At 30.9% G+C, this 506,609-nt stretch overlaps 32 protein-coding genes across 104 annotated transcripts; 15 read left to right on the forward strand and 17 right to left on the reverse strand.

Moving 5' to 3' along the window:
- Positions 1-9,796: 9,796 nt before the first annotated feature.
- LOC125064164 (collagen alpha-1(III) chain-like) lies at positions 9,797-36,760 on the forward strand. 50 transcript variants are annotated; one of them, XM_047671046.1, is made up of 37 exons: positions 9,797-9,958; positions 22,959-23,133; positions 23,368-23,584; positions 24,036-24,232; positions 24,388-24,520; positions 25,043-25,109; positions 25,218-25,251; positions 25,519-25,659; positions 25,827-25,898; positions 27,016-27,165; positions 27,301-27,363; positions 27,480-27,620; positions 27,715-27,777; positions 28,053-28,193; positions 28,286-28,348; positions 28,516-28,656; positions 29,175-29,267; positions 29,389-29,532; positions 30,836-31,003; positions 31,040-31,264; positions 31,301-31,471; positions 31,589-31,678; positions 31,715-31,930; positions 32,003-32,227; positions 32,264-32,578; positions 32,615-32,839; positions 32,948-33,019; positions 33,065-33,226; positions 33,452-33,595; positions 33,740-34,144; positions 34,190-34,216; positions 34,334-34,351; positions 34,460-34,522; positions 34,613-35,008; positions 35,117-35,170; positions 35,261-35,455; positions 35,996-36,760. In XM_047671046.1, exons 1-37 carry the CDS (start codon positions 9,929-9,931, stop codon positions 36,571-36,573), a joined length of 5,814 nt encoding a protein of 1,937 aa, XP_047527002.1. In that variant the 5' UTR covers positions 9,797-9,928; the 3' UTR covers positions 36,574-36,760. The 50 variants fall into 50 exon arrangements, with proteins under 50 accessions (XP_047527002.1, XP_047527014.1, XP_047527017.1 ...); XM_047671058.1 differs by lacking the exon at positions 34,190-34,216 and having other exon boundaries at positions 33,740-34,000; positions 34,109-34,135; positions 34,325-34,351; XM_047671061.1 differs by lacking the exon at positions 34,334-34,351 and having other exon boundaries at positions 33,740-33,991; positions 34,100-34,144; positions 34,190-34,207; positions 34,469-34,522.
- Positions 36,761-39,725: 2,965 nt separating this feature from the next.
- LOC125064172 (prisilkin-39-like) lies at positions 39,726-43,056 on the forward strand. Its single transcript, XM_047671083.1, has 3 exons — positions 39,726-39,814; positions 41,290-41,440; positions 42,010-43,056. Exons 2-3 carry the CDS (start codon positions 41,290-41,292, stop codon positions 42,579-42,581), a joined length of 723 nt encoding a protein of 240 aa, XP_047527039.1. The 5' UTR covers positions 39,726-39,814; the 3' UTR covers positions 42,582-43,056.
- Positions 43,057-43,070: 14 nt separating this feature from the next.
- LOC125064169 (pre-mRNA-splicing factor CWC22 homolog) lies at positions 43,071-51,977 on the reverse strand. Of its 5 annotated transcripts, XM_047671078.1 has the most exons (15): positions 51,711-51,977; positions 50,513-50,602; positions 49,947-50,069; positions 48,870-49,040; positions 48,660-48,784; positions 48,233-48,339; positions 47,830-47,989; positions 47,054-47,139; positions 46,760-46,862; positions 46,425-46,437; positions 46,318-46,346; positions 45,921-45,995; positions 45,236-45,364; positions 44,987-45,111; positions 43,071-44,730 (listed from the first exon to the last, which is right to left on the reverse strand). In XM_047671078.1, exons 1-15 carry the CDS (start codon positions 51,723-51,725, stop codon positions 43,364-43,366), a joined length of 2,718 nt encoding a protein of 905 aa, XP_047527034.1. In that variant the 5' UTR covers positions 51,726-51,977; the 3' UTR covers positions 43,071-43,363. The 5 variants fall into 5 exon arrangements, with proteins under 5 accessions (XP_047527034.1, XP_047527033.1, XP_047527032.1 ...); XM_047671077.1 differs by having other exon boundaries at positions 45,236-45,349; positions 46,318-46,437; XM_047671076.1 differs by having other exon boundaries at positions 46,318-46,437.
- A 3,742-nt stretch (positions 51,978-55,719) lies between these two features.
- LOC125063989 (phosphoribosylformylglycinamidine synthase) lies at positions 55,720-67,551 on the forward strand. The gene is made up of 23 exons (XM_047670750.1): positions 55,720-56,118; positions 56,238-56,551; positions 56,625-56,761; positions 56,849-56,961; positions 57,031-57,284; positions 57,372-57,503; positions 57,748-57,876; positions 58,341-58,469; positions 58,815-58,889; positions 58,964-59,155; positions 59,407-59,580; positions 59,657-59,805; positions 59,973-60,176; positions 60,667-60,862; positions 61,391-61,520; positions 63,751-63,866; positions 63,965-64,233; positions 64,647-64,779; positions 65,111-65,212; positions 65,302-65,448; positions 65,650-65,866; positions 66,394-66,635; positions 67,041-67,551. The coding sequence occupies exons 1-23, from the start codon at positions 55,841-55,843 to the stop codon at positions 67,223-67,225; spliced, it is 4,017 nt and encodes a 1,338-aa protein (XP_047526706.1). The 5' UTR covers positions 55,720-55,840; the 3' UTR covers positions 67,226-67,551.
- Positions 67,552-67,678: 127 nt separating this feature from the next.
- On the reverse strand, positions 67,679-70,324 carry LOC125063995 (fas-associated death domain protein-like). The gene is made up of 2 exons (XM_047670757.1): positions 69,943-70,324; positions 67,679-69,835 (listed from the first exon to the last, which is right to left on the reverse strand). Exons 1-2 carry the CDS (start codon positions 70,250-70,252, stop codon positions 69,465-69,467), a joined length of 681 nt encoding a protein of 226 aa, XP_047526713.1. The 5' UTR covers positions 70,253-70,324; the 3' UTR covers positions 67,679-69,464.
- Positions 70,325-73,816: 3,492 nt separating this feature from the next.
- LOC125064220 (glycine dehydrogenase (decarboxylating), mitochondrial) lies at positions 73,817-80,423 on the forward strand. Its single transcript, XM_047671166.1, has 18 exons — positions 73,817-74,102; positions 74,806-74,884; positions 74,985-75,120; positions 75,420-75,584; positions 75,665-75,893; positions 75,976-76,199; positions 76,291-76,466; positions 76,579-76,808; positions 76,890-77,066; positions 77,137-77,321; positions 77,590-77,791; positions 78,061-78,210; positions 78,339-78,451; positions 78,547-78,694; positions 78,941-79,148; positions 79,301-79,473; positions 79,552-79,632; positions 80,244-80,423. The coding sequence occupies exons 1-18, from the start codon at positions 73,884-73,886 to the stop codon at positions 80,352-80,354; spliced, it is 3,006 nt and encodes a 1,001-aa protein (XP_047527122.1). The 5' UTR covers positions 73,817-73,883; the 3' UTR covers positions 80,355-80,423.
- A 571-nt stretch (positions 80,424-80,994) lies between these two features.
- Positions 80,995-90,881, reverse strand: LOC125064218. 2 transcript variants are annotated; one of them, XM_047671161.1, is made up of 14 exons: positions 90,693-90,881; positions 90,442-90,539; positions 89,939-90,027; positions 89,674-89,826; positions 88,330-88,466; positions 87,639-87,764; positions 87,290-87,381; positions 87,112-87,205; positions 86,879-87,035; positions 85,656-85,827; positions 85,334-85,550; positions 84,855-84,947; positions 83,856-83,997; positions 80,995-83,784 (listed from the first exon to the last, which is right to left on the reverse strand). In XM_047671161.1, exons 1-14 carry the CDS (start codon positions 90,879-90,881, stop codon positions 80,996-80,998), a joined length of 4,548 nt encoding a protein of 1,515 aa, XP_047527117.1. In that variant the 3' UTR covers position 80,995. The 2 variants fall into 2 exon arrangements, with proteins under 2 accessions (XP_047527117.1, XP_047527119.1); XM_047671163.1 differs by lacking the exons at positions 89,674-89,826; positions 89,939-90,027; positions 90,442-90,539; positions 90,693-90,881 and adding an exon at positions 88,805-89,208.
- On the forward strand, positions 90,449-93,548 carry LOC125064219 (UPF0691 protein C9orf116). 2 transcript variants are annotated; one of them, XM_047671164.1, is made up of 4 exons: positions 90,449-90,485; positions 91,779-91,950; positions 92,238-92,324; positions 93,300-93,548. In XM_047671164.1, exons 2-4 carry the CDS (start codon positions 91,779-91,781, stop codon positions 93,422-93,424), a joined length of 384 nt encoding a protein of 127 aa, XP_047527120.1. In that variant the 5' UTR covers positions 90,449-90,485; the 3' UTR covers positions 93,425-93,548. The 2 variants fall into 2 exon arrangements, with proteins under 2 accessions (XP_047527120.1, XP_047527121.1); XM_047671165.1 differs by lacking the exons at positions 90,449-90,485; positions 93,300-93,548 and adding an exon at positions 92,507-92,778 and having other exon boundaries at positions 91,680-91,950.
- A 137-nt stretch (positions 93,549-93,685) lies between these two features.
- Positions 93,686-155,433, reverse strand: LOC125063958 (synapsin). The gene is made up of 15 exons (XM_047670694.1): positions 155,348-155,433; positions 150,193-150,274; positions 149,444-149,570; positions 148,049-148,185; positions 147,655-147,873; positions 147,217-147,377; positions 144,269-144,354; positions 143,489-143,615; positions 142,222-142,326; positions 98,891-98,983; positions 98,117-98,229; positions 97,651-97,747; positions 97,332-97,499; positions 96,811-97,033; positions 93,686-96,518 (listed from the first exon to the last, which is right to left on the reverse strand). Exons 5-15 carry the CDS (start codon positions 147,857-147,859, stop codon positions 96,295-96,297), a joined length of 1,602 nt encoding a protein of 533 aa, XP_047526650.1. The 5' UTR covers positions 147,860-147,873; positions 148,049-148,185; positions 149,444-149,570; positions 150,193-150,274; positions 155,348-155,433; the 3' UTR covers positions 93,686-96,294.
- On the forward strand, positions 106,131-141,816 carry LOC125063959 (tissue inhibitor of metalloproteinase). Its single transcript, XM_047670695.1, has 7 exons — positions 106,131-106,356; positions 137,876-138,002; positions 138,535-138,617; positions 138,704-138,812; positions 139,515-139,636; positions 140,807-140,925; positions 141,465-141,816. The coding sequence occupies exons 2-7, from the start codon at positions 137,891-137,893 to the stop codon at positions 141,520-141,522; spliced, it is 603 nt and encodes a 200-aa protein (XP_047526651.1). The 5' UTR covers positions 106,131-106,356; positions 137,876-137,890; the 3' UTR covers positions 141,523-141,816.
- A 1,229-nt stretch (positions 155,434-156,662) lies between the features above and the next one.
- Positions 156,663-173,152, forward strand: LOC125064100. Of its 3 annotated transcripts, none has more exons than XM_047670890.1 (12): positions 156,663-156,836; positions 166,829-166,950; positions 167,171-167,279; positions 167,851-167,963; positions 168,835-168,947; positions 169,026-169,104; positions 169,509-169,639; positions 169,895-170,008; positions 170,402-170,547; positions 170,967-171,073; positions 171,361-171,457; positions 172,081-173,152. In XM_047670890.1, exons 1-11 carry the CDS (start codon positions 156,774-156,776, stop codon positions 171,446-171,448), a joined length of 1,185 nt encoding a protein of 394 aa, XP_047526846.1. In that variant the 5' UTR covers positions 156,663-156,773; the 3' UTR covers positions 171,449-171,457; positions 172,081-173,152. The 3 variants fall into 3 exon arrangements, with proteins under 3 accessions (XP_047526846.1, XP_047526847.1, XP_047526848.1); XM_047670891.1 differs by having other exon boundaries at positions 170,967-171,043; XM_047670892.1 differs by lacking the exon at positions 170,967-171,073.
- A 2,640-nt stretch (positions 173,153-175,792) lies between these two features.
- On the reverse strand, positions 175,793-196,460 carry LOC125063937 (carboxypeptidase E-like). Its single transcript, XM_047670663.1, has 8 exons — positions 196,091-196,460; positions 195,815-196,011; positions 195,581-195,736; positions 195,239-195,405; positions 194,325-194,476; positions 192,902-193,162; positions 186,181-186,323; positions 175,793-177,976 (listed from the first exon to the last, which is right to left on the reverse strand). Exons 1-8 carry the CDS (start codon positions 196,311-196,313, stop codon positions 177,836-177,838), a joined length of 1,440 nt encoding a protein of 479 aa, XP_047526619.1. The 5' UTR covers positions 196,314-196,460; the 3' UTR covers positions 175,793-177,835.
- Positions 196,461-198,390: 1,930 nt separating this feature from the next.
- Positions 198,391-208,555, reverse strand: LOC125064355. Its single transcript, XM_047671345.1, has 19 exons — positions 207,855-208,555; positions 207,664-207,788; positions 207,493-207,586; positions 207,251-207,410; positions 205,222-205,449; positions 205,033-205,141; positions 204,762-204,946; positions 204,505-204,609; positions 204,304-204,424; positions 204,078-204,091; positions 200,637-201,364; positions 200,448-200,572; positions 200,276-200,369; positions 200,036-200,195; positions 199,613-199,840; positions 199,320-199,428; positions 199,055-199,239; positions 198,579-198,683; positions 198,391-198,474 (listed from the first exon to the last, which is right to left on the reverse strand). The coding sequence occupies exons 1-19, from the start codon at positions 208,553-208,555 to the stop codon at positions 198,391-198,393; spliced, it is 3,660 nt and encodes a 1,219-aa protein (XP_047527301.1).
- Positions 208,556-210,989: 2,434 nt separating this feature from the next.
- On the reverse strand, positions 210,990-212,831 carry LOC125064194 (protein THEM6-like). Its single transcript, XM_047671121.1, has 3 exons — positions 212,605-212,831; positions 211,691-211,905; positions 210,990-211,296 (listed from the first exon to the last, which is right to left on the reverse strand). Exons 1-3 carry the CDS (start codon positions 212,744-212,746, stop codon positions 211,066-211,068), a joined length of 588 nt encoding a protein of 195 aa, XP_047527077.1. The 5' UTR covers positions 212,747-212,831; the 3' UTR covers positions 210,990-211,065.
- Positions 212,832-213,306: 475 nt separating this feature from the next.
- LOC125064269 (protein THEM6-like) lies at positions 213,307-215,700 on the reverse strand. The gene is made up of 3 exons (XM_047671223.1): positions 215,545-215,700; positions 214,302-214,516; positions 213,307-213,651 (listed from the first exon to the last, which is right to left on the reverse strand). The coding sequence occupies exons 1-3, from the start codon at positions 215,687-215,689 to the stop codon at positions 213,415-213,417; spliced, it is 597 nt and encodes a 198-aa protein (XP_047527179.1). The 5' UTR covers positions 215,690-215,700; the 3' UTR covers positions 213,307-213,414.
- Positions 215,701-217,610: 1,910 nt separating this feature from the next.
- LOC125064356 (doublesex- and mab-3-related transcription factor 3) lies at positions 217,611-225,738 on the reverse strand. The gene is made up of 5 exons (XM_047671346.1): positions 225,580-225,738; positions 219,970-220,143; positions 219,029-219,126; positions 218,093-218,274; positions 217,611-217,903 (listed from the first exon to the last, which is right to left on the reverse strand). The coding sequence occupies exons 1-5, from the start codon at positions 225,736-225,738 to the stop codon at positions 217,611-217,613; spliced, it is 906 nt and encodes a 301-aa protein (XP_047527302.1).
- A 3,272-nt stretch (positions 225,739-229,010) lies between these two features.
- On the reverse strand, positions 229,011-230,232 carry LOC125064162 (integrator complex subunit 12). Its single transcript, XM_047671019.1, has 2 exons — positions 229,564-230,232; positions 229,011-229,364 (listed from the first exon to the last, which is right to left on the reverse strand). Exons 1-2 carry the CDS (start codon positions 229,993-229,995, stop codon positions 229,068-229,070), a joined length of 729 nt encoding a protein of 242 aa, XP_047526975.1. The 5' UTR covers positions 229,996-230,232; the 3' UTR covers positions 229,011-229,067.
- Positions 230,233-230,823: 591 nt separating this feature from the next.
- On the forward strand, positions 230,824-234,458 carry LOC125064160. 2 transcript variants are annotated; one of them, XM_047671010.1, is made up of 6 exons: positions 230,824-230,897; positions 231,533-231,712; positions 231,855-232,076; positions 232,218-232,355; positions 232,433-232,652; positions 232,898-234,458. In XM_047671010.1, the coding sequence occupies exons 1-6, from the start codon at positions 230,865-230,867 to the stop codon at positions 233,365-233,367; spliced, it is 1,263 nt and encodes a 420-aa protein (XP_047526966.1). In that variant the 5' UTR covers positions 230,824-230,864; the 3' UTR covers positions 233,368-234,458. The 2 variants fall into 2 exon arrangements, with proteins under 2 accessions (XP_047526966.1, XP_047526965.1); XM_047671009.1 differs by lacking the exon at positions 230,824-230,897 and having other exon boundaries at positions 231,314-231,712.
- Positions 234,459-236,916: 2,458 nt separating this feature from the next.
- LOC125064163 (GTP-binding protein Di-Ras2) lies at positions 236,917-239,775 on the reverse strand. Its single transcript, XM_047671020.1, has 4 exons — positions 239,405-239,775; positions 238,721-238,816; positions 238,337-238,597; positions 236,917-238,016 (listed from the first exon to the last, which is right to left on the reverse strand). Exons 1-4 carry the CDS (start codon positions 239,540-239,542, stop codon positions 237,882-237,884), a joined length of 630 nt encoding a protein of 209 aa, XP_047526976.1. The 5' UTR covers positions 239,543-239,775; the 3' UTR covers positions 236,917-237,881.
- Positions 239,776-240,412: 637 nt separating this feature from the next.
- On the forward strand, positions 240,413-249,443 carry LOC125064159 (constitutive coactivator of PPAR-gamma-like protein 1 homolog). Of its 4 annotated transcripts, XM_047671006.1 has the most exons (20): positions 240,413-240,552; positions 240,809-241,022; positions 241,724-241,902; positions 241,975-242,088; positions 242,168-242,314; positions 242,398-242,559; positions 242,644-242,839; positions 242,927-243,036; positions 243,346-243,537; positions 243,658-243,955; positions 244,041-244,200; positions 244,788-244,913; positions 244,985-245,096; positions 246,225-246,449; positions 246,663-246,866; positions 247,083-247,258; positions 247,483-247,571; positions 247,664-247,797; positions 247,962-248,050; positions 248,389-249,443. In XM_047671006.1, the coding sequence occupies exons 2-19, from the start codon at positions 240,875-240,877 to the stop codon at positions 248,028-248,030; spliced, it is 2,841 nt and encodes a 946-aa protein (XP_047526962.1). In that variant the 5' UTR covers positions 240,413-240,552; positions 240,809-240,874; the 3' UTR covers positions 248,031-248,050; positions 248,389-249,443. The 4 variants fall into 4 exon arrangements, with proteins under 4 accessions (XP_047526962.1, XP_047526961.1, XP_047526963.1 ...); XM_047671005.1 differs by having other exon boundaries at positions 247,962-249,443; XM_047671007.1 differs by having other exon boundaries at positions 243,673-243,955; positions 247,962-249,443.
- Positions 249,444-250,813: 1,370 nt separating this feature from the next.
- LOC125064161 (GPN-loop GTPase 2) lies at positions 250,814-253,605 on the reverse strand. Of its 7 annotated transcripts, XM_047671018.1 has the most exons (4): positions 253,371-253,605; positions 252,844-253,072; positions 252,610-252,756; positions 250,814-251,046 (listed from the first exon to the last, which is right to left on the reverse strand). In XM_047671018.1, the coding sequence occupies exons 2-4, from the start codon at positions 253,016-253,018 to the stop codon at positions 251,039-251,041; spliced, it is 330 nt and encodes a 109-aa protein (XP_047526974.1). In that variant the 5' UTR covers positions 253,019-253,072; positions 253,371-253,605; the 3' UTR covers positions 250,814-251,038. The 7 variants fall into 7 exon arrangements, with proteins under 7 accessions (XP_047526974.1, XP_047526973.1, XP_047526972.1 ...); XM_047671017.1 differs by having other exon boundaries at positions 252,610-253,072; positions 253,484-253,605; XM_047671016.1 differs by having other exon boundaries at positions 252,610-253,072.
- A 1,048-nt stretch (positions 253,606-254,653) lies between these two features.
- On the forward strand, positions 254,654-256,229 carry LOC125064088 (60S ribosomal protein L37). Its single transcript, XM_047670875.1, has 3 exons — positions 254,654-254,686; positions 254,859-254,994; positions 256,052-256,229. Exons 1-3 carry the CDS (start codon positions 254,684-254,686, stop codon positions 256,189-256,191), a joined length of 279 nt encoding a protein of 92 aa, XP_047526831.1. The 5' UTR covers positions 254,654-254,683; the 3' UTR covers positions 256,192-256,229.
- A 3,874-nt stretch (positions 256,230-260,103) lies between these two features.
- Positions 260,104-273,875, forward strand: LOC125064283 (PDZ domain-containing protein GIPC3). Its single transcript, XM_047671244.1, has 4 exons — positions 260,104-260,648; positions 270,106-270,336; positions 271,675-271,926; positions 272,554-273,875. The coding sequence occupies exons 1-4, from the start codon at positions 260,406-260,408 to the stop codon at positions 272,788-272,790; spliced, it is 963 nt and encodes a 320-aa protein (XP_047527200.1). The 5' UTR covers positions 260,104-260,405; the 3' UTR covers positions 272,791-273,875.
- A 2,857-nt stretch (positions 273,876-276,732) lies between these two features.
- LOC125064265 (succinyl-CoA:3-ketoacid coenzyme A transferase 1, mitochondrial) lies at positions 276,733-282,254 on the forward strand. The gene is made up of 9 exons (XM_047671218.1): positions 276,733-277,078; positions 277,228-277,426; positions 277,519-277,637; positions 278,049-278,189; positions 278,635-279,055; positions 279,359-279,514; positions 279,982-280,103; positions 280,766-280,936; positions 281,834-282,254. Exons 1-9 carry the CDS (start codon positions 277,001-277,003, stop codon positions 281,993-281,995), a joined length of 1,569 nt encoding a protein of 522 aa, XP_047527174.1. The 5' UTR covers positions 276,733-277,000; the 3' UTR covers positions 281,996-282,254.
- A 942-nt stretch (positions 282,255-283,196) lies between these two features.
- On the forward strand, positions 283,197-285,850 carry LOC125064357 (RDS/peripherin-like protein xRDS35). Its single transcript, XM_047671347.1, has 6 exons — positions 283,197-283,322; positions 283,983-284,112; positions 284,562-284,775; positions 284,930-285,057; positions 285,353-285,506; positions 285,662-285,850. Exons 1-6 carry the CDS (start codon positions 283,223-283,225, stop codon positions 285,848-285,850), a joined length of 915 nt encoding a protein of 304 aa, XP_047527303.1. The 5' UTR covers positions 283,197-283,222.
- Positions 285,851-286,122: 272 nt separating this feature from the next.
- LOC125064118 (39S ribosomal protein L20, mitochondrial) lies at positions 286,123-286,895 on the forward strand. Its single transcript, XM_047670922.1, has 2 exons — positions 286,123-286,259; positions 286,345-286,895. The coding sequence occupies exon 2, from the start codon at positions 286,353-286,355 to the stop codon at positions 286,827-286,829; it is 477 nt and encodes a 158-aa protein (XP_047526878.1). The 5' UTR covers positions 286,123-286,259; positions 286,345-286,352; the 3' UTR covers positions 286,830-286,895.
- Positions 286,896-289,747: 2,852 nt separating this feature from the next.
- LOC125064140 (pancreatic triacylglycerol lipase-like) lies at positions 289,748-314,010 on the reverse strand. Of its 3 annotated transcripts, none has more exons than XM_047670970.1 (15): positions 313,762-314,010; positions 295,026-295,189; positions 294,408-294,528; positions 294,181-294,328; positions 293,642-293,794; positions 293,237-293,326; positions 292,999-293,134; positions 292,458-292,688; positions 292,310-292,385; positions 292,087-292,223; positions 291,304-291,365; positions 291,146-291,222; positions 291,002-291,071; positions 290,746-290,870; positions 289,748-290,365 (listed from the first exon to the last, which is right to left on the reverse strand). In XM_047670970.1, the coding sequence occupies exons 2-15, from the start codon at positions 295,171-295,173 to the stop codon at positions 290,260-290,262; spliced, it is 1,680 nt and encodes a 559-aa protein (XP_047526926.1). In that variant the 5' UTR covers positions 295,174-295,189; positions 313,762-314,010; the 3' UTR covers positions 289,748-290,259. The 3 variants fall into 3 exon arrangements, with proteins under 3 accessions (XP_047526926.1, XP_047526925.1, XP_047526924.1); XM_047670969.1 differs by having other exon boundaries at positions 292,458-292,670; positions 313,758-314,010; XM_047670968.1 differs by having other exon boundaries at positions 313,758-314,010.
- Positions 314,011-321,408: 7,398 nt separating this feature from the next.
- LOC125064083 (translation initiation factor eIF-2B subunit gamma) lies at positions 321,409-323,821 on the reverse strand. The gene is made up of 5 exons (XM_047670870.1): positions 323,742-323,821; positions 323,452-323,639; positions 322,319-323,145; positions 321,940-322,169; positions 321,409-321,601 (listed from the first exon to the last, which is right to left on the reverse strand). The coding sequence occupies exons 2-5, from the start codon at positions 323,609-323,611 to the stop codon at positions 321,439-321,441; spliced, it is 1,380 nt and encodes a 459-aa protein (XP_047526826.1). The 5' UTR covers positions 323,612-323,639; positions 323,742-323,821; the 3' UTR covers positions 321,409-321,438.
- A 658-nt stretch (positions 323,822-324,479) lies between these two features.
- On the reverse strand, positions 324,480-329,285 carry LOC125064175 (serine-rich adhesin for platelets-like). Of its 2 annotated transcripts, XM_047671086.1 has the most exons (17): positions 329,190-329,285; positions 328,656-329,060; positions 328,502-328,579; positions 328,248-328,311; positions 327,725-327,751; positions 327,613-327,651; positions 327,234-327,532; positions 326,901-327,148; positions 326,716-326,822; positions 326,533-326,645; positions 326,159-326,261; positions 325,967-326,079; positions 325,693-325,893; positions 325,158-325,531; positions 324,885-325,014; positions 324,687-324,798; positions 324,480-324,609 (listed from the first exon to the last, which is right to left on the reverse strand). In XM_047671086.1, the coding sequence occupies exons 1-17, from the start codon at positions 329,250-329,252 to the stop codon at positions 324,515-324,517; spliced, it is 2,571 nt and encodes an 856-aa protein (XP_047527042.1). In that variant the 5' UTR covers positions 329,253-329,285; the 3' UTR covers positions 324,480-324,514. The 2 variants fall into 2 exon arrangements, with proteins under 2 accessions (XP_047527042.1, XP_047527043.1); XM_047671087.1 differs by lacking the exon at positions 328,502-328,579.
- Positions 329,286-329,649: 364 nt separating this feature from the next.
- Positions 329,650-378,391, reverse strand: LOC125064119 (flocculation protein FLO11-like). 3 transcript variants are annotated; one of them, XM_047670923.1, is made up of 7 exons: positions 378,114-378,391; positions 356,388-356,518; positions 332,766-332,832; positions 332,373-332,440; positions 331,964-332,140; positions 331,470-331,824; positions 329,650-331,358 (listed from the first exon to the last, which is right to left on the reverse strand). In XM_047670923.1, the coding sequence occupies exons 3-7, from the start codon at positions 332,830-332,832 to the stop codon at positions 329,905-329,907; spliced, it is 2,121 nt and encodes a 706-aa protein (XP_047526879.1). In that variant the 5' UTR covers positions 356,388-356,518; positions 378,114-378,391; the 3' UTR covers positions 329,650-329,904. The 3 variants fall into 3 exon arrangements, with proteins under 3 accessions (XP_047526879.1, XP_047526881.1, XP_047526880.1); XM_047670925.1 differs by lacking the exon at positions 378,114-378,391 and adding an exon at positions 377,663-377,747; XM_047670924.1 differs by lacking the exon at positions 378,114-378,391 and adding an exon at positions 377,656-377,674.
- An 86,366-nt stretch (positions 378,392-464,757) lies between these two features.
- Positions 464,758-502,062, forward strand: LOC125064226. Its single transcript, XM_047671171.1, has 14 exons — positions 464,758-464,882; positions 476,473-476,653; positions 478,445-478,506; positions 478,663-478,830; positions 479,005-479,978; positions 480,083-480,251; positions 489,028-490,267; positions 490,340-490,473; positions 490,914-491,064; positions 496,724-496,853; positions 499,888-500,054; positions 500,420-500,539; positions 500,640-500,710; positions 500,855-502,062. The coding sequence occupies exons 2-14, from the start codon at positions 476,570-476,572 to the stop codon at positions 501,531-501,533; spliced, it is 4,149 nt and encodes a 1,382-aa protein (XP_047527127.1). The 5' UTR covers positions 464,758-464,882; positions 476,473-476,569; the 3' UTR covers positions 501,534-502,062.
- LOC125064227 lies at positions 471,174-475,200 on the reverse strand. The gene is made up of 4 exons (XM_047671172.1): positions 474,926-475,200; positions 473,418-473,593; positions 472,073-472,239; positions 471,174-471,678 (listed from the first exon to the last, which is right to left on the reverse strand). The coding sequence occupies exons 1-4, from the start codon at positions 475,092-475,094 to the stop codon at positions 471,483-471,485; spliced, it is 708 nt and encodes a 235-aa protein (XP_047527128.1). The 5' UTR covers positions 475,095-475,200; the 3' UTR covers positions 471,174-471,482.
- Positions 502,063-506,609: the final 4,547 nt, after the last annotated feature.

Consider the following 506,609-nt stretch of genomic DNA (forward strand, 5'->3'; position numbering starts at 1 on the left):
TAACATTAGCATAAAAACAACCCCTATATCCATAGATAGCAAAGGATTCCTTTTTCAATAAAAATCTTACAGTTAGATTGTTCTATGCGACTTCACTATTGTTTGATAGGTTTTAGAACTTACTTTTCCACGTGTACGTGACTATGTTTTCCTTTACCTATAATACGAAACATTCAAAAGAACTTGCTCCGATTTGAAAGCCTTCCTTATTCTTCGTTAATATTGACATGTTCAATAATGACTAGAGAATAGTTTAGTTAACATCATACTTTTACTACAAATGTGATACAATTAGTACTTAATTACTATTGTTGCTCATAACCATACTTAGGTGTAAATTTTCTTCTCTCTCTACTGTACGATCAAAAGAAAAGTCCTCAGATGTTTTAAATGTCAAAATTTATATATTAATAACGTAAGCCGATTTTTGATCCAGTGATTATGGAACAGTAGCTGCACATAAAAAATTTGTGATGGTCTCATTTTGAAGAGCTCCAACCGTAGATGTGCAGAAAATTAAAGATAATTCTTGATTGCAATTTATTAAAATGTTTGGAATTAATTTTAGAGAGCGGAAATAAGTTACTGGCCATGTAAAGAGCGGCGCTATCTATGGCTGTACAAGTGAAAAACAAATGAAATTCGTGCGTACAGACGTCGTCAGTTTACAAGGAAATTAAATAAAAAAACCTGTCATAGGCTTCGAAATTTGTAAAAATCTGTTAGATAAGCGCGAGATGTTTCGCGTGCGACCCACTTGTATTTTCGATGATTCTTTTCCATTGTTTTGTGCTAGCTGTTTCGCACATTCCTAAACGTAAATTAAATTTTAGCAATGTTTGTTTTAAAACCGATTCCGTATTCAAAAAGCGAACCGTTTCGCGTACAAATATACAATACGGCTTACTTACTTTTATACGATCTGACATCATCATACATTCTCCCAACAAACCCTTATTCGTAGATGTTTTCGTTAGACATTAGCAAATCGAATAGTTCCTTAAATATAGCAACCAGGTGTTAATCAAGCATAAAAAAAAAAACTTCTTACTTGTTCTAACTTCAATCAATCGAGCGTCATTCAAAATAACATCCAAGACACTCAAACATTCTGTGATAACATATTATATAACTCGAACAGACAATAGTATATTTTTAATTTTATATTTTTCATATGATCTCATATTCTGTATACTATTATAATAATTATAGTAAATAAAAAAATAAAATAAAAATATATTTATACAGCTTATTACGGTATTAGGGCACCTGTGCCAGAAGACACCGCTCTTCCATATCAATATCTTACAACAGCATATATTATAAGCGTCTGGAGTGTGTTTGCGTGTGTGTATATATGTGTGCGTGTGTGTGTGTGTGTGTGTGTATGTGTGTGTATGTCATGCACCTACATTAATTATATATACATATTTTATTAAGTGTAAATATAGTACATCGACTCCTTAGTTTGTATGTCTTATTGTTTTTATTTCCGAATATTATTAACTTTGACCTTTCTCTTAATTATAATTTAACTTTAAGGGTTCCCAGTCACTTGCAACTTGAGCAATGTGTATGCAAATATCACAATTTTAATCTGACAGCTTGATTACACGCATACACTCAAATTGTCCCCAAATGAAAAAGCCCACGCTGATAATGTTGGATAATCCTCATTATTACTCATCAATAATAAATAAAGTTATTGCATTTTATCACACCTTAAAATACATAATTGTTTTTTTTTATGAATGCGTTTTTTTTAATTTTATAATCTTTTGCATTTCTGAATTAGCCGGCGTATCTTCGGCAATGCGGGTAAATAAAGTTTCATACAATATGGGTACTCGGTAGTGCGGCCAACCGAGTCTTAATTTTAAGCCAAATGTTAAATCCACTAAGATATGATTACGAAGCTACTAGCGTAAATGTAATAACCGTTTTTGAACTAGAATAATTATACCGAAATTACATACAATATTAGCATTTAGCATTAGCAGCCCGTAAATTTTCCCACTGCTGGGCTAAAGGCCTCCTCTCCCTTTGAGGAGAAGGTTTGGAGCATATTCCACCACGCTGCTCCAATGCAGGTTGGCGAAATACACATGTGGCAGAATTTCGTTGAAATTAAACACATACAGGTTTCCTCACGATGTTTTCCTTCACCGCCGAGCACGAGATGAATTATAAACACAAATTAAGCACATGAAAATTCAGTGGTGCCTGCCTGGGTTGGAACCCGAAATCATCGGTTAAGATGCATGTGATCTAACCACTGGGTCATCTCGGCTCTCATATAATATACTGAACATATTTCCAAACTTATTTTATTTATTATTCTTTAAGGTTAGATGTTCATTTGTTAAAATCTTATAAAAATTTTTTTTAACTTAAACTGGATTAATGTATTCGTAAATTTATACATTTTGTTTAAATTTTTGGTTAAAATGAGTCACTGATAAGAAATTTATTTATATCTTGTATGCCAGTTTTTTTAAAAAAAACAAGGATACAATCCACTTCTAAGTTATTCGTTAAGATAATTTTTTTTTTACATTTTCAATAAAACAAGTTCTCATCGCATTCTTATGACTCGAATCATTTTACAATTTCACTGTTAAATTAATTCATATTGTGACTTGTATGAATACTAAAAACTTCAGGAACGATATATTTTTCCTTTAAATACATGAAAAACTCTTCAATTATATTCATTACATAATATCTACTAAAAAGTAACAATTGTAATCATATTCAAGTCTATTAGTATAGACAACTTAAGAGTTACGTGTAGCAGAGCGAAACACTGATTCCGTTTCAGTTATGTATTGTGAAAATTACCTAACATTTCCATATAAAAGCCATTGCATTTTATGTTATTGTTATAATTATACTAGATACATAAACTGAATCCAAGAGGTAACCATTTAGGCTTTATTCCGAAACATTGTTTGTAAAATGTATACGTAATACGTACAAATATATTTGCATGATATTTTTTCAACTTATTCTTTACTCACGGGTGCTCTGGATGCTCTCACAGATGCTCTGGGTGCCTCTCGTTTCCAGACCTCGGCTCAGAAAGACGCCGAATTCGGTAAGGACATAGTATGATATATTTTATACTGTGATACCCATGAGCGTCGATAGATAGTAGTGAACGAGGGTAATATCATCAGTATCGCGCAAAGCGTTCTATCACTTGCCACATTAAACATCTACTAATATAACGAAACTACGTGTCTAAAGTCCAGTCTTATAAATATTACGATGCAAGTTTTTTTTTTTTATAAAGTTTAATAAATACCGTGTGGCAACAATTTCGTGATATAGTTCCTAATAACATTGTTTATTTTACATAAAGCCGATTAAAGATTCCGTGGGAAGTGGAGACCGTTTCTATACGTATAAAAATCTTCCACAAATAAAGTTTTTAATATCCGTTAGAATTTTGCGAGCGTCCAAAGATCGACTACGTTGACATAAAATATAAAACATACAAACATATTGTATATCTTATAACATTAAATGAGCTATTCTTGTATGTATATTATTTTAAGCTAAGGTGGCAAACGAACAAGAGGCTCATCTGATGGAAAGTTACCACCGCCCATGTATATGTATGTATATATAAATTTATTTCGTATATCTCGAAAACGGTTCTAACGATTTAGCGCAAATGCATTTAGGTAAAGCATTGCTTTTTAAGTTTATTAAAATTATAGCATTTTTTTACAAAAAATAATGAATAGTTTTTATTACTACGTACTAAAGCCGGTCGCCAAGGTACTTAAATAAAATATTATTCAATAATTGTCTTATCAATCGAATAAAGTCATTGTTATATCTATATCTGGCGGAATAAGTTAGAAAAAGAAACAAACAACATTTTTATTTACAATATACCTGTGATTGTTTTTTGTTAGTAATTTTATTACGACGATGCGGAGTTACTTTACGGAGAGCTAACTCTAAGAATACGTAAAGAACTTAATTATAATAAGATTTCATTGTATGTATAAATATACCCGAAATTACTTGCAGCTTCGGCGTTAACTTAAAGTTTTAATTTACATGACAGATTAGTGAAATGACGGTACTAAAAGTAACCTGTAAATGTTCCTAAATGATTTAAGAACTCCTCCCCTTTTAAAAGGATGGTGAGCTCATGGCTTAATTCACCACGCTGCTACAATGCAGATTGATCCACGTGTGCCAGATTTTCATCCAACACATTCCTCTCGATATTTCACTTCACCGCCGAGCAGGAGACAATTATACACACAAAAATAAGCATATAAAGCAAGGAAAAATTTTAAAATGAACATAGGTTTTTTTTTAATAACACAAGCAAGATCCTTTAATAACTATAATTAACTTACAAATGATTAAATATATAACTTACTAATACATCCTATATATAGAATATTAAGATAAAAATGATCGACGGATAAACGAAAAGTCTCTTTCAAGAACGATAGGGTGCAGTAATCTATACTTTATTTGAACAAAGGATTAGTATAATACGTATCCAATTCTCACTCGGAGCTTGCTATCATGATAATGTAACACATTTTAAATTTAATTATTTTAATGTCAAAATTAAAACAGTGAGGCGGCTTATTCGACGGTATTTATTGCTTAAAAGGCGAAGTATATATCATGTTGGTGTCAGTATGTAGGCAGTAAAACGATCGAGCTCGTCCGGTGGCACGGTCAACGAACCTAACAATTATAAGGAAAAAAAAATCCACTTTAAATCCGATCTCGCAATTCCTGTCCCTCCCGTTGTCTTCGAAGAATGGAAAGCAACACGAATTCTGCATCTTTATCCAATACCGCTATCTTTATCTCTTGAAACTAAAATAAACATTGCAGTATTACTCAACCAAACAAGGTTATTTTAAGGTATTATTTTAGTATTACCAATTAAATCGATACGATTCGATATAAGAAAAATAAACAAGAGAAGACGGGTTGGATAATTACAGCTGGATTAAGAACTTTATTAATTAAATAAGTTAATTATATATACTTTAGATTCGAGATCATTTAATAATTTATTTATATTTTTTGTAGTCAATACTTCCTTACAATTATAAAAAAAAGCAACGGAAATTTTACATTTATATACGAGTCCATAAATCTTACGTAAACAATCATTTTTGACAATTGTAATAAAATTCTTGACTACTAACAACTTGGCTTTAAACAACAAAGTATTTTTTGTTTCAAATATAATAAATTCAAAGTAAAAATATTTAAAAAAAAAGCTTTTATTTTAAATGCTCTAAAAAGAAGAAAATAAAATTTTCCTTTAAAATTTTAACTATCAATTTATAACCTCATTATACACAATTTATTTAATCATAAAAGCTTTTCGCGATGTTTTCGCGAAGTAAATACATAAAAGTATTTAATTAAACTGAAATTAAAAAAAATTAAACTTAGCAGATTAAATTACTAAATTATATGGTACTAGTTAATTTACGCAAGGTTATTAAGCGACAAGCTTTTATGATTAAAGAAATTGTGTGTAATGAGGTTATAAATTGATAGTGAAAATTTTAAAGGATAATTTTTTTTTCTTCTTTTTAAAGCATTTAAAATAAAAGCTTTTTTTTAAAAGTATTTTTACTTTGAATTTATTTTTTACTTTTTAGCTATGACTGTCTAGGTTTCTGAGTCTATTCATACATCGAGCCCTATCATTTGATACCTATATTGCAGAAGTGCATAAAAAATAACTATTCTGTAATCTTGAATGTTCCACCATATTGGACTTATAATGACATCAAGCAATTTATTATCTATTGTCATCCAAAGTTAACGTGTATACAAAATTTCAGCCAAATCGGTTAAAGATATCTGCTTCAAAATTGAGTAGCAAGATTCCACCCGCACATACATATATACATACATTGCAAGTTAAATAAAAGCTTTTAATATACTAGTTATCTACTATTATCTACGCACGCGTAGAATAAGCTTACCACCATAAGCTACCATCCTGAGCACGATTACATGTAGGCTTGACTGTTTGTTTTTATATTCAATAAGGCAGCGACAGACATGTTACTGCGATATTAATAAATGTATAAGGATTATTTCATTAAATATAATGTCCTTTGTGTCATTTATTAGCAATTTCCTCAATTTGATTTTATTTTGAACTTTATTTCAAATGTAATTTTATTTTTTTGTCATTTTAAATTTATGTTATATCGTTAAAATTGAATGTATAATTAAAATAATTTATTTTATCTATTAATTTAGTATTTATTATTTATTTTAATTTATATTTCAATACCTATATTAAGCGAATTGAGTCAATGTAACTTGAAACAAATGCTTTTTTTCTATTTAAGCATTTATATATTAACGAACATACAAGGAACGATTGTTGCCAGTAGCTATTTCTTGAGCCAGAAATATTTGCGGCCTTTCACAGGATAACTCACCAAAGTTCTTGTTTTCCTCGTGCTATTAATAGAAAATGTTTGTTTATTTTTTTAAATATCAGCGTTAAATTTTGTAATAAAAAATCGTATTTTATATTGGATTTACAAAAAGAATTAATACCTTAATACCTTTTGGCATTATTTCTGACGTCGGTATTTTTTTTTTTAATATGTATTGACGTACAAAAATATATGCACACTAAAATCTTTATAAATCTGGTCTATATATTTTATCTATTCGATGACGTGTAAGCTTAAAGTGCTCACGACTATGCACAAGCCCTCTTATGTGTTTGTAGTTATACGAAAGTGTAAAGCTTTTCGGTTGTTATTTCACTTTCCAACCTTTTAAGATTATTTTTTTAATGCTCTCTAAAAACCCAATTTCTCACATTTATTATTTTAAACGGGAATTTAAACGTAGGCAATAGTTATACCTAAAATTGCACTGATTCACTCGCTTTTCGTACCGGAAAAATATGAACTTTCGACGGAATATTAATGATCCTAGTTAAGAATATGTCGTATCATCCCTGACAAACAAAAATTATTCTCTACTTTCTAAAAAATCTTAAACTATTTACAGGTAACTTAAGATAACATACGCCAAATTAATGACATTTTTACATTGAATAACTTATATACTATAAACATTGCATAAACTAGATGCAATCACTATACTACTGGAACCGTGATGGTCTAAACAAAACGTAAAACTTAACCGATAATTCTGAGCTCCCGGAGCAGGCACCACTGAATTAATGTGGATAATTTGTGTTCATAAATCATCTCGCGATTAGCGGAAACACTGTGAAGATGCAGGTTGCACGTAGCGGAAGAGAATCTGCCACTAGCACGTACTAGAGCAGTGTGGTGGAGTTAGCTATCAAATTTGTCCTTAAAAAGTAGAGGTAGCCTTTAGAGGTCAATTTTTCCTTCGGTTTTAGTAGTACAAATTAAACTATTACAACATGTAAAACGTTACTATCAGTACGTTACCCTTAAAATCGCCCACGAATATCAATTTCGAATTTAATAAAAATCACACGACAATAAATTATTAATATTTTACGTTTCCATGTTTTAGTTGATACGCTTCACTGACTTGCGTTTCGATTAGTTTTTATTCGCAACTAAATCTTCTTAATTTATTTCATTTTAAACATGCAACGACACTTTAATTTTATTTCGAAAATTTTACTTCGAAAAATGATATAAATTACTGTTTATTAATCACTCATGATATTATGTGTAGTTTGAAATTATTATTACATGTTGTAAGCCAATGACTATATCTTATACATATCCGGAACGACGTAGGTATTGAATGCTAATTTTATATATAGTTTACCGATAGTAATAACATAAATATATGTGCGTCGAATCGACTCGAATTCCCATTTCCAACGAATATAGGTTCAATAGAACTATTTATTATAATCCTGTTATCGACATTATAAGAAACACGACGAATGTTTCATCGAGGTGAATGTCCACTTAAATGTGATTTTTAATTGTAACAACAATATTTTTAGGTATATATTAAGAACTGTAATATATTAAGATATATATCAGATGTTTTGAGACAAAAATATTGTTTTAGTAGTTCAGGATATTAAAAAAAAATTAATTATATTTTCTTTATGTGCATTTTATACAAGTTTTCGTGTCATTGATGTTATGTTTTTTTATTTAAAATATAATGTAGAGAGTAAATCTAGTAAAACTTATTCTGAAAAATAAATTTAAAAACTTACAAATTTTGTCGCACTTTTTATTCATTCATTCATCATAATTATAATCAATGAATCAAGAAAATATATTCTTGTGCCATTTTTTTTTTTTTAATTATAAATATTTCAATGATCTCAGCGGTCTTAAAGAAAGCGGGGTTATATGCAAAATCAATGAATCTTGATATTCTGTCACTATGTGACGAAAAATCTTCGATTCAGCGAGGATCACGTTTTATATTACAATTTTATAATCTACTAAATACTTTTGAACCTAACTGTACTGACTTTTATAGAGAATCTCAAAACAAATGGAAAATTAACAGGATAAAAATCTTTTAAGCAAACTCCTAATAATATAGTGCAAAGATTATTATTTATAAGTCTGCACCTACATGAAACGTGCCGTCTATAATAATATCGGGTTTGCTGCACAAGTGCGATTTATTTTGACGCTCGATTATTGGTTCAACAAAATGTTAAGGTGTTATTAGATACAAAAGACACTTTAATAATGTGTAAACATGTCAGTTAGCGAAAAGATCATTAATAAAACATGAGCTTTTAAAATAATTAATAAATCATTAAAGTGTAAGGATAAACATTATGTTAATAGAATGTTTATTTCAATAAGAAAACAATATAATGTTTAATTCAAACCTGTTTCGATGTTCGAATTTAGTATTAACGGTTTTTACAATAATAAATCATTTAAACATTATTACACTAGTATTTTCTTGCAATTATTTCATTCAATATATCAAAATATATATGTATATACAATTACAGTAATTTTCCACGCTCAAATATCATACGATAATAATGTGATTCTATAAAAATAATATTTTACCGATTTTAATCGTTAAAATATTTAAATTTAATGTCTTATAACTGAAAAGTGCAAAAATAATACATTTTAATAGGTTTATTAACCTACTACATAAAAAAAGATTTATGTTTTTAAATATAAAGAAAGTATAAGTCTTTATCAATAATAGCACAATTTTCTATACAAATAATACACAATAGGCGTACTTAAATACCTCCAAGAAATAACTTGATATTAGACTTCGTTAAGCGGCTTACAAATAAATCTTTCATGCAATATTCAGTACTGCTGTCAAAATTACCTACGGATTTTTTTAAATAACTCAATCCTCTTTTCGCCCTTTACTAGAAATTTCCTTTGAGAACCTTCACACAAGGCTTAGAAAATATTTATGTATTTAATCAGCCAGTATAAACCTCGATACAAGGTGTTTATTTAAAAAATAAACTACTTGGTACAAAACCAATTAGTTAAAATAACATAAATGGCCAGTATTAAAAAAATATCGATTAAAAATGTTCTCGATGTCATCATATTTAAGAAGCTTAGGAGTAAATCTATGTTAAAAGGATACTGATATCATCTGACACATACATAGATACAAGTCGTTATCACATGTCACCATCACGCACACGTGCTAAGGTTTGGTCGCCAAAATAAACCCACACATGGAAAAACACCTATATGCCAAATACGTTGCGGTATTCGACGTTAACGTAAGAGGTAATATAAGAGGCGCATCTTCGAGTTTGCACAATTTAGTTTTAAAAGCCATCCGCTGGAGAGCGGGGCATGTTAGCGACTTTTAGCACGATCAGAGCTTAGCCGGCTCTGTAGAGGCTTTACCTTGTGTTGTATATCTGGAGCAAGACAGTGCTGAGGCCCGAACGGCCATCTCCCGTGCCATGGCGCCGGGAATCCTATTTTACCTCTTGGTAAGTTTATTGGATATTGTTAATCAAAAAAAACGGAGTATTATTTTTTATAGTGAGTTTTTAACGGTTAAAATATTTATTAAAATATATTACGCTTAATACTGTTTTCATAAATTAGATATAAGTTTAGTATTATTTTATTGAAATATAACGTAAAAAAAAAAAGTACAATATACAAATATATGTATAAACGTATAATAAAAATATCCAGTGAATATTAAATTTAAATATCAGATAATATTGTCTGTTTGATATATTTATGTTCGAATTGAAACCGCGGTCATTTCTATGGCGACCTTGACCTTTTCGAGATACAAGCGATGTTTGAATCATACTTAGGGCGCTAAGTTAATTCATGCATGTAAGTTACAACTAAGTTACCTTATAAATACAATCATATTTAAAAAGCACTATGCATTAAAAACTCTTATTTATGAAATAATCATTCTGGCACGTTTTAATTGAAAAAGTTTACATCGAAATCCTTAAGGAAGTTATGATGGCTTTATGTAAAACGTAATAAACTTATAAACGAATTAAATTTACAATGTAATTTAAACAGAAAGGAAATGTTACAATTAGTTATGTACAATTTAATCATATTTGTATCGTAATTGTCCAAAACAAGTCAAAGGATTTTAAGACAATGTGCACGCAACATATTTGATATTAATAAAGAGTAGGTCGTAACAGAAAACATATGTATCTTTATAAGTATTCCTTTTAAAGCAAACTTTATCAATTTTATACTTTGTTTTTGAGAAATAAAAATTAGTTTTCATGAAATATCCGGTCCGTGCAGTCCGTAGTTTACAGACTGCCTCACTCACTTTATATCATGAAAATAATTTGTATTATCCCAAAGCTGTATTCTTCACCTGCAATAAATCAAACCGACCCACAAAACACTTTACATAGCTATTTCACATTAAAAAAAAAAAAAAAACAAAAGTAAATTCACTCGTGACTTCAAAAATGTATTTAGTGTGTCGTGCTTTTATAGATTTTTGCACATATACATAAAATGAGGTATTGTAATTTAAACCATTTCTAAAGCATTTATGTACAATTCTAGAATATATGAAACGCTTTAATATATAATTTTAATAAACAAAGATTTGTTCATTCAAGTAGGCCCAAAATAGTACTTTTGAATCGTCACATTCGTACAGTATTGGATTAAATGTAAATTCAAATTTGTTTGTAACAATAGTATTGTTAATTCAAATTTGAAATGAAAACTTGATCCTTCTTTTTTACGTAGTCTTTAATATCATGCAATAAATAGGAATCTGAAATAAATTCTTGAACAAGCACACACAAAACACTACAACACACTTATAAAAATCGCAACATAAATTTCACATATCTTTTGATTCTTAACTGTACCCTGTTATTGTTTCTAAGTTTATAAGTTATTTTATATGATAAAACTTTTATACAACGCTTTAATAAAAATATATTTGAATTTTAATACAACAAGGCTAGATGAAGAGTCGAATTTTATATACTTAATGTATGTAGACTGTAGAGTTGAAAAGTCAAAGTTGATTATACTTTGAAACACTAAAAAATATTTTAACGTAACAGGAATTGAATTAGATAAAACCACTGGGGTTTTTTATACTTATTTGTATTTTACTGACACACTATGAAATTAAAATGGTGGAAAAGTGTAACTACTTAGTTTCTTGCCGGTTCTCCTCGGTAGATACGACTATCTAGTAACTTTACATTTAATTCAACACCGTAACATGACGATTCAAAAGTGCTTTTATGAGTAGGTACTTGAATATTTAGATTTTTGCATGCTTATGATTATATCTCGCGCTTGCTGTAAAAAAAAAAAACATAATTTTAATTTGGATTTTTCGGAAGAATATAGTCTTTTAATAACATATCAATACATATTCACAAATTGATGAATTTTTGTGTTCCTAATAATACTATACTGATGTCTCAATTACGATACATGAAGACAAACATATATCGAATCATAAAAACAATACGACAACAAAAGATCCTTCTAACCATTAAATGATGACTAGATTTCCTTGGACTTGGGTTTAATTATAAATTCAAAGCATTACATTATGTCACATTAAAAAATAATATTTAAATTTATTTGATTGTTAAAAGGTCAAAAGTTCGTGGTATCAGATTTCTTGAAATAGTATTACAATAACAAGCTAAAAATCATTTCAATAATCTGGATTTAATAGACCGATTATTTTCTAAGAAAACGAATAAACAATATTGTTTTATTTTAATTAATTTCGAGTTGAATGACCTTATTCAGTAATATTTTTTTTCACCGTTATAATGTATAATATTACTTTCGATAAGAAACCCAAAAATGGTAAAATGGCAACCCACACGTTGTACATATATAACAAACCTTCCTACATGTATTATAGTGTAATGATGTTACTCGCGTATGTATTATGTATCTATGTTTTACAAAGCTATGTTTTATTAACTCTATAATCACAAAATATATTTGTATTTATGTAAATAATTATTTTTTATTATGAAAAATATTTAAATAAATTCATTTAAATCGCATTATGCTAAGAAACAAGAATATAGAATGTAAATATACATATATTTTTTAAATAATTCTATACTTAGTAAATATAACAAAAAAAAATTTTTATTACGTTTGTCTTTTACGTAGTTCAGCATTTGCGAGATAATACTCATTCCCAGGCTTCGAGTATGTATGTACTTTTATATATCTATACAGAGTCATTAAGTAATTTAGTTTTAAAGATTATATCAGGCTATGAGACATTAAAAATCAGCTCAATCTACAAAACCGAACCCGTTTTGTCTCAATCCTGTTAGTCGTTACTTAGCGGATGTAAGAGTACATAACTAATAGTATATATTATAAAGATACATAATATATAAACAAATTTGAACAAATTCTTACAATAATTGCTTTAATCGAAAATTTGTATTATTCACCGTTAATTCTGTATTTCTTAATATGTTTTTGAATTATTGTTATTAAAGAATAGCATTTAACGTGTATGTATATGGTTCAGATCAAATATCTTATTCTAACAGGCTTAACCGACTCGTAACACCTGAATAGCACGTCTTAATAGTGAAATTATTGAATGAATACTGCTAACGTAGTATCGCAACAAATTTCCTATCCAATTTCAATTCATATACAAATTATGAAATTACCAAATCGTTAAACAAAAACGAATCTACAGGTCTACAGATTATGACAATGATAAATTTTAATAAGTTGAAAATTCAATAGTGCATTGTGCAACATTAAATTTCTCTTATTATGCCTTTTATTAATATTGCAACCTGTTATGACCATCGGTGATGCAAGGATGACGAACATAACAGGACATTGACATCGTCTGGTGTCTTTCAATGGACTGATGTACGAGTCTTTGGACTGGCTCATTGTACTGTCAATCATTGCGTCAAAGAGCTTGATTCGGTGGGCGGAACAAAACTAAAATTTGGCATAACTGATCTTGACAATGGACTATCTTAATAAAACATCGTAATTAAGATTCCGTTATGGGTTTTACGTCTTTACGCAGCGAGATATTACCGATAACGAAGTTTAGAAGTAGTACAATATAAACAGTATGCGGTAGACACATATCCATGGGTAGACACGACTCAATATATATATGACAATTAAAATAATTTAACACAATATGTTTGTATGTAGTACCTATGTGTCTTAGTTATAATTATATTTTTTTAATTCGCATTCCGAGTTGTAAGTTGTATAAGCAAGACAGAAGTGCATGTCATTATACTTACGTTATTCGAGACTAGCGAACAGACCCGGTTTCGCGTGCAATTTATACTCGTGCACCTCGTATTGTGAAATTTCTTTTAGAATTGGATAATTAGTTCTGGAGATTACCCGATACATACAAACTAACTCGTTTTACTTTTTTAAAATATTTGTAGTTAATCGAATCCCAACAACTAATTACTAAGCCATCACAACTTGAGTGTCTAAATAAATGAAATAGAAATGAACTCCAATTTCCTCGCTAGAATACAAGAGATAAGGGTTCATAATTGGAAACTAGTCGTTTTCATTTTGATATCACGAAAGTTGACCGATTACCTAACCGAATTTCGTATGAATACCTCATAAAATATTTATCATTTTTTCCTACTTTGGTAAACTACAACGAATCTTGCAATCGATTCAATTAATATTCGGATCTTTTGAAATGTACACTCAGAACACGGACGAAACATACAAAAAAATGACATTAATTTAATCCGGTTAATATTAAATTATTTTACGAGACAGTCGAAATATTTAGCAAAATTTAAAGTGGGGAGAATGTATGAGTCACATCTATTTTTGTTAAGAAGTAAAAACATCTTATTACTAAAAACGAATTGATCCGGTTCAGCGTATAAAATGTGAATGAGACATGTGTTAACGGCTCACTTGTATGAGATTAGAATAGTTTAAAGGTTGAGGATAGGACCGGCTCACCTCTGACTGGGAACGCGGCTGTACGACTAATGACGTAATCTTTAAAGATGCGACTGATGCGGCCGATACGACCTTTTGAATAATTTAAATTTTAAGAAATTAATTTAAATTATATTTTTTTTTTCGTTATTTTTACCAAAACAAATACAAATTTCACATGGCAAATAATTTCGAGATATGTACATATTGAACTCGCTCTAGTAATTTGCATTAATAACTACCCCATTTAATATTCTTAAATAGATTTTTTTTATTTTGGATTTACAAAATATACTTTGATAAATCATGATTGCGGGATGAAAATATAATCAAGATCTTTTATAATTCTAATGTACTTACAATGGAAACTATTTAAATTTAAATTTAAATAAACTAATAATAGATTATTTAAATAACTTTTCAATATTTCATATGTAAATATTAGAGTGATATAAAGGTTGTAAATTTTATATAAAATTTTAAAGGCTGATAAGATATGGGTTTTATGTCAGTGATCATTAATAATGCTATATGTACCTGTGGGGTTACAGTAGTTTAAGTATTTTTTTATTATGAAATTTTTAATAAATCAGCTACTTAGAACTAGCCTGAAATGTATTTTTTCATAATTTTTTTTTTAAGTATTGTAGTTATTTATAGCCATCCTACTTTATGCACCTTTGTTTTCGAGTACTTGTGTTGTGACTGGAAAATACGTAACATAAAATCGTTAACCATTGTTAACAACACAATATTTTTTGCAGTAGAAAGCCTTTGAATTAAAATATTATTGTTTAATTATGAAAATAATATATATATATATATATATCGAACCTCTCACTTCACAAATGAACTCACAATACTATGCAATACCGAACGAGATTACAATTTTATAAATGAGCAATATTAGACCTAATCACGGAAGAGTGAAGCTCAATAACAACAAACTTCCTCGTCGTTATAAAACCTCCTTGTTATATATATTTTTTAAATCTAGTTATTCGTCATGATTCGATTCGAAAAAGATGTATAATTTTAACACTATCGTGATTCCAGCTTGGGCAATCTGTCTATTTCTCACGACATTCTTAACCCATTCAATGACATGATGAAATACCGATTGTACATCTAAAAAACAAGAAAATGTTAGACGTGATGAACCAAATTATAATTATGAATGTTAAAATTAAGTAACAAACGGCACTTAATTAAAATTTTAACAACGGTTTCCTTATATTACGTATATTTAACTGATACTATTATTAATATTATGTATTTGAATAATTACTTTAAAAAAAAATTTAGAATGAAACTAGTTTCCGAATGAACTTCTAGAATTAACTCAGCTTCACCTGCTTATGGTGGGGTCAAGGGGGGGAAGTCGTGTAATTTTCTGAACTTCTAAAAAAGTGTATACAAAATTTCACTATGATCGGTTCTGTAGTTAAGACGCGAATCAAATTAGTTAGGATAAGCCAAACATACATACAAATTGTATGTATTTCTGTATAAGTACAAACATAATTGCGTAATATATAGGACCTTTACTGCATCGAAACCACGAGCCAAGTGTTTTCTTAAATAGCCAAGTCAACCTCGACTCATTGATGTCTCAAGATTGCTGCTTATTTCATTACCAACTCACTGTAAATATAATAAGAATGCAGGAGATATTTGATATGCTAACAACATTGACTAAAGTTTGTTTACAATTACAACACTGACATTAAATGGCATTATCATAAACTAACTACAGGCCTCGAATTCGTGCGGGCATAAGTGTATCTAATAGGAGCACTAGGTGGCAAGGATTTCTTTAGAAAAACTTATACCCTTCCCAAAAATACTGTTCTGATAAAAATTGAATTGAATTTAAAATATACCGAGCCCTTCGTGCCCAACCCGTAAATTTATATACGAAAATAGCTTAAGCTCTTCATTAAGTCCTTTTTTTAACAAAAATATTAGTAATATAAACTAATATAAAACCAGTAGTTAGTTTTGTGCAAAGCAAGTTTCATTCGAACGCAGCCTACATGCTAATACATACGAGTAAAATTATAGGTTAACGAGTTAAGTTATGAAGTAAAAAATATTTAACCATTTAATTAGTTAATTAAGCCGGAGAAACGAACAAACAATGCGTAATATTGCTGATCGGGCTGCAGTTTAAAATTTATAATAAATAATTTTAAAAAGGTCTACGGTGAAACTTTTTTTTTTTCATTTTACCATGCTGCTCAAATGCTATTTCACCGCCGGGCACAAGGTGAGTTATAAATATAAATCTAAATTAAGCACATGTACGTGCTTACCTGAGTTCGAACCCACAATCTTCTTTATTAAATTAATTTAATTTATCTTTTAGAAAGTATTTAGCTGCCCCTAACACAATATCTTATATCAAGGTTATAATTTTAAAAGTTTCGTTGAAATCATGCATAAAACATAGTTCTACTTATTATCAACATAAAGGTTTAAATATGTTGTTATTTTAAACCATACATATTGTGTTATAAGAGAAAGGTCCCTTCAATATAATCGAAAATAAAATATTATTCGAAAATTGATTAACGATTTATCCGTGACAATTAATGATCTGTAAAGAATACAATAATTACAGAAGCGATGTTCACTTTCACAACTGCAGTTCCGAAGTTGAAAAAATTATAGACAGCCGGATGCAGGCGACCTTCACCGGTTTTAGCAGTCACTTAACGTCTAAATTACCGTCCAAACATAGGAGAGTGTATGACATAAGTAGCTGGCGTCACCTACCGCACCTTGACACAACAATAATAACTCATATTGATGTATTTCATTCTCCAAAGTTGCGGAATTTTTTGGCACTTTTTTTTTAATTATCACTCAAACTCCAGCTTAAAAGTAATCTTAAAAAATTGAAAGAAAGATCGGATCCCGTTCCCGGGGCCCGTTGTCATACTCTCTTATGATGCGTTTTATTGAATGACTGGGCAATTTCTGTGTTTGCTACTTTTGTTATTACTATAAAAAAAGTGAACTATTTTAAATATTACTTAAACTACGTTTTTAATAAGAACTCTCTGTACTTGATCATATACTAACAATAATCATTCTCCAATCAAAATAGCCGACTGTACTAGTATTTATTGAACGTCATCCACGCCTCCTCTCCGTTTGAGGAGAAGGTTTGGAGCATATTCCACCACATTGCTACAATGCGGGTTTGTGGAATACACATGTGGCAGAATTTCGTTACAATTAGACACATGCAGGTTTCCTCACTATGTTTGCCTTCACCGCTGAGCACGAGATGAATTATAAACACAAATTAAGCACATGAAAATTCAGTGGTGCCTGCCTGGGTTTGAACCCGAAATCATCGGTTAAGATGCACGCGTTCTAACCACTCTGCTCATACTTTATTGAACGATCAACTAATAATTCTTTCTTGCCATAATATAAAACTTTTTTTAACGCATGGCAACAAAATCATTCTTGTTTAAACAGGATTTTTTGAATAAAGATTGTGTCAAAATTATTTATACTTTTAGAACATTTAAATTTTTATTGTCTTTAAAATGCGTAGTCAAACATAACCTTTATTTAACAACAACGAATACAATAACGGATGACGAAAGACGATGATAATTAATGGAAGGTCTAATCGATAATATTTTAGGAACGAGCTTCGAACGCGTGTATGTTTATAAAGGCCTTGATGCCTACTACCGTTTAAAAACCACTGTTTATATTTTCCTTTACAAAAAAAGTAAGGAAGTCGTATTAAAATTTTATTTTTATTACAAAAAAAGTACTAAAGAATAATGAATCAATGAACTATTCACTAATGGTCTATCTTACATCTTACAATATAAAAAAAGGTAAATCACGTTCGCTCTTTATTAAAATTTAAAGCTTCATATAAACATCAGGGACAGGTTGCACATCTAGCGAGCAATAAGGTACTAAATAAAAGTTAAATGGCAATGAACACGGGTATTCAAGTCACATTAAATCTTTAATAGAATCGCATAGAGTACTTGTCAATAAAAACGTAAAAATAACGCGACATCACGCCGACTGTGTTTATTGCAGTAATATTGCATTATGATGTAACTATTCAACCGGATCTCGTACTACACATCTATGTTACTAGTAAACCGCTGTAAGTATAACTGTTCATATATTATGTTAATAAAACGGTCAATTTCTTTTTCGGATTTCGAAAACTTAGGACTATTTACATTTTGTATTGCAATCCAAAAGACTGCGAATTTAATCTTCAGAAAAAAATATTGTTCTGAGGCACATTGCATTTCCTTACTAATACAATTAAGGTAAAGTAACTTCTCGTAAATGACCTATTCTAAAGACTGGATTGTTCATTAGTCACTGTAGGAAATTAGGAAATAAAATTAATTATTAATGAAATCGTTACAGCCAAATATTTCTCGTATTTGATTAGACTGATGGCATATTTTTGTTATATAGTAAAAAAAAAATCGTAATTATAAATGAAATTACATTGAGGAGAATCTGAATACACTTGTATCATTATTTCATTGAACAAAATGAAATTTCCTTATTATCTTATTCTCCACCACACAACATGAGATACTATTAACACAAATTAAACACATGTAAATTCAGTGGTACTTCTCCGGATTTGAACGATCTTCAGATGGACGTGTTTAGAACTCAATTTAATTTAGCCAATTTAGTCGTAAGAAGGCGTACTGCAAATACAATATTTTTTACAATTATACTTATTATTATACTTATTTCTTGGAATCGGAAATATATATATTTTTTAAATACTCTAGATACTTGGTAACGTTAAAAACAAGTATTATAATTTTAATCTACATCAAACATATCTAGCATTCTTAATATCACAAACAATGTAAAGAAAATATCTACAAAGCGCATCATTACCATTACCCATTCAAATGTAGCAATCACGAGAACTTCTTAGTAAACACGAAACAAGAATCTTTGTCACTGGCGATTGCCTAAGTGCGATATCATTCTGTGCCAAGTCCACGATAAGTCATTTAAAAACAGTTTCTTGGCGTTACTGTGTCATATATATTTTGGCAAACTTCAAGGTTTGGACACGAGTGCTTTTTTCAAATGCTTACACGTCCGGTTTGAGGATCAAAACTATTTTTCTTGATCCTTGTCTCGTACGTGATCCTGAAACTTAAGACGGTATGTTGATTGTTGTAAATAGTGAGGTTACGGTCACGAACACCATGGACATTGCTAAAATATAAACCGCGCGTGGGCAGAATTTAAAACCTATCCTCTACACGACGATGATACTTCGTTCGTGATTGACCTGACCGAAATTCCCTTTAGTAATCCGTTCCAACAAATTTATAAAATAAATTGGGTCTTGATACCCGTTATTTTCTTTTAATATTTTTAAAACGATATACGTAATATAATTATTTTTATAAGAACTGTTTATTACGGTACATTTGTTACTATTATAGAAATCATAAACCTATTAATAATGGTCATTGAAACTATTTTATATAATAAATATACAACTATAGAAACTATTTTTCGACTATTATTAGTATTACTACACTACTATTACTACTATTCTTGTAAAGAAAGAAAAACTATGAATGTAAATGAATTCAGAGTTGTTTTAGTTTTTTTAAAGGTAATTTCTTTGAAAAACTCAGTTTAGCATCACGGACGTGTAGATTAAATAAAATCTCATATGCAAATGTGTATCAGAAACCTAGTAACTTTTGCACTGCTTACATAAACTTGGGTTATTTCTAAATATTTTATGTCTACATGCCTAATATGTTGATATAATATAACTTAATTATGCCGTCTCAGAAAGATATTTTTAAAATATCAAATAAAATAACTTCAGACATAGTTATTTTTTATCGATAAATACGCTTATATCAATGATAATAAATGAGAATTAAATATTCAAAATAATGATGATTCAATTCTTATTGATGTTCTTTCAAAGTTAAATTAATAAATCAAAAGGTGCAACTCCAAGAAACTTTTTGAAAGTATAACTATGTTAACAAAGTTCCTACCGCCTACATATAAATAAGTAATTACGAAATTTAAGAAATATGGAACGAGGAAACTTAGCCACGAAATGAACACAAGACGATTTTATTTAATTTTTAAGTCCTAAAAACGACAATATTATGCTGCTCATTGAGACCAGCCTTTGCCTTTGCGTTTCACTTTAACATTTTTTAAAAAAATGTCGATGCAACCACATGCAATTTGAATGATTAAAATATTTTTTACCTCAATATTATTTTTATACACTTAACTGTATTAATAAATTAATATTATTAATAAAAATATTGTTTATTTATCTTTTTTTTTAAATTGTATATAAACAAAGTATTAATGTCAAAATATGGTTAGAATTATGATAACTCTAACGAAAATTATTAAATGAACACATATTTGATTTAGCGTCATACAGCAACAAGCTCACATTTGATATTTACTGGCTGACTGTACGAACTCCTTGACAGTTTTGCAATTGATTGCTATTAGATAAACAAAGGTTAGGCTTCAAAATGGCAAATGAGCACTTGTATTTTTATTCAAATTGTAGAATATATTGTTTTTGAATACAAATAAACTATTAATTTCTCATAATCAATAAAAAATCCAATATCTAGTTTGTTTTTATATTATATTAAAATTGCTTAATAAAATCTAGAAAGGTTTTTATGAACATGGAATTTTACGTCAATACTAGTTAATGTCGGAATACACATAGAAGTTTAGTGTACGAAGATATGTTGTCCGTCATTTGCCATACAATGAAACCGCTAGCAATTAATCTAATGACTACTTTGTTTAATTTGAAACGAATGTAATGAGAATAAAGATTATCACGTACAATTTTAGTTGGCATACATTAATATCAGGGTCAGATTAAAAGGCTTATAATTTTTAAACTCGACGAGGCTATTTTATTGAAACATTATCAAATAAATTGGCAAATTTACAATGAGAAATTTGTAATGTTTTAAAAAATTTCATTGTAGATAAGACATGTAAAATTTTTTCCCTTTGTGATCGAATGTTTTTTGAATGTTTTTTTTTCTTATCTATAAAAAATATATCATATTGTAGCAGCCCGGAGGCTAGAGTCCCTGTCGCTCTCCCCTAAATCCGCTCCTGAACATACACAATATAATAAATACGACCTACTGATATTCTTACGAAGCTTAAAATGATAAATACTAATAAGACAAAACTTTACGAACATTTCAATTGACATAGATATGAAACATACGCAATAATTTTTAAGCTTGTAGTACTACAAACTTGTCACCGTGTATAAATAGCAGAACATAGGAACAAACACGCACAACTAGCGTTAATATGCAATTTGTATGTAAGAAATAGTGTCAAAGTAATATATTTAACTACAGAAGACACACTTTTACTGCATCTCTATCAATGAATATGTTTCTAACCTATTATGAAAAATATTTATATGACTAATTTTCGTGATTTTATGCTTCATAAATATTATATAATACATGATCGATGTAAAGGAGTAACCAATGACATGCTTGTCGTGTGAGGAATATTTATACCCAATCGACGGTAACTTTACATTGATTGAAATTATCTTGTGAAATGACGATTCAAATGTACTAATAAAAGCCTACTTGAATAAATAATTATTAAGATTTAAATACATTACAAAATAAATACTTTGAACGTTTTCAAATATAATACAGAATTAATTTACATTATATGATCACCACCGCCACTATTCGCACACTTACTATGGAATTTAACTCCACGGGAACAAATCAAAAAACGTTTCTCGTATATTAACATACTATATATAACCTAAACTTTTATTAAGCTATTTGTATTCAACAATTGATTCCATTTAATAATCATATATGTATGCGAACCATTATGCTCAAACTCAGCATTGTCTCGTGAGATAAGTTCGTCGTTACATAGAAATCAGAATCGTAATATTTATACCCATTGATGCTTATTCTCTAGTTATTCAATGTTTCTTAATTCATTTCGTCATAATCTTTGACTTTCAAAATAATATAATGTTTAATGACGTAAAATAAACCTTTATTTCGACATATTTGGTAAATGTCTATTCAATATTTAGGCAACGCACTTACATTACTGCTGTACTCACACTGTATAATAATTATAACAAAAGGTATATACATCTATGTATAAACACATTGTCTGTCTGTCCTGACAATAGTATATAATGATTTTAAAGTTAAATTTCGACTCGACTTTGTTGAGTTATATTTCTGGTTGGAAATCATTGTTTTTTGTTTTAAATATTATGTTTATATAAAGCTAAATTTAAAATGAACCCATGGTTTAAGGTGTCAATGTAAAATTCCATACAAAAGGATCAGTAATTAAAGATTACTTCCACATTAATTTATTCTATTCATTCTACCACGCTGCTAAAATATGGGTTGGATTCTCTAATCACATTTAATACTATATCACATTTTTCAGGCTTCACTGGTCATCACGAAGGCCAGCGAAGATGCAGCCGCAACAAGAGCATTAATTCAAGCAGACGCTCAAGAAGCACGAGAGTACGGCAATTATGGAGATAACCAGAAAGAAATCGTAGTTGACATCGAAGATGAAGAGAAAAAACAATATTATGAAACCAACTATGATACCAGTTAGTATTATTTTATTTTCACACTTTTCAAATTATTAAAAAAATACACTAGTCAGCCATTTTGCTTTTGAAAAACCACAGGGGCTAATGTTATTTCAATTAACTACAAACATACAGTTAAGGTAATTTTTCGCAACTGACTTAATCTATGAAGAGACAATTTTTTTTCTAAATATAATTTTACTGATACAGAATCGCTTATGATTTTATTAACTTCTATACGATTAATTACAGATGCTTATGGATTTGGTTACGACGTGGGTCCAAACGGTCAGTTTCACCACGAGAATCGAGGACCAGACGGTGTCACATACGGTTGTTACGGATATGTCGACCCCGACGGATACCTACGAGCCACTCACTACGTCGCTGACAGCCACGGCTATCGAGTTGTCGAACCCGAAAAACCAGTCGAAGTTTACCCAGATGCAAATCACGAATACGACGAAAAGTAAGAAATGAAGCTTAATGTTTTAGTATTTTTATGATAAAAATTAATATTGTCGTTATTAAAAATATATACGTTTTTGTTTGTCACATATAGTAATTAAAATATATAAATAGCCCACTTAAAAAATAATTAATTATTTTTACAATTAAACCATTAACGACGTTACTTAAAAACATTGCTTAGCTAAACGTGGTCTATATTGAAACAGAGATCTTTAACTCTCTTTGTGTCATCATTTATTTGATATTTGTTAGACGAAGACAGCATTGTGTAGCATTGTATTTGTTTACCGTTAACGACATTTTAGTTAAAGCTGTCAAGACATACTTGATTAAAAATTAATTATATAAACTATATATCAAATATTCAAACTCATATATATAACAAGTAGATACCACATAAAAATAATTCAAACACGTTTGTCAATTTGTTTTTTTTTCTCAATTTCCAGTTCTATGGAACCAAGCAAGATACCTGGGCAGATAGTACCATGGAATAAGTTATATCTACCTAGTGGATGTGGCAGAACACCTGGCGGTATTCCTCCAAAGCCTCTTCCGAAACCGAAACCAAAACCGAAACCACCTAGTCCAGCCCCAGATAGCGCTAGCCAAACCAGTAACCCGAAACCTGATGTAGTTTACCCCGGTTCGTTTTTTTTTTTTTACAACCACAGCTAATGTATTTTTGTTCTTGATTTATTAGATAGTTATAAAGATTTATCAATAGATAATAATCAAATAGTCGCAAAATATTTAGATAAGTACACACCGTATAAATCTTATTTTAATTTACTTAATCAGGTCAAGGTGGCTATTACCCTGGTACTGCTGGTACACCAGGAAGTCCTGGTAGTCCCGGAAGTCAAGGTACACCAGGCAGCCCAGGCGGACCTGGAGGCCCAGGCGGTCAAGGCGGATACTATCCAGGCTCTGGTACGTGTAATAAAAATAAACATAATTTGTATTAACATTACTTACGCCTAGCATTAGGCTAGATGTTTTAAATATGTATAATAATATAATCAGTATACATGAAATGTTGAAAGAAACAAACAATTTGAGAATTAAACGTCTATATTTATCGCCTCCTGATTATTTTTATTCATATTTAATTGTGTAAATAATAAATTAGACAAAAAAAAGAGGATCGATTGTCGATCCAATAATAAATAGCTTAGAAATTATTCGGTTATGTCTTAAATGTTATTATTATTGCCAATCTTACATCACTTTATGACATTTTACGACCGAGATATACTTTATCTTTCTTTTTGGACACTATAGAAAAACTTAATTATACACATAAAATATTGAATTGAATGCATTTTGCAGAAAATTTATAGCAAGGTATTATGTTTTTGCTATAAATAAATAGTGAAATTTTAATTATAGGTAATGGAGCTTACGGTCCAAATGGTCCCAATGGACCGAACGGTCCTAATGGACCATATGGACCTAATGGACCTAACGGACCCAATGGTCCTTATGGACCCAACGGACCCAATGGTCCTTATGGACCCAATGGACCTAATGGACCTAACGGACCGAATGGTCCTTATGGACCCAACGGACCCAATGGTCCTTATGGACCCAATGGACCTAATGGACCCAATGGTCCTTATGGACCCAACGGACCCAATGGTCCTAATGGACCAAGTGGACCAGGTAAGATTATTTAATATATTTTTTTAACAATTATGACGCATTAATTTTATTTTTTTAATCTTGAGAATTGTGTTTTATCGCGTAGACAATTTTATAAATCTATCATGACAATTATAACAGGCGTATTTATATCTAATATAAATTTCTGGTTTGTGATTCTAATTTCATATCTTAATTTTTAAAATAAGATTATTTAACGCAATTAATATTATTCTGTAAAAAGAAATCTTTTAGGGGCATTGTTTTTTTATTAAAATGTTGATACAGGAAATGGCGGTTATTACCCTGGTACACCCGGCACATCAGGCAGTCCCGGTTCTCCGGGTGGCCCAGGAGGTCCTGGTGGTCCCGGTGGACCTGGTGGTCCCGGCTCTCATGGCTCTGGTGGTGGATACTACCCTGGTTCAGGTACGTTATTTTTTTTCAAAAGTAAATTATGTAATTACTACTAAATACTTTTATTTCAATAACAAATTATGTTTCCAAAAGGAAGTAATTTAAACATTTACAAATCGGGATACTTTTTGCATTGAAATTAACTATTAAAGCTTTATTAAAAATGAGTTTTTAAACAGCTGGACCTGGAGGGCCCACTGGACCTAACGGTCCCAACGGACCCACTGGACCTAGCGGACCTGGTGGACAAGGTACAGACACTTTTTTACAAATTACTTCTCTGGCTTTTAATATTTAAGCTTAAACACTATAGATATATTCTTTATCCATAATCAACACCAGTCAGAATAAAACACCAGTTTATTTTGATTACTTAGAATGAGGCTAAGCTTTGCTTATTTTACAAGTAAATAACTTGTAAAATATTATTTCTTGCTATTAGTTTTTTGAGATTCAATTCCAGTCGGTTAGTTATTAGATATGTACTAATTGATATTTATAAAATTATAAAAATGTGATTCTAACTGACATGATCTATTGAATGGTGTTAATTTATGTATCCTATTTAAATTTAACTTTTGTTCTCATATGTATAAAATAATGAGTTTGTATATAAATGTGGACTAAACTAAAAAAGTAAAATAATATATTAAAAATCGGTTTAAAATAAATTGAATTTTACATTATTTGAAAATGAGTTAGTAGTTGTTATATTTAAAACAATATATTATTTAAACATAATTTAAATATGATATATATGTATATTCTTTCTGTTCCTTCTTTCTGTTCCTACTCATACTTCCGGTTTTGTCTCTAATTCCTACTCCGTTCAAGCTGTCCGAATATGGCACAAAGTACCCGAACATATTAGAAAAGTTACTAAATTTACTTTTAAGACTCGTCTACGTAAGCACATGTTGTCAGAAAGCCCCTAGTTAACGACTTCTATTATACACTATTATAATTTATTATTTAAATCTTTTGACTATAGATAAAATAGATCAATATTTATTTCGTAGATACTATTTGTGTATGTATGTATTTTTTTATATTTGTTATGTTTTGTCAATTATTAAAAACCACCTTCATGTATTTCTGTTTGACCTAAAGGTTGACTGGCAGAGAATGCCTTCAGGCATTAAAATCGCCTTTTGTTCCATTTACTTTGTGGTGGACAATAAAGTATTTAAATAAAATAAATAAATAAAAATGTATCTATACCTGTGGTGATATATTTACACTTTCATAAGATGTGCTCTAAAAGTGCGAATCAAAAAATGGTAGATTAACGATAAATTAACAAAATAGAGGTTAACTGCTTGTAAAGCTATTTATACATCGTATTTAAATTTTATTGGTCTGTTATAGGACAAGGTGGCTACTACCCTGGCACACCTGGTACTCCAGGTAGTCCTGGATCTCCAGGTGGCCCAGGAGGACCTGGTGGTCCCGGAGGTCCCGCCGGCCCCGGAGGACCTGGCTCTCACGGCTCTGGAAGCGGATACTACCCTGGCCAAAGTACATATCATATTATATATATATATATATATATATATATATATATATATTTTTAAATAAAAGAGATTAGCTGACTACAATTATTATAATTTACCCTATGACTTTGATTGGTTCTAATAAACAACATTTAAACAGCTGGACCTGGAGGACCTACTGGACCTAACGGACCCAGCGGCCCCAATGGACCTAATGGATCAGGTAAATAGTTTAGATTACTTAATGTGTATTCTTGTATAGACCAAATTTAAAAATTACCTCATTTGGTATACTTACTATAATATATAGAATATTTCAATTTTATATTGTTTTTATAGGGCAAGGTGGCTATTATCCTGGCTCACCTGGTACGCCAGGCAGCCCTGGATCTCCAGGTGGCCCAGGAGGGCCTGGTGGTCCCGGTGGACCAGGAGGCCCCGGTTCTCATGGTCCTGGTGGCGGATATTACCCTGGTCCAGGTACACAAAACTTAAAAAAAAATAGTTGTTGTACGTTATACGTTATAACTATCTTTTAGAAATTAAAATAATCGGTAAATTCTAATTCAAATAGCTGGACCTGGTGCACCTAATGGACCTAGCGGACCCAACGGACCGAGTGGACCTGGCGGACAAGGTACACACGCTTCACCTAACATGACATATTAATACATGCTAATTTATGTACCCTATTTAATTTTCACTTCTTTTTCAAATACACATAATAATATGTAAAAAAATGTTTTTGAATCCAATTAGTATCTGTTAAATTTCAAACAGTACATTATTTAAACGTAATTTAACTCAAAAACACATAATCTTCACGACAGATTAATAAAATAGAGGTATCTGCTTCTAAAGTTATTATAGTATACAAATATAGAATATTTCGATTTGGTTGGTTTATTATAGGGCAAGGCGGCTACTACCCTGGCACACCTGGCACGCCAGGCAGCCCTGGATCTCCAGGTGGCCCAGGAGGACCTGGTGGGCCCGGTGGACCTGGAGGCCCTGGTTCACATGGCCCCGGTGGCGGATACCAACCTGGTCCAGGTATATAAAATCTAAAGCGAGAAAAAGAATTTTGTTTTGCGATATACTTATCTTTTAGGAATTAATTCAACCAATAAATTATAATTCAACAGCTGGACCTGGTGGACCTAATGGACCGAACGGCCCCAACGGACCAAGTGGACCTGGTGGATCAGGTAAAACACCATTAAAAACAGAAAAATAATACCTATTTTCAGGAAATTGCCTTTTCCCCTCAAATAGGATGTAAATATTATGTTCGTTTTTTGGAGAAACCACTTACATAAATATATTGAATTGTTCAGGTACGACCTATAATTTCGATTTAATTTTATTACTATAGGACAAGGTGGTTACTACCCTGGTACAGCTGGCACGCCAGGCAGTCCTGGGTCTCCAGGTGGACCAGGCGGACCTGGTGGTCCCGGTGGACCTGGTGGCCCAGGTGCTCATGGTCCTGGTGGCAGTTACTATCCTGGCCAAGGTTTATACTTTTTTGGTATATTAAAATACATATACACGAGAATAAGTCAAGAAATTATGTACTTCAATTAGAAATAATTAAATAAAACTTTATTTATGACACACACTACTATCAGATAGATAAACAAAGAAAATTGAAAATTTACTTAATATAATTGCATTATTATTTCATTTAGTCTTTGTTTAGTTTAAATTTTATCTGTTACATATATTTCCATTATAAATACTAAGACAGCATAATTCTTATTGTTATTACGATGTAGATATCCCTTTTAATTGAAGGAGCGCATCAAATATAAATTTATATTTAATTTCAGTTATTGGTAATTATATAGTTTTTTCCAATCTTAAACATAATAAATAAAATAAACATATGAAATACTAATTATTACTATTATCAATGCCATCGCGATCCCCATGATATACATATATACAAAAATCGTTAATTATTAATTAGTTGTAATAAATATTTATTTGTATATAAATTTTGAAATGTTAATATACAAATAACCTTTTTAGGAGCTGGACCTGGAGGACCCAATGGACCAAACGGCCCCAGTGGACCAAATGGTCCATCTGGACCCGGTGGACCTAGCGGATCAGCTGGTTCAGGTTATTATTTATCTTTTATTTTTCATAATATTCATATATTATCCAACATGGACTATTCTGCTAGAATATCAAAACGCTTACCTTGATAAAGCGTGTTTTGATTGGGGTATGTTTGTTAAAGGACAAGGCGGCTACTACCCTGGTACACCTGGCAAACCAGGCAGTCCTGGATCTCCAGGTGGGCCAGGAGGCCCTGGAGGCCCCGGCGGCCCCGGCGGCCCAGTTGGACCTGGAGCTCATGGTCCTGGTGGCGGAAATTACCCAGGTATATATATATTTTTTGTAAGTGATGACCACCGCCTCGTAGACATTGGCGCTATAAGAAATATTAACCATTCTTTACATCGCCATTTCGCCATCAACCTTGGGAACTAAGGTATTATGTCCCTTGTGGCTGTAATTACACTGGTTCATTCATAACAACACCAAGTAATGCTGTTTGGTGATAGATCTGATGAGTGGTTGGTATTTAGCTTAACTTAGCTTAGGGGATGTTCACTGCATGACTTTAATCGATTCGTGACGATAATATTCCGTATAGTAATCTTATATAATATATATAAATATAAAAAAATGTCAATAAATTTAGTTCTTCTGGATACATTTTCTCTATAGCGTTATTAATGAAGGATATTTTTTTAAGATAATATATATATATATATATATATATTTTAACATAGAAACATTAAAATATATAAATATTATACATACATACTTTACGGCGTTGTAAAAGTCCACCTGGGTAGACATCAAATCATACACTGGCGCCGACGTTATCACATTAAATGAATAGAAAACTAATTAAATTATTGAAAAAAATAATTCACAAAGAAATTAAAGAAAAAAGTAAATCATGCATATTTATTATATATGTTACTGTAAACGCTTGAACTAAGGTAAATCTTAAGATTTTCCAGTAAAACCTAAGATTTGAATTAATTTCATTGGATTTGAATTAAGAATGACGGCTCAAGTCTAAACTTGAGCCGTCCTTACTTTAGGTTAAACATTTTTAGAATAATTCGGAATGGCAACTATTCACCATTTTGTAACTTATGTTGATAGCTTCTCGAAAATCGGAAATATAGTTAGAAGTTATCTAACAATATTTCCGATAATGTTATAGGATTTTATAAATTAATGAAATGACAAAAAACAAACTTAACTTATATTAATCATTGAATTTGATTGTTGTTTTTTGTGTTTGGTCTTAAAGAGCCGCTATCATTTAATGCATTGACGTCAAACGCGCATTGTATATTTTACTGTCAAACGTCAATAGTTTTGTTGTGTTCCGATTCGAAGGATGTGCAGATAAAAGGGATATAAAATTTTAGTTTCCAAGGTTGAAAGCGATGTAAGGAATTGTTAATAAAGGAAGTGACCATTTATAAGACACAGTGACCCATTTGTCAGTCTGTCTACCTATATTAAGAACATCAAAATTATCTGTTTAATAAGAATAGTCTTACGTTTAAAAAATAAATTGGTATTATTCATTAAAGTGTCACATTATTTTGAAATATAATTAACAATAGTAATATATAACATTGGTATATATTTTATAGGACAACCTGGACAAGAACAACCTACTGAACCAGGATATCCAGGGCAGTCCGGACAAACAGGACAACCTGGCAAACCCGGTGACCTGGGCTACCCCGGCGAATCAGGACATCCTACACAACCAGGGCAGCCAGGATACCCAGGAAAGCCAGGCCAACCAGGTACACCAGGCCAACCAGGCCAACCAGGAACACCGGGCCAACCAGGCCAACCAGGCAAACCCGGCCAGCCAGGCTACCCAGGAGGACCAGGACAACCTACACAGCCCGGAAACCCAGGACAACCAGGACAGCCAGGATACCCAGGACAGCCAGGTCAACCAGGTACACCAGGCCAACCAGGCCAACCAGGAACACCGGGTCAACCAGGCAAACCCGGACAACCAGGCTACCCAGGAGGACCAGGACAACCTACACAGCCTGAATACCCAGGACAACCAGGACAGCCGGGATACCCAGGACAGCCAGGTCAACCAGGTACACCAGGCCAACCAGGCACACCAGGTCAACCAGGAACACCGGGCCAACCAGGCACACCAGGTCAACCAGGAACACCAGGCCAACCAGGCCAACCAGGCAAACCCGGCCAGCCAGGCTACCCAGGAGGACCAGGACAACCTACACAGCCTGGATACCCAGGACAACCAGGACAGCCGGGATACCCAGGACAGCCAGGTCAACCAGGTACACCAGGCCAACCAGGCACACCGGGCCAACCAGACCAACCAGGCAAACCCGGCCAGCCAGGCTACCCAGGAGGACCAGGACAACCTACACAGCCCGGATATCCAGGACAACCAGGACAGCCAGGATACCCAGGACAGCCTGGTCAACCAGGTACACCAGGTACACCAGGCCAACCAGGAACACCAGGCCAACCAGGCCAACCAGGCAAACCCGGCCAGCCAGGCTACCCAGGAGGACCAGGACAACCTACACAGCCCGGATACCCAGGACAACCAGGACAGCCAGGATACCCAGGACAGCCAGGTCAACCAGGTACACCAGGACAACCAGGAACACCGGGCCAACCAGGCCAACCAGGCAAACCCGGCCAGCCAGGCTACCCAGGAGGACCAGGACAACCTACACAGCCCGGATATCCAGGACAACCAGGACAGCCAGGAACACCAGGCCAACCAGGCCAACCAGGCAAACCCGGCCAGCCAGGCTACCCAGGAGGACCAGGACAACCTACACAGCCCGGATACCCAGGACAACCAGGACAGCCAGGATACCCAGGACAGCCAGGTCAACCAGGTACACCAGGCCAACCAGGAACACCGGGCCAACCAGGCCAACCAGGCAAACCCGGCCAGCCAGGCTACCCAGGAGGACCAGGACAACCTACACAGCCCGGATATCCAGGACAACCAGGACAGCCAGGATACCCAGGACAGCCTGGTCAACCAGGTACACCAGGTACACCAGGCCAACCAGGCCAACCAGGAACACCGGGCCAACCAGGCCAACCAGGCAAACCCGGCCAGCCAGGCTACCCAGGAGGACCAGGACAACCTACACAGCCCGGATACCCAGGACAACCAGGACAGCCAGGATACCCAGGACAGCCAGGTCAACCAGGTACACCAGGCCAACCAGGAACACCGGGCCAACCAGGCCAACCAGGCAAACCCGGCCAGCCAGGCTACCCAGGAGGACCAGGACAACCTACACAGCCCGGATATCCAGGACAACCAGGACAGCCAGGATACCCAGGACAGCCTGGTCAACCAGGTACACCAGGTACACCAGGCCAACCAGGCCAACCAGGAACACCAGGCCAACCAGGCCAACCAGGCAAACCCGGCCAGCCAGGCTACCCAGGAGGACCAGGACAACCTACACAGCCCGGATATCCAGGACAACCAGGACAGCCAGGATACCCAGGACAGCCAGGTCAACCAGGTACACCAGGCCAACCAGGAACACCGGGCCAACCAGGCCAACCAGGCAAACCCGGCCAGCCAGGCTACCCAGGAGGACCAGGACAACCTACACAGCCCGGATATCCAGGACAACCAGGACAGCCAGGATACCCAGGACAGCCTGGTCAACCAGGTACACCAGGTACACCAGGCCAACCAGGCCAACCAGGAACACCGGGTCAACCAGGCTACCCAGGAGGACCAGGACAACCTACACAGCCTGAATACCCAGGACAACCAGGACAGCCAGGATACCCAGGACAGCCAGGACAACCAGGACAGCCGGGCCAACCAGGCACACCAGGTCAACCAGGAACACCAGGCCAACCAGGCCAACCAGGCAAACCCGGCCAGCCAGGCTACCCAGGAGGACCAGGACAACCTACACAGCCTGGATACCCAGGACAACCAGGACAGCCGGGATACCCAGGACAGCCAGGTCAACCAGGTACACCAGGCCAACCAGGCACACCGGGCCAACCAGGCCAACCAGGCAAACCCGGCCAGCCAGGCTACCCAGGAGGACCAGGACAACCTACACAGCCTGGATACCCAGGACAACCAGGACAGCCAGGATACCCAGGACAGCCAGGACAACCAGGACAGCCGGGATACCCAGGACAGCCAGGTCAACCAGGCACACCGGGCCAACCAGGCCAACCAGGACATCCTACACAGCCTGGATACCCAGGCCAACCAGGCACACCAGGTCAACCAGGAACACCGGGCCAACCAGGCACACCAGGTCAACCAGGAACACCGGGCCAACCAGGCCAACCAGGCAAACCCGGCCAGCCAGGCTACCCAGGAGGACCAGGACAACCTACACAGCCCGGATATCCAGGACAACCAGGACATCCAGGATACCCAGGACAGCCTGGTCAACCAGGTACACCAGGTACACCAGGCCAACCAGGAACACCAGGCCAACCAGGCCAACCAGGAACACCGGGCCAACCAGGCAAACCAGGCCAGCCAGGCTACCCAGGAGGACCAGGACAACCTACACAGCCTGGATACCCAGGACAACCAGGACAGCCAGGATACCCAGGACAGCCTGGTCAACCAGGTACACCAGGTACACCAGGCCAACCAGGAACACCAGGCCAACCAGGCCAACCAGGAACACCGGGCCAACCAGGCAAACCCGGCCAGCCAGGCTACCCAGGAGGACCAGGACAACCTACACAGCCTGGATACCCAGGACAACCAGGACAGCCAGGATACCCAGGACAGCCAGGTCAACCAGGTACACCAGGCCAACCAGGCCAACCAGGCAAACCCGGCCAGCCAGGCTACCCAGGAGGACCAGGACAACCTACACAGCCTGGATACCCAGGACAACCAGGACAGCCAGGATACCCAGGACAGCCTGGTCAACCAGGTACACCAGGCCAACCAGGCACACCAGGTCAACCAGGAACACCAGGCCAACCAGGAACACCGGGCCAACCAGGCGAACCCGGACAACCAGGCTACCCAGGAGGACCAGGACAACCTACACAGCCTGGATACCCAGGACAACCAGGACAGCCGGGATACCCAGGACAGCCAGGTCAACCAGGTACACCAGGCCAACCAGGCCAACCAGGCAAACCCGGCCAGCCAGGCTACCCAGGAGGACCAGGACAACCTACACAGCCTGGATACCCAGGACAACCAGGACAGCCAGGATACCCAGGACAGCCAGGTCAACCAGGTACACCAGGCCAACCAGGCACACCAGGTCAACCAGGAACACCGGGACAACCAGGCCAACCAGGTACACCAGGACAACCTACACAGCCTGGATACCCAGGACAACCAGGACAGCCGGGATACCCAGGACAGCCAGGTCAACCAGGTACACCAGGCCAACCAGGCCAACCAGGCAAACCCGGCCAGCCAGGCTACCCAGGAGGACCAGGACAACCTACACAGCCTGGATACCCAGGACAACCAGGTCAACCAGGTACACCAGGCCAACCAGGCACACCAGGTCAACCAGGAACACCGGGACAACCAGGCCAACCAGGCAAACCCGGCCAGCCAGGCTACCCAGGAGGACCAGGACAACCTACACAGCCTGGATACCCAGGACAACCAGGACAGCCAGGATACCCAGGACAGCCAGGATACCCAGGACAGCCAGGCCAACCAGGTACACCAGGTCAACCAGGTACACCAGGCCAACCAGGACAGCCAGGATACCCAGGACAGCCAGGTCAACCAGGTACACCAGGCCAACCAGGAACACCGGGCCAACCAGGCGAACCCGGACAACCAGGCTACCCAGGAGGACCAGGCCAACCTACACAGCCTGGATACCCAGGACAACCAGGACAGCCGGGATACCCAGGACAGCCAGGTCAACCAGGTACACCAGGCCAACCAGGAACACCGGGCCAACCAGGCCAACCAGGCAAACCCGGCCAGCCAGGCTACCCAGGAGGACCAGGACAACCTACACAGCCTGGATACCCAGGACAACCAGGACAGCCAGGTCAACCAGGTACACCAGGCCAACCAGGCACACCGGGCCAACCAGGCCAACCAGGCAAACCCGGCCAGCCAGGCTACCCAGGAGGACCAGGACAACCTACACAGCCCGGATATCCAGGACAACCAGGACAGCACGGTCAACCCGGTTCACAAGGACAACCAGAATACCCAGGACAACAAGGACAACTTACTGATCAAAAACCCGGTGTAAATGGTGTGTATATTCTTTTTGATAATTATCGTTAATCAAACCACCATCACTAAAAGTTTTATATAGCTTGTATGGCCTGTTAGCAAAGACAAGTAGGATGTAACAATTTTCACTTAATCGCAGACCACTGAACGAGAGCTAAATTCTTCTCTAATTTTCGCAACCAGTAGTGTCGCTCCACTTTCGGCTGCTGCGATTCTATGAAATTTTAACTCATAAGGGCGGTAAATTGGAGATAATCTATAAGGAAATTTGCTATTTGTAAAATTAGAAATAGGAAAATTGATACTTAGGTCTCTTTTTTTAAATAGATAGTAACCGTAAAATGTTTGCTCAAACAAAGAGTAGAAAAGAGGCAGACTGAGTGACTTAATACGACATGTATGAAAATTAAATGCAGTCATATGGTGTCTTATACATGTTGCCGTTGGAAAACTCAATCGAGCACTACGCTAGTAGTAGTCTAGTCTAGAAAAGTCATATTTTCGTCGTCGTCTTTTCTTTATTATTTTTAATATAACCGATTTTTTATCATTGTTGCAGGAGATAATACTATGGGACAACCTTCTGGAACTGGAGTACAACCTCCCGTCTATCCTCCATCAAGTCAAATGCCACCGTTCCCGATATACGTCATACCTTACCCCTTGCCGATTGTGCCAAGCCCTGGATCATGCCCTTGTTACCTTTTAAACCCGGGCAATAATGATTCAAATACTGTGTCACAGTCTCAAAATAATCAGAATAGCAACCAAGCTTACACTCCTTATGGAATAATAGGTTTTATTCCAGTTGTTTTTGTACCTAATTGCCCAGGAAATAACACTGAAATGCAAACGGCGCAACAGAACTTCCCCAATGCAGTATCAGTTCCATACAACTGTGCTCAATGCCAAGCAAGCAGAGATGTTTATCGATACTTTGGAAGACTAAATGGTGGGCGTAGTGTAGATCTTAATGATTTGAAGGAAATTAAATCATTGACAGAACTTGAAAATCTATTGAAAAATGAAATCAAACCACCGCGAAGAAGCCTTAAGAGGATAGCCGTTCATGCCAGAGTGCTCGATGAAGTAACAAATGACAAGAAAGTGAAAAAACAGGTGAAAAATCACACATAAATGCTTAGATTTATGGCTAGTAAAATTTTAAATAAGGTTAAGAGTTATTTTGAGGTCGACCGACAATATCTTGGACGATTTCAAAATATTTTACAAATTTAATATTTATTTTCTGATAACTTCAGAAAAGAAAGATGATTTTAAATTCAAAATATCATCATTAAATATGACCAGTATGTAATATTTACAAATGTAATTTGTACTTGACTTGAATAAATTTCTTTTTATATTTTAATACTTAGTTTTTTACAATTTGTGGCATAAACAAGGTCAATTGTTTAGATTTAAGAGTAAATAAATAAATATATCTATAATTTATTCATCGTCTTATTATTTCCCGTCTTTCTCTATTTGTTGAACAATGCAAAGCAACAACAGTCACATGATTAAAATTAAGGATAATCCAAAATGTGTAATTATGACTCGATAATGTTATAATACGACATTTGACATTACCAGATAGGTATTATAAATTAGGAGTGAAACGAAATTAACATCTAACGTTAGTTTAATATACAAATTTTTTTCTTCGTTGACTTTAATATAAAATTATTGCATTATGTTAAATTAAAAATAAAAAGTACAGGTGTCCTAGGACACCCCATTTCGATCGTAGTTAAATTCGCTTTATATTATGTATTAAATGTTATTAACAATGAAATAAATGAACAACGTTTGAAAATTAAATAATAAAATGAAAGAAATAATATTGTTATGTTAAATCCCGCGTGAATCAAAACGATAACAAAAAATGCGTAAAGAAGAAAAATAGATATAAGAGTGAAAGTTCGCTTGGAGGGGGGCATAACGCTTTTTTCTTACGTGATGATTGTCAGTTCACTCTACTGTAAGCCGCTTAAAAGAACTTCATTACAAAATGCACATTTTAATACATATTTCAAAAACAATGGAGACACATTCGAAATTTACTTTCTACGAGTGGTTTTTAATGAGTATAAGGTACCACGTATAAAAATAATTTATTAATATTACTGGTTATCCGTAACCATATATTATATATATGGTTTATTCTTCTACCGACTCACTTATCTCTAAAAAAATTATGTTAATTTTCATTTAAAAATACTGTGCCTTAAAAGCAACTTATAATGAGGAGATTAAAGTATGTGTTTTGACAATTTTAGATATGATTAATACAATCCTTAGCACTTATGACCGTGACTTAAATATGTCGTCGCAGGTCACTGCAAGGCCTTTGTTGTATTCTTACGAAGACAAAAAGCACACATACAGTTTTGGAATACTGAGACCATTATGGAACATAATTCGTTTTAAAGCATTTATATGTTTAAAATAATAGTACAACGAATTTGACTTAAAAAAATTAAGTGCAAACGTTTTACTAACAAAACACATTTGTCTTGTTAATGTGTAATATATAATTACGAGTATGATATAATAACTATCTTAGTATAGTTTCTTAGAAATACATGCTAATGAACGTCAAACAGTAAATAATGTAAATTGGCATTACCTAACAAAATATTCTTATATTATATCTTTATTTTATTATTATACATACAAATTACGTTCTACGTATATTGATTTCTATTGGGAGCATATTTCCCTTTTTTATTGTAATTGTTTTTTAATTATTAATATTTTAATTTATCATTTTCTAAAATAAAATATTAAAGTTAAAATTATTAAAGTATTAAGTCCTAAATTTATATAGGGTTTGCACCTGCTAATTAATATTTAATGTATTATATTTAACTAATGCATATTATAAGACTTTCAATTTACATTAACAGAAATTCGAATTGTTATTCTCAAGAAAAAAGTCTATTGCAGTACTCATTAAAGATCGTATTAAGTATATCCTTGTTCCACGTTTAATATGACGAATGTATCTAATTGTTTTACTAAACTAAAATAAGAAACTGAAGCTACGGTCATAGCTGTGGCCTTGACACGACATCCTCTACTCGGTCGAGCGTAAAAGCAAGAATACTTCATTAATGAATAATTTTCACCGATTGAAGTTCGTAATAACTACAATAATATTATTTTATATATAACACGGCCTTTTGATATGTCATATTACCTTTTGTGTTTCTCTCTATAACTCAAGTAAAATGAACGTAAAACATTAAGGAAATCGCTAAGTTATCGCTGAACTTATGTATATAGTATATACATATATAGAAGAGTACATTAACGTACTTATACATATTGTGTACAAGTAAATATTTAGCTTAATACATGCAAAAAAATAATGTACATAATTTCCGACATGCATGTACGTACCTACATATTATAATATAAATTGTATTTTATACTTACAATTTTTTATTCTACAGATAGGCGAACGCTTTCGTGGGCCGCGTGATCACCACCGCTCATAGACATTTGCCCCGTAGGCATAACAATATATCGCAAGTTCGCCACCAACATTGGGTTGGTACATGTTATGTCACTTGTGCATGTTACACTAGCTCACTCACTCTTCCAACAAGAGAACAACAATAATATGTATTGTTGTTATAGAATATGTTACCTACCCAGACGAACTTGCAAAAAGCGATACCAATTAAATGTTATCATCGCCAACGATTATTTTAAATAAGATTGCAAATGCAATTCAATTAAATTTAAAAATATTGGTTAGAGATTATTAAAGATACAAGAATTCCATAAAGGAAAAGTTTCAACTCAGTGGAGATGACGCTCGAGTCTTAATTAGATACAAAAGTCTATTCATTACTATAGAAAAAAAAAATAACTCAATATATTTTTTAATAAATTCCTATTTATGTCTTTATTTCTTTTGAACACTAAAAACAACTAAGGTAGAGGATATGTAGAGGATAGATTTATATAGGTTTAGTATGTCTGTTGCACTTTCGTTAAATTTTGCTTTCCTATTTAATTTTCATATTATATCTATGCATACTTCCTCACACATCCTAAATGACTGTTCGGAATAAATCAAGTAATAAACTACACAAATATAGTGTTGACCTCAACTACTACAGGTAAGCTGAGATTTTATTACTCGTAGGAAAATGACACATTGTATCATGCTAAAATTAGTCTGCGTCATTGCATCTTTACAGAAGGACGGATTGCCTACAAACAGACTCATTACCCGTCAGTTACCATTGTCAATTATAAGACAAAAACTCCCACGGCTTATAAAGGTTCTGCCGTACGCGTACGCACGCAGAGCGCGTTCAAACTCATCCGCAATACTAGTGCCGAGTGTTGGAAACCTAATGTAAGTTCTACCTATTTAGATCTGATTAAAAAGACGTTTAAATAAAATAAAGATTAATAGATTAATTCCAGAAAAATCTCCTAAGATGCAATTAAGTTCATTTCTTTGATTTAAGGATAACGAAAAAAAATATTTAAAAATATATAGGAATTAAATGTATACAGAATTACATATAACGTAAGACATAAAACAAATATAGCGTAATTACTATAAAACTATTTGTTACGTAATATTTTTGCTTTTATAATCCTTTTTAATTTTATGTTAATTTTTATTTTGTACCTACAAGCTATTAAGTTACAATTTGTGTTCGATATATCTATTGAGTCCACTGTTTACTTATTTATACTTATATTCACTAATTACATAATTAGATACTGAAAAGCTAAGAGCCTTGGTAACAACAATGATTTTATTAATACGAATAATATGTTATTATTTTTTGATAAGCAAGATATGACAAAAATATATTTATTTGATCTTATAATTAATATATTATAATACTTCATAATTCAATAAATATAATTTTAAACAAACTTTTATTTTTAGTAATGTACACACGGAACAAAAAAAATTAAAACCTGTTGTTTGCCTTTTTGTGTAAATTTGCCATTTTTGTTCGATTAGAAAGGATTTTGTGCTAAAAAGCGTATAAAAGTTATTAAACAAATAAGTACTTAATACTTTATAATCGAATATTGTTGTAAATTAACCGGAATTGGCTGAGCTTCTAGCTTTAATTTTACTTAATAAAAAATCTCTTATAAAAATAATAAGGGAATAAAAAAATCCACGAAGCGTACGTACTTTACGTATTTCAATGTCGAATCCCAGTATTTCTATTCAAATCTAAGGATAATTATGTTATTGTTAGTATAGCAACCGAATAATGTAATAAGTAGGCAGTAGGCATAGAAATGCCACCAATATTTATATATTTTTTTTCCATTTGGCTGATTGTACTGTGAATTGTCTAGCAAACAATTCACAGTAAATATTGTTATGAGGGTCAGAATTTTAAACGCTTACGTACAAGTAAAGTTTACCTTCGCGTAGTAATAATTACTCATGTTAATTTGTATTAAGAACCATTATCATTACTCATATTTCGTAGACCCTGAAAACAATTACTGAATACTAATATGTGAACATTCAAAAATGTACATTTTTTTACTACTTATCGTATACAACAGGGTGTATTTTCTTATACCATCCAGAAGGTACAGTGAATACGATATGAGTATAAAAAATATTAGAAAAAAAAACATGGGTGACATTTTGAGAATGAGGTTTCAAGTAATATTTTACCCTGTTTCACCCTTGGTTGTCTAAAGTTCTTAGTTCCAAGCCTCTCGTAACAGGAAAGTACTGTTATTTTCCCAGCAATAGGTCAATAAAGAACTAATTCATCAATTTTATATAGTCTTTGGAGCTTATCCTTATATATGTAAATAATTATTATAAACTTTTTACAGATGGCTTGCATTAAATATGTGATAGTGATGCTGATTATATCAGCTACAGTGGTGACATCGGAAAATAAGGAAAAATATTTTAGGAATATATCTCCTATAGCGAAGGATAAAAGTGAATTAAACAATGATTTGAAAACCGAAGGCAGTTCTTGTGAGTTACAAAAGTTTATTTGTTTAATTCTGTTGTTACATTAATTGTATATCTACTTTTTATTTTATTTTATTTATGTGTATTTTAATAATTAATTTTAATTTAATCACAGTAATTTGTCCATTGCATTATAAGAGTAAAAACTACCTCCTACTCCGATTTATATGAAAGTTTTAACGATATTTTGTAGTTAGAATACGGACATAGTGTTTATATGTTGAATATTAATAGATCGAAGCGAAATATAACCGTCTGCGACAGCACATCTTTTATAGACATAATATAGTAAATATTTGTTAAAAAAATAAACAAAACGCATGGGAAACCGAAAATTTATATGCTAACCAAATTGATCGCTTGGTTAATGGTAATTTTATTTGGATTTTATTCTAATAAAACTATATGTTTAAAATACAATAGGGTAAAAACCTATATTACAAGCATAGATATTAGGTAGGTAGGTAGAGGAAGTCATATACTATAGCAAGTATTACTATTAGAAAAAATAGAAAAACGACTTAATATTATTTTTTATAACAAATATTAAAAAAAAAATCTATTATTTACAGATTCGCATCAGTATTCGGACTGGGGCGGAAGCAGTCCTGGTGGCTACGGATTTTCAGTAACAGGTTATGGAACAATAGATGATAAATACAGTAACAACCTCGCCTCTAAAGGATTCGACGGTTATGACAACTCGCTCAAAGGTTATGGTTATGCCGGTCATAACAACTTGGGTTACAATGAAGTAAATGGTTTTGGGGGTAATGAAGGTTACGGTGCATATAAGGGGTATGGAGGCAATATCCCAAACGGATATAACTCCAATAAATTCGTTCCCGGCGGATATAGCCAAAGTGGATATGTTCCAAATGAATTTGGTCCTAGTGGTTACTCTTCGCCGGGGTATGGTCCTAGTGGATATGAAGGTAGCGCATACGCAGGTAATGGAGGATACGGAGGATTCGGGGGCAATGGTGGCTTAGCCTCTTACAGCGGCTATAACAATCCTAATTATCAAGGCGGTGGTCACCTTGGATACGGATATTATAATAAAAAAGGCGGTTTCGGTAATATTTACAGCAGTGGTGTAACACCTAGCTTGGTAACCGGCTATAGAGGTTACACGCGGAGATAATATAAGAGATAACGATTGACACAAAAAGGCAACTAGTTTTATACGTATTGTTAGACAAAATTTACAATTAGATGCCTCTAATGCGTCATTCGAGACGAAATGTTATAATGTAAAATAATTATAAAAGCGTTATTTGGAATTAATTAAAAGAAACAAGCGGTCTCCAAATATTGTCATCACTTTATCTGTTCCATTTAAAATTAATACACGATATATGTATTATAACAACCAAAGAAGTATTATTGTGATAACTAATCCAATCTATTGATTTTATTTGTTTTGATAAGAAAAAAAATGTATATGTGTGAATCTATTGTAATAAAATGTTGATGCTATAATTATTAATTGTCCATGACAAACGACGTTTATACAAACGAGTTTCTACTTCAAGTATTAAAAATGTGACCATTTTATATTTAATGATATTATAAAACTGTAACTTTAATTAATATAACTACATTTATTTATTTAAATAATAAAACAATAATGCATAATTAGCAAATTTTATTACTAACAAAGACATACACGTAATCTTAAAATCATACTTCCTACTTCATTAAAATTTTTTAGTTACATAGCGTATTTAATGAACATTAAAGTTTTATCGAAAAAGTCACCACTGAAATGTATGCTTACTTAATTAATCCTATTCAATGTAACGAATATCAAAAAAAGTTCAACCATAACAATTATTACTTAGTCAAAACAGCACAAATATTTGATTTGGATGAACAATCATTTGAACATTATCGCAATTTTGAATAAAATTTATTTCTTAAATGTTAATCTGACCCAGATACGCTAGTTTGCTTTTTCATAGACTTCAATGCCCTTTCACGAAGTTTTTTTTCCAAGTCCTCGTTATTCACCTTACCCTCCTCCTCTTCTTCCTCTTCTGCTTCGTCACTGTCAGAAGAATCATCTTTTCGCTTAGAAGCTTTCTTGTGTTTTTTATGTTTCTTATGCTTCTTTGAGTGTTTCTTATGTTTCTTAGCCTTTTTAGACTTTTTAGGTTCATCGCTGTCCGAATCTGATTCAGAATCTGATACCTTCTTCCTAGGTTTTTTCTTTGATACTTGGTCACTGTCAGATGAGGAATCTTCTTTCTCTCTCTTCTTAGCTTTTTTCTCACCATCATCGCGTGATTTTGACTTTAAATCATCAGCGTGCTTAATTTTAGACGGTTTCTCTTCACTTTTCTTGGATTTAGAGACTTCAGGCGAAGCTATTTTTTCTTTAACTGGATCTGCTTTCTTTCGTCTCATTTCTTTTTCAGATGAAGTAGAATCATGCTTAGCTTTCTTTTTAGTTGATTTCTCGTCACTGTCCGAGCTATCGTCGTGGGAATCTTCTGAATTGTCAGCTTTTTTAGTCTTTACCTGTTTATTTTCTTTATCTGGCCTCGAGCGTTCGGTATTTGAATCTTTACCCCGTTTTTTCGACTTCTTGTCAATATCAGATTCCTCTGGAATGTTCTTTTGTTTACTTTTAGAACTCTTATGCTTCACTTCCTCCTCAGAACTCGATTCTGAACTCGAAGATCGAGCTCTCTTCTTTCGGGACTTTTTCGCTAACTTCTTTTTAGCATTCTTTTTGCTTTTCTTCTTTCTATCCTCTTCTGAATCACTAGAGGAAGAATCATCGGACTCGCTCTCACTTGAAGAGCTCTCCTTCTTTGTTTTCTTAGATCTTTTTGAAGTGGGTTTCTCTTTACGTTTCAGTTTAGATTTGCTTTTAGATTTAGAGACTTCTTCACTACTTTCACTGTCCGATTCAGATTGCTTTCCTTTACGTTTAGATTTCTTTGCTTCTTGAACTTTAGCAGTTTCTTCTTCATTTTGTTCTTTTCCAGAAGCATCATCACCAGATTTATCAGATTTTTTGTTTTCGATTTCATGCTTTCTTAGGAATGGTGAAGGTGTCCGAGATAGACTCTTTGAATACTCTCTGAGAACCGGTACTGCAATGAAATCTTCCCTATCTTCATCGTCAGATGATTGAACTGGTTTTATCTGGCTTTCATTTTGAGAAACTGTTTTTTCATTTGCTACAGATGATTCACGACTAGAACTCGATACGCGTTCCTTAGAGCGTTCTCGAGGAACAGATACTCGTTCGGGAGATTTCTTGCGTAGTTTTTCCAAGTTTTCTGTTAAAAAAACATATAAATTAGGTAAGTACATGTCAAAGTAACGATCGAATACAAAAATGTTAGGCAAACAATGCAATCATAACGCATTCTAATGCATTTTTTTTTCTATTTAAAGTTTTTTTTTCATGACAAAAAAAAATGTCCGTTCTCTCTTCCTTCGATATAAAATAAACTAAAACCTCGTAATAATATACTTCTTGGTACTTTAATACACATAAAATATTTACTAACAGGAAAAAACAAATTTTACTACCTTTACGCGGTATGGATACAGATTTCTCCAAGCGCTCCTTAATCAAATCGCTCGACCTCCTATCGCGGGACTTTCTATCCCTTGATCGTCTCTCTTTTCCGGAGCGATCTCTTGATCTTTTATCCCTAGTGAAAAGTGAATATTTATAATAAAAAAAATAACATACAAATCATCCAAACAAAATATACCTATTCAACAACAAATACAACTAAATATTTTTATAAATCTGTATTGCTATTTGCTACATACCTTGACCTGTCTCTGGTGCGGCGGTCGCGCGAGCGCCGGTCCCGCGATCGCCGGTCGCGCGAGCGACGCCCGGAACGACGGCGAGAACGCGTACGCCTGCGGGAACGCGAACGTCTACGATCGCGAGACCTAAACGTTATTATATTTATTTATGGCAAAATTAAACTTAAACTGTTCACACTACAACACAATAATTATTAATTGCATATCATTCATTCTTATTCCTGTTATGACTTCACATAATATTGAAGTCAATTTCTATGTCTATTGTATTCGACATAAATTATGTCGAAGATTTCTATTTGTAAGCAAATAATTACAAGCATTCGTTATATACATGTAATATAAATAATATAAGTGTGCAAATAAGGCTTTTAATAAACCATTTTTTTTTTCACATACTCTTTAATTATTTAATGAGCATTTTTTTTTTATGAATTGTATATTGTAAAAGTCTGAATATACATTGTAATAGTGGTACAGGATTAATTAACATATCTATAAAATATTTGATACTTTATAGGTATTATTTATAGCAAAAATAACACCACTATAACAATAATGTTAAAAAAATGAAGAAAAATAAAACAGATTGTATTAAAAATCAAAATATATTATAACAAATATAAAATTATATATAATTTTTAAAATAACAAGATGAAAGGGAAAAACAAAAGGAAATTACCTGTCTCTTGAACGTCGTCGAGAGCGTGAACGTGAGCGTCTACGTCTTTCAAGCGATCGGCGACGTTCTCGCGACCTGGCGTTTATAACTTATATGTTAAAACAAAATATAGTATAAAAATGTCATATATTAACAAGCGATAACACTACCACTACCCTGTTGATAATAATAGTAAACTCGTAACTCATAATAACTTTACTAATAATTTACAAAAACATAGTCTCAATATAAAACTACCTATAAAACCGATTAAACTAAATTAAATGGAGCAGTAAAAATAGAAAATAGTAAACGTGTAAGGCGTCACGCTTCGACGCAGATCTTTAAGCGCATTCGGTTTTAATTGATTATGATTGAATAAATTATAATATGTAATGATGCAAATAATTTCACGTACCTCTCGCGCCGTTCCCGCTCACGTCGACGTCGCTCCCTCTCCCGCTCTCGCTCCCGCTCCCGCTCCCGTTCGCGGCGGTCCACCGAGCGACGCCGACTGCTGCGACGACGAGACTTGCTCCTAATATTATGAAAATGTTGAATAATAAAGATAAAAATGTTTGTGCTTAATCGAAAATTGAACAAACGTAACGGCAAATAAAATCTTAATTGCTTAAATATTTTATTTCTCCAATACTTAAAAAAATTTACTAAAATTTCAAACAGATTTATATATTTTTTTAAAATATAAGCAAAGGTGGATCCTGATTTTTAGTTTCAAGACAAACATGTACTTTAAACTCAGAAAATTAATATACAAAGTGTTTATTCCTATCTTAATAAAAAGTGCATCTTAGAAAATTATGAAAATTAATTCTAATTCCAGAAGTATAAATTTTTACCTCTCCCTGCGTGAACTGCGTCTTGGACTAACACTTGTAGATGAGTCACGATTGGAACGATACTGCCTTTTCTTGTGTGAAGATCTCTTCTTAGCACTCCCACCTTCATAGATAAAAAAATATGTATCAGTCACTTTTTATGGAAATAAGATATGAAAAAACACAGACAAAAGATTTGGATGATTAATCTTAAGTTAACATTCCCATATTGTAATCTTCACCGCACTAGATAAACGTGTTGATAAACAACTTATGTAAATAATAAATAAATAAATATCTTAAACAGGAACTTACGTGATGATGCAGATGAAGATCTGCGTTCACTAGACGAATTGCGCGTTTTTTCAACAGGTTTTTCTTCTTCTTTTTCAGCTGCTGGCCTAACGAAATCATAAATTATAAATAATAAGTTACAGTTTTATTAAACTAATGCTGACTTTGTTGAATTATATGTACGTGAAGCTGAGGATATGTCAACTCATGCATATTTTTAGAGTATTACCATCAAATAGTGTTCAAATAATATTAAAAAAAAACTGACATAGTTAAATAAAAAAATTAAGATATTAAAAAAAAAATTGAGATAGGTCTTAAGAACGAAATTTTAAGTGATAAAATAATACTGCTTTCATTATTGGAAAAAAATTGGAAATTGAAAAATGAAACAGGTGAACTCGTAATGTTTGGTTCTCTCAGTATTTAGTGCTGTACTTGTTGCTCTTTTGGCATACCTCTGGTCAAACTAGCTCTTGTCATAACTTTAGTTTCATTTGTTTTTAACAAAGCACATTGAAAATCTGTTATGTTAGATCCTTAAGTTTATCTCAAACATGCTCCTTTATAATACAAACAGTAATAAAGTAAGAAAATTATGTGCCACTCTAAAACGATTTTAAGCATCTCTAAAGTCTCATATACCCGTCCTCTAACCTAGAGTGGTTAGTTAATTTAAAACTATAAAGCTTTATAGTTTTAAATTATTGGAGATATGAAAACTCAAAAAACTTATTTTAAAAATGTAACAAAATTTTGTACAAGGTATTTGGATTATTATAATTTTGTCAACATACTTTTCTGGCGATGCAGATCTAGATTTCGTTTCAGTTTCAGTTTTCTCTTCCTTCACTGGCTCTTCTTGGTTATCTTCCTTAATAATCTCAGTTGTCGAGTTATGGTTCACTTCTTCCTTATTTTCAGGTTCTTCAACTTTCTCAGGTGACTTTCCATTTTCTAAGCAATAAAGAATTAAGTATTTTTAAATAAAACGTGTGATATATAAACATGTATGAACACAATTCACATGTTTCAGCAGCAGAATATGTCCTCATGACAATTTACTACTACGAAACTACTACTATTTTAAAAAACTTTATAAATATATATATAAAGTTTTGTTTTTAATCTTTGCTCTTTAAGTATATGCTATTTATATATATGTAGTAGTAACATAATACAGTTTTAAATGTAGACTACCTTTCGGCTCTGGTAGCTTGATTTCATCTACATGCGACGGTTTGGACTGGCTACTTTTATCACGACTGCGTCTTCGTGAACGGCGAGGGCTGCCTCCACTGCGATGTCTAAAATTGCATAATTATATTTAGAAAATAAATTGCACATTTTGTTTCATTGCACAAGTAACTTACCGGATGACTTTATCTTATTTAAACACACACGACTTACAGACTATTGAATAAGTTATTAATTAATAATAATAAAATAGAAAATATGTGTGAAATAACAATTTCAACATATTTTTAGCTACATAAAGGTTTTTTACTAAATATATTTTGGACTAGAACTGTTTTGCATGTGGATTTTGGATTGGTTAAATTCTAACTTCAGAACCCATTCTTTTACACATATTATATTTATATGATATGCCATTAGGCGATCGTACTTCCTGTCAGAAGAACGGTCACGTGACCTGGACCGTGAGCGACGCCGGTCTCGAGAGCGCCGCCGAGACCGGGACCGCGACCTGCGACGGTCTTTATCTTTGTCCTTGTCTTTTTGTTGCTCCTCCTATAGAAGTTATATTCAAAGTTAAGTTTTGGTTCATAAATATAAAATATTTATTTTATCCTTCTATACATTATAGTGTACCAACCATTCTTTTCTTTATTTCCTCCTTTTTCTGCTGCGTGAAGGATTCCGGTATGCCGTTCTCGCTCGCCTGTGCGCTCAGCAACAGCTCCCACAGCTCTCCCATGAACAGCCGGGCATTCTTTCCGTTGAGGAATCCAGTTAAGTTGATCTGCATTTTCTTTGGACATGGGAACTGGGAGGCGAGGAAGCGGAACGGAAGAAAACAATAATTAATTAGTGATCATTAAACGGAGCTATACACACAGGCTGAGTAGATCCCATACACATATGGCGTTCTAATACAGAATTATCGGTTCGGAGAAAATAAAATTCGGCTCAACGAGGCGTCCAGAGCGTCGTTCGAAGGCTATCTGTGCGTCATAAATACGACAAAAATGACTCGGGCAGGGAAGCGAATTTTATACTATTAAGTACATGATTTTAATTAAGTGTGCAGACGAGGGCAGCAGTCGCAGCTAGTCGAGGAGACTGCGAAGCGACGCGCCGCTGCGTCGCGCGGCGTCTCCTGCTCCGCTACCGCCGACGATTACGAAGCACGACGGACGGCATCACTTCTGTCTTCAAATTCTTGCATCTGTAAGGGTTTTGCGAACACAACCACATTATGCTGACCGCAAAGCCTAACGAAGGAGACTTCCCTACCACGAGTCAAGTATCTCTCTGAACGCCTCCAGAACTTCGTATGCTACTTGAGCTCACGAGACATATCGTCCTCAACGCACTTTTTATTGAGTTAGCATTGTTTAAGTATTTAATTTCCCCGTAAATACCGATTGAGAATGCTAAGGGCCTCCGTAAGAGTGGAGCGAGGCGGGCGGCGGCGGCGGGCAGCTGCGGCGGGCGGCGGCGGCGGCGCGCTAACCGGTGGGGACCATAAAAATAGCCATAGCCAATGAATATACATTTAACAATGGTATAATACTTCAATTGCAGTTTCCTTGTGCGTTATTGTAAGCTTTCATTTTATATTTAATATAATGTAAAAAAATTCAGACATATAAAATGGAAAGGAAAGGAAACTGCAATGATTACATGTGTTTATAAATATTAATATAAAGAGTAATAAGGTGTTAGTCACCTTTTCCTCAAGTTGGTTGTTGACATAGTCGATGACAACATCATCTTCCATCTTGAGAATCTCGGTAATCTTCTGTGTGATCCATGGCTTCAGCACATCCAGCTTCACCTTGGACATGTCCACCTATGAATAACAAATGATAAAACTCAGTATTATATATTATTATTCAAAGCATTTGTAACATCTTTAGCTAAAAATGAACATGCATTTAGAGTCTAAAATTAAATATTGAAAAGCACATTTTATTTGGTGGTAGGGCATTATACAAGCCTATCTGGGTAGATACCATCCACCCATCACATATTCTACAGCCAAGCAGTAATATTAAGTATTGTTTTGTTCCAGTTCGCAGGGTGAGTGAGCTAGAGTAACTAGGGACACAAGGAAGATAAGATCTTAGTTCCCAAGGCTGGTGGCTCAATAGAGATGTCAACAGTGGTTACTATTTTTTACACCACTAACGTCAATCTTACCACTTACCACCAGGTGGCTCATTTGGCAGTTTGTCTATCTACATTAAATAAAAAAATGCAAAAACTTTATATCTCAGTATATCACTAAAATACCTGCTGCGTCAAACAATCTCCAAACTTCATTTGCTTCATTAGTTTTTTCTCCTTGTCACTGAAGCGTGTATCTTGCTCTGTACTTGTGCCCTAAAAGATAATATTAACGTTAAAAGGTTGTGTGTTTATTAAAATTTGTTACTCCATCAGACCAAAAAACCTTCATTATTTGAAGGTGGAGGTAAATTTGCAACTTGAAATGTAGGTAAATCTTGTCCTAGGATATAATCAATAGCAATGACCAATGGCAATTGTCGAGTAAATGAATGTTAATATTGATAATTTAAATTTATGTTCTGATGAAATTGGTTCTGTTTGGTTTATTTATAATACAAAGAATATAAAAGAGGTTGATTTATAGTTGGTGCAATAATATTTAATACATGTGTTGTATTATTTTTAAGAAACTAAGCAATGGTTCCAAATATTTTTGTACATAATTTATGTTTTTTCTCAAATGTCCATATAGTTTAATTATAAAAGTATGAATTCAGCAGGGCATTGTCTATTGATATGCATAACAAGTCAAAACAACTCTTTTTTATACTTCCTAATGGTTTAATCATATTTTTAACCATAAGCCTAAAACAGATAATTGTTTTATTTATGATTTAGTTAATTTTTTTAAGCAATGTATACTAAAAGTTAAAAGATAAAAACACAGGTGATAACTATGAAATTTAATGGCAATCACTGAAACATATTAACAGTTTATTTTCACAAAACATATTTACAGAAGAAATAATTAAAACATATATTTGGTAGTGGTAGTTTTATTTTTACAATTATTGTGGATCACTTTACAATGACGAATGTATGTATGTGAGTGAAAAGAGATATATGTATTTCTACTTAAAGCTTTTATTTAATTATCAAAACGTTTCATGTAAAATTTACATACAAAAAATAGCCGCCATAACCTCTGAAAATATCTGATGACAGTTCAGACAAAATTCAAAACATTCAAATAGAGAACATTTTAAAAAAATGCAATATTTCATGAGAACGACGATATAAATATGTTATCTGAGAATGCATCCGCCGTAACGTCCATAACGTAAAATGCGTTGTTCCATATATTAAAACAATACGGGTCATTTTTATCACCAAAGTAGAAAAACTATTAATAGATCAGGTAAAGAGCATTCGTGTTATTTCCTACATATGTATATATAAATATTTAAAAAAATATTCTTACCGTGTACATCATCATATTTGAACAACAAGAAAAATCAATAACTTAAAGTAAGCGGCTTGGGGTTAGACTTCCCTAAAGGCGTGTGAATGCCTTAATATAGAAAATACTGATTTACAGATATCACTAGGTAAAATAACTTTGTTAAATCAAATAATGATATTCAATAGATTAATATCACTATCCATGGTTATACGTAATATTATATTAGAAAACCGACGCTACTAACACTAATTACGACAAATGTGATCAATCGCCATGTTAAAAAGATGGCAGATACAGAGCGCGCGCGGTTTGTGATTATTTTTTTGTCTATGGCTAGAAAAATAAAAATTTTAAGCGACTACAAATAACTATTAAAATCCTGCTAAATAAAAATAGAAAAAAATGTGTATGCCAAAAATTCTTACTATAATAACATAATATTTAAATTACAGAAATAAAAAAATGCTTTGAATTATATGTATGTATTTTTTTTAATGGTGTCAGCCAACATATTCGTACCGTTTTTTAACCAAACTCACTTATTAATTCTTGTCTCTTGATTTTCATCATATCTGTGATTCGTGAATACGAGTTAGCAGCTGTAACTGTAACGTTTTTTAAATCTCATGTAAATAGTTTGGAAGAAATTGATCTCTCAATAATACCTTTTTTTACATAGCATGAATTTTCTTTATATTGTAACTGTACTGTTATTTTAAGTTTTTTAATATACAATGAGTAATATTTCTAATATAATCTAGAATTATCTTGATATAATTTTCTTTTGGAAAATTTAGGTGTGAGTTGTAAATTTTTTTTTAAAGAACAGTCTGGAAGGCCCTTTTTGACAAATACAGCCCAAGCGCATCCGACTCATTTAAAAGTTGTTAATGTGAATGATTCGAGCACTTTTTATAAATATGGCTATGCAACAAGGATTGTTGCCCTTATTAAATGTGTTGTTGACTAATAATTGATGGTGCATCTTTAGTGCATCCCACAGTACAAGTTCCCAATTATGTTGTTACGACTTTAATTTAGAAATAAAGCTGAACTACTTTAGTGTTATATTTAGTGGATAATAATAATATTAGTATGTAAAGTTTATCTGTATTATTAAAAGATATATTATCAGTGTGTGTTGTCACTACAATTTCAAAGCGGGCAACATTAAAATAAACATTGGCGGGAAAGTTAAGCTCTCTTCTGGATACGCTGGAACCGGGTGTTTTACATTCATTGCTGAACTTATCCAATAAAGAAAAAGTTATAATTAATTTCGAGAGTGATACATACAACTCATGTAAATACACTGTGCAATTAACTTTCTTTTAGAGTTATGTACTCATATAATTGATTGATGGATGTTACTTAATTGTTTTCTAGTCTTTAATATAGATACTGTAGATGTATAATGATTACCTATAGTTATAAAAAGTAAAGATAATATGAAAAACAAATACATAGTTACCAAAAAATTATAGTCGTTTACAGTGTACATCATTTTTTTAATATTTTTTTACTTTAAAAAACGCTACACATAAGAATCTCCAATGAAGTTTATACTTTACTCTTGATAAAAAAATTAAGGAAAGCGACTAAAGTTACAATTTACAATCAACATAGAATCAACAAAATCATCTGTTGACTTCCGACTTCCATCCATAACGTAGTGACTACTGACTAGTGAGTAGTGATTAAACTTTGTTCTATCAGTGTCTGCCAAAATTGTAATTTTTTATCAATAAACTACCGAAAACTTTTAATGAAAAGTCCATCTACCATTTTTTATTTTACTATTTTTTTTAATGATACTTTAATGTACATATAGGAATAATTATATTAATATTTTATACGCATTAAAAAATATATTAAAACTTTACTGTTAATAAATAATTACTAATTATTATATATTTTTTAAATTAAAAGCATTGTAAAAAGTGCCCTAAAAATTTGGTGGAACTGGAGCCTGTAAAATTTTCAACTATATAGGGCTATATGTGGATATATTGTTATTAAAAATATATTGAAATCCTCGCATTTAGCTACGAATTGAGCGCGCCTTGTAGCTCAAATTAGTGAACTGCAAAGTATAAAATCGTGAAGCTCGTGAAGTTGAGGTGTTGGTAGGAATTTAAAAACATATATCCCATTACAATTAAAGAAGGGCTAAGATACACAAACCTTATATTTACACATTCCTTGCGATTTACTAATAAATAGCTAGCAGAGCTATTACATTATGCATACAAACACTTGTCGTTGTAACTATAATTATTAATTATACTTATATGCACTCTAATTATTTTTACTTTCAAAATTCAGATTATAACATCACCGACATTTAAAACATTTTTTTTTTATATGTACTATATAGGCTATAGATTAAGATTTTTTATCCGAGAGGAGAACCAGCTTACTTACTTACGTACTTAGAAAATATAAGATTCGTAGAGCATGAGCGAATTCTTAAATACTATTTATTATATTTTTTTGAATATAGTATCGATGAACGAAGACACAGAACGAGTGTGTCCGCTCATTGATACTTGCAATTATATTATTTATAAAGAGCCACTTTATATTTATAAAGAAATTTTTATTCAATGTTATTTAATAAAACATCATAAACGTGTGTTCATTATCTAGACTAACTAAACATAAAATAACAAACTTTGTACAAGAGTTTACCTAAATATATATATTTTTTAATTTTATAAATAAAATTGTTAAGTAATAATAAACTTACATAGTTTATTGGTATTGCAATAAATGTTACACAAGTTGCTCGGGCATAAAATCTCCGTACTAGCAGTGGCCAGTAAGTAATATGGAAGATAGCTGGGTTGTCGTTGGTTGTAGTTTATTTGCGATTTTTTCAGATTGTCATCTCATCAGACTTTTTAATAGTGGAAAATAAAGAACACTTTTATCATAGTACACACAGTTGTGCATTCGGGTCGGTTAGTACCTACTGAGAAGGGTCAAATTAGTCGGTAGGACTGATGTCCTGGATGAAGAAGGATGATTCCTATAATAGGTACTATTATGTACCTTTGTTACATTTATTTATCATAATAAAAACTTCACTACATAAGGTACCACGAAATTCATAATAAACTATTTTTACATTTGATTTATTATTTTATTCCAGAACCAAATTAACTATAATGCTGTCAAAGAGCTGTTAAGTAAAGTAATAATTATTAGTTTGATGCAATAGAAACAAGCTCTTGACTATTTAAATCTCATGTAACGAAATATCAAAAAAATAAATTAAGATTAAAATCATTTAAGGTATTTCCGAAAAGTAGATATCGCTAGATTGACATTGATGAGGCTTTGCGTAAACTGCATTTAGCCATTTATCGCATTTTTCTGAACAAAAACTGATTCATTTTCATTAAACTTAGGTAGGTGTTGAATGTTACATTTTTAAGCGTTTTAATGTAATACACGAATAAATAAGTACTATATATGTTACCTCCATGCTTCCAACATGAATTTTGGAAATTTATAAGTATTATTACTTAAAGATTATACCTACCATGATTCTGATATATGAGATACGTATTCATAAATTGATGGTAAGTATTTATAATACCTAAAAAGTCACCAATGTAGGCTATACTCTAGATTCCTATATACATCTAAGCTTATTTAATTTTCAAATAAAGTAAAACGTATGACTGTCGTACTGTTATAAAAATGTACAATTTAATGTGAAAGAATTATATTAAGAATAAGCAAAAAGTGCCATCGGATTAAATTTAAATAATTAATTGTACTTGTTGATATTTAGTGCTGAAGTCTCTGCCTAACAAAAAATAAATAAAAGAAATTCAAATTATCCAGTCCCTCATCCTAATAATCCCTAAGTTTAAGATGCATTTCTGTATAATCTATTTAAAACAAATGATGTTTACTTAAAGTCTTTTTTAATCATACAATAATTTTTGGCTTTTGTTGCGTAAGCTAATGTTATTATGGCATCTACTTATTTTCGTCTAGCGTCAACAAGTGATAAAGCTTGATCTTTGACATTGATGCAAGATATTCATTGATGAAATACCATTATTGGATTTAATTTTACTTGTCAGTGTATTGAATGGACTGGACTAGTCATTTAAAAAGTTATTACAGTGACCATGTGTATTTTAAGATTTTTTACACGTGAAGCCTTTAGTGCACACAAAACTAAAGAAATACTTACTAAATTAAAACAAGTTGATCCGGACGTGATAGAACTGTCAACAGAAATCTGCTACCATGTGGAACTTGCTGAAGGTTGTGATTACCTTAACATTAACCAAATAAAGATATTACAGTGGCTCCTTAATTCTCCTCTCAAACCACACGCATTGAAGAATGAATCTGTCTATAAATTTGTAGGTGACAACCAGATCATAATTGAGATTGGACCAAGGTAAGTCGAAACAATTCAGGGAAAATTGAAAATAATAATAATTGTGTTTTTATTATGAGTATTAACTGCCTGCCTGAAAGTTACCTTAGTTGCTTTTTGAACTTTTTTAAACATTTCAGGTTCAACTTTTCAACAGCTGATTCCAGTAATTCAGTTCAGATTTGTAACAGTGTTGGTCTTCATGATGTTGTGCGCCTTGAAGTTTCCACTAGGTATCTCATTACTTTTAAACAATCCAAAAATGTTAGTAGAGAATTATTTGAAGGGTTGGCAGCCCCTATTCATGATAGAATGACACAGTGTATATATACAACAGAAAATTTGCCTCGACAAAGCTTCAATGAAGGTCTACCGAAGGACTTAGAGCCATGGTTTGTAGTGCCATTACAGGCTGAAGGTATGGCAGCTATGAAGAAAGTTAATAACAAATTAGGTAAGCCCCTAAAGAATTTTAAATATAAATTCATAAAGTCTATATTTATTTATTCATTCTATTTTACTTTTAGGACTGGCTTTTGATGAGTGGGATATGGAGTTTTATATGGACTTGTTTGTAAATAAATTAAAGAGAGATCCTACAAGTGTTGAATTATTTGATCTAGCACAAAGCAATAGTGAACACTCTCGTCATTGGTTCTTCAAGGTATTAAAAAACCATGTTTAAAAAATTTATAAACAAATGGAATGTAAATATTTATCTATATATCTATTTTAAATGTAATATTTTTAGGGCAAGATAATTTTAGATGGTAAAGAAATAAACGAATCTTTAATTGATATGGTTGCATCAACACAAGAAACATCAAACAAAAATAATGTGATTAAATTTGGTGACAACAGCAGGTTAGCATTCAACTTTGAAGAAACATAATATTTTTTTTTACAACAAATTAATATAAAACTTACTTACAGTGCTATCAATGGTTTTGTACACACAAAATTAAAGCCTATTGATGTGAAATCTCCTTCCCAAGTCATCGAGGATATGACTGAGTCTGACATAATATTTACTGCAGAGACTCATAACATGCCCACAGCAGTGGCACCATTTAGTGGAGCAACTACTGGAACAGGAGGGCGTATTAGGGATGTACAAGGAGTTGGTCGTGGTGGTCATACTGTTGCTGGAACTGCTGGATACAGTGTTGGCAATTTATTAATTCCAGGTTAATTTTGTGTACTTAAAAGTATTTTTAAAATTATATCTAATGGGAATTAAAAAATATAAAACAATTTTATTTTGGTTGGAACAGGATATGATTTGCCATGGGAAGAAAAGGAATGGAAATATCCAAATAACTTTGCAAGTCCTCTACAAATTATCATTGATGCAAGTAATGGAGCTTCGGACTATGGAAATAAATTTGGAGAACCTGTCATTTGTGGTATGTAAAAAAAAATCTTAACTAAGTTTGAATATACTTTATGTAAATTTATTGTTTTTTTTTTGCTATATTTAGTAGGTCAATTTAGCATTGCTGGCAAAGCTATAAAATTTAAACTATGATGGCAACTAGACATCATCATAAGTAACTGATACTACTTATACAAGTAACTTAAAGATTTTTGTAGCTAGAGTAAAAAAATGTATTATAATGTCTTAATCAATAAAAACTTTTTTTTTTTCAGGATTTGTACAATCATATGGTTTGAAAAATGGTGACAATGTGAGAGAAGAATTTGTCAAACCTATTATGTTCAGCGGAGGTATAGGTTATATGCCACATTCAATGATTAAAAAAGAGAAGCCTAGTAAAGGTACATAGTATAATTATCACATAAAAGTCTAATATTTATCTCTAATTACTTTTTATTTCATGTTAAGCCACTAATGTTAATTTAATACTAATTCTAACCTATTATTTTTCTGTTTATTTTGTTGATTACGAATTTCATAATTCTAACTTTATTTAAGTTATTGTAATTCAATGGTATTCATTGATTTATTTATACTTTGGTACCATTTCATTTAATGATATAATGAGTCAAGTACTCATTATATCATTAAATGAAATGGTACCATGTACAGAATAATTTGATCCATGTGGATCTAATTATTATGCATGTATTTGTTATTTTATAATAGGTTTATGATTTCTCTGGTTTCCTTTTAAAATAATTAAATAAATTTTTCAATGTATTTTTACTACTACTACTTTACTACTACTAGAACAAATTTAAAGTTAAATAAATTTATTTCAATAATTTATATGTTATTTCAGGCATGTTGTTGGTGAAAATTGGTGGTCCAGTCTACCGTATAGGTGTAGGTGGTGGAGCTGCTTCCTCAGTTGCCGTACAAGGTGGTGGTTCTAGGGACCATGCTCTTGATTTTGGAGCAGTCCAGAGAGGTAACTATAATTATGGAGATGTTTTATTGAATAATGGTAGTATTTCATCAACTATTAGAAAAAAATGTACAATAAGTAGATAATATCAATATAGATATATACTGATATTATAAATGCGCAAGTAACTTCATCTGTCTGTCTATTGCTCATTCAAGGCCAAACTACCAAAGCGAATTTGATGAATTTGGTATAAAGCAAGCTTGAACTCTGAGGAAGGACATAGGCTTACTTTTTATGCCCAAAAAGCTAACCACCAACCTCTAAAACGCGAGCGAAGTCGCGGGATGCAGCTATGATATGTATAAATATCGTTTACTTTAATTTATATAATTTTTTAAAAAACAGGTGATGCAGAAATGGGAAATCGTCTCAATAGAGTAGTTAGAGGATGCTTAGAGGCTGATATAAATCCTATTGAATGTGAGTATTATTTTTCATATTTCTCTTTTCAATTAATTGTCTGTTCATAAACTAATTTACTCTATTGTCTATAGCCATTCATGATCAAGGAGCCGGAGGTAATGGCAATGTATTAAAAGAATTGGTGGAACCTGAGGGTGCAGTGGTGTATACTAAAGAGTTTCAACTCGGAGACCCTACAATTACCACATTGGAACTTTGGGGCGCCGAATATCAAGAAAATAATGCTTTATTGTGTTCCAAAGAAAACAGGAATGTTCTAGAAGGTAGACTATGGAAATATTATATGAATAATTTCTGCTAGTACTATAAAATGGGATACCAAGTTTTAGATTTTAATTAATCGTTTTGGCCATACTGCTAGAAAAAACTTCAAATATAAATTTAAACTAAAACAAAAGAGCTCAGCGATGTCTAAATAATGATTTCTAATACTTCAATTATACATAATCATCTAAAATTTGTTAAGAGAATATATGGTGTTAAAATAATATGATTTGTTTATATATGTTCATAGAAATATGTCGCCGTGAAAGATGTCCAGTGTCATTCGTGGGGGAAGTTACTGGAGATGGTTACATGACCCTCGTGGAGGATGGCTACAATGAAATGTATTTAAGTAGATCAAACAGACTTAAACCAGATATTAAGGCAAAGTTACCCTACGATTTACATTTGGAGGCTGTTTTAGGTAAATTTCTTTAGGTTTTATTTATTGTAAATATTTCTTTTTATTGTATATACATTGTATTAATATTTTTTTTTAGGAAATATGCCTAGAAAAACATTTGATCTGAGACAAGACAAAAGAACTAAAGTTCCTCTATCGTTACCCGAAGATATAACCATTGAAAAAGCTCTTAATCGTGTATTGCGACTTGTCAATGTCGCTAGCAAGAGATATTTAACGAATAAGGTAGGTTAACAGTTCATAAGTACATATTTTGATTAATGTACTTTACAATCGTTCGAACGACCAAATTCATTTATTTTTTCAATTCCAATTGACATTCCATAACATTTCGATATATGTATTTTCCAACTGAGTCATAATATCTCAACAATATTTTTTGTTCACGTTAGGTGGACCGCTGCGTCACAGGGCTGGTGGCTCAGCAACAGTGTGTGGGACCTCTTCACACACCGCTCGCAGACTGCGCCATCATAGCGCTAGGTTTCCACGACCTCGTGGGCTCCGCCACATCCATCGGCACACAAAACATCAAAGGTCTCTTAGACCCCGCGGCCGGAGCCAGAATGTCTCTCGGAGAGGCTCTCACTAACTTGGTATGTAGTCTTTTAAATAAGAGATTTACTCGACTTCTGAAAGTTTTCTATCAAAAAACTTTCACAAGCAACACTGACCCAGAACTTATGTTTATATTTCTTAGATTGAAAGATTTTGTCCTTAGTCGTCTCTTTTGTCTAAACGAAGGAGACCTCTAATAGCCTCCGACGGGCCCTTTGAATTATTCCAATCGAAAAAGGAATAAAGATAAGTGAACCTTAGATTTACGAATTTCATGCGATTGACTAAAAGCTCAAATATATTGCACATTATAATACTACACCACTCCACTTAAGTATGTACTTTAATTTTGCTTCCAAAGTTTCGATAACAGTTTGTTTGACGTTAAAAACGTCATTTTTCGAAAATCAATAAAAAGTATCAAAGATTATTCAAGCGAGCAATATCTCGTCAATTCGATTTAAAGCGTCGCTCATTTGGCCCCCGTGCTCTCGGGGCTGGAGGAGTATACGCGGTGTGGTGGCGCAGGTGTTCGCGGGAGTGTCGGAGCTGGAGGACGTGAAGTGCTCCGGCAACTGGATGTGGGCGGGCAAGACGGGCGCGGAGGGCGCGTCGCTGGTGCTGGCGTGCGACGCGCTGTGCGCCGCCATGCGCCGCCTGGGCGTGGCCGTCGACGGCGGGAAGGACTCGCTGTCCATGTGCGCCGGCGTGCACGGCACCACGGGTGAGCGACCTGGCCTTTCGGGATTGCTTTTCTACCATATTTTTGACATTGCTGTAGAATTGTAACTAAAAATCGTAAGACAAACTTAAAACCACACGTCCTGTCGTAAATGTATAAACTTTTAGCACACCTAAAAAAATAATGGTATCTTCATTCATTAATATATATATTTTAATTGAACCCTTTGAAATTAAGCTTTTAATTTGCAAATCCTACTTTAGAGTTATATACAATTGTGTATAATATAGGTAAAATAATATAAATAAGCGAAAATAGGTAATACAATTCTAAATTAGAATTAATTAATCAAATATTCTTATCTTTACCTAAATAGGTAAAGATAAGAATATTTGTGTAACCTAACAGAGCAATATAGTCACACAAGTGACTCAGCTCTTAAAATGAGAATAAAAAAAAAAAATTAAAAAATCTACTGTACTTGAATCGTAATTCTCGATACTCTGTACAAAAAATGAACCAGCTAACAACAATAATAATTTATAACGATTTATTGAATGTTTTTTATAGTCCGATCACCGGGAACGCTAGTTGTATCCACGTACGCGCCGTGCCCTGACATTACAGTGAAGGTGGAACCCGCTTTGCTGACAGAAGGTTCGGCTCTTATACATGTACCGGTCGCTGCTGGAAAATATAGGTAATTTCATACCCTAATAACCCTATTTAGCAGTAGAGCTTTGTGCAAGCCTGTCTCGGTAGGTATCACCTACACATCACATATTCTACCGTTAAACAGCAATACATAGTATTGTGTTCCGGTTGTATGGGTGAGTGAGCTGGTGTAATTATGACACAAGGGACACCACATTTTAGTTGTAAGTAAGTACCCTTAAACCAATTTATATTTTTTTATTCTGATACAATAATTTGATTATAATATAATATATACTTAATATAATAAGTGTAGTCATTAGCAGCCTGTAAATTTCTCACTGCTGGGCTAGGGCCTCCTCTCCCTTTGAGGAGAAAGATTGGAGCATATTCCACCACGCTTCTCCAATGCGGTTTGGTGGAACACACATGTGGCAGAATTTCGTTGAAATTAGACACATGCAGGTTTCCTCACGATGTTTTCCGTCACCGCCGAGCACGAGATGAATTATAAACACAAATTAAGCACATGAAAATTCAGTGGTGCCTGCCTGGGTTTGAACCTGAAATCATCGGTTAAGTTGCACGCGTTCTAACCACTGGCTCATCTCGGCTCAAATACATGTGGTAGTGGTATATGTAATTTAACAGTGTATTTCTTTATCAATTATCAATTCATAAGACTTAAATGAATAATTTGATAGACAAGTAACGACATAGTTAATATATTTTTTTTTATATTAACATTTTGTGTATCTGTAATGCTCTCACGGTTCTAGTAAATGAAAAATTAAAGTAGATAAGTATTAATAATTAAAAAAAATATATGCAAATACCACTACTTAAGAGCGTAGTTTGTAAGCGTGGGAATTTATTTTAGAACACACACATAGGTACTTTCCAATAATAGAGTTGCATTGTGCAGTGTATCGTACGCATCCCGGAGACAATTAGTTGCTTGTTTTAGGTGCAACGAATAAATTAAATTTTCATTGCGCGTTCATAACGTAGGATTTATAAAAATACATTTAATTACGAGTAATGTATTATCTATAAGGTTGTCACTCGCAAACACAATTTTAAATTATTCGTTAGCATAGGGTGCGGTCAGAGTGCATTAAGATGCTTAATATACATTATGATTTTTATTGTTTCAACTGCATTCGTCTAACTAAAAAATGATTTATTTTTTTTTGGATATTTTAAGGTATACCGAATTAGGGCGTAAAGTACATAAATATTATAAATAAAAATAACGAAGGTAAATATTAATCAAATAATTTTTTTACAACAAAAAACTTTATTTTTTTAATATGTTCTATAATTTTCTTTACGTTTTCCCATGTCATTCTGAATTATATAGAAATTAAATAGATAGTAGCAATGATGAAAGAAGAAAATAATAACCGGTAAGTAATACTTACTTAGTTCTTCTGGTTTCTTGAAAAGTAAAAATTAACAATTGCATCAAACGACACTCGCGCCCCACCCTTATGCTAACTTATCTATGTGTGCGTAGACGTTTCGCGAAATCATAAGACTTGGCTCGAAATAAAAACTGACGTGCTCTCACCTTGGGCTCTGGGGAGGGGCTGAATTCTTGAATGAAAAAAATATTGACAGAAATGTCGAAGAATAAGTCAAAACCGTCAAATTATTTTCTCCATACTAAAAAGTATAGACGACGAATGCCAAAAAGTAAGCAATATTTAAATAAAAAATACTATAATATTGTGTGATATAATAGAAATTGAACATGGTGAACCTTTTATTTACACTTTTGTGTCCCCATTTAACCAAAAATACATGTATAAACTAGCAGCTAAATAGCTTAATAAATGTTAATAGAAAAGGTCGATTTCAGTGTTTGGAGTGATGTTGATGATGAATTTACTAAGATATTGATATATATTTTATAAATATCATGCGGTGAAACTTGAGATATATCTATTCAGATACTGAATGTATTTTTTTATCCATAATCAATGCTCCAGTTTTAAGATATTTTGAAAATAGTAAGCGCTATTTTGGCGATATCGAAGGACTGATATAATTTACTGGAATGGGTTGATATTTATATTGATGTGGGTTGATTAAAAAGGCATTTCATTTTAAATTTCTTTGGAAATATCTTATTTTGAACTGTAGCCTTTGAGTATTAAGTAAATTGATATGACTACGATTCTATTTATTTTGAAACGGTCAATAAATTAAGAAACTAAAATTCTCACAATTTGTTAATAAAAAGTTTATATTATGTGTCATTTATTTTACAGACTTGGAGGCTCATCTTTGGCTCAATGTTATAAACAGCTTGGTGAAAACCCACCAGATTTAGATAATCCTGAAATACTCAAAGCCCTATTCAAGGTCACGCAAAAATTGCTCAAAGGTAAAGAAATAAAAAGAACTTTATTGTAATTAATATTTACTCAGTTAAATTGTTTAGCCTAGTTATTTAATGTTATAACGTTTTTTTTTTTTTTCTAGAAAAAATATTGATTTCTGGCCACGACATCAGTGAAGGAGGTTTTATAACGACAGTCCTTGAAATGGGTATAGGTGGTATCCGCGGAATGGAATTAGATTTACTGGTTGAAAACAATGTATCTGCAATTGAAGGTCTATTTAATGAAGAACTTGGTATTGTCATTGAAGTAGCTCAGAATCATGTGGGTTACGTCTTAACAGAATATAAAAAGCAGGGTGTTTATTCCAAAGTAATTGGTAAAACTGGAAAGTATGGAATGGACTCTATGGTAAGCCTTATCTTATATATGTAAATAATGTATATCTAGTTGAGATTAAAAGATTTCGACGCCAATGGAATGATTACCATTTACCTTGGCACTTGGTATGTAGGTGTTGTTTATTGTAACTCACTATTATTTCTTTACTGTTCGACTGATCGCTATGGTATTTCCTAGACAAAGGCCGAAAAAAATGTTATGGATTTTCCTAGAATTTTAATTTGTTCCTGGAACCCGATCGCATCTACTAGGTCAAATCTAAACCAACCAAGAACCAATTATACACAGTATAAATCATCAAAATCGGTCCATCCGTTTAGGAGCAGTTCGGTGACTTTAGGTCATGACCAAAAGAATTACATATATAAATATAAAAAGATTTTGCACGCTTTGTGTTTAATAAATGATTATTAATTTTACAGATTAATGTGAAAGTTAATGGTCATGTGGTATTGGATACCAAATTAATAAATATATACAGAATGTGGGAGGAAACCAGCTATCAACTAGAGTGCTTACAGGCTAATTCAAGCTGTATCCAACAAGAATGGACAGGTATGGTCGTGTAAAATATATGTTTTAGAATTATAATTTATTTATCTCCACTTAAATGCAATTTATATCACTTGTTTCAGTATTTTTCTGTTTGATAGATTTAATCCAATCCTTAAATGGTATAGTAGTAGTGGCATGAAAGTAGTTGGGAAGAAAAAGACTAGTAAACCATAATTTTCTCCTAAATTAAATTTGTAGGAGCGTCGTCCCTCCGAGTTCCACCCTATTGTATATTATACAAATACCTGGCTACACCATACTTTTCCTCAGGAGAAGAGAAAGATTTAACCCAGCAGCATAACTCATATAACTATTTTTTTGTTTCTCGTAGGGCTCGCAACTCGTAAGGGTGTAAAATATAACGTTTCGTTTGACCCTTCAGCGGCCTTAATAAAGACAAGGAGCGTCAAAGTAGCTGTGTTACGCGAAGAAGGTAAAACAAAATGTTTCATTTTAATAACATTTATTTCAAATAGTTTTGTAAAGAAGTGTTATATTAATATTTAATTTATATTAATTTAGGTATAAACGGCGATCGTGAAATGATTGCCTCTCTGATGATGGCTAATTTCGACGTGTTTGATGTGACAATGAGTGATTTGCAATCCAAGAAAATTACTTTAGATGCTTTCCAGGGATTAGTTTTTCCTGGAGGCTTCAGCTATGCCGGTAAGTTCACTTTAAAACATGAAATTAATATTCATTAAACTTTCGGTTTATGAGGTTGCAATTTATCTGTTTACAAATATTATTGTTATAATTTTTTAATGTTGAAAACGATTCTCAATGTCAGAAAAGGTTGGAACTCAAAATGTTATCATGACTAAATACATATGTCAGTAGTTGTATAATAATTATTTCATATTTCAGATACTCTGGGATCGGCAAAGGGCTGGGCTGCTGGTATTCTTTTCTCGGAATCTCTAAGTGCACAGTTTGCAAACTTCAAAAGTAGAAGCAATACCTTTTCACTCGGAGTATGTAACGGTTGTCAGCTAATGGCGCTTCTGGGATGGATAGACACTGATGATAGTAAAAATCCAGGCAACAAAACTCAGATATTCCTTGATCACAACTTGTCTGAGAGGTTTGTAGCTAAAATTATGTAAACTTTGAGTTTTTAATTAATTTTAGATATTATTTGTATCTTTTAGGCTGTTATTTAATACTGTCTTGCCTGAGTTTATTCGACTTTTTTTTTAGGTTGGCTTAAGAAATTATTTTTAATATGAACGATTTGTTTAATTTTTAACTCTTAGATTATCATAAAATACTATTTTATTGTATATTCCATCCGATTTGCTAATAGCTCTGCTATATTGTTTACCAGTAATAATTATTGATTAATATATTTTTATTTACATTACAGCACTATTCCACTTAACTACTTATGTCCACTATAATTTCACTCCCTAATCACAAATCCATAGTTAAATAGCTTAGCTTAGCTCATTCAAACATTGGCCCAATTATGTCACTTCAATTCGATGTCAAACGTCGTTTATTACTTGTACATACAGTACACTTTACTATTTTTGTGATTTGAACAAACTGTAAATTATTGTATTACTAATAAAATGATTCTATATGGTTTATTTAACTGTACTATTATAGATTCGAATGCCGTTGGAGCGCCGTAAAGATCAACGAAAGAGTATCCGAGGAAGACGTTTGGTTCCGCGGTATGGGCGGCAGTGTCCTCGGAGTGTGGGTCGCGCACGGCGAGGGAAGGTTCACGGTGCCCGACCAGCTGATACTCGACAAGCTCCGGGCCAATAAACAAGTAGCCGTGCAGTATGTGGACGACAACGGGTCTCCCACTGAGATTTACCCCATGAATCCTAATGGTAGCCCTGGTACGTAAACGCTTAATACATATTATGCTTTTAGGAATAATTTTGTATAAAGAGAAACATTTTGAACAGAAACATACACTTGTCAGTATAATGTATAGGAGACGTAAAAATGAACCCAATCCTCTCCAACTTTTTAAAGTAGCCAATGAAGAATTTCTGTTTGGCTCCTTGGTCCATCATGAGATCAACTCAATGGTACCCAATTATTATAATGACATAAGAATTATGTAAACTTAGAAAGTTTGAAATCAATATTATAGCATTTAAACTAGGTTAAAATTAACTTCCTTTGTAAGTACCATTAGTTTAAAAGAATAGCAGCAATTCCCTGTTCCCTGTATTCTATTGAAGTATTTGAAAAAGGTGTGTGTATATAATACAAAAATTTACTGTTTATGTCGACAGATGGATTAGCGGGCGTGAGGTCTCCCGACGGGCGCCACCTGGCTATGATGCCGCACCCCGAGCGCTGCGTGCTGCGCTGGCAGTGCGCTGCTCCCCCGCCCCCCGCCGCCGCCGACGTTCACAGCCAGGCCTCGCCTTGGCTACGACTCTTCCAGAATGCATATACTTGGGCATCTCAACATTAAATTCAAGATTATATTATTATTTTAATGGATGTTTCATTCCTTTGATAACATATATGTTTTTCTCAGAAAAATGCATGTATGAAAATTTTAGAAATATTTTATGATATAAACATTCCATTCCATTCATAAAATTGTCTCGAATACAAGATTTTGATTACGTTCGTACTTTACTTTTATGTAGCAAAAAAGTGCCTTTTAGATTTACATGTTAATTTCAAGTGCCTCTTGAACTTGATCTTGGACCTGTTGAACTGTAAGGTGATAAACTATATGGATATATTTTTTGATATAGTATATATTTTAATGTATACGTTTTTACTGTTTTTTATTAGATTATAAGGAAAAATTTATTAAACATTTAAAATAAATAAAATACATTAAAATTATATGTTTACTTTTAATAAAATATTATACATTTCATTTAACTTTTTCTTTAAAACTATATAACTCCTTTTTAATTCAATCCTGTTTTATAAATAACTATAAATTTATTATTGTTTATAAAAATACACATGGAAATACAGGCAACGAAATTGTTTAAAATGAAGCATACATAAGCAGGTCAAAACAAGCATTGTAAGTCTTCAAGACCAGTCATACCCAGAACAGCTGTTTGAACTCTTCATAAGGCGCATTTTCATTGGTCGATAAGTCGGTAGTTAGCCCGATTGCGGGGAGTACCCGCATGCGAGCTAACAATCAATGAAATCCACTGGTCGATAACTCGGTCGATTAAACGTGTGCGGGTGATATCCGCATTCATATATTGATATTTATATATGCGTTATAGAAATCACCCGCACCTCGTATGCGCTCTGACGACCAGTGAAAACGATAAACTCTTTGCGGGCCCTATGGCATGTGTTACAGAAATCTCCCGCACACCGAATGCGGGCCTTATCGACCAATGAAAATGCGCCCTTACATAGCTATATTTAGGGCAAATCTATATAATATTCTTCAGTATAATGGTCAATAGGTCAGGATAGGAAACAAATGATGTAAAAGTTGGTTTGACAAATCATAATGCTCATAGACATTGGTACAGTTTAATATTTATGAAATTGAATATAACACATGTGATACACCAGATCAGTGTTATAAGTTTCTGAATTAAAATAATAAAAAAGATAGTTTCTAATATAATTATTGTGAATTAATTTTTTAAATGTCTTTTAGGATTATGGACAACCTGCTTAAAGACTAGGGCCTCAGTAAATCAAAACAAAAAAAATTTAATTAGGGGTCAAGCCTTTTGTAAACATGTAGGTATTCTTCTAACTCTCATTATTACTTAATTTTAAAAACAAACCAAGATCAGCAGGTTATTGTCTTGCGTTGTCTCATACTGCTTTTTGTTTTCTATCATAACAGTATTTAGCATGTTGACAAAAGTGGATTAAGACCGTAAATAGTATTAAGTGAAGGTAATTTGATTATTTTTAAGTCTTAAATACCTCAAGGCAACCCAAAACTCAAGAATATGGATGTATCATTTTTTAGATTACTTTATTTTTTTATATGAATTATATAGTCTGGGAGAAATTATGTTTCAACTCAGCTAAAATAATCATCTATTAATATTTTAAAAAATACTATAGTTACAAAATAGTAGTCAAGTAACATAATTTTATGAAACTGCAATTATTTTATTTACCCCTTTTTATCAGATGAGGGTTACAAATCTGGAACATTTTTTTCTAAATAATTATGTCTGACTTATTTAAAACTAATTATTACTTTATAGTTAGTGCAGTATAAATTTCCATTTTTTTCACACTCTTAATACTAAATCTCACCACTTTAATGTTAACTATCAAGGTTATGCAGGTTCTCTATACCTATTTGAACTATTGACAAAATGATATGGTTTTAAATAATTATTGTAATACCCATGGTTACACTAATGTTGTATATATTGTAAGATATAAAATGCCATTAGTGTCAGGTGACAGAGTTTGCTTACACCTGATAAACTAAATCTACTAAAAAGGCCATCTTATTGGTACATAATAACTTTTAGTATTATATTTTCTGTAGTATGATGGCATACTGCAGAACTGACTTCATAAAAAGTTGTACATGTGTAGATAACAACTTAGACAAAATTGTCTTATTGAAGGATTAACCATTACCATGTCGGTGATTTTATACCTACATGTTACATTTAGTTGATATATTTATTATATAAAGGGTTTCTTTTATTATTATATTGAAAACCTTAGTAGATGAAATGAAGTCATGATATATTCATAGCCATAATTTCTTGCAGAGTCTTACTTAAGTCTTTTCTACGGGATTTCTCTAATGCTTCACATAAAACAAAGAACCATCTTTGTTTATCCGCTCTAGACTCGAATATATTCATTAATTGTGAAGCCTTGGATGGCAAACTATTATAATTGGTATCAATTTCATCTATCTTACATTCCCGGATTTTAAGATTTCTTCCCAAGTCACGCCAAAAGCTTCCAATTTCTTCTATGATTGTTTCTCTAATTCTTAGCATTTTTTTTGGACTCATTGCACCAAAAGGATGATTTTGTAGACAGCTTTCTTTATTTTCTGTCATTTGTTGCTTAATAGATGTCATTGGTATATTCTCAATAACTAAAATGTAAATAATCAATGAAATCGGGACGCAACTAAACAAAATACAATAATAAAAATCAAATGGCTATATATAACTAAACGAGAATAAAAAATATAAAACTTACCATATTGATTAATATATCCTTTTGAAATATGATTTACTTCATAGTCACATATCCTTTCTAAAAGATCGTCATTGTTAATTCTACGAGCGATTTCTTTTAAAGGTCCGACATCATCTTCCGATAGAACATTCCTAATTTCTAATATGTTAATTAACTGCCCAATTGTATTAATTTGTTCAAATCTTCTATCAGAATCTATATCATCTTTATAGAATTCTTTTAATTTATTAAGTATATGAATATGGTTTTCACATTTACCTACATCAAACACAATTTGTTGCTTTAATTTCGTAAATTCTGATAAAGTCATTTTTATATAAAGATTTTCTTATATTATTTCCTACTTGTTTACGAAATTACGAATTGTTACGCTTACGATAATATTTTGACATTAGTTCTATTTTACGCTATAAATCTCTATATTTTACCTGAATTCATACTTAATTTCACATGTTCATTATATTTCAAATGTAATGAACTATTCAAATCTGTCTTTTGTGAGAATAATTGTAAGTAAAATAATATTCATATTTTAATATCAATGATTTTATATGAAAAGGTTTAAATTATAATTAATATTGCAATACAACACGACTGTTGAACGGAATGTATCAAAGTTCTTTTTGAATGGGGTTTTCCAAAATGGCACATTGACTTATTGTGTCATCTATAATATAGGAACAATACAATGTGCATTTTACATTTCGATGATTTTATTCGGCTGTGGTTCTAAAAGGTATTTAAATACGCAGCTTTTTCTCACGCAATGAAAAAACACAAAATTTCAACCGCGTCAATTTTTTTTTGCAATTTTTGCAATCAACTTTTGTTATGTGGTATCACTGCACATAGCGTTACCCAGAAGCAGAACTATATTATATCAAATTATGTATTGATAAATTAATCAATTAAAAAAATGTATGTAAGCTCGGTCTATAATACCGGAAATAATAAATACGCTAAATTCTACTACCTGTGATATCATAATTATATGGCGAAACTTGGATTCACACAAAACAAACAGCGGACTCAATAAATTTCATATTCTGTTCTTCGGAAACTGATGATTTGTAGTGATGAATATTGTTTTGTTTTACGTTATATTCATTTTTAAGATTTTGCAAGATGGACCGGAGTGTCCCTCTCGGAACTAGTTAGTGGGTGTATCTATTTATATCTACTAAGAGTCGAAAAATAAGACAAAAAATAGAATAATATAAAATACTTAACAAACTATTATTATTATTATTTAATTTACTTTTATTAACTATATATTATTTTAAATAGAAATAACTAACTCTCGAAATTATGTAGTCGCTTAATTTCTAAGAATAAATAATTGTTGAACGTTTTTTAGTAAATGTATCTAATTACGTTACATGTTAAGTAAATTATTAAGATAAAATAAAATTTGACAATGAAAAAGAAACCTAGATGGTAGGGCCTAGAGGAAACTCTCATGGTACATAAATTGAATCAAAAGAATACTGCTTATCTTTAGAAGTAGTATTCTTTACTGGTAACTGCTTATTTACGATTAATAAGGTACGATTCATTTCAACACAGAAGGTTGCCTTGAACGACGTTATACTCTAATTTTTAAGAAGGATAAAATGACATATTTTGTCAAAAGCATTAGAAAAATCAGTGTATTATATGGCCACTACTTGATACCCATGGTCGGTAGCATACGATAAAATCTCAGTTAATTTACAAATACTAATTTCAGTTAATTTTCTATTATAAATCTATACTATTGTCCAAATATTATAGGTTTATGCTCAAAAGATGAGAAAAATTTGTTTGTTGTTGTTTAAAAGATCGGTTAATTTCAGTCTATCTTTTGTCGAAAAAATATTCCCAGGCTAGGGAATTTTCTATTCTGAAAAGGTGCTATTTTTTAATTTGCAATCAATAAGTAAACGTAATGTTTCTATATTGAATAAAGGATTTTGCTTTGGTTTAACAAGAGTGTTTAGGCTGCTATTTTTTTTTTAATCATAAAGCACTCCTTTTATGATGCTTCGCGTCTTGAAAGCAATATATAATGTTGTGTAGGCACGAATTAAAACTAACAAAGACGGGAACATGTTGCGTTATGTATGCTAATGAAGCGAATGCAATCAACTAACCCTTCTACACTTGCCGAACATGCTACCTACGTCCGGAGAAGAAAAGAAGTATACTAAATACTATAATATTTTAAGTAAAATCTGATAGTGATAAATATAGATAATATATATGATAAGAAGTTACATACATACATACTTGTTGGAAACAAACTTGATATAGTATTGTTTGCTGATGATACCTCTGTGGTTTTTAAAATTAATAGAAAACAGGTACAGTATGACTGAATGGGTCCCCCATATTAACGGATTGACGAGTAGAATGAGTTCTGCGGCATTTGCGGTCAAAAAAATTAGAGTATTTACCGATGTTGATACGGCTTGCTTAGTATATTTCATTTACTTTCACAGTATTATGTCTTACGGTATTATGCTTTGGGGTAACGCAGCCACTATCCATATTATATTTGTGCTGCAGAAAAGGGCTATTCGCGCAATCTATAACCTAGGAGCCAAAGAATCATTAAGGTATAAATTTAAAGATAACAAAATATTAACTGTTGCTTCTCAATATATATTCTGTAATGTTTTGTATGTACGGAAAATATTATTGATTTTATGAGAAAATGTGATTTTCATAGCATTGGTACATGTACCAATGTTATGTGTTTGTTCCATGGAACAAACACAAACTTGTTACTTTTGTTACTCGACTGCATAGAGTCAGTAACTATTTTGTGGGGCAATGTATACAGTTCTACAACAGGATCCCATAAAGCGTTCAAAATGCTTCTTTTGCCAAATTAAAAAAAAAATGTCAAGGAACGCTTGAATGCGAAAGGGTACTACACAATTAGTGAGTTTATATGCTATTTTTATTCATATTCAATATATGTATTTAACTAGATTGACAGAAAAAAAACCCGCTGAGTTTCTTTCGCCGGTTTTTCTCAAATCAGGATGTTTCCTTTTCCAAACCGGTTGTAGTGTTTAATTTGACTATCAATAAGTAAGTATAATACTTCTATAATTCACGCTCTTTCTGCGAAAGCGTCATGTCGCAGAAGGAAGCCGCGGAGCGGGAGCGGGAAGAGGATGCCGCTGCAGCCTCTTCAGTTCTCAGTACCCCGGGAATCCCCCCTAGCAGTTGCAGTCCCGCATAGGCGGGCCGATCGTCAGGGCGTCACGGTAGCATGCGAAAGCGATCACGTGGCGCCCGCCGATGCGACGGAGAGGGTACCGCTGATTTGTCACTTATTTAGAAAGTTCTTTTAAAAATATTAAACTTAGAATTTTAGACGATATTTTGAAGAGTAATCAGGACATCTTATATCATCAAAGTCCTAAAAAAGTCAAGTAGTTACGATATATTTAACTTATTTTATATATGTATCGCAGTCGCAGTATCTTATGTTTGTAAGTAGCTTTTTTCTTGTCGTTTTGTTTTTTGTTCTGTTTCTTGATCATCAAGACTTACTCTCCATATAATCAAAGTTTAGTTAAACAAAGTTGCGAGTATTAGTCATAAAATTATATAGACACAATATTTCTTAATGATATCTAACAAGTAATGATTTGTAGGTAATTGTTGATGTTACAAAACAAGTTCACATTATTAAATGAAAGTAAAATTTACGTCTTTAACGTAGCTGATAAAAATGTTCAAAGATCATAGAATCATGTTATTATTATATATGCTTATTTTATAATTACTATTTGTTTAGCCGAACTACATATTGTTATTGAATCGATAAGAAATTATCGATTTAAATGTATTCTTGCTTCAGTTTTGACCCCTCTATCAGTTTATCTGGGAGTCTTCAGTTAGTCGGACACTAAATAATATGACTAAATACATTTGAATATTTCAATATGTTTAGATTAATTAGTCGGGGCGTTTTTTTCAAAAATCGCAATGAATGTTTCCAAAAAATAAAAAGTAAAAAATGTTTCAATATAGAAATATGTTGTGTTGCTACACAGAGTTCAAAATCCGACAACTTGTTTCCGGAGAGGGTTGATTTTCCTAGTCGCCACATCGGTCCGAGGGATCAAGATGTAGTCACTATGCTAGATCTTCTTGGCTATAAGGTGAGATATGAGATACGTATAAATTAAAAATTAAAGAAATATGATACAGCCAGTGCCAATTAGTACGTGCTCTATATAAGATGTGACATCTTTAATAATTTATATATATACATATATCTATATATTTATAGAAAACACCCATACATTTTGTAAATAACATAAACTCTACTTGAATTAGTAAAAGGAAAATATTCAGAATTTATTAAACTATTTTGTTCTAAGCTAATCCTCGCGATCGATATAAATTGTCAATCCAACAGCTAATAAAATGGCAGTGTCACTTTCTCAAATTTTCTTCATTATCGGCTAAGAGCCCTGCTTAAGTTAACTGCTTAAAATAATTTTAGATCCGTTATTCCATCTTAGCTCAATTAATTCTTTTAATTTTTGTGCGTTAATATAATTTGTTTAGTAAACTGGGACAATCTATATTAACTGAAATAATTTTGTAACAAAAACTTTATAACCTTGATAGGGCTCGACATATCACTATGTGAAAGAATGCTCATTGTGCTAAAGTTTTTGGGTAAAAGTGACCATATGCTCCGAACATTAGGCTTCTATAATTAAACTTTCTAGTAATAACTATCTGGTAGTCGAACGATAGAGTTACAAAATAGGAGAATTTTAACATAAACAATTATGAAAGATTAATTTTAACTCTAACTCTCTTAATAACTGAAAGTGTTTTTTTTTCTAACAGAGTTTAGATCAACTCACCAATGATGCGGTTCCTAAGCAAATCCAATTACCAGGACTTATGGAAATTGATGACCCAATGAGTATGTATTACTTTGTTACACACAAAAAAAAAATCAAATCATATTATATTTTATCACAATTAAATGAAACTTACTATGCAACTATTTCTATGTTCTTCAGGCGAGTATGATTTAATTGAAAGAGCCCGTAAAATAGCAGAGAAGAATCAGATATGGCGCTCATTCATCGGCATGGGCTATCACAATTGCTGTGTACCCCACAGCATCATGCGCAATATGTTTGAGAATCCTGGATGGTAAATACCACTATTTTGCATTATAATCTCATCATATCACGAACTGGTTTCGCTTGGATTATATTAATTTTAAATTATATTCTTATGAACATTTTATATGAATATCCCACGTCGAATTTCCCGGCAGAACATTTTTTTAGATTTATCAAATTTTATTAGATACTTTTTAGTCGTTCGAGCGTTGTAGAATAACAAACATTCGCTAACATAAATTCGCAAAATGTTAGTATCGAATATAGAAAATTTATTGTTTTTTTTTAAGTATCGCAAAGTGCAGAAAAATATGGTTTATATTTTAGGACAACGCAGTATACCCCTTACCAGCCAGAAGTTGCGCAGGGTAGGCTAGAAAGTTTACTAAACTATCAGACAATGGTTAGTGACTTGACTGGTTTAGATGTCGCCAATGCGTCCTTATTAGACGAAGGTACAGCTGCAGCGGAAGGCCTATCACTATGCCACAGGTAAAAAAATAAAATAATTAATTCAACAGGTCTTCATACATTAAATTAGGCTATTAACGTTTGGTATTTTAAAATTTCAGACATAATAAAAGAGCAAAGTTCGTGGTATCTGAACGCCTTCACCCTCAAACATTAGCTGTAGTTCAAACGAGATTGGATGCTTTAGGCTTAGAAGTTATAGTTGTACCAGATGTCCGGCAGGTAGATTTTGCACAAAGGGACATATCAGCCGTACTGTTGCAATGTCCCGATACGAGGGGACTTGTTTATGACTATTCCGGATTAGCTGCGGCTGCACATGAACATGGGGTCTGTTGTACAATATTATAGTAATCTCAATACAAAAGCACTTGAAACAATACTATTTTTTAGCCATATTTACTCTTTACAGACATTAGTAGTTGTAGCTACTGATCTTCTAGCTCTAGCTTTATTACGACCTCCAGCTGAATGTGGTGCGGCTTTAGCAGTCGGCACTTCTCAGCGGCTAGGTGTTCCGCTAGGCTACGGTGGACCTCATGCTGGTTTCTTTGCTGCTGAACATCCATTGGTTCGTTTGATGCCCGGGCGCATGGTGGGAGTCACAAGAGATGCAGCTGGAAGAGATGCTTATAGGTAAGGCAGTTTTTGTTAAGTTATCTGTGATGTTACCCAGCATTTTATATTTTTATTTGATATTTATTTTATATATTATACTTTCTCGTAGGTTGGCTTTGCAGACTAGGGAACAACATATCCGCCGTGATAAAGCCACATCGAATATTTGTACTGCCCAGGCGCTTCTGGCTAATATGTCAGCGATGTTCGCAGTATATCACGGTCCGCAAGGTCTACGAGATATTGCCACTAGGGTTCATAATGCGACCTTAGTCCTTGATCATGGTAAAATTATGCTAAATTTATTTAGTAATGACTATTTTTTATAATGAAGCATCATTAAAATTAAATATGAATTATGAATAATAGTTATAAAGGAGTGTTTAAAAATTTTTAGGTATACGAAAACGTGGTCATAAACAATCCAACGATGTATATTTCGATACTCTACATGTAATTCCCGTGGCTGAACATGATGCATCTGTTATAAAAGCACGTGCGCAAGAGAAGAAGATTAATTTACGATACTTTGAAGATGGAGCAGTTGGTGTTGCTTTAGACGAAACTACAACTATGCAAGATGTTGATGATTTGTTGTGGATATTTGATTGCGATAATGTTAATGAGGTAAAATTAAATCATATTATACATCTAATTCAAATTTGGTAAAAAATTCAATTAATATTTGTACTATTTGGTTTATTTAAGGTTATGGAAACTGGTGATGTAAGATCACGTAGTGTTTTGAAGGGTCCTTTTCGAAGAACGTCTCCTTACCTGACTCATCCCGTATTTAATATGCACCATTCTGAAACTAGAATAGTCCGTTATATGAAACGATTGGAAAACAAGGATATATCACTGGTTCATTCAATGATACCATTGGTAAGGTTTTGACAATATTATTATTAAAGAGAAAGGCTTTCTAATTTTTAAACTAATTTATGTTTTAAAGGGATCATGTACGATGAAGTTGAACTCAACGACAGAAATGATGCCGTGTTCGTTTAAACATTTCACTGACATTCACCCATTTGCACCTCTTGATCAATGCCAAGGATATCATACATTATTTGAAGAGCTCGCGAAAGATCTTTGCGCTATTACTGGCTATGATCGAGTTTCTTTTCAACCTAACAGGTATGGAATACTTACTTTTGCTTTAGATATAAAAAATGATTCAGACATAGTAGGTTTAATTTTTTAAAATATATTTAAAAAAGACTTAATTTTTAAATTTCAATTATTTGCTAATTTTTAGATATTTATCAAAGATATCAAATTATAATATTGAATTATTTAAAAGCTTTTAAACTGTAAGTTTTAATGAAAATTTGAAACAGTTAAAATTATACTTCTTAATGTAAGTATATATAAATCTGCAATTTTTTGTACATTTTTATTTAAGCGGTGCTCAAGGTGAATACGCTGGTTTAAGAACAATTAAACGGTATCATGAATATCGCGGCGATGCTGGGCGAAATATATGTCTTATACCAGTCAGCGCTCATGGCACTAACCCTGCGTCTGCACATATGGCCGGCATGCGTGTCTGTGCGATACGTGTGACTCCTTCTGGAGATATTGATATGGAACACCTCAAAGACATGGTAACTACTTATATCATAACTACAACTTGAACTTAGAACATTAAGGAAATTGTAGATTAAAATAATGGTTGTTATAAATACATGACAAAAAACAATCTTAAGATTATCAAGTAGTAACAAGAAATTGAAAATAGTGATAGTCGACATTAATAATGAAAAAAAAAAACGGAAAAACAAACTCAATAAAATATTAAAACCTAATTGATAATAGCGAGAACATCTTAAATAATGAACACGGATAAACAGGTCATGTCATGATCATCACACAGGTAGAAGAGCACAGCGCGAAGTTGTCGTGCCTGATGCTGACATATCCTAGTACATTTGGCGTGTTCGAGGAGCGCGCCGCTGACGTATGCGCGCTCGTGCACGCGCACGGCGGACAGGTCTACCTCGATGGAGCCAACATGAACGCGCAGGTGATCTGTTCTCTTGATAGGCATATATTACACGATTCACACTTCGTTTTTTGAACAGTTTGACTGTGATAAACAGTGTAGACTCATTTTAAAATAAATCATTACAACATAGCCTTTTTTTAGTACAGGTCGGTCTATGTCGTCCGGGTGATTACGGCAGTGATGTATCACATCTTAATTTACATAAAACTTTCTGCATACCTCACGGTGGAGGAGGTCCAGGAATGGGACCTATCGGCGTGTAAGTCTAGATCTTTAATACAATAATTAGTAGTTGCTAAATATATTTTTTATATATTATCTTAGCTAAAATTATGATTAAATTTATTTTTACAGGAAAGCTCATCTAGCGCCGTTCTTACCGTCACATCCGGTGATAAATCCACTTGCTGATTTAGGAGACGCGGCACACAGCTTCGGCTCAGTCAGCGCAGCACCCTTCGGATCTTCGGCTATTTTGCCGATCTCATGGGCTTATATAAAAGTGAGTAATACATTCAAAGTGTGAATGTTTTTGTAAGTAATTTTGTGGAACGAACATCGTCTTCCCAAATCTATTTAAATTAATCAATACTTAATAAGTATTGTTATGATTTAAATTATAATGTATGTATAGTTATACTACGAAGTAAACTTTTGATTAGTGATGTAATTTACAATTCATTACATTTTATGTAAGTAAAAAGATAATTTTATAATTTGACCTTTTCTCAAGTATTGAATTAAACAGATGATGGGACCTAAAGGTCTGAAGCGGGCGACGCAAGTGGCTATCCTTAATGCTAACTACATGTCACGGAGACTAGATGGTCACTATAAGACTTTGTACAAAGGTGAAAGAGGTCTGGTTGCACACGAATTCATCATAGACGTACGAGATTTGAAGAAAACGGCTAACATTGAGCCTGGTGATATCGCTAAGCGTCTTATGGATTTTGGTTTGTAGCCTTTCGATATGTTATCAGTCATATATTACCAATTAAATTATTTAATTTTAATATCTTCTTACTACAATACTTAATTAAAAAAATAACAATAATACATACAAAAATGCAAATAAGTTGTTTTCTGATTAAATTTATACGTGTAGGTTTCCACGCGCCGACTATATCATGGCCCGTGGCTGGTACTCTTATGATTGAACCAACGGAATCAGAAGATCTTCAGGAATTAGATCGTTTTTGTGACGCACTCATAACAATTAGAAAAGAAATTAAAGACATTGAAGATGGTCTCATTGACAAAAGGCTGAACCCAGTAAAGGTAATTATTTGTTTGAAGTAAAATAACAAACGCTAATCTTTAATATCAAATATGTAAACGTGCGAATAAATTAAACAGATGGCGCCACACACTCAGGAGGAAGTAATAACAGAGGATTGGAACCGACCTTACACTAGGGAACAAGCCGCTTTTCCAGCTGTAAGTATTATTTTTAATGACAGTATTACGATGATAACTTACTAACTAATAAAAATAATGTAATGAGGTAACCATTTTAGCAGGATTTCAAAAAGTATTCCCAAAATTTAACGTTTTAATTGATAGGTATATAATTTGAAAAATTCTGAATAAATTTAATTATAAATTCTATGAGGTTAAATGATATAAGTGCCGTACAAAGTGAATTTCTTATTAGTAACTAATAGTAGAAAATAGATCACTTTTTTTAACGCTATGAATTGGTTTTACCTCGATGTAAGTACGTAACAAAGGCGCCATTTAAATTAATGTAAAAAGTCGATTTTAACTCACTCTTCATTGTCGTATAAATTTAACTGTACATGGGTGATTCCAATAATACTACTTAAGCCTTGTGGCATCAAGCTGATTTAATGCTGTAGCCAAGAATATAATTCTTCAAATTCAGACTAATTTGGTTTTATTTTTAAATTATATTCGATATCTTGATTATAGATTTTACTTTAAAAGTTATGATATCTTGCCTAAATTGGGCCAATAAAAGCAGTACATAAAGGTACATGAAACTATATTTTTTTATGAAATAACAACTAATTTCGTTCTTTTTTCAGCCGTTTGTTAAAGGAGAAATTAAAATCTGGCCAACAGTCAGCCGCATTGACGACATGTATGGTGACAAACATTTAGTTTGCACTTGTCCACCTGTTATTGATGACTTTTGATATTATTGTTGAGGTGAAATTGTAAATAAAATACTTCGTCTGCGATCACATAATGTATTTAATTATCAATATTGTCGTATAATAAATATTTTCTTTAAATAACAATTATTTTTCTCTTTCCCGAAGATAATTTATTCATTACTTATGTTTAATTTTACTAGTTTCATTTGAATAATAGTTAATTGCCATGAAATATTGACTCCAACCGAGCTTAATATTATTTGTAATATATGTTTTTTTAATTAAAAACATCAAAATAAAGGTTTATTCAGTTTCTTCTATATAATTTTGTAAGGCTCAAATAGAATACGGATTGCTTTAATTTGCGAGCGGTATTTTTTTACTTATTATTGTATTATACAAAGCTTTTCGTATTCTGAATTAGCTATAAAAGCGAATTTTAATATCAGCTTAAAATATATATTATTTTACATAATTACTAAAGTAATACTTAAATGTTTATCAATTGAAATCTTTCAAAATTAGCAGATACAACAATTAATAAATAAAATATTTCGAAAAAAAAATTCTAAATATATCTAAATTAACAAAGCTAACATAAAAGTACATATAAAAGTTTATAATAATGAAACAACATACAAATATAAAATAAATTGTAATTTTACTATTTGGACTCGTTTTTATTTTTGCGGCGAATTTATTGATTCTTTTGGATACATACCTAATCTAACTCCAATATCTTTAGGCAAGCGGATGGGTGGCCGTGTTGGAAATGGGTGGTAGGAACCTGTTGAAGGACTGCGTGGGTACGACAACGATGATAATGTATCTGTTTCTAAAAGAGACGTTATAGCACTACAAGTGTCATCATTTTCAACCTTAGCTTTATCACTTAGTTCTAGAGAGTCCCTTGAGAGTGTTGGTGTATCTTTATTTGGAAACACCTTTGGTGAAATAGGCGTGGAAACTTGGTCTAATGATGTAATTTGACATAAGGTATCACTAGAATTGCTTTTTGCACCCATAGGTGAATCATCATCCACAGACGGATCACACGTAAAACTAATAGACGATGTAACTCTCTGGGAAAAATCACTAAATGAGCTGTTTTCGGTTTTAACTAAATTTTCGCTAATTTTTGGACTTTGATCCATTGTCTTACTACATTCGTCGCTCACTTGTATCAATGAATCATTGTATTTGTTCGAATTCGTTAAAGGATAATTATAATCATCAGATGTAAAACGACGTTCGTATGTAGACGAATCTTTTGATTCCGAAGATGGTAATGTAGCAGAAATCTTTGAATCACTTGAAAAAGAATATTTTGACCATTCATCTGATATAGGCCTCCTATTTTTATACTGTACCCCACTGGAAATAGAAATCTCAGAATCTGTGTTTTTGTAATTTTTATCAACATGTTCCGTTCGACTTGAACTACTTTTAAAATCACATTTTGCAAAAAAACCTTTATTTTCCCACCCGTATAAATCTGTTTTGTTACCGAGGCCTTCAATACTAGGTGTTTTAATACTTTTAAAAGAAAATTCGTCACTTCCGGTTGCAACATTGCGTAAATCTAAAGAGAATGGGTCATCGATTGATATTGGTCTAGCTCTTAAAATATCAGATTTGTCAGTTGGCACTTCTCTAGGTATTCTCTTAAGGCAACCTATTAATGAATCGGAGGTAGATTCTTTAAGTAAAGGGGAGCTTAGTAATTTAGTTTCTGTTATTTTTGAAGAAGTGAAACTGCTTTTGAATTTTGTGTCTATATTTTCACTTATACTGTCTTGCAATGAATTACTGTTAACCGCAGCTATATTTTGCTTTGTTAAAATTCGACTTAGTATTTGTGAGTTTTCTTGAATTATTTGTAAAGCCCTTTCGCTATTTTTTCGACCAGATCGTAACATATATTCTTTTGACGCAATTGTATCTGTGTCTGCTAGTAGTTCTTCTAAATTAGTTTTTTTTGTACTTTCAGAAATATTTTTACTATTATTGTATTTCACATTGTCTTGTATTTGTATTTCAACGTTTCCCTCTTCATGAATGCCGGGGCTTACTGATTTTTGGCAAATAAAACTATGACTTTGGGGTAAGGAGGAGGCCCGTTCAACTTCAGTTTTTAAATTCCTTTCATTATTATTACTTTGAAGTGTCAATGAATCTGGTTTTTTAGGTAAACGTGAGTTTCTTTTTGTAGGACGTCGACTTGGAATGTCTGAATTATTAGGATCGGATAATCGAGCTCCAAAAAATTCTGGGCTGTGTTCAAAATATTTATCAATTTTCAGTGGGATTGGTGGTTCATCTTCGCTTACGATAAGGCTATCAGAACCGGGACTCCTCGAAGGACTTTCAGCGAATGGGATTATTCCCTCAGACAGGTCAATGTCCGGTACAAAATTCGGGTTCATTGCGAAACTGTCTATTATGTCTGGAGGTCTTGAACTTTTTGATGTCTTTGAAGTAGAACATAGTTTATGTGGCAATTCTTTACGTCTTGAGTCAAAATCAACTACGCAATGGCAAGAAGGTGAATTAATGGGACTATAATCGGTCAAAGTGCTAGATTTTGATACATTCGTCTTTTTGTGACTCTTTCTTTCATCATATTCTGGTTTCTGAATTGAATATTTTTTATCATATAATAATCTGGGATGGCGCATGCATTTTAGCGGGTACGTTGTGGTTAGATTTTTTTTCTTATTGGTAATATCGTGCGGTTCTTTTAATTTCAATTCAAAGCCATCTATATAAACACGTAACGGTTCTCCAGCAGCGGAATCGAGATATTCAGAAATGTTTTTCACTTTCACTTCTGGCGTATTGACTTTTTTTTCTGGAGGGGAAGAACAGCCAAAAGAAGGTTCTTTATCAATAGGCGGAGAACTACTTTTGACATTTTTATACAAAGGAGAAATTTGTTTCGTTGATTGTTTTTTGATTTTAAGATTTAAAGCGTTATTTTCTTTATTATCAATTGGAAAATCTTGTTCCGAATCACTTGCTTTTTCATTTTCATCACAGAGACTAGTATCTGTACTAGATTCTGACCGTGAAGAATATGAAGATGTTTCGCTAGAGCTACGAGATCGCATAGACGCTATCATTGCATTAGCTTCTAATTCAGATACTATCACACCATCACCAGTTTCTTCTAAATCAATTGAAGTTTTTCTTCCTATTTCTACATTCTTTTCCTTCTTAATATCTTTCCATTTTACAGAATTTCTTCTATTTTGTGACTTCCGACTTTTTTCTTCTTCCCAGCTAATAGTGTCATTTTTAGCTTTATCCTGATGTTGACATGCTACTTCCGGTAGAGATGTTGTTTGGCGTGATGGTGGTATAGCTCCTGGTGGAGGACCAAGTCTTCGTCCTCTTGAACTAACTATAGCACTTTTTCCCAGGAGCAAATTATTCACTGTGAGTGAAGTAGGAGAAGTAGGAACACCAACTGAAATGAAAACATGTAAGATGTAAATATTTTGTCTGACTTAAAAATAATGTATTTAAAAATGTTCAAACCTGCAGCGTGTCGAGCACATGCAGCAGCTAAGATAACATGAGCTTGACGCTGCCTTTCACGAAGACGGGCATATTGTCTTTTGAGTGCTCCTATATCTAATGACAATCGATCACCCGCGCGATCTTCCCGTCTGGGTAAAACCTATGGATAAATAATAATTTGATTTTTATCAAAACTTTACCGTGTTTAATCATTATTTACTCTGAAAATGTATATTATCCTCTTTTCGTAGAAAATCGTCTAACACGATGTTGATTAAACTGAATTATAAACTACTAGCGGCCCCGGCTTCGCATGGGTGCAACTACGATACTAAATATAGCACAGAATGTCTTACAACGTTCACAGTTTTTCAGTCATCACATTCAGACAAAACAAACCGCTATGACCCTTCGTTTTAAATCGGTAATATCTTCGAAAATATTCATTTAAATTAAACGCTGTAAGGAGTCATATTGATCTATATTAAATGCATAATGTACTTAAAGTACTTAATTGGATAACGATTAATGCTGTATTGCTTAAAATCGCTTCGAAAATAAGCCATTATTTCTCGTAAAAATTAAAGGATACAAAATGGTTGTCTAAGAGATAGACATATACCATCATGGACTTTTTGAAGAGCTTTTTAAGGTGTACAATACTGTAGTAAATTATTTTGACCTATCTCCTAAGATTCAGCCAGCGTTAGCAATGTAAGTGCAAAAAAATGTGTTTATTTACGACATAAATTTAGAAACCTCTAAAATTATCACTGTTTCTCTTCTATTATTGTTCGTGTATTATATATCTTTCTCTTGAATCAATCTATCTATTAAAAAACCGCATCAAAATCCGTTTAGTAATTTTAAAGATCTAAGCATACACAGGGACAAACAGCGGTAAGCGATTTTGTTTTATACTAGAAGATACGAGTAAAATCTCGCTTTATATTTTGGGCAAGACAAAACTGTTATAAAATTAGGTATTACCAATTACAACAAAATATAATAAAGTACCGTTGCCAACGCCATTTTATTTCCATCATCGCTAGAATCTCCTTCATCTTCGGAGTAAAAAAGTCGTAAACCTCGTTTCGTCATTGACTGCACCTAAAACATTTTTACCATTGAAAGATTCAATAATTAACATAAACATTGTTTCCGAATGCGTTAACAAGTTATTGTAGTATGTTTTCTCAATGCAATTTTGAATTGACGTTTAAATAAACCAGAGTTTTTTTTTTGTATATTTCATAAACATGAATTTATTAGTTTTTTATCATTTTCTTTATTTTTTATGTGTTTTTTCATACGTTTGAAAAATTATATGATATTAAATGTTTGAAAGATGGCATTATAAGAAAAGGCGTAGGCCGAGTATAGCGTAATAAATTAAAAAATACTACATGTGACTTATTGTTAAAAAAAGATCAATAGATCAGTATAAGAAAAACAAAACAAAGTTATTAAGAAAAAAGGAATATACTCATACATACCGCTGATTGTAATGGAGGGTGATATACCGGTGGAGCATTCGGTGGTGCGGGTGGCGATACTCTGTATCTGTGCAGACTGCGTAAGCGAGGCAGTTCGGGTGCTGAGTTGAAAGCAACAACTCTTACAACTAGAGTCTCTCCCGCTTCCCACACTGCACCGACACCGCCTCCCATACAGCTGTAGAACTCATCTGCCGACCGTGCTGACAGAATCCGACTACAAAAAAAGATATATGTATCTCTTACTCTTTGATTAGATAGGTGATTTTCTTTAATTTTGTCTTAATAAGCAAATCTATTTAAAGCTGTTATTTTCACTTACTCTTGAAGCATATCCCAGATCGCAAGTGCTGTGAGTAAAAGGATTTCATTGCCATCTAATAGGATTAGGTCCCAGATTCTTAGCAACGACTCTCGAGGTAGCCACGTGGCGTATAACGTGAGAAACCATTGCATCGTAAATACATCTGGCAAGGGAGGTTCTACACCACCGCCTAAAATTAATAAAATATTTATAAATTGTCTACCTGGTGCAAAACCAGGGCAAAGTAGACGATTATGTAGAAAGAAAAAAGAAAAAATAATAATCGTGACTTAGGAATAGAGGAGAAGACCTCAGATTTCTAGTGTGTACAGCATCTCAGTACCTACCTAAAATCTAATTATGTTTAGCCAGACAGTCCAGCTAGAGCGTATTTAGACAAAAAAAAAATATCCGGCCAATATGCGCAAAAAATCTACGGTAAATACACTATTCGAGTGTTTGACACTAATATCGTTATTTATAAGAACACCACATCCTAAACTATAATATGACAAATAGCACTATTGTTACGGACGTTACGTGCTCCCATACCTGTATATTGCCCTTAGGGTGTAAAAGACAAATATGAGCTACCTTACCTAAACAACAAAAAGAGTTGCCTTATTAGGAAAGGGTAGTAATAAGGGAATGGTACATGTCATGATCAACTCATAGATAAAATTAAGTATGCGGCAATAGCGAAGTCGCAGGTTCAAGACGTATTATCCCAGGTCAGTCTTAATCCAGCGTATGAAAAACCTCGGGTGTCGGACAATAGAGGAAGTTCTGCTGATAGTCAGCTAAGTGTTGGAACATCGGAATTAGACAATTTTTTTGGGAATCAGAACACTGCTTGCATCCGGACGTTAACGGCTTTGCTTTGCTTTGCGTGCAGTCGATATATTCGACCACTTATTTCTGCCTGGGCGAGAATGTTTCATATAAGGCGATAAAGCATTTTAACTTGAATGACCATAAAAATGTGAAGCATTATTAACGCTGGAGAAGGTTATCCAAATCAAAGATTGTCTTTTAATTCGATCCGCCTAGGACTAAACGTAATTGGTATCCAAGTCTGTACCAGAAAAACTAACACGTGTTTTATGTAAATGGTTATGCTAATTAATATTAAGCTGATTATTTAAAAACAATAAGTTAGGTACATTTAAAAAGTCATTAAATTAATTATGTATTTTAAGTTAAATGAGCAATTTATATGTATATTATTTATATGCATATACCGTCGGAAATTCTTTGTAAATGATCCATGTGTTGGGCAAGACGCGGTAATCGTAGTCGTAGGAGGTCTCTGAAGGCAGCCATATCAGCTGATAAGCCTCGAAGATCATCAGCAAAGTATCCTTCTGGTAGCACCGCTTCGACTAGGTATATCATAACCTTAAAAATTTGAATAATTGTATTGCAAGCAATTTAAAGTGTTTAGAGATATGTTTACAATTTCACATCAAATCACCTTTAGCGAATCTGATTCTGATTTATCCATAACTTCTAATATAATAGCGGCTAACATATTAAAACCTTGACAATAACCAACATCTTTATTCCACCTGAAATTGAAATGATATTTATTTAATAAATAATTAAACAAAGTAATCTAGATTATATTATGATATTATAACTAAATGAAATACCTGGCATAAGCTAATAATACCCTCCGAAGCATAGCTTGATTTTCTCGTCCTTCTGCTCCACAAAACAGAGAACAGCCAGTCCGATGCAGATCCTATAAAAGTATACCCATAAGCAACAGCTTCTAAATTTATAAATATCAATATTAACTCAATATATTGTTGATTGATTAATTATATATTATTCATGGTTAAGTAATGAAGTTCGACACCAATCTTTAAATAAATAACAAACGGTTTAATAAAAGGATTTAATAAAAAACCACGAGAATAAAAATCAGGCGGTAAAATTAGGTTCATTGTTCGAAGATTAGCTCTTTATGGGTTGAATGTAGATGTATACAAAATGTACCTTGAGAATCTGAGCACTGAGTTCAGTATCATCGGGCTGGGCGGTCCCTCTGAAGCATCCACGTTCGGCGACCGGCCAGTCGATGCCCCGCGCGGTCAAGTGGCGATCTGCTAGCGTCAGCCATAGCTGAAAATGTCATTGAATCTCCAATTAGTGGGTGATGTCATTCCAAAGATTATAAATTATTTTTATGATGATTAAAAAGTAAAAGTAAAAATATTATCAATTTATTTTCTTTTACAATGGCTTTATTTATTGGTATTTATTAAAGTTATTAAAAACAATCATGAAAGAACATAATATGAATATTAAAACAAAAAAAAAATCTACATTGACCCGATACCCAAGTTTTCTGTAAAAACTAAAACTCCAAGCTGATGTAATTTTATGTATGGAGAAGTTGTAAAATAAATAATTAATTACTTTTATTTAAAAAACTTAGTATGTTTATTTGAAAATTATATTAAAATCTTAAAAACACAGACAATACACAACCCTGCATTTCTTCAACTGTAATGCATGTGATAACATTTACTTTTATAAATAATGGACACGTTATCTCAACATAGATTATATCGAAACAGTATTACCTGATAAAAATCTGCTTTTCCGTTACATGTAACTCGAAGTATGTTAGTTTAAATAAATATTTAATAGAATATTAGCCAACTAATCCATTAGATATACTAACTTTTCTTCGAAAATGTTGCGGTACCCCGGCAGGAAGACGAGCGACGAGGCGCATCGCATGCAGCCACTCCGCGAAGCCGCCCTCGCCGGGGCCTTCGTTTCCCGGTGTGACTCCAAAGCGAGCGCTCGTATCGCCAGCTTTATTATTATTAGATTGTTTTTATAAACAAGCATTTATTAAGCAGGGAAGAGGGATTTAGTTAAGTTTTGACGTTTAAAATATTGTGTATTTATTAAATGTTCTATAGACTCAAGGCTTTTTTATTTGCTTATATTATTTTGTAATTAAGTTTATTTTTTAGAAGTATATTTAAGTACCGATCACATATTACGAGTATCCGTTGCGTAAGTCATATAAATTTCTCTCGGCAGACATTAATTTAATTTACGACTTTAAAAAGAGTATACAGATCAATACAAGATACAAATATGCTGGTCGTAATTAAATAAAGCAATTTTGTAAATGTTATTTGTACCTGAGGCAGTCCTTGCAGAACTCGCCAAGTTCCTGAGAGAGTTCAAAATAGCACTCATCTGTTCTGTACAACGTGGACATTTGACACCAAATGCATATCTTTAACTGCACTGAATAAATAGTCAATGATCGATGAATATTATTCCGTCAGCACATTCTCATTTTTGAAACATCGGTATTTTTATGATTAACATAATAGATACACGGTATACTGTTAAGAAAATATTACGTGAATTTGAAAATGCCATTTCGCCATAACATTTATTACTGCGTCGTCGACCAGCTGATACGATGTTTACCGGGCAAGTCACGGACTAGAGACAGACAACCCCACCAGGGTGCTCGCCCTCTACTACTTCATTGCAAAGGGTTTTATTTTAAATCGATTCTCGTATAGCAGCACAGACAAAATTGGTTGAAATGCCGATATAGCGTGTTGTGGTAGATGTCTATGTAGAGCATGCGCAATCAAGTAAAAGAGCTTTATCTGTGTGTGTTGTCTATTGATTTCGCGCGGTTGTGTACGTCAGTTAAAGCTACGACTGTATGGAAAAAAGCATCTTGTGCGACTAGTTCCTACATACTTTATGTGTAGTATTATTTGCGGTCTTTGAATGGAAACGTGACGTCTGATTTGTTATTCATAAAATTAATTTCATTGTAAGGTTAAAATTCATAGTATAATTGTAAATATTATTGAAAATAATAAATATATTTCAAATTTTAGTGTAATTAATGGTAACTCAGACAAAGGTTTGCAGTGGATAGTGTGGTTAACACGGATTTAAATATTTGGTCGACATATTTATTACAGAGAATATTCAGTTATATTGGCTTAAAATTAAATTAAATTTTAAGTTGTATACATACTAATATGATGGAGAAGTACAGTGAAAGCCGAGCATAGTTTTTTCTGTTGTCGATATAATCGATCTCGTGTCCGCAAATATTTTGCTAAGCGTTCTCCTGCAATTTGTAAACTAGTTTTCCATTCGATCAATTGTTCACGGATTTCCTGAATGTCTAAAAAAATACTTAAGATAAATATACCCAAAGTATTACTAAATCGAACAAAATATTTAACATTGTTCAGTTGCGAATCTATAAATTGTATAATTTTAAGCGATAATATTACCTAAGGATTCTAGGTAGCTTCGTTCGATGGCATCTGTTTGTTCTCCGCAGTTCGACTGTGATGACGTAAAGGATGCAGCTGCTGTTGATCTGCAAAGTAACTCCGATAATTTACTTTTATAGATTTATTAGCATCCACGTGGGAATGTGAGCATAAATTGAAACATTATAATGTAAGCGAGGTTTTTTTTAGTAAGAATAAAAAAGTGAAGCAAAAATAATTTAAAAGTAAAATTATTGTTTAAAAATACATATTGCGTAGTGTATAGTAGATAATACGACTCCGCAAAAGTAAAGCGATACTCGTCGGTGTCAAGTATTTCTATTTTAATTATCCTTAGTTTTCAAGAAAACGTGAAATAATGTTACATCGGTGATATTTAAGAGAATAGCATACAGTCGGAGACACACAAATTGAAACTACATAGTTGGAAGTTGGAAAGCAGCATAAAGGAAAAACAAATAAGTAGAATAAGTGAAGAAGAATAAATATTAGGTTCTTACCCTTGACTGCATTCGATGACGCTGCTACTACTCCAATCCCGTTGGTCAGCATAAATGTCGTTCAGTAATTGATCTATTAAATCCTTGACTTCTTGCTTCTACAAATAAAATAATATCATCACCAGAATAATACAACACAACACTACAAGTGTACACCACAACTATACAAAGAGAAACTACACAAACATAAGCATTTTATAATTCATAGATAAAACAAGTAGTAGATATAAACTCTAAAATAAATTAAATACCTGTTCAACGTTATTGATCGGCGGTGGTGGTGGAATGTTTCTTTCTTTCTTCAACAAATGAGCTTTTGTTATTTTAATCTTATTGTTTTTTTTCTGCAGCTTCGGCTTGTCTATATATAAAGAAGAGAAATCAAGTTCATACTTTACTACTCGTAAATTAATCGGTTGATCGATTGTGATTGTTTTCATTTTAAAGTCAATATATGTCAAGATGTCTTTTTGATATATTATTGTTTTTTTTTATTGGTTGAAGTGTCATCACAAAAAGTTGAAAATGTAATGAACTAGGCTATGGTGACGGGGGCGACCGATAGGCACCCACTCGTTTGTTGCTTGTTCGTCCCGATACCACTGATAACGCCTAATATGTTCATTTGAATGCATGCCAAACGACCTAATCAGAAACGTACACTAAAACCAACTGCTTACTTTGTAACGTACACTGAATAATCTATAAAGTTGTATGATTTTAACATTCCACACATTTGTTACGTTCTACTGTGTATAATTATCATTCCATTAAAAGTAAAAAAAAAGAAAAAAAGTTACTACAAATCTTTTTCGTGTTATCATATCGTTAAAGGGATTTTTATTATTTTTAATTTATAAGTACATATACATAGCTTAGAAGATTTTTAGCGTAGAGATAAGTTTTTCTTTAAAATATTATACCCTTGCAGTGGCAAAAATAAAAATAAGATCCTTAGTGTAAGTATTTCTTTAGATTATTTTTACATATTCAGTGGTTCTAAAGAGTCGATAATACTACTCATTTAACTATTGCAAATAATCCTTAAATTTTTGTGCTAAAAATGTAATACACATACAATTGAATTAATACCAAATCATTTTGAACATTAATTTTCCATAATTAGTTTTTTATATTGCAGAATTATTGTGGACTGTAATAGCAGACCTAATAGCTATATATAAGAAAAAAACATTCGTTTCTATGGTAACTAAATATTGACATGCTCCGTTACTATAGAAACCATTTAATAATAAAATTTTATATTATACGATTAGATAGTTCACGTGTACACAGTTATCTTTCTTGTTTTTTTATGGATTTTGTTGTTTTAAAAGATGAGTCAGGAAGAGCAACCTAAAAATGTATCCAACCGAGAGGTTCAGCCTGGTTTCTGTTCTGCAACTTGCACCGATAGGGCAAGTCTTCGACAGGAAATAAATAAGTCTGAACTAAAGACATCGGATCTGTTTCATACATGTAATCTGCCGAAGAGATTTGAGCATCCTCGTAAGTAACACATCTCCAATCTCCGGGATTTGTCTATTTGTACAATACAATTGAGATTGCCTAATTATTATATTTCAATTTTAATTTCAATTTAAAAAAAAGGTTTTCTAATTAATTCATACCGTGCAAGGTTTAATGTCTGTCTGTATTAATTTTATGTGCTATATGCGGGCTGTTTATTGACTAAACATTGGAGCAATGATCCCTTTAATTCATTCGACTCTACAGTAAAAAACCTAACTTATGTTAATATATTCTGCAGTTCTAATATTAAAATGTTGCCGTAGATTGGTTCAACGGATATGGATGTCAAGTTAGTAAGCAGCATCCATTTTACAGAACGTCAGCGAGCGAATACGGATGGTATCCGCCTGGTAATATTTCATATTTCTTTAAATACCATATTAAATATAAAATTAAGTATATTTTTAATAAATAAATTTATCTCACAATTTTGTTCGATTTTCGAACGGTGCGTAAAATCTCGTTGACATAAATTTTCATAAATCCCTTACTTAGACAAATTTTAAATGTATTGTGCTCATACGACTTATAGGCTGGCACTCGGTTCCCACAGTGTATTTTCCAAAAAACCAAGAATTTTCTAATTTTCTGGCGGGTGCAGGCATGTACCGCAACTATTCACTCAACACATCGAAGGATCCGTCGCAGTTGAATTAAGGTTTTAATTGAATGAGTTAGAAGATAGTGATCAATTGAAATGATTTATTAATTTTAAGCATGACGCACAATTGCACTGTTTTGTTTTAATTGTTTAAGCTTAACATTTTATGTTTAAATGTAATAGTTATATAATAATTTATGTTGTAATTAAAGAGCACAAAATAAACATGTCACCATATATTCCAAATGTTTTATTTAAAACACCTTTCTGAATTGTTGCAATGCTGCCCCTTCTTATTAGTGCCATAGGCAAAAGTTTGTGCTGTTAACATAAATTTTCATTAAATCAATATATTGAACTTTACTTCAAAATATATTTTTGTAACGTCACACCCTTTTAAAAACGAATTTACAAAAATTAGACATAAAGCCATTAGCAATTATTGTTTCTTGCGGAGTAATATAGTTGTATTAATATCCCATTTCAATCAGTGGATATCATATTATTCGTTGTGACCTAAGGATATTTTTTTGTTAAGCGCCAATAAATACCATTATCGCATAACGAGTCAACAATCCCTATAATGGCGAAACAACAAACAATTAATCAAAGTATACGTTACAAACATTGACATTGCCTTTTTTTTTTAATGTTGTAAATTATAAGGACAAGATTTAAATGTTAAACGACATATTGTGTTAAAATAATGTTAATATGTTCGCAGGATACTACTCGGTGCCTTCTGTGTTCTTTCCCGCCGGTCAAACCTTCACTAACCGTCTCGCAGCTGCAGGCATGTATCGCAACTACAGCCTTAACACTGGCATGGATCCCGTTGCCTACCGTTAAATGTTAACTTTTAAAACGTTTTATTATTAATTTTATATTTATTGTAGATGATTTTATATCAAACATATAAATAATATTTTTAACAATTTTTTTTCAAAGCTGTAACCATGTAACCTTAATTGAATTTCTAATTTTGAATTTAAGTTTTTTAATGCTTCTTTGTAAAAGGTAACAAATAAAACTCAAACATTATTGACTTACCAAAAGAGGTATTTATTTTAATATATTATTTATTATAATATAGATTAACATGCATTCAAATTCCATTATAATATTACATTCGAGTAGACATGGATGTCACTTGAGACGTAACAAAAGTATCAAAAAGATTTGAATCAACCAATTAATTAGTCTCGTCTGTTTCTGTCAGAAGTTTAATTGGCGCAAAAACACACTAATATAGAAATGTTTTAAATAATTTTGGAAGGATTGTTTTTTTTTTAATAATATACCTTAGTACAACAATTTTTTATACTTATGAAATAAAACTTAAATTTAAATAGCATATGTTAAGAAAGTCACCGTAAATGATAAGAAACCGTGACACACATGTCTCTATTACATACTGACCGAAGACTATCACGAAAAAATTAGGGCTCTCTTCTCGCTGGTAGGTCTTTACGAAGACGTTTCATAATCAATTATGTAACCATATTTGATCGCGACAAATCTTACGGCCACATTACATATGAGTAAGTATACATTGTATAACTTGTTTAGCAACAACAACAACAGCATTAAATTTAGTGTTTATATTATATATCTTAATTATAATAAACGCAGAACAGTCTAATATAAAATTAATATAGTCGATACATCAAAAACTCAACGATATTTAATGATTTAACGTACCGTGGTATCATTATATATTTTTATTATAGTCATCTAATTGCGCATTTCATAATTTAATTATAGCTAAAGTATTCGTGTTAAAATTCTGCTACGAGTGCGTATATAAATATAATCTAAGTATTATAGGATGTACGGTTTAATATCAAAGCTTTAACAATACATATACGTCCAACAGTGTGGGAGTTATCCGAATTCCGAAAGGAATAGGAATTATAAGCAATTATAATTTCCTTCTAGCGTTTGCAACGTACATCTCTACGCATACATATATTATATTCGTTGTATTGTAACAAGTGAAGTGGTTTTAAATGAATATGTTTTTATTGATTGACTATTGAGTTTTATGTGATGCAATCGTTCGATCCGTCAAACGTTTTTCAATTAAACATTCGGATATGTTTCTATTAATAAGCTACTGATATTTGCTATATAAAGCTTAATATTAAATTGATTTTAATAAAATCGTTTCTATACTATCAAAGCGCAGTACATAAGATAACGATTCAATAACAAAATAGGTTTCCTTCGATATGACGCCACGAACATTAGCTCTCGAACTTTCGCAAAACGTTTTCGCTGTGCAAAACAAGGTACGTTTCAAAAACATTACCTGTTTAAAATTAATAAGAAAATAAACTCTTCTCAGAATGTGATATCGCTACGGTTAAACAACGAACCGTCACTAAAATTAATGACTAAGCATGACTCTAAATATATTGCGTAAGAAAACACACAAATACAACAATACTACTTATAGCTACGAGATACAACTAGTAATAAGATATATAAAATGTGGATAAATTTTTGCTTTCAACAATATTGTCTTAAATAGCATTGCTTATATCATTCCGTCCATGATTTTCCACGTCCACTGACCGTCCCTACTGAGGTAACACAGCTCGTAACATATATATTTGATTAAAGGTATAAATAGTATGGAGTAAAAATGGTTATATTCATTTAACAATACATAAATAATAATCGGTTACTTTTTTCTAAAATTTTGGGTGCAGGGTTCAATTGATTCCGACATTTAATAACAAGTTAACAAGTTTTGAATTCTGTGTATATTATTCTTCGTATTTCGCGGATAAGTCTATCTATTGATTTAAAATTTATGTTGTGTTTACAAATCTTAAATATTTTGTTAATATCAAAGCACGTCATTTTCATTTCACACCATGGTTTTATGAAATACTTTAATTTTATCTATTACCGTCTTCCAGTTCAAATATCGTCGATTTCAAAGCCTTTATATAGAACACTAGCAATATCATGAAATTGAAATCAATTCTGAAATTATGTAGAAAAATGTGCCACACACTACTTCAAACTATCATGTGCCACGAACGTTTTAATAGCACACTAACAAAGAATTAGCAAGTTCGCTACATTAGATATAGGTATTAATAGTTCTCTCTACTTTATAGAGTGCAAGATGCGAGTTGCGACGCACAACGCATCGAACGGGTTCGATCACAATGTAGCTCAGTTGATTCGTACTTTTATAATAAACTTATTGTAAAAAATCTATCATTATATTACATTTAAACTATTCTTACGGAATCTGTAGTACGACTTCGCGTCTATGTCAAATTGTAAACTTTATTACTGGTACGTACAAATTTACTCTATATTTACGATCGTAGGAAGAACATAAATAAATAAACATTTGATTTTAATTATTCAACTAGTAACAACTTTTAGTTCTGGTTAACATTGAAGTAGAAATTTTGGACTCTTTATGAAATTATTCTAACGTTGGATATTTTTGACTTCATTTCGAAAATTTCGATTTTACATGGGCCTTTAGTTTGTTACGAAACTCGATCTGGCGTATTCATTTTTTTTCTACTTCCTCAATTGAAGCCGTTTTACAAAATCAGATCACGAAAACTACGTCGGTAATGCTGTTTACAAAGGTTAGCATACGAAAGGCCAAATTAAACTTAAAACCGTTATCGGAGTCGGTTTTATTCGCCCAATGTGATCTGAGGCGGGAAAGATCTGCTGCTGTGTTACATATCTCCGAATATTCCTGCGAAAGTCTTGCGCAAGTTTTTCATAGTGTCCTCCGCGTCTTCGGTAAGCGTGGCGCTGAGTGAGCCCTGCCGTGCAAAACCTCCGCGTGCGCTTGTTCCGGCGGCGGACTGAGTCGGCGCCTGTGCGCCAACCGCAGCCGCGACTGCACTGCCCGTGCTAGGCGCTCCTGATGCGGACGATACGGTTGAGGATTGAGAGACTGTAGATGTTAAAAAATAGTTATAAGACAATATCAGGAAAGTGGTAATAATTCACTTAGACTAAGAGAACCGCGTTAACTACGCTTAAAAGAAACACTTCATATTTGATTTTAGACGTAATTGCAAAGTAAGACATATATGTTTAAAGTTTTAATGTTTAGAAACATACACGTTATAAGGAAACTGTAAACAAATACGGTTTTTTTAATATCTTATATCACGCTATTGATTTAATGAAAAAATTGCTAATTTTCAAAAGTTCATTCGTGGTAAGATTCTTTAAATATTTACCTTGGGAATCACGGCGAGTGAGCGGTGGTGGTGGCGGTTGAGAGGGTTCCGCGGGTATTGGTGGCAGTGGGCGATCAATGCTGGTGGCAGTAGCTAGAGGAACGGGGGGAGGTACACTTGGTGGACCACCCGGCGCTCCTACGCGGTCTTCAGGTGACGCTGCGCCGCTACCGGACACGGAGGTCCGGGAAGTAGTCTTGGTAATGCCAGGTCGGCAAACCGACTGAAAGCAGAGAATTGTGGTTAAAATTAATTATCAAATGTTGCAAAATATGAGTTGTTCTTTTTATGATTATATTTATGAACGTTCAACTTAAAGTACACTACACTACAAAAACACTAAAATTAATATCGCCTACGTATGCATGTTGGCATTTGTTCATTCCTTTTCTTTTTGTAATTGAGCCTATATCTTTATAAATTATTAATAGTACTTGTTTAATTTAAACTTAAATTAAAAAAATAAATATAAACATCTTCTTTTGCATATTTGACATATTTCATTGAGGAAAAATTAATACCTGCATCCGTTGGAAGACAAGTTCTGAAAGATAACGCCGGTCCTCTTCTTGAGTATCTCCCATAAAGGAAGTGGCTGAATCATTGAGCTCAATGATATGTTCCCGACCGTCCTTTCCGACGACCAGCTCCAAGGCGCAAACTTCAAGGCCTCCAAATATCTCGCTCACCTAAATATATATTTACTTTACTATAATATTCATATCAATCATGATCTTTTCCAGAGCATAGAAATGAAAATAAATATAAAAACATTGAAATCTATGAATTTTATACTATTTTACGAGTAAATATACGAAAATTAATATTCTTTGTTATTACCTCATCGATCCACATTTTGTATCTATCGTTCATGCCAATAGCTTCAAGCATTGCTGATCCTTGATTAGTTTTCCAATTACCGGATATAGATTTGCGCCTAAAAAGTATAAAGTTAATATTACAAAACTTGATTGAAGTAAATATGGAGTACACTAGTCGCGTGTAGCGCCTGCGTGAAATATGTGATTATATTACTACAGAACGAATCCTTATATTCCGTCAGGCGATTTATTTAATAATAGTACGTAGTCCGTTTTTGTAATGGATGTCGTGCAATATAATACCTATGCACGTATAAACATAGAACCCCAAGTTAAGGGTTATTCAGTTTTCAGTTACAAGTATAATGTTTTATTTTTATATAAAAAGCAAAGTGGTTATTTTAATTGTAAGTATATATTTAAATAAACAATCGTACAAAAAATATATATATACAAGAATTTTGATGATTTTATTTATTACTCACATGAATGCCTTGTAGTTGGTACCAATTTTTTGAATGTGGATGTCATACTTAGCGTCGATATATGGCTCCACGGTGCAGTACGTTCCCAACATAGCGACTACACCTGCTATATCCTATAAAATCGATAATTTTAGAATTATATATTATTATACTTCCAAAGAATACCCTCTTTACTATAGGACAAACAATTTCAATATAAAACATTAAAAATAGTAAAACTGTTTATTGCTATGTATATTTGCTATGTTTGTGCGATAACACTTAATAAAAATGAAGAATTTAATTAAAACTATGTCGGTGAAAATTTACGATACAAACGATAAAAGAAAATTCTACCAAATTAACATTACACGCGATAATTCTACCATATATATCAAAGCATATATAACCTTTTTGTATTTTATAAGAGCATTCTTCGTAAAGTTATTTGACAGTCATACATATGTATCTTAGAAAAATCACCACAAAGTAACAACATTTTTAATAATAACAAAAGATATTTTAGAGATTTCTTATGTATAATTTTCTTATTATATCTGCTCATTATTTTATTTTAATACAATAACATAAATATTCCTATACAATTATATCATTATAAATGATAATTCATAAAGACTCAAGGTTGACAATAAGAAAATATCGAATAATACATTTATTTGTATCTAATCTTAAACGTGACTGCAGAACAAAGCGTCTATAGAGCATTATCAGTCCATTGTACGGTGCAACTGAAACTGCAGTTTGCAGATAATGGGTATAAATGTGCAGTGGTACCTGGAAGTCGGCCAAAGAGTCCACTTTCACCTTGGCCACGCCGCTGTGCGCGTGCCCGATCTTGATCACCACTGGAAACTTCGGCGCCGTTACCTGCTCGACAATCAGATTTCCCTTTACTATTTCCACTTATTGTAAAGACAAAAGGTCATCGTATGTTTAAATCGTGATGCAAATCAGGCTTAAGGATTCTGTTTTGCACGACCACTCTTCATGATGTAATTTCATCTAGTTGTAATCGTGACGTTTATTTTGATTTTATGAATCGCTAGATAATTTTTGGCGTGAGCTGCAATGAAAAAATTGTACATTTCTCGCATTACTTTAAACGTTTACGTTTAATCATCGGTTTAACAAATCGTGAACGCATAGAATACGATAACAAACAAGCTTATATATAAAGTTATCGAAGTAAAAACCAAAATGATATGTTATTTATAATTAAGTATAAGTTAAGTAATTCATGTTTAGATGCAAATACTACCTTTTATAAAAAAATATAAAACAAGCCTACTGCCGTTCGAATAAATATCATAACGTCAACAAAATTATAAGGAAAAATCATTGAATTTTGTTAATTTAAAGTAGAAAATGTTCAAACTCTTTATATACCTATTTTAGAAGTGTATGAAAAAAATATTTGCAACAGTAAAGTAATTAAGAATTCCATAAATTAAATATATACAGTTATTTAATTGGGGGAATGAGCAAACTTTAACTGAGATGTTTGATTACACTGTATATAGCGTTAATATTAACATTCATAAATTACCTGTAGACTATTATCAAAGTAACTATTAATAGCCATTACTTCATAATGAATAATAGCAGTACAGCTAAACTCTATTAATACTGTAATTATTTTGTGAACCATTAGTGTGTAGATAGGTTTTTATTATTCATAAATTACACATTGATTTATAAAAATAATAATATATAATAAATTATTATTTTTGTGTTATGTTACATACACTACAGGGTTTTGTGTGTGCGAATATACACCATTTAAGAATATATAGAATCTCGAAATCATGAGATCCATGGCTGTATCACAAAAACGATAAATTAGGAAAAAATATATAAATTTATTTTAATTATATATTTAGAATGTATATATACCTATTATGGAATTCTTAGAATTAAAATTCGCAATTAACGGACCGAAACAGCCCAGATAAATAAAAATTCACAAAATAGAATAGACGCAAGACTTTGTAGATAGAATTATTAATACATTGTAGATAGAATCTCCTACTATAAATTACATAAATAAATTACATACATTTCTGTTCGATTTGAGGAAAAATATTTCGGTAATGTATTCCTACAAAGTAAAAGATAAGAAATTATTTTATTCACAAGAATTCCTTAAGCTGCACAGACATAGAACTAAGCCATTCAGTTTTTTTTGGCGGGGAATTTCCATATGGTTCGTGTTATCAAGTACGAAACGGAACGCAATAAGATGCTATTTAAAATTACATATAGTTATTTATCCTGAGTATATACAGATTGTTACAATTTATATTTTAATAAAATATATTTTACCGCAAGAAAAACAAGATAAATAAAATAAATATTCTTCTCGATATCTTAATTCTTAACTAATATAATAAATGTGAAAGTGATTTTGTCTATTTGTTTGTTACACGTTCACACCTTAACCACTCATCAGGTCATCATGAAATTTTGCATACATGTTGTCAAGATACAGAAAAGGATATAGGGTAAAACCCGTTCCCTCCTTCTCGCACAATGGCGAATTTTTCCTAGAGAAATATAGCAATCCCCAACATTGTTAAACTTGTAAAATAACGGATACAAAGTAGTCATAACAATCGATTCGAGAGAATTTCATTTGCGTACATATGTCAGATGGTTATGCAATATTGGCACAGATTCAATAATATCTATCATTTTCTAAATCGAGACCGTTGACGATCGATAAATTTCGAATAAAAATGACTGAAGGTGTTAGTTATTAACATTTTATTGTTATAGCACTAACTTGTGTCGAATGCGTTGTTTTAATATCATTTTAGAGAACATTTCATAATTCATAGTTTTTTTGTAATCCAAAAAAATTGGGACATCAAAACTATGCACGTTTTGAATTTCCCATTTCCAGTCAAGTACAAAATTGCTAATACATACCAGGATTCTCATATATAAGATACTTGACACATGATAAATAATAATATTTGAAGGATAAGAAGTTTAAAATATTAAACCATTAAGACTAATACTGACTGTTGAATTTTGTAAATTAATTTATATCTTGTTTCAATAACAGTCGTTTGTTATTGCATCAAGATAACTGTATTGTTTTAAAATTTTATATAAATCCATTAAAATTAAAAAAAAACAATGTAAATTGTTCACTCAAATATTAATAAGCATTTATCACAAAGCAAAATTATATTCATCAGATGTACAAAGATACAGAAGCACTAATAAAAGTCGAAGACAAAACCAAATTTATGTAACAAAAAATTTAAAATGTCATTAAAATTATATGCATAACAATATAGTTATTTAGGTATACATTTAACAGGGTTACTGTCACTATGAAATGGTTTTCAATATGAAAATTTAACAACTTCTGTTAGTGCTTCAGTGGTACATTTTCAGCTCAACATGTTCCAATATAAATCGACAGTTTAAAGATAAAATATAAAAGACTATATACTGGTGTAATTCCTACTGGTTTCTAAAAAAAGATGCGTTTATTAATTGTATCAAAAAAAAATTATGATGATGTTTCTTTTCATATTGACGTTTCTTAAAATTGATTTTCACCGCATACTAAGCTTTCTTGTAGATTTTTTAAAGTTAAAGTTATATTTCGAATCACAAATATATTCGTAAATGAATATGCCTTAAAGTAACATTACTTACGATAAACGATAAATATCAGTTGCGAAAAAAAAATAAACAAAAGTCATCTCAAATACGTAATAAAAACCAATAGTTTGTCGACAACATTAACACGATTCTTTGTATTATTTAAATCAAAAGTCATTTGTATTATTGTCTTAAATGTAAATCTTTGAAAATATTCTCTTATAATTTGCATTATGCATGTAGCTCATAACGTCGCAGTTTGTTAATCGACTTAATAGATGAAATCACTATAAGCAAAACAACATTAACGTCGAACATAATACAAATACTTACATAACCAATTAGTGATATCTGATATTAATTACATTGAAATTAAAAACAACAATTAATTAAAGAGTATTTTTCAAGAATTTCATAACTTATTTATGTGATTATTAGATTCCTTACACCTTGTGCGATTGAAGTTTGCTATGAATTCGATATTTTATGACGTTGTTTTTAAAGCAACGGAGGCGTATTCGTGGGTGGCTTTCGTTCAAGTGTTAGATCCCATAAGACGTACTGCACAGCATGTGCCGGCTCGTGCTGATGACGCATCAGGGCCTGTCAACTTCGAGAAACAGACATCATCGCATTGTGTATATTACTATTTATGGCTTGCCACAAGTCGTGTGTAAAGGCATCTAGTGATTAAACGTCGCCGTCAACTCGATCGTAACATCCTTTGCGTTCGTGTTTACGCATTGTTACGTGTCAGACGCATCGCTCTTGAAACGTAAGGGGGTATTTTTGTATGCAAAGGAATGATGAGTAACTTTTTTTGCACTTGACCACATATTTGTATAATGAAGTCATGGCGTAATTTATATATGAATAATTTTAGCAGAAAAGTCAAATGTGGTAGTCGAATGGCGCCGCGGTGTTGATCGGTAATAATTTGCACCATAACAAGAATATTTATCTACTGATCAATCTATATGATAACTTTGCGGCGTCTATGGAAGCATTCAATTCAAATATCAATACCGTTGCTGACAATAATTCTTAATGACTATAAGCAGGCGAAGAATAGTATTGCACAAGATGGCATACATTGTGTTCAAAGGACAAGACAATTGTCATTTATCACTATAATGACTGCCTTTGATGTTATCTTTCCGCCATACGAGTAGTATATAATAAGAGCGTACAATTATAAATTGACATCGCACTCTAATAGTTATGTAGATGTTATCTAATCGCTGGAGTTAAATGAGCAAGTTTGCCTGTATTATGAGAATGTGAACTCATTACGACTGCTATTGACCTTACCCAAGGTGAGTGCTATGTTCATCGACAAAATTAACACCTTCATGCCGTTTACATTTTCAATCCGTGAATGATGTGGTAATAAGAGAATCTAATACATTAGGCGCCAAGATTACTGTACAAACATAATTCTCGATTTAGTCATCTATATATGTATACATGTAAAAGGCACTGTCCTGACAGACTATCAACGACAGGACTTGGTCTGTTGAACTTTTAAAGAATCCTCTGTTTTTGAATTTAGACAAGTACAATTCTTTGTATGAAGTGGTTTACAAAATTTAAATTTAAGTATGAGGAACCAAAAGACACATTACTTTTCTGACACTTTTATATTCTAGTCCTTTTTTAATCCTATATTTTATAATGAATTAAATTTCATAAAAATTAGAATATTCGATACATGTAAGCGTTATTAACTGCAACAGCGTAACACTAATACTAGTAAAACAACCTATCAATTGTTGTTGCAAATGTTTCCATCAATGTAACTGTTTTAATGCTAATAAATAAATATTATAAAAAATTAATATCCTATTAATACAATGGAGATTGGCGTAAAAGATATTTAAATAATAAATACATTATCAATCATTTATACAATACAATATAAATCAAATTATGTAATTTATTCTTTATGTCGTTATAAATAAGCTCTATAATAAATAACTGAAAAAAATTAATAAAATAAACAAAGATTAAATATTGATGTTTTACAAATTATCACTTGTTATAATGGAAGAGCTACGTTCGATAACGCATTATTTTCATAGCGTAGTTATTGTAATGAAAAAAAAAACACAAAATATGAAATTATCTAAAGAGGTTTGTGTTAAAAGGTTTTGATTACCTACTTCGTTAATTTAAAAAATAATTGAAATTTAAAAAAAGAACTATCTTTTATTTATGCTGAGTTGTAATCATCAATCAATCAGTAATACACGAGTATCATCATGAGCTTAGAACAACTGTAAATCAAAACGTAAAAGATCGTAGATAATAGAAATATCTTAACCATGATGATATGGTTTGGTTAATGGTTAAGTATGTTGAAAAACAACAGTTATTATTTTTATTATGTATTATTATGTCTTGATATTGTTGCATGAAGAATACAAGTGGGTTGATGGATTTTGAGGATTTGTAGTTTATGCTGTAGGTTTTATATGTTGTTTTTTATCCTGTGGCATAAAAATGTCTTCAGTTCTAGTTATTTCTACATTATGTTTTGAGTATGTATTAACATAATATTAATTGTTACTAGAAGTTTCTTTATTTCCTTAAGAGAATATTAAATTTGAAAACATATTTATACAATTCATTGTGATTTTTTTTAATGTAACAACTATCCAATACATTTTAATCAGTACAAGACTCTTTTACTCTTTCAATGTTATTAAAATCCTGAGTGCAATTTGCAAAACTAAAACATTGTGCCAAAATCAAAAAATAAACAATATCCAATTACTTTAAAAAAAAAATACACTATTTTTAATAATTGCCGATGTAAGGAATAGCGGCTAATTCGAACAGCGCCACCCACCCGTCAAAAAGAAGTTGTGTAAAGGAGATTTTGTTTATCATATATCAATTAACATCTGTAGATGGACGTCTGATTCTGAGTTTAACTTATCATTTTGAGATAACATTATCGCAAATGTTAATTTAATGTCGTGACAATATTATAATACTTACTATTTTCTTATCGTTACAGTTTCTAATATATAAATTTATATTTTAATTCAGTATGTGTGTACATATTATTTTTAATACCCTTTCTTGACGTAATAAATTAAAAATAGTTATAATAAAAATTAATAATTTGTAAACAATGTGCTACCGAATTTTACAAGACGATAAATGAAAATTTGATAAAGTAGGTGGCACGAAGGACCTAGACTCATTGAAGTGGTTTGTGGTAAAGAAAACATTGCATCGACAAAGCCCGACCCAAATTGATAAGAACAAGAGGCATCCACAAACACACGTGCAATGTGCAAGGAAATTAATTAGTAATGTTTACTCTTCATATTAATCATTATTATTGCACTATGAATTACGAACTAATTTGAGATCACTACACATTCTAAAGTATTTCGAAATATATAAGTAGGAAAATACTGTTACTGTAAGTGGTCACTACTACACCGAAATTAGTAATGTTTGGTAACTATCTAGTAATTGTAACAGCGAGTAATTGTTCCATTGATGGGCTTCTCTCCTGTTAAAGAGTGGGATAAGAAATATGTAGAATTTCATTAAAAACATTCATGCTTTTTTGGTTCATTCTGGTTTCTTCACGATGCCTTATGTCACCGCTAAACATAAGATGAAAATTATACGTACTAATTCAGCATGGGAAAATTTAGTGGTTTTTGCTTGCATTTGAACTTGCGATTTTTTGGTGGTCCACTTGAATTGTAGAAGTGTTGGTGACACCATAAAGTGTGAGATCAAGTGGACCACAACTAAAACTACTATCTATTTTACTACCCACAGAAATGTGATACTTGAAATAATTATAGAAATATTGTTTAAAAGATAGCCATTCCGTAGTTTCTATTACACAATAATTATTACATAATAATAGGTAACATAAATATACCGTCAGGTCAGTACCCTAATGATAATATAATTAGCTTAATTTAGGGAAAGAAAATAATTCAAAATGATCATGTTGATATTTTGTCTTAGAGAGACTTGAAAAAAGCCGCTGTAGTAACATCTCCTTTTTTGCCAGTTCGCATCCACGTACTTCAGAGGTACATTCCAAGTAACTGTCGTTGTAAATTGTTTTATACAGATAGCTATCGGGACCAGTGTAGACTTTGTGAACGGCTTAAGTTTCAAGCGTGTACTTCGAAGTGCCGACTCCGGTGGATTCTCTTGTTTACATCGGACGCGATTCGCTGATGTCATGCGTAAAATCTAATTGTGATGATTCATCTACTTTTACCGCGATGCACCGATAAGCGATGTATCCTGCGTGTGTGATATCACGGCGAGTCCCTCGGCATACCAAGTCCCACGTGTTACTGAAGTTATTGATGGCAACAGTGGGCGCATAATAACTGGTCCGACTCAACGAAACGTTCAAACCGTTCAGTCACTGATTGCCCGCAACGGAGAGCGCGTGTCGTTGTCGAAGCGAAGCCGGTATTGCGCGGGAGCACACACGATAAACATTTTATTACCTAGTTTACAATAGTTCAATCTAAACTGGACCTTTAATAGTGAGTTATAGTGTGTATCCCAGAGATTTGGATAATCAGAGATCAAAACTGAAAGTGAAACTGAAATATCGACGTGCGCAGGTGCAATGTTTACTTATTATATTTGTTGTTTATTTGTATCACATTGGTTGTACTCGCATAACAGTAATTATATTTTAATACAATTGAAATATATATTTTTTTAATATATCTGATATTTATATATAATATATATTTTTTATGAATTAAAAGAAATTAATTTCCAGGCGGACATTTGAATCGGTGTCTTGAAAATAAATTGCTGATTTAATCGTAACTATGTATTGCTTGTAAAACAAACGTGACACATTTTGTAAACATCGTTAGCGTTTAGTTAGCGTCCTCACACGATAACTACGGGTTAACTGCGTCCAGGTTTAGAATAGCTCTCACGTTAAATAGGTTAGACTTGCCAATAATAATATTAACGCATTAACAAAAATCTTCACATTAATTTGTAATTAATATTATTTATTTTATTTATTAAAGCTGGCGTTATATTATTATGTGCATAGTAAGAAGGCTATTCAATTATTGATAAATGCTACTAAATATTTATTATATATTTTTTCTAATTTATTCTACTTCCATATCAAACGAACCATTAAGATTGTTGGTAATAGATATGAAAATCTGGTTACTTCTGGTTACGTTAAGCAATTGATGGAAGAAAAAAAATGTATATATTTTATATTCCACGTATGTTAGTCCAAATGATACATATGTTACTTTGAAACATTTATAGTAACATTTTACTGTTCGCGGTTCGGCAAAAGTGCAAAGACCAGAGCCAATAGAGGTGAAGGAAGAGTGTCGTTAACACACTGCAGGACCCACTGTGCTCTATTGATTAATAAAACGACTTTATTGCATAATGACTTTGTTGTTAACTTGTAAATATAACCTTCCCGTATAGCTTTCGGATGTAAATCGTTCGTACCTACTATTATATTTATTAAAATTATGTTACTTTGGAAAAATATGATCGAATCTTTATATATACGTATATTAAAAGCCGACAAATATTTTAGCTACTTGTTTGATTGGTTACGTTTACTTCAAGTAATAGAAATATTTTTTTTAAGTTATTAATTATATTTTAAGTCAACAAAAAAATTAAACTGTTTGCTCTGATTTACTTGACACTTAATACTTGTTTTTAATCCTTATACAGTTTTAATAATTCGAGTAAAGCTCTTTCTACGAGAGCCCTCTATTTAAAGTATTTGTGTGGTTAAGATTGAAATTCTTTTTGAAAATACCTTGAGCGGTTGTCAACATAACAGCGAATAGATGTGCAGACAGGCGTTACAAATTATAAAAGTGGTCCTGCAAAAGCGTTCCGACAGTCTAGAGCCTCATCGTCCGTTTGCTCTATTTTTATTAAGTCTACCTTCGTCGGGCTAGTAGCTATTTTATAAAATCGCAGATCCTTAGGCCCTGGATTCAAACTCTGATCGGACCAGTAAACAGTTGTTGGGTATTTCGTCGAGCAATTCTCAGAATCGTTGGTCCTGCCACTGAACTATTACCGGATCGGGGCTACCGTTTTATTCGATAATGTAGTCAGGCAATAGAGAGTGCATTTTTGTTTACGGAGTTACTTGTGCATTATAATACTGCCTGCGCAGAAGACCAGGTATGCTCCTTTGGGAATGGTATCGTGACCGAATTCGGTCAGGATGTCGACATCAATTATCTTATTAAAAGCAATATCTATCTCATTAAAAGCAATATGAAAATAACGATATAAGGATATAAAAGTATACTTGGAATTTAACAATAATAAAAATACGATACATTTCCGACTTTCTTGAGAGATATTTTATCAACAATGTAGAGCCAAAATTTTACTTGATATGGTTTACGTTCAATACCAGTTTGGTATCGTAATAATGCCAATTACTGCACTCTGTAAAATACCTACTATATGAAAATTCATAAGCTGCATTTAACGAACCCTATATTTAACGAGACGCATTTTGATTAAGTATTCTGAATTTCCCTGAGCAAATCATCACGCCAAATATTATGAGTGTAAAAATTTTGATTACAAATTTTTTTCTCGCGACTTTAATATTTTTAGAATAGTTTAAAAATAATAATCAGAGCAATTTTTTTTCCTGTGAGTATTTAATAATAATTAATTCAATAATAAAAAAACAAATCTAAACAGATACATTTATATTTCTGTAATAGAATAGAGGGCATAGTGCAACATAAAGAAATATTAAATAACGCCTCCAATTTATCGACACTCTTAGTAAAGAATGAGAAGGTTTTATGGACTCCGCATTTAATTTAATATCTTCTGGGATAGTGAAAGTCGTATATACATATATTAACGGTATTTCGAACATTCCCTGGACCTAGCGTACGCCGTGACCCCTGATTGTTGACCCTGTACACGGAAGAAGTTAATCATGAACTAGACCCGCACTCCTCTCCTATGTAACTATGAATTACGGTGACATCGATACTGTTTCACATCCCTATTCATTTGTTTTATTATATATTATTTATATGTATGATATTTTACATTGATGCGGTTATCATTGTTTAATATTTTTTATCGACGTTGGAATTCCAGCTTCCAACCTTTAACTTTAAGTAAAAACAAATAAATAAATATACATGGTTTCGATCGTCGGTCATTTAAGTTACTCGTGTTACGTGAAGATGAGAATTACTAATGGTATATTTACTTATTTATTTATTAGGTAATCATAGCACGTTACGACCTTATAAAGTCAATCATACTTATGTCATAAATGCGATTGTAATTTATTGTATTTTTGTTTATTACCTTAAAACGTCCAAACAAAGTATTGGTCGTAATTACATTTGATAAAGACACAGCCTGCAATTTAATGAAGGATATTACTTATTGTAAATAAATTAATTCAATCTTAAAAAAGATCCTTCATAAAATATATTTCTGATTAAGATCTAAATTGTATAAAGAAAGAGTTTATCAGTTACACAGTGATAAAATAAACTCACAATACATTACAAATACTAAGTAATGTTTTTAATGAGATAATTTAGCAAGCATATAATAATTATAATACCGATTTCAGTAATTTTATTTCCCGATACATTATTTAGCTAGTTGATGTACTACTTTAATATTACATTTATTCTGGTTCAGTTACAATAAACAAGAACACACGGTTTCCCATAGCGGTATCAATACATATTTTCATTAAATCACCATTACTTTTATATCAAATAAACGTATATTCCCTGAGCGTACTTCACATCCTTATTAAAGATCAAGCAAGTTGAATACACAAGTTAGATTTATTACGCTATATTATTAATTGTTTCAATGAATATAGAACATAGAGCGCGCAGCATCATCTATAGAAACTGGTTGACCCAATCTCAAGAATAGTCAGAGGCCAAGTTCATGTTATACGATTACGGAAGAATATTTTTCAAGTATTTTATTCAAAGTAAACACATTGTCGTCTTATCGTACCGAAATTTTAATGTCACGACGTAATAGATTATACAAGGATTTATCTGTTTATTTTGATGACGGTAATATAAAATTCACGATAGTGAAAAAATTTTTGTTCATATGAAATATTTTGAGTTTTATTAAGTTGTTATTCTTTGATTGGTAAATATGATTTACCTCTAATATAAATTGTTATTTAGAATATTATTAATATTGATCAGACTAAAATAGATGTAAATTTGTTTCTCTGTTATCTCATCACGAGTAACACTTACCAGATCGTAATGAAATTCGATATAATTGTAGCCTGGGACATAGATAAGGACAAAGACATATAAAGTAGGGGATTTACGAGACAATACGGGAACTACGGGAAAAATATATTTGACGCGGACGGATGGAAGTGAAACAAAGTGCAGCAAATCTTTACACAAATAATACAAATTAAAGTTATAGTTAGTAAAATTAAAATAAGTCGTCAGAAGTGTTAAAATAAATCAAATTAGTATTTATTCGAGAGTTAATTAAAAACCAATGAAGATTTCCATTATACTTTTTATGCCGTTTATGAACATATTAACTCGATGGAACCAAATTGATGTATGGTATTGTTAATTTAATCCAAAAAAAAACAAATCGATACGATATTATTAGAAGTAGTTAAAATTACAAAACTTCAAACAAAAAGTTTATTATTTAAAGTTCTGTGGTAAAAATCTATTTTCTAAATTTGTTTTGCGTATGAGTTTGTTTCTAACGATTGAAACGAATATAAGGCATGTTGAAATTGATTTAAAATACTTATTACACGTGAAACCTTGGCAGTTCATTAGCACAATGTGATGCAACTCAAGCAGGTTTTATAAACTTTAATGGAAATAAATTGATTATACGCATTCTTTCTAAGAAATATATAAACCTTCGGAGAAAGCGCGCATAAGTATCAGAGATAAAGGCAAACATTTTACAAATTGAATAAGAGTCTAATAAAATCGTTATCTTAATTCAATGCTGCGGGCGACGTTTTTCGATCGAGCACATGGCCGTAAACATGAAAAACCCAAGAATATATGTTGGTTTCGAGGAATTATAATGTTATATAACTATTTTTATTATAAAATAATTATCAATTTTATAAGTTGGTTTTAAAACATATGCATCCGACAGTTTCATTATGTTACCTTAATGCTTTCCACGAAGTTGCATAATACATTTTGGCCAAAACAAATCGTTAACAAACCGAGTCTAAGCTTGTACATGGTAACCGAATGAATCAAACGAGAGTATTCCTTCTTATATAACTACAATGACAATCCCAGACATCGTGAAGTGAAATCATTGAAGTTGAAATAGATATGTTATTGATAGATACGTTAAAGAAACCAAGTATTAGCTAATATTACATATATTGATACGATAGAGGAAGTATCTATGCGTGTACTTTGATATTGCGCTGGTCGAGACTCAAGCCGCAAGTGCGCACGACTCGCATTACTTCTCTGGAATGAAAACAATGGATCCATCGACACTTCGATGACAGACTGACGCCTTACAAAGATATACTTTTATAATAATAAATTTGACGACCTCCGTGGTCGAGTAGTGTGTACACCGGTTTTCATGGGTACGCCACTCCGAGGTCCCGGGTTCGATTCCCGGCCGAGTCGATGCAGAAAAAGTTCAATAGTTTTCCATATTGTCTTGGGTCTGGGTGTTTGTGGTACCGTCGTTACTTCTGATTTTCCATAACACAAGTGCTTTAGCTACTTACATTGGGATCAGAGTAATGTATGTGATGTTGTCCAATATTTATTATTATTATTATTATTATTATTAATAATAGTCAATAAATACACCGCAATTTAATAGTGATTTCAGTTTTTTGTTGATAAGGTTAAATATATAACCTACATCATAGTAATTATTTTTAAATCAGTGAGCCGAGTGCATGTTGAAATAAATTAATTATAAATTTATGTTAAACCTATAGCTGTGTACAAAGACAGTATTTTGATAAGTACTTTCATTTAAATGTCATTTACATTTCGAAGTACTATATCTATTCCTTAAAGGGAACTAGAGCGAGCACCATTTAGGTCTCATTGTTATATAATCTTGGTTACTTTAACAATAAAAGATATCTATTTATATTTTGTTAATACCATACATGTTCTTTAGCAATCATTCCTTTATTTTTATTTGAAAATAATCATTGTTTATTCTTTGAAAAATGCAAAGGTATTCAAACGGCATGTAACGCATCATTGCATTGAGTACAGCAAGCGTCTCTGATTACTTCGAACGCTCCAACAATCATGGGGAATGCTAGCACTAAATGCCATTTATAAATGGAATTTTTCGCTACGATAAAGCGAATGTTTGAATGAGTAGTTCAAAGTCAACAAAATCTTCATTTTAATCAAAGATATAAAATAAACTTGTCCATTCACATTGCACCATGGATTTTAAAATAATATTATAAATTATTTTAGATTTTTGGATGTTACCATTTATGGGATCGCAATCTTATACCTTGTTAACTTTAATACTAAGTTGGGAAAAGTGTTTTAATTTTTATATCTTGAGATAACAAAACCTTTTTTTTTCTGTTCTTGGAATCGTATTTATCGCCTATCTATCCCTCATGTTGCGGGTCATCTTTGGCGTTTATCTCGAACCGACAATTGCATCCCACGCGAGTCTACGATTTATATATCAGTACGAGCGCCAGGCGCCTATTATAAACTCATGCTGATACTTTATTTTTATTACAAGTATTATCAATTTACATACCTTAAACACACAGTAACAAGTGATATGAAAACATTTTATATTTACGCACAATTACATTTAGGAGCGCGCAATAAATAACATACATACGATGGGTTCAACAGTTTTTATACAACCTTTGACCGTCTGCAAACGTTTACATGTAAGAAATATTCAGGTGTGTAATATCAAATATCACTTATGATGTGGAATATGATTATTTATATTACGAGTACATATGAACTAGAGTCTTAGCGTGTAGCTGGCGCCGCTTCGACGGTAACGGTAATACGAGACGCCTAACTTGAGCTCACTTCAGACCATCTTGTGCTATGCTAATAAGAACCCTGGTAGACTGATGAAGGTGCTAAGATTTACAGTTAGTATCAAAATATCGGCTAATGACAAGATGTATGATGTTATTAAAATACCGACTTAATTGGTATGAAGATTATAGATTACCAAGCGGAACCAAAACCGTTTTAGTTGTGATCGATTAAATTATTATTTTGTTTTAATATATATTGCAAATAGCAATTAACTTCAATATTATTTTTAGATCAATTATAACATCTTAGTTTAATGACAATTCATTTTCCAATATAAATATATTCGAAATTTTAAACTCAACTTGTAAAAGCAAAACAGGAGCATTTTCAGCGTAAACACAAGACCTAAAGCTTAAAAATTTTATTACATGAAATCTAAATGGGAATTCTGTTAGGGGGTATGAGTTGGTTCACTCAAGAGTGCTGTTGAAAGTTTTGTGATCAAAGCATGTCCAAGAGTTGAATCACGACCAAAATCATGTTGGAAGCTGCGCGCATTGTGAAACGATTTGGTGCCAGAGCGCGTCACGGCAGCGTGCGTATTAGCTCATGCTTCGCACTATGTTATTACTGTACCTTTATTACCATCGTAAGAATTAAAAGGAAAATAAACTCATATTACATAATTTTCATATTTAAATATGACGTAATCAATAAGGACGTTACATATGTTAGAGAATAGCCTATCGGCCAATCGCAATATTAAATAAATAAATAAAATATTTAAAACATCGTAGCTCTTCAAATTAGTGAAATTAAATACACGGAAATCCTTTATTCATCAAGCGTCAGCCACCTTTTATTTTGTAATCACAATGAATCCAGGGCAATACGACTCTTGCATTTTAATCTCCGCATTACGTTTATTTTATAATTTATTGTGTCGTGGACCTTAACGATCAATTTTTGTGACAAGTAACATTACCTTTTTCGGTGCAAATCTTTTTCCAACTTCGATCTTAGTAATGCCGGATCGATTAAGCAATTTATGGCAATAAAATACTTATTGCATGCTTATAAGTGGCTGCAATTTTGTAACTTGTACGATGTTTATTATGTTTATATAAAAGCATGAGCAACTGTTTTTAAGGAAAGTAACCATTTTTAAATTGAAGTGTTTAATCCTTCAGAGGTCACAAAGACGGTAAGAGTGTAAGAGTTGGATGATTTATATTAATTGCAGTTAAAATAATTTCGGAAATTTTCTTATAAAAACATAGATTTTCTTTAAAGATTAAAAATATTAATTATATTTAGTCATAAAGAATAATTTTATTATAAATTTGGCAAAACGTTTTCTTTTAATTAAAACGAGAAGAAAACTAAACATATTCGCTTAGATTGTTATATGTTATGATTCTGAGATTAAAAGACGTCGTGACTGTATATGTATATACGCGTTAATTAGAATTTTGAGTCGATTCTCAGCCCACATCATTGAGTCATAATCAAAATATATTTTTTGTATCAAATCTTGCCTTATAATATTATCATTATTTAAGGGAAGTACTCATGCGAGTTATGTTTGCCAAATCGTCTTTAAGATATATGTCAGCCAAATGTTACTTTATTATACCTCAATATTTTACTCGTATTTACCGCTTTAGTCGTTTACCGATATTATGGGACGTGACATCATAAAGTGACCAGATTCAGAAACTGACCCTTATACAACATACAACAAGAATAATTACTAGTTGTACCTACATATAATATACATATATATTGTGTGTAAAGTTGTGAACTCCAAGTTCAACAGGTTTAATGTTTAACATCGTTTTTATTATGACAATTAGCTATCCTATTGATTTATACTTCAATTTGTAGTATTTTTTTTTAACAAATAAAATGCACAAATATTTCTACTCATATAATCAATTGAGCCTTAATTTTCAATGTGCCTTTTCTATTGTCCGTGACATTGGCAGAAAGGCGCTCATCTAGAGTAGATACAGGCCATAGGAAAAATGCAAGTAAATGCCCAATTTAAACACTACAGTATTAAAGGAATTAACTAAATATAGTACCCGTACATCACAAGATTACTTTTCCGGGAATCATCTAAATAAAAAAACCCAGAATCCAATTACAAATTAATAGTTCCAATATCATTAAGATCCGTCAAATATTTATTACAGCGCACTAATTATAGCTGTTAATTTAGAATTGTACATAAACACTATAGCAACTCCAGAAATAAACATGACCGATGACGATTTCAAGAAAGGCGACACACCAAACGATAATGTAGACGCAGTCGCATAAATAAACAGTAGTCGGATTAAATAACGATCGTTTTTTTTTTTTTTTATTTAAGCTCGATTACTCAATGCTTCATTAATAAAACGAATTCGGAGTCATATCGTCCGATCCAAACACATTTTGTTTTAGCTTCTTTCTAATTTGTTCTCGTCATTTACAAAACGTCGTAATGAAGTTGTCTGATATAAAAAACCTTATTATTTTTAATATTTTATTTATAAATAGATTCACATAATTAATCAACTAAACTATGTAACGGAGTTGATAGCGTGATGTTCAATGAATAAGCAACGAAATATTTAGACGTGATATACAGCAAAGCTTTCTGCGAGGTAAGAGTTTAGTCATTTCATTCATGTGGTATGATGCAATCACTACAAGATGATTCCCAGATAGTCATAGCTCGTTGCTTCATATGTTTTTGCTCCAACGTTCAAGGTTAACAACGTCATTACTCTTGTTTACATAACTTCCCCTAAATTATTGCCAGCGTTTATGTATCAAATAAGCAACACCCGGCTGCCGATGATAAACTAAACACAATTTTTCTAAATATTACCGTTATACATAACACGTAAACGTCATTCTGCATTTAAATTATATCTTGTATAAACATCCTGTGGAAAATACGATCCAGCTCCAGTCGGCCAAGGTTGCGCTCTGTGGATATTTGGCATAGTAGACTGATTACCTGCATTTTTATGGTCTTGTTTACATTGAACATTTAACTTTTTATATTATCGCTTAATCTGATCTAAACAACATAACATATAATTTAGCTCGATTTAAACAATGTATAATGACTATAACTTAAAAACTATGACAATTTAGCAAGCACTAGTTGTCGCCTGCGGCTCCGCTCGCGTTTTATGAGTAGCTGTAGGTATAGAAAGCCTACGTCTCTCCTTGGAGTCTAAGACAGAGAGACATAGTTACTTTCGCATTTATAATATTAGTATAGACGATTACATATAATTTGAGTTCAATGTTTAAAGGGTCATAAATTAACTGAAATTCAATGTTATTATGATAATAATTCTCTCAAGTGAATGTTTACAGAATTAATATCTTACACGATTATTCTTTGCTCTATTTTGATGAATCGATAAATTGATATTATAGATAACATTTAACATATCTGTATTGATTTATCGATGATTATAAGCCGATTGGAGTTCGGCCAGAATTATTACCATATTACATTTAATACATTTAATACATGGTAAAGCTTCAGTAAATACACAAATAGTAATTTATAAAACTATAATTTTTTTATGATAATTTAGCCTGTGCGTAACACAAGAAACGAAAATTTAATTGTAATTACTTAGAGTGCAAGCTTTTTTTATTATTTATATTGATGCAGCAATACTATTACAAAAACCCTTAACCCTTTAATGCTGATCCAGATCATTGTATCTGAAGCACAATTTTCTGGTGAAGGAAGACTTATAGAGCATCATAGCCATTTGTGTGACCAAGCACTTTAAATATAGAAAAAAAACGGAAACTTTATGATTCGTAATATTTAAACTAGTAATTATTATCACCGTGTATTATGTAATAGAAAATGTTTATGTCACATAGTAGGTAATCACGTTTTGTTAACGCTGGTCAGGTTTTATTTAATTATGGTTCTTATCTAATAATAGTTGAAATATCGTAAAACGATAAACATTACTTATAATATCGTCGGAAGATTAAAATATACATAAGTCAAAGCTCCGTCAAAATGTACTTATCTTTGTCCTACTATATTTTAACAAACAAACAAACAAACAAACAAACAAACAAACAAACAAACAAACAAACAAACACGTCTCGGTCGACATTAATATACTTATAGCATTTGAGTGTGTTGAAGATGAACCTACAGCTTAGATAAATGCAAATAAAATTTAATGCGTTATAAAGCAGAGTGGCGTTAATCGTCCACTTGAGTAACCTTGACCTTAGTGCTGAACCAAAAATTCATGCAAGTGTTCGATACAGAACAACGGCCGTTGGCATTCGTCCAAAACTTTCTAAAAACGGGTTAGCTGCAATGTTTCAATTAAGCCCAACTGCCCAAGTGTTGGACGATTCAATGAGCCATGGTCTGTGAAGATGCAGTAAGCGATTTTAAAACCTCACCGAAACTAAACAACGTTCACTAATTAAGAGGATGATTTATGTACTCGGCGTACTTGTTAAATTAAATACAATCGCTTTTATCCTCTTTTTAAGTTACAAACATTAAAATTGATGATATAATACTGCCCAAAATTATAAGTGTACGAAACATGTAATCATAAATTAACTACCAGGTTTATACTTGATAATGAATCATAATATGTTCCAACCGCAAAATTTGAGACAAAAAGTACAAATACTCCTATGAAGTGCTTATCAAAATAATATTATTCGTATACTGTTTTTTCTGCTTACGGCTAGTGCTCGTGTTTGTATGTATGTTTTGAGTAAATATAAAAAGAGTCATTATTAAATTTAGACGTAGCATTTACGTGCTAATTGAAGTCAACAAGTTTGTTCTTGAGTATCGCTTAAACAGATTCTCTTTACGATTAAAGAACGTTGTATTCTTTAATTTTATCAAAAACACGATCGTGACCAAGCAGTTTGTCACGTTTTTAAAAACTCGATATGGAAGTAACTATATTATTTTTATCATAATTGTAAGATATAGAAATGAACTCATTTATTGTTTAATTGAATGAAATTAAAATTTAATGATTTGGATTAAATTGTTAAATAAAACCTCTGATTCAGTTTCCATTTATAAACTAGATTTAGTCTAAAAAGCTAATGATCTTATTCCGAGTGATCTAATTCTAACTGACTCCGCATGACCTGCATAATGAATGCAAAGAAAATGGAGTGAAAGAGGCCGGCAAAGTCTACAACTCTACATACCTACGTCATTCTGCATCTATTGTATTTTATACATCTTATACGTTTTTCCCAGTTAGTTTGCGTGGCTGAGTATGAGAGAATATTTATTTAAATGCATAGCAAATACGACAATATACGTTTTCAATCACACGTTTAATAAATGTAATAATTAATTCATTGAGCATCAGATGTCGCGTCAAGACTTACTACTGCACTATAATTAGACTACGAGTCAGATTGCTTATACGCACCGTTACTGCATACTTGGCCCATATATTCCGATGAATATGCGTATTATTATACTCACTTCGTATGAATTAATGCATTTACCGGTGAATTAAGCAATTGTCTGCAAAAATATTAACCTTTGTTTCGCGCTGCTACAATAGTTTCAATAAGCAAAGTTGGTTCTGTGTAGGATTTAGGCAATATAACATAACCTTCATTATATTAAATATATATTTATACCCAGTGGTGGCTTTACTTACCTACCTATCTAGGGTTGACCGATTTGTCACTCATAGACTTTTCTACTTACTTACTTTATAACTATGTTTTGGTTGGAGGGGTCAGTGTGTAAATGCAATTACAAGTACAAGGGATATAACATTTAAGATAGGGTGGTTTGGCGCTGTAAGCATAACGCTGTAACTTGATGGCAGGGCTTTGTGCAAGCCCATCTGGGTCGGTGCTACCCCATTCATCATATATTCTGCCACCAATCACCAGTACTTGGTATCGCTGTGATCCGGAATGACCACTTATCATCACTCAGTCCACCTACTAATCTGCCTAGTTAACAAAATTCAGACCTTCCAAAAAATGTAAACACAGATATTCAAGTACTAGTAGCCACTCATTAAGTATTATAATTTACTTTTAATAGATACAAATAGTTGTCTGTACAAATCAGATTTTCCTGATAAATATAGTTTGTATTTCAGTGGAATTAGTAAAGTCATATATTAAAAAAAAAAAATTACAATTGTAATATTGTAAGCATTGTAAAATATAATATTTGATTTGCATTTATATATGGATTTCATCTCCTTAAATATAAAAAATAAAACATAAAAAATTAACGACGCGATCGCGAAGAATGCGATCCCACCCAAGAGTCGACAGAAGACGTTTAAGTGAACGCGACAATTTTATAACATGGACGATTTAACTTTACGTGTTATTTAATAACTATTGACTTTATAAAATCATTTAAGCTTGTATCGTATTATGACATTTACAAAGACGACCAGTTTGTTTTATTTTTTCCAGATGACAAACATTTTATTTTAGTTCCTTTTTTAAATTATTTAAAATGTTTGAGACATTTCTTCAGATGTCTATTGACTTCTACTTGAGAGGTAACTTGACGCGAATATTTCAGAGTGTTACAAAATGTATCAGTGAAGATTTATGTATCTTTCAAAATGTTTGTAATCATAATTTTAAGGTAGTTTGCTTTAATTTATGGCACTGATTAGATGGAATGTAGGGCACTGCCACCAACACAACTCCTACAAACAAACAAGTCATATCAAAAGACCGGAAATTATCCACCAATTTAATTTTGTGCGTTAAGCCGATACGTCAACATAGTGTACCATTAACTAACTAAATTTATTTAAAGATTTAAATAGAATCGTTTGTACCCACCGATTTGCTTATAACAAACAGTTGCCAAAGCTTATAAATAGTAAGTACATTTGTTTGTAGTAGGATTAACGGCGGCATTTAGAGACCTTGAGTTCGCTATATGTGGAGTTAAAATAAATGTAAAATAATAAACAAATTTATCATCAAATAAAGTATATCAAATATTTTTGTTGCGGCAAATGTTTAAATATTTAAAAAATATGATTGTGTAATGTAAGAATGACGTTCAATCTGCATTCTCATTTATGTACCTACACACATCCATTGTACCGTGAAACGCTCTTCATCTCCATAAAGTTAACTATATTGACATCTTAGCGAATTCTATTGTTCGCTAACCTTGCCGTAATCGAGTTGAGATAAGCGAAGAACGTGGCGAACGAACGAGGTAATGCAAGACCGATAGAAGCGAGTCGACGTGCATAAGATTAACAAGATAATGATCGCTTTGCTAATCTATTTCAGGGCACATTTAGAGGACGTTCCATGTTCAAATGTGTCATCCTGCAATAGGTCTGAGCAAATATAAGAACATGTCCTCAAATATAAAAAAAAAAAATACCTTGAGACCAATATCACGTAAAAATAAAAAATAAAACAATTACACCAATTTAAAATGCGATAAATTTTCATTAAAATCTATGAAACTCATTACCGAATACTCAAACGAAATGCATTTAGCAACCTTATTCTACATGCTCGCATAGAAACTGGGGTAATGATCGTATGCTTTAAGTATTCAATGGCGCCATAAATTGAAATACACTATCGAGTCATCAATCGCAAAATAACGAACTGCTGTATTGTATGCCGCAAATGCACTAGGTGCAGCGGTCTATGAAGTCATGGATGTAATGTGAGGTTTTATTCGGTCAGTAGTATGTTATACGATATGTAGACTTAATAGACAATTCTGCGTAATGTTACGTCAGTAATAATCTCTATTTTCAGATAAATTGGCATGAATTCTCGAGACACGCGGTATCTGACATGGACCAGTCAACGAGCTATCACAATATCGCTCCGTATGTCTCGCTGACGCTAGTGTTTAGTATACATATGCAAATAATGAATTACCTCGCCAACGTTAAGTTGCCCTTCAGTAATCAACTTTTAAAACTAGTTGCCATTATTCTTTAATATCAAGGATTATTGTTAAAACAGCAGATCGTTTTTAATGACATATTATGGAAACAGCGAACGCCTCATTTGGTATTTAAGCGGAAGAACTCGATATGTTATAGCCTAATGTTTTATAGGTTTTAAGTAAGGACATCTCGTGGGTATCGATTAATCGTTTTATATTCATTTTCCTGTTTCGTTGCTTTAAACCATGAATAGTTTTCTTGATAAACAATAGTAGGTACAATAAAAGAAATGAGATGTGATTCATGTCAAACAATTAGTTGCACAGAGTTACAATTCCTCGAACCGTTAAAACATCGTTCATAGAAGTTCTTTGATTAATTTACAGACCGAAGTAACTGTGTAATAATTTGTAACATGAATCACTGGAACATTCCCATTGAGATTCGGTCTTGGACAAAATATCAGCTGGAACATAAAATAGATTTATGATATACAATTTAGAAGACATTGAATCAGCTTTATAATTAACGATATATTTCGTGAAAGAATTCAAAATGTTGTTCAAATATAAAAAAAGCGACTTTAATGTTTTACGTAATGCGGTTAACTTCATATCATATTTGCTTGCCATTATAATAGCCCATAAGAGTAATAGCCGAGAAGACACACAGGCTGGCGGGCATACACAGCTCACGAATTTCTTTTGTGCTTATCGCTCATAGCGTGCTATGCGGTTGAGGAAAACATCGCGAAAAAACAAATCTGCATTCGAGGGTCGTGGAATAAGTTACAAACCGTCTCCTTAAGAGAGAAGACTTTCAGTAAGTTGCCTAACTTTTCAATTTACATTTATATACATATATATTCAATTAGATTCTACATTAAACTAAAACTTTAATCAAAGGCGACTGAGCCTTGACATAGAACAGACATGAAACAGATTACCTTACATTAGCCAGGTGTCAACCGGTCACGCAATGCCTCGCGTTTCACATTCCTCATTACCATTGTATGGAAGAGAAAATAAATGCGGATAAATATTTTTATTTTTGGTGATTTTTTGTAATTTAATTTTTAGTGAGTACCTACTTTTTAAAGGCAAATGCAATTTCGTCTACGAAAATACGGAATTATCAATTAAGTTGCATAATATGCATTGCGCATTTGTTCCAAGTCCAGAGCGAACACGCGTCTTTATTTATGGGCAGCGCTTCATTCACCTAATTTATTGTACAAAATATCGAATGCTCTCAATATTTTAACGAGGTGTCTGTTAGCAAATTAGGTCGAGGTCGAGTCCATTACGACCTAGAGAAACGTTACTGTTAGAATTAGATTCGCATAATGCAAGCCGAGATACGATGTAAACAAAATGCTGCGAGAAATTCTTTTCTCGCTATTAAAAGTTGTAATAAGGAAAAGTCATCTTAGTTTTTGCAGTCATAAATCTTTGAATCATCGAGGCGTTCAGAAAATTCCGTATGAAATTTTACTTGCATGTATTTGTCGGTAGAAATGGCTTTAAAATATATTTTCACATTATTAATGTACAAAGCATCGTAACGAATTATTAATTGCACTCTACAGGTGCAAGCCTCTCTTCAGCCTCTTTCGCTTAGGAGAAAGTCAAGGATCGATATAATGTATTCAGTAAATTCCATCGCAACTGATTGAATTATTCGTAATAAAATTATATTTTGAGTTGCAAGCTAGATAAAAAAAATTAAATTATTAACAGCTCCAGGTAATTAAATGCATCATAGTTTTGTAAGAGGATATAATTTTACCCATTGAAAACAAATGTCGATACAAACTTTCAACCGGTCCTATTGTTCCTTGAGATTACAAAGCTATTATATTTGTACCATAACCGTATGAAGGGCCTCTAAGAGGAGTCCCTGTCACAATGTACATTCATTTAGCGAACGACTAAACGGAACGTGTTGTAACTACGCCCTACCTAACACAGAAGCGTTGCAAATTGGTGAAACTATGCTAATATACTATGAATATATGACACTTGGGAAAGCGGAAAAGCAATTAAACAATGTGTATAGAAACGGTACGTAAACAAATATGAAATGGTACAAGAAATCCTCCCAAATATAATAAGGAATCGTTTCGTATTAAGTTATTTAAACATCATTTACATAATGAGATTTTGTTTTGAAAAATGAAGTCATATTTTATACTCGAAACGTATTCGAAAACATAAAATAACAGGTTGCCACCGCATTTGCAGGCGGCACAAGTAAATTTCTGAATAAGCCCTTCAACGGCGGGTCCCACGAACAAAGGGTAATACGTCTTAAAATCGGAATTTTGAGCAGGTGAGGTCGCATCAGTCCAGGCTAGCGTTCGCTTTTCTTCTCTGCGCCAAATAACATAAAGAAGGTTGAACGTCTTTTTATTTCCACCTGGTTTTATGCGCGAATGAATATCGTATTGTTTCGAGCGTTCTTTCATAACCTAAACTTCGTTTTAAAGACTCGAGCGATCGTAAAGTCCAGTTTATGTCGGCACATTTCGAAGTCATCACTCTTAATTTAGATGTTACGTAAGTATTTCTAGAATTTAAAATAAAAATATTATTTCGCATTTTACCTTGTTAAAGTAAATTAATGACATAATAATTATTTAAACGCGGGGTTTTTTATACGGATATATGTATAAATTATAAGTCAATTTTTTATAAGACAAACTATTATGAAATAATCTTATAAAATAAAAAAAATCTTTTTGTTTGCTCGTTTCCATACGAGCGTGTAAGATTATTCTGATTTTCAAAACGCAAAATATTTAATATTGATTGTAAGTACATTTAAGAAATAAAATATTTTAATTCCTTTGAGATAAGTTATTTAAAAAATATATAATATCATTTTATCTTGTGTATGATATTAACGAAATATTGATTCTGCTAAAAGCGATACGGCAACGTCTAATTCAATTCTAGTCACCCGATAATTTATTGACAACGTACGTTTACGTTCGCTTCTTGTAATACGCATTCCAGACATCAATCAATTTTTTCATAACGTAATAGTTAGCTTTTAAGTATGTTTTAATTTATTAAGCAATGATCTTCTTCTACTTCAAATTCTACTTCAATTTTCAAAACAGACATAATCAAACATTTATTTCATTTAATTGCGAATTGACTGATAAAAATCTTTTAAAAATCAAAATGTCGTAATGATCCTGGTTTGCCGTTATATTACGTTCTAGTCGAGATACATTCATCATTATTTATAGCCAGAAGTATTTACATGTTTTATTAAACGTCAATCTAGCTTGAGCGACACAAATCCTTTCACGAATATAGTTGAACTACATTTATGTGACAAATCGCCAAAGTCGATGACTGCTTAGTCGACATCAAAAGAAATATTTTCGATTTGAAATGCGGATATGTTTTGCGTAGATGCATTTGGTAGACATGTTATTTGTTATGCAAGAATCGCAATTCACATATACGACCAATACTAGTTTATTGACTTGACAGCATGTTCGTTTGTTAAATGTTTGATTTATGATCTGAGCCAACGACAAGAAGCTAAATTCTTCCATCCTTTTACGACTTCGGCAATAAAGCGTATGTTCATTTTACCAAAAATTAAAAATATCTTTAAATTTTTAATATTTCATATTTTTTAAAAATATATATATATTTTAATTGAAAGCTGCAAAACGATCTTTCCTTTTATCAACTAAAATTAATTTACGTTGAGTATTCATTTACTTGCTTGCAAACGATTAAATTATCTTTTATGCAAAAAGTAGATAAAGAGGAGTTTAACCACTTTTCGCAAATAGGAAAATAAAAAATTAAATAAATATATATTTTATGTATCTAAATGAATGCTTGTATGTATTCAATACGATGACAATAATGCAACAGTGTTATTTATGTGAGGTTTTTATTAAGGTTGGCTAGGTAGTAAGTGCTATTGTATCGTGCACTCGAAGGCGCTTATCGTAATGATTGATGTCAAACCTCAAACGAGTTTTATTCCTTTTACAACAATTTCTGCAATTATAATCTCAAGCTTAAGTATTGCAGATATCAATAAAATTGCACGTCATTTTTGTTTCTACATTTGAAATACATTTCAAATTTTATTTTTAATTTTTGTCGTGTCTACTAAACTTCCGATTTTAATTTCAAATATAATTCATTAAATTAGCTAAAGTTACTTAGAAAAAAGGTTACAGTGGCGACGTATATGGGCAGCGCGTGGTAACGCTTGTTACTTTGAACTTAATTACACTATTGTCAATGTTATGGAGTTGTAATTTTTCGTGGCTGTTGTATCACACATCCAGACACATCGATCAACATTGATAGGAGTCCGATAAATCAGCATCAGTCCGTTGAACAAGTGGACAACCTTGATTATTCGAGCAAGACGATGACTCAGCCACTACATTAATGCGTTCTGCCTAAAGGTTTAAAGCATAAATTTCATAATTGCAGACACGTAGACAATGCGAGAACAAGTGAGAGCGGGACCCCATGAATAAAAGATGTAAAAACCGAACGATACTCCCAACAGATAGAGGGCACTCAAGCGAGATAGGGCACGATTTTATTTTTACATCGTCCAGCGTTTCAGGGCGAGCCGCGACTACCAGGCGATAAGGAATAAATAAAATATAATTTTGTTTAAATCCCTATTCTTTTCATATTGCCTACGAAGATGGCACTTGAATGCGGACAATGTAAAGAAAAATGATGTGGTTTTTTTTCATATTGTAACATTTTTAAAATTTATTTATATCGTAACGAGAAATAATTGTATATTAAAAAACAAACAAACAAACTGTAGCAATTATTTATTTTATATTTTTATTATTTTACATTAAACCTTAATTTTATACATACCTCATTAGTCATAATAAATGAACACAGCCCTTAGCTAAATTGATATTTTGTTCATTTGTAAACTATTACCATATTAATTGAATATAAAAATAAAAACGGGCGTGGGAATTATCGTATTCCGTAGTAAATAACAAGAATACCGCAACATACTAAAAATATATGGCAATGAATCATAGCCCATTCAGAGAGCGACTGGAATGACGCAGCTTTACGACACGCCGCCGCGATAAAGGGAGTTTCTACGAATTTTGTTGGATATGCATCTATTATAATCATATCCCTAACATATAAACTAGTTGATAAAGCCATAAACGACAATAAATTAATATATTTATATGTATGTACATTTCAGTCCGCTTTTTTCGACGGTTTGTCTACCGATTTGCTTTTTTATTGTTATAACAATTGACGAGTTTTAGTGTTATATATAAAAACGTTTTAAAAATATCTATTTTCCACAAAATTTTAATTCTATTTATGGTCAAATTTTGACTAATTAACTTAAGTTCCAAAATATATAAACGGAAATCGGAAATATCAACATAACATTAGGTAAAGCATTATTAACGTACGTATTTAATGCAACAAAAATAAATTTAGCAAAGTATTTAATTATTTGGGCTAAGCTATTCCATAACCATAACAAGTCTGTATGAGAGAAGTACATTAAATTTATACTGCACACTCATTTTTATACACGTCGGATATGTATTGTCTTAAAAGCATCATGCGTAAACTATTCCAGTGGCTTTAATTGCGTTAATTTTATGCTAAGTAATTATTTCGAGACGGATTAATTACCGTTATTGACAGCAACCTATTTATAACTCTTTTTTGTTTTATGTTTGTCTTAAAATAAATATGAACGAACAAAAAAATGTTAATGACAATCTCGTTGGTAATAAGCTACATTCATGTTTTCTATCAGCGCTTCCCTCGACTACGCCTGCATTTTATATAGATAGTAATTTTTCAATAATATTTCAGATATAATCTTCTTAAATTTATTTAATTATATAAACGTTTTTCGTGGGTCGTGTTACTTAAATTAAGGAAAAGAAAACATTGCTGGCTTCTGTTTAATTAAAAATCATACCTATTAGGTTTGTCCTGGTTGTGGTTTACAACATAATAAATGAAATCCCAGGAACTTTTTATTTCCTGGCGCAAAAATGCTCCAAGAGAATTTATTTATCTCAGGACGTCGTTACGTTATATGAGGATTATGATATTTTCATTTTTAGGTATATTAATTATAACAAATAATTAAAATAGATTTATCAACAGACACTGCTCTCTTACAATTTAATTGTGGTCGTAAATTATATCTTGATCAAATATGGTGTGGTGACATTGATATATGTTCATGTGGTTTCAATCATTTTTTGGATGATGACATATATGTAGACATACAACAGGTAAAAAAAAACTTACCCACAACCTCTAATTGTACATCGATATATTATCATTAAGCTACATAACGAATATCAAAATAAGAGAACTATTAGTTTTTCTTACATTTGTTATACAAAATAACCTGCCAAGTGCGAGTCAATCGCTCCAAACTAAGACTAAAATAACAGCTTCTAGAGCCAAAATGGCCCAGTGGTTAGAACGCGTGCATCTTAACCGATGATTTCGGGTTCAAACCCAGGCAGGGGTTCAGTTCAATCCAGTTCAAACCACTGAATATTCATGTGTTTAATTTGTGTTTATAATTCATTTCGTGCTCAGCGGTGAAGGACAACATCGTGAGGAAACCTGCATATGTCTAATTTCAACGAAATTCTGCCACATGTGTATTCCACCAACCCGCATTTGAGCAGCATGGTGAAATATGCTCCAAACCTTCTCCTCAAGGGAGAGGAAGCCTTAGCCCAGCAGTGGGAAATTTACAGGCTGCTAATGTAAGAAAATGTAATGTAACAGCTTCTAAATGTCCCACCCAGAACTCCTCTGTTTATAAAAACAATTTTTAGTTTCCTCATGATGCTTTCCTAGATTGCACCTGAAACTTCAGTGATGAATAATATAAAGTGAATTTATAATATTCGGTTAAGATTCACGTGTTTCTACTACTGGGTTATACAGCTAGTATTGTATTACTAACAAAACCAGATCTTTAAGAGTTACTATTACTTTACTAACTAAATTGTGTGTATAATTATGTTTTAATAGTAATTATGTTTCAAATGGGTGAAATCTTGTTTATAAGCTATGATTATGTTGCGGTATCGTCCGAAGTATTGGAAAGGTTGTTAGGCGCGAAAGTTCTTTACAGCGTTGATGCAAGGTGCAAGATCAGTATTACGACTATACTGACTGCTTTCGCTAGCGAATGGTATATTTATGCATTTCGATGTTAATCGCTGCGAGGTATTATAGGTCTTATATAATAAGTCATAAAGATTATAATACTTAAACTACAATATTATAATAAGTCCTTATGATTGTTAATATTTAATATATATTTCATATGTATAAAGCCTTCTTCTCAGCCAAATACAAAACACAAGATTTACGTTACAGCGTAATGAATCATAAAATCATACATATTTATAGATCGTATTCACATTATAATTGTTTGCTTTAATTTAAATTACCGAGTACTTATTCATAGTAATTTACATAACTAATAATTTAATAATACATTCAATTTTATATTATTGTAATGTATCTCTTTTTTTACAAAATTCCTCACCATAACTGAAATAAATGTATCGATTGCACTGTTGCCCAAATTTTACATATATTTTTAGTCCGAATAAGTGTTATTTTTTTATAATAAAAAAAGTGATGTTAAGTCGACTTGTTCATTGGCCCTTACAAGCACTCTTGAATCGCATTTTACAAGGCATTAACAAAACTTTGAAGAATCCAGACTTATTATAATATTAAAATAAACGTCATATTTATTTTTAAGATAAATAGTGGAAAAAAATTAAGACAAACCGATGATTTTGGGTCTAACCAGCGCATTATATTATGTAATGAGGTAAATTATAAGACTTAAGTTATAATTTTTTTTCCGAAATATTAATCGGACTTTTCGATTACAATCTGCATTTCCATTTTCCTACAAAAAAAAATTAATATTCTTATCCAATGAGTGATTTCGTTCATTCGTTCATCTATCTGAACATTCGTTCAATCGCAACGCGCTACTGATGTTTTTATACATTTTGTTACCGATGAAATTGATTCCCTTTACACGATGTAGTTATCACCGATCGCTTCACATAAATCTATGTGTTCTAAATCAAGAACCGATATTGTTTTATCAATGTTGAGGACCCATTACAATAAACGCATCGTGTTATATTGTGTAATATATATTTACTGTTATCGTAATTGAAAGTTACTTTGACTTGTAATTATTTATTGTATGAATTGTTTGCTTTTTAAGATAACTAATTAAGGATAATGTTTCCTATAATAATTTAATTGAAAACTAATATTTCGAAAATTAAATACTCTACAATATTTTTTAATAATTATCGTCACATAAATACAATTTGAAATTTATGTAAAAAAAACACTCGAAGAATTTATAATTAAAATAAATTCAGTACTTTCGAAGTGTAACACAACATGAATATTCTATTCTTTATTCATGCTAATATTCTTGCATGATGACAATATTTTGATTTATTGTACAGAGATATTAATATACCTTTACCGGTAGAGATCGCATGTGTAACAATAGTAATAAAGTTACACGATGTGTCAGTAAACATTACCTGTAATCCTAACAAATAGAACTATTTTGAAACGATTCGCTTAGTCACAGTAGTATTTGGATGTTCCTAAAACAAATGGTTATTGCTTTATCTGGTAAGGAAAGTGTGTATACACGTGGGCGGTCGAGTTCCTTTGCTTAGTCTGTTGTTACACCGTGGGGTCAGCAGTTCACTGCCTCTTAGAGAAAAGTGAGGCCACAATGATTCATGCAATTGTTTTTTAACTAACAGGTTGTTTATATGCTCGCATATCCCGGTAATTGGTTAGAACTAAATGTGGTTAGACGGAGGTAAAAATAAAACTAATGTATATAAATTCGGTTTGCAAATTTCAACATCATTACGTTGAAATAGAGGAACACGTGTACACGTAATAAAAATAAAAGCGAAATTTGTAAAAAATAAATATAAAAAAATAATATATTGTGTCAAATTAAGTAATATAAATTTTATTTGACGTCTAACAAATAATAGCAATTTCAGTGATAATTGTCAAAGGGCTCTTATGTTGTGTGCAAATCAGGAAATTTCGAAGACCCAAACATCACGAGACTACGTGAGTTGGCCGAACACCAAATACACTCATAATATTTCTCATTGCTTGACTAAACATTGCACAAAACGTACAAATTTATGTACTTTTGTATACTTTCATGGCTCCAACATTCTCAGACAAACGTGGATATTTTACAGAAACATACCTATAGTTATATAACGAACCGCATAGCATATTGTATTTTCTAACGTGTAAACTGTGATATGTCATATTTATATTGATATATCCTGCTATATATTACACAGCCGTTGTATAATTAGAAATATTATATTTTTATTTTTCTTTTTACATTCTACTACTGAACACCAAAACAATCATGAATCAACCTTTACTTTTAAGTTTTACACTAATCTTATTAATGCAATATTATTTAATTAAAACAAATAAGTATATAAATTACTTTACTCATATTTTGAAGAGAAAGTGTACTGTTTATGTTTCTTATAATATTAATTAAACGCGGCTACTTTAACAAATACACGCATGCTAAATCTTAATTTAATTAGTGAGACAGGTTAATCTTAAAATTATTACTAGTGCTACAACCGACCTATCTGATGGTACTAAAAATATTTTTAACTTGTGCACTGTCATAAACAAGAAATGCGATATCGTATCGAGAAAAAGAAAACAATTGTTTACATGGACACTACTTGAACATGGACTTAAATCATTCTACTACAATTATATAATATTATCGATCAGTATTCCAGGTTTGTCGTGTTCACTTATGGTAATTTATAGTGCACTAATGGCGAATAATATTGTTGTTCTCAACGATACTTATACCTATTATATATACATACACATAAAAATATGTTTAAAAAAAATGTATTCCTCAATATTATGTCAAGCACCAAAGGAAGTCGTTTGAAAAAATTACAATTATTTAGTTTTCAAAATGATTTCAAAGAAAATATCTCAATTATTATGTCAGTGTATTTTAATAACAATTTACTCAATCACATACTAAAGTTAAGAACAAATTACTACTACTAAAGTATCATAGCCCGGTATATAAAAACTAATCTTTTATATATTTTATATATATAAAAACTAATATTGATATATGATAGGAAATACTTGTCAAGCGATATAAGCAAAATTTTGACAACGATTTGATTGTCCTTCAAACGGAAATTCAATGAAATTTACATTAATAACTTTCACACTACTGCAAAGTAAAAAAGAAATAAAAGTTTATAATATACGCTTAACCTTATTTTCTGATCCTTCAGTCTCATAAAACAATATTACTTTCGCTCTTACTCAACTTAAATCGGAGATGCAACACGTCATTGTATTTTAATTAAAAGTTCAAGAGTACGGAGTTATGCATTTCTGCGGTTAACTTATATATCAAAATGATTGTTAATATCTGTTTGAAATTAATGAACTTCGACATCGTTTTCAAATTAATATGAATGTTGGCACATACAACTCATTTTTCACGGAGACGTTTTTTATAGCTATTATATTAATCTAGTATGATATCAATGTAGTATCTACATCGATTTCTATACCATTCAACCTTGACAATTGGTAAACTTATAGTATTGTATATCTTATTTATATGATTGGGTCGTTGTGCTCCGAAATGTCAACACTTTATATTTGATTGAAACACCTACAGGTTACTTAGTTACATTGTTATAAAAATTGCAATGTAATTATTCCACAAAATATGTCGATGTATGTATACTTGGACAAAGTATTTAATAGTAAGCGTCAGGATCACTTATTCTCGGAATGCTAATGTAATTTTGTTGTTGCTTTAATAATTATACTCAAAATGAAATAAGTCAGCAGGTTTTATTGATATGAAAACAACAAGTAAAGTATTTTGTATATTTTTCATAATTGTAATTTAGGAAATGTTTGTTTTTACAGTTTTGGGTTTCTTTTCTTTTTATAGTATTCATTATATCATATTTGACTAAAAGAATAATAAGGGTACCGTTTTTTGCCATTTGGCGACAGAATTTACTACTACCTAAAAATAGTCTGATAAAATCAAAATAAAGTATAAATTATAGGCTTATAAAATGATGTCCTCCTAACCGTTTTCGGTTACAGCGGCCATCTTAGCAGAGTATAGCCAACTGCGCAGAATATATAGAGCTCAACCGTTTGCGCAAATACAGGCGCACTCTCTATTCCCACACTTTCATAATTCAATGGGACAGGAATTTAGGCTCACCGCAAGCTTATTTGTTATGCGCGCTATGGGTAACATAAATTGCTTTTTAAGTCCAGACTAATGATAATTTCTTAAAAATACCGTAACTTATTATTTAAATCGGGGCTTAAATCCAGAACCGCAAGATCAGCCTTATGATCAGTCCATGAGGCGGTGAATATGGGTCAATGAATATGGGTATGTAAAATTTATGGTATTAAAATGGCGGTGAGACACCAATCTTTTATCATTTTTCTACATGAAACTAAACCTTTATTAAGCTATCGATATAGATCAACTATGCAACATTACAACTAATTGATTAATAGACTTAACTTGTTAGATTGATTAATTTATTTAAGGTAATGATTGATGTGTCACGAATCAAAGAGAGATTTATGCAACGTGTCCACAACAACGACAGCTGTGACACTCGCAAGCATTGTTAGCGATCTTTTTATTTATACTCTTGTTTTATTTATTTATTTTCGACTCAAATTACGTTTGATTAAATATTTATCTGTTAGAAATAAACTATTTAAATTCGTCTTATTTCATTTTTGTTTTTTATTTAATTATGTTATCTAAAATTTCATGTTTTATAAAATGTATTAATTAAGCGTTGAAATCTTACACAAGATATTTGAAAGTGATTTTTTAATTTAAAAAAAAACTATATCTAAAACTCGTTCCTAAAACAAATTTTGATATTTAAATGAGCACAACCTTTCAACGATATCATTTGAAACATACAATTACACACATATTTTTTCCTTAAAACGACTTCAATATACAGATCATGATTTTATAGCGAAACTTGTTGAGTGGTAATTAAATAAGGCTATGTTTACATGTAGCAATTAAAGTCATTTTCATAATGTGGTTAATTAGTTTAAATGTATTTATTGGTTTCGTTCATATATTATAAACAATAAAGCCATTCAATATTTTATCTATTGAAACCGCAATTCAGAAAATCGCATACCGACCACAAAATATGCGTTATATCCTCCATTATAAGTATTATTGAAAACATTTTAAAGTACATAGTAATGATTACTCTCGTGTTTTATGCATACAAAGACTTGGTCATGTACCAAATGAAAATAAACTTCCCTCTTAAGTAATATTATAACAACTTATTAATGTCCTACTGCTGGGGATAGGTGTCCCTTCCTCTTGAGGTGAAGGTTAGAAATCTTTTTTGTTTTCTCACCACGCTGCTCCAATGCAATCAGAACTGATGGCAAAATTGTATCCAACACATGCAGATTTCCTCAGAATCTTTTTCTTCGCCGAGTACGCGTTTAATTCTAAACACAAATTAAGCAAATGAAAGTTGAGCGGGTTCGAACCCGCCATCTTAGGTTACGCCATTTCTATCTCGACTCTGGAATATTATAACCTAAATACCTTATTCAAAACTAAAAATGTCTTATTTTTGTGACTGTACGTATTTGTAGTGTTGAGAAATACATACATTATTTAAACTGTTGCGTGTTCTTTAAAAAGGATTACGTAAAAAATCGTGACAGCTATATGCAGTTAGGAGTCTATTAACCGCATTGTCGGATTCTTTGTAGGGAGCTGTTCCAATTATATGGGCTCACTGCCGTCGTAACTTTAGTGGCTATTACGACTTATTTAACAGTTCGGCTTATTTAAATGACCTATTGCAAGCACATACCATAATTGTGGCCAAAAAAAGTGTTTCATTAGTATACGCGAAATATAGTATCATTTTCGTTTAATATAATATTAAAATAGTAGATGATTCTGCTTTGCCCTCGAAAGTGTGAGAATAACAAGTGTTATTAATAACTCGACATATACCTATCGACCAGATTTTATGATTTTCTATTTAAGTACTTATTACACATATATTGTGAATATGACCTCAACCACTGACAGTCGATTTACCTACAATCTTTATTTACAAAAATATTTTATTTTATGTGTTATCGTAATCACGATTAAATTATGTAAATATTTTAACGGATACGTGATGTCAACGTCTTGTCAATCTTACATTTTGACAAATCCATCTCTGCATTGCATGTCTTGCACTTAAAAATAAATCGCGAAATTAAATATCATGACACCCACAGCATGCGCAACCTTAATAATTTATTCGAAAGTAATGATTATCTTGAGTGAGAACTGTGTGTGAGTGCACGGTATATTAAAAATGTTGTATTTTATTGCATATGTTTAAAGAATATGTTTTTTTTTCGTAACTAGTTTAATTGAAGCTGGACCTATAAATGGAGTCCTTATATCTTATCACGATTAACCATGAGGTATTATTGTGGCGCCATTATGTAAAAAAGTTATCTGTAATTCCATAAGAATGTCTTTAACGTTATGCGCTATTAGTTTTCTTACATGCATTGTCAATGGATTATTTTATTTATTGTACCAGGAAAATAAACATTCTAACAGCAATAATTAAACATGTAATAAATAAACTAATTAAGTTTCCACTAACTAGATTGAAATATGTCTCTTTAAAATAGGTTAATTCTTAATATATAAATGATTCAGAGTTATATTTTAAAAATAACTTGTTAATTTTGTTAATGTCGCAGCCATTTATAAAATTATTTGTATACGTATTTAGTTTTTATAATTCACAGATATGTTATCAATTCTGTGTATTACAAGACTTAATGTAATGTTCTATGACCACAGGCAGAGGGAGGGAGAGGGTTAAACCTAACGATTTTTTTGTCGCTGAGTTAAGAAGACTCAGGTGTCATGTAACTAATTGAAGTAAAACTTCGAAGGCAATAAAATAAAAATAAAATGAATCATGTTAAGGAGTGTCGTAATGGCAACAATAATATTAGTCTAAGATACGGTATAAAATTTAATACCTTCATCTGAGATTATATTTTGGATAAAATGTATGTATATATTGATATATCGCAAATAAGTTAACTAGCTAAACCACGAGTGAATACTGTTATAATATGATATAAGCTCTAATTCTCTGTTTTGATAAACTTCCTCGATTAGTAATTGTTGGAAACTAGTCGAAAGAATATCATAAAAATAATTGAAATAATATAGGATGATACGATGAAGTCGCCAGGTACAAACAGCACTTATAATATACCCTTATCTGTTATTTAATTTTAATTTTTTTGTTATTTCGACAGTATTAGTCGTCTTGTTAAAATCCTGTCACATCTATTTTTGCTCAGATTTTAAAACATGAATGTAACAACAAAAATATTGACTAAGCAACCTAATACTGTTGGATTGATTCTCCGGGGTAGTATTTTCTATGATATTTTCCGATCAAATTCGACGTCGTATGTAACGTTGTTTAAAGATTTCCTTTTTCCTTATTGTTAATATTAAACTGGGGATTCCAATACACGGAATGGTATTATTGAATTTATCGCTCTAAAGTATTAAAGTGTTATACAACAGGAACAAAATTGAGACTTGCTTCAAATTATTACGTACTACTTTTATACGTTCTCTGAGATGTAAAGAAAAGATAAATAAAAAGAAAATTATTTTTTTCTTCAACGAAATATATGAACAATAAGTCCACGTGTATGAAGAAATCCAAAAATGCAATCTCATTTTGAATAAAACGTTTAATATACATACGTCATTTGAAAATAAAACTCCCTCAAAGAGAATAGAAACTTAAAGCGTCAATAACAACCGTTAAAACCTTTATGAGTACTTAATGCACTACCTTTATATAGGAGGTACTTCTATATAACAAGTACACCTACGCTCTTTCCAAACTTAATAGCTTGCTTATTGTTCTCTAATACTGTTAGTGTATTTGAAAATAACACTGCATTACAAATTGTATAGGAGAAAGTCTTCACAATTGTGTAAAGAGGCACAATATCAATATTTGAAGGAATCAAAGTTAAACAAAAAATACATACTTATAAAGAATAATTTCCCTTTTAATTCAGCGTATGTTGTTTGAATCTGTTTGGAATTTATGTATAAATATTTCAATAGTCAAAGAGTATTATAAAAAGTAATATGTTGAAAAGTTACTACAAAAGCTATTGTTAAAATATCCGATTAAACGTGGAATGTTGATGTTATCGATGACAAAACGTTAATCCGTCTTTTATTCTCGTTCTCACGACGTCGTGACGAAAATGTCGTTCAGATATTGTTATTAAATTATAAATTGATATAATCTTGAATGGTCCATAGCTATTGTAAGGGAGATTAAAATTTTAGTAATATTACTTCCTTAAACCAAGAGCGACAAGCTTATTTTGTTTAACGCTTAAGAATGTCGTTATCAAGAGTAAACCAGCAAAAAATTGCTATGAACGGGGTCTCTAGTATGCTCTAGATAAATATTAATGTGTAAATATCAAAGTACGTGAGGCGAAACGGGTAAATCGGATTAAGCCTGGTCTCACGGATGCATGGTATTTATTTACTCATTTGCGCTTTTGAAAATTTTCTTTTGTCACTTGCAAAGACACCATTATTCTTAGTCAAGCTTCGACAAGGATAATGAGTAAATCTTTAAAAAGGGCAGAGCAATAAAAAGTTACGTGTGGACGTTTCATATTTAAATATAACAATCAATACTTTTATATAACAATTTTATTTGCAATATTATTTATTTATACATACTACATGTGTGATTAAGATTCTGTTTTTTAATCAGTCTTTCTAATTATATGGCTCTATTTCAGTAAGTAAACATTACAGAGAAAATACGATGATAAACTAACTTAAAATGTAAATAACTATCTAAAATGTTGTAATTTATTTATGGAAATATATGAACGATTTTATTCTGTCGAAAACGTTCGAAAAGAAAATGCACGAATACAAAAGGCATCCCGCAACAAAATTAGACTCAAATTATCAAATTAGGATTTCAAATTGGGCTTATTATGAGATCAAATTGTTTTTACAATAGTAATTTTGTTGTACGGCATTCGAGCTGATCACGAGTTGTGGAGACGAAATGCAAGCTGCATTGTAATTAGAGGTATTCGAAACCAGTTGCGCCATACAAAAAACAAATCAAATGATCAGACATCATCTCCATTGACGAACTATTTTTGGCCAATGAATGCGTCGTTATCTCATTGTGAAGATGCACTCGATATATTAGGAACTTCATGATTAAATTTTCGTTTCATAATGGACAATCAGCCATTTATTTTTGATTTGGATCGTTGGTTTTCCACTTTACGATGACATTGTCTTCTTAATCACGCTTATACCTAAATACATTTGTGCATAATTGGATATTGTGTACAATTATTTTCGGATAAAGGATTCGCATAAACTGTTGTCAACTTTTTTATTATTAACGTTTATTGAGTTTTAATTAGTATTCATGTATTACTATAAAATATAAATTTATTTAAACCAGATAAAAAATAATAATAAAGGTTTTGAATAAAGAGGATCACAATATGAACGCGTAAGCTTTGAATAATCTTATTTAAGCTTAGAAAGCGTAGGCGGACCACCCTCGGGTAAACAAGTGCTTTAGCACACCGTTTTGCATCAACAAATTAATATCTCTCCACGTCTTTGATATTATGCTCTTAAGAACTGCAAGGAATTTTATTGCAAACCTGAAGTTCACGGTCGACTTTTATTACCCGGCGGTTTCTGTTATTAGTAATTTATACCATCTGTTTTAATGTTACACATGTTATGATTACATTGTATTCATTATGTTATATATGTTTTACCAATACAAGAACATTTTATCATGTTTAATGTTTTTTTTTTTATAGATAAGCAAAGAGAACATGCTGACTAGACTGCTGACATTAGCACTGGTGGCGGCGAGCTGGCACGCCACCGACGCCTGCACCTGCTCACTTGAACACCCACAGTCACACTTTTGCAACAGTGATTTTGGTATGTTCACACATTCGGCCTATCTCTAGTTTTAATACATTTAACCTAAGCTTGTTTGTAGTTATGTAAATAGATTATAAATTAATTATTAAATAAGGTTTATATTTTGTTTACGATAAGTTGCCAGAAAATACATGCATGACTTTTATTTTCAGAGAGATTTGAATTAGCTTTGAGACACATAATATAAAATCAAATACTTTATTAATACGCCAAATCTTAATAGCTTGACGAAACCCCTTTAAGATACAAAATGTCTTTGTTTTCTTTTATTTATGTTTGTATAATATTACTGGTACTGTTTTTTGATCTTTTTTTAATGAACTCTCTATAATTAAAAATCACAGAGTAATTAAAAAAAGGTATATTAAAACTGGCATGACTGCCAGTTTTAATAAACCTTTTAAAATATCATTTTTTATCAGCTAACTTTATTACTAAAAAAATGCGTTTTTAAAGATTTTAAAAGAAAATGAATTTATTAATTAAAAAAGATTATTAAAATAAAAATATATTTATTTTATTATTCCAGTGATCGTGGGTCGAGTACAAAAATTATTCAAAGGAAGCGACTTTTATGACGCATACAAAGTTAAAATCAGAAATGTATTTAAAGTAAGTAACTTCGAGTCATTTTTCTTCACGTGAACGCTTATTACTTTATTGATTGATTGTTTCTTATTATAAAATGTATTTTATAGCAAACCCCGAAGGCAGCATTAGCCTTAAAAGCTGGGCGAATATTAACGCCTTCACATGATTCCCTGTGCGGAGTCACACTTCAGCCGCGAGAGACATATGTTATAACAGGTACCTAGTAGTTAAAATTGTTTACAATTATTAATATTTTATATATCTCCATAAAGTTGTTAAGTTTTCTAATATATTAACTTGAAACCATTTAACTGATGTCTTTACGATATAAGTCTTTCTATGCATGTATTTATTTCCTTCATTCAATATATTTCTATTTTAGTTTCGTCAATGTTGTTGTTGTTGTTGTTTGTTTATGTATTCTCCTTCCTACTTTATTCTTTAATACGGATAAAAAATTTATTTATTGCTTTTTTAAATTAAAAATGTACAAAAATGGAATTATTCCAAAAAGAGATTTAATATTAATGATTATTAATTATTCTTCCAGTTATCCTTTGTGTACTGGATGGCATTATTTCCATTTTTATAATTAATATTTATTATGTTTTTTTTTTTTATATAGGTAAGCAAATTGGTCGCCTGATGGTAAGTGATCACCACCGTCCATAGACAATGTTGTACTATTAATCATTTCTTAAATCGCTAATGCGCCATCAACTAAAATTTTGTGCTCCTTGTGCCTGTAGTTATACTGGCTCACTCAAGCTTGAATACCACAATAATGAGAACTGTTGTTTGGCGGTAGAATATCAAATGTGTGGGCGCTACCTACCCAGACGGACTTGCACAAAGCCCTACCACCAAGTTAATTAAATCATATAAGTTGTTAATATACATATTGCTAATTATTTTTAGGTCGCATTGTGCATCTGCAGGCTCACATACATCTCTGCGGATACATTAACAAGTGGCGCGAAGTTACTCCGCGACAACGAAAAGGATTCAGACTGCTCTACAAACAAGGCTGCATGTGCAAGGTGAGCGCAGTAATACGTATTTTTAAAATATTTGTACCCATTAAAGAATTTATACAACCTGTATATGGTTTGCAGTCTATTAATGATTTTTACTGAGACTTCTGAAAAAAAATACCGAAAATAAATGCTATGTATGTAGGAGTATTTAGTGTACATAAGTACCGAATAGTCTTTGACTTGGTAAATGCAACTAACTTAAAAAAGGTACGAAATGTTTTTAAAATGATGCTTTTGAATTACTCTTTGTAGGAAATGCCAGCGTAAGCAAAACATCATGAATATAGTGACCGTACATAAAATCACTGTTTGGATTTAATCCGGAATACACCGTTTCCCAAACAATAAAAAGATGGGTGAAAATTTTATGATAATAAACCTTTATTCTTATTTTAATAATCAATCATAATTAAATAACATTCTATATTTAAACACGTAACGTAAAAATGTTTGACGTCATAATATTGCCAACGTAAACATGAATGCAGGCTAGGAATGCAAGAGCACACTGAGGACGTGTAAGTGACGATGATGCTCGACTTAAACGAAGCTTATTAGATTTAGCCAAGAGTAAATGCCGCAAATGTTATATCTTTAAACTTCATTTTACGTGTTTTTCATGTAAGCGAGTCACGTATTCCTTTCGTTTATAAAAGTTTTAAATAAAAGAAGGCCTTGTTCAGCCGTCTGCGTTGTACACTTTACGTGCTTATATTATTTGATTTTAACTAAAGGCTTAGTGTTCGTCGTTTGAAACTTAAAACTAACATTAAGATTTCGGCCAAAACAAGGCGATTGCAATTATTTGAAAGTGTGTTTGCATTTATTTTAATACTTAGGTATGTAGCTAATTAAGATATACAGCACATGTTTAATGGACTTGATTATATTCGCTCAGGACTCAGATTTATTGCATATAAACAAAAAACAAATTAATTCACATTTAAAATTCCGCGTATAAATCGATCTAATGGAACTATGGTATTTGAAACTGAATACTTTTAATCATTTAACGATAATTATATTCAGTTTTTTTTACTGATTAATTCTCGATAAATATAATTTTGACAAAAAATTAACTCAGATAAACTTTCATATATATTTATATTATCATAAATAATATTACTAGCGTTCCTCTATTAACATTAGTATGCGGAATTGTCTCTTTTACAGGTACACGTAAACCGACGCAGTACGAAATCACCAAACACTTGTGTGGCGGGCTACGACGAATGCTACGAGCGACATGGTATCTGCCTTCATGACCGCGAAAGACGCTGCCGTTGGACTAGGTAATATATACAAATATATTCTTCTGTACTTTTAATCGCTGTTATAACATTCGATTTAACAATTACTGTAAACAACTGTCATAAAAATAATTCTTAAATAAAAATAACACATATCTTGTTATTGCGTTTACATATAGATAATATATTATTATATTATCTCAGTATAGGTATATGTATATCCTATTTTTCTCCTTTACTTGTTATAAAGTAAATTAAGTATACCTATTATGTTTTCGTAAAAGTTTTGCTATATTTGAAAAGAAAGTAAAGAATCAATAAGGGTTTATTTCACATTTACTTAGGTAATGAAATAAATCGAAAATAATTCGTTATGACCTTCTGGTTTTAAATTAAGGTCCAAATTAATTTAATTGATATCATACTCTAGCTTATTTCCAGGTTCAAAATAAGTATGATGTCGAAAACTTTATTAAAGGGCAGAATTCACGTACTTATCGATGTTAAATATAGACACTTTGATGTTCCCTTCGGTACTTTGGTGGCTATGAATCAATACTTTACAATGGTTTACGTTTCAGGGCCCCGGCTCTCACAAGATGCCTGCAGAAACAACACTTCAACAGCACCATGACTTGATTCATCGAACGACTCGATCAAACGTAAACATTTAATTGTAACAAACATTTGTATATTTGACTCGACTCCATAGAAATTCCGGTTACCTTATACTGTTACTAATAATTTGTAGAAACGCGATGAGTTACTAAGCCAAAATCTTCATCCTAACAAGCCTCGTAGGTTCAGCCTTGTAATTGTGGTATTACGCGCAGTAACTAAACATTTGTGTTGAATTAAAATATATAAATTACTCCCAAGATAGAGTAAAGGATTAACGTTCTGGCTAGTCACGGAGGTGTCTAACAATAGAACTAAGACGAACTTTAGGCAGCAAGCGTGTGGCTGTAATGCTTTATAAGATAGCGATGCGATTCGATTAAATTATGACTATATAAGACTTTAGTGACGAATTTACTGAGAATCATTACCAATTGTTGTTTTTTGAAAATATTTTGGCGGTTCGAAATTGTTGTTTTGTCACTTTGACAAAAGTAAATTTGACGTTATTTTGTATTATTTATTTAAGTTATATTTATATTTAAGTTAAATACTGTAAATTAACAAAAACTAGTGATGTAAGTAAATTACAATAAAGACTTGAAACCAAAAAATATTTTTTTTTTGTACGCCTTTTGAAATTATATAGCAAAAGTGTTTATTCGTCAAACCATCGAAGTACGATTTTTTACTGCATTAATTCTTACAATTAAAACTTACCATATCTGTGTGGTTATGATAGTAGGTCTGCTCAATAAGAGGAAAATTTTCTCTGCCAAGACGCCGTTGCAACTGGAGCAAATGTCCGAACACCCAAGGTCGATCCTAGGCAGAAATAATAAGTTTATATTTTAATCAAATGTTTACAAAATTTAAATTATATGTCAAAGCAAACCTTAAGTATAATTTTCAGCGTTCCGTGTGAAACAGATGTTATAAGTACCACAAAAATAATCATTCGCATTAGAATATGAAAAACAAAACTCAAGGTAATTTATCCAGTAACACAACCCTTCTAGAAACTCATCTACATAACTACCCACTGGTTGTCGTTCTGACATTTTTACCTTCCCCCGGGGAGTCATGCAATTTATCACTATGTAAATTTGACTACTTTTTCTACTTTTAATAATATCAACTGCAACCATTAACGTGACTGATTTATGGCGAAACATCGTTTATTTCAGTCTTTCTGGTTATAAATATGGCTATTAACTTTAGAAAAAATATAGTTTTCATATGTTGAATGAGAATTTTATATGTTGGCTATTGCAAGGTGTATAAAGTCAAGTATGTGTTTATAAATATACAATGATTATTTCAATCCAATTAACTTAGCTTGAATACTATTTAAATAAGTAATACCTTACCAATAAAAATAGCATGAATTCATGATAAAGATAAACTTTGCTTATAGAAAAACGGAGCTAATCAATGTCTATCTCCGAAGCTATTTTACAATACTTAAGAACGCGTATTATAGAGACACAAAAAGCATTGACATCGGTTGGCAGATTACCGTTGTAACAGTATTTTTCCTAATCCATTCTAGGTTGATACTACCGACATGTGAGTTCTTTCTCTTTATAGTTCACAAGGCAGACGTACCTATATTTTGCTAAGAGTTAGAAAAATATTTTTGCCTTGCATAATAAAAACTGAACTACAATATGTGTTAAAATATATTAGTACTAGATAAATATATATTTCTGTATCATAAATACATAAGTTATTAAGCGTAATATACATATACATATATACAAAATATAGTTCTTTTAGTAGGTAATAATGTTTCTTTACTGAAGGTAATTTGATACAAATCTAATTTTATCTGCTTGGAAACGATTAATCTTTCGCGTGTCGGTTATTTTATACAAAACATTCTTAGAATAGTTTCTGCTTAATTAGCGTATGTACACGCCATAAAAGAAACGAAATTATATATTTTTTCTCAATTAATGATGTACACACAGGTTTAGGAAATTACCTGGAAATGATAGATGGAATTAAGACTGTTAATAGAAGGCACTCCGCCGAACTTCAGACCAAGTAGCAGTGCTCGGTGGTCAGCGCCAGCGTCGCGGACGTTCTGTCGCACCAGCACGAAGTCCGGCCTGTTTAAGTATTAAATCAAAATATATATATTATTACCATAAAATATAATTTTATGCGTAAATAAGTGATACCTATAAAGTCAATGGTGTTACACACCTTCAAAGACGAAAAAAGTGGATAGCTTAAAACATTTATTTACATTAAGGAAACAACTAAGAAAAATGCAAAATACCTAACCAGATGACTGTATTTATCTTGGTTAAATTTCATAAAATTATTCTTTTTTATTTTAACAAACTGTAGTTTATTATTTATTTATTTTCAAAGTATTCATAGGTGGACGGGCACCATTGCCCATAGGTTGTTGCCATATGCAATTTTAACCATTTCTTATAATGCGCCACCAACTTTGGGAACTTCGATTTTATGTCCCTGTTACTACTTATCTGTAGAGTTTGTGTTGAATTGACGATATTTTCCTAGGCGACCTTGCACAAGAGTCTACCACAGAGTAGATTTGTTGGTATTATACAAATATATTACCTAAAAATAATCATTAGACGTTGTTTAAAAAAAAAAACAATAAAAAAGTCATTACATTTAAAATGAACAAATATTTCATTTCTGGACTTTAAATTTTTAGGGACAAGTGTTGTACAAACAATCGAAGTTGAGAATATTATGACATTTATATCGATGTACACATACTTACTTAAAGCAACGAGTTACTTTAGTTCCGCTGCGGTAGACCGCCATAGACACATTTGCTCCATCGGAACTCGCCGTCACAGACAATTCCTAGGGAAATAATTGCATTTAGCCATTTATTATATTTTAAAAAGTTATACTAGATTACCTAGAAAAAGTAACAGTGATTTCAAAATCACTTTTAGACTTAGTAGGTTACACAATAAGTGTTGACAAAATATACATTTCAAAATTAAAGAATACTACAAATGGATATTTTCTCGCGTAAAAAGCGATAGCGGTGACAAAAGTTAAAAGAGTAATACCGAACTTATGAATTTCTTTCTTTGAATTTTATGTACGAGTATAATAATTTATTTCGGCCTATTAACCGTTCGATCACAAATTGTATACTTACAATTATATTTAAACCACAAGCTCTTGAACAAGGCTTCAAGGATATTATTATGACTAATAATTTCATTTAAATTAACTTTTATGTCATAACGATAGATTAAAGCTTTCTTTAATTTGAAGTTGATCCTCAAATTAATCTTAGATTTTTATTATATAACACAGCAAGAAAATCTGGAAAATGAGCATAATATAAATAATGGCAAATACTGCAATCCATATAGTAATTTTAAACAAAATTAATATTATCAAATTAGTTAAAAGCCTATCTAAAAATAAAATAATTCAATTCACATGTATGCAAATTAATTGAATATTAATCTTTAATAGTATACTATAAATAATGCAATAAATTGGCCACAATTAGTCACAATTTAAATTGACCCAATAAGTCGGCGACTATTTAATGATCCAAAATTTGCTGGCTTACAGGCTAACGCTCAGTAGTTTGAAATTAATTTAACATAACTTTGAGGTAAATATTCGTAAGGGCTCATTGAACTCAGTTGTTAAATGAGCGACATGCGAGCAATCATTGTAATGGCTTGCGAGGATTATTCGTGATTAATTGATTCAATTTTAACGTTTTACGATGTAAGTAATTACTCAACGACAGTGATATTATAGTTGAGCTTAAAAATAGTAGTTTTCAGTCCACGTTTAATTTATTTTATGTTGTTTTAATATAGAATATAAATAATGGTTATATATTAATATATTAACATAAGAATTAATAACATTGTGTGCTTAAATATATACAAATTAATAAATTAATTAAAAATCGTTACTGTATGAATCTTGGCCGCGTGGAATGGTAATTTATTTATTTATTTATGTATAGTAATTTATTTTAATCCCAAGACAAATACCAAAAAGTAGGTATTTTTACGAGCTAAGCATTAGCATCAAAAACTGTAATCATATTGTGACGTGTTTTTTTTTAATTTAGATGGATTAGATTGTTATTTTTTGTTACTAATTTTAAATCAATCACAAAATGAGTAAAATCTTCTATCAATTTTATCAATTATCATGCTTATGTTAAAACAACTAACTTTAATTTCTAATTGATCAACTAATTGAAATCCTTGTTTTTATTACATTTGAATTATGGATGTAAGTAAGTAAATTTGTTATTTTTTTTGTTAGTATGTGTGACCTACTTCCAGACGACAACCGTTCTATGCTGAAATTATGCACAGACTTTTGGTGAAGGTGACATTTAACTAGTACAAATACTACATTTTAGTCGTTTTGGCAAGGATATATAATAAACTTATTCTTTAAAACAACTTGCCGGACTATAATGTAACTATATAATAATATATTGTTAAATACAATAATAATAATGGGTAGCCAAGATATTAACTTCGCTGGGTATTTATGATATATTCAAATCATTAGAACTTCTTAGTCTAGATAATTATATTATATATTTTTAGTTGCGTTTATTGAAATCTATTACATCAGTAAAACCACTATTATTATATAAGTATGAATACTGTGCACAACAACAATTAAATTTTTTTCCCATCTTTATGGACATAAAAATGGTTAATCGACAAATCCATTAAAAAAGATAGATATCACGGATTTTCTATAGGTATTCCTACAATCAATCGAATATTATTTGAATGTATTATTAATAATAACTAAATATTAAAACTAATTTATTAAGTCAAGGTAAACCTTGTCAGCATTCGAAACATTCAACAGACATTTTAACTCTTGAATACAAATCATTACAACTGTAGATATACTTATACAACATTTAGTATAACTATATTTTACCATATAATATAACCTACTGAAAGTTTAAAAAAAAAAACGAATTTAGAAATTTAGAAGTTAGGAAGCAAACGAGTATTACGAGATAGACTTTGGTTTTTATTACTAAAACATAAAAAGTTTAAAATTATTAAACACTATTATCTACTTGTTGGGTTTCATTTCCGACAATACAGAGTAAAAATAGACGTAATGTCGTATAAAGTAATCGATTAGTCACTAATAACAGCATGACGCATACTCGGGACATTATAAAGGTTAAAATTCTCTGTTAAACATTGTATTCACTGTAATTAACTCAAATCAACAACATTTGTACGGCATAATTTACAAATGTACCTACTATTAATTTAAAGAATTTCAATACAGTAGATGATTAAATACTTATTTGAATTATTCAAAAATACTGTTAATCGAAGCTGTAATCGAAATGAGCGTATGAATAATAAATGTGTTCTTCTTATTATATGATGTTCTTCTGAACAATTCCAATCAGGTTTGTCAACCGTGCGGATAATATGCAAGTGTGAGCGCCATCACAGGTGTACTCTCTATTTCCTGCCAACTTCCAAATGACTAGCTGCTACTCAGGTATCTCGACAGAAAACCCTAAGAATTGGCCTGAACTCAGGACCTCAGCGATTGCAGCCTTATAACATAGCTACAAGACCACTCTATGATAGTCAATAGGCAAAAAAGGCAGTCTGCTTATGAATGTAACGTTATACGTAATACGATCGTGACTTTTTCTATTACATGCTTATTACTTACACGGAATTCAGCCTGTTCCACGCGGATATCCCACTCGCCAGGCAAGCGGCGCCCGCGGAAGTACTTTGACCAATCGGTATTTTGATCGTCAACGACTAGTAGCGTGACACACCGGTCGCGGTTATAGCCGCGGCCAACCGAAGCTACAGATGTCACGCTTCCTATTAATAAAGAAATTTAGTAATGATTTTTGGTATTGATATCACCCAAAAGTGTGATTCATTCTAAAAGCCTTTACGACTAATGAAATAATGATTAATCAGCAGACCTATATATAAACCGACATAATTACAAGAAAATACGAAAAAAAAAAAAACATTTTGATTTTCATTGTAATTTTATAACACGTAAGGTTATTCGTCGGCAATATATATAAAATGCTAGTATTAAATAAGTACGTAAAGTAAGTAATGAAGTAAATTCTGTGGTATACTTTACCTAACAAATTAGCTCCTTGATCACGTGCAGCGCCTGTAAGCGACTGCACGCGCTGCAGTAGTGACTCCCTTGACTTGGCCGGGGAAGATGGTGCGGATGTGCCTCGCGATCCGCCGCGAAGATTTAAGGAGAGATCACCGCCAGAACCGGCGCTAGCACCAGCGCTACCGGCGCTTGGAGCTGGTGGTGCTGACCCGCTGCCCATACTGCCGCCCGTGGCTAAATAATCATATTATTAATGCCAAAAAAAAATTTTTTTTTAAAGCGAATGTACTTTAATGCACTATCTAAAATAAAATGAAAAAGGTTATTTAGATGTATATAACGTAATAATGTTATACTTTCAATTATTGTTTTTCAGATGGTTTATATCAAATAGTAAAATTGTCCTTACCCTGGGAGGCCGGCCTCTGATTCTGCGGCTTGGGCTGGCTAGTGGTGGCCGGTCGGCCGGTGTAAGGATCCACCTCGCCTTCATCGCACTCGGACTGCAGGTCTCCCGAACTGAATCTGCGCAACGCCTCCGCTGAGCTACGCACCACCGCCGGGACAGGGACACGCGGGGAAACGAAACCGACACACACAATGTAGCCACCCACGCCCTCTCCATTGTAATCAATACTATCTAATATTTGTTAAACTCTCGATTACATGATTCATTTAATAAAATAACGATTATTACGATATTAAAGGTTATCTTGAAATTTTTATCTTTATAAATCTTTAATAAGGTCTGTTGCCAAATGTTTGTTTATAAGCAACACGTAGTTGTGTTTTCATAATTATATTTAAACTATTTGACCAATTAAAGCAAATGCAAACAAAGACTAACGCACGTGAGCATCGCTGTGAAAATGGAATAGCTGAAATTATGTACGCGCCCTAATCGATTTATTCCACACAGCTTACCTGTTCTAAAAAGCACATGGAATAACAACATCGACGAGGGAATTAAGCACCATGCACGGATGATGATTTTTTTTCAATATTTTTTTTTCTATATTATCGCACTGAGACCTAGGGCAATCCATTGAGAGCTGATGAGTGCTACACGGTACGCGGCAAAGGGATGTGAAAGGTATCTCTCATAACTAAAGAGAAATCAAAGTTCGTTTATTTACTTGGGACGCAACAATGACAACAAAATTTCTGCATTTCTGTATTCAGTGTTTATATAAATATATATAGCTGTAAAGAACAGACAAAACTGGTTAATAATGAACTTTAATTTCTCAATAGTTATTTCGGTTGAGGTATCAATAGGATCTAAGTGGAAAGTGAAAGCATTATCAAGCGTGCGATACACTTGATAATTCAGCAATTAAATATGACAATATATAGCAAATTCATATTTTTTTTTAAATCGAAAATAAATTTAATCTTTTAAAGCAGAATATTTTTAAGACAAATAAATTAGAAAATAATATGTTTATTTGGTATAATAATATTTGATATTCCATGAACAATAGGACATAAAAATGGATTAAAATAGGTTTCACAAATGGTCACCATACATTAAAATGCAATTACATTAATAATCCAAGGAAACGAAGTATTTATTATAAGAAAAAATGAAAAAAGAATCGTTAAACATAGCTGAGTTTCAAACAAAAGACGTGCAGATGACCCGAAGGAGTCATTTTCAAAGGGCGCAAGTTATAAGCTCGTCTTATTAAGATTTATGTAAAATTGCTTTAAGGCTTTTCGAAGTGTTCTCTGTAATATGCGCTGACGAAATAAATGGCTCCCCGGGTGATACCGATATTTGTTTTGTTAACATAAAACTTACCTTCTTTTCAGGTAATTGACATTGGAAGTAAATGAATTTCGGAAGCTTGAGAAAGACAGGGTTGCTGTGGTCGCGGCCTGCGGGCCACAGATTCCAGGGCACCCTGAACGATCTATTTTGACCGCTCCTAGTACAATATTAAATATTTTAATTGTATATTTATAATGTATATTATTTGTATATAGAATTAGAGAAAACATTGGCAGTTATAAATATTTCATGTATAGATTTTTTAACACGTAAATATGTATTTTTAATATCGTGTATAAGCTCTAGTTATTTGTTAACTTACTTGCAACACCTTCAATATCAAGACATCGAACATTGACGGTAAAAAAGACTATTCTGCAAGACACTCGCAACTTACTTGAACTAAGTCTGTTTATACTTTACATCGACACGAAACGTGGCAATTGTTTTAACTAAATATTAAAAGCTTAAGGATATAGATACTTATTACTACATTTTCTATTCATGAATCAATGTTATACAGCTTAAGACACTTACGCCAATTAATCCCCTTATATATGTGTCATTTGCGAGATAATCTTGGCTCACTTGACACTCAACAAAACATGATATATCTTCTCGAATCCAATATATTTAGGCGTTATGTAAAAATACTTATACAAGGAAGATAATTTTTTTGATACACAAGGACACTCCTTGGCTAAGCCAAGCGTTACTCTGTCTACGTTTTAAATTTAGTATTTATAAAGGAAATTCAGTAGAGTGTACTATAAACATACCTCGGGATGTTCACCCGCAAGTGCAGAAGTCAATAGTATCGGAACAAATAGCGAACCCGTGGCCGAGGATAGGACGGAGGATCTGCCAACAAAACACATTTATTTCGTTATTGATTTTGTTCCCTCTTACTGCAAAAGCACTTTAATCTTTTTTAACCTGGAAATTTTTAGTGAATATTTCTTAAAACAATCAATAATATTTGAACCATCGCTATATATAACACACCTTTATAAAATAACCTTGAATATCTCTATTAAACAATCCATGTTTAATTTAATATTAGATGTTACATCTTGTAATAATTTTTGGTTTACCATTTTTAATAATAAACCTTATGTAACATGAAAGCGTTAATATTTCGGGTAAAGCTTGCGTGACTTGAAATTCTTAGCAAATTGAACGATGTTGGATATTATTTTTTTATTTCAAAGTTGACTACTTGATTTACTGTAGACACGAAATTATTCAAGTAATATTTTATTTGTAAATTGATAGAGTTCGGGTTTATATATTATGAGAAAATATAAATAAAAAATTGGCCACATTTGTCCCAACATTTAGGAATTACAAGCTGATACTTCTTATACGTAGTCATGAGTAAGATGTATCCCATGTGGCCTAATTGAGCCAGTGTAGGCCTGGTGTCACATTTCAAACCGGAACAAACCAATACAAAACATTGATAGAATAAATAATCAGTGCACTGTACCCACACAAATAGGCCTAAGCAAAGCTTATAACCTCGGGTGCGATTTGGTGTATCTACATTATTTTTTCCGTATTCGACACTTTAAAAGAAATAAGAAAATATTTCATTCATTATGCAGTTATATAACATTAAAAAAGCACAAAAACCAAATTAAAGGAATACTTATCAGTTTTTCTTTACGCAATTAGACGAGTATGAAGTTTATTTGAATTTGTTTTTTCTATATCATCGTTGTACTCAAAATATGTACCTATATATTATTTATATAGAACAGGAGAACTTGTCAGAGTTTCTTTGTTTTAAAAGTGGGAAATAAAAAATATGTATAGTATAAATTACCCTCGTGGCGGCATAACTTAAAGCTAAACGATTATTGCAGACGATAGGATAGTACAAGAACATCCACAAGGACAAATTTATTCTCATAGTCCGACTTCAAAGTGACAACGCACTTAAATAAAGGAACGGTTTTAGTGCTTTTCGACACACAAGGAACTCCTTGACAGAAAAACTCAATATTGTAATTTGTCTGAACTCTGAATTCAATAATTCCAGAAATAGACCAGTCATTCGATAAAACTAAACAAATATAAGTCAACCACGTTCAGGTATTAACGATTGATTTTAAAACTTGACTTTAAAATCAAGACACGTTTGTGACAATTTTTGAATGATTCGTTATATTATAATTGTCGACGTGTCTGCTTTTAATTCGATTGTCCCAGTATACTTTTGGCCAGTAGCCAACGACCCGAATATCCGCTCCACCCTCACAAAGCTTCCTTCAGCCCCGTTGACTTCCATTCTCGAGTTCATGCTTACCCTAAATACACACATACCGCAGTAAAAGTGATAAACAAGACCTAAAGTTTTACAAATAGGTTTACTGTATACATTAAAGCGGTATGTTAAACTTAACAAAATGCAAACTGCGTGAGAACATACAAAATATATTATATATAGAAGAGTCTTAATGTCTTTTTATATCTCAACATATTTAAATAAGGTATTAGGCACTCGAAAAAATGTTTTATAAAAGGAATAAAAATACAATGTTAGGGATGTACACCATAATTTTTATACAACACAAATGCTACACTAATTTACTACAATTTGGATTACTACACTCCTCACTAATATTGTGTGGCGATAGAATATGTGATGAATGGGTTGTATACCCAGGCGGACTTGCACAAAACACAACCACAAAGTATATTCAACTAAGAATTAAACTAGGGATGACATGAACGGCAGCGAAAAGCACTTTGTAACAACCCTAATTCAATGAGATACGCGAACGTTATTGTGATAAATTGAATATAATTATTGATAAGTAACAATATAAAGCAAAAGAAAACTATATGTGTGTGTTATAGTATATTTATTAAAACTTAAATTTTGCGAAAGACGCTGCTCATTGCCTGCCCCTTGACTTTCGTACTCAAGCTGACTCTTGGCCTCAATCTATTCATGGGATGACAGAATTACTTTTTAAGATCGACTCAACATAATATACTAATATAATAATAAGATCAGTAACTTTCGTTTGTTTATTCGAGATACGCAAAAACTACTGACCGGTATAAATGGAAATTAATATATTAGTTTAGTTTGTAGTTTTTGAAATGAGATAAGCTCGATTTTATTTTATAAATCATAACTGTTTAGCTATAGTTTATTTTATCAATGTTTTAAGTTGCAAGCTCTTTTAAAACTGCAACATATATACAAATTAACTGTATACGATCTTGTCATACAGAATTAATACTTACAAAATTAAATAAGATATTGTATTAAAAGCAGTTACGGTGGTTGAAAAAACACTAAAGGAAAAAGGCTTGGGACGACTAACATCTGCACAATACGGGCGCTGAGAACGCTAGCCTCTATACTTATTATATTAGTTAATATAAATTTATTTATTAAAAAGCTTTAATTAATGAATTAAGTCAAACATTTGGGTATGATTACGCGTAACGTAAGTAATAATGACTTAAAAGTTTAAGTAAACATTTTATTGATTAAAAGTTTTACAAATTCAGCTTAATTCATAATTATACATGACATTCCATGTTTGGAGTACTTTTAATAATTGATTTATATTTCATTATTGATATGAATACTTTATTTAATAACATTATTTTGATATAAGATTTACAAACAAAATAAATATAAAAGCATCTTGCGGTATTTTATAATAGAAAAGAATAGCTCAGGAAAGATTTGTCTACATATAAAATTAAAACGTTTTACCTGAAAAAGAATAATTATTTTATGAATTTCAAAACTCATACTCGGTTATTTGCTTTTACTCCGAAACGTGCTATGGTGCCAGCAATTTAGTTCACGTTAGCGTTGGAAATAAGATGCAATTTTTTAATGCTTCCTGGAACGTTTTCCAGTTTCCATTTAAAGAGCGAAGAAATATTTTTTTAGAGTAATTTGTTGTTTTATTTTTATTGTTTTATTAGTAATTGTATGATTTATAAAAAATATTAATTATTTAAAAATGATAAGTTTCTTGTCAGTTATAATTGAAGCAATATAATGTATTTTAGTATTAAACTTACAAAATTTTTATTTATTCTATTTGAATCATTCGTTTATTTAAGCCCATAATATTTGTTTCACGTAAACGCATTTAATAGTCTTGTTAACAAAACCAATAAATATTCAAAGGTTCTAAACTATGTTCCGCTGGTCGACAAACAGCGCCAGTCATCTTCTGGAGTTCTGCCAACTCGGCGACGAGGGAATCGATGAATTGAGGGTGGAAGTCAAAAAAGTGTCGACAAGGTATACACAATATATATTTTTTAAGTAACAATGTTGTTACTAAATTTTATTGCTTTGTCTATTTAATTCTAAATAAAAATAATGCTAAAAATAGTATTAATCTATTGTTATCTTATTTACCTCTAAATGTAATTACTAAGCTAAAGATTTCTAAAGTTAGGTAATTATACGGAAATACAACAGTGCTTGTCGTATTCCACACATGTTCAAATCGTAAGGACGTTAAAGTAATAAATATTCAGTGGTTCTAAACTACACCGCTGTGTTTGACAAACAGCGCCCCAAATTTTCTGGAGTCCTGCCAATTTCATGCCATTTTTCAACGGGAGAATCGATCTCACTAGGAGTGTCAAAAATGCGACACACAGTTATCAGTTTTATTATTCATATGTGTAATGATTTAATAAAGATAATAGCTAAAGTACATTAATAACATTGCTTGATTTAATGTATCGTTAATACGAGAGCGTACATACATGCATAGGTATTTTTTTTATTTAGATGTAGTCATGTTAACGTAACGTAACGTAACGTAGATTTTTACTAGTTAGATAAATCATTATAATATAGAAAGCTTAATGTACCTGCGATTTAAGTTATGACTATATTTATACTTAGATATTATAATAATAATATATATTGCGTTAGATTTGAGAAATCGTTGTGATTATAATTGTGTCCCAAATCAAATCTGACTCAAACAATGGTCAACAGTAGCATCAAGAGAATACCGCCCAACTTAATCGAGCTTTGATGTAATACAACTCCCACGAGAATAACTTCGTATATAATACAGAAATCATGAATGAAAAACGAATTCGATAATGCGACCTCATTCATAACTAGCTACTCAAATAATTTACTAAAAGTATTTTTCGTAGTTCTAAGTTGAAACATAAATTACATGTAACATTTATCACTATCCGAACAGTCGACTAAGCACCTACCGCCTGGGGGTTGAAAATTACTCCAACATTCCAGATATTTTACTGTAAAACAAAAATCCTCACGTCGACGTAAAAATAAACGGCAAGCCGTCCCATTGTTCATCTTCTCATACTTTCAAATGTAAAATATATTAAAAGTGCATTGAAAATATTCTTTAATATTTGAAATAAAAATTACATTTATCCCTTTTATCAGATAAAGTATATTATTATAATTATACGTTTTAATTAATTTTAAAACATACTTATTCATTAAAAGTGGCTACGATATTTTTAATTTAAATATGAACGTCATGGTAATTATGTCGCTAGTAAAAATAAATGTATGAATAAAATAACTAAATTCTTACTTATCATCATTTGCTATATATATTATTCAATTATAAGCAACTTATTATTATTTAAAACGATTTATTAAAATTGGGTCAGTCGAATTTATCAAGTATTACGAAATAATCGGAGTACGATAAAACATTATTTAAATTAAATAATTTTTATCTTTTGTTATTTGAAATGACCGATATTTCACATACTTGTACTTCTTCCCCGCCCTATATACCCATTTAAACTTTACCACGCTCCCATAAAACACAAGAATCATAGCCATTTGTAGGTTTTCCACAAGTTTAGTCAACGGATCAAATGTTTAGATAAGAATGATATATTTTTTAATTGGATCTATTATATAAAGGTTATACTTACATATTGCAAGGTAAATCCGATAGCGTAGAGAATCGGCTTACGGAGCACTGGTTGCGCTTTAACGGGTAGGAAAATGAATGTAAATGGGGGTGCCTTCCAAGAGACTGAAGTGAAAATCGGCGGGACGGCGCACGCCAAACATATTATTGATTAAGGGCGGCAACGTGCCTAGCGACTGTACCGCCATCTATAATCGCCGCGCTTACGAGGAACTAAACAAAAAAGTTACTCTATGTTGCATTGAGATGGCGCAGAACGACGGAATAGTTTGAGAGAATACTATTTAACAGAGTATTTTTGATGTTATTCATAAATTAATGTGATAGATATTTATCTACAATAATTTATTCAAATAATTATGATACCTTAATTATGTTACACAAATATCATGAGCGTTTAAAGAATACCTTGTCTCTTTGTATGCTAAATAGCTCATTTAAAAATCGTAGCCTTTTATAACCGTGGGTTTGCTTCCCCTTACATTTGAATATGCAAACGGCATTCCTGCGACCTCGTGATTCCTTATTCACAATTTCAATTTGTCTAACTGATTTGTAGCAGCGTTCTGGACGCGTTGATATCTTTTATGAACGAATGAATTATTATAGGTACTGAAGATGTTATATAAAATTATTGTTTTTTTTTTACACAACTTGTATTTACACTAACCTGATTTTATTTATTTATAAGACAGATATAATTTTTGGGGTTCAGAAAGGAATATTTAAGCAAATCTATTTCAGTGAAAAAAATTTAAAAGGGCATTGCAATGTCAGTAGCAACCGGTATAATAAGAATAAAACTTTTTGGGGGAAGATTAGCCGGTACCGTACCTGTATGTTTGCAAGTGTGCGAATGGTGTACATCACACAGGTGAGACTTGCGCCTGTGGGTGTGTGTCGTAACGCCTGCCCGCACGCCGACGCAACATTGCATATACGACTCTTGTTCACAGTAGAGTTTTTTATTCATAAATATAAATAATTTTACGCTCTACAAATAAATGTATATAATATATACAAAAGTAACATTTTCACCGTTTTAATTTTCACAATATTTATGAATACACTTTTATGTTTGTATTAAACTAGATTATGTTTTGTTAACAAAATCAAAATAAACTATCAATTAATTCATAAAGCGTGATTATAAATGTTTATTCGAATCCACGTTCTATACTGAATGTTTGTTTTATAAAGCTTATTAGATGTAGCTTTTGGAATAACTTTGACAGGCTTCGGTTGATAGTGCACGTAGATGTGAACACGGCCGCTCACAGAAAGTAAAGTTTGTTGTTCTCGTAACTCGACGTGCAGCGGCACTCAGGTCTCAGCAGTGTCGCTCCGCTGCGCGCCCCGACCGGCCGCCATGACGCGCTGACCCGTGTTCAACAAACTTGTGACAACTGACATCAAACTTGTGAAACATGTTGTGCTTTACCTGGAGATATGTCTTCGCCAGCACCCTGCTAGCCTCGGCGCTTGCGCAGGTAATTGACAATCCTATTATCAAAACCTGCACACTCACATAGGGATGCTGATGATCTCATTCTGTAGATATTTCTCCATATTTTCTTAAGATCGACAGGTACTCAAAACTTAATCTCATAACATACCCATTTTTTTAAATATAGTGCTCATAGATCGTATTTAAATACGTTACCTATGTTTTATTATTCGTAAAAATAATTTTCTAATGAATAAACACCGGTTTTTTATGTTGAAAATGTCCTTGTTTTTTTTACTTTACACATAACAGTAGAGACCCAAGGTCTCGTTAATGACTAATAAATAATGTAAAGTAACTTTATATAAGTTTAATATGTTCATTACAGAAAGTAATATTGAATTGGAAGTGTAATTATGTTTTCCAATAAGGAAATGCGAAGTGAAAGCATCAAAAATTATCATGTGGTTAAAGCGTAACGTACAAATAGAATTTCATTACAGAAATGTGCGCATATTTAGTGTTTCTTCATTAATCAAAAGCACATGTGTTAATACGACAACGTAATAGCGTGTCATAACGCCGCTTAACCCAGATACGCATAACATAGGTAACGCACTACTTATATACGATGCTACACCATACTTATGTCAATGTACTAACTCTGTATTTACGCTAATCATTTTAAATTAAGAACTGTATATGAACTGGAGTATAATTAGATTATAGGTTTAAAAAAGAAACAAAATGCTTTTCAAATTAAATCACATTTAATATACTTATAAGAATAAAATCCAACTAATAAAACGGTAAAAAGTTTTTAGATATTATAATATAATCCGATAAGGCAATCTTCGTTCATTGAACTACTAAAAAAAAAGTAAAAAGTTTAATATAGTTATAAATTATATTATTATCATAGACTTACAGAGCTGGCATTATTTAAACGCGATAGTATCAAGAACCGTTTGATTTGAATAAATTGTGTTGTAAGCGCGTTTACTAAGGAAGAATTTAATCTATGTGCACGCTATGTATATCTTAAATTTATACGTAATCCAAATTTAACGCGAGTAGAACCGCTAAGCTATTCGTAGTAGGATGAATATGTGTGATACGAACACAAGGACAATAACCACACATTTTTAAATGTTAATATTCTGTAGGAGGTAGTCAACTGCACAGTTGTATAAATATTCATGACTTCGAAGCATTGTTATAAAATTAAAATTGATTATGTGGAAAATTAGAAGTTTTTACATCCAACGTCATGTTGTACGCGTCTTATATTAAGAATCGTTTAATAGGCTGTTCTATCCCAAATTACTTAATAAAATCGATGACCAATTCTACTCACAAATTGTCACTTTATCGAAATGTAATCGCTGCCGTTTAGTCGTTTTCCTATTTTACTAACACATAGATGCAGTTGAAGTTCCAGTTCAGTGAAAGTGTCATAAGTATTATAAATTAGTAGAAGTGACTCTAATAGGATTCATTTTGATTTTAAACGAAAGCATATATGTAAATTTATTTTAAAGCATCTTAAAATATATATATGACGTCAATATAATTGTATTTCTATTTCATAAAACTCAATATATAGTTATCATACAACATAGATAATAAGTTATTGTTTAAGACATTATAATTGTCGATTATTAACACACAACTTCTTGAGAAAATACTAAACTATGTCGTAAAACTCCATAATAAATAAAAAAATATCTTTATATATACGTCCTCAATGTGTTGCTAAACCATACATCCGATTGTGTTGAAACTTTGGTGAGCCATTTTGCTAAGATACGCCTGCGAAGGTTCCTCGCCAAAAACAAAGAAAAAAATCTTTCTTTGTATGTTTCTCCTTTAATTCAAACCTTTATTGTAGATTATTCTACCCGTAAGAAGCCGGGACGGATAGCTAATTAGTTATAAAAACCTTTAGATTCTTTTGGGAACTGAAGTGACTTTTAGACAAAATATATAAACATACTACATATTATTTAGAATATACACTATTTGAGTAACAAAGTATTAATCTTTCATAAACTACTTTATATAGATATATTTATTCATTAAGGGACATTCTTTCTTATTTAATAATAATTAAACGTGGAAGGGCGCGCCTTAGTGAGTGAATAGATATTTACTTGTTTCACTTAAAGTATTTAAAAAATAAATCAGCTTCATATAATCTTAGACACAATTTGTACAGCGAGTTATCGTATGGCACTAGATACTGAATTCAACTGTACCGTATAAGGCAAACAGACCAATGCCAGTGTAAGAGAGGCGTGCTGGCAAGGCTACTGGCGCCCACGCATGCCCTAATAAATAACATTTCTATCGCAAATATTTATTGTTTAAATGTTTGTATCATATGTGCCTTTTGTATATTTGATTATAATATATAGTATGTTTGATTATAATATATAATAGGTGTAATTATAAACAGGAGATTGTTGTAATAAGACAACGAATAATCTCTACATTTCATTTGTCTCGGTATCGATGATGAAAGGCGGTCACTGCATAATAGCCCAATAGATTATGTCGATCCGTTTTGATGATGCATTATCGATATTCAGACAAATGATAAATGACTATCACATTCAAATCAGGAGAGTTGATCTGAATTGTTTATAGTGGTTTGCAATCTGCATTCTAAGAATCTCTAATAATTTAATTCAAAATATTCTTTCATTAAAAGCGTAATAATCTGTTATTTAGCTATCGTTTTTACTGCTTTTATAGTGTTAAGGAATGGTATGAATGGTCTGGCTTCCAAGAAAACTTAGAATATCATATCTTGGCACATCATAGAATTTGTTATAAGCTTATAAAAAATTTTACATTGGCAACGAGAATATTCCATCACTCAGTTTCAATAAATTATTTTCATCCGACGCGTGCAGGTTACCTCATGACATTAATTTGTTTTTAAATAATTTTTATTCCTAGAATATGCCTCTGAGCTAAAATACTCGTATATATATGATTAATTCGAAGATAATATAATTTGGTAACAATTTCCTCCAAAACAAAAGAATGATAATAACCTTCAAACCTACAAGCAGATTCTTCTAAAAGGCCACACATGATGTACATAGGAAATAAATACTATATTGACATAAAAATTGTTATAAACAGACTGATCAAATACCTGAGGCGACATGACTATCATTCATGGAACCAACTGTGACTCAAGTACGAGTATATTGACTCACGTCGCATTCGCATGTTGACTGTTTTAATAATGAATCAGTTGCGTTTAACTTTTAACCATTTTATGGTCTTGAATGAAAATCAAAATGTGTAGGCACATAACCTAGAGGCATAAATATATATAAGTACTTACTGTTTTAGTAAATTTAAGTGACCGATGAAAAACTGTGACTACGAAGTTCATTTACGGTTATTATCGATATAATCTACATTTCGAACTCTTGATAATCTTAAATAAAATTTTATCTTGCAAAATGAAGACTGAAATTCGTTTGTAAGAGCTATCCTAAATAAAATATATTTGTATATTTGTAGAAATCAATCCACCATTTATACAATCATACAACGCCTAACATTTAATCATAAACTATGTTGAGTAAATTTCGAGTTGTTTTTCTTAAAATTATGGCATTTAAAAATATTTTTAACATTGTTTAGTATAGAAATACATTGTATTGGTGTGACATCGTATTACACGGTGGCAAATGGTACAAACATGTCATACAAGTGTAGCGTGCATCGCATAACAATAAAGAATTCAAGGCGATATCGACTAACGTCATCCCAATGTGTAATTATTTTATTTGAAAAAACAACAAATACATATTTTTAAAACATTTTCGTCGAAGTAAAACTCGTTAAATATGAGTAAACGTTAAGTTTACGTTTTATATCTTTTATATATACTTATATTTAAATGTATAACTAATGTTTTTTAATTATGAATTTAAACTGTGACATGATATTGTAATTATAATTACCAATTAATTATTGTAATTCTATAAGAATATCTTTATTACAGGCATATATCATGAGGTTTAAGTCATATATTACAAAATTTACAGTCGTTGTTTATATCTTAGAAGAAGAATGGAAGAATCTTATCACTATCAGTTCACCTGCCTTTTTATCCTTAAGGATTATCCTATAATGAAAAAATAAATTTTTTTAAATGTATTATTTTTAAGGTTTGTCAAAAAACAAGTTTAAAAAGGTTTAGTACCAATCTAATGGTAAAATCATCTATTATCTGCTGATGAAAGAAAATAGGTTTTTTTTCGGTATCGCATATTGAATAGTTGTTAAAATATCAATACAGTGAAACAGCGTTATCGCTTATCGAAGGTACTTTTTTATTTACCTTTAGATCTACAAATCAAGGAAATGAAACCTTCTAAGAACAATATTTGGTATTTATCTGTTTCTCTATGTTTACAATTTTGCCATAATATAGTAAATATTCTAATGTTATGTTATAATTTATTAAGGAAATTATAAGGGAAAATCCTCATAAATCTACTAAAATGTAATTTTACACCACACGACTACAAAATCCTAATGTGTCACGAGAAAGTTGTAGAATAAATAATGACTACATAAATCAAGACCCTTATCAGAATGTTCTAAAATACGACCTAACTCACATCCACATTAAGGCAATTTTGTAAATTCATCGCAGAATAAAAAAAATGTAAGTATCATAATAACGTGCAAATAGTGTCACTTAACTGTACATTTATTGAAACAAAAGTTCCTATAAAGGTCAAAATCTAAAAATGAAATCCAATGGTAAAATGACCTACATGGAATTTAGTGGCCTTTAATATTTATACACAAAATATATTTAATGTATGTTATTAAATATGCCTTTCTAAATTGTTATTGGTTGTAGCGATTCTTCAAATTTATAATTCTTCTAATAGTTTTTAGTTCAAGTGATCGCGTAATGGATAGTTACACCCGCGCTCACGGCCTCCACGACACCGTCCGAGGTCACTTCTTCCTTAAACATTGCAATTATTGCGTTACTTAACTTTATGTAACTGTTGCTATTAATAATTCTTAAAGGAAATTTCAGATGCTTTACAGAAATCGTTGAACTAGACGTGTATATTTTATAGACAGGACATAGTCACCGTTATGTAATTTGTAAAGCGTGTAAGATTTGGTAGAAAACTTAACGAAAACATTAGGCGTGTGCACGAAACGCTCTAATTAACACCGTTCGATCGTGCTTTGATAACGATATTCGCGGAAGTACACTGGACCTTGCATGGAGCCTAAAATCACCTCTATAACATTAAAAATAAAGATTACAATTAAATAATATGATGTGTTGCAAGCAGTATGCACCTCGACCAACTTACATTAATGCGTAATATCATCCTTAACATCCATTATATACCTTTGTTTCGTAATCCAAGCTAACAAGGACAACATAATAGTGTTATCCTCATCAGTAGGGTCATCGGGTAGTTGTTTAAACTACCCGATGACCCTACTGATGAGCTCAATTATTTGCGTCTATTGTCTATAACAAAGCTATCTTTAATAGGTCTATTTATAACAGAATAGCACAAAAACTTAATCTCCAGGTACAAACGAGTTAACTAGCGCTACTCGTTATCCTAAATATTGATAGACGATGACGCCGACGATGACGATGTTTTGATCACTCTATCTATATAAATAAGTTAATATAGGATTTCAAAGATAACTTACATAACTTAGTTGGTGACGTGACTGGTTCTGCCAAAATTGTTTTTCAATCAATATGTATACCTATAGAAAAAAAGTCTTACGCCACAGCATACCTAAAACGCTTTGTAAAGATAAACTTATCTGATTTTAGGCGTGTCTGGAGAACATTGTTTCTCAACCGCCACATGACAACTCGTTGTATGTCGAATTTCTCATTACAATAAAACAATTCCATGCATATTAGAGAAATATAAGTCTTTAAATATACAAAGCATTCAATTTTAAGACGGATAGATCAACCTGTTAAAATTTGTATTCTATTTAAGTAAAAATACTTTTTTAACACCTTTTGTAACCTTTTTAAAATATTTTTTATTAAAAATTATTAGTAAGCCAATCAATTTCACAGAAACGATCAAAATAAATTTATAAAGCTGGTCAAATTACAGTTGTAAAATCTTCTATTTCTAGGTAAGAGATTTTACAATTTTGTTTCAAGTTTCTAAATACTAAAAGGCAAAGTAATGATATATCATTAGTTCCACCAATCGGTCCGTCTTCGCCAGATAGTCAGTAATCATCATTGACCATTTCCTACTCACCATGGATGTACCTAACAATGGAAAATCCGTGGGAAACCACCTATTTGCACATACCGTATGTCGTGATCATCTTTAAAATCTCATTTGTTACACGAATTTTACAAATATAAATACGAAAAAAAAATATTTCACACCTCACACACATAATTTCGACAATTTACAATTAATTTAATATTTTGTCAATTTACCTTTTTGTGTCATTATATAACTTTATCTTAGGTTATTATATATTATTTTCATATTTATCTGTATTATATTTGTCGATAATATAATATATACGATGGATTTGTAAATATTCATATTAAAATATATAAGATTGTCATTGCTTTTTTTATAAAAATAACCTTCAGAGTTAAAATATTATTTAAACACGATGTACTTCAAAATAAAACATGTTATACAATCTATTCTAAGTATATTTGTGATTTTTTGCCTTTGCTCTAAAACTGTCCTAAATTGGACAGGATGACGAAGTCATAAGAAATATCGGTGCCACCAAACCGGTCCGACCACTGATTACGTCAAATCAGATACATACAGGGATAAAGTTATCGCTTTTCTTATGTAATATATAAGTACAACCAATTTGTTGCATCATTTCACTAAACTAACCCATTTCAAAAAACGAACACCGTACATCCTCTATTTTTAAATATTTAAGAACACAATCAATATAACGGATTGTAACGGTTATCGGAAACCTTCATCAAGAATTCTTACTATGTCAAATGTGTCTATGTCAAATTAATCAATTTAGATCACGGGATTACATTCCATGATTACCCATAACGAAACCGTCAATTTTATGAAACGGAACTATATCCAACGTTTCAACTATTCTATACTTCCCATTCTAAATAAATCACTTTTAAAAAGATAGTTATCTAATATGAGAACATCCGCTTTACCAAGAAAAATACATATACACATCATGTACAGCCCTTTTTCTTCTTATTGTGATTTTTAACGCATCAAAGAAGAACCGTTAGGCAAATGATAGTGAGGCTGAATGAAAGGTTGCTAATGTTATGAGACAATTACAATTCTATATGGCCTATGTAGGTTATATCGCAGATTAAAAACACATTATTCAATTACGCGTATCCGTATTTAATCGCGTTAAAATGTTTTTAAGATCTGAATAAAATATTAAGAAGTAAAAAACACTTTAAATCCTAAAACAACACACAATATGACACAGATAAAAATAATAATGGAATCTAACCTTTAGTTTTTGAAACGCTAATCAAAGTCAGATTTATTTATCCGTATACTGGACGCTCATTGGTCGCATAGATTGACAATGATCATTCGGATTTAAGAAAAAATTAATTGGGTTTTGATTATTTTGCATTGACGTTCCAGTGACTGAAGTTAACTTTGGTAATTTAATATTATTTATATCGCTCAATATAACAATTCGAATAATATTCAATTACATTTTATAGGTAATACAATTTTGCTAATCTTATTATATTTAGTGATCTAAATACCACAATAGCCGCCTATTGATTGCAAACGTTGCTTTGCCTTGAAAGTTTGGTATACCATTTATTTCGGTTTAATATTTACTTACATTTTGAGCTTGAATATTAACAATGGTTACTAAGTAATTAATCGTTAAATAAATACATACATTTGTATCTTTAAAAATACGTAACTAATATTTTGCGCTCAAATTGAATAGCAGATTTTATTTACAGGAAGATATATTTTTAATTGAGAATTTACTGTCAGTCAATCAAAGCGAACAATAAACAATGCATTTCAGATACGATGTGTTGCTGTAGTTATCAAATAAAATCTTTAGCTGTAGTTGTAATTCATGTTTTCACTCTTCATACATAACCTTAATTAAACTAAATAATAATATAATTAGATATAATTTACACAATTGATGTAATATTATATAAATGATGTAACATTGAAACTTAGAGCCTCTTGGAATATCGCACCGTGTCAACATTTTTAATAAGTGTTCTTAACCCAAATCTTATGCCTACGGGGAATTTTTACCCACCGAAAAAAATACACTTTCGGAGCTGAAAATTAGAAATTACTTTTACATAACTATTTTAAGGTGTTTAATTAACAACATGTGTATAAATTATTAAAAGCTCTTGCTATTTTATAAAACCTGAAACAGAACTAAAAATTAGATATAAGTAATTTTATTTATACTTAATTAACGATTCAATTTTTTTGTAAATTTCTTTGACATCGTTATGTTTACGACGACGTTCTAACAATCGTAGTAACTAAAGTACGTCGAGAGCTGACCTGTATCTAGGAGGCTAGACGTCCATTGAACTCAGGCCTGCTAAGTTGGCACCCCTCACATAGGTTTTATCTATGACTTTTGTAGGTCATTACTTAGAAACTTATGCTAAATGATGATTTTGATCCTGCTTGAGATAAATATATATATATATATTTAATGATTATGCAAGTACTTTTATACAAACTTGAGTTTATAAGTAGTGCGTTACAATTGTTATATCAAAAATATTAAAATATGTTTATTACAAAATAAAAATGTTAATTTATAAATGCTTGAGTATATTATTATGCTACAAAAAATGTAATAGGTAAAATACCGTAATGAACGGATATTACTCAAATTTACATTAGTCATACAAATAAACTTATGGAAATATATTTTTCCAAGAACCGATAGCTAAGTGGAGTCTAAGTGTATCTAACTCATTTCCACGGGTATGTAACAGCGTAATGTTTGTACTTGGCTTTGAGTAATGTTAGAAAACTATCAAGGCAGATCGTGGAGATGAGATCGTGCACGCCGGTCGCCCCTAGGGCGCGACCCTATACTATTACTTCGTATTGGTAAACTAGCCCATACATTTTGTACTTAAAATCAAATGTTCCGCAACATACATGAAGCCGAGCCGAGATGGTTGAACGGAGCCCAGTTGTTAGAACGCGGGCATCTTAACGAATGATGAATTTTCAAGTTCTTAATTTGTTCAACCAACCCGCATAGGAGCAGCGTGATGGAATAAGTTCCAAACCTTCTGTTTCTCCTCAAAAGGGAGAGGAGGCCTTAGGCCTGCAGTGAGACATTTACAGGCTGTTAATTTATACATGAAACTCCATTCGTAACTAAGTATGAATTCCATATAAACCATATGTAAAGTAAATGGCCGTCGGTTCCAAAATCGACCAGGAGGACATCATTATTATTGTTGCTGATTTTATTTATGGTTATTCGATGTAACATGCCACACGTTTATTGGAATCTTAGTGCACTATTATTCCTTCATACACATAATACGACGGAACGGGGATTCCGATACAACCCGAAAGATCAGACAAATTGTTTAAGTTTGTTTTTATAAATTTCATTTAATCGGTACTGAGCATAATGAAATACGAATTCGTTGCATTCATTGCCACAAGTGCATGAAGTTAAATAGCATGTTAATAAAAACATGATACGATAATACTGCTGTTTATTTCTTTGTTCTGTTTGCTTTAGTTTGTACTTTAATTTGCGTTTATCTAAATTTGTTCCCCAATGGATATTTCTTAACTCATAGGTAATTAATCGTCCTCCAAACATTTATTCAACGTTTTGATTACGCACTATGCGATTTTTTTGCGAATAAAATTTCGGTGAACAGTTTCAAGAACCCAGTTTACAGCGTATAAAGTTGTTTTAATACATTTAGATTATTATCAATGGAACCTGTAATTTTGTTAACAGAACACGGAAAGCAGTGGTGACTTCACACCAGTAGTTAGTGCAACATGTAAGACTGGTGTTATGTCGATCAGGATCAACTTCAGCCAGCCGTTCAATGGAGTGACGCATGCAAGAGAATTCAGGTAATTATTTATTATCTTGAAATTATTTTATGAATTAATTCGGAATTTTTGTGCTTCCAGTTGCTGTTTTTTACAAAAACATAATATATTAATGTGAAATTGTTATGTATATTAGAAGGTTTTGTTTCTTTGTATTATTAATATTCTATGTATAGCCGTAATAATATATAAGGTGAACGGGGTGAAGTTGTCCTTACAAATATATTTGAACATATTACAGAAAGCCAGCTTGCATGACGCTGGGTAATGGAACCGATTCTTTAAGTTTCGACATTAACCTCATGGCTGCGCCAGGTTCACCGGATTATTGCGGAATATTCTGGAACAATGTAAGTTTATTTCTAAATGTCCTATATGTTATTTTAAGACTAGTACAATAAATAGGGTCAATTTTTAATATAAAATAGAAGTAAATTTTATAGATATTCGGAAATTCTAAAAAGACAAGACCACTTAAGCTCATCCAAAAAAAAACAATTATAAAAATAAAAACCAAAGTTAAGCAAAAAATATATATAAGTATTTAAAAATATAGTATATATACAATACAATTTTGGTTTTTTATTAATAATTAAAGGACGCTGAAAGAAAGCCATTGCTTCGTTCATTTTAAACTTGATTGAAGGGAAAACTTTTTGGACTATTTTGATGTTTATTTACGTTTCTCATTAAATCAATTTGAAAAGAATATAATTGATCTCTATTCCATTATTGTAACAACGGTAAGCAAACTATCTTGATTCGAAAGATCCGAAAGAAAATAATAAAATGAGTATAAAATCTCAATTAAGATTGTTTTATTGAGCTCAATTAAAGTTAAACCAATCTGAAAACCAAAACTGAATTCTTTATCTGTTAAAGATTGACAACGATAATGTTGTAATATCAATTTGTCCTCAGCGCACAGACGAACGATCTTTGCCTCTGGCTGTTCGCGTGCACCGAACACTCGAGCTTGCAGACGACAAGTTCTATGTCATCACGTGTGGCAAGGCCGGATTCAGAAACGCGAGGTCAGGGCGTGGATTCAATAGTTTACGCTTGATTGCATATATATTCTGTACACTATTATGTATAACAGAGACTATAAATTCTTAACATAACAATGTAAAGTTTGTTACCGACAGAGGTAAAACTTGAAGTATGTTTAAATGAAATTCCAACACGAAAACAAGTTAAACGAAACATTTAGTGTTTCATTCTTACAATATGCTCGAAATACTTCTTCTTTTGGAGTTTTAATACATTTTATGAAATATCATCTGTTAAATCTTAGGTCAGGTGGAAGTTTAAAAATGTAGATGAAATTATACCTTATTTTTACTGATATTTTTAATCCATACGGATTTTTGTTGTTATTATAATGAATTGCGCTATTGAAGCGTCAATAATACCTACAATAGTTTAAAGGCCGCCAATCGATGTAAAAAAGACGCAGGATTGATCCCGACCCCTTGGGCTATTGTCGTCCCCACTCCAAACACAAGTTATAAGCTTAATTCGAGGTGTAAATAGGAATATTCACAATTCCTTATAATGGGACATTTACTATTTTAAAAAAAGGGGGAAGGACAAACCGGCAAATTTAACACCTGAGAAATATTTGATACACTAGTTAAATTAGAAGAATTATTTAGATTTATAGAATTAGCTTTAGTCAATGTTGTAGTACCAGTTAAAATAGATAGTCGATAATACAAGTTTGGACCATAAATATATTTGCAAAGACAATAAGTATTAGTCAAAGTAATATTAGTTGTATTTGCACATTTTCCAAAGTATTTGTTAGAGGTTATTTCTTCAAATCACTTGCACCTTTCTATGTACATATAAGTAAGAAATGTTACTTTTAATTAAAACATATTTTCATATAATTTTACACAGAAACGAAACATCTCTGGTATCGTTACGAATGTTGAATTCCGAAGGACGGAAGGTGTTAAACGCTGCCTTTGGAATGCCTTATACTCTCCGCGCAGAAATAACCAAGTCTGATGGTAATTATAACTGACGCATGTTTATACTGAGCAAATTTTTTACATTTAAATTATGAATATTTCTACTACTACTTCCAGGTGCTCATGGAATACGTATGAGGAATTGCTTCGCTTTTAATATGCGCAACAATACAGTATATCTGCTGGATAAACGAGGGTGCGTTATTTTCGTAATAATTACTCGTAAGAACAATAAAGATGCTTAATTTAATTTCTTGCTCACTAAATATATAATTATTTTTAAATTTTAAATTATTTTTATATAGTTAGATATACTTTGATTATATATATACATTATACATACTACCTGAACCTGCGGCTTTACCCTCAGCACACAAACTGTTACATTTTACTTCCTCTAGGAGTGATTTAAAAAAGTAGCCTACGACATTCCTCTGAGCTCAAACATTTTCCATACTAAAATTCACCTAAATCGCTTTAGTGGCGTAAAGAGGTAACAGATAGAGTTACATACGCATTCATAATATTAGTATATATAAATATACGTCTTATTTCTATTGAATATTCTCAAATAATGCATTATTGATTACAAATTTTCAGATGTCCTTTAAAAGAACAATCAGTGACGGTAAAAATGGAAAATGGCGCCGTGGAATTAGCAATAGCATCCATGTTTCGTTTCTCAGACTCGTCGCAAGTCAACTTTCAATGTGACATCGGTATTTGTAAAGGTATGTTTTTATCTTTATTGATTGTATCTTAACTTGGTATCAAAGTTTTTCAAATTCTTAAGATTATGTTAGAACTTTAACCGATCAGTTTTTATTTTTATTTATTTGTGGTAAAAGCTGAAGGAATCAACCGTTTGTTAGATGAAAATCCAAAATTAAAAATGAAATAACATTTATTTGTTTTAAACCCTACCTAGCGCTAATTTTACTATTGATCTATTATCGTGGAAAGTTATGGAAAGTTATGACTTTTAGGCAGCTGCCAAGCCACAGATTGTACGACAGACGGACGGACAGAGCCGGCGGATGAAGAAGGGTCCGTCACCACTTCGACTGGGATATTCGTGCTTGATCCCAACGACAGTGCCGGTAAATACCCAGACTAATTGTTTGCATATTACATTTACAATCTAGATTTAGTGTTCCAAAATCCTACACATAAAACCTGAAACAGACATTTTTTATTTTAATACTTAATGACGCTCGACACTTTATCAGAACATATGATAAACAACAATTACAAATGTAACATTCTTCGTCGTGTAATTAAGAGTTTGTTTTCCTTAAGTATTGCGAAGGTCAAATGCTTGAAGCTTATGTATTCGCCAGTAATTTGCGCTAACAAGTAAAATTTATATTACAAAATCAACACACCATAGAATACATACATTATAATCTACGAAGTATTATTACATATAAATTTAATCTAAAAATATAAAATAAATTTGAATATTTAATTATTTAACATATGTAAAATTGTAGTTGCAGCTTTGGCATGCTCAGAGAGCGGTATCCGGCCGCTTTGGCTCCTATACTTAGCGATCGCACTAGGAGTCATGTTCCTCGTGATGTTGCTCATCAATTGCTTCCTTTGCACTGCCATGACTTGTTCCTGTGCAAGGACTGATGTGAGTAAAACCTTGGCGAGACAAATTGGCTTTCTCATTAAGTATGTTTTTATTTAAATTCAAGTAATTGGTATTCTTTAAAGACCCAGAATGCCGTTTAAATTACTTGTATTTATTTAAATTGTTGTGTGAAATTTGCACTTGTATTAATTAACACTTATAATTTCATGTTCGGCGATTTATTCATCTGTGATTAAAAATTTTGATAATAGTCAATATTATTACTAACTTGTGTGTTCCGTATTCCCACACCGATATTATGTGCATTAATCTAGCTATTTTGATACGTTTATATGTTGTTAAGTTGTGTTATTAAGGAAATTATATTTTCCAATTGTAAATAGCTCATCATTGGCTTTGTATTGGCCTTAATGTATGAGGTGTGGGTTAACGGTAACACCTCGTTCATGTACTCACAGGTGATAGAGAAGGATCCATCTGTGGTGGAAGACTATGACCCTTATCGCAGCTGGCACGGCAGTCAGTACGGCAGCAGGTACCCATCCTCCACTATACACTCTGCAAGGTAACTTTCCTTGTTAGAATCATTTAATGTTTGATTGATATAACATGATTATTTCTTTACTAATTTTATTTATTTGTCATAACATTCGTTTGAATAATTAGCACTGCTTTTATATTTTATATAAATACCAAAATATTTCAACAGTTCACGGCGAAGACGAAAATAATCTCAATCTCAATCTCTATTATATAGTTTGAAATAAAACCCATTTATTCTTAATTTGCTAAACAATTTATTATAAAATTATAGCATGGAATAATATTGAATGTATTTGAATTTTATTTCAGATCAGTATCGGACAACAGCGATCACTACGCCATAGTTCAGTCGAGGCCGGGGAGTCGTCACTCCGGCATGCATCGAAATAGGCATTGATTAATCCCGGTAAGACTCAATTAAAAATTAATGGAATGAAATGAGTTTGCAATACTGTTTTTTTTATTTACATCTATTTATCGAATGTCATTATTTCGCCTCTTAATTTCATTCATAAACGTACAGTTCCTAAGGATAAGTAAGTGTCCCACGGCTTGGCATATACCTTTTCTTGTCTTAAATGGGTTAGACTTCAGTCTACCACGCTCCTATAACGCAAGGAACGAAAGTGACAGATTCGTATCCATTACATACAGGTTTTCCCATAATTTTTTCGCTTACCATCGAGCACTCACATCTTTGCTCCACTCTCTTGATTCTCATGTACTTGTTGTCGAAGACTATTTATTTCAGATTGTCATTGAGAATACTAATTGATAGAGATGTGAACTATAGATAATTATGCGAACATCGTTGGAATGGTAATTGACAATCCGAACACAAAGCGAACAGGGAATTCTAGTAACGTACAAATGTACCCACAATGTGATGTATCGTGTACGTTTTATGAATCAGTGACGAAAAAATGGAAAATGAAATAATCAAATGATGTGAAAGCAGAGTATTTAAAATAATATAAATGTATAGTCAATACAAATCTTTTTACAATTAACATGACCATCTTTTTTCAGATTGATAGAATTACTTGGTGACGCTTCATATTCAAAATTGTGTCAGTGTGGAAGAACGTGATATAACGATTAATGTATATAGTACTTTAACATAATTGTACACATCGCTGAGTATACCTAATACTAATATAAGGACTACCCATAAACGCCAAGATGTGTATCGATTTATATTTTAGGATTAAAATTATTTTTGGATATTTCTTAAAATTCAAATATTCAATCAAATGTTTTATTAATAAAACAGATTGTATGTTAAAATGATATCTTAATAATAGCGTATCTCGTGCCATTTTATATGTCCATATGTATCAAAGTCGATTCTGAATCTGATGTAGATTTGAATTGAATTATTGAGAATTTTATTGTTTTATTTTCAACTCCTAGATTTTTTATGTAATATAGTATGTTGGGCTAACACCGGTTTTTTCAGAATAACTAAGCTTGCTATTTACTTAACTTAATAATTCGGTCGATCATGAATCATGAATGATGAATGAAATCTACAACATTTCAATGCCAAGGAACAATATTGACTGCCTAGGCAGTCAATATTTAAGAATCAATCAATAACCATAGATAATATTAAAATAATCCGCAAGTTAATAAGCCCATTCCAAATCGATGTACAGGAAAACTATCCGGGCTTACCCCAACATACTGTTCTCGAAGAATGCAACGAATCGATGCCGTAGTTTAAGAAATTCGTAAGTACGAGTAGAGCAATGACGAATTAATACGTAGATATTTTTAATACAATATGTTATGATTAATGAAATGGCTCTGTCATTTGCAAGAAAAAAATATATAGATCTATATTCGCTCAACAAAGCTTTGGAGCAAATTATTTAAAAATTACTTAAGAGGGTATATTATAAATTGAATGTACATTTAAAGTTCGTGTTTGTTTAGAACACAATGTTATGGAGACGAATTTAGACAATATTCATAAAAGATAAAAAGAGAAATTAAATTTATGTATAAGAAGTTAAATTATTAAAAGTATAAAAATACGTGTATGATGTTTTTTAACTTGGAGTGGTACTCTTTGAGCCATAATAAATGATTACTTACATGAATATTTTAAATAAAAGAGCACTAACAGTTAAGAACTTGGCTATTTTTTGTCAGACGCATTTTTATTTGGTTCGCTTCATTTTAATTGGCCTGAAGATATAATTAATAAATAAAAAATATTGAAGTAAATAAATAATTTTACTTCAATATTTATAATTTTCCATAGTTATCCATTGTATTTTAGCTATACTGTAAAATCCAATTCTTAAGCTACTACAGGACAAGGTCGTGAAATGGCAGACAGCGATTTACAACATTATCTATGACAATTTAAAATATACCTACACAAATTTAAAAAAAAAGATATATAACATTTCACCATTGAGATATGAAGATGATTTTTTACCAGATTAGTACTACTGGTATAGAAAAAAAATAACTGCCAATTTGGTGCTATGAAAATAATTTCTCTGTATAAATAACAGAAACGAAATATTTAATTATAAATGTAATGTATTTATAAGATATCAGATATCGTATTCGTCAGATTTACCTATTAACGCACAATTTTAGCTTATTCATTAATTGTATCTATCAAGTGTCAATGAATGTAAGAGGACACCCTAATTTGAAATTATATAAAACAGGGCACAATTCGTGCATATATTGTAAGACACATCAATACTGTGAATTGAATTTAGGTTATATAATTAACAGTATTAACTTTTAAATATTTTTGTTGATTGGACGCAAATGGGCATCTCATTATTATACATATATATTAGCAGCATTGAATCTATTAAAAATGTGACATATTAATCCTTTAAAGTTAAGATAATTATAAATTTTCAATAATTATACTTATACTTTCAATCACTATCAATACACGTCACGTAAAAAAATTATATATCATACGTATATTAAAATATTTAATGTAACAATAAATTTTTACCTACTGCCTTCTTGCTTCAATTGATCCGTCCATAGTTTATTTAAATGTATAAAATAATATAATATTATGTTACAGATATCTTTAGATGGATAAGACTAAGTAAATGTGAAATAAACAAATTTTAACAAAATCTTATTATTTCTAAATATACTTCCTTGAAATCCACAACTTTGATTGCTTATGTGATGAAGAGATGTATTAGATGAACAGAATAATCACCTTAACCTATAAATCAGACAGCTATCAAATTGTAATAATCAATCTTACTTATAATCTCGTTTTTTCTTCTTGACATGGAAACTGGTTTATTAATATTTCATTTTGGTATCTTTTTAAAGTAAGCATATTGTATGGTGTTCAGCCGATGTCTATAGGCGTTGGTAACCATTTAATATCAGTTTGCACATTTGCCATGATAAAAAACAACTCTCTGAGTAGATGAAATATTTAGCACGATCGATAGAAACACGCAAGTGCCTTAGATATAGCAATAATAAGCTTTATTTTCAGCCAACGGACAAGACAGGACGACCGGCTATCCAGTATCTGGCTAAATTGCAATATATTTCATTCATATGTAATGTAACGATCTTATTTTTGAGGTTGTTTGCACACGAAAGTCCAACCGTAAGATAAGATAATGGTGTTTGCATATGGGTCAATATTATTGTAATCAGTACGTTTCAGAGTATAAAAACTCTAATGGTCATTTTGAATTTTTATTCGTGTCACTCACCTGAAATCTAAAAGCATTTTAAATCTTAATCTCTTATTTAATAACATAATTTTTGACATACACTTTTTTCAATACATTACAAAAAATAGAAATGTCTCTTAAACTTTTTTCTGTCTCGGCTAAAGACCTTAAGAATTACTTGGTGGCAGGGCTTTGTGCAAACTCCAGATATCCACTCATCAGATATTCTGCCGCCAAGCAGCAATACTTTTGGTATTGTTGTGTTCCGGTTTGAGCACTTCAAACTGGAACTCGACAATATAGTAATACTTTGTGGTAGGGTCTTGTCCAAGGTCGCCTAGGAAGATACCATCCACTCATCACATACAGTCAAGTTACAAAACTTATTATTATTATTTTTCGATTTGAAGGATAAGTGAGCCAGTGTAACTACAGGCACAAGGGACTTAACATCTTAGTTCCCAAGGTTAATAGCGCATTGGTGATGTAAGGAATGGCTAATATTTCTATCAGTGCCAATATCTATGGGCGGTGGTGACCACTTAACATCAGGTGGCCCATTTGCCGATCCGCTTACAGATTACATAAAAATAAGTACATAGAAATGTTGTTGCTTAAATGAAAAATCCTCTTATTTTCAAGATGGTAGAAAAGTCTTGGGAAATCTTGTTCGAAAAATTCAGGCAAAGATTTTCTAATCCGTTTATTATACTTCCAAAAAGCCATTTACTGTAGACTGGACGATAGCTTAACTTTAACAGCAATTTTTAAAATTTAATAGTCATCACTTTATTCCTCAATATTTTTTTAAGTTTCTTCATAAAATCAATTAATCCTAGATACTGTATTAATATCACCATTAATTTATTGTCATGTTAAACTACTAATTACATAATATACGAATTATTATAACAAGGTCCTCTAGCTTAGACCCTACTCATAGGCTTCTGGCGTGCTGTCAAATATATATTCCTAAAAAACAAATAGACAAACAATTGACAGTTTGTAGAAAAAAAACAAACACTTCATTGCATAAATATTTATTTAATAAGTGTTTTACACTACATTATTATTAAAAAGACAATCAAAATCACATATACTATTATTTTACACAAATTGAAGGGATTATATTAGTAACAAAATGTTTAGTCAGTTTTCTTTATAAGATATGAACTCAGTGATTACAAAACATGTAGGTAAGGTAACTTTATGAGAGGGCAGTTAAGTTTAATTTTTCATTTATATTAATTTAAATCATACATTATTCCGACTAGATACAATTTTGCGACTGCATAACATTATTTAACAAATAAAATTAAACATTGGTAACTATCAGTTAAAAAATTATATATACATAGAAAACATAGTTCATCTGACTCTTTGAGCAGACTTAAAGTCGATGTCAAAAATAAATTATGATTAAACTTTCTTCATCTGTATCAATAAATATACACAACTATAATAAGAATCGATTTGTAAAATAATTTTTGAATTTATAGCCGATTCCAATGGCGGGAGCAAAAATAAATAAACAGTTTGACGTAGAATTGCCATCACTGGTCGAGATTTAAAATTCTCTATGGTATTATAACAAAATTATTATCAGAACTATAAATAGTCAAATGGAATATTTTCTTAATTTAAAGAAAGATATAATTACCAAGAACTGTTTGTTGTGCATAACAAAGCATAGCAAAACGCTTGGTTTTTTTTATAGGTAAGGTTTGTTTATTTTTAATCCAACCCCTGGAATGTAGTTACAAACATTATTATTTTACATTTGTAAATAGGATAAGTTTTAAAAATAATTACATATGCGGTGTATAATTATACAATAACATCAAAAACTACTTTACACGAATTTTAAATTTAAAATTTTATTGATAAAATCGTTCTGTTGCAATAATTGTAGGTCAAATCATTTACACCGCGTCTTGGAATGCTCACTTCAAAACCGTTTATATACAAATTTGTCATAAAATAATTAAATTTAATAATTGCTTGATAACAATATAACTTATCTTAATAAAAACTTGTAATTTTTCTCAAGATTGATGGTTTTAATGGAATTGAAAGTTATTTAAAATAATCCCCTGATACAAGAACTATAAATAGGAAATTAATTCTTATGTCTATGATTAATGTTTATGGTAACTGCATTTATATTGTTATTTACCTTAAAAGTCATACTAAATACAGATCTATCTTATACGTCGTAGTTTATTATTCATTTCGAATAATAGCTTAGTGCACGCGACGATTTTTGTATAACTAAAACCGCACAATTACGCCATGTTATCTAAATATGCAGACAATACCGGGTTACCCATTAGGCAGTGTAGGCAACGAACCTAGGCTAGACAAATCCTAGATTGGGATATGAGGTTTTAAAAAATCATTGTTAATGAATTGTATAATGTATCTTTCTTAAATTGTATAGCAACATCGTAATTATGAATACAATTGTGTTGTGGTAGATAAAATATATTTTAGAAAGCCAGAATTGATGATGAAATATTATGTATGGCTTATACAATGAAAATTAAAAGCAATTTCAATGAAGTAACGATATCGACAACTACCTATATCCTGTAAAAATAAAAAACAATGCAATGTAAATATACTCGGAATAAAATAGCGATTATAGTGTAATATTAGTTTCTTACGGAATGATTTGGAGGGTGATATTCCTGTCGGCAGGTTGGTCGTGTGTACGGACAGGACCAGATTTAAAGGTCTTGAGGCCCTGAGACCACAAAGAACCACTCCTTTATAGACTCATGCCCTGGAGAAATAGAGGAGTGGAGGCCCCTAATTTTATTATTTAACAAAATTATTTTAACATTTTCATTTGGGGCAATCAGGTTTGTCAATAATTTATTTACTCTTTGTAGTAGTAACTTTTAAGAGTAATTAGTAATATTATTATAATTTGACTATATCTAGATATCTAAACATATATTATATTAAAATTGTTAACTCGTCGGAATCATATGAATCTCTATTGCGAGGGCTCCTCTTCTGTGGAGGGCGGGGCAGCTGTCCCAGTGCCCTCCCCTAAATCCGGCCCTGTGGGAGCTAAGGGTGGCGTCCTAGTGGGAGTCCCGGTGGTCGAGCAGGGCGTCGGTGAGCTGTCGGTAGAGGTCTCGCTTGTAGATGCGCGGCTGTCCGTCGCGCAGCCCGTGCGGGTACAGGCCGAACGAGCTGTAGTCGTCGAACCAACTCGTCGTGGGCTGAAATATTCACATACATATTTATGAATAAATACACACTCCATTTTTATATGTTCTTAAATAATATTTGTTCAAAACAATCCCAAAACCTGATCGCAATGAACCAAAACTCAAACACATACAAGATTATTCATCAAAATCGGTCCAGCCGCTTATAAGTATAGTGACATATATACATACGTACTAAAGAAGACACAATTATTCAATCCAAAATAGCGCAATTCCACCTGTAGTGTTTGTATACTTGTCTCGAGTACACGGGTAGTGGGGGAACAGTCGCGCGCGAGCCGGTGGTGAGAGCGGACGTGTAATCCCTAGCTACTGGTGACATAACGAGCCAATAACTCAATATTTGTGATAGTACGAGTACTACAAGTGGCGACGAGTAAAAAGGTTAGTACAAAAATATATTTTGTGCTTAATAACTTCATTGAAAACTAAAATTAAATTAAATTAAAAAAGAGGGTAGGTGTAAATAAAAATCAATTTTGATAAATAATTTGATACATTGTTAAGGTTTGTTTTGTTTTACATTAAAAAAATAAAGACAAAATTATATTATGAATTATAGTATTAAATAAAATTTGTAGGTGAAAATTTTTATTTTGTATACAGAATTTGCGATGTCGTACATGATAGATTAATGTTGGAAATGCAAACACCAAAGAGATGAGAAAAGATTTTTAATCCGTATATTAACACATTCGAGAACGTTCCAGAAGCAAGTGAGAGATGTCAATTTTTAAAAAAATTATACAGTTAAGGAACATTCTTTAAGACCCAATTATTAAGCATTTACAGAGTAAATTACAATAGACATTATGTGAGACCTAATTCATAATTATTTTCTTATGACATTGCGTTTATAAAGACAGCTCTAATAGTACAATATTAATGCAAGGTTTATAATAAACAAAAATAATTAATAAAATAATTCATATGGATAGTTAGGGTAAACCAATATTGACATTAAATATTATATAGGTACTTTTGGAAACACGACTCACATTTTAATATGCATACCAGATACATATTTCTTAGCTTTTTGTGACAATTAAGATCTTCGATCGATAAGTCGTTTGATGGACTTTAAAAAGTTAATGCTTAATAACATTTTGAATAAGTTGGAATTTACATTATTGATTTACATATATAATTTTATTAGTTAAAGTTTAACACAAAAAAAAAAAAATAATAATAACAATAATAAAAATAATATACAAGATTATACAATGAAATAAAAATAAAGTGTATACTGTATACGTAGTAACCCAGTTATCACAAAGAAGTTTTACTTACCTGTGATTCAAATATGGTGTGGAGGCAGTACGGGCCCTCATAGAAATGAAAACCGTGCGTTATTGTTAGTTGGCATTACGGGAACTTAAGTGAAAGACAACCGTACCTACGTGCAGGCAGTATGGGCCTTCATATAAATGAAAACCATGCGTAATTGTGTGTAGGCAGTGCGGGCCTTTTAACAAATAAAAACTGCACGTTATTGCGTAAATGGCAGTATGGGCCTCATGTTATTAGAAACCATACGCAAAAATTTGTAAAGTTGTGTTTTGTGGTATAGGCCATGTGAGCCTTTCCTAAAAAATGCAGTATGAGCATTCCTGTTTAATGGTAAATCATACGTACTTGAATGTTTTGTGCATAGAAAGCATTTCGGTTTCAGGTTGCCCCAAAATCACTCGGATATGGCAAATCTACTTCCACCCCCAGAAAAACTTGACCTAGAAGGTGACAACGCCACGATTGCGTTACGATGGGAAAAATGGAAAAGGTCTTTTAATATTTACTTAGACGCTACAGAAATTAATGGACCTGAAAGAAGAAGGGCTACGTTATTACTATTAGGAGGATCGGACCTACAAGAAATTATTTACAATCTACCTGGAGCATATGTAGATGCCTCCGAAGGAGTTGATGTATTCAGCACTGCAATCGAAAAACTTGATGGATATTTTCTTCCAAAGCAAAATAAAATCTATGAAAGGCATATTTTTCGCCAAATTAAACAAGAGGAGAATGAAAAATTTGAAAAGTTTGTTGTTAGGCTCCGAAATCAAGCAGGGAAGTGCAAATTTAGTAATGCCGAGGAGAACTTGATTGACCAGATTGTAGAGAAATGTTCATCATCAGAACTTCGTAAGAAAATATTGACCCTAGGAGATAATGTAACACTTGATAAAATTATTATGGAGGCTAATACATTAGAAGCTGTGGGGTATCAGCTAGAAGGATATGGACAAAACAAGACTACCACTTCGAATAGCTCTGATATTAATGCAATAAAAAATCGTTCTATTAAGCCAGGATTCATTAAATCAGGAAAAGGGAAATGCGGAAGATGTGGACACATTACACACACCTTGCCAAATCAAGAGTGTCCAGCAAAAAAGAAAACTTGTCACGCTTGCGGCAAAATAGGTCATTTCAGTGCGTGGTGCAGGACAATACCACAGAAACGGAAATTTGAAAATAAGCAAAATGAAGACAATAAATATAAAAGAAAAAGGCAAGAGAAAGATGTAAATTCTATTGAAGAAGAGACAGCTGAAGAATATGTTTTTAATATGAATGATGATGAAGATGCTATGATTGAATGTCTATTGGGAGGTGTTAATCTAGATATGTTAATAGATTCTGGCTGCAAACTAAATCTAATTACTGACACAGCTTGGGAAATGTTAAAAATGAAGGGTGTGAAAGTATGCAACCAAACCAAAGGTTCAAATAATAAATTATATCCTTATGGAAGTAAAACAGCATTGGATGTAAAAGGAACTTTTAATACCACCATTAAAACGAATGGGCGATCTGTGTACACTAAAGTTTATGTAATTAATGGCGGATCAAGAAATCTATTGGGAAAAGAAACCGCAATTGGGTTAGGCGTCTTAAAATTAGGCATTGGTGTACATGAGGTCAGAAAAAAAAACCAACCTTTTCCAAAATTAAAGGATGTTCTGGTCGAAATTCCCATTGATGAGAAGTGCAAACCAGTATCACAGCCATATAGAAGAATACCTATTCCTATTGAAAAAAAGGTTGAACATAAAATACAGGAATTGCTTGATTTGGACATTATAGAAAAAGTACAGGGACCTTCTCAATGGGTTTCACCTGTTGTTCCTATACTAAAAGATGACAATGATTTACGGTTATGTGTTGATATGAGGCGGGCTAATATGGCAGTTATGAGGGAAAATCATCCCTTACCCTGTATGGATAATCTATTGCCGAAAATTAAAAAAGCCAAATTCTTCTCCAAACTAGACATCAAAAATGCTTTCCATCAGGTGGAAATTCATCCCAATTCCAGACACTTAACGACATTTATAACATCTAAAGGACTATACAGATATAAGCGATTGATGTTCGGAATCACCTGTGCACCCGAATTATTTCAGAAAATATTAGAGAAAATACTAGCGGGATTAGACGGAGTAATAAATTTTATTGACGATATTTTAGTTTATGGCGAAAATGAGCAACAACATGATGAAAGATTATCAAAAATTTTGGAAACCTTGAAAGGAAATAACGTTTTGCTTAATGAATCTAAGTGTGTGTATAAGGTACAGAAAATAAATTTTCTTGGGCATGAATTGACACCAGACGGAGCGAAACCACTTAAAAAATATATGACAAGCATTGCAGAGTTTCGTGTTCCCAAGACCATTGAAGAACTTCAGAGCTTCTTGGGGTTGGTTAACTACATCAACAAATGGTTACCAAATATTGCAACTACGACTGAGCCATTGAAGAGATTGTTGAGGCAAAAGAGAGGAAAAAAGGCAAATATTGAGGATCTGTGGAAAGACGAACAAGATAGGGCATTCGATCAGTTGAAGGAAGCATTATCGAAGGTCAAGTCACTGGGATACTATGATGCTAATGATGATACAGAGGTTATTGCTGATGCTAGTCCGGTGGGCTTAGGAGCAGTATTAATTCAAAATGATGGTAGTGGTCCCAGAGTAATTGCCTATGGCAACCGAACATTGACGGACTTGGAACGTAAATACAGTCAAACGGAAAAAGAAGCGCTTGCTTTAGTTTGGGCTGTTGAACATTTCGATATATTCTTATTTGGAAAAAAATTCACCCTTATTACGGATCACAAGCCTCTGGAGTTTTTATTTGGACCTAAATCAAAGCCTTGTGCGAGAGTTGAGCGATGGGTGTTACGATTGCAGACTTATCGTTTTGATATTAAATACAAACCTGGCAAAACAAACATTGCCGATCCTTTGTCTCGACTTTGTAAATATTCGAATGAACATTCGGGAACTATCGAAGATTATGTCCAACATATAGTAGAACAGGCACGCCCTTGTGCAGTTCCTATGCAAGATATCATTAGGAGCTCTGAAAACGACCCAGAAATAAAAAATGTCAAAAGAGGGATTTATAATAATAATTGGGATGACTCTATTAAAGACTATAAAATTTTCGAATCAGAGCTGTGTTTCTACGATAAAATTTTACTTAGGGGTAGTCGGATTGTCATACCAAAAGAATTAAGACAGAGGGTTTTAGAAGCAGCGCATGAAGGTCACCCGGGAATAGTTGCAATGAAAAGTCGTCTAAGGTCAAAGGTTTGGTGGCCACGTATAGATAAAGATGCCGAGATCCTTGTAAAACAATGTAAAGGATGCACTGTTGTCGGTTTGCCTACCCCACCAGTTCCAATGAAGCGAAGAGAACTCCCTGTTGCTCCCTGGGTAGATATTGCAATAGATCTACTTGGACCTTTGCCAAATAATGAATACTTGTTAGTTATTATTGATTATTATAGTCGATACAAGGAAATAAAATTTACTAAAATAATAACGAGTTCAAAGATTATAAAATTATTAAAAGAAACATTCAGTCGCCTTGGCTATCCTGTTTCTATCACAGCAGACAACGGTCGTCAATTCATAAGTGAGGAATTCAAAGAATATTGCAGACAGTGTAATATAAAACTATTTAACACCATTCCCTACTGGCCTCAAATGAATGGCGAAGTAGAAAGACAAAACAGAGATATTTTAAAAAGGTTAAAAATAAGTCAAGTGCAAAAAAGTGATTTAAAGGAAGCTGTATGGGAATATTTAATGATGTATAACTCGACACCACATACTGTAACAGGCAAAACACCTGCCGAACTATTTTTTAAGAGGATGAATAAAGACAAAATTCCTTCATTGTTATATAGTGAACGTGTATTGGACGATTCAGAAGTTAGAGACAGGGATGCAATACATAAAGAAAGAGGAAAAGAGTACGGAGATAGAAAGCGAAGAGCTCAAGAAACAATGATCACAGAAGGTGACAAAGTATATGTGAAGGACATGGAAAAAGGGAATAAATTATCAGTTAATTACAAATTAACTCCGCACATAGTGGAAAGAACAGAAGGTGGAGACGTACTCGTGAGAAATGAAGAAACTGGTCAAACACTTAGACGCAATGTTATACATTTAAAAAAAATTGAAGGTGAATGGAAAGTTCAAAACAATGGTGGAAAGGAAATTGAAGAGGAAAAGGAGGAAAATGAAATGGATCAGAGTGAAGGAAATAGTAGATTTAGTAGTGAATAAATAGTACGCCTGGGTTTATTATCTAAGTTTATTCTTTATAGTATAAAATTGTCTACTAAATATTATTACAAAATTTAAACTTCTTGATTATAGTACTAAGTGATTATTATTAAAATTTCTTGTTGGAAAATTATTCTGTGTTTTTATATATCTTTCAACAATTATATTAGCTATATTTATAAAAGGATATATTTTCAATAAATAATTATATTAAGGAAGGGATGTAGTGTTTGTATACTTGTCTCGAGTACACGGGTAGTGGGGGAACAGTCGCGCGCGAGCCGGTGGTGAGAGCGGACGTGTAATCCCTAGCTACTGGTGACATAACGAGCCAATAACTCAATATTTGTGATAGTACGAGTACTACACCACCATTCTACATAATAAAAACATTTCAAAAGAGAATTGGTGAGAATTTGTAATAAAAGTTTACATATTTTGTCTAACAAAGTGCCAAGACGAGCTTTCGAAAAGCCTTATCATTGGATATTAAGGCTCCAAAATCAAATATTAGTAATGATATATAATATAACAAGTGATTGATGATGGAATGATAAATCGTAATCTTGGTATGTATTGGTAATATATCATTTGTACAAGTAACAACAGTTATATACCTTTGCATATGAAATATCTATGAAAAAAACACTATTGTTGCTTGTTCATACCATTGATTGGATGGCATCATACGGAAAACCCATACTTATACGTTCGTAATTGTATTACCTAAATAAGCATAAAAACGCAATTTTAAATTCTATTATGTAAAGTATCTTCGGAAAAAAAGCCTTTGGCATTCGGACGGTCAGACAAGGACATTTTAACTTTTTCATCGAATATGCGGATCTACAAAGTGAGAGAAGTTTAAGTAATTGCAATATATATTTAAAAGAAGTTAAATTATTTACATTAAAATTTATATCTATTAACTATCTTCCATCTACTTCAAGCCATTACAACAAGACAGTATTTTTTTAGCCTTAAAAATATGTCATTAAGTACTCAACATTAAATTGCCCCCTATAAATTAGCCCAGGAAGCCATCCCACGCTACTAATTTAATTAATTCTCATAAATTTACTCCGTAATCATGACGTCAATTACGCTTAACTCGGTAATCATAAGCCAGCTTCAATGAAGATTTTTTTAATCTGAAAGCCTACATATTTCGTTTAAGTTGAAGTTTTATATTTTAATTAATTTACTCCAGATAGAAATTAATATTGAAGCACCTACGCATCCACCCTGTATAAACGATTGACGTCAGTTTAGAACCCACTCACTGACGTCAGTTTGGAACCCACTCACTGACGTCAGCTTATTGCTGAAGACGTGTGGAAATTAATTTGTCATATCCCATTAGATTTGATTATTGAAAATCAAAAATAATATTAAAATTAACGCGTAGATTGCGGATAAATTAAATCCAATAATATATATATATATTGTTAAGATGTTTATTCCAACCGTTTTATTTTCAAATGGAAAATATTTACGGCAATTTTATTACGCTAATTTTATTTAGCGATTTGTATATAGAGAGGGTTTTTTATAATTAAAGGATAAAATACTTACACACCTGTTTTAATTAAAATATTACATTAACATAACGAGACTTCGATACCGATCCACTTAACGATGTAATACTAATGTTATATCATTTCATAGGACAATACTACTATTGTGTAGGTTCTATGTATATTTTTATTAATTACAAAGAGACATCCGTAAGATAATATAATAATATATAATGTAAGCTTCTTTTAGCTTAACTTATAATACCATTGAATTATTTTTAACAGAGCCAGCAACTGTTCCCTTTTAATACTAATACTGGCATAAAAGTAGAAAGTCAATCACTAAGATCATTTCCCGAAACTTCTCAATCTATCCACTTGTGAAAACTCCTTTTGAACAATGTTAATCATCTCGATGATTAAAATCGGACAAATTTAGAAACAATCACTTAAAAAGACATTTTTTGTAATTTACGTGTCATGTGTACAAAGGAAAATATTTCAAAAAAGCTGAAAGAAATTTCAATTTATTTTTATGAGTTGTAAAAAATTAGAATTATAGGCGTGTTTGGCTGACTGTATTCTAGTAGAATGGAGCCACCCCACCAAACCCGAGTGAGATGCGACTAAGGATCAAAATTATCCCACCCATAAATAGGGCATGTAATCGCTTCAACGTGTATGGCGGCAAGAAACAACCCAGCATAAACAAAAGCTTGAAAGGTGGGTGTCAAGCCAAATCCGTTTCGTGAAGGATTTTTTGTTTGCTATATCGAATAAAAGGATGTGATTGACAGGTCAATTCAAATAAAAAAATAATTTTTTGAACTTTATTGTTAATTGTCAAACATAATTGATATTTGAGATGAAAAATAAAAGGCTAAGTTTTTTTTCGCCGGTTCTTCTCATGTCTGAGGTATTTCTTACGGAAGCGGAAGTAGAGTTTTTTAACAGCAATAAATGAGTTTATAATAGTTTTAATACTTCTACAGCTACGGCATAAAGATTTTGATTTTGACTTTGACTCGTCCACTCGCCAAATGGCCTCAACCCCATTTGCAAATTGATGATGTAAGTATACAAAATTTACCTCAAGTCTGAAGTTGACGACTCTGGCGGATGTCTGATGTTTCGGAACAGTGACGATGCGGGAAACTGGGAAGTAGCCGGGGTGATTTGCAGTAACTTCGTAATGTCCGGGAGTCAGGAGCCGGTAGTAGTCTCCGTACGCGCCTGAAAAGAACACATCATCTGTACCTCTATAGGACCTTAATATACATATACTTCGTCGCATGTTAAAAAACAATATTCATAATGGTAAAAAGAGTCTTGGTCAACTTTATCCGATAATTAGTTATAGCAATAGATATCGCGAATTCACCTGGATCTTTATCCCGCAACGCATAACGCAGTATCACATCAGGTAAATGATGTTTCGTTTCGTTTTAGCGGCTATTAAGACAGCTCTAATTTTATTTTATAATATTTCCTTTTTTAATTGATGTGATTCTAAAAAAAAATAGTTTGCACGCAATTGAATCCCCCTTGATTCACTGTCATTTGAGAATGTGATTCCAAGGTATTAAAAGCGATGAGTTGTTTACACCTAATGTACAAATTATTTTTCTGTCAAATTTATCAAGTGATGTACCCTTTGTTCATAACGAATATCCACCTATCTTAGCTCTATGACTGCTAAAATAGGTGAATATTGTCCTCTTTAAATTCGGAAAAGAATTAAAAGAGAGTGATAACGTTGAAATTTGTTCACAATCCTAAATTTTTAATGAAAACACTTTGGTAAAGCCGAAATTTTTACTTGGTGGTGCTGTACTTTATGAAATTATATTTAATCGTCGCATAAGATAAATCATAAAAGTAGTTAACTCTCGATCGTTGTTTTTTTTTTCGTTTACATTTCGAATATTTTGTTATTTGTAATGGGTCAAGTTGTTTTCTAACAACTTTGTATTTTGGCCGAATTCCAAGCAATATCGTCATTGTAACTTAAGAACACAGTTGCATTTGAAACGGATTCATTTGCATAATTGCACGTGATAAGCAAATGTAATCTTACGCTTTTGAGATAAAACGAAGAAAACAAAAAATATACCTTTTACTAATTTTAATTAATTCTCAAAATTACAATTATTCTAGGAATATTACTTTATTATAAGTATTGTGCGCAGTTGTATTAATTAACAAATATAAAAATTAAAGTTTTTTTTTTATTTATTTATAATAGGTAGTATTTTATTTCGCTTTTTAATCTCTTACGTCGTCTGAGATGAATACCTACCGAGCGGTGCTTGCACATAATCCTTCCACCACAAAAGTATTGTTTTTTGAGATTGAATTTGCCTTTAAAAGTTTACAGCATGTTAAGAACCTAATTCACAATACGTTCCTTACGTTACCCTAATTACTGTCTATTGTCTGTTACGTCACAAGTCGTAATTGCACCTACAAACGCAATGACCATTAATTCATTGCACGACACAATAGATCTTGTTGACATTCTATTCATCGGATAAGGGGTTCGTGTTCCAGATAAGAGACGAGTATTAATTCACAAAATCAACTAGGTATAGTGGGACTGTAGCTAATCATAGCAAAACATTTGGAAAATACCTTTCTTCTGTAGATTATTCTTTTTTTTTCCTCCTCTAAGTGCCGAAATTAATGTGATATACTAAATGAGAGATTTCTCTTTAAATTAATTCTAACTAAGATCAAAAGCAGACCATTTTTTAAAAATCGATTATATAATTATGTAGGTAGGTTGATTTCCAATCCGTTTTTTTTTTTGAACTAAAATTCAAATTAATTTATCTATATTCACTTGAACGTTCCTTTTATGTCCTAGTAACATTAAAAAATATATATTAGTTAGGTCTAAAAGCTTCTTATATATTATTATTTGTGATAATTTATAATTAATAATAAATATATTTAAAAATATAGTTGTGCAATATTTTTTTCGTTTCGTCATTAAAATCTATATCGGTCCTTGGTGTTCGAGCTTGCTTCGTACTAAATTTCATCAAGTTTGTTTCAGTTGCAGACAGGCAGCGATACTTTCACATTTATAATATTAGTATTTTTTTTATTTTATTGAATAATAATTAGATTTATTAACATAAGAATTGATAGCATTAAGTGCTTAAATATAATCTTGACCGCGTGGAATGGTCGCAAGAATGCTAGTATTTTATTTATTTCAGTATTTTAGTTCATTATTTGGAACCATTTTAATACGGAAAACATATCTCAGCTCGTAAATAAAAAAGTTTGTACAATTATTATTATTTGCTAATTCTAGCCCAATAAAAACAGTCTGATAAATACAATGTCTGTCATGTCCTTAAATATCGAAATATTATTTTGACATTAAAGCTGTATTTATAGTAAATAAATATTGATTTACATTCCTACGTAATACGGATGTACAGATACGGAGTACAATACGGATGAATTTAAGATGAAATTTCACAGTAATTAATAGGTTTGACACGTTCAATTTAAAGCAGTACCTACTGCTTTAAATTTAACGTGAACCACATTTGAGACACAAAATACAATACATTTTGGATAAATTTAATTTATACTATTAAAACGTAAATAATAGCAGTAGGTAAGTATTTATGTATCGTAAACAACTTCGTCATTAAATTTACAATTTTGACCTTTCGTTGGCATTTGGCAGTGGGGTGAGAGTTTCGTTCTACAATGGGGAAGGCGAACTGGCGACGGACCACCTGTCACTAGTTTAAATGTTCCGCATCCGCAAACGACACGATAAGGCTTGTGGGAAGTACACTGCCCTGGCACAATTGTAGTATTGATTACTAGATAGCGCTGTTTTATTTACGCTGACGACGAATCGACGATTGCTTTTAACCGACTAGTGTTCTTCGCCTACTTTACATATTCAGTTTATTTACGTCATACATCCTCAGCTTGAAGTTAGGGCTTAGCGCAAGCCTGTCTGGGTAGGTACCACTCATCACATATTCTACCCCGAACTAATATACTTAGTATTGTTGTGTTCCGGTTTGAAATGTGAGTGAGCTAGTACAGGCGTTTGATGTTGAAGTAAGTTATCATTTTATATATGTACCTAAATATCCCTCGCCGCAGCTTTATAATTTGAATAGCAATGAAAGTTAAAATCTCATAAGTAATTTTAAATTATATTCTTAGTTTTTAAAGTTAGTAGATAGAATATCTACAGAATATATATAGAATCTTATTTTCTTATATAATGTTTCAATAGTAATATTACGGCCTACTACGCGATAGCCTTATATTATAACATTTATAAGGTTGTAGAAAAGACTAAATGGAAATATATATGTGTGTGTGTGTTAGGTGGCAAGCCAGTAGGAGGCTCATCTGATGAAAAGTGACTACCATCCCATGGACATCTGCAACACCGGGGAGCTTGCAGGTGCGTTGCCGGCTATTGAGGAAGGAGTACGCTCTTTTCTTGAAGGATTCCAAGTCGTATCGGGTCGGAAAAACCGCCAGCGAAAGCTGGTTCCACAGAGTGGTGCGAGGCAGAAAATGTCTTAAAAATCGTGCTGTTGTAGATTTTTGGACATCTAGGTGGTGCAGGTGAAACTTAGAATTGAAGATGAATCGAAGATGAAATTCAGCACCCGGGATTAATCCAAAAAATTCCTCGGAACAATCCCCGTGAAAAATTCGCAAGATCACAGAGTGATCAACCAAATCGTCGATAATTCGGCGAATGGTGTTTTTTTAGCGGTTAATGAGCAAACTTGTGTCTTTTTGGGGTTGAAGTGGGCTAGGTTTAGCCGGCCCCAGTTCGAGACTTTGTTTAACGAAGACTCTATTTCAGACAAAAGTTTGTTCCGGTTTTCTTCGACGTTTTCCCGAGAAATATTAGCACGGCCCGTGTATAAGGTGTCTACGGTACTGTCGTCTGCATAGCAGTGAATGTTCCTGATTTGCAACAAGTTATGCAGTATAAAGTGATATGCAGAAGGAACAAAGTGGACGATAGAACGCAGCCTTTTGGAACACCAGCATTGACGAATTTTAAGTCAGAGCATATACCATCGACAACGACCTTAATGCTCCGATCTGCCAAAAAGCTGGTAATCCAATTGCATAATTTCCCGGGAAGCCCATAGGATCCTTAGAAAGAAGCGCTTTGTGCCACAAGCGATCAAAGGCCTTCGCTATGTTCAAACTGGCTGCTAACGCCTTCCCCTTGCTCTCAACTCCGTCTATTTATGAGTAAGTTAAACTAGAAAATCACCGGCTGAGCGATCCCGATGGAAACCGGCGGTCGCTTATCAGCTGGTACTCCTCAAGGAACCGCAGGAGCTGGCAGTTTATAATGGACTCCATTACCTTGGAAAACAAGAAGGTATTGGCTATAGGCCTATAATTGGACGGGTCTGAGCGGTGACTTTTTTTAGGGATAGGATGTACTGATCACACCGCGGGATTGTTGGTGGACTTTTTTCGGTCATCCAGAATCGAATTCGACGCGAAGAGAGAGCCATCATCCGGCGAGAAATAAATCTGCCCCCATGGGTAAGATGCAAAGAAGGACCGCATCCCATCCCAATCTGCTGACTTGTAGAGTCACACGCGGTGACAGCCCACGAAACGAGGTCGTTAGTACCGCGCAACCGACACTGTACTCCGAATGAGATAGTGGTCCTACGAGCCCAGAGGGGGATCGACGATAACCTGATAGCTATCCGTATGGTAAGTTAGCAGAAGGTCCAACAGGGAGGGTGTATGATCCTCCACGTCCCGTATTCGCATTAGCGAGGTGACCACTCGTGTCAAATCATATGCTAAAGCGAAGTCGAAAACAGATCTACCCGCATGGTCGGTAGTGCATGATCCAAGCCATTCGGAATGGAGGGCATTAAAATCGACAAGAATTACGATCTCTGAGGATCGGATCTGCTGCAGCACTGAATCTGTAGCCGTTTAGACGTGTTCAACCAGTAGGTCGGTTTCAGCATTACTGCTATGGGACCTATAAAGGCACGCATAGATTCGCGAATGGTCGTCAGAATTCGGAGGGCAGCCTGCGCATCCCTAGTCAGGTGGTGTACGTCCTGAACATGGATGCCCATAGGGATTCTCCACCGCAGTCGCTGATGACACCCCCCTGGGGTAATGTAATCAAATTCTGCTCAACCATCATGTTTTGGGGAAGAGGAGGATCGGGCCTCTGGGACTCTCACATACCGGATGAAACGCGGTAGTATAGCTAACACTTTACGCCAATTTTAAGTGAGAGAGTGGTACTTCCCCGGCGTGTGTGCGGCCCATTCGGCTGCAACCCGAAGGTATCAGTGTGAAGGTACTTTACAAGTGGTAGTACCACACTAAACTAAATTAAATAAAAATAATTTTCTATTATTATTTAAATCGGTGTGACAGCCGAGTTTCTTATCGATTGTTTACGGTCAAATATATTTAATTTTAAAATTGACGATTCAAGAGTACTCGTAAGAACTACAATAGGATTATTTTTGAACTCGAAACAAGCTAATAATAATGTCTAGAATATAAATATGATATACTTACATTTTTGTTACAATATCAAGAACAACTATCAATAATTATATATACTGGTATGTACGACTTTCGATCAGAAACAACTCGATATCAGTCGCAGTTATATAACAGGATGCGTACATTATGTTCATTCAGATATAAGTTCGTATGCGTTTCTAATTGAATTATAGCATTTGTATCGGAATTACTCGCAAGCTATTCATAAAAATAAAAAATAAAATCGACTTTTAAATCGTTACTAAAGGCTTGGGTCATTTTTTTAAATTTCCGACTAGTTAGTGGATCGGTAGTCGGAAGTCGCAATCATTTGATATTTATTTTGTGTAACGTCAAAAATAATACCTGACAAGACGATAGAAAGACGTTAAACTAATTTTTCTTGATCGTTTGCAATAAGTAATAAAATTAGTAAACAATTTACATTTGTTGTGACCAAAAGGCGGTGACAATCAGACCTTGCCAGTAGTGTGAGAGAATTATTATAACCTATATAACCTTTCACAAAATACCCAGACTGAGATATGATAAGGTAAATGACGAGCGGGCATCGAGCTCAACTACTCTAATCCGTCATTAACTCATAATAAATTGGTTATAAATAATAACGCAACAGTGCAGTCCCGGCTAGCAAATTATGAATATTTATTTTGTAACAAACATTATATTTATATAAAATTAATTAGACAAAATAATTGCAAAATATAAGCTAATATTGTAAATGTGAAAGTAAATCTGTCTATCAACAGATAGAGTGGTATCGAAAGGAATGAAATTTGAAATTTAAGTACCTGAATAAGTACGTTTAACCAATACAAACGTCCGACTAAAATATTTCATGCAATCTGTTAATAGTTCTGCTATATAGAATTACTACAAAGACTACTTGACACTACAAATAATTCTTGATTAATATGTAGACATATATATAAAATGTCACTATTCCACTTATAAAAACTTTTACTTCCAAAGTTCCTTTAACAATTTCACCGACATTCAAAACGTCTGTTTCACGAATCCATAAAGAATATTCAAGATCTCAAATAATGATATCGCATTAATTCAATGTAAAAATTGTGTATGCGTCTACTTTTCCTATGGTTGGATAAAATATGGGAATTACAAACGTAATATTTTAATTAACCTTAGCATGCGTTAATTATACGAGTATATATTTGTAATGCTTTCATATCCCTATCTCCTTCCCTATCTTCGCGTGTGTGTGATGTGTAATCACTTACCAGTGGTAATATCGTGTCGAATGGGTCGAGGAACAGGTCCAGTGATGTTGACGACGGATATAATAGCGTTCTGTATGAAACCGGAGTCATCGCTCACAATGCCCTTCACACCGGAGTGAGCCTTCCATATGAAAGCGAGTAACGCATCCTTATTGCGAATCCATTCCTTCTCCAATTCCTTCTCGGGAGTGTACTTCTGACAACCGAGTTCGAGGGTTATTTCAAACGCATTAGTCGCCAAGTAATTGAAATCTTGCATTCCTGTAAACAATTATCTTGTCACGTTTTTGGATTTGTCAAAACAAAGCCTACATTCACAAACAACATTGAAACATTGCTATTTGTTTTAAAAAATAATAATACGTTATTATTAAATATAAAAACGCAAGCGCAAATGCACTCTCCATTCCCCACTCCCTCAATGAACTGGCCTGCTATTTCGTGAAAGAAAAACACAAATCATTTTATATTCCCCAATGTGGGATTTGAACCTAGGACTTCAGAACATGCAGCCTAACTAGACCAACGATGCTAGATAAATATATTCTTAAAGAAATACAGCTATATAATAAGCAGCCGAATGTAGATAAGATTTAGGAAAGCTAAGGTGATCCTTATATTATAGTATTATATAAACGTATTACGTCACACGGTTTTTGCAATCTGGTTGTTTGAAACAAAAACGATATCAACATAGATAAATTATACCGGAACATCGCTAATAGCTACAATACGTATACTCTGAACAACTTTTTTCTTCACGTGCCAATACGACAATTCAAATCTAAAAACATAAAGAACAAGTACAGAATTAGCATTACAAAACCAGTTCACATCTCATGGCTAGTCGCATAAAATGTCAAGAGTGTTGATTCGTTTATTCTTTGCGTTTCCTGTTATATAAACTAGTGTAATTATCTTACTTAACGCGAGCAACAAATACAACAAAAACACTACACTTTATCGTAATCTTTATACATAAATATATAAGCGTTACTAAGTAATTAATATTTACCTATCCCACTAATTTGTCTTAGAATATATATTTTAATATTAATTCTAATTTTTGAATTTCAACTACTCGTTAGTAAACTTCATCTACACCGGCATAATTAATAAGACGTGTTAATTAGTTTCGAATGTTCACTTGAGACCTTATGATTATGCAGCAATATTTACCATACATTTTATTTTCTTCAAGAAGCATTGTTAATGGAATATTAGTTTGAAACTAAAGCATAGCATAGCATTATTCAATATGTCTTCGAGTTAGATAATGTTTGGGTAATTCACACTTCAAATTCTAATGTACGTAAATGTTACAAAATGAATATGTAAGAGTTTCTTCGAGACATTCCAAAATAAGTAACTTCTGATTTTTAATCAAGGCTTGAAGATCTGTCATATCGCACACGACACGCACCTCCTTTGAGGCTGTACCAGGCGGCTCCATTGGTGACGCCGCCCTGCTTGCCGAAGTTGTAGGCGCCGGCGTCGTCGGGCCCGGCGTGGCAGCCCGGGCGGCTGCGCGACGACATGTCGGCGTGCGCGTCCGCGTACGTCATCGCCAGCTCCCTGCAACGAGGTCTCTGCTGGAGCCCGTTCCTGGCGCTTAGCTCGCGGTCCTACCCCGAATTTAATTTTACGCTTCTTTTCGAGGCCGATCGAACGATTTTCTCGGTGTATGAGTATTTCCGCGTAGGAATCCGTAATATAATTGAAGCGTTAAACTTTTTAACGGTAATAATAAACGGTAAGAATAAATTAAAAAATATTGCCTTGCCGCAATTTATGAATAAAATAAAAAAAGCAGATTTGAGCAACCTGCTATTTTTTTTGCATGTCCCTTCTCTCGTGACATGCTCGTAGTCTTGTGGTAGCTAGTGCCGATTGTATGAACTCCACTCCTGTTCGAGTTTGGACTATCGTACTGTTACCGAATTGAGAGCCAGCGGTTTTAACGGGAATGAGAAATATATTTCCTTGTTAATTTGAAGGAAATGAAGAGAAAAATATCAAAATAATCATGTTTTAAAAGTTCAGTAGGAATTGAATTAGCAATTTTAAATGAATATGATTCATAAATATTAAATAGAAACATAGATTTATTCTTTACAAAACAAGTGTGATTGAATCAATCAACATCAATATTTGTAGACTACAATATATTCATAGCTAATATAATTTACAACATATAGAAATATCTGAAAATAAATTTTATTGAAGCTATATTTTACATACTTAAGATTACATTTCTATTAAAAAAAAAAAGATTGTTTTCTTTAATAACTAATTATAGGTTGGTTACTGTGCTACCGTTAGCAAAAAAAAACTCACCTAAAGGTATCGTCATCAGGGCTTGCAGAGTATTCAGATACAGGAGCACCACTCCTGCTCTCGTCATAAGGATAATTAGCCACCAGATCCCCACCATGCATTGCTGCACTCAACACAAATGGCACGGACATGATCCATCGCATTACTGATCTTGTTTCTGGTTCCAACTAGACAGATTAACAAAATTTTATTAACAATTGTTATTTTTGATACATTTTTGAAATATTTAATTTAAATACATTACTTTTATTTAAGAAAACAATTAACTTATAAAAGTATGTTCTTTGTATTTATTTATCTTAAAGGGTGGCAATTATTATTCAATGTGTATTAGAGTCTTACCGGAGCAGCAAGACGAGTTAAATCTTTCAGTAAGTGATTATTGTGACTGATACCCTGGCGCTCAAATTCAAATGTAATTGCATCAAGATCTGGAAAGTTTCTGTTTAAATCGACTGAGTGATTGTTATTTCGCCCGATGAGATAATCTTGACCTCCCTAAAAAAAAAAAATATTTAACAAAAAATTAACAAACAATTTGCCAAATGAATAATGTAAATTATAACTTAAACTTACTGTGTCTGTTGACAATTGCCAGCCATCAGGATTCATAGAAGGTAGTAAATGTATGCGCGTGTTATGAATTAGGGTTCTAATATGACGGTCTCGTTTATTATACTGATCACAAAGGTAATTAGCAAGACCCAATAATAATTCTCGGCCAAGCACTTCATTGCCATGTATGTTTCCTACATATTTTACTTCGGGTTTATCTATTTAAAATAAATACAATTATTATAATATCTTTCATAATATCATTCATAAAGTAAACTATAATTTAACAACACTCACAAGGTTGATGGAATCCAGGACTATCGGCGAATTCTATTACATATAGAGGCACATTCCTCACTGATGGCTCCGTTAAGGTGTATACCCTCGTAATATTAGGGCACTTTTCATGAACTTCGTCCAAAATTAAAGGTAACTCTTCGTTATTATGATGCTTCCAAACAAATTCAGCAGATGCAGTAACGAAGAGAACAAAACAAAGTGATTTAAAAACAGCCATCATAGGAGAAATATTATTACTTATACAGGAATAAATTTTAAATTACAACATTCCGAACACAACGCAAGTATTCAAATAACAAATAAGAACAACTTGTTAACACACGTCCCGCACGCCTCGTCTTCTGAAGCGGTATCGAATTATCGATCGTTTTTCCCGCGGTACCCACGTCCCACACACACTTATACAATCATGTTGGTAGAACTTGTGTTCGAATGTTGCTAGATGTAATATAGAAAAAATAGTTTACATACATTCCAACACTACTTACTAATAAAAAAATCCTTTTTGTAGAAGGTAGAAGATCATATTGTATCTGTATTATTCGATATCGTTATTTTTCTACAGAAACTGAATTGACACAGTTCCTGTGGTATAAAATTATTTGCAAGGAACGCAACTTGTCATTTCATGTTTTTTCTTTTTTTGCATTTTATCATAAATAAAATAACCGTGTACTTTTATTTCATTTATTATATTATGCCTTTATATTATAGTTGTAAATAAGTTGTCTTACCCTAGTCGAGTATTTCGGGAAATACTTCCCGTCCCCTTGAACAGAAAGTTTGATGCTTTGCTTATTGATTTGTAAATATAATGTTAAATACTTAAACTAAAACGCTGCATTGATATATAGGTATTTAATAAATTAATTTTTATACATATATTTAATTAAAATGTTTATTAAATATAAGAAATTGATCGTATAACTGAATTTAATTATCTGTGATAATAGTATTATTATTTCCAAACGGATATATTTAAGCAAATACCTATCTGTAGTTTTTACTGGTTTAATATACATAAACAATTATATTTTAAAAATAATATATAAAATTAATTTAATATACGGTTCATCTGGGGAATTTTTAATACGAAAATCAGGCAACACTGAATTTGGCGGCAGCTGAGCCGTCATATTCTTCCTATTTTATTAAATAATGTATTTTAATTTAATTTAACTTATCGAGATATATTTTTTTATATTTTTAATGGCCCTTTATAAATCCTGTACATTATTTGGCGCAAATCGTCATTTTTCTCTGAAAAATTTGACAGAAAACTGTTTTATTTTAAATTTTATAATGATTTAGGAAACTGGACTGTTCCGATCGCTACTTAACGGGATGAGCTTATAAGCTATTTTTTAGCTGATATTTTCTTCGATTTTAATGTATTCGCATTTAAACAAATAAATAATTAGCATTGTGATTGAACTTATTCACACCATGCCAGTTCACGTTGCTGGATACACATGAAACTGAGTATTATCTGACGGATAAGGGTTTCAAGACGATTTCTACATGCATACCCAATCTACAATTCAGATACAATGGTAAAATAATATTATTTTACTTCCTTTTAAAATTAACTTTAAAATAACTTTATTAAATAAGGAAACCTTTATTTTATTTATTGGAATTTATTATGGTCAAAATTTTTAAATGTTATTATTCAATTGTTTTCATAGTATTAGATATAATTTTGTTTTTATATATTTGTAACCCAATATGAACTGCACTAGATTTATAATAGGTATATTAAAACCATAAATACTTGTTTATATTTGTAAATGTAATCAGTCGAAAATATTAATTTATCTAAGTATGATTCAACAAGCTCTTATTTTTAATTCAGATTGAAACAAAGGTAGGGAAAATAAAATACATTATTGTTTTTATACCTATAATATAATAATTTAAATATATTTTGCTTATGCAAATGCATTAGCAAAATCACTCTCAAGACGTTAGGGACATGTCTGACTAATCTTTAAAAAATACTAAGCATTTTTTGCAGTCACTAAAAAGCACTACGTCGACTCGAAATTTTTGGTGTGCGCTTATCAATATTATAATAGTAACATTAAACAGAACTAGTACATAGGTACATTATCCAATGTTGTAAAAAATATTTTACAGAAACATCTAAATATTTAATTAGGAAATTCAGGTCTACTTTAAAATATTTGTGTGTTTGCTTTTTAATGTTTAATTTAAACTGAGCGTGCAAATACATCTTATAAAATATTATACTATCAAAATACATTTATATTGGTTCTAAACTTACAACACTTCTGTTATTTATTTCTATGTACAAGGACTTCGATGCCCAAAGCGAGGAGAGATACAACTACACCAACGGCATAAATAAAGAAAATTCCCTGCAATTTAAAATATTTTATTTTTATTTTTATATCTGTTAAGTATTGTATTGTTTTTTGAAATTAAATTAAAATACTTATTATTTTTAATATACAAATTATACCTGAACATGTCTCAAGGCAAGTGGCTCAACTGTTTCGATATCTTTTTTGGAACGCGAAAGTTTCACTGCAAGTTGTACTTTGTAATCCAAATACTGTAGCGCTATCTAGAAATTTAAATGTATCGATGTAATCTTTTTCCCCATTATATGTTGAATGAGAAAAATTATTCCTTTTTTATTTAACTTTTGTATTAAATACATGCTATTAAGCATATGCAAGTAGCCCCCAACGCCCAGGACATTATGCGCTGTGAAAAATATGAACCATTAAAGTATAAGGAAAATTGACCATTAATTCTCCTTATACCGATATCCTTAAATCTTTACACCATAATGTGATGCCGATAGTAGTGACGGATGTGTTTTGTCCCTGTATTTTTCCACCCACTTTTACCCACATACCACACCCAGATGATCTTACATATAAGCCTACTGAAGAAAGAATACCAGTAAGTAAGTAAGACAGAAATGATAACCTGATTCTCCCAAGCTAACAAAAGCCCTGATTCATGGAGGCGTCCTATAAGATCGCTTAATTTATTCGTATACACTGAACTTTTACGCATCATCATTATACATTGCTCAAAATAAAACTCTTCCAGCATTATTGTGTAGTCCAACGATGCTTCTTTTGTTATATACTCCCCAATTGCGAAAGTTCCTGAAGAAGAAGTGTTTATTTTAAAAAGTATTCTATTGTATAATGCACGATAATATTATTCATCATTAACTTCCTCTTACCAGCAGGTAATTTTTCAATTCCAAAGGCAATATTTCTAATAAAGCTTTGACGGTTCAATTCTTCAGCGGGGTATGTTTTATATAAACTTACTAACTTCTTAATTCTAGGCTAAAATGTTAAATGTATTTTACTTAATTTATCAAGTGCATATTATAAATAATTAATAATTTAATTCTTAGATGGAATATTAACTACAAAATCGGAAGTAGTAAATAGTACTTTATTTAAATTTAAAATGTTAATATCAAGGGACTCATTTCATAATTATGTTTAAATATAAAATGAAAAGGACCTCCTGTGACAGTATAAGAGAGAATGTCCAAGCGTCATGCGTAGCGCCCCACATAAGATTTCTGTCAACAATATCTTGAATCGTGTCAACTGTTGGTTCATACTTTGGAACAGTGAAGGTAGAAGCTAAGCCTCCTCCATAAGCATTATCCAAAACTAACCCAGCTATCATCATCCATCCAATGACGCTGCGTATACGCCATGTTGGGAATCCCGATTCTGGTTGTGACTACATCACAAATTATTATTTATATTTTTATTATTAATAATATTTTCAGCTTATATTTAAATTAATTAAACCATTCTGTATTTAAATCTCTTTAATTGAGTTATCTAATCAAAAAGAAATGATTGCACTATTTTATACTGCATCTATAAAATTTATATTTAACAATTATAAATCAAATGTTTACATAGATTTTACCTGAGTTATCATTATTCCGAAAGTAATCAAAAAAACTTTGTCTGTTTCAAATTTCTTTACAACGATTAGAGCTAAAGATGCAAAAATAAATGTAAAGAACAAGGCAATCCACATATATAGAGTAAATGGTAGTAAAGGTAACTTCCAGCTCGGTAATAAGCTAAAAATTAAATTTAAAATTGAAGTTTAAAATTATTTTAATAAATATCGTTTATTACTAAATATACACAAATTAAATACCTCGGTGAAGGGGCAATACACGTTACACCTGTTCTGATATAAGGTGCTGAAAAATCCATTACTACAAATTCATCATACCAAGAATACAAGGCCGCTGCAAAATAGTAGACATTACTAATTCAGTAAATTTAGATTGAACTTTAAAACAACGAGAAAATTATAAAGTCCTTACTTATGCCAAGATCAGCCTTATCTTCGACAACGTTTCCTAAAACTCCGACACCAGTAAGATTGTCATAAATTTCTCCCCACTGATGTTCATCATTTCGTACTAATTCTATAGTACAGTTGATCCACCTTTAACAGAATTTTATTAAAATACTTATCTACGCAGAAAAAAATATTATATTTATATTTGTACCTGCAAAATTCATTGATAATCCTCACGTCCATGCCATCACGACCCTCGGGTACAATAGTTGGGTCCAAATCTAATAAAATATAAGGCTTATAGGTGAATCCTGCTGCTTTAACCGTTTTACCATATAAATTAGACATATCATGTGGAAATAGATTTCCATTTTTTTCAAATTTTCTTGTACAAGAGTTCCATTTGTCTAAATAAATAGGTGTGCTGTGGTCAGCCAATCCAACAAATTTATGTGTAATTAAATCATAAGTGTCGCAATCATGCGATACATCTGAAGCTATAACTATTAATATATTTGCCACAAAACTAACTTCTTTCATGGACAATATGCTTATTAATTTATTTTTACTGTTATTATCTGCACTTTGTGTAGGCAAAATAATAATTTTTCTATCACTTCTTCTGATATTTCCCAAGTGGACAACATTTTCAAAAGCATTCATAAATATTTCTGGTTCACTCATTTGCACGATGTAATCAGAACAACCCATCTCTGAAGCGTTTAGCATCAGGTTTGTAAAGCTCTCAAAGCTATTCGCAGAAATATACATGAAATGATTTGGTAATTTTATGTCAAGATGCTCTTCAGATACGACAGTTATACAGTACGATGAATGTAAATAGTTACTAATTACGACCTGTAACAATATTTTTAGGGACCACATAGTTTCTGGCATCACTGTTAACATATTTAAGTATTCCAAAGGGACCGATCTTTTCTAAAATTTTTGCTAGATATTATTTAATTCTATTTACTTCTAAAGAATAATCCGAAATCGAAAATTGAGCGAGTTTTTATACAAATGATTAGGGTTCCTTTCAAAATGTAAAAATACCTTTTAAAACAAAGTTACTAATTTTAGCAATTTTTTTTTATGTTAGAGTTGACAAACGAGCAGGGGGCTCACCTGATGGAAAGTGACTACCACCGCCCATGGACATCTGCAACACCAGGGGGCTCCGGCACCTACCGGGCACCGGTACGCTCTTTTCTTGAAGGTTCCCAAGTCGTATCGGTTCGGAAAAACCGCCGGTGAAAGCTGGTTCCACAGAATGGTTGTGCGAGGGATTAAAAATCGCGCAGTTGTGGATTTTCGGACATCTAGGTGGTGCGGGTGATATTTTGAATTTCGACGAGATGTCCGAAAGTCAATTGCAGCAGCCGGGATTAATCTGAACAATTCCTCGGAACATTCCCCGTGTATAATTCTGTAGAAGACGCAGAGCGATCCAACATCTCTACGTAAAGCCAAAAGGTCAAGCAGATTGGAAAGGGCTTGATCTTTTTTTTTATGTCAAATGGTGGCAAACGAGCAGGGACTCACCTGATGGAACGTGACTACCACCGTCCATGGACATCTGTAACACCGAGGGGCTTGCAGGTGCGTTGCCGGCCTTTAATTGATCGTCGATAATTTGAGCCGCTCTACGTTGGATGGGGTCAAATGGAAGGAGCTGGTACTGGGGAGCACCCGTCCAGAGGTGAGAACAAGTACTCCATGCAATTTTATACATTTGGAAAAAATAGTAACCACTGGCGTCTCACCTGACACTTCTGTTACACAAATTTATGAAAGTAATATGCGTTATCACATTTTTCACTACGAGTGAAAGGATTAACGTATACCAAATACCATTCCAAACATGTATTCAAGCATAAGGTGAATCATTAAAAAAAATTAAGGATGTAAAAAATCTGAGCCAACGGTTGCTTGGCCAGATTTGAATCCTCCTCAGATTCAAATCTGGCCAAGCAACCATTGGCTCCTTCGATATAGTCTTAACTCGTAATACTTAGGTAAGAACTAAGAGTGAAAAGATTAACATTTATACCTACTTAGATTAATAATTAACTTTATCGAATATAGTGACTTTCACTATAAGGATGTACTTCTGACCGTTTTCGGAATATAAGATTATTAAGCCAGGAGATAGAATAGTGTTCTAGCGTGTATGCAAATACAGGTTAACTCCATTACTGATAAACCGATGAGACGGCAATTCAACACGACCGGAGAGAGTCCAGACGCAGGACCAATGGCTTTACATGGTTTTCGACGCACAGGATACTAGGGGTTTAATTGGTTTGGTTTAAACCCCAGGATACTCGAGATCTACATCATTATGCCAGCCACAAGTCTATTTACTTGTATACTAGTACATATTGTAATTAAATAATGTATAGATGCTTATTGTATACAAGTATACTATTAAAATACTGTAAAAGTAATGTGTGACTTATGTATTATAAATCGTGCGATCACAGAAATAACAGTAAAATACTTGTTGGAACCTATTTTGCAAACTCTTGCAAATACCAACATGCAAAAAATTACTTTAAAAATTCAGTATTTACAATCCATTTAGCAAAATTATGTCTATTAACTACAGTATTTACCATCTTTTGGTCATACAAAAGAAAATTTCTATGCAAATAATTTTAGTCTTTGAAACAGTTGTAATTTTTCATTTAACTACGAGTATTATAGCTACAAATAACAAATGAAGTTATATTGTAATGTTTATAGTTATTAACCATTACCACGACAGGATTCCAAAATATTATAACGTAAGTAAATCATCGTTATTCTTGTCTTAATTGATATAAATTAATCTCATGTTATATCATTTTCTTTAAATTTAACTATACTCAAACTTATTTATTATACATGAACATAATTATTTCCCTAAGAGTCGAGACCTCTAATTTGGTTAAGATATATCTCAGGTTAAAATCTGACAAAGCACTTCTTATTTAATATGTATGAGCCCAATTAACCTTGAGTTTATAATTCATATCGTGCTCAGCAGTAGAGAAAAACATTGTGAGGAAACTAATTTGTGTATCTATTCAGAAAACATCAGAAGGACAGCGCGGTTAAATAAGCCAGAAAAACTTCTCCTTAAAATAATAAGGGATCTTTGGCAAGCAGTTAGTTTTATAAAAATAAGGGCTCCGTTCATTAAGAGACATTAACATATATAAATAATACTACACTCAGTTCTGTTCTTATGTTATTGTTATTATTATATCTGTTATCTGTTATTATTATATAATTAGATATATATTTATATTAAAGAAAATACTATTGGGGAGATTTTTGTAGGACCATCAAATGAGTTAAGCTTATGGATATTTTTATTATTATACGACGAGGCCCATGTGTTGTTTTACGCCGCTAATATAATTTAAAGCATAATCAAATACTATATTTCGAACACGACATTAAATTATTTGCTGAAATTAAGTGAAAAACATGACGTTATGATTATCTTGCAATCGAACCAAATTAAATGAACCATTTTTATTTAAAAAGATTAGTTACTTCTTAGTAATTTTAACTTTTATTTATTTTTTCTTAACCATACTGACAATGATTATTTCTTATTAAAATATCCCTTACTTAAGGGACGGAAAATATGGAAACTAACTGGAAAATCTAAGTCTGTTGAAAAAATACTTCTGAAATTAATTCGGCACAATGTTTCGTGACATAGGTGTGGTTATCAAAATCAAACGGGTTGAATTAAATATAAAGCTACCACCGGTTCAGGAAGTAGATTTTATCTGCAAGAAAATTAGTAGCAGGTTGTAGAAAAGAAACAGAAAATTCTCGAAAATACATTTATTGATTGTAAAAATACATGAGTTTTTAACCACTATCGGTCATACCAGAATTTCGTCGTAATGTTTTAGTTTTTTTTCTGTGTATGAACATTTCAATGACGAAAGTAAGGAATGACAATATTATTCCAATAGCATAAATTATGAAAATACCCTGAAATTTTAAAATGTATTCGATAATTACTTTGATATCTATTATTTAATTTAAAAACACACATTTAATTGAACACCCACCTCAACGTGCCTTAACGCTAAGGGCTCTATGTTTTCAACGTCCCTTTTTGATCGAGAAAGCTTCACTTCTAGTTGCACTTTGTAATCTAAGTACCGCAAGGCTATCTGAAAATTTAATTTAAGTATATGAGCTTCTAAAACATATTTTTACTCAAATTTCTTTAAGTATTCATAATTTTTGCCTGTCTTCAGATCGTTGCCAGAACATATATTTAATATTAATATAAAATATTAGACGAAACATTTGTGCAATACACCTGAGTTTCCCATGCCAGCAACAGTCCTGTTTCGTGAAGGCGACCTATGAGATCGCTTAACTTGTTTGTATACATAGAACTTTTACGCATCATCACGACACATTGTTCAGCATAAAATTCTTCCACCATGATTGTTAAATCTAATAACGCTTCTTTCGTTATATAATTCCCAATAGCAAAATTCTCTACGAAAAATAAACATTATTATTTAAATATATCTGTCTACATGCACCTACTATCTAATGATGATGAAAGTAAACATTTTTATTACCAGCTGGCAATTTTTCAATACTGAAAGCCATGTTTCTTGTAAAACTTCTACGATTTAATTCTTCAGCAGGATACGTACGAAATAAACTCAATAAGTTCCGAATCAAAGGCTGAAATACAATAATATTAAAAGTCACAAGCTTTTCTTTCAAATCTTATGAAAATATCTTTATAAAAATTGTATTTTAACCTCCTGTGAAAGTATTAGGGAAAATATCCAAGCGTCATGCGTAGCACCCCACGTCAATTGTCTATCGACTATATCCTGTATTGTGTCTATTGTCGGTTCATATTTGGGAACGGTGAATGTAGATGCTAAACCACCTCCGTATGCGTTATCCAAAACTAAACCGGTCATCATCATCCATCCAACCACACTGCGTATTCGCCATGAGGAAAATCCGGATTCGGGCTGTGACTAAATTCAGAAAATTTCTTTCATATAACATACTCCAAAAAAACAACTTATTATACTTCTCCTATTTCAAATAAATTTATAAGACAAACAAAAATACAACACAAGTCTAAAACATAATTTAGCATTATGTATATGAATACGTATTCGTATATTATAAAATATATAGATAACAATATCTGTGTATGCATTTGATATTTTTACACACAGTAAAACTTTCATATTTATACTAATTTGTAACGATTAATAATCGGATAATATAATAAATAGATTTTAAATTATTATTAGGCATTAGCGACGTAAGAAATATTAAGCATTCTTCAGACCATCAATGCGCCACCAACCTTAGGAAATAAGATAATTACGTCCTTTGTGTTTGAATTACACTGGCTCACTTATACTTCCTACCAGAACATAACAATACTAAACAATGCTATTTGGCTGGGATAGATAGATATAAGTGCAAAGTACATTTGGTACCTACCCAGAAAGGCTTGCACAAAGCTCTTACACCAAGAAACTAGCTGTATTATTTAATTATCTTTGATTACATTTTACGTTTATGTCTCGATGGTATTGCTAGTAATTTGAAGCAATTGCATCGAAAGAAACGAAAAAAAACGATTTTGTTATTGCTTATTTTTCGTAAATAGAGAATACATTATTACTAAATACACTCCATACTAGTTTTTCAATCTTATCAATTTCTTACCCTCAGATATTCTAGATAGAATTTGCGTCCTTGGTAACATTTTTGGCGTAATGTGTGTACATAAATATATATTTTCATATAATAATATAGAAAATAGAAATATATATTTATTTATTTGACATACTACAAAGTTTTACCATTACAACGGTTTTATCCTCTGTATCGAAGTACATAAAGATTGTATTCAATTTAAAACCATAAATTGTGTTTAACCAATCTTTTTTAGCCATCGCAGCAAGGTCTGTTTGCTCAGAGCTAGGCTATAATTTTTTACTTACGTAAACACTGTTATCCGTCTTTAAACATTTTAGATCAATCGATTAAATAAATAAATTCAATCATAATGACTGCGGTCTTGTCGACATTTTTTGTATTAAGCCTAGATTTTAGTATCTTTTAAGCAATTAGTATGATGTTTTAAATAATGAAAGGTATTTTTCGCTAAATGTGAAATTATAAAAGGAAAAGGAAGGTGAAATAAAAAAATTCTAAAGTGCTCCATGACGTAAGCGTAAACTAGTAACTGGTATCTTTAACACATAAAATATGCGAAATATAAAATACCATATATATACCTAAACCAAAACGACATACATATACAGTGGCGTAGCTAGGTGGACAAGGGCCCCGGTGCATAGAAAAAGAAACGGGCCCTCACCCCCTCTTTAACTTATATTGCGCTTCAAAATTATAGATAGGAATAAAAATAGGATACAGGATACATTGAGACGAACATTAGTAGGCTAAATCTATATGTCATCTCTATTCAAAGCTAAGGTTAGAGGGCCCCCTGAGCTCCGGGGCCCTGGTGCACTGCACCACCTAGCCCTACGATAGCTACGCCACTGTACATATATATAACTATCTCCACCACTCCAGCGCATTTTAGTGTTCAAGTGAGCGCTCTCCTTCGCTCTTAAAATCCGATAAATTGGAATCAATACAAAACTTGGTGAGAAAGCCTAGGAGCGATTGTTTCACTTGCTATCAGGTTCATGGGATTGTAACATTTCTAACTGCCAAGCCCGTTACGTTACAAAGAAGGTATTCTTTGGGATGGACATCATTTTAAGAAACCATTAATTAGGTTACCTGCGTAATCATGATCCCAAAAGTAGTCAAAAAAACATCATCCGCAACAAATCCTTTCGCTACTATTAGGGCCAATGATGCGTATATAAATGTAAAAAACAATCCAATCCACATATACAGACTAAAAGGTAATAAAGGCATTTCCCAACTTGCTAGTAACCTAAAATTTAAAAATAAAAATTATAAATCATATTAATACGCTTATTCATTGTATTAATACATTTAACGTAAGAGATGAGAACCTCGGTGAAGGAGCTATACATGTTATACCGGTTCTTAAAAATGGAGCCGAAAAGTCCATTACAACATATTCTTCAAACCAAGAATACAGTGCAGCTGTAAATATAACCAAAAATTAGTTGGAAATATATTAATTATTCTGGTACATCGTAACTGATAGTATATTTTCTTACTTATACCAAGATCGGCCCGATCTTCGAAAACATTTCCAATAACACCAACACCAGTAAGATTATCATAAATTTCTCCCCATTCATGTTCATCATCTCTCACAATTTCAACAGTGCAATTAATCCATCTGTAAATATTTATAAAAATAAAAATTCACATTTTTTTAAGGACATTACTATCTTTTTAAAAGTACCTGCAGAATTCATCAACGATTCTCACTTCTATACCATCTCGGCCTAGTGGTGTCGTACTATCAAGATCGAGCAAAACATATGGTGTATATGTAAATCCTGCAACCTTTACTATTTTGCCGTATAAATTAGACATATTATGTGGAAACAAGTTAGCATTTTTTTCAAACTTAGATGTACAAGAATGCCATGTATCTAACCAGACAGGTTTATTATTTTCATCTGGTCCAACAAATTTATGTGTGATCAAATCATATGTATCACATTCACTGTTTAAATCTGAAGGTACGATTAATAAAACATTCGCTACGAAACTAACTTCCTTCATTGACAGTATATTTATTAAATTTTCGTCGCTGGTATTGCTGGCGATATTTTTATTCTGTGCAGGTAACATAATAACTTTTCGATCACTTCTTCGAACGTTTCCCACGTGAACAACTTTTTCAAATGCAACCATAAATATTTCCGGATCACTTATTTGCACGATATAATCAGAACAACCCATCTCCGAAGCGTTAAGCATAAGATTAGCGAGATCATCGGTATTGTTCGCATGGAGATACATAAAACTATTAGGTAAATTAAACAACAGAGCATTTTCCGATACAACTGTTATACAATTTGACGAATTTAAATAGTTAGTTACTATTGTTTGTAACAATATTTGAATTTGACAAGAAATTTCTGGTATTAACAACATTGTTGTTTTAACAAACAATTTAAATAAAGATTAGGAAATACTAAATATGATTTAACTGGCAGGCGATAATTTAAACCATTTGACGAGAGAATGTTACTTTACAAATATTAGTTTCATTTTATAACAGTAGACAGAGGCGTTTGGGTTCTTCTTGAAGATGTAAAATCATTGTTCGAATACTCTTATAATGAATATACCTATATTGCAACAATTATATTACAATATCATATAATATTATAAAAAAGTAATGATTTTTAATTTTTTATTTAATATTACAATTTAATATTAATTTTTAATTTATATAATAAACATTGAGAACCACCAATCTTTCAGCCAGCTTAAACTTATGGATAACTCGTAAAGCATTAGATATTCGAAATGTCATATAATAAAATGATACCTGTTTACCATCACTGTTTACCATCATTAGGCTCTTCAAAGAAAATTTACGATGTGTAATTGTAGCCTTTCAAAGAGTTAGCAGTCGTTAAACCTATGTAAAAACCAGACCCTGTTCGTGTTGTTTATTAGGTGCTTAGTTAAAATAATAACTCACATAAATTTTAACATAATTGTTATTTAATTGTGCATTAAACTAAAATCAATATTTAATATGTCTGGCTCTATTTTTATATATTTTTACCGCTAGTTGTGTATTAATATATAATTAATATATTTCAAATAAAAAGTATCATAATATAATTTTCTCTATTACACTACCTAAAAACATTTATTCTAAATTTAATTAGAATACGACCCACCCAATTGCATTTTAATAACACCCAAACACAGAAATTCGCATTTATAATATTAGTGAGACGTTTGTTTTGGGACAATGTGTAATTAAATATATTATTTATTTAGCAATTATTTTACTATAAAATAAATAGTTGTTATACCGTAATTACTTAAACAAAATCTTAATGTAATTCGCGAATACAAAAACCATAAAGAAATTAGATAAAAATATCAAAAAAGGAAATCTCCCACTGTACAAACCATTACATAACAGTATGGTAAATATATTAACCTGATGCATCACATTTATGAACACCTGAGAAAAAAATGAAACTTCCTTATAACTAATAGAGGCAATAAATATATTTTTCAATTCATATAAATTTATGAAAAACGTGTATCAATAATTATTTTAAAAAAATAACTTTGATGATTATCCTAAGAAAACTCGACCTAAAAATATATTTACGGTTCTATTTTGTACTTGTAATATTAGAACCACTATAACTTTCCTGTATATGCATAATGAGCGGTCTCTTTAGTAGCATAACAAAAACAAATACCGATAATTGAGAAGATTTCTGTGAGGCCGCTGAAACTGTTAAAGCTAATGGATATTTTATTATTGTTACGCGACACGACACACACGGCACGAAGTTTAGCGCCACCAGTTTAGTGCAACCGAGTAATCAAGATATTTATATTAATAGTCAATAACTAAATTACAATTTAGCCATTTTATATCACTCTTATTGATAGAAACCCATATACCAATAAAATCAAATGTTCTGAGATTACCCCTTTGCTGGAAAGCTATAAGAAAAATATACTTAGGCTTAAAGTTAATTAAAAAGGTTTGTATACCTCACAATTTCTAATTTTGAATTTTTTTTCTTAAATAATTAGTTCCATTGAGCTTAGAGCAAAGGTACAAGACTAGTTTATTTAACTATAAATAAGATGATCGCTTGTGTGGTCCTGTTTTTTTAGGACGAGATGGTCGAGAACATTTTAAATTATTTAAAATTTTAACTACTACTTACGCTCTCGATTAAGAGTAATTTTCTAACATTTGTTGTACAATTTTGTTGCAAAAATATAATTATAATTTAATTTCGTACCAATAATAATACGAACTATGCCGTAAATAACTTATTGTTTATATTTATGTATAGTTATAAAATAGTTTGATTTATTAATTGTTTATCTTAAGAATATAGTCTTACGATAAATACAATCGGCTTAAAGTTAATAGGACGAAATTAAACTCTATCATTTATCGCCTTTAAGAGTTGTTTTAGTAACTCAATATGGACACCATATGACATAGCCAGGAAATTAGCTGATATCTTACCTTTCAGAGCTGTGTGATATTAATTGTATTAATATCTCACGGCGAATTATTTAAATCAACAAAATATATGCATATAACCAACAAAAAAAAACTGTTTTATTTAAATTAATTAAATACTGTAAACACTCTATCTTGACTCTTTGAAATTAACACCGAAAATTCACTTAACTCCCTACACAGCTACACTATTCAGAATGTGCAGGTTGTGTAAACAGTAACAAAATACTGCATGGCATAAGCTCCATAATGCTATATTAAGTAATATAATACTCTACTACTAGTGTTTGTTCCCCTATAAAGTTACCATAACTTAATAATATGCAAATCAAACAAACATTTTATATACAAATCATTTATAAAAAACATATTAGATAATAATATATTAGATTGTTATGAACATTTTATTTTACTTAAAATTTTAATCCTTCTTTCTGAGTCTGGCACTTGAGATCTCAATGGCTTCAAGCCAATGTTTGATTTCTTCTGGACATTCGGGCTTTACGTCGGCGCCTGGTATATTTTTCAAAAGTGTTTCTGAATCAATGTTAATAAGATTCTGCCTCGATAATACAATAGCCCTCACGAAACCATCGCTCAATGTTATGAATTTCTGTTCTATGAACAAGGTCTTGTCTTCCCAGTAAACCAACTGTCAAAAAAATAAAAAAACGTTACTGGAAATGTACCTATGAGTGCTTGTGTAATAATACCATATTTTTATATTATACATAATATATCAAATATATAATAAATATATTGCAGACATATGTATCTATATGGTTTGTTTCATACGTGTCGTTTCTTAATGACGACTTCCACATTGATTATTTGACAATGTTATAATTATTACTCATCATAACAATCGACAATACACTATGTTCATTTTAAAATTAAAATATTTGTATATTAAATAGAATACGTAATCAGCATTTGTTTGAGTTCGTAAGGATCAAATACATCATATTTATAACAATAGTTTTTATATATAGTGAATAAATTATAAACGAATAATTTAACATAAACAAAATCATTATTATCTTCACCTTTGTTTCTACTTTGTATGCGCTAAAAATGGGTATGGTTCTTCTATAACGAATGCTCGATGCACCTTGCAGTGCATGACCATCAACAGCCTTAATGTTAGCGTATATGCCTGTTCTGTCATAGAATTGGAATCTGGCGAAATCAAGTTCACGAACGTAACGAGCATTGTTCATATGCCGTAAAAATATATCCACATCTTGGGTCGTGCAAAAACCTGTAATCGTTAAATATAATTGTTACCGATAATAATTAAAGAAAAATGTTTAAGTCATTATCTAATTATTATTTCTAATGTCATCATTATTTTTGAACACTATTATAATACATTTGACATAATATATCCCTCGTTATATTTAATATTAATGTCGCAATTTTTTAAGGATTCGTCAAATTTTAATATTAACCTAAGCTGTCATCTCTCTTTTATAACCAGTAATAAGGGTTAATAATTAACATACGGTTTATTTATTCGGCTTCAAACGCATGCAATGCTGATACTTTTTTGTCATTAGACAATACAAACCATTATGTCCCTGCATTTTAATCTGTTAAATCTTCTAAAATATTCATTTTAATGACTTACTGTAAAGAGCCTTTTTTGATGTATATGCGAAATGTATTTCTGGTACATAATAGGATAAAGATTAATGCTGTACACTATTACTTAAGAGATAGACATATACTATTGCGGACTTTTTGTAGACCTTTTTAAGGTGTACAATACTATAGCATATTATTTTAATTTATCTCATAAGCAATAAATAACAATAATAACATTAGTATTTGGCAAAAAATTTAAGACTTTAAAAAAAAACAGTATCTTATGATAAATATGTATAAGTAAAATAATAATTCGGTTTCTTGTTATTAATCAAAGTGATAAAGAAATATTTTTACCAAATAAATAACTCACCGTAAATAGTTGATGTTTCATTTATTCCGATCTTCTTTTGGAATAATCTTCCAATGCCTATTGTGAAAGCGACTCTTAGAAAGTAATTGACGTCCCAGAAAATATACAATAATGCTACTATCGTCGCTATGATACAGTACATCTTGATAAAAGTTTATTAAAATAAAAATACAAGCGATAAGAATGTACGCCCGTCTGCAAGTATTGATGCACACTGTGAGTTGATACACGGCCTACTACAAATGTTCGCTGACGTCATTGACCAACGGTATATAAACCGGTACGAAGTTCAAGTTCGCCCTTTCGTTAAGTAAGAATACATAAATAATATTAGATATGTAATAAATTGCTATAGTATGATTATGAGTTTATGACTAGCTAGAGTGGAATGAAGTTTACTAAGTGATCCCTCTATATGTTCAATCTAATCTCATAAAAATCATACTACATTTTGGTATGGTTTGAGCCACAGAAAACGCGGTTACCGTAGTGTTTTTTTTTTAAATACACTTACATTTACTAAATAAAAAGTTTAGTATTATTTATACATTTAATCACGAAAATAAGTAAGTGAAATATCAAATAACATTAGTCAATAAAAAAATCTTATACATAAAAAAAAAATTAAGTAACAGTTTAACATTAAAATTTTGTAGTAAGTATGTACAAACTGTGTGAATATAAAAGTATACTTATTTATAAGGTGTTTTGTAACAATTTAAATATATAAATTGTCTGAAATAAAAATAAAAACAATATTAAACATGTATTTTATTACTTCTAAAACAAAGAAACAAACTATAAACTCTTTTATGCGTTCCTTAACTTCGCACTAGATATTTCCATGCTTTTCAACCAATCCTGTATGTATTGAGGACATTTTGGTTTCAATTTTAATCCTTGCAGGTCTTTTAAAAGACTAGCAGTCGTCTGCTTATCTTTGCCAATTGCATATTGACGAGATACCAACAAATGTCGTATTTTTCTATCAAATAATGTTACAACTTCATGTTCAAAGAACAAAGACCTCTCGTCCCAGTACACAAACTGCAAGAAAAGTTTAAAATAAAATAATAAAATCGAATATAATATCAATACGTAATCTAGAAGCTTGAATCGTAAACGAAATATAGATTTAACATATATTTTGTTTGTAATTTTATCAACGACCATCCCGAGCCACTCTGGATTATTGTTGTATATTTGTGGACTTGTTGTTTTTGTCACTTCTGTGATTATTACTTAATATATATACGCCAAGAGTGATTTGATTTTCATTGAATAAATGTTAATTAGAAGATAGTGCGATATTAATGTAAAGAAAAGTAACACTAACAGAGAGGAGAGTAGAATAAAGGTACATTCATAATTTGATACGTGATATCTATGATATTAATCGATACAATATATCTTGCTTGTATATTGATTCAATAATTCTGTTCAGATTCAAAAATTCAAAAATATGATGTTATAATTAATACATAGTACCTTAATGTTTGTCCTAGATCATTTTAACGATAAAATTTACCGTTAAGTGTGGAAAACTAAGGGACTCATCACTTATTACACTAAACAGCGCTGTATTATTGGAGAAATCACTCCGATTAATAACTATAACACGTATTTACCGCTTGAAGTTAAAAATAAAATCAATCTATATATAGATATAATAATAGAGTTAAGACTTAATTTCTTACCTTAGTGGTTATTTTATACGGCACGAATAAAGGAACCGAATCGACATATACCGTAAGTGTAGATCCTTGTAAGGACTTTATTCCTAATTGCTTACTTCTTAAATAAATACCGGTTCTGTCATAAAAGTGATATCTTGCAAAGTCAATTTCACGAACCAGTCTCGCTAAGCGTATGCCTTTGAAGAAAATGTCACAGTCTTGAAATGTACATAATCCTGGAAATATGTACGTGATAGATTATTATATTAATGGCAATTGAATCATGTTTGTAAAAATATAATATTCGTTTATTACAATACGTGCTGTGTACTAATCAATCATTGAGGTAGATGATAAATATAAATTATTTCAAGTAAGTCCTATATTGTGCCAACCGACATATAAAAGAACGGTGATTGGTCCCTATGCCAGTGTTGGTTCTGCCGCCGAAGCGACTAGTTCTAAAGTTAAGTATTTTAATTATTATTTTATATAAGCTATTAATAATATAATTGCACAGCATTACAACTCATGTTTGTTTGTATTAGATTATGTAAAAGTATACCACCCTACTTAAAGGGAGCTTGTATAGTCGTAGTTACAGATAGTTAGCTATAAGCCCATTCTGTGTAAGATATAATAAGTAATATACATATATGGTGTAAGATAGATCACATAATTGTTGTATTTGCAGATAAACGTATACAAATAATGTAATTTAAGTTATATGAATAAATCTTTATATTTATATATATCTGTATTATTTTATTTTACGCATCTTAAATAATAATTGATTTTGAATTTATCAAAATAATATGATCTTGGATTAAAAACTAAATTATATGTACTTTAAGAAAAAACGTAGCGTGAACGTTTTTTGTTTCTTTTTTTCGAATGTTTTAATTATTTTTTTATAGTCTTTGTTTATTCGGCTAATATTAAGTAAGCATAAATTTGGAATATTAATCTGAGGTTTTTTTTATTTTTATTTGGAATTGAACGAAATTAATTGTTTTATAAAATTGACTGAAAGGTTTTTTAAATATCATTATTGAATAATTTACTGAAACTTATTTTTAAATTAACCGAATAAAATTCTAAGTAAAATGCTAACCCGTTATTAAAAAATCTAAATAGAACTCGCTGCAAAGTTTTAAAACGGTTTATTGTAAATTACTTTAACTATTCCGTTAAAAATAAAATAAAAAGTACTTACATAAATATTCAAAACAATAATAAAGGGAGTATTTTTTCAGTTTCTTACCGTAAATAACTGTAACGTCACTTAAGGAATATTTTCTTTGGTAAAGTCGTCCACTGATCACGGTAAAGCATGTTCTGATGACGTAACTTATATCACAAAACATACAAAGAATGACAACAATAACCAAAATACAAATACAAACCATTTTGAACTGGTTAAGACCGAATCGGACTACAGAAATGAATATTACTGTAAGTAACATTTACCTACTTTAAGCAAATTAATTCATAATGAATTTTAATGATTTTTACGATGAGTATTGTATTAAGTTGTGTTTGATGAATTTTGATTTTATTCTATTGTATTCATAAACATACAAGTTAAAATTATATATTTAAATTTGTCACTCTCTAAGTGCCTCATTGATTTAGTGGCTATTTTTTGCAACAGATCTCGTCATAAACGGGTTCAAACCTCGGATGAAGTTAAAGTTAATGGAGTTTTGAAAAGCAAGTAAAGCAGATGGTCCTGCGTTCTGCGTCGACTTGTCGTCGTCGTCGACGACCTCTTGGAATATTAGGTAGTGTTAATTATGACTATGATCAAATAAATATTAAGAAATATACTCGGACATATTTGTATAATTCTATTATATAACTAAACTTCGTGATATTATTTTGGGCTATAAAGTGCCATATCTAATATATCTTCTTACCAATTATCGCTATTAATATCGGCTAAATAAATTGTCTTCCCGTTACTCGAATAATAAAATTTATCATTGAGATAACTTAATTATAACCACAATACAAATTAAAAAAAAACATCTTTGAATTTTGCTGGTTCCCACGTGCTAGACAACGAATTGCATTTCCATATTCCAACTCCAACAAACGAGGTCGCTGCGCTATGTTATAAAAATATGCAAGTCGGTACCTAAATAATATTGACATAGGGTGTAGTCTTGTCGTGTTTAAGAGCAGGGAGTTAATCAATTTTATAAATAATCTTTTGTTTATCCAAGGTATTAGAGCAGTGTTACAGAGATGTCTGTCTTCATTTAGAGTATTGTCACGAATTTGTTATTGTCTCAGATAGTAGCTCACGGCATGTGGGGTAGGAAATTTTGTTTAGTTAACTAATTCATATTAATTTATATAAATCTTATCTTTATTTCTTTGGCTTTGAAAAACATAGTTTCAATTAAGATATATATACACATATATTCCGAACATTTTAGGTGCAAAAAAAATTTTTAAATCAATTATTACATTTAATTGTGATATTATTTTAAATACGCAATAGTTTTGATAAGGTTTGAAATAAAATAAAGTTATTTCACACGAAGTTTTATTCTGTTTATTACGTAGTATATTATATACACTGGAATTACAGCAATTAGCATATGAAAAGATATATTTGGCATTAAAATATCACCTATTAATATAATTAACAAAATATATAAATGTAAAGATAAATATTGAGATGGAATATAACGAATATAAACACTTACAATAGAAGTGAAATAATAAGATTACGGTTTTCTTTTAAAGCGTACAACGATCAATAAAATACAATTTGTTTGATTTGACACAATTGATTATTACCAACAAAAGAAATCTATAAAAAAAACTAAATTTTGACATATAATCTAAGTCATCTGTCAAAATTTTAGAAAAGTCTTACACAATGAGAGAAACATAAAGAAAAATAAATAAGCAATTAACTTGAAATTTGAATTGAGATACATGACACATGAAAAATTAAAGTTGAAACGGCGGGAGTTCTAGAAGACCTGATGTTTTATATTTCGAACTTATTTTATTAAAATAGCTATATAAGAAGCCTTTAATAATATAATTATCTTAAAGTGAGTAATTACATTTATCATCGATTGTTGAAATTGAATTAATAACTTTTGCATCTCTACTGTCAATAACTGCGGCTTATTGTTTCTTATCATTTTTTTTTTTTTAATTTTGTTAAACAACATAGCTGGATACATCCGAAGTCATTTGTTCTACATCTTAAGTGAGCCAAGCAGATACATACCTATACCTAATTGTGTATATAAAAAAATAAATACAAGAATTTGAAGAATACAATAAATATCAATAAAATTAAGCTTAATGATGGCTGTTACATTGTCTGCAATCAGGAGTACAAGATGTAGGCGGGGCATGTGGATGCTGAAGCGGCAACAGTAATGGAGCAGATAGTGTAGGAAGCGCTGGCAGCGGTACCAGCCATTCCGAACCACACACTCGACCCATCACAAGCGTAGGTAGCAACGGCGCTCTGGGCCCGACCGGACGAAAAGCAGACCATCTAGTTTCTACTTCTTCTGAACTAGATACTGACTCAAATCTAAGACTCGAGCTTGAATCAATGCTTGCAGACGATTTGTCTCGATGAGCCTGTTAAATAAAATCAGCGTTGTAATAGCTTTATTTTTTCTAACTGATAATTTGTTTAATTACCGAATCAATCTATATTATTTACTTATGTAGTTCGGAGTTTTTTTTTATAATAAAATGAACATTATTTCAAAATGTACCAGTAGGTATAATGTTAAAAAAGTATATCAAGATAATTACTTTGAATGTATTTTGTAAAATGAAATTCTTTACATGTATGGCGTTACAGTGTTCAACAGCACGGAGCAGATCGTGGTTGCATCGTCGCAGTACGAGCTCCAATACAGATCGCTTCTTCCCTGGAAACAGCTTACGTAACATCTCCAACCCCGCAGAACTCACGCTGCTTGAACTTTCCTCATTCGAATCTATGCTGTATTATAAACAGTTCACATACACTAACTTATTATATAATTTTAATATTTGTTATAATTTGTAATCATTATGTATTCTTTATAAGAAATATGAAAGACGTAGTCAGGCTCTCATCAATTATAGTAATGGCAAATTGAAATATTTTTTGTTGGTAATGATGTTCTATTTTACATGGCAAGATACTCAGTATTACGAACTATCTACGATGGTATATCCCTTGAACATAGGCACATATTTATACTTCACACACACATGTTAATACTTGGTGATAATTAAGGTATAAAAATCGTTTTATACGAATATTTACTTCTTATGGACAGAGCCTGACCACTTTCAAAGGAACTATTAATTCAACACTGTAAATCGAAAATGCTTAAATGCATACATTTATGATCCCACAAGCATGACTTGAGAAAAAACAAATTCAAGTTTCGATGAATGCCATGGTTCGGAAAGCACGTGAAGTTGTTGATCCTGAGCCAGAATTATTTCCTGTCGTGTTAGGTTTGTCTTCCCGTTGGATTATGAGAGTGCACCTGTGTTTGCACACACACTTGCGCATTATATAATGACCTTCATAGTTGGCTAATCTCTCTTGACATTAGCCGCCGCGACCGAAATCATTTAGGACGATAGTATATAACCATCACGAATATTAATAATTTATTTGAAATACTTCTACATAATATTTAATGCGTATGACGTAATAATTTTTATTTTTGTTAGAAAGCTTGTTAAAATAATAATCATACCATGATCGTGTCGCTATGTTAGTGTTTCCGACGGAATCGGGAGTCACGCTGCAACAGTCCGGTAGAGAATCGCTTGTCTCGCTATCGATATGTATCGGCTGAAATAAGAAATTGTTTAATCAAAGGTATTCAATATTGATATTTAGTTTACAAAACAATTACAAATAAAAACATTTCGGTGTTGTTGAATACATTTAAATAAAATTATAAGGCAAATAAACACTTATAAAAATCTAACGAGGTATTTATTTTAAATTATTTATTTAAGATTATTACAATTACACTTATAAACGATTGAAAGTAAGTTACTAATTATTTCGATAAAACACATAAATACGCCGGAAAAACAATAAAACTTATGTGTATACAACACACATTATTATTATATACGTATTTATTATTTTAAGTAGCAACAAAAATAAAAGTTAATTTCACATCAATATCTATTTCAATTACAAAGCGGAAAAATTCGTTTGTCTGTATGTTGGGGGTTATCTTCGGAATTAACAATATACTTCTAAAAAAGTTACAGTCAAGTAGTAGTAGTAGTTAGTCTGGTAGAAAGATAAATTATTTCTAGTACTAATATAAATTATATTGATATCATATAATTTTATTAATAACGGGTGCAATATCCGTACGATGTCTGGGAGCGGGTCGCTAGTTTACTATATAGTATGATAATAAAATAAACCATTTATTTTCAGACTATATGTATATCTTTGTAAATATTGGCAATATAGCATTTTAAATGATTGTAAAAATCTTAATTATATAATTAAGATTTTTATATAAATAATTAAATACATTTTGTTTAATTTATTTATTCCAATAACGCAAAGCTTAGCTTAATTAACCAAAATATTTTATTAACTGAGACCATTTTCTTAAAAGAAAGCACTATAGCAATTTACTACAATTGTTCCCTTTTTTATACTCACAGTTTGATCATCAGCAGCAGAATCTGGTTCGGGACCAGGACTAGGACAGGGACCCGTAACTCGCATACCGTATATACGGCCGGGTGGTAAAGCCTCCATAGCTGTTCCACTCTCGACTGAAGCTAAATGTAGAGCGATTTTATCTTCTGCCGCTTGCTGCCTTTTTAAAGCGACCTAAAATTAATGAATTCTTTTATTATTTATCAAATATTTAAAAAAGGGCATTATTTATTTATTTGAAACACCATCGGCATATACACAAAAACAATTCAATCAAAAGTACACGGACCAATGCAGTGTGATACACCCCTACAGGTATTTACAGCACTATTGAATTATAATAAAAAGTAATTCACGCTTAAATTAATAATATAAAAACTTAGGCAAAAGATACAGCTTAAGGCTTAATAAAAACATAACAATTATAAACCTCTAAAAATAAAAATACAGTTACAATAAAAACAATGGTAATGTTACCCACTTATAGTAATAGTATTGTCGTACTATAAAAAATACACCTTAAGACTTCGATTTGTATACTTTCTCGTGACTTTGAGCGATCGGTAACCTGATATATAAATTAATTTAGTGGAAAATCAATGTCAAACAAACATTGTTTGTGTTTGATGAACGGTCACCCAAGGGATCAAGCCGGGCACCATTACACCCGGGGCGAACGCTGCCTCATTGGAAATAAAAACAAAACTCGATCCCTACAAATCAAATAAATACTGCCGAAGAATACAAATTGTTTTAAAATAAAAGTCATTGTATGTACTACAAATGCTTACAAAATTTTATCTTACTATTTCAAATGAAAGAAGAAAAAAAGATAAAATTTTATGTAAAAATTTAAGTTATAGTTGTATTTAAAATATTGTCAGACTTTACTACTTACTGAGAAAATTCTACAAGGAGATTGATAGTACCGACTATCCGAATAAAAATGCACAAAATTAAATTATTACTAATAAATAAAAGTTGATATTGAAGTCAATAGAGATAAAAAATTAAATTAATTATAATACAGTAAACAGAAAATCGGGATGAAAGTGGTAGGACATCGACAGCGATGCATTACTGTTCAAACCGATCGATGTTTCATCCGGCATCCACAGTAAACATGTGCCACTTGTTTAAATAAACCCAGCAGCGCATTAGCTGGTCTCGATTTCACTACATTAAAACACATTAACGCCTTAACATTGCATGTTATTTCAGAATTAGGTAACCGATATGTTTTGACTCTTTTTGGATCGCTTTTATATGAACCTCCTATATATAGGACCCCACATGTTGTGATATTATTAATTTTTAGTTAAATTTACTATTTACATTGCAAATTTATTACAATATTGCTTTTTTTTATTACGAAATGAAGGTGAAAGAATCATGATTTAGACATGGAAGGCTTTAATAATGACTAATGGCTCAAATATTGTGGGGAAACAAGAAGCGTTGTTAGATAATATCGATTTATACTGAGGGCTATGACCAATACTGGGCATTATCAATTGATGTCTTTGCACAAAATGATTATTATTTATGTATAGAATGAAACTTTACGAAGAATCAAAAACAAACTTGGTTCGGATTAATCAAAAATCTTTTTTAATAATATTCTATAAGAAAATAGTATAATTTTATAATACGAACATTATTAAATGAAAAATAATAATAACAAGAAAGACATAGATAGATAGTAGTTATTAGGCATACATAAAAAGCTATTAACTTTTTGATAGTTTCCTTAGAAGGTAAACTAATGCTTTATGGGTTATGTAATAAAAAATATATATTGGCTAATCTTATTTAACTAGCTTATTCAACTTCATACTAATGTACAGTGTATCATTTTTTTTTAATTTTCATTTCGAAATAAATAGAACTCACTAAGAATGAAGAAACTCTCATAGAATTTAGTTCACGCATTTAAATATTTGCTGCAAATGAATCAGTAGAAAATAATCATTTTATACATAGGTGAATCATTATAGAAAAATCTATTCACTTACTTAAATATAAATAAAATATATAAATTAAACAATTACCTATAAATAGATATCTCTTTATATTGAAAAGAACGTCATACTTTGTAATAATTAATAATACTTGGAATAATTGTGGTTTTTGTACATCATATATTTAAAGGTACAATAAATATATATTTAATTAAATAATCTTAATATATTATTCACAGCTTTCAGACATGGAACGTTCGTCGGATGACGATGACGACTCTTCATCTAAATAATGTCGACTAAATAAAGACATAAAATGTTACATTTTATTTTTCATAACAACATGCAATATTGAATTTATGGTTAACATAGCAGCAAAATATTTTTATATAATAAAAGAACGATGCATAGAAACCGGCAACAAAAGAAAATTTTATTTATTTTATTTAATCGAATCGTTATTAAAATATTACGTTGCCGTAGTCACTAATTACATATATAAAAAGTGAATGACTGGTTGAATAGGATATAGATTAGATAGTATATTTTTAAGTATTTACTGAAATAAAAACGATATTTAATTTCTTTAATTGAAATGGTGGAAAAGTATCTATTGAATTTCTTGTAGGTTCTTCTGGGTAGAATTTTCTTTCCAAAGCGATGGTATATTTAATTCAACACTGTAACATTACGATTCAAAAGTGTTTTTATGAGCCTACTTAAATAATGTATTGGTTATTATCTAATATTGAAAAACAGTCTGTAAATATCACACGCTACTTTTTGAAGAATAATTTTCATTTAATCGTAACTAAGGGTAAGTTCTTTTTATTTATATCAATTATGATACGACCAATTATATTCCGATTCAACTTCGACTGAACCGTTACTGGAATGTTGTATTAGTAGAATAGGAAAATAGTTGAACAGTAACGATAATGTTTCGATTCGATTGCGATCAAGTGACAATTTGTTAGTAGAATTTCTTTTACCGGGCGGTAACAAGAAATAAATTATAATTACAAATTATACTCGGAGTTATACGAATTTGGAATCATTGTCATTTAAATTTCATCATTCACCTCTTCTAACCAGGGTGCCATCATGGCTCACCATCTAATAATATATTCAGTGCTATTAAGACTGTCTTGTAGTTTCACTTTAAATACGAGTACATAGCTATTTCTAGTGGATATAAAAAATAGTATTGTGAGCTTTCTACTGTCAGATGATGACTAATTCATTGCCTCGGAGTTTGACTTGGTTCAGAAGTGTTCCTTGGTGCTATTAGTCGTGGACTCGTTCATTTTTAAATTATAATCCAAGATCTCCGTAGTGATTGCCATATACATGTAGGTACTGCCATTACCAGTGTTTCCAACATGTCTTCGATGGTGACGGTGTAAAATATGAATCTTTTCATATGAGGCAAGCACTAAATAAAGCTTTTATAGATAGTTAGAGTTTTCTCGTAACTCATCTGATTTGATTTACCGCCTTGGATTTTGGTGATACAAGATGTTAGGCTGGGTTTTGAGGATCGCAATATGAACTGAGATGCAGGGACCTTACTACTTAGCTGGGTCAGTACAAGCTTTAATAAGTTTTACTAAGACAGTACGCTATATGGATTGAGACAATTGCAATATTACTAAGTTGCCTGCTACTTTTTGTTATCAAAGGTTTAATAATACACAATCATACGGATTGTGTTTTGATTGAAAAAAATTAATGTATCACAAGGTCTTATATAAACATTTAATACACTACACATCCACCTGATTCGAGATTGTCAGCTTCAAAAAACGTAAAAATAATAGAGTAAGTCGAATTATCTACCGAAAGATGTGGTAATAAGTATAGAATTATGAGATAGTCTTTTGCAATTATGAACATTTATTTCCCATTTCTGTAGTTTTCGAGTGAAAGTAGGAGAGCTAAAATCTAAACTGCGGAAGATTACTGGATATTTGGGATACAGTTCACTGCCTTTTCTAACTCATCTACATGTTATTCCTACAAAGATAATGTGAAAAATTGAAAACGATCGATATACTTTAATATCCTTATATCGAACCACAAATAGAAAAAATAATAAACATAAGTTAACGTTAATTCCAGTGTAAAATATTTTTAAAATAATTTGTTTTCCGATAATGATAAAAGAATATAGCGTAAGATCATACGGATGAGTGTCTTGGGTATTCTCTAAATTTTTCCAGTAACCTAAATTTATTAACATAAAAATTTGATGTACGTGGTGAACTCACTATCCCTTATTTTAATTTGTGTGAAAAAATAAAGATGATAATTAATTAGCTAATTTAATCTCGATATAAAAATATATTTATAAAAGATAAAATGAATACCTATAAATAAAATTTAAAACTACATAATACGGCATCAAATTATATAGGTACCTAAATTAAAATAGTGTTAGCGGTTGTACTTATTTAACGGTATTTCAGAGTTCAGACTGTGTAAAATATAGAAACAAAAGTGAACTAATTATTTTATAATAAGAAGTAACATTTATTATATTATATAATTAGACAAAAACATGAATCTCTATGTATTATTTATTAGGTATCTACTTTATTGTATATTTATTATACTCGCTCAATGTAAAACAACTTAGGAAGAAAAACATCTCAGGCAGCTGTGAATATGTCTGTATGAAGTACTATGTAGATTTTTCCATTGAATAAGCTACATATAATTCTCAAAAAAACAATAGACATGCTTCAAATGGTACGATACCTCTGTAGAATGGATGCTGGTGATGATTCTAGTATGACATTTCATATTAGAAGTACTTACTTATTTTAGTTTAACCGATTAAAGCAATATACAAATTATATATATTTTAAGTGACATCATTGTGACTTCAGGAAATAAGAAATGCCGTACATACTTAACATTTTGACTTGAATCAAGCTCAGATCGCTGAAAATTATGACTGATTATGAGTGTATTTTTATAATTTGAAACGATTTGAACAAACGGTGGCAAGTCAAAATATAATGTAAAAAATGTAGATAAATAACTACCAAATCGAATGTACGATAACTTTTACCTCGATTATAGGATTACCTGATCGTTATCAAAATGTAATAATTATTTTATTAAATAATTATATTAAGTCAATTTTCGATCTTTATTTATTTTTCAGACATTTATTTTTTAAAAAAGCTCTTTTGTATTCACTACTTGCTATCTACTTCCTCATTACAAATTAAATAAAAGTAATAAAGTAGGTATATAAATAGACTTTTAACTTAATACATTTTTTAAATGTCAGATTTAATATGCACCTATTGAATGAAATAAATAGGTATTTCTTTATTTTTAACCAGCTGTTACTTTATTAAAAATAGCGTATATAAAATGGAAATATATTTTGAGTTACATTAAATTATAGGCAGAACAAAGTAGGTAGAAAGGATTACAATAATAATTTATAAAAAATAAGACATAAAATTATTTACAAATAAAGTCTCAGCTGCACAGAATAATTGTTAGGAAATGTCTAGGTACTTTAACTTACACATATCTCCATATTTAAGTAGATTATATACAAAATATATTATTATCGATTCATTTACATACTTATAGGAAATGAGATAACAGAATGATTGAATGAAATCACCTGAGCAGCCATGATCCTTTGCCTCTCCTTTATCAATCCACACTTGGGGCACTGACAATCTCGATAGGCACATGCCTTTTTGTGGCCACGTAGACTAGATATAAGGCCATGATTTCGACATCGAGCACATTTCGGTACACGTGCCCGACCGCTATTCATTTTAGACTACACTCTTATTTTTACGTAAATAAGTAAGAAACTTTGGATATATATTACATTAATCAGCGAAGAAGAATTAAATGAAAAAAAAAACACAGAGTAACATTACATATAATTTGAAATACAAGGACTAAGTATAACTAGTTCAGGAAATAATATTATTATGAATTTATAAATTTATTTCGTTATAAAAAATAAATACCGCACTTTGTATCAAATCTAACACATGTCACAGATTTTAAAAATTAACAAAATCGACCGCCCACACAACACTCCGCCCTGAAACTATCGATAAGCTTTGATTGTTTACTCCGAAACGTTAAGATGGAAGGCGTCGCTACAAATCACTCGTATCTATAGCTGGCATATAATCCTCAACCCCATACTATAGATAATAGAGTCAAATTCCTGAAGTCACTACAGCATCCCGTTCATTCTTGTCCGCCCCTGCTCGAAATTCAACCAATCAGATCCTGCTAACCACCCTATTGGTTACAATAGGCTGTTGGCACAACAACGGAAACTACAGTGTAGCTTTTGGCTTGTATTTCACTTATAAAAGCAACAAAGTGCTATAAGATTATATAATTATACTACAGTATTTTGTATTTTTAATTTACACACAATACAATTACACATTACAATATAACAAAAGTTAATAAGTAGGTATAACATTTCATTAAGGAAAATGGTACCTATAGATAACCTACCTCATAAGAATACCTGAGAATCACGGTTTATGAAAATTAATTCATAACTATATTATTATATATTGGGTAGGTACCTATATCCTGTCTTTACTCACACCATTCAGAAAGCATTGAAATTTTAATAGAGGTACAGATAGATAACTCGCGAACAGTTTTGTTAAGTAGGTAAGTTTTATTAGTTACTTATTACTACTAAAATACTTAATACTTTTAAGATAACGGAAATGCCTTAAAAGCGTTCGTTTTTCTTAAAAATATAGAAATCGGATAGTTAGTTGATATCGTTTTTTATCAAAGTATAAAACGAGGGCCTGTTCCAAAACAAATTAGGTACTCTTCGATTGGTTTTTATTGAGTGACAGTGATTTGTTTTGGAATAAGTTTTACTAGAATTCTATCTATGAAGAATTGGTATGTACATATTGAATATGTAGGTATTTCCCTCTTTTAACAAGTTGCCAAGACCTACTTACAAGCATTGCAAGCGACTAGTACCTAGTTTGAAACCTTTTTTTTGTTGGGAGTTGTCCACTAGGATTAATAGATATTGTGTGGTCTTTTTTAACTCAAGTATAAATTAAATGAGGGCGTTAAGGAAGGTTGGGTCTGCTAGCATGCGCCGGGGTCAAGCGCGCCAGCTTAATGCCACTTCATTTGCACAGGTTAAATAGGTACCTATGTAACGTAAAATAATATGAGACTTTGTTGTGTACTTACCCGTACCTACTGTTTACGTACGTTACTGTGTTTTTTTTATTAATTATGAATACATACTTCTTTTTTAGTTTCCTATTATTTTAATTATAATCAATAACTATAAATTTGTGCGAAATGTACATAAGTAGTTATTCAATGGGCCTGCTGCACTTATTCAACCACACTGCTCCAGTACGGTTTTGTAAATAAGTATTATATCTACTTACATTACATGTGATATAATTTTATCTATTATGTATTACATTAATTTATATATTACGCGATATATTTTATACCTACAGAAGTTTTCCTCCTTCGCTGAACGCGAGATGAACATAAACGTAAACTATACACTAAACAAGACAATGGTTCTAACCCGTATTTGTACTCGCAGAATATGTATTTGATTCAGATATTTTTAGTTTTACATATATTTTCATCTCAGGTATTCCTTAACTCATATTACTTTTAAATATCTTTTCACGACCTACATTCATAAAATTACTAAGGGATAAAAATCAAAATAAGGGATTTACGGTATAAAAAATATTTAACACAGAAGAAATCGAAAACTGAACTGACGTTTATTGTTGATGTAATACCTCGGTGCGATCCGTGCCGTATACGGTCATTGCAGTGGTTTTATTGGGCAAGATTCTTAAGCTTTTGATTCAAATCCCGACAGGACAATATTAAAACATTGGGATTGTTTGTTAAAAGCTAGTGGTAGTCGAGTTTTGAAGCGCGCTCCAGAAAGCATGTATAGCAAATTTGAATTAACACGTTATAATTAGCTAAGGTTTGGGATAATGTAATGATAATAATCTATGATTATTTCGAATTCGTGAAACATTGACGATTTGAATTCCGGTAAAGCTCTTATCGGAACTTTAGGAGTAAAATTGACGAGGATAGAGTTAAGTAGGAAAATAATTCATAGTGTTATATTATGAAATATATTATATTTATTATTTTTAAAATATAATGTTTTAAAAGAAATGTTTATAGTGCATAATATAACAGCACTATAATCACATGGCATTTCTAAATCTACGGGTTGTTTATCATTTCTCGTTCTTCCATTGAAATCAGCTATAGAGCTTGGCTATCCTAGCCCTGAACTCATATCGGTTGTGTGTGTGTTAGATTACCTGTAGCTGTATCTGATTGTGAGAGAAATAATAGAATCCACCCATGTTTCTACACATGATAAAGAACTATAATATATCCAAAATAGTTAGCCCGCCTCCATGATAAACGGCAAATTTAGATCTATAAATGGGACATTGTTGTTAAACATATTTCTTGCCATTATTCAACATTCAAAAAACTTCGAATGAAGCCGCAAACAAAACAAAATACCCCACAAAATAAATATATTGGAAATGTAAAATCTATAGCAATGTAATTAATTTTGAAAAAATAATAATAATATGTACCTCCATTCTACAAAACTGTTTTCAAATAATTTTCAATATATCAGAAATTACTATATTCACTAAATTACTATACAATACATCCCAAATGGTCCTTATTTTTAATTTTCTGTGCATATATTTCATTAAATCCCTTTTTATTTGTACAAGCTCTCATGGGTATATATACTACACACATATCATTTATATTTTACCACAAAACATCATTATTGTTGTGTTTGGGTCTGAAGTATAAGTGAGCCAGTGTAACTACAGGCACAAGTGACAACATCTTTGTTCAAAACGTCGGTTATGACCGCATAGGGGTTATGAGAAATGATTAATACTTCTTACAGTACCAATATCTAGAGGCAGTGTTGAACACAATCTACTATCAGAAAACTGGTTAGCCAGTCTGCCTACTAATGACATTAAAAAAGGCATTTTTTATTATCTAAATATTGTATATTATCCATGTTTTCAGTTACAAACTACAGATTTTTTCAATTTATTTGTTCTTCTTTTTCTCATGTTGCTTTGCTGCCTTTTTTTTCATGATCTGTATTCTTTTATCCGCTGATATTATGTTAATATTAGGAGTGACAACTTTTGAAGGTGAAGAAGATGATGAACTACTAGAAGATATCTTGACTGGAGTTGTAGATCCAGATACTCGAGTAGGGGATTTAGACGGTGATGATGAGGTGTTAGTGAAACCACTTGCAAATCCTTGAGTTGTGAGACATGAAGCACACTGCCATCCAGATGCCATGTCATTGTCACTTATCACAGGTTTATGGCAATCCTGAAAAAGAATTGTATTAAGTTATACCATAATGAAATATTTCACATAAATAACCTAAGTTTTTGTATAATTTACAGTTTATATTTTTAGTGACCAATTTAGTATTAATAATTTAATAACTAATTTATTACTTTTCGATGAATCAAATAAAAAGTTGAGTAATCAGTAATCCAGAAGAATTTAAAAAATATATAGTTACCTGGTGATAAAGTGAATGGCACGCATCACATTCTACCAAGCGATTGCCTGCTTGCACTGCAATTTGACGGCAAACGACGCAAGTCAAATCTTCTTGCAAAAAATCAAAAGCAAGCTCTCCGTCCATAACCGACCCATCATCGTTTTCTCTTTCTGGAATCTGTATTTGTTGTGGACTTTGCTGTGGTATCGCAACAGTCTTTGTAATACTAGATGTTTTGTCATTCTTATGCTTCGATCGTGACGGAGATTCTAGTTTTTCTTCAATAAGATATTTTTTAGGTAAAACTTGTCCAAGAGTCTTCGAATTGCCATAGGTCTGTCGAATTACATCATCAAGTGTTAATCGTAATTGTTCTGTTGAATCGGACGCGCTTGAATGAAGAAATTTTAAGCATAACTTAATAGATGGGTCAAAATCAATTGAAGACATTTTTATAAGATTATAACTATATAAGAAATCGTAAATCTTGCTTTTCCAGGGCTAACTGCGTTTTTTAAATCTTAATACTGTATTTATTTAAAACCCTTGCTTAGTACGAGTGCCAGCTCTGAAAAGTGTCACCTGAATATTTTTTTTCGAAATTAATTACAAAAGTTAATTTCAGACTTAACTTTAGTATATCAAGCATATAAGTATAGTTTAGCTATTAGGGAGGCTCGCTAGTTGTCAAAATAATTTGACACTTGACAGTTGCCACAGTCCTCAAATTTAAAAGCCAAAATAAAAAATATATCATTTGACAACTTGACAGTGCTCTAAGCTCTGAACAAAAAATAATACTATTATGTCATAAATAATAATATTATTTTAATGAATGTCATTATCATCATATACAAATAAAAAATAATAATAGCTACTGCTTATATCATAACCTCGTAGAACGGAGGCAAGAATAATGACTGCTATTCCGAATACCCTATGTATTTTCGGTAGTAAAAAATAAATTATTATACTTAAATATTTTAATTTCGAGTCATAAAAGCGCATTTTTATTTTATTATATTAAAATTAAAAGCCGTAATAAAATAAAATAGTAGTCCGAATATCACGTAATCTAAAACACGAGCTGCCATAGTGTGGCGTCAGATAGGCAAAAACTGTCATTTTAATATCATCTGATACTTTGATAAACAACTTTCTGGAGTTTTAATGCTAGTATTTGTACATAAGACGTCAACGATAGCAATTGTAATTCATTATTTTCCCAAAAAAACACCAAAGATTTATAGCTATTAACGTTAAAGGAGTGTCGGTCGTACAAAAACAACTGCTGTTTTAATCAAATTGACGTCACCGAAATGACTGGCAGCTTTTTGGTGGAAATAAAAAAGGTTTAAAATTTTATTTTATTTTATGATAAGAAAATGTGTTTATTAGACGACATTTTTTTTTTGAAAATTAACATTTTGAGGTAGGTACTTTTTCGTACTAAGTAGAATACCCTATTTTTGTGTTGTTGAATGAATGGGGGAATTGAAACGGAAACATGAAAGTTGTCATTATTAATGCTAAAGAACCGTCTTCGTGTGTGAAAAAATTTGTTAAACTATATTGGTGCTCCAATAAAAACAGATAATATGAAATAAAAAATTTTGATTTTATATAGATATTTGTAATGTTATACAAAACCAAATTTGATTTTTAACTCGTTGTAACGCGCAACGTATATAAGCTGCGTAGGCAATATTAATGAAAATGTCAAAATTGAAGAATTGTGTTGACATTTAACTAAGGTTTTGTGTTTTGATTATTTTGACATTTTATTATATTTTAAATACATGTCGTCAACGTTCGACTCAAATTTATAATAAAGTAAAAAATATTAAATATTCATATTTGGGAACGTGGAAAATACTCAAATGATATTTTGAAAAAAGAAACATTTCAAACTTCAATCATGTTTAAAATATATATTTCATTTTATATTTTATTTGTTAATATTGCTCTTAACAAATGCAATATGCAGATAGGCCCAGAGCCCTGGGACTACGTGAATAATGTGAATTCAATTGTGATTGACGAAGATATACCACCTGATCTTAAAGACAAGCCCCAGAGGAAAGTACAAACCAACAATAACATAGCAATTGGTGAATGGTTTTATAAAAGGATATTAACCATTGTCTTAAAAGGGGGCCAAATGAAGGTATGTTAGCAATTGCTTAACAGCATTTTAGACATTTTTTTATAGTTAACATATGCTTTAACAATAATGCAAAACAACCTTGATGAAATAAATTAAAATTAAATATTGAATAAAATATGTTATTTATATATTAAATTAACAGAAAAATGAGGATGGTTCTATTGATATATCACTGCATATGAAATACAATGAAGAACGTTGGAATATTCTTGATGGTTATATCAAACCCAATACTGCATATTCTGAAGATATGTACAGACGTTCCATTGGATATATAGAGGAAGCTATAATTAAACCAAGTATCAGTGAGAAGATTGTCTTTGCTTGGAGTGAATACTTCCAATACTATTTAATAGAATATAAGGTAATATTTCAGTAAAATATATAATTACCTAAAATAAAATACCAATACCAATTTTTTATATTTAACCTGAGCGGTGTATTGTCCAGTACAAGCAGCATTTTAACTTTTTTAACATCATAATTTGAACATTTTTATTTCCAGACATATATTATGTGGGCTGCAAGTATTTTAGCAGGAGTCTTGACAATATTTTGGTTATGGAATCATATTTCACATAAACATGTAATAATATTAGTGATCATTGGTCTTTATTTATATGAAGTATTAATATCTTATAAGGTAAGCCAAATAAATTTCCTAATTGAGAGTAAGAAGAATATGTAGAGTTTAACACTAAGTTTTATTAATGATTCCAGGAGGCTGAAAAACAAGAACTTGATAGATTCATAACAGCTGTCAACACTTGCAAGTGGTACATTTGGACAACAGACTGTCATGTGCCACCACCTGACCCTCTTATATTCTTGAAACACATGAATCCACTCAAAATTGGCATTCGTATGTTCACCACATTGGTATCAGAACCCATGATAACAATTAGCGAAACCATTAAAATTATTATTCATGGCATTACTGGTAAGTTTTTTTTTTATATATGTATGCTGGTTGTTGCATGCTTTGCTCTGGTTTTAGGGGTTGGTTGTCTAGTTATTGTAACATTATATTAAAATTCATTAAACTTTGGATGAATACTTTGGCTGTGAAATTGTAACAGACAGACAGTTCCCATCACATTTATAATTTTAGTATAGATAAAATATAATTATGATTATAATTTAATATATTTGTTCAGTGATTTACAGAATTGTTTTCTTTTTCAGATGGATTGTGGTTTCCATTGAATAAAATAACGTATGGAATTCTGGTTGTTACTTTTATGATACTAATGGTATTTTTGCTGATAATGATAATATTTAATTATATTCTAAACATTCCATTCAAGTTAAGTTTTTTGGGTATTGTGAGTATTGGATTAAAACAACGTAATAGAAGCATGCAAAATACCATTGTTCATGAGCCAATTGGTGCACCTCAAGGGGAAAATACAGATAGAATTAGTGGCGAAAATTTGTCGAAGCTCTTAGAAGTGTACACACGTGCATTGAATACTGTTAATTCTTCACAAATACAACAAAGAGGTGCACTACAAAATTCCAATTCATCACTGACATATAAATCAAAATTGACCAGATCAGCAAGTACAGGACGATTGCCTAATTATGAAAGTGAAAATTATAATAATAACAATATTTTACAACAATATAAACAAAATGGAAGTGGAGATCACTGATTAAAATCAGTTTTTTTTTAATGTGAATAATAATGACTAGTACCTACTTAGCATTCCAGTCATCTGTAACAAAGTTTATCTTAATCTGTAGTCAAGACTTTAAATCTTAGATGTTAAATTCTGCTTTAATTTTTTTTATTAATTTATAGTTTGTCTAGATTTAGCTGTGTGTCATAAATTCCTTACTTATTAAAGGAATATAATTAATTTTCGACTAACACTTATTACTACTATTTTTTCACTCAAAATATATTTAACCTGGGATAGTATAAAAATAAAACTTATTTAATTTTAAATGTAAATTTAATTCGAAGTCTAATCAAGTTAATTAAGTATTATAACAAATGTTTTTAATAACCATGTTTTTTTAATATAATTTGTAAATAAATAAACTTTTTAATGTTAATTTTTATTTCTTTTTTGTGATGCTTAGTGAGTAGTGTTGTAAGAAAATTAAAATATATTATCAACTAGAAATATTTCGTTCAGATAAAAGAAGCATTATTTTATTTTAAAAAATGATACAACAGTATCTAAGTAAGAAGCAAATTCTAATCTCGATTTAATTTCTTACATTCTAAGGCTATTGGTCAACCAACATTCGCAACCCCATAATTGATAACATAACAAAACATTATAAATATGTACAACTATCACTTGTGGGTTGATTTAATAAGTTTCATTATATACCTCTTGCACAAATCCAGCTAAGCTTTAACCATAATATTCGTGTGGCGCCACTATACTCGACTAGCCTACTCTAGTTTATCTATAGAATCTATATGGACTAATCAATGATGAACCATTTTAAATTGATGTGAACACTAAGTTATAGTTTAATTACTTAAAGTATAAATGTAGGCATAGAATTTGAATGTCTTAATAGTTAAAGAGAAAATCCTAGAATAGATAAAGGTTATGTGCTTGAATTGAAGCATTTGATATTCACTGAATTCGTCACAAATAAAAAAGCAATTAGTTAGGATATATGTCGATTTATGTGTAGTGTGTTATTGCACTCATCAGTTGTCAAATAATGCAGATCATTTTTATTTACTTCATTTTTTGACACTATATAGCTAAGTAATAAAATGAGAATATTTTAAAGACTATAAGTTTAAATGTGTCCAGATGATTTATGAAACGTTATATTAATTTATCATTTATGTGTCTACATTAATATTATTGCCATTATTATTTGGGCACCTTTATACGTTAACATGATTTTGGTGTTGTTTCGTCTAATATCTATATCTGAACGAATTTGAATCAATATTTGTAATATTATAGAAGTTTTGAGTTAGTAAAGCTCCTAAATTATTTCTACCCTTTAAACTTGTACAATAAATTCATTTTACAGCTGAATTGTTAAACACGCGTTTTATTGCAGATCAACTAAGCAATTGAATTTTATTTAAAGTACAACCGAATCTATCTATTAAATATCTAGAATGGCTACTTTATTTCGATCTTTTGGAAAAATATTTTAACAAGTAAGTTGAACTACTACAATTTATGCCAATAAGAAAATGCATACATTTAAGAGAATGTGTCTGTTTTAGTTTATACAAAAAAGAAAAAATGATTTTGTTGATTAATTTTTAAGATAGTAATAATTATATTGCGACTTAAGATGACCAATAATCGTCTAAGTATACGTTAATTTTGCAAAGTTGAAGAAGTGAAGTTGAAATAGAGAAAATAGTAGTTAGGAAATAGCTCAATCATGTAAATAAGAGGTTTCCTTCATAGTAATACTCATTATATACAAATGGCATATAGTTTTCTCATTATAATGTAATAATATTTAATTTTTGAACAATACATAAATGGATTGATAAAATAGGTAACCAAAGGCACCATATTTGTATACGTTACGTATAAATATAATAATTATTTAATAATATTACATGATTGAGCTTGATAAAAACATTTTCATTTAAGTCTAGAATACATATGCGTAAAAGTCGATTTAAGGCATACGAGAAATGGGCATTACTCATTCGCATTTATAACGTCATTCGAATATTAAAAATGTGAATGTGAGTTTGTTTTAATAATACATAACTGCTTCCACGTCCTAACCACACAACCGATCAATTTGAAATTTTGCATTCAAATTGTCAAAAATGCAGAAAAATGCCCGCATTATAGATGTATTTAATGAATTGATGTATGTATTTAGGTCATATGATTCTTGTATCATTAATAACATACATCCATAGCTAGAATTAATTTACTTATAGCAGACATTTCTTGAATGTATAACAGCATGTCAATACGTAGTTGTACTTTACTTTATCAGTTAACGAAAAAAAAAAAAATTAATTCTTTGCATATTATTGTCAGTAAGAATTTGCATGATCCTAATGCGCTTTTTTCAAGTTTTACACATGTGTATCATAGACTTTACTATATGAGTACCGACTACAATATATCAACGTTTACATTCAAATTAAATTACGGTAAAAATACCTCAATCAACATCAAACAACTTTGGTCCAGTTTCAACAATTTAACAATCTTTTTTTTATATTAAATCTAATTTTTAAATCATGCTGAAAGCAAAGCACATTATAAAATTGAAATACGAGCAAATAATTATTTATATAATTTATACGACAGTAATTAAGTGAATAGCTCATTAAGAATTAAATCTCATTAACGCATGGTCTAAACAATTTCATACAAATTTAACCTTCCTATAATAACATACTTTCCTAAAGATAACCTCACTATAAGTTGCTTGATAAGGATAATAGACTAGATAATTTTTTAAACTATGGACAATTCTAGTTGGATATGTAAGTGAACGATATTAAATAAAGTGAATTAAAAACTAGCGACAGCTACTTTTACAATAATTATATAAGTTATTTTTATTGTATGCAATTATGCATAAGTTAATAAATGACACTAACAAAAAATGTCACTGCGAGATTTACCGCTAGTTTTTAAATATGGAATCTTTGATCATTTATAGCGACATCACTATTCACTAACCAATGACCATTCAAACTAAAACCAAATTCATCAAAGTTACTTTGATAAGCATTTAAGAAACTGTTTAAAATTATAAGAATCTTAAATATTTGCACACAATGGAATATTATGAACCACATTGTGGGCTAAGTGTCTTCATAAAAAGCAGTTGGACAAAAAACATATAACACATAATTATAATTTAAATGGCACTCAAACAATTTTTAGCGAACTTTTCACTAATTGTATACTAATTTAACTTTTAAGTTTAATAGTGAAACTGTAATGTATATAAATATTATACAAATAAACTATTTTGGCACATTCTTTAAAAATCTCGCAATGACATCCTTACAATTTTTCGTTTGCAAATTAATAGTATTCTTATATATCTAACAATAACAATGTCACTTAATCATATAACTTAAAAAAAAAACACGTTGAGATCAATAAAGACACATTAACACAATTGTATTATATAAAACCACAAGGACGAATCAAAATAAATAAATATGACAACTAACACAAATTAAAGATATAAAATTAACATTAAAAATACTTTGCAATTCTCCTAAAAAAAAAACATTGTTAATATTATATAAATGTATTATCCTTCAAAAATGCAAAAAAAATATTTCAGGTACATACTCAAAATATACTTATAAAAATGCATCATGACTGTTTATATTAATCAGCACACAATTTGATAACATTAAGTCCTACAGACTCGATTTCGTTGTATTTTTCACACTAACATATGGAATTGTCACTCCTTCAGTGTCACATCAGTCATTATATTATGTAATATGCAACTAGTGTAAATAAAACAATTCTTATTATTAGCAAAATATAAATTTAGAAGATGATGAGTTAATCCATCACAATAGAACCATTAACATAAATAGGCATAATAATATATTTTTTTCTTAATTAAATGCAATGTAATAATAAATCCTTTTAAAAATTACTGTGACTAGAATAAAAAATACAGCATATTTATAATCGCATACAAGTAATAAACAACACTACATGCAACCAATTATTGAATCTATAACTGTTAAAAAAAAAACTTTCAGTGGATTTGTGTACTTTCATTTCAGTGTAATATAATCTATTTTTTAATATATCTTGTAGCAGAAAACAAAAATTTAGATCTTAAGCAACAAAACTCTCTGAAAATATGTATAATATGATTGTCCATTGTTTTCACATATGAAATCTATCCAATAGAGGTAACATATTATACAACTACTATCATTAAATGATAATCATTTGTATAATAATATTGAAGAAAAATGACAACAAATTTAAAAAAACAATATAATATTATGCAAGCAAATATTGATTTCTGCATATTGACTTAAAAAGAAGTTTCAATTCTTGGACTGACCATATTTTCAATACCAATAATTTTTAGCTTACTAACCTATACTATCTCATTACATAAAATGGTTATTATATTGTCATGTATTATGCAATGTTGCTTATTACTTGAAATTAATAATAAATGAGATAAAAAATAATTCTTTCCATTACATGACAAGGCATTTCTCTCTTCCACTGGCAGATGCTTCACCGCCTTCTTTAACCACCTTCTCTTTCTTCTTCTTACCTTTACCATCAACTTGTAATGAGACATTTCTGTTCTTTTCCATATTCAAAAGTTCCTGAAATGTAAATACTCTGATAAAAATATTTACCAATTAATATAAAGCTGTAACCCTCAGCAGATAATGCAATTTTTTTATTACAATATTAACAAATTTCAGTAGAACATTAATTTAAAAATAAAATACCTTCTTGGTCTATAAAAATACATTAATAAAAGATAACACTATAGAATCTGTATCGTTTTCCAAAACAACAATACAAAATATTTTTATAAGCCAATATAAGTTTAGGAGACCCTTTTTCCTAATACAAACAATACAAAAAAGTTTTCTCAGAAATACTTTGAAAAATAAAGTAAATTCAAAATATATTTTACCTGAAAGAGCTGAGTAACATTATGATTTGTTTTAGCAGAAGTTTCCATAAATGAAACTCCCCACGTTTGTGCCTGTGCTTGTCCTTCAGCAGCAGATACCTCTCGTATTTCAGGACTCTCGTCACATTTGTTTCCAGCAAGCATCACTGGAATATTTGGCAACTCTGTACCTTTGATTTCTTTTATTGTCTGCCATATTGGTTTTAATTCTTCCAATGATTGTCGACTGCTGACTGAATATACAAGAATGAATGCATGACCCTGCAATACATGCATCACATTTTGTAACTGTATTTTAAAGACAATAAATCCACAAAATAGGTTACATATTTTATATTCCAAAATATTATTGTAAAATTATTATTATATTTAATTAATTCTTACCTTACTTATGGATAATCTTTGCATAGCTGGAAACTGGTGAGATCCTGTTGTATCAGTAATTTGGAGTGTACAAATTGTTTTGTTGCTGCTTATAACCTGAAAATCCAATGATTTATATGTATATAGTAAGACTGGTCAAATTAATCTGTTCTTTTCATTACTTTTAAAATACTTGATGACTATGACTTTTTGTGGCATAGGCATTTTTATAACTTTTTTTCTATTTCCAGAAATGATAATATTTTTAATCAATTGTAAGGTTTATTTTAATATTACATAAGCAATAGTATTATAAATACATTACATGTAATGTGAAGTACTCAATTTGTAAAGTAATCCTGCAAAGGACATTTTCAAGGCACTTTATTGGCTTATAGCCAATAATATTTTTTAAGTAAGTTGGCAATATATATTGAACAAAAAATCATTAACAATTTCAACATTAAAGTATATCCAGGCTATACATATATAAATAGTTTTGAAAATTTAAACAGAGGCAACAAAAGCAATGTAACTCACATAAATATGATACTGATAGAAATAATGCTACGAATGGAATTTGGCATATAGAACCTACCAAATTATAGAATAAAAAAAAAAATGTTTTACAGTTTTAGTCTTCGAAATAAAATAAATTATGAACCGTTCTTAATTGCAAACAATATAAATAAAAACTAATCTTACTTGTCTATAAGTATCTTCTATGGTAGGTATGTAGGATTCTCGAAATGTGCCTTTAACAAATCGTAGCACTAAAGAACTTTTTCCTACACCTCCAGCACCAAACACAACAACACGGTAATCGTTGCTTTGCTCTGGCATTGCTAGTTTTTTTTTAACTCCTTAGAAATCAATTTATGAAATGTATTTCCACTAGTTATTGTTGCGATTCTTTATAGCATTTTAAGCTATTCCAAAACTATATTCAGACTAGATTCTTTTGTATCGGTTAAAAGTAACAATAAGCTATATTTTTGATACAGTGAAAACACATTATTAGTATTTTTTTAGTTTTACAACGCCCAATCATCACATACCTAGACAACGAATGACAAGACGAGTGACGCTATCTAATATCTATATCTTTAACTTAGCTAACGTCAAAATTTACTTTTTTTTTAAATAAATTGTGCCATACACTATTATATTATGAAGCTTGCTATTTAATACATATTAAGAAATTATTCAGTAAACCGACTGAAACTAGATTAGATAGAAGTATAAAGGTTTTATTGAACACTACAGTGAGTGATATTATCTCGATAATTATTAATATTCTTGAGATTCTTAATGAGGATATAAGTCAACTGTTTAATAATTTTAATTGGGTTAAGTAACATACAACGTACAGCCTAAACCTAGCCTAAGCCCAATTTTGCACAAAAAATCCTTATAGAAAGTATCCTCTAAGAATTTTTCAAAATTCTTTCTTTCGTGTTAGAAATATGAAATCGGTATTTAGACTTATGCCAAAAATTTAAAGACAGCAACAGATTTTTTAAAAATTAATAAAAATTAACCTGAGAGGGTAAAACTTAGAATGAAAATTGTTTAGATGTTTTTAAAAAAATATTACCAGAAAAGTGAAATGTGGAATAATTTTTAAAAAGAGTTCTTTTTATTTCACTATTTGAATAATGTAATATAATTATATACAATACAATGTTCAAAGTTTTATTATGGTATACCAATCAATAAGTTATACATTATCTGTGAAGACGAACATCGAGCACTGAACAGGGAAGGATTAGAAAATTACAAAATTACAAATGGCTTCCGTTTCCAACTTTCGGCTGCCGTAATTCACTGTTGGCATGGTTTTTTGAAATAAGGTTCGTACATGATGTCCTTTAAAATTTTTTTCTTTAGTTTATAGAAATGTAATTATAACCATACAATAAAAGAGATTCATTGTATTTTAACTAAAATTAAATATGAAAACGTGCCGGTTATGTATTCGGTCTTGTGCATGTTTTTTTTACTAATCTAATAATTTATTACTGCTAAAAGAAACAACTGTAGCCTTGTCTTTGTCAAAATGGTGTATATTATAATTAATTTACACCAAATAAATTCTATCTTTTACAGAACGCTTAATTAGTTGAGGCGAACGCGTTCGATCGAATTTTTATACGATTTTACTGGCCGACGACCATGGGTATTCAAGATCTACAAATATTTTTAGAAAACGAGGGTGTAGGAGTTGACTTGTTTCGAGTCGCTAGAACTCATCCTGGTGGTTTTCGATTAGTATTAGACGCTGAAGGATGTTTAGATCGTTTATATGGAGGATATTTTTCAGGTAATTATAAAGTTGTATCCATATATTTTAGTAAGTTAAATAATTTCAGAAAATGAATTGAAGTACATCTTACCAATTGTCAGGTCTTATGAAGGTAGATTCATAAATTGAATTTGTTATTATTTTAAATAGCACTAAATAAGTCTGTCTGGGGTTAAAATAACCAAAAAATAAAGATGATTAAATAACTGACTATTTTGAGCTGATTATTATTATATTGTTTTATTGCGTGTCATGCCTATTATATTTTTGAGCACATCTGAGACCATTCAAATGATAAGATGAATTACCAAACTTTAATAATATTTATATTCATAAATTAAATAATTTTAGTAGTAACATTAATGCTCAAACTGCCCTGCCTTTATAAATGAATTTCTATAGCAAGAAACTATACAATTTTTCAATTTCCTAAATTGATATCTAATTTATTTTAAAGAAATAAATATTAGACTCTGTCATTGGCTACATCCATAGCTGCAGTTCATCTGCAACTTGAGATTTATATCATAACTTTTAGACATGTATTATGTGTACGATTAAAATATATACCAAATAAATTTATCAGTTACATATTTTAATTGTTTTTGCTTAATATATTATTGAACCTATAGAATTAAACAAAATAAATAAATAATTTATCAAATTATAATTATTATACATAGTGTTTGTAATGTACAATTATTTTTTATTGAATTTAGATTGGGCATGTGGTGGTCAATGGGCCCGCTGTGTTCAATTTCTCACAACTTTGGCACAAGCATTAGCGGAGCATCAAGTGGCTTTATGTGTTTGCTTCAATGGAGCCCACCCCACACCTCCAGCTTTACCACAACACTGGATCCAAACGCAATCAACATATAGACAGAGAGTTAACTCTGTAAGTAATATTTGAATACCTTTTATAATTTAATATATTTGATAAAAATTAAACTTAACTTGCTTTTTGCAGGTGCTACGACACATTGTAACAAAAGGCACCCCACCACCAAAAGTTTGGTGGGTTCCTCCAACAGGATTACATTCTTGCCTTCGAACAGCCTTGCGATACCTCAACATCCCAATTGTATGTAATGTATCATGTATGATTTTGGATTGGAAATTTAATGATTAATATTAATATCACAAAATATTTTTCTCTATAGATGGTATCATCTGATGATCATTGTCAAGAAGTAGTTGGGTTGTGTCGTGAGAAAACTTATGCTGGTCTCGTGGGTTGTTCTGGAGAATATTTAGTTTTTCAGCCACCAAGATATTTTAGCTCATCTCAACTTAAGCTTACATATAGAGTTAGTATTCCATAAACAATTGTATAAAATATTGTATTGAATGAAATTGTATTATAAATACTAATTAATATTTATTTCTATAGTCCTCCTTGGAAACCAAAGAGTACATGGTCCATGATTTACCAAAGTTACTTGATGTACCCCAGGATAGACTTTGTCTTATGGCTGCACTTCTTGGTGGAGTTATTTTATCAGAACAAAGTCTTACCGACTTTTATAAGCGCTTAGGAATTGCTCAAAAGAAGGTATATATTCAAACAATCTTTACATTTTTCTTTTTACATTATTAAGTAGCTGATTCTAACCTTTTTTTTTTCATATGATTTTAGCAACAAGTTCCTCCAGAAACTCTCATCAAATCAGTTGGCCAATTTGTAAAGGATTTACCATCATCCGATATAGATGCTGCTTGCATTGAAATATTTGGTGACTTGAATGATCTTCGTGCTGCCAAATTAAAACAGGCTGTACAATATTATTTAAATGGTACTAAAGATGGATTCCTGAAGTATAGAACTGCTTCTGGTAAGAGTCCCATGCAGAAACACTCTATTATTTACTATTTCTTTTATAAAATTCATTTTTATATAATTGTTATTCACATCGTCGTAGGTCGTCGCCCGAAAAATAACAAAAAAAATCAAAAGCCAGATATGAGTCCGCAGTCAACATCCCTAGATCTGGACACTTCGAAATTGGCCAGCGAGTCTTCCGAGCATGAGGTTTACCATTTGTTTCTTCTTCATATAATAAATAATAGCTAAGGTCATCCACGCCTTTTACATCAACTCACTCATTGGCATTCATTAAAAACGCAATGAAATGCATGTTATTCACAAAATTAAACTACAATTTCCATGTGCCAGGTCTTTCTAATTTCATTTCATATTTCTTTCTTATCTTTAATTTATTTTTCATTTCTTTATATAATTTTATTCTCTTATTTTTTTGTTTTTGTATTATTTTATTTTACTAACATCGGAAGTAAGCACTTGGAAGTTATGAAAAATTCGATACTCGATAAATTACAGCAAAAAGGCTTGGAAGATTACAAATTGGCTACGGCAAATGCATTGATGAATGCCGACTATGGCATCGAGGAACACTGTCACGAATTGAGCCACAGCGTCGCGGGCCTTTCATTGGACGGCGGGGACGCGGCATCCGTCAAACAGCTACCCGTTAAACCTACTGACAAAAACGAGAAACCTACATCCAAAGAGGTGTGACTCATGTAGAGTTATTTTTTTGTAATAGAGAGAATACCAATGTGTATCATCTCACGTCACGTTTTCAATACTTAAATGTTAAATGAATACAAATTATTATATAAATAAATACAGACTAAACAATTACAGCCAACAACGAGTGCTGCCAAGCACATTCAAAGCGATGACAATTGTCCACCTGCCCCCGCTGAGGTGCTGCGGACGTGCGCCGAGCGACACACGCGTGGTCTCATGCACCCGCAGATGCTGTCTATTTTGACACACCGTCAAATAACTCTACCTGTTCTCATGGAAGATGATAATCATCGTGAAATACCTTCTATACACCATTTTTTCAGACCAATAAGACAAAATGTTTATGCTATCTTGTATAATATGCATCACCACAGGTTCATGGCCCAAAAAGCTAAAGGTATTTCATAAATTTATGATAGTCTTATATTGATGAAGTCAAGTCCTATATTACTATGGAGTATAAAACAAAATAAACATTACAGATGAAGGTGCTGCCATTGCGTCTACCAGCAGCGAACGTCCATCCACTGTTCAAGTAGCAGAATGGATATTTTCTCGTGTTAATCCTGGAAAAAATCCAGAGATTGTACCTGGAATTGTCCTTGATTGGCCAGTACCGACAGTACAGAGGCTTTGGTTTGGGTATGTATTTCATATTCTTAAAAGTTACTGAAGGATATTTATGTCTGTCTATGTCAAAAATCACATTCATTAGTTTCAGTGTAGCTATTGATCATTAAAACTTATTAGCATTAAATACATAGGTATATAAATTTATTACTTTCAATTAAATATACTTTTCGAGTCTTGTTGTTTCTTTCTAGTTTTAATTTCGAAAAATCGTAGTATAGTTTAAATGACTATAACATAAAGCTGATTTATTAAATTTTCTCGAAATTTGAAATTTCATGTCATGTGTGGTTTGTTTTTTTCACTAGTATGTTATAAATGTGTGGATAATAATTAAGAAATCAATTAAACAAATATATATATATATATACAAAAAAAATCAAAAGCCAGATATGAGTCTATATATATATATATATGATTACTATTATTCTAAAAAGGAGTATTCCTATGAATAACTATAACTATTTTCACTTCCTCAGCTCTAAAGTAATTAATAAGTCTTAGAAGTTAGATGAATAAACATTTTTTTTTTAATTTGATAGGTACTATTATTTAAACTAATAATTTAACATTCTAACAAATATGTGTTTTTATTGCAGCACAGCACAAGATGATAAATGTCGTCGTATGCGCGCATTTCTTTCTTGCATGCGCTCGGACACTCCACTTATGTTAAATACTTCATATGTGCCACAGCATCTGCTTATTTTAGCCACTGTTTTGAGGTAAGATTGGTCTAATATTTGATATATTTTATGTTTTGAGTTGTTATTTAACAAGATTTATTTATTCTTAGGTTTATCATGACATCGCAAATACAAATTTTAAGAAGACAGGAGTTGGACGCATTTTTGGCTACAGCTTTTTCAAATGATCTCATGAATGCTCTTCACTTACAAGAAATGACTGTAAGTTGTTTTTTAAATAATAAATTGTGTACAAAATATCTGTGCCACATATTATACCATAATGATGTAACTAAAAATATATTAAGTCCTTAAATATGAAATTGGCGTTTTGTAGGAATATGTATTGGAGGAATATAAAGTCGATTTTTTTTTTGTAAAATATATTTAATTAGTCAAAGTATGCACCATTTTTATCTGCATATATGTACTTTTGCCATCTCATATGCAGTTCATTGTTCCCTTTACTAAAAAAATTAATAAACTCTTTGAAGGTGGTTTGGACTACCGTATCGGAGTTGAATGTTGTTCCTTGTAATAAGTTGTCCAAATTCCGGAAAAAAAAAGTAATCTCTTGAAGCAAGGTCCGGGGAGTACGGTAGATGTTGCAGACATTCCAATTTTACCTCATCTAATTTAGTGGTTGTTTGTTTCCCCCACGTGAAAACATTGAAACCAAAAACGTACCGTGCTTTCTTTTGTGATACACGCGCGCATTATTAATCCTTCTTGTACTCGTAAATATACCCATTACCCATATTTCTATGCTATAATATAATTCTTCCATAATAACTTATCTTAACATCTTTAGCAGTAGATGCATAAATTATAAAGTGTGACAATTTTTAACTGATTTTATTGTCATTATCAATAAATGTCAATAACGTCACTGCTTTTACATTATTATACTTTTACTTTATTATATTATTTTTCATATTAATTGAAAATTTTAATGTTTAAAATTTTATGATTCTATAGCTTTAACATGATATACATTTTAGGGAAATGAGTTATATCATGTTGGGTTAGGTGAATTACTGAGACTTTTTTTTTAGTGTAAAATAAAATAAAAATGTGAGTTAATATTTTTAGTCAGTTTATTAAATTACATTAGCTTTTATTTTAAACAACGGAATTATTAAAATATAAATATAAATTAAAATTTCTGCTTGTTTTCTTTAAAAAGATTGAGAATTATAAAGTAATCACATCATTAACACAATAAACATAGCCTGCGCTCATACTATGAAGTGAAACTCTTGGCTACTATGGAAAGTCATAAAACACGAAGTTAAAAAAAAGGAACTTGTACGGAACATACATTTGATTTGATAATGACGGTTCGTATAGGTTCAGGGCATGAGCTCTCGTGGCGTGCAGCTGGGCGCCCTGGTGATGGCGGGCGCAGAAGCAGCTCTGCTCGCCAACGACGCGTGTGGTGCTCCCGTGCCGTGGCTCGTCGCCGCGCCCTGGCTCTACTTTGACGGCAAGCTGCTACAGCGCAACCTGCACCGCGCAGCACACTGCAAACATCTGGCGCAACTCTGTGACAATCATCTCGACACTGTCGTCAAGGTTTGTGTCGTATTGTTTTGCAGATATTTAGTAAAAAAATATAAAACTTATAGCTTCATATAAGTTTATTTTATACTATTTTGTTTTTTTTTAGTATGATATCTTTTATCAATCTTCGACCCTCTTATTGAATTTAACGGACTGATTAATAATGTCTTAAAAATCACAGAAACATCTAATGGGTTGAAAATACAAAGAGCTCGTGCTATGCAGGTGGAACGTATGCGCAAGGCTATTCTTGAGGGTCTAGAAGTGGAGTTTGCGATGCCACCCCTGCCACTAGTGGGCGTGGTGGGCGAGCCGTTGGCGTGGCGCGGTCGCGGCCGCGGCGCACGTCTAGAGATCGCCGGCGTTGTCGTGGGGCAATGGGGCGGCGGCTCCTACCCCACGCACCCGCGCGCGCCTCGTTACCCCCAGGTACCACGCTATAATAAACACATTATTCTTTTTTTAGTTCGTCATTTCATTGTTATAAATGAGATAAAAGAAAGCAAATTGTAATTATTGTTATTTTGATTACAAAATAACAACAATTTCATCATCGGCCCTGTGGCATCGGATTTGAACTTATTAAGAATATCTTTCATTTTCATATACAAATAATATTTTAAAAAGCCTTACGTGATCGGCCAGGTCAGCTACGTGGGATACACGCCAACGCCTCGCAACGCGTACGGGGGTCGCAGCTGGCGCGGCGGGAGAGGACGTGGTCGCGGCCGTGGCGCCGCCCCTCTCCCCCGCGGCGCCACACGTATTCGTCGTCCGAGACACCATGAGCCGGCCAAGCCCGCAACGCTCAGCATTAACGGGTTAGTTAAATCTCTAAGTATAAAATCTATAAACTTTGTTGGCATTAGATAAGCAAATAAACGATAACCCTTTTTTGCTATCCTTAAAATTTAATATAAATTTATATTTATGATATATGTAAATGCTTTACTCAGATAGGTATGGTATGGATGGATCTGATATGGTAAATAAACCATCACATTTCAGTCAATGGTTTTTTCATCTACCTTTTATCTTGTTACAGTAAAACTGTTAGGCCTGATGATATGAGTCCTCCTGCTGATGACGGTAGTCCTCATGAAGATAGTTCCCAACCAGAAAATGATGGTGAAGGTACCCGATTTTGAGAGAACCTTAGTGCCTATAAAATTAACGAAAAAAGAAGAAAATATTGACATCATAAAAGAATACATTTAATTTTACAGGAACTCAACCTCAGAAAACAAAGACTGGAAAAAATATTAAGAAGAATTTAGGAAAAGGTAAAAAAAAGAGCTCTAACCACAAGACTGATGTAGCTCAGACATTGGAAGCCAATGGACCACTAGATAAGAACAAGGTGACTGCAGAATAAATTTCAGCAGCCCTTAAGGCTATATACAAACATCAGGATATTACAATAAAAAAAAAAACCTCGTTCCAGACTTCAGCCGATTTCACATTATTTCTCCATGTTCTCAATTATAATAGTATACTTGTCGTTAACATGTTCCATCTTTTTAGGTGGCGGAAATTAGTCATAGTTCTGATCAAGAGCACTTTGGACAAGGTGATGCACCAGTTAATAACTAATTGTTTCTTTAATTCCAAAGGTAAATTTATGTATTTAATACATTTACATTCTTAGTACATATTTAGATATTACATTTGTTTAAGTTTATCTGGTTCAATTTTAAAACAAAAATGTCGTTACTATCTTTTATATCTGTTTTTTTTTTTTTTTTGTTTGAGATAAACCAGTACCTAAATATCTTCAATTGCTAGTGATGAATATCAGTGTAGTAATTGAGCTGTATTCTTTACTAGTTTTTAATAACAATTTCATAATGGTTAACGACGTAGTGGGAAACAATAACTTATTTCAATAGCACGTATTTCTTCAGAGGTTACAATCATCTGTAATAGTGAGAAAAATACTAATATCTTACAGAATGTTCACGGAGGAGAATATATTTATTCAATCGTGTATACGTGCCTCAACATCTATGAGACTTCCCAATTTAGAGACTGATTTTGTATTAATTCGATTGGCACAAAATGTTGCCACTTATAAGGTTCAAGACAAGGTTTAAAACCTATTTGAGACGATATTAGACGTCTCAACCCTATTAAGACAATCGGCTTTGTTTATTTTGCTTTGTGTTTAAAGGAGTATATATAATAATATTTATTGAAACAAGTTCTCCTAAAAGAAAGCAAAAGCAAAATATTCAGAGTCTACTACTTTAAGTAGTACAGTGTATATCTTTTTAAAGATAATAACTCTCGTAACATCTATTATCTGACAAGTGATAATTAGAAGATATATTAAAATTAACATGTTGATTGTTAAGTCATGTTTTATTAAAAAGTGAGATGACTTAGTAAAGAATATGTTTAGTTTAGCATATGGAGTACTGAGTCAGCATTATTTATTTACACATAGTATATTTACAATTTACCAAATTATTGTTTTATTTCTAAGTTTGGTTTGGTCTATGAAATCCCTAATTCATTTTAAATACTACTATTTTTAGGTTCTTAAGTTTCTCTATGCTGTCAATCATTTGTGACAGATTTTCTTGATTTCATAGGCTAAACCAATCGTGTTCAGACTTGTTTATAGGATTTCTTGTTGTATATTTAGGCATTATTGATTGTGTGTGAATGTTTTGTATTATCCGACATGTATGAACTGCTATCATTCCAGCTGAAAACAAAAATTTAATCTTTGACTTTATATAGATAAGCTTTAAATGCGTTCCCTGCAGTTTTTTTATCAAACATTATACTGATCTATACCTAGTTTGATAGCAGTTCATAACCCATATTGGGCCAATTGTTGAAATCATCTAAGATCATTTTGAATGAGTTTTATTATTATTATACTGTTTTCGTATGCACATGGGTAGTCGGATATTTTATACCATAGTGGTAAAAAAGATGTTAAGATTTAGGATAGAAATTGCATTTATTGAATGATGGTGGTGCTTTGAAATTTAGTCTGTGGGACTGCCTGAAACGAGTCTGAAACTCTTAGATTTAAGTCTATTGATAGACGTTTAATAAAACTGAACGAACATTCGTGTGTTGAGCTTTCCACATCCTATAGGGTATTATTTCGATAGAATATCTTAGATTTGTTAGTGATATATTTATATGCATTTTAGGAATCTCAAAACTGCGAATGTTCTTCACTTTATATGTATTTTTGTAAATTTGTTATATTGTTATACTTAAATTAAGCTGGAATGACTAACAAAAATTGAGACAAAGTCTTGATACACTCGATTGGTGGTAAACTGTCGAATTATCAGCATAATACACGTTACATTCCATTTCAATGAAAATACGAAAGTTCGAAACATACGAACAGTTGACACCAGTAGAGAATGGAACAAAATGAAGACTTTACAATTTGCTTATACCCTGGCTGAAACATAAATAAATATGTTGCCACAATAACATATTAATTGATTTTAATAATGAAAACATGATCAGAACTTGTATGCACACGTACAGTGGTCACACCGCTGTCTCTAGTGTTTGCCTAACAAAGTATAACGTAATGCGTCTGACTACTTCGTAATAAACGGCCATGAACGGCCGAAAGCGGGCCGTGCCCGGCTCCGATGCTATATTAGCAAAAAGCCGCCAATGCGGCAAACATACATAATATTATAAACGTATATTATTGCTTGCTTATTAAATAAACACAATGTGTAGCGTTTAGAATTTTAACTTCAATGTATTTTCATTTGTTTAAGAATTATGTGTATCAACAATAAAAGCATGTTAGAGGTTTGGTTATATTTCGTGAGGAAGTCAAGATTTTATATTAGTCGGTTTCAACTAAAGGGCACTATTTACATTTACTATTCTTAAATGTTTGAATATATAAAAATAATTGCCTTTTATGTTACCATACCGTACTTTGTACTTTGCTGCTTTCATATATACTTTGTTACATATTTAAAATGTAATATTAGCGGTGATTCCAAGAAGGAAGTAGATTTTATTTTTTCTCTTAAAACCATTATTCACTATAGTTTTAGAATATTCAACAGTGTAATAATACTACCTTTAATCCATTTTATAACTTGTTTGCTGACAATGGTCTCTTAATATTGTCAACATATAATAAATATATTAGAAAATATTTGTCATGTAATACATAACACTTTTCGTAATTGAAGTAGCAACATGGAACTGTGGCTTTTTGAAAACACTTATAACTTAACAACATAAACCTGCTAAATAATATAAATTAATAAAATGTTCATAGTAACTATTTTAGTTCACGAACGAAAAAAATATTGGATCAATTTAAATTGTAAAGAGTTGTATTTGTCTTCAAATAAAACGTTCCATTATTAAAGTTTGTTTTATTTCAATCTTTTAATTCTAAACGCTTATGTATTTCAGAGATAGATGTACCCTCAATATTAGCTATATGATTTATAACGATTTGGGTTGCATCTTTTATATCATTATACTTGTGCATAAGTTCAACTTGAATAGGTTTTGTGGTTTCATGATGCAGCAATTGATCTAGTCTATTTTCAACTTCTAAAAGTTTCATGTACAGGGTTTGATTACTTTTAGACATCTGAAAGTAAATAAAAAAGAACATAAGTATATTATACGTTAATTTATTTGCGAAAATGTTGGATAAATAATTTCTAATCTTCATGATACGTAAATTCTTATTATTATATGTGATATGAAAAATTTATGAATCTTAAGTTGTGAAAGTTATTCAGGTATTTTTCGGCTAATCTCCAAAACTTAACTGTACGACTACGATAGTCTGATGAAACAACAATCCAACATGACAGATGAGTCCGTTAACCTCGGTTTGTTACAAAGAAAATAAATTACATTCTATGCATAAATAAAGAATTGAACTTGAGACCTTAACTGTACAAGCTATCCACAGGGTAATCGGTCTACATTAATTAATTATATTCTATATTCATAACACAAAAATAGAGTTTATAATTCCATTATTTTACTTGATTAATTTTAATTACCATGGAGACTCAATGGTTATTTTTGATAAAACAAAATACTCAACATACCTGTTTATTAATGTCATATGGTATGTAGATAGAAAGAAAAAAAAATACCCCCTTGGGAAATGGCTTTTGGCATATTACCATTAATATACTAGACAAGCAAGTTTTAACAATAAAAATTAAAGATAAATGGCAAGGCATGCAGGAAAATAACTACTTCTAAATAAAACATCAAATCAATTGGTATATTGTTTATTCAAAGTCACTTTCAATTTTATCACTTATTCCCATAGCACATGCTAACATACTATTAATATGTCTACCTTCTTCAGATTTAAAAACATAGCCATTAGCTTTATCTACTACATTTTTTACACTTAATAAACTTTGCTTTTTGAACATATCAACAAGTTGAAAGGAAACCAAACTGTAATCTTCAATAATAGATATCAATGCACTGTTAAGCTTTTTATATTTATTTGTAAATTTATCACTGTCTAAGCTCTCCAGCAGGTAATTTAAATCTAGAACCTCTGTGTAAAAATCAATGCTAAATTCTAATTTATCTGCATGTTTCTTTAGTAAATCAACTTTAGTCAGTAAGTTAATATGAGGTAAGCCAATTTTCAACATTGCATTTAATGATAATATTAGAGCAGAAATAAATTTTCCAGCATCTGAACAATGATGTGAATCAATTAAATGCACCACACATAACTGGAGAGGTACAGATGTAGATAATTTTGAAAATATGTTTCTTAGTGAGTCATAGTGGCTATATAGTTCCACTTGACCAGGGAGATCAAACATATAAGTAGTTGAATTTTCACCTTTAATTTGATCTAATAACCAGTCAATATTTTTCTCTAAATATTCTATACAATAAACTAAAGCTCCATTTGGACCTAAATTATGTTGATCCATAACATCTTCAAGAACTATTAAGTTTCTAATATCTATTTCAGGTTTATAAGAAATACAGTCATTAGCTGGATCTAAGTTTACTAAAACTACTTTTCTGTCAATACTTTCTAATAACTTTGACATTTCACTGCAATATGTTGTTTTTCCTGCACCAGGTGGACCAAGAACCAATTGTCCATAATATTTATTTACAGTTTTGAATTTGTTAAGCATACTGATATATTACTCACTTTCTTCTCCCTTTAGATCCAAAATGATGTCTTTGCAAGCTTTAACAGTCTCAATATCATATGACTTTAAATTTATAAAGATGCAAAGTGGTTTTGTAATATTTATTGCTTCTGCCAGATATCTTGCTGCAACCTGCTGTTCCTCTCCTGTAGCACCAAAAATAACTTTTGTTGTATAAATATTGTCTACACCTAAAGGACTGTGGACTTGGTCTCTCTGAATCATTAACATACTCCCAATTTTTTGATACTGAGACACAATTAATAATGTTTTGTCAGTATACTCTGCTATAACAATTTCTGTAGGTACATCATCAATATCAGCCGCTATTGATTTGAACAATTTTTGTTCACTCTCATTCCCTGTTTGTTTTATTGTTAAATTTTTCATAACATCTAAAAGTTCCATTTTTTCTCAGATTAGGAATATATTTTTTTTATGTAATTAAAAAAGTGCACACTTCTGCAATGAAAATATATCTTTTCTATAAACAAATGTTTATAAAAACTTACTTAAATTAAAATTGCATAAAGATATCTAAGCGACATATTTGTAGCCAATTTGGTTTTAACAATTTATACAATTGGAATAGTTTATAGCAACATTAATAAATAATTTGCGTTACCAAATAAACACTACTCTTTTTCCATTTAATCGTAGGTATTTAAAATGTACTGTTTGTGAATAATAATGATCATAAACTAGGATTAAAAATACAATCGTAGAAATATGAATTGAAATAGGATAGGATTGTACTCACTTTATAAGTTTACTCAATATTACTAAGATATTATTTTTAGGAAATTGTTTGTTTACACGATGTTTACACTTAAGTAACAAAACACTAAGAGAAAATTGAAGATAGTCAATTACCAAAAAAATAAATGAATCGATCAATGATCATTAAATTAGATACTTCATTGATTGTTATTGATAGTTGCCAGTTGCTGGCTGATGCTTAAAGTGACAGTCATTGAAATCGGAATTCCGGTCTACATGAGGTCTTAGTGACAAATATTAAGTAGATTATAGACTATAGTAGAATACAGTTTTATAATACTTAGAGTTATGTCAAAACCTGACATTTTGTAGGATCTTTCGAAAATCTCCTATTTGGTGATAATTAATTACCCAACTCATTGAATTAAATGACAAATATTACACCTATAGGTATTTTATTTTACAAGCTTTTTTTTATATAATAAAAGAAAAATCTACGTTCACATTTTTACAAAGCACAAAAACTAAACCACAATAAATAATCTGTATGTAACTGATTAAAATTATTTAATAAGAAATAGTAGGTATTTATTTTGTCAATAATATATACAATATAAATTAAATCTAAATTTAAAAGTTCCATTAAGTGTATGGTAGGAGTTCGGACTTAAGGCCAGTTGATTTCTATGCTTGGGGTCACATGAAATCCCTAGTTAACGATATCTCGCCTGTATTACTCGCGGAAGACTGCAAATGTACAAAATAAGAATTACAAACGCATCAAATATGATGTAGAATAATTTGAATAGTTTGGTAGTTAAGTCACAACTTGGCAAATAATGCGACTTTGCGTACACAAAAGGGGAAGTTACTTCGAGCAAGAGACTTATATTGGGTATTGTTTTTAATTAATTTTGTGGTAATTTTAAATAGTGTTAAATAGTGATTAGTCCAAATTCGTTCATGTTCACCATTTCCACCAACGTCCTTTATGGTAATTTTTTTCGGGTGTTTTGAAATAATTTCCTAGTAGTTATACATTTTTGGAGAGCTAAGAAAACGGTTATGTTTTTAAACTAATCTGCAAGGCAAGTTACATTATGATTTTTTTGGTTGGTTGTTCGTCGATTCGTTTGCATGATGCATATGGGGTTAAAATTATTGCAAATAATCACCCATATCACCTCCTAACGGGAATACGTCGAATTACTAATAACCGTGTATATATTTTTAAATTATTATTATTATATAATATTATATAAAAATATTATTGGGCAACACTATTAAAAGCGATTAACTGGCAACATATTCACGTTTCTTTCATTCGTCCTTTGGTTGTCAAATTCCGACAAAATGGTAGTGTAATTTAAAAGTTTTAACTTAAATCGTAGAATATCGCTTTAAATGTGAAATAAAATAATGAAATTATGATTTAAAACAATCTTGGATTTAGCGTTCATTTGAAAATATTTAATATTTTCGTGACATTGTGTGTTCTTTGAAAATAACCTATTGGTAAATATTTCAGACGAAGGGTACATCCAGCTTCGGTAAACGCCGAAATAAGACACATACATTATGTAGGAGATGTGGAAGATCATCCTATCATATCCAAAAATCTAAATGTGCTCAGTGCGGTTACCCTGCAGCTAAGTTACGATCTTGTAAGTTGTAATTCTATAATATTAATATTGTAAGGTTAATTGAACGTGTTATTTATCTTTCAAAAAGTAAATAAGAAAATAACTTTTATTGAAGCCTACAATGATTGAGGAGCTATTCGTAATGAAATAGTTCCTTGTAAATGTAGGTAAATCATTTCTATAAAATATTCAAAGACATGGCTTCGTAAATAGCAATCTCATGCCATTTTTGAATATTTTGAACAGTGTTTTTATTTAACTACATAAAATATAAATTATTTGAAAATTGTATATTTTCCCATTCATATTATGCTATTATTTTACTAACATAAAAAACAAAAACACGAGAAAAAGAGAAAGCTATTTGTTTCTAAGAAACTATTTATTTCTACATAAGATATTGTTCATGTCGATTTTACTGGTTGGACATTGTACAGGTTTGTCTGGATACCCACCAGTGCTCCTCAATTATTATAACTAGCTATAATAATTGGGGACTTCACTTGTTTATAACTGGTCATACATAATTTTTGCCATACTTTACCGCTTGCTCAGCTCACTTAACGGAAGTTCTCAGAAAGAATATTTTTTGCCCGTTTTCACAACATTTGTCATAGTCATATACACTGCTCCTATTGGTTGTAGTGTGATGTTATATAGCTTTCAGCCTTCCTTGATACATTTGCTATCTAACACTGAAATAATTTTTCAAATCAGATCTGTAGTTCCTGAGTTTAGCGCATTCAACCTAACAAATAAATTGTTAATATTCAATTAGATATGTGTAATACAAGGTTAAAAAAACAAGCCTATAAACAACTGACAATCCATAGGACATAATATCCTAAATCCATCCTTTCCTATATTTAGGTTTCCTAAATCAGAACTTGTTATACTAATTTTCATATGCTCGAATATCATAAATTTATTTTATTAGTGATAATTCAAATAATGTCAATTCTTAATAATAATAAATGATTGAGAAACTATTTAGTAAATTTGATTATATTATGAAACTGCTATCTTATGTATAAAATTAATCTCACTAATTACAACAAATGTAACATCTTGTTTTCAGACCACTGGTCAGTCAAGGCGAAACGCAGGAAGACCACTGGTACTGGCCGTATGCGTCACCTTAAAATTGTCAGAAGGCGTTTCCGCAACGGTTTCAAGGAAGGAAAACCTACTCCGAAGAAAGCTGTTGCCTCCTCGTAAACTTATTGCTAATTGCCAATAAAAAAAAACATAAAATATATAATTATTTTATTTCTTAAAATTGATTAAATACAATTAAGATACCATATTTGTTAAGAAAATTAAATTTATTCATTCAATGGGTTTTAGTTGTGTCAACAGGCACAGTTAATTTCGCCATAGGATATTTATCGGTATGGCGAAAAGAACAAATACAAATCTTGAAAATAAGCATATTTGCAATCAAAATCGAAATATTTTATATTCATGATGACTCAAAAAAGCACTTTTTAATTGTCATGTTACACAGTTGAATTATATGCTAGCTCCAGTTCAGAAAGTAGTCTACCGAGAAGAACCGGCTAGAAACTCAATAGTTATTTTTTTCCACCATTTAAATTAGAGTATGTTAGTAAACAATTATTTTTTTAAATATCCTGTCTAGAAGTCGATAAATACTAAGTCCACACTATTTTTATCTAATACAATCCTGTATTGACTAATATGACAGTCACATGTATTACTCGCAACTAAATTTTATTACACTTAATATATTTTGCAAAAGAATGAAATGAATGGACGTAACACAAACATTCAACATAAATGGGGCAAGGAACATTAGCGGAGTTGGTTTGCATGAATAGTCGACAAGTGAACTGAAAACTGTGATCGCCTCTGAATCTTAAGTTGTAACGACGAATATTACCCCTATCAGATTTTGATGAAATCCAAATGGGGATTTGTCCATTAAAGTTTTCATATGAGAAAAATTCTTGTGAGGAAATCATAAAATGTGAACATTTTGATGATGTACTCAATTGGTAGATAGCTTAGTAACTCAGCTTAAAATAACCATAGGTGGGCACAGTTAAACCAAAAGTTAACTTCGTTAATTCGTTAGATGAAAAGTTAACTTCGATAATAGGTAGAGCGTTAAATTTCGAAAATATAACGCAAGTTAAAGTGGACCATTTAAAACTTATACTGCTTTTGGTCTGAAGAGAATTACGAAAAAAAAAACAAATAGAAAGGACAATAAAAGACACATTTATTTATGTCAATAATAAAGTAGGTAAGAATAAGGCTATTATTAATCGTTATTTCTCATTAGGTAATTTATGATAGATGGATGCATGTTCCCTTTCATAAAATTTAGCATATTAAAATTGACATCATAACGATGGTCGTTTAACGCGTAAAATATCTTTGCCCGTAGAAAAAAAACGTTCTACTGCAGCACTAGATTAAAAGATTTATTTACACTGGTTCACCTAAAAAGGCAGCACTCATAAAAGATTCTTTTAACTTCGTGTCCAGCCATGTTCTTATCAAACTCTGAGCTTTGTTTTTCAGAGATTTCTGGCTCCTAGACCTATTTTCTTCAAAATGAGTAACAGTGCTGTAAAAATCATCTCCTTCATTATTGCTGCGTCCGCTGTTGCCGACAGTCGCCGAACATACGAGCGTACCATGGCGCGTAATTCAAACAAATAAAATGACGACAACATGTCAACAAACGGATACTAATGTAACGGATTAAAGTTAACGGAAGTTAACAAGAGCGTTAACGTTTTTTGAAGTTAACTTAAAAGTTAATCCGTTCAGCAGATTGTTAACTTCGTCAATTAACGATTAACGGATTAACGAGTTAATGCCCTCCTTTGAAAATAACATACTTATATGTCGTGGGAGTGGGTATATATTCTAGCAATAGACTTATCGGAAAATATAGATCCCTGCCCTTAGGGAGGCACTCAACAGGCTGTATGTTGGTACAGTTGGCCTGTCGGTGAAAGTTTAAGTTGCGTCAGTTTAAATATGGAGGTTATTTGACAATTTTCATGAAAAGTTCTTTGAAATTGGACATTGGAGAATCTTTTACAAGGCTGAGGTTTGGTAGTATAGGATTTTGATAAATAAGAATCCGTAAATAAAAAAATGCCGTGTGGTGACGGCAACGAATATCACCAGGGCCGGACCGTAAGTTTAAGGAGCCCTGGGCTAACACTTAGGGGCCCACCTAAAACATATGTAGACTTGAATTAAATTAATTAAATGGGTTTGATTAATTTCCGGACTCGCAGGGCTGCAAACCATACCATCTGTTTAATTTAATAAAGTTATGGATTATTTCGCATTATCGTCTATTTTTTACTTTGACTTGACTAAGCTGGAGCCTCCTTGAATCCACGGGGCCCTGGGCTGAAGCCCAAAAAGCCATGTGGTAGATCCGGCTCTAAATATCACTACCCCATCTCATCTCGTGGAGGGCGTAAAAGTCGTCGCGAAGGAATATTTATCGGCGAACGGGTAGCAGCGTATATCTGAGTATTATGACCTGCGATCTAACTGCGATCATCAACCCACATGGCAAACGTGGTGATTACGGTATATCCCCCCAAATGTAAAACACCTTATTAATATAACACATTATAGATTATCTTGAAGTCCGTAACCTATTTTATTTCCGAGAGGGCGACCGACTGTCCTAAGGTGGTGTCAGGTTTATAGTCCACAAGTCTCTCATGAAAAAGGCAGTGAAAATAGAGAGTGTGTTTACTAGGATGGCATACCTTATACTTAGAATCACCAATCAGTATTTGCTGAAGGTATACGCTCCCACTTCCACACACTCTGACGATGAGGTTGAGGTTATGTATTAAGATATATCTAGAGCCATACATACCACTAACACTTATTATACTGTTGTTATGTGGGACTTACCGCGTAACTGGGTAAACGTTTCGGCGGTGAGCTGAAGGTAGGGCAATTTGGAGTTGGAGACCGGAATCCTCGGGGCCAGATGTTGACCGACTTCATGGAAATGGAAGGACTCTTTATGATGAACTCCTTCTTCAAGCATCCGGAACACCGCAAGTGGATCTGAATGAGCGCCGATGGTAAAACCAAAAATGAGATAGACTTTATTTTGTCGATGAGAAGACAGACCTTTAATGACGTCTCTGTGATCAATCTGACGTAATCCGAGATCAAACATAGACTGGTTAGAAGCTCGCTGAATCTCAATGTAAAACTCAAGAGGTCCCAATTTATAAAGTCCACGCTCCGTCCAACATCTTTCCACGTCCTAAACCTCGAATCCCTTCAGCTCGGCCTTTAAAACCGATTCGAATGCCTAGCAGAATGGATAGAGGTGGACGCATGCAATGACAGGTTTGTAGAAGCTGTCCATACAGCTGCATCTAAGTCTTTTAAGGCCCGCTTTATGAGAAACTGTGAGAAAGCCTTTGATTCGATCGAAACCTGGGCCGGGTTGAAGTCGCTTCTGAGGTGCCAAATCGACTATCGGTATATCAAGATGTTAGTGTCTGTATGAGAACGCCAGTCCGACTCCAGGATCAGAACTCGAAACCAGTCCACTCAAACCCGGCGTTCGACAGGGAGACGTGATATCTCCAAAACTGCTTTCGAGACAGCCAAGCTTCTGGACTAGAAAGAATTTGGTATCAAGATCGATGGCGAGAAGATTACTCACCTTCGATTTGATACCTTGAAAGGATCTCTCAACAATTACGTTTAAAAATTAACATGGATAAGACGAAGAATTCAGTACCTTGTGTTTATTGTAATTTGTTTCAAATAGTACTTTTGAAAAGTTAATTATTTTTACTTTAAATTTTGGCGCTTTAGTTTTTTTCTGTCCACAAACAATAAATATTTTTTACCAAAAAAAGATGAAACGTATCATTAATCAATTAAAATAATTAAAAATATGTATATATCATATATGTATATATTTAGTTTGTGTCACTACACACTAATTAGGGCTACGCGATATAATGGTATTCCATTTAAGTTTTTTCGATGTAGTCCTTCCTCACATTTGTAAATTTCAATTCACTCATTCATTGGCGTCACATGACACTGACACTTGTGACTTGACAGTTAACTTGACTCAGTAATCAGTCGAGGGTCGACACAGACAGTTTATCAGTCGATTTGCAATAATTGGATCGTTCTGTCTCTATCTGTGATACAAACTATTCCCTCTTAAAGAACCTTCAACAATAGAATTCTACATAATCTTATCCAATATCGTCATTTAGTGATAACTTATCATAAGTTATGACGCGATGATGTTCACATGTACAGTGTCGCAAGTTCTCTGCTTTGGACGAGCATAATTTTGCAGTAGGCGAGTGTAATGAGTTCGCGTTAACTTTTACTACAAAGTAACTTAAATTTACAGTTATTTACTAGTGATACTTTTCGTGATGTCGTTGTTTAAGAAGAAGGCGCCAAAGTATTCCGCGCCACCGGTACCTCCTCCCCCCGTGGAAGACGTACAGAACCATCAATCTAACGGTGTGGACAATAACAACGGTGCTCAAAAGTCACAATTAGTATTCCATTGTCAGCAGGCTCAGGGAAGCCCCCTTGGACTTATTTCTGGATTTTCAAATGTTAAAGAGCTTTATCAGAAAATAGCAGAATGTTACGACTTTGCTCCGGAAGATGTAAGTAGATCATCGGATTTCATAAAAAATAAAAATAATAACTACACACCTTATAATAAACTCGTTATATTATACATTAAATAGAGCAATATAGTAATAGATAATTAAATCTTATCACAGCTTAATGTATATTTTTTGTAGAATAATTATATTTCCTGGTATAAACATTGTGAATGTAAAGCATATCTTCTAAAATTTTAAATGCACTGTTAACCATTCACTCTTTTTTAAAGTTTTATTGAAATAACTCAATCTTTTCTCTGAATAAAACTATTTTTTACAGGATTTTTTATATAATTTTATAAATATCTATATATTTTAAGTCCAGTGTAATATGTCCAAAGTGGATCACATTTTCCATCATACTAAATATCCGTCAAAGTTCATATTGCCAGATTATAAAGATAATATTATTATGTTTCTTATACTAAGGGGCATATGCTAGCAATTTAAAAATTTTTAAAACTTTTATAAAATCTATTATTAAAACATGATACTTTTTAGTACTTTAGTACTTTTATAAAGATGGTAGACAAAATCTAAAATTAGGCTGTTTATTGTTGTAAAGATAGCATTACTGACAAAAAATATATCTATAGTTCTAGCCACAATATTGATTATTTTTATTGAAAAGTATGAATGAAAAATATAATATATTTACTGATATAAATATATTCAATGCATAAAAATAACCAATCATAAAACAGTTACTAATTTAAAATCATCAGGTAAAAAAATTATGAATTACCAATTTCCTAAAATAAGCATTACCGATTTCATAAAGCAGATGTGCTGCTTAATAATTAAAAAAATAATCATATTTTATATCTAATTTCCTTAGTAGTATGATTAATATTACAAATGACATTTTTGTATTTTATATTCTTGCAAAAACTTCTTATCTAATTGAATGGAATGTTTACACCTTGTTAGGCTATATTTAGATATACAATAATCATGTTTTATTGATTATGAGAAATAGCTTTTTATGAAATTGTGGTATACAAGTTATGTCTGGGAAAAGAATTGCCAATTGAATAAAACATTTGAAAATCATAAAAAGTATTTATTTGTATAAAAATATAGATTTATTTATTTCAGCAGCAACCATTTTAATCAGTTGCCTTAAATCATAAATCTAGAAGAAATGCTGTCTAAAAAAACTTCTATTATGTGAATAAAAAAACAAAATTAATTAATTGTGAACATAATTATTATTTGCAGACTTAGAATAATTATGTTATATTTACATTATAATTGACCTGTAAAAATGTGAACTTTGATTTCAATGTTTTCACTTTTTAACACTTTAAAAGAGGATGTATGAATTAGCTTTCAGTATAATTAGGGGCTTTAGAATTCAATTGCAAGAGGTTTGGGGAAAAGTGCTGTATTTAATAAAGATTTGAACCCAGATCATATTCTATGACCCTATCACTTGAGAAAATTAAGAAAACAATCTATAACCTTCCTATAAATAGGTATTATTGATAATAATTGATAAATAATTATCAACAATTATTCGGTATTGCAATTGCCCCTGACAATGTGCAGTATTACCAAAGTGTGGTTGTCACTTATGAAATATTTTATTGAATGATTTTTATATACTTAAAGTACTTTGTATGAAGTTGAGAATGTAACCCTTACTTTACTTCTTTATCAAGTATCTTTGTCTAAACTAGATACTTACCTATTTCATATAAGAGTAGCTCTGGGATCTTGGGCTATTATGTTTTTTTTATTATGCTGTTTTTATGGTCCCTAGTTTGGTCGGTCCATGTTAAGCTTGGAATAAAATTAGTTTCAATAGATCACATCCCTTTCATATGCCTTTAACCTTCTACTTCATGCATTCAAGTCAATTCATCATTCTTATAAGCACAAAAAATCTAAGAAATAATGTGTTTTTCAAAACTAAACAGCAATATTTTGTAATAGTTGTTTCTGTTGTAACTCACGAGGCATCAAAAATGAAAAGAATGCTGAAGTGATGGTGTGATAGATTATGAAATTAATAACAATATTGGGAGGCAGTTCACAAATCTAAGATAGATCTATTTTGCTGGTTTTGGTTGGTCTATTTTTTTGGTTAATTGTGTCAAGATATCTTTCCGATTTTTTATGTTATTCACATTTCGAAGATTGATTTAAATTGATTTAAATCACAGATTGTAGAATAAAATTAAATTTTGGCCATTAATGATCCTTCGTTGCTAAAACTGTACGAAAGAGATTTTCGCGGTATTAGTTAATTTTACTGATCAAAATAATTCTAATTTATTTACGATTTAGAAGAAAATGACTTTCCTAATTGTAATGAAAAATTATAAGGCCATGTATATAGTATATAGTTTTCAATCTTGTTTAATTCTTCCCAAAGATACTTTTTGTTGTTTTTTTTTGTTTTGTAGTAATTTTTCTAAAAAAAAATTACTGTATTTTTTCCTGTTTATTTACTGTTTATGTTTATTATTATAACTTCCTAGAATTTGATTCGTCAATCCTAAAGTGAGTTATGTAGGCTACTCATGTAAAATTACCTAATTATTTTACAAATGTATCATGTTTAAATTAAATCTGATAAGAAATAATGTGTGATAATGATTAAAGATAGTAACTTTATAATTTAATTGTGGTGTGTGAAATGGATATTTAAGGTATTTAATACATGGAGTTAGGTACTTATCACTGTTGGTCACTAGTTTATGTCTGACGCATTTATCCCGTGTTTGCCATGCCACATTACCAATTATAACTTATATAAAATCGGAATTCTTATGCATACCAAAACTCAGATCAATCGGAGGTATGGTCTAAATGGAAGTCATTAAGAAAACAGAATCATATCAAAATTCGACCTTGAATGCTTTTTAAATATGCACAAAAAAGTTTATGAAAGTCGAATTTACTGCCGGTTCTCTAGTTGGATAATCTTACTTTGAATTGGATTTTGGCCTACCAGGCGATCTCTCTCCATATATATTGAATAATAATTAAGAATACTGAGCTTAGCAATAATCGATTGGTTTATAATTATTGTTATATTAGTTTACCGTGACATCACTTTATGCCTCTATGACTAGTTATTAATAATATGGTGCTGACAATGTAATGATAAGAAAAAATCAAGTCAACATGTTTGCATGAAGTGCCTTCGTTCTACAATTAGACGTTTTTCCTTGCATTTTAATAAAAAATAATATTCAAAGAATTGCAATAAATAATGAGGAAATAAACTCAACTATCTATTGCTCTTTAATAAATACAGGACTTATTTACTTATCTAAAAATTAAATAGAGATAATATTCTAATTTTTTGAAAACATCCAATAAGTTTCGGGCGCCGCTATTATTGTGCGTTGAGGTTAATAATTATGTCAGGAGCCCTAACGCAAGTTTCTACGACACCTGTATAGTTTCGGATGAATTATATAAGAACACATTCGGTAATACATAATCTAATTATTTCAATAAAAAAACGAAGTGTCTTACCAACTTACCTATTTGCCTACAAAATATGTAGTTATGACGGGAAGAAATAGTCAACCTAAAGTTTCCATACTGACGCCATGCTTTCTATTGGTATGTAATTTGTCTATTAAACAAACTAGTGTGTTATGTTTAAAAACTAAGATTTTAAAATGTTTATGTAATAACATCACGATTTTTTAGCAAATCTATTCGCGAAATTTTTCTTCACATATCATAGTATAAAATACTTTTCAAACATTAAACAGACTGGTAAGGTCGTTCCTACTCTTACGGATCTTAGACTATATCTAAACTTTTATAATGGATCATGGATTTGTAAAATACACTCACGCCATATTTCTGGAACCACCGGTTATGACAAACTGTACCTGCTAAATATATTTTCATTTGTTTATTCAACATACCATTATCAAAAATAAACCTTCAAGGTTGATTAAGAACAGCGATTTAACCAATTCATTAATATTTCATTACATGACATATTGCTACTATCTATGTGATTAGAATGCGCGATAGACACGGTTTTGTCAAAATTCTTCCTCATGTTTGTTCTGTATTTGACATTGATTGATTAAGTTATTTTATGTCAGCCATTGGTTAAAGATAGCATATTTCTTAAAGGAAACATTGTCAGTATAATTATTTAAAACAAGATCACATTTGTATGTTTTTGTAATAATCCACCTTTGTTTAATACAATAATTCTGTAAGTTTGCCCACTAATTGTAATAACTATATTGAGAATGACTCATGAAATCGCTTACTATATATCTTAGTAATGTTGTTTCGTATAGTCACTGGTTATATAAGACGTTGTCGTAATTGTTATTGTTGAGTGATATTAATTATGTTGAGTAAAAAGAGTCTTCTTACTATTAGATACGTATCTTTAAAGTGGCCTTTACTCTTCATCATCATGATTCGCTTGCCCTTATTTTTATTGTGTGTATGGCGCTGATCCTGCCTGGGAATTTTACATGGTTATATCAGCCTACATTGTTTGTGGTATTCGTGCAATAAAATGGATGCGCGATACGATGTGCGAATCTATGGTTTAAAATGGGGTGACTTGGCTTGTGGCTCCAAGCTGGATGGCACAGGGGATTGCCTTGCGCTGTTATCCTCACCGACCAATTTGACTTATCACCCACCAGTTCCTAAGGTAAACTTCGTCGGGTTAAGAGCGGAGCACTCATGGCACCTTGAAACTACTCTGTTTGAACCAGATTTTAGAAATTCTATATTTTACTTTAAGTTTAAAATTCAAATGCTTGTCACAACGCCTCGGCTTTTTAGTAATAAATAAATTCTGTATGACAAAGAAAACAATCCTGGAAAGACGGTAAACTCCTGTCCCAAGCTTGAATCGAATAAGAAGAAACTGCTTATAATTCTAAAAAAGACCTATGTAGATTACAATTATCGTTACAATATGCAGTTCAGAACAAAAATTTTAAAACTGAATAAATATAAGCTATCAAACATACAAGTCTTGCCGCTGCAGTCCACTAACTCAATTTCTATCATAACGCTTGTCCACACAGTGCAAATGCCATGAGCATGATGTCTACGACAACGAAGAAAGTTCTTTGTGTTATTGGAAACGCAGTTAACTGCATCATCATTAATTTATCATAACATCAAACATTGCATTGATTAATTATTTAACGCCATTGAACAAATTATGTAATGCAATCCCAAGATACCTATACCATCATTTATAAGCAAAAAATAAATACAGAGATAATATCTAAACAAACAATACGCGTTTGTAAACGTAATTGTTAAAAGGTATTTGTCAAAAACACAGTTTGTGCGACTGGTATTTTGTACGCGGAAACTCCATGTATTTTTATAAAATTAGATAGTGACAGCGATAGTGTCAATAATCAATATTTATTACTATCGCAGAAAATGATACATTAAGAATAGTTAAAAGAAATTATTTTCGAAACTAAGTCGCACGCAGCAGTTAGTAATTAATAGGACAATAGACGACCGTGACGGTTAGCCAGTAAAGGTCACTGGCGAAAATATTTCAGCGATTTCTTGATATTTCACGCTTAATGAAAATACTAAATAAGGTTGAGTTTTTATTACTATATGCGATAGGTTAAAATTTGTATGTAGGTATAAGATAAGATGTATAGTATATATATAGGTGTATATAAGTGTAGTACAGTATAGTGGCAATTACCCCAATGCAAATGGAAACCGATCAAGTGCCTGGTAACATGCACCCGAAAGGCTTTGGTAACTTAATATTTTACAAGTGTAAATGATATATATACGTGTTGCGAGTTTAACATTTTAGTTTATTGCGTTATAAAAATCGGAAAGTTATCGCAGTGTTTTATTATTGCATGTTTATATAATTAGTCCAAAACTGTCATTGCGGAAGCACGCACGGCTGGACGGCCAGGAAATAGAATGGCCCACGGGCGCAGCCGGCAGCCTCTCGTGTGTTACAGCACTACTGTTACATTAATTTGTCTGAATGCGCATAATATTCGTATTAGTATTAAAAATTAAGCAATAACATCTGATAAACGGAATAACTAGTCTGTGAAAACATAAACAATGAAATAATAGGAATACGAAATACTGGTATACGAATAGGGTTCATTATAATTCAAATTGAAAGCGTTCTACTGTCTATGACTGTGTGATGACCCACTGCTCGTGGGTCAAGGACCGGATGGTCGACTAAACGAATATAAGAATTTACTATAAACTGCGATGCAGTCGTGTTTACCGAAAGTCGAAAGTTAGTAAAGTATTCCGAGTGTTACGACATTTCATTTTATCGATGAATGAAATTTTAATGCTTATGATTAACTTATATCCCACATGGTTTGAAACACATACATATCGTAGCAATGATTTCTAATGTATACGTTTTAAATTTTTCTATATAGTTCTAAATATATACACGTACTTATTTGACAATTAATACATATTAAGGGACTTAATTTATTCATAAACATGTACACGTATTATTCTGGTACATGAGGTTAACAAGCTCTAGTTCCGGTTTGTCATTTTCGGTATAACGTCGTTTTGTTTATACGGTTTTGAATTGCCAAGTATTTTTTAAACATAGACTCTCTAGATCAGGAATATGTAAAATAATAATATCTACCTTTACATAAGTAACTATGTGCTACGTCTTAAAATAAATATTAAAGGAGTAACCATATATTATAATAATACAAGTTGTATGAATGGATCTAAATGCTATCATGAGTTGATAACAATTATACATTAATTAAAAAATCTGATTTAAAATGCCTTCAAGTGTAATTTCTTATATATACATTTCTTAATATATTATTGCATAGCAATTTTAAGCAGCGATATTAATTTAGTTTGTCAGTAAACGTATTTTTGTATTTAAATAAAATTGCATATTTAAATTTATTGCAAGATATTTATTCAATGTTTAATTTTCTTCAATTAAATCAAACTTATCTTCGATGTTTTAAATACCAAGATATTGTTATCTTCTCGTATGAACATAATAGCTGAAGTATGAACACTTTAAACATAACCTATAGATAAAGGCTGTCGATGGTACCTACCATTTATAATAGTCGTAATATAATAATAATTTATTTTTAAATGTCAAATTTTTTAAATGTACTTAAGGTTTATTGAGTTATCCTAAAATATATTAGCTAATGTCCATACGAAATCTAGAAGCATTGCATATTGCGCACCTTGACCACGAACCAGAGCAAGCAATGAAGCAACTATTATTTCCAAAAAACAAATCGCGATCCTCTAGGCTTAAATTATTTTCACCAACTTTATAAGGTCACAAGAAACTATGTGCTAAAAAGTGCACTAATGGCAAGATTATATTGAAGAATTATTTATTTTGACATCAGTTAACGTTAGGGAATCTTCAAGAAAAGAGCGTACTCTTTCCTGAAAGGCCGGCAACGCACCTGCAAGCCCCCGGTGTTGCAGATGTCCATGGGCGGTGGTAGTCACTTTCCATCAGGTGAGCCTCCTGCTCGTTTGCCACCTATTGACATTAAAAAAAAAATATAATTCACATAAATTATATGTTACGCATAAATATGTTACTAAAATAACATTTTAGCTGAAACGCACACAGCCTTGACCTAATACGACTTTATTAACTTTCGTTAGACCAGTCGAGTAGATGTGAAAAGTTTAATATCAGAATTATTTTTATATTATATTCATACATTTTTCATAAAACTGTGATACGATTACAGTGAAATATTTTAAGCATGAAACTAAGTATTTTTTATATAAACAGCCAATAATATTAATTTAATAATTAACTTACATCTGATACAAAAAATGTATGTACTTAAATCACAAGTCAAAACTTTTAAACGAAAGTTCTTCTATTATAATTAAGGTTATGTCAATTGTATACTTAGCCTAAATACCTTGATGTTTGTGTATATAATAATATCTATTGTGTGTTATGTGAAATCTGTCTGTGAAAAAAAAATGTCCTTCTCACTAATTCTAAGTTTATATCATTTTGAAATTCTTTGAATTTAGATATTAGACTTACATTGATAAGTAATTGAGATTTTCAGTCAATAAATTCTCAGTAGTTCAGAATAGCTCGGGACTATATTTGAATAATGGATGGTTTGTGCACATGCTTATGAACTATAATGATATCTTACACGAAGTTGACTAGTGTCATTTAAGAAACACACTATTTAAGTTCCGACATTGAATTAAAAATAAACATATTCTTGCCGTTAAATCGATATAAAAGTCACCTAATCTATCAAGTAGAAAAGCGATCCTTTAGTCTTTAGATAGATCTTCCGAGTTAATTACACATACATAAAGCTACTTTTTCTCTTTTCTGGAACTTACACCAAGTATTATAGGAAATTGCTATAATACTTAGACCGGGTCCTACTTAAGTCTGCGATCATATTTGACTTAGATAGGAAGCTAAAAAAGTGTCTGTAGTTACTTTGTTAGAATTATCGTATGTATTTATTTTTATTATGAAATCATTACAGCTTTTCCAAATCATTATTGTCCTTACATTAAAATCACTTTCATTGTAAACGCTTGGAAGATCTTAGATCTTAGATCTCTAAAATAAGAGATAAAACATCAACTTGACTCCGGGTGGTGTTCTATATCATATTTTCTTCTTCAGTATTTTTGATTTATATCTTTATATTTATGAAGTAAACCGGAACTAAACACTTTACAATTTATTTATTAATAGGCGGTTGACCTGTTTCATTTAGTAATGGATGCTCCACATCCATTACCAAAGTAAACAGGCAAGGAGCAAATCGTATTTATCGATTTGTTAATGAGCGTTGGCAAGCCTCATTCATCATTCATAGTAATTTCTCATGTTATATAAATTATAACCAATTACTGAAGTGGTTTCCGATTCTTAAATTGGGATTTTTCATTACTTTTCGCTTCTTTCTCTTTTCTCTAAACTCGAAAATAAACTCATTTTGCTTATAAGTCCTACTCAATTTTATAACGAGTTCTTCAATGTCAATAATGGGAACTTATGAAGAGCTATTCGATATCAATAAAAAAAATGAGGTATTATTTAATAATTAAGTTAAAAAAGCTTTTTATATTTAGTTATGTTTTATTCACAAAGGTTGCCAATAAAAAGTGCTATAACCAATAAGTAACCACAATTTAAACACGTCGTTTATCCAGCTGAGACTGGAAAGATGGACAAAACATGATTAATTATGTTTTGTACATTTTTTTGCAGTTAAGTTTATAAATGACCAAAATAATAGATTGTCAGGTTGAAGCTACTTTATTCACGCTAGTGAAATGTTCAAGAAAAGCCAATTTAAGAAATATGCTTAATTATCAACGACCACGCTACACCTAGGCGTGTTAAATAGGATGTCCTGACCTAATTGACTTAAAAGGAAAGTAACGTTTATTATTCTTTTTATGGTTTCAGATTTTATTCTGCACACTAAACACACACAAAGTGGATATGAAGAAATTACTCGGTGGCCAAATAGGATTAGAAGATTTCATATTCGCACATAGAAAAGGTCGGCCGAAGGAAATAGAAATAGTTAAAACTGAAGACGCGCTCGGTTTAACGATTACTGACAACGGAGCAGGATATGCCTTCATAAAGCGAATAAAGGAAGGATCTATCGTTGCGAGAATTCCTCATATAGAGGTAACATGGAATTATTATTCTTGTCTATAGAAAGAAATATAAACATGACCATTAGACATTAAGTCATTGCCTTATAAAGAAAGTTAAATACATTGCTATACTCACATAATAATAAAACTTCATTAAGAGTTCCTATATTCTTTTGAAATGAATCATCTAGATATTATGATAGTTGACATAACAATAGTATTCATGTGTAATAATTATGTAGTTTATATAATTATAGTATCGATTAAGTTGTATTTTTTTTTACCTTCGAAACTTATAATTTATCGAATATTCAATTAAATTATCTTGTCTAGGTCCCGAAAACTCTTATCATTTTATTTTAGAACGCTATCTTTCCTTGTCTCGCATGGTCACGAATATGATAGTGAACGTAACGACAGTTTATTTTTAAGGTCAAGTTTTCCTAATTTCATTTAATAAATGATACAGTATGACAGATAATGATTGTTAAAAAAAAATAGTTCTATAGGCTTTTTTAATCTTTATCTATAATACAGTAAAAATTGGAGTGTCTGTTTGTGATATTAAAATAACCGCTTTTTACTAAATGCATAAGTATGTATACGCGGTACATATACCGAAATATATTTTTTTACAATTATTGTCTGTGTGTCTGTTTGTTCCGCCTATTCACTGGAGCGGCTGGACCGACTTTTACTATCAGATAGCTGATGTAATAAGGAGTAACTTAGGCTACTTTTATTTTAGAGTTTTATAAAAAATAATAATAGTAATAAAAAAAAATCACGCCGCAATTTACAAATACTATCCTTATCAATACTATCGCGAAGCCCTCGCGCAACCACCACACCAACGACTTAATTTCAAAAAAGCTGTCTAATATAAAAAATTATAAATTATAGTAAAATCTGCGAACTGAACAATAACGTTTTTGTTAAATTCAAACGCGTACGAAGTCGCGGCACAACTAATTAGCTGCCATGAGTATTATCCACTTTTACAATAGTACTAATTAGTATGGATACAATAGTACTAATTAGTATGGATAATGCTCATGGCATAATAGACACCGTAAAAAAATACATGTCTACATAACTTCACATTTATCGGAAAAATGCTTTAATCATCCCAATTAATATCAATTATTTTTTTTCTCCCATTAAAGTGTAACGAACTTTCGATAGTTCACAAAATCGTGAATTATCGTGAAAATAATAAATGTTCATGTTCATTACATCTTTATTGGACATGAAAGAAGCGTGTCAATCGACTAAACTGCCCTATATTTAACGGCAGGCCATTCGCCTCTTAAGCAAGAGGAAGTAAACTGTTATCGTATTAAACTGTTCTCTTTTATTATGTCTTCAGGTTGGTGATCACATTGAACGACTAAATGAGGAGAACATGGTCGGTAAAAGACATTATGAGGTGGCGAAACTCCTGAAAGATATACCTAAGGGTACGACATTTACTATAAGGCTTGTGGAACCATTGAAAAGTGGTTTTGGAAGCATTGGTCCTAAAAGTGGCAGTGCTAGGTCCGGTAAAAAACAAAATTATGGATCAGGCAAAGAAACGCTAAGATTTAAAGCAAATGGCCAAGCGACGATAGAAAATGAGGTAACGAGAAAGATTTTGTATATTATTTCATATCTAAATAGAGAACCTTGTATAACTAATTCAAATGGGTATAAATGCTTCGTTGATCACTCAACCACTCGATGAATTGGGTTCAATGAAAAATTCTCAGTCGTACCCTGAAATACTGATTACAAATTCGTAATGTTAACAATTACATACCTCGGAAATCCAACAAATCCATGTCGTTTTGTGCCTAAACTCTGGTCGTGTCAGATTACGAACAGATTATTATCAGAGTGACAGATAATAATTATATCCAACGCAGTTGGCTATCCTTCGTTGAGAATAGACGCTGTGATCGAAATCAGTGTTAAAAACATATACACATGAACAAAGTAGTAAATTACTATTCTTTCAAACGAGTCTCTTTTTTTTATAAGTTGTTGATACTGTATATTAATACTTAACCTAAATTAAATGTGAAATGTCCTGAAGTAGTTAAAACCATTAATGTGACCTTATCTAGTTCTAGGGGTAAAAATTTCCAATCTTGTTTACCCAAGATAAAGTGAATGAACAAACATAGTGCGTTAATAAAAATATATTATATTATTATATATACATACGGTACCTATCTAATACAACATTTATAATATTTTATTTCAGCACGACGAGAAATCACAAGCAGGCATAGATAAAATAAACTCTCTCCTTGAATCTTTTATGGGAATTAATGACACAGAATTAGCAACTCAAATGTGGGATCTTGCTGATAAGAAAATTAATTCAATGCAGCTTGCCGAAGCTATTGACAATAGTGATCTACAGGAATTTGGGTTTACAGATGAATTTATAATAGAACTATGGGGCGTCATCACTGACGTTAGATCTGGAAGGCTCTAAAAGACTTTAAAAAAAAAGTGTAGGATTTGAGGAGTTGACTACCATCATACTATTAAAAACTTCAAAGATTTTGTATTAGCAATAATTAAATAAGTTATTTATAACAAATAGATAGTATTGTATATTATTTACATTGTTAAGTAGACGATATGCTTCTAGTGTTATTCGTTTATATTTTCTGTTACGGTAACTGTTTTGCAGCAACCAATGTCTAACTGTAACAATTTCGTTCAGATCGTTATTGTTTATTCTTCTTGATCATCACTCAACTACGTCACATATTTGGTAATTTAATTCACTAATACTAAACTATGCTAATGAACCAAAATCACCATCCGCTATTAAGTTGATTATCATCTATCCGCGTTAAATTACTTCACACAAAATATTACCTGTCAAGGTAAACTGTAAAATATTTTCTATTTATATATAGAAGTGGATTGCATGTTGGACATAACGTTCATTTAATTTTTAATTTTTATAAGTCGACCAAAACATTTTGTAAATAGACTTCATTAAATTTATATTGATATTTAAAATATATTCTATATTTGTTCAAATGGTTTTTGATCAAAAAACAAATACTTATTGCATTTTCGATGCATTTTTAAAACTACGTTTTACAATTCTATGTGCTGTTATTAAGTAAGTAGTATTTTTATAAAGTTACAACCAGAATGACTAAAACAAAATGAAATAATTGCTTTGTCAGCAATCTAAACATAACGTCACTACTCATTACTAAGTAAAGTACTAAATGGGTACCATACTATAGCATTGAAGATCACGGATCTACTAGTCCTTTGACCCTAAATCTTATTCCAAACAACGAACACAAAAACCATTGTTCATAAATGTTTCCTATTATGAACTCAGTCTTTGACATTATATATTAGTTATAAGTAAACATATTATTCATTAAAAACTTAATATTCTCATAATCTGAAAATTGATTATTTTATACATTTCAATACTTTATTATTTTAATTTTATGTAAGTTTTGCATCATTCGATATATACTTAATTAACATTTTACAATTTGAAGTGCCTTATTGACTACTGTAACTGTGACAAGTTAATTATAATAATATTTTTAATAAAGATATGTATTTCAATTTTTTATGTGTATTAATTTTTAATATTTAAAAACATATCATTCGCACGGATGCAATGCTGATACAAAGTATACTACAGAATGTCTTACAACGGAGTTTTTCAGTCGTTAGACAATACAAACCGCTATGTGCGTTTTGTATCCTGCATTTTAAATTTGTTATATCTTCGAAAAAAATCATTTAAATTACATGCTGTGAAGGACTATATTGATCTATATTAGATGCACAATGTATTTAAGGTACTTAACTGGATTGATTGTATTGCTTAAAATCGCTTCGAAAATGAGCCTTTATTTCTAATAAAAGCTAAAGATAAAAAATGATTATTGTGAGTTATACCGAAGAGATAGACATATATCGTGGACTTTTTTAAAGACCTTTTTAAGGTGTACAATACTGTAATACATTATTTTGATCTACCTCGTAGGGTTCGGCCAGCGTTTGCAATGTAAGCTCAAAAAATGTGTTATATGCGACATCATTTTAGAAACCTCTAAAATGATAATTGTTTCTTTACTATATTGTACATGTATTATACTTATGAACTTGAACCAATCTATATATAAAAAAACCGCATCAAAATCTGTTTTGTAATTTTATAGAATTAAGCATACACAGGGACAGACAGCTGTAAGCGACTTAGTTTTATACTATGTAATGAAAATCGTTTTGCTAGCTGATAAAATCGAATGAATCTTTCAAAATGCACATAACATAAGTAATGAAATCCAAAACTACTAAATTAGCTAACTAAGGTATAAAAAATAAGGACTCGGCTTAGGAATCCAGTAGCAGGAGATACTAGGAAAGACAAATCTCTATTTATACATAATTTCTTTACACTTTATCTTTTGAACCCGTAGGTAGTTTCAGGGATATTTTATTCGCCATTGCCACCTCGTTTCGCTGCGGGTTTGTAGTGTGCTCCATAAGGTGTTCGCGAAGTGTTACTCCTGGACTCTGGAACCCAAAGTGATGATAAAAATATTTCTCGGAATATAAGAGTCAATACAAAATAGAAATATCCCGAAAATCGCATATGAGTTTTAAATACACTAGAATGGTAGAAAACAGAAAAATGTTCGCGTCTGAAGGAATCATAAATCTAAATCAAGATTTCCATGTAGTGTGTCTCCTTAGCTTACACAGACGCTTAATCGATGAGATAAAATTCAAGACCGGCAATTACGGAATAATCGTTAAATTATTGTTAAAAATATTTCTCGGAATATAAGAGTCAATACAAAATAGAAATATCCCGAAAATCGCATATGAGTTTTAAATACACTAGAATGGTAGAAAACAGAAAAATGTTCGCGTCTGAAGGAATCATAAATCTAAATCAAGATTTCCATGTAGTGTGTCTCCTTAGCTTACACAGACGCTTAATCGATGAGATAAAATTCAAGACCGGCAATTACGGAATAATCGTTAAATTATTGTTTGTGATTACATGTACAACAGTATATGTATCTCATAACATTAGTAGTGTATATCAATAAAAAACATACAAATAAAAGAAGATAATTATTAATAATACTGTCATTAGTCATTACTCTGCCTTTTGTATGTCGCGTCTTTAACGTCCAAGTCGGAAGTCCATCCCGCCTATGGAAACTGGAAAGGTAAGTTACCAGGGTTGCCCAGTCTTTTTCAAATAAATACTGAACAGCGATCAAAAAAGAGTTATAATCATTTATTTACATATTATTAACTTAAAATACAAAGTATTATTGCACAATAGCAACTAGCTAACCTTTTTTTTTTTCCTCGCTGGAAAATCGCGTTACGCGCCCAGGTACGCCGGGTTTACCCACTAAAAAACCAGCGGTACCCTCTCCGTCTTTCGGCGGGCGCCACGGGATCGCTTGCGCATGCTACCGTGACGCCCTGACGGTCGGCCCGCCTATGCGGGCCTCCAACACCTAGAGGGGGTTCTCGAGGTACTGAGACCTCCCCTAGTCCCTGCGATGCCTATTGAGGCGGAGGGAGAAGGTGCGCGTAGCGCTTTTTCCTCCTCCCCGGTCGTCTTCGGTGGAGTGGGTCTGCAGCGGCATCCTCTTCCTGCTTTCGCTCCGCGGCTTCCTTGTGCGACATCACGTTTTCGCAGAAGGAGCGCATCATTTTGTCATACCGAACACCGAACATGGTGCTAAAATACCGAACCGTTCGGTAGAATACCGAACACCTGGCAAGTCTGTAAGTTACTCAATATCGTAAATGAAAGAAATAAAATAAAGCGTAAATTAATTTGATTAACATATAAATGATCTGTACGCTGTAAAAACTCGTGGGTAAACTTCCGTTTAGCCCATACTTTCGATTAATCTGAATTTTGGTATACTCAACCAATACTCAACGGCTTATAAATTATGACGTTTCATGTTAGTGTAGCCAACTCAGTTCTTTGCCCATCAATTTACGGATGTAAAAAATCATCATAAAATTCACATTCTTAAAATATTCTATTCCATTTATTTTATAAAATTTCAGACAAATTGCATTGCTCTATTTTAAGTTTTATTTTAAAGACAGTTATATAGTTTAAAAATTAAAAATATATTATAATATCTACCAAGTTCCAAGTACAACACAGTAGAGTATGGTAGAGTATGTAAATATTCAAATTAATACTAGTCTAAATAACTACCTTGTAATTACTTAATTTTAATTGAATACATAGGTACATTTTAATGTTTTACTTAACGAAAGTAATTGTAAGTATATTATCCAATTTAAAAAAATGTATATATACGTTGAGTGGGATATATACCTACTTAATATTGGTTATAATATTACCTCATAAATATTTATGTATACATATCGCATTGATTATTTAAAACAGTTGCTGTTGAGTGTTGGGTTGCGACTTGTATTTAATATTGATATTTTATATCATTCACAGCGAGAGGATAGTGCCTAAAGCGTGTGTTTACTGTTGTCGTGAAATGTGATCATAATATCTTATTGTTTTATCTTACCCGGTTGACCTTATCATATTGTCGCACTTTGCTATTTTTTGTCTCAAGATATTATCAGTCTTTATCACAGTTGGATTCATAAGTTTGTTAAAAGTAGAAGGGTGTAAATTTAAAATGGTTTTATTAACTTCTGGTAAACTTATTCTTTTAAAATGGAACTCATTTTCTCCTACAACAATTTCAATTGGAAAGGTAAGTTTAATTTTTATATTATACAATATTTATTTATATTTTAATACTCCATACCAATTAATAACATTATTAAATTTAAAATTATGTTAAAGTTATTTGAAAGAGTTTAGCTATTGTATAATTCCTAATCAAAAATATTATTGTTACAGATATTATCATGTGCCACATATAGCACTATAAATAAATCGAATAAAATATACAAAGATGTAAATGAAGCTGTGATGGATATAAAGGATGGATCGAAACTTCTAGTAGGAGGCTTTGGTTTGTGTGGAATACCAGAAAATCTCATAATGGCTGTAAATAGGAAATCTATTTCTGGACTCACAGTTGTCTCAAATAATGCAGGTATGTACTACCACTTTGAGTATATTGTAGTTTTTGTTTCACACCAATTTACTTATCAGTAAGTAAAAAGTTTTATTCTTTATATATTATAGGAGTAGAAGATTTTGGTTTGGGTATCTTACTCAAGAAAAAACAGATAAAAAGAATGATATCATCATATGTAGGAGAAAATGCTGAATTTGAAAGACAGTTTTTGAATGGGGAGCTAGAAGTAAGTTAAAATTTTTTTAAATGTCAACTATTTAAATGTATGTGATATTGACATTGTGATCAGAAAATCTTACATCAAATATGAAAGTTAGTGATTTCTGTTTTAACTTTTATGTAAACTAATTATTATATTCAAGTTATCTATTATGCTTGTGACAAAAACCCAAAAATATTAAAATTATTAGGTAGCAGCTTCAGTTTAAATTATAAATACCAATATTAACTCAAAAATTGGCACTTATTTTGAAATCACAGACAGACACTTCAATTTTATTTATTTGTATTCAGTATTTGTTTGTGTGTAGATATGAAATAAATCTTTTATTCGTATTTTTAGGTAATTATTTATATGTTGTGAATTTTTACCATACATTATTTTTGTATTTTTAACTATAAAAAAATCCCAATATAGGTAGAGCTTACACCACAAGGAACCCTGGCTGAAAGAATAAGAGCTGGCGGTGCAGGAATACCTGCATTCTATACGCCAACTGGATATGGAACATTAATTCATGAAGGTGGAGCACCAATTAAATATACTAAAAATGGAAAGGTATGTAGGAATTATTTATACACAATATTCTTATTTAATACCTACATCCTTCAAAGATGTCAAGCATTGCATATTTTTCATGTTAGATGACATTAACATCAAAGCTTCCATTTTATTCAATCATAGAGATTCTGAAATATAAAAAACATATGATACAAGGTGTTTGTCATTTTATCAATTTTATACAAATGGTGAGTTTTGTTGTGAAAAATTAATATTGAGTTTAAAAATTCCCTAGACCATGATTCATTGATAGGTGGTATAATTTTGTTAAAATACTAAAATAAATTAAAACTAGCACATAGTGTAGGCTTGAAATCTTATGACATGTCTACGGCATTATTTATTATTCTTACAGTGGCAAAGTAATTTAGTGGAGATAATCACTTATTTGGTAGCAAAGTAAAAAATATAGGCCATAAGTTCTTCATTATTCTTTGTCCAGATAGACATAGCAAGTGCTCCTCGAAATGTACAACAATTTAATGGCCTTAACTACATCATGGAAGAGGCCATCACTGGTGACTTTGCATTGGTCAAAGCTTGGAAAGCTGATAGACACGGCAATCTGATATTCCGAAAGAGTGCACGAAATTTCAATCCAGCTATTTGCAAGGCTGCACGAGTTACTATAGCTGAAGTAGAAGAGATAGTCGACGAAATTGACCCAGACGTTGTCCATGTACCATCAATATATGTCCAAAGGATAATTTTGGGTGACAAATTTGAAAAACGTATTGAAAGAAGAACAGTAACGAAACCAAAAGAACAGAAAGAGAAGAAATCTTCAGATCTCATGAGGGAAAGAATAATAAGACGAGCTGCTTTGGAATTTAAAGATGGAATGCATGCTAATCTAGGAATTGGTAAGTCAACTAAATAAAAGTATTAAAATATTGGATTTAATATATTTTTGGTGTTAAAATATACTATATAGTTGACCACATATAATTACCATGTAATTACATATACTCACTGAGTATAAAATAAGAAAAGGGGAAGGATCAAGGGAACTAAAATGAAAAAGAGCCTTTAACCATCTACGGACGATTCTGCGCCGATTAGTTAGTCTTATACTTTAGTAGTTTTAACGTGAATGACGCACTAAGAAAAAAATGTTTATATATTATTATTTTTTGTTATCTATATATATTTTATATCATTTATAGGAATGCCGATGCTAGCCAGTAACTATATTCCGAAGAATGTTAAAGTTTTATTGCAATCGGAGAATGGAATTCTTGGTCTCGGACCTTTTCCCACTGAAGATCAAGTGGACCCTGACCTTATAAATGCTGGAAAAGAAACTGTTACAGTTCTCCCTGGTTGGTATTAAGTTAATCGTATTTGTTTTGAATCATGAATTAAAATAACATCAAATAAATAACTATCTGAGCTTGCTATCTTTTAAAGATAAGATAATTTGAGTTGATGATTCTCATAACAACATGGTTGATAGCTATATAAAAATTAAGATTATGTTAAATTAAATATACATTTTATTCATTTTAATTTTACTAATGTTCTTAAAACCGAATACTTAGAAATTCATATTATGAATTTTATATATGTACAGTTTTACCATTTATAGTGATAACAGCAAACAAACAACACAATTCAAATAATAATTCACTTACATTAGTATACATTACTTTATCTGAGATAAATATATCTGTTTTGTAGTAGTTATGTAAATTCATATAGAATTAGAATAGTTGCTTATGAAGTACCGGTTTTTCAAGTTATTTTAAGGTCTAGTAGTTTGAATAGCAAATGTATGTTTTTTTCGCAGGTGCTTCTTATTTCTCATCGGATGATAGTTTCGCTATGATCCGAGGGGGGCACATCGATTTAACGATTCTTGGTGCTATGCAAGTTTCTCAGTACGGAGATCTAGCGAATTGGATGATTCCAGTAAGTATATTAGGTAGAGGGCAGCTGCGTCAGGCTGATTATATATGTATATAGCCATAGAGCCATCTCAACATTCGAATAATTTCGTAAATTCCTAATCAATGTTTCGAATCTCAGATAGTAAATCCATGAAAATGATAGATATGAATGTTTTAATAGACAATTGTAATATCATCAATAAAACCATCAATCTGTAAGCAATCCTTTGCGTTTTGTCCGTTTTATTTTTTTATATTAAAAATAGTTGTCGTTCAAATTGGTTTCAAAGTTTTTGTTTATTCCAAATAAATTTAGCTACGACGATCTATAGTAAGTTAATAATAACGTTTAAATACAAAAGATTATGTAATTAATTCAACAATCACTAACTTTGAATTACATGTCCACGAACATTGTATAGTAATATATTATGTTAATATAAATATTTAATTAAATTTACAGACATTTATAATACAAATGGAGTTATAAATATAAATGTTTTATTAAGAATGACTGCCTTCCATTTTTATGCAATTGCTGTATCTATAGCAGATTTCTTACGTAATTTAAGCCTTTAAGACTTTAATTATGTGCTGCTTTACATATGGGGCCAAATAAAAAACCTAAACTGGAATTACATAATGTAATTCCAATATATTATTATATATTATATAATATTTCAGGGTAAAATGGTTAAAGGTATGGGAGGTGCAATGGACCTAGTGTCGGCGCCAAGGACTAAAGTTGTTGTGACTATGGAGCATGCTGCTAAGAATGGCGCCCATAAAATTCTATCAGAGTGTAATCTACCCCTCACTGGCAAGAATTGTGTGGACATGATCATCACAGAAAAGGTAAACAAAGCGATCGGATAAGCTATTTGATATAATAACTCGTAAATATTGAAAGTTGTCATATATAAATATATTTTAGTACAAAGCAATTATTTATATTGCTTATACAAAAAACAGAAAGAAAAAAAAATGGTTGATCCGTGAATTTAGACCACAGGCGACAGGCTAGTTTATTTTTAATGTGTAACATTATCCCACACTGTATTTGGTAGTAATCATTTCGCATTCGACGTAACTAGAAAACCGGAAGTAAAGATGAGCGCTCAATTAAATGTATTATGATGGATGATGTAATATTAATTTATTTGCTAAAATCTAAATTTAAATCTATTATTAGCCTACCTCAATATGTCAGCAAATCTATGATTGTTTTATCACATAATATATTACTGGGGAGTTCAGAGTTATCTTGATAAGAAAGTTAATTTTGCTATGTTCATTATATTAACATAACTACTAATTCGTAGTTTTCGCAGTATCTAACATAGATAATAATTAGTTTTTTTAACAAATTTTTTAAAAAAAATGCTCCATATAATATCATAGTTCAGTTAAGCAATTAGTAATAATAATTACTTTCATATAAATTAGTCCGGTCTAGAAGGGTATCACCCACTCACTAAACATTCAAATGAAAGGCAATAATAGTTAAATTAGTTACATTGCATATTACGATTGCATTAAACATTCTTCATCTCTAATAGTACACACTTCAAAATTAAGTTTTGACATATCTAATTAGGTACATCACCTACCTGCTCATGAAAATTTCTTGGAAAATTCTATAAATAGATAAATTGACTTAAATTTGGTCCCTGGGGAATCCTCTCAATTACCTAAGCTGAACTGAACGACCGGTATATCTAATACCATATAATAATCGCATTTTTTTTTCAGTGTGTATTCGAAGTGGACAAAGAAAAAGGTCTCACGCTGACTGAATTAGCTGAAGGTGTCAAAGTCGAAGATATACTCGTTAGCACAGGTTGTGAATTCAATGTCGCTCCAAATGTGAAAAAAATGGGTGACATTACACAGATTGAAGCTACAAACGAATAAATTGTTTATACTCAGAGCATAAATTATACACGGTTATCAAGGTCTTTAAAGTAAACAGATTTACTTATATGAAACAAATTGTAGACTAAGGATACTATATTTTTATATGAATTATTAAATAAATATTTTAATGTTATTTTAACAATAATTATGTGTTCTTTATAATCTAAGAAATATAGTTGTTATTTTTTAATCAACTTGTTAAGCGTACTTACATTTCTCATTAATGAAAAAATACTTTATTTAAAAATATATATAATAAAACATGCTTTACACAAGTGGTTTCATTGACCAATACAATAAGTTCATTACTAAGAACAAGTTCAATAATATATTATTACGTGATTGTGATGATAAATATATTGTTAAAATGGAAAATGTAAATGACATTGACATTTAAGAGGCGAAAAACTGGTTAATAACTCAGAGGTGATGGAGGAGTTGCTAAATAGAAATAAATTTATTATTAAGCGTTAATAGCGCAATGATTTAAGTACCTGATTTCTTGGGCTATTGTCGTCCACACCCCTAACGAGCTTTAAGTTTAATTGGAGGGGTAAATAGGATTATTAGTATTTCATTGTAATGGGCTATCGATACTGTTTTTTTTTTTAAATAATTATTGTACAGTATTAGCTTCTCTCAAAGCCGAGATGGCCCAGTGGTTAGAACGCGTGCATTACGGAACGATGGTTGCGCGTTCAAACTAAGGCAAGCACAACTGAGTTTTCATGTGCTTAATTTGTGTTTATAATTCATCTCGGTGGTGAAAGAAAACATCTTGAGGAAACCTGCATGTGTCTAATTTCAACGAAATTCTGCCATGTGTATCCACCAACCCGCATTGGAGCAGCCAAACCTGATATAAACTCTAAACCTGCTATAAACTTTCACGTCCAAGTGCAAGGAGGCCTTAGCCATTGCTGGATTGGGAAAATGTTACACAGCTGTTATAAAGGCTGTTAATGTATGTATGTATTAGCTTCTCTGCCACAAACCCGTGCGTATCTTTTAAAATAAAGTATCTATTATTATATAAAAATGTTCACGAGCTTAAAACAAAATTCAACAGCTGATTAATTTATTTTGTACTTCGTTTAGTTGTCTCGAAGTTAATATACCTCATAAAATACTGGTCGATTTATGAAGTGATTATTTCGTACTTTTATTTTGATGAGTCAACATTAAAACGTCACTCGTGTTTGGTATTAAAGACGAAAGATAAATATGAATCAACGTCCAAATAGTCCTATTGTGATCTGGATTTCACTTATATTATGGCTTATATCAGTTTTAGCTATTTTGTGGTCATTAATATTATTTTTCTGTAAGTCTATAATTCGTTTATTCCTATGATTGAGTAACCGACTTTTTAGTTCGCATTCAAATGCCAAAGTATGCCTGTGCTAGAGAAGTCTGATTGATTACCTCGATAATGTAGTACTTTATAAGACTCCAAAGTGCTGGGTTTAATACCAGGGTCGGTATAGTAGAGAGATATAAGTCTAGACTATTAGAGTTTTTCAAATAAAACTTGAGTAGCAGCTCGAAGCATGGAATGGCAGTGCTTACACTCACGGGCTTAGAAACGTACATAAAGTTGTCGTTTCGACGCCGGAATGCTCTCAAGTCTTATTAGATTATAACGGGATTATATTAGATTAGGGACCTTCGATGTAGAATCAACTGGGAAAGATCTTACTGTTCTTTCGCATTTGCAATCTATACTAATATTATACATGTGAAAGTAACTCTGTCTGTTGTCGCTCTTTCACTGCTAAACTAATGAACCGAATTTGATATGAAGCAAACTTGAACTCCAAGGAAGGACATAGGCTACGTTTTATGCCTAAAACATGACAACCAACCCCTACAAGGCGAGCGAAGCCGCGGGCGACAACTAGTATTATTATATTGGTAAGATTTATTTAGCGAGCATGTTCACAAGTTTAATATTTCTTTTCTCTACTAAAATTTGTCTTTACAGATGTCGGTGATATTTTATTTTTTACTGGTACAGATCTCGTGAACGCGGTCGTATTGCTGACTGCAATTATTATGCTGCCACCAAATTTTTATCAACTACATGCGATTGCACATGGAAATAAGATTGAGTTGTGTATTTGATTCGATATTAATTTTTCTATTTGTTTATGCGCTTTGTTTATAGTTTAGTGATATACAATCTTCCTAATGATAAAATTGCAGGTTCTGTCCTCACTCAATAGCGTATAAACATGTCGTTACCCTGCAATTGTTTTTATCTAATATCTATAGTTAAAAGCAAGTCAATTTTTCAATAGAAAAATTGTATAATCTTAATTTTTTTTTTAAATGTTAATGAATCTTAGTCATTATTCACGTTCCTGACTTAATCTGTTTCCGTCGGCGTCATCCTTCAATATAATATACTTGTATGAAATGGAATGACACACAGCTTCATATCATGCGGAATATGGTTAAAGCGACAACCGCCACCAAGCTCGACTCAAAGGAATGAACTCACACATACAATGAGCTATTAGTCTATTTCAGGAATCAATCATATTCATTTTATTGCTTGCAGACACAAAGCAAACGTTTTTTGCTGTCGACTATGGACCTGTATTGCATGGGTAATTATACTAAATATTGTTGGTATAATTGTATGCATCCAAAGATTTTTTTCATGCCAAGAGGTTACGTCGAGTTATTTAACTAACAGTATAAGGCAATACAGGACAGTCCCTAAACATAGACAGTTTATTGACAAACTGCAATGGTCTCTAGGATGTTGTGGAGTAAGAGGAATAATTCCATAATTTATAATTTTAATAGGCCTAAAGATTTCGCTTTATATTCAATTTAACGGGCATTTTTCATTACATAACGAACCATCAAATTTATATGAAAATTATGATTACCTTAATTGTATTAATAAATAGAAGATTTTAGTTGAAATCGTATAAAGATTGGTTTAGTCAAGACTGGCATGATAAAATACGTGACTATGAATGGATAAGTACAAATGAAAGGAATACAAACTCAATAAAAAGTGTAGAAACAGACAGTGTTCCATTTAGGTAAGTATTATTTTTATAAATATTAAGTATTATTTTTAAAACGACAATCAAAAATATACGTAATACCAAATTTAAACTTAACCATATAGAAACTTAATGGGTTATTTTAAACCTAATTAATTATTTTTTTTCAAATGCGGAACTTAGTTCGATTTTAATTTTTTCTTGCTTAAATTAATAGAAATGTAAGTTTTGTATACATTGAAAACGTAATTCATCATTCATTAATAGAATGTTTATGTTGATGGATTGATTTCTTCCTGAGCTTAATTAGTAACGACTTTATTTTTGTTAGTTGCTGCAAAAGTGGATCTTGTGTCTCTAGTTATTTGAAAGAGTTGGGCAATCATTCGATAAATACAAGAGGTTGCTGTAATATAGTACATAACTGTATAATTGTGTCTATCATTATACACCTTGTTATGTTTATCACTGTTATATTGTTGGAGGTATGTCTGATTTGATTTTAAAACTTTATTTAATGGTATTTTCTGTTTTTCTCGTTTTACATTGATCTTTTTAAAAAAATAACAATACAATTAAATTGTTTTTTTCGCTAAAATGTAAATAACCAATATTTATTAATTAGTGTGTTTTTTTAAAGATTTTGTTACTTAAGCACATCATGCACAAAGAGGATGAAGTAAGCGGTTTCAAAAAATTTACCAATAAGTTTAACATACGCCACATAATGTCTGTTAACGATAATTTTGAAGTGTCGAGTGATTCTTACATTTTAAACGAGGAAGACAGTGAAATTGACTCATCTAATGCTTACTGTGATGAAAAATGAATTAGTTTATAGTATTTGTTCGTATTGCGTTTTGTACCATTGATTTATATAGTCAGAAATTTCATATTAAATAACTTACAAGATTTATTGTTTTTTTTTTGTTGTTTTTTTGTTGCTTTAATGGGACAGTAAAATAATATTGCAAATTAATAGTTTAATCTTAAGCAAATTTTATTTAAACTTATGATTAGTTTTGAAATTAAAGGTTAAGTAAATGAAATTCTGTCATTGATTACAGGAGCTGGCAATGGTAAGGAACTTTGTCAATATTACTTGTGTTTATTTTACTAATCTGTAAAAGATATTATATTAATGTCAAATGTCAATGTTTAGAACTTAGGTTATGTTGTTAAATTATTAAAAATACTATTCTTCATAAAAATTGGAAGATTGTAATAACAGAAGCAAGGTAAAATCTTCAGATTGAAATTAGTAAAGACTATTAGACTATTTTTGAAATGGATAATAAAGTGTTTTACTTTATATCTTTTCAGGTATAAAAATGGTATTTTTAACCGTTGCTAATTGGATTCGGGCTCGGGGTCCTGATGAATTCTGGAGGAAAAGAAGAATATTTAGATTGGCAGCCCACTACACTGGCCGTCGTAGAAATTGTTATTCTGTTGCAGTCCGAAATGTTCATCGTGCTTTGGCCTATGCGACCAAAGCTCGTAAATTAAAGAAAGAAGATATGAAAGTTCTCTGGGACACACGTATAACAGCAGCATGTGAACAACACAATATAACAGCCTTTTCTTTAAGAGAAGGATTAGGCCGGGCTGATATAATGTTAGATCGTAAATCACTATCTGATTTAGCGGCATGGGAACCAAAAACATTTCACTGTCTAGCTGCGGTTGCCAAAGAAAAACTAAATCTGGATAATTTTATTGATGGAACTGATAAGAAAGAGCCTACAGGAATCAATTTGAACCTCAAGGATGTAATGTTAGAGGCTTGGCTTAAAGAAAAGAAATAGTAATTAGTATTAATTAAATTTAATCTATTATATAATAAATAGTGTCATAGTCAACAATATAGTTTTTATTAGTTCCCTATTCCCTTTTTAAGTTGTTTAGTTAATTCATTTTGCTTCTCTAATATATAAAGGTTTTCTATTTTTCTTCTCTGTTGTCTTTCAGTATCTCGGATAACACCCTCATGCATTTTTTCCCTGTAAAAAATATTTGAAATAAGCTTTTGTTATATGTAATAAACTATAATACTTTAAAACTTATTAATTTATTTTATGGTTAAGTGGCAAGATTGATGTTGAAATTTTAGGGTTATGTTAACAGTCCAGTCTTATGTAGGGTCAGGGTAAATTTCAATCAAGTGTATACCACCATTGTCGCTTTTCACAATCACCAATCAAACTCAGAGGCTTGTTTTAGTGTGGACTAGTAGATGTAGTCAATGTCTCTTATAAACTACCTTCCTGTTTTATAGGTATAGGAAAAACATTTTTTTTTGTAGATTCAGGGCATGCATTTGATTCTAAAACATGCTATACACACCCAAAATCATTCTTATTATTTTATTTTTAATCACTTTCTTATTCTTATATAATACTTTCTATATCAATATCACCTGTTTAATAATTTAATTAACTTATACATACAATATATTGATAATGACTGATTTTGAAGTAATAGAATTGATTTCACTAATCACTGTATTTACTTCATAAAACAAGCTCAAGTAAGAAATATGACCATTGAATGAAAATTGTTGTTAATTTGTTTTCTATCTACTGTCAATCAGTATATATACATGAAGAAAAATTACAATATCTTTTAAGGCCCTAAATAAATAGTGGCATGTAGAAAACCTGAGACAATATCATTCGTCATTGAAACTCCTTTCAGTCTGTACAACTAATATTACTGTGAATATATTAAGTTTTATAGTAAAATAATTTCTTTGACCTGAAATTAATTTGCTTATTGATAAATTATCATTTCTATAATATGAAATTTTTACATAGCTATTCTTAATTCAGTAATATTGTTTAAATGTTTGTTTCAAGTATTTTTTGAATATTAACGAAGACTATGAAAACTAGAGAATACGTGTTCAAAATTATTATATAATAAATGTTAAAAAAAAAATCAGTAAACAAGTTTTTAGTAACAATTATCAACTTAAATTAAAACAAAAATAACGATGAGAAGATACAGTAGGAATTTCGATATTATGTATAAAATACCATTTTAAGGTAATTTAAAGGTATTCTGAAATAAATACCTGTCTGCCTGCTGTTTTATATGGACATAACTAACTATTGCAACAGTTACAGCGCAAGATAGACCCAAAACTAATTTAGAAGTTATCGAGGACATTATAACTTTTACCAAATTAGAAACGTATCGATTAATTTTATTAATAAATATCGATACACATTTTGCCTTATTTTATCGTGGGATTATTGACATTCCTTTTCATGTTATGATATTTTTAAATGACACTTGTCAAAATCAACGCACTGAGCACAGACTATCTACACCGTAGATATGAAAATGATAGTAAATACATACAGAAGGTAGTAAATACACCAAATAAGGACACAATTTTGTTTGAATGTTATTTTGAGTTATATTTGTTAAGATATCAATTATTAAAAATACGTAAAAAATGTGTACACACACATTTGTGTTTTTTTGATAATAGGTTAAGGCGTACGTAAAAAGGATGTCTGAAAGATATTCTTCGATATTATGTATGTACCCTAATATATATATTACACAATAGTTATTGCGATCCGAACACTCACTCTGTTTGACTAAACTGAACTGCAGACTGTTCACATGACATTAGTGTGCTTTTGAAATTCATTTAGTGGAGGTGTTCTATGCAGCGGTGCTAATATTTCGAATATCCGAATCCTAGTGCGTCCAAGAGGGCGGAGAATGGTTAAGTAACCATTTATAAAAACATTTCTGTTAAGATATATATTAATTGTTCTATTTTTACAAATAATATCTACTGTTTATAACATGTATTCAATGGAACAAACCTTTGTTAAAACATTGTTGAATAATTATATTGCCCTCTAAAAATAATGTTACTTTTAAAATATATAAATATTATTACTTAGTAGTATTTGCTTAGTATACAATAGCGTTAATCGATATTAATAGCAAATCTTTTTTTTCTTTGCTTTTTATTTAGAAAATGTAAATATAATTTGATACTAATATAAATTATATGTTGGCTGCCTCGTTGGTCTAGTGATAGTCCGGAGTCTAGCATTTGGAAGTAGGTACGCTTCCGTCTCCTGGAAATGACATGATGCCGTTGCGCTTAGGCCTGAACTCTTTCCGGTTGTGTCAAATTAGGCGGTGCATCGGATTTTGTCATTGAGGGATAGAGAGTACGTTTTTGCATACGTATTTGTGCACTATAATGTGTCCTGTGTAGTAGGCTAGTTATCTTGAGATCGGTTAGCACGACATCACATCATCGTGGTATTCTTTCTGCTAAAATATGATAGGTATGGTTGGTGGTAAGGTTTTCTTTAGCACCGTCTGTGTATGTACCACCCACTCATCATGTATTCTATCGCCAAGCAGCGTACTTAATATTATTGTGTTTTGGTTTGAAGCGTGAATGAGCTAGTTTAACTACAGTCACAAGGATATAGCATCTTCGCTCCCAAGGTTAATGTCTATGGGCTGGTGACCACTTACCATCAGATAAAAAAAAGATTTAGTATAGGCAAAATTAATGATGAAGAAGAGAGAGTTGTAGTAAAATAATACTCGTATTTAAGGTTATATTCATTTGTATTTTTAATTTTTACGAGACTTAAACTCGACTCCATATTCTTTTCTATTAGGTAAGTACTTAAATATAAGAATATCATAAAATTTATAATATTTACAAAACGTTTATTTACAGGGGAATATAAAAACATAACAAAAGTTTTTGTTAAGTATTTAAAATTACATGATGATTAAATAATAAATGCTTAAAGCATTTGCGTCTTTACATAACAATGTATCAAATGACACACCGTTATGTATTTCCTTTTTTTTTAATCTACATGGTGGTTTTCTTAAAACGTTTAATGTATAAATAAGTTATATAAATACATAGTGTCACTTATTTGGTTCAGTGATACTTAATATTATATATTAAATAAATATACATTTCTTTTTTTGTATTTAAATATTAAGAAGTTAGTACTTATTACCAGCAATGTGGTAAATTTTTGTCAAAAATCTAGGTGTACTATGTACACGTTTGTTTTATTTGAAAAAAATAATGTTCAGCCTGTAATAATATCACTGGGATTTTCAGCATCACAACCTTTACAAGGCTTTGCCAATAAAAATGATGTGCCGACAAAGTTTTCACACAGTAACACTGTCCTGTTCAATGATCGAACATTCAAACGTATGGCACGACTATCTGCTACAGTTGTCGTAGAAACTTGCCGAGCCTCGATTGGGTATTTCGGCGAATTCCCGTTTTGGGGTACACAGCTTACTGCTGAAGTCGACATTTCGTTTCCTGAAAAAGTATAAATACGATTTAGAGTGCGATCCATTTGGTACCCAGAACTGCTATGTGGGACAGAATATTTATTTTGTAGTTGGGCTCTGTGGTACAGGAGTAAGAAAGGTAACATTTTAATTTATGTCAGTCAGTGTCAGTATCGACGACGGAAGACGGCGCAGTGGTGGAATAATTAATATTTTGGACATTGTTAATGTGTGGTCGTACTGACTAAAAGCTGACTAAAAGTACTGACTAAAAGCTGTGCTTATTAAAGGTGACTTATTAGTACACAAAATTAATATGGCTCTTCCAGCGTATAATATAGCGCTTGGCTTTTGAGGCTTGCAACAAATATATGAATCCTATAATAATTAAGATTTGTTAAAAATTACCCTCTGCTCGGTAGTTCCATTTGATCGACAAGGACAGATTTAACGTAAAGGCGGTCGTTACACCATAAAATACAAAGTGATCGCGGCTCTAGTACATTCATATCGTACTCCCACGACAACTCCACCTGTGAGAATTTTTTTTTTTATATAAAATCATCCAAAAATGTATGTACATAACTTATGATGGTTTATATTATATTCTAATAAACATAACAGTAACACTAAAATTATATTATAACATGTTAAATAAACGTACTTTTCTAACTTTGCCGCCTAAATCCATGGGATTTGTAACTACAGTTGTGTATGATGTCCCATGCTCTAACCTGAAGCAGTAGAATTTAATTAAGAAAAACTTCGAAAGAATACAACGAATTGTTGAAAGAAGTGATTTCATTACTTTACGTAGTTATTCGGTGTGAGATCCATTCCTCTTATAACTCCTTTATCAGATAGCAGCGTTACTTTCAAAAATCCCTGCAAAATAAATAGTTATTTTTTTATGTTTAATTTGTGACCGTAGAAATTAAGGCTTTAATTAATTAAATTTTTATTCACCTGCACCCATGATTCTGCACCTTTAGGGTTCGCCAAATGAATGACTACCTTGTAATGGCGCTCTAAAATTTTAAGTAAAAGTATTATGTTAGTCACATAGTATATTATGTATCCATATAAATATGCACAACATAGTTTTGTTGTTACAAGAAACAGCATTTCATTAATACATAATACCTGAAAGCACAACAAAAATTGGTGAAATGCTACAAATAATTTCTGACTCATAATTATTGGGATATAATAGTGTAATCATATAAAATATTACTTAAAAGTTGTAATATTCTTAGTAACTACTTTATGTTCTTCTAACAGATCTCGACCACGGCGGCCATTCCTAGTGGAAACTAGTCAAAGTGCTCGGTAGATTTTGATGCACAAGTGTGTGCGCAACATAATCCTATTGGAAGTCTATCCGAGGCATGGGAGTTTAAACACCGCCAACTTCTACATTTCGGACTGTGATTGAAAAATATTAACTGAAATGAAAAACACAACAAATTTCATTGGTCTGTCCTGGAATTTAATCTCAGGGCATGCGTTTTTAAAAGTCACCCCCTAGTCCAATGACCACCAATATATTTAATAAATATGACGAAAACTTATTGCGCAGTGTTGCTCGCACAAATAAAAACACATGGATCATAAAACTAACATTATAACCATATTATGATACTTACATAATATTTAGAAATAAGGATGCCTCTTAAATATTTCATTAATATTTTTTCTTGAACAAAATACTTTCCTAAAAAAGGTTTAAAGTTGTTTGATTAGACTTACGACAAAATGGTAGTTCCTTTCCCGTACTCAGATAATATTTCGCACCGATTGTATCTTGTTCTTCAGAGGGATAAACTTCGTTTTCTGACTGATTATTTTTATTTGTAATTAAACCAGGCGAACTATCTGCATGAAATCTAAAATATTATGATAGGTTTAAACTTACATTAACCATATCTTCGTATTTGTTTTTATTTAAGGATTTATTATATGCGTTACTTACCCCATTATAGCGCAACCATGACCACAATGGAAACACTTTCCTGATACGAAATGTTGATACGACGGGCATTGATGTCCTGAAAAAGTCGCGAGGGTTCAAAAACAATTCGAGTTAAATAACAAAGTAGGTATATTCATATAAATCACACCTATGTAAGGACATTTTCCGTTGATAGATTCTGTAAACAGTTTAATAGCTCGGACGTGGTTGCATGCCACCAGAACTCTAGATGCTTCCTCTAGTCCTTGTTTGACCAAGGTAAGAGGAATTAGTGGGCCTTCAGTTAGGTCACAACCTGGTTGCTCTTTTCCATTGTTCGGGTAGAAATCCAGATGGCCCACTGGTTGCGACATTCCGTATCCTGCCATAAACACAAAATCTGTCGCACGCGTGGAATAAAACACGTCGAATAAATTAGTAAATAGCGATAAATATAATAAAATAAAATATATATTTATAATATATACAATGGAATGACACATGAATCAGCTGATTGGCATAGATATGTACATAAATAGAAAGTATTAGTATTTAATCATATTAATTATAGAGAAGCAATAAGCCTTACATATATTAAACAGTAAGGAGACGTTGATGTTAATGATGTGGTATTATATGTACGAAGGTTATTGTGCGGATTTAAAAGCATAGAGGTGGTAAATTAAGATGTATTTACGTTCACTTTTTACCTAAGAGAAAAATGCTTTTTCCATCTGTATGTATAACATCTACTAGCTGAGCGTCTGTAGGGTCCAACCTTACGTGGGTTGGCATTCCTTGAAAGTAAGGTTCAGCCGGATCGAGTCCGGTAATTCTTCCTAAGTCCTAAAATATTAACAGCTAAATCAAAGATAGTATGACGATAGGATCACAAAATGAATTTATTAAGAAAGTATGATTATTATATTTAGTTATATTGATACAAACCTGTATTCTCTCTCCAGCATAGCCCGCCGTGTGCGCGCCCAATGAATGACCTATGATATGCACATCTAGTGGATTGAGTCCATGTTCCTTCTAGAATTATTTGTTTTTAATTGCGTATTTTAAAATACAATAAAAATGTTATTTTTTGTTATACAAAGATAATGTTTTACAGCAAGGGTTATGTGACTGTGAGAAGATAAAAAAATATTGCGTTATTTATTTTAATTTTGCAATTATTAATAAATTTCATAGAATATAGATATTCTCATAGAGCAAGTTAAACGATAGATATAAAAAAAAACAAAATTGATTGTGTCTAAGAAATTTAAAAATTGTAAAAATTTTTCACCTTTAAATTTAGTTTCATTAGCGTTTTGTGTTTCTATGTAAGCTATCTTTATTTACCTGCAATGTGTTGACAAAGTGTGCAACTTCGAGACCTACTAGCCTCGTATTCGCAGTCGCCTGTGTGTATAGTGGTAGACTACCTCCGGCCCAGTCTACGACGACCACATTAAAATCACCCGCTTTCACCAATTCATCTTTCATCTCACTAACCTGTAGGAATAATATATTTTTTTATTGAATAGTCTAACATACAATCACAAGAAAGTATGTCTTACTCAACCTTAAATTACTTTCGTATTTTTATAATAAGTAGTTTAAAACTATCGTATAAAGAATTGTATGATAATTTAATTGTTTTTTTGAACATTTAAGAAATTGTTGTAGTATAATTGCATTGCATGCAAACAATGAGTTTTGCTAGACGTTATGTAACTATCATTTAATAAAAACAGCTATTTCTAACAGAAGCCGCGAAAATGAATCTAAGCTACAAATTGCAGTTACGAAAATATATTTCATGTTGTGCTTAGAATTATTATAAAATATATAATCTGTATAGAAATGTCAGATGAAGTCAAATATAATATAAGACTCACCCAATTAGAGAGCGGCGTGTCAATGAACCCGTGAATAATCATTTTAGTCAGGCGCTGAGGACTAAAGTTCGATTTCGCTATAGTTTTGTTAGCATTTACGTTTAGTATTTGGCCGTCAGTTGGATTCTTTTTCGTGTATAAGATGAATCTGTAAATATGATTATTATAATTTTTTTTGCAATTGTATTAAAATAACCTTAATAATTAGCTATTTTATATAATTTTACCTGGTATTAATGACGACTCTGGGCAATGGGAAGACATTAAATGGTCGATGAATGAGGTGATACCAACTACGGGTTATATTAAGGCAACCCAGTTCGTCGTAACATCTTGTTTCGTTTTCAACTAAAATGGGCGAAATATTAAATAATGTAAGAAGTATTAATCGTTACACAGGAGGTACACTACACAAAGTTTCATTAGGTATTACTTTTTCATTAGGAGTGTACGTTTTTTTCATTGGACGTTTATTCCTTTGCGATTTTTTTTTTCATTCTTTTTAGCATTGGCTTTTTTTCTTTCTACAGAGAAATCTTGCATATTACTTAATTTATTTTTCCGTAATAATCAAGACAAGTTTCATAAGTACTATTGACAAAACCACAAAAAGTAATTTCTATAATATAAAAACCAAAAAATGACTTAAAATTGAATTTGAATGTCCCTTATTGCTGCATACTGATATATTTTCTATACTAAGTTATTTCCTAAATAAACATTTACTTAATAAATTAATAAAATGCAGACTTGTAATGTTTGTACCGATGTGACTGTGACGTCTACTATAATATCATTAATATGTTTGCTATAATATAGAACTATTAAAATATCACATTACTTACAAGGCAACCACGGTATGTTTACTTCAATACGATCTGAACGTGCCCAGTTAAAAGGATCGAGAATTCCAGCGAAAGCTGGCTGCAGTCCCAGTAAAATGCACCATAACATTACTCTTAAGTGTCTGTCCGTCAGGTAAAGTCTTCGCATAGTACTTGTACTGCACCTGAAAAAAATAAATATCCTGGTAAAGATTTAGATGAAATTTACTGATACAGTGATATATTATAACGAAAAAAATATATAATTGTTTAGTTTTATTTATAATATTAAAAAGAAATTAAAAGCTGAAGACGATTTAGTTCGCATTGGTACTTGATCTTTAGTATCTATCATATTGGTGATTTGTTATATTATATTCAAATTATATAAATTATAAGTTTCGTTATAGCAAACTAGTTGTCGCCCGCGTCTTCGCTTGCGTTTTAGGAGTTGGTCGCCTTAGGGTAAAAGCTTGTTTCATACCAAAATTTCCTAAAACTCGTTTCAATTGTTAAGCCGTGAAATAGCAACAGACAGACATTTCATTACCTTAGCATTTATAATATTAATAAAGATAGCATTGCAAATGGTTTTCTTTTGATGCGATCTTGGCAAATTATCTCATTCCTAATAAAAACAAGACAAGTATATGTGCATCTATACCAAACAGTTTTATCGGAGTAGTTGTTCAAAACCTGACTCTGCTGTTACTACAGTTAAAACTAGTTGTAATACTTTTTTTTTATTCAGTATATAGCCGCCTTGCGTTTTTATCAATAATTTAGTACACGGAAGCAATTGAATTTTATATTTCTTACATAATGCTTATATTGTTGTGTTATTATTTAGGTTTTAAATTTAAAATATAATAGCAAAATAAAATTATTTTCTAACTTACATGCTTAAATCAAAAATATTTATTTATAAAGACATAAATTTATGATTCAAGATCATTATCTTGAATCATAAATTTATGATTTTTGATACATGTTTTAATGTACAATTATTAAAAGTTTTTTTTTTTTTAGTTATTAAATAGGGCATGAGCAAGATGCCAAGAACGTGGTTATATTTAAAAATAAAATATCAATTATATCCTCAATATGTAATCACAAATATTATTAATACTGTGTTTACCTATGTTTAGTTAGTTTATTGCGTAATTAACTCTAGAAAGAAAAAGAAAATGTAGTTATTATTAAGTATGCCTAATTATAACTTCTGTCATGACATCCTTAAGTATTGTGAACGCTTGTCTCGTGTATTCACAGCTTGTCTTTATTATCTTCTGCTTTTGTTTTACAGTGAAAGTCATAATTGCTATTACTGCAATAACGTATGTTGACACAATCGAGCCTCGAACGTGAGAATTTGTTTATAATTTCTAGACTTCAAATATGTGAAATGTAGGAAGCAAAAAAAATGTTGAACTCTTGATGTTTATAGACACACGTTTGTTATTTAAAACTTAAACGAATTGTACAAACACCGTTTTTTTTTCCATAACAAAAAAAAAAAATATTTTACTCTCTGTGTATGGACCACAACAGCCTCTTTGTGATGTCGGTGAAACACATAAAATTATTATTAGTCAGTTAAAAGTTAGAATTTACATTTTTGAGTGGTTTATTAATAACTTTAATCTAATTGTTATTTTAAAAGGCCATTTCTATTGAATTTAATTTATAATGAAAATTTAACTGGCGATTTGAAATATCAGTCCTTAATTTTTATTGCCTATATTGCTTGATATAAGTTGTAGCTTAATCGTTATAATATTTAATTTATTATGAAATAAATCTTTGAATGAAATTTATGAGTAGCGTTACATTTTTCTATTCGTTACAACCCACTTAAATGTTACCAAAAGATAAAAAACTTACAAATTACAGATTTGAACCGTTACTGAATAAATTTATTGTATCAAAAGTGATTATTGCCCGATGGTAATATTAGATACCGATATAACTTTCACTATTTACAAGCAAACTGGCCAATTCTATCGAGATAACCTAGACCAGTGAATGTAAGTTATTTGAAGAGGCACAAATCATCATACAATCATGAAAAAAAAAACCTTTTCCAATTACGAAGTACGGAAGTGTTTTCTTGATGACGCAATGTCGATGTCTGATATAACTTAACTATATATTAGGGAAATTACGGCTTAGAGTCAGGTCAATTATAATTCAAGTGGTAGTATTTGTCGCTAGCCATCAATACCTCATTGCGTATAGCGTATGCTTCATGGTTGATACGACAGTGTCATTGACTGTATTAATCACTATTGTCATCGACCCGTGTGTTGTCATTTGTACGAGTATGTAACAGTTTAACCTCATTTGTACAGAATTTACAATTTTACTTCAGGTTAATTATGGTTTGTGTGTCGCAAGTAATTGTTCGAGCGGCCTTTACGTAATCGGAGTGACTTAATGCGACTCTGGTATTAAAAGGATGATATAATAGACACTATGTAGTATCGTTTTCATTCTGGGAATTTGTGGGAAAATTACATCTTTATCTTTTAATAAACAAATAACATTTGCAGTTGATAAGAAGCAATTAACATGCATAATACTTTCTTGTTTTATTTAATAGTTCCGCAAGTATATGCTTTACATTTATTTGCAATTGAATATATAATCTAGAGCAGCGTGCTAAATGCCAGATTCCACTTGCGGAATTACAAGTAGGTGAGCTATGGATGTTGCTGATGCTCTGGAAATGGTATCGAACTTACTCCACATTTAGGACCGGTTCTGATCCAACTTACTGGTTAATGCAACCGGATTCATTCTACACCTTTTGCCATATGAACAGTTTCAAAAAGTATTTATTTAAGGATTAATTTTTTCATTAAAATTATTATTATTATAAAGTGAAGAATGATAACAAAATTATTCCTGGACTAATTAAGTCTAAGTTCAATGATATATTTTTGTTCTTAAAAGCAATAACATAATTAGCACTATAGTGCGGAAATATTGGGACCTCGACAGACTCACCACGAAAAGCTAACAAATACAATAAAACAGCCGTGCCGTTCAAATGCAATTCTTTCACAAGGGATTGCAAGCTTTTGTAGAAAGCTGACGCCACTTGCTACAATAACAACACATCTGATCGCGTGGCCCTATGGACAGAGGTTTTGAAGGAACTAACTCAAATAGAGAGTCGTGATGTTGAATTAGATTTTACTACTTTATTCAAAGGTAAATATATAAAATATATTATAATAAAATTGAAATTATTAAAATGTATAACATAGTAAATAGTAATAATATGACAGTAACAGTAATAAAAAAAGTCTATTGTAATAAATATAAAGCTTAAATTTGTATCAATAATTTAAACTAAATATTAACATTTATCATAAGGTGGCATATTATGACGTAAATAATTATATTTGACCTTGTCTAGTCACGTAATAATACAAAAAAATGTCCTCCAAATATACTAGATCAAATCAAATAGCCGAGACAACTAATACGAAACTTATTACTATCTATAGCAATCCTATTTTTTTTATTTATATTGGCTTTATAATTTATTAAATCATAAATTAGTGAACGGTTAAAGATTTAACAAAACCATTCCAACCAAACCATTCATATTCTTAAATGCGAAATGAATCTACTAGTGTACACTCTGTGGTTGAAATTTTTTATTTTATTAATTAATGTATTTATTAGAACCAACAAAAGTTACAATTATATATTAAAATATATTTTAAATATTACATATTAACGCGTGTAGACATGGCTATGTAAAGTGTGCTACGTGAAATGGCTTGATTTGATGTAAATTGATGGCTTTTCAGGATAATTATTGCCGAGAAAAGTTAAAACAAGAACTGTTAACCTAGATTTAATAAAGATTTCTTCTTTTTCTACAAAAAATAATAAAAAACAATTGCTGTAGAAAACTACGTGCATATTACCTTCTGAAATTGTTATTATTAATTTATTAATCATATTGGATTATTAAGTAATAAGAAAACCTTTAGCTTATTTTTGCAGAATATATTTTTTAATACTTTTTAACGTTTTTTTTTACGTAATCGATACGCGTAAATCGCGATGTAACCTCTCTGTTGCCTAATGCCTAACAGACCTGTGACACTATCTCTGCAAATACAATACAAAGCATAGTGAGGTTTCCCCCGGAATATTTATCGGTGCACTCAGTCGAGCAAGGTCAACGACGTACATATATCCTCTTCTTAAATGCACTTTAATTTAAAAGTTATGAACATTAATAACAAATAGATTTAAAAACAAAATGTTATTTAGTAATTCAAAAATTATAATTACTAATTTTATTTTTGAAAGTATAATCATCATCGTGCAGGTTGTATAAATTTTTAATATTCTTCGAAACTAATAAAGTAAATGTATATATTTGTTTATAGAAGGTACTTTAATCTTAATCCTATGGAATGACTTGAGAATTAATTTATTATTTTATTCAAAATGTTTAAATTATATACATTGTTTTATTCGCGTGTCAAGGGATAGTAAACACTCTCGCTTAGGTTTCACATTACACATTGAGTGTTCCTAAACCTAAAAGTTACCTTAAATACCTTAAAATAATATTTTTGCACTCTTTCTATAGTGGTATAGATACAAAAGAGGGCCATCCGGTCTATTTATAAGCTTGGAGTCTCTTGAGAGACTCTCTTCGGGATGTTTTTAACAAAGTAGGAATACTCACTGTTGCGTCACAATATATTCACAAGAATATTATATATATTCACAGTATCATTGATCACTTTGATAAAATCAGTGATAATCATTGTATGTGAAGTAAGGATAAGCTTATAACGCCAAGTTTCCAACTCCGCAACGTCAATAAATCCTGCTTGTGGTAAGGTATCCGTTTTTTATAATAAAATTCCGCAGACATTTTTAACTTTGCCGTTTCATAATGGCTAGTTTGAATGGTATTAATTAATAATAATGAAGTCACAAAAGTTCACTTTTACCTGCTTAAATATTGCGGAATTGTTATAATAACATATATTTAATAAATAATATTGACCCTTAGGGCGTGGACCCGGTCTAGCGCCGTGCCGCGCCACGGCGTCGTAGACATGGGTCCACGCCCTTAGACCTTTGTAGCAACATGTAACGCTAGCCTAACGTTATAGATTAATAACAGATAACGAAAATCATTTGATAAAAAGAACGCTTAAGCTAACTAAAAAAGTATCTAAACTTTTACTTGTCTTCGGAAACTTCGGAATTAATATACGGAAAATCAGAATAATAAATAATCGTATAATTTAGCCATAAAACCAACGAAGAGTCAATAAATAATATTTATAAGCGTTTTTTTACAGTTTAAAAATAACTAACTTACATACAAACAAACGGATCTTCCTCAAACTATTTAAACATATAGGTAAGACTACTTTGAGTTTACTTAAATACTAAAATGCTTTTTTCTGTCTTTCGTTGTGAAGGCACTTATCAAAACATTACATTTTATTAAGAAATAAGTTTTGACCTTACTTTTCTTGTTTTAAAATGTCATACTCGAAAAGTTTGACGTTAAATGACAAAAACAAAAATGATTTTACTTCGGATTTGTTGTTTTACTCAATTAAGATATGTATGCAGTTTTGTCTATATCAGTTTTTAAATAATATACTTATGTATTTATAAAACATGTTAACATTAAAGTCAACTATCATGCTATTACACTTTTTCATGTTATGAAATATGTATTATATTGTTTTAATATAATTTAATCATAAAATAAAATATGTGAAAGTCGTATAAACCCGACTGGTCATTTCTATGACATTTGAATGTTAAAAAAACATTGATATACTACTATAAAAATATTAATTTTATGATCTTTTCTGAAACTAAAGCTAATTATACAAATAAAATTGTTTGATTGCACAATATGTTTGATGTACGACTTTACTTATTCTACTAACTACTCTAAAGAAACTTATTTTTTAAAAGCTATTGTGTATCTTATGTTCGTTATATACGTGGGATACTATGCCAGAGATGAGATGACAAAAACAAAAAAAAAATGAATATAGTAACAAAAAAAGAAAAAGTAATAAAATATTTCTAAAAGAGTAAAGAAGAGAGAGAAGGTCTAATGGTAGCTTTGTGATTATAATGTTATAATATGATAATTCCTTGTTAGTTTAAACTAATCGTATTATAAAATAAACAACGAAAAGTAGTTCATTAGTATATGGAAAGAATTCATACATTTCAAAAGATGAAGATTAAAACTCAACAGTTATTTAATCGGCTTTCTCTACAATTTCTGCCTCTAGGTAGTAAGTAAAAAAAAATACAAAAGAACAAACAATTATTATTGATTTATTAATATATTTCACTTTCTAATAACGAATGAAGCAAGTATTATCTGCAATTTATAATAAATGATGTTAGTCAAGATATTTTAGCGTGTTCTACAACTCACGTTAGGTAATGCTAGTGAAAGATATCAACGCGCGGCTACGAGTACGTACGCTACGCTTTAAATATATCTTCGTGGTGCTTTTGGAGTTTGTGTTATATAAATTAATTATTGCAATCCTATCTGAGATTAAGAAATATCACTGTCTGAGAATTGAAACACCGTTTTTAAAACTGTATTACATTTATAAATTAATATAATCGAATGCTTCGTTTGCTTTTAAAATTTAGATAAGCTAAAAAATATCTATTTCGGGGATTGTTTTTATAATTGCTTATAAAAATATTTTTGCTGTTGCCCTCGTATTAATTTATAATGTAATTTTTCAGTTTCCTTGAATAAAGCTGCAGTTATTCATATAAATTACGTTTAGTATTTAATGTGACCTTGACATGAATTGGTTTGCGCGTATTCTAATATTTTTATATAAGTGTAAAAATAAACGTCTAAAATCTTTTTCAGATAAACGGTGCTTAGCTGCAATTCTTTTTGAAAGGTAATCCAATAAAAATAAACAAATCACTATAAGTTAAATTCAGAGAAATAAGCATGTTGATACTCACAGTGCAATTATGGTTGACAAAATATAGGTATATGCATTTTGATATAACTGTTTATATATTTAAATCTATATGCATTTATTGAAATTGTATAATAATAATTTATTTATGAAATTGTATACACTATTTTTGACTTTATTTATTCTACATTTAATTTTGGATATACTTATTTCAAACATTTTTCTGTAATTCAAATTATAAATAGTTTTGATTTAAACCTATATAAGACTTCAGACTAGATAATTTATATCATTTAATAAGTACATGCTCCGTTTGTATTTTCTTAGATTAATATATTATTTGCAAACACAAAAAAAAAAAATGTTGCCGAAATCAAAACTAATAATAATAAGTAATTTTAATTTTAAAATTAATTTTATCGGATACCCTAATCTGTTGCAGCCGTGTGACCTGATTAAAACTTGATAAAGCGAAAGTGGTGAAGCAGGTCCGTGAAAGGCGTTCAGTTCATTCTAAAACTGGAGACTGCTCTTAAATATTAAATGTTTTAATCTATTTAAATTTATTTTATTTATTGGCCATTGGTCTTTTTAGGATCTTTTCAATATTAAAAGTTAGTAATACATAGAGTATATAGTACTACACTAATAAATGTATGCAAAAATATATAATAATTACAAAAATTATTAATAAAATATAGCGTGTTTTGAGGGACTATTTAAATACAGGAATCCCGTCTATGTACTGTTAAAAAATACAACTGATATATATATAATAAGTATTTCCTTGTAAGCTTGTCTAGAATGTAGTATTTATATAGTACTATGTTCAGGCTAATGCACTTCACACTTTCACCGTGCACTTGCCACTATCACTTTTATATGTCTTTACCGCTGAAAGCTCATGAACCGGTAAATTTTCTAACAAGAAACCGCGCAACCCATAGTTAATAATAAATATTGAGTAATATCAGATGGTGAAAAGTTGTAATAGTAAATTGTATTATCAAACGACGATAGCAGTTGAACATGAATAGTGTTTTTGACTTTATTTAAAACGCTTATTAAACTACGAGACTAAATTAAGTATTTGTTACCTATATAAGCGTTAAAAGTGATAGCCTGTTAATATTCCACTGCTCGGCAAAGACCTCCTTTTTGAATAAAAGGTTTAGAGCTTACACCCCACGCTGTTCCAATGCGGGATAGTGGTAGACACACTTGGCAGATTCTCATCCACCACGAGCAAGTTTTCTAACGATGATTTCCTTCACCGCCGAGTACGAGATGAATTATGAATACAAATTAAACAAATGTATTACTGCAACCTATAATAATATAGAAAATATCGATCTCTACATTTATAGATTATGCCTTTAAACTACTGCTGCTATAAAACGGTAAAATAAAAGGAAAGTTCCTTTGATACACTTTAGTGAAATAATTAAAAAAAGATTTGATTAATTTACAGATTAGAAAACTAATAGGTTAGTCAGATTGTCGTAAAACACGACAATGTGTTCATATTAATACTTGTTTAATATAAAAGTAAATTTTCCTTGACATACATAGGTGTTGAGCGACGTGACAATAAACGTTAAACTATCGAATAACACTTAAAGTAATACTTACTTAATGACATTAAGTGGCTAGCTTAATATATTATCGTATTTTCTATATTATTATTGGTGAAATGAAAGTAGCACTGTTTTATCAAAGACTTTGTCAAAACATTTTATTTTATTGTACCATTATTCTCGGTTACAAAGACATGCAGACACCTTAGTTCACGTTGTAAATGTTTGAAATTCTCGTAAAAATGAATTGTTATTTACTGAAAGGTGATATTTGGAACCTAAAAAGAAAACGTCGTCTATTTTGTTGTTTAGAAATGCAATATTAATGAAGAGGTCACATTTAACGGCGAGAGAAATCTTTACTTGTTAAAATGTAAATATGTATGTAAGTAGTAGTAATGTAGAACGAATCCGACTTCATTATTTTTTAGTGACCTACAATAAATTTAATTTATTTGTATGAATATACCTACGTATCGCTTATTTAAGGCATATTTGTCTTTTCTTCTCTACCGAGAAAGAAAGAATATCTGTAAGGGACAATTTTTGTTTTTAGCTATATTTTTATATTAGTTTGTATAGTATATTTAGCGGAACTGTTGTTAAAATTAATTTATTATACGCCGTTGTATAGAATTAAAAAAGAGAATGTATTTATTCTGTATGTAGTTCGATGGTTTTTTTAAAGTCCGTTATTCCGTGAAAATGGTCGGTACTCATTATTAGTTAAAGGACAAGTTTTATTCTTAATTAAAATTTGAGTTCAGCTACTTTAGGAACCTTACTAAAATTATGTTGATGACATTATGTTGATTTTTATTGTTTATATTTTCAAAAGTTAATTGTTCAAAGTATAACTTTTCTTATTATGAAAAGGAAATAACGACAGCCATTTGGAAAAGTAATCTGAACAAAATACACGATACAAATCTGGAACAGTTTTTATCAGTTTTGAGCTTTTATCGAAAGTTCCTACCGATTAGCATGAACTACATTTAGGTCGTAACCTAAATGTAGTTCATGCTGCTTAAAAAGGCAGGTTTTTAAAGATAATAATAATTAATGATATCATTGATTTTCTTTGGTACTTCTTAAAATTTAGGGCACGGCAGAAGAATTATAAAAAAAAATGTATAACTGTAAGTAATTATATTAAATATTAATATTTTTTTCATAATATTTAAATTAGTACTATGAAATAAAACAAAAAATATGTAAACATAAATTTTGTGTGACCACATCTCTAAAATAAAGTTTATTTTTTATATTTATGCAAGAGTATCGAGATATATCACTTAAGTGTTACACGAAAAGAGGCGAGTCGGTCAGTAAATATGTTCGTCAAATTAAACATTACATTGACCTCAGCTCCCCATTGCACACTATCACAGTTACATAAGTTGCAGCAGACCCGACTATAGGTACATTTTCATACATCACAAGTGTAATATTGTAAAAATGAATCGAATGATTTTTAGTCTTTATATAAGATGCGACTTGAAGCTGCATCTATTTGAAAACGTTTAAAAAAAGGATTGTTAAAATAAATGCAGATATTTATGTATAGAGTAGTGGGTCACTTAGCGAAAGTATTTGTTTTCTCTCGAGACAGCTTCGCCTCTCGCAAAACGTATTGAATTATCGAGTTCAGACACCAGATGAAAGTTAATAGAAAATTGATTGGTTTCTTCAGTATAATGTGACAGTATAATATAACTGAAATATAATCGAGTGTGAAAAATCATATAAAATATAACTTCAAGCATTGTTAAACATATGCGATTAATAACAAATTATGTCTTGATTAACTGATGGTACATAACGTGACGTAACTACTATGTATAGCAAATAACAGTACATAATATAAAACAATATGTATGGCTTATTAGAAGTAACGAGTAATTTTTTAAGATCTTTATTTTTTGCATGTAAAAATGCACAATATCAACTCATATTTAAACTAAATTAATATATTACTAATTTATTAAATTAAAGGCCGGGGTCGTGTTTGTTTTTAAATGTATATGCGTTTAACCTACGTACATAAACAATTATGGTGTGTAAATAACTTGTTGCGTAAAACAATCGCTGTCGTGTTTTGATGCAAGACAAGTATCTTATGAGCTTAAACTCAGACCGTTGCTATGTTCGACGTGCTCTATTAATCAACGCAATCACCTGAAGCCTTATAGAGATCAATAATATTTTCATCAATTCTTTATACAAATAAATAAACGACTTAGTTAAGAAATACTTTATTTATAATCATTAAAATATTACTGTACACTTTATGAACTATTTAATTACTTCAGTTATAAATTACACTCAAACGCATTTCAGCATCATAATTTTTTATGCTCTCTCTTCACAGAGATTTTACACGCTATACAAAATGAAACAAAAATATAATTCCATATAAACAATTTAAGTGATATAGCTTTTGTACCCTTTTTTACAATAAAAAAAATATATATTTGAATCTTGGATCATGTAATTTAATGATGAATTTAACCAATCCAATTTTACGTGTTTTGAGATTTTGGATATCTCAACGCACCTATGATCCTAATCGTGGCCGGATAATCTCCGAATATAAAATCCTGTATCATTTTCTTTAGAGTAACTTAAAAAACTCATAAATGTACGTGTAATTAAATTCATTATTATTATCTAATGGCAATCCACTGCTGGATTAGGCTTCTTCCAGTGTGTCAAAATTTCCGGTTTTCCGCTTTCCGCATCCAATGTACCTAATAGTAATAATAAACGGATTATTATAATTATGCTAAATATTCAACACACCTCTACTTGAGAGTTGTGTTAATAAAATGTGTCAGACCGGTTTTTAAGGTCAACATATGTATAAGTATTTGATATTTGCAAATTGAGATTGTCAAAAATAAGTTATTTTACTTAGTTTCTCGCTTAACGATACGCCTGAGATCAGACACTATCGTATTGTGTAATTTGTATTTTTTTAAAATGAATATTTTTAATGCGCGACTCGTAAAACATTGTTCAAACATGTATTTCGTTATTTATTTTTCGCTATTCCTTGTAGTGTCAGAATATTAATAAGAAAAAGTTAAATGTACTGTTAACCTTCTGACTTCTTTTATACTTTATAGAAGGTCTCTGTCCTATCGGATACCGTATAAATTTCGTATCGTATGTATAAATTTTAGTTTCATTCAATTTTATTTAGGTATATGATTTTAAATCTGATATCTTAAGATGTTGTTTTTATAATAATAATATTTCAAACAAATCAATAAATAGAACGAAGAAAAAAATAAAAAGTTGATAAGCTCTTCTTCAACATTGATGCTGCAATAAACATATGATTTCAATGCATCGTTATGGAAACAATGAAAGCAATTCTCTGTCACAAAACACTGCATGAGTCTGACGATCTGAAATCTAACGCAACTGTTATATCACAGAACCAATTGAGGTCGGTCGGTAATGCAGCGGTCATTAGGCCACGATTTTGAGGTCTTTCCCACATAACAACAAATTGCTATGACGTTCTAAATGCTTGGATTACAAAAATATTGTTATGTTCTAATGTTCCGTTTGATTTCATTATAAATAGAATACCGCATGTCAGTAGTGACGAAATTTGTAAATTTATTATGATGGAAAACGGTTTTCTAAGGACTGTTAGGTTCGATGACCTAGAAATAAAATATAATATAATTATGTCTCAATTGTCTGAATAAATTAAGTATAATTTCTGTTTTTTAAATCCAAGCGACTTTCTATACTGGATAAAATTTCGTTTATTTATAGGTATAATATATACAAAATGCTGTTGATCCTTTCAGGATCAGGATATTAAATCTTATAAAATACAATATCATCAACTCCGTAAGATTTGAGGAATTTGTTATAATTCGGCTCGCTAAATTTGATCTAAAATGAAAATTCATTAATAGTTTGTAATTAAAAAATATGATAATTGTGGTTTTATTAATGTAATCCATAACATATGGGAAAAATAATAATTGTAAATTATGATTAATGAATAAAAGTAAGTATTAATAATAGAATTGCGGTAGTGAAGACAATGATATATTGTTCGTCGATAGTACATTGATAGTAGATGTATACTGCGATTTTGACGAGCTACGTGCAAAGTACAACGCCAAGGTCGTTGTCTATATAGGGTGAACATTTAGGTTAACGGTGTTTAAGCATATAAAACCTTTTAGCGTAACGAATTTTGAGTCGCCATAAAATGCGACAAGCGAAGCGTAGTATCTAAATATAGTATAATAGTTTGTCTTCGACGTTCAAATATTACAAGTACCTATTATTTGTTTATTTTGTCCGTCTGCATAAATTATTTACAGTAAACATTTTTTTTACAGATCTGTGAAATTAAAACGTTTATACGTTCATGAACCAATCCGTTTTAGAGTTGGAGTTTTTAGAGGAGGTATCGGAGCACCAAACTTCCTCAACTTTCCAAACAAAATGAGAGAGAACCTAAGCTCAGCAGTTGGACATTTATAGAATGTTATTTTTTTTACTTCTTATATTCATAGCATATACTACATGTAATGTATGTATATGTTTTATTGGTAATATAATTAATTCGTATACTATTTTTTCAATATGATTGTAGAACAAGCATTAGTAATATCATGGTGATGAAAATTAGATAACAGTTTAGGTAAGTTATTTTCGACAAGAATATTTTTTAGAAAGAAGAGATAATTTATTAAGAAGATACTTTTATAATGCGAATTGTATCAATTTTGTTGTAACGGATTAAGAGTTAATTTCATTCTATTTATATTGCTTCGTATTAATTTCGATTAACGTATTTAAGCTGCTTGAATGTGTAATTAACAATTATGTTCAGTGGAAACTGTTTTCCGCTATTTTGAAATGTTTTATTGGCACTGCTGGCAACCTTGTTTTAGTATGATTCTTTAGGCTCTATTTGTATCTTAGTTAAGGTTTAAAGTAATGGAAATATATCGAAATGATTTTTTTATTGTAATCGCAACGACACTATTATGATTTAATAAAGACTTCTCATTTATTATCAACGATAACATAAGCAATGAAATGCATCTAGGAATTGAGACATTCTAAAATGAAACACAAAGTCACTGAGATGTTAATCCATAAAACTTGTGCAATGTTTTACATATTTACACACATCGCGGTGCTGCCGTATCGAATGTAACTCTTGTGTAATATTGAGCCTTTGCAGTCCACTGGCTCTTCCTGGAGGTTTACCGGCATCTGATATTGAGACAATATGTGAATGTGCTTAATCGTAATTAGGTAATAACTGACATTGTTGTATATATTTGTTACCTGTTTTGTTTCCTATTATGACCACGTACGTAACGCATATACTTGTATTCTGATGTTTTTTGCACATGTGTTGTTCACGTTGTTCAATGATAACAAATAGAATTTTCAGTATTTCATTGTTTTTTTTTAACAGTTTATTTCGTCAAATACATAAAGTATGTATGATATTATTTGCGTTGCTTTAGCTAGTTTGTATAATTTATTATCATATTTTAATTTTTAATTGGAACGCAATAAGTGAATAAAGAAATTAGTATATGACAAATTACCCTGAAGATGAAACGCGATTTGTATTTAATGAGTTTGCACAATGAGTTTTACTGAATCTATCAATAGAATTGCAAAAGCAGACATACATAGATTTTGCTAAGGACAAAGTGTGAGTAGACAAATGTGTCCAACGTTGACCGTGATACGCATACTAATGTATGTTGAAAATATGATATATTAATACAATTTCGTCCGCTCAGTTCTGTTACTTCCTGCTATTCAATTAAAAATAACCAATCATTGAACGGTCATAAATTTAGAACCTTTAAAGTTTTCAAATAAGACCTAAAACCATGTATCCAACTCAATAACTCTTTGAAACAGTAGTACTTGATTTATAATATTGAAACGTTAATTGTAAACATTTAATTATCTAAACAATACGTTTAAATAACAAATTATTAAAGTCTTTGTTACAAATTATTTTGTTGTAAATTTTATAAGCGTCTTTGTTGTGAAATTGATTTTTAACATGACATTTCTTCTTTTATGTAAGATTTAGAGGTGTTGTTTAAGAGTATTTAAAAATTATTAATTACAAATATTTTTTATGCTATTTAAAGCTGGGCTTTGAAATAATAAAATTTAATGATGCGGAACAACTACGATTATACTTTATAAGTATTGAATTACGTAAAACAGATCCAATTGCTAATTAATTACAAACGCACAATTCTTATACTAATTAATATAATTACAATAATATTTCTAATCTTTATGTAACTACAATCTTTCTTTACTGCATTTTGTTCATTTGTTGTTATTAAGATCGAAACAATGTTTTTGGTGAATGATGGTAACAAGTGATAATATTTTTGTCTTGTTTGTTAGCTCGACAAATTAAAGCAGATTTTTTTAAACATTAAGTAAAGTTAATGTTCCAGTTGTCTTTACAGAAAATGTATTTTAATGTTTAAATAATTTATCTAGAATATAAATGCTGTAGGTATTAATATAAATTTAAAAACTTTACATGTATTTAATAAAAGCGTGTCAAAACGTTCATATTAGGTGACTTTTTCAAATCAATTAAGGTTTTTAGCGTATTTTATTTGAATTGAGGAAATAATTATTCATTGATTTTTGTGATAAATTCTCGAATTTACACCATTCATAGTATTTTCCACATTTTCGAAGGTTCTAGTGATTAGAAAGCGGCGCGTGTTGCAAGTAGCCGGTCATATGGACTCACTTGCTTAATGCAGAACACGCGCAGGTGCCCCGGCTTTCGTAGTGGACACCCAAGGCTCCGATAACGTATTGTGTAATCTTTATAACAATCAAAATATTAGAAGGAGAATAGTTGCAATATACGCTTATCGACTATAACCTTGGGATATTATTTTTCAACGATTATATAAGAATATTTATATTTTAGATTGGAATGTATATTTGAACACAACGCGTATTGCTTTTTGTTTTTAATTAATATTTATAACGTGGATCCACTTCTTCCTAATCCTAACTGTATAAATTTTAGAAAATACGTCTAGGAATGTTTGAAATTCTAAAAAAAAGCATTACTTATAAACAAATTTGCCTGGTTTATTTTTTTAGTAATTATGAGAACAAACAATTTATATAAAATATAAATATATGTAATATATTCAAATATTTTTTATTAACAATTATGTATAAAGTCAAGAAATCAATAATAATACAAAACATATTAAATCGGAGTTAACTTTCATATTCAAGCAAAGATCTATTTAATAAGTGAACCGAAGTTAAACTTGGCTAGTAGTTATTACTAGGGAAATTATAACTATTCAATAATATTAGATAACAGCTACTTCAAAGAACTTGTTATGCTTGATTATATACAAAATTAATGGGTCCGCAAGCCTGTTTAACAATATAATTATTATTAAAGAAAAGTTTAATAGTTCCCACAATTTTAACTAATCAAATACCCTGTTCTTCATGTATTACAACTTACTAGGAAAATATATGCAAAACGAATATTACCTAGAGTATGCATTTGGTGGTTTTACTCGGACAGACGCAATAACTACACACGCGATTTATGTTGAACTTTCAATTTATGATAGGTTTCAGAACGGACATACGTTATATACTACGTTTATATATTGTGAAAAATCTTCGGTTCGTGTCCATTTCAGATTAAATGTGGCGAAATTATAGCCGTTAAAAATGTTAAGACGATTGGTATAATTAAAAATGATCTACAGAAAAGTGACGTTATCAAGTCGCGTGCTTTTTTGATTTTTGTTTAACTATTATTTATATGTAACATGTTGAACATAACTGGAAAAATATATCTAGTCATTTCAGTTCGATTAATTTGTCTCAGTCTTGTTCCTTATTAAAATGAATATGATGTTATTTATCAATATTCTCAGATGATAAATTATCGTTTTTGCTTTCAAAAGTGATCTAGAACGGAGATATTACAAGATGTTTGAAATAATGTATGAGGAAGAAAGACGTAAATAAACGTACGATAAAATCGCATAGCGTTAAACTGCTTGTTGTAAATATTTTTCTTCATAATTTTGTTAAGTAAATTTAGCTCAGAATAATATCTTTGGTCTGCTTTGAAAATTTAATACAAAGTTAGGTGAACCTAGTTAATATAATAGTCGGTTGTGGGATGACTATATGAATTTACCATACATTTACTGTGTAACAACGAAAATTATCAAATATCGTCCACTTGATGTTAATATGTCGTGTATTTGAAAAATAAATTAAATTATGATTGTAATTTTCGTTATTAAAAATTTTGATTAATTAATTGTTAGAACATATTAATTGATGGCACTAAGTTCTTTTTTAAAAATAACCTCTAAAGATATATAAGTTTGTCAAACTTTATCGTTTAAGATCGATTAGGTCATGTTCTTAATCTGAAATCGAATATAAACATTTTGTCTAAAGGTTACTTAAAATTGACTGACTGAAGTTATTTTTCTTTCACGGCTTCTTGAGACCGTTTGTTTGATTGAATTAAATTAAAGTTTTAATTTAATTCAATCAAATAAACTAATATTTGTAATTGATTAATTATATTGATTAAAAGCTAATTTAAACAATTATTAAGTGAACATCTTTTTTAATTTAGCTTTATTTGATTCAGCGTTTTTTTTAATATAATTTTTGAATCTTTTTCAACTCATGGAGATATGTATGTCGTTCTTTTGTTTATTTAAAAAGTAGCCCAATTCTTAGACTAGTTAGTTAGTAACTTTAGTTTTGCTTAGGGATATATACAATACTAATGTGAAATACATATAATATAATAAACAGCTTCATACGTCGAGTCGCTAGTTTTTAATGCATAGGTCAATCACCCCCTAGTTGTATGTACATTACAGTCTTTATATTCTTGCGACGTCGGTACTCTAAGCCCGTGGGGAGTAGGGCCTGGTTTCCTTCCACTGGTCAAGCTTTAAAAATCTTGAAGTAGAGAGCTGACAGCGGGACAAAATTCTTTTGCTTGAGGGTTTGTTTGGGATCTCCAGGTTAAGAAAACCCAGCAAAAGATATAGTTCGTGAGTAATTCAGGTTGCCGTATGCAACGAAGATCTCGTGTGAGGGATCGAGATAACTCTCTTTCCCAGACACAAACAACGCCGAATGTATGCGGACACTGCCGTGCCGTGTAATCGTGACAAGTCCAAAGATTATTGAAACGATACTGATGACAACTGCACAAAGTATGATTTAAAACACAAATTCTTACTGATTCTTAATGTTTTGTTCATTGAATAGGCAATATTAATTGCCATGTGGAACACCAATAAATAATATTTAATAGCATCAAAGAATATAGTTAACGTAATGCTCTGTTTTTGTTGTTACGTAGCGTAATAGCAGTCCGCAATCAGGCGTAGATATAGTTACGTTAACGTACGCTAACGGTTCGTTACAGACTCGGAAGTATTTCCTTAAATTATTCAAATAACCAAGTTAACTTTGCTCCGATAAACACTTTAACCGGATGAACAAACGTTGTTTTTATTACATATAATTTTTGCGTGTTTTGAATTCTTATTGCATTGTGATGTAACACATCATAACCATCAATACATTTAGCGGTTACTTAAAATATAAATGTAATACTTTATTTTTGTAATTTGATTTTGTTTAATAACTTCAATAAATAAAATAAATAAACTTAAATGATAAAAGGTTTGCCTTATTGTGTCATGTTAATTTTTTTAGTAAGCACTAAAAACTATTTTTATATTTAACTTTATCTAGAGAACGTAAGCATGATATATTTAAATATACTTCCTCACTACATTAAGTTTCTCTTTATGTCTCATGAAAAATATTTATGCATGCATTGTTATAATAAATACCTACGTAATTAGAATAAGTGTAGATACAATATTCCTTCCTAGTCTCGTTTATAACCGTTCATTTTTACGGAAATATATTTTAAATATTAAGAAGACAATTAGATTTTTACCAACGTTACGTATGCCACGTTATTTACCTACACCTATCACGAACTGAGCAAATAATTTTCATATAATGACGTCAAGTTTAAAAATAATTGATCAATATAGACCATAAATTTTAACAAATACATGATTTTAATAAAATACTTTATTGAGATTACTTACATACCTAAACACAGAATCAGCTGATTTGTGCGTCCACTCCGAGTCTTCCTTGTCTGAAATATCGCTTGCCTGATACGAATCACAGAAACAAACACGGCATATAATAGAATGAGTCTTGCCAAACTGATTTTATAATACCTAAATATATAATGGAGAAATTGTAGTGTAGTTACACACTGAATTGAAATGGTATTTAATCGGAATCACGTAATTTTGTAACGTTTCCGAGTTTTGTAAGCGTGGTTGCGGTGCGCGTGCGCTGTACGGGAAAGTTCTACTTCAACTGTTTTCTTGTCTTGCGATTGTCGGGAACTTGATTGCAAAGAACAAACGACAGTGGCCGCACCGGTTGTTGATGCTGGAGGTTTTGTCTTATTCTTTGTATATAACTTTCATATATCTTAAAATATATCTTTATAAATCTTCTCACCCTAGAGTGGTAGTTCATTTAATTAAAATAAACGGTAGCTATAAACATAAATTTATATTCTATGTTTATTTTACAAATTAGAACAATATATTTTATTCTGATCCGAAAAGAAATCTTTTACTATTAAAAATATTCAAATTCGCTGACGTTTAAAAAATATTTTCTTCACAATTTAATACTTAATAACATCGATATTTATTTAAGATTTAAACCAAAGATATCACGTAAAATCAATGTCAAAGTTGTTTATTTGTCTTTACTCCTGCTGTGATTGGAATAGGCTGTATAGTAGAGTTAATGGCCGTATTGCTAATTATGTCATGCTAGGGCGCAAAATGAACGTTTTTTTTTGTAAAAAAAGCCTAAACCTAGGTATCTTGTTATGTTGAACTGTAACAATATAATCATTTTTTTTATAGTAAATTTGTAGATTTTTACTCATAGTCTTATTATATGTATTAAGTAAAGCTCTTTCCAAGTTTGAACTTTATTTCCAAGTTCTAAATGATTGTTTACATACCCTTCTTGGTATTATATCTGTTGGGATGTTCATCTAGTGGTTTGGTAGTACCTACGAAATAGGATCTACCCAAGTAAGGACGTAACTAATAACAAGTGAGCAAGAGCAATAGATATTATTGTTTTACTTATTTTTTAAGTATTTGGACGGGAGTCAGTTAACCTATTTACAAAATAGACTAAAAATGACTCCTGTTTCTTTTCAGCGTGGTGTTACTGAGAGGTCATTAAAAAAAGTAGTTTTTGATTAACTTAGCCCAAACAAAAACAAACTACAAAATATTATCCGTGATTTCTCTATGGCATTAGTAATTAATGTAGTAGTTTTATACACATTTGACATGTAAGAGTCTTTGGCCATATTAATGTCCCCTTAATTCTATTTATATAATAAATGAATTTGGAAGTAAACTCTAAATATGTAGTTTTATATTCGAGTTAAGGTTAAGTAACACAAATAAACTTCGAAGAATCACAAAGTGATAAATTAGAAAGTTTTATGGATTCCAATCAGGTACTATAACCTTGACCTAAGCGCGCGGTAAGGTCAAGCACCATGAATTACTTAAGCCAAATATTCGATGATTGTTATGAAATAGAGTTCTGTTAAAATTACAAAATATTGTTAAATATTATGCATGACACAATACGAGGCTATGCAGATGATAAAAAAGCGTGTATTCATCGATTTAAATGTAGGATAAATAATAATTGATATGTATTTCATAAACATACCTATGTATGTATTTATTAGATTTGAAGATCATAATTATATTATACAAGTTCTTCTTGGCAGAATCTACATTCCGAATTGGTGGAGTGTAGGTAGTTGAATAGTCATGTAATAATAATATGACTATTTAATTTTTTTTATAAGATCCTTCTTAAATAAATAATGTCTCAACTGCGTAACTAGGTAGGTTCACCTAATTCCTGCACTGCCTTTGTCACTGTCGTCCTAAGAACTGGCAGAGAGATATTTTGTAAAGCACATCTATGAACCGAGTACACAAGCTCATTAACCAGCTTTGTGGTAGCACGAAATTAACCAGCTCAATCAGTTCAATCAATTTTGGCCAAATCCCTTCCAAGCGTCGATATTAAATAAATGGAGAGGCAAGCTGGTAATGGTGATTTACAAATTAATGTTGAAGAGTTTGATAGATAGAGTACATAAATTTTTTTTTATAAACACTTAAAGTGTTTAACTGTTCCAATTTTGTATACCCAATTATAAAGTTACGTTAAATGTTATGAATGTGCATTGGTGAAAATTGCACATCAACGTTTGCGGTTGTTTACAGTGGTAAACAGTAAATATAAACATTTGCTTAAATCATATTACCACATTATAACATAAGTAAAAGTCAAACTAGTTACAGAATAAACGAATGTCATTGATATGATTGCCTTGCTATTTAATTTACCATTTTATATAAAATGTAAAAAAATAAAATTTATTAAATTATGCAAACAAAATCGTTAACTTCTAAATGAATATCTACACATATATAAATTCCAAGTAACCAAAAATATCGAAAAAAAATAACTCAAATGTGGTGTTTCATATTAATAATTCTTCTTAGTTGGTCATTGTTGGTGATACAGACGTTTAAAGCATTTATTTCCACAATTATAGTAAATAAGCATAAAACAGTAATACCAAAATATTATACTATGATGATTGAAGTCACCTTATTTTGTAGTACAAACTGAGTTACAACATTTTTTGATCACGACAGCTTAAGAGCATTTTGATTGCACATAATTATTTAGGAAATATGGCAACATTAGTTATAGCCTGCATAACTGTGACCCAATCCGATGAGCTGCATCTTTATGTAATCGCGTTCTCCGCAAAGGCTAGTTATCCACCGGCACGTATCACTCTAATATATTTGTAGTTAGTTGGACGACTGTGCATTAATATTTGATAGTTTTCTAGTTTATTTTGTTAATATCTAGTCAAATGTAATAAAATACCATAGATAATGGTTAAATACAAAACTATTTTACTATTACTGCAAATGAATTAACAACAGTATCGAACTATATTTTCAGAGGACAATAAGCTTATTTAAATTACAACACGCAAATACAAAATCAACATCAGCGCTAATTATTTTTTCATTATCTACTTCAACACATATATTTTTTATTGATTGCCTACGAAAACGTATATTTAAAAGATATGACTTTCTTAAAATTAAGTAATATTACATAATCGTTTTAACTTGATTAACAAGTACGGCTATTTTTCTTGATTTGTAAAATAACGTAATTGGTAGGTCTCCTTTTATTTTAATTGATATGATGAATTTATTAAATAATAAGTGTAGTGTTGTGGAGAATAGGAGTCAACATTAAAGTATTATTAGTGTAACGCTTTATTCTATGCAATACTTATAAAATATTGTGTTATAAACGAAATCACCGGGTTAGTGTCTAGTACGTTCCAGTCAAGGAAAAAGGTAATAACTTATTATTTATAAATGTGTTTTGGAAGTCTGGGTACTCTCAAATCCTTCCTCAAATACTTCCTAATTGAAAAGTGCCCTTTGAGTTTTATCAGGTTTTTTTCACTTAAGAATCAATTTTCTTATGTATTTTCAAAATACATTCATCGATCATGATTCGTAGAATTATTTCTACGTTTCTTTATACTTATAAATGGTGTATCCGTGTAAATGTTTTCGAATACTCCGTGACAGTTGGTAATTTCTCATTGTTACTTCACTAATTGACGTATACTGCATGTTAATACTACGAAAGGTTTGTAATCTGTTCCATCGCTGACTAAATATCCGGGGTATGTCTCTCATTAATATCCAATTAGTTCTATACGTGTCAGTTGTCTATTTCCTACATGATGTCACTAAATTGCTACATCACAGTTTTAAAATATCTTGTGTTAGCTTTAATTCGTTGGTTGTTGTTTATTCATCATTGTATCTGCATGAGACGTAAGGATAAACTTACAAAGCCAAGTTTACGACTAAGCAAAGTCAATAAATCCTTCTTTAAGCAAGGTATCCGGTTCTATAATAAAATTCCGCATATATTTTTAGCTTTGCCGATTCATAAATTCAAATAATTTGTAAAAAATATATTGATAAAGAAGGCATATTATTCAATACAACATTATATAGGTGATAAAAAGCGTGGAGCTAATACTTGAAGACTTCCAGGCAGGATGTATTATATATATCTACCATAACTGTGTAATTTTAAATGTTGAAAAAGAGTAACTACTGAGTTTCTTGCCGGTTCTTCACAGTAGAATCTGCATTCCGAACCGGTGGTTGCTCCACTTAATATTTTTTGTTAAATGACGATTTAAAAGAGCTTGGCCTACTTGAATAAAGTATATTTTGATTTATGAATGTGACCATTCTTATATTATATTATTTATTCATTTTATCTTACTATGCCTTTTTGGTATTTGTTACATGTATTGATATATAATTGGAATAAAAAACATAGTATGAGCCATGTGCACTTATATATCATTTACCATGTATACAATTAGTAACGAAATATATTGGTAACATGTACTTATTTTAAAAGGTTCATATTTAAAAAAAATATTTTTATAACGAATTCTTCCGCCAGCTTAAGTCAAGTTTTTTGTTGAATTACTATCTTAAAAGATTATATACATCAAAGAGCCTTTATCATTGATGCGAAACCAGCTACCTACTTACGGGCTGGGTGAAAGGTGTCTATGACTATTATTCGAGCACATATCTACGACCCTTGAACCTACTGCCAGTACCTCTGTCCTCCGCGTAATTTTTCGTAACTTCAGTACAGGATGTGCAACGTGTTGTAGGTGTGGCAAGGCATTATTCCGTTTGTTTTACTAATAAGGTTTCGTTATATATTTTTAATAGAGTTTATATAGTTGTTATATTGTAACAGTAATTTACGTATATATCCATCCTTTCTTTCGGTAGTATATTATTTGTTTTTTTATTTTAGTTTAGAAAAGTTGAATTTTTGTGTCCTTTATTCATCAGCGGATGGAGTATTATAAGTTATGTAATAAATCAAGAAAATATCAACAGAATACAATACTTGATGACAGCTAATAATTTTAAATTGTAAAAATATAAAAAATAGAAATAAGTTTACTTTTACAAACACACCTACTTAATATTAGAGTAATTTATTAATCATTCAATGTTTTAAATACATAATAATTGTATAAAATATAAGAAATAAAATGAGTACGTAAGTTTTGTTTTTCTTTTTCCCCTATTCACGTTAAAAGTACTAAGTCGATTGATATTAATGTTTTATTTTTTATAGTTTCAGGACGGATATGATGTCCTCTTGATCTGTTTTGGTCAAGGCGGCTGTGTTGATATACGTACCATCTCCCCCCGCTACAAGTGGCGCCGGGGAATAGGGGTGTTCTCTATACCCCGGGAACTCATTTAGCTTGGAGGACCAACTATACAGGACATTTTTGTAGAGAACTGAAGAGAGAAGTGTTTGCACAGTTCGATTTTTCCCTCACTCTCATAATCCGATGAGACATCAAATTGACAAAACCGAAAAAATTTCAAGTGCAGGATCAACGACTTTACGTGCTTTCCGAGGCCCGGGAGTGTACACACTTAGTGTGTACACCGGGAGTGTCGATCCGGGCTCTTTCTCACTTAACGCACGACCAATATGAATGCAAGCTTTATAAATCTCTAAAATATCTACAAAACAATTAGTGATAGTATATATCTGATTTTTATAGATACGTGTCAGTACAGTATTTTTGTGTTTAAAAAGTCATGCCTATACCTATATGATCAAACTGGTTGTTTACCACTTGCGGCATTGACTGACAGTTTCTGCCACAATCTGTTTCTTTCTCTGTTCACAACATGTTGTGGCAACCCAGTCCAAACAAACAATTACATTACCACTGAAAAGAGATTAATAAAATAATATACAATTTGATTTCACCTCCACTTGTTGTTGTCACTTGCCGTTAGGTCGCAATTGCAAACAGAAACGTATTTCGACAGATGAGTCTATTTTATTTTCAATTTGTACTGTTTTTCGATGAATTTCGTAGCAATGGTTGCTTTTTGTAAAGACCTATGTCGTACCTCAAACCACGATTCGAAAACGCGTTTTAACTGAATAAAAAAAAGATGCAAGTTACCTAGGTCTTAAAAATAACTTTTGGTACAATGGCGTTAGATTAAACAAATCAAACAGGAAATTATTTTAATATAATAAAGATATACCTAACATCATTTCTATTGTGATTGCCAAGATTGAAAATGATAATCAAATTAATTTCAACTAGTCCTTCGAATATTTTAAATTTGATTCACATGTTGTATTTTTGCTAGGGATATAAAAATTAGTAAAAAGTAGTATAGTAAAACAAAACAAAACGCTATTTCTTTTGAATTATCACTTTAAATTAGATGACGTATGTTGTAAAAATAGACGAGTAGGAAACGTCGAAAATGTTATAAACAATATTTTTTTAAGTTACATTAAATATATAAAATGGTTGAGACCGATACATCCATCATCAATCCAATCCGTGTCACAATAATTAACATATCAATGTTAAGCGTTTTATGTAAAAAATATTGCCTTTTTCATTTGCACATCAAACTATTTATTTTTAAACTATGACGAGATATTATGTAAATAATCGTGCAAAAAATATGCGGTCCGTAAGTATTATACGATTGCATTAGCACAAGATGGGCAAATCTGTCAGTAACAACTGTACATAGTGTATTTTAAAACATAGACTGCATAAAATTATTTTTTATCTTGCTCGAACATAAAAATAAAAGGTACTTGATAAATCGATATATTTTTTCCTACACTTATTTATAGATTTTTTTCTCTGTAGAGTTGGTAGAGTGAGTAAAGAATGTTGCATGCACATGATACTAAACACAAAGACAAACACTAAACACAAGAACACACAAAGTATTATATGTACATATATATATTTTGCTCTAGTTATGTGATCTATTGAACGTGGAATCTCTAAGACGCTTCCAGACTATAAATTTGATCCTTATCCCTTATTTATTCAATGCCCAGCGAAGCGGGCGTTTAATAGATATTTTCAATAAAGACATAACACATTGACATATAGGTACAATATTATAAAACTATTGTTACTTGCGTTTAATAGTACACATACTACAATTTTATAAGTAACCATCGCGCTGAATCTCGATCTCAACTGAAACTCGAAATGGGCGGCGTACCGATTTAAACGAGTACGAGCACGAGCTTTCGAAGTGCATACCTCAGCGTTAGACTCGTTTTTCTTAATTTGATATAGTACGTATTCTGACATTTAGAAGAACAATATGGTCGAATGTAAGTAACAGCAGAAAAAAAAATGTCTGGATATGGCTCAATATTATAATTCTCTATGGTATAAGTACATTTAGGGCAGAATTGAAGAAATGATATTTGGAGCTGATGAGGAAAATAATTTTATAAAAAAGGGAAATGAATGACATGTATTAGACAACTAGGGTTTTGCGGGTGCATTATACGGAAGTTTAGACATTGAAATTTAGAAAACACATCTTTTACTAATAACTGAAAATGTTGCGGTTTCATAGTAGCAACTATGCAGTCCTTAAAAAAATAAATGTTTCTTAACAATGGGACTATAAAATATTGTCCATCAGGTATAAATAAAACAAGATGAAATATAAAATATTTTTTGTTTTGTTAAACTTATCCCAGAGTAATCATATTATCAGTTGTTTCGGCAAATAGTTGATGTTTTCCAGAAGTAGAAGATGGCACAACATGATGAGGACCGATGAGGCAATACTGGAGGTTGCAGCCTGTGTCTACAGTTGCTCCAGTATAGACAACACAATCTTGAAGTGCACACCTGAGTGAGATGAATTTTTTATAAGTATTTTTGTTTTAATCATTTTGTTAGGCTTTCCTAAAATAATGCGCTTATTATAAAAAAACTAATTATAAAATATCAGTCTATTCTAAGCTTCTTCTAAGCTAAGGCCTCCTCACATTTGAAGGAGATTAGGAACCTATTTGCCTTCATTGAAATTTAAAAATACTCATTCTGGCCAAATATTGAAAACAGAACCAACAAAAGTAATGAATACTGATTATCATTCGTGGTATATTCTTTTATAATTTTATCTTTATTTCTAAATGCGTTAAATATTAATTTTTGATTAATTTACTTTTGGATATTTCACTTACCCTTCCTTTATAGTGACATTGTTCATTAAAATACAATTAGTTAATCTAACTTTGTTTTCAACTACACAATTTGCTCCAACAAATGTACATTTTATGGAAGTCTTCTCAGCAATAACACTTTTCTCTCCCACAGTACTTGCTTCATCAATTTGTTTAGTTTTCACTTCACTGTTAAGATTTATTCTATCTGAGAGAACTGTACCCGTTACTTCTTCCCATTTCGAGAGTATCTAAAATGAGAGCATATTTGATTTTATGATAAGCATTAACAATGATAGTAAATCTGAATAATATTAAAAATCTATACATAACATTATTTTCAAAGAGAAATTATAGAAAATAAAAATGATAAGCGTGATAGTCTTATGTTACTTATTACCTTGCTATTAGATAAATAAAATGAGGCTAAAGTGTTGACTCTGATACCAAAAGTATTTTTATCAGGAATCAAAGCATAACATCTCAATGTATCATTGTAGTAAACTCCTTTACTACCAAGTTTATGATCGTTATATGCGGACATTTGTCTTATTTTACTTTCGTATCCTTTGTCAATGGCAAAATCAAAAATATCTTTACAAATATCAACATTCTTTTCAGACGTTCCTTTTTTTTCCAGTGGATTTTTAGGTCTAGAGAGTTGTTTTCTGACTATGTGAGGTATTAGTTCTCCTTTAATAGAAGTAAATTTATCTGACTCAACGAGGTAGCTTATAAGCCAGTTTTTCATAACATATACATGTGCATCTAATAATCTACTGAACAGGCTAATGGATCCGAATTTTTTTAAGAGCACACGAGGTATTTTTACATTTTCTTCAAAGTCACTGGCGCTCGCTAGAAAGACAAGTCTTTCTGTTTCTTTATCAATGCAAACTAGATCTCTATCTGGTTTGGCTTTACTTTTCAAGCCCGGCAATTCAATCCATTCTTCTGGTCCGTTGTTAAAGAATAAGGTAGCAAGTGCTGCATCATGTTTACGATAAAGATTTACAACTTCATTTAAATTAATATTAGTAATAAGATCTCCAGATATAACTATTAAATCTGTAGTCACTCGACTACTTATATGTTTTAGGGAGTTTGCAGTACCCCAGTCCTCATCTGAGGGAATAACTATTAGTTCATACTTAATTTTTAAGGGACACTTTTCTAATGCATTTAAGATGTTAGACTTGTCTTCGTCGAGAACCACTACCATAGTGTCTGGAAAGAATAAAAAATAGAAATGTTTTAATTAATACAATAGGTATATTTCATCAATAATACCTCTATTCAAAATAAATGCATTACTCTAGTAATTTATTTAAAATAATTTACAACTCACATATTTTAGTCAATTACTGTTTACACTTAAATATACTATTTATACAAAAACAGCCTGGAAACTTTTGTTTAGTGTGTAGTTATTGTGTAATTAAAAAGTAATCAGTAGAGAGTTGTAGTATATTAGTTAATAAAATACTATTATTTTTTAACAACTATAGTAAAGGTACTATTGTATTTGCTGACCTTGAAATCCATATCTTTCAAGCATATTTAATGAATACCAAATGACTGGATATGGTCCAACTGGTAGCAGACATTTCGAAACTGTTCCTCCAACATCAGGCATACGGGAACCTCTCCCTGCTGCTAACACCACAGCTTGAAACTCTAGTATTTTATGCATCTGCGAAGCTTTCCTAAGTTAACCTAACCTGTTTAAAATTACAAATATGATAGTTACTTTAGAATAACTAATATATTTATATCATATTTTGCGTCTTTTCATATAGTACTTAATAAGATGAAATATTTACAATAAATACGGTTTTTAATTCTTAAGCAATGTTGACTTCTCGTTAGATACGTCACTTTTATTTGACAATTGACAACTTTGACATGTCACTAAGAAGTATATAGCGATGTGTTGTAATGTAGATAATATATTTTCTTTTATTTCATCTTAAAAGAGGCAAAAATTTGCACCATATATTGAAGCTATTTTTTTTTAAACTCTTTTCAATATAATTCATGATTTATAAAGAAGGAAGGAAAACCGTCTGATATGCGAGAACAAGAGAAAAAGTTGAAAAAGTATACAGCTTACTTAAAAACACCTAAGAATCGCGCCAGCATAGGCAAACGTATGCTCAAGCAGTAAAGAGTGCCAGGTCGTAAAAAATATTTTATTAGTCTGTTTTTATGAACGTAGTGTTCATTCTAATTATGTAAATATAGTTTACTCATTTTATAAATATATTTATTTTTGAAATATTATATTATCAAATCATTATAAGTTAAAATGAGTCATGAAATGAGGCAATGTCACTATATGATCTTGAATAGATCATTATTTCTTCTTACCGATTTTTCTTAGATCACTACTTTTCTTTTCAAAACCGTACGTAATAAAAGTTTTCATTTACTACCTAGTTCAAACGACAGTCTATTAAGTCAATAATCAATCAATACAGAATATATTTATTTATAATAAAGTCAATAAAACAGACAAAAATAGGTATGGTTATAATTTTTAATGACAATTACATCAAAATCGCAAAGTAAGTAATTAATTAAATAATAATGTTACTTAGTCATCGTCAAAAGCTGCAGGTGGAGTTACTGACACGCTGTTGCCATCAGTCTTCATAATAGATGCTCTTGCAAAGAGGTCAAGTGATTCAACTAGTGAAGTTGAAATAAATGATATAGAATGATTTTAACAATATAATTAGTATAATCTATTTATATATAATTTATACCTGTATCATTATTAAAACCTTGTTCCTTTTCTGACGGAGCTGGAGTTACGTTTGGTAAATTACAAGGTACGCATGGTGTCAGTTTAGGCTCTGGCTCATCAATTTTATAAGTCTATAAATAATTATAGGCGTGTTTAGTATTTTAAGTTAAAATAAATTGAAAATGCGAAGACACTTATAAAAATGTTTAATACATACTTTTCCATCCACACCAATTCCTGAATTTGTTTGACGAAACGAACTTATAATCATTCCAGCTGGAGCTCTTTTTGATGTGTTAGTTACCACTGTATGCGATCCACCACAATATCTTTGACAATAGTGTGATCTAATTTGGTAAAAATAACATATAATATTACTTCTTCTATTTGATGTGAAAAAATATACATAATATAAAAGGATTTGATTCCTTTGTGACACAATAGTCACAAATTATTTTATTATATGGGATATAGCATTTTGAAGATATACCTCGGATCTTTTGGATGTTGAATTGGTCTACCAGGATAACATAAGCCGTGATCACCGTCTTCTTTGGGCTTCGTAATATTTTCAGCTTCTATAATAGGAGGACGTCTCGATGGATTTGGTAACGCCGGCAGAGGTGGTATAACATTCGGTTCATCTATATCCATATGAGCTGGAGATGAACATGAGAGGCAGGCTGTGTCACGAAATAGTTTTTTCGTAGTGGCAGCTAAACGTGGTTCACCAACAATTTCCATCATCGCATTTACTTTACTTCTCAATTTTTCGAGATTGGTATTTATATCATCACGCAGAGATGCTATTTGCTCTAAACCAGCCTTTTCGTTAAGTTCTCTAAGTAGATCATCTATAGCTTTCTGCAATAGTCATTCTAATTACTTGCACTCAATATTAAAGCCAATATAATTGTAAATATTATTTAGTGCAACAATATTATCTATATACATTAAACATATTTTGTATAGGTGTTTTATAATTATTTAATAGTATTTAGTAATCAATTCTATGTATTTCTTACTTGCCAAATAATTTCCTGATTATTAAACTTGTCATAAGAAGCTGCAATACGTTTCTCGAAATCACCTCTAACTGCGTCAAACTGTTGTTGCGTTACAAGACCATTTAAAGCACCTATTCCAGCCTTATCGCGTAAAGCGTCAGCTACTTCATCACGATCAGATTTAGTTCCACGTAATATCTCAATTTGCTTCCATAAAGACTATATAAAACATTTTATTATTTACAGATGAATATAATTTTAAAACGCATGAAGGTAAAATAAAATGGTTTACGGTAAGATCAGAAGAAAACATATCTTGATTCTCCCTCAATTCTTTTTGTTTTAGGTTTGTAGCATCAAAATCTATTTGTAGATTATTAAAACTGAAGTTTAATTCGGCTATAGCTAAAACGAAATACATTTGAGCTTACAGTAAATTAATTTTTAGCCATATAATATATTTGACTTGTATAATTTGTAATACCAGTAGTATCTCCACCCGTATTTGCTATGGCTTCAGTCATGGATTCTAAGCCTGCTTCTAAATCATGTTGCATTTGGGTCAATTGCTCTTGATAGTTCGTCATCTATTAAACTTGGAACTTATGTAAATAGTACATAGAAGAACTATATTAAACGGTATTATTTTTTATTAATTATTATCAGAACCAATATTATATTTTACATAATCTATTTGAGACTTCTATTAAGTAAAATAGCAAGTTATTTACATATTATAAACAAAGGGTGTGAAATATTTGCTCAAAAGAAGAAGGGATAATTTTATTTTTTTATAAATGTACATATATAGTTTTCTAGTGTAGCGGCAGAATTTTTTTATTATCATGGTAAAAATACCTGCGAGGATAGACCTGTATCTAACGTATTGATTTTCTCTGCATAATCAGATACTAAAGTTTCTATATCATCCATACGAACGTCTAGAGTTGTTGCATTATTAACTTTTTCTTCTGTGAAGTTTATTAATGTTGTATATTCGCAATCAAGAGTGGCTTATAAAAAATAATTTTATAATCTAACCTAATTTATGAGCTATCTTTAAGGCATTTTCTGCAGTAGACCCTACTTTGCTGGTCATATTTTTTACAGTCTTTAAAAGACTTTCATACACTTCCTGCATAGCATTACTAAAATCAAAATGTTAATTGTATTAAAAAAAATTAAATGAGTATTCAATTTAGTGAAATGATTTGCCCTTATCTTACTCCATTTCGTAAACATTGATTGTATCTTTTTTCACATTAGGTTCGTCTGCTGGCTCTGACATTGGTTCTTCAATAAAATGTTCAACAATTTCAGTGTGTGATGTTTCTGCAGACTGTGTAGGTAAGGCTTGTATTTTTTTCTCAACTTTCAACGATTGTTTACGAGCTGTAGATTTCCGTGATACATGCGAAGGAATACCTGATACATGACTAGGTGCATCAAGAATATCTTTCATTTCTGTTTCATTCTAAAATATTTACCAGAATAATCACATTATTCAGATGTTATTAAAATTATTATTAAAGTTTTTATTAATCTATGTACTCAAATACCTCGCGGATGTCTGCTATTTCTATACCTTTTCTAATGGCAAGATCTGTGATTAGTGACAACATTTGTTGTAATGTCATTTCTGCAGCATCAAGTCTAGCAGATAATTGTAAGGCAGCCATTGCGTCAGTAAGAGATGCTCCTCTACGAAGGTCTTGCATTAATTTCGTATTCTCCGGAAAAAGTGCTTTCCCAACTGAACTAAATTTTTCTTGTAATTCTTTAACTGTTTCTGCTAGGTTATCAAATTGGTCTTTTGTTACAATAGATAAATTGAGTCCTTTGCTGTCATGAAAAGCTCCTTAAATAATGATATAAGTTATAATAAATAATTTAAATTCAATTAATTGTCTATACTTGTGATACGATTTTCATTGTTACCAGATTTTGTTTCACCGTCTTCAGAGGATACTCGTTCAACTGTTATTACAATTATTAAATAAGTTTTCGCTTTGAGAGTAAAATCAATTAAATTGAGAACAAAAATACTCACCAATAAGTAGTTTCTCGAATTGCATTTCTGTCAATAAAGTGTCATTATCAATTACTAATATTTAAAGGATAATTTACCTAGTATGATATTTCAAAGATGAGAAAAATCAAAGAAGAAAAAAGATCAGAAAAATGTCAATTGAGATCCGTGAAGAAACTTCACAAACAATTGGACTGATCTGCTTCAAGAATGTTATTTAAGACTTGATGCAAAGTATATTTAGCCATTTATTATTTTAGATAATCAAATAATATAATGAAATATATGCGTTTTGCTTTTTTTTTTTTATTTTATCCAATTTAATAAATATGAAAAACAAAGGTATGCTTGTACAATTAATTATGAGAACTGACTTCTGGTAGGGAGAGAAATTACAATTGTAAATGAAGTAAATTAAACGTACACAGCTTAACTATCTCTTGTTTATTCATATCAATAATCTTTCTTAAATTGAATACGGCTATATATTTATAAAATATTATAACTAATAGAGATTAATAAATTTAGTTCATAAAACTATTACCCATCGAATCTAACGACACCATAGGAGTAGGTACTTTCTCTGCTTCCTCTCGGGAGTCAGCTCTCTATAGAATTAAAGGAATTGTTATTTTTTTAATATTATCGTTTTTAATAAAATTAATATAAAATTGTATGTACTTACTTATAGATGATAAAGAAAAATACAAAAGGCACTTCACCTGTGTATACCGAACGAAAGCTAAGAAAAAAACAAAGGAAAAAACAAAAAATAATAAAATATCTTGCTCGTTGCACCTGATCAACAATTCGTAGTTCACGTTCTCTTTGCTGTTCAATAGTCTCCAAAAGATGATGATATTCCTGCGAGGGAAACTGAATCGATCTTTGATTAGTACCTATAATTTGTTAAGCTTTATAATTACTTAGGAGTTATTTATGAATTAGTTACCTTTTTTTTATAAATATCACTATCGACTTTGCTTGAAGGCGACTTATCCGTAGACGACTTAGTTTTATCAGAAGATGACAGTGTAGTTGATGTTTTCAAGGATGAAGATGGCCCCGATGACGTTGTTCTTTCAGTTGTTGACTTAGAAACACTTTTCTCCGAAGATCTATCTGTTGTAGATTTCGAAGAAGAATCGGTTTTTTTCTTTTCACTACTCGCATTTCTAATATTTCTTTTTTTCTTTTTAACACTGGTCAGCAATTTGACTTCAGTTATAGAAATACTTGAAGCAGAACGAATAAAACTAGGACCAATTGCCACACCAACTCTACGTTCTAAAACCCGTAATTGTCTGGCAAGTACATATAATATTGTTTGGATAAGTTTAAGATTAACAATATTCTCCTGCAAAATTGATATCACTTAAATATTTATATAGCTTAGAATAAATCATTAAATACATTATTTCTATACATAATGCAAATATATAGGTACATAATAACATTACATATCTGTAAAGCAATTTTTGCTCACATCAGGGTCTCCAAAGGCAGAGTCTATCATCTCTCTAATTGTCATAATATTGGTGCCTGACATTTTTGAAGTAAAAAATCTTGTATGAATAATATGAATTCAATGTAAAGTTTTCGTATGTAAAAATATGCTGTTTATTTAAAAAAAATATTAATTTCTTCCAATTCAAGTTGGCTTTATTATATTTTTGATTTATGTCATCAATACATCAACTAAATGTGGCATAAAATACATGTCTCCTGACAATTTTTTAATGTTTGAAAATAACTTTTTTTTTTCAATAATTTTTAAATTAGGCTCAGTTGAGTTTAAATATTTTTCAAAGATTATTATAGATTATAGGTTGGTATAAAGAGAGATTATAATTATCAAAAACTTATTCTTTATTTTAAAATACATATTTACAAGATTTATTTAAAAAAAAAAACATAAAAATTAAAAGAAGTTTTACATTAATAAAGGTCTATTTTTGAAAGTAATTTTCTATCTACTTATGTGAAGTAGTTAAGTTTAAAGTATTACATAAATATTTAAATTTGCGCATATTCAGGTATGAAAGTATACTTCGTTTTATTTAATATTTATTTAAATACCCTACAACTACAACAAATTTATTTTATTTTGCAGAAGTAGGCAATCAATCATCTGAACTTATTAAATTTAACTATCTATTTAAATATGCTTCTACTTATCTATGAATTAAGTGAGCTAAATATTAGGCACGAATCCGACAGTCAGTGGAGCGCGAAGTGATGCAGGCGGGCGCCTCGATAGGAGTCGGTGAGGTGACCGGCACCGTAGCCTCAGTGCCCACACTTTGACTAGAGATTGTATGCGCCACAGACGTCGTTGGCTTGGGCTGTTCATTACGGTTGTGTTCCGACTTAATATCCTTGACTTTATTACCAGCTATTACATCATTCAGTGATGATCTATCTTGTTTTTTAAAATTTATATTGTCGTGAGTCATTAAAACTGCTAAAGGAGGAACAGGTGGAATATATGCGTGCGGTTCATAATTATCATCTACATAGTCCTCAGGGTTCCAAGCTACGGTAGTCGTTGATGTAGTAGTAGAAGTGGAAGACGTAACTTTTGTAGTAGTCGCACGTGATGTCACTGGGGAAAAAGTAGTTGTTGTGGTAGTTTTGACGGATGACATCTTATCTGGTATAGTAGCAGGCGCAGGAACAGTTACAACCTTTCTATATTTACTAGATCTTGTCTTTCGTCGCGTTTTAAGTTTTGGCACATCGAGAAAGAATGGATCAAATATATATTCTGATTCTTCGTCATAGTTGATCGGCACTATTGGTTTAACAGCACTGACCACATTACCCACTGTATAATTTAACCTTTTGCCATTGCTATCACTTACAGATGCGCTAGCTGTAACTATTACGCGAGGTGGACTTTTCGGTTTGGGTAAAGGGCGTTCCGTTACATTTGGGGGTGCTACTGATCTAGCTGATAAAGATGATTCATTCTCAGGAATTGAATCATCACTGCGTTTACGATCGTAGTAGAAAGGGTTAAAGGGTAATGGTGGCTGAGGAGGTAAATGTGATGGAAATGATTGAGGGCGATGTTTAATGGAAGTTTCTAGTTTTTCTGACGATTGAGTATTCTGTACAGGACGTAAAAGCTGATTACGTGGATCATTGGTAGTAGGGCGAAATGGCGTCGGTTGAGGGCGTTGAACAAATGGCACTGGTCGAGGAACAGGTCTTGGAGCAGTTCTTGAGGATTCATATTGAAAATGATCGTATTGTTGCGGTGGTGCATGAGTTATGTAAACTCCATCAGCTGGCCGAAAACTTTGGCGTTGAAAGGAAATGGCTTCAGATCCAGGACCTCGGTGACGATAGATAAACTCTTGGGGAGACAATAAAGAAGGGTCTAAAGTTGATGAAGGAGATACAGATGGTGCGAAAGATGAATGAATGGAAGGCGATAAACTTGATACAGATGGTGATGGGGACGATATTAAATGTGGTACAATTGCTTGTCGTGTAGTTGGGGGCGGTAATACGGTGCTTGTCAAAGGTTTCTTTGTTGTTGTTGATGTTGTCGTAATAGTCTGAATAGTTGTTGTTGTTAGTGGATGAGAGTATTCTTCTTCATAATCTGAATTTTCTTCGTCGATTTCATCTTCATCTTCTTCATATTCTGTTCAGAGTAAATGTATATATAAATTATATTATTTAATATATCACAATATAACAATAATTGGCATTTATCGAACAATATAGGGAAAAATAATTTAATATAAATTAATACCATCATTTATTCCTTCTTGCTGCTTGGATGGAAATAGTGAAAATTTTGTTGAATTCCTATTTTCATTTTTTTTTATTTCTTGAATAGGATCTTCAGTAGAATCAATAATATCTATCGAAAGATTTATAATTTTTTCAGGTGTTGTTGGTGAATCATTAGCATATATTTCTGAAACATCTGTCGTACTAGGTTTGCTTTGTGGACGTGGTTGCTCTGTTGGTTTTGCTGGAGGTTTCGTTTGGTCTGGTTGTATAATTGGCGGTGCCGTGCTTCCATATAATTCTAAATTTAGACTATAAAACTTTTCAGACTTTGTACAGTCTACTTCATCGACTCTCTCGCACACTCGTGTTTCCTGAAATAGTATTTAAATATACAATAATATGTACTTACCTTTAATATAATGTAATGTGATATCTATTATAAATACTTTTTTATCATATGAAACTATCAATATTTCATTATAAATTAAAAAAAATTATAATATGTAATACCTGATCAAAAACAGTGCCGTTAAGGCAAAGAAACTTGATATCCATGGGCTCATCCTGCTGTCCTACCGTGCACACGTGGAACATCTGGCAGGAGGTCTCAAGGTCAGCGTAGTAACCGCCGATTACCTTCCCGGTACAAGTGAAATTAGTCTCGGGTAGATTATCGAAGTCCAAATACTATAAATGATAATAAATCTTTGTTAATTATTAAGTATGTGTATTTTACAAAATCTATATAAAATGCATGAAGGCGGTATATTTGTAGCACGAAAGTTGGCATATTTGTGTTTCTTTTTTTAATGAAGAAGTATAAAGAATAAGGGCATTTACATTTAGCTATTAATTATTATATATTTATATATATTTCTCTAATAATCGTACAAGTTATATAAAAGATAAGGAACCTTACCCCTGGTTTAATGGACCTTGATATCCGAAATTCATTTTGGAATACAAAAAGCAGCAACCACAGCCAAACTGCAATACAAGAAAAAAAAAAATATTAAATAATTGTAGTGTCAAATAAAATATTTCTATTTTAGATACAAAAAAATTCTCAATATTTTGATATAAACGAGATGTTAAGGTCGACGCAGGTTTTCAGCCGGTGCGCATTGATATGTGTAATCTTGTAAAATAAAAAAATGAAAACTATTACAGATTTCATCAGAATTGGATCACAAAAGGTGTTCACATAGTCAGGAGTCAAAATTTTAAACAAAATAAGTGCTCAAGTAAAATTTATTTAAACAATTTAGTTGTAATTACGAAGATGTACGAAAATGTTTAATGTATTATTCACCTTGTAACGCAGAGGCGGAACGCACAACAAGCGTGCCGCCGGCTGAGATCCGAGCCTGCCGTCTCATCTGAAAGAAAACAAATTACAAATTATTTTATTTAAACTGGCTTCTGTCGTCGGCTTCATGTGAATATTAAAATATTAATTTTTATGACACGAGATTTGTTATGGAAATAAATAAACAAATGATCGAGGTATAAATTATTTAATATTATTTATATTACAAACCAGTATAAGTGTATGAGTGTAACGAGATTAATATCATTTTAGAAAAACAATATTTAAGCACTGGCTGCTTCTCATATTATTATAAAAGAAAATATCTGCATTTTATTAGACCTCACGGAACATTATAGTAATGCAACAAAAGCGAATACACAATCAAAAACCGAGGCTAATATAATCTGAGGAGTAGATACTTTTATTATTTATTCTAATTCCTACTTAAATTTAATGTGTTTGTCTTAAATGGTTGCAAGTATTAATGTATTACCCACCAGCATTAAATTGAAATCATTACATTTTAGTGTTATGAATTTAGTTACTACGATATTAAGATTTTCGCACCTATACTTTAATTAGTTTATGGTATAAATTAAATTGAATAAATTATATCTCGATGATTTATTTATTTTCATAGGTAATCTAAGGCCCCAATGTAAGCTCCACCTGCCTTTCAATTTATTATTTGAGGTCTTATACTCGGACTAAATAAAAGTAGGCAACTTAGGAAAATTCATTCCATAACATTAAATGTACCTACTTAGTAAACAAATCGCCGAATTTCTGTAATTATTTGTCTAAAGTCATTTAGGCTCATAAACTTTAAACTAAATAAAGTCTAACAGTTTAATTCATACCAAATCTAGTTTTTCATAACTGGTATCTAGGATTTAAATTGCATTATACAAAAGTCCTTGAGATAACAGTGTTTAAGATTTTAGCTGTACTTAATACTAGAACTTAATACTTATTTTTAATACGATGTTGTTTTCTATATTGATCGTTATTTACACTGTTTTCACTGTTCTGATCGACTCAATTACAGGCACAGATAAAAAAAAATGTTTGCGCTTCTTGGACCATCAATATCAAAAGGCAAATTTGATTTTTACCATCGCGTGTGCCTTTTGCTTGCCTACCTGTCTATGTATAATTAATGTTATATACTTATATGATTTTATTAATTAAAATATAAAACGTGATTCTAGCCAATATCACACTACATTGATAGTGTGATATTGGCAAATAACAAATAAAAGACGTCAAATTTACCGAAACTCTTATTTTTTAAACGTCTTTTATTCATTTTTTAAATTAAATTATTAATAAAATGAATTTAAAAAAAGTCTATAATTATGCACAAAATACTTTTATAAAAATGCGTTCTAATTCAAAGAGGAAGAATTTTTGTCCGCTTTATTGATCGAACTGTACCTGAATATATATTTTTATAAAATCTTATCTTGTAGTTTCTTCGTCCCGAAAAACGAAAATCTCGAATACTTTACATCAATAGTAATATTGTATGATTGTAATAATACGTTATTCCACTCATCATTATTTTTATATGACATTTTGTGACTGTCGAAACTGTATAGGTATCGTAACCAAGGTTCGCAGTTGTTTGAAAAATTCACCATGTAATCAATGTTTACTTGTATTGCATTCTAATAACAGGGCTTGATATAACGTAGCGATAATATCCCATTTAACAATAGCTGCTTCGGAATTTTCGCACGCGCATCATAAAATAACAACAGCCTTTCGACATTTACAATTAGCCATCAACAATGAATTGTTCCGATATGCCTCATCCAAAATTGCATAAGAAAACAATTAAACATTTTGATGTAAAAGTGTTCTACTTTTACAACGTTAATAGTAAAGGAAGTAGGTCGCAGTATTATTATTATTATTTTTTATATATTCATTTTTCGGTTTTCAATATTTCTTAATAATCATTCAGTGCCTGGTGAATGGCAAGTAGAATCGAATAATAGAGCGTTACATATAACATAATTTATAATTAACACACGTGAATATGCTTAAATATTTAAAATTATTGAAGTCGGTTTTATTTTTATTTTTTTCATATTATGTTTAGATATGGAAGCGAGTGTTTTACTCTAAATAAAATCATCATATATATTTTAGAAGCTCACTTAAACTTACGTTACAAGTTTTTTTGGACAATTATACGCTGCTCTTAGTAGATTAAGAATATTTAACGGCAACCAAGTAACTTACGAATTAATGATAATGATCTAGCTCCTTGTACACAATGTGCTACATCTTACTGGAAGTGTCATGTGTTTTCGTCTTATATGTTTATCGATATAATTATCTTCATAAATATATTATACCTAAGTGGCAAATACTACTAATGTTAGAGGAAATCATTAACAAAATTGGCATAAATTGTATTATCTTGGGATTTTTATTTTAAAACAGTCAATGTCTTAATTTTTTTTTTCTTAAGCGCTTTTTGAGTATACGAGTAATGTATCGGTAAGTCCTGGTCCAAATAGTAAAACTGAAATGGTCATTTCATTAGCAGAAAAGGTTTAAAATAAATATGTAATATTGAAGTTATCAGACCGCCCATAGACATTGGCAATGTTAGAAATATAATAGCAAACCTTTCGCCAATGCGTTAGCAACCTTGGGAACTAAGCAAAATCCCTTGTGTCTGTAGTTGCACGGTTGATTGATTCATAGCATCACAGAAATGTCCAGCGAATTTGCAAGTTAAATGAAATTTATCCGTGTTTATGTATTAAAGTGAAAATATTGATGATTCTGTGAAATAGTTATGTCATTATCTCAATTATAATATCTCATAAACGATCGACTTAAAAATATATTCTTGTTTCTCTGCTAAGTATATAACAACTGTATAACACTTGATATAAGCGCTTGATTATAGCAACGATCTTAATCGTAAAATTGCTGTTGTTTATGTTCGAAGCAAACGCAATGCTTTCATATACCTAATCTTATAGCTATTCATGTGTTCGTTTTATTTACTTGGCTTTGTGTAAGCCCACCTGGGTAGGTACCACCTACTCATCAGATATTTTACCGCCAAAGAGCAGAATTCAGTATTGTTGTGTTTCGGTTCGAAGGGTGAGTGAGCCAATGTAACTACAGGACAAGGGATAAAACATCGTAGTTCCCAAGGTTGGTGGCGCATTGGTGATGTAAGGAATGGTTAATATTTCTTTCAGCGACATTGTCTACGGGCGGTGGTGCCCACTTAGCTCGTGGTGGCCCATTTGCTCGTCCGCCTACTTACATCATAAAAAAAAATTCTAGTAAATTGAAAATTTAATAAATAAGACGTGGCATCATATTTTATAGCCACATGCTACAACAGTAGTGCAATATTCATCGTACGTTTTAACAGACAGGATTAGGGAGCGATTAGTTAGTGATGTAATGCCTTTCAAATTACTATGTATTAGTTCAACAAAACTACGCTATAATCAGAAAGTGAACGGCATTATTAATATTCTTATTATGTTAAATAAATAAACGAGACTAATATTATGATGATACATGATGTAACTTTGTCTTAAACGTAACATGATATATTTTATTATTATATTTTATCTGTCCGCTATGCGATGCAAAATTTTGAAATAGGAACAATATTTTTTTCTTTAGAGTATTAATTAGGTAAAGGTATCATTTTCGATTTTACGACATATTTTGGTTAAATCTGTATTCATTACAATTGTTTAATTTAGAGTGTGATTAAGTAAGAATCATTCAACACTTTTATGTATCACATTAAGTCTTAGTAAGATTTGAAAAAAAAAATGATTATTATAATTGGATTGATATGAATTTAATTTAATTTAAAAATAAATCTGTTGTTATAAAAATAAATATAGTATTATATAATAATGTAATATGATTAATGGTATTTAATTAAAGAATTTATATGCCAGTGTTAGTTAAAATTTATTTAATAAATCGTAAATAATCTTTCATCATTTTATAGAAGCATTTGTGGATACTTTTAAATTAACAAAATATTTGTTGCTTTATGTGTTATTAAAGTATTACTTATCAAACTTAGTGTAATTGCTTTTAAAATAATAGCTATATAAAGAAGCCACTTTACAGATATTGTGACACCAATGACTAAAAGCATAGAGTGGTATCTAATGCTTATACTGTTATGGAGCTGAGAAACAAAAGATCTATAATATTTAAAACTCATGTAAACATATAAATATAATTTAATGTTATTATTTGTTATTGTGAAAGTTATTGCTCTAGTGGTAGTTGTGTCAGATTGTCCTAGGGCGTGGCTTCCTCGTAAGGCCGAAGCAGTGGACCGGCACGAAATTGGAGCACCGCGACAAACTTCACAAGTGCTTACGCTACGAGAGAATGTTCAATGATCTACACGAAACGTAAAATAAACTTCCACTATTCAATTTGTCTCATGTCTTAACTTGATTTATTTCAAAGCAGATACGATTAAAAACATATTACTATTTGAAATCGTTTTGGTAGTTATATTTGAAAAGTTTTGATTAAATGGAGTTTACTTTAGATCTGGAGATTATTTGTTGTTCAAAGGCCACTTACAACTTACCAGTTATCTTTCTTATAAAGAAAAAGAAAACGATTATTTTCATTTAGACACAAGACACGTTGGTCGTTCTTGTGGATATTTTTTTATATTATTTTGAGTTACTTTTTGTTGATGCGTCCTTAAACTGCGCACTTTAATTTTCAGACAGTATCACAATTACGGAACTGTACAATTTTAAGATTTTTTTCGTATTATTTATTTTCACTTGCCGGTTCTATTAACCCAGATATGTGCGAGCTGTCTTGATTGATTCTTGATTGTCTAAGTTATTATTTTATTGGAATAACAACAGGTACGTAAGTAAGAAGAAAATACAGATGAATATTATGCCAAATACGGTTGGGGTAGAAAGGTTTCTGTCAAAAAAATCTTAGTACCTAGCATTTTGGAGGTAGGAAGTTGGCAGTGTTACTCCGTCTTATTCCGTGCTACGGATGTACCTACTAATCTTTAAGGTAAACAGTTCGCTTTTTATAAAGCTCATCGCATTTGTATTGTATCTCTTGTACTATTGTCTCTCTAGGTACTTAAAAACAAACAAAAAAATTATTTCTAATGATGTTGTTTTTAGTTTTTTAGGGAATCCATCGATTAGTGAAAGAAAGGTGTTTTATTTAAAAAAAAAAAAAAATGACGAAAAAACGAAACTGTTATAGAATCAAGCATTCGTCTGTTACAATCTTCTTTTCGCAGAAATCGATTTTTTTTAGAAAGTTGTCGTTTGACATTTCATGATAAATAATATTATTTTTGTTATATTTTACAAAATTGAAGAACAGTTATAATATTAAATATTGTAAAAGATTTTAAGTAACGTTTCGAATTTCTTAGCCGCCTTAAGTACAAACTAAAACACAAACAAAAATTTACAATAATTTTGACGCTCTTCTGAGAAACTTAGTAAAATATATAAAAATTTGGAAAGTAAGAAATTGTACAGACATGACTTTGTGGAATGATGGCAAGAATGTTAAAAGTATTTCCGAATCAACGAGTGAAAATTAAGCTAGACTTTCCATTTTTCGCTGGTCGACGTGATAGCATCTTTTAATTCTATTACTATAGAGCAATAGGAGATTGAATACTATTTGAAGTATTTGAAAAATGTTATTATTATTCTATTTGATTTTTTTTTATTTTATGTATATATGTGGTGCCAAAAACTCAAACAAAACATGTTTAATATGATCTTAATTTGAATATATGACTATACATTTTTTTCATGACTCGAATCTATCGATAGGCGAATCAATGGCAAGGAACTCTAAATACTCGTCAAACTGGCTCCGTATCAGTTTTTTGTTTCGTGTATTCATTGTGCAAAAATATAAACACAATATACAGTATTACTACGTATTAAGGTACAGAGTAACGGGGCAAGTGAGCGAGTCCGTTATGTCAGCAAGTCAACGAGTAGGTACAGACTGGCGCAGGCGCATAGCGGTCACTGTGTTACCGGCATTGCGTGATGTACTTATAGAATATTTAACTTTATTTAAATAAACGCAACTGTTTATATCAATAATTTGATACCTTGTTTGATAATTGAAAGCTTTTTACAGGCTATTATTTTGTTTCATCTGTTAGTTAATTTTAAGTAAAATCTTGCGAATAAAATTTGACGACTTTGTATTTTAAATGTCGTTGACAATATCTTAGTATAGTGGTATACAGGATATTTATATACTAAATTTTATTTGGTGTCGTACATAGTGTTTTTTTAAACTCAAATATCTATTTATTTATTGTATCCACTATCAAAACAATCTACAAAACTTTTTGTTATAACGTAATCTTATATTTTTAATTTAGATAATAGTCACGAAATCAAAAAAGAAAGTTTCGGCTACTATACAACGTTATAATAAATATACAGACATAACAAGCCTACTGTACTAAAATTTAGAGCATCAACATTCGAATAACATCGAGAATTCGTTGATGAGTTTTACATAACGTGAAATAAGAGGATGTCTATCGAATCGTCTAAATTATAAATAACTCATATGAATATTAAAGGAAATTATAATAGTATAGCATTACATGAAATATACATAATCAATATTGGGAAGCATATAAATTGGCATTTTCGAAAATTTACCTTTACTTCATTCCAAATTAAAAAAAAAAAAGAAAATCGTTTGACTAACATATGAGAGGTATTGAACGCTTCACCTATTTATATACAGATATTAAGTTCTAATACGAGATTACTCGATTTTAATTTTTAAACAGCAAATATTCCGAACTAAGAGCATCATTGTAGAGCAAGTGATGAAAGTGTAAAAGAAACACTTAAATCGTAAGCCGGAATGCCGGTTTTATAAAATTTGCACTTCAACTCGTTCCGAAGATATTTTTCTTAATATAACTTGAATTGATTATACCAATTTCCGTGTTTTTTTGGTCTCTGTGATTAATATGGTTAAATAACTATTAAAAGTGCAGAGCAGTTGTATTAAATATAACATAGCATTACTTACTTAATGTGAGTCGGTTGACGGTCAGTCACGAAATCGATCCAATTTCATAATAAGACTTTCATTATGATAATAACTAATGAACATTTCTATAAGGGAAATATAACGGTAGTCGAAATGTTGATTTGAATATTTAGCAACTTTGCGTTATTAATTAATATTAAGCTAGTTTGCATTACTTACTATTTATCTAATATGCAAGCTTATTATAAAGCAGTCTATATAAGTATAGAGATTTTTATGACCACACAAAAGGCAAGTAAATTATTATAAAGCTAAAAATGTTATACATACATATGTATTTTGTTATTCATTGATAGAGAAACAAAAGTCAGTCTTGTCAACTTTGGTGATTTTTTTTTTCTTGAAATAAATAAAGATTTTTTTTATGAACAAAAATATATTAAAACATTTGAACACGTTGCACTAAGCATAGTTACGTGAGATCTCGAAAAATAGATCGCCTACGCCTTAAGACAATTGCGCTAATAGTGACCTACGGCGCGCGTGCCAAATGATATCGATGCCATATAAGGATCATTTAACTACCGTTTATGTAGTCTGTTCCAGGCCTGATTCACTGATTATGCTTATCAATTACACCGTCGCTGCCGCCTACACTCAGCGCATTCAATTGTTATTTCTTTTATGGTACATTTTATAATGTAAATTACATTTGTTCTTATTTCAACATTCATTCAATTTCAGTTAATGTATACGTTTCAAAAGGAACAGTTCTAGATAATTGCATTATAAGCGAATAAAATGAAAAACTTACGTATTTTATTCCTTACAGAAGTGAAAACGGTAACTGTTCTATAGTGAATGCGTAGAATGAATGTCGTGACAATGTGTACTCTACATTCAGATGAATGTGATTTACAGTGAGTCAGTTCTACGCGTCACCGGTTCGTAAATAAACAGGATACAATTACTTATTACTTTTTATCCACATACTTTAAAGACTACCAAAGTGGGCATAATGTCAATATCTAGGAATTTCTTATATGGATAATCATTTAACATATATTATAATATTAGGTAATAGATTTGTATGTCTACTTTATTAATATTATTATATTCTCTGTAGACTCATATTTGGGTTATGTAAAATATAGGAAATTACTTCATTCATTTTCAGAATTTCCAAATTCTATTGATCGTAGAAGAAAGTAGATTTACTTATTGGATTTTTGGATCTGACTGTACCTAAAAGTGAAGATCGATATTATAGATACATTTGTTTTTTGCTATTTCTTATATACAAATGAAAAATGGATACCTTTAACTTTTCCGCATACGACAGTTTTAAGTAAATTATAATTAGTGTTGATTGCTTGTCTAGCCGAGACTGTCGAGGTTGTTGCCCTGAGTCAAATAGTTTGTATCCTGGATGACACGATGCGGAATGCAGTTGAAGGTCACATTAGATGTTGCAAGACTTTATTTTTAATTTTTATGCGTTTTAGAATACATTTAAATAAGGATGTATATATATAAGGCAATAAAAACTATTAATTTTAGATTTATTCAAAAATTAGTTTCTTAGAATAATAAGAACTCGTGACGGATAGCGCATTGGGCTAGTAATTGCATTTTAGTAAAGTTAGGTAAAGTTTATTTTACAGCTTAATCGTTTTTATAATTAACCTTCGGATGCACTATTACAAACACAGGGGTCACATATACATAGCTCATATACAACTAAATTTTGTCTTTATTTTTACCTTCAAATTAACTAGAATTTGTGTTCTAGCTAAAATCAAACGTCATGTTTCACGGACACAAGATAGCATCTTTATCTAATAACATTATTAGCGTAAAAAGCCCTGTAACTGAACTACCGGTCGTCTACCGCCTCCGTCGAATTCCGCGACACTTCCTGTTTCGTTCTAAGAAGTTTTTATTGTCTACTCACACATAAATGTCGGAATAATTACTTTGATTACTGTATCCGTTGCTCTTTCAAGTAGACGAGATATTCATATAAGTTAACATTGAGCAAAAAGGAAAACATTTGCATTAAATATATATCTGTATAAAAATGGAATTCTAAGTATTTTATATTTTTATACAGTTTTTTTTATTTAATCTGAGCAAATTATTAATGTCTAACTTTTACATTTATGGAAATAAAATCGCAACTAAGTGTTTGTATGTGTGATATCGGCCTTACTAATTTAATTTAGTTAAAGATTACTAAGGGAGCTGCCTTAACAAATTATTTGATCGATGCTGTAAACTCCAAGATCTTGAGAGCTTGGAGTTTACAGAATCGACATTCGAAGAACATTTTTATTATGAACATCCACCGATTTTGCCAACAGTGCCTATTCTTCGGGGAATAGTCACCCATGCTAATTAATTATAGTGTTCAAGTTTATGCGCACACACCAGTGATCTATTCCCCTACTCTCAAAATCCTGAATGAGTTCAGACTGTCTTTACGTTATTTTGAACGACGAGGATATTTTACTGAGAATTTATAGACAGAAAACCCATTAACTTTTTATTGACAGACGCGGGGTTCGAACCAAAGACCCGTAACCTTATCAACTTTCTTGAGTGAAAATATATTAGAGTCATATAAACATATTATACAACTTAGATCCATTCATAAACTGTAATTTATTACAATATGAAAGTTCCATATGAATTTGATAATAAACGTCTGCGAGAGTCTGATCTACGCAGATAAAAAATAAATCTTTATTAGAAATATTGATATTTACTATCTGTTCTATGTTTTATGACTTTCAGGTCATTATTTGACGTAATTACCCGAAGTCCTGACCTGTCCTGTTGTGTCGGAGAGAAAATATCCGGTTTAGGTGGCTTCGCACTTTCTTTTAAGAATATTCTATAAGAAAGTCAAAGACAGCAAATTTTTATTAGGGACTGTTGCTGATTTTAATTGAAAAACATTACATTACATTTTACATTAGCAGCTTGTAAATTTCCCACCGCTGGGCCAAGGCCTCCTCTCCCTTTGAGGAGAAGGTTTGGAGCTTATTCCACCACGCTTCTCCAATGCTGGTTGGTGGAATACACATGTGGCAGAATTTCGTTGAAATTAGACACGTGCAGGTTTCCTCACGATGTTTTCCTTCACCGCCGAGATGAATTATAAAGACAAATTAAGCACATGAAAATTCAGTGGTGCCTGGGTTCAGATTCAAATCTGAAATCATCGTTTAAGATGCACGCGTTCTATCCACTGGGCCATCTCGGCTTCTGTTTTACGATTAAGTTTTCCATTGAAAAACATAACAATTAAATGCAATTTATACTGAATTGCTATTAATCCATTGTGTTCAGCCAATATTAAGTATAATGCGTAAAAAATAAGTATGTGATAAATGATAATATCTAAATTCAAAAAATGACAATATCAAAGACCTATTTGCGTTGACCGCAGATATTTTATAATCCACAAGTGTATGCGTGCATGTTTCGATGGCTCGGTAATTGTAAATTGTAGGAACAAGATCAAACGTATGGCCTGGGATAAATACTGTTTCTTCAAAAGCAAAATCAAAATATTCTTTATTCAAATACGCTTATAAAAGCACTTTTGAATCGTCATGTTACAGTCTTGAATTAAATGTAAACCTACCGGTTACTCTTTTCTACCATTTTAATTACATAGGACGTCAGTAAATTACAATAAAATTTTTATATATCCCGCCTAGAAATCGATAATCTTTTATTGAGTAATATTTTTATACTAAATACAATATTATTATATCATTATTATACATTATATCATTTATCTTTGTTATTTACATGAGATTTAAATTTTTTTATAGGCCTAGTCAAAAATAGACGGCGGTGAAGGAAACAACGTGTCTAATTTCAACGAAGTTCTGCCACATGTGTATTCCACCAACCCGCGATGGAGCAGTGTGGTGGAATATGCTCCAAAAACCTTCCCCTCAAAGGGAGGGAAGTAGCTCAGCAGTGGAAAATTTACAGACTGTTAATGTAAGTATGTATGTAATGTAAGTCAACAATAATTGTGAAATCTTTTTATCGAAACGTATACCATGCCCAGGAAGGTTAACTTTACGTTTCACAGAAAAAAATAATTACTTTTTATTAGCAGTTATTAAATATATATTTCGATATAATAAAACGTTATTATATCGACGGATATCGTTATTTCATATAAATCTTAAATTGCTACGTTTGATTACTTCATACATAATTGTCGTATATAAGCATTTATAGGTCCAAATATAGCAATGCCAGTAATGGCATTTAGAGCTTATATGCAATTTCGAAAGAAAAGTTCCCATAGACTAGTCATTATATAATATTTTAACAGAAGATCATCTAACCTTTGCTGAATAAATTTGTCATTTCAATCTGGGTTTGACTAGTTTCAAAAGGTTATATTTGGAGAATGAATCATCCGAAACGCGATGATGTATGTGTGTAATAATATGATTTATTTTAAGTTTTCTGAAAGAAGCTTTGTATTATATTTAGCAGTATATTTATCTAATTGCAAAGATTTGCGTAATATGTTATGTGGTCAGATGTTTCATTACGATGTCGTAATACAAGCATACGTTTTACAATATGAAGCGCAAAAGACACACCCACAAAAGGTACCATGAATAAAAATAATTCAATTCAAATTTAAATTCAATAACCAAATTGGATTGCGAATGAACTATTCAAAATAAAAATAATTAGCGCTTCTCTCGTTCCTATATATAATACACATCATTAATTTAATCATTATTATCATTTATTTATTGTAATTTCAATTCTAAAAAATAAAGCAACAATGAAAAATTTGACTCAATCATTATCGTATTACAAGATTTATTTTGTGCCGGCTAAAACCAGTTTAAACAGGTCTTGAGTAAAGTAAATAACCGACATTCGGTTATTCAACCGTCTTACAATAGATGCAAGTATTAATATGATATTATGCAAGTAAATCAATGTCTATTAAGTAGCGAGTCTATAATTTAGAAGAACAAAGAGAACAGTGGAGTTGAATAGACGGGCAGTAATTAAATTTTGACATGTATTTGAAATCTAGTGCGATTATTATATGTATCATATCAAGTCAATAATGACAGGGAAGGAAAAAACAAAAAAAAAACGTAGAGTTAGTTTGTGCAATATAATTATATACCCAGAAGAATTATCTCGTCGTTGATGATAAGCACTATATATTGGTTCATAAATAATGAAGGTATATTTAAGGGACTGAGTAATTTACTTAATAATAGTAGATATAATTTTACCTTGTGACAAAACCTTCACTCAGTATCTTTAACTATTATAATTTAGATTGCGTTCAAGATAAGCAAGTTTGATCAAAGCGCACTACACTAATCTAAATCTTATGTTGAACGAAAAATGTTGTGGATGAACATTTTATATTATACGGCGATGATGTCGAATTTATTTTCTCGCAAAAAAATGGATATCTGACAAATATGTCAGTGAAATAATATGTAGAGGACACGCCGCGCCTGTTAAACATTCTCATTTGAATGACGATAGCAGTTCGCAAGTCCTTGACAATATCAGACGTAATCGTAATAGACGTTTTAACCGTGAGATCGAAATGACTTCTGTGTTTATAATTAAGCTCCTTCATACATCCTTCCGTCAATAAAATAACAATAACTCATCCATTACGAGAGAACTAGAGGATAAATAATATATTTCGTATTTAAATAAACAGAATATCGACAGTTTTGAGTGAGACAATATTTATGATTAAAATCCCGAATAGCGATGACAGCTAGATTTGAGGGCAAGATAAATATCAAAAGTGTATCTCGATATTGTTTATCTGTACTTGTCTAGAGAGTTTTATTGCTTTCGTGGAACGCTCATCACGTTTTGCCGTGAGTCGGCCTTAACACAGGTTATAATTATGTTCCTGCATTACGTTAAGTAATTAAAAGTTATATTGTCATTATTAACTGATGATATTCACAGTTTCAACACTAAATCAATTCCCATGACCTTTTATTTGGTGGCCATTCGTAAACTAATCGTTTTCATTTAGTGTATTTTTTTAACCGACACGGCTCTTCCGAATTATTGTTTATGCAATTGTTTACTATATCATTACAATATAAAAATTATATACATATACATATATTACTACAGTAGCTAACGCAGGAAATCTTAGATGTTAGGGAAATGTGCCCTGATGTTTGAGCATCAAGAATAAGTATGACTTAAATATAAATAAATACTAAGAGTAGAATACCCGTTAACTTCATTTCATAAAAAGCCTAGTTAGTCTAGGTGGCTAGCTTATATGGCCGCAGAAGTCGTAGGTTCAAGCTTCGTGTCGGGTCAAAGAGAAGTTGTTTTGTATACTATACAAAGATTTTCGCAATTAGGAAAATTTTGATATTGTCGAAACATGAAAAGCACATGAAGGCGCTACATCTGAACGGCGTCTGAACATATCAGATTGTTAACCTAGCGGATTTTGAGTGTTACAGAATAGCGAGTGTCACTGTGTTTAAGCAGTATATTCTTTCGATGTACATCTAACTAATAACAATCGATGGTATTTTTTTTTTAATGTTATTTATGGAAAGTGATTACCATCGCCCATGGACATCTGCAACATCAAGGCGCTTGCTGGTGCGTTGCCGACTTTTAAGGAATGTTTTGTACAATTTTAATTATTATTTTTTATAATATTGCATAAAACAAACAACAAAAAAATATATTTAAAAATATAATAATTACGTAAAAATGTCAACATTATGTTAAAATTATATAATGAAGTCATCGTTTCAACTCGCACGTTTAATATAATACCTAAAATATTTATTATTACCTGTAGGTGTAGGTATATTAGAATTTGTATCTTGTTCTGGGATTTTACCGGGTGTATTTTTCGTCATTTTATAAATGTGAACGATTCTGTTTGACGATGACGACATTATCTGAGGTAAATCTCAACTCTAATTTCTTATGACCTTAACTTATGACACATGTACAGTCAGAGTAAGAAACACATTCCTTTATCAAGTCGTAAACTCTTACTACATTTTTAAACTAAAGCATTAAACAGAAAACTGTACATAAAATTAAACATAGTATGATGACTAGGTTCAAAATAGTTTACACTGCGACGCAATATGTCATACTCAATCGGTAAAGCAGATTATCGCTCATACTGAGCACACGAAAATAGATCTTAAGGTGACGAACCTTTTCTTGCCCCGACTGTACATAGATTTTCGGAAATACGTATACAATTACAGAATCGAAAATGCAAAGTCATATTATGAGTACATATTATATTAACATAATTGTGTGCAATGGAGTAAATACATGAATCGTGTTATTATCATTTTAACGTTTACAATATATCATAATACAATTATGGGAAGGACGAAGAGCCGGGATTAAAGAGAAGAAAAGAACACTTACATATAAATTATATTACATACGAACTTGATTTTTTTATCGCGATGTACTCCTAATTTATCTATAGAATTTGAAAAAAAAATGAGTTATATAATTGATAAGGGTTATATGGTATATAAAATCACAATAAGCCTCCTCCGCTCTAACCGCTCAGAGCAGCCAATATTATATATTCCAAACAGCTTTTTATGATGAATATTCAATCGATTTTGCAGTCTACAATATTGATACTTATATATACATAACAGAAATTATTTTATATATATTTTGAATTAAATTAATGCTGTGAGTTAAGCCTTTTTTAAAGGTAGGTAAATCAATTTAACCTCCCAATTTTGAATCGGAAGCGCTTTCACAGATAAGGAGCGTCAGACTACTAAATAATTATAATAACCTCAGTCCATTGATATTGGCGCTTTAAGAAATACTTACAATTCCTAACATCAATGTGCCACCACCTTAGAATTGTGCCTGAATTTACACTGGCATACTCAACCATCTAACCGGAACACAACAATACTCAGAACTGCTGTTAGGCGGTAGAATACATATGCGATGAGTGGGTAGTAGCAACCTAGAAAGGCTTGTACAAAGCCAAACCAAATTATGGTTATTAAATTTTACAATGAGATAACCCCGGAATATCTTTATGTCATATCAAATCTCGACAAGGACGGCAATCAATTAAAGTTTTTGTGGGACAATATTCAACGGAAAAAATATATTGGAGTAATGGGAGACAGCTAATATTAATAGTATTAATAAATACTATTAATAAATAAATAGTTTTAATATAAATAACTAAGTGAAACTTATATATTGACAAGAGAACATCAGTCAAAACGTGACTGAGAAGTTAATGTAGGTTTATTTTCCTTTCAAGATACCGAATAGATGATTACATCTGCCTGATATATGAATTATAATTAGGTAACATTACCTTAGTACTTCTATTTAGTTCTGAGGCGATAATGATTTGAATGATTACATAATATTGGTACGGTTAGTCTAATTGCAGTTATATATATGTCAGAATATGAGAAATATCACGAATTTTAATTAACAATTTATATTTTAATGATAATAATATTTATTTATACAAGATCGATTAATTAGCAGCCCGTAAATGTCCCACTGCTGGGATAAAGGCTTCCTCTCCCTTTGAGGAGAAGATTTGGAGCATATTCCACCACGCTGCTCCAATGGGGGTTGGCGGAATACACATGTGGCAGAATTTCGTTGAAATTAGACACATGCAGGTTTCCTCACGATGTTTTCCTTCACCGCCGAGCACGTGATGAATTATAAACACAAATTAAGTATTCAGTGGTGCCTGCATGGGTTTGAACCCGAAATCATCGGTTAAGATGCACGCGTTCTAACCACTGGGCCATCTCGGCTCAGTGGTTAGAACGATTCAACAACAAGATCGATTCAATTTACTTTATTATTCCCAAAACGAATGAAGCTATGGAGCCTGTTAGTCGTACTCAGTACAGAGGTGTGTTGTGATTAGATATGTGTCGGTGTTAGAACGCTTGTGACGTGCATGTTTTATTTTTTGTCAACGTTCGAGTACAATACGGACAAGACGCAAATTAATGTCTGCGCTGTTCTGCTACGGCGTTTTAACCGTAACAATAGAGAAAGTGACAATCAGTGCGTTTCTTTGAGACGTTATGTCTTCTTATTAAATATCGAAAAGAAATTTTTATGCCTGTGGCCGATATTTAGAAAAATTAGCATAGACAAGTTTAATTTTGTATATATTCATAATCGATTAATAAATATACTTTATAATAAAAAAAACATTAAATTACTGAATAATTTAAAAAAAATATATTGTCTCTTATCTGCATCATTTACGTTGTTTAGTGCATATCGATTTCTCTCTTTCTATCATCATTAATATGACGTTCAAAAGAAAAGGACGCAGCAACTAATCGGTCTCAAGGCCATATTTATAAGTAAAACCGTTATAGACCTATTCAATTACGAAGACGCGCCCCTCCGTTCTACATTGTCGGTGTACACTAGTATGAGTGACGTTTGTGTTTACGATATGTCATTGTGTGCGTGAGATGACTTATGTAGGAGTATACACAAAAATATAGTACAAATTACATTAGATTTGTACTATATTTTAATCTGTAAATGTATTAAGATATTTACAACAATTCATTTAAGTACTTCTTACTTAATTTAAATATAAACCTATGAAACAGTATAAGCATTGATCAAGTATTTAAAGTTGACTATTGAAACATTTTAATAGTCCTATTCTTATTAGGAGAAACCTAAACAAATTCGGGCAAGTACATTGACACCGTGTGTATTTAATTAAAATAATAAAAAAAATAAAAATTGTATCATTGAATAAAAAAAAATCGTACCAAATATCAATCATAATTTTTGTTTATTATTATAATAGGTATGTGTCATCATATGACCAGATATTACGTCTGATTACACGAACACTATTATAATGATTCATCACTTGGATGAGAAACGCACAATTTTGTAGGTGGCATGTACGGGCGTGCGGTGTGCATCGCTGCAAATCGTTGTTGCTGTAAGCCAAGGGCAGTAACGTTTTCTATACCTTATTTTAACCAAGGCCGTAATTCCTTAGACGCGCGCTGATCGTAAGATTAATTTAATGTTCGCGTAGGCCTCTATATCTACATACGAGTAGGTATGTATTTGAGTATTAGGCATTCACCGGAAGTGTTTCTTTGGATTTATTCTCAATTATGACAGCTCCCTATGATCTCTCATTCATTAATTTCGCTGTTCTATTATTTTTATCGATAAATCTGTGGCCCTTAAATAGCTACCAATAAAAAAAAATCGGTTGACAAACAGAAGAGAAAAAGGAAAAGGAACTCTGCCTTCAAATGTTAAAATTTAAAATTTTGATCGATAGTAAATTTAGTGTAAAAAAAACTTATTCAGCTTTTCGTTTTCAAGATTTACTTATTAAATTAAGCATCTAGATCAGGTAGGCAAAGACCGATGCGAGGACAAATTCCTAAAGGTTGCGACCTACTTGTAACGTTGTACAAATTAAGCTGTAATTCTTGGCACCATGTCGGTCGTATATTCTGAAGAGGATATCTGGAGTCTAATACAGAATTGCATAGCAAGCATTTGCGTCTGACGCGTGACGGAGCGCTGCGCAATGTTGCGCAACATCTGAACGCACTCAACCCGCTTTTACCACCAGTCAGTTTACATGGAACGTTTTTATTACGTAAAACTGTATCAAAAATTGTATTCACGTAGAACCGTCTGTTTTTGTAACATTCCAATGACCGATCTTACTAAATAGCGTTGCTATTAAATCGATTTATGTATTTTGCAAAATGTAATGGTTAATATTAACTAAATAGCTAACTCACTTTTCACGATTTATATATTTATTTAACGTAATATCAGATGGACTTATACAATTTGAGACACGTTTTGTTTGTATGTTTAAACTTGAGTATATGTAATCGATCTACTTTTATGGCCACAACCAGCGCCTCCTTATGCAAGGTAACGCAACTTTTACTTTCTTCGTAATGCTTAGAATGAGCAAAAAAGTTATCGTTATTTTATTCCCTACGATTATTCATAGATTTATTATCATATGTAATGATTTATTTTATTCAATATCTCTGTAATCATCTCAAATTAGCTTTGCAAATAAATTGAAACTCGAGACTGATTTGGTTCGTGTGAAGTAGTTCAAAGGTAGAAATGTCAAAGTCAGTCAACAACTCCACACGTAATCTACGTGGGTTGTCCCCAGGTGCATAATTACGATAATTGCGTTGTCAAGTTTAAAACTAATTTTCATACATTAATGACTGTAAATTTTACAATTAATATTAACTTATTTTTCTTAGTGTACATATTGAGTATTAAAATCAAATGAGCGTAAGTAAAATATAAACTAATTAGAGTAGGAAGAACAAATTCCTTAATAGGTCCTTATATTATATTTTGTTAAAACATATTTTTATCAAAAGTATGACTGTAACGCGTTAAAGTTGTTTAGGCATGTGGCATTAATTAATTCAATTAATCAATTTGAATTAAACACGATTTGTAGAGTGATTTATAAGAGATTTAAAATTAGTTTTTTTTGAATATACTAAAAATGTCAACATCCAGATAGTATGAACCGTTTGACGTCGTTTTGCCCTTGACATTTCGTACTTCTCCAGTCTCACTCACGTCTGTGAAGACCTTTAAATATTGCTTTCAAGTTTTACTGTTAACATATCCTTATAGCGTCTAATAGACTAATTTTGTAATGCCTTTGAATAAGGATGGCTTGTATGAATCATTTTTCATTTAATGTTGCCATAGTATGGTTACGGAACGTATGTGTAGCTACGAGCTTAGAATAAGGGCCGATTCAGCAGCTCACTAAAGTATATTGTTGATCGATGGTTTCTGTTTCTTCTTTCCAATGTTAAATTAACGGTGTCAGAAAGTGACAAGCTGGTATTATATTTCAACCGCTACAACGTTACTATAAAATCGTTTGTCCTAAGCCTATTACAACAAACACACTGCCAACATTAATGAATATAGAAATCTGAAATATGGAACTCAGCCTTATTTTATAATATACCAGCGAAGCGGCCAGACTTCACATGGCTGCAACTTACTAACAAGGAAAATGAGAAGAGCGCTTAGTAATAAAATATTATGTTGTTATATTTATTTTATAACGTTCATATAAAGTTTACATAAGTATGTTATAAATGAGAAATATGATCGATATAGAAATTGGTTTGAGTCGTAACTTTATTGTGAAACATAGATCAAAATCAGTACACGGCTTATAGATTCAAATTGGGTAATATTAAATGCTCGGGTCAAAATTTTTGTTGAAGCCTTAGTTCTTATTGATCAATTTCGTAAGGACTTTTTTTGGTTGCGAGTAATTTCTTATCAGTTACATCTTCTAAAATATTCATTCGAATTCAGATACAGATATAGCGTTAAAGCAAATTTGAATCTTTATGAAGGTAAGTAATATATTGTTTGGAAAAGTATTCATAATTAAAAGGAAAATGGTACGAACTTGATAATGATTATACCCGTGACGACGGGGCTAGCTAAAGGGAAAAATAATATAGATGAGATGTGAGTTTCGGTAACATAAGTGGAAATCGTTACTTATTTAAAAATGACTTATCAACCGCATCACCGTATTCAGTTTTGTTCTTTATCGATTCATAACACTTTTTATTAGTGCATTGAATCATAATTTTAAAATTATTCTGTTTGCCAATAACAAATAGCTAGAACTACCTACCAAAGTTTTCATTCCAGATAGTAACGCTAATATGCACACGAATGTTGTTACCAAATCTATTTGCAAGCCTCGGTTCCGGTACAGTAGCTGAGAGGCATTCAAGGTTGACGTACAATTAGTTTTAGTGCTTTGATTTATTATTTAATTAAAAAAAAATAAATAACTATATTAAACATCGGAACTACTACGTTACTATAATACTTTGTAATCAACTATGTCCTTAAGTCCAAAAGTAAATAGTATAAAATAAACTTTATTGAATTAATATCTTGCGAAAATTGTTGTATTGTCGTTTAGCGTGATTAAATTAAAGAAACAGTAATTACGTAATTAAATACAATTGAATTATCATTTATCCTGCATGGAAATCAACGAAGGTTAACTCTACGCTTTTTACGCTTTCAATCAATACGCCTAATTACTAACCGAACTTTTTTTAATATGAGATTTAAATTTATTACTGGAAAAAGCTAAAATTTTATATTCAATAATAATATTATTATGCTTTCTTATTTGGCTCTTGATTAAGCCCTTTTTAAGAGAGCAACTTAATTATACTTTAATACGAGTGGGTGTAAATTCAGTAGCATTCCACCGTGAAAGCTTTTTGTGTCAGTGGGTAAGTATGTCTTGAACATTGTTGGTGTGACCAATCTGAGTGACTATCTCTATCGTGGTTATTGTTTATCGTGTAATTAACACGTATTTTTTATGTAGAAATGCATATTGGTTTGGTCTCAGCATCGAACACTTGAAAAACGTGAATATTGGTTGTTTTCTAATCTTTGAATTAGTTTTGGTTATTTGTCCGATGACTTAATTTAAACTATGGTAAAAATAAAATTGGATAATCCTTCTAACATTTCCAACTACAGCCCTATTTCTCTGTTGACAGTCCTATTCAAAGTGTTAGACCGTTCGTTTGATAAGCAGCTATCTAAGTATATAATATTACATGCAGTTTAACTTGGTTTTCAGCTGGCGCTCTCTACACAGAGAGCTATCTTATGCCTCAAGTAAACGGTACAGTACTATACTATCAGAAAATAAGCCTTCTTTTCTTGTTTTCTCGATTTGTTAAAAGCCAACGACCTTTAAATTATGAAGTACTGTTTTGTAAGCTTCAGCAAGAAACTAATTTGCCATAATAAATTATATCGTATTATAAATATTGGTATAGAAATCAACTGAACTGAGTTAAGTGGGAAGAGTTGTTTACAATTTGGAGAAGAAGCTCACTTATTAAGCACAAATAAGGACAAATCATAAATTGATAGTGTGTCATAAATCAATAATTGTATTGTTCATGAAATTCGATTGTAGCTTCGTAAATATTATCTTAGGATGTAAAATAGGAAGTTTAAGCAACTGCTTTGCATACTTTCCGAGGCAAGGAACTGTAAGTACTAGCAGATCTCAGACTCCACATAAGCCTCGGACTTCGAGATATGGGGCCAAATAAGCTAGCTACTAGCTCAATTTATTTAGCTTTATATCTATATATATATATATATATGTATTTCAAGTCATTAGAATGGCCAACCACCAACAAGGACACAGAAATATAAAGTATTATATTTGTACAACAGAGAGACTTGTACAAAACCCTTCCACCCGTATATAATATAGTTGTGATTATATAATAAATAGCTTAGAGAAGTTCAATATTGGACTATTATAAGAACTCTTTTGTGTTTATTATGTCAGAGAGAACATATATATTCAATAGAGTAAGAAATCAAAGGCTTTACAGAATAATTATAATTCGAAGACTTCTTCAATACTATTCATTATAGTGTGCTGTTTGGAGCCGTTATAGAAGCGCTGGAGTGCAATATGATTTCAAAGGCCTGATTTGAATATCATCATTACCACGTCATTAATAAGCATTCGTTACACTACGACCCATGATTGATGAGGATCGATTATATCGCAATCACTTGCAATAGAACACGGAATTAGCATTTTGCACGGTCATATGAATGTTTATTCAGTTCAAGTGCGCGGAACCGCATTAGTGATCCGATGATTTTCAATTCTAATATCTTTCGTATTTCTAAGGATATGAATTCCACGGTAATTATTTTGTAAAAATTTGGGTATCCTCGTGTAATATCTCAGTCAAGTGATTGTTATTTGTTTTCTATTATGGCTGATGTCAAGTAAGTCATTTGGTCAAGTGGAATTCACCCATACAAAGTCAATGCACTTCTATCCATGAACTCATATCATGAACCTTGTGACTTACATGACTGGTTAACTCACCTCTCGAAACCGAAATACAGAAATACAGATTAATACTGTTTGGCGGTAGAATGACTGATGAGTTGTCCAAATCAAATGGACTTAAACAAGGTTGATTGTTTTAATAGATTCTTGTTACTATTGAGCAAGTATTACTATTTTTTTGTGATTAGGGCTAGTTAGAGCCGAGAGGGCGCACTGGTTAGAAAGCGCGCATCTTAACCGATGTATGCGGATTCAAACCCAAGTAAGCACTAATGAGTTTTGTCTTTGAAATTTATCTCATTGGCGGGTTAACAAATTAAACAACATTTTTGTTAAACTTTTAAATTTAAGTCCATATATTTGTTTATGTTATAAAAAGTATTTGATAAAATTGGTTAAAATTTGATAAAAAAAAAAAATCATATTTTTATATACGAGTATATTTAATAAGAAAAATAACTGCAACAAGAACACAATTAATAACCTAGCTTAAGTCCGGTTAAAAGCCAGGAGTGGTGTTAAAATGGCTACTGCAATGCTTTTTGTTGTCTCGTAAGTATTCTTCTAGTTGCAAAATCAACACAAATATGGCGCTAAGCAGAGCTAGCTGCACTTAAAATAACTTGATTCTAAATTAAGAACTAAAACATTCGTTATATAGATGATTAAAAAGCGTGGTGTTAGTATACGTTCATTTTTATACAGGATATATAATTTTATAGGATTGGAAAGGAGTTATACTCTGAATTGACTTCACATTAAAATATTACCTAAACAAGTTAAAAATATTTGTTTGATAAAAAATGCATTAAAATAACTCGATTTAATCGAGTCCGGATGGCAGAGTCATATATCAGACGATTACTGTGGAACTCTTTATCTAAACATTAGTGGCCTCGGCTAATTTTAGCACAACGCTGCGCCGGCTCGTTGACCTGTTGATTTGCGATTCGAATCGATTTTAACGTTTCCATTACTTATTTTATATTAAAAATCCTGTGTTTTGTTTGTCTAAGGAATTTCCTCATTTCATAGAGCCTGTTGCTGCATCTTTAATGAGTTGTCTTGTGACAGAAGAGTTTATAATTGGTGAGCGTTGCAGTCATACAAAAACGTGACAAGCGGCAAATTTGCAAGCGCAGGTTGGTGCGGCAAACTCTCGCCCGATGTAATATCAATTTGTCCGCCGGCCTTGGCACACAAGCATGTTTAGTTTCTCTCAACTAAATGGGGGCATAAGTTTTTATTCATAGTAAAAATGAGTCGTTATATTTGTCGAAAAATGTCTAATCACAGATTAGACATTTCCCGACCAATTACGTTAACCACTTTATAATTTAATTTGCCGTTTTTATTTTTCAACTAATTAAATGTTCTACTATTACTAATACTACATTTATATAAGAATACATGAACAAACTCATCCACATAAATCCTTTTATTTCTTCCAATCCTGTTATTAATAAGTTGTGTCTAGTGTAAAGTTTGAAGTGAGTGCGTAAAATAATATTCAAATTGACTTCTCATATCGTGCCTGCTAGGTGTCTCAATCTTACCTCAGTGTGACAGCAACGTGCAGCGAATGTCAGCTAGTCGGTTGTGTGTCGTGAAGCCCGCATGGTGCTGGCGGCGCGTACTACGTCATATCATAAGAAGACTAGCTCAGGTGCATTCAGGTGCTCATATTCTGAAAAGTAAACAAGTAATTTATCAAGCTGATCGAATATCATAATAAAATTATAGGTTTTTCAAAAGTAAGTCAATGTAATTATAGAACTCAGAGACATGATGACTTCGATCCGATGATGTTTCTATGGCTGGGATTATATCGATACTGCTAGTAAAGCAAAGATATCTTATTTTTTATTTACATTCTATCCAATTGGCTTATTGGTCTTGTTCTAATGAGCTAACAAAGGTATAAAACAAAAACAGTCTGTAATTGTTTTACTGCTGGCTAAAACTTCCTTTTGAGATTTCACATTTGAGAAGCTTGAGAGCTTATTTCACCATAGTAGTCCAATGCAGGCTACTAACACATGTGGTAAATTTTCATTCAACGCGTTCATGTTTCCTTAGGACATTTAACCGCCAAACACGAGATGAACGATTATAAACTCAATTACGTGCAATTTCAGTGATGCAAGCCTGCTTTAGAACCCGCAATTTTCGGCTAAGAATTACATATTCTAAGTATTGGGCCATCTTGAATAAAAAGGTTATTTTATATAATTCAATTCAATCGAAATAATATAAAATCAATGAATTTCGACAGATATTTTTTTTATGTCATTTGGCATAAGACGATGTAACTTGACATCAATGTGACATTTGGTTATGATTTCCGGAGCCACTATTTCTTTGAACAATTTTTATTCCATTTCGATGAAATCTTCAATCAAAGGTCAAGCAATACGTAATAGGTCACTTACATTTTTTAATAAAACATTTATTTAAATAGCGTTATGATTAATTGTTTTTGATTTACTAATGGCAAGTTTTGACAGTTATTGCTGAATCTGATATATTCTGGTGAAAATTATATTTTAAAGACGCGTACATAATTTTACAATAAATGATTAAAATTTTAATTTGTATATATAGGTGCTTATGTTATTCATATATATGCATTAAAAATACAAAATTGGCAACCGATCTGCCTCTTCGTGTCTTCGCTATCATACATGATTGACAAAAATGTTTTTGCATCGCTAATGTAAACAGATGTAATACGTAGGTTAATAAGTTACTTAAAAAAAAAAGAAAAAATATCATTTTTTCAAATAAGTTTTGATTAAATTTATACATGAATTCAATTATGTTACCAGCACAAGATGTTCGTGCAACTAATTTTAATTATATTAACTTCGGTGTATAAGAGTGTTTCGAAATTTAGCTGCACTCGTACATATGTACTCGTACATATAAAGAAGAATTTTTAATTATTTATCATTTAAAATTATTATAACGTTTGAAATATTTTGAACAAAAAAATCTGCAACCGTAATATAATTCCTAGACGATCATGGCATAAATATATGTGTGTTATACATTGTTGAGATAAACTTAATAAAGTCAACGGCGTCTAAGAGAAAATCACCGGTCCGTGCTTTATATTGAACGCTAACATGATTATTATATAGTACATACATCAAATCTTTGAAAAGATTGATGGATTTTTGAATGTTTTACAGGATTATTTTCGATACTATATACATTTTGCGGCTAAGCTACAATAATGCGATATATATAAAAATAAAATTTAACATTCCCAATATTTACATTAATATTTTTGTTTAAGCTATAATTACCCTAAATATCGACACATATCTACTGCTATTGATGCTATATTTCGGACATATATAAGATATATAATCTTAGCTGTAAATCACTACTTGGCATCCAAGCCAGTGCTCAAATTCTGATCCTATGTTCTGCGGTCCAAAACATATCATTAAGAAACCTGCATGAGTTGGTTGTAATTTCGTTACAAGTATTTGTGACAAAATTACCTCTTAAGTTGTAGAAGTTTTCGAGGCCCAAAGCTTAAGGAGGCCCAGAGTTAGGACATGTTACCTGTCACCTATTACAATTTGCTATATTATACATGTTGAAACGGAAAAAGAAAACTGTTCACTGATATTTAAACAAAATTTGTAACTTAAGACGGATTAAATTGACACTTAAAAAATAAAAGGTCGAGCACTCAATGCTAAGTATTCCTACCAGTTGGCGGCGGATGATTTGGTAACAGTAATAGAGGTGCTAGATTTATTCAATTATTTTATTATTTTTTATTTTATATACTACACTTGTTTCGGTAGTATGAACTGATGAAGTAACAAGGAGGTAATTTAAAATCTATGAGTAGCGGGAAAAGTCAAGGCAGTCGCTATTTTTTATAAGTTAAGAACCCGTGATCAATTAAAATTTAATTTATATTTTTATTCAATGAAAGCGTAATTATATTATATTATTAATTTTAAAGTTAATAAAGATGTTATGTATCAATTAAAATAATTGAGATACATAATTCGAGTTAGTCTATTTAAATATGGTTATGTGAATGTTAGAGTTGATAAGTCAAATGTCATCCGACCGGTTTCGTTTAATATCGGCTGCGCCTTTAAGGCATGCGAGATGATATAATTGGCGAGATATTCGTTTTATTGACAAATCAAGTGCTTGGCGACAACGCGAAATGTCGAACGAGTATAGTAGCAGCTTACAAGGTTTCAATACCGATGACATTCAGATGGAATGCTGCTATTTAGATTAGATCCCGCTGTTTTGTTCCTCTGTAACAATTTACATAAAGAGATGAAACGATAATAGATATATATGTAATCTATTATTGTAAACCACATCCACATATACACATCATCACAACCACATATATGTTAGCATAATAAGGTCTTATCGCTTTAAACAGATTTCTTCCAGGCAGATTAGGAATAGAAACTTACTTTTGATGAGAAAGGCAGTTGGTGTAATAAAAATTATGAACACTACAACAATTACTTAACTCAAATAAAAAAAAAACATTAAAAAGTTTTATACGGTAAGAGCTTAAATGTTTCTTATTAATAAACCTGAGAGAGATCTTATCGCAAGAGTATCGTACCTGACTGTAGTTTTAACGAGCACTCGTTGCATTAAGTAAATTAAATCAGAGGCGTAGATAGTTGAAATGAAAGCGTGCTTTAGTTTTTTGTAACTAAGTAGGCTATTGTCCCCGGGCGCAAAAAACATTGTACCAAGGCGCGTAGCGGGGTCGCGCACCGCACGCTCGCTGTGACCTCGCCTGAACGAATAATAACCAATAACAATAATTGCTCATTCACCGTGTTCATAAGGAATTTATCTCACCTCTTTCGATACTGTAGCCACAATAAATTAAATTGACAGATACAAGTAAATTTGCTTGCGCGATGCGTTAAATTTTTTTTTATTAGGTTGCGTGTCTTAATTCAATTGCCACGGTTTGGTGGCAAATTAAATGATAAATACGACACTCTTATAAAAATAATATTAAAATCAAATTAGTTTTTAATGTATAAATCGTAATTTGGTATAAATGTAAAAATATTTTACTGGTCAAATATAAACTAACACAATTATATATTTTTTTCTGGAACTTAATTTTTTATAAAAAAGCTTTGAAAAAAAAACCATAATCGTTGTCCAAATTTTTTCAATCAAGAAGATAAAAATATATTTTATCATATACAACCTCTTTTGTTTATGGCATTTTTTTTTAAATAAACGTCAATGGCCTTTAGTTTTGTATTATCAATTTTGCTCCTAATTTAAAACGCTTATATCAAAACGAGTTATATAATTGCTTTATTTTAATGTGTTATACTAGAGAACACACAAAAAATGCCTCTATATAACACCATTATATAATAGATTATATTAAACTTGCAAATTCTGTAACGCTCCTACATGTCTGCTCATTATAAGAAAAAACAATTGTTTTTTTAATTTATTAATGTATATTTTAACTCGATCAATCAAATTCAAAACATAAAGTTTTTATCATAAATATCTATAAATTATCACGTACATTTGTTAAACACTCTCAGAGAATTTTAATACACCGTTTCTTGTTTAACGGATAATAAATATTTCGTGTTGTGCTAATGGTTTTTAAAGTACCTTATTCATATTGTTAGCCCCGATTTTTCGATTATCTTGTTATGCCAAGGTTAATAGCTCATATGACGAATATTGAGTGAGCATATGTATGTAGTTATAATGTACAATTATCAATTATATCCATTAGTGGAGCGAATCGTAGTTTTATAAACAATAATCATTATATTATTTGGAACCTTGAAGAAAACGATTGCTTGTACGCAGGTGGTTCAGAAATATTTGTTTAGTTTCCGCGTCGCACGGGCAGACAATGCATTATAAATCTCACAATTGCTTTTAATGCCGTATTATCTTTCCTTCAATTCGTTTATTTTTTGCTGGAATTACGATATAACATAATTGTGTACGCTCTAGAAGTAATATTATAGTAAACATGAAACTATTTGTCAATAATTGTTTCTCCTCCGTTCAATAAAACCGGTATATAATAATATCTCGTGTTCGTATTAAGAAAAAATATATTGCAATAATAAAAAAAGCACACAGTCCACTAATAGATCGTGGTGTAATGTAATCGTATTAAGAAAAATGATTTAAACGAATGTATTTATAATACTAAATATATTATAATTTCACAATTTTAGGCGGTAGTAAATGTAATCACATTAAGTATAGAGAAAAATAAAATATTTAAATGATAAACATGTTAAACATGGAGTAGTAGTGTGAGATTTAGTATAGTTAAAGTAAACTTTTTTACTTACTGGTTACATAAAAATATCTATATATACATATGTATATATATAAAAGCGAAATACCACACATTGATTAATCACGATATCTCAGAAACTATAACACCTACAAACTTGAAATTAGGCATAGGTAAGTTCCTTATATTGTATAGACGTCCTAAGAGAATTTTACGAAACTTCACACCTAAGGGGGAGTTTGAATCTTTATGTTTTATAAAATTCGCTCGGGTAAAGTCGCAGTTTCAGCTAGTATTCAATAAAATAAAGTATTCATAGTTTAGGTTTGTACGCCACAACACGTTTTGTTATCGTGTCATATTAAAAAATAAATAGCGCTTTTAATTTTTATTAAAATATACCTATATTTTGAACTCATTTTTAACCCAGTTGACATTCATTATTTCTCATCTTTCGAACCAGTGTGTCTTATATTTTTATTAGTGATTAATTGCGTCCACAAGTTTTAATAAAAATATATAATCGTAATCGAAACAAGGAGTATAACATTAATCATTCATTTAGATAAAATGTAAATTAATAAAAATTAACATAATAACATATCTTCTTATGGTGATGATTCTAAATATGTAGTATTACGTGAAACATATATATATATATATATATATATATATATATATATTTGTATATGGTTTAAAGTATTTAGTGTATATCGTGTACGCAATGTACGTAGCTAAGATACCGTAACTATATTATATACGGAGCACGCATAGCAATAAATATTGAGCTTAATTGTTGAACTAGACACACTCCGCGTACAATGATAGTCGTGGGAAGCGCGATGGCATTTACGCGACCAACGCGCTTCGGTCGCATCTTCGTTACCTAACCAGTACGTAACACGCAAGGCGCGACAGTGTAAACCAGTCTTCCAAATATCATAATAGACTATTAAAGATACAGAAATGTCTTTAAATAAAAATATGAGCCTAACGATAAGGTATCGACAAATCATGTACCTAAAGCTATGTGAGTCCAGTTATGTTAACTTGAGTATAAAAATAAAAAAAATATTTAAATTTCTTATTTTACAAGGTTATTTCAATATTTTAGTAATTTTACGATTAAAAATAAATAAAATTCCTAGGAGTGCCTTTAAGAATAAAATTCCAATCTCCAAAATGGACAAACCTCTACAATTTTACAATCAGGAAAAATTAATATTTTATTTTAATTATAAACAATTATAACGATAGTCATAAAATATGTATTTTTATTTAGTTTTATTATTGAACTTCTCATTAGGACGCTAGGAATGACGATCGTCTCATTCTATCTGCGTGTTTTAAAAACAATGATAGTCTATAAGTTTATAACTCTACAGAGACTTGTCGGAGGTATATAGATTGCGAAATACATTGACCAGTAGCACCGGATCCTGCTAAATGATGTTACGTGAGTTATTACGATCAAAAGGACTTGAAATGCGAAAACACGCAGAATTTATTGTTTCTAAATAAGGTATTAGTATCGGTTTCCATTATGTATTCATTCTTTATCTTATGAGATGAATTATGTCATTTAGAATAGAATCATGTACTGTCCAAGAATCTGATTCCTTGATTGATTGACTTTTTATATTAAGGCGTTAGAAATAAAGATAGCTAACTTCTACAAGCTATATACCATGCCATGTTGAATTAAAATCTATTTAATAATCACTTTATGTTAGTGATCCTATACAATATATTTTTTTAAATACTTTGTTTTGCCTGTTATTATGTTATTTATCGGTTATTATTCGTTTAAGGTAAACGGAGATGGCAACAAATCCACAAAAAAAAACTATGTTGAGAAGGGCGATGCGCTGGCGCTCGTAAAAGTTTTGCTAAACTCTTTTTCATATGACAAACCGCGCTAACTCATAAATAAAAGACTGAACTGAATGAATTATGATCAAATAGAATAGTGCAAAGTATATTTTCATTAACTGCTCTTTATATGACATTGTCTTGTAAAATAATATTTAGATCTCTTTCAAGTATCGTAACATGTATATAAAATCATTTTAAGATAAAAATTGTTTATATATATATATTTTTCATTTATGTATGAGAAGGAAATACATACGATACTTAGCCTTATATACATTTCCGTTTTTCAATTTTCGCCAATTTTGTTTCTCAAGGCTTAAGTCGTCACCACAATTGTTTTAATATAGATTAAGCGGCTAGTATGAATTAACATATTTGTTTGCGTGCAGTTTCATTATCAATGTGGTTTTGTTAACCGATAAATTAGCTTCGTGGTCGTAAATTGTTCGCTTATTACTTGCAATTCGAAATAGTTTCATGTTTAATTATTTTAATTCGATCCGTTTATATATATTAATATTTTTTGAGTTGATTAATTAAATTAAGAAAATAAAAAAGTTTTTTTTTGATATTTCCTCATTCAGAGATATGAAGTTATTTTTACTGTCTACGGACCGATTTCCTCAATTGCCTTATCGTTTAAATTCATAGTATAAACAGTTTACTTATCTATAAAAAAATATATGCAACAGCAAGCCATATTGTAGATCTTTTAAATCTATCATACAAATGAAAAACTAGCAGAAATAATGTCACCATCTAATAATAAAAACACGACTTCCCTGAATGAATGAATTAATTAATTATTTTATAACCAGAGTCACTCAGGATAATATGAAGATTCTACCGACATCCAAATATGTTCAAGCATTTCAAACTACACTCATAATATAACTAATAACTACAATTTACTTAGTGGTAGGGCTTTGTCATCCCGTCTGGGTAGGTACTCACACATCAGATATTCTATCGGCAAACAGCAGTCAACAGTATTGTTTTGTTTCGGTTGGAAGGGTGAGTAAGGCCAGTTAACTACAGGGACAGAGGACATAATGTAAGGTGTTAGTTAATATTTCATACAGCGCCATTGTCTATGGGCGGTAATATTATAAAAAAGTTTTGGTAAAATAAAAAATACAACGTTCAAATATAAAACCAAAAACTTAAGTTTGTTATGTTTGTAAAAAATAATAATATTGAAAAAGTTGGTTGCGCTGAGTCGTATATAAAGATCTTGGATCTCTTCCTAAGAACTTCCTGCTTTTAGGCTCAAAGCTCAAATCTATCTATTTATGTTTATTTTGCCAAACAGATTGCAATTATAATATGACATTTAACATTATAGAAACAAAATGTCAGCCACGGTGTTGGAAAGTCTACGAAAACTGACACAATTAGCTAATCACTGGTTTTGTCATAATTACCCTTTGACGCAACGTTTCTTAGTTCCAATCAAATAAATACATATCATTGACAATCTTATGGATTGCGTTTTCTTATAACTAAGTAAATGTCATGCTGTTGATATAAATACTGAGCGTTGAAGAAATTTGTTTTCTAAACTACACAATATATTAGGTCCATTAATTAATAGTTAAAATAGGAATTATTAATAAATAATTAATTCATATGTAAGGACGTCATATTTGTCAGAAAAGTAATGCTTTAATTCGATTTGTTAAAACTAGCTGTCTCCTACATTTGGGAAACATAAGGTTTGCATGTAATATTTCGGGTGTAACTCCTAGGTTCTGTTCCGTTTGAAGCTCCGATGAAAATAGTAACCATGCTCGAAAACACAAAAAGGACAATTAGATAGAGAGCGACTTATTAAATTATATATAATATTAAAACAAACAAATGAATTAAAATGCTATCGGAAATATTCACTTTTAATAATGGCTCACTTCTTAGGAAGTTCAATATTAAAATATGCAATTTTAAAAACATTCGATCGGAATTATAAGCATCTTTGTTACGACCGGAATTATATTTAATAGTAATTTTTTTATCGTTCATTGAATTTTTATAGTTCGAATTAAAACTGTGGAACTGGATGAAAATCTCGTTTTTATCTTGTACCCACATACATTTTCATATACTTAATGTATGGCAGGTGTGTTGTAAGTTGTATAGTTAAAGAAACATATAAAATATCACATTTATATTCATTGGCCCACTAATATCGAAACAACACCTTCTAATTTTGTCCTTAAAGGAAAAACATAATCACATCGGCATTAACTCTGTATGCGGTTTTATATTATTTTTATTATCTATTTATGGTTCGAAATAATTTTATACATTATTATTTTATAACGAATGCGGTTAAAACAGTGAATTATATCCAATTATGGACAGGTGGCATTGAAGCTAACAATAACTATTAGTTTCTTTTTCGTTTAACTCAAAAACAAAACATATATGTTCAATATATATATTTTTTTGTATATTCAATGTATAAATAATATTCATTTTGTTATATTAAATAATAATTCAAATACGTTCTCGTTAATTCCATTGCTGCTAATTAGAACACGCATGTGTACTCGCTAGAACCGTTATAGAACATAGACAAGATATTAAAAGAGGAATGTAATCCCGGTTTCGTACAGATAAAATATAAAATGTTATATTACAATTTTTTTACCAATAAGAGATTTAAAAGTGATAATAACAAGAAAATAATTCTGGCTAAATAATATTGGCAAAAGCGCGATATTTATGTATTTATAGGATATTTGTTGTTGGTTTTCGCGATTGTAAATCGATGCTGTTAATGGTTTTAACATGTTTTCCACAATTTATGAAAGACAATATTGATGGATATTAGATAGGTGATATAATTCAAACAATAATTACTGTTTGCGTAGTTGTGTTACTACTGAAAAATATTCATTGTCATCGCTAAAATATATATTAATCTATGCAAGTATATTTCAATTATTAACACTTATTTTACATACTAGATATATATAAACGAGTATGGTGTCAAAAAATATTAAAGATTATTAAAAATATAGCCTGTTTTCATTATTTTGGTATCTTAAGCTCGATCATCACGCAATAATCGTATAATGTATTTCATTCCGCTTTAATGTTGTTATAAAGTCCGTATTAGGCCCACGCAATATGAGAGTATAATTATGACTGGTGTATCAATTTTATTTCAACATAAAGTGTTTTTATAAGCAGGTCAAAACGGATTTAGTGGGTTAATTACCTTAAATCTGATCCAGTCACAAAACATATAGGAGAACAAATTGCGTTAATCATTTACTTCAAACACTATTTTCTATATCAGTATTCTTCGCATATAGTAGACCATGTCTGTATGTGATATATTCCTTTGATAGAACTTTCATTTGAAACTTTCTTTTTCGATACAAAACTCGAGTTTCAAAATTATTATCTCGCTTTTTTGTATTGTTTTTGATAAACTTTGACTAAAAGTATTTCGGGGGAATATATCATATTTTAAAATTGTGTTCTAAATTCAATTTTTGTTTACAGTTTAATTAATAAGAATGTTATTCCCCAGAAAGCGGAGTTGGATGAGAATGAAACAGGATACATGGCGTATGTTTAAAATAGTTAACGAGTCACGATAGCACGCCCACTCCTGCTATTACATGAATCTTAACTTGACAAAAAATAAATCCGGCTACAATAAGTTCCTGTTGTAAATTTTGAAAGTTAGTTACATGCTAAGAATATTCTAGATTTTTACGCCAGTAATAATATATCTGGCAATTATTAAAATCACATATAAACACAGTCATTGATGTATTTATTATTGTATTTTACTAACATAGGGTGGTTTATCTCTACGTTTTGTATTACATTACTGAAACAAAATTTGCTAAATTATAAGAAAAAATGTTAAATTAAAAACCTGTGCTAAACTTTACATAACTTTTTTTATATAAAATATAAAATTATAAAACTTTTTTTTATATAAAATATATAAAATCTTAGTCAGTTAATAAAAAAAGAGAAAACCGATTTGAAATTAAGTTAATCACATAATTGTGACGACATATAAAGTATTATTTTAATAATAGACAAGAAATAATAGACAATGTCTGGCCCACCACAAATTTCACCAGACACCAGTTACAGTCACGACTGCTTTGCTACCGGAGTTTTAGGGTTCAGTTTTAAATTAACCTTGTATATTAATATAACATTTATTAATTTACTTCTAAATTACCGTATTCAAAGCATTTATACATTGTTACAATTTATCAAATCTAAAATTAATCTGTAGAATTATTATATAATAACAAACTCAACAGTCATCACATAAAACGATCGTGAACTTTCAGAATGTGATATCGCTACATTAATTGTAATAAAGGATACACGATTTATATAAGAAGTGAGGTCTAACAGAATAACATCGAACTCGAATCGGAAGTGAAGGCGTTTTTAAATTGCGTATACAGATACTATAACACAGAAATGTTCGTCTCATTAAAAAAGTAAATGAAAAAAGTTTCACGAGGTCATGGATTTTCGGTACTCGTAAATCTAAAGTCTGACATTGACATTCTGATATAACACCTACCAGTCTCCTGTATTCTAACGTTATCTCATTACACAAAGAAAAAAAAAATATACTAATATTATAAATGCGAAAGTATCTCTGTCTGTCCGTCAGTCATGATTTCACGGCCAAACCACTGAACACAATTTGATGAAATTTGGTATGATGAAAACTAGAACCGCAAGGAGGGACTCCTTTTTCGTACCTTATACCGGACAATCTACCCTCAAAACGCGAGCGAGGCTATGGTCATCAACTAGTTATATAACGAAACTGTGCTTGCTTTTAGCACAGTTTTGTTTATACAAACATATCTGTTTCATCAAATTTATACAACGTTTGTACTTGCATTACATGCGATGTTTTCAATTTTCCTGTTCAGTTATACTATTTAAAATAATTATATATAAATAATTCAATACGGAACTCCAAGAATTAAATTGATTAACAATGAGTCGATTTTTAACTTTTTCTAGCACCTGGCGGAAGACCAACGTCACGTCACGATATGGCTATTAAGCCCAGTAGTCTGTAAAATCGAGTTTTATTTTTATACAGCACGAATTCGCATTTATTTATATGTTTAAGGCGTTAAATTGTCACTTACTCTATCGAAAAAATATATGTTTTTGGTAATTTGAGGAAATACTTAACATAGAAAACGATTTGCCGATTTTGGGTTTAAAGGGTTTCATGCCCATGGACCATTAAGAAATAAAGGCAAATAATTCCTGAAGCAAACGTACAAAACGAATATTAAAAAAAAAAAACCCGTGCATGTGAAATTCATGAACGTCTTTTATCGTTTGAAAGTATGTATCTATGTTACTTTTTCTTTATTAAAAAAATACTCATATTGTTGACTGAGGTCGTCTTTGCCCTACATATCCGCCCTTGGGAACAATTATGAAAACTAAAACGTTTTAAAATTATAATTTAGGTTTTATTAATATATAAAAACATATTATAAAAGTATTCACAGCGAAAAGATTTGCCTTACGGATTTTTTTCAATAGTCAAATTAATTTGCACTAGCGAACCACCAGAAAAAGATTCAAAATTTAATTGATACAGCCGGTCCGAGCGACCGTCCGTTTCGCAGCGAACTATTTGTTAGTTGCACATAGCTTGGGATCGGTGATATTACTACAGATATATTTTTAAGCGACATTGCTTTCCAAATCGCAAAACAAAAGTATGATATCTTCACTAATACGCATGATAATAAATATAATTTATCCGCTATACCATTCAGGAATACTGTAGCTTTCTACCAGTGAGTTTTTTGTAAATTAGATAATAAGTATTGGAGATTACTCCCTACATACATAAAGATAAAAACAAATTTTACTCCTTTATTATGGTACTTTATTGTGGTATCGGTTTACAAATAATGAAGTAATTATGAAATATGAAATTTAGCATTATGAAGTCATTATGAAAATTTGATGTGATTTGATTACGTAAAAAAATAAATATATATTGAAAATAAATTATGTAGTTTTGATTATTACGATAATTTATTAATTGAAACAAAAAAATTAAGCAATGAAATCGATTTTAGAACATATTATCTCGTATTATAAATATTTTTCATTCAAAGGATAAATAATATAAAGATCTATGTTAAAAATTCACATTTAAAGTATAATAAGTGTACGTCTATAGGAAGCTGCCTCAATCCAAATATAGACCATTAAATAATAAACATAAACACTATTGGCTTGACTATTGTTTCTAATGTAGACGAATATTTAATAGATTTCAACAAAAAAGAGCTAAATTGTAAGTTTATAAGTTTGACTTTGAAGCAATGCAAAAAAAAGAATAAACGATTTTTTGTATTCATCCTATTAAATTATGTTAAGTTATAAAATGAAGTACAGCAAAATATATTACTAGTTTCAGGGCACAATTAAATTAACATATTGATATTATAAACGTTGATATATTCATTTTGACATTTGAAGATTTAATAACGTTTAATGTCGCTACAATCTTCAATAAAGAACCTACCTAGTAACAAGGCTTATTCAATAACATATAACCAAAGGCGATAGTAATTTCAAAACTTTTAAAGGTCGTTACAAAGTAACCGATAATCGTTTTTGCATGTACGAAATACGAGTTAATAAAGGTGGGTTAAAAATAACAGCGTGTTAGTTTAGTTAGGAACAATAGCATTGTGGTAGATCGTGAATATGCCGCGTTACTGTGAGGAATGCGGCATTTTGAAAGTACTACGTGCAAGGTCAAAGGTGCACTGAGCTGATTGACAGTTATGACAAGATATCCGTTCTAATGCATCCACTCCATCACTCTGTATTGCGCCTGGCAGCTGTCTACGTGTAATAACCTTATTATATCTGTGCTCCTGCTACAGATACAAATCGTTACAAATTCATAAATCTGTATCATGTATTCTGGTAAAATGGTTTCGTTGTTTATTCATTAAAATACATTGAAAAACTGATTTAAGACATTGTTTCTTTAGTAAATTTCAATAAAATAATCATTGAAACGTCCTTGAATCGTCGTTAACAAGACAAAATGGTCTATCAAAATGTGGCATTTGAACTATGTAACTTGTCGTCGGTTTTTACAACTGTACCGTTTGATGTAGAAAGTTTAAATCAAACAAGACACCAATGTGAATCGTGACCAGCGAAGATGTCGATAACTTATCACATGGACACAGGCACAATCGCCCGCCGTCGCAATAGCCAAGTCACATGCGACAATCAACGTATTGTGATGCGGACTATTCAATGCGGTCGGAAGAAATCGCAAATGTTCTTCAACTATTATGATTGGCGAAGCGTCGAGATTGTTTGCGGGATAAAGACGTCAATTTTAAAGAGGTTCAGTAAAATAACAAGTCAATAATAGATTTGATACGCGTGTTTGCAAACGTCGATAAAGTGCAATTATGGTCTGAACTTGTGAGTCATGATCTTATTTTGATGTTACAAACTTTACCATTTAAATCTGAATTATCTATCAAGTAGGTTACCTTATAATGAAGTAAACATGGTCTTAAAATAGAGTTTAAGACTCTTTTATTTTTTTGATTTAAATAGGTTTTGGTAATAGTTAGGTCTTTTGTAACGTGAGTTCGTTTAAGTAGTATCGCGGCATTGCATGCGACGGCGTGGAACAGTTTTCATCATGATCAATTTATTCGTTATTGTTACGTGATCCAAGTCGGTATGATGCTTTTGTTTTTAATATTATTATTTGGGAAATACTGTTAATTGTTGCATTAAATAAAACCAAATGAAATATGCAACAATATAAAAAATAAAATGGTTTTGACTGCAATTTTTCCTCCACTCTGTTTACGGCTGTATCGGATTTACTGAAGACTTAATTCGGTGTGGATTGGGCTATTATGCGTCAGATAAAATTGGATTGTAGTTGTTGTTGTAATGATCCTTTGAAATAATCATTTACGAGATGTCAGTAGAGACAAAATAAGAAATGCAGTAACAAAGAAAAACATTTCTTAAAAGCACTTTTAAGATTTGTCAAGATTTAAACATCCAAAATTCGGCTTAAAATGACTGATAACATAAAATAGAAATATTAAGTATTATCTAAATTACTCTGACAAAATGTGATTAAATCATTTTTGTTATTCAATATTTGAACATTTCTCAAATAGTATGTACGTGGGCGTTACTGGTTTTATTACCAAAGATTATTCAATATTTGCAAAAGAAGTAAAAAGCATATACAGTTTTATGGAAAGTTTTATTAAGAGTGAATTATTCTTATTTAATGCAGTTTAATTATATCATTGGTTGGGTCGTTAAACAGTGGCTTACCTTACCCTAAAGGCATCCAGCCTTTAGGGTATGTATTCCTTGGATATTGTTGGGACCACTCTAATCCCAAGGTTGTTTATGCCTTGAAATGAAATATTTACGAATAATGTTATTTTTATATACCGGCATATACACCTATAAATACACATAGACAAATGTTGAAGAGATTTCAGTCAGAATCAGATCAAGCAACATTTAGGTGTTTTCTACAAACGAATTCATCATTCGAGATGTTAAGTGTAGGGCTTTATTGGATTGCTAGTGGTAATATTTGTTTATTGACATTGACATTGTAATAAGAGTAGTTACTGTATATGAATCTTACAGTGTGACGTGGTCAACGATCTGATTACTTTGTATTATTGTTTTATTACCACAATATTTGTACACAAATGATTGATCGTCAACCACAGGAACACAACGATGACAGGCGTTGTTTGTGGCTTTGTATTCGAATAAGAGGTCAGTTAGCCGTTTGAGTGACATTAAATGGAAATAAAATTGAAATTCGATAAGAAATAATATATACATAAATTATAAGTTACTTAAATACAGACCTTGGACAACTTTCTGTTTCATAAAAAATATAAATTTATAACAATGCTATTATCGGTATTATGAAATTTGTAAAGTGATACATTTTAAAATCAGTCCTGAGATCCCACTGGAATAAACCCAGAGACGGGTCGACGACCTGTGTGTCTGATGTCGTGAGAGACGGCACAATTAATTATCACTTGTTATTAATAGGCACTAACAATAAATGATAACACGTACAGGTGGTTTTTATATAGCTCATTATCTGCTTAATTCTTACTTGATTTATATTATGACTTATTTATGTTAAAATTTATATTTACAACTGCGTGCGCGCAAAGCAGTATACGTTTATATATTTAATATATTGGCAATATTTTCGTGATATTTTATTGTTTCGAAATTAAATCATAAAATTATGTTGTTGTCGTTTTGTTTTATTTAGCTTACAAGTGTTACTTGATCACCTAAACATTTAGGGTCATAATATGTATTTATTTAACAAAACATGCGCGATATATTTTCGAAGAATAAAATACAATGTACATTTAAAAATAAATTGAAATTCTATTTGATAAAATATTTATTAATATTGTTATATTATAATATACTCGATATAATGGTTTTTATATTGTTATATAATTGTGTTACAAATTTATTATTATGTTTATTTAAATAATGTTAATAGGTTTTTTGATGCAGCTAAAATATAAATAGGTCGTACATTGGATCAGTGATCCGCGGTCACGTAACATGCGACGTTGCTTCATAGCTTGCGTCAATTCGCACGCGACGACACTGCGCGAGCGCATCGCGAGTTCCATTGGCAATTCAACGACCTTTATGACTTTTGTACATAAAAACTTATAAAATTACAATGAAGATGAAGATATATTTGAATTTGTTATAATTTCAGGTTGTGATGTCGTAATAGTTTTACTTATTTACATTTCGAACATATTTATAAAGCATATTTATATGCCAGTAATATAAAACTTAATTTAAAAATTCAAACCATTTGAAGTTAGAAGGATGTAGCGTTCACTGTTTATTACATAAACCGTAAATAAACTTTTATGGTATAAATATTTTAAAAATTATTAAGATATATTATATCACTTGTTTTAACTGCTGTTTTAATTAAAGGTTTTGTTTATAATACAGAGTGGTTCGGACGTAATAAAAAGCGGTATATGTAAAACACATTGTATATACTATAAAGACATCACCGGGACGGATTCGGATTACATAAAACATGCTTTTGGTTACAATTTTGGCGAGCCGTAGCAAAGTGTGCCATTCTTTAGAATAAATAGTAACTTTCAGATGTAACACTACGATAATGGACATACCGTTCCGGGAAATTATGATTACGCAATGTATTGTTTAAATAATCAATACATTCATTAAGAATAAAAGAACTATTTCTGTGGTTTCATTATCTTGTGTTAAAATAAATGTAAAAAATATTACAATATACATACTTATTATTATCATTTTTATGAACTTGACTAAGATTTAAACCGATAAAATCTATGTTATGTCATCCGTCTGTCTATACTTTTTCGGTCTTTTCAGATGCTAGTCATGCGCTTACACTCAACCCTATTGCTTACGACATATATCCCTAGGTATTACACGAACATTTTATAACTACAGTACTTGAATACATTTTAGTTTAAGTAAACGTAATAATTCATTAAGTTATCTTGAAGAGACCGCTAATCGGTAATAAACCGCTTTTTGTTTTTCTTAAATATTTTTATCATATTGATATTTTACAATATATAAATGCCTAGAATTAAGTATACTCTTATTTTGTAGTAGTAAAAAAAACAACAAGGAATAAAAATGATATTAAATTTCCGATATGAAATCAAATTCCGAACCGAATAATTTTATATGATGGTAATTGGTAGTTGGCCGCAATGCTTTGATGCTTCGTCTATTATCCGTTATGATGCGGGTTATTACAAATGTGAAGGTCGGTATGTGTCAAACCTGTCGGACAGAGCGTCTGTCAGAGGCCGGTCGAATGTTAAACACCTGTCGAAACACCTCATTATCCAATTGGCTGGGAAACACATATTGCACTAGTCAACGAAGAATTGAAAGGAGTAGGACGTAAGAAGCTAAGCATACAATCAAAACTGCTACACATTATTTTTAGAAGTAAACTCGATCGCATATAAAAGGATTTGAATACAATGGTAGTGGTGGTGTATTTTTAATTTTTATTAATGTAAGGCAGACTTAGAATTTAATTTTAAAATAAATAGCAACGTGTCGTTGCTATTTATTTCACGGTTTGAGTAATTCCTTAAACTTTAAACATATTATTAATATAGAAATGGTAATAACGTCGATTGATTCGAAAAAAATCCTTAAAATTTTCTGAAGAATGAATGTTAGCTAGCAAAAATCAAAATATTCTTTGTTCAAGTAGGCTTATGACAACACTTTTGATACGTGTGCTATTTATATATAGATTGCTAACCAGGACATCGAATTTAATCGTTTGTACTTCTAATTCCACTGACTCACTAACTCTTTAATCTTGAACAAAGTTTTCATCTAAGGTGAGCGTAAGCGGCGACCTTGAAAAATATGATTATGCAAATATCTTACAAGTGATGCGTCAGACAATGAAAATGATAAGGAATTTTATGTAATAGATTTGGGTTTTTGGCATTGAGCTGTTTTTCCCGGATTATAATTTATCTCCTTGAATACAATTAAGGCTTTAAATGAATTAAAACCGTACTATATAGACTCTAGTGAATTTATAATAAACTAATACTAATGGTTTGTGTGTTTTTCTATGAAACGCTTATATACAGTAAGAATATTACGTACGCATAATAGTATTAAATTTTCAATCAACGATACAACAACAGTTGCCAAAGACGCAAATGAAAATATCGTACTTGCCAAATGTAAATACATTTTTGTATAAACATTCAATAATATTTCATTATGTAACAGATAAAAAATTCTATGATTTTTTATCATTATAATTTAAATAAAATAATTCATAATTATAACGACACGCTGACACGTTACTAAGGGTCAAAGGTAGACTACATTTCACTTTATGAGATATCCGTATTTACTATAACGAAATATGATTTCTATTTAAAACTAAAAATTGAGATATAAAAAAATAGTAAAATATTACATATTAAGGTTGTACAAATTTAAAAACCAAAGTTGTAAAATGGGAACGAGAAATAAATTTAAATAAATAAGAGTTGTAATTCCGTTTAACCCATACCTCGGATGGGTCTGATTTTTATTATACATCATTATGTATTTCGACGCTTTTATAACAAATATGATAAAAAAAATACCCGCATATTTCAATTTCAAGGTCAAATCTAGAAAAAAAAGTTTATATTCTTTTGTACAAAATTCTGATCTCAGAGGATTATGTTTTCTACAAAAATTGGAGGCCTTAAAGAGACAGGATTTTTTTGTTCCATATAGTATTAGTGTAGAAACAATCATTTCTCAGATATATGCGATAATGCTCAATCAATGTGATAGGTCACAGAAAACTGTCTTAGAACCGAACTGGCCCGTACCGCCTCCACGTAGACTTGTTTGTAAAGACGCGGAGGAAGGTACGGCACGCTGAAACAAAGCAAAGCACGGGCACCAGCGGGAGACGGACCGGAAGAGGCTGGTCACGACTAGCAAGCCAAAGATTGGTTATAATATCTCGAAGTAATATATCGGGTATTACCTTTTAATGGGAGTGGTCTCGGAGGGGAGCGGAATCCCTCTCCACTTTCCTCAGTTTCAATACATCAGTTACATTTTGAAGCCTCTTATTTCTCTAAGAAATGGCTCTTTCCGAAAGCATATTGATCAAAAAATAACAATATTTGTTTAGATTCAATAAAAACCTTGAAAACGAAATTTATTCGTATTTATTTGTATTTGTATTTTGAATCCATAAAACAAAATTCCAATCAATAAAAGTTATGACTTAAACATAAATTTATCCGAAATTGACTAGTTGTAAGATTAGATGTGAGAATGTATTCGAGTTCATATATTTTGATTTACGACTTCCGTTGACGGTTTTTAATACAAGATAAATTATCTGGTGCGATTAGATCTCAAACGGCTATATAAGTTTTGACATGGCGCTAGATTTAATTAAGATGAGGATAATACATTTTTATTTAAAGACATTTGAAGGTCACAATTTTTCTGAAATCAAATCTTAAGGAGCTCAGGCTTTGCGTACACGACAGGCTCGTTCGAAAGTGTTCGCTGGAGCGAGTCGTAAGCACGTTAATAGTTGCGCCACTTCTAAAGGTCGAATGCGAATCGATTAATAAAATGGATGAATATATCCAAAAAAATATCGTTTAAATCGATTGAGCTAATTTGAGTGTACTTTTATAGGTCTTGCGTAATTCTTATAAGATCTGTAACAAATTAAAAAATGTGACATAATATCCGATTCATTTTATTAATTTGTTGCTCATATAGGACAATAATTATGACCATTAATCTGGTTATTATGTTCCCTTGCGGATATTTCAGAAAACGTATTCAATAGTGTATTTTACGAATACAGATGATCCTAAATGCAAACTAAGAGGAATGTTGTATTGGGTGTATAATCAGACAACTCGCGTCGTGACCGGACTCAGAAACTCAAAACTTCACTTGGATATTCACACTTAAACACAAATAGATTGTTTGAATTGGTTTAAGTAGTAAATATTCATATCGAAATTCTCAGAATAAGTCAGTTCATTTAAATTATTATATTGTATATTATACTTTATATTGTATATAATTCAATATGTGAATTTTAAGTTACATATATACATATATATATAAAATATATTATTGCCGCTTTCAAAGTTTTTTTTAAATTATTCTAATATGCCCTTGATAATAAATATATTTCAATGACTGTGCAGTATTCAAAACAATGTATTAAATTAATTTCAATAAATGGCGGTCTCTTTTATATGAGTTATTATTATGAAACAGGTGACAATCAAATTATTAATATTCAAGTATGTTTTTTATTTGATTTAAGTCATTTTAGTATTTTTTAGGATTCGTGTTTCTATTGTTTAATTTATTTGTAATGTGATGATTAAAAGTGAAAATAGTATTAGGAAATAGATTATAAAGAGAAAAGCGAAACGAGTTTCCTTATTGTCACGATATCTTTGCATGTATTAATACCGGGAAGACGATTGTAATTACGACAATACGTTCGTTAGTTTGTTTTTAGACGAATTTAATAAGTATATTATTTACATTTATATCCTTAATTAACTAAATTTAGTACGATATTGATATTCATGAGAGCTTTGTGTATTTCTGCATTCTAAAGTGGTATAAGTAATATAGTGGGCGTTTGTCCTCTGCATTGCAAATCAGATAGGGGAAAGCAAATTGACACGTATGGGTAAATCGTGAGCAAAATAGTCGCCAGGTGTTTAATAAGGATTTACTTTCAATCTTCTGTCATTGAAGTCCAACCTTACGTGCCTACTGTATAAGTTGCTACTTTCAAGATTTCATTGTAAACACAGCACAGATCTGTTTGTCAATAGGCAATTAAATATATTTTACAAATACATCAATAGCAATAATAGTTAGAAATATATAATTATTCGATTGAATCGAAGTTTTTTTTTCATTGTCTTGAGTTATAAACAATTTGATTTTATTATGTATGAAGTACGTACGTCTTACCGAGTAGAGCTGGACACCCTGAATTGAAGTTTAAACGATGCACTTAATTTACAATTCTCGCTGAATAACAACGACTAGATGGGTTTCGTAGGGCGTGTGTTTTTAGCTCACGACTGCATAACAAGTATCAGGTTTATGCATTGTGTGACAGTTGTGATATACTGGTTTATGTCCGAGACAAGGCAACACGTGTCTATAATAAATGGAACCAGTTTTAATGATTCGATTGCAAGTTGGTCATAATCACTCGCTTACCGACTAGCCTGCTGACCACTCACTGGCGGGAAATAGACATCCACTTTCGACATTACATTCGTAACGCGTTTAACACAAATATAAACGAGTGATAATAAATTAATTGCAACCAGTTCTACTTCAAACTATTGCATTGAATATATAGTTGGCGTAAATATGTAATTTATCTTACTATTAATAAAATAAAACAACTTACGTTCGACTGAGTGTAACATCCAAAACTGGCGGCAACTATGTTTAATTTATCAGTAACGTTATGTGGTATAAAAAAAAACCACCCAAATGGTATTTATTCACTGTGAAGTTTGAACCAATCCATGGGGAAAGAGTTGAAGGTCACGTAAAGAAAAACAAATTATGAAAATGACACTGGCGAGGTTTACGTCGGCCGAGAGTAAACGATCGTGAAACACGTATTACCGCGCGGTAGGAGTAAGCAAAACTGACATACGCAGCGCGCAGGCGCTGCCAAGGTATTGTTAAAAGTTACTTTTACTTACGAGACTTGCTGCTCTAGGCGGTTCGCTTGAGACCTCGTTTGCGGCGCCCGCGCACGCGCAACGTCTCCCTTTACGATCGCGAAAGAGAAAAACAGAGGTCTCTCATTTCCCTGCATTACCGATAAAAATGTAGACGATTATGCATTGATGAACATTTTAATAGATATTACTACGTAAAGCATCGGTCACGGTTCATTGAAATTTTAGGCGAGTATAACTTTACATGTAAGGAGAGCGAGTATGTTATACGCCGGTATGCATTCGTAACATCCTTTTATCATTATACTAGCGATCTTCCCCGGCTTCTTAGAAAAGGAATTAAGAAGTACGCTTAGCAAGAAAATATTAAGTAGGCATATTTATTTTATATCGTTTTATTTATTTATTAGATTATATAAGTATGTATAAAATGAGAAATATTAATTATTATGGTATGGTGAAACATTGATCAAAATGTGTCCACCGCGGGTTATAAATTCGAATTTGGATAAATTTACCTGCCAAGGTCAAAAATTTATTATTACAGCCAGTTCCGATCGTTCCAACCACCCGTTTCGCAGCGCACGATTTTTTCGTTGCACATTGATTTGGAAACGCTAATATTTTCTAAACTCATTCGAATGCACAAGACATTTTTAATCTATCTTAAATGCTCAAAATAATTAACGTATTCACCTAAATAAGGATTAAAATAACGAATTGGAGAAAAATGCTTCGCAAATAACCTGTAGCGCAAATCCTGGTCGTTTATCGTTCTTTCTAAAAACGAAAATTGCATCAAAATCCGTCGAACACTTTGGAAGATTTTTAGTTATTAAAATGTAATGCATAGAAGATCAAATATTTTGGGGTTATTCGTTGATTTCAAATTTCAGTAAAAATCAGTTATACATGTATAGTTAATTCGCTAAGGAGGGCGAAACTTCCTTTCGAATAGCGTTCTGTAAACTCGATGGACTTGACCTGACAACCATGCGTGTAAGAGGAATTACTGAAATACGAAACGAAGTAAACGTAGCAAGGAGAATCAACTGCGCTCCAGTTTTGTACAAATAAAATAATAATAAAAAAAAAAATACAATTTTCAGCCTTTAAATTGGAACAAATAGTTCAAAGAAAAAAAAATAGTTAGTATTTTTCACAGTTGTAAGATAATTCATGATTTTTATGTGGTATCGTTTAACCTTCTTTAATAAATGGCTGAGACATAAGACATATACGTTTGTTTATTATTATTTCTAATTTGATTTTAGCTTTACGCAACTACTTTTTTAGCTATTTAAATACAAGAGTTCACACACAGTCTCATACAAAATACACATGCACGAACATTTGCATGCTGCTACGCATGCCTGCTTTTTAACAAAAAATAAAAAAAAACACGCTTAAAAGTGAAAAAGAATATATTTCTGCTTATACTTAACCGCTACTATTAATGTTACTAGTAGTAGCATTATACTAGTACTAGTAATAACATTAGTAGTACTAGTAACATTAGTAGTAAAGTAAATTAAACTAAAAAAAAAAAAATTACCTTTTTGACAGGGTTGAACAGCCGGAGAAAGAAAAAGTCAGAGAAATTTGATATTTTTCAGTGTCATTCGAAATAAAACTGCAGTAGATTAAAAGGTAAAGTTTCTCAATAGATTCTGTGTCGTTAATTCTAAATTAATTATTTTAGATTTCACAAAATCCTTAATTTTTTTTATCTGTTTCAGGTCTACATACAATTTTACGTGTTTAATTATTATTTAGCTTCTACGGATACATTTTAACGACAATGTTTGGAAGTTGACTGTTATTAATACGTCATATATTTTGCATTGACAAAAGACATTGATAATACAAGTAGAAATTTGGCCTGAAGTTTGGCCTATTATCCTGAACTTCACAATAAGTATTCGTTTAATATTAATGATTTAAATAATGTAAGGTAAGGTAAGGATCTTAATTTGAGCATCGTTGCTTTTAACAAATCTACGGTAAAATTACCACATAATCATTAATTTTACAAATAGTTTTAGGGACATCCCCCATAGTAATCTTAAATCAACTAAAATCTCACAGAGGGGACGGTACGAGCAAACTATAATTTACGATACATATATTGAAATTCTACAAAGGATAGTTCAACAGAACGTTCGATAGAGAGAACTACTATGTCTCTTTGAGATTTGTGAAGTACGCCATTATTTATGTACTAATATTATTGAGCCACCGCGAACGATATTCGCGTCAACAGTCGTATGAACACTCTCGACAGTGTGTAATTTGAAATATTAAGTATGTCAAAACTTTTCCTACATACACAATACATGAACTTTATTACTTTATCCCATAATAATTCTATTTCCTGTCCTTGCCACCTATGCCCTGTATATTTTGGTGTATCATATTTAAGTGTATTTTTATCCAGTTTAAATTGGAATATTTTATGTCAATAGCATTACTACTTTTAGTGTAAATTAAATTATTATAAATATCAAAATTTATATCCTGGTCAATTTTATAAATAAAGGAATTATTTATAGCATATATTACCAGGATAGGAATTTTTAGAAATTTGCACTGCAATATTCCACTGAACCTGTTTAATGTACGAAATATAAAACGTATGTATATTCGATTTATCCCTACTTGAATTCTGTAGTGGGTGTCTGGAATTAAACTTTCGACGTTCTATGTGTAAAAATACGTTAGATAGCTATCTTCTACGCTAGATATGTGAGTATCAAAATTCACTTACAGCGTTTTTCTACCAATTAAGATTATAACAAAACATCCAACGTTCTATAACAACAATTATAATCATAAAAATAGCATTGTTGTAACGCACATTTGCGAGGTACATAAGACACTGGCATTTCGCTAGTAACCGGAGACTGGTCAACTTGAAACCCGTCAAATATTATGTATCAAGGTCGAACAGCTTGAGTTTCTTTTCATTTTTTTATGTTATCGACACACAACTATTTATATTACACGTTCATTTGTTTTATTTATGCATTTAGTTTTAAAATTTAATTATTTAAAAGGTATTTGTTCAGTTCAGTTCCAACAAGCTATTTTTGTAAAACTTATCTTGTAAACTATATATATAACAGTAAAGTATATTCGTTTTGATTTGATTAGTATAAACTTTTGTGTTGACTTATCCTTATGTCTCTAGGTGGGATTTTTTTTAGTTTTAAATTATTAATATCTCGTTAATCGATTTCAATATGATCGTGGAAATTGAGAAATCAAAGCATTGCGATGAATGATATGAAAATTCGCGTAAAAAAACGCATTTGACCCTGAGGGTATGATAGTTAATATTGTTATTTCCTAACTACATTTTTTACTTTCTATAAAATAAGTCTAAATTCACGTTGACCTCTATTATGGATTACATAAATTCGATGTTCTTGTTTCCTCGTGTATGAATGTATGAACTTTGTTGGAAAGCAAAATGAATTATAGGATATTTAATGTTCATGATGAAAGGATTCAGCAAACTTATACAGCTGGCCGCCTGCATGAGGTCTGCTTGAGATTGCTTTTGCTGTTGGCTTGATTCCCAGTTGCCATACTACATAGTTTGCTATTGTACGTGCTCTACTGGGAGTAATGTTTAGGTGGCTCTGAGTCTAAAGAGATTAGACTTAAGAAAATTAAATTAAGACTTAAATGATAAAAGTGATGTAACGAACGATGCAATTTTTGCATATTATCAAATAAGGCGATACAAATGTGCGTAATGAGGTTATCGGGAATTATGTATCTATCTAGAGTACTGTTCCCGCATGATGTAGGCATAAATGTACAAAAAAGAACGTCCTAAGGAAGACGGTAGCCGGGAGGCTATCGAACTGTCGTATACACTAGTGAGGAGTACAGAGCTTAGCACTTTCGTTCCGAAATGCTCTGAATAGCGACGACTCGACGAGCTGAATAAGGATAGCAGTGGTTGCTTAGGCTAAAATGATCCTGCAGCGGACAGTGCCCCGGTAACTGAAGCATTCACGATAAAGGGGTGGTTTATATACATGTTGCTATTGATAAATAACAAAGAACATTAAAAGTTCAGTGTTTAAGTACCTACATTTTTAAAACAGTCATATTATATCAAATGATAAAAGCGGAATATTTTTTGTAGACATTTTTCGTTCGATCGAGCGTTGTAATATTATTGAAAATTTTAATTCAATTAATTACGATTCGCATATAGTTTCTCTTAACATTGGTATTGCAAAAAATTATTAAAAGGCACCAATAACTAACACCTTCGAAGTTCCACAAACGGTTGCTCAGTAACGCCATCTAGTATGTCCTTGTGATACTACGGCTTATTCTCTTATCTCGCTTCAATTGATGTTAACTTTTCCTTGACATAACTGAGTTGTTTCTCGGATTGTAATATAGATGTCGTTCTTTGCTTAAATTAAATATCTATAAGTTTGATTAGATAATTACAGTTTATAAATATCATTTAAATTATATATATATATATATATATATTACGTTTGTGTTTTAAAAAAGTATTTGATATTAATTTAAATAAATAAAATTACTTTTAATGGTAAAAAATATGTCATTAGTATAAATTTTTGTTCCTATATATTTTCACACTAGTTGAATTTACTAAGTATAGTATACTCCGAATGTGCTTGAAGTGTTGAAGCGGCGGGAACAGCTATTTATGATGAGACGAATACGACGTCTCCTTCCGACTAACATAGGTAATGACCGGTCATGATTTCTTTGCATAATAGGTACAGTGTGTAAGAACGGACGCGCAACGATGTTGACGTGTCACCATTGTGGACGTGACACCACGCGGACCGGAATAACGTCAAGCATACTACAAGCTAGAGGTGAACTTCGCGTAGAACGCGGGAAGACAGTTTCTGATCCACGAGGTAGGACAATAGGACTGCTTCTGCCGTGATCCATGCCGTACGGCCGTCGCAATGATTTTAGAGGGTAAGAATCCCACATAACCCAGCTCTCCGAAGAGGTCCGAATACATTTCTCAAGGAAAAAACAGGTAAAGAAAAAAAGTGTATGATGTGATTGTAAACAATTAAATGTAATGAAGGGTAGATTCAACACATAAGAATCTTGATAATTTTCTCTTTTCCATTAGTAAAAATACATAATTTATACGTTATGTTACGATATTGTCTAAAGAATATAGCAGAATTTAATAATGACTTTCAAGTTAAAGTTATCTTTCTTCCCGAGTCTACAATTTTTCGTTCTTTTCATGTACTTTGTAATTCATAAAGCAAAACGAATCAGCGCTATACCACTTGTATGCCACAAAGCGGAAAGTAAAAGTCCAGTGAAGCGAATATGAGTGATCGATCATCTTCGGACGCAAAGTTTGATAAAAGAATTTAATATTAAATTCCTTTATCAAACTTTTCTGAAGAAATTTAGTTTTTTTTTCTTATAGGTAACCATGGTTGTTAAAGTTTCGTGTCCATCTAAATAATATTTATCATGACGTATGCACTGTTGAAACACTTTTTAAATTATGTAAAGTAAAGTAACATTCTGTAAGAGTCTAACTGCTGGGCTGAGGCTTTTTTTTCCATATGAGGAGATTTTTTAGAGCCTGTTCCGCTTAATCTAGTTTGTGCTGTTAGATACATAATTATGTAGCATTAGTAATAGATTTACATCCGAGATATGAGGCTTTCCTCACGATATTTTCTTTCATCGCCAAGCACGAGATGACCTATAAACAAAGATTAAACAAATGAAAGTTGAGTGTTGTCGGAGTTTGAACTGGGTTAGAACTCGCAAACATTGGTTAAGATTATCGTGTCTTAGTCACTGGGCTCAAGTGAAACGAGGGGCTCAGGTATGAAATAGTAGGTACTAACAAATAGATTTTAGTATATAATTCAATATCTCAAAAAATCAAAATCAAAATATACTTTATTCAGTAGGCTTTTACAAGCACTTTTGAATCGTCATTTAACAAACTATTTTAAGTAAAGCTACCACCGGTTCGGAATGTAGATTCTACCAAGAAGAACCGACAAAAAACTCGGTAGTTACTCTTTTTCAACATCTAAAAGTACAGTCATGTTAGTTAAATACAATTATATATGTATGTTATGTCTCCTGCCTGGAAGTCAACAAGCATTAACTCCACGCTTTTTTATCATCTATATAATCTTGTATCGAATAATATGCCTTCTTTACCAATTTATTTTTTACAAATGACATGATCTATCGCCTGTTTTTTGTCGATATTTGTCGCTCTGATTCTCTATCAAATATATATTAAGGCCAACACAATGTAATATACATGAAAGGATTTTTCCAATTTCTTTTTTAAAATAAAAACGTCACTGCAGCTTGTTATTAATATATAATATAAATATAGTCTTGAGTAAGTATATTTTAATTTCAAATATTGTCTCATAGAATAAAATAAAAACAGTTGGTTTAAATAGTATAAATATTTTACTAAATAATTTTGACAAAAAATATGAATTATCTTAGAGCAAAACTAAAGGAAAAGAAATTCACTAAATATTTTATTATAACTTTGTTTGATACTTAATTTATATTAATTAAAATCATTATTCGAATACTGAAACAGACGGGTATATGTAATAAACATATTTTTATTAAAAACTATTTCATTTGAAATAATAGCCAATCAAATATTCCACGGCTTGTTTCGACATCATTTTAGTTCTATTTACAACATGCTCGCGTAAAGCTTTCAAAATTACCACAATTGTGTTTGAGTGTTACGACAATTTAAATAACTAACTATTTTACTGCAGTCAACTGTAAATAAATCAACTAAATATTAAGTTACTTGAAAAAAAAATGAAAATACTTTATATTTTAAAATATTGGTATTACTTTTGGTTTATTTCATAGGGAATATATTTTATTTTAGCATTAGCATTAGCACCATGTTAATTTTTCCACTGCTGGGCTAAAGGCCTCCTCTCCCTTTAAGGAGAAGGTTTGGAGCATATTCCACCACGCTGCTCCAATGCGGGTTGGCGGAGTACACATGTAGCAGAATTTCGTTGAAATTAGACACATGCAGGTTTCCTCACGATGTTTTTCTTCACCGCCGAGCACGAGATGAATTATAAACACAAATTAAGCACATGAAAATTCAATGGTGCTTGCGTGGGTTTGAACCCGAAATCATCGGTTAAGATGCACGCGTTCTAACCACTGGTCCATCTCGGCTCTTAGAGGGAATATATAATACGTTTAAAATAAATTAATATATTAGGTATGATAAATTAAAAGATATATTTAATATTATATATGAAATTAATGAAATAGGTATTCCTAGGGGTATTTCATATGTTTGATTATCATTATTTGGACTATTGTTCTATGGTGCATGTGTTGACAAATCAGCCTTAGATAGATTATAAGGCTAATTTACCAAAATACAGTTTGTTTTTATTGAAGCATATGGTGATGCTTTACTGTATTGTATTGTGTACTTTAATTTGAATTATTTATTGATTATCAGATTTTAATATTATTTGTGTATATCAAGCATCAGAGAAAATATATACGGTTTAGGAAATAAGAGGCCAACGCGTGAGTTTTGTTTTTATTGTTTCATAAAATTTTAATGAAATATATGTGACAACTACAGACATATTTTATCCGTAGAGGAGGTACATACGAAAGGCGATTAAATAAACGCATTTTAAATTATTGCATCGAAATTAAAATTATGAGTTCTATTATGAGATCTCACTTAAATTAATATCGCATAAATATGCCGAGAGCCGAGATGGCCCAGTGGTTAGAACGCGTACATCTTAACCGATGATTTCGGGTTCAAACCCAGGCAGGCACCACTGAATTTTCATGTGCTTAATTTGTGTTTATAATTCATCTCGTGCTCGGCGGTGAAGGAAAACATCGTGAGGAAACCTGCATGTGTCTAATTTCAACGAAATTCTGCCACATTTGTATTCCGCCAACCCGCATTGGAGCAGCGTGGTGAAATATGCTCCAAAACCTTTTCCTCAAAGGTAGAGAAGGCTTTTAGCCCAGCAGTGGGAAATTTGCAGGCTGCTAATGCTAAATGCTAAAAATATAAATGTGAGAATTATCTTAGTTCTTAATAAATTTAATTTTTTGCAATAGAAAAATCTAAAACGTATCTTAGATCGTGGTTAAAAGTACGCTACCAACAAAAGTAAAAGTAATTAAATAATATCAATGAGTTCATATTAGATCATCTTAAACTGAACCAAATGCAAAGTGAGAGAATTTAGTCCTTTTTCGAAGGAAATAAAATCCTTTTCCACAATATTTAGATCAAATTAATTTTGAATCCGAATGAAGTCCATAGAGTAAAATTTGATAACAATCAAAGAAATAAACTTGAACTTAAATAATATAATAAACTTCTGAAAAAAACATCCACACTAATATAATACAAAAATCCAATTCCATTTACTCTTCAAAAAGTAAAAAAAAAATCAACGATGCTGATGGAAATGGAAAAACAGATTTCTTGGGAAACTATTAATGATCAGGAATAGAAGTCTTGTGGAGCTATTCTGTAAGAACAATTTCGAAACTTACCGCAGACTTCGACCGTACTATGTCAGAAAGTGACATTATAAAATTTAAATGATACACGTATCAAAATAATATATCTTCTTCAGAATTGAGTTGAGTTCTTCAGAACTCAATTCTTCAGAATAGCACTGCTGAGTTTAATATTGTCTTTCGATACGTATATTTTGTACATATAAAAATAAAAATATGGATATGTTAAACTGACGAAATGATATCATACAATTAAAAACCAAAAAATACACGTAGGAATGAGCAACGTAAATGTTTATTTATACGAATAGCATCGCTTGATAAATTGCCAACACCGTTGCAAACAAGAACATTATTTATGGAGTACACATTCGAATGGATTGTTCAGATAAATCTATTATAATCCATTTTACTTGATATGTCGCTAATCAAACGAATCATACAATTAGCTCGTACATTGGAACAATTTGCGGTATATGTGACTCAATTTTCTAGAGCAGCTTCTATTTTGATGAGCAATTTTATAGTGTTCCGTTTTAAAATTTAATATGATAAAGCATTTGGTAGTAAAAACTTCTGATAATGTACTATAGTTGACATTATCAAAGTACTTAGTATACAATGTTACATTTAGTAAAATATTAAATTAAATATAAACAATTAGGTATGTCAGGTTTATATTTATATTTAGAAATTTAAGATACAATAAATATATTGCATTGGATTTTTTTTGGGTAGTTGGATGAATTGGTTTAACATTAAGTGGCAAGATTTGACTCAAAACTAAAACAAATATAAAAAAGTAAAAAAATGTAAAATGTCATAAAATAATAGTAGCCTCAGGTCGATGTTTTTATCAGTAGAACGACGACGGTGACGAGAGGATTACGTACAATATATATTTCCGGTACGTTTTATTAATATACTTTTTTTAAAAACCATTTGTATTGTATTCAAAAGTTAATATTTCGATTCATATTGTAGCTCCATTGACACATTGTCCGTGCGTTTGGTGTATCTAATCTTTAATTTGTATTTTTTTATTTTTGCGAGCCTGGCTACTTACTTGATACAAATGTTAGGTTATATCGGTTGCGACAAGACCGAAATATTACCTAGCCTCAGATTACTATAATTGATTATAAGACTTGGTTATTATTCTAATTCATTTTTAATTTATAAGATAATTAACTTGGAGGGGGCGTCTTCATGACTGATTAGATCTGTAAGTATAATATATCTTGAAAATGACCGGTTATTCCCAAATCGGTCTGGGAAACTCTACAATATTTGATATTATTTACCGTCATCTGATACATACCGAAATTCTGTTATGCGTACATGTTAACCGCCTTCAGGCACTATGTCCGTTTGTATTCAACTGTTTGCATATGTTAATCGATACAGCAAAAATAAATAAAATGCACAACAATATATTTTTAAGAGGGAAAACATTAAAATGCTGACTGATTCTTAACGACGTTAAATAAATAAAACAGCGTCTTCCAGGCGACTTTTAATTCTCAAATATCTTAAATCTTCACAGACGTCTTGTTCTTTGGTGTGTTTTTAGTTTTACTGATATTATGATTGATGATATTTATGCCTCCATGTTTTTGTGCCCAAGCAGCATCACAAGCTAAATTTTAGGATTATAAATGATTGGAAAATTTAGTTGAACCTTATTCTTTTATTACTTAGTTGGTTACGTGATTTCTCAGCTCGTCTGGATGGTATTCGGCCGACCGGCTGTTGGGCTGACCCTTATTTTGATGAAATAAATTGTGTGTAAAATGTCATATTCCAGAAAGCAGTTACTGAATAACTGTAACTAGCGATAGAGAAAATGGAAGAGAACAACAGTTTGTCGACCCCAAAAAAAATTGAATAAAGGCAATTGTATGATGACACTGTATTCAATAGATTTATAAGGCTATACCATAAGTTACTACAGATAAGTTACTAGCTGTAACACTCGGTTTCAACTGCTCTAAACAATACACCAATCGTATCTTGTTATTAAATTATATAAACTTTTAAATAAGCTACAAAAAAAAAATATATCGTGCCTTTAAATTCTGAGATTAACGCGTTCAAACAAACCTATTCAGATTTGTAATGTAAGTATAAATAATGGCACTTATAATGTAATAAGTTTCGCTGTTCACTCTTTGTTAAACATTTATAACGTAAGAAGAATTCGTTATATTTCAGATATTGCAAATTCAACGCCAAACTCCAACCCGAATGTTACATCACAGTTGCAAATATGCTTTGATTGTATTAATTAATTAGTGGTTGTGTAATAATCGTATTGCTTACATAGTAACTGCATGTTGATTGGATGTAAATTGTTGTTTCAACTAATATATATATTTTATTATTTATTATATACAGTAAAAAAGTACGATTATATTTTTTACCTTTTACTGGTGTTAAAGTTTGTACCGAGCGAGTTATTTTATAGTCAAACTTATATACTTTACTTAGTGTATACTAATTAGGATTTTTGAGTTCCGGTTTAAATTGTATGTGAGCGTAGTATGGTTTGTGGTGATGATTACTTATTGATTTTAATGCTCCATTTACTCATCTTCCTTAAAAAATATAAAATTTAGTTCCCATGGCTAGTGCAGAATCATCGGTGTTAGGAGCAGTTAATATGTGTCCATAGGTTGTGGTGACCACTTACCACATAGTGGATTGATTGGTTTTACTTACCTGCTTGCAAAATGTATAATAAAAGAATCATTCACTGAAACAAAGTAATATTTTAAACCATTAATTTGCGTCCTAAGTCGAACAAAATGTACCAAGTTTTCAGACAAAATTCTACGTTCCTAAGTAGTTAATGTGACTCTATTCTTCGGGGACCGCGAACTGAGGTTCAAATAAACCCAATGACCAAGTTTCACGATGTTTCTGCGAAGTTACTGTCACGGTGATAAGTAGGTACTCAACGCTTTTAAGCAAAAGCCCATTTAAAAGTGACGATCCCGTAAACGACTTTCCATTTCAGTTGAATGGAATTTCCATGAGCCCGAGCTAACCCTATAATTTTTACCAATATTTTCAAATATCATAGTTATTGCTTTATATAGAAATACTATTATAATATAAAAATATATTGCTTTGTATAATTATAATTTCGGTATTTTTTTATTTATATATATTGCGATGCAAACTTTAGACGGATTATAATAAAATAGGTATATAAATAGTCTTAAAATGAATTTTACCATTACCTAAATTTATCTTAAGCCAAGTGAAGCTGATAATTAAAGCTTTTTTATGAATCAAATATATAATTTGACTTTGTTTAAGCAGATATACTGAATTTTGTTAATTTAGGGTTAGAACGTGCGGTTCGAGGATATCGAGGCCGAGGTCTGACTTGCCCTCGTCGGATTGCGAGTGACGTCAGCGGGACCGGGCACGGATGAAAAACGCATGCGTTCGATACAACCCCCGCCTACCGTAGCCGTACCCGCCACTACTCGGGTGGCGCGCGGCACTACGACACGCTCGCCCGCCCTCAGCTTCGTAACCGCGCCGACTAAATAAACTTTCAGTTAACAGTGCGTGCCGTTTGAATGGACATGGACTGAGAAATAGTTTCTGTGACTTTCAATTCGTTTGAAGTCGGTGTCGGATTCAATGGATGCAAAAGTTAAGGTGAGAAAATGAGAAATTGAAATATCTAATAAAATAAATCGAATCGCTTACGGTTTATTTATATTTTTTATCAAAAGATTATACACAAATAATTAAAAAAATATAAATTGACTCATTGCAATTTTTTAATTATTTACTCGTTACTCATAAGACATAATAGGCCTATGCGGTTTCTATGATATGATGTATGATAAAGGATCTATTAACATAAGGACTGTTGCTTCACGAAATGGGTCGATTAATTGTTATTATTAGAGTAAATATGAATGCATCGTATGTGATGGTTGCGTAACTGCGCCGATATCAAATTCCCGACCCGCTGATCTAACACATCGCGAAGCCGAAGCAGTTTATGCATAATTTTCTGAACAACCGACATGCACGATACTTTAGATGTACGACATGATTTATTTTATGATAGCAATAATTCTGAGACAAGCTGAAAACGTTTCGGAGGTAATCTTGTTACGCGGAATTCTAGTTTAGATTATTATTTTTCGTTTGGGGTGTTTCGGTTTACTTTTAGAAATAAGATATAGAAAAATATATTGTCGTTGTAAAAGACTCTATTGAAATATAATACTAAATACTATTATAATGGAATTAGAATTAATGTTTCTCAGATTGAGTCTCTAAAATTTCAAAGATAGATTTTGTTATAAGTATTTGGTAGTTATTTAATTGGATTTTAGTTTCTATATCAATTTTCACTTGTTTATTATAATTTAAATGTAAGTCAGTTTAGAGTTAGATACTATACACCAGGATATGATATACAAGTATGTTATTAAAGATTAACAAAAAGTATCATTTAATTATGTAATTATTATTTGCGAATTGTAAACGATCTTTTGCGTATAAATATTTGTACAGAATAAACTGTTGACTTTAACTGGGGACCTTTTTGTTTCACGAAATGAAACATACATATTATCTTATTAAAGATTTTTTTTTTATATATTTGATTTAGGTTTTCGTAAGACTTTGTCTTTTAAATTAAATAGTTTGTACTAAAACTTCTAATCCTGTCTAGATACATTCACTAAATTGTCAGGTAGCAAGTATTTTCATAAACGCACTTACAATCGTTTCTAATTAAAGATTTGATCAATGAAATTTTTTTTTTTTTCTTTCAACCGAGAGGGCATTTCGCCAAAGTCATGTGCGAAAAAAACAAATAACTTTAAACATAGACTTTATGATAATTATTTTGTGTATATAATATGTTAAGAGAATTATAATAAATCAAGTCCTTCATTTCCTATAACATTTATTTAACTGATAGTTAAAAAGGTTAAGTTCACCAACGATAGTGTTAACTGGTGTAATCATGTTAATAGTACGATATCAGTTCAGATTTAAAATAAAATCATTATTATAGATAAATGGTAAAAGGCCAATTTCAATGTTTGTTTAATATGATAGTTTCCACTACGTAGTTGATGAAAGATTTTATTAACGCACATTATTAATTTGGTATGTTGATGAACAACATACTATATTGATAATGATAGGTTGTGTAGATAGATATCTTAGTTCTAAGGTTGATGTCGTATTGGCGATGTTAGGGGTGGTTAATATTTCTTGCAGTGTCATATAAATATGTATAGTCGGTGATGACCATCTACAATAAAATAGCCATTTTTTCCAGTGTGCCTATTTATTCTAAATAACAATATAACTCTGTGTACATCCACCTGAACGTATAGTCGTATACCTATCACTTACCAGAGATTTTACGTTTGAGTAATAAAGCTTTTAATATATTAGTTTAACTGCCTCGCCTAGTGGCTAGCTTGTGAAGATGCAATGTCCCGTTAAATTTTATTGGGTTTTTCGGGCAAAAAATTTTCAGTGGCAACGCGGAGTTTAAGTAGTTGGCAATGTTACACTCTCGAACCTCGGAAAGCAAGTACACCCTTTGGTTTTGGCTTCTCTTCAGTCGTATTGGATTTCCTGGAGGTCGTCGTCTTATATATCGTACGTCACTTGTGTTTATGCATATTAAGCGGGTGCACGGTATTAGTAAGTTACACTAGTTTATTGAAAGATGAGTTAGAGCAGATTATGACAGACATAAAAGCTGAGGTTTTCATTGTAAGAACTACCCTTTTATATATTTTTTAATGTCTATTGGATTAGAATAATCTTCATTTTTATATTTTAATATAGATTTTTTACTACACTACAAATCTCTACAATTATAATAATAGTTTGAATATATCAATTTAAGCTACAATTTCGTTGGCAATCACTAGATAGATTTTGTTGAGAGTTTTCTACAAAATATTATTTTTGGTCAAAATGAATAGAGGGTGGATCGTTCAAAATGAAAGGGCATACAATTTCACCGCAGTATTTATTCAGGCGATGTTGCAGCCCAGCTAGAACATTTTTCACAGGATTACAGTTTTATTACAAGGATGAAATAATGTTCCATAATGACGTTAATTCCCAATCAAATTTTTAATAAGTTTGAAAGATTTTCAGAAATAAACTTCAATTAGTGAATATTCATAATATAAATAAACATTAGTATTGTATCAATAAATATTATATTTTCGTTTTTGAAATCATATTTTATACTACATTTACAGAAATAGTTTTTTTTTATGAAATATTAAGGACGGAATTGGCATGAACTCAACTAATGATAAGCAAAGTAACTTGTTTTAAGATCCAGAAGTACAATTTCCGTTGGAACAAGCGTAACAAAAGTATCAATAAATATTATATTTTCGTTTTTGAAATCATATTTTATACTACATTTACAGAAATAGTTTTTTTTTATGAAATATTAAGGACGGAATTGGCATGAACTCAACTAATGATAAGCAAAGTAACTTGTTTTAAGATCCAGAAGTACAATTTCCGTTGGAACAAGCGTAACAAAATTTTTCTTATTACTTAGTATGTAATTAATGTACATTGTGGCGGCGAGGAAATGTAGGAGAAATACTGGTCCTCTATAGGACTTGTTTAATAGAAAATGTCTTCAGTGAGAATACATGAACCAGCTTTTAATAATAGTCATTAAACTACAAGTAACATGACTAAGAATTTTTAATAATAAAGTAACTTTCTATTTAAGATTAGGCATAAGGGCCGAATGTTAAGTCATTAAAATAATCTTTTTACGGAAATATATGGAATGAGCCAGTATAAGTTCTATCTCCCAGGGTTGCTGGCGCATTGTTGTGTTGTAAGGACATTATATTTTTTAGCACCAACGTCTATGGGCGGTGGTGACCACTTACCATCATATAGTTCATTTGCCCGTTTTCCCGACATAAAATGAAATCAAATATTCAATATATGATTTATCTATAACGTACCAAGAATGGGGAGGTTCATTTTGTAAATAAGCCATAAGTTTCATTATTATTATTCAATATAATGGCAAAAAACACTGTGTATGTTGTAGGTATGTATAGCATGATTGCGTGCTTATACTAATAGATTGGTAAATGTGTTAACCGATTCTATCAAACGTATTTTTCTTGGAAAATATTTATTAAAAATACAAGTTAAAAGGGTATTTAACCATACTTCTATGTATGGATATTATACTATTTTATAAAATTTTAAAATTGTTATTAGGCAAGGCAACTTCAAAAGCAAAAAACATGTAAAAAGTAAAACGAAATAGTTTCTTATATTGATTACATAGAACTCTAGTGAAAAGAATCAATTAGCGTTCATCTCTTAAGAATCTATTGATTTGTTAGTGGGTAGACGAAAGAGAAACAATTCTGAGCTTGTTAGGAGAATTAAATTGAAACAGTACGGTGCTTATAAACCTACATATTAAACTATTTCTCGACCTTAGTTTAAAGCTTTGTATGTTTCTTTTGTTACGAAGAAACATGATTTACGTTCTGCAATTTAAGGACGTACATAAATAGTACGGGGTGTTAATAAAAAAAGGATTAATAAGCTATTAAATTTTTATTGTTATTTGGAAATATTAAGTCTTCACTTAAAGGTGTTTTAAATTTCATTTAAATTGTTTCGAAAGTTGTTACTTTTATGTGTATTGAAATTCAGTCGTGTAGGATGAAATATCAACTGTAGCTTTATGAGATATAGTGAAAACTCCGGATCGCGTATCGGTTATCGGTTATCGGTTTTTTATTTCAAAAATATACATATAATTTACCGCCAATCTAAGTTTAGTTAGTTTATAATTAAGTAATTTATTTTTTAATTTGTAACTTAGACTTGAATTTAGCTGAGAAACATTAGCTATGAATTTTATCTGGATTTCTCATCTGTTATAGGTTAACTCTTGCCACACGTTAATTGAAATAACAACGTATTTTAAAAATATACGCAGGACCCGTAGTTTTTTTCTACATCGAGAATTTTCCGTTAGAATAGACCAATTTTTCGAATTGCTTGTTTATTAAAAACCTTTTTTTCGCCTCTGCGGAAAACGTAGCTCCACTTAAAGCCTTTATGAACAAAGCCAAAGCGCAATTTGTTGCGATGCTACTGAAACCTGGAACAGAAGGAAGTAAATATTATGTATAAATATTTACTTTTTTTAGAAAAGCGTGAAAATCTCTACTAAAATTATTTCGTGAGGAAATTACAAAGGGCCTATGTGTAACGTTTAAATTATGAATACGTATCATTTATTTTTTACTAAAAAAAACAACATTTTATTACGAGTACTTTGTACGTGTAGTCTACCTACAGAGCAGAGGCGTTTTGAAGGCGTGTTATACGAGGACAATTTCATTTTTCAACTTGTTAAATTATAATTAAATATGAATAGTTGTGCGATTGTTTAGATGTATTAGACAATTTGTTTATAAATAAAGGAGTTCATTTTGAATACTAAACTTTAATCTCACTAATTCTCGAATGTTCTTTGATGCGATCTTCGTTATCTTCCCCTCGCCGGTCAATTACTGAGAGAATTACTTAAATCTATGGTCCCTTCTCGAGACTTAAATTTAGGAATCAGTAAAGTCAGACGTTACTTTTATTTCCTTTGTGAAAATGTATTGTACATTGGTAAAATAAATTAAATATAAAACAAGTTATTGCTGTGTTTCTTATATAATTGTATTTTAAGGGCTGTTATTTTACATATAAATTTGATAAACATTCTATAAAGTATTTACTTTCAGGTGAAATCATGTTTTGTTAGTGAATGGAGCGAATCTGTGACTTTTATATTACTAGACGGTCCATATACCGTTAAGCTGAATGTAAATAGTATCAATAGCGTTATTCCGTATAAGGATTTTGATTGAATGTGTTTTACTGTAATAAAACCATTTCCTGTTCCACCATTCATCCTTCAATCAAATGGATTGGATCAATTCAACTGATAGCCAACTTTAATCCAATAAAGTTCATAACGCTACAAAACTAAGTACAAAAACAAAAAAAATCGATGAGAATATCGCTTTCTATTTGTAGTGGCACTTTTAATCGATATAGCTCGATCGCTATAAGATTTTTTACAATTCTATACAAGAAAAGCAGAAGGGAGGGATAGCCGAAATATAAAAATAAATTAGCTAATCATTCTGTAAGTGATCAATTCTTATTCGGGTATGTCCCTGTTTTGATACTATCTCACGCAAACTTCAAACCGAAACACACTAATACAAAAAAAATGACTATTTAGCGGTGGAATACAATGAGAAGTACTTTTTTCCGGCAGCGTAGGTTGCTACTACCCAGAGTTGCACAATGTTCTACAAGTAAACTGATTGACTATTTACGAGTTTGGCTGTTTGCCACCTGAAGTCTTAAAACAATTGCTAGAAAACACCATAGGTATAATATCAGCTATCAGTAATATTCACGAAAACATAGAAATGTAACTTTTCATGTAAGAATTATAATAATTTATTTAGATTGTCGAGTAAGTGTTTTTAATTATTTTTTAAGAAAACGTTATGTTTTTTTCTTTATGTATACAATTGGAAAAAGAAGTTCCTAACTCAGGCCAAAAAATAACAAATCTCCTTGAAGGTCTTTTTTTCAAATTATTCACAAAATAAATATACGAACACAATATATCACAAGTAGTCAACATGGTTTTAGAAATGGTTTGGCCGTGCAAACATAGCTATCGAATTTTATGTCAAATCTCATCACAAAGATGGATAAAGGTTTGGGTTGACGCTGTCTATATTGAATTTAGCAGCGCATTTAACATGGTCGATCAGTAAGTATTTATTAATAAATTAGATCATTGTGGAATTGGTGCGTTTATTAAATGGTTTTTGTCCTACTTAATGGTCAAAACCCAAACAATTGACGTAAATGGTTTCGAATTAAAATATATATAATTTTATTCTGGGGTACCACAAGGATTACTCTTGGGGCCGTTATAATATTTAGTTTATAGTACACCATATATTACCTACCAGATGCAAACGTTTTTTATTTGCAGACGAAATAAAAATACGTAAACCTGTCGAAGATGTAACCTTAAGAAATTTAATTGTTTTTATATTAGCAATTATTACATACATGAAATAAATCTGTGCCTAGAACTCACATAACTTCAAAAGGTAAAGAAAATTAGACATCTGACACAAAAAAAAAAACTTTTTTTCTATAAAGCCTTTGTACTCTGCACTCTTGAGTATACTAGTGCGATATGGCTATATTCTATAACGCCTTTGTACTCAACACTCTTGAGTATGTTAGTGTGATATGGATTCCATACTATAGTGCACATTCCCAGCGCTTGGAAAGTATAAAACGCTCTACTACTAGTTATGTTGCTTTTCATGGTATTTATAATAGAAAGCTTAATAAATTTTGAACGATTGTCGTAATTTAATATGATATCACTTCGGAAGATGCGCAGAAATTTTTGATATATGGTATGTTTAGAATACATATCAACAAAAGGGAAACAAACCTTACCTTAAATAGGGTAACCTATTACCTTAACTTACCAAATTGCATGATATTATATATTAAATACAGTGAAGTGTCTAAAAGTATACCCGGCAATGTCACAATACAAAACTCTCTTGCTATATTTAATAAAATGTACACATTTTATCATTAATTAAATCTAGAAAATCTACGTAATATGCAAATGTATATGTAGATTTGTTGTGTAGGTGTATTTGTACATATATTTATTTTTTTGTTTTCTTTAATTAAAATTTCTTTTTAAATACTTATTTGTAATTTTTACTTAACCCAGTAGAATACTAAAAGTATATTAATACAAGTTATGTGTGCTTGTTAAAAATATACATATAATGGTAAATTAATTTTCTCTATGTTTTCATAATGTTAAAATAATAGCATAGGGGCAATTATAAACTTCTAAACACTGGATGATTAAATAGGGTACTTAAAGATAGATACTATGTTATACAGTATAATTAATAGCACTTTACTTATTATTTAATCTTGTTCAGGTGATTATTAAAAGCAATGTTAGATTGCATAGATAATCATCTATTCTACAACGGGAAATTATTGTTCAGCGATCACTTTTAATTTATGAACATTATGAGTAATAAATTCACATCGTTTCTAAGATGAGATGGTAAATTATTTTCCGGAATACCATATATCTATCTCCATATTTAAAAAAATCAGGTGTCAGTTTTTTATTGTCAATTTGCAGTTACTTTAACATCAATTGAAGGTCCCAGATATAGTGAACAATACATATATAGTATAATTTATTATTATATTGTAACCTGACAGCGCTGCGTTCCACAATTGGAAGTAATAAAAAACAAGTTCGGTTTGCTCTCGCCGCGAGAAGCATTGCATCATTTATCAAAACAAAAAGGGATGTGCAAAAAGGCTCAAAGCTTGTGAAACAATCTTGTTTCGACCCCTAGTTAGCCCTTTCATCTGCATGATAATAATAATAAAACGGCAGGAACCTCTGCAAGTACGGGACGGAAATCTTGTTTACCAACGAACGGTAAATGTGAATAAAAAATTTCAATTTATTAATGAATAGTGAAAAAGCGTATTATGAACTCCGTGACCTACTTATAACTAGGTTAAAATAAGAGTCTACAGATACACAAAAGATTAATTTTATAGTGAAATGTATTCATAAACTTTATTAAAATATATAATAAAAATAAAATATATTTTTTTTTATAAAAAATAATTTACAATTTAAACAAATTACAGACACAAAAATAAATCCTTATTTATACATAACTCAAAAAATTATACCTAAAATATTGTCGCTGTTAAATATATATAATAAAGATAAAAACCAAACAAAATCTAGATATAACATATAAGCTGTGTAATATATTATAAGCAATTACATAAATACTGCACATGTATGTATATACGAAATTTTGTAATATAAAATAGGATATATAACGATACCTACCCCGATTGACAGGTAGTATGATTTATCCATCTTTAATCTTTGAAACATATTTTGTAATCATTTGCAAATTATACCACTTTTTTATTTATGGTTATTGCTTTTTTTCATCTTTGTCTCCATTTCGCGGTGTACGTTTTTGTATTCTGAACGTTCTGTTTAATCTTTTAATAAGGGTTTAATTCTCATTTCTTTTTTTTTTTATGCGTCGATGATTTGTCACCTAATTTGATATCTCAGTGGTAGTTTGTGTAAACACTCATTATTATATTTTCAAATCATATTGTTTTATTAAATATAGATGTATATAATATAGACTAATATAGTATTACACTTACCTATTGATTTGTCAAGTTAACACTACCGCCGTTTCGGAAAAGAAAATACCCCGACCTGAGATGAACCGGCGAAAGAAGGAAATATTATATTCTACTAACAATGAGCAATACTTTGTATTGTTGTTGTGTTCCGTTTTGAAGGGTGAGTGAGACAGTGTAACTACAGGCACAAGGGCATACCGTTCGTCAACCTATTGTATATATATTTTTATTAATAGGTTACATTTGACATATGAAATTAACTTTTGAAATCTTATAGTGTAAGTGATTGCAAAGATCGTTATTTCTTTACTTCTGTAAGTTTAGTTGACATTGTTTTTTATTGTCACTTTTTCTTACCTATCCCATTTGCTAAGGGTCGACGCAGTGCGTTTTTAGCACTGCATGAAATGGGATTTGGCAGACTTTTACGGCCGGGCGCCTTCCTGACGCCAACCTTTTTGGGATTGCTTTTGTTTTTGGTAGGTTGGTTTTCCGCAAACTTTATAACCTTTTAACTAAGGTTAAATTCTTCTAAATAACTTTAAAGCATTGATTGTATTTATAAATGAGCTAAAGTAGGAAGTACTCATTTTGCTCTTACAATACCCAAGGCTTAAAATCGAGTTTATTAGAAGCTTAATATTAATTAAAAGGGTATAAATGTGAAATACTAATTGCTATATAGCCTAATTGTGATATCCACAGCAAATTTTATTATTATTATTATTCTAAATAGAGACTTTTGCTTAGTGCTTAGAGCCTTTGTGCGATGTCGTTTAGTAGATTATTGCATTCTGGTTTTAGTAATGAGTGAGACAGTATAATAACACAGTTACACACAATTGACATAACATCTCAGCTTCCAAGGTTGATGAAACATTGGCGATGTAAAAAATGGTTTAAATTTTTCCACCAACCTATTTTATAAAGATAAAAAAAGGATGTCTATATATGTTATTACAAATGCAAACCATTTAAATATTAGATATAATTTATTATGTTTAAAAACACATATACATACGTACTTGTTTTAGTAATTAAAGTTATATTTGCGCAAGTACGCCAGCAAACTAGACCCAAGAGTTTATAATTTAGCCAGTTTGTAGCGCTCACTGAATTAAAGGGATCATTAGAACTCCACTAAAGGAGTTATCTTTTAAACCCATTTTCAAATTTTTCAATACCTTGATGTTCGAGACGCATTTGTGAAAATTATTAAAATGATGCGTAGCTTTGAAGTGCCCCTAAATAATAATAAATAAAATGTTTTAATATTTAATTAAAATTAATCTATATATTTTATTTTTCAATTATGGACTATTTATAATTTATTTATAATATTTTATGTATATCTTATAGTACTGTATTTATTTTAGTAGCTTTGATTTTAATCTTAATGAGCACGCCACATAGCTGCATGTTGCGTGCTTAGACTGAAATTAGTATAAATTTTCGTAATTGGGGGCAGATATGCAAATTATTCAGTCAGAAAAGGACATAAATTAGCAAAGTGTGATTTGAAATCCTTTTATATCGTTAAAATAAATTTATATAATAAGTACGTTTTGTAGAAGTTTAATTTTTTTACATTATTCGAAATACTTTTTTTTAGCATTTAATTATTTCTATCCAAGTAGGTACCTAGGTTACAAAGAATGAACTTTATCGAAGAAGTAACAAATGAACATCAAATGAACTCGTGAACCACTCTGATTTCCTCTGATCCATTTTGATCGATTGCAATCAGTTTAGATATGTATGAATATTCAAATAAATAGTGGTTAAAATAGACATTTGGTCGCGCTTATGCATCAGCTATAAATTATTATGAACGATTACTATCACGACTCTAACTTCAACTACTGTTAGACATGTATTTATTTTACTAAGTCTTTAGATTATTGGAATTGTTGAATATAACATACACAAAGGTTATAACATTTTTAGATTTTATAAAAAAAAACGTAATTTTTATAAGGATAATTTACAGAAAGTTGTGGAAGTTATCTCTTTGATTTAATATTTATAAAAGATCTTTCAGTGCGAATCCATTACTGAACGTTGGCTGTTAGCTGCGAGAATTCGTCTCTGGCTAGATAGAGCTAGATGAAAAAGGTTTTCGACGTTAGAAATGCCGATTCATTCATTCCCTTATGTTCCGCAGCCACGAGTTCCTTCTCCGTCTAACACATCTGTTTCCTTATATCTCCCTCATCATTATAAATTGAAAGACTTGGCATCTTTATTTCCGAGAATGTGTCCTAAGTAAAAAGGTTGCCTGAACGATTCAAACTATTCTATTTCATTTTGTACGCTCTTAATATTTTTGAACGATTGTTTTGTACCAGTTTTTATAGTAAATACGATATTATATTATTTTCTATTCAATATATAGGTGCAATTTGTGCTGCTTATGCTGAGATTAGAGCGCACCAATATCTTTGAAAAGATAATAGTCTTGACAAAACATTTTCAGTATTTGTGAGCCATAATCCGTTTAGTCAATTATGCCATATTGCAATAATATGTATTTGTAATTGATGAAACATAGTAATGCTTGCTAGTAGTACCTCCTTTCTTCTTGACTTTGCTCGTGCGTTGGTGGATACACGTGTGGCTGAATTCCATCCTGCATAATTATACGAGTTTCCCTGCAATGTTTTTCTTTACAGTCGAGCACAAGATGAATTATAAACACAAATTAACACTTTGAGGGACAACAGTCTACAGTCCCTCAATGTGTTAATTTACACTATATAGTTGCGTAATTGTTATAATGTATTTAGGCGTATTCTCTCCCTGAAAGCGAAAACTCAGTATTACCTGAGTTCCATCCTGCAATCTTCGGTTAAAATTTAATTCGGACATCCAAGATATCCCAGGAAGGCTATCAATCTTTTCTCATACCTTCGTCGGTTCACCGTTATAGATAATTATAGCTTATTCTTACATTCCAAGAATTTGCCATAAAAATTATATATATATTGGTTTGGGAGAATAGTAGGAAAGTTTAAATTTAATATAAAAAATACAGCCTCGTTATAACATATAAAAGTAGAAATTGTGAAATATAGCCTAATGGTTAATCTAAATAAAGAGGAAAAAAATCACGTGATAAATACCAATAAAATACAATTACATTTACTTAAAAATACAGTTACTTTAAAATACAGTTATATAATGTGAATTAAAAAATGAGGCACAAAACGGCTGCATTTCTTACATAAAGTTCTTTGAAGTGATCTCTTTATCGTTCATTGAATATTGTTTACAATTACCGATAGGTCAAAGGCTTTTGTCTAGACTTGCAAGTATAACTGAGGCTATTACAAAACATTCTTTTCATGAGACCATAACTACTGTACCTTATCCTAGTGCAACAGAAGTTAGTTAAACTTTAGTTCGTCAGCTAATTTCGATGGCAATTCAGCTGACCGTAATCCCCACGAAACTGAATGAGAGAAGTAAAACCACAAATTAAGGTCGACCAAATTTCCCTTTAAAACACCTATTACAAATTGCTCGAGGAAATATTTTGGGAATAAAATTTGAGGTATTGTTGAAACGGTGTTCTGTGTTTTTAGTACGGTCTGTTATGGTTTTACGCAGATGATATTAGGGTTTTTTAAATTTGGAACCTGATAATAAGAATTTTTTTACAACTTGGAAGTAACTTTAATTACACTTGTAAATTTTGACGTCACTAATTGGAATTGGGTGACAGTGGGAATACGGCGAAACGACAGAAATGAAATATTACAGGTATTTTTTTAAACTGCAGAGAAATTACTTATTATTGTCTTATTTATTATAAGTTATTTGTCATATTATGTTTTTAATGTTCAGGTTAAGTTTAATCGTTATCTATTAAATTTCTAAATTTTCATTTAATATGACTTGGAATTACTATTTCTTATCGGTTGTATTTCAGGATGAAATAAGAAATTTGAAATACTTATTTTAAAAATTACCTATTGAATACTCTAAGTTAAACGAACATTTTAAAAATGTTTTTTTATTGTAATATTGATTATAATTACATATTATTATTATTATATATAGATACCGGATTATTTGAAGTAAATTAATATAATTTAACAAGAGATCGTGGATTTTTTATTTGTTTTAATTAAATTATTTAATATTTATTATTCTAATCCTAAAGCTACAAACTTCTCCTCAAAGGGAGAGGAGGCCTTGGCCCAACTGAGGAACATTTATAGGTTAATGTGTATTATTTGTTTGTCCGTATTATAAGTCTATTTTGGGCTCATAATTACAAGCTTCATTAAGTTCGCCAGTCAGTGTGTAAGGGCCTAATTATGAAATCGAATTTGAAACCAGTTCCAAACAAACGATTAAGCTAAAATGTTGCATATAAGTTTGGTTCTAGTCGTTACAAACAAAAAGGCTTAAGTGCTATATTTAACGATGTTAAATAACTTCCTTTCACCCTCCAACTTCTAGACTCCGGGCTGTTAATAAGAATTTTTCGACTGAAAAAAACAATATATTCTTTTAAGGGCCTGACATGGGTTTTGAATCCAAATCCTCGGGATCTGTAGCTTTATATCTAGCCACTAAACCAACGATGCACTCATGTCACGGTATAACATAACATGGTCTTTGTCTTATAAAACTGCCGTGGTCAAGGATATACATATAAGTACATATTAATAATATTTTTATGATTTACGGTAATTTATTTACCGTTAAATTGCTTGGCTTTTTTGGTTTTGAATAACAAATGGTTACTTTTTCATGTTTATTATGTATTCTTTTTTATAAAACCAAAATATCTCCTATCTATAATAGGAAACTGAAAATTAAAAAAAAAAAAACTGTAATTTATTACTAAAAATCTTATTCGAAATATAAGCTTACGGAACAATTTCAATTTATTTTAATAAAAAAAGGTTCAACGTAATAGCGATAGAAATAAAAGACGATGAGCGAGAAACAGCCATTAAATAAAAATAGCAAGTTATATCGGGGTCAAGTAGAGGTTTGGGAGGCTCCAGTTACAAAGATAAGTAGAAGCAAAACCCTAAATGTAATTCCCTGATTCGATACCCATCTCGGGACTACATTGGACCCTCTCTTTTGTTCTACAACTAGTTTTAAATTATTGTTTAATCAAATGACTGCGTTTGTATTTTAGAAAACAATGTTGAAAAGCTCTATTTCTAAAGGAATTATTGGCCATCTGATTGTAAGTAGTAACCACTACCCAAAGAGATGACGCCGTGGAAACTAAGATGATACGTCCTTATGCCTATAGTTACACTGGCTCACTAACCATTTAAGCTGGAACACAATAGTACCAACTATAGTTGTTTGGCGGTAGAACATATTATGAGTGAGTGGTATTACTTACCGACAAGAAAATTTAGTAAAATCACTTTTTGTTGTAACCTAATAATAAAATACTTGATGGTCGTCAACAGTCCCCACTATGAAATAATTTAGAAAATTATAATTATAATTTTGTAAAATGAAACTACATAAATGGTACCACCATATACCATGAACATCATTTGAAATAAACAAATATAAATAGTAGAATAGTTGTATTAAATTCGTAACCGCTTGTGTAGCACCCGGTTTCACTCAACATAGAGCTGACTGGGCGTTGAATGATATTGAATTTGTCATACAGTTCCGATACTGAATATCGTGATCTGTATTTAAAATATTTTGGCTATTATAATGTATATAATAAATACTGTACATATTTTTTATTTAATTCATGTCATTTTTGCTAAATATTCCTTGGTTATTGGAAGGACGATGGATAGATTATTCTGAATAGAAATTTTAAGATATAAATAAGTTAAGCGTTATTTTTTAAATTATCTGTTATAAAAGGTAACGAAAATAAAAACCTCGATGATCGTTAAATAATCTCGAATCGCGAGAGTAGTAGAAAAGAGTAGCATTTTATTTACTTTGTTATTATATACATTCATATTAAAGCAAATACGACATGCATAATTATTAGATATTTGAATGAAATATTACCAAAAAGTTAGTGTCAATTTTGCTGTTAAATTCCCCTCACTCGTTTGCGGCGGCTCACTTTTAAGTCTTATTTGATTGGTGGATTACAGGTGCACTCAAGTATTATACTCCGTTCCCGATAAAATGTAATATGCGGAATTTCGAATAATGATTGCGTCACATAAATTTTTTATTTACTTAATAAAAATCTAACTTGAATTACTCATTCGTGGTACATTTCTATTTATTACTAGCCGCTTCGTGTGGTTTCCGCGTTAAACGTTAATGCTTCACCGCCGTGGGTCGTAGCGTGACGTAATGTAGTCTATAACTCTTCTCAATAAATAGCCTATCCGATGCAAGCATATTTTTTTTCTTTAAATTGGACTGGTAGATCCTCAGCTTTCTGACGACAATATTTATTGTTAAATAACCCTCTTCTAGAGTAAATTGTTAGTGATTTCACACACGTAATATTTAAATAACTTAAGCTAACTTAAAAAATTAATTAACTTAATATATATTATACTGTTATATATAATCTCCAAATATATATATATACATACATTTTTTTTAAATCGTAATGATAATACTTTTGTTTAGTACCTTCAACCATAAAACTTTCTCGTTATTTTATATAAATATAGGTGAACAATATTTTTGTAATATTATCTGTTAAGTTATATAATGTGAATGGATTTTAAACGATAATCAGTAAAAAATATGTTTAACAGCTGATTGTATCAATATCGTACATTTATGTGAATGAAATAATATGGGATTATCGGCTCGTGTCATATAAGGTTATATTGAAAGCTTCGACCGCACACACTTTGATGATCGATAAATTGATCTCGATTGCTTAACTAGCATGAATTCTTTATTAAATAAAATATCCATCTTATTTATTTATTTTAAATTATTTTATTATATTTCTACGTCAATTACAACGTTCATTTGTTTTTGAAATGAGAGAATGCGATAAAATAAAATAATTTTCGTGATAGATACAGGAAAAACTTTTTTGGAATTATTATAATAGATTTGTAGTAAAAAAAATAAAATAATTAGTAACCGAAAGGATCATTTAACAAATTGCATAATTTATATCTTAATTTTGAGGAATAAACTACTAACAAACCATAAGTTATAGGGCAAAAATAGTTAAACTATAAATTGAATACTAAACTTGAATTTTGTGTAATAGTTGAAATGTAAGTACAAAATATAATAACAGTGTCGGTTCGCAACCACAGTTGTTTAAACAAAGCGAACGGATAAATGTAATATGGAATTCTCGTCGTTACTAAAGTCTCCCCTTAACAACACTTAACAATAGGTGCCCATATATATGTATATATGGTATAAAATATGTATGTATATGGTAATTTTATAATAAATTTGTAAGTACTTTAAAAAATAAAAGTAAAGTTGCAGCCTTAAAATGCCCCACTGTTGGGCTACGGCCTCTTCCTTTAAAGATAAGGTTTAAAGCCACGTCGTTTCAATGTCGGTTAATGGTCACAAATGTGGCAGAATTTCACCTGACACATGAACTATTCTTAACGGTTTTTTCCTTTACCGACGACGACATAAATTAGGCAAATGAAAATTCAATGGTGCTTTGGGTTTGAAGCTGCAATTACCAGTTAAGATTTAAATGTTATAACCACTGAGACACCTCTGTCTTCAGTCATAAGTATTTTAAATTAAGTTGACAATGTTGTTTTTCATAAATATATAAATGAAACGAACTTCATAGCGCTTGGTTCATATAGCTATATCTCATTGAAGCTGTTTAATGCGGTAAGCCTTGTTACCAGTTCAATCTATAGCGGTTTGAACATTATTTTGAATTGAACGTGTGGTAATGGTGATGTGAAGTTTGATGTGCAAATTTTACTTAATTACCAAATCATTAGCTTGACTAATCGTGATGATTTTTTAAACACCAATATAGGTTTTGTTACACTAACACAAGCAACTGCTGTAAATTATAAATCCTTATATTAATTGGTTTCCGAATTGACTAGATGGTTTTTTGATACAGTTATATTTAATAAAACACGATTGATGAAGTTAATGCGATCTTAAAAATAAATTGAAGGATATCATCAAATAATAAAACTTATTAAAATTTCTTTACTAATAATTTGATTTTATTTGCAAAAAATAATTATTAAACTAATTCGATAAAACGATAAATTTTACACAAGCTATCTAAATAATATTAGGTACTGTTTATCTTGCAACTTACCGTAAGGCTATTGCTAGGAGTCATCTGAATTGAACCTGCGACTTTTACCATTAGCGACGAGCTATCAGGACTATAATTTTTGTGTATTGTTAAAATATAAAGACGAAGTTTTCACTTCAATTTGCACTTAGTTCTACGAAGCATTTCTGGAGAAACCACAAATTTTCTCACCGGGCTCAAGTGCTCTCTACTCTATTACGTCGGACCCATGTAAGATTTTTCCAAGGGTCTTATAAAAGCGGCACGAAATACAAATAAATATATACTATCATAACGTAACAAATATACTGTATCATAACCTTACAACTTAGATCCCGTGGGAATGTAAGTAATGGATTCAATTTACAATGAATTTTGGCAAAAGTTACCACAACTAACTATAGACGGTATATTTATGTGCGCTACTATATAAAAACATTTTTTATTAAATAAATAAATGAAGAGCCTAGCCTTAAATTAATAAATGAAGAAGAAATTTCTCAGTGGTTAGAACACTTGAATCTTAACCATAGAATGCAGATTCGAAGCCGGGCAAGGAACTGAGTTTTGATGGGTTTAATTTATGTATACTTTAATTCATAAAATTTGGTAAAGGAAGGAGAATGAAATTCTGTAACATGTATCTCTACCGAACCGAATTGCAGCTACTAGATGGAATAAGCTCAAAGCTTTCTCCTTGATATAAGAGATGGTCTTAGCTCAGCATTGGGACGTTTGTACCAACATTTACGCTGTAAAAAATCTTATTTCCATTGTGCCTGTAGTAAAACTGGCTCACGCACCTTGCAAACCTAAATTTAAAGATACTAAGTAAAGCAGTGTCAATCCCAAATCTAAATAAATATATATTTATATATATATTTAGTATTGATATTCATTTATTATTTCATTATTATATTTGTAACAGTCTTATTATATCTTAGTTCATGTAATTCGTATAGCAAAATGTTACTGTAAATCCGAATATCTTGTCTGAAGAAATTATTTAAATAGCTTACAAAAACTAGGTATAACAATTTAAGCCTTCGCTCGAATTTGCTATCGCCTCGACGTCTCGTTTGTGGAGAATAAAAATGTAAAAATTTGCTGTATGATATTGAGATGAGGTCGCAATAAATTAATGAGATGCAAATGAGGAATGGCGTTATAAAATAGTTCGTTTGAATTGAAATAAGCAACATTGATTTGTATAGATTGTATAATGTATATTTAGTCCACCGGTTTGAGAAAAATAATGTGTAAAATAGTTTCTAAACAAAAAGATTAAAATATTTATTTTAATTATTATATTTAATTAAAAATAAACAACAGTTTACTTAATCTATATCTTGTAATTCAAAATAATGAAATCACTGTTATTTTACCACAAACACATTTATCTATATGACAAAAAAAAAATCATCAAATCAATCTTAAATTAAGGCTATTTCTAATCTTACACTTAGTAAAACTAACATGGACACATCTAAACAAAACAATCATTTAATTTATTAGAACTAGGCAATGCCTATTATAAAAGTAACTATCTAACAACCATCGCTCACAACAGCCCGCACAAAAGTGAGGATGAGTATGTCGTGATCCCTTTAACGTCGCTTCTTTCTACTACCGACACTTGTCAATCCTTGACAAATAATTGGAGGGTAGGAAATGCTGGCTAAGTTTCATTTCCTTGCAAATTCTCTGAGAAAATAGCTACAAAAAAACAAGATATTTTTGAAATATATATTCAAAAAATATATTATTATTTTTAATGTGTGGCTTTTGTTACGGAGAAATTCAATGCACAATTTGGCTTCTAATAGTTTGAATATGTAAGAAATATGTGTAAAGTTTTAAAGTAATAAAAACAGATATAAATAGTAGATATAAGAAGGTTACACAAACTATATTATTATATAAAAAAAAAAAAAACTATTTTATAAAAGTTATTCATTTTTTTAATTTCACGAGACGGTAATAGCCATCCGAATTTAATATTTATTCAATAATTATTATTAATTAGTAACAACACACACGTAAAGTCAACTTTTTAAATAAAATAAATTCGGCAGAATTGAAGAATCACTTAAATACACTCTGTATGTGGCCAAATATGAAATTTAAAACTATGGTCAAATATGATGAATGTGGCACATTAAGTCTAATTTCGCCTTATGCTTTGAGTCAAAAATACGTTTCTTTTTGAATGACATCATACAATTTCCAAAATTAAAAATATAATACATATTAATAATAAATTTAAAACATTACTTAAAAATTCGCAATAGCATTATAGTAGAATCTTCTAAGAGCTGTTTCGCGTTTCTTTGTATTTTATCTCAAGCACCGGTTACGTGCAGACACATGAGCACATACGAAAGTGCTATGACAGCTAGACCCTGCTCAAAGGCAGCCGATAATGGACGATACTTGATATCACGGACGATATGTTTATGCTGAGATTTCTATAATTTGATTTATAATTCTTTTACATACAGTCATTTCGAATCTTGTCGACATCTATTATTATACTCGAAATTGTGAAAATATATTTTCGTATTTTCAAGTTAGTTCAATTTTAAATAAAAAGGAATACGTGTTTATTGTATAAATTATACAAACTCAGGAATAAGATAGGTCCGTTTGATTTACAATTATTGACTCGCATGATTGGGAGTATATGGAAGGTTGGTTGGTTTATTATTCTTGCAGTGCACGAGCAATTGTAAGAAAGCTTACCATAAAGTGGTCAATTAAATCTATTATAGTATATATAGTATTTCTAAGATAAATACATTAGATATCTATTGGTTTTCTATCTATACAATTTAATTCCAAATTGTTAGAATTTATTGGGTATGAATTTGAACATAGCACACCAATTCAACGCTCGATTCAACGCAAGACAATGACAAATCTTAACGTCAGCTGGTAGTCTCAACAAATGTGGTGGCAAGAGAGAGATTTATCTATATATTTTTTATTCTTTTCTTTTGTAAGGAAACACAAAATAAATTGCAATTGCTAGTTTATTACTAGGTGCGGTATTCAAAATAAATTGGATGTAAATTCCACTTTTCATTATTAGCCGACTGCTTTATGGCCCGAGGGAAAATAAACGGAGCGGAACTGGTCGCTTGGTTATGTTTTTGTAGCCTATTTAAGAAAAAGAAAAAATGCGTTCGGTTTTACGTTGTTGCCGTTGCAGGTGCTATAGATTCATTGGTCGATATAGAAAAAATACTTAATAGATATAATTTTGAAATTATTTATAAGAAAATAAATTTAAATATTAAGTAGAAAAATAAAAAGAAAAATTTAAGAACAATAGTTAATGAACGCAAATAGTCACTTAAGCTATAAAACCAGGCACTTTTATAAGACCATCATCATAATATATTTAAAAAAAGACTATATAAATATTTTCCATTTACTCTTGTTAAAATTTGCTTTCGGTAACGTACTATTAAGAAAAAAAGAAGATAATTATAGTTGCTGTTTTCAAGTAGGTATATTAACTACAATTAACATACCTATAAAATAAAAATACATTGATATATTTAATGAACATTCATAAAACATGATAATTAATAACAAGACTTCATTTGATTGTTATCTGGAAAAATATATTGTTTTTTATTTTTCCCAAACTCAATAATATATATGTATACATATATAAGTTCAAATCAAAATTCGTTTTTATTTTATAAGTAATTTGTTTTGGTAATGTACGAAATTAATAATAAAATCACACACACATATAAAGGACTTCATTCATTCTTATAATTATATTATCTATTAGGTCGTTTATTTGCAAAATATCATAAAACACGTGTTAATATTTGTAATCACATTTCGTAAAATAACTTTTGTGAGCCTTAAAATTATTGAATATTTAGCGGCCGATGAATGAGAATTTATTCAAAAGAATTATCCAACTATATTTTATCCTCATAGTCAAATAAAAAATCTCGACCGAAACCAAGAAGTAGGTCGCTTTGTGTGGGTAGCAACCAAAAATTGATTTTATTAGTCTGAACTGGCGGCGAAAGGGAAGTTTGTCCATTAATCAAATCCACCGAATTACTTATTAGTTATGGTGTTTGCGTTACGGCTGTTGTATTAAGCCGAAGTCGGTTCGAAGATCTCGGTAACCAATAGTAAATTTACGCTGAAGCTCGAATTATTTGCGTTGCTAATGCCGTAACATTTTCAGTGAGAAACATGTGATATAATTTAGCGAAACAACGGAATCAATAAAACAATGATTACCGCTTGACATCAAATAATCATAAACGTAAGAGTCTCATATTACAGCACGCCCAATGATTATACTGCTTGAAAATATTTTTTGTATTAACATGGACTATGTCAGGCAAGAGGATATGGGTATTATTTAAACCCTTTTTATTAATATATAAGAACAATTAATTTTTATTTAAACCTCCATTAAAGCGTGGGTAAGAGCTGGCGCTATCGGTGTTATAGGCGATAAAACAGAAACTATAAAATGAACATTGGTACAAGTAGAAAAATATATGATCTAAAGAAATGATCATTTCAATTTGTTTTATAATAATAATTTCATTATTTGCCGAATGATAGTTCTTTGTCATTATTGTTGTATTTTATTAGCGTTAATGCATTGCTGATGTTACAGAATTTTTTCTCCTGAGTATCATGAGTAACGCAGTCTAACTTATTATAATTTACGCCAATCCTTTAAGTCTCAATAGTTTAACTTATTCGGGTCTGCTGAGGTGAATGAGGGGTCGAATTAGAGTGTATTTTTTTCGTAATTTATTGATTATACCTATTCAGAAAAATATGCATTAACTCAAAATTAATCAGAATGTTGGGTTCGCCTTTACCCAAGTCACGACCCGAGTAAGCTCTTCAAGGAGTTATCATAAGCTTAGAAATTCGCGATATCTCAGAGAGTTATCGCTGAATTCTGATTGCAGATCGGATGTCTGACATTTTGTGGGGAAATAAATAGGAAATCGTTCAAGACGTTGGGTTTATATTAACTTGATTTATTTACTATTATAAATAATATAGAAATACTAAAGTTTTGGATTGAGGATTAGGTTTAATATAGATTATAATGATGTACATATTACATATGTATTTAATTTATAAAACAGTGGCATGTAATACTCTGCGTGTTAATTGTAATGCAAATATACTATACTACAAGTATGTGTGTTTGAAAATATTAAGAGTCCGGGAAAAACGTTCATTCACGTCATTGGTTTTTTTTTGGATTTATGTGCTGTCGCATTGTATGCAATGTGAGGAACTATAAAATAAAATAAATAAAAAATGAATAAAATAACCTTGGAATCATACTTTAGTTTGGTAGTACGTAAAATCAATTGAACAATTGTTGACATTCTTAAACACAGACTTTTTTTATAAATACCTACAACTTATTAATATTTACTAGGTATGAACTGTTCGTATTATTATCGTTAAGATGCTGCTTAATGATAACGATATAATGAACAAAAATAGACGCAAGTAAAATTTTACCTGAAACCCATAAATATACGAAATTTACCTTAAATAGCTTCAATACAAACTCATTAATTCTATAGTCTGACTGAGAGCCACAGCAAAAAAGATTCTTAAATAATCACAGCGTTCACAGTTGACGTCGAGAGTGTAATCGTTATTCCTAGCCGAAGAACAAAGTGACTGTTATTCAGCGTACTGCGACAAGAATTTTTTAAATGAAATTTTCAAGTGATTTTTTATAAAGGTCATCTATTTAATTAACAGCGGCAGAAACGTAACTGCAACTTGATACGATCTGCCGTTTCAGTTATTACTTATATAAAGATGTTTCGTTAACCTTACTCTGAGAATTATGCTATCAAACAATACAACACTTTGAGACATCGTATTTCATTCATTAAATTACTCGAGTGATTAGATTAATCGATACTTGAAATCATGTATAAACAATACTCAGATCAAATATCGCTTAATTAGTTCGACGATGACCCAAAGCTGAAGTATGTCGAGGATGACGGCTACATTTTCCCAATGAAAGTGCGTGACAGCCTTCGTTTACACATGCCAGAAAACTAAAGAGCTTTACACACCGGGTGCATAGAAGCAGGGATCTATTGTTCATTCGATATAGTAGGTACGTCAGATGAAGATTCGATTTTCAATTTAGCTATGTTATTTTTTTTTTAAATTTCATTTTCGGAAGGCGGTCACCTTATTGTTGTGGACGATGTGATGCCAGTTTTCAACAATTTTATACTGGAATTGCGCCATCAACCGAAGGATCTAAGATTTTATGTCTATGTGCCTGTATTGCTATACTCACAATTCAAAACGGGAATACAGCAATAGAGTTTATTACTGTTTACCGGTTTAATAACTAGTGCATGGGTAATAATTACCTATAAAGATAGATAATCTGATCAAAACCAAATATCTGTCGGCATTTTCATACATTCGTTACTGAAAAGATCGTTCGTAACGATAATATTCATTTCATTGTATGGCTGCCTACACATTTTATAAGTTTATTCCAGTATAAATGTTTACATTGTATATTATCGACCTCGAAACGATAAAAATAAGTTGAAAACAAAATAATCCAGTTTTAGGCATAATAAAAGAAATATATTATCTTGTATTAAATTAAATCGATCTTCAGAAATAATCTTTGTGTTTACGATGTTTTAATTTTCTAACTTTTGTTAAAATGCTAGCAGCGATTTAGGAATTGGATGTTGGAAAATCCATTATCCACACGGCTGCACAAGTCCGCCCTTAGCATATCACCTTGTTCGGGATAGAATACTAATTCATTTTACCTGACAAATTGTTAGTATAGTACGACACAAAACTCAGGTATAGCATCGGCAAAATTCGTAAAATCGATCACATCCGAATTAAGTGCGTCTTAAAAATCATCAATCTTTATCTATTTGTTATGCGAAAATGAACTTTATGCAAACGTAATAATTTGTAATGTCATATAACCAAATACATTCGTCAAATTTTACATTTAAATTGTGTCGTACTATAATTTAATAATGAATTATTTTCATTATTTTATGATTGTAGCAATTAAATAATATTTTTTAAAAAATAAATATTCTTCTTACTTGAAAACCTTTTAAAATTGAATCAGTTCGCTATTCATCAATTATGCATAAATTTCTTCATCTTCTAAGATTTATCAATTTATATTTTTAAATAAATATATTTGGAGTACCTAAGTTAAGATCGGCTTAAAATATAAATATTTCTTATATAAAATTAAAAATTAAAATTAACAGAGCAATTTGAAGTTTGAGTATAATGACAATGTTTTATTCGCGAGACACTCGACAAATAGAACAATTAAATTAATTGCAAAAAGGCGCTCTCATACTTACGCTATAAGTTATTTAACTTTAATCATATAATTATGCGACGATGTCGTTCTACTTCCAAATAACAAGCCTCTCGTGATTAAGCTGGCGCGTTAAATATAATATTTTGCGTCGTGCTAGGCGCCACACTTGACATCAATCACGTTTCGATGAGACGCGAACAGCTTGCTGGTTTCATGTGACACAAAATCATTTTAGCATTATCGTTTGAACGTACTTAGAATAGATTGTTAGAAATCTCATATTTAATGTATAATATATTAGTAAAATATTCCTTCTCCTGCTTCAACATGTAAGCGTTATTTAATTAGGTATAATATATTTCTGATTTTAGTTAGTTAGGTTTTGTACTAGCCCTTAGTGACATTTTTGTGGTTTAACTAATGGCTCATTAAACTTACCTAGTAAATGCCAAAAGTAAATGCTGAAAAATACAATTAATCTATAGAGTAAATGGCGAAAGAGAATGATCACCATTCTTATTTCGTAGCTCCAATATTCTGTAACATTATTATTTATATATAGGCGCTATGAAATACATATTATGTAATTAAAAAAAAATAAGAATACCGTTTTTCCCGTGTATTGTGTTATGATTTACATATGGATATAAAATACATATTTACCTAATGTATTGTAATAAAACTTCAACTCTATTCTCATTTTATACTTCTAGCCTTCACTTTTGGAAGTAAGCACAATGAAACTTTTTCAGTATTAAATCGGTGACCGTAAATCGCTATGAAAGTAAATAACCCCATTGAATACAAACTACTAATATCGCATGCCTTACAACCAATTTAACACTTGTCCCGTTTCAAAAAGTTTTTCAATGGTACGCGAATAGGAAAAATTGTAAGATATAGACTTGTTATTTCACAGAAGTATGTCGACTCGTTTGAAAGGGGATGGATAAACTTAGGAGATAGCCCCGAGAGGATATTCTTATTCGTCAAAATATTTACAGTGCCATGCGAGAAGGACGTTTGAGTTTATTTTGTCCCTAACATCTTACTTTTTGTTAAACTATGTTTTACTTTTGAGATTTCAAACGAAAAGTAAAACTAATAAAAGTTTAAAATTTTACTTTTGATTTCTTCAGTGGTTGGTTGATGGAAAAACGAGAAATCGATATTGGTTAAACACCCGGATTTAAAAGCACCACGTTTTTATTTAAAAAGTTTCTCGTCTCTCGCTAGTCAATGCAAATATCGCGATGGAACTTGCATGCGTTGGAAGCAATTTTAAGACGTGTATTCAACACTGGAGCGACAAGTAATAGATTCATCTTCGTTTATATGTCTTAACTTTTAAAATATCTTTGTACAGCAATAGTAAGGCATATTGAACGTACTTACGTCGTTATTGTATAAAGCTTTAACAAATATTTGTAATAATCTTTCACTATATTAGTATACGCATATTTACTGAATACAAATTCATGATATATTTACTTGATGCTCTTCAAAAGCACCTAATATATATTCAAACTCTCTCTTACGTATAAGGTTTAAATTATAGAGATAACCTTATCACAAGACTTTGGGTCGCGGAGCTTGGAATCGAAACTCTTAAGCTGAAGTTATTTATAGTTCATAGTTTGTAGAAGTAACGTTTCGGTTGATTTCGTTATAGATTCAGATATTGTGTAAAATACACATTGTAAAAGGCGTTTTATGTTTAAAACCAAAAAAAGTATAACAAATATATTAATATATTCTTAACTTGGTGATGGGGCTATGTGTAAGCCCGTAGATACCAATTACTCAACATATATTTTACCGCCAAACAGCAATACTTAGTACTATTGTGTTCAGGTTTAAAGGAAGAGAAACTTGAACCTACAGATACAAGGGACATAAAAATTGTAGCTCCTAATGTGAAGGAAGGTTCACTCCTAAGGAATGGTTAATATTGCTTACAGCTACAATGGTGGGTGGTGGTGAATGCTTACCATGGCCCTGAAGGACCAAGAGCTATGGTGTACCTTGGCCTTGATATGTGACTAAAGTATTGACCGCAATACGTAGTATAAACATTTGATAAATAATATTTACGTATAATATAAAATTGTTTAATTAATAGCACAATTTACCTACAACAGAATATTTTTTCATGTTAAAATAGACGTTTCAAAAATGCACTTTTACAACTAATAGTTTTTTAGTCACGCCGTGTTATTTCGTCCACACAATTCAATTTTCGGCACAGTTGGAAATTGGTAAAATATCAAGTACATTTGGAAAATGCTAATTGGTGTCAAGTTCTATTTTAAAGGATTTTTTTTGTTATAAAAAAATTTAATATTAACGATATATTGTTTGCTATTTGTGAACTACTCGTAGATACATTTTAAACTATTATCAAGCGTTAGGCGAAAAACAAAGGAAGCACCGCTTTCATTAATATTTATTTGACTTAAAACTCCTTTCTTTGATAATAATTTAATCGTAAACACTTTGGATCTAGACCGCTATGAGATATATGCAACAGCAATTAAACAAACAAGGCTGGGACTGAGTTAGGTTCGGTACAATCTCTTCTATTTTGGTATCCCAAGGGTTGACCCGCGGAATTGGACGTACGGACAAATGAAGATACGACTCGACCGTAGTGATTTATTTTGATGGATGCCCTATTTGAATCAAATATATTATTCAAGCACCAGTACCGTTATACGGATGATGCCGTTTTAATTTGAATTATAAAGTAGACGCCTTTATTTTTACGAAAAAAATATATAAGATTGCGTGCTTCAGATGCACGACTGAATATCATCCCTCTTTTTTCCTTTAATAAAGATGTAGACGGGTAAGAATGATGTAGAGACACGCGAAAATTAACTCCTATTTGCGGCGGCGTGACTACGATACATAATAAGTTGTATTGATATGTATTACTTGAATCTTAATGTTGTGAATGTAACAAAAAATCTCAAATATATTTCTTTAAATTATATATCAACGAGTGATTTTAATTAATTCATTAGTAGCCATTTGATAATAACATTTATTTCCTTCCATTTTCATTAAAAATAATTCGATTTTTATAATCCGTTCACCATCATCATCCTCCTGCCCTTATCCCAATTTTACTTGGGGTCGGCGCAGCATGTCTTCTTCTTCTATACTACTCTGTCGAACGTCATCTCACAAGTAACATTCTATCTAACCATATCGTCTTTCACAAAATCCATTTATCGTTTCTTTGGTCGTCCCCTACCTCTATATCCATCCACATTAATTCTCAAAACTTTTATAATCCGTTGTGTCCACAAAATTGTCTTATAATTTTTTTAAATTTAAGTTGGTAAATGGTCAATAACAACCACTGCTAGAAGTATTTAGCAATATTTACAATGCGTCAATGCTACATCAACACTAAGAACTAAATTTATTTATCGTACGTATATATACAGATTATATCCTGCTGTATAACAAGATATCTGTTTAGTAAACAGGCATAGTTACGAATAATGCTATTAAAGTAACTTGATATATAAAATAGAAATACAGATGATTGTGTTACGTATAATTGGTTTCTATAAAAGAGTTAACACTAATAATCTTGGGATAATGTACAGGAATATGCATTAAGCTATGCATATCTCATTGCATTTAAAAATGCTATATTTTAATTAGTTGTCTGACGAGACGAAACCTTTGGTATGCTTTCTAGTTGATTCTAAAAGTGACCGTGTCATGACCTGTAGCGGTTTCAATTCGCAACCAGAACACTTCTCGTGTTATATAATAAATTGTATTTATTTTTTCATAATCGTATGTAATGTTGAACGTTTAACGTTCGGGGACGTATATACAAAGTATAAATGGACAGCCGACAAGGGTTTGCTGTTATTCACTGTGATAAAAAACTGCCAGATTCCTTTATGAAAGCGGCATCTTGCAAAATTGCTTGAACACTTTCCCTCCGTTTACTGGGAGATTTAGTTTTTGTATCCGCTCTTTTCTGAGGATCACCGGAAGCCCCTCGTACGTGCTAAAATATTGTCTGTGAATTGATGAAATGTGAAAATTTACAATTTCTCTTTGTTATAAATAGTTACGTCATATCCTTTGTACATACGTGATATAGTATTTTTTCATTAAAATTTAATAGTCTTGAATATATTTGTGAGTATCAAAATTCCTGAATAAACTGTATAAATTTCTAATAATATGTATAATGTGTAATAATAAGTATAAGAATATTTATACGAGTGTCTCTTAAACATATTCATTGCGTATTGTAATAATATTTTAAGATGTTGTGTTAGTGAATAGAATAGATTCATACCATATATTTAACTAAGACTTCTTTTATGTCAAAATTGAATCGTATTTTAATACTATTGTGATTCTAAATAGCTTAAAAACAATTGTACCGAATCATGTCCAAAAGACTTAAATCTTCAGTGAAACGACTTGATATATATTATCAAATTACTTAAGTATTAGAAGGCTATATTATTATTACTTTTGTAGTGGAAGACAAAATGTTCTGTAGAGTATTCTACAAAGAAAGGAAATATTTTTGATTACATTATCACTGTGAGCACACTCGTGTATCGACGAGCACTCAGTTTTCATTATAACGTGATTCGTCGCTGAGCTCATAAGAGGCTTTCAAGATTGGATATACCTACAGCAAACTTGTATACAACATGAAGGAATCGTACACTATTCTCAATTCAGAAAATTATTATATTTATTATATAAAATAGATGTTTGTATATGTATAAACATAAATACTTAGTATTCATTTGTTTCGGTTTGATGGTGATCGTGCAACTGTAACTACAGGCACAAATGAATAACATCTAAGCCCCCAAGGTTGTCATATAGGTTACGCGTACGGGTCACCTAATGTGGTGGTGACCACAAAATTTCTTAACGCGCCATTTTGTATGAAAGGTGGTAACCACATCCCATCATGTAGCCCATTTGTATTAAAACTATAAACTGTTTGAGATTGAAGAACAATGAAGTCTTCATTGTTTGATATATGCAATAATGTATGTATTTTTATTATAGACAAGGTTTTTAAGCAAATACAATTTCAACCGATTCATGATATTTGTTATACACAATACATAATACAGAAGGGCAACGAGTGCCGGGTTTTGCTGGTTTGCCATATTTTCAAAACTATTTTTTTTTACTATTGTGTATTGTTATGTGAAATGTTTAACTCATGTATCATTTAAATAATATTTTTTCAATAGCGGTATGCTTGGGAGTATTAAATAGCATGTAGTCGAACATAAATACTGTGCTCTTTTGGAATATTCACGTATCTTCTTTGTATGCGTTCGCATGTACAAAAGTTATTAGAGTTCTTCAGTCGATTGTTTTTCGATGGTTGTCGGGATGAATACGGATATATGGTCTCGGCTGCCTCGAGCTATTATTATTCCGTAAACAAAGGCATCGCAAGAAGTACCTACTGTCATACACGCAGCTCGTGGATCTTTTGTGTTATATTCCTGTAACATTACCATATTCATTTTACGTCGTATTGTTAGAATAATAAACACTTTTGACCTCGTGATATCATATGTGAAGCTTAAAATGTGTCTTTATTGTTATAAAATTATAAACAAATATTTTCTTTTATATTATTACGCAACTTGATAGTAATTATAATTATTATATCAATACTATTTTTTGTGAGGTAAAACTCATTGTATGTTAAAAATAAAGAATAGTATAATATTTAATGTTGATAATAAACTATTTTACTTTATCGGATTATGTCGGTTGTAACTAAAGAAAACAGGATAAGCCTTCCAAAGCTTTCTCGTTATTGTAGCCTTTTCCTTTTACACGGAGTTTAAAGATTGAAGTATAAATAAACCAAGTAACTGTATATTATTTTCTATGTATAATATCAATAAGATATAAATAAATAAATTTATTTTATGATATTACTTATCAATTAATTTGCCATAGCGTATGTAACGCCACGCTATATGCTAAGCTGAGCCGAGTCGAACCTAGCCCAGCCAAGCCAAAGCCAAATCCAAAGCCAAAGTTAAGCCCAGTTAAGCCAAGCCAAAGCCAAAGCATTGCCACAACAGTTAGTGCTGGAACTGCCCGCCAAGCCTGCCTGTGACTATTAGTGACGTCATATCCGATTATACAGTGAGAGGAATTGAATACCCGAACCATTCTTTTTGGAACGTCATCTGTTAGTTTATGCAAGAGAGACGGGTCGAAAAGAATATCACAGAGTTTAAGAATATAAAAGATTGATAATAAAAAAAAAATACATAACGTATTGCCTTTCATTTCACGTAGTAATTAGTTAGTAGTAGTAGTTGTTTTAGTAAAAATACTAAATAAATGTTTAAAGTTAAGATTCCAAAATCAATGAAAGTAAAATAACAAGCTGAATATGTATGTCTTGATGCTAGGCCAAAGCACAGGGTATTTTTTGATAATTTTGGACTACGTTGTTCCATAATTGCGGGTTGGTGTATATAATGACCATGAATAACATTCAAAACACACAGTCTATCTCCACGATGTTTTCCGTCATCAAACACGATAAATTATTATTAGCAAATTTAACTCACGAAAAGTCATTGGTCTTTTGGTCTTTTTTCGAATTTGATTCCAAAATATCCGAATAAAATCTACGCGTTCTATTCTTTGAGCTATCACGACAGAATTAATTGAAAATGTTTTATCAATAAGCAACTTTCGCAATATAGTCTTTAAGAGAGGGCGCTTGCCAAGGGTCTTAATATTTAATAACATAAACTTGTAACCTCTGGTACACGATTACACAGGGCTAGTAACTCTTTTGTGGTACAAAATAAACGCTTTTGCAAAAGATCAATGTTATAATTTTTCTTTCATTTCTAAATTAAAAAAGGGAAGTTTGTCTGCTTAAAAGCGTTTATAGAACTTCGCTCCGAAAAATTATTATTAGTAATAATATTATTTTAAATCAGTGTACGAGTACGATGAGAAAATAAATTAATGTTAAAAGTAAGGTATTTGTTGAATAAAGCGCTCTTACTTATTAATTGTCAAAAATGCTACCGGTTCGGAAATAAACATCTTAAGCCAGAATATTAAAAAAAAAAAAAAACATCTTAAACCTGAGAAGATGAGAGCCAGCAAATATGAAATGTAACTATACTAGTTCATAAAAATGATACTTGGTGGTAGCTCGTTTGGATTAGTACCCACTCATCAGATATTCTACCGCTAAACAACAGTACTCAGTATCGTTGTGTTCCGGTTTGTGTGAGTGAGCCAGTGTTACTACAGGCACAAGGGACATAACATCTTAGTTCCCAAGGTTGGTGGCGCGCATTGACGATGTAAGGAATGGTTAATATTTCTTTCAGTGCCATTCTGTAAGGTCAGTGGTGACTTCTTACCATCAGGTGACCCATGTGCTCGTTTGCCAAATTATGCCATAAAATATTGGAAGGAGATGATCGTTCAATTTCAAAATTATAGAAAAACCTCAGAAGAAATAACAACAAACAACAACTGTACAAAGTTTTAACACAATTAGGTGGATGATGGGTGAACGATACGAACAACAACAAGCGTTACATTTAAATATTAGACGGTAACACGAAATATTAACAGTATCGTTTCATTTTAAACGTTTAGGTATTTTTATAGAGTTAAATTTATTTTATTGATATTTATATTTACATATAGTCGAGAACATGTATTGATATTTACGGTAGCTGAATTAATTTTATCGAGCTTTTTGAGTTTTCCATGGCAACCCTGGAGCGCAATTTGTTTTACGTCGTTCTTAAATAGCATGAGTAGTAAGATGATCATTCAGTTGCTACATGCACTGGGCGATCATCTTACTGTAGTTTTATTTGGAGATAAAGGTACATAAAATTTGTGATTAAAAACAAGACAAACCTTGAATCAAGACATTGCTTACTTTTACCTACTACAATACAGCTAGTATATTCTCTTTTGCATAGAATTATTCGCTTGTTTTACATATAATAACACATGTATAATAATGTAACAAAAACAAAATATTGAAGCATTGAATCATTAGACTTTGATTTCATTCGATCTCATGTGTTATAAAATCATTATAATGGGGTCGAATATCATTAAGATAATAAAGAATTGTAAGGGTCAGGATGCAATCAATTACGCTTCAAAATTGCCTAATTCATCACTTTCATTCGGAACAGTTGAAGGTTGGCAAGGATTGATTGACATCACGACAACTCCTGATGAGTGAGCGTCAATCTGTTCATTCGATGTGATAAGGGTTTGAATTACGTCAACAAGTTCAATTTTCAACAACTATTACGAACATGAGTTTTAACTATGGCATTTTATAGCGATACGTGTTAACTTTGATATGATTTGTTAGTTTTTATTGATGTTACTATTTTTAGTTAATATACGTTAACATGCCAATAGTTTCTTCGTTAGGCAAACAATTTGTCTATGCATACAATGTATAGGTATAATTGGAAGAAAATGCACTTACCTTAGAAAAGTTGTATATTATTCAAGTTTTTTTAGAATTTCCATTTCGTATATAAAAGTACCAACATCACGTGACGTGACTAAAAATATGAAGCAAACTAGCAAATAGGTGTGATAATATTATACCTTCGGCTACACTCGTTGGCATCGTAAAACTCAGCCTTGACATGTGAATATTTTGCCGTCAGTAAGTTTCCCGTTTATCGGTTTATTTCAGGATACACTTCGGGTAGATACTCAGACACTTCTCAATCGTATGCTGAGCGGCAAGACGCCGTCAGAAATTGCTAGTACTTATCTGGTTGACATCCAATCAACACGCATGAAACGTTTCTTGTTCAAGCTTCTGACACATACCTTTTACAGTTACATAATGGTCTTACAGAATCTTTTTGACGTGTAAAGTTTGAGTGCCTCAAGAGAAGAGCGAGTAACTATTTTCTAAAGAAGCGTAAACAGCAACTCGCATCGGAACAGCATTGTGTGTTAAGCTCCAAGCATTTACCTTAAAAAAAGGGCCTTAGCCCCGCAGTGGGTTATTTAAAGGCTGTTACTTTACTTTTAATTTTGGTAAGTTTGCTCAAATAACCTGACGAAATGCAATGAGAAGTCATTGCATTTCGTCAGGCATGGTTCTCGTTAAGCGAACGCTATATTTATTAAAATAATATAGTTCTTACGTAAAGCATGATCTATTTGTAATTATATTGTTACTAGTGGAATTACTTCTAATAATTAAAATAAAAGCTACCGAAATTGGGCCGTGTTTGGGTGTAGATGAAATTAAAATTCTTACATAATTATGTTACACGTAAATAATTAAGAAATCATTGAACTTTTAAAGGGATTTTTGATTTATGTCTTTACATATTTTATGTATCTTTACCTTAACAAGCACACATACTGAAGTATGTGTAGATCAAATCTTCCAACTGAATTTTAAACTAGTTCCACCCAAGATTCTGAGTTGAAAATTTGCACAAATTTTTGATGCATTTGACGATACAATCTAGTACAAAATTTTAGTACATCTTTATAATATATTTTCATTTTTATACATTTGTTTATGATTGTATATATATAATTTGGCGCCTATTCATTAATCTAAAATAATCAAAATTCGTTTCTATAAGATTGCAAATCTTAATAAAATTGCTGATTTAATACTATATTTTTTTCTCCTTTTTTGATCGAGATAGAACGCAACCCTCTTCACTTGAGTCGCACTTGACCGTTTTTTTTTATAGTCTAGCCATATCTTACGTATATTAAATGAAAAATATTTAGATGTCATTTTATATATACTTATATTGCATTGCTGGCGTTATGAGAGTGTCTGGTTTCATAGCTTGAGTGTGTACGAGTTGGAGTATGTCTCTGAGGACTACAATAATAATTTTTCTTTTCTGATATGTACACGAGAGTCCGACTTGCACATGACTGATATTTTGTAATAAAAACTTCTAACTGTAACGTAAAAATTCTTGTTTTTTGTAAATAAAATATAATTAAAATGTTTTTGATATAAATCATAACCAAGATATTTTAATGATTAAAATCTATGACATTATCAAATATATGATTTTTTTTTTACGGAAAATATAAAGTAACCTGCATGAGTAGTACACTCTAGTACACTAGTTTAGTAATAATCTAAAACCCTATTTTTTATTTACATATAAAAATCTATTAAGCTTCAAATATATGGAGTTTGTCTATTCGAAAATATAAATGATTAAGCCAATTATTTCCTACAATTGTAACAACTTCCATTTAAGTCGAATAATACACAATGCATCCATTACGTGTCCTATAATCCCTTTTAAAACATTTACCATTAAACGAGGAGAAACGGCCGTGAAGATAAGCGAGCTAGTTATCTCTAAAGCCCGTATATTCTTGTAAGTATGTCCCATTTCGTGCCACTTCAGGCGTTTATGTAGTAAATTGAGCGACAGAGGTGTAATTAAGGTGCAAATTTCCTTTGATAAATGATATAAAACATTGAAATGAAGATCAAAGAACTCTTCAAGTCTAAATGCTTAACCTTATTACAATTTCTTTTGTAAAACAACTTACTTATATATATATATATAAATGGAAAATCTCAGATAACATTACATTAAATATACTCAATCATTGCGGATTTAGGCCTTGACATTTTTCGTCTACAATCCTTAGCTATATCTGATTTAAGTAAACAGATGCGTCGAGAAGTATATTCTATGTAGGTTTAGATATCTATCTGCAAACAAATGGCAGGCGCCGCCTAGTCAAGGTCGTGAGTTTAGTCCCCTCCCTACGCATCGGACGAAAAAGGACGTGCCGTTGTGACGCCATAAATCCTTCTCTTGTAAGCGCTGGCGCGAAAATCGAGTGTATAATATTCTATGAATTGTACTCATTTATTATTTTAAAAAAGACTCACTATAAACTAAAGAATACAACATATATTCATCATAAAATTTTCATCACCTTCAGGAAATACTTTAAAATAAGATAAAATTTAAATCTAATGAAAATGCGCAACAACAACAAAATAAATAATGAAATGGAAAAATGATCAATGTATAAATAAAAAAGATGAAAAATTACGTTTACCGTAAATAACAACATTATTTCTGTTACGATTTTCAATTTTTATTCAGAGATTTGTTCATATAAAAAATACCAATGTACTAATACCTTGAGTAATTCTTCACTAATTATGGTTGTATTATTTGTATGCAATGAGAAATAAAACGTATGTCTTAAATCATGAAAAATGTCAAATAAATTAACATTGTTAACGACGAATTTTCGTAAATAGATGTATAAAATCTTGGATGGAAAACTGATTTTAATACAAAACACGTTATGTACATTATTATTTTCAATATAAAACCTTATGATAATACAATCTCCAAGTATTTCGCAAGTCAACGTTAGAGTCGATAAATCAGACTGACCTTATTTGTGGCATTGGTATCTGGATCTGCTTTAACTTCTTTGGCCTAATTGTACTAACTTTTAGTTACATCTCGATATAACCTTCTTTGAATAGAATATTTATCGTTCGTTTCAATAATTATCGGAAGAAATTAGTAATTGAATTATAATATATTATATTATTTAAATATATTATTAAAGTAGTAGGAAATAAAAATAAAAAATATACTGCATTCGCGTAGGCTCGTACAAATATTTTAGGGATTGTAATTTAATACGATTAATTTAAATTTAAAGGTTCGGGATACAGTCGACAAGAAACTGCAAGAATCTTATTAGTTTCTCTTTTCCAAAATTAAATTACACAAGAAAGACAACTCTACGCTTTATTATCATCTATCTTTTATCGAGTAATACTAATTATTCAATATTCTTAAGATGAAATTTAAATGTATTATTTGGCAAAGCTGAGTTAGGATCAAACGAATACGATATTACTAATTTTGTAGCTTACAAATTGTTAAGAGTTTGTGGCAGATCAATATCTTGGTAATATAATATACTTAATCAAAATTTTGGAATTTCACGTTTAAATGATTTTTATTTATTCCGACTATAGAATAGAACAATGCATATTTACACTTATATACATTTATATCTGTAATAATATCTATATATATATATCTCACAGAACAGTGCATAATAGAAAATTAATAGTATTAAAACTTACATACTATTAATGAATACTTAAACGTAGAATATTGTGAATTTAAACAATTGCTTATGTTTTAAGCTAAAATAAATAGAAAAAAATGGTGTAGCAACACAATGAGTTTCCCATTTGACGCCATTAATAATGAAATTGATCTAATTTTATTGCGCAAATTTAATGAAACCTAATAAGGTGCTCATTATATTACCTCGTGTCGTACGAAATCGTCGTATATTGTCGTTAGTTCTCGAGATATGTGAGATGATGAAAATGTTCTCGAACATAATATGAAGTGCCATAAATTAATGCACCAGAGGAGACATATTACTACTGAAGAACCCACAACAGACTTTGGGCGCCACAAGATATAGTAGTTGTTAAAACATGTACTTGCTAAAATTTTGACATTAAGATTGTGTTAGAGGCATTCCTATAAATATACAAATAGAACGGTAACAAAATGAAAAATCAAAGACATTACTATTATGTATTCTTATAATTATAAATAAACAGTTGAGTACTGTTGTGTTTAATAATTTCACTTTAATAATCTTTTTAACGGTTATCGACACTTTAATACGATATCATTGATTTTATTTACTTTATATAAATACGTTTTTTTTTATATCATAAATTTTATTGCCAGTATTAAGTTTGTTATGGAACTAATAGCTACGAGGATAAAATATTTATGATTGTTTTTTGTAGCGTAAGTTTAAGGTCCTTTTCTATTATCAACTTTATCGTCACTTTGTGACTTTCGACAAGAGGAGTAAAGGCACATAAATTTGAACGGGTTTCTTTAAGGACAAGATCGATACCCAACTCAAGTTAATTCGACACAGGTGTATACCAAAAAAAAACTATTTTGACAGAAGAGGAAGCTAGCCATTCTGTTCCATATTTTCCTGAGATAATTTTTTTCAATTAATTTTCTTAGAATATAGTTACTGTTTGAAAAAAAAAAAGAAACAATACTCATTACATATTAATAAATGTAATTGGTAAGTAACTTTTTTTAACCGATCATAATATAAGAGACGCATTTAATACCAAATTTTTAACTGAAAATATACAAAAATACAGTCTCAACATCAAGTTGCAGTTATGTATAACGATCATACAGACGAGTGGGGCTAGTTCTATAGCTGTCAGCTTTTAATAATTAAAAAGATTTTGCTGTCGCAAACCAGCATTTCTTAAAACTAAGGTCATGAAAGCCTGGATTCTCATTAACATCTCTACGTCACGTCTCTATTTGAGTACACTACAAAACATCAACGGAATGCTAATAGGCTCATTATGACGACTAGCATCGTCTTAATTCTGTTTCAACGTAAGTTTTGATTGAAGAACTTTATCGAATTAAACATTCGTGAATACACGAGTGAATCGAAGCGATTGTCATATAATCGCCGTAAAATTTTTACCGACCAAATCAAAACGATTCGCGCAATGTAATTTTATAGCGTTGTAAATGCCCATCGTTTCATGCGATTGAAAGTCTTCATTCATATAAACCTCATTTTTGCACCCTTAGCTTTATTTAAACAGTCTAAGCAGATTTTCGTATCTGGACGATTACGTTCTTATTTTATACTCAAGATGAATGAAAAACTGCCTTTTGTTCGGTTGGAAGCTTAAATCGTTAATTGTTAATAAATGACAACGTGGTTATTTATTAATATAATATAATGTCAATTTTTTTATTAAATACAGAGGCGGACTTTCAAATTGGCCACCTGATGCTAAATGGCAACCATCGCCCCTAGACATTGGCGCTGTATGAAATATTAACAATTAATTACAATGCCGATATGCTATCAACCTACCTACCTACCTTTTGTGCCTGTAGTTCCAATGGCTCACTGCGCCTTTAAGTCGAATCACAACAATGCTAAATATAGCTGCTTGGTAAGTTGAAAGAAATATAAATAACATTGTTTAAAATGAATTATTGTAAATTAAAATCATGTAGTACGTTTCATATAATATTATCTATTCATTTTTGTTTAAATTTGAGTGAATAATATTATATCCAAAGTCCTCTTTATGATATATTTGAACCTTTGTACAAAAGCCTTGTATAATATAGTGTTAGAGTTATTTTTTTTACACATTGTATAACTATAATTTATTAGAATAATTTAATTAATAATATGTCGATTGACTATTTTTAGAATATGTTGTAATGTAATATTTTAATTTTTCACGATTAATACTGGCCGAATGTCTGATACTGGCCGTTAAAAATAATGTCAAGAAATCGAACGCGGCGGCAGTGTTTTGTTATAATTCTAATTATTTAAAAATAATTAGAATTATAGGGAGATTTGGAGAATACGGGATGTATTGTGAAACACGGATTAGTGGCTAAAATAAAGGTGCAAATAGTGTTAATAAATGAATCTGGAAGAATATCGTTGTTTAAACTTGCGACAATCCTAAGAATAGTATTCACAATAGGTAACAAAGTAGAAACCAAAACTTGAATATTACCTGTTATCAAATTCTCTCTCAACACTTTAGACGAAAATGATCTTCTTTTTATATTGACTGTGAAGGCAATACGACAAACGTTGAACCTCTTATAAATTTGTTTCACTTGAATTGATTTAGTTGTCTGAATAGGACGTTTTGACAGCACAAGATGTTCTTTGGAATGGAAAGTCAAAAAGATTTATTTTGTTGGTTATATTCCGTATCTTATGCGTAGGTACATTGACACTGACAATCTTCAACCATCGTTTACATCGCCAATGCATCACCAACCTTGGGAAATAAGATGTTGTGTGCCTTGGGCCTGTAGTTAAACTGGTTCACTAACCCTTCAAGCCGGAAAACAATAATAAATAATATAGATGTTTAAATAAAATATTGTTCTGTTGTTATTAGGGTGAGTACAGTCATGGTGTCATCCACACTGACCATGCTCGAGGCGCAGGGGATATCGAGCAGGTTAGCGATAGTTATGCATGCAACAACAACAAAACTACAGCTTACAATAGCGTACCCCATACAACCGTTTCAAAAATGCATTTATTGTCTGTAACTATGCAAGTTTCTTTAATTGAAAAGCCGAGACGGCTTTAAACAATGCGATTACAGCTAAAAAAAATTGACTTCAAAACAAATAGTGTCTAAAATTGATCCAAAAAATAATAATATACGAAGCGTTATGAAAAATATCTGGATTGGTTTCTTTATTATGAGTTTTTATATTATTCAAATAAAATTAAAGTATTACAATTTTACAAATATATACAAACTAGTTGTCGCTTGCGGTTTTACTCGCTTTTAGGAGTTGCTAGTGAGGTGTTATACATAAAAAGTAGCCATGTCCATGTCCTTCCTTGAAGTTCAAGCTTGCTTCATACCAAATGTCACCTGATTCAGTTCATTTCCATTAATTCAAACCACTAGGTTTGACCGTGAAACAAATAGAGTTACTTTAGTATTTGTTAATTTTTATTTTGTTAACATACTTTATTGTACACCAAAAACGTAAAATACATAAATTTTAGGTCTAAACACAAGTATTTAAAATATTAGTCTAAATTAAGTTGGTAAATTTTATTTTCAATAATAGCTATTAAATCAATGCTACGGTTTATTTTAGTGCGTCAAATAATTTGAAATTTTAAAGCTAAAGTTATAGGGAAATGGATGAATGTCCGTTAATTAGAGAGCGTTTAATTTAAACCTTAATTAATACACAACTATATAAATACCACCGATTTCGATAAATTAGAGGTGATTTTATTAAAATCTCTGCTTATTACGTTAAGTTTAAATAATGTTAATCAATTCTCATTAAGAACACAAACTAAATACATCAAAGCAAAAAGTGACGATTGTTAAATGAACACGATTATACCAGATTTTTAAAGTACGGTTTATAACACCATTCCATTAAAAAAATATTTTATTTACAAATTTAATATTTCGAAATTATATTAAATATTAATTTAAATTGTGAAAAATAAAGTAATTTAAATTGTGAAAAATAAAGTACTTTGCAATTTTTTGGAAAATGATTATAGCTATAATTTTATATAATTCAATTTTAATAGAGATTTTTTTCGAAATTTACTGTCATGGAATGAGGGTTTATTTAAAAATCAAAATATAATTTACTCATGTCGGCTCTTTAAGTACTTTTGAATAGTCATTTTACATAATCAGACGGTGGTATAAGAAATAATTGAATTTCTAAATGAAACACTTAATTTAACTATGTCCAATGATCGAAAAATCAGTACTAAAAATATAAAACGACAATCGATGCGTTTTCTACGCAATACTTAGATAAGTTTTGAATCAAATATTTTCATTTCTTACTTTAGTTACCATAAAAAAATTGTAACTTTGGAAGACAATGGCATAATTGAAAGTACAAAAAATAAATGAAAGTAATGTTAAAAATCAAGTACATTGACATTTATGTAAATACAAATACTATCCATAAATAATATTTATGGATAGTATTTGTATTACTAGTATATTAGTAGTAGTATTATTATTTCAATTAAATTATGTTCGTACTTTGTCATGATCTAGAACAGCTCGTAATATATTTGAATAATAAAAAAACCCCATAAAAACATGCATCTAATTGTTGCTCAGGATACAATAGGATACAACAGATTTGAAAACCAGAGTGATTCTCAATTTCATAGTCTACGTTTTAAGTCAATATCGATCTTTAACTCTGGCTAAAAGTTTCGTTAAAGTTGGAATCTCTTTCCTGACTGCGTACATTTCGTGTATTTTATTTCTAACTCCACAAAGATCAAAATCGTCTATCTGTAATACTTTTTATTAAATGTGTTTATTTTCTCGGTGTAGAGATTTTTCGAGTCATGGAAGCAGTAATTTCATCCTCTTTAGTAATAGTGCTGATGGTTTTTTCAAACATACAATAAAAATTAGAAAAGACACTGAAGTCTCAACAGAGCGTACAAAGTTTAGAACAAAATAACTTAATTACACATATATTTCTAGACGTGCACAAAACAAATTTCCTTTTTTAAACATTGATTAGTAAAGCACGTGTAAATAAATATACATATGCACTAAGAACAACAAAATAATGTTATAATTATTTTACCATGCTGCTGTTTTTCATAATAGCATCCTTTATTATTAGTTAATAAAGTTTTACTGGAATTCTATAGAAAATTTTATGCTCTAAAAACTACAAACTAACGATGATTTTGAAGTATCTTGATTGCGACGGAATTGCGGAAGGAAATTGTTGTGTATAGCCGGATTGCAGTTCATTGACTATGCTGATATATAAATTGAATTTTTAGCGTGATATAAAAATATATTTTTATAATTTTCCCATTTTAAGGAGTACAACTTTCTTTAAAGATAATAATATCTAAGATCAGTATTTATTACAATAAATGTAAAAAACATAAATTCAATTTTTTCTAGATTTGAGCTTGTAAATAAAATTTGCGTCAACTTCAATTATCGTATTCGTGCTCAGCGAGTCAAAATACGATACATCAAGGGAAAAAGTGGTATGAGTTTTTCGGAACTACACCCATAAAACAATTTATACATATTTATTTATTTGCAAAACTTAACGGTTGTACTAAACTTATACAAAAACATTTTTAATTTTAATATATATGTAATCTCCACTTAAAAGAGAAAACATGCACAAATATAAAAATACATGAAATATTAGAATTAAATGCAATTAATTAGTTAATAGTTTTAAAATAACATTTACAGATGTATAAAGATATAATCAATTTCTACAAAATTGACCATAAAACGGTCAAATACAATAATATAAATAGTAACGTGTAACTATTTCAAATATTAATAACCTAATTTAACCTACATAATAAGATACTTTTGTTTTTTTTTGTACAGAAAGGTATTTGAATAATTAAAGGACTTTTCTCTATATTTCACTAAGTAGTCGAGAATTATGCGGGTAGTTATGGCACAATACCATCCAATTTAGGCGAATAAATTAATTTACTGCATGTAGTAAATTATTTGAATGACTTATTTGCGCGGACAGTGAGTTATTTTCATTTAATATTAACGTACAATAACGGTGACGTGGATAATGTGTGATAGACACATCTCTATTAATACAGCTATTATTTTTTAACGTCGTTATCATTAACCTATTGTTGTTTATTTTGTGAAAATATTTTTCCATATATTTTTTAATACTATATATAAAAGTACTACGTATTTCTAGACTATCCTTATCAGTCATAAGCTTTAATTATCCTCATGTAGGCCGTTAATGTCTCTTTGCCAGGGAAAGGCCCTCTTCTTCCGTTAGGGAGAAGGATTCAGAGCTTATTCCACATCGCTGCTCGACTTTGAGTTGGATATATGTCCACGCTTAAAATGTTTTCGTAACATGTAACCTGCATGTTGTTTTCTACACGATATTTATCTTCTCTAAGCACAAGAAGATTTATAAAAACATATTATTTAGCGCATGAAAAATTCAGAAGCGGGTTTTGAATCCACGAACTTTGGTTAAAAATAGCCTTCTATTCACAGTTTCATTATAATTATTTAATTGTTAATCACACGTGTATTTCAAATATACAGATATTTTTATAATATATGTTTTTAGGATTTCTCTATAATAATACTTTCTGGATTCAAATATTTTTATAAAATTTGTTATAAAGGCACATATTTATTATTGTTTGTTTTGTTTGAAGGTGATATATCCCATTATTGGCTCATTATCTTTTTTACTTATTAGAAGCCAATAACCATAACATTAGATTAAATTTTATATTTAACATTATATAATAGTTTATTTATTCTTTTGGATCAAACATTTAAAGTTAATTACATTAAATAGTGACTGTTTCTATTCATAAACACTCTTGCCACTAATTATCACTAAACATAAAACAGAGTATTAAGTAAATTATGGTTATACTGTACTTACTGAATTTAGTATATCATAATACATAATTTCTTCTTGACAATATTCTATCAAGGAAAATACAAGCTTTACGACTGGTTACAAAAACAAAACTTAAAAAATAACGGCTACATTCGAACATAAGAAACAAATAGAATAATAGACTGTGGTACTTATTACGTTGAAACAAAATGGCTTTGTGTAACCAATAACCGCAGAACGACTTGTTTTTACTTTTTTTGAATCATGACACTCGTTATTATGAATAATAAGAATTCTTTAGCGTATTTTTTATTGTAAATATGAAAATCATAAACAGTAAGCTTTGTTTTTGCCGATTTTTGATGCTATTAATAGTGCTTAAGTCATATTTAGAATACGTCATTTGGTCGTAAACCATTTTAAATATCAATAATTGGATATACCACTAATGAAAAACAAAATAGTGGTTTAATTTATAGTATTTGCAACACTTTACATATGATATGTGATTGTCTTTTTCTCACTTATAATATTGTATATATATTTGTCTCTTTCCCTCTTTTTTTATTGGGATGTCGCTTGACTAATGAACGACAGCAATTTTTAGCGCCATTTTGAAGAACCCTCTTGAACATGCGGCGCCGGTCTAATTACATTTCAAATACGGTAATTAGAATAAATACACAATAAAATATTTCGAATTTAAAATTAATAGTTGTGTGATATGAACTATAAAGTTATCCTCGGGTCTGGGGTAAGCGTAGCATATAATTCACATATTAAATGTTCCACAAACAACTTTGCATACAAACACAACTCGTACATACGACCGGCATTTACAAAACTACATTTTATTATTCAGCGGTCGTTCGAATCTCATCCAAGATTAAACCAAGGGAAATTTTCCCGATCAAAGGATAATAATCCTTTCTGTTCATTTAATGTTTTACATCGAATCAATGAATCTAAAACTAACGCATACAATTTCGCATACTTAATTGCTCAACCTGTAAAGAACTGATAGCCTATGGGTCAAGCAAAAAGAGTAAGGTGTCCAAAGGAGATTTTATTGTATTTGCTTTTTTTTAAAAACAGTTAATGGTGAAAGATTTCGGTTTAATTAAAAATTGTTTTTCGTAAAAATATTTTTGCTTAAAATTTGATTACAATTTTTGCTTCTATGGTAAAGTAAAGAACAACCTGTAAATTTTTTAGTGCTGGCCTACGGCCTCTTCCTTTTCGAAGAGAAGGTTTGGAGCTTATACCACGACGCTGCACCAATTCTGACACAATTCACCAAAAATACCCCATGTGACAGAATTTCGTTGAAATTAGACACATGCAGGTTTCCTCTCGATGTTTTTCTTTACCGTCGAGTACGAGACGAAATATAAACACAAGTTAAACATAGGAAATTTCAGTATTGCTTGTCTGGGTTTGATCCCGTTATGGATGGATGGAGATGGACACTTTCTAACCACTGGGCCATCTCGGTTTATGCCTCTTTGGTGCTTGAACAAAAAGCAGTGATATATATATATATGATATATAATTTTAGTTTATATCAAATTTATATTATCTCATTCTGTAAAATTATTAGGCAATCTATTAAACTACAAAAACGACGATATAGTCGTTTTAAACCATAATTAGGCCGGAGCTTAGTGATTTTTTGACATAAGGAAACGAAGTGTGTTTATATTAAGATATACTAGTATATTAGACACATATGTTCATACCAATATACATGTAGTGTTCTAGATTACTGTTGCTTGGATATAGACCGATATGAATTTGTCACTGTGGATAATCAATCAGTATTTAATTGTTTTTAGTTAAATAATAAATAAGCTACTAGCAAAGGGACGATTACTGTACATGAAAGTAAGAAATAGTTTGACGGTGATTATGTAGTTACGAATGAGTTTTTTTCTCATTATTCGATCTTTTGTTTTTCGCATTGAGTACAAAATTAGTATATCGGAAAACATATACCCATGAAAGTAATATTGCGTTACAATTGTACTTCTGCTGGCATTAGGTATCTTATTCTTGTTGGTAGGTAAGGTTTGGAGAATTTTCCATCACGCTACTCCAATATCGGTTGAAGGATACAAATGTGGCCCATTTTCATCCGTCACATGCAGGTTGCCTAACGATGTTTTTCTAAGCCGATGAGCATGAATAACTATATACTGCTTGTGCTTGCCTGTTTTGAAATTCGCAACCTTCCATTAAGATGTACCGCATCCGTAAATAGTTTATAGATTCTAGTTAAAGCATGTAGCTTTAAACCCCTAATGTACGAAAAAATATTCATTAAAAACGGGCCAAAGTATGAAAAATAAATTACATTGTGTTTTAGCATGCAAGCATGTTTGACCCGCGCTTAGAGCGCCTCGAGGTCTAATAAACTGACTTTGTCGTTTGAGGTTACGGAATTGATACTGGAGATAATATAGCTCGTGTAAAGGCAACACGAACATACCGCACCGCATCCCAATAGAATTACTTTTATACGTACGTTCATACAAGTGGTATCTGAATTGTTTCTATAATTAACATAAATGTTTCGTATATATTAATAACAAAAATGACCGTCAATGTTATAACTTTTTTGTTGTTGTCTAGATAGTCGTATGAATCTGGGTTTTTTTCTTTATAGCATTGGTAGGTGGACGGGATCAAATGGGTCACCTGATGGTATGTGGTCACCAGTGCTCATAGACATTAGCGCCGTATGAAATTTTAATCAATTTTATAAAACGAATGCGATACAAAACTCTGGAACTAAGATTTTATGAACTTCCTTCTAAATATTGCTGCTTGTTCACGTTTACGTTTTGAATCACGTTTTACTATATTTTTGAGAGTTTTATCTTTACACGTTTACATTGTGTTACTATTGCCTAGTACTTAACTATCGTATCAGATATAAGTGTTTTAAATTTAGTTAGTACTAGCTACCCGTGCCGGTCTCGGTTGAGTAGGTAGAAGTAACGTCTACATCGTACAAATACAACGCTTATATCGCAATTCACATAACTCTACTGGCTTACATGGCGCACATCAGTAAAGGCAGTTGGGACGTTTGTACAACATCTTTAAAAATCATCCTTATTTCAGGTAAATACAACACCTCATCATAAATCACTCCGTCCAACGGTGAAAACCATATGAAAATCTGTTTAGTAGCTTTCGAGTTTGTTGTGTTTAAACAGACAGATAGACGTGGTATTTAAGTCATATAATGTGTAGTGATTAAAAAATATACATATAATTTCAAAATAACGCACTAAACTCTTACTTCCACCAGTTCCCGCGGTTGCTACGCTGTTGAATTTAATAAGAATCTCATTTAAGTATTATAGAATACTTTTATAATAGAATATATAAACTACGTCTAGATCGCCTGAAGGCCTAACATACTAGTTTAGTTGACGCTTACGGAATTGTGTTACCCCAGATACTTGCTGCGTCAGCGTTACAACTAACTTTCGTATTATTCAAACTAATTTGTATCCTTGACTTTGTTACTATGACGTCACAGAACCCGTTGTTTCATTTTGCCTTTAAATTATTTTATGTATTTAGTAAAAATATTATATAGATAAAATATAGAATCAATGTAAAATTTCCAATAAAATCAAACGCAGAAGGTAAAACAGATCTGATATACGCGTAATCGCGTTGCTGTAATATGTATGTAATGTCTAGTTAGTTGTATTTTATTTTTAGTTTTATCCTTTTTAATAAATAACTATACTTTTTATCCTTACGCTGTACCCTTTACGCTCAAATATTAAATAACCAATTGAAAAACTCTTCAAAATGTTAATATTACATGACACTTCAACGGGTAATCAATTACTCCGTAGACATAATATTTTATATGAATGTACTAAAAACATCAAAAGGTATACGTTGATTAATCACAGTAACAGTCAGAGTTATCGTTGGACTATCAATAAATTTATTTTGATATTGGCTCTTTATCTGCACGGCACGTACTGCAAAAATTTCTTTTATTACGTTGGGAGTGAGTTATAGCCTCATCTGTACATTCAGTTGTGGATATTTGCACCTATCCCAGTCTTTGTGCTCACAAATCGCCGACACTAGGAAAATAATGGGTTCAGAATGCTTGAGATGAGGTTTCAAATGTGGTAATAATATTATGTTAAATGGAATTCAAGTTTCTTTTGATTTTATCTGCCTAATTTTGTTTAATCTGACTTAATTTTGTTACTGTCTTTTACTACATCTTTTTGCATCATAATCGTATCATTATGTGTTATAATATTGTTATTAAAAATAGTAATTAAATTAATAAAAATACGTAAAAAAATAAAAATAATAGATAAATGATAGTATAAATTATATATTACAATTTTTAATATTATTTAATTGTTGAACATGCCAAAAATGAATACGACAAAATCTTTTTTTTTAAGTCGGTTAATGAGCAAATAAAACGCTTTAGCCAAGTTTCTGGTAGTACTGAATGAATAAAAAATGTAATTTACTAAAGATTTTTAATTTATAAATCTTATTCTGTATAAAAATATTATTTTATAAAAAATAATACTTAGAGATTTATTATAAAATACATTTTTTTAAAGCATTAGCTACGAAAATAAAGAAAAATTGCAGCACTAATGAGTGGATTTTCTTCTAGTAAATGAAGCAAAAATTTAGTCCAATTTACCTTCGCCAGGTAACAGTCGCCACTTTGCTTAGCCTTTGAATATGCATGTCGAGTCGTGAACAGAGCTTAACGGTGTACGTTAGTTGCTTTGCGAAACTTACGGGAAAAAGTCCCGATTCACGTTTATTGTGGTGTTTTTAGCATGTTTATTCGTTAACAAGCAAACACTTATTTATATATGGTTATAAAATAAGATACTTGAAGTGTTTAGTAATTTTAAAATAAAAAAAAGTATATGACATGGTTTCGGTAAATTATTACTACTTTTTTTAAATTTTCAGCATTTATATTTGTATACGGCTTAATTTTCTGATTTGTTGAAATGTATTCAAATTTATCACTGTCTTTTTTATCCTAGTATAGACCTGTTTTCAGATTGCTGTCATGACAAAAAATATGTACAAAATATTTTGAAAACAATACGGTTTCACCAGTTTCGCTACATGAATGACGTGGGAATAGAGCTAAGGAGATATCATATAAGCATTTTGTGCAATACGAAATGTTTTTATATAAACGTCACATAACGGTAAACACGAAGCTCTTTATCTTATTAAGACTTAATCGAAATGGAATATTGAAGAATAATCCTATTGGTCATTCCACAAGAATCAATTATAAGTCCTTTTTCATTTTTGATTTACATCAATGGTATTTTCAGTAAATATTATTTCTATGAATTTTCTCCGAAGGCTATTTAAAAAATCACGCATTTCGTAAATGCAGTGTTAATATCATGTGAACGAAGATGTGGGTAGCTAGTAAAATAATATTTTTAGAGTTGTATTTTTATCCGATATAACAGAGAAAAGTAATCGTTACTCATTTCTGAATCTTGTGCATGCATGACGGGTCGCGGGAAACCGGGCTTGCGACGTTTCCCAAGTGCATTATTATTTCCTACAAGTTTGAAATTCAAACGTTTTGGAATATACGAGAAGTTTCTTAGGCGTATTATAAAAAAATCTACCAAGTTTCAGAGAAAAAAAATCTGCTAATATGAAATTTTAATATCAGATAATAGAGCAATATACTCGTAATTATTTAAATTATACCAAGTATACAAGTGGCTTGTCTCAGCTTGTTTTTAAAAAAACATGACGTCAGCATTGCTGACGTCACGAATGTCAGGGTTTGGATTTCTATCCATCCTCGAAGGTATGAAAATTAAACGCAGGAAATATTCTTCTTTGATTTATTCCAAGCTGAGAAGGTCCGATCGCTTCAACGGCTCGAATAAGCCTCCTGATACCAACGGGCGTTCGGCATTTTATAACAAAATTGGGTGGAGGAACTATTCCCTCTATATAACACTTATTTATGGACGGTAAAATATTTCAGATTAATTTAACATCTCAGAATTTATTAAATATTATTAATTTAATAATCAAACAGTTTTCAATTATTAAAATAATCATTTCCGGACACGTGTTTTTCTTAAATACATGGTTTCTTGCTGACATATATATTTATTGGATAAACTGAAATTGTAACTTTATAAACGCATATATATTCAAAACGATATATACATGTATTGTTTTAAAGAGGTTTCCTATATATAGGAAACATATAGGAAAATATATAGGAAAATATCTTAAGATTCAAGTATTCTCTATTTCACGTTGCATAATGTGCTTGAATTTAAGCGCCTTTAGTGTCTTCATGATTGCACTTAAATCAAGCGCAAAGCTCTTTATATAAAAGCATCGCATTATTCTCCAGTTTTCTTGGGGCAATTAAAACAGCTTGGTGCAAGACTAAAAATAATTTTAAAACGGTATATTTTTTATGATAATAGTTTATTAGTAGTTAAGTATACGATATTAAATATTGATCATTTGTGTTTATACTGGGTATATAATGTATGTTTTTGTTTGTAGTAAGTAGATACAGAAATAAATTTACTACCAAAATGTAATCTTTCTATGAAAAAAGGTATTTCATTTCACAAAATGATATATGTTCAATGTATTTACCAAGTTTCATTTGCTCTAAATATGTTACAACATTATTACTTCAATAATCCGACTAGCACCGCGTTATTTTCGGCTTGTATCTGATTCCATATTCCTTTAAGGTTGTATCAGAAAATAGATTATATTCAGATAAGATAATACTTCAAAGATTAAATTAGATACTTCATAAAAAAAATCCTCATTTATAAAAGTAATTCATAAATAACATTAAACAGGTGTAATACAAAACATTGAACACGAGCTAAGTACGTACTACAATTTATTGATTTTTTTTATGAATGTTTTCATTAGAAATCACTGAAATATCTTCAAGAGCTATGAATTTATACAAATAGATAGCTCAAAATCTATTTTTTTAATTTAATTATTTTAGGTCGCTTTTTAACCACAGCTAAATAACAATTCTTATGTTAATTATAAACATTAATTAATATCAAAAATTTTATTGTTTCAGAATATCTTATTTGATTTAAACATTATTTTAAGGTTTTAGTTACATTACATTTTCGTATTCATTTTTGTAAGCCATCAGACAGACAATCGACTAGAAGACGGGAAATTGTCAGTTCAAGTCAACATTTACATTTAAAGCTCAAAAGTTTGTTTATAATAAAGCAAAAGAAAGTAACAGCCTGTGAATGTCCATATTTTAGGTTCAAGTTTCCCGTCCTTTCGAGAAGAATGTTAGGAGTTTATAACAACATGCAGTTCGTGCTTGTTGATGGATTGATACACATTTGACAAAATTTCATCTACCACGTACAAATTTATAACTGAGTGGTGCTTGCCAAGGTTTCACCCAGCATACTTTAATTAAAAATACAAGCAACAGCTTGTACTTAATAATAAAGATACAAAATTTAATTAAATATTAGCTTAATAAAAAAATAAGTAACCCTTTAACAGTTGAATTTTATACAAAAAGATCAGTGGCTCTGATAAGTATTCAGCGACTCAAGTAATCTTCAATACTAATTTCCATAATCACTGCGACTAGGTATACTTACTTATTATGGGGATCATTTAAAATTATCTTCATGCCAATGTATTTTCAATTCGGGGGGATCTTGTTAGTTCAGTAACTTAATCCTGATTTGGTTCTTTTGCAATTTCCTTTCCGATCTGTTCTGAATTTACTAATTGAAGTTTTATTAGTCTACCTTAATTGCTGAAGCGATTGACTTTACGTGGATTTATCTTTTTTACCTTAAATTAGCTTGAAATAATTAATGAGATTCAAGGCGTTAAAACACTGAGAATTTGATATTCACTCCTTTATGTTAATTTGTATTACAAATAAAATCTATTTCATTTTTAAGTGTCTACGTTCTCATATATTAAAATGCAATAAAATCGGTTCATAAAATTATTTCACTTATAAATTTATTTTTCAAATTATTTGCTACGGCAATGTTTGAAGAACCCTTAATAACGAAGTCTACTCGTAAAGAATTCATTCTACCGAGAACTTTTCATATAGGCAAGCAGAAAACATTGGGATAACTTCTAATGAAATAAAAGTTTTGAAAGTATATAACTTACATTCAAAGACTAAAATACTTAATTTTTAGTTAGTATTCGTATAATTAATTTTTTAACAAGTTTGTTAAGAGAAATAGTGGCAAAACTTTTACGGGACTAGAAAAAACACAATATACAGAAAAAAAATTTCGGTGCTCAAGTAAAAAAAATATTCTTAAGATTCTGTTACTACGATTGCATCATATCCTTTATTTAAAATAGAAGCAGTTCACTTACTTATTGATTGTCAAATTATAAACTACCAATAAATAACGTTTGACATATAAAATCAATCCTTAACCTAAACCAATAAAAAAAAATTAAGTATTATATTTTTGCTTAATTTTGTACTTAAAGAGAGTTGCTAATTGTATTTTATTTAAAAGTACAAGCATAATTGATTAATTGATTTTACCTAATACTAAATAGTAGGCTACAAAAATCTTGTTATTTTGTCTTTTACAATTTCAATATAATGTAATATCCGTAACCGAAACTATCCGAAAAAATCGGATAATCCGAAATATATAATTTCGTATCCGTAACTGTACCTAAGCCGATAAAATATTATTTTTAATTTATCTGTGTAACAGACCCGAAAGGACATATCCATAACATCTCTGGTAAAAGTGTATAAGTTTCCATGTTATGTTTATTTTAAAAAATATATATTTTTGCCGACGAGAAGAAATTAATAAAATTGAATTTTTATTGACATATTTATGTTTACTGCAGCAACATACTTTATGATTTTACATGATTAAAAACTTTTGTTTATTTTTTGGGATATATTGGATGTACGTATACATACGTTACTATCAAATTTGATTTTGTTTCAAACATTTTCTTTAACTCATTAACTGTCAAAATGCAAAAACTGTTCACACGACGGTTTTACGTAATCAGGTCCGTCTTAAGCACAACAAGCGCCCGGGTGCAAGTAGTGATATGGAGATCTCTCGTAACCTAAATAATATTAGCAACTCCTGCTCCCTGGATTAAGACGAGCCTGTGTGTAATATCCCATGGCTTTGTAAAACCACTGCATGCAGTTTGATTATAATTGATTTGAAATTTTTAGTATATTACAATCAAAACTCTGACACTCTATCAAAATATTCAAGAAAAAAATAAAATTGTACAAATTAGTTAATCGTTCAAATAAGACAAATCCTATAGATCAATGAAGTTGCTACACAAAGTATGGACGTTAAATATTAATTTATGCCATTTACTCGTACACTTGATTCGTTCTGCAGTTGATAGACTAAACCACATGATTTTATAGTCTCAACCTGAATATTATGATATAAGTGGAAATTTACAAATCATTTAATGCCATTTCATAGAATTTACTTCATTTATATTCATACTTTTTGGTAGGTTTATACAGGTACAGATTATATAGATACAGGTATAGGTTTTGCTTCAATTGTCTCCGTTTCTGTGTTTGCGTTGTCTGTGTTTAGATAGTTAATTAGACTTTATGCTGTTGTATTCAAAATTTGATTTGGAACGGACATTTTTTTTGTTTTCTGTTTATAAGAATATATTTTTCGCCTATTGTCCTCATCGTCGTATACTCTATCATAGTATATCCTCCAACTTAAAGACTTATACTTAATATGTGACTTTAAGTGGTGGATATATGTAAAATGGATTTATTTGAGGTGAATTCAAATCTTTGGGTTTCGGTAACGGTAATCGTTATAAAAATATTTAAAAAAAAGGTTATTTTACAATTTTTGCAGCAGTACCTCTGCATTAAACAAAATTTTGTAAATGCTTATTAGCACGTTAAATAAATAAATAAACAAAATTCCTACTGTTTTCATAGATATAAGTTTTTTTAATTGACATTATAATAAAACACTATAAAAATAACGTTTTTTTACGTAACTGTTGTGCGATCAGCCCCTTTGTCGGCTAATAAATCAGCGCGGGATGAATCGTTTTGCTGAATAGTCCCTTGACTCTTTACCCGCAAACAAGACACAGGGGTGTACGATTTACACGGAGCATATTTAGCAGTGACGCCTAATAAAGCAAAGTCAAATTCTACATCCACCTCATAAATTGCACAATTATAGTTACTGCAGTAAAAGTGTTGTTTCCACGTTAAGATATTTTTTAATGTAATATATATTTCTTGTTATCTAAGCGATTTCCATACCTTTTCCCGAAGGGTCAAAAAATGCAAATTTAATATAATACATTTCTTATCTATAACACTATAAAACTTAAGAAGCTAAACTTCAGTCTATATAATTTTACTACTAGTCCATCCTGTTTTCGTATAGGTAAAATTTATACAAAGTAACGCCTCCCACTGTCCCTCCATCAAGTTGAAATTTCCAAAAATCATGCGAAATTTCAAGTCATATCAACAATCGGAATTTTGGAGATCTCTTGATGAGAAAGTCAGTGGTATTTTGCTTTCATAATATAAAATGTTTATAGCTTTGAAATTGACATTTATCATATCAATTAATAAACAATATACAAACGCTAAACATAAAGGGCTTAAAAGTCATAAGTGTTTATAAAATTCAAGCAAATACATTTAGGAAATACAAGCAGAATATTATGTGTTGCTTTTTACATTTATACTGAAACAGCAAGCTAGCTACCACAAACCGTCGTATTTACCTTCGAGCTGTGCATTTTCAAAGCTAAGTTAATAACGTAATGAACGCTTGGGTACAAAACACTATGCTGTAGTATAGTAAGGACGCCAGAAATACACAATTGTGATACACGTGTAAGAGTCTGGGCAACACCATTTGCATTCTAAATCTAATTTATGTTAACAAATATTAAATGAGATATTGCATTTAATTTTGTTGCAGTTTTAATTCATTATATCACTTTAACTTTATATGTCACATACACACGAAGAAATTTCTACGGAAATTATTAACTTTTTAATTTTGTATCTTTATCATTATTAATATTGTTTGCAGGATATTATAACAAACGTGTTTTTTTTTTATCTAATTTTTAATATATGAGATGTATTTTTTTATCTGAGCTACATTTAAATACACATAAAAATAAAATAAAAATAAATGTACAATTTGTCTAGACTTAAGTAGAATTAAGCAAGGATTATACAACATTACGTCATAATCCTTAGCTGTAATAATAATGAGATAAAAAAATTCAAAGTACCTTTTTATTACACTACTAGCAATTTATTAATAAAAAAAATGAGAAGTGTGCTTAGCAAGAATATTAGTAGGTATATTTTATTTATCTATTGGTTTCTATAAGTATGTGATAAATGAGAAATATTAATTATGTATTTTTGTTTTTATTTTATGAAACATATCAAAATTTGGATAATTTTAACTGCCAAGATCAAAAGTATATTGTATACAGTGAACGATTTTTTTTAGTTGCACATAATTTGAAAACGGTGATCTAAAGTTCATCTTCGTATATAATACGAATTTAATATTGTTTTTTTATAAAAATAAATTAATGAATGTAAATATAATATTGCTTGGCTAAATACTTGCAACATTAAAAAATATAAACATAGATCAAACAATACCTTTTACTGGCATCATGTGTTAAAAAAAAAAGGTTCAAAGAATAAATCAGAAAGCAATTTCAGTTCTAAGAGGATTCCGATTTCCAATAATCTATTCCCTGGAATCATGATAAATACTTAGTTCTACCTATTTCATGGATTTCAATTTAAAACGCCCACCTTATACGTTATTTTGAAGTAAACTATTTATAGTTTGAATAGAAGATCTGATTCAATTAACTGAAAATATTATAAAATAATAACTTTAACAACAGAAGCATTTTATTATCATAATATAAGTAAATATTTTATACTTCCTACTATTATTTTATATCTAAACTTTTCTTATATTAAAGTGTTTTAATGTAAAATTGTTACAGTCGAAATGTGCTGAAATCTTGTGAAATATACAGATAGTGTTTTGGAATTAAAAAAGTTTATCTCCTATAACTTGTGCCGGTCCCACTATTTACATCATACCCATCAGAAGTGCAAACAAAGAAATTGCGGCAAATATGAAACTCGGAGAACATTTGAATGTGAATTTTATTTTAAGAAAATTTGCGTAAGTGTGATGTGAAAATAACCAGAGGTAAATATTTAATAATGAAATGAATCGTACAATACAAATGCAATAAAGCTTTGTACATAAGTACACACATGACATCTATATAGTATATATATATCTATATACCTATCTTAATTTCAGAAACATAAAAGTTGTAAAAATATTAATAAAATAGATTTATATTGTTGTATTTTAACAAAAATAATACATATTTCTTATTTACGATTTGGTTTTGTAATATTAAAAAAAAAAAATTTTGCTAACGAGATTTTTCACGATCTATTTTCAGGCTTACTGTAATAAAGCCTGCCCTTTCATAGCATTCGAATTTATCAATATATATTTTTTGTTCTCGAATAAAATATAATTTAGTCAGTGCGTTTATTACATGTTTGTCGTCGATTTACGCAAGCCATTAGAGAGGGTGCTAATGGAACGACATTCGAAACGACAGTCCCAGCAAATTGACGTCCAACTTCCGATACCTAGAGAGGTTTTAGTCCAACTTCGTCCTAATTGTGAATACGATCGATATTGATATGGTTTTGTCTGAAAGCTGTAGTCTCGTTGAATGATATTATAGAGCACACGTTCTCCTAGAATTTATTATATTATGTTCTTTAATTTACAATCCCTGTGTGTGTGGCCGGGCCATTCCTCTGTATTAGGCCGTAGTATCTAGGAATGTTCCAATTCGTTCCCCCGGTCGTAGAGAAAAGACATATCAGACGGAGAGGATATCTGGGTCTCGGTAAGAAAGAGCAAGGTCGGCTTCGCCATGTCAAGGTAAGAGTGGACGGAGCTCAAGTTGGAATTCAGCCTGTTGTTGCACAAGTCCACAGCGAAGGTGGAAGTGGTTGCGTTATGATGGCTGCTCTATTCGCCCCGAACAGTGTTGCACATAAGCAGCAGTTGCGATAAGCGCAAACTTGAACCTCCTCTCCCTCGCGATTCCGAGGGCAGACTGTGCATCCCTGTTCATGGTACCGGTGTAATTCCTGAGCATGAATTTCCAGAGAGTGATTCTCCAAAGCAATCGTTGATGGTACTCTCCTGGGCAAAATAACAAAATTTCGCGCAACCATTATGTTTTAGGGATAGGATCAGGGCTCCAGGATTATCACATACTGGATGAAACGCGGTAGCTCAGCATCCATTTTACGATACGCAGTTTAACACTACCAATAAGATAAACTATTTAAAGAAAAAAAAAATCTTAAAACATTTTGGTTTAAGATCTATATAATAACAGTTTCTAAAAATCTTACCATTCTTACTATTAAGTAAGAATAAAATAATTTCACCTAATACTACGGAATATGTATTACGAAAAGAACACAGTATCAAGTGTTTTAAATTTACACATGGGTGTGATGTGTTAATATTAAAACCATATTAAGCTACTCTCATTATAAAAATTGCCTGCAATATTAATTACACGTTACACTTGTGGTTACCCTATTATTCATGGTTTCCGCACCGCGGTAATCATTCGACGTAGAGTGTTATAAAACGACTATAGGGATTGAACACTTACAAAGAGTAAAAAGTAAAAAAAACTGTTTAATTATTGCTACATTGGATATATTATAATATTAGGCAGACAATTTTAAGCGAAAATATAGCCCTAGTGAACTCTGAAAGGTATTTTAAAAGAACGCTAACATCACATCGAAGTTGCCAGAATTTTGAGTCGTACTTTTAGATTTATTTTAAATTACTGAGTCGGTCAGCTAAACTTAGTAACTGTACTCCTAAGTGTAGTTTCTAAGCAAAAATTGAAGAGATTTAAAATTCAAATGAGATCGTTTCAAGCATAAAGTATAAAGATGAAAATAAACTTTTCTTGTATTGAAGTTTCAGCAAGATTTTTTCGATGAAGGATTCCTCTTTTAAGTGATTTTTATTAGATTTATTCACAATAATACGTTTCATTCGTTATATTTTTGTGTGAAAAAAATACAGTTAAATCAAATTGATGTAGACGTGAAAGACCTAATTGTATCTGTAAAGATTTAGAAGGGATCAAACAAAGAAAAATATTTTTCTTACTGAAACATTTGTTTTACGATGAGAGCATCTGTTGGTAGTAATAGTTTCGTTAAGATAACGTCTCTCGTGCATAATCCGTCACTGAAAGAATTATGTGCGAATCTTTTCTTTTGTCTGCGTTTCTCGCTGCTTTTGTAGAAACATTCCATAAAAAAAACACACTTACAATACATTCAACTAAATATATATACAATATTTTATATGAAATAGAATTATATCATTGCTATGTATAAAAATCTCTGAAAAACTTTAGTCTTTTGCAATAATAAAATTTTAGTAATAGTTAGTGTTATTATGAATTTACTATACTTTTTATAAATTACATAGTAGTAGTCCATTAGTATGAAACTAACAAAAATAAAAATATCATATGCTACACAAAATAGAGATAAAAATCTACTAAGTTTTATTTTAAAATAATTTTAAGCAGTATTTTGAACAACAGAATTGTGCGTCCTCTTCGTCTAGTTTTCTCTGCATAGTGAACAATTGTAGGCACACAACTTGAATGAACACACTCTCGAATGGAAAGCCTTTGATGTGATGGTCGTGTGTTCTTGAGACGGAATTGCCGTAGGCGCCTGGACGTCATATTACTGATGTGAGCACGTTACGCTTCGAATAGCGTTGAACCCCCTTAGGTTAAGTTAGGTAGATAGGCCGTCTATATGAAGCGGTGGAAGGTAACACTTGAATATAAATTTGCTTTACATTTACCTTAAGTTTGTAGGCTATATATGCAGTACATTTATTTTGTCATGAATATACGTTTTTAATTAAAATAAATCATTAATCTGTAAATTTGCAAATTTTGTGTTATCGAAATATTTATTATTGAAAATATGATTTTTTATTTCAGATGAGAATAACATTTGTTCATTTTTTGTAATAAAGTTAAAAAGAACAAATGAATGATTAAACATTTAAGGGAATGTTTACTAAAAGTCTATATACATTTAGGGTTAGTCGACAAGGGAGCCTTGAAGTTTCGGTCTAATTATACCTAACCTTATTTATATACTCAGTCGAAATAGTATTATTCTGTACATGGTTTATCATTTTGATCTTCGTGTCAATCTAAATGGATTAGAATTGTAAATTATTATTTATTTATAAAAAAATGACTTTATTTTCGTGACTTGTCAAATTTAACGTATTATATTAAAATTAAAAAATATATTCAATCTTTTTATCTTTATTCATAAATAGTATTAACACAAAATGGGTGAACGGGCGGCAGGTTACGGGAACAATTTGTGACCCTCGAATTCGCCTTAAACTTAGGGGGAAGATCTATAAGACCATTGTCAGACCTGCTGTCCTATACGAATCAGTGTGTTGGGCCACAAAAGGGGTGAATGAAAGACTGACTGAAGAAAATTAGGAATGTGTTGTGTTAACGAATAGATAGAGTAAGGAACGACTATATAAGAGGAAGTTTGAAAGTGCCACCGATAACCGAGAAGTTATATGGAAGCCAACTGTCATGGAAGGAATGGGGACTATATTGTGAGGAAGATCTTGAGCATGGATGTGGAGGGATATAGAGAATAGGAAGGACAAAAGAAACGATGGATGGATTGAATGAAAGACGATATGACTGGAAATAATGTTACTTGTGTGATGACGTCAGATAGAGAAGTATAGAAGAAGAAGATATGCTGCGCTGACCCCGAATAAATTTGGGTAAAGGGCAGGAGGATGATGATTTATAAATAGTATAAGTATGAAATAAAGTGTTCTAAACCAGTCCTCTAATAGATATAGAAATAAACGACGAAGGATTGTACGTATAATTTGTAAATATTTTTTTGTTTTATCCAAAACATGTTTTCGTATACTTACATGGCTAACACTGGTTAAGCCTTAGGAAATACGACAAAACAATATACTAGAAGATTGAATGTCTTAAAAAGGCCTACGGAAAAGTTTGCAACAACATGCGTCTCTTCTAACGTAATAATAATTTTATTTTTATCTATTACATATTACCTTTACGTTATCTGGAATGCAATTTTGTCCAATCTATTATTAATCCTTATTCAAACAAATATGTTACTTATCTTGGGAATTTAATATAGCTTAAAACCGATTTTCAATATAAGATTCGAATCAATATTTCAGAATATATGTTATGAAACGGGCATGTGGATAACTAGCTGAACATTAGCATTTGTAACTTTTAATATAAAATATATGTATGTATGATAAATAAGTATTTAAATATATTGATGGCGAGACTTATCGTTCAGTAAAATACAAAGGATGTATCTTGCGTTATTTAAAGGTATTTTCCTAGTTAAAGCTAAGTCTGAATCGTCTCTGAAATACAATTATTTCTGCTAATGACTAGAACAGAACTCCTTTAATTCTAATTTACGCAATAATCAAAGATTTTTTTCCTTTTGCTTTTAAGTAAGGGAGATAACTTTTTAATTGCAGCTTTTTTCTGTCTATTTTTCGCATAATATATCTAATAGTTTTAAAAACATTAATAATTCTATCCTAATATTATAAATGCGAAAGTAACTCTGTTTGTTACGTCTTCACGCTTAATCACTGAACTGATTTAGATGAAATTTGGTGTGGAGATAGTTTAATAGACCATTTGTTTTTTAATAGACCATAAGTTCCTATGGGGATCAAGTTATTGTAGCCGATAACTGATAAGATTTTTATTGGTAGTAAAACTTCTAATTTTCCTTATGCTTTTTAATCTTTTCTTTTTAGTTATATTTTAAATATATTATATTTATATATAAATATAAAGTTATTCTTTTTCAAGTTATGAAATATTCTAAGAAAATTATATGCATTTTTTAGTAGAGCAAATTAGAAAGATGGTTTTTACCGAATCTTCAAAGCAAACTTATTTTTCAACAACGCTTAGAGTTTAAATATATTCCAGTTTGCGAGCTGACGGCAAACAAAACAGGGGAAATGTTGCATTTGTTTCCTAGGGGAATACATTCACAAAAATAGGATACGGCGGCAAATATATTCCATTCCGGAATTTCATAATCATTTTATGAGAGAAATTCAATGTGACATAATTTTTAAAATCGTAAAGTAAATTTATATATTTTTTAAAATTTTAAAACGATGTTTAATGTGTTTTATATATCAAATTACTAGTATTAAGATAATGTTATTAATGCATTTTATATTAAGAATCTGACTTTACTTAAACTGTACTTTGGTGGCAAAATTATCAGATATACTTAAATATTTATTTAAAATGAATCGTAGAGTGTATTAACTTTTATCAAAAAGTGTATCAATAAAAATTATGAAATGGAATTTGAAATATTAATTTAAAAAAATTGTATGAGAATATTCAGTATTTTTATACAAGTATTCGCTCAGTGGTCGAAGTTCGATTATAATAATTATTGAAAATTTGAGATAGAAACTGTTTTATCTTTGTCTATTTATATAAAGATACGCATTGGGAAAGAAATACATTTGAAATATATTTTGTTCTCGCTGAGGAGATACTTTGCTGGATTAAAATATTTATGCATTTGTAAATAAATATATTTTGAAGGCATAATTTTGGGCATAAAATGAAAATTTAAAATCTAGGTTAAAACATATGATTAATTTTTAATAAAGCTTGAACTATTTTTTTTAATTATTCCGAGGGACATTTGATGTGAATACGTATATTATTATTTTGTTAGTAGTGAATACTATGCAAATATTCTATTAATTATTATCAGCTCAACGTTTGTATCTGCAAAATTGAAATAAATTAACATAACAAAGTTGAGTGAGTACCTCCACTATTTAATTAATTTTATGAAACGCCATACTATTGTAGTGTTCGGTACTGCAGAAAATTTAAAGATGATAATGTGTTATATGATATTTGACTTTAAAATACACTTGATATTATATTATTAGCGAACCAAACCACACACTACTGATTACATTTTTTTTATTTTTAGTCATTAGAATATTGAAGTTATTTTTAAGTATATCATTACTCGCTGTAAAAAATTAAAAACTTCAGAAGTTGTCTCCGCATTCGCACTCGAGACCGACAGGATATTTTAATTAGACATTTCCTTTTCTTTGTTTTAATTCAGATAAGATTATAAAATATAAATAAAATACCTTATATTCTCTCAACATTTCATGTTTAATAAACAGTTTTTTTATCTTTAGCTTAGAGTTGGAACTTCGTGTGTAAATAGGTCTGAAAAGTAATAGATAGCCGCTATGAATTACCACAGTATTATTTAATAGCAGTAGCAATATTTCTCAATATTTTCACAACGGACAACGATAAATTCAATTTATTAAATTTACTGTAGAAAAGCAGCGACTCGAAGTTGGCTCGTCAGGCGGGGTCCCCGAGGGTAATGTTTATTCGAAGTAAGAATATTGGGCACGGATACTCGATACTGCTATTCGATAATCGATTTAACAAAATAAAGTTTATTGATTACTATCTCATAAAATTTTTTATTCAAGTCGTAGTTCGTCTAATGAATCGGAGAAAATTATTAATTTTGTGAAAATATTTACAGCTATTGGGCATATATATGTATACTTTACTTAGAAAGGCTTATCTACTCAGATGGATTAACAAAATAAGTTAATGTATCATAAAGTTACAGCCCAATTCCAATCCCACGACTGGGCTAAGGCCTCCTTTCCTTTTTTAAGGTGAATGCTTTATACTTTCTCCACTACGTTGCTCCAATGCACGTCGGTACATGGCAGATTTTCATTCGCTTCATGCCGGATTCCTTAGGATGTTTCCTTTTCCGCCAACACGAGATAAATTACAATAAAAACTAAATTAAGCACATGTAAATTAAGATGTACTTGTCCGGCTTTGAAGTCGCGATCATCGGTTAAGATTCATATCAGTTACTTCAGGGTCATCGCGGCTCTCCGTAATATACATTATAATAATTATTAGTTTTTTATTTTAAATTCCTCCTTTATTTTAAATTTGCTCAATTTCCGAAATGGATCTTTTGAAAATGATTAATGCGATATGTTGAATATTTTTTGGACTACGAAAACATACTTTACTTTGTTTCACTAGAATAACTTCATTTGACTTAAAATCATTAATAGCATAAAAAAAAAACTTCTATTTAAGAAAGTTCCATTTCAAAAAGTTAATCTTTAGCACCTCCACCGATGAAAAAAATGGAGTGATCCAATAACGCGATCTTCTCGAACAATGAAACTTTTGTCTGAAACATTTATGGATATGATCGATTGGTTGAGAGTTATTGCTCTGCAATGTACCTCACCCATATAAAAATATAATTCTTGAAATGTTTTTTGAGCAAAGCGTTTGTTAAAAATTTTATATAAGTTTAATTTTAACACTGGCTGAATACATAGAATAAAAAGTAAAATTATAATATACATATATCGATTGTCTTTTCTTTTATATTTTGGAATAAAAAGCATCCATTTCAAGTTTTATTAAAAACCAACCAGAGGTTTATTCGTGATACGTGCACAAATAGACTTGTGGGTAAAGATCAAAAGACAATATTTCTGAAAGTTACGTTCTGCCCTCCAGTTTTCATTTTTAGGTTCTTAGTTTTTATACTTTTTACCTTTTTGATTAAATACACAAATATGGTTAATAAGGGAAATAGCTAATTCGTTTTTCTGTTTTTTTCTCGTTTTGTATTGAGAGATAAAATTACTCAAATGAGTCATCCATACATCCTACACTTTTTGTGTGTTGATTTGTTTTAATTGTATACGAACTAAATGTGACATGTTGTATTAATTTTTGTCACCGCTGTAATTAAAGAAATTTACACTGTTAGAAATATTAACATCACTAACATCATCAATGCATCACCAACCTTAGGAACTAAGTTAACTAAATAATTCACACCCTACTAACCGAAACACAATAATACTTAGTATACTTAGTATATACACATTTTCTATGTATTCGTAAACTTATTCTCACCAAAATTCGCCTACCGAGAACTAGCATTCAACGCTTCAAGAGTCACATTGTTAGTTGTTATTACGGCATCTATAGAACGGATTAGACTATATACTTCCACATCATATATCAGCGATTGAAATATATTTAACACTATTTTACTATAGTTCTCGTATTGAAAACATTTTCGCCCTACTTATATAAAGTTATGTCGTATTTTTATACGATTTAAACAAATACTGCTGATCGATGAGGAGTTTTCTAATTTTAATAAGTTACTATTTCAGGACAGATAGGATTTAATAATGTAGTTGTATGTTATCTTAGCCGCAGAGAAGATGGATCAGACTTCATTCCAAGCGAACGTTGCCATAACTATAATATACACGAAAACTTTGCCAAAAATATTTTAGATATCTAAAACTTCTGGAAAAATATCGGAGATAGTACATAACATTGTTTAAGCAACTCTTAAGATAAATATTCATCATTTTTATGTTTAAAAAATTGGCAAAAAATATTTATAGCTTAGTTTAACTTACCTTGTCACATTTTATAAATTTTATCAAAACACAAATTTTAAGCTTAAGACGAAAAATGATATAGGCTGTGAATTAAAATGTTTTATCATAATAAGGGCTCATAGATCATTCTAAATGGCTCGATAGCCAAGTGAAGCATTATTCGTAAGTAGAATCAACGAATAATCATTATCGACTGTTTATATTATAATCCAGGCTTGAAGCGTATTCTTTAATACATCGTAAGTTGAAAATTTTTAACTCACCGAGCGTAGTCGGTGCATATACATATATATTATATAGTATTTAAACATAATTATAATTTCGTTAAGTACAATCTCGCCAAAAAATGATTTCTTATTTTATTAATATAATTTCACAATAAAATTAACTTCTTTCACATTAGGCATAAAACTTATTTTGGTAGACAATACCGACATAATCGTAACTGTATTGTGTTGTTTTGCTTTCCCAGTTTCCCGTTAGAAATAAAAGTTTATTTTTCGAACTATAACGGAACGGGATGTGTATATAGATAATATATACAATTATACAATGCTGTATATTTGATTTGTAATTATTTTATTAACGACAATATAATATTCACTGTTTTAAATAATAATATCACGACGAAGCATTTATAATCTTTACTAGACTTTCTCGAGGCACCTAGATATTTATTCTTTTAATAATTCTTGGCTTGATAAAATAGCTCGTTAGTCGCAAAGATTTAGCTACCAAAAATCGTGACTTTATTTTAAATTTTTGCTTCACTGCCATGCGCTTGAATGAAAACGAGACTATATATACATATAGTTTTACAAGGAATTTGTGGAGATTACTCAATATTACGAATGCTTTTTCAAGGTATTATGTATCGTTATAAATATATGTCTATACTAGATATACTTTTATAGTTACCAAACAAAAATCGGTGCACGGTGTTTAAGTGGTTATATTTTTTATATAATAATAAAATTCGATTATTTTTACAAACACGTATTCATTACAAGTGAGTTCAATAACGGTCTAAAATGATAAAAATTTAAACTGTTTGGTAACATTGGAGGTACCGCTAGCCACTTACTTTAAATCTGTATTATTTTTAATTTTTTATTGTTAATTCGGGATAATGATAATATTTATGTTTTTCAGTGTAATATGCACGGATATATTTGAGGATGATGTTAATATCGAACCTTTGCATACAATCAGAGATCTTCCAAATTAATCTCTACAAACCAAGATTCAGAAAACGACAATTGGCGTAGAAATGTATAAACTAAAATGATGGGTTCTATCTGCTTACGCCTAGCACAAACGTATCCAAACTTTGTTATACTAAATTTAAAAAAAAAAACAACGGTTGTTTTTTTTACAAGCGATCCTATAAGATTTAATGTTCGGAATCTAATCCTCATTCCTTTTTTTAACGGTCGTTGATCTCTCAAGAGAACTGCAAATCCCGAACAAGATGACTGGAGTGACAAAACGTAGTATGAGTTTTGTGCTGCGAATAATTATTATATTTTCCATGCTTATTTTCTTGCATTTTCACATAGTTAGAAATAAATATTATCTACCGTATTCAATTTAGTTTCTTTTAATTGCTACCTCGGCATGTTTTTTTCCTATATAACAGTAAAACAACCTCAAGTTCAACCTCTCTGTATGCATATTATAGGGATCTTATATTTTAATTTTGACTCAATAAATTCCTGTACTTACTAGCATTTTTTTCCTAAGCTACGCTACAGAAACAGTTTAAATATGGATATTAATTAACTTAGACTAATATTATAAATGCAAAAGTAACTCTGTCTGTTTGTCTGTCTCTTGCTCATGCTGATGCAATTTAGTACTAAGCAAGCTTTAACCCCAAGGAAAGTATTTTTTTATGCCTGTCACTTAACGAGTAACATTCAAAATTGAGGTATACTAAAAACAAAAACAACGCATCTTACCGCGCGCACTGAGTATTTTTCTCAAATTGTTTTTCATTCTTCTTCGTTTTTTCATGGATAAAGCTTTCACTTAATATGTCATTTATATTGACAAGGATTACACACTACGTGAGGAATAAATCAAGCTAAAAGTATCGTGCATATGGTGAAATTTTTTTAAATATATTTGTTTAATGTGTAAAATATATAAATATGATAAATATATAATTATATACACATATTTAGAAGAACTATTACCCAAAGTTTTAGCTCATACACATTTTTACTCTTAAATATTAATTTGGCTTAACTAACCTTTTTTTTTCTGCAACGTAAACGAATATTTTATAAAATATGTAACGATACGCTATAATTTGATAGTTTCACATTAGACGGGTATTCGTATATTCATAAAAATATAAATTAAAACAAAATCCTTTTGAAACACATCGTGCAAAATTGTTATGGCGATGCCTAAAAGTTTTCAATATGCGATTTTATTGTATTGATATGTGGCTCTAACTTTATTTCATCACAAACAGCGGAATCATATTACGTTGTTGAAAAATGTATTTTTACTTTTTTTTGTTCCGTTTATCAATTTATGTTTCATTTCAATCTGATATCGAGCTTAGAGAAACGAAATTAAAATAAACATTTGTTCCAGTAAATAGCTTTTTTCTTGTATGTTCAGTCTTGTTTTATGTCCCTTTTAAAATAAATAATTATTAATGTAGTCAATAAATACCGAAATAGAATGAATACACTGTAGTATTTTTAATTTTAAAGCTATAATCTAAAATTATTATTCAAAATTGAAGTTAATACGAAAAGTAGAGTAAAAACTCCAAACTTTAACAAAAAATCTCGCCTGGATATACATTATTTATGACAGTAATTTAATTTGCAGTTGTGCTCCTCGTGTGTATGACCTCTCAGTTAACTTCATCACGTATACAAAGAATCAGAATATCTTTGAGCAGAAATAAGATTTTTTTTTTTTAAGTTGTGGAGTGTAAGAGTATACCTACCCTAGGTCTAGTATTGTGAGAGAAAAAACATTGTTACTTGACCGACATATAAAAGTAATTATAATAAAAATACATTTTTTACGAACACGCTAAATATATAATTAAAATTGTGAAAATTTAGATATAATTGTTTGCACGATAGGACATATTTTCATAAGAGAAATTATTGTACAGTTAAAATAAGCGTTAATTTAAAATTGTTTTTTGTGGTTTCTTTTCTTCTGTTTTTCATTTACCTTTTCAAAAATATTATTATTATTTTTTATGAAACATTACATGAAACTTTTTATATCTATTGCTAAGAACTAACTATATTTAGGTAAACAAATAAATAATATTAACTTAAGCTTCCATCTACTGTTACTTTGATTAGAAATTGCTAGTAATTTTGTAGTGTACATTTAGTAAGTGTGCATAAATTAATATAACTTATATATCCAATCAATTTGTATACTTCACAGTTGTAAGATAAATCTGAACATAACACTAATATTGTGTCGTTGTTGCTGCAAATGACTGCTAATGATGCTTTCATTACTCTCGCTTTGTGCTGTCCCAAGCGATTAAAAATGCACTTGAGTAGGTCGAGATAGAGTCGTTTACGTTTTAATTAGTGTGTGATTAATTACGTAGATCCGCAATAATCTTATATAAGTACTCTTTTTTCTAATGTTTCTGTAGTCTTAACGTATTTACACTTATGAATTCAGTTTTGGTTTGGAGGTTAAATTTTGTTTTTGTAAATAAATTGCCTCGATTTTATTTATGATTAATAAATACATGCGGAATTATATGTATATATTTCCTTATGCACAGTTATAAAAATAAATTATGAAAAAATTGAAAGTTAAATGGAATGCCAATTCAATTACAATTCTTCGCGAAGAATTCATTGGAAATTAAGTTGTATTTTTATTACAAATGTGAAGACTGTAGTTTTTACGGAATGCGAAATAAGATGCGAACTAAAATAAAGATAAAAATACGTCTATAAATCAACGTCGGTATTGAATTGTGTAAGTACATTGATTCGCAGATACTTGCGCGAACGTTTTTGCAGCTTATGTGAGTTTTTCGTTTTTTTGGTCATCATCATCAAAAGAAAATATGTTTTGATAACGTTCTAATAAAAATACTCCAGAGTGTACTATACAGACAATTAATTATTATACAAAGCTTTAGAGAATCCCTATTATTATTTTTTATTATGAAAAATAATATTGCTTTTGACTTATTATACTATTATAATACAATATTTAGAATTAAAAAATTATTATGTATTTTTATCGGAGTATATCTTTCTTATTGTAAACGATCCTAAAAGCATTTTGATAATTGATTTAAGTAATCTTTGGCTAAAAATATAGTAGTTAAATTTACTACAAATGTTTACGAGTGTATTTGAGAGTGATGACTTACCGCTAATATACTCTTAGTGATTTCGTCACATCTGTTCCACGAAGTTGTAAGCTATGTGCACGAAAATTTCTCATGAGATATCGTCGTGATACAGTTTTAATCTTAGACTTTCTTATTGTGTAATTGGACTAGTGGCTAGATTAAACTGGTTCGGTTCGGGGCAATAAAAAAAATTAAGAGGATTTTCTGTCAATAAATTCTCAGTAGATAAATCTCAGCTCGAGTCTAGAACTGTGTGCCCCTTGGAGAGTACGTCCTGCGCCTGTACTCTTTTCGGCCGTCTCGGATTTGTCACTCTATTGGATTATAAGAGTGTGGGCATAGAGAGTGCAACTGTGTTTGCACATAAGTTTGTGCATAGAGTAATAGGAATATAATAATACAAACAAGGGATTGCTTGTATTTTCGACTATAATGACCCGCATGACTTACGCTTAACACTTATTTTTCTACGATCCACTGGCCGCTGTTGGACATTTATAATATGTGGTCGATGCCGAGGGTAGCGAACAAAAACTTTGTTTTTAATTGTATTGTCACTGATTGTTTTAACCGCACTGTATATTCTCGTAAACGTATGATGTAGGTATTGATTAATGTTTCTTTATCAATAAATGATTTGTATTTATAATCCCCTTTAAGAATGAAGAAACCATTCAGTAGGACATCAACACACTGTAACTCATAGAGTTTATTGATAATAAAAATGCCTTGAAAAATTTAAATCTATTCTTTTCTTTTGTAATTAAGTTAACATGTGTGCGTCACGCTTAATATATCATAAGCGTCATTGATTTGATATATAAAGCAAGCCTTTTGAATGAACATACGCGTTTGTACATCAAAGGCTATCTATTCATTCGTACGTGATATCGTGTTATGGTATTACAACATATCGAGAAAGCTAAGCTCGTGCAACTAAAATAGTCTTGTCTAAATATTATGTATATAATTTTAGGATATACGATTTTAGTGATATTATATAAAACGCAGAAACACATAGCAAATAGGCAAAGGCAAAAGAGCGTACTTCCTTATTCTTCAGTACTGTCAACCGATTTAAGTTTTATTGATAGTTGCTGGTGTTATAGTTAAAAAAAATTAAGATATGGAATTGAAAAATCGTACAATGTTTTGCTCAAATTATTATCAATAATTATTAGAATGATTATAGTTGATGTTCGAAATTCGAACACTAGTACGTACCTCCTATTTGTTTTCGTTATGATAAGAAATTGATAAATAAGCTATTATTTTATAACAACAAACTTATCTTAATAATATATCAAAAACGATATTCTAATGGAAAGCATAGCACATTTAATTTCCGAAATGTTATTATTTATAGAATATGTATTCGGATTACTGTAAGCCTACTCATAACTTAGCAATTAAGTTTCATGCAACACGACTTTGGATACAAATTAAGTCTTCGCTTAGTTTACTCAAACTAAAGTACTGTTGACTTTTCACAGCCTCCATCTAAAGTCTCTAATTTTAGCTCGAAACTATAATAAAAAATATTTTAATTCATTCAGGAATGAGAATTAGAGATTATTTTTCCTTCATTGCGAATACTATTTATTGTTTTTGGATAGCGTATGAGTCAGAGTTACTTATTAATGTGGATTGTTTTAATTCTTCATTCTATTTAAACGCGTGTGGTTTTGGCACGCGTGAAATGTTGTGATTTTCGGGTCAAGAGATCACATTGCTTAAATTATCTCACATAGCTCAGACGTGTTAGGAGTAATTTGAATATCAAAAGAAGTTTATTTATTTGTTCCGTAGCTATAACATTTATCTTAATTTGACGAATTCGAGGCTGTTTTTGATACTAAAAAAATAATAATAGGTACGTTAAATACGAAGCGTGTGCAATAAATAAATATTATTATTGCGTTTAGTTTATGCTTAATGAAGTAAATTAATGAAAATGCTTATAAGATGCGTTTATGTTATGTTTATGTTTATGCATTTTAAACAGCCTTTATGTTTTCCTCGTTTGATATCGATGCCACCGGACGCGTATTTTAAGGTATTTTTCAATAATTGTTTCTTTATAGATACTTTTCATTATTAGTCACAAAACAGTCGCGATTTGTAAATACTAACGAAAAAAATAATTACGAAGAACAGTACGCTGATTTATATATTTTATAAAATGTTTGGTCTATCTAGCCATTTGAATTAACTAAAGAAAAATACTCTATGTCTATGAGGGTTTTAAGATAGATAGATATTTCTATCTATCTATCTTAAAACCCTCTTTCGTTTACAATATGTTATTCGTATTTGTATGTAAAGATGTTTATAGAATAACAAGAATATTTACAAAGTAATGTATTAAATAGCTAATCAAAATTCCTTTACTGTATATGAAACTTATACTAACAGTAAAGCTTTGGCTATATACACTTCAACAATGGTTTATTGGCTTTGAACAATGTTCAAATACAACATAATGATTATAAAATATTATATATACGAAGTATTTTCATGCTATAAATTGCTGTCAAATCAAACATAAATATGTTGTAATGAACTGGACTACTAATCATCAGATGGTTGTTTTCATACCCGATTTTTTTCTAACGTAAGTGAACCTCTCCTGACATCATGAATGGGCTGTCAAACAGCTTTACTTGATAGAAGGACTTTGTGCAACAACCGCAAGTCCACCTACTCAGCAATACTACGTATCTTTGTGTTCCGAATTAAAGACTGAGTGAGCCAGTGTAACAGCTATCAGGACATAACACCTTAGTTCCCAAGATTGGCTACCTATATCATAAAAAAAAAATCATCTAAGACCGCAACATATTATTTTTTGTTATATATGTGTACCTGCTTCATTTGTAATAAAGGAGCCCGTGACTTCCGTCGGGATGTTATTAACAAAGTTGAAATTAAATAATAAATGGGTCACACAGTATGTTTGTAATAATATAGATTATTTTGATAGAATCTGCGACAATCATTGTTTAAACAGGAGAAGTAAATGTAAACTAATAACAGCAAGTTCCGACTCCGTAAAGTCAATACATGCTTCCTGCGGCATGGTGGTTGTATCTATAATAAGATTGAGCCGATATTTTTAATTATTAGATTTGTATTCCACGTTAATTACATTAATCGATAAAGCGCATTATATAAGATTATATATAAAACAAAAGAGCGTGGAGATTCATATTCGTGGATTTCCATGCATGATTTATAATAATTAGTCGCATCTATTTCATTTGTAACTACTGAGTTTCCAATTGATATAATTATAACGTAGCTTTACATTCGATTAAACGCTGTTATATCTATTGAAAGGTGCAGTTGCATTTGAATAAAGAGTACTTTAATTTGATTTTAATCTCCAAAGCAAAATACAGGGTATTGATTTTCGGCCATAGAAAAAGTTGTGGGTGGACGATGTCTGCACAAAGCGATTCTATAAATAGATTTATGCATTCGAATAGGTTTTATTCCTAATAATTACATTATATATTTTTTAAACTAGAGCCGAAATGGTCTAGTGGTTTGAGCATGGCAAGCAACATTGAATTTTTATGATTTTTTTAAAATCATAGTGTATTAATCTCGTGCTCGGTGGTAAAGTTAAATATCGTGAGGATAATGGCATATGATGATTTAAATGTGTTGCATATAAAGCTGCCACATACGTTTCCACTTACCTACTGTAGAGCAGCTGGATGGAATCATTTCCAAATCTTTTCATCAAAACGAAGAATGACCTTAGCCCAGCAGTGAAACATATGCTGTATTACTAATTTACTTCTAAGCTAAACGAATAACTGGCATATATAAAAGGAAGAGACTCAGATGTATCGGCTTAATACAATTGTCAATTTCGTTTTTTATTCGATTTGCCTTAAGCTTCGCCATCAGTAAAAGATTTAATTATTGGTCGTCCGTATTGCATTCCCAGTGGGAAATGTTTAATTTCAAAGGAATTCGGAATCAATTAACGATTTTATTAGTTGAAATAAAATCTACTAAGTATATTTAATTGTTAATTAATATTCTGATCATTAAAACAAAGGAAAGTATGTCATTTAGTTAGTAGCTTTGAATCATATAAATGATATGAATCATGATTTTTACCGGATTTTTTTCGATCGATATTTACTGGATAGTAGAGCTTTGTGCAAGACCTTCTGGGTAGGTTGCACCCACTTATCAGATATTCTACCGCCAAATAGTAACATCAGTATAATTGTTGTGTTTCGATTTAAGGGGTGAATGAGTCGGCTCACTCACCCTTCAAGCCGTAGCACAACACTGACAAACTGAGTACTATTGTTTAGCGGTAGAATATCTGATGAGTGGTATCTACTCAGACGGGCTTGCACAAAGCCCTACAACCCAGAAAATAAGAAATACACATATTTACTTTAAAATAACTTAAAATAAAATACCAACCTATATTTATATATGTATATTCCTTCATTTAAAGTTAATAAATCTATTACCTTTTCGTCAATACTTAGTTTGAAAAGAATGACCAAAACTGCTATTAGCTCGTTAAGCTTGATTCACGGAATGAATGGAAATATAAAAGACACGAACTACGAGTACGAGGCCAGCACAAAATGCTTTCCAAATCTTTTGAACAAATACAATTAATCGTCCATGTGTGAAAATCTATGTGTACTGACTGGTATTAGGATTGCAATTATTAATTATATTGCTAAATTCCCATTTGACTATAGATTAGCTAAACATATCACGTTAATTGCGAAGTTTTGGGTGCCGTTGTGTATTCGACTATTGGAATTCTGGTGGTCTGGATAATTTAATGCGAATGCACTATATTTGAAAGTATGGACCGATATAATGGTAGGCCAATGTTATTTTAGCAAAATTTATTGTAATACGAGCGTATAATACAAATATAATGATCAAACCGTCAATGAAATGAAATGCGTCAACAAATTTTGATTCGTATAGACTTATATGAACCTTAAGTAAATAAATGTTATTTTTAACCTCACGTAAATTATAAAAGAATATTTTAAAAAAATCTGCTTTCTTGCTATTAAAACACTTTTGATGTAAGAAAATATGCTACTTGAATATTTAATTATACATATTTATTTTCTAGAGAATTGACCTAATATTTTTTGTTACAGATGTCAGTTATAGACGGTATTTGAGTAACGCTAGCCATTTGTAGACACAAAAGTGCTGAAAGTGTATGAAACTGCTACGTGTGATAAAATAAAGTTGCGCGTTTGACTGGTCTATACAAAGGAACCATAAACTTTGGAAGCAAATGTGTACAAGGGTGAGTCGTGTGGGTGGGTGGGGACGCTGAGCGTGGATGGTGATAGTAGGGCGGTGGGCATGGCGCGGTGCGGGGGGCGGGCGGCGCCGCGGTGAGGGGGGCGGGTGCGATGCGCGGGCGCGCGGTGCTCACGCTGGCTGTGCTGGCGATCGCGGCGTCCGCTGCGCGAGAGTTGCGCGTGCTGCAGGCGGACGCGCGCACCGCGTTCTACTTGGCGATCGCCGCACCGCCTTCAGCCGCCACCGTCGTGCGCGCCTTCAATCGCACCCTCAGCGAGTTATCGAGAACCTACCTCGCAGGCGACTATCCACTGCACCTGCGCAATATCACGCTACTGCCATTGTACATCGAGCTACCAGAAGATGAAAGGTAACAAAGGGATATGTAATTTTAATTACATTATTTTCTCAAATATTATTTATTGTAATAAAAAAACTAAAGACTAAATCAAAAAAATCCTCTAGCTGACGATTATCAGAGCATAATGATGATGTCCTTCTTTTGATATTTTCAACACAAACTTTGCAAAGACGGGTTCAGTCTCTTTTTTCGCTAACCATTCATTCAACGGGATGGTAATTCGTCACGATCGAAGTTTAGGCGCAGGCTCTGCTTTACGTGCTTCCCACGGCATGGGAGTATAAATACATTTATGGTAGAACAAATATGGTGCATGTTTTAAGTATGGATATATCTCGCAATTGAAACCAGTTTAATGATAAAATTTAATTATATTGCTTGACATATTAAACATTTTTGTTGACATTGATAATTTTTTTACAAAATTTCGTGCAAAGGTAGTCTATGTTCAGACAGATATTAATAAAATGTGTCTGATTTTGTGTAACAAATTATTTTAAACTATAAAATAAATTATTTATAACATATTTTGTATAAATTATGACGTCATTGATTTTTTAAATCCTCAGTTCTTTGGAAATTTCTAATCGAAAATGATTTTTTAAAAACCGGCAATAAAAGTAGCTGCACTATCTAATTTCTGATTAAGCTGAAATTTTGCATAAACTCGGTTCTGGTGGAAATATAATTGACTAAATATGATATAGAAATAAGGGATTTTCTTTGATCATTTCATTTTAATAAATTCATTTAAAGTTAGTTTTTACGTTTACAAGACAATACTTAACCTGAATGTTTAGATGTTCGTTTTGTTATTTATTCGTTCGTATAATACAAAAACAAAAGATATTGTGTTCTGAAATAATTTCTCAAGAAGTACAATAACATTTAGCTGCTAATTCTTTGTGAGAAAACAAGGCCGGTAAGCTGTCTTTTAAATTGTGAACGCCTTTGTTCTGCAGTTTTACATTAATCGCTTAAAATTAACCGGAATTTGTTTTTTATGATAATGTAGCACCCATTAAAACACAAAGAATAAATTAAAATATTTTCAAGGGTTATTTTGTACAATACTTTAAGTATTATATCAAAATTGTTTAATGATGTAACTCTACGCGATTAGAGCAAGGCGGTCGTTCTCAAGGGGGACAAGTCAACTGAGCAATCTAATAAATTTTAATTGGACCGACCCGAGAATTCAACTTAAGACCTCGGTATCAGCAGCTTTATAAGCTAGGCACTAGACTAGCAAGGCATATAAATTCTATATTTGGGATTATTATTATTTATTAATATTATAGTTTATTATTACACAATAAAATTAAAATGGGCTCAGATTATAAAACAAAAGGCAAATGGATCGCACCGAACGTTGAAGTGGAGCAACAAAAACGAATACGTAATCAAAAGTGATTGCAAATTACTAATACAATCTGCCTTATGTATATCATCTTAGTAAAAAGATTAGATCTTTCTATTTATAAGATATATGTGGCTTTAAATATATTGACTTGTTATTTAAGTAACATTAAAATACTGAATATACAAGCCATTACCATTACCATTTCACAAATACTCTCAATGAATATTCATATGATTAAAAATGTGTGTATTTCACCAATATTATTAGCAGATCCAACAAACACAAACAAACATTGATGCATAAGGTTGACGTGAACTTTATACTATAGTATATACATTAATTATTACTAGTGGGTCTCCTGCGAAACTTCGCGTTTATACAAAACACTTTTTATGAATCTCGAAACCTATGTTAGGATTTTATTTATTGCATTTCACTATAAACTGCAAATCGCTCATATACATTTGGTGCCAAAATTACGAAAACTTTTTAAATATATTTTTTTCTTTGTTAAATAATATACAGTTCAGTTAGAATTCGAGTTTGTCATTTTTTTTATACAGCCGTAGTACCGCTTTCTAGCCGGCCAGTAACTGTTTCCCGTTCTCTAAAATTAATTATTGGTTAAATCGTAACAATTTAGTAAATTGCAATCAAGAATCCTCTTTATTTATTTTTTATATAGTTGTTATTCAAATAGGCGTTTGTCTTCCATCCCACCTGATGAAAAGTGTAGATGAAGACGAAGGTGGTACACGCCCATCCAAAAGAATGCATGTATTATTACAATTTTTCTGCATGTCTAATGCTGGAGCTCTTCAAAATGAGACCATAACTAATTTTTTATATGCAGCTATCCTCCCATAATCACTAGGACAAAAATCGGCTTACGCGATTAATATATATAGTCCTTAGTACCAGGAACGACAATATTTTTGTTTTATATCAGAGCAAATATAAATACTCTAAAAGGAATATCTTTTTGTATCTGTAATTTTATATCGAAACAAATCATGGGCTATTTTAAAAGGGTCAGAATCGTAATATACACTTTCACATAGGGTGCTGAGTTTGTAGGTGCAAAGTCCGCCTTGACTTTGTAGGCAACAAAACAAAATAAAGTTCATCATTCGTTTCGTTTTTACTTATTCGTTTTAGTGAATGCTACTAGTGGTATAGTTGTAGCTTCGCAAATAAAACATATTTTTTAATAATAAAGTTCATGTGAAAAGTTAGTGAGGTACAAAGTATATACGAGTTCTATCGAGTATGTAGTTCTTTGATGAGAAACAACGTATAGGTTACACGTCGATATGTTGTTTTTATGAAATGATGTAACTTGAGTTAATCACTTTCAATAATTTATATCGAATAATATTAATAATAATATGTTATAACTATAGTTAAATAATTAATAATATAAGTAAAAAAATATATAAGGGTAATATTGAACAAAGTTACTTTATTTGGGAGATTTTTTCAAAAATTTATATATCATATAGCAAATTATGTGTTAAAGTAATATTTTGCTACAATTTTAAATAAATTGTAAAAGTTTTTTACTACTAAACTATACATTAGATTGAAATATAAGAGCTTTATACCCGTGTCTCAGAAAGCACGTATATATTTGTTGGCCAAGTCTTTCATCGGTCGTGACGGATTGCTAACCGAACGGATTATGGGAGTGAGGTTAAATAAAATGCATCTACCTCTACGCACTCTTGTGGCATATCTTCTGTGCACTCAACTAGTCTTTAAGATTCGACACCGTACTGAAATTCATTCAGGAGTATCTTATATTTGTAGTTTTTATTATAATGATTAAAAATAATTTAATTTATGTATAAGTTTGGCCGTTGATTGTCAAGTCAATTAGCTGAAATAAAAAGAAAATTGACCGTTTTGATATACCCTGTACAAGATAGCTTGATCTTTTTGACAGATGTATTTTTTTCTGATCGACATAACTTTGCAATGACGAACATATTATTTTCTTAATTTAATGATTTGAAAAATTATAAAAATTTAAAAAATACATATAACACAAAAGTTCTTAAAGATTCAAGCGTTATCCAAAAATTTTAAGAATTTTTCTATAAATATACATTTTCGCTTCAAAGTAAAATTTAAATAGAAACACTGAAAATAATAGACCCTTGTACAATGTTACATCGGTCGGACGGTAGGGACGCGAATAATAGGCAGTAACTGCTACAAATATCGATTACAAAAATCCTTATTAAAGATCATTGTTAAGTTATTATTACGATCGGGGGTCCTTTTGGTTGGGGTTTCTTTGGCTGGTATAACTCTTTTTAGAAAAATAGGTTAAAAAAAGTTGAATTCTAATTTGAATTACGCATTCCATCGTTCCATCGACTGTTATATATGCTATATTTTCTGTATCTTATCACTAGCCCGTCTGTCAAAAAATTCAAGGTAACTTTCCACAGGGTATAATAGTTTTTACAACATTATGATAACGCCAGTAATCAGTATGAACTATTAAACTTGAGGAAGTTAAGCTAATTAATAGCTTAGCACAACATTTAGGTCAACGTTACTAATCCCATTTATATCAACTATTAACGTGCAGGAACTTGCTTTAATTAAATATGCAGATGTCATAATTTGGACGTTAAATTATTTTGTATTAAACTTTGAGTTATTTAATACTTTTATGCATTGATTGAAATTACGCCCACAGACAAAAGGTCTTATACGTATGTAAGGATATAGACTTTAGGGCCTGTTCAATATTCCTTTATAAGAATTGGCATTATTAAACGAACATTAATACACGAGTTATTTATTTTATCCATTTGCAATTTAATATAAAAAGTGGTGTCTTAACACAACAGTGGAACACAATGAAGAAAGTCAGAAAATGAAAGAAAATTCAATAACAATAAAATCTAAATAACAACTTACCTATAAGAGTTTTATACACAATCCGTTTTTGAGGATCAGATTTCAGGATTTCGTTTCTAATGTAACAAAATTATATATGCATATAAAGTAAATAAGATAAAAATATAACAGTGATTAAAGAAAGTGTTTTAAGCTACCTCCTGTCAGGAGTCTTACACATTCAGAAAATGCGTTGATGATTTCTTTTAATTAAGACGATGTAATATTCCCGACGATATAACGAATGTGGTAAATATTACGCTTTCCTAATTTGTAATCCGTTATTACTATTGGTGTTAGCATTTCTTTATTATTTTAGCTGATAATATCTCTCGCGGGATAAGCTGCAAAATTGTTTAACGCGTTTAAACGCTTTTATGCGAATTTGTGCCAGAATTAGAGTCGAATTATAAGTATCCATAAGTGGATAGTTTAATCACTATATATATGTATACAAATTGTAGAACAAATAAACGTCGAGTTGACTCGAAATAAATTCAACAACAAATGAATGATATAATCATCTTAATACATTAAGATGTTAACACATGATACCACATATATTCCTATGTGTCGGTTAAAATTAAAAGAACTGTTATATTTATTGTAACCGTACCTACTTTACTTCAAATTAAACTTATCAACAGTAATATGACCACAGATTAAAAAATATCTACTAATATAATTATAATATTCATGTAATATCAAGCCACTAACTATAAGTCGTTTACATTTCAAACGAGGAGTCATTTATCATTCCTTTAGGCAATCTCTACGTAGTCATAAAGCTGAAACCCGCTGCAGACAATTAAACACAGACATCTTTAAATCCTTTGAATATAAGTCAGGCTTTGATCTATGAAGGGGAAGGTTGTGAAAGTAGAAGTAAATAAAATTATAAAACTAATTGTAATTTTAATAATTTTAAGTTCTGTAGAACCAAAAAAATAATTATTGATATGACTATATATTTGAACGAAATGAAATGTCGTGCATGACTCGGAGCACTAAACTATATTATAGTTGTGGTTTGTGATAGTGACCATGGCGCTGTATGAAATATTAAACATTCGTTGTAACGCCATTGCGCTATCAACCTTAGGAGTTGAGATGCTATGTCCCTTGTATCTGTAGTTATAGTGGATCAATCACCCTTTCAACGGGACACAATAATACTAAATATTTCTATTTGTCGTAAAACATATGATGAGTATATGGTACACACTCAGACGGACTTGCACAAAGCTCCACCACCAAGTAGTGATTTATTATTTACACGCACACTGTTATAAACTATGACACTGTAATAATAAATCCTGTTTCCGTGTCACGATATTTTATACGATGTGTATAACTCAACTACGGTTACTTATAGATATAAGGTTAGGATTATAGCAGTATATGTATGTACATAAGTTAATCTATTTCCATGCAGCACATAAGCTACTTATCATATTTTGACAAATTAGATGTCGTTAGCTTCGTCTTACGGATCGTGTGAGCTTTAGCGCTTTTAGTGGTTTTGGTGGCTCGCCAGTAAAGTTAGCCGGTGGATCAACGTAAGACCACGGTTTAACGTACTGACGAACCCGGCTTGTAGCTTGTCAAAATAAGACTACGCCGACATGTTGCTTCAACAAATTCTTTTAAATAATAGCTTGGCTTAGCTCGCCCGTATCAGAGCGACGATCGGTGGGTACAACTGTTGTAATCTTTACTGCAAGCTTATCTCGCTCTTTGATCGATGCTCCTGCTATAGGCTATAGGTTTGGAATAACATGAATGGTTTCTATTGAAAATTCAAAAAGTTTGTTTTCATATAAAAAATAAATAGTCTTAAGTTTTTCGTTTCGGTTTTTTTTAAACCGATGAAAGATCACTCGTACATGATACATAGTTTAGTAATAAAGAATAATTGTACTAAATGTATAATAAATCATACATCTTTAACGAAATATAGGGCATTTTACAAAATTATGAATACAAGGAAAATAACAGGCACAGGTAATTTTAAAGATTTGTATATTTTTATAGGAATATACAAACGCAATTTTTATTTACGACGTTCACATGCGTAACATACCGTTATAAAAAACATAACAAAATTAATATAACACTCCATTACAGAATTTACATAAAATATAAAGCATCCATTAGTATTCATAGTATGCATAAGAACGAATTCCTGTCTCTCTTTTAATAAGAACATTAATTTTGAAGTGCTCTCACAATCCCGTTGTATGAAGTCGTAAAAGGTCTACAACTACAATAATAGCGTAATTTTAATATTTCGAGAGATATTTCTCATGTTATTTTAAAATAACATTTTAGTTTTATTCCACTTTTATAGCAAATATTTTAAGATCTTTAGTGGTTGAATTAAAGTCGATTTTACACTGTTCTCCGAACTGTTTGTACGGAATATGGTACACGCATTCCATTCCCGCTTTTTCTGCGGATCGCTGTGCCGAAGCGCTTGTGAATATTCCGCCTGTAACTTTCAAACCCACTTCTTTGGCCAGCAGCATTCTGAAAATTTAGTTCGTGAAAATACATATCAGATTAAAATATTAAAGTTTAGCGGCACACTTTAAATTTATATGAATTTTAATAAAACTGCAAGGATAAAATGTTTAATATGGGGGAAAATCTCTCATTTATTTTAGGTTTTATTTATATATTGTTTTTAAAAATATACCAAAACTTTCATTTTAATTTAATAAATATATATCAAATAATATGTCAATTATTTTACTATTCATTACGAGTTTATTATTTTCATTCATATAGGAGAAAATGCCTTAGTAAAACTTTCAATTGTAAATTTTAAATCGAAAAATGCAATTAACAGTTATATAAGAACTATTTTTTATTTAAAAAAAAAAGTGTTTAAGTTTATAAAGAAGACTAAAAAAGTTCTTACCTACATTTAAGCAGCTCAACAGCCACTCCATGGCCCCGGTATTCTGGAGACACAGAAAGGCCAGCTCCCATGAGATATTTACTTACGTCGTTTTTGTCGTAAATCGCTGTCACTTTCATGGCTTCGCTAAACATACAAAGCGAGAGTAGACCCGCTTTTGTTTTAGGCTGTTGAAAAAGAGATAAACATTTTAATGTGAGTATATTACTTTTTCTTTCTTCTGCTCTCATCTTGCCATGTTTTACGTATTTTAATACAACCTAAACAATTTTTATATTAATTTTATGTTGATTATTTTGTATCAGCTTTATCTATATATGATGTAATTTTGCAAGTCTGATTGAATCAGAATATTAATTTTATAAAAAAAAAAACTTCTAAAAAGACGATGGACTTTACTTTTACTTTTTTATTGAAATTTATGTTTTTCTATGATGAATATTGGGTCATAAGATGAATCGTTATATTAATGCATATTATTAGTTTCATATGCAACTGTAAAACGAAGAATTTTCTTTTAAAAAATATTCTTGCAAGATTTGTTATGAATATAATATTTCTCTTTTCCAATACACACTTGTTATCCTGAAGTAAGGTTTGAATTTATGACTTTTTCGTGGCAGAAATTTGCTCACAGCTTTCTGTAGTTTCTAAGGGATTTACAGGAAAGCAATATCTCTCCAATTTATTTGTAAGTGCTTATATATTGATATATCTTTGGAATAATCTTACTATTTTTGCTGTATAACGTATTTTTTATCTTATAAGGAAGAAAAAAATAATAATAGATGTATCCATTTTACACAAATAACAAAATATAACACCAAAATATTGGAGGTGTTTTGCTTTTGTTTACATTATAATTACAAGCAATATCCTCAAAATTATCTAATTGAAAAGATGTATTTATATAACTGCTACTTGGTGGTAGGGGTTTGTGTAAGCCCGACTGGGTAAGTACAACACAGTTGCCGTTTTCCGGCTTGAAGGGTGAGCGTGTTAATGTTATTTGTGGCATAAGGGATATAAAATATTAACTCCCAAGGTTGGTGGCGCATTGGTGAGGTGTAAAGAATGGTTAATATTTCTTACAGCGCCAATTTCTATAGGCGGTAGTGACCACTTACCACCAGATAGCCCTTTTGCTCATCCGCTTATCTAGTACTTAAAAGAAAAGTATATATGTTATTATATGGCCTTATATAATAACATTATTTTGCTTACAATATTTTTATTTGTATAAAAGTCACGTTTGATTCCTTAAATAAATTGTATTCCAATTTCAAATGTCTGTATTTTAAATATATTTATCTTCAAAGTTTTCCAAATTTAATTTATATTTTACCGGATTGTGTTCAACGAAGCGTTCCTTTTCCTGCACCATGCACATGTTTACTCCGACGAGCTTGCGCCCCTTTCCGTCGTTTTCTGTAAGGAAGCACGCTAAACTCATCTTCTGCTTCACGATAGACGTCAGGAGCACTCGATACTCTTCTATAGCTTGGGGATTTTCTGCTGTGCCTGTCAGTTTCAAAGATTTCAATTAATTATCTTCGTTCCTGTATTGATTTCACATAAACGACGCTCCTCTCCATGAATTAATTTGTGATATTGAATTCCAATTTCAATTTCGAACCATTAAATTTATTGGCAACGATTAAAAATAAATTATGGATTGGTAATGTTTTGAATACCAAATTGGAATTTTGGATTTCTTATGGAATTAGTTTAAGATAAATAATGCTTTGTTTCATCTGACCCAAAATCATCAAGCAGGTTTCCTATCGATATTTTTCCGAGCAAAAGATTAATTATAAACATAAGTTAAGCATTTGAAAATTACGTGTGCTTGCCCTGGATTTAACCTGTAATTTTCGGTTAGATTCACATGATCTAATCACTAGGCCGACTTGACTCATACATAAACATTACACAAATATAACCATTACAAATGTGTTTACTGGACGGATATTAAAACAATCAAATAAAAAAAAGAACTATATGATATTCCCAAAGAGGAATTTCATTTTGTCATTATAGTGTGACCGTAGATTTCTGATGTTAAACTTGGGTTGTTTGTTTAAGCAAGACACTTAATTCTCCCAAAGCCCTTAATCTCATTGGGTAACTATTAGCTCGGATTGGAATGCTTGGGTAAAATGCTAGTGACTCGGACCCAGTGGTGAAATAATTGCTTAATTGAATATGTTATAAAAACGTTGTATTTTAATTTAAATAAATTAGTTTTAGAAATAATAATTATAATTGAACATTTAGAGAATACTGTTATTACGAAAAGTGTTTAGAGATATTTTAATTAGTTTTTCCATTAATTTTTATTATTTATGTGAAGAAGAAAATGATAAAACAGGGTGGAGCTTGCGGTAACATAATTGGGTGGCGGGAGTTCCGAGCAAATTTTCTTGACGACTTGGTATTTTCTTGCGTGTAGCACCCGACAACATAAGACGAGATTTGGTTAATTGCAAAAAATTTTCACGTCCTGAACCGAGGGAGACTGTCTTGATTAATGTTTAACATCTGGCGTATCGCGAACAAGCCGTGCTTAAGCTGAACATTTATCAACTTGAAAAAATATGTGTAAATGGAAAAGCTTACTGGTTTTAATTGATCATATAAGTTACATAATTATTTATATATTCTACTAAATCTATTTTACTAAAAAAGACATTGAATACTAAAATGAAATAAGAAAATTTAACGAAAGCGAAAAAATAATGACGTTATTATAACAAAGAATACAGCATTGTTGAAAATAAACGAAAATTTAGGATTAAGTGAAATGCATTATTATCGTGCACAGTACCGAACTTCCTTTAGAAATTATTTTACCGGCTGTAGTCCACCAGACGTCTTCCCGTATATAATTTCCAAGCATAAATTCGACTGCAGTACTCCATAGAGCCTCTGGGATATCTTCTATTATAAATGCCAATGTCCTTCCATCTTCGGTTATTCTCTCAAACGTGCTCCAAACCTTGGGGTATTCGCGCGAAGTCATTCTTTTATATTGAAAACGCGCTCGAGGCTTTTAAGACTCTAAATTTGAGAACACTTCTGCTGCACTAAAGGATTAAATTGAAACTGAACAGTATATGTAATGTGGTTTTGTAGAAATACGGCTGAGTTGTATCTATTTGTCATTTATATATCTTAGTAAGATATTATTTCGCGCATCTAAAGGATGTTTTAATTTTTAATTCATCGTACATAATTTTTTTATTGTTGTTTTGCTTAATTTTCGTGAGGTGCTTATTATAGTTTAAATGTAATTATAATTACATTGGCATCATAGCATCCAATTGCATTTTTTTTAATGTATATTTTATGTTTGAAGATTATCTTCTAATTTATTTTTATGCGAATCTCATTTCGACTGAGAGAAAAATATTCTTCATTTCGTTTAGTTTTATAATGAGTTTTTGTACATATTTATCTGTAGTTGTATAATCATAGCAATTCATTAAAAGAAAATTTCAAAGAAACCAATTCATTTGTTTTAAAGAAACTGTCTTGGTCAGCTAGTGGAAAAACACATTAAATTTTTATTATTATATATATATATATATATATATATATATATATATATATCGGAGCGTGGTTACTTTAGTTGTTGATTTGGATAATTAATGAATCGAATAGTTGGCAATAATGTTTGATGGCTGAATGGAGTATGTATGGCCCCGAATGGAGTTGTAAGTGTCATGGCAACGTGAGTCGTTATGTTTTGACAAGCTTCTCGAATGCGATGGTTGCTTGCAAACCCATTTGCTCTTAATAGAGATGAATTATTGTAATCCTTTGATATTATTGTGGTGTACGATTATTGAATCAATTAATACAGTAATCAGACGATATTAAATACGTTTTATTTTGTGAATATCTCCATTGCATGCCCACATAGTCTTACAAATGTCGGATCAATCCCCGAACCCAACTGTTCGGCATCCTGCTTCTCCGACATATATATATTTTAAGTGTATATTATTTTTAATTGTTATGTGAAAAATCGCAGTATTCTAAAAACTACTAGCATAATTCTAAAATAACATATCAAGTAATTAATATACTATATTACAAATAAGTTTTTAAAATATAATAAAATAAGTAATTAAGTTACGATAAAATCAAACCGCCTGTATAATATTATGAATCGCAAAAAGGTCAATGCGAAGTATTGTGATCCTTGCTAATGATCCTCTGATATGCGGTTATATCGGAGTACACAGTACTATTGTGTTACAGATTGATTCAAGTAGTTTGATGTACTTAGATTTTTCTATGAAACCTTTGCAATAATTAAGTCTAGTTTTTAGCTATACAAATTCACTTTTTTACCTGTAGGCTTTTCTTCATATATTTTAAATTGTTTTCCATAGATTTAGTACGCGAGTGTTGGAGCAAACGTGCGCGGCGTTCGACGGTCGTCGGGTGGCGGCGCTATTGGTTTGCGGTGGTGGTTCCGCCGCCGCCGCCATGGTGTCGACCGCTGCCCGTGCTGGAGTACCCGTGCTACGCGCGTCGTCTTCTCACTTGCATCTCTCATATACCATTGCTAATGTAAGTACTGTAATTTTATATAGGATATAGTGAAACGACCTTTGTAGTCAAAACGGCCATTTTAATATATTTTCGTGAAAAAACGTAGGTTCGTTATCAACAAATCCGCTCTAATCAACATAACAACATAGCCGCTCTCAGAAGAAAATTGTGCAAACTCATTTAACGGTAGTTAAATTCAAACGTTCGAGCAAAGCCTGGCTCTATTTTTATTCTTTAAGCGTACGCAAGCTTTCGGTCAATATTTTTGAAAAAGAAACAAAGTTTGCGTTACCATGTAAAATCTCACACGACCATATTTTAAGGTTTAAACACAGTTTAAAGTTAACTTTTTTTTGTAGTAAACTGGTAAGTTATTACAAAAAAAATCTGCCTTCCATTAATTCTCTTCGAAACCTACTAATATGCTTACACTAAAAGTTCTATAGATTTAAATTATTTTTAAATGTGTATAATTGATGAACAATATGCCAATAATGCAATTCAAGATTTCGTATATAATATGTATAAAAGAGTCGGACCATTAATCCATAAATGTTCTAATTCTTATTAGGTATTATTAAAAATCTTCTTTTCGAGATCTGAAAATTCTTAATTTATTGGTTTCCATTTAATAAATCAAAGAATTACAAAGAAAGCAAGCTAACTATGACCAGTAAAGCCAAATGTTATCCGAATAGAATTTATTTGTCTAGAAAAGTTTTATACGATAGAATAGCCTTCAAAATTGAAAATCATTTTAATTTCAGTCAACTGGTGAGCATGTTACAAAACTGAATACATCGGATTCGCAATCCGTTATCAATAAAAAAAACAAAACCATTGATATACACATTTGAATTTTGATTCATCGTCCATAACCCTTTATCATAGAAGTTGTATTGAAGGCATAGCGAATGATTTTTAGTAAGAACCATAACATATAACTGTTATATTATTTTATATGAGATATGCTGTCTAATAATATCGTTGACACGGGCGTGTTATTTATTATGTCTTGACACTGACACAACAATTGCTTCTGATTATATATATATATATATATATATATATATATCTAAATATACTTAGAGTGTCGTACATAATCATATTACAGTATTCGGTTGTGATACTAAAATAAGCAACACTATTGTTTCAAATTTAATATATAAAATACATTATACACAAATTGAATTTTCCGTATATTTTTATAGTTTTTAAAATATTAATTTACTGAAATTGTCCTCTTACTAACAATAACTTTTGAATAGTAATTTTTCATATGAATTCAATTTTAAGCTACCACTGGTTCGTAGATATTACCGAGAAAATCTGACGTGAAAAAACTTAGTAGTTACACTTTTTCAACAATATTGTATACGAGTTATAATCTTATATCATTTTATTTATATATCTTGTAAAATATATTAACTGCGAGCTCCCTTGTCAGAATTTCGTATAATAAAATATACTATATGTAAGTGCCATACATTCACGTAGAGTGCACATAATATGTTTTACACTACAAAAGAAAGCTACTCCAATAACAAATGTTATTCGAACGCATAAAATGGTTTCCTCGAATCTATCGGAAGTAAAAAGAAATTTCTTTGAACGATTTTTAAAAGAATTCGCTCGTACATTTCACATTTCTTTCATCTGAACTCCGGCCGTGTCGCTGCAAAATGATGGTCATTTATAACCCACTTTAACAACGATTACAACGCGACGTGAACTAATAATGACGCTCTTGTAAAAAACTCTATATATATTTTTTTAGAATAAGTTACATTCAGCTAATATTTTTTGCAGGAACTGTTGCCTTTGGAGGTTCGATTGGAGATAACCGCACGAGAAACATTGCATGCACTTAGGTTCGTTAATAACATTATTATAGTTGCACCTTTAATAAATTAAACTCGACGAAACTATTTGATAATTCTGGTAGTAGTTTTAATTTTGTTCTCGTTTAATATTGTAATAAGCTTTTATTCGAATGAGTAAAATAGTGGTTATATCTCGGTTAACAGAGCCACGCTCCTGCACACACATTGGCATTCATTTACTTTACTCGCCGAGGAAGATATATATTTAACGTTATCTCTAAGGAAGGATCTGTCTTCAATTCTTACAACACAACCGCTTAATCCTAAATGGCTTTCACTTCCTACCAAGTACACTCGCCGTGCTGTTTTCAGGTAAGTCACTTAATCTACCAACTCGCGGTTTATTTAAAGTGTTCGCAATTAAATAGAACAAATAAAAATGTACATTATTATTCAGATTATAAAGTTGTTATAAGTAGTGTCGAAGCCATTTGCCTAGAAAATAAAATGTAACTTTTGAATTCGATTTTTTTTATCTCAATGCAGACGTCTTGCTGAGGTCTCAAGGCTAACGCGAGGTGTCGTCGTCTTGATATGCGATATACATTACACGAAGCTTGTGATGGATGAAGCAAAGCGCCTTAACATGCTCGATGGACATTTTTTTTGGATATGGATCGACGCTTCTAGCGAGTTTGATGTCTTCCACAACATCGGCAACCGAACGAATGTCGCGGACGAAAATGAGCACGACGTAGAAAAGCTTAGACATAAGAAAGAAGCATTAAAGGGAGTTGAATTGGAACGCAAAAAACGAGATGCAGACAATAATTTGATAGAGAATGTTGAACTTCCTAAAGTCGAGAGGGAATATAGCGAGATTTTAAATAATTATATTATTAAAGAAAATAGTTCTTCTGTAAGAAATGTATCGAAAAATTTGATTTTTCGTCGTGGTAGTAGAAATATAAATAAATATGAAACGCACATAAATAACAAATTATTATATGTAAATTTTAGTCAGTCGTATAATAGTAGTCGCAATATTAGTGAAGAAAGAATAAGAAATTATAGTATAAATAATAAAGGCGTTGAAACTTCTAAAATCGAAATCAATTCAATAGAGAAGGAAAATAAGTCCTTCCTTGATAGAAATAAGAGTAGACGTACTAGCTCTAGTAAATTAAAAAATGAATCTTTTAATAAGTATGTAAATAGTATAAATATAAATGAATTGTATGAAACTAAGAATGTAATATTTGATGAAAAAGTTGTAAGTAATATTGATAATACAGACCTAAGAGATAGTGTATTGTTTTCAAGTGATATTAGTGATTTCATAATGAATCCCACGGTGCATACTTCTACAATGAATAACGTTAGAGATAGCGAAGAGATATATAAATATCGAATGGAACAAGATGACGAACCGAGGAAAGAAGATAGTAATAATATCACTGAGATATTTAATTCACTACCGATCGGTTTACTGGCATTACATCCTCAACCGATGAAAATTGGTAAGTGAAAAGTTATAGCTGTAATACGTTAAAATACATTACTTAAAATTATGTTTGTCAATATAAGCAGTCAAGCAGCATATAATTAAAGTTTATATTACTAGATGATACATTCGCCCGTGCCGCTGTTCAAATGATGGTTGGTGCTCTCCGGCGAGTTCTTCGCGCCTGCGATGCTTGGTCTGCTCAAGCGCAATTTTTTAGTGACGCTGCAGCATCGTGTTGGGATGAACCTAGTGATGCTGCATCAGATTTTTCTATGGAATTTGTTAGGTGAGTATTTTTGATGAAACGCTCATCATTCTAATCTAAAATCAAAATAATATTTAAAAATATATGTATTTAATTTATTCAAGTGATACAAAAAGGTTTAACTTTTGGGTCTCGATAAAGATTTTAGGCCCCGATTTGGACGTAACTTTTCTGACAATTAAAGTTCAACTCCTGTTATATGAACAAGATATGTATATTATTACACGTGTTATAATATGGTACAAATGTAAAAGTGATTTATAATTTAGTTAACGTAGTCACCAGTTGGTCAATGCTCACCACTGGCAATAGACATTGGCTACCTACAAAATTGAACCATTCTTTACATAGCTTCTTACATACTTGTACCTGTATTTACACTGGCTCACTCACCCTTTAAATCAGAACTTAGAAATACTATTTTTTGATGCTTGGTAGAATAAATATAGTGCGTTTTCGATACTTCTCTTTGTTGAAAAATAAATCGTTTCTAAAAAAGAATTTTAAGAGTAGAAATTCTAAATAATCTCAAATAAATAGCTTTCCCATATTGGCAGATTAAGCTTCGAATCTTGCTTTTGCGTACATGTGGAGTCTTTCAGGCATGAGTAAAAGTTATTACTGCGACTTATTTACCTACAATAGACAGTCATAATTATGCCGTTGACAAAACTGTAGACATTTTAGTAAAGTATAAGTCCGTCGTACATAGTTACCGTGTATACGGTAGCGTTCGCTATGTAATCTGACCGACATTTTTAAAAAGTCTGTGTCTTTTATGAATCTTAAATAAAATGAATTAAAATTCTATATTCATTAGATTTATAATTTATGTGGAAAAACGAACTAAGTATAATTTCTTATTTCCTAAATAATAATTCCCTCTTGTCGTCATGAGCCCTCATTTTAGATGCTTTACTTTATTTTTATATAATAGTCTTTATTTTTATGAAAAATCATAAAATATTATATTAAGACTTCTCATGACATTCGTTAAACTTTTCTTTTTGATAAGCAAACAGCAAACGATGACCTTGCGATAATTCATTACTTTTTGTGGGACCCTAATATCGGGTATCGCTATGACTGATTGCGTTCTTCGTGATGGATCTTTTTGTGCCAGAGCTCTTTATTACAACGATGTCTTTTTGCGGATGTTATGTATATGGATGTTTAATTTGATGTCATTTATTTTGTTCTTAAAATAAGTGTTTTTTTATTATTATCATTTAATGACAAGATTATAACAAATATGTCTTCTTCGTTTATTATATTCCATTTAACTTATAACTCTATCGAATTTTGTTCTACCCGAAAATATATTTAACACGCAAGGCATATAGTAGTAGGCTTTTATTGTAGCTTAAAAATAAATCTGAATGCCTTAGGAAATTTTAATTTATATTTTAAAAATATTAGACTAATATTTACGTCTAAGTTATGTCAATTATTAAACAGCGCTGAATAATATGTATTATATTTTATATATGTTTAAACATATTGTAATACAAAGTTATTATAGGAGGATCGGCTACAAAATAAATAAGGCAGTAAGGTACCTGTTGCAATGCTTTTCATTTTACGAGAAATGTTTGCATTGTAGATTGTAACGATGATAACATATCCCTTAGTCTTATTTTGTTGCATAGGTGTCAATTTATCCACCGTAAAATTCTTTCAATCAGTAATAATAACACATCGGATAACAAGTCGGACCTAAAAAGCAAACACATACTAAACACATGTATATCTAAATGTACGGAGGGCAATTGTCTTTTAACCAATTGACAATAATAAATAAAAAATCGTCTGTCACTTCGGTATATTTCGTTTCATGTGGAAAAAATGTTAAAGAATCGTTGAGACCAAGTAAAAATATTTATAATTGTTGCATAATAGATCTCTTTCTGAACAGCATTTGTGCGTAACGTACAAAGAAAGTGATTCCTTTTTTTGTGTCTTTTGCAGAATTACTATTTATTATTATATTTAATTATTTTATTTATTTTTTGTTAATTTTATCTTTGTTGTACACGCGTGAGATGCGGTGAGACAGAATCGGGCATTGTCATTTACGTAAAAGGACTTCCAATATTCGACGCGTATTTTTTAATGTATTTTAACAGTTAACTTTAAATGGATGAACCGATCTGGATGAATTTAACTGTATTTTATTGAGGTAGATTTCGATGAGGATATATATTTATTTGGATGTATTGATACATCAATAAAAGAAGAGGACTTTTCAAATCGAAAATCAGATTGTCATTGCCTTTACATGACAGATGACAGCCTTAAGAATTGCATAATATATAAACAAAAATCCCTCGATTACTTATACATATCACATTTGCAAATGAGTTTTTATTTATGGATAAAAAATATGTGAAGATAATGTGGTCAAGCAGAATGCAGTAACAATATTTTAGTTAGTAAGTACATGCGGATAAATCATCATAGTCTTGCAGTTATCCATCATTACTACTGTCTATTAAACTTACACTAAATAAAGAAAAAATGACAACAAAAATAACTAAAATGTCAATTCAATTAGAAAACCTTTTTTCAATTGTTTTACAAAATTTTTTGAAGGCAGTTCCAAAGCCTTACTTTTTATTTGTTTTTCTTTAACAAAATTAATGATATTGTTTAAAATATAATTACATAAGAAATACATACAGTTAAATTATTCTATTATAAACATTGCTGGACTCCGAGTGCAATCGCAGTTTTTCCCCGGCAAACTATTTTCTCTCTGTAATACAAAGTACTTTTCATTGTCAATTAATATAAAACAAATGCCTATACTTATTAATCTACATTCAATGACGTTAACGTGATTCGTATTCAGAGGGACAGATAATAATATTATTATTAGTTACAAGGAAATAAATATTCGTAATGTTTTTTTTTCTTATCTTACGAAATCTTATGGATATATTATAAATGCAAAAAAAAATTGGGTATTTAAATGTTCGAAACTTCATCAACGGAATGGAATTCATTAAAATAGAAGCTTTTAAAAATTGTAAATAACAAATATAATTTATATTTATAATTTATAATAGTATCTCACAGTGGTAGTAGGATATATGATACGTTTTTATAAAATTTAAATGACAAAAATAATGTTATACATATTATGAACGCTTTGCTATGGAGCGTGAATCGGAACTTACTTGAAATCTAAATTAAAATTGCAAAATAGGAATTGATTTTAAAATTCTCTTATCTGTGATACAACAAAGGTATGTTAATTTTTATTTCAAAATCCTTCACTTTCCAAGAAAAGACGATATATAGAATACGTAATAGAATGGTAACAAGCGTGGAGCATCATCATAAAAGCAAATTGACTAGCGAGTCCGACAACGGCACGAGATTACTTTTACGTCCCTCTATCTAAAAGGCGAAGGTTGGTCGGTTTATATCAGAACCAGCATTAACTTGGCCCAAACGACTTGTGATAATATACTGAAATCACATGTTACATTCTGAAGTATATCTTAAGAAAAACATACTTTCTATGTATGATATAGTCCGTTAATAGTGTTTAAATATAGGATATTATGTAATATATATAAATATATAAATTTAATTAATATAAAAATTAAAAAAAGGCATTATATATGTTTTTAAGTAATATTTCTTTGTAACATTTTTACAAATGTCAATGAAAAGATGCTAAATAAATTTAGCAGTCTCTGTCTTTGGTCAGTTTTACCGTAATTATTTCTTATTTCCTGGTTCAGAGAATGTTGCTGGCACTCGCAATTGCCTCATAATTTCTCGTTTAAAGTGTTAATACGTTCAATTAAAGGTTTATGAAATTTGCCATACAACTGTCCCATTTTTTTACTTTTTGATTGATATTTAAGTTTACATTGTAAAATTCATCTGTTTTCGACCTTCATTCTTCTCACAGCTTAAAGAAATCTATTTCATAATTATTTCAATGGATTTTGTATATCAAATTTAGTACGTACCGTATTATACCACACAAAATATGTCCTAAACTACCACATATACAACTTTGTCCCGTGTAGTTTGCGTGTTTACACTACCCAACCAACTATTTGACTTGACATAAATTTTGCCGAAATTCGAACGAAAATATTGTCTTTTCTTTTTTCCCAAGACAATCGTTCTACATTTATATATACAATATTCAGATTGAGTAGCTAAGCTAGCTTTTATAATGTGAAACATTTGTAGCGAACTTATTTTATATATTTTTTATATTTTAATGCCATCTCTAACTACCTAACCTACTCCTCAAAGGGAGAAAAAGTCTTAGCCCAGCAGTGAGAAGTGTACAGGCACATAATAAAAGAACACTTTTTTAAATATTTACGATTAATGTGAAATTGTTTAATATTATCGAAAACATATAATCAACCAGAAATCAGTAATTAGATTAAATTTATTTATATGTAAAATGAAAATACAACTTGTTTGACATTATTTTGATATTGTAACTTGAACTGCTAAATACCTTGAGATCGGTCTTCTATTATAAAACTCATTATCATTATCAAATAGTTTATTTCAGATAGTGATTATTATACGGTTTGGTGCGATAGTCTTTTCTGTCAAGTAGTTTCATGTTTCCGTTTTTATTATTTTAATATTTTTTTCAGAATTTGATATGTCTAAACCAAACAACTTCCAGATAAGGCATCAGGCTAAAAGCTAGTTCTCGTTTTCGACGAATTTATTAATAGTAAATCTTAAAAGTTTTAAATATTTTTTGAAGTAAACTTGATAAGACGGTTTTGAAACTAATTGTTTTGTTTTAAAATAGATACAGTTGTAAAAAAAAAAATACTTTTAATTTGTAACGTATTAAAAATATAAATTATTATTTGCAAGCTACGTTTAGCTCGGTAAGGTTTTGTCTGGCTTGTTTCAATATTTTTGCTATTACATTTAGTGCTTTTCCAACGATGAGTCGTTTTTGTAATCTCGTAAATCGTTTTGAACTGAAAAAAAAACTCTGTGAGGTTGTTATATTGTTAGTTGAAATAAAATGGCTTTACAATATTATAGTATCTATATTTTAACTGTTTAATTAAAAACGATTTCTTATATAACAATAAAAATATCTTTCATTCTTTATTCGGATAGATAAACTTTTAAATATAAATAAACGGATATTTAAAGTACTACTAGTTACTATTGTATAAAATAATATTTTATTTCAAACGATTTTACCTAACCAGTATATATTACGAAACTTGTTTCTCGCTTTCACAGATAATAAAATATGCAAAAGGGTTACTTGTCCCACAGAGAACTTTAACTTTGTTACATATTTACCGAGTCACATAATACAGTTTCTTGGAAGTATAATAAGTATAACAATGTTACTTACTACATATGAATAGAGAACCAAATAGGATTTAAAAAAAATTCCAGCTTTTTAATTATCAAATTACATCAAAGAATATTAAAATATTTATATTAGTTAATATAATTATGTATCTTTCTAAGCTTTTTTCCTCCGGTGATTTAAAGCTTTTTCGGACACGCTGCTTCAATTCTTGTTGTTGATACATACGTGGCTGAATTTCATCCGAATCGTGCAACTTACCATGCTCTACCTTACTAAGTACAAGTTAAATTGACATGAATATTCACGTGATCGAACTGGTCCATCTCAGCTGAAGCTATTTTCATTTGAAATTCATAAGGTAGTCATTAAATATATTTATGTAGGTATTATTAATTTTAACACTCTTTACAGTATAATATATTGAGAAAAAAACATTGAAGTGTCTTTATTAGATCTGTAGGTTTATCTAAATTGTCTTTTTCGTTTAAGAAAATCATATATATTTGCGCTTGACTTATTAAATCGGGTACTTCGAGGCACGTGCCTATTGAAGCGTTATTTAATAAAAAACGTGGGGTGAATGTTAGTGGCTACATCATTTTAATCATATACGTAGAATTAAAAAAAAAATAAAAATATATCAGTTATACATCATTTTGTCTCGCGAATTTGTTTCCAAATCGAAGATTAATTCGAACTAATAAGTTTGTATTAATTTTGTATGTCATGATGATTCAAATAACATTTCAAATAATGGTTTAAAAAGTTAACATATAAACAAAAAAACATTATAATATAATCAGTATCAAGCCAAACAATATACACAACCGTTCTGTGGTAGATTTATATATTTTGTTTTTTAAAATTAGTTGATATTTTAAGCTTTATTTAAGTTTTTGAAGAGACCAATTATTTTTTTAAATAAATCAATAAACATATATAATATGACATTGGAAAGTTTTATGCAAATCTTATTTACGAAATTATTTTGAGTATATTATAATGATGGAAAAGTTCGCATGATATGATATGATATGATGATAACAAATAAATTGAGTCGAGACGGCCCACTGGTTAGAACGCGTGCATCTTAACCGATGATTTCGGGTTCAAGCCCAGGCAAGCACCACTGAATTTTCATGTGCTTAATTTGTGTTTATAATTCATGTCGTACTCGGCGGTGAAAGAAAACATCGTGAGGAAACCTGCATGTGTCTAATTTCAACAAAATTCTGCCACATGTGTACTCTACCAACACGCATTAAAGCAGCGTGGTGGAATATGCTCCAAACCTTCTCGTCACATCGAGAGGAGGCCTTAGCCCAGCAGTGGGAAATTTACAGGCTGCTAATGTATGTAAAAATAAATTGAACAAAAACCAATTAGTTGTGCTTACTTGAACTTGAAACCACGACCTTCAAATTAGATTCATATTTCTTTAATCCACTGGGCAGCTGTTCTTGTATAATAATGTTTTCGGTGTTTTTATAACCGTGCCAATAATCCAATTTGTTCATAAATGTAGGTTATCGCCATTGGAATTTTTTAGCTAGATCCAGATCAGGGTTTAATGTCTTGGTGACGTGTAACTAATTGCGCCTATCGTCCTAACTGGCAGTTAAATTACTTTCACCCAAAAGTTTTCTCGTTTATTACAAACTAACGTTGACTTGTGACTCTGTCTATTCGAGCAAATTATGTTACATCGCCTTTTGAAAATGAAAAGAAAGTTATAAGTATTTAATGCTATTACTTATTACTACGCTTTGTTGTAATTACACAATACAACCGGATCGGAAAAAAAAATACCCTGACCTGAGAAGAACTGGCGAAAGAAACTCAGCGGTTTTTTTAAATGTTTATTTATATTTAATATTACAATTTTTTTTTATTTTGTAAAGGATCCTGTTGTAAAGCTATATATACTCGTACGTTGCTCCACAAAACTGTGCAATCGAGTAACAGGAGTAATAAGTTTGTGTTTGTTCCTTGTATTGATATTACGAGTATCATATTTTAACATATAATCATTAATATTTTTTCATACATACAAAACATTACAAAATAAGTACATATATAATATTAAGAGTGATAAGCCTGGCAATAAAACCATGCAGGCAGAATAAAGAGCGTCAATTAAATTATAAATAAGAACATCGGTAAAAACAGCCCGATTGTTGAGAGATATAACATAGAAAACAAAAGATACAACATAATATCATATAATAAATTAATATATATTATAAATCATCATCTTTCTAGTCTTGGAAATAAGCAGCTATGGGCCATTAAATCTATCCAATCTGTACTTGGTAGAATTGCTTTATACTTTAATGCCAACTTGTCTAGGTAGGTACCAGACATTCATCAAATACTAAGCCGCTAAACGACAATACATAGTATTATTGTATTCCGATTTATAGGGTGAGTAAACCAGTGTAACTAAAAGTACAACATCTTAAGTCCCAAGGTTAGTGACGCATTGGCACTTTAAGTAATGGTAATATTTTTTTAATTTGTAAATATCTATGGGCGTTGAAGATTACTTGACATTAGTATTTTAAATAACAAATGTGATGTATATAATGACATCCAGTCTAATAAAGTCAAACGCACAGTCTGTTTTAAATCACATTTATTTCAACTTGCAACCCTAACAAATTCACACGAATTTAAAATATTCATAAAATCAAGTGTTACGTTTTTGAAAGTAATTATACTTTTAGTGTAAAAAATACTATTTCTGGGTAACATCCAACTCGATCACATTATCATAAATCAAGCAAATAACGGAAACAAATTTTGGCCGACAGCCAGACTCTGCATGCTGACTCAACGAAATGATGCCCTTTCATTGACATGACTCGAAGCGGATACTCTCCTTTTTGTTCCTCTTAAACTAAGGGCGTCTATGTAGGTCAGGTCAATAGTAAAGTTGTTTTTATGTGTTCTAAAATCGTGTTGGTCTCATTCATTTTAATTACAGCCTTAGCTTTTTACCACAAAAATGGAAATAAAAAGCAAAGAAGATAAATAGACCATCGTATAAATTGCAATAAGTCGTGCATTTATAATAATTCTCGTATCCTATTTCCATTGAACCTGTTCGTGGTTACAACACCGTGAAACTCAATAGGCAATGATCGGACCAGCTTATATTGAGTTCTACTATATACTGCTATACAAAATAGTAATATTATGTCGATATTCTAGCATTACGTACATAAGAATAAATTAAATGCATACATTAAAAACGAAGTTGTTATTATATATAAATAAAATTTATCTTAACCGTTATTATAAAAATATCATATTTTGTCATACATTTATCAAATAATATTATTTATATTTGATACATAATTTATTTAATTTTTCATATCAATTTATAAATATATCATAGTGGTTTAAGAAATAAAAATTAATGTAATCGCTGAAGATAATTGAAAAATAATTTTGTTACAGAGAAATGCGTCTATCATCAGCAGCAGCATTAGCTGGTGGCCCAGAACAAGCCTTAACAGCATCTTTTGCATTTTTAAATTTAATATCAAATCCTGTAGGGGGTAACTTATGGAGACAAGTCGGTAGTGTTTTCGGTCGCGCTGTCAAACTTCATACAATTGTCTGGCCTGGAGGTCGACTTGTCGCCCATGGTCAATCTTCTGGTGCGCGTACTATTTTTCGAATAGTCACAGCCTTAGCTCCCCCTTTTGTAATGGAGGGTGAACTTGACGAAGATGGTCAATGTCTACGAGGATTACTTTGTCATCGTCCGCAAACTTCAGATCGTGATAATCTTACACTCGTTTTCAATGTTTTGGAAAGGGAAATCGAACAAGACGTTGATGATTTCTTTTTTCCGACTTCTACACCTACATTTTTGAAAATGGCTTCTCACTGCTGCTATGGTTTTGCTATGGATCTATTAGAAAACATTGCTCAAGAACTTGAATTTGATTTCCATTTATATATTGTAGAAGATGGCCTATACGGTTCCAGAAAATTGGTTAAGCCATTTCGAAGGGTCTACGAAGAAAAAAATTTAGACAAAGAATTTTGGTCCAGTCAGGAAAACTATTATACAGAAAATATCGATGGTTATGAAAGATTAGATAGATTCAAAAATTCAGATAGAAAAACAGTTTATGATAGTGAAAATACACAAAAGAAGTCTGAAAAATGGGATGGCATTGTTGGAGATTTAGTTTCTGGAGCCGCTCATATGTCATTTGCAGCTCTTAGCGTATCAGCTGCTAGAGCAGAAGCTATTGATTTTAGTCAACCATACTTTTTTAGTGGAATATCTATATTAGCCGCACCAAATCAAAGACCTGACATACCTTTATTGGCATTTTTATTACCTTTCTCGCCAGAACTTTGGATCGCAATATTCACATCACTAAATGTTACTGCAATTGCAGTAGCAATATATGAATGGCTATCTCCATTCGGACTCAATCCATGGGGTCGGCAAAGGTCAAAAAATTTTAGTATATCCAGCGCTCTATGGGTAATGTGGGGTCTTTTGTGTGGACATTTGGTTGCGTTTAAAGCACCTAAGAGCTGGCCTAATAAGTTCCTCATAAATGTGTGGGGTGGCTTTTCTGTGATATTTGTCGCCAGCTATACTGCCAATATTGCTGCTCTTATAGCAGGATTATTTTTTCACAATGCCGTTGATGATTATCAAGGACGCAGTAATGTAGGTATTAATACCTTTTTAATGGATTTATTTATTTTGGAATAACAATTAATTAAGATATGATAATTTTAGTGGCTGTCTTTACGAGTAGGGACAGCCAGGTCTTCGGTGGCTGAATATTACGTTCAAAGAAATAATCCACAGCTGGCGCAACAAATGCGTCGCTACGCCCTTCAGGACATTGAGGAAGGAATCCAACGGCTAAGGTTAGAATGTTAATAAATTTAACACTTATTATAGTTTAATACGGAGTCACGACTAAAAGATACTCTTTAAAATGTTATTTTATATAAAATATAATAAAATAAAAGTTAAATAAGTGGTAAATATGATAACGAAGCTCCAACCCCATTATGAAACGAGATTTTGAAGAATTATTACTCTGTTGTGGAAGCTTAATTTTGTTAATATACTTTTTAATCGCAAGGGCAGAAACTCGACGCAGTCTTGTTTTATATAAAGTTTTTATGAAATATCGCATGTTTTGAGAAAAAATGTTTAATTTAGGTAAGTGCGTCTTATTCTTAATGTCGTCTTCGTTATCATAAATCTTATCATTTTGTTAATTTTAACTGATAATATTAAAAAGAATCACACTAAACCACCATGTAATTTTATCGTAACTAAATGATATCTTATATTATAGGAATGGAACTTTGGACCTTTTGATAGCCGACACAACTGTTTTAGACTATTATCGTGCAACAGACCATGGCTGTAAACTTCAACGAGTGGGAGACCACGCCTTAATTAAAGATACCTACGCAATAGGCATGGCTAAAGGCTTTCCCTTGAAGGTAATTCTATCTCAAAATCATATGTTGAATATTATCTATTTGCGATATTATTTTAATTAAACCTGTTTTATTTTCAATGTAATTCAGAACGAATCTTAGATATTTATAACAACAAGTAATTCATTAAGATTGTCGAAATTCATAAGCTCAATATATTTTAGCTACTTGTAAATTAATTCAATTTAAACTTTTGTTTTCAACGCATTTTAATTGTCAAATTATTTTTATTAAGCCTCAAAAAGATCAAAAGTCGACATAAAACATAATTAAACTAAACAATTTAACATCGTACACATTCAACTAGACATTGGTAAAAGAGCCATTAAAAATATCTTTATTTTTTTTTATATACAATTGTCTGATACGATTTGCATACCACTACTTGTACACTTATGGAATACCGTACTAGTCCTAAGAATAAGATACGAAGTGCGTAGAACAAACAAGTGAAAACGAATTGGCCTGTTAATGCGTTAGTGTGCGTAGCGATATTTACACAGTTATCGACGTATGTGAAAAACAACACACAAATATCAAATTAATACAAATATTATAATTTATAATCGTACACTCAACTATAATATAAGTATAAATTAACATTCAAGATTGTGGTCAAATGTGGACTTTAGTTTCCGTTAGAAGCGTTAGAATTATGATTTCTAATTTCAAAATGTTATGAAACCTTAACCTAATCTTAAAAATATGCCCAATCTCTTCTTAGAAAGTAAATTTTAGAAATTTAACATAGCGAGTGTTAATAAAAGCCAATTAACAAAAAATGATTAAGTTACTCAATTCATAACATCTTAGTTCAATGGCTGGTGAATTGAAGGCATTGGTGTTGTAAGAAGTGGTTACTATTTCTTAAGGCTCCGATGTCTAAGTATTTGGTGGCCTATTTACTCGAACGCCTACATATTTTATATACAACAAACTGTGATATATTTCTAATAATTCTATTAAATAATATCTCGTACCTCTTTTGTTTTTACGCAATATATTATTACGACGATAAATATATTGTTACGATGCAGGCGACGCATCCCACTATAAGTACGTATGCCTCCGATCGCAGCACAACTATTAATTAATTTATAATATACGAGTAGCTGTGTGTTAGCTTAGTTAGACTTTACTTTAACTTATGCGTTGTATACACTTTATCAATTTTATTATTTAGTCTAAGTACGATTTCGAAAGTCTTCTCGATGATGATGAAGTATCATCAAATTGTTAGTAAACAATCAAAATAAATAAACATAACATATGTATAATTAGAACAATATAAGCGATTTAAAAAATAACAGTCAGTGCGGGCAACTTTAAAGACGACGAGCACAACATCCAGTGGAGATCTGCTGATGTTTAGTACATAAGAAACATTTAAAACCGCCACACTTAATTCAAATTAAAAAGTGAAAAAAGGCACGGGCAACTGTGGGTCACGTGGAGCACGTAGATGTAGTGAAACAAAAAAAAACACCTTCAAAGGTTTAACTCAAGTGAATTAATGATAAACGCAAACAATATATCTATCTACATGTTATATGTTTTTTTATAGTTGGATAAATTATATTTATTTTCGAAATATGTGTATATATAGTTTAATATGTGTAAATAACATTTAAGACCATTCCATCAATCGATATATTTGTCATACATTTATTTTAGTTGTTCAGCTCATTAGAACAGATTATATTCGAATTTAGAATAACGTTATTGCACACATCTTTTTTGTGAATAAAGTCTTTTCCAGGCAAACTTTGATGAGAGATTTTTCGAATAAATAATGATGGTGTATCATAATGAATCCATAAAATATTTACAGATATGCTTGTATACAAATAATAAATATATATTTGGTGATGGTGCAGATATTTATGTACAAAAACGTCAAAAATTATTATTGTAATTTGTCGGATAATATATTATTTATTATAACGATAAAAAAAAAAATCATAATTTAGGGATATGAGCTCGAGATAATGCCGCTATCAAAATTCGTACCATGTGTGTGTACCAGCAATTATGTGCATTTTTAATGTGTAAATTTCACAAGAACGCTAACAATATTTTATATATACATTAACATAATACCTCCGTAATATATATAAGAAAAAAGAAGTATAACTTTAACAGTTTATGACATGTTCCCGTGTGGGTTTACCTTTAAAAAGACGGCTAACCACACAACTTTTGCAAAAATATGGTAAGCTTAGAAACTACACGGATGGACGAACGTACTAACAAATATATAATACCGCGTACAACTTGACCGCAGTTGGCTAACGTATTCTATGACTATGAGTGTTCGAATGGACCGATGAGAAGCGTTATAGTATTAAGGCAGATTTAATCCAGACAGAGTCGATCAGAGCAACCACGTCACGTTGTTTATCACGTTAGTACGAGTACCTCGTGGTTGGGTAATGGGCACTTTTGTCTTGCTGGTCCAACATTAGCAGCCTGCGCTATAAATAATAGAATGATAGTCTTTTTATAACGCTAATGATTTCCACTTGCTTCACACTTGCTACGCGTTTAGACGAGGTGGCAAAGCTGGAATCCCTTCCAGCAAGGTAATCGCTTGCGCACGTTGCTTAGAAAAATGGTATGTTTATTGTGTTTGTGTGCTTTATTTTTGTGACTGGCTGGATAAATTTAAATATCAGAATCCAGCGACTGTAACTCGACGGTCTCCGCTCACTATAAGCCTGCCTTTAGAAGCTTACTGGCTCTCATATACGTTCAATTCTGCCATCACCAAAAGACTTTAACTTTTTATGTAAAGCGGTTTAGAATATCTATTCAGAAATTGGGTACTGCTACTTTTAAAAAAAACTGCTTTGAAATTTAGTATATGAGTATTAAATTAATAATCACAAGAACGTTCAAATAAATGTATATTTTTTATAATTTAAAATATTATTTATTGTATTCTTCCAATAACGCCGTTGTCCCATTTTTTGTACAAACATACGCATAATATGTGAATTTTATGTGCATTTTAAACTCTCCGTGTAATATTATAACTCATCAATTATAGCCCCGATGCTTGTTTAAACAGAGCACCTTTTTGCTGACCGCTTAAATCAACATAAAAGTTACGCGGTTTTTTGTACGTGGTATATTATCTGCTTTACGTAAAAGTTTTTAAGGATAAAATCACATTATCTCTATCTAGACAGTTTTCTCACGTATAAATAAAAGTAGTTGTCATAGCGTTAAGACATATTTATCATTTAATATTATATCTTTAATACGAATCCAAATCGAATCATCTTAAAGGAACGACTTTCTACAAATAATATTTTGCGTGTACACGATACATTTTCAAATTACGTGCTAAATTTGTTGATAAAATCCTACACTACTTCAACCTGTTTAATGTTATAATCATTGGTTATAACATATTGGTTATACAATAATTTACTTTATTCCGAGTAATTTTCGGTCTTAATTCGGATATTATAATACGGTTTTCTATGAAGTGAATTAGTTTTATTTCCTTTCATGAATAAATATACTCTTGTATTTAGAATAGACATGGAGAGCAAAACTGTATGCAATGGAGCTATCGTACAATATTCTCAAATCTCAAATCCGTTCCCGTAACCAATAGTCGTAGCAGGAAATCCCACGATCAAATCTTACCACACAGTCTCAGCACTCGCAACTACTTTACATAAGCAAATCCAAGACTACGGTGTCATGAAAGCCACTACAGTGCTATAAATCACTATTACCAATTAATAAGGATTGTGATACAATTTTTATATAGATATACTTGAATATATCTTAGCATGTCAATTATGCCGTGCAAACAAAGGCCATACTTCCTCTTTTAAGAACAACTGGGGAATTTTATTCGACACATAAATGTTCCCTCTTCTTTTATGCATCATTGACATTTTTACTATATATTTATATAAATATAATATAGAAAAATCAGTTCTACTTGCCCCATGCCAATTTGAACCTGCAATTTCGGTCATAATGTTCCTTTTATATACAACGGGATATCTCAGCCCATTGCTTATACAATTTCACAAATTTAGCAGAAGGCGTGACAGATATAACATTTGACGCAGATTATTGTCATCTACAATTGCACCGATTCTATATTACATTAAGAACTCTGTTGAGCAATGTTAAGCATATTGTATTCTTGTAATTATATTATGCAATACAAGATTCGATATGCTTTTAATTGGGCTTATATATTAGCAATATATTGTAACATTAATATTATATTAATTTGACGACCTTCGTATTCGAGTAGTGTGTATACCGATTTCCATGGGTACGCCACTCCGAGGTCCCGGTTTCGATTCCCGGCCGAGTCGATGTAGAAAAAGGTTATTACTTTTCTATGTTGTCTTGGGTTTGAGTGTTTGTGGTATAGTCGTTACTTCTGATTTTCCATAACACAAGTGCTTTGGCTATTTACATTGGGATCAGAGTAATGTATGTGATGTTGTCCAATTGTATTATTTATTTATTTATTTATTTATTATTATTTAGTAATTATTGTAAGTACATTACAAATAATGTTTCATCAGAATTAAAGTAGTACTAGGTAGGAATTATTATACCCTATAACTTTACTGTGGTAACTTGAATGATAAGAAATTTAAAAGCACGAAAACTTTCCAGTAGTTTTCAAAGTATATTTAAAAAAAAGACAAAAACTAAAATGTTCTTTTCTTGAGTTTTATTTTTAATAAAAAGACAGGGGCTTCAACTTGGTATTTTTAAAAGCATTCCTTGTCTGCATCATTAATTTTATATTTCATTTATATTAATAAATGGATTATCATATTTTAATATATGTACGCAGCTAATGAGCACACAGAGTAACGGCTTCGTATAAGCGAGTCTACATTTACATGAAGTAGGTCGTAGATAGGCTTCAGTGACAGAAACGACTTCGGATCTTAGCGCGGAAAGATTGATGGATGATGCGCCCTAATGGCGTGATCGATAGCCGAGTGTCATGTAGCTCATACTTCGATTCCACGTCATTTTATCTTGACATTGTTAAATACGGAGCTCTACGTATTTATAAATCAGCGATGTCATGAGTTTTTATTTCATGTTGGAAGCTATCTCTCTCGGTATTCTCCTTTTAACGAGGCTTCGTAGGATAAGAAATAGGTTGCACGTGTTGTGAATTTCACTGTTTCATAAACAAATATGTATTATAATAGTGAAACTTCAAATAAATTTTATAGTATGATGAGGCTTCTGTCGCATTATATATTATGATCATTATTTTGTTTATATGAAGCTCAAATTAAATTTTAATGAGTTTGATTTAATATTTTACTTATAGAATACATCTATTTTGTGTTTAATTATGAATAGGTTCCGGTTAGGCTGGGTTCCGGTTCGGGCTATTAATATGAATTTTTATGTATATTTTCAGGAGGACTTAATAATCTTTATATATAATGGCCATGAGCACACACAGACATAAAATACTCATTCTGTACAAACGTGAAACTTAATGAAATAATTTTATTGTTTAAATTTCTTTTGTATTTGTTTTATAGAATTAAATAAAAATATATCTTTCCATACAGAATATTTTCTTTTTCATAACAATTTTCATTTTTCATGTAGCGAAAATTTCACATTAATGTATTTATAATTCTAGGACAGCATATCAGCTGTAATAGCCAAGTACTCATCAAATGGATACATGGATATCTTAACAGAGAAGTGGTACGGAGCTCTGCCATGCTTTAAGCTAAGCCCGGATTATGGAATTCAACCGAAACCTCTCGGTAAGTATACGTTCGTGATCTCCTGAAATCGTAAATTCTGTAGCAATAGTAACTGTTCCTACAGTGAAATTCTTAGAAAATTATTAATATCAGTATTACTTCTTAAAAATGTAAATTTTCAAATATATCGATTGTTGCCTGTAATGACGTTGTAATACCTTTGTTTAATTGTAGCTTAAAAGTATTATTTCGAAACCTAGTTTATTTGTTACGCTTACACATTTCACTAATCAAATAATCCATCAAATTTTACATATACGTACGAAGTCGCGGACCGAAAACTATTTGTTGATAGCAGCGATAGCTTTTCTCTGTGTTTGTTGTAAAAAGAGAAATGAAACACGCATCCTTGAATGTTATTGAAAATTGTCTTAATTTGTATTTATCGTGTATTAAGAGCACAGATTTTAGTGAGAATAAAGTAAGCAAAAATAAATAAACACGAGACGTTACAAATGATCGCATAAATTACTTCGCTAATTTCTTCATGTCACTATTTTGCTTAAATATGTTGTTTGTATCAACGTTGTCAGATGTTTCGTTTCGGTCGGAAATTTCATTAGAATTTATCGCCACCCTCGCGTTAATCCAGCCCCTTCGGAATGAAGGGATGGGAGTATTGCCTACCGACCTAAAAGATTAAACATGGGATTTATCGTTGAAAAAATGAGATGGCACGATAATTTTGTTTACCTCTTATTCTAGCCACCTTCAGCTAGCCGAGATGAGAGATATGACAATGGAAAAGGACAGCCTGCGGTTGTTATTACTTAATTTATTTGATATTATAATCCGTTTTACATTTTAAATGTACCGTATACATTTTATTTTAATAACGAAACGACAAGATTATTTGATTTAATTGTATAATAGATCAATTTGCTTTACAATCGAACTTAAATAAAGTGTAGTAAAACCTATGTGACCTTTAAAATTTATGAAAGATTTATAAGTATATATATATATTTTTCATAGATGAAGTTTGTATATAGAAGCGATTTTTCACAATGAACAAAGAGAATATTGGTGTAGATATACCGTTATATGAGAATTATCGTGTACAATCGTAGAGACCAATTGACACCAATTGCCGGTCTAACCGCTCACCAGGCAATATAAAACTTTCATTTCAACTGATATTAACTGCAGCGGTATTGCGTGTAATTACAAATAGCCGACTGAAACTTTCGTTTAACACGTTGAGCTAGCAATACCGTACTCATATTTTGTAGATAATAAAACGCTCCGTGAATGTAGTCGAAGATTATAAATTATAATTTTATAAATGTTAGGTATATGAAAAATTTAAATTTATTTACGTTATATTGTAATCTATAGTTATTGAATAAATAATATAATATTTTGTAGGCTTTGGCCTATATATATCTATCTATCTATATATAAATTAATGAATCCCTATTTCCCTTGGTCACACCATAACTTGAGAACGACTTAAACGATCGCATTAATCTTTTTTTAATCTTCTAATATTGCGTAAATAATTCTTACGGAATAAAAAAATAAGAAAAAGAAACAGAAAATTCCAAATAAAAAAAAAATAACCGAAATGTGTCACTCATTATGAGATCCGTTCGACTTTATACTTAATTTTTTGGATTTTTTTCTTCAATGGTGGGAAATGGAATGTGTTTCTTTGTATGAATTTTACCACCACAAATACGGGGTGGGTAGCTAGTTTATAATAAATATTGTTAATTTGTAAATACTATTTGCGCTCAACTGTAAGTTTAATGAGATTAAGATGATGGTTGAACTCGTAAATCTTGGCAGAAGATTGCGTGTACCGAGCCGTTGCAAGCACCACTGACTTATGAAGCGCTGAATTTGTGACCATAATTAATCTTAATAAAAGTTGTATTTATTTGATGAAAAACCACATGAGCCACATGAGACGTAGCTTTGACGTCATCTCATTTATTGTTATATAATATCCTAATGATTGATAGAAATGTATGATAACAGTGATCGTGTTACGTACAGTCACAGTCTCCTATATTATAAAATCTTCTTGCAAATCTCAGCTAAAAATGAGGCGCAGGTTAAAAATGTGATGAATAGATAATGTTGAACGGGATTAGTACGTGTCGCCTAGCTCAGCGTTATACGTATGTCAAAGTGTGCAACATGAAATAGGTCACAGAATAACTTAGCACTCGTAACTTAACGTACCTTAACTTACGTATAGCACAGGTCTATCTGCATATCAATCAATATGTTTAAGTACCCACTATGTGTGACTAGTTACTTTAAAAGTTTATGTATTATAAAATCGATAATATTTTCACGATAAAATATTTGATTTCCCTCTTTTATTTGTAATGTTAATTAAACGACAAAGTTGATATAAAGGTTTTACTACTTGTTTACGGTTTGTTTACTTTACTTAAGCAAAATAGACCTTGAGCTACAAGCAATAAGGTATACGAAATAAATTACCCTAAATCTGCTGATAATGATCAGTTAATTTAGTAACCATTCAATTGGATAGGCCATATATTAACAATAGGTCGCGAAACGTTAACCACGCCTCATTACACACCAAACAGTATTTGCTTTAGTACGATTTATCGGAAGGTTAAACAAAATCGAAGACCGTGTTTTATTATTGAACGAGTTTGTATCAGTGGTTTTTTAGATAAGTTATTGGAGACGTTTTTTTGATTCTGCTTGAGAAATTTTATTTTCGTTTGAAAAAATAAGTGTAGGTATTTTTTTTGACTAATCAATATTAGGTATCTATCCTATGTACGTATGTGACATTGGATAGTAGTAGATAGTAATATGATAAGTTTACAGCATATTTTACAAAAGATTTTTATGGAGTGTTTATAAACGATATTGTCTGCATTGATTTTATATTTATTTGTTCTAGTTTATAATTCATTGTGTGTCCAAAAGTTAAAATTAACCTTCTTTACAATAACCTCCAGGATTTTTGTTATACGACCTTTACCTTTGATTAGGAGGTAATCCTGTAAAAAATCATAAATCACGTTCTAAAATCAAATTTTAGGCGTAGCAGCGGTGGCGGGTGTATTTATTCTACTGGGAGTGGGAATGATCGTTGGATGTCTCATATTGATTTTGGAGCACCTTTTTTATAAATACACCCTTCCCGTTTTACGTCATCAGCCAAAAGGAACTATATGGAGGAGTAGAAATGTAATGTTTTTCAGCCAGGTATTTTAATTGTTAATTTATTTATCATATAATAGTTTTAAGACAAAAGTTTAAATAATTTAGGTGAGAATTTCTTACGATCTTAATATCTCATGGCTTAAATAAAGAGAAAACAATAATAGTTAAAATTTACAAGAGCATCAATATAAAAGTTTAAATATTATTCAAGTTGGACGTTATTAATCTTTTTCAGTAAAAAACAAAATTCGTATTATATCGAGCGAACCGTGGAGAATGCTGCTCTTAACACTGATCGACCCACTTGTCTTTGTAGACTGAATACAATCTTCTCTAATTGTCTCTGGAGTGACTACATTATTTGCTTCTTGTCTGTTTGCTATTCAAGGCTTGGTTATTTGTTTCAGAAACTGTATCGATTTATTAACTGCGTGGAATTAGTATCCCCCCACCATGCAGCACGAGAGTTAGTAAATACAATTCGTCAAGGACATTTCACGTCATTATTCCAGAAAAGTGTGAAGAGGGTAAGACTCTAATTATTCTGGTAATATAAATGAATAAAAAACGAATATTTTTTTATGAAATTAAATTATCAAAATACGATAGGAATTACATTTGTTTCAGAAGGAACACGAGCAACGAAGAAGAAGAAAAAGTAAAGCTCAGTTTTTCGAAATGATTCAAGAAATTAGAAGGTATAATAAACCTTCGCTTACATTTGCTTCCTATTAAATAATTAACTATTTATCGTATTAAGATAAATCAAGATGGTTATGTATATTAATAAACATAGTTATGTTTATTTATATATATTTTTTATATTAATAATAATATTACAGAGTACAACAAGGCCGTGATCATTCATTGGATTCGATTAAAGAGAATGTAGCAGTCGAAACGTCAGAAGTTTCTGAAGAAATTACAGAGTCAAAGTTTCTATCTCCGTCTCCAGAAGTTTCAAGTCGTTCACCGCGACAAAGTAGATCGCCGCGTCAACTTCGTTCGCCAAGAAGTCGTAGAAAAAGATGTAGTCTCGCCGGGCTGAATGTTCGAAGATTCAGTACTGATTCTGTTTTAGAATCAGATTCTGCGTCTATATACGAAAAAACAAGTCTTAACATCGGAAGAAGATTGAGTCGTGATGTTAGTTGCTTAACTAATTCACCGCCAGATATTAATAGCAGACTGCGAACGCCTTCACCTATGGTGAGAAGACCAGAGAGATCTTCGACTAGATCCTATCAAGATGTTTCGGATTCGTCAGCCAACTACCTTACTATAGATGCTCCAAGTCATCGAGCAAGCATAGAAATAATGGTTTCCCAAGAAGGCGACATTCCTCCGGCTCCGCCATATCCTCGGGTTCCTCCTATAAGTGCTAGATCAGAACTGTCTCAACTGTCAGAAGAAGAACTTATAAGATTATGGCGTAGTTCAGAAAGAGAAGTTAGGGAAGCTTTGTTAGCAGCATTGCAAGAAAGGAGAGCAAGTCTTGATCCGAAACAAGATCCGGGATGAAAGAACTACTCAGAAGATTGTCTGGAAAAAAAATCTTTCGTAAAAATATCACTTCATAATCCTCATATCTGCTGGAGTCGTGAATGAAAAGGAGTATTTTCAAGTTGTTCGTTATGGTCGAGCTGGTGCCTTTACATTGTTTGATGCGAATGTTTATCAGACGTAGTAAACCAGTGTTCATTTGAGTGTCTTGCTGTTATTGTATTCGACGCTGCCTTATTTGACGATTTCATTTATAAATTCGCGTCAAGCAGTTATAAAGGTACGTAATAGATACTGAATTTTGAGATTTTTACGTCCATATAATCTATTTAAGGTACTATAGTATAATTGGATTAGACTCGATTCATTTAAGTGTTGATATAAAATAATTATAGCTGTGACCAGGAAATTTAAAGTGCTTTATTCTATTCCTAGTCTAGTCGGCGATAGAAATTTTCTTTTTCGTAGATGAATCATTATTGTAGTTATTAAACAAAACCATGTGTATGTGGAATTATTGATATAATCATATTTAGTCACGAGTGTGTTTGAGTAAAAGTATTTGTGTGTTTATAGGCATGATATGCCATTTAATTAAATGGAATTATATTTATTATAAATTTATGATTTCATCTAAATTTTATTTCGAAAGATAAAATACTCATCGCTGTAATTTATATATCGGATGTTATTTTGTTATAATTTTAACTACGCTAAGCTAGTGGCAAAAATTTATATTTAGCAAATTCTATATATTTTTTTAATAAATGAAAATATGTTTTTTTTATTTACAACGTAATGAGTTTCCAAATAAATAACGTTCCAAATATAAATACTGAAAAGGAATGGACTTGATTTTGCACCAAATATAAGCTATATAATAGACGCTAACTCGAGATGAATGTATCGAAATGTTCATATGAACTTAAGGTTAAAACTATAAAATATGATACTATAACTTAAAGCAAAAATACTGCCAACTTTTATTTTTATAGATAGTTAAGATAACACGATTACTCCTAGACTTGCACCCTAGATTTTAGTTTAGATGTTTCCTCTTTCAAACTAATTATCCTACTTATAGTTCATTCAAGTTTTAACATAAAATTATTTTAAGTAGTTCTATGGTTCTCGATGAAATTGACAAGCAATATTTTTCAAATAAATGTTGTTATATTAATATGCTAAATAATCCATATATCTCTGATTTTTATGTTTATAAACTATAAATAAGAATGCTTTTTGTGTTTGTGTGTCTATAAGGATATGAATTTTGAAATTCGTAATTCAAGTATTCGTAATTTTGATTTTTGTTATCTAGCTAAACACTTCGTTTGAGAACATATAATGGTCAAATTACTTACTGATTTTACTCGATTTTGGACCAACTAAGATTTTTTGGTAAAGATTTTATTATTTATAGTTCTATTGGATGTGATTCATCTAGTGATATTTAAAGTCTTATGCATTTCTCTCTATTACTAAAATATATAGAGTAGGTAATATTTAAGTAGATGAATAGAAGTAACCAAAACTAATAAAATCTAGACTTGAATGGAACTAATACATCGTTTTCTCATTTCATAATATTTGTGATTTTTTTTTTCAAATAATTATATCTTTGACAGAGCATTAAAGCAATAAACGTAACGGTACATATGTGTAAAAAGAATATTAATTTGCGTTAAATGAAGGCAGACAAAAACTGAGACCATCGAAATATTTAAAATATGTATGATACGGAGGCTATAATTTGTCAAACTAAATAAAATATATGACTGATATCGTTAGTAGTCTACCTGATACTGCAAAGATCATGTGAGGTTAATATTAGATATTTAATTTTTTAATATGAATTATAACTTTTTCTTGAATTTTCCATACACAAACACCAATACATAAATCCGCACACAGAAACACTAACATACACATATACACATGCATACTCAACTGTGCGAACACGTGAGATTGTGATTTTTGAATTTATAGTTATTCTACAAACGATATCATTTTTAAAATGTTTATCCTAAATATTAACGATGCAAAACGTGTACTGTCTTCTATTTCTCGTCGAATCCCGATGAAACCTAATGACTTGGAATAATTTCTAAATACAACGCGATAATACTCAAAGGTTTTAAAGCCTTAAACATAATCTTTTAAGTCACGTCAAATGTTTAAAGAGTCATTAAAATAATTAAGATCATAGTTTGTTTTAGTTTCATATTAATAAGTTTGTAACAAGGTTATAATGAATTATGTTAAGTGAAATTAATTTCGTTGACTCGATAATGAAAAATATTGTTATCTTAGAATATAAATAATTATGTACACAAGACGCCAATTTTATTAGATATATTATAAAATATAATAGTAATTGAGAATTAGTTATGGGCATATTGATGTAAATATACAATTGGTATTGTGACGCTAGATCAGCGTAATTATGTGGTATTTACAACGGGGCAGTTACTATAATGATATTATTATTGAATATGATGGCTATAGACATTATCGTAATAATTTAAACTATTTGCTTGAAACTGTCAATTGATAAACTTTTACTACACAATCCAGGAGCAACTTCAGAGAATACTTACTTTTTATTTTCTTCATCCAAACTATATGAAGTTCAAAATTTTAGATAAGAGACATTTCATTGTTGCGATATTTTTGTCGTCAAAATGTTATTAATAAAACTCAATTTATTAAGTGGTCAATATTTCAATTGCTTAAAATACGATAAAACTATAATATTTTAATCTGACATTTTGTCAAGTTATAATTATAAAAAATGTGTCTTAAAAACTTTGTAGACAGAAACCAACCAAAGTAACTGCTCCTCGGTAAAAATATGAGAATAGTAAAAAAATAAACTATTTGTGGGAAATAAGTTGTTTCAATTAAATGTTAATCCTTTACACTTAAAAATAACTAACACGCCATTGATAATTTCGATTATTTTATTGAACGTGTTGGTTCGACCAAGTATATAGTTATGAACAAAAGCGTAAATTCTCATTAATTAAAGATGAATAAAAAAAATAAAAATGTTTATTGTGTTACATACAAATGCCTTAATAATATTACAAATTAGGAACCAAAACCTACTAAATTACTAGTAAGGACTACTTGTGTCTGTAAATCCGCTCATCCATAAATATCCATAAAAATCAATTCTAAGTAATTTAAAAATTACAAATAAATTTATTTGTTTTTTTTGTAGACCCAAACTAAGAATATGTATGACTGTGTGTGTATGTGTGAGAGTGATATTTAAGCAACTCGTTGTAATAGACTTTTTATTTTATCGTAGCTTAAACCCAGTAATAAATAGATAGTAATCCGTCAATAAAATTTTACAATTATTACAAATTAACGGGTACAAATTTGATAACTTGTTTAATTTCAAATAGTTTTATAAGATTTCTATCATAAGAAAATAATTAATTCTATACCATGACATTGAAAACTTACGTGATTGCTTTCTTGACAGCGATTTAAAAAGAAAAATTGTCTCACTGACGAGGGTCGTCGAGAAATGTTCGACGTTAGAGATTAAAAGCAGTCATTAAATAAATTACTGACGAATCTTGAAGATGGAGTTACATTTTCGATTGAGTTCTAAATTTATCAGAACGGAATGTTACTCATAAAAATATCTCAATACTACATTACTGTGATTACTCAAAATACAAAGGCATTTCAGATAGTTGAAATATCTTTCGAACTGTGTATGAGCGTTTATACGCCTACGTAATCGAAATCCGTTCGCAAGAAGTTTTGATTTCTCATATTTTCCGCTTACTGTCCATTTGTTAGTCATTGTTGGATCTTATTGTAAAAATGTTTACTCAATATATACTTGGATAATGGAAACAAAGGGATCCCAGAGCCCAGATTACTATAAAACTAACTACTTTATTATATGATAGCACATCTTGGGAGTGAAACGAAAATTAATTTTGTAGTTTGACAGCCAAGCTGTGGAATTTCCTTGCGACATTGTGCTCAGCGAGAGCATTATAATCTGGATGTCTTCAAGGTAAGATTAAATCGGAATTTTCTTCTTGGACTGCAGCAGTGCTTTCTATTTATTTTAATTTTGGTATGTCAATAAAATGATAATATACAATTCAAAACTCATTACTGTTACAAATTGAGGTAAACTACAGAGGTTGTACATCCGTACAAGAGACGACCAAACCTCTAAGCCAGCTTATGTCTTTCAACCTAAAGGTAGAAAAAAAAAGCGAAGTTGTTGAATGTCAGAAATAAAAATGATATATTAACATAAATGATAATAAGGAGATAAATAAAATAAAGTGTTCTTGAATACGAGATAAAATAGGCTTTACTATAACAGTATCATCATTTACCGCATACAATTCGTAATTGTCCGGATATAACATTTCATAAAATAAGAAACATGTACAATTATTGATCTCTTAATCTAGTATACTTGGTAAAAATAGTTCATCATAGAACATAACCAACCAATAAATCTATTACGAATAATGAATTTGCGTGCTGTTGCTAGAATTTGTATTTTTTAATTTTTAACGCTTTTAGGTTTTATAGCATAACTGTTTTTTTTTATTCAAACAAAGATTGGTTTAAAAGGTCAAATGTTGGCCTCGTCTTTGTTCAGATAAAAATAGAAAATCCACTTTAGGCATTACTGCCAATTGATTCGACCTTTCTTATTTCGTACTGATTAATTACACTATACTCTGTTGTTTTAATCAATTAATTATCTCTTATCTTTCTTATTATATTTTTTTTTATTAAGCATTGTTAATAGGTGGACATTGGTTTCAATATTAAATTAAGCTTAGAATAAAATTTAAACTTAGTTGTGTAGTTTAGAATTAGCTATTGAATTATAATCATTATTATTATAGGTTATGGCAAAGAATAATATAAGTAAATAATAATAAATAAATAAAAATATTGGACAACTTCACATAGATTACTCTGATCCCAACGCAAGTAGCTAAAGCACTTATGTTATGTTAAAATCAAAAGTAACTACGGTACCACAAACACCCAGACCCAAGACAACATAGAAAAGTAATGAAATATTTCTACATC

The sequence above is a fragment of the Vanessa atalanta genome, chromosome 5 (genome assembly GCF_905147765.1).
Source record: "Vanessa atalanta chromosome 5, ilVanAtal1.2, whole genome shotgun sequence".
NCBI lineage: Eukaryota > Metazoa > Arthropoda > Insecta > Lepidoptera > Nymphalidae > Vanessa > Vanessa atalanta.

Bases quoted from the DNA above. Each gene is read 5' to 3' on its own strand.
- LOC125064163 (XM_047671020.1), bottom strand. From the start codon at position 239,542: ATGCCAGAGCAAAGCAACGATTACCGTGTTGTTGTGTTTGGTGCTGGA. The intron at 238,817-239,404 runs GTAAGATTAGTT...TTGGATTTTCAG, and splicing joins TAGAAGATACTTATAGACAA to GTTATAAGCAGCAACAAAAC. The intron at 238,598-238,720 runs GTAAGAATTAAT...CATGTATTGCAG, and splicing joins AAAGATTATCCATAAGTAAG to GGTCATGCATTCATTCTTGT.
- LOC125064265 (XM_047671218.1), top strand. From the start codon at position 277,001: ATGGTTTTATTAACTTCTGGTAAACTTATTCTTTTAAAATGGAACTCA. The intron at 277,427-277,518 runs GTATGTACTACC...TATATATTATAG, and splicing joins AGTTGTCTCAAATAATGCAG to GAGTAGAAGATTTTGGTTTG. The intron at 278,190-278,634 runs GTATGTAGGAAT...TTCTTTGTCCAG, and splicing joins AATATACTAAAAATGGAAAG to ATAGACATAGCAAGTGCTCC.
- LOC125064100 (XM_047670890.1), top strand. From the start codon at position 156,774: ATGTTGTGCTTTACCTGGAGATATGTCTTCGCCAGCACCCTGCTAGCC. The intron at 167,964-168,834 runs GTCAGGGCGTGG...AATTTTACACAG, and splicing joins GCCGGATTCAGAAACGCGAG to AAACGAAACATCTCTGGTAT. The intron at 169,640-169,894 runs GTATGTTTTTAT...TATGACTTTTAG, and splicing joins TGACATCGGTATTTGTAAAG to GCAGCTGCCAAGCCACAGAT.
- LOC125064118 (XM_047670922.1), top strand. From the start codon at position 286,353: ATGGTATTTTTAACCGTTGCTAATTGGATTCGGGCTCGGGGTCCTGAT.
- LOC125064175 (XM_047671086.1), bottom strand. From the start codon at position 329,252: ATGTCAGGCACCAATATTATGACAATTAGAGAGATGATAGACTCTGCC. The intron at 326,080-326,158 runs GTATTACAAATT...ATTTCGTTTTAG, and splicing joins TACGGGTGGAGATACTACTG to CTATAGCCGAATTAAACTTC. The intron at 325,532-325,692 runs GTAAGAAATACA...TGACTATTGCAG, and splicing joins ATCAGGAAATTATTTGGCAA to AAAGCTATAGATGATCTACT.
- LOC125064356 (XM_047671346.1), bottom strand. From the start codon at position 225,738: ATGAATAGCGGTCGGGCACGTGTACCGAAATGTGCTCGATGTCGAAAT. The intron at 220,144-225,579 runs GTGATTTCATTC...CATTAATTTTAG, and splicing joins AAAGGATCATGGCTGCTCAG to GTCGCTTTAAAAAGGCAGCA. The intron at 219,127-219,969 runs GTGAGTATAAAA...TTCTTATTTCAG, and splicing joins CTGCTGCTGATGATCAAACT to CCGATACATATCGATAGCGA.
- LOC125064194 (XM_047671121.1), bottom strand. From the start codon at position 212,746: ATGTACTGTATCATAGCGACGATAGTAGCATTATTGTATATTTTCTGG. The intron at 211,906-212,604 runs GTGAGTTATTTA...TAACGATTACAG, and splicing joins TGAAACATCAACTATTTACG to GTTTTTGCACGACCCAAGAT. The intron at 211,297-211,690 runs GTGAAGATAATA...TTTTTTTGACAG, and splicing joins CATACAAAGTAGAAACAAAG to TTGGTTTACTGGGAAGACAA.
- LOC125064269 (XM_047671223.1), bottom strand. From the start codon at position 215,689: ATGGTTTGTATTTGTATTTTGGTTATTGTTGTCATTCTTTGTATGTTT. The intron at 214,517-215,544 runs GTAAGAAACTGA...ACATATTTCCAG, and splicing joins TGACGTTACAGTTATTTACG to GATTATGTACATTTCAAGAC. The intron at 213,652-214,301 runs GTAAGAAATTAA...CTTTTCTTGCAG, and splicing joins CGTATAAAATAACCACTAAG to TTTGTGTACTGGGACGAGAG.
- LOC125064357 (XM_047671347.1), top strand. From the start codon at position 283,223: ATGAATCAACGTCCAAATAGTCCTATTGTGATCTGGATTTCACTTATA. The intron at 284,776-284,929 runs GTAAGAGGAATA...AGAAGATTTTAG, and splicing joins GGTCTCTAGGATGTTGTGGA to TTGAAATCGTATAAAGATTG. The intron at 285,507-285,661 runs GTATGTCTGATT...GTTTTTTTAAAG, and splicing joins TCACTGTTATATTGTTGGAG to ATTTTGTTACTTAAGCACAT.
- LOC125064140 (XM_047670968.1), bottom strand. The intron at 292,386-292,457 runs GTGTGATTTATA...CGACTTTTTCAG, and splicing joins CGGAAAATGTCCTTACATAG to GACATCAATGCCCGTCGTAT. The intron at 290,366-290,745 runs GTAATTTTTAAC...ATACTTTTTCAG, and splicing joins ATGGAACTACCGAGCAGAGG to GAAACGAAATGTCGACTTCA.
- LOC125063959 (XM_047670695.1), top strand. From the start codon at position 137,891: ATGCTGACTAGACTGCTGACATTAGCACTGGTGGCGGCGAGCTGGCAC. The intron at 139,637-140,806 runs GTGAGCGCAGTA...TCTCTTTTACAG, and splicing joins AACAAGGCTGCATGTGCAAG to GTACACGTAAACCGACGCAG. The intron at 140,926-141,464 runs GTAATATATACA...TTTACGTTTCAG, and splicing joins AGACGCTGCCGTTGGACTAG to GGCCCCGGCTCTCACAAGAT.
- LOC125064119 (XM_047670923.1), bottom strand. From the start codon at position 332,832: ATGAGACGGCAGGCTCGGATCTCAGCCGGCGGCACGCTTGTTGTGCGT. The intron at 332,441-332,765 runs GTGAATAATACA...CTTGTATTGCAG, and splicing joins TTCCGCCTCTGCGTTACAAG to TTTGGCTGTGGTTGCTGCTT. The intron at 332,141-332,372 runs GTAAGGTTCCTT...TATCATTTATAG, and splicing joins CAAGGTCCATTAAACCAGGG to TATTTGGACTTCGATAATCT.
- LOC125064083 (XM_047670870.1), bottom strand. From the start codon at position 323,611: ATGCATAAAATACTAGAGTTTCAAGCTGTGGTGTTAGCAGCAGGGAGA. The intron at 322,170-322,318 runs GTAATAAGTAAC...CTCTCATTTTAG, and splicing joins TTTATTTATCTAATAGCAAG to ATACTCTCGAAATGGGAAGA. The intron at 321,602-321,939 runs GTAAGTGAAATA...CATCTCACTCAG, and splicing joins AATGTCACTATAAAGGAAGG to GTGTGCACTTCAAGATTGTG.
- LOC125064159 (XM_047671005.1), top strand. From the start codon at position 240,875: ATGGGTATTCAAGATCTACAAATATTTTTAGAAAACGAGGGTGTAGGA. The intron at 243,956-244,040 runs GTATTTCATAAA...TAAACATTACAG, and splicing joins CATGGCCCAAAAAGCTAAAG to ATGAAGGTGCTGCCATTGCG. The intron at 246,450-246,662 runs GTTTGTGTCGTA...CGTGCTATGCAG, and splicing joins ATCTCGACACTGTCGTCAAG to GTGGAACGTATGCGCAAGGC.
- LOC125064088 (XM_047670875.1), top strand. The intron at 254,995-256,051 runs GTAAGTTGTAAT...TCTTGTTTTCAG, and splicing joins TGCAGCTAAGTTACGATCTT to ACCACTGGTCAGTCAAGGCG.
- LOC125063989 (XM_047670750.1), top strand. From the start codon at position 55,841: ATGTGTATTTTAAGATTTTTTACACGTGAAGCCTTTAGTGCACACAAA. The intron at 65,213-65,301 runs GTAAAACAAAAT...ATATTAATTTAG, and splicing joins AGCTGTGTTACGCGAAGAAG to GTATAAACGGCGATCGTGAA. The intron at 65,867-66,393 runs GTTTGTAGCTAA...GTACTATTATAG, and splicing joins GATCACAACTTGTCTGAGAG to ATTCGAATGCCGTTGGAGCG.
- LOC125064169 (XM_047671076.1), bottom strand. The intron at 47,990-48,232 runs GTAGTCTACATT...TTTATTGCTTAG, and splicing joins CAAGCTACCAGAGCCGAAAG to AAAATGGAAAGTCACCTGAG. The intron at 46,863-47,053 runs GTAAGTTCCTGT...TTATCTATGAAG, and splicing joins ATCTTCATCTGCATCATCAC to GTGGGAGTGCTAAGAAGAGA.
- LOC125064218 (XM_047671161.1), bottom strand. From the start codon at position 90,881: ATGAAAACAATCACAATCGATCAACCGATTAATTTACGAGTAGTAAAG. The intron at 90,028-90,441 runs GTAAGAACCTAA...GTTACTTTGCAG, and splicing joins GTCATCGAATGCAGTCAAGG to ATCAACAGCAGCTGCATCCT. The intron at 87,206-87,289 runs GTATTTCATTTA...TTTCAATTTCAG, and splicing joins GTATTATTAGCTTATGCCAG to GTGGAATAAAGATGTTGGTT.
- LOC125064355 (XM_047671345.1), bottom strand. From the start codon at position 208,555: ATGTTGTTAATACCAGAAATTTCTTGTCAAATTCAAATATTGTTACAA. The intron at 205,142-205,221 runs GTTAAAATACAA...ATTGTATTTCAG, and splicing joins CCCTAATACTTTCACAGGAG to CCTTTGATTCGGAACTTATT. The intron at 204,425-204,504 runs GTGGGTGTTCAA...TTAAAATTTCAG, and splicing joins TAGCGTTAAGGCACGTTGAG to GGTATTTTCATAATTTATGC.
- LOC125064219 (XM_047671164.1), top strand. From the start codon at position 91,779: ATGAGTCAGGAAGAGCAACCTAAAAATGTATCCAACCGAGAGGTTCAG. The intron at 91,951-92,237 runs GTAAGTAACACA...ATGTTGCCGTAG, and splicing joins GAAGAGATTTGAGCATCCTC to ATTGGTTCAACGGATATGGA. The intron at 92,325-93,299 runs GTAATATTTCAT...ATATGTTCGCAG, and splicing joins ATACGGATGGTATCCGCCTG to GATACTACTCGGTGCCTTCT.
- LOC125063937 (XM_047670663.1), bottom strand. From the start codon at position 196,313: ATGATGGCTGTTTTTAAATCACTTTGTTTTGTTCTCTTCGTTACTGCA. The intron at 196,012-196,090 runs GTGAGTGTTGTT...TATTTTAAATAG, and splicing joins TCCTGGATTCCATCAACCTT to ATAAACCCGAAGTAAAATAT. The intron at 193,163-194,324 runs GTGCGTGTCGTG...AATTGTTTACAG, and splicing joins CTGGTACAGCCTCAAAGGAG to GAATGCAAGATTTCAATTAC.
- LOC125064283 (XM_047671244.1), top strand. From the start codon at position 260,406: ATGTCGTTGTTTAAGAAGAAGGCGCCAAAGTATTCCGCGCCACCGGTA. The intron at 270,337-271,674 runs GTAACATGGAAT...TTATGTCTTCAG, and splicing joins CGAGAATTCCTCATATAGAG to GTTGGTGATCACATTGAACG. The intron at 271,927-272,553 runs GTAACGAGAAAG...ATTTTATTTCAG, and splicing joins AAGCGACGATAGAAAATGAG to CACGACGAGAAATCACAAGC.
- LOC125064220 (XM_047671166.1), top strand. From the start codon at position 73,884: ATGTTTAGATTAATTAGTCGGGGCGTTTTTTTCAAAAATCGCAATGAA. The intron at 76,809-76,889 runs GTAAAATTAAAT...GGTTTATTTAAG, and splicing joins ATTGCGATAATGTTAATGAG to GTTATGGAAACTGGTGATGT. The intron at 77,322-77,589 runs GTATGGAATACT...TTTTTATTTAAG, and splicing joins GTTTCTTTTCAACCTAACAG to CGGTGCTCAAGGTGAATACG.
- LOC125064162 (XM_047671019.1), bottom strand. From the start codon at position 229,995: ATGTCTTCAATTGATTTTGACCCATCTATTAAGTTATGCTTAAAATTT. The intron at 229,365-229,563 runs GTAACTATATAT...ATTCTTTTTCAG, and splicing joins GCCATTCACTTTATCACCAG to GATTGCCATAAACCTGTGAT.
- LOC125064227 (XM_047671172.1), bottom strand. From the start codon at position 475,094: ATGACTTCGCGCGAATACCCCAAGGTTTGGAGCACGTTTGAGAGAATA. The intron at 472,240-473,417 runs GTAAAATATAAA...CTTTTTCAACAG, and splicing joins GCTTCGTTGAACACAATCCG to CCTAAAACAAAAGCGGGTCT. The intron at 471,679-472,072 runs GTAAGAACTTTT...CTAAATTTTCAG, and splicing joins GTTGAGCTGCTTAAATGTAG to AATGCTGCTGGCCAAAGAAG.
- LOC125064164 (XM_047671021.1), top strand. From the start codon at position 9,929: ATGGCGCCGGGAATCCTATTTTACCTCTTG. The intron at 25,252-25,518 runs GTAAGATTATTT...ATGTTGATACAG, and splicing joins TAATGGACCAAGTGGACCAG to GAAATGGCGGTTATTACCCT. The intron at 25,660-25,826 runs GTACGTTATTTT...GTTTTTAAACAG, and splicing joins TGGATACTACCCTGGTTCAG to CTGGACCTGGAGGGCCCACT.
- LOC125063995 (XM_047670757.1), bottom strand. From the start codon at position 70,252: ATGACTTTATCAGAATTTACGAAATTAAAGCAACAAATTGTGTTTGAT. The intron at 69,836-69,942 runs GTAAGTTTTATA...TTTACATTTTAG, and splicing joins AGGATATATTAATCAATATG to TTATTGAGAATATACCAATG.
- LOC125064161 (XM_047671015.1), bottom strand. From the start codon at position 252,592: ATGCTTAACAAATTCAAAACTGTAAATAAATATTATGGACAATTGGTT.
- LOC125063958 (XM_047670694.1), bottom strand. From the start codon at position 147,859: ATGGGCAGCGGGTCAGCACCACCAGCTCCAAGCGCCGGTAGCGCTGGT. The intron at 144,355-147,216 runs GTAAGTAATAAG...TTATTTCCCTAG, and splicing joins TGGAACAGGCTGAATTCCGT to GAATTGTCTGTGACGGCGAG. The intron at 97,034-97,331 runs GTATTAATTTTT...CTCTGCTTTCAG, and splicing joins TTGTCTTCCAACGGATGCAG to TCGGTTTGCCGACCTGGCAT.
- LOC125064226 (XM_047671171.1), top strand. From the start codon at position 476,570: ATGGTGTCGACCGCTGCCCGTGCTGGAGTACCCGTGCTACGCGCGTCG. The intron at 490,268-490,339 runs GTAGGTATTAAT...TGATAATTTTAG, and splicing joins ATTATCAAGGACGCAGTAAT to TGGCTGTCTTTACGAGTAGG. The intron at 500,540-500,639 runs GTAAGACTCTAA...CATTTGTTTCAG, and splicing joins TCCAGAAAAGTGTGAAGAGG to AAGGAACACGAGCAACGAAG.
- LOC125064172 (XM_047671083.1), top strand. From the start codon at position 41,290: ATGGCTTGCATTAAATATGTGATAGTGATGCTGATTATATCAGCTACA. The intron at 41,441-42,009 runs GTGAGTTACAAA...TATTATTTACAG, and splicing joins GAAAACCGAAGGCAGTTCTT to ATTCGCATCAGTATTCGGAC.
- LOC125064160 (XM_047671009.1), top strand. From the start codon at position 231,464: ATGTTTAAAATATATATTTCATTTTATATTTTATTTGTTAATATTGCT. The intron at 232,356-232,432 runs GTAAGCCAAATA...TAATGATTCCAG, and splicing joins AAGTATTAATATCTTATAAG to GAGGCTGAAAAACAAGAACT. The intron at 232,653-232,897 runs GTAAGTTTTTTT...TTTCTTTTTCAG, and splicing joins TATTATTCATGGCATTACTG to ATGGATTGTGGTTTCCATTG.